Below are 555,136 nucleotides of genomic sequence, written 5' to 3'. Positions count from 1 at the left end.
GCCAGGAGGCAGGGTGGGAATGACCTACAGTTCAGCTCCGTTTTCACAGAAAACACATCTGAGCCAAGGCAGCCCCTACATTGGGTCTCCCAGGACACCTTGACCTCCTGAATAAATACATTCATTAGTAAATAAATAAATAATAAATAAATAATAAATAATCACAAGTGCAAACATAAATAGAGGGAGCTGGCCCCGTTGGGGTGCGGCTGGGCTCCGCATCTCAAGGAAGTCTGGAAACATTGGAAGAAAGGGAGGCCTGAAGTCCACTCATGTCAAGTTCTGGGTGAGATCTTCTCAAGGAGTGTTCTGAAGTGTTCCAGTCAGAACCCAAGTTCCCCTGGCCCCCACATTCTGGATGTCCCAGGTTGCATCCAGGAATCCAAACACGAGGACCCCAGTGAGTTCCAGAGCCCCAGTTCCAATTCTTGGTGGTGGTCAGTGCCCCATTGTCCAGGCCACACTTCCCTGCATACCTGATTTCTAAGTGTTGTTGTTGTTTAAAGTTCTAAGCATGGAGCCCAGCCCTGAGCCCCTAATTCTCTTTCTAAACCAGAAGGGGATGAGGGGGTCTGAAGGAGTAAATAATAAAGTAATTGAGGTGGGAGAGGATGGATGTCCTGCCCCCTCACAGGGCAATGATCCCAAAGTAGACCTGCCCAGACTCAGCAAAGTCCAGATAGTCGGGCAGGTTGATCTCAGCACTGAGTCGATCACCCTTCTCCAGCTGGAAGACCCCTCCCAGGTAGATGGGCTCATACCAGGGCTTGGCCTCAGCCCCCTCTGGCGTCTCCCTCTGGCAAGGGCTCTTGATGGCAGAGAGGAGGTTGACCTTGGTCTGGTAGGAGACAGCGATGCGGCTGATGGTGTGGGTGAGGAACAAGTGGGTGGAAGGGCAGCCTTGGCCCCTGAAGAGGACCTGGGAGTAGATGAGGTACAGCCCGTCTGTTGGCACCACCAGCTGGTTGTCTTCCAGCTTCACGCTGTTGGCCAGGAGGGTGTTGGCATATGTGTTCAGCCACCGGAGCTGCCCCTGAGCACTGAGGTTGGCTGGAGGGAGGGAGAAAAAGAGGGAGGGGTGAGTCACTGTGACCCTGTCAGTTCCACTCTCCACATCCTGGCCCTCAAGTTCTGCCCACCCCCCCCACATCCGGTTCCTGTCCCCTCTGTCTGTCTTCCCACATCCCATCTGGCCATGAGGTTCTGAGTATCCCCCTCAAGTTCTAAGTATCCTCTACCCTCCCCTTGAGCTCAGTGAGACCTTCTCACCCTGTCTCCAAGGTCTGTCTACCCTCAGCCTGGCTTCAGCTGCCAAATCCTACCCCTCTCCATCCCATCTGCTTCTTCATCCCCCAGACACATCCTCAGAACTCTTACCTACAACATGGGCTACGGGCTTGTTACTTGAGGTTTCAGAAGATGATCCTGAAGAGGAAAGAGAAAAGAAGAAGGTGAGAGACCCTTAAGCTTCCCAGAAAATATCCCACTACTTTGACCTCCTTTCCTCCTCCCCCCAAACCCAAACTCTAAATTTCCCCTACTGCTTCCATCCCAGGACTAACCCCTACCCCCACCCAAGCCCAGAATTAGGAGAGAGGCTTTGGAGACACTTACTGAGTGTCTGAGCCAGAGGGCTGATGATGGAGTAGCCAGTTGGGAACTGTTGGGAGAAGGAGGAGGATTAGTATCAAAGCAAGTCACCCCTGAAGGAGAAACAGCCGGCTGCTTCTCTAGCTTGTACTCTCTGCCCTGATGTGTCTCGTTTTCTCTCCCCATTCATCCATTTTTTTCATTCATCCATGCATTTAACAGTTCTTGCATTGAGTTCCTTCCGTGTGCCAGACACCCTTAGCTTCATCTTTCCTAGCTCTCTTTCATACCTGCTGTATCTCCTTCTGTCTCACCATCTTTATCCAGATGACTTGTTTTCTTCCCCATCTTTCTACCCATATCCCTTATCTGTCTACACATCTCTCTTTATATCTAAATCCCTGCTTACTCATTCATTCATTCGACAAATATTTAGAGAGCAACGCCCATGCGCCAGGCACCCTATTTCTCCATCCTTCCTTCTCTTCCCCCATCTCTCTCCACGTCTCCTTCTGCCTCCCCATCTTTCTCCACTATTTGCCTCCCCAAGCCTCCCCATCAGCACACCTCTTTCCCCCACCCCATATCTCGCCATTTTTCCTCTCCCATTTCTCTCTGGGTGAGAGAATGAGCCAAGGCTGGCCAGGGACTCACCTCTTCCCTCTGGGGGCCGATTACCCCGAAGTGCAGCAGGCAGAAGAGCGTGGTGGCTCCTGCGACCAGGAAGAAGGAGAAGAGGCTGAGACACAAGCACCTTCTGGAACCCTGGGAGCCCCCTGCCGTCTTGGAGAGCGCCTCCTCTGCCAGCTCCACATCCCGGATCATGCTTTCAGTGCTCATGGTGTCTTTTTCTGAAGGGCTCAAGTCCAGCTGGGAGACGGTAGAGCCCTGTGGCAGGCTGTGTTAGAGGGAGTGAGTCGTCTGGCTGCCTGTCGGGGTGGGGGTGTGTGGTCTGGGAGGTTATTTCCAGGGGGGTCTGGAGTTGCTTGTCTCTCTCCTGGCTGGTCCCCTGGTGTCCTCGCTCTGGGAGCTTCTGCTGGCTGGGTGTGCAAACAGCTGCATTTATACGCTCTGGGGTGAGAGGAGGGCGGGGAAAGGCTCTCATTCAACCAGCGGAAAACTTCCTTGGTGGAGAAACCCATGAGCTCATCTGGAGGAAGCGGTAGCGGGTCCTACACCTTCTGTCTCGGTTTCTTCTCCATCACGGGGGCGGGGGTTTGGAAAGTTGGGGACACCCAGGCATCAAGGATACTTCCTACCCTACCCACCCGGATTCTGAGGGGGGCTCCCTGGGCCAGTTACTGCTGTAGATGTAGGACCCTGGAGGCTGGACCCCATTTCCCCTCTGCCCCCCAGTTCCCACTGTTTCCATTTCTTTGGGGGATGAGTTCTGTGGCCAATTTCCTTCTGATTTCCAGACCGGACTCAGGTAACAGTAGAACTAGAAATGGGAGGGGCTTCAGAAAGCTGAGTCCTTAATGGAGAGAAAACTCGGGGGAAGCTGTGCTGGGTCCTGAGATGTGTGTTTGGGTCCCTGGGGGCAAGAGGAGCTGGAGGAAGGGAAGCTTGAGGCTCTGCAAGGGCTGGGGGAGGATGGCAGGGACAAGCCTGGGACAGCCCCAGAGGAGTGAAAGAGACGCTGGGAATTCACGAACCCCACCACGGCAGGCCTTCTCCTTTCACTCTGACCGGGGACTCACCAAAACTCTGGCGCTGGTTTCAGTCTTGGCTTCCAAGGGCATGTGATGCCCCAATTTTTGCATGAAGACCCCACCCTTCAGAGTCCCTGTGTGTGGCCATGTATCTGCAAAGAATTCCCTGCTCCCTCCAGTTTCCTGGAGACAGCCCTGGCCCTCAGAGCCCCTGCCCGTGACCATGTCTCCTGAAATGTCCCCTATGTTTTCCAGTCCCCCAGCCTTGGAGGCTCTCCCACTCCTCGGGGCCCTGGCATGGCCACGTCTTCCAGGGGGCCTCATGCTCCTCCTCCACAGTCCCAAACAAACACCCTTCAGTGTGGTCACTGCTCCTCAGAAGCCTCCTGTAACCCCCATTCCTCAGGGGTTCCCTGACCTCCCCTTCTCCAGACTTTGGACCTGCATCTTTCCTTTGTCTTCTCAGCTTATCCTCTGGTCTCCTCCCACCCCTGTGAGGCCACCATATTTCACCAGAGCCCCTTAGGCCTCTCTGTATGCCCACAGCTCCTGTCCCTCTGATTCCTGTCCTCCCTCCATTCCTTAGACACATCTGGGGAATTCGCCCCTCCCAGACAGACAGATACAGGCAGACAGCATTTCAGAGAAAAGAGGTTTATTGGGCTTCATCAAGGGTCAGATGTCTCCTCGTGGGGTGTCCAGTCAAGCAATGGCTGGCTCTTAAGAGCCTTTCACTTCCTTCCAGAGCCCCTTGGTCCCTCAGACCCACTCTTTTTCTCTCTTGCTAGGTCATCCTTGTGCCCACGCCCTCTCACTCTTCATCTCTTGGGTGTATTATCTCTTTCTTCTGCCGTCCCCCTTCTCTCCATCCTCCATAAATAAATAATTTAAAATTTTTTCCCTTCATAAATAACCCCCCTCCCTGCCCCCAGTCATCCACCCAAGCTCCCTCATGTGTCAGCTCCCCTTCCATGTCCAGGGCAAGGCCCCCTAGACGGGCAGGGCAGAGGAAGGGCTCTGGGCGGGCATTTCCAGGCAGGCTTGAAGTCCTCAGCCGAGCATCCGGGGTGGTTCAGGAAGGTGTGGCCCCCTGGGGTGCCTAGAATTCCTTCTTTGGAAGCTCCAGGTGCCGAGAACGGGGGAAGACTTGAGACTGATGGAACGGTCAAAGGAGAGGTGTGGTGACCCCTGAAGTGGTCAGAATGGAGGCAAAATGGGGAGAAGGCCTTGAAACCAAATTTTTTCTTTCTGGATTTTTCTATAGAGCAAAGGCTCCGAAGAAGACACTACTGGGGCTGAGGAGCAGGTGGGAGATGCCATCTGTGTGAGTGGATAGCTGGTCTCCCCGAGTGAGCAGGAACACAGCCCCCTGGTACACTGAGCGCACCCAAGGTCCCTGTGGCCCTGGGCACACGGACTTCTGAGCGCTGAGGAGAGGCACGTGGAATGGGTACTGGGAGGAGAAGAGCTGGACCTCGTGGGCCAGGTAGAGAGGGGTGGGGGTGGCCTTGGGGAAGCAGCCTTCCCCGGAGAAGACCACCTGGGAGTAGACAAAGTAGAGGCCACTGGTGGGGACCAGGAGGGAATTGTTGCTCAGAGAGAAGCCGTGGCGGAGGAAGGCACGATCCGTGTTTGCTCTCCAGCGCAGTGAGTCCTGGGTGCTGGGGTCTCCTAGGAAGAGCCAGAGGGGATGGCAGTCAAGGACCTGGGGGTCAGAGGTCTCAATCCCTGAGGAAGCAGGTGCTGGAATGAGTTCCTGGGGGATGGTTGGGAGGACAGAAGGGAGTGGGAGTGGGGGTGAGCTGGAGGGGATGCTTGGGTCCCTGAAGGGGGATGGGAGGAGGGCTGGGGGCTACATGTCTAAGAGGGCAGGTGAATGTTTACCAACAAGGTGAGCGGCAGGTTTGAAGGTGCCTCGGGTGAAGTGATTCGGGGGGTGCTGATGGGCAGGCTGTGCAGTTGAGGGTGGGAGGCCAACACCAGAGAGCCCCTAGGGGAGAACAGAGTCAGAGAGGTCCTCAGGCCCAAGGTCAGGCTGGGCTGCCCACACAGTCCCCATTGCCCTGCTGCCTCACCTGGGCCTCGTGCGGCAGGGCCAGCAGCAGTCCCAGAAGGAGGAGGAGTAGGGGGGTGCTGCACACCCTCAGGAGGTAGAGACGTCCAGGTGGTGTCATGGGGAGAACCTGCAGGGAGAGAGACAGTGAGCGGGGCGGGGCGCGATGCGGAAGACGGGCCTCCTGCCCGTGGAGACAGCCACCCTGAGAGACGGGGCGACAGACAGAGAAGGGGACAAGATGCAGTCAGGGAAACCCCAGGTGAGCAGGGGGAGAGAGAGAGAGAGGAACAGAGATGAGAAGGGAACAGAGAGGGATCAGAATGTGTGACACAGACAGAGAGAAAGAGATTGACAGATAAAGAGTCAGAGAGAGGGGAACAAACCAAAACCAAACCCACCAAGGCCACGGCCCAGGCCCAGGCCCAAGCAGGAGGTGCAGGAGGGGCCGAGGCTCAGGCGGAGGGACTGAACGCCCCGAGGGAAGGAGTCCACAGCCGGGGAAGCCCAAGGAGATGGGGTGGGAGAGTCTCACCTGCTGTGCGGGGCCCCTTGGCCGGGACGCCTGGGTCCCTTTATAGAGGAAGCGGCAGTGGCAGCGTGGCAGGCGGCGGGCGGGTTCTAGGCCGGGGCTGGGGCCCGGGGAAGCCCCCAGGGCTTAGAAGATGCTGCTGTTTCAGTCGAAGGCAGGAAAGGCTGAGGCCTAGGAGAGAACCGCAGGCTGGGGGCTCAGACGACTGAGTTCTGGGAAAGGGAGTGGGGTCAGGGGAACTGTGGGCTGGGAGGGCCAGGGAGCGGGGGTCAGGCTTAGGAGTTCCAGAGAAGGGACAGTAAATTCAGAGGAGGAGGAGAAGGGGAGCAGCTGGGGCGTGGGCTGGAGGCCTGGTTCCCTGAAGAGCAATTATGTATAACACCTCTGCACCCTTGGCTGATTACAGGCTTCTCTCTGTGCACATTTCCTCCTCTTGTACCCCTGTCCTTGTCCCAAAGACTCAAGTCACACTTGTCCCAGTATGTGCATTTTCCAGTTTGTCTGGCAGGTTTCATATCAAGAAGTTCCATTATATACCCTCCTGCCTGGTACATCCTGGTTTATGCCTGTTGTCCTGGTAGAAATATTCATGGACCCCCTTTTACTCTCAAAAGTGTTCTGGTTTGGAAGATCCCGCTCACGATGAGCCATGAACTCACGTATGATGAGGTCTTGTCTCACTGCTGAAGGATGCCCTCCACCTCATCCCAACCTCAGGTGGGCTCCACGGATCAGATTTATATAACCCCAAACAAACACATTCCAGGATCAAGGAATGTGGCAATTGCTAAAGTTCTCTACAGGGGATGCTTCAGAATTCCACACAGGTGGAACTTAAGGGTGGCGACCTGGGGCAGGGTGGGGACAGCAAAGGGACTTGTCTTGCAGCTGCACTTGTAAAGCCAATACACTGTTGTAAAATCATTAAGGATTTCCCCCTTCTATTGATGTAGAACTCAGGTACAGTGAGGTGCACGTCTCCTAAGTGGGCAGCCTGATGAACTTTCCCATCTGTTTATAGCCATGTAGCCACCATCCAGTTCAACATAGTTTTTTTTTTTTTTTAATTTATTTTTATTTATTTACTTATTTATTTATGTCAGTGTTGTGTCTTCGTTTCTGTGCGAGGGCTTTCTCTAGTTGTGGCAAGCGGGGGCCACTCTTCATCACGGTGCGCGGGCCTCTCACTATCGCGGCCTCTCTTGTTGCGGAGCACAGGCTCCAGATGCGCAGGCTCGGTAATTGTGGCTCACGGGCCCAACATAGTTTTAGGTCCCCAGAAGGTTCTCTCGTGCTCCCTCCCAGTTCATACCTTCCAAAGATAACCAACCACTTTCTGACCTCTACAACTATAGATTAATTCTTCCAGCTTTTGAGCCTCATATACATGAAATCACACAGACTTTACTCATCTGTATTTGGCTTCTTTCTCTCAACGTTATGTTTGTGAGATTCATGTATATTGTTGTGTGTATCAGTGATTTTTATTTCATTGTGATGTGATGTTGTGTGAATATACTCTAATTTACTTATCTATTTTTCTGTTAATGGGCATTTGGTTCGTTTCTAGTTTTTGGCTAGTATGAAAAACGTTGATATGAACGTTATTGAACATGAGCGAGTTTTCGCTTAGCTTGCAGGTTGCAGGTTAAAAAAAAAAAAGCAAGGTTTCTAAAGATGATTTTAGTCACATTTCATGAGATTGAGAAAATAACAATTGGCCCCCTCAAATATTATTATTACTCTTACTAACTTGTTATGCTTTCATTTGGAGGTTTTTGGAGGGGCTGGGGCTGAGGATGGTGGTGATGGAAACTAAAGCCCTCCCTCTGCTGCACTGGGCAGAAAGTTCCTGAGGTGTCTTGGTGTCCTGTGGCACATAAGTGATATTCAGGGTGTGCATCAGCTAGTTCTCCTGTTTTCCTCCCCGCTACTTGAGGCCCTGCAACTTTGCCTTTCATGCCTTCCTAGTCTAACCTATTACTTCTTTTCATTCCATCTTTTTGGGTTTTTTTGGCTGTGCCTCGTGGCTTGCAGGATCTTAGTTCCCTGACCAGGGATTGAACCCGGGCCACGGCAGTGAAAGTGCGGTGTCCTAACCCCTGGACCACCAGGGAATGCCTTCATTCCATCTCTTTAGCTTTCTCTCTATTTCACAAACATTTATTGAGCATCTGCACAAGGCATTGAGGAAACAGATGTGAAAGACAGTCCCCTGACCTCTGAGAGCTCAAAGACTAGTGTGGGTTCTGTGACAGTGGGCTTATGGCAGCCCACAGTAAAGCCATCACACTTGGCCTGGGGGAGAGGTGATTCAGGCATTAAGTATCAAGGCCAAGATGGTGAAGGGCATTCCTGATAGAGGGAATAGAAGGTGCAAAGACTGGAGGTAAAAGAGAGTATGAAGTGCACTAACCTGTGCAAGTGAGTACACATAAAAGGAGCAGAGATGAGGCTTGGGAGGTAAGCTGAGACCACATCCTGAGGGGTTTAAAACCAAGAAAAGAGGTTTGGATTTCATTGTAATTGTGATGGGGAGCTACCAAAATTTTTGCGTGAGAGAGGGACCCACCCAGATTGGTATATTTAAAACATGAGTCTGGATGCTACATGAAGAATGAATTGAGGAATGGGAGTTGGGGTCTGGAGGGGAAACCAGAAGCGTGGAGACCAGTTAGGGGGGTTTTGCAACAACTCAGCAAGGAGGTGACAAGAGCCTGCATTTAAATCGAGGCAGTAGCAGGAGAATGAAGAGGAGGAGAGAGTTTCTAGGCAAAATCTACAGGTCTTGGTGGCTGACCAGATGTGATGGCGGAAGAAGGGTAGCCACAGATGCCTCTTTTAAATATCTTGGTCTCTATCTTGGCTTCATCTTATTTCTTTTAACCTCACTGTGTCTTGTGTCACTGTTGGCCTCCCTCTTGGTCCCTGCTCCTTTCCTTTCCTCTGTGTCCCTCTTTCTCTGGAGTCCCTTTTTCTTCCTGCTGTCTCTTTCTGCCTCTCCAATGGTAGGAGCCGATGGACTAGGAGAACTCGGCTATATTAAAATGTAAAATGGTGTTGCAATTAACGGTGAGAAATAGAGAGAAATGGAGAAACTTCGGTCAGAGAGAAAGACTGGGGCACTGAAGAAAAAAAAGGGGAAGATGAGGACAAGTGATGGGGAGACATGAGAGACAGAGAGGAAGGAAGGGTGAGAACTGGGCCGAAGCTCCGTGTCACAGGCATTTGCAATGTGCTGAAGGATGCTCCTTGAGATGGGCCAATCTTGGTTTCAATCTCAGTTTTGGAGGTTGTGTGAAACTCAGTTTCTTTCTTGAGGAGGCCAGCAGTTGGTTTGGGACTTTCCCTGAGTGGGAGGGGTGATGACTGGAGTCTTGTGCTCCAAACCGAGGGATATACAGTTTCTACAGTGGTCTCTGTGGAGAAACTAGTGAAATCTCTGAGCCCTCCAAATAAGGCTGAAATGACAATAGCCTCAAACTTGAACCTAGCCTCAAAACCTAAAGTGGGATTACATATCAACTTTGATCCTAACCCATATTTAACCTCAACCCAAATCACAACTCAAACTCAACCCTAACCTCAAATCTAAACATCTCAATAAATGAACCCCCAAATAAACTTATCCTCTAAACTAACCCAGCCCTGTTTCTAGAGCTAATCTTGGAATTAACTCATCCCCATTCCTAATCCTATAGTTAAACCTGACTCTAAATTTAAGTTCAATTTGAACCACAAACCTAAAGTTGAGCTTTATCCTACTTTTCCCCATTATTCATCCATGCCTCCATTTAACAAGTCTTTATTGGGAGCTTACTATGTGCTCGGCACTGTTCCAGGCAGTAGGAATATAGTGGCAAACAAGTCAGACAAGGTACCTGTACTTGTGGAGCTTCCACTCTAGTGAGGCAAGGCAGAAAAGAAATACACTGAAGAAGAAGGCAGTAAGTAGGGCTATGAGGAAATAAGATAGGGCCATGTGATAAGAGTGGCAGGGAACTACTTTAGACACAGTGGTCAGGAAAGTCCTTTCTGAGTAAATGGCATTTTAAGCTGAGACCCAAATGACAAGAGTGGCCAAGTGAAGGCATGGGGGAGAAGCATTCCAGGTAAAGGGAACAGCTACTGCGAAGGCCAGAAGGTGGAAATGAGCTGGGGGTGTTGAGAAACAGAAAGGAGGCCAGCGTGGCTGCAGCAGAGAGAGTGGGAGAGAGGTGGGAGATGAGGTCAGAGAGCAGGGGCAGGGGCCCGATCATGCAGGGACCTGCAAGGACGGGTAAAGCACCTGAATTTTACTCAACCATGGGAAGCTCTGGAGGGTGTCAGGGTGTGCACATGTTGCGTGGGGGTGGGGGGAGGAGGGAGGGAGGTCTGAGGTAGAGGTGATTGGATTTACATTTTTAAAAGATCATTGTGGCTCCTGTGTTTAGACTGGACTGTAGTGGGTAACACTGCAAGCAGGGACACCAGTTAGGAGGCAACTGCAGTAATCCTGGGGAGAAGATGGTGGCCACCATGAAGATGGAGAGAAGTAGACAAATTTGGGATATATTGGGATATATTTCATGGGTAGACTTGACAGGACCAGATGATGGATTGGATGGATGGTGGTGGGGTGGAAGACGGGGAGACTGGGAGAGAAGCAGGATTCTGATGGGATGGGAGAACCAGAAGTTCAATTTTGGATTTAAGCTTAAACCTATTGGACAGACATCCAAGTCTTGGATAACATTCAAGCCTTGCCAAGAAATGTCACTTGGCAGTCACATATATGAGTCTAGATTTCAGAGGCAATGTGAGAACTAGAGAGTCAACAATGGGAACTGTTGGCACGAAGAAAGCCATGGAATTGGAAGAGATACCTTATTTTACGCATCCCCCTAAGATTCCTTCAAAGTGTTTTCCCTCAGGATAAATGCAGTGTATCTCCCATCCTAAATTCCAGAAGCAGCAGCCTCTTGCTTCCGGAAGCAAAATCCTCCAGACTTAGTTTCCTTCTGAACTCTCACTGGGATTTAGCCTCCCTGGATCCGATTCCCTACCCAACAAAGGATGTTTCTACCAATCCATTTCACAGTATTTTATGGAACTCCTCAAATCCTCTATTTCACTTTTGAAAGCAACTTCCTCTGGTACTTTGAAACCTGGCTTTTCCCTAATGATGTTCCTTCTGTCTTTGGTGAAGGCTGCTCTTTCTTCCACACCCATCACTAGGAGCAGGGGGGCAGAGGAGAGGCCACTGTTCTCTCTCCCCTCTGCATCACTGATAACCTCCTCCTCTCTTGAAGTCCATGCCTTTTGCATTTTCCACGTTCTTCTGGTCTTCACAGCACAATCTTCTCCACCAACATCTCTACCATGTACTTAACAATTTATATATCTCGATAAGTTTTTCTTCATCTCTCATTCCCTTCTTGATATTCTACCAAGAAAATCTTGAAAAACGTGATTTGGGTAAACTCAATGGTCTCATTCTTGGGTCTTTCTCCTAGGCTGCCAAGCATTGCAGGAGAGAGTCATGTCCTCATAAGAGGCCTACTACTAATCCTGACCATCTAACCTCAGAAAGCCCTCAGTGTTCCCTAATCTTTGTTTGTTGATTCCCTTGTTCTTCTCCTGCAGGTGATGTTCTAAATCTCCACGCCTCCCGACCTCTTTACTCTCAGTTGGTGATGCTATCATCCTTTTATTGAACTTAAGGCCATCCAAGATGGATCTCTTTACTGCTTTCTTTTCCCTTCACTTTGTTTCCTTTTTCCTTTCCTCTTGATTCAGAGAAGGACTCTTTCTCCTGTCCAAGGCTGATTCTTTGTACTCTGTTTCCCACTTCCCCATGTTTACCATACTCTTTCCCACCTTTCTTTTGTCTTCAGTATCTCTCTTTTCATGCGCCTTCATTTTACATACTCAACTTTATTTCTTGAAAATAAAAAGCCTTCCCTGGACTTTCTCCCTTAAATGTCCATCCATCTCTCACCCTCCTTTTCTGTGTGATGTCTCAAGAGACTAGCCCCCTAACTAACCACTTTTTCGGGAACTGGTAAAATTTTCCTCACTGTAAAATTCGTGGGTTGAGCTAGAGATGATACTGTTACCTTCAGTATTCACCATTCTATGCCTTTGTACTCACCACCTCCTTTTCCTCACCTCCCACTCATTCCTTAACCTACGTAAAGCAATTTCTGTGCTTCTGGTAAGTGGAAACTGTTTTCTCAAAATCTGTAATCGTCTAGTTCCTGAACCCAAAGGATCTTTTGAACTCTCACCTACTAGACTTCTTTGAAGCATCAGATATGGCCGCCCAGTCTCTGCTTGGCATACCTCTCCCTTGCCCTACTTCTCTGACTGCCCCCCCAACCTCTCTCCTTTATTGGTTCCTCTTCCTTTGATCATCCTCAAGGCTCTTCTGGTCACCCTCTCTTTTGGGGATCCTGTCCACTCAGAGGCTCCACCTCTACTGGAAAAGGAATGATGCCCAAACCTATGCCTCCAGCAGCCCCAACTTTTCTGTCGGGCTCCAGACGTGCTCACTGGAAATCTCCACCTGAGTGTCACGCTAACACCTCAAACTCAGCAGGACTTTCTTGAGTACTTTATTACTCTTAGCAGGTGCACCTCCTGTCATCACATGTAGTTGGTCCTTGTCTGTATGTTGTTTCGTTAGACTGCAAGCCCTCTGAGGGCAGTGACTTTATGTCATTTATATCCGTTGCCTAGCAGAGCATCCTGCTCCTTTCAGGTGCTTAATAAAAATTTGATTGTATCTCTGAAATTAACTCATTTTCCCCTTAGCCACACTCCTCCTTGGTTTAGGGTATCATCGTCTTTCCTATGCCCTTGGCTCAAAACTTGGAGTCATCTAAGACTCCTCTTCCCTCACTCCCACCATCCAATCAGTTGGCATGACCTAACGACTTATCCCTGTCAAAGTTTATAAAATCTGTTCCTTCCTTTAACGCCACTTGGAGTTATTGGGACCTAAGTAGAAAGTACACAAGTTTTGGAGTAAAATGAGTTTGATGCTAATTCCACTACTTTTGAGCTGTGTGACCTTAAGCAAGCTATGGTATGTTTATGAGCCTCAGTTTCCTCATCTGTATAATGGAGATCCACCACGTCCCTTTTGGACAGTTGCTGGCAGGATTCTGACATTAGGAAAAGGGCTTGACATGGTTAACACATAGTATGTGGCCCCCAAAATGGCAGTTATTTTTATTCCTTGTCTGTACACCTGCAGCACTCCCCTGTACTCCCTCTTCTTCACAGCTGTCACAGTGCCACTGCCCACAGATAAGGTCCAAATCCCTTACCTTGACATTCTGTGTTCTTTCTTCAGCACATGCTCCCTCACACCTGTGCTTCATCTACCTCAGGACACTTGTCTTTCCTGTTTTCTGACTCCTGGCCTCTGCTCAAGCTGTTTCACTCCTCTCTGGGGCCCTTCCATTCCCCCTCCCACAGAAATCCTACCCATTCATCAAATGCCCGCTCCTCCCTCAGAGACCCCCGGGTGCTTTCAGCCGGAATCCACCTCCCCTTCCCTTTTTTGCACATCCACTGTACCTTACTCGTTTTTACTCAGAATGCCTGGAATCAGTTGATTAGGTATGGGCCTGCCTCCCCTATTGGATGGCAAACTTGAAACAGAGTTTGCATTTATCATTGGGCTATTTGATGCTCAGCTGAACTGCACTGAATAGAGTCCCTCCCAGACCCTTCTCCTAACTTAATCCAAACCTGCCCCAACCCAATCGCCCAACTGACCCTCTTCAATCTCACTGGTCTCATTCCCAATCCCGTTTCTCTAATTGAACCCCAACGCATCCTCCTCTGAGAAGTGATTCCTCTTTCCAGGTCTAGAGAGCGAGATATGCACACTCCTACCTCCCCAGTGTTTCATGGTAGGCACTGAGTCACCCCTTGGGGATCCCTGGTTCCTCCTCCCCACCCCCACCATGGAGGACAGGATGCCTGCCGCCTGGCCCCAGGGGGTCAGAGGAAGCCAGGGCCTCTAGGGTTCAGTATTTTTATCAGCCTAGGAAATTAGAGACACAGAAGCGGAAACCGTGTGGTCAGAGAAAGTGAACAGCCCTCATCTCAGGGGAACCCCCAACAGGGCTGGGGGCCAGACACCAGGGAGAGACGTTGAAAAGAGCAAGGTCTTGGGGGCCAGGTATCAGGGCTTGTTTTGCTTTGGTTTTATGTGACTCTTGCAGAAGGGCAAATGATGTGCTTAAAAACCAGACAAAAGTCTGCTGGACGAAGGAACAAATATGGACACCAAAGTTTTCTGTTGCTTACCTCTCAACGCCCAGCTTAGGGGTCCTAACCCCAACCCCGCCTCCGCTCCCAACCTGAGCTCTTTGCATGCCACTTCCGAAATCTCCGGCCTGTGAGAGGAACCGGACGCCTGGGTTGCTCACAGCTCGCAGTCTCTTCTCTGAATCACAGCAGCTTCCTCTCACAGGATCTTTCTCACCAGCCCTTCCTCCTCCTGCCCCCTGAACATCTGCCTGGTCCCTCGGAGACCTGGGGCCTCTTGGCTCTCTGTCTTCTCCAAGGGTCTCACACCCGCCCCATGTTTCCATGCTTCCAGAGGCTTCCCCTCCCCGTCACCTCTTGCCCTCCACTTCCACTCCTGGGACGCTCCTGTGTAGACCGGCATTCCATTCCAAACCTGAAAAATAAGTTCTGATTCATGATTCTCTGATGCAGACAACATGCGGACTGTGCACGTGCCAGCACATGCCTGTGCTCTCCTTAGTCCTGCCCTTTCTCTTTGCTGAGTTCCTTCTGTGTCCTGCTGGTGGCGGTGGGGTCTGGTGCTGTCTGCAAACTTCCTACCCCAGTTCCCGGGAGCTGAAGTGGGGACTGAGTATGAACAGTGGAAGGGAGGGTGCCCTTCCCCACCCCCCGCCTTGGGAATCCTGGACCCTCTCCCTCTACCCTCCAGGCCCTTTCCTCAACCTCAGGAAAAGGGGATGTTTATCTGGAAGGCCAAGACTGGGCTGCCCAGAGATGAAGCCCAGGTTTGGGATGGCGGCAGAAGCTCGATGGAGGGAGCCGAGAATCGGGACCCTAGAGGAGGAGAGACGGGACTGAGAAGCTAGAGGAGAGGAATGGCCTTGGGTGTGGATCCCTGGTTGCCCAAGAACAGACAACCCAGGTTACATAATTTGGCTCTTTCCGCCTCCTTCCCCTGCTCCTAATTTTAGCAACCGAAATTCCACTCCCCCACAGGGCTCTTCCTCCATCCTTTCTGCTTCCATCCCCCATCCTCCCACAACCTCCTCATGGTCCCCCAGCTCCAGCTGCCCCCAGTTCAGATCATTCAGTGACTCAGCAGAGGGAAAGCCCTGTGTTGGGGGAAGGGGGTGTTAAGTGGGGAGGAGGATGTGGTTCTGGCTGGGGAGGGGAGGGAAACTGGTTTTGTTCCCCTTTTTGCCTCTGTTCACATCTACTTCTCCAACCACTGACTGAAGAGTGGAGAGGAGCCCAGTGTAGGGAGCGGAGAGACTGGAGGGCAAGCTGGGCCTTCTTAGGGCCACCCTCGTGGGTGGGTGGGCAGGCAAGCAGGGGGCTCCTAGTCTCCAGCTGAGGGCACGAGTTAGGGTGTGCGTGCATGGTGCAGGTGTGCAGGAGCTGTGGGTTTGGGCAGGTGGAGTGGGAAAGGAGATGTTATGGGTGATGAAAACCACAGTGATGGAAAAAGGCAGAGGAGACACCGGGAGTGAGATGTGGAACCAGGTCTTATTAGGAAATGGCAGAGTCAAGGAGCAGTGGTGGTGGCCCGCATCCCCCCACCCCTGCTCATTACAAGTTTTGCTCCCGCCCCACATCCTCTGCCGTTCAGCACTGGTCTCCTGACCTTACCCTTCTTACTGCCCTGCACTTCCTGCAGTTTCTTGCTCTTTCCCTGGGGTCACTTGAGGGCCTCCGCATGGCGATTCAGGGCCTGAGAAAGGGCTGTCACAGCTCCCATCACTCGGCCCAGCTCCCAGGTCTCAATCTGGCTTCGGAATCGTTGCAGGAAGCGGTCGGGGTGCCAGCGGACCTGCTGGACCCTCAAGTACCTCCTCAGAGCCCCCTGCTCCTCCAAGGGAGGGCCCCTGGCCACCAGGGCTGCAGCCATGGCCTCTGGGTCTCCTCCGCCAGGGCAGGGCCAGGGCACATCACCGAAGCGCCAGAGTCTGCCCCTCCCTGCTCCTCTGGGGTGCTCTGCCCTGGGCCCGGCCCTGGCTGGCTCCGGCACTCGATCCCCAGGAGCCTCCTGTGCCCTCCTGGCTCGGCTCTCACGCAGTTCTTCCTCCTTGGCCCGGGCTCGCTCCCGGAAGAGCCGCTGCTCCTCCTCCTGCTGCCGCCGGCTCTGACCGGAACCCTCAGCCCGTGGGGGTCGGCAGGCTCCCTCTGCCTCACGCTGTTGCGGGCGCTTCTGGGCATGTTCCCGGGCCATGCGATCTGACCAGGCTGAGAAGGACTCGGGTTCCTGGGTCTCATGGGAAGCATCATCTGTGTGGGAGGGTGGGAGGTGGTGGTCGCAGAGGGGCCATGAGAAGGTGACAGGCAAGAGAGGTGGGGCAGCACAGAAGAAGGGACCATAGGAAGCCGGTGGGAGCATTCGTGGAGTGGGTGTAGGAAAAGCAGCCAGTACGGAAGGAGGGCGGCTGTGGATGGAAACGGAGTCCTTACCTTCAAATCTCCCAATGACTTCCTGCCACTCGTCCTCCAGCTCTCCCTGCAGCTTCTGCCTCCATTCCCGTTCCTTAGAGGCCTCATCTTCTTCCTCCTCTTCGGCAGAATCCCAGGGGGGTCCCCAGCCCAGAATCTGCCCTGGGGTCTCCCCATCCTTATTCTTTATTCCCATGGCAGAGGGACAGCGACTCAGCAGTGGCAGGAAGAAATCCGTGTAGGCTGTTTGTGGGAGAGCAGTGAGCAAAAGTTAGCTGGAACTCTCACTCCTCGGTAGGGCCGCCATCTTGAATCCTACAGGTTACTTATTCTCTTGGTCTTAGAGCAATGAAAGGGTTGCCCACATGGATGCCTCCTGGGTGCTAGGAAATCACCAACACTGACAAATATTTATTGATACTTTACCACATGCGTGATAAGTGTGGTAGTTTAAAATATCCTGACCTGCGTCTTCACAAACTAATTTAGTGTCCTGGGAGCTCTACTATGTCAATGACATTTTCTGGTCTGCCTCCAGCCACCTAGGGTGATGTCAAAACCCTTTGACTATGTATTCCATTTTTGGCTTGAAAATATTGTCACTTTATACCTCTCATTGTGCTTCTCACCCAAAACTATGTTCTCCAGACTGGGAAAATACCTGAACACTCTGATTTGTACCATTCTAAGTATACAAATACTTAATACTTTTCTTTATATCGCTTTTCAATAAGCTGAGTAAGATAAATATTTTCAGGGGAATTTCTCTCAGCCAGGCTTAGCCAGGGGATGCTGGGAGGGGGACGGAGAAGTAGAGAGTCCAGCCCAGTAACGAATTTGAGCCATAGAAATGTTCCCAGCAGCAGAGCAAACTCTTTCCAAATGACTGCTGACCTAGGGCAGGGGAATGGGGCTGAGATAGAGGGTTCCGCTCAGGGCCTGGCTGACAGGAGGCTGGGGGAAAACAGGAGAGGGACTGACATTCCTGAGCTCCCCTCTTCCTGAGCCCTGACCTCAACGCATCAGCTGAGTGCCATGCTGCTCTCCTCACTGCCCACCCAGCACCCTACGCCTGGCCAGCCTGCCACCTGCCACGGTCGCCAACCCCCTCTGCACTCTCAGGACAGAGCAAGATGAGTGAGGCACCCTCCCTTCCTGTGGACCTAGTTTCTCTCCCTATGGCAGGAAGAAGTGGGCCGGCAGTCTTTAGATCTTTATTCAGTGGTGCTAGAACATACTGGCTACCTGGCAAAAGGATGAGAGAGAGGAAGGGTTGTCCTGTCACTGCCAGGAAGGCAGAAGATAGAAGGGTCCAGCCTTGGCTGGCCAAGGTCCACTGCCCCCACCCATCTCCTGGCACACCTGAGCATCACCCAACCCAAACCACATCAGAACGAGGGGTGGGGGCACTTCTCTTTAGTACTGACGTGACCTGTCACAAGCCCTCCCAACTTGTCCCTCCCAGCAAGTACCTGGTCTTGTCTTTCAACGGCTTATATCCCACCAGGGCTCACAGCAGGTGTGAGGGTGGGTGGAAGGTTTTTAAATTCATAGGTTTGAAGGGGTAAGGCCTCCAACTATAAAACATCGTGAGTAAAATCTGGTATAGATTATTAAATAGCCACTAAAAATTATGTTTGTGTGTGGAAAAAGCTGGCTGCAAAACTGTACATAGGATCCAATCACAACTCTGTGAAAAAGAGACCAAATCCCATGCTTGAAATAGATAGACTGGATGGGAATATGTAAACATTCTAGTCTCTGGGTGGTAGACTATGGGTGGCTTTCCTCCAACCTTAGCTGATATTTTAATGTGAAAGGGACATAATTAATATGAAATTTTCTTTTCTTTTTAAAGACTAAAGAATAAATTTAATCACTGTTAACAGTTTGCTGTGGTCCCTTCTAGTCTTGTCTTGGTTTATATAAACACATAATGCACAATTTCTTTTCAGTTATGCGACCATACTACTATATATTGTTTGGCAACTTGCTTTTTTCATTTTAACACCTCATTTATATTTTCCACAGGAGTATACACAGTCTACCTCATTCTTTTTTATGACTGTGTAGTGTTCCACTGTGTGCATGAAACAAATCTTCCCACCCCCAATAGAAAGACTTTGTTTCCAAAAATGATCAGTCTTATGTGTGTGTCTCTGTGGACTCCTTACAGTACTTCTGTGGGGCAGGTTCTCAGAAGTGGAATTTCTGAGTCAAACAACATGTGCAATTTTGCCAAACTGCTTTCAAAAAGTTTGTGCCATCAAGAATATATGAGCACCTGATGAGGTTATAGCTTTATCACTTTCAGGAATCTTTTTATATATGCGATAAAGAATATTATTCAATTACTCTTGAAATGAACTAGGTAATTATCAAAGTTAAAAAAAAAAAAGAATATATGAGTGCCTGTGTTATCCTTTACCAAAGCTGAATATCCCCAACCCTTTAAATTTTGCCCATCTGATAGATTAAAAAAATGACTTTATTAATGAAAAATTTCATATTCATATTCTTTGTCTACTTTCCCCTGGAAATTATACATGTACATATGAGAGCTCTTTATATAGTATAGACACCAACCCTTTGTGTCTGTGTCACGTATATTGGAAATATTTTTTCCCATCTGTCTTTTCAAAATTGTAATGTAGTTAAATCTGTATCAATATTTTCATTTTACAGCTTTTGACTTTATTTCATTCTTAGGAAGGTTTTTCTCCACTCCAAGATTATGCCCTTCTGTGTTTTCCTATTATATTTCTAGAAATATAAAAAAAGGAAAAAAGTACAAAGTATAGTATGATAAGCAACCCTATTCCTACCACAAGGTATGTTAATATATTTTCATTTTGCAACATCATTAAAAAAAAAAAAACCATCATAGATAAAGCTGAAGTTTTCTTTGATACGGTCTTCCAAGTTTTATTCCCCCCAGGGAAAACCCTCCCATGCATTTCCTGTCACATATAGGTGTTTAATCTGCTGTAATTTACTTTTAAGTCAGGTGTAAGGTAAGACTATTTTTCTCCAGAGAAGACAAATGGTCCAGTATCGTTTATTAAATAGTTCACCACCACCCCCTCCAGTGATCTGAAACACCAACTTTACCACCAATTTAGCAGTATAGATCAACTTTTCCCTTATGTTCTTTAATTAACATGTTGTACTTTTATATTGGGAAAAATAAATGTGAAAAAAAAGCTTTGTGGAGTAAAAATGTACTTCTTCTTAGTGATGGAAGCACTGTTCTTCTCCTCCCCATAATGAGACATGATTTCTACATTAATGAGATGTTCATACTAATTGGTACAAAACACTTTTTAAAAATGCCAGACCAGAAGTTTATATTGAGTGACAACTGAGACACAGGAAGAAAAGGTAACAGTGGGCAGGGTGGTTGGAGACGGCTTCCAGGAGGAGGTGGGGACTTACACTGGGCTGTGAAGGGAGAATAATCTAGCAAGGTGGAAAACTTAGTAGGGCGGACAGGAAGGCGACAGGCAAGAGGCAGATAAAAAAACAAGCATGTTTGTTGAAAACATGCTTGGGGTCACTGAAGACAGAGTCACGAAGCAGGAGTCTCGGGTTTGTGGGCTCGCCGTGGGAGGTAAGGTTGGAAAGCAAAGAGAACATAAACCGGACAGCTCAGTCATCTGCAAAGCAGGGCCACAGCCTACTTCTACTGAGCAGATCAAACTGGGTAATGGATGGGAAATGTCTAATACTGTGCTGGCACAGGTGCAGTGAATGTTACATTTTAAAAAAAAAGAAAACAAACACACGAGCTGGCTTTGGACTTATTCTTTTTGCAAAGACTGTGAGAAAACAACCCCGTTTCTCAATGTTCACTCATTCTTGCTGTATGTAGAGAATGGCTATTGTTGGACTAAGGTGTGTTTATATGGGGTCTCTGACAGCTAAGACCACCTCCCCATGAGGTGTTACCAAAAGCCTCAAAGGTAGTGGCCATTCACTGGCATCTCACTAGGTGTGACAACCCAGCCCAGCCAATTCAGCGTGAACTGGCACATCCCTTAACATGGGAACTGAAGGGAACCTACCCTCCCCCAGGAGATTCTGGGTCATTTCATCTGTTCAAAGGAAATATCTGCATTTTAAGGCAGAGTGGTCTCTAGAGACAGGCCTTTCTACCAAGGAGTTAGAAGGCCACCTGGTGGTAGGGCTGGCAGGGGACCAGGAGGAAGGAAGGCCTGAGAGGGCTAGGGAGTGACCTGAGTGTAGGTGAGATTTCAGCAAGGTCCTGAACCTTCTGGGCCCTGCTTTCCTCATCTGTAAATGCAACCATAATGTCATTCTCACATGATTCTTAGAATTCAGTACAATGAAGGAAGCACCTACCATACTGTAAGAGACATTTCTGTTAGTTGAAAAGCCTTAATTGAATAATACAAGAATAAAAATAACAATACTTATCATCTAGTGAGGACCAAAACTGCCAAGTGCTTGCCTCACTTACTCGCCACAACCTCCATTTTAGAGAAGCAAATTAGGTTCATAGAGGCTAAGCTGCATATCCCTGTCACACAGCCTGTAAGTGGCAGAGCTGGAGCTTGGATGGGGTCTGAGGTCGGCCTCAGGGCACTCTGCTCTGTTGCCATGTACAATGTCAACTGTCGAGTTAGGTGCCTGCGCTTTGTAAACCTCCTCTCTTTGTTCTCAGTTAAAAAAAAAAAATCTGAACAGGGCAGCCTATCTCACTTATGTTAGGGGAATTAAAGAAAAGGGGATTTTTGACTATATGGGGGAGGTTTCGGGGATGTGGGTGAGGTTCCTGTGTATTCTTGGGGAGCTGGGGGATGATAATAGCAATCAAACTGAGTTCAGGTTGTTCGTCCCAACCTAAAGGTTTTCATCTAATGTTCTTATTACAGAAGGAAAATCTCTAAAAGGGGAAAGGGGTTTCACCTGTTATTTTCCTAGGAGGGCTGTACCTCTGCAGAGCTGCCTCCGCTGCCACTAATGTATCAACAAGTCCCCATCTGAAACCCTCAATATCAAAGGCTTTCCAGAATGCAGATATTTTTGGGATTTGATAGAGTTGATCTGAAAGTATACATATGGTTGGCCCTCCATATCCTCAGGTTCCACATCCGCAGGATCAACCAAACATAGACCTAAAATATTCAGGAAAAAAGAGTTCCAGAAAGTTCCAAAAAGCAAAACTTAAATTTGCTGCTTCCCTGCAACTATTTACATAGCATTTACATTGTATTAGGTATTTTAAGTAATCTAGAGATGACTTAAAGTATACAGGAAGATGGTTTGTAGGCTATATGCAAATAGCATATCATTTTATAAAAGGGACTTGAGCATCTGTGGATTTTGGTATCTTGGGAGGGGGATCCTTGAACCAATCCCTCTCGGATACCAAGGGACAACTGTACACTGTATATTATGTAGCCCGGGAGAGACTGGGTAGCCCCAGTAACCAAACACGTGAATGTTTCTGCAGTGAAACATATGAATATTGACATCAGTAGGATAAAAACATCATCAATAGCCTAGCTTTAGTTTATGTTAGGTTTTGTTACCAAATGAGTTTGGTGGCAGACTGATGAAAAATGTTTGGTTCTCAGAGTGTTTCTGAGTTTCAGAACTGTGGGTGAAAGAGTATGGGTCTGTTGATAACCACAGGAACAATGGCCAGTATCTAGAGTGTTTATCATGTGCCAAGTGCTCTAATTATGTACTGTGTCAGCTGATTCTCAAAACATATGTCACAGCATGGGTGCTTTGAACACAGGCGTTATTACTGTATAATTCTATAAAGTATCTCACAGGTTAGAGCATAGGCAGTCTAGTTAGGCTGTCTGGGATAGAACCCTTGCTCTTAATAGCTGTGTGACTTTGGCAAAGTACTTAAACTTCTCTGTGCTGTTTCCTCATCTGAGAAATGGGGGATGATGTTAGTACTTATACCTTCATAGGGTAGTTGTAAGGATTAAATGAGTTGCTTTGTGAGAAGTGTCTGGCACACAGCAATGGTTGCTATTATTTAATTTTGCAGATGGGCAAATGAAGCATCAGGCAAGTTTAGAAACTTGCCAAGAATACACAGCTATTAAGTGTGGAGCTGGGATTTGAACCCAGGCAATGTAACTGCAGAGAGTACCCTCTATCCTGCTTTTCACACTACAGGCAAACAACCAGTCAAGAGACAAAGTAGCTACTAATCTAGAGAGATGTGTAATTTGAATACTAGTTGCTCTTTGGGGAATGTTGGGCTCTTCAGACAATGGTAGCTCAATAATGTAAAGGCACAAATGACAGCCACAAGCCAACTTGGTCAACTATTTCCCTAAGTCCCATGACCAAATAACTAGCTTATTTTTCAACCACTGGCCTTCATCTCAGACCCCACCAGTTGCTCATGACCTTGTTCCCCACGAAGCAGACTCACCATCAGGGCCCTGGCGGGCAGCAGCATGCAGCGCCGTGTCCCCGTGGCGGTCCTGGTGGGCAGGGTCAGCCCCAAGCCGAAGAAGCAGGCAAAGGGCAGGGGCATCGTGGCGGGCGCAGGCCCGGTGCAGTGGTGGAGGCTGCCCAGCATCTACATCAAGGCCTGGGTGTCGCTGGAGGAGGGCTTGGGCCCGGACCAGCCGTCCTGCAGACAAATAACGACGGAAGCGACGCTCTCGGCGTTGGCGACGGGAAGTGGAGGCCATGGAACTCTTAGGCTGAGGAAGAAGGATAAACAGGCAGCAGTCAGGACCCCAGCCTTGGATGGTCCCTCCCCCTCCATCTCTGACACTCCCTCTGTTTCTCCCTTCGGTTCCCCATTTCTTCTTACATTTTCAGCAAGAGATGAGGCCAGTCCTAACCCTCATCCCTTTACCAGGTGATAGGTTTGAAAACAATTTTGAGGGGAGCTGGGGTCACATTTTTTTTTTAATGTGAAATTTGAGAAAAGGATAAATGATTACTTAGAGGCTCATTAGTCCAGGTAAATTTTTAATAAAGGACTTTGTTATATAATAAAGACAAATAGAGACTGATGGGGGAAATTTTTATCAATAGAAACCTGAATTTTAAAAAGTCACAATTTCAAATAATGATCTAGAAATTGAATATAATGTACCCGGCAGACAGATGTAGAGGCTTCTCCCTCTGGGACTTGGGGGGAGGGGTTACTCATCAGACCTGCCCCCCGCCCCCTAAGTACCCCCGGAGCAGTAGGCCCGAAGCCTGTGTTTAAGACGCTCCGAGGAAGGGAGGCGGGAAGGGCGGAGACACTCTAGACTGACGGAAATGGCGCAAGCCGAGACGCAGGTAAAGGGCGGAAATGAACTGTGAGGCGCGTTACCGGATGTCATTCCTCCCCGAGGGGGCGGGAGGTGTTTCCTTGGCCTTAGCCTCCGGGGGGAAACTAGGGAACTTAAGATAAAGGGTCCGTCTGAAACCGGAAGACTGGACGACAGGCGAGGAAAAGGAAGAGCAAGGGCTTTTTCGAGGTTTAACCCCGCTTCCCCCTACTGGGAGGAGAGAGGAGATGGTTCAGTGATAGGCGAAAAGATGAGAAGAGAGAGAAAACAGGGGAGATAAAGACAGGATAAAAATCACAGTGAAAATGAAAAATCAAAACCACAGTGAGGCCAAGAAAGGGGCAGATCATAAAAGAGAAAAACACAGGAAGCAAAAGACAAGGAAAACAACCGCAGGACAAAGCAAGTGAGGTGAATGGAGAAATTTGGAATTGGGAAAGGTGTAGAAAAAGGAGATGGAAATGGGAGGGAGAAAAAGGAAGAGGAGTTGGAAGAATTCAGAGAAGCCCAGCATACTCTATTCCCAACCTAACACGCATGATAATTTCCTTACCTCCTCACCCCATTCTCAATCCCTCTTTGCCTCCTTCTCTCTCAAATACCCCTCTCCTCTCGGCCCCTGCCCCCATTCCTAGACCTTCCAACTGGGAAAGCCCTGCACCTGCTGTGAAGTTAGCAGGCAGCTTTGGACCTGGTCTCTGCTGCCCCCAGGCGGTCCTTCTGGGTACTGCCAGAGTGAGAGGTGGGAGAGGACGACCAGCCATCAATGGGAGGATCAGTTTGGGGGAGACACCCGGTGCAGGAGGCTGAGCGAAAAGGGGAGCACTAAGACCCAGGGGTAGTGGAAGGCTGCAGCAAACAGCTGGAGGAGGAGGAGGAGGAGTAGGCGGTGTGGGGGGAGGGGAAAAGTGGGAGCCATCTGGTACCTTGGTAGCTTCCGAAACGGCATCGGTCATAACGACAGAAATGGCCAGTCAATCCCAGGGTATCCAGCAGCTCCTGCAAGCCGAGAAGCGGGCGGCTGAGAAGGTGGCAGATGCCAGAAAGAGTGAGTCTCCTTATTTCTCCCTTAGGAATCTGGAAAGAAAATTGGGGGTGGAAGGACAGCAAACATTTGAGTCCTTAGGATAACCCAAGGCTGGTGGGGGCGGGGGGAGGGAGGCTGGGGGCGCTTATTAGGAGGAAAGAAATGGGTGGGTGTCAGAATCTAGTTCTTGGCTGGCTGAGAGAAGGCACTAACGTTTTGGGAGGGACTGACCCCTGCTCTCACATTTTGTGTGTGTGGGGCCTACCCCCACTTTCAGTCCTTTCTCCTGCCTCCAGGGAAGGCCCGGCGTCTGAAACAGGCAAAGGAGGAGGCACAGATGGAAGTGGAGCAATACCGCAGAGAGAGAGAGCAGGAATTCCAGAGCAAGCAGCAGGCAGTGAGTCGTAGGGGAGGCTGGGATGGGACCCCAGGGTGCAAGTTGGTGGGTATATCTGGTGAGGTGTGTACAGGGTGATTCCACAAGAAAATAAGGTAGTAAAGGGCTGAAGGGGACCTGATGAAGACCATGATATTGGTCAAGCTTTGTGATGTGTAAGAGAGTCTGGGAGTTTTGAAGGACTTGTACAGCTTGTGGAGGTGGGGGGGATTGCCACAGTCTCTGTAGAGTATGATGATATTTGGGGTGGAGGGCAGAGTTTTATGGGCATGGGTGGTGAGGTGGTGGGGATGGTACGGTCTGTTGTAGGATGATGCTGCATGTCAGGTCCTAGGGGAGAGGGCATTATGTTGGTCTCTTCAGTGTCTAGATGTTTCCATGGATGGGAGTGGTTTTGGAGAGGGCCTTTCTTCCTGGTCTTGCTCCAGGATCCTTCCCTCCACATGCGTGGATGCTTCTTTCTCTGTTTCTGCTTTCTCCTTTCTCTTTTCCACCCTTTCTCCCACCCACCAGGCCATGGGCTCCCAAGGGAATCTGTCAGCTGAGGTGGAGCAGGCTACAAGGCGCCAGGTGCAGGGCATGCAGAGCTCCCAGCAGAGAAGCCGCGAACGTGTCCTGGCCCAGCTTCTTGGCATGGTCTGTGACGTCAGGCCCCAGGTCCACCCCAACTACCGGATTGCTGCCTAGGACCCACCCTAGGGCCTGACTCCTCCTGCCAGTTCCCTCCTGCAAAGAAATCCCCAAGTGAAAATCAACTCCCACCATAATCCTTTCTCTCCCTTGCATTCCCTAAAAATTCTAGGAAGCAGGATCCAATAATTCTCCTGTGAAATTTATAAATATCCTGCTCAGACCTGAATCTCCTTATTGTTCTTTCACTGGGAGCTTGGAAACTGCCAAGTCACCCTCACCCAGCCCCTCTGTGAAATTTGTAGCATGGAGAAGTAGGGATGCGGAAAACACTCTGACTTCAGAGCCTGGCAGGCTCGGGTCCCTCTTCTAACCCTGCCACTTGCTGGCTGGGCAACAAGAACAAGCTACTTAAACTGTAACCCCAGTGTCCGTCACAAGGTTGGAATAATAATAATAATGCAATAATGCCTACCTTGCAGGGGTGTTGCATTGATTAGGAATCATTCTATAAAGAGCCTAGCATGGTTTCCAGCATGTAGTAGCTGTGATTCAATAAATGGCAAACCTGTGATATTATTACTACTCTCTGCCCACCTTCCAAAACCTAAACACAGCTGTTTTCTCACTTCTGTCTGTGGCTTTGTAATTCTACTCATTCATTCTGTGACCCTAAAAATTCTCTAAAAAATTGGTTCTTCCCACCTCTCTTTCCCCAAAGACCTTATTATCCCTGAAAAGATGAAATGATGGCCTCATTTAGCCTCTCTTCTGTGGTTCCAGGAAGATGTTTGCATTTCTTAGCCTCTCTTTTTGTCTCTGTTAAGTTGGTCTTTCTCTTTATTGGATTTCCCCCTTTTCCTGTTTCCCCAAAGACCCATCAGATGCTTATTACTGCTTCCTGAGATCTAAAGTGATGCTGTGTCCCGCATGTGCATGGCCTTCCTTTCTACATCCTCAACACCTTACTTTACCTTTGTAACAATGAAAAAGTGTCAATAAAATAATTATGGGCAAATCAATTGCTGGGTGGAATCAGCCTCCTTTTGCTCCATCATTTCTCATTTTCAGTCACTCTTGTTCCTTGTTTATGTATTCCCCAAACACCCAAAAGGTGTTGGAGCTTTGAGAAACAAAAGCAAATGGTACATTATTTTTTCTCTAAAGTGAGAAACACGTGGCTCCTCCTTTGTGAACCTGAGGACTATAGATGGTAACTGTAGAGAAGAGCTGGGGTGTAGGAACAAGCACTCTGCCCCTTACCTTGCTTTATTTTCCTTCATAGCACCTATCGATACTTGACATGTTCATGTGTTGTCTCCCCTGTTATGTGAACTCTGTGAGGACAGGGCTGTTCACTGCTGTGTCCCCAGATCTTAGGATAGCACTTGGCACAGGACAGGCAGTTGATAAATACTGTTGAAAAAGATTAATATTGTGGGTTTGAAAAACTGCGCTTCTGTAACATCATCCTTGGATCACTGTTATTTCTTTTGGCCACAGAAAACGAGCCTACTTCACCAAGCACTTGAACCAGTGAGGTAATCTGTAGTGTGTATTTATTAACCAGACTCTTTAAGCAGGGAGTCAGGATACAGGAGAGAATAAAGAGGTGTTTACATCCTGGCTCTGTCACCTTATTAGCTGTATTACTTTGGACATGTTGCTTTATTTCTCTGAATCTGTTTGCTTGATATAGCATGGGAATAAGGGTGCACCTTGGTGTTAAATGGTTAAGTGTGATAACAGGTAAAGGGCCAAACGTCTGTTGTCAGTTTTGTTAAGTCACATCTGACTTATGTAGCATACAAAAGCGGGGCGGGAGATATCAAATGTTTCATTCAGGAAAAAAATCCAGGCTGAACCAAGGGGCTATTGGGGGCAGGGCTAAGCACATTCTGGTAGAATTAACAACATCTGTAAAAAGTTATTTAACCCTCAAGCCCTACCGTTTATCGTTAACATTTGGGGCAGAATCTAGACCCTGTCCCCCACTCAGTGGATTCAGAACCCCTTCCTGATTCCAGCCCACGCCCACGAACCTCAGGGCCCTTAAGGCATCAGCTACATCGGCCAACATTACTTTAGGCAAATGCCGTCCACCGGCTCCATGGCTGGGGAAAGGGTAGGGGTAGGACTCGTGAGCACGACTCACTTCCCACACCTGGGGCCGGTTGTTCCCTAGCTCCAGCGCCAACGCCCCCAGGTCACCTTGACTACCGGGCCAAGGACCCCGTGGGAACTCGAAATCCCGCCACCTTGGGTCTTCCTGCGCCCATGGAGGGGTGCCCAGAGAGAAGGCCTGCGTGGCAAGAACGTAAATGAAGAGAGAGGCGTGGAAAAGAGCAGGACAAGAGAAAAAAGATAACAATGGGGAGGATGCTAGTTTCCTTTATGCCTTTTGTTACTGGCAGTAGCGGAGAAGTTAGAAGTGGCTTAAAAAAATTTTTTTTTCCACACAGGCATTTTCTAAAGGCAACCCAGGAGCGCGCGGAACTATAGAACCGTGGAAGGTCCTTCTTCCGGTCCCTTACGTCTGCGCGGTCGTAAGGCGGGAGGCCGGGGTAGAGGGAAGCCGGGAACCGGAAGTGAAGGCAGGTTCCCTCCTTCGTCGCTGTTGCCGCCGCCATACGCCTTCGCCTTGCTCAGGTAAGCTTTGGCCTTCGGCACCATCCGCCTCCATCTGCGTTTCTCTGCGGCTATCCTGTCGCACGGCCTCCTGATAACCCTTGTACAGGCTATGGTCTGGTCGCTGGAGTCTGATTGGGTCGTTACTTCCATCACTTGCATCCCTCGAGATCAGGAAACTTCGGGGGGAGGTAGGGAATCCAGGGGGGCCCAATCCAAGATGGTGGCCCCGGCGCCATTGTGCTTCCTTTGCTCCTCGCTCTTTCGGTGGGCCCCTCGGTTACCTGAGAACCCAGCGACAGTGAGAGGCGGCGCTAGGCGTCTTCTGGTCTTGGGCAGTTGCAGAGGGCGGGGCTCTTCCCACTTTCCCGCTTATCTCTCGGTCCGCGGTGGGAATGGAAGGAGTACCGATTTGTGGGCCTAGTTGGATTTTTCTCACCTCGGACTGCCCACCATTATCTGGAGTGTTTTCCAAATGTTTACGAGTGGTGTCGTTGTGTGTTTTCGGAAATGAGTTACACCGAGGAGTAACATAACGGTGATGGGAGGTCACTTGGTAAAGCTTCTGTTAGCCGGAACGAGGATACATCTTTCTTAACTACTGTGTTTTTTTTAATTCATCGTATGATGGAGGAGTGGGTTTTTTTCCCGGCGAGCCATTTCTCTAAGCCTCTCTCTCCGCCATTAATTACACAAGGATTTCTTAAACGCCAGAAGGAGGTTATTGAGGAGTGGGAGGCTGGAATGCTGCGAGAGGTGGATGGCAGCCACATGATGTTTTCATTTTGAAAAGTGAGCGCTTTGCGTAATGACGACCGTAATCTATCACCCTTGACTGATGGCTGCTGTCGACACCTTGAGATTATAGGGAAAGCACAAGGTCTTCCGTTGAGGACTTTTCGTTTTGTCACTTTCATCTCCATTCTCCATTTTAAGTCATTAATAGTATTCTGTTTTTCAAACATGTATTTTTTTTTCTTGTTATTGTCACAGACCAGGAATTTGTAAGTCGGTTTTGCCCTTCCAACTTTCCGGTTTCTGCTTCTCTGATCCTGTCTTTTTGGGAACTTACGTCCTAACCACTTCCCCTGGGCCCACTTTTCCCATTCCCTGTATTATGTTTGCCTTTCGCTTTTATGTCTTGTCCTTCTTTATTATTTTTTTTCCAGGAAAATGTTTCCTAGTTTAGGGAAAGTGGAAAGAATGTGGGGATGGAAAAAGATGGTGAAGGCTCTGCTCATGACTGATGAGTTTTCTCTCTGTTTTTTTTTTTCCCCAGCTCTTCTGTCAGAAACTAGTGTGTTTCTTTTCCTTTACTGTTCCTCAAGCCCCCACTTTCCTTCTCTGTCTTCCCTTATTCTGCGTGAACTCATCCAGAGACCCCTCCCCTTCTCCCCCTGCCGGCCCAGTTATGGCAGAGAACGATGTGGACAATGAGCTCTTGGATTATGAAGATGATGAGGTGGAGACAGCAGCTGGGGGAGATGGGGCTGAGGCCCCTGCCAAGAAGGATGTCAAGGGCTCCTACGTTTCCATTCATAGCTCTGGCTTTCGTGACTTTCTGCTCAAGCCAGAGTTGCTCCGGGCCATTGTTGACTGTGGCTTTGAGCATCCATCAGAAGGTAAATTTTCTGTTGGGCATGGAGTATTCATTAGGGTCTTTAAGGATACAGGAAACAGTATGGTCATGGTCCCTCAGGTGATACAGATTTATATTCAGGATAGATCAGGAAATAAGTACCAAAAACTATTTTAGCAATAGAAGAGGTTTATATAAGTTGGTCTTTCATTCATGATAGCATGTAAGTGCTGGTGATCTAAAAGCAACTTGGAGTGGCTTTTTTTCTTGCCTGTTTTTAATTTTGTCTCTCTGACTTTTAATTTAAAATTTCCAGAGAGGAGCTGGTTGGACCCTTGGGCCAGACCAACTCTGGTCTCTGGAAACCTTTATGGCTGGTCTAAGGATGGCTGGCTTTTGGGTCAGGTACCAAGTTCTTCATTTTGTTCAAGGTTGTTGCAGGCTTATGTGCCCCAAAGCATGACAATCTAAGTATGAGAAATGGCCTGTAGCAGGCACTCAAAATTCATGGATTGCTACAGATTAAGGAACATTCAGACAGAATCAGGAGCACCTAAGGCGTCCAATTGGTAGATGCAAGAGGGTTGTTAGCAGGACTTTGGGCCCTGGAGCTGGAAGAGGCTATGTTAGAAGGAACTGGGAAGGTCTGATTTGGGAATCACTTGACTGAGAGGGCAGAGAGGTAGAAAGGGTCTGGAAATTGACAAGAACAACTTAAGAATTGAGTGGTGAGAAATGGGTTTGGCCTGGTGAAAAAGGTGGTGGAGTTCTCTGGAGACTAATTTATCTTTTTTTTCCTTACTTCTAGTCCAGCATGAATGCATCCCTCAGGCCATCCTGGGAATGGATGTCCTATGCCAGGCCAAGTCAGGCATGGGAAAGACGGCGGTGTTTGTGCTGGCTACACTGCAACAACTGGAGCCAGTTACTGGGCAGGTACACTTGGGGAGAGACACTTGGGGAGAGTGCTGGGGAAGGCATTTTGGCTAGTAATATTCAGGAAGGGTATTTTTGTCTCAGCTACATGATGCATTCAGAGCCGGGAGTGCTTGTTGTTAAGATGACCTTTATCATCCTTGACCAATAACCATGAGAGTATTCTGTAGTAATCACGGGGTTAATGATTTAGATCCAGAATTGTAGTCACCTGTGATCTGCTGGGTGTGCTTTTGTGACATACCTGGTGAAGGGGTATACTGTATGTGTGTCTCCATCTACTTCCCCCCCCAGGTGTCTGTACTGGTGATGTGTCACACTCGGGAGTTGGCTTTTCAGATCAGCAAGGAATATGAACGCTTCTCTAAATACATGCCCAACGTCAAGGTAAGCCAGGGTAAAGAGACCTGGGGGAGTGAGGGTGTGGGGAGTTGGAGGCATTGGAGTCTTGTTAGATCAGCAGTCTTCACATCCCACAGGTGTTAAATAGCTATACAGAAATCTCAGTTACGTGTAGTACGTAGTAAGTTTCTGCAACTTAGGTGTATAAGAGATTTATATTCTAGGGTTCATTTGGGTATGCATTGTACTTTCAGAGATGTCTGCTGTATTTTGATTTTGGAGAAGCTTTATAGTTTGCCTTGGTTTTAAACACGTTGTATAAATATGTTTGTGCATTGTGTAACCTTGATATTCAGGGTGTGGTTCCCAGACCCGTGGTTTCAATGTCATTTGGGAGCCTGTTGGAAATGTAGATTGCATGAGTTCCACCCCAGTCCTACCGAGTATGAATATGTGTTCTGACAAGATCCTTGGGTAATTGGAGTTTGAGAAGCATAAACGTATGCTTGATGTATATAACTTTGTATCCTCCTTGGGTGGAGAAAAAACAGTATTTTTGTTCAGATTGTTGTAATTTTCCTCATAATTGATTATTAATTTACGTGTAGAACTAGGAATGTGTGAGTAATAGCCCTAAACTAAAAGTAATTTGTTTAAAACCAAAGTAGTAAAAGTAGTATCTGTGCCTGGTAAAAGTGCATAGGTAATCCAGAGGGCCTTATAATGAAAAGATTCTGTTCTCCCGTGTAATCGTACTTCACAGAATACCACTAGTTAACTTTTTTTTTAAGTTCTGATGTTCTGTGAAACCAAGTATTAGGAGCTATTTTCTCAGTTTGTCAACTTAAAGGCCTTTTAGACTTTTTCGTGAAAGATTATTTAGCTTGTTTACACTTTTTCTCCTAGAATTTGAAAACTGTATTTAAATTTTCTAAATATAGTCAAAGCTGGTGTGTGTGTTATGTATGTTTGTATTCTTATATGGTCAGTTTCATTGGGGTTTACTTTCTGTCGTTTTAGCAAGCAGTCTTGTTGGTAGGTTGATTCTATAAGTTGAAAACCAGGAAACAGTTTCCATAGTTAATGACTGTGGAAACATTTGTCATTGAGCTCAGTAGAGGACTAGGATTGCACTTCTTCCTGTATAGGTCTGACTCATCACCTTGTGGACTCAAAAGAGGATGGTCTTGGTGGCAAGATCAAATATAAATTTTCATGACATAGTCTTACTTTTCTTTCTTTTGCTCAAAATTATGCTTCAGTGATTTGTTTAAAAGGTTGGGCTAGTTCTACAGAATGTCTTACCTCTGGGTTTGTCCGGTTACTCCTCTGTGTTGTTTTAACTTGTTCTTCCCTCCCAGTGTTTCCTATAAACTGAGCTTCCTTGCTTTCTTTCTCTCTTTCTCTTTCTCTCTTTCTCTTTCTCTCTCCCTCCCTCTCTCCCTCTTTCCCTCTCTCCCTCCCTCTCTCTCCCTCTCTCTCCCTCTCTCCCTCTCTCTCCCTTCCTTCCTCCCTTCCTTCCTTCCTTTGCCGCGCCACGCGGCATGTGGGATCTGAGTTCCCTGATCAGGGATCGAACCCGCGCCCCCTGCGTAGGAAGCGTGGCGTGTTGACCACTGGACCGCCAGAGAAGTCCCTAAACTGAAATTTATATTTGAAAGCTTAACTGGTACAAGTTAAACATTTTTGGCTAGAACTCTTTATAGATGATGCTATGTATCTCCTGTTTTGTTGCAAACCTGCTTGTCCCACAGTTAATGGTTTTAGATTTACCCTAGAATTAGGGTCCTGACAGTCTGATCTTTCCCCCTTGAAACTAAAAAGGAGTTTTTGGTGCTATTTGAGAGAGTATAAAGGCCCAGATCCTCAACAACCATTCCCCTAATGGTTTTAACATGGAGTAGTATATTTAGCCTGAATCAGTAATTTCATAGGGTTTATGCAAAGGAGTTTAAAAATCTGGGGTCATTTAGGAAAACTTGATGTCCATGAGGTTTTTTTGGTACTTGACACTCTGGTGATTTCTTGCCGTCCTCGTTTTTACGGTGAAGCCTGGCCTTGGGGAAGGAAGATTGTTAGATTAAGTCAGAACTAAATGCTGGTCCTCACTGCCTCAATCAGCCATGTAATTTAGGGCAGGTCACTTTTGTTTCTTCGGTTTAATGTTTGGGGGATATAATAATTTTAGATTAGGTGATCTCTTAGGTTCCCTTTAGCTCCGAAGTGTTCGAAGACTTGGTTTAGAGTAAACTGAAAGGATGGGAACCTTGGGGAGGTTGAATTCTTTCCTTCCTTGTGAGATACTCTTTTCTCCTGGGTTGGCAGGTCGCAGTGTTTTTTGGTGGTCTGTCTATCAAGAAAGATGAAGAGGTGCTGAAGAAGAACTGCCCGCATATCGTCGTGGGGACCCCTGGCCGCATCCTAGCCCTGGCTCGAAATAAGAGCCTCAATCTCAAACACATTAAACACTTTATCTTGGATGAATGCGATAAGATGCTTGAACAACTCGGTGAGTAGCAGTGCTGGGACTGGGCTAGTGATCTGGGAGTTGCCTTTTGGAGCCAAATGATGTTTATTCGATACTGGAGCACTTTAGTGCCAGGACGACTCTTAATCTATCACCCATGACTGATGGCTCTGGCTTCCCTGGTCAGTCTTTGTTAGGCTTTTTAAGCATCCTTAGTGATCAAGGAGGAAGGTGTTATGTTCTTTCTTTTGGTGATGTTTATCTTTGAGAAAAGGGACTTTGCTGATCTTGGTTATTAGTCACACCACTATTCTCCTTTGTAAAACCCTATAGTGGGTGTCATAGGGGAGAAACTTGAGCTGGATGAGGAGACAGTCTACTCTTGGCATCCTCAGCTCAGCATATATTGTCAGAATTCATAGCTGAATATAAATTCTAGAATTAACGTGGAGGGTGTTTGTGGGAGTTTGTGTGGTGTGGTATTCTGGTGTGCTAAGTGGGGTTAAGGAAGATGTTTTGTAAGAACTCAAATTTGGTGAATGAGAGAGTAGGGATCGACATAGCCCCAGGGATAAGTCATTCCAAATGATCTTTGGCTATTCTAGATGGCGAGCTATAAGGTGGGCTCCAAGTAGAGATGTCATATTTGCCTGACTGGATAGGACAGTGTGATCCAGAGGAAGCATGGAATGGACTCTGACAGCTGGAATGTAATAGGTGCGCGATATTTGTAGACAGTTGGAGCTTGGGGAGAGAGGAGTAGGGAGAAGGGCCTTGTAAAGCATTTTTCAAAGGACTTATCTTTGTGAGCCTCTGCAGTGGGCTTTATCCCCATTTTTTAGTTGTGGGCTTTGGGGTTTCATCTAATTTCTTGTGTGGTTAAAATACACAGCTGGATCCTGGTCCCAAATCCATTGTTCTTTCCACTCTGTTATTCCTATGGATATGATTATATGGTGGTTGGAGAAAACAGAGTAGAGAGAGGCCTGAGGCAAATCTTCCCCTGAACCGAGACTCTTGCTTACCAACAGTCTTTACCTCATTGGTAAGCCTGTTTCTGGTCTTTGTTTACGATATATGCTTCTCTTCTACTATAGTTTCTTTTTCTTGTAGACATGCGTCGGGATGTCCAGGAAATTTTTCGCATGACCCCCCATGAGAAGCAGGTCATGATGTTCAGTGCTACCTTGAGCAAAGAGATTCGCCCAGTCTGCCGCAAGTTCATGCAAGACGTAAATACCCTTCTACCTTCTCTCCCTCCACTCCCCGCCCGCTGCCTCCTCCCCCTCCGCGCCCTCTTCCTCCAGACTCCCTTGTCCTTCAAGCGCCAAGAAGGGGGCACATGCCCATTTGGGAGTGATGACTCCTTGAAGAGACACACAGAGGCAGAGACAGTTAGTGTTAGGGTCTGCGCGGGCGCCAGGGAAACTCCGGAAGACTTGGTCGGGTTAACGTGAGAGCGGGAAGTGTTCGACTTTTTTTTTTTTTAATCACAGCATTTTTGAACCTCTTCTCCCATTTGGGGGAGGGCAGGATTTTCTGCCCTACCACCCACCCATCGTCTCCTACATACTCCCTACAGCCACGCACCCTCAAGGTGGCATCGAGCATACAACCGGAGCCTTCTGCTCCCCAAACTCATAACGTCCCGGTGGCAGGAGAGCAAGAGAGGGACAGACAGATGGCAGGGCATTGTCCAAAAGAAGAGCAAACAGCACAGATGAATCCGCTCCCTCCCCACCTCCAGGGGTGGGGGCCTTTGGCACCTCAGTCCCCGAGTCCATACTCCTTCCCACCCGTACCTCCTCCTCGCACCCATCCGGAACCTTGGTTGATGTGAGCCGGCAGCAGAGAAGCACCGTGGCGCGGCGGGGGAATGCGGACGGCACCCGGCGGTGGATGGCGGCAGCGGAGGCCGCGGGGAACCTGACCAGGAAGCCGAGGACCAAACCAGCCTCTTTTTCCGTTCCCGGTTTTTTTCCTGAACCCAAGGCGTGCCGTGTTCCCTATTTCCCTCCATTTGTGTTGGTGGGGAGGGGTGTTCTGAATGGGGTGGTAGATTTTTTTTCATTTTTTAAACACTTTTTTTTTTTTTAATACTTGGATATGGGAAAGGTAAAGTGAGGAGCTCCACTTGGATGTAACCAGGTGGGTGCTAGGGTCTGGGGCTAGGCGGGGCCGTTGTATAAGCAGTGGAGTGTGTTCTTTCCCTCCCTGCTCTGCTCCTTCCCATGGGACCAAAACTCTTCAGCTGTACTTGGGGCTCAGATTAGATCTGAAAGAAGCCATGGAACTTCTCTTTGGAAAGCCTGCCTTTGCTAGTCTGACTTCTGAGATTGGGCTTCTGGTTTTCTCCCATGACAGACACATCCTTTCCCGAAATCTTGGACCCTGGAGTTTTATGTTAACTATGTCTTCAAGTTAGTGAAGAGTGCTAGGAAAGTTGGGCTTTGGAGTTGAGTCTTGGGTCAATTTTCCCTTTTTTTTTTAAATGTTGCCTTCCTTCCCTTCAAGGGTTGTGTGTGTATATGTTTTGTTTTGTTTTTAAAGATGAGTGAATAACTGCTGCTCTGAATTTGCTTCTTAGCACCACTTAATGATACCTTCCACGTAACAGTATAGGTGGTTTGATTTTTAGTTGAGACCAGTCTTATCTAAAACTGTTTCCTTGTGGTCCGAGGGCAAGTTGTTGCTCATCTTGCGTAATTTTTGCTTCTCTTTTCATGGCATTTTGACTTATGTCCACTGAAGCATTCTGATCTTCCGCCTTTCTAATGGGGATATGGAAGACGTCCACCTTTCTAATAGGGATATGATTCTCGTAGTTGAGAGCATAAAATGGAGTAGTCCTTGTCCTCTCACCGATATTAAACCAGCTCTGATGGCGTTATTCTGACCTCGAGTCACTGTTTCCCATCATTTCCCAGGTGTTTGGATCATGTTCTTTCTCGGAGAATCACCTCCCATTGTTTTCTTTCCTCCACCACCACCATTTGAGGTAATGGCATCTTGCCATTGGGTGGTTGTACTGTGTCTTTTCCTCCCTGCAAAGTTTCTTTCCCGTGAAAATTTTCAGTTGGAAAATCTTAAAACTCAACTGATAGGAAGGAAATTAGATCTACTGTGGAAAAGACCACATTAAAATGTGGGTATTTTTGGGGGTGGGGTTGGGTTTCCAATCTCCTCTCTTCTCCCCATCCCGCCATGGGGTGTATTGGAGATCAACTTCCTCCACCCCCCCAGGTTTAACCCCCCCACTCTGCCCTCCTCCCGTTCCCCACCCCTTCCCTCCCCCCTCCCCCCCAGCCAATGGAGATCTTCGTGGATGATGAGACGAAGCTGACGCTGCATGGGTTGCAGCAGTACTACGTGAAACTGAAGGACAACGAGAAGAACCGGAAGCTCTTTGACCTTCTGGATGTCCTTGAATTCAACCAGGTCAGTTGTTCAAGGTCCAGTAGGGAGAATGAGCATGTCTCCAACTGTTGCAGAAATCTCTATAATATATCCTTTTATTGAGGAAACCATGTGTGTCGTGTGAAAGAGAATGGTGGAGAAAGTCTCTTAAATGAAAATTCTATTAAATGAGAGAAAAATGTCTTTTGGTGGCACTGAGCGTGAGCAAGGTGGGAACTGCTTTTCCATGGCTGGCGTAGATATTCGACAAAATAAAGCTCAAATTATAAAATCCTTGAAGAGTTTTAATAAGTTGGTGAAAGTGCAGAAATACATTAGGCCTGTTCTTAAATTTTATTTGTTTCTTGTACTACTTACTAAGGGAGAAGTGTTCCATCACTTTACCTGTTGTGTGATTTGCTTGCACTAAAAACTACTTTCTAGAATTAGGGTAGGTTCTTATATTTGATGTTTTGGTGAGTCGGAGTATCAGTCGTGGTCTTTCCAGACTTTAGTTCAAATTTTTACCACTCATGAGGTGGCTTCATCCTTGTCTCCTAATATGTCTGGTAATTTTAGTTCCTGTTTTCCATACCTTCTCTGCAGCATGTCTGTCTGCTCAGGAAAAATCAGAGCCAAGAGGGAAAGGCTAAGTAATATTTAGAGCAGAAGAGGAAATATGTGATGGGGACTAAGAGGAGTTCTTTTAGAAGAGTGTAATTACTGAAAACTCTTGCACGTAATCTCTCTCACACACACCCACATGGACGCACATCCCCCCCCAATCTTATACGTACACACACACACACACAGGTGGTGATATTTGTGAAGTCTGTGCAGCGTTGCATTGCCCTGGCCCAGCTCCTGGTGGAGCAGAACTTCCCAGCTATTGCCATCCACCGTGGGATGCCTCAGGAGGAGAGGTGAGTCAGAGATGGGGAAGATGCTTTGTGTCCTTGCGAGGAAAAGAGACCCTTGAGAGTGAGGAATCTCAACCTTTTTCTGCTTTCCTTTCTCACAAAGGCTTTCTCGGTATCAGCAGTTTAAAGATTTTCAACGACGAATTCTTGTGGCTACCAACCTGTTTGGCCGAGGCATGGACATTGAGCGGGTGAACATTGCCTTTAACTACGACATGCCTGAGGATTCTGACACCTACCTGCATCGGGTAAGCCCCACACCCGGAAGGTATCCCAGGGTCCTCTCCCACCCCCTTAGTTTCTTTATTCATACCGTACATCTTCATCCCTCCTCTTGGGTGTCTTCCTTCTTTGGGGTCTACCAGTTCTGTCATCTGTCTTCTTCCAGGTGGCCAGAGCAGGCCGGTTTGGCACCAAGGGCTTGGCCATCACGTTTGTGTCAGATGAGAATGATGCCAAGATTCTCAATGATGTGCAGGATCGCTTTGAAGTCAATATTAGTGAGCTGCCTGATGAGATAGACATCTCCTCCTACAGTGAGTAATGATCGCATGAAACTGGCTCCCCCAGTCCTTTAGGTTCTCCTTGTTCCTTAGTGGGTTTTTTCTTAAAGCCCCTGGTGCATAGTGGGCACTTGACAAACTTGTCATCTGTTTTCTCCCCCGCACCCCCATCTTGATGCCCTGTTGGGATGTTTAGTTGACCTCTTTATGGGGTCTCTTCTCATCAAATTACTTCTCATCGAAGTATTTCTTTCTTTACCCCCAAATGTATCCTCTGACCCACACACTGCACAAACATCTGCATGTGTTTCAGAGGGGCCTTTTCTACCAACCTAGCTTTTTCGTTTCCATACATTATTCTAACTGCCATGTTTTTCTTCAGTTGAACAGACGCGGTAGAGGACTCCCCACCCATTCTGGAGTGTGACAGTCTGCTCCTCTTCAGGAGATGATGCCAGGCGTGGGGGTGAAGGAGACACTGCTGCCGCCTACCCTTGACGACCCCGTGCCCCACCCCATGGCTTCCCTCTTTTGCATCGCCACCACTCCTAAACCCCCATTTCCCTGATTTGTCAGAATTTTTTTTAACAAAACTAAAAAACACATGCGTCTGTGGTGTCTGTAAGCGCTCCGTCCCTTTATTGGATTTGGGCTGAGGCTATTTTAGGGCATAATCCAGAGTAAATTCCTGTGGGGACTGTGTACACTGCTGTGGGGCGGAGGTCAGTAGGAGGTGTCAGACTGGGGGATGTTACTGAAAAGACTGCAGTGGCTTCTCACTACTTTCAAATTTCTGGCCCTTCGTGGTGGTTTCTTCCGTTTCCTTAGTGGCCTGGGAGAGGCTGGGATGTTTCTGATCAAAGGGCTGGGGAGGGTAGTGTGCAGTATTTCCAGTGTAGGAGGGTGAAGTGGCAACTGGTGGAAAGCTTAGGCGTCTTCTCCCAGGCTCTCTCTGTGTCTCCTCATCTGTTCCTTCAGCTTCTGGATCTTGAGCACCAGGGCCTGGGCTTCCCAGGCCCCCTCGTGCCCTTCGAGCAGGGCTTGGTACAGCTCCAACTGCTGCTCCAGCAGCTCCTCAGCTTGGGCCAGCTCAGCTGTGGGGCGGGGCCAGGGGTCCTGGGAGAGGAGGGTGTTAGGGAGAGAGCATCAGCCAGGGCAGGGGGCTGAGGCTCACTGCCTCCTTCCTGTTTTTCAGCCCCATTAGTTTAAGGTCATCTGTACTGCAATGCCAGCAGTACATCTGGACTGCTTCCTGTCTTAGGCATAGGCCTGGGGGGAGGGGGAAAGTTAGAGATCACAGCCCAGGGGCTGTAACTGGACTTCTGTGCGACGTATGGGAAGGGGAGGACTGGCTGTCCCAACCCCCCCTGAGAAATAATTAACTGTTGGATGAGGGGAAATGCCTGTTCAAGGACTTCGTGGACTGTGCAGGGAGGGAGGGGTGTAGGTAAAGGGTGCTCAGGTCTGGAGTGGGGTGGGGGTGCTGGGGAACTGAGGAACTAGGCAGCATGCTCTAGGGGTGGCGGTAGTGTCTGCATTCAGCTGGCCTGTGGTACAGGGTGAGATGGAGGGGGTTCCCTGCCCCCAGTACAAATTTGCCCTCACGCTCTCCACCCTCACTCTTGGCGCCACTTACCCTGGAAGGTGACGTCTGCCCAGTGCCTGTGGAGCTCGTCTTTTCTGTGCTTGCCTTGGGACCCTGGGAGCAGCACCTCCAGGAGCCCTGGAGTGCTGGGGGCCAGGATGGTAGGAGGAGGCGACGGCAGCAACTTCGGGAGAGCCAGGGCAAAGGGAGAACCATGGCTGGGGAGGCAAGGAGCTGTCTGAGCCACCCAACAGCCACCAGGAACTGGCTCGCTCCAGGCTGTGGCCTCGCTTCAGTGCCTGGCCCTGCCCCTGCCCTGCTCTGCTGCACCCACCCGCCTCCTAACCTGGCCCCAGACAGAGTCCAGGAACTCATGTTCCCTGGTGTGAGAATGTTCCTGCCAGGTTAGGCAGAACTTGCTTTAGAACTCTGGTCCCCAGCCTGCTGCATGTCTTGTGTCTGTTTTTCTTAGCACTGTGTGTTTTCTCATTCCTCTAAAATCTGCAAGGTAGAAATTGCATTACTGGTTGGCAGATGAGGAAATGCTCAGAGAATTTCATTCAGCACTTGCTCAATTCAGTAAGTATGGGCTGGGGCCAGCTCTGGGCCGGATGTGCTCAAGGCTCCACAGCTGGTTGGTGGAAAAGCCAGGAATATTCACCCCCAGGTCTACCTGACTTGAAAGCTCATACCCGTTGACCTGGCTCAAGTATTGCTTCTCCCTCTGTTTCCCTTTCCTCTTCTTACTGGCCCAGAGAGACCTTTTTCCTTGTCCCCGTTGTACCTTGCACATCGTCAGGGTTTACCTTCTCTGGTAAGTCTGGGCACTGTACACTGGTACCGGTTTCAAGGTTTGTTGAACTGGTGAGCCCTCCCATCAGATCTGCACTAGAACAAAAGCCTTGTGCACCCACTGTGTGAGCCTTAGGTATTCATATCGGACTTCCTGCAGTGTGTCCTGCGATGTCCTGTTGTGGATGGAGGGCACAGCCACACCTCTGTGGCTCAGAAGGGGGTGGATGGTTCCAGCTTCGACCTAGGAAAAGATAGGTCCTCGGACCTATCTTTTCCTAGGTCGAAGAAACTAACACATGCCTCAGAAAGCAAGGTTGCTGGAGAGTGGACAGCTGCTAACCAGCTTGCTATCTGGGACATCACACTGAATTTGCAGGGAAGATGGCCTCTGCCATGGTGTGGGGGTCCAGGAACCAGAGAGGAAGGCCTTCCTGCAGGTCAGTGGTTCTTGAACTTGAGAGGCTGAAGCACCTTTAGATGAGGTCAGAGACCTCACGTTCCCCATTAGCTGGCAGGTTCCCATTTTTCAGTGGAAAAAGAGAATCCCTGTAAAATTTTGGAAGAGAGAAGCTTTCCTTCTTGTCTCTCAGTGATAGGGTTATACATGGTTCATTTTTGAACTGCAATGTATGCACAGGCTAAAGTCTTACGTATTGGGACATAAGAGGCCCAAACTACTGTTGTTACAGTTAAGGGAAACTAGTATACGATTAAACAGCCCACAACATTCAACATTGAAGTGAAACTAACCACATTTATAAATTAAAAGCAAGATTAGCAGCTGTTAAGAAAATAAATGAAACTTGTGTAAGGCAATCTGAATGATGCGCAAATAACGAAGTATCCTTCCTGAAGATTAGACATTTCAACCATCTGAGTTTTTATTTATTTATTTGGCTACACTGTGTCTTAATTGAGGCATGTGGGATCTTAGTTGTGGCATGCAGGATCTAGTTCCCTGACCAGGGATTGAACCTGGGCCCCCTGCATTGGGAGCATGGAGTCTTAACCACTGGACCACCAGGGAGGTCCCAACCATCTGAGTTTCTGTTTCAGGTTATGAACTCCAAAATGGACTAACATCCAATAACTTGTAGTGTGCAGTCCTAAGCTGTGAATTGTAATAGAGTCTGTGGATTTGGCTTTGTTCGTCTGTGAGAACTAAAGAAAAGGCTGGTATTTGGATCAGTTCAAATCTATTGGATGAGCTGTGGATCTCATAGTCATGGAAATAAAGGGATGAAGATAGATAAATGTAAACCTAGATTTGTTACTGTGTATATTTATTTTTGTTATTCCTGTATCTAATAGTCTTTCTTTCTTTATATAATAAGTTTTATTTATGTTTAGTAGTCTTTTTTAAAATTATTTATTTTTATTTATTTATTTTTGGCTGCATTGAGTCTTCGTTGCTGTGCATGGGCTTTTTTCTAGTTGCAGCGAACAGGGGCTACTCTTTGTTGCGGTGGTGCGTGGGCTTCTCATTGCAGTGGCTTCTCTTTTTGCGGAGCATGGGCTCTAGGTGCGCGGGCTTCAGTAGTTGTGGCACATGGGCTCAGTAGTTGTGGCTCTTGGGCTCTAGAGCGCAGGCTCAGTAGTTGTAGTGCATGGGCTTAGTTGCTCTGTGGCATATGGGATCTTCCTGGACCAGGGCTTGAAACTGTGTCACCTGCATTGGCAGGCAGATTCTTAACCACTGTGCCACCAGGGAAAACTTGCATTTATTTTAAATGAAAAAATTTTTATTGAGGTATAGTTGATTTGCAATATTATGTTAGTTTCAGGTGTACAACATAGTGATCCAAAATTTTTATAGATTATATTCAATTTAAAGTTGTTACAAAGTAACGGCTATTTTTCCTTTGCTGTATAATACATCCTCGTAGCTTATTTATTTTATACATAGTAGTTTGTACCTCTTATTCCCTTACCCCTATCTTGCCCCTCCCCGTTTCCCTCTCTGCATTGGTAGCCACTAGTTTGTTTCTATACCTGCTGTTTCTGTTTTGCTATATTCATTCGTTTGTTTTATTTTTAAAATTCTACATATAAGTGATAACATACAGTATTTGTCTTTCTCTGACTTATTTCACTAAACATAATACCCTCCAGGGTCATCCACGTTGTTGTAAATGGCAAATTTTCATTATTTTTAATGGCTGAATAGTATTCCATTCATCTGTTGATGAACACTTAGGTTGCTTCCATATCTTGGCAATTGTAAGTAGTGATGCTCTGAACAGTGGGGCGCATGTATCTTTTTGAATTAGTGTTTTCATTTTCTTTTTTTTTAATTGGAGTATAGTTGCTTTACCATGTTGTGTTAGTTTCTGCTGTACAGCAAAGTGAATCAGCCACACGTATATATATATCTCCCCTATTCCTTGGATTTCCTTCCCTTTTAGGTTACCACAGAGCATTGAGTGTTTTCATCTTCTTTTTTAAAAATAATTAATTAATTAATTTGGTTGCGCTGGGTCTTAGTTGCGGCAGGCAGGCTCTTTAGTTGCAGCTCACGGGCTCCTTAGTTGTGGCACACGGGCTCCCCAGTTGTGGCATGCGAACTCTTAGTTGTGGCATGCATGTGGGATCTAGTTCCCTGACCAGGGATCGAACCCGGACCCCCTGCATTGGGAGCTCGGAGTCTTATCCACTGTGCCACCAGGGAAGTCCCCATATGGTAGTTCTATTTTTAGCTTTTTGAGGATACTCTTTTCCACAGTGGCTGTACCAATTTACATTCCCATCAACAGCATACAAGTGTTCCCTTCTCTTCACATCCTCACTAACATTAGTTATTTGTTGACTTTTTGATAATAGTTATTTTGACAGGTATGAGGTGATAGCTTATGGTGGCTTTGATCTGCATTTCTCTGATGATTAGCAGTGTTGAACATCTTTTCATGTGCCGGTTGGCCATCTGTATGTCTTCTTTGGAAAAATGTCTATTCAGGTCTTCTGACCATTTTTTAATTGGATTGTTTGTTTTTTGATGTTGAGTTGTATGAGCTGTTTATGTTTTATATATTAACCCCTTATCAGTCACATCAATATTTTCTCCCATTCGTTAGGTTGTTTTTTTATTTTGTTGATGGTTTCATTTCCTCTGCAAAAGCTTATGAGTTTTGGACTTCCCTGGTGGCGCAGTGGTTAAGAATCTGCCTGCCAATGCAGGGGACACGGGTTCGAGCCCTGGTCTGGGAAGATCCCGCATGCTGCGGAGCAACTAAGCCCATGTGCCACTACTACTGAGCCTGTGCTCTAGAGCCCGTGAACTACAACTACTGAGCCTGTGCGCCACAACTACTGAAGCCCGCACGCCTAGAGCCTGTGCTCCGCAACAAGAGAAGCCACCTCAACGGGAAGCCCGTGCACCACAACGAAGAGTAACCCCCACTCGCTGCAACTGAGAAAGCCTGCACATAGCAATGAAGACCCAATGCAGCCAAAAATAAATAAATAAATAAATATTTTTTTGAAAAAAAGCTTATGAGTTTTGGGACTTCCCTGGTGGTCCAGTGGCTAAGACTCTGTGTTCCCAATGCAGGGAGCCTGAGTTCGATCCCTGGTCGGGGAATTAGATCCCACATGCTGCAACTAAGAGTTCGCATGCTGCAACTAAAGATCCCGCATGCCACAATGAAGACTGAAGATCTGGCGTGCCGCAACTAAGACATGGCGCAGCTAAAAAGATAAATAAATATTAAAAAAAAAAAAAAAGCTTATGAGTTTTGGGAATTCCCTGGCAGTCCAGTGGTTAGGACTCGGTGCTTTCACTGCTGCCACTCGGCGTGACCAAAAAAAAAAAAAAAAAGAGCTTATGAGAGTTTAATTAGGTCCCACATGGTTATTTTTGCTTTTGTTTTGTTTCCTTTGCCTTAGGAGACAGATCTGAAAAAATATTGCTACTATTTATGTCGGAGGGTGTTCTGCCTGTCTTCTCTTCTAGAAGTTTTATTGTTTCAGGTCTTACATTTAGGTCTTAAATCCATTTTGAGTTTTTTTTTATATATGGTATGAGGAAATTTTCTAATCTCATTCTTTTACACGTAGCTGTCAGTTTTCCCATCACCACTTGTTGAAGAGACTGTCTTTTTTCCATTGTATATTCTTGCCTCCTTAGTTGTAGATGAACTGACTAGATGTGTGAGTTTATTATGTGTCTGTTTTTGTGCCAGTACTATGCTGTTTTGATTACTGTAGTTTTGCAGAATAATCTGAAATGAGGGAGCATGATACCTCCAGCTTTGATCTTTTTTCTCAAGATTGCTTTGGCAGTTTCGGGTCTTTTGTGGTCCATATAAATTTTAGGATTATTTGTTCTAGTTCTGTGTGTCCCATAGATTTTGGATCATTATGTTTTTGTTTCAATAGTCTCTAGGTATTTTTAAATTTTTCCTTTGATTTCTTCAGTGATCCATTAGCATGTTGTTTAGCTTCCATGTGTTTGTGTTTCTTGCAGATTTTTTCTTGTAGTTGATTTCTGGTCTCCTTTGTTGCCTCATTTTGGCTAACTTGCTGTTTTTGTTTCTATGTATCTGATAGATTGGTTACATTTCCTGATCTTGGAAAAGTGGCCTTTTGTAGGAGACATTATGCATCCCAGCTGTGCACTCCTCTCTGGTCACCAGAGCTACATGCTCTAGGGGTGCCCCCTATGTGGACTGTGTGAGTCCTTCTGTTGTGGTGGGCTGACTACTGTGGACCGTCTGGTAGGCGTGGCTGACCCCTGGTCTTGTTGATTGCCAGGCCTTGCCTTGTGCAGAAGCTGATGGCTGCTGTTTGGCAGGGCTGGGTCATGAGGTAGCTTGTGTGGGATCCCAGGGGCTCCTGGGGCTAAAGCTGGCTCACTGGTGGTCAGATCCAGGTTCGGGGGTGGGGGGTGGTTGTGGATTCGGGTTCCTGGATCTAGTGTTGGTCTGCTGATGAGTGGGGCTGAATCCTGGGGTGGCTGGCTGAGGAGTCTAAGGTATCCCAAAGCTGGTGTTGGCCTGCTGGTGGGTGGGGCCGGGGCATGGGGGATCCCAGGGCTTGTGCCCGCTCACTGGGAGGTGGAGCTGGGTCCTGGGGTCTCTGATTGCGGGACCCTAGGGGTCCCAAAGATGGTGTCAACTTGCTGGTGGATGGGGCTGGATCTCAGGGCAGCAGGCTGATGGGTCCAAGGTGTCCCAGAGCAGGAGTTAACCTGCTGGTGGGCAGGGCTGGGGCTTAGGAAGTCCCGGGACTGGTGCCAGCCTGCTGGTGTGTTGGCTGGGTCCTGACAATGCAGGCTGCGGGGCTGTGTTGGTCCCTGGGCCAGTGTCCACCTGTTGGTGGGTGGGGTTGGGGTCCGGATGATTCCAGGGCTGGTGCCCACTCACCAGTGGGTGAAACTGGGCCCTGGGGCTAGTGCTGGCTCACTGGCTGGCAAAGCCAGGACCTGGGTTCTCTGGCTGCTGGGCCCAGGTATCCCAGAACTGGTGTTGTATTGCTGGTGGATGGCACTGAGGCCCAGCAGGACCTGGGGCTGGCATCGCCCTGCTGGTTGGTGGGCTGGGTCCTGCCCTGTCAGACTCGGGGCTGTGGTGGTCCTGGGGGTGGTATCCATTCACTGGTGGGGGCAGTTGAGGTTTAGTGGGTTCTGGTGTTGGTGCCTGCTGATTGATATGTGAGGCTGGTCCCGAGGCTGGTATTGACTTGCTGGTGGATAGTGCTGGGGCCCAGAGTGTCCTGGGGCTGGTGCCTGCCCAGTGATGGGTGGAGCTGGGTCCAGGGGTTTCGGGCTGCAGGGCCTTGGGAATCTTAGGTCTAGTGCTTGCACACTTGTGTGTGGGGCTGGCTCCTGGGCCCTCTGGTGGACAGGGCCATGTCTAAGGGTGGCTGTGAGCTCAAGGAGTTTAAGGCAGCCTGCCTGGGAGCTCATATCCCTTCATTCTCACCGCCACCCCCCACCCAACACGTAATGATCCTTTTGAGGTCTGTGCAGCGTTGCATTGCCCTGGCCCGCCTCCTAGTGGAGCAAAACTTCCCAGCCATTGCCATCCACTGTGGGATGCCCCAGGAGAAGAGGTGAGTCAGAGATGGGGAAGATGCTCTGTGTCCTTGCGAGGAAAAGAGGCCATTAAAAGAAGGGACTTTCAACATTTTTCTGCTTTCATTTCTCACAAAGGCTTTCTCAGTATCAACAGTTTAAAGATTTTCAACTGTGAATTCTTGTGGCTACCAACCTGTTCAGCCGAGGCATGGACATTGAGCAGGTGAACATTGACTTTAGAATTCCGACACCTTCCCCTGAATGTTCAACTTGTCAGCATTAGAGACCAATACCGGGCCCTGATATAGCACTATCTCTTGAGTGACCAACTAGCTGCTAATTGACAAATTGACTTGCTTTCTGTCCTCTCCATCCTTGCAGGGCCAGAGGTTCATCTTCACTGGGACAGACACCTATTCCATGTACGGATCTTCTTTTCCAGTCCTCAGAACTTTAGCCAGCACCGCTACCTGGTGGCCATTGAAATTCCTGATGCACAGACTTGGAATTGCTCTTAGCAGAGTATCCGACCAGGGGCCAGCTTCACAGTGAAGGAGGTGCAGGCTGGGCCATGACCATGAGATCCACCTGTCATATCACAATCTGCACCACCCAGGGGCTGCTGGCCACACAGAATGCTGGACAGGCCTTCTGAAGATGCAACTAAAGCTCCAGCTTTGAGGAAACATCTTGAAGGGATGGAGTTACATCTTTCTGGATGCAGTGTATTATTAAATCAGAGACCTTTATATAGTGCCATGTTCTCAATAGGAAAATAAGGTGGGTCCAGGACCAAGGTTTGGAAACAGGTGTCACTCCATTTACCATTACTTCCAATCACCCACTGGGGGATTTTACACTTCCTGCCTTCACATCTCCACAGGGTTGGAGGTCCTGGTTCTCGAAAGGGGCACTCTTATAAGGTATACCACAAGGATACCATGGAACTACACCTCTACACATTACTGTTGCCACCAGGGAAGTCTGGACTCCATGTGCCCAGAGACCAGCAGGTGAGAAGAGGAGTTCCCTCTTCTCGAGGCAGGAGTAATTTACCCTAATCTGCAGAAAGGGGTGGAGCTACTATCACACAATGAGGGCAGGAGGAATCCATTCAGAAGTGGTGGTAGACTGGGCGCTTCCTGGTTCTCTCACGTTCCCTGTAATTTGAACAGACAAATGCAGCAACCCAGCCTGAGAAAGGCTGCTCAAGCTGTCATGACAGAATACCATCGGCTGGGAGACTTAAAAACAGAAATTAATTTGCTCACAGTTCTGGAGGCTGGAAGTCCAAGATCAAGATGCCAGCAGGGTTAGTGTCTGGTGGGGCCTCTCTTCCTGGCTTGCAGACAGTGACCTTCTCACAGCCTTTCCTCTGTGAGCACAGGGGAATTGAAAAAGAGAGAGACGGAATTCCCTGGTGGTCCAGTGGTTAGGACTCCATACTTTCACTGCCGAGGGCCCGGGTTTGATCCCTGGTCGGGGAACTAAGATCCCACAAGCCACTCGGTATGGCCACACCACCACCCCAACCAAAAAAAAAAGAAAACAAAAAGGCTATCTCTGGTGTCTCTTGCTCTTCTTATAAAGACACCAGTCCTATCATATTAGGGCTCCATCCTTATGATCTTGTTTAGCCTTAATTACCTCCTTAAAGGCTTTATCTTTAAATAGAGTCTCATTGGTCTTTAGGTCTTCAACATAAGAATTTGGTTGGGAGGGATGTAATTAAGTCCAATAACAGAAGTGTTTGATTTCCAGAGGCCCAGACCCATCAGGTGTGAAGGTTTGGGTCACACTCCCAGGTAAGGCACAGGGCCCATGCTCCTGTGCTCTGAAATCTATGGCAGCGTTTGTGCGGAGGCCCTGCTTCCCGTGGGCTGTTCCCAGACAGTAACTGGTCACAGCAGGGACACTATGGGAGGCTCATTCCTGGGAGACATGGGACTCCTCTGATGACCAACTGTGACTTGAGGACTCCCTCTGGCGTTGCTTAACTTCGCTTAGATTGTTTTTGGTGGTCTTGGATAGTCCAGGAAACCTCTCCTTCTGTCCATCACTTTCGATCAGAGTTGCATCTTGGTCTGCTGACTCTCATCTTTTCTGGTTCCCTCTCCATATTCTCTGACAGATGTTTAATAAAATTCTGCTGAATTTAATCCTATTTTGGCATTTGTTTCTTGGAGGACTGGGACTAACAAAATAATTTCCATCTGTATACCAACAACCTGTTTACTTATTCCATCTTGTAAAATCCTTCTCTTTATCCAACTTCTCCTACCAGCATCTGTTCCATTTTGCTTGTTTCGTATTATCTCTTTGAGGTGATAGATGTTTGGTTTTTTAAAAATTGAAGTGTAGTTAAGTTACAATGTTGTGTTAGTTTCAAGTGTACAGCAAAGTGATTCAGTAAATACATATATATTGATAAATATTCTTTTTCAGATTCTTTTCTATTATAGGTTATTACAAGATATTGAATATAATTCCTTGTGCTATTAGATCACTGTTTACCTATTTTATATATAGTAGTGTGTATATGTTAATCCCAAACTCCTAATTTATATCCCCCCCCACCCACTTTTGCCTTTGGTAACCGGAAGTTTGTTTTCTATGTCTGTGAGCCTATTTCTGTTTTGTAAATAAGCTCATTTGTATCATTTTTTTTAAGATTCCACATATAAGTGATACCATTTGATATTTGTCTTTCTCTGTCTGACTAACTATAGATGTTTGCTGTTTTAAGCTGCTAAGATTTAGAAGTAGTTTGATACACAGCAATAGATAACTAACAAAGCTCTCTTAAGTCTCTATTATTCTATAGGTATTGCCTAAATCTGTTTGATCTCCTTTCACCTTGAAAATGTTATTTATACTCATTTCCAAATCCTCTCTTCCTCTTCTTTCTTTTTTTTTTCCTTTTTTTCCCCTCTTCTTTCTTTTACTTTTATTTTCTTTTGTCTTTTCTCCTTCCCCCTTGCTTTCTTCCTTCTCGCCTCTCCTCCTTCCTTTATTCTTATTACTGGATGTTTCAAACACATAAAATAATACTATGTGGTTATACTGAAAGGAAGCATTATCTGTATATGCTAAAATTATAATGCCAAGGTATATGGAATAAAAGTAAAATAAAGGAAGAAAAGAAAATGCGTGGGTGATTCTGCAAACAAGGAAGTGACTTTCAACTCCTATTTCCTTTCCTTAAGCTGAGTTTGTTAGTTTCTTTTTAAAAAATATTTATTTATTTATTTGGCTGCATCGGGTCTTAGTTGCGGCATGCGGGCTCTTCGTTGCGGCACGCAGGCTTCTCACTAGTTGTGGCACGCGGGCTCCAGAGCTTGCGGGCTCAGTAGTTGCAGCGTGTGGGCTCTCCAGTTGTGGCGCAGGCTCAGTAGTTGCAGCACGCTTAGTTGCCCTGTGGCATGTGGGATCCTAGTTCCCAGCCAGGGGTTGAACCCATGTCCCCTGCATTGGAAGGTGGATTCTTAACCACTGGACCACCAAGGAAGTCCCAAGCTGAGTTTGTTTCATTTTCAGAGCAAACACATCAGCTCCATGAACTCTTACACATTTCTGGTAAAAGCTTAAGTTGGTACTAGCACTTTTTTTAAAATTTATGTTTTTACTGAAGTATAGTTGATTTACAATGTTGTGTTGGGTACGAGCACTTTGGAAATCAAAATAGCATTATCTAGTATGGTTAAAGTGTATATACCATATACTCCCGTATTTGATTTTTTAAATCCTGAAAAAATATTTAATTTTAATTTTGGTTTTAGCACATACATGAATGCTTTGATGCTCCTCCCTTCCAAAGGTGGAGCTTAATTTTCTCCTCCTGAGTGTGGGCTGCACTTAATGACTCACTTCTACCTGATAGAGTAATGCTGATGTAATGGTGTATGACACTGGGTCTAGGACATAAAACTCACTTCAGCTTCCATCTTTGTTGCTCTCTCGCTCAGATCACTTGCTCTGGGGGAAGCCAGCTGCCATGTCATAAGCAGCCCTATGGAAAGGTCCATGTGGCTGCAAATTGAGGCCCTCTTCCAAGAGCCGTACGAGTGAGCCGTGTTTCATGTGAATCCTGCAGCCCTAGTCAAGCCATCAGATGATGCAGCCCTGGTTGACAACTTGATTGTCTCCTTTAGAGAGGCCCAGAGCCAGAAACACTCTGGGAGATAATAAATGTTTGTTGTTTTGAGCAGCTAAGTTTTGAATAATTTATTTTGCAGCAGTAGGTAACTAATATAGTGTCTCAGAAGGAAAATAAATTATTGTACTTTAATTTTTGTTTGCTCTAAATTAATTATAAGATATTAAACATGTCATTTGGTTTTAAGATTTAAGAAGAATTTCCTTCTTAAATGGCTAATAGGATTTTTTTTTTTTTTTTTTTTTTAATTTTGGTTGCGCTGGGTCTTTGTTGTGGCACACGGGCTCTTCCTTGCGGTGCTCAGGCTTTCTCTAGTTGCTGTGCGCGGGCTTCTCTTGTTTCGGCCTCTCTAGCACGGGCTTAGTTGCCCCGTGGCATGTGGGATCCTAGTTTCCCAACCAGGGATTGAACCTGCATCCTCTGCATTGGAAGGCAGATTCTCAACCACTGGACCACCAGGGAAGTCCCAATAGGATGTATTTCATTACTATTCAAACACTCTATTAACTTGAACTTCAGTTTCTAGCTGTGACCCAATTAAACACAAAAGGAAGAACCAAGCCATGATAGGCAGATTCTATGAAGGACTTCTAATAACCACCCCCCTGGTTATTCACCTTGCTCACAGTTATTCAACCAAACACTAATGTAGGCTCTGCTGTGGGGATGGGGTGGAAGCCAGCCAGGAAAGGCAGCAGGAAGAGAGCACCACAAAGGGTAGCAGGGATCCTCAGCTCCCCAAGGATCCCACATGGCCAGAATTTTTTTCTTTTGTCCCAGGCTGTGTGGCCTGCGGGGTCTTAGTTCCCTGACCAGGGATTGAACCCAAGCTACGGCAGTGAAGGTGCCCAGTCCTAACCACTGGACCACCAGGGAACTCCCCGGATTTTTAATAAATATATATCTACAGGCTTAGCAGGATATTCTTTGCAGATAGCATTTACTACATTCTGTGGGGCTGCATAAAACCAGTTGCCTTGCAGTGTTAATCAGGGTAAAGAAAATAATACCAAGTGCCCCGACAAAATATGTACGTTCCTTAGGTGTTAATCATAAACATATGCAATGCATGAATGTTGGTGAAGGGCATTTTGACTGCATTGAATACTTGCACCTTTGGGGTGATTAAAATTTGCACAGTCTTCTAGTTGAAATACACAGTAACACATTGTGCTTCCATGTATTGAAGATATTATGTCCAGGATCTGTAGGGAAGGAAAACTTTTCCTTTCTTTCCTTCTAGGTTCTTTGGCTGGTCTAATAATTAAATTGACATAAGACAGATTAGCAGGAGAAAATAAACTTAATTTCATATGTATGGGAGTTCATAGACATATGAGACCCAAGTGACCAAAACAGGCAGCTTTTATACCTTTTAGACAAACAATAAAAATTTGAAGAACTGACAAGACAAAGAAATTGGGCCTTGGGGCAGTAAATTAGTGAAGTAAGAAGTTTCCTTTAAACAGCCTTCTTGGCCCTAAATTCCCTACCTCTGGTGTTAAGGTTGCCTTCTACCCTCCTGGTACAGGGAGGGTACCTTTGACATGCGAGATTTACTTCCTGCTTTCAAGGAGACAAAGGGCGGTCAGAATGTCCTTCTTGCATTGCTGTTTCCTAAGTAACTGTTAATGAAAATTCAATTAACTATCAAGTTAAGAAGAAAAAAGGGAATTTTATTTGAGCGAAACTGAGGATTATAACCTGGGAAGCAGATTTTCGGAAAGCTCTGAGAACTGTTCTGCCTGTTCGAAGTCAAAGGCACAGTCACATACATTTTCGAGACAAAGGATCATACATCAAAATGACATACTGATATTTTACACAAAGTTCACCAAGGGTACATAGTCCAGGTAAGTACGTACAAAGCGTACAAGTGAGCAGCAAGTCACCATGACCCCCTACAGAGCTGGGAAAGAATGCTATTCTTTTAAGAAGTTACACTGCTAGCGTCCGAAGAAAAAAAGAAAGTTGATCTTTATGGTTGAGCAGGCACTCCCATCTTTGAGGAAGTTTGGTTAATGTGTAATGGGAACACACACGGCACATTAGAGAGGGAGGGAGGAGGCCCAAGCAAGCACAGAGAGAGAATTTTATGTTTAATTTTTTCTTGTCTTGCCTTAAAATATAAATTTTATTTCATCATAACTTCAGTTCAAAATAATCAATATGCCAAAATGATATATTTTGGGGTGGTATTTTTCTGCTCCTCTTCAACTCACACAAACTCAGGGATATGGAATGAAGACAATTTTAAAACACAGCAACACAGGAGACACTGATACATGGTTTGGGAAAGTAAAATTTAGGAGCTTTGTGAGTATGATTGGAAGTGCTATTTAGACACATTTCTATATTGGTAAGGGCCAAAATCAGTTTTACAGATTAGATTCCTGATGTTTGTGGATCATCAAGATTGTGCTCCCCGCTATAGTTAACAAACACAAAGGAAACTGATCCATATGGGAATCTCTCTGGTGTTTTCAGGAACAACTTCTCCAGGTTTAAAGCACAAAACCCCTGTTCCTCCACCTCCATTCCGAGGGAGACCTCACTCTCTGGCATCAAGGTCCCTAGCGGGTGAGTTTTCTTCTAGAAGAGTCCAAGGGGTGAGAGATAAGGGGTGAGAGGCAGATGGTCCTGTTCAGCCACGATGGTTTCAGAAAGAACACTGGAGGAAAAACTGGCTGAGCCCAATCTGGGCATGGCTTCTTGGTTTCCTCAGACAGCCCCTGGGTCAGGACTCAGAGAGACAATGTGACGAAGAGCACTCGGTGCAGGAGGAGCGGGATCAGAGCAAAGTCCCAGAACTCGAGTGTGGCTCACAGGGTCTCTCTGAGGGCGGTGTCTGGGGCGGGGACTCTCCGTGTTGGGGATTCTTCATCTCCCCTGAGTTTCACTTTCTCTCTCACAGCCTGTGTCGAACCCTCCTGACTGGATACTCATGACGACGCCCCAGTCCTCACTCCCATTGCGTGTCCGGTTTCTAGAAGCCAATCGGCGTCCCCGCGGTTCCCGGTTACGAAGTTTCCACCGACCCGCCGGAACTCAGCGTCTCCTCAGACCCCGAGGATGCGGGTCATGGCGCCGCGAACCCTCCTCCTGCTGCTCTCGGGGGCCCTGGCCCTAACCGAGACCTGGGCGGGTGAGTGCGGGGTCGGGAGGGAACGGCCTCTGCGGGGAGGAGCGAGGGGACCGCCTGGCTGGGGGGCAAGACCCGGGGGGAGGGGAGGAGCAATTCCGCAACTCTCCGCCCACACCCTCACCTCGCCGCCCAGCTCTGGCCGCTCCCCTGTCCCTTCCAGTGCCCTACACCCTCCTCTCACCCATTCAGGTCTCACGCCGCCCCTTGCCCCCCACCCCCCAGACCCCACCACCTCGGACCCGGGGACCCGCGCCGGGAGGAGGATCGGACCGGGTGTCACCCCTCCCCCGCCCCCAGGCTCCCACTCCCTGAGGTATTTCCACACTGGGGTGTCCCGGCCCGGCCGCGGGGAGCCCCGCTTCATCGCCGTCGGCTACGTGGACGACACGCAGTTCGTGCGGTTCGACAGCGACGCCCCGAATCCGAGGAAGGAGCCGCGGGCGCCGTGGGTGGAGCAGGAGGGGCCGGAGTATTGGGAGGAGGAGACGCGGATCTCCAAGGACGACGCACAGACTTTCCGAGCGAACCTGAACATCCTGCGCGGCTACTACAACCAGAGCGAGGCCGGTGAGCGACGCGGGACCGGGTCCGGGTCACGACCCCCATCCCCAGGGACGGGCCGGCGTCGCCCTGAGTCTCCGGGTCCGAGGGTCACCCCAACATTGCGGGACCCCCCGGTCCCCGACCCGGGAACAGGCCGCGGGGACTTTACCCGGTTTCATTTTCAGTTTGGGTTTAATCACTGCGGCTGGTCGGGGCGGGGTCAGGGTCTCACACCCTCCAGGAGATGTACGGCTGCGACGTGGGGCCGGACGGTCGCCTCCTCCGCGGATACAGACAGTTCGCCTACGACGGCGCCGATTACATCGCCCTGAACGAGGACCTGCGCTCCTGGACCGCGGCCGACGAGCCGGCTCAGATCACCAAGCGCAAGTTTGAGACGGTTGGTGCTGCGGAGCGCAACAGAGCCTACCTGGACGGGGCATGCGTAGAGGCGCTCCTCAGATACCTGAAGACCGGGAAGAACACGCTGCAGCGCGCAGGTACGAGGAGCCGCGGGGCCTCCCTGGTCTCCCCTCGGGCTGGAGCTGGCTTCGCACAAGGAGAGGAAATGGGGTCCCTGTGGGAACACCGCCCCAACTTCTTGTCGGGAGAGGGAGGAATCCGCCCAGGTTTTCATATTCTGTACAAGACAGTGACTCGCCGGTGGCCTCACTTCTCTGAAAGACAGTTAAGGAATCCAGTCTCTTTGGGGAAGAAGCCGGAAACCATCCCTGAAATAACTGATCATCGGTGCCCTTTGACCCTGACCCCCATCTTGTGAACCATGACTTTCTCTCTCAAGGCCTGTTCTCAGCCTGAGGACATCTTAGGAGGCTTGACTCCAGCTTTTCTGAGTCATTCAGCCTCCACCAAAGACAGGACCATTACTCTGTATTCTCCCCTTTACATGGAGCCTCCTACCTTGGCTTTCATCCTTATTCTAGAACTTTCCAAGGACTGGGAGATTTTCCCAGACCCCGGAGTCCAGGCCTGTGTCTGGTGTTTGTGCTCGTTATTTTCAAACCCACTGTGCTGTCCATTCTCAGGATGGTCACATGATGCTGCTTTAGTGGCCCATGAAGGTAACACTAAGTGTGAATTTTCTGATTCTTCCTCCTCAGATCCTCCAAAGACACATGTGACCCATCGCCCCATCTCTGACCGTGAGGTCACCCTGAGGTGCTGGGCCCTGGGCTTCTACCCTGAGGAGATTTCACTGACCTGGCAACGTGATGGAGAGGATCAGATCCAGGACATGGAGCTTGTGGAGACCAGGCCTTCAGGGGATGGAACCTTCCAGAAGTGGGCGGCCCTGGTGGTGCCTTCTGGAGAGGAGCAGAGATACACGTGCCATGTGCAGCACGAGGGGCTTCAGGAGCCTCTCACCCTGAGATGGGGTAAGGAGGGAGATGGGAGATGGAGCTTCTCAGATAAAGCAGGAGCCCTTCTGGACACGTTCAACAAGGTCGGGATTCAAGCCTGAGGTCAGGGCCCCTTCCCTTTCCTCCACAGAACCTCCTCAGCCCACCGTCCCCATCATGGGCCTCATTGTTGGCCTGGTTCTCTTGGTGGTCACTGGAGCCGTGGTGGCTGGAGCTGTGATCTGGAGGAAGAAGCACTCAGGTAGGGAAGGGAGGGAGGGATCTGAGTTTTCTTGTCTCACTGGGGGGTTTCAAGCCCAGGTAGAAGTTTGCCTGCCTCATAACTGGAAAGTACCCTACACACACATGTGGAATATGGAGCTGAGTGCTAACACTTACCCTTTTGTAAAGTACATGTGAAAATGAAAGACAGATTTTTCACCTTCATAATTCCAGTTGGGGGCCTGTTTCTCAGCACTTGAAGGTCAGAGGGGGAAGGTCCCGCTAAGGACAGAGTCCCAGGAGGGCAGCTGGTCCAGTCCCCCCACATCTCCTTTCTTCATGTTCCTGCTCCTGTCCTGGATTTTGGTTACAGTTCTGGAAAGTTCTCTGTGGTCCAGGACTAGGGGGTTCCTCTAGGATCTCAACTCAGTCTTTTCCCTGGCCTCTCACGTGATGTTTTCTTCTTACAGGTGAAAAAGGAGGGAGCTACGCTCAGGCTGCAAGTGAGTATGGAGGGGGTGTGATTCCTGAGACCCTTGTGAGGGTGCAGAGAGGAGGCCATGGGGGGCTCACCCTCCTAAAGTTCCTTCTCTAGTTTCTCTCCTGTGGGTTCTGACCACGTCCTGGTTTTGTTCTCCCCCAGGCAGTGACAGTGCCCAGGGCTCTAATGTGTCTCTCACGGATCCTAAAGGTGAGACCCTGGAGGGCCTCAATTGGGAGAGGTGTTGGGGCCGAGGGGATTCCCCGGGTGGTGGGGATCTTTGAGTGGGACATTTGACCATGTGGGGGGCTGTTGGGAAGGTCAGTACTTACATGATTGACCTGAATTTGTTCATGATTATTTTCTTTCACAGTGTGAGACAGCAACCTCGTGGGGACTGAGTGATGCACGGTCCCACTTTGTGGCTTCAGATCCCGTGACTCTTCTTTCTGCAGCTGCATCTGAATGTGTCTGTGTTCCTCGTAGCATAATGTGAGGAGGTGGGGAGACTGGCCCACCCCTGCCCACCACGACCCCTCCCCACCCTGACCTGTGTTCTCTTCCCTGATCCACTTGCCTGTTCCAGCAGAGGCAGGGCTGGGCCACCTCAATCCCTGTCTTAACTTCGTGTTGCACTGAGTAATAATGTCTTATATCCTTATTGAAAATAAAATCCATATATATGAATTTGTTTTTTTTCTAATTCCTGCCATGAGGGGTTGATGGGATAATAAAGGAGAGGATTCCTAAAGTTTGAGAGAGGAAATAAATGGAAGCACTGAGAACCTTCCAGAATCCGTGTGCTTGCTGTGCTCTGTCTGTCGCAGGTGGGACAGGAGGAGGATGTGAGGAGCCGAGCGTGGACGCGGCCTGTGCCCACTCCGTGCTCACTGCATCGTGGGCTTTGATGTGGTCACTCCTGGTCACATCTTCTCAGCTCCTTTGTCCTTGTCCCTTCAGTAGAACTTTGTCCCACCAGGAGCTGTGATCTCAGAGGAAGTCACCAGGTCAGCCTCGGCTCAGGCCTGTGTCCAGTCCTCATCCCCCATCTTTTGGGTGTTATTTGTTGTTTCTTTGTTTCTTTAGAGGTTTTTGCCTGAGTTTGTGTCTTATTCTCCTCTGGGTGTCCCCCACCTCTGACAGCTGGAGGAGTCATTTTGCCAGTCGTGGTCCCCACAAGACCCAAGGCTGCCCCTGCACACTGGAGAGTCTGTGGTGTCCAGAGATGGATTTTCAGATTCATCCAGCTCTTGCCCTTTGTCTAGGGTTTGATTGTTCTTTCCATATTTCCCCCAGCCTTCTCAAAGGATCCAGATTCTGGAATTAGCAGAAAGGCGGGAAACCATAATGTCTCGTCTTAGGTAAGTTCCTGTCGGAATTCTGCTCTGCTCGCCACTCTCCCTGCCCTTAGCTCTAGCAATCCCAGTGCTGGCTCCAGTACAAACTCATGGATTTATAAAGCAGAGTCTAGGACTTCCCTGGTGGTCCATTGGTTAAGATGCTGCTCTTCCACTGCAGGGGGCTTGGGTTTGATCCCTGGTCAGGGAAGTTCCACACCCTGTGTGGCCAAAAAAAAGAAAAGAAAAAAAAAATGTAAAGCAGAGTCTAATTTAGGTTTATATTTGGTTGGAAAATAGGACCAATAAGTCAAAGATCATTGTTTTCTGAAAAGAAGAATATACTTGTGGGAGGCAGTGTGGAGGAAGGTTGGTTGGTGGGAAGGGGAGAGCAGCACTTGTGAGAAAAACACCGGCAGCACTGATGTCAATGTGAGTAGATGTTGTGCTGTAGCTGCCACAAAACAGCATTTGGCCTGAGGTCACATTAGTAAAGATGCTGTCTCTAGAATAGGGAGGTGCTTTACCTTGAACATTCATTCAACTGATACCGTTGTGTGCCAGATATATGACACAATATTTTGCATCTGGGAAACATCATTGAAGTAAAAACAGAAAGCTTGCTGGCCTTGTGGAGCATGTATTCTAGTGGGAAGAGACAGACTATGTGCTATCAGCATAGTAAATAAGGAAAGTGTTCTGTTACAAGGGGATACATACAATGGAAAAGATGCAGTGGAGGAGGTGATCCAGAGTGTGAGTATGGGGACAGGGAAAATGGCTATTTTACTAGGGCGGTCAGTGTGGGCCTCACTGGGAAGGTGACCTTTGAGGAAAGATTTGAAGGACATGAGGAATTATCCCTGAGGATGTCTGGAGGAGGTTCTTTCCAGGCAGAGGGAACCTCCAGGCAAATGCACCAGGGCAGAAGCATGTCTGTGTGTCCCAGTTAAAGTGAGGAGGCCAGTATGGCAGGAGCAGAGATTAATTGAGATGAGATCAGAGGTACAGCCAGACCATGTAGGCCTGGAGGATGTTGGAAGGGTTTTGACGTTTGCTCTGAGGGAGATGGGAGTTATAAGATAGTTTTGAGCAGAAGAGGGACATGGTATGACTTCTTGATTTTTTTTTAATATTTTAATTTTATTGGAGTATAGTTGATTTACAATGTTGTGTTAGTTTCAAGTGTACAGCAAAGTGATTCAGCTATACATATACATATATTCTTTCTTTTTTAGATTCTTTTCTCATATAGGTTATCACAGAATATTGAATAGAGTTCCTTGTGCTATACAGTAGGTCCTTGTTGGTTATCTATCTTATACATAGTAGTGTGTGTGTGTTCATCCCAAGCTCCTGATTTATCCCTCCCCCCCACGTTTCCCCTTTGGTAACTGTAAGTTTGTTTTGATATCTGTAAGTCTGTTTCTGTTTTGTAAATGAGTTCATTTGTATCTTTTTTTAAAATTAGATTCCACATATTAATGATATCACATGGTATTTGTCTTTCTCTGTCCTTACTTCACTTAGTATGATAATCTCTAGGGCCATCCATGCTGCTGAAAATGACATTACTTCATTCTCTTTTATGGCTGAGTATATTCCATTGGACTTCACCTTTAAAAGTATCACTTTGGCTGCTGTGCTGAGAACAGAACTGGGAGGCAAGGAGGGAGTGAGGACGTAGGGAAGCAGTGGGAAAATAGTGTGGTGTCCAGGCTGGAGATGGCCATTGCTTCAACTGGGGTGTGAGCAGTGGGTGTAATGGGAAGTAATTAGATGCTGGACACGTTCTGAAGGTGGACTTTACAGCATTTGCTAAAGGATTAAATCTGGAGTATGAGAAAGAGAGTCAAGGAGGACACCCTAAATTTTGGACTACGTAAGTAAAAAGATGGCATTACTCTCACCAGAGATGGGGAAGACGAAGGAGCAAATTTTGGGGGAGAGGGGGCATTATGGGCATTTGGTTTAAGAGATGTTGAGCTGAGATTTTATTAGAAATACAAGCCAGGTAGTTGGATTAGCAGTTGGACAAATGAGTCTGGAGTTTAACAGCAATGTCTGGGCTGGAGAAATAGATTTGGGAGGCGATGCCACATAATGATATTTAAAGCCTTGAGAACTGATGAAGTCTCCAAGGGAGGGAGTGATGGCTGTAGAAGAGGAAGAACAAGGACTGAACCCCGGACCCCCCAGCGCTATGTGATCGGATCAGATCACACAGCTGAGCAGACTGCGTGGTTCTGACACCCCGTCTAGAAGACACAGAGACCCGGGAGTCTGATCTTTGCTTTGTATAGGAAACCCCTGGACATCTTTTTAAGATTCAGGAAGTCTGGAGTAGGGCATGAGATTCTGGGTTTAGAACAAGGTTGATGCTGATGCTTCTGGTCTTCAGATCACACTTTTAGTAGCAAGAATTCAGACCAGAATTCCCACGTGGCTGTGCATCAGCCTCACACATAGGGCTTGTTAAATAAGCAATTCCTTGATCTTTTTTTTTTTTTTAATTTATTAAATTTATTTATTTTTGGCTGCATTGGGTCTTCATTGCTGCATGTGGGCTTTTCTCTAGTTGGTGGCTAGCGGGGGCTACTCTTCACTGCAGAGCACGGGCTACTCTTCACTGCAGAGCACGGGCTTCTCATTGCGGTGGCTTCTCTTGTTGCGGAGCACAGGCTCTAGGCGTGCAGGCTTCAGTAGTCATGGTGCGCGGGCTCAGTAGCTCTGCGGCATGTGGGATCTTCCTGGACCAGGGATCAAACCCGTGTCCCCTGCATTGGCAGGTGGATTCTTAACCACTGCGCCACCAGGGAAGCCCCAATTCCTTGATCTTGTGCCTAATACTCTGAGAAGGTGGTCCTGGGGAGAGGCCTGAGCATTTTGTAAGAAGCCCCACAAGCAATCCTGGTGCTCAGCCACTTTGGGAACTACCAAGGTCAGTGACAGAGAGTGGCCAGAGAAGGGTCTTAAATCCACATTTAACAGTGTTTTGTTTTGTTTTTTTCAGAAAGAAAAGGGAGTACCTATATTGTCAATTATGAGATATGATGTTGAGAAATACATGTAGTTCTCTCTACCATGGGTGGAAGTCAGGTGGAAGACTTAGGAAGTGGTTCAGCGTAATGAAATCCTTGCTCTCTGAAATTATTCTCCAGATTGAGTTCTCACTCACTCTTGGAGCAAACAATAGGATCCAAAATTTTTCTAATTTAGGCAGAAAGTACCATATATATATGATATGGGGGCTCATATCATTTTGGGAAGGCCACAGAAGCAGGCTTGAGGCTCCACGGGAACAGAATCCACAGTGTCCACCCTAGGCCAGGTCCCACATAGGAACATTGGCCCCTGTTGCTGGGCACAGATGTCACTGCTCACACAGTGAGCCCCGCATGCTGGACGTGGACCCTGCGGCGAGGACGGCTGTCACTGCGGCTCCTGACAACAGGAGGTTGTGTAACTCCCACTCACACCAGCCTTGCCAAATGCATTCTGCTCAGTCCCAGCCTCTCTGTGTCACCACGTCCTGAGTAGAGCCTGAAATGTGGTCTCCTGAGTGGTGGGTGGGGTCTGAGCTCCATGCTGTGTCCACCTGCAAGAATGTTTGGGAAAGTGGGTTTTCCTCTTTTATGGAGGAAGGTGTTCTCTGCCTCCTACCAAGACTCTTTTAGTGTGGAATTCTCCTAATCTAGGAATTTTCCTAATCAGGTACGGGGGTGGCGAGGGATGGAAAAAGAACATCAAATTTCAATTCTTAGAGCAAAGATCTGAGACTGGAACTGGATCTGGTACATTGTAGGCACTCGGGTTTGGTTGAAAGAACAAGTGACTAATAAATGTCATCCAAGTTAGAGATTTACTTGCTTATTACTCTTACTCTGAATTTCTTTGTGAGCTGGTGAGGGATTTTTTCCTTCACACAAACAATCCTCTGATTCTCAGATGCCAACTGGGTGTCCTACAATTCAACTCAATTCTGACACGAGCTACCTGGAATTAGCATCAGACCCCACAGGTTTAAGGGCTCGGTCCCGCAGACTTCCTTTACTTCACAAGCAAGTTGCAAGCATCAAGTCCCTGTGTTACCTGCACTTCTGTCTGACTTGAAAAGCTAGGGGTTCCCCCCAAGTCTGATAATTTGGTAGAACAAGTCATAGAACTCAGGAGAATGCTATACTTACAATTACAGTCTATAATAATTGATACAAGTGAGCAGCCAGATGAAGAGGTACCTAAGTCGAGGTCTGGAAAGGTCCCGAGTGTAGGAGCCTCAGTCACCATGGAGTTGAAGTGTGCCACTCTCCCAGCATGTGGATGTGTTCATCAATTTGCAAGGTCTGTGAATTCCATCATTTTAGGGTTTTTAATGAAAGTTTCATGATGTAGGCATGATTGATCAAATCATTGACCATTACTGGTTGACCTCATCCCCCAGCCCCCCTCTCCCCAGAGGTCAGGGAGTGAGGCTGAAAGTTCCAAACCTCTGATCATGGCTTGTTCTTTCTGGTGACCAGCCCCCATCCTGAAGCTTCTAGGACCTCTCAGAAAAGACTTATCTCCTTAGCACCCCGAAGACACTCGTATCACTCAAGAGATTCCAAGTGCAGGGACAAAGACCAAGTTTCTTTTTTTTTTTTCTTTTTTATTATACCACAGGCCACCCCCGTCTTTGACCACAGATCCTTTAGAGCAGAAGGACCATAACAGTTAAAAGAGGCTGGCACATGACTAGAGTCCCATTCAGTCATTAACAACTTGTCTAGTCCATCATCCTATTGAGGATATTTACATGACAAGTAAATCCATGAAAAATTGCTCAACATTTTTAGTCAGAGGGGAAATTCAAATTAACCATAATATGGCATCGCTGCACATTGCCCAGAGTGGTTAAAATGAAAAAGTCATGCAAAACCAGTTGTTGGCAAGAATTTGGGCTAATTATCTCTCTTACATATTGCTAGTTGGAGAGCAAATTGATTCAAATATTTTGAAAACGTCTTTGCTGGTAGCCAAACATTCACTCACCAGCATTTCCACTCTTAGTTATATACTCAATAAATATGCATGCATATGTGTGCCAAACATATGAAAATATTATTCATAGCGGCTCGATTTGTAAAATCTGGATATAACACAAATGCCCATGAACAGTAGAGGACGAGAAATGTGGTCTATTCATATAATGGAACACCATGAGAGTAAATAAATTACAACCACACACAGCAATAGGGGTGAGACCCGGTGACATAATGTTGAGTGAGAGAGCCAGACACAGAGGGGCATCCACTGTATAATTCTTTCCAATCAGAAACTGGCAGATCTTACCTATGGTGTTAAAAATCAAGATAATGATTACTCTGAGGGGTGGGGTGGGGAGGTTCCTTTAGGACTGAATAGGATTCAAGAGGGTTTCCTGGGATGCTGGACATGTTACTTGATGTGAGTGTTGTTTACCCCAATGTTCACTTGGTGAAAATCCACTGCACACTTATGAGCTGCCCACCTCTCTATGGGTGTTGTCCTTCATGAAACTATAATTTCGTGGATTTTTGAAATAATTTCCTCTAAGCTAACATAGAATTCTTCTTACTGAAAGCCCTCAGAAACGCTGAAATGAAAAAAAATCACTACAATTTTTAAAAATTCAAGGAAATGTGTGCCTGTGAATCAGATATAAAGGAGAGAAGCTAAAGTGAGAGCAGTGAGCCTGGAAGCCGACACAAGAATAGTCTGGGGAATGGCTGTCAAGCCAGGAAGTAGGAATCAAAACCCAAGGAGGCCCCTGGGAGGTGGACAGTGTGAATGATCCCCCCAAGTAGTGCATGAATGACTCATGGGCAGCAGCTAATGGACTGACTGGCCGGTCAGGACCTTGAGCAAAATAAAGTTGGAAAATTGAGAGGTGAAGGAGAGATGCGTTCATGGACCTCTGGCCATTAGCAGAGTGAGTGGAGATGCGGGTGTGCACGGGTAGATGCCCAGAAGAGGGAAGGTATGTGGTGCGGGCTGCTTGTAATCGGGTGGGGGGTGTGATTTGATGGATGGTCAAATCGTGTGGCTGTCCCCAGTTTTAAAAGTACTCTAAGGACTTTCGACTGATTTAGAGTGAAATCCAAGCTCCACCAGGCCTGGCCTCTCCCTGCGGCATCCTCCCTTGGGCTCCCTCCAGCCTCCGCACCTGCGCACCCTGTGCCCGCCCTCGTGCTCCTCCCAGGGGGCTGCACAGCCTGCTCCTCACCTCACTCCGGCCTCAGCACCACATCCCTCCTGAGAGAGGCCTTGCCTGCCCCCCATCTAATGCCACCCCTCCCCACACAGCCAGTTTCTACCACATCACTGTCATTTATTTTTTCTCTTCATATTCATAGCACTTATTATTGTTTGAAATGCTCATTTGTTCATGTAAGTACTTGCCCGTTGTCTGTCTCCCCAGCACCACAAGGTTTGCTATGGAGTCCCTCCCTGCACAAAGTGGCCATGACAACTAGGACAAAGACTGCATGGGCTCAACAATATGGCTTTCCACTTAGCAAGGCCGACCTGGCATCAGCCGCTGCTGATTGCTCAGCCTACAGATAGCAGCTTTTTTTTTTTCTTCTGTTTTTCTTTTGGCCACACCACACAGCATGCGGGATCTTAGCTCCTAGACCAGGGATCGAACCCACGCCCCCCGCAGTGGAAGCATGGAGTCTTAACCACTGGACCACCAGGGAAGTCCCTACAGATAGCAGCTTTGAAAAGAGAAATAAGGGACTTCCCTGGTGACACAGTGGTTAAGAATCCGCCTGCCCATTTTTCACAGAACTAGAACAAAAAATTTCACAATTTGTATGGAGACACAAAAGACCCCAAATAGCCAAAGCAATCTGGAGAACGAAAAATGGAGCTGGAGGAATCAGGCTCCCTGACTTCAGACTATATTACAAAGCTACAGTAATCAAGACAGTTTGGTACTGGCACAAAAACAGAAATATAGATCAATGGAACAGGATAGAAAGCCCAGAGATAAACCCACACACATATGATCACCTTATCTTTGATAAAGGAGGCAAGCATATACAGTGGAGAAAAGACAGCCTCTTCAATAAGTGGTGCTCGGAAAATTGGACAGGTACATGTAAAAGTATGAAATTAGAACACTCCCTGACACCATACACAAAAATAAACTCAAAATGGATTAAAGACCTAAGTGTAAGGCCAGACACTATCAAACCGTTAGAGGAAAACATAGGCAGAACACTCTTTGACATAAATCACAGCAAGATCCTTTTTGACCCAGCTCCTAGAGAAATGGAAATTAAAACACAAATAAACAAATGGGACCTAATGAAACTTCAAAGCTTTTGCACAGCAAAGGAAACCACAAACAAGACGAAAAGACAACCCTCAGAATGGGAGAAAATATTTGCAAATGAAGCAACTGACAAAGGATTAATCTCCAAGATTTACAAGCAGCTCATGCAGCTCAATAACAAAAAAACAAACAACCCAATCCAAAAATGGGCAGAAGACCTAAATAGACATTTCTCCAAAGAAGATATACAGATGGCCAACAGACACATGAAAGAATGCTCAACATCATTAATCATTAGAGAAATGCAAATCAAAACTACAATGAGGTATCATCTCACACCGGTCAGAATGGCCATCATCAAAAAATCTAGAAACAATAAATGCTGGAGAGGGTGTGGAGAAAAGGGAACACTCTTGCACTGTTGGTGGGAATGTAAATTGATACAGCCACTATGGAGAACAGTATGGAGGTTCCTTAAAATACTAAAAATAGAACTACCATACGACCCAGCAATCCCACTACTGGGCATATACCCTGAGAAAACCATAATTCAAAAAGAGTCATGTACCAAAATGTTCATTGCAACTCTATTTACAATAGCCAGGACATGGAAGCAACCTAAGTGTCCATCATCGGATGAATGGATAAAGAAGATGTGGCACATATATACAATGGAATATTACTCAGCCATAAAAAGAAATGAAATGGAGGTATTTGTAATGAGGTGGATGGAGTTAGAGTCTGTCATACAGAGTGAAGTAAGTCAGAAAGAGAAAAACAAATACAGTATGCTAACACATATATATGGAATCTAAGGAAAAAAAAAAAAAGGTCATGAAGAACCTAATGGCAAGATGGGAATAAAGACACAGACCTACTAAATAATGGACTTGAGGATATGGGGAGGGGGAGGGGTGAGATGTGACAGGGTGAGAGAGTGTCATGGACATATATACACTACCAAATGTAAAATAGATAGCTAGTGGGAAGCAGCCGCATAGCACAGGGAGATCAGCTCTGTGCTTTGTGACCACCTAGAGGGGTGGGATGGGGAGGGTGGGAGGGAGGGAGATGCAAGAGGGAAGAGATATGGGAACATATGTATATGTATAACTGATTCACTTTGTTATAAAGCAGAAACTAACACACCATTGTAAAGCAATTGTACTTCAATAAAGATGTTAAAAAAAAAAAAAAAGAATCCGCCTGCCAATGCAGGGGACACGGGTTTGATCCCTGGTCCGGGAAGATCCCACATGCCGCGGAGCAACTAAGCCTGTGCGCCACAACTACTGAGCCCACGCCCCTAGAGCCCATGCTCCGCAACAAGAGAAGCCACCACAATGAGAAGCCCGCACACCGCAAGGAAGAGTAGCCCCCGCTCTCAGCAACTAGAGAAAGCTCGCGTGCAACAATGAAGACCCAACGCAGCCAAAAATAAGTAAATAAATAAATAAAAAATATCAGCTGAGGATTTATAAGAAGAAAACCAAGTAAAATACTGAATTGAAATAGTTATTTTAAAAAGAGAAAATAGGCAAAATTCAGAACAAAACATATCTGAGATATGTCACTGCAGACAAAGCAGAGATTTAAACAATCTTAAAACTGAAGAAATTTATGTCAATGGAAAAGACTTACTACAAGTCAATAAGTTAAAGCAGTTATAAAAATTGTTTCCCTTCAGCGTTATCCAGAATGTTTTAGAGGTTAAGTCCTACCAAACCTTCAAGGAAACCTAACGATCTATACAAAATATTCAAGAGAATAAAGAAATATAGGTTGTATGTAAAGTATGCCCCAACCAAGTTGGTTTTAAAACTATTATTCTCTTTGGAATCTGTACTTTGGTTAGGTAAACAAAACAAACAAAACACCTTGTTCTTGTTGCTAAGCGCTACACCCTGCACATCTGGAGGTAAAGAGTCCTAAGGTTTGCAACTTACTCTCAGGTAGTCCAGCAATAACGATGATAGCCACCTTTTACGTATTCAGAGGGAGATCAAACAGTTATGGTAAAATTTTAATAAATGACAGAACTAAAGAATAGGGCTTCCCTGGTGGCGCAGTGGTTGAGAATCTGCCTGCCAATGCAGGGGACACGGGTTCGAGCCCTCGTCTGGGAAGATCCCACATGCCGCGGAGCAACTCCCCCACTTGCCACAACTAGAGAAAGCCCTCGCACAGAAACGAAGACCCAACACAGCCATAAATAAATAAATAAATAAATAATTTAACAACAACAACAACAAAAAGAATAAATATAAGTTAGAAATAATAAAAATATATTTTAAAATTTATTTCCCCTGTAGATTTTCCCACCCTTTTCCATCTTCTCTCTTCCTTTCTTCAACCCTTTCTCCCTTCCCGCCCTCCTTTTCCCGGTCTCTCCTTTACATCTTGTCCCCTGCACATTCGAGCACCACAGCGAACACAGGTGACTCTGTCCACCTCAGGCCAGATGCGGGCGGACAGGGGAGTGGGCGCTCGCCGGGGCAGTTTGTAAGCTGTGCCTGGACCCGCTGTTACTGTGTCCTTTAGTGAAGTCACTCCAGTCTTTGAAGGAAGTCACACCAGCTCTAAATTATGTTCCCCACGGAAGAAGCAACATTCTCGGTGGGTATTTCCTGGATCCTTAGTCATTGATTTTCATCCAGATCGGCGGAGCCGACTCAAATCGGACGTTGCGAGGCGGACCCTCTGCTTCCTGGGGCGGAAGCAAGGCTGAAGGAAGAGTTTTTGGTTCTTAGAATCTAAGGGCGGGGCCAGGGGTGGGAGGGGCTGGAAGAAGCATTTCCCTATTCACACGCCTCAGAATCAACCAAGACCTTGTTTAAAATAAGTCGGACTCCAGATCCCCTCCGGATCTACCAACTCGGAATTTCCGAGGACCACATAGGTCTTCATTTTCTCAAGCGGCAGTTTGAGACCCAGAAATCTAAATGCAGCTCTCTCCCCTCCCAGCCTGCACATAAGTTCCCTTATTCTGCTTTTAAATCCGTGGACGACTTTTATTTCCTTCAACCCAGGGTTTGGCAGACAGGTGATTTCCAGTCCTCACTGTAAACTCTGGCCCAGCAGAGAAAACTTCAGGGCCTTCCTGCGAGCCCCGCTTTGGGTTCTGTGAGCATCTGCGCTGGGTGGTTTAGGTTCCTTTTCCGGACCCAGCAGTGGCGCCAGAGGTCTGCAGCGAGAAAGATGCCGCTGTGCGGGTGACTCCAGGGGTACAAAGGTGAGAGTGGAGGGAGAAAATGTCTTTCATGGGGCAGAGCAGAGGGGGCTGGAAGCAGGGTGGGGTGGAGGGAACACACTTTGTACAAAAGACAACCTGGGAAGCTTGGGCGGGGGGCTGGTGTGTGTTGGGGGGTGAGGCAGCCAAATCTAGATCCAGGGAGCAACCCTGACCCTGAGCCCTATACCATCAGGGCCTCTTCCACCCCCAGAATGAGTAGGATTGGCTTTATCTCTAGTTACAATCGTCTCTAAATGCTGTGCAACAAACCTAGAATATTAGCGTTAAAGTATTAAAAGTCTTTTCTGGGAGGGTGGGGGTGAGCTGAATGAGATGGTTTGCTGGATTTGCACACCTAAGAAGTCCTCTAAGGAGTGTTGACATCATGGAGGAAAGGGCTTGGGCCCAGCTGTCAGGAGAGCTGGGTTCCATCTGCCTCTCTACATCTCACTATTCTTGCTATCTTTAGAAGTGAAAAGATTCTCTCTGAGAATGGGCAGGACCCAATCCCTGAATGGCTAAATAAATTATGATGCTCAAAGTAATTAATTAATAAAAATGGATGTGAAATCTAAGAAACAGTTAAAACTTTGTGATGCATGACATTTCCATCCACAGAAAAAGTGTAGGGTAGGGGTCTTAGTGGAATGGTTAGTAGTGACAGGCAGAGTTCAATGTGAAAAAGCATTTGCAGGGGAGACAAAGATGAAATGAACACAGTTCCTGCTCCTGGAGTGGCTCATTGTCTAATGGGAGGAGTATAAGATGGTAAGATAGGGTTCAAGGGAGGGCACACCTGGTACCATCAGGGAGGTTCAAACCATGGCCTAGACCAGTGGTTCTAAAACTTGCTAATACATTGGAATCACCAAGGGAACTTTAAAAGATATGAAGGTCTAAGTCTAACCCAAGGGATACTGATTCAATTGGTTTTGGCCACTGCCTGAACATACAGACAGTGAAAACTCTCCAGCTGGTTTTAATAAGCAGCCAAGTTTGAGAACCATGGTGTAGGTATTCCAGAGACTAAGAGATGAGTGCTGGGGATAAGTCACAGCTTTCAGTAGAAGGAGGCCTTCAGGATGGCATTATTATTACAGTATTATTGAAGTATAGTTCATATATCACATAATTCACCCTTTTAAAGTTACAGTTAAGTGGTGTTTAGTATAATCCAGAGGTTGTGCCACCAATCCCACTATGTAAAAGAGATCTTTTAGGATGTGCAGTTCTGATGGGCTGGAAGGCAGAGGAGAGTAATCCACAGGAGGGCAATGTGTAAGCAGTGGCATCCTGATGGGACAGGGCAAGGAAATGGGGGGAGCCCACTTTTACTGCAACCCAGGGGAGATGTCACCAGAGAAGTGGAAGATGATGCCAGACAGCTGGTTGTGGCAGCTGCAGGCTTTGATGCTGGAGTAGAGACCTTATGTGTTAATTCTGCAGATGGGGCAGCTGTGGATGGCTGGGGCCTTATGGTTATACCTGGCGACAGGCAGGTGTTTAGGAAGCCTTTGCAGTTCTCTAGGCTGAGGTAGATGAAAGCCTGGACTAAGGTAGCTGCAGTGGGACTGAAAAGGGGTTGGAGGAGCTGACTGTGAGCCCATGAGAGGCAGGGAAAAGGGGATCAGAAGGGACCAAGCTGGTGATGCTTAAAGAGAACTTGGGGAGGGAGAGAGGCTGGTGTGCGGGGAAAGGGGTAGAGTTTGCCTGTACATCTGTTGGGTTTGAGGGGCAGATGGGCCCAGAGGCGCAGATGTCCTGAGGCAGGTTGGAAAGGGAGTCTGGAGAGGTTGGTGTTGGGGTAGATCACGGGGAACCACCTCATTGGGCCTGAATCAAGAGGCTGCCTTGGGAGAGGGTGGATACCTATAGGCTGAGGCCACAGGAAAAGAGACGTGGCTCGCTCTTGGAGTCAGTGGGAGGAGAAGGAGATTATAATGGTGGAAACATCTAGAAGAGTTTGAACTCTTGAGTCCTTCATCTGGGGAAGTGGCTTCTGAGAGGCAGAGCTGCTGAAATCTGCAAATCTGGTCTCAGCGGACTGTTGCTAGTACCTCTGCTGTACAAGGTGGAGGGAGGGGTTATGGGAGAGAAGTTGTGCCTGAAGGAAGAAGCCCCGAAAGGCCGGAAACGTGGGGTGTCTCTGAAGCAGCCTTGTGAGACCTTCCCTGCCGTGGGCGGGAGTCTTCTTTGCAGGGGAGGGAGACGGTGATCTGGACGCTTCTGGCGGGGGCGGGGACGGGGGCGGGGGCGGGGGCGGGGGGGGGGTGGCGCCCTAACTCTCTGCTGCTCAGAGCCTGTCCCTTCAGCATTTGTCTGCACTCACCCTCCGTCTCACCTTCCTGGGGATCCTAAGGCTTTTCTAGCCTCCAGGCTTTTCTAGGCAGCGGAGGCGGCCGGATGGCGGTCCCCGCTCGGGAGAGGGAGGACAGGGACCGGGACGGGGCGGGGGCGGGGCCAAGTTTTTAAACCTCCGTGCGGGCCGTCTCCGCTGCCAGTGCGCCGCCGCCGCCCGGCTCAGTGCCGCCCGCTCGGCTGCTGTCCCGGAGCCTCTGGGAGGTTGACAAGGTCCGGGCCATGGCGCTGCTCCTTGTCCTGCCGTTTCTAGCCGGCGCTGCCCTTTCTGTGCTCCCGGCTACCGCCGCTGGTGAGTGGCGTTCATTGAGGTCCTCAGCCGGGAGCCTGGGGCGGTTTCAGGGTCCGGGTGGGATTCGGTGAGCGTCGCGGGGACCGTCTCACTGGCGGTGCAGCGGGGTGGGGAGTGGGGGGCGGGGTGAGGTCGGGGAGGGGCCGGGAGCTGCTCGGGGCCTGTGGCCACCACAGCACGTTCCCGCTTTTCAGTCTCTTTCCAACTCCCACCCTCTCTGCTCCCCCTGCTGCACCCGCCCTCCCTGCTTTCCTCTTCCTCACACATCCGCGTCCTCTGACTCCCCTGGGTGGGAAGGCTGCCCCCAAGCCCGGGTTGCTCCCGTCAGAGGCGATCAAGGGCTCTTGGAGGTCCGACGCTCAGGCGGCCACTTCCCACCGGTGTGGGCTCCCTCTTAGGCCCCTGAGCGCTGTCCTCTCCTCCTGTTCTCAGCTCTGCCCTCTTCCCGTTTCTGGCCTCGGGAGTCAGGGAGCTTCCAGGCAGGCAGCGCTCAAGGGCCTCAGTCCTTGGAGTTGGGGGTCTCTTTCTAGTGACCAGGAGCTCTAGGAAGGGCCCAAGGGGCCTGAACCACACTTCCTACTGCTGTGGGCACCGTGGCCGATCCTGACTTTCACTGAGAGGAGCGACAAAATATGTTTTCACATGTTCAGATACAGGGAAGTCATTCTGGCTTATACATGAACTAAGTTGAATTTTGTGCTAAGTAAATTGCCTCTTTGTGGCCTGTCAGACATACATTGTACATCTGCTTTAATTATTAAAGGAAAGGGCACATTGACCAGAAGTAAAGAATGTCCATGTTAAAAATAAAGACTAAATGCCCCTCTTCCTGGGACTCCAACGCTGGTTCACCTTTGATGATAAGACTCCCTTCCCAGGTGCCAAGGCTATACTGTATGTTCGGCATGTGTACGTGCTGGTCTGTTTTTGGTTGTTTGTTTTTAAACCTTGGAGAAATGTAGCCCTGACTTGCTTAATGTTCTTTGTTCTGACAAGATATACAACTGCGCTAGAGGGGAATTCCCTGGCGGTCCAGTGGTTAGGACTCGGCACTTTCACGGCCTTGGGCCCAGATTCCATCTCTGGTCCCGGAACTAAGATTTTGGAACTAAGATTTTGGCACGGCGACAACAAAAAAACCCCACAAGTGTGCTGAAAACCCTGCTTCTCCAGAGCAGTTTCTCAGAGTTATCTGGGAAGCTGGCTTCTGGACTAGTCCTTAATTTGGCTCAAATAAAACTCTCTATTCTTATTATAGATTGTTTATTGATTATTTTCACTGACAGAAGTTAGAGTGTGACAGCTTTGGAGCCAAGGGAGTCTTCCTGTGATTTCTGTGGTCTCCACTCCGCACCTCCCCCCTCCCCTGCCAATGTTTACTCTAATTTTCTGCTATGCCCATGTTCCCACCCCTGATTCTCTCCTTGCCTCCTCCCCTGCCGTCACTTGTGCCCCCTCAGGATTTGTCCTCCCCCTCCCTGCTGTCCCCTCCCCTCTGTGGTTCTCTGATCCCTTCCTATGGCATCCTCACCCTCATCGCCTTTCCCACCACCGGGCCCTCTCCTCCTCTCATGGCTTTTTAAAAACATTTATTTTATTTTATTTTTATTTTGGCCACGCCCCAACCCCGCGGCTTGCAGGATCTTAGTTCCCCGACCATGGATTGAACCTGAGCCTTCACAGTGAAAGCGCCGAATCCTAACCACTGGACCACCAGCAGACTCCCCCCTCATGGGTCTTTACCTGCAAGGATCAGACACCTGCATGGCTCCTACCTCCCCCCAGCTTTCACTAACCTTACATTTCTGCGGATGACTTTTGCCCAGGGGGACTTCCCTCCCTCATCACTACCCTATTTTATCACCAGGGGGAGCTGTGCTGCTAATGATAACTGGGCCTTGAGCACAGTGCACAGCCCCTGTGGGAGGACCTCTCCCCTGGTCTTGGCACCCATCCTCCTAGCTCCGCCCCAGTGCAGGCACCTGCTCTTGGCCCTCGTTCAGTGTGGGCGTTTCACCCAGCACTGCCCCTTCCCCACTCCTGCATCCTAAACCTCACCCTCTTGAGACCTCCACTCTCCAGGCCTCAGCTGCTGGACTCCACTTGCCCTGGTCCCTCTGCACCTACCCCCATGGCACCTTGCCCAGCTCCCACTCCTTGCCCGAGTGCCTTGGGCCCTCACCACGTTCTCATCAATCACAAGCTTCCTCCCAGGAATCACCACGCCATCCTCACCCTCCCTCAACCAGAGCCCCCCTCCTCTCCTGTCTTCACCCGAACCCAAGGTCCCCCAGAGTCACCCCTGAGGCATGCTCATCCCCTGCCCCACAATCCAGGCCCTCACCACTGTCTCCTCTGCAGCCCCTTGCCCTTCCTCCCTCCCCAATAGGAATACTACCCTTGGTCCAATTGCCCACCTCCTTGGCCTTCACCACCCTCTCTTAGGTTCACTGACCCCAGTGGGCTCTCACTACCTCAACCATGTATCCAAAATCCTTGTTGATGCCACTTGGTGAGTTGGCCTTTCCCTACAGGGGGTCTTCCCCCAGCCCCGCCCTCCTGTGCTGGCTGCCTGACCCACACCCTCTGTGGAGGTGTGACCTGCCCCCAACCACTCCCACTGTGCAGGTCCCTCCCAACGTGCACCTTGGCTTTCCAGTTCTATTTTCTCTTGCCACCGCTCCTTCTAATTCTCCATGACCCTTGGGCACATGGCACTGACTCAGGCCCCCAACACCCACCTCTCCCAGGGGACACTGGCAGGTCCAGCCACCTCCCCACCTGGGGCCTCACCATGCCTCTTGCACTCTGGGCCCAGACCCACTGCTTCACCTCCACCAGGGGTACTGGCCCACCTTCCACTCTCTTAGGGCCACAGCCCAGCCCCTCAGGCCCCTCTGCCTCGTGCCTCACCCTCCCTTGAGCCCACCTCGTCCATGATGAACCTGCCCCACGGGCAGCAGCCCTTGCTCTCCATCTCACCTGACCGGCCTCTGACCAGGGATGCCTCTGATCCTGGGCTGACACTGCCCCTCCCTCCCCTCTGACTCCACCTCCCCTCACCCTGGTCTTCCTGCCTCTCCCTTGCCCCCTGCAGGCCAGCCTCTCCCCTTGGCCTCCTGCCTGGACCCTTAGGGAGCTGGTGCCTCCCTGTCCTGGCACTAGCCCTGAATGTTTGCCCATCTCCACCCCTCCCTCCACTCCTCAATTCCCCTCTCCTTCACTCTTCTTTTTCTTTTTTCCCCTGTGTTGGAAAAATTCTCATTGTGGTCCCTTGTACACGTGCATGTTCTGCATCCTCAGTCCTGGAGCAGGTCAGGACAGCAGAACTTGTCTGGTAAACATTTGATGTGCACTTGTTTCTGGAAAGCTGTTTCATCTGCAGTTCCCCCTTCCCCAGGATCACACAGTCTTCATTACAACCTCACGGTGCTGTCCCGGGATGGATCTGTGCAGCCCAGCTTTTTCGCTGGGGGACACTTGGATGGCCAGGCCTTCCTGCACTATGACCGTGAGACAGGCAGGGTAGAGCCCCGGGGACTGTGGGCAGAAGAGCTGGGAGCTGAGACGTGGGACACAGAGTCCAAGGACTTGACAGAGACCTGGAAGGACCTCAGAAAGCTTCTAGCAGAAATCCTGGCCCTGCAGGAGGAGAAAGGAGGTGAGAGTGGGGAGGATCCGAGACTGCTGTGAGGCATTTCACTGGATTAGGGGGCAGGTCCAGAGGACAGAGGTCTGTGAGTTCAGCAGGGGGGTGGCCATGACTCAGCAGCACTGGGAAGACATGGAGGGGAGCAGGGAGGGAGCCCTCTGGCTGGAGTTTCTCACTTGGGTGGGAGGACAGAAGGACATGGGGACTGGAGGAGTCACTGCTGGGGTGGGGTGGGGTGCAGGTGTGAATTCCCTCCAGGAGATGGTGGGCTGTGAAATCCAAGAAGACAACCACGCCTGGGGCTTCAGGTTTCTCTACTATGATGGGGAGCTCCTCCTCTCCTGTCACCCAGAGACCCAGGGTTGTACAGTGCCCCAGTCCTTGGCTCGGAACTTGGCCATGGAAATGGAGAAGTCCTGGGACACAGATGGCTTTCAAAGCAAGTATTACCGGGCCCACGTGCAGGGAGAGCTTTGTGGAAGACTGCGGGGCTATCTGGAATCCTGGACAGGCTTCAGGGAGAGAACAGGTACTGCTCCTGGACCAGGGCCCTTCCTCTCCCCCAGACCCCTAGAGCCTCCACGCCCTGACTCTGCCCACAGAGACCCTCCCTGTCCTCTGGGTGCATATATGCTCTGTTGGCGTGGTGTCCTGCAATTTCCTGTTCTGTTAAATCCCCTGTAGAAAGATGGGCAGGTGGGGAGGGGAATGAACCGCCCCAGTGACAATCATCCAGGGGAGCAGTGGGCCTTCTGACAGAAACTGTACCAGGGAAGGTGGGTGTCAGTCAGGAGAGGAAGCCCCTGGGGTGGGCCCCCCTGGCTCCCAGCCTGCCTGTTCCAGAAAGTTCCCTGCTCGTCCCCAGGAGCCCACCCCGCACGGCCCGCTCCTCAGCATCAACACGTGGATCCAAGAGAGTGAGGCCCCGTCACAGCCCCTCCTCCTGCCCGGCTAAAGGAACTGGGCCCCAGGGTGCAGAACAGACTTGGAGCAGGTCTGGGGTGGGCGAGGGCTCAGCCAGAGGTGGAGAGTGGGCAGCAGCAGCCCTGTTCTCTCCGTCTTCCTTAGAGGGAGCAGGGCTTGGCCCCGGGCCTCACTGGCTCTGTGCTTTCTCCCCCAGGGCCCCCAGCTGTGAACGTGACCCGCAGCCAGGACTCGGAAGGCATAGTCAACCTCACATGCTGGGCTTTCGGCTTCTTTCCCCGGAATATCTCAGCGGCCTGGTTTTGGGATGAGGAACCCATGAGGCGGGACGCCTAGCAGTCAAGGGTGTCCTGCGTGATGGGAACGGCACCTACCGGTCCTGGGTGACCAAAAGTGTTCCCCAAGGAGAGGAGCAGTGGGTCCAGCGCCACGTGGAACACAGCGGGAATCACAGTGCACACCCTGTGCCCTCTGGTGAGCCTGGGGTGATCCTGGAGGGGGTTGTGACCCTGGGAGGGTCAGAGGCCAGGATCAGGGAGAGGAGAGCAGACCTGTGGCTCTGGGGTGCCTGGGTTATATAGAATAAGGCCCTTTCTCAGGAGAGACCCTGGTGCATCAGAGTCAGTGGCGGACCGTCCTGGGTGTTGCTGCCTTTGCTGTTGTTTTTATCATTAGGCTTTGTGTCCTTTGCTACTCAAAGAAGAAGAAGACAGCATCAGCTGTGGGGAGCCCAGGTGAGAAATCTGGGCAGGGGGTGGGGATGGGAGGGGCTCTGCCTGGGATGTAGGGTCCCCTTCGTGTCCCTCTGCACAGATGTAAGAGGATGAGAAACCTCTGTTTCAAGAGCTGGATTTTGGGTTATTTGTGAGGGGAATGGGAGCCACGTCTGCTGTAAACCCTTGGTCCTGCCCAAAGCCAGGGCTGGACTGGGGCCCTTTAGTATCCAGCGGGGCCTCTCTTTGCTCTGGGTGAGACTGGGTGGCAGTCAAGGTTGCGGCTCTCTGCTCTGTTCTCATCTCTTTTTGTCCACTCTCGGCTTGTCAGGCCTCATCTAGGGGTGATGTGTGGGATCATATACTGGTTGGGAGGGTCTAGGTCATCACGAATTGATTCAGAGGGAACCTGAAATAAAGTGTCTGTGACCTCGTGGCGTGGAGTTAAAAACTGAGGAGGAATTTAGATGGAAGGCAATGGCTCTTATCTCTTCCTGAATTTCTCTTCCCCAATTTTTTAGCCCTTGTTAAAAATCCAAGTAAAAGAACCACAAGGCTCAAACTAGGGGTCAGTGGATGGTGCTGGAGCCCTGGCCATGATGTCCCCTTGGGAGGTCCCACTTAGAAAGAGATGTTTTGCATCTCTGGGAACACACAATTAAGTGTCTATGACCTGGTGGGGAGGCGTTAAAAACTGGAGAGGAATTCAGATGAAAGTCCTGAAATCTGGAGAGCCTGAGGAGGGGGTATCCTTGAGAGAATACAAGTGTTTCCTACCCAATTAACTCATCTGGTTTTTTGTTTAATTTAATTTATTTATTTTTGGCTGCGTTGGGTTTTCGTTGCGGTGCGCAGTCTTCTCACTGCGGTGACTTCTCTTGTTGCAGGGCCCGGGCTCTAAGCCCACGGACTTCAGTAGTTGTGGCCCGCGGGGTCTAGAGCGCAGGCTCAGTAGTTGTGGTGCACGGGCTTAGTTGCCCCGCGGCCTGTGGGATCTTCCTGGATCAGGGATCGAACCCATGTCCCCTGCATTGGCAGGTGGATTCTCAACCACTGTGCCACCAGGGAAGCCCCTTATTGTTATTTTTTTGAATTTTATTTTTTATACAGCAGGTTCTTATTAGTTATCTATTTTATGCATGTTAGTGTATACATGTCAATCCCAATCTCCCAGTTCATCCCACCACCATCCCCCCGCCCCCCACCACTTTCCCCCCTTGGTGTCCATACCTTTTGTTCTCTACATCTCTGTCTCTATTTCTGCCCTGAAAACCGTTTCATCTGTACCATTTAGACATTCTTTTTTTAAATATCCTTTTCCATTATGGTTAATCACAGGATATTTTTTTAAAAATAAATTTATTTATTTATTTTTAATTTTGGCTGCATTGGGTCTTCATTGCTGTGTGCGGGCTTTCTCTAGTTGCGGCGAGCAGGGGCCAGTCTTTGATGTGTTGCACGGGCTTCTCATTGCAGTGGCTTCTCTTGCTGCGGACCACGGGCTCTAGAGCACAGGCTCAGTAGTTGTGGTGCACAGGCTTAGCTGCTCCGCGGCATGTGGGATCTTCCCGGACCAGGGCTCGAAACCGTGTCTCCTGCATTGGTAGGCGAACTCTTAACCACTGCGCCACCACGGAAGTCCTATCACAGGATATTGAATATAGTCCCCTGTGCTATACAGTAGGACCTTGTTGTTTATCCATCCTATATATAATAGTTTACATCTGCTAATCCCACACTCCCAGTCCTTCCCTCCTCCACCCTGCTCTTCCTTGACAACCACAAGTCTGTTCTCTGTCTGTAGCACTTTCACTCTTGATGCCTCCGTTTCTTCATCTGAGAAATGATGAGGACATTGCAGCACTAACTTCTAGGACAGGGTTTCTCACCATTAGCACCATTAACTTATTGGACCAGATAGTTCTTGGCTGTGGGGGGCTGTCCCATGCCTTGTGGGATGTTTAGCCGTAACCCTGGCGTCTATCCACTAAGGGCAGTATTTCCTCACTTTACAACACCTGCTTCTGCCAAGTTAGACAACAAAAAATGATCCAGACATTTCAAAATGTCTCCTGGGGTCCAAATCTCCCACGATTAGGACCCACGGAGGTGCGGCCAGGCCAGGAGCTCTGCTTGCCTGGGTCTCCTCTGGGTCCAGGGCAGGATTAGGTCAGGCATTTGCCCACCTGTATAGGTGAGCTCCTCTTTTGCTTTGGTCCAAATAAGGCCTTTGCCCCCCCTTTTTTTTTGTCCTGAAAACTTCTATCCATCTTTAAAACAAATCAGTTTCTCCCTTATATCTGCATTCAATGAATCCGTCTTCACACTTTCTTTTGGTGCCTTCTGGAATGTATCAATTCAATCCTAGTAATTGGCATATTTGACATATAGGATACATGATATTGCCCTAAGTAGAGTTCTGATTCCTTTAAGGCAGAGAATGTGTTCTCGATTCTGCTATCCAGAGGGCCTAATATAGTTTATTTTACTTTAGTTCACGAGGATGTTGCTTCTCCTCTTTAAAATATGAATAACACTTGAATTACTGGGCACTTCTTTTTGACCATACAGCTCGCGGGATCTTAGTTCCCCGACCAGGAATTGAACCTGGGCCCAGAGCAACGAAAGTACTGAGTCCTAACCACCAGACCGCCAGGGAAGTCCTGAATTATGGGCACTTTATTCCTTCATGCAATGTGTATTTATTGCGCACTGTATCAAATATGTGGCATTATATTGTCTCAAGGATCTCATCAGGTAAATAAACTATATTAAAGATGCTGTAAACTGTATACATGTACTTTATGTCCAAGGAGATTCATGTTCTGTGGTCTTTCTAAAGAGTATCTCTGTGTGGTTTCTCATTAATGTCTGTATGGTATTTCTTTTTTCCATCCTTTTACTTTCAACATTTCTGTAACCTGCTACTGAAATTGTGTCTTTTGTAAACAGCATATAGCTATTCATTTATTTTTACCCACCTGACCATCTTTGTCCTTAACTGTAGTGTTTGAGTTCATTTATGTTTAATGTCATTACAGACACACTTGGGTTTACTACCACCTGGCCACTTACTGTCTTCTAATTCATTTATTCTCTGCTTCATTGTTTTTCTTTGTTGCCTTCTTTTGGATTAACCAAAAACTTTTCATTATTGTAGTCTTCTTAATTAGCTTTCTAGTTACACATTCTTTTATTTTTCCATTAGTTACCCTAGAAATCACAGTATTAATTTGAGACTTATTATATGATCACTTTCACAACTTTTTGGCCTAACCATCAGACAAACCAAGGGAAGAATAGGCACTCTGACTCTGAGACATAATGGGATGGAAGTAGGAGAATCAGATGACAGAGCCGTAGATGCACGCCTGCCAAATGTCAGGCTGCGGGCACTGAGTCACCTACCATCCAGAGGGGATGGGTGGGATTGGAAGGACCCTGTGGCAGCTGTTTTCCTTGTTTCCCTCCCCAACCAGGGAAGGCAGGACCCACTCTACCCAGGGCCCTGTGCATATTCCCTTCTCTCTGAGGCATCGGGACTTTGTTTCTGGAGCACATGAGACAGAATCTTCCAGACACCAGTATGGATTTTAAACACCTGTGAGTCTGAAAGGACGACAGGTTTTTGTTTGTTTGTTTGTTTTTATTGACCATGGGTTTTTCTGCAGCTCTTTGCTAGCATTTGCCAGTCCCTGTGCCTGGACTGATTTGAATACTCTTTCTTCCTGTGCCACTTACCCTCCCACTTCCCCTTCCAGCCTTCCACCACCCTTGGATGAATGAATTTTTGTAATTCTAGCTGTTGTATTTTGTGGACCTGTTATTCTTTTTCTGTGAAGCACATATATTGGACGTGAGAGGTAAAGGAGAATCTGTTGCTCCTGGTCACTCCCTTTATACCCATCACTGCCTTGTTTCTTGTAACTCAGGTTAGATTTTGGTCTCTTGCTCCACTGCGAAACACAGTCCTGAAGAGATGGGACAGGAGGAGAGACCTCACAGCCCGATCTGGGTTTTGAGGAATGATTTTCTTTCTTCCCCTTGAACAGGAAAAAGCTTTTTTCACTGCTACATTTAAAGTTCCCCAACTATAGGGAAGTACCAATTTTAGACAAGTGCCACTCCAACACAGAATGCTCAGAGAACCTGAACTTTTAAACTCTGGAGGTCTGAACTTTACTGTTGGCCATTGCTGGGTCTGTCTGGTATTTCCGAGGAATATTGGGTGCTGCCAATAGGAACTGAAGGGGTAAACTTATTAAACCCACTAAACATGTTGGTGGGGGGAAGCTGTAGATGCAGAGGCATCTGAGACCTCTTCCTCTTGAACCCCAGCCCCAAAGACCCTCTCCGACTACAGCTGTCCCTGGCCTAGAGCTGAGATGCTCCAGACCCAGCCGAAGGTCACCTCCCTGGTCACACTGTGGTCATGCGCAGTGATGACATGCATTGCCCTGAGGATGATCTGGCCTCTGAGACTTGTCTTTAAAAAGGAATACAGGGACTTCCCTGGTGGCGAAGTGGTTAAGAATCCGCCTGCCAATTCAGGAGACATGGGTTCAAGCCCTGGTCTGGGAAGATCCCACATGCTGCGGGGCAACTAAGCCCATGCACCACAACTATTGAGCCTGCGCTCTAGAGTCTAGAGCCTGCAAACTGCAACTACTGAGCCTGCGTGCTGCAACTACTGAAGCCTGCACGCCTAGAGCCCGTGCTCTGCAATGAGAAGCCTGCGCACCGCAACGAAGAGTAACCCCCACTTGCCACAACTAGAGAAAGCCCGCGCGCAGCAACAAAGACCCAGCGCAGCCAAAAAAAAAAAAAAAAAAGAAGAAGAAGGAATCCAGTATTTTGCCTGTGCAGTGAATATTTATTACAATTTTTTGTCTATCAATCATGCCTATTCCTTGCTAGTGCACCCCAGTATGCTTTAGGGAACTGTGATATACCACCTGGATGTAGCCTGGAAGGCCTGTTGATCAATGTTGATTGCTTCTTTTAATGAAGGAGTGGACAGCAGGCCCAAGCTATACTGACTGGATATGCTGTCACGGGAATGTGAACCTTGAGCTAGTGCAAGAGTGTGAACATTGTGCGGTGTTATATTTTTTATCCCAATGGTCGTTCCTTAATGAGACTGAGGATCAGTAGTTGCTGCCCCTGTCCCAGTGCTGCCCTGGCCCCCACCTGCCCTGAGTCTTACTTCTTCGGCTGCACCTATGAGTCTATAATCTATATCCATTATTCCCAACACATTCCCTTTTTCCCGCAGAGTAAGACTGCTTTTGTTTTTTACAAATAACCCAACAGATTACTTCACAAAGTACACAATGCTGTGGGGATGTGAACTCAGATATACAGAGATGTTATTGGACAATTTTTATCTTTTTTTAATTAATATTTTTTTATTTTTGGCTGCTTTGGGTCTTCGTTGCTGTGCGCAGGCTTTCACTAGTTGCAGCGAGCAGGGTCTACTCTTCGTTTCAGTGCATGGGCTTCTCATTGCAGTGGCTTCTCTTATTGCGGAGCACGGGCTCTAGGCACGCGGACTTCAGTAGTTGTGGCACACGGGCTCAGTAGTGTGGCTCTTGGGCTCTAGAGCGCAGGCTCAGTAGTTGTGGCACATGAGCTTTGCTCCCCGGCATGTGGGATCTTCCCAGACCAGGGCTCGAACCCATGTCCCCTGCATTGGCAGGGGGATTCTTAACCACTGCGCCACCAGGGAAGTCCTGACAATTTCTATCTTAAAGATAGTAAAAGTGATGAGTGATTATAAAAAAAACATGTTTATTACCTATTCAGTATAATTCTTAGTGTCAGGTGGAACTTGTAGGATTGTGAAGAGGTTTTCCAAATGAAAATCTAACAGATGAGTATATGTGACCCTTGTAGAATTTAAAGCATATAAGTGAAGGCAAACACAAGATTTGTCCAGGAACATAAAATACATGTTAAACAAGTATTCAGGGAATTCCCTTGCCGTCCAGTGGTTAGGACTCTGCGCTCTCACTGTGGAGTGCAGGAACTAAGATCCCACAAGAAATGTGGCCACAAATACCCCAAAAACAAACAAACAAAAAACAAATATTCGATGGGGTAAGCAGGTTAGCTCAGGGCCACAACTTTTTCGGGGAGAACTCAAGGAGAGTTAACAGTCCCTTTTTCCAGCAGGTTAATACCCACAGGCCATGAGCTCTCATGTGCTAGTAGAATCTGAGGGACCCACTCTCATTTACCACCATGACCTTGGTCTCTAGGCTTACGCTCTGATACGCATCCCACGAAATGAACATAAGTCCCTTTTAAGTGGTTGTCCAGCCTGTGTTCGTCCATCCTGATTAATGGAGACCTCATCACCTTCTGGCTTTGGAGATTGTTCTTCTTCATGAATATCTGTAGCTATTTCCTCTCCTTTCCACCTAGACATAACCCATGAAGCCATATAGAATAAGCCTAATGTCTGTCATTTTTCCAACATTTATTCTTATAATTGAAGACACACATCTTGTCTTTAATTTCACAGAATCTGCATAATCTCAACATCCTAACTGTTCTTTGTCAACTCTCTAGGTTCTGAACCTCTTGTGGAGCATCACTTATATTTCCTGTTATTCTCATAAAACACGTCACCTGGGGTTTTTGCTCTCTGGCTTCTGGTTGGGTTTGCCATTAGCAGGCACTGCAGGGACCACTGTGTGGGAGGAGAGAATCCAAGGCGTTGATGGCCACTCTCTCCTCCAGGGCTGCACTACAGTAATGCCTGCATTCCTCTCCCTTCAGCAGTAACACTTGTTCGGTGACCCCTCTCAGAGGCTACAGCTCTGCTGGGTTCTAGAAACAAATTCCTTCTGCAGTCCCTTCAGTCTAGAGGTGGTAACACCTTCCGGCTTTTTCTAGTTCCAGGGTGCTCTACCTTCTATTGCTATTAGCTGCCTACAGCTCTGTAAATAGCGTGGTCATTACACTCTCTCCACTTATCTCTTTGATTCTGCCAACTGTTTCATTCCAGGACCCTACCAGATTTTGGTCACTCAGAGGGATAAAATATCAACAAGAATTTACTCATATTACAACATTGACCCATCATACTAATGCTAAATTTGGCTTACTGTAATATAGTGAATTAAGAAGTGCTCTGAGCCAAAACAAGCTTGAGGGAAAAAAATGGAGCTGGAGGAATCAGACTCCCTGACTTCAGACTATACTACAAAGCTACAGTAATCAAGACAATATGGTACTGGCACAAAAACAGAAATATAGATCAATGGAACAGGATAGAAAGCCCAGAGGTTAACCCACGCACCTATGGTCAACTAATCTATGACAAAGGAGGCAAGACTATACAATGGAGAAAAGACAGTCTCTTCAGTAAGTGGTGCTGGGAAAACTGGACAGCTACATGTAAAAGAATGAAATTAGAACATTCCCTAACACCATACACAAAAATAAACTCAAAATGGATTAAAGACCTAAATGTAAGGCCAGACACTATAAAACTCTTAGAGGAAAACATAGGAAGAATACTCTTTGACATAAATCACAGCAAGATCTTTTTTGACCCACCTCCTAGAGTAATGGCAATAAAAACAAAAATAAACAAATGGGACCTAATGAAACTTAAAAGCTTTTGCACAACAAAGGAAACTATAAACAAGATGAAAAGACAACCCTCAAACTGGCAGAAAATATTTGCAAATGAATCAACAGACAAAGGATTAATCTCCAAAATATATAAACAGCACATGCAGCTCAATATTAAAAAAACAAACAACCCAATCAAAAAATGGGCAGAAGACCTAAATAGATATCTCCCTAAAGAAGACATACAGATGGCCAAGAGGCACATGAAAAGCTGCTCAACGTCACTAATTATTAAAGAAATGCAAATCAAAACTACAATGAGGTATCAGCTCACACCAGTTAGAATGGGCATCATCAGAAAATCTACAAACAACAAATGCTGGAGAGGGTGTGGAGAAAAGGGAACACTCTTACACTGTTGGTGGGAATGTAAATTGATACAGTCACTATGGAGACCAGTATGGAGGTTCCTTAAAAAACTGAACATAGAATTACCATAAAACCCAGCAATCCCACTACTGGGCATATACCCAGAGAAAACCATAATTCAAAAAGACACATTCACCCCGATGTTCATTGCAGCACTATTTACAATAGCCAGGTCATGGAAGCAACCTAAATGCCCAACGACAGACGAATGGATAAAGAAGATGTGGTACATATATACAATGTAATATTAGCCATAAAAAGGAACGAAACTGGGTCATTTGTAGAGACGTGGATGGACCTAGAGACTGAAATACAGAGTGAAGTAAGTCAGAAAGAGAAAAACAAATATTATATATTAATGCATATATGTGGAATCTAGTAAAATGGTACAGGTGAACTGGTTTGCAAGGCAGAAATAGAGACACAGATGTAGAGAACAAACGTATGGACACTAAGGGGGGAAAGCGGGGCGGAGGAGGGTGGTGGTGGTGTGATGAATTGGGAGATTGGGATTGACATGTATACACTAATATGTATAAAATAGATAACTAATAAGAACCTGCTGTATAAATAACATAAAATTAAAAAAAAAAAAAAAAAAAAAAAAGAAGTGATCTGGTGACAGTGCCAGAAGGAAGCCAGGGTAAAAAGAGTCTGGTAATTAATGTGTGAAATTCAGAGACCCCATGAGATGCTGCTGTCCTGCTGCCTTTTCTCTCTCCCTCTGTTTCTCTCTCTGTTTCTTCAAAAGAAGAAAGAAAAACATGGAGCAGTGCCTCCAAATTTCAGCCAAACTATTCATCAAGCCAAAGAATAATACATGCAACATGTACTTCAAACAGATTCCGATAAAAAAACTACTAAAATATTAATTCCACCAAAATGAGAGAGGGTATTAAATAGAGAAAGTGTGCACATCCATGTTCACTGCAGCATTTCTCACGAAAGCCAAGAGGCAGAAGCAAACTAACTGCATTGGCAGATGTATGGATAAAGATCATGTGGTACATACATATAATTGTATATTATTCAGCTTTAAAAGGAAGGAAATCTCGTCATTTGCTACAGCATGGGTGAACCTTGAAGACCATATGCTGAGTGAAATAAGCCAGTCACAAAAAGACACATACTGCATGATTCTACTTACATGAGGGGTCTAAAGTAGTCAAACTCTTAGAGATGGAAAAGAGAATGATGGTTGCCAGGAACCAGCGGGGAGAGAGAATTGGAATTTTTGTTCAATGGGTATAAACTTTCAGTTTTGCAAGATGAAAAAGTTCTAGTGCTCTGTTGTAAAACAACAACGTGCATATATTTAACACCACTGCACTGGACACTAAAAAATTGTTAAGCTGGTAAATTTTATGTTATGTGTTTTTTTAACCACAATAAAATTAATTAAGCCTACTCATTGAGAAAGAAAACACATTACTTAATTAAAATGTATTAGTATAAGCTTACCATTAAAAAAGAGAGAGAAAGATGTAGGCTACAGAAAACCAGACATACAACACAGGAGAAAGACAACGAGAGATCCTTTCTGCCTCAACTGTCATCCATGAACCGACAGAATCAGCATCATATTTACCAGATAGAAAACCAAGCTCACAGGTCCCATCCTTGACATCCTTACTCAGTCTGCCTATTAACAGGATGCCCAGGTGACTCCACAGCACTTGGTTTATTCATTTTTAAAATTTTTATTGGAGTATAGTTGATTTATAATGTTATGTTAGTTTCAGGTGTACAGCAAAGTGATTTAGTTATACATATATGTATATCCACTCTTCTTTTCTTTTTTAGATTGTTTTCCCATATAGGCCATTACAGAGTATTGAGCAGAGTTCCCTGTGCTGTACAGTATCCACAGCACTTTAAAGCACTGCCCAGATGGTGGTGGAGGGACATCCTGGGAGGGTGGCTCTGCTCCAGATGTAGAAGATTCCAGTCCAGGTGGGAGCACATCAGAAGGGCCCAGGAGGTTATCTCCAAAAAGGAAAAATTGATAGAATGCCCAAAGTATCCTCACTTCTCTAAAAAATCATACAAATAGAAGAAACATCAAAGTTCAATTAGTGAGAGCTACATAGGAAAGAATCAGACAAAAACAAAGGCAATTATTAACTCAGGGAGAACAAGAGGTTGTGCAGAAAGTGAGAAGTAGTAGAGTTTACACATGAGTGTATTAGTCACGCAAAAGAAAAAGCTGAATGAACTAAAGACGATCACTACATAAATAAACTGGGAAAGTGAAGGAATGGGAAACGTGAAAGAAAGCAATGACTATTAACTATTGCATCAGCCACTGTGTGATGTGACAGACAGTGGCTGTGACAGAAAAATCAAGCAACAGTTCTAACAAGGCATTTTGTTTAGAGACTTGGAAGTAAAAGCCAAAAGAATCAGCTAAAAAAATATAGAAAGTGGTCGCCTCTGGGAAGACAGAACTTGAGGAGAATCAGAGAGGACTACAATAATAGTCTATTTCATATGAAATCTTGCACAGATATTTGACTCCTTAATTTATAGGCAATTGTGCCTTTGATTAAAATAACCACACAAAAAATGAATGAGTATGAAAGTTTATGCTTAATGACAACTGAGTACAACAAATGGCACTTGAGAGTTGACTAAAATGCAAGAATACTCGCATGGAAACATGCAGCCACAAGTGTGTGAATGACATCAACCCCGAAAAAAACATGAAAGAATACGTCAGTATACACCTATCTGGATAAATCGATGCATGAATGAATTCTCTATCCCTGTTGCCTTACTGGGCACCCTGTGAACCCGGCAGGGAGGGAACAGTACCTGACTAGAGCCCCTCATTACCCTCTTGCTTCCAGGCAGGTCCTGCTGCAGAAAGCGCTCCTGTCAGCTGCTTCGAGTCTGTGGGAGGTGCCCCCTAGTACACTCTGCCAGCAGTGCTTTACCCGGGTGGGGCTAAGGTTGTCCTGACCAAGAAGAGCATCACTCACCTGTGTGCCCCAAGACCAGAAGTCAGGAAGGACTGAGGATCAGATGGAGAAATCTCACCTCCCCATCTGCCCTGCAGAAATCAGTCTGAACTGATGGAGGGAGATGCTGATGCTTGATTGATTCCTCCGCCTTCTGGGTTCCTTTACTCTCTCACCTCAGCCCAAGGGTTCCCAGCAGTCACATCACCCTAGAAGCAGACTGACCCCCATTCCTCATAATCAGGAAACCCCAAAGCCCTGTCCCTGTCCCCCTCCCGTGATATCACCCTTCAGCTCTGCTTCATCACATGAGGGTTACAACTGTTCAGGGGAGATTCCCCGCCCAGCGTCAGCCCCTGAACACTGGCCCCAGGTGTATTTTCTCCCAGCCCTTTATGCTTTGCTGTGAATCTGTCAGTCACTGGGAGCTGGAGGGGAGAGAGAGGTGGAGAATTTTTAGCGCCGTGTCAAGGCAGTGAGATAGACCCCTCCTTCTCCCCAGAATCTTACTCGCTGTCCCTTCCCAGACACGTGAAATAAAACAGACCAGATGTGTACATTTAAAGAGCAATTAAAACTTTTAATATGAAATTATATAGATATTGCAGACATGAAGTAATGCATATACAAGTGTGACAGGGTGTGAAGGGAACCTCAAGTTTCCAGAAAGCTGCTATTAGTCATTTTGGGAGAAGCCACAGTGAGGAAACTTATTGATAAAGCTTATTCGTAATAATTGAATTATTATCCATGTATTCTATTATAACATAAAAAAACAAAAATAGAGTTAGTAATTAGTGTAGTGCAGCTGCACCCACCTCACATATATGAACGCTTTTAATCGTCCCCACCACAACCGGAAATAAACACTGTTTTTCTCATTTCATAGATGAAGAAACTGAGGCATCAAGAGGGAAAAGTGCTATATTGTAAATAAACTCCACCTCAAAAAAAAAATAATAAATTTTTTAAAATCAAAATAATTTTAAAATAATAAAATAAATAACAGAACACACACAAAAGGGAAAGTGCTAGTAAGACCAGTAGAGGGAGCTGAATTCAGGCCTCTGGCAGCAGATTCTAAGCTTCCACAGTGGAATTGATGGACGCAGGGTCTGACAACAAGGACTGAAATCCCGGCTGTGTGAGGCCATTATGGTCACTTGGCTTCATCTGGCATTGATCCAGGTCTTGTAGGCTAACGGCTTTGGGGAAAAGGAAAAACCAATAAATAAATGACCAATTGGCTGCAGAATATTGCTCTTTATTCCCTCAGAGATTCTCCTTCAGTTGCTCCAAAGTCAGGTTCTGTCCTTCTCTGAGGGAAGAAAACACCCCTCCTATTTTGCCCCCTTTTTGCCCAGCCCTTGCTGGACTCCTCCCCTGACTCCCCGACATCATCACCTGTCCCTGCTTCCACCACCCTCCACGACAGGGACAAAGGTCGGCAGGACGAAAGGACAAGATCCAGGAGTGGAAACCCAAAGCCCTCCCGCCTTAAGCCCGGACCCATCCCCGACACAGTGCGAGGCTCTGTCACAGACGGGTCCCGACTCCGCGTTCCTCCAGGCCTGGGAGTGGACACACACACAACTCCTTCCTCTCCTCCGTTCTCGGGCCTCCTCACCTGCACAAGCACCTGTTCCACTGCCCGGCTCCACCTCAGGCCCTGACCTCCACCTGCAGTGCAACCTCCTGCCCGCCCCCAGCCCTGAGCCAGCAGCTCCTAACTGGAAAGCCCATCGGGAAGCCCAGGTGACAGCAGCCCCGTCTAGAAAAACTGGGCTGCCACAGGCCCTGCCCCTGACCTGACCCTGGAGCACCCCTGGCTTGCAGACGCCTGGCTTTGCCCCGACCCTCACTCCCCGCCCAGGCTCTCAGGGTGCACTTGGTCTTCTCTCCTCCTTCCTGGTCCACTGCCTCCTGGAATCCCAACTCCACCCCAAGTGCTGCTGCTAGGCTGAGGCTGCACAGTCCCTCCTGCCCTGTTCCAGGCAGGGATTCAACCAGGCCGCCCTCCCTTCCTGTAGGGATCTGCTGCTCAATGTGGATGGGGGGGACACCCCCAGCCCGAGGCTGTACCTGGCCCCCTCTGCACCCTGGGACTGCCACTGCCACCCTCCACCTCCCACAGGCAGCGCCCCTTTTGAATTCCTCTTTCATTTAATATGCACCGCAAGGTCAGTATTGGAGGAAATCCTATTGAGCTTTGCCATCTGAAGTCATAAACATTTGTATTGGACATCAAAAATTTAAAAAGTAATTTTGAGAAATTAGCACATGATCTTCACACTGTTTTCCCAGCAAATGCCCCAGTGACATACAAGACAACTGTTTCTTTCTCAACGGAACCAGAACTCATGTTCCCTGGGGGTGGGGTGGGTGGGGAGGGGTCGGGGGTGCCCCAGGTGAAAGCAGGAGCAACTACAGAGCTGCCTGGTCCCCTGCTCTGGGTGCTGCATGGACAGAGCCTCTTGCTGTGGGGCAGGGTGACTAACCATCCCTGTATGCCCAGGCTGAAGGCCAAATGATAAGGGAATTGGGCTCGTGGATGAGAAACCACGTCCCCAAGCACGCCAGTGACACAAAGAGGTGGCATCAACAGAAGGAGCTGAGTCTCTGCACACGCCACCTTTTCACTGTTCCACGCTCTGCCTTTGCTCTTTGCCAAACACAAAGCTCTGCTGCTCTTTTCCTCTCCCCTCAAGCAACCTGATTATGGGGAAATCAATGTGACCATCCCCTTCTCCAAATCTACAGGGCAGTGACCACTGTGAGCAAGGGAACTGGCTCAGGGAGGGCAGGGTGAGGCCACAGAACACAGACCCAGTGCCCTCCTCTAAAGAGCCCTTGGACTGTGTCCCGAGGGGCTGGACAGGAAAGAACCTGGAGGTGAGATAAAATCAGTGACCCCAGTTGTCCAAGGATTGGCTGCTCTCCTCTCCCCAAATGGTCAAGGGGTATCTGCTCACTACTCCCCTATATTACGGGCAAGGAAATTCCAGCAAGCATGGGGGCACGTGATGGGAACTTGAGAAGGATGCAGGCTGGGGGTGACCCAGAGGAAACGAAACTCAGAAGACAGTTCACGGAGGAGGACTTGGAGAGGTTGCAAAACATCTCTAAGTGGGGCCTCACAAGGGCGCATCACAGGCAGGGCTCTGGCACCATCCACTGAACCCTAGTTTGAGCCTTATGATTCTTTTACTTGGATTCTTTTTTTTTTTTCTGTATAAAACTAAACTTATTTAAACTGAAGTTTTATATTTATCTTTTCTTTTTAAAAAATTTTACTGGAGTATGGCTGCTCTATAATGTTGTGTTAGTTTCTACTGTACAGCAAAGTGAATCAGCTATACATATACATATATCCCCCCTTTTTTGGATTTCCATCCCATTTAGGTCACCACAGAGCCTTAAGTAGAATTCCTTGAGCTATACAGTAGCTCCTTGAATTCATAATGATGGCTGAAAAACTGGGGAGAGAAATGCAGATAGGAAGTGATAAGCCCATGCCTGGCCTCTGAATTCCTCCTCAGTTTTTAACCCCTCCACACAAGCTCACAGACACTTTACTGCAGGTTCCCTCTGAATCAATCCATGATCACCTAGACCCTCCCAACCAGCACACGACCCAACATATCACCCCTAGATGAGGCCTGACGAGCTGAGAGTAGACAGAAAAAGATGAGAACAGAGCAGAGAGCTGAAACCCTCACTGTGCCCAGTCTCACCCAGAGCAAAGAGAGGCCCCTGCTGGACACTAAGGGCCCCAGCCTGGCCCTGGCCTTGGGCAGGACCAAGGGGTTAGAACAGATGTGGCTCCCATTCCCTTCACAAATACCCCAGTGTCCAGCTCCTGGAACAGAGGCTTGTCATCCTCTCATATCTGTGCAGAGGGACACGAGGGGGACCCTACATCCCAGGCAGAGCCCCTCCCATCCCCACCCCCTGCCCAGATTTCTCACCTGGGCTCCCCACAGCTGATGCTGTCTTCTTCTTCTTCTTCGTGCAGCAAAGGACACAAAGCCCGATGATAAAAACAAGAGCAAAGTCAGCAACACCCAGGATGGTCCGCCACTGACTCTGATACACCAGGGTCTCTCCTGAGAAAGGGCCTTATTACATATAACCCAGGCACCCCAGAGCCACAGGTCTGCTCTCCTCTCCCTGATCCTGGCCTCTGACCCTCCCAGGGTCACAACCCCCTCCAGGCTCACCCCAGGCTCACCAGAGGGCACAGGGTGTGCACTGCGATTCCCGCCGTGTTCCACGTGGCACTTGACATGCTGTTCCTCTCCTTGGGGAACCCTTATGGTCACCCAGGTCCGGTAGGTCCCGTTCCCATCAGGCAGGACACCCTTAACTGCTAGGTGTCCCGCCTCATGGGTTCCTCATCCCAAAACCAGGCCGCTGAGATATTCCGGGGAAAGAAGCTGAAAGCCCAGCATGTGAGGTTGACTGTGCCCTCCGAGTCCTGGCTGCGGGTCACGTTCACGGCTGGGGGCCCTGGGGGAGAAAGCACAGAGCCAGTGAGGCCCGGGGCCAAGCCCTGCTCCCTCTAAGGAAGACGGAGAGAACAGGGCTGCTGCTGCCCACTCTCCACCTCTGGCTGAGCCCTCGCCCACCCCAGACCTGCTCCAAGTCTGTTCTGCACCCTGGGGCCCAGTTCCTTTAGCCGGGCAGGAGGAGGGGCTGTGACGGGGCCTCACTCTCTTGGATCCACGTGTTGATGCTGAGGAGCGGGCCGTGCGGGGTGGGCTCCTGGGGACGAGCAGGGAACTTTCTGGAACAGGCAGGCTGGGAGCCAGGGGGGCCCACTCCAGTCTAGGGCCTTCCTCTCCTGACTGACACTCACCTTCCCTGGTACAGTTTCTGTCAGAAGGCCCACTGCTCCCCTGGATGATTGTCACCGGGGCGGTTCATTCCCCTCCCCACCTGCCCATCTTTCTACAGTGGATTTAACAGAACAGCAAATTGCAGGACACCACGCCAACAGAGCATATATGCACCCAGAGGACAGGGAGGGTCTCTGTGGACAGAGTCACGGCGGGGAGGCTCTAGGGGTCTGGGGGAGAGGAAGGGCCCTGGTCCAGGAGCAGTACCTGTTCTCTCCCTGAAGCCTGTCCAGGATTCCAGATAGCCCCGCAGTCTTCCACAAAGCTCTCCCTGCACGTGGGCCCGGTAATACTTGCTTTGAAAGCCATCTGTGTCCCAGGACTTCTCCATTTCCATGGCCAAGTTCCGAGCCAAGGACTGGGGCACTGTACAACCCTGGGTCTCTGGGTGACAGGAGAGGAGGAGCTCCCCATCATAGTAGAGAAACCTGAAGCCCCAGGCGTGGTTGTCTTCTTGGATTTCACAGCCCACCATCTCCTGGAGGGAATTCACACCTGCACCCCACCCCACCCCAGCAGTGACTCCTCCAGTCCCCATGTCCTTCTGTCCTCCCACCCAAGTGAGAAACTCCAGCCAGAGGGCTCCCTCCCTGCTCCCCTCCATGTCTTCCCAGTGCTGCTGAGTCATGGCCACCCCCCTGCTGAACTCACAGACCTCTGTCCTCTGGACCTGCCCCCTAATCCAGTGAAATGCCTCACAGCAGTCTCGGATCCTCCCCACTCTCACCTCCTTTCTCCTCCTGCAGGGCCAGGATTTCTGCTAGAAGCTTTCTGAGGTCCTTCCAGGTCTCTGTCAAGTCCTTGGACTCTGTGTCCCACGTCTCAGCTCCCAGCTCTTCTGCCCACAGTCCCCGGGGCTCTACCCTGCCTGTCTCACGGTCATAGTGCAGGAAGGCCTGGCCATCCAAGTGTCCCCCAGCGAAAAAGCTGGGCTGCACAGATCCATCCCGGGACAGCACCGTGAGGTTGTAATGAAGACTGTGTGATCCTGGGGAAGGGGGAACTGCAGATGAAACAGCTTTCCAGAAACAAGTGCACATCAAATGTTTACCAGACAAGTTCTGCTGTCCTGACCTGCTCCAGGACTGAGGATGCAGAACATGCACGTGTACAAGGGACCACAATGAGAATTCTTCCAACACAGGGGAAAAAAGAAAAAGAGGAGTGAAGGAGAGGGGAAATGAGGAGTGGAGGGAGAGGTGGAGATGGGCAAACATTCAGGACAAGTGCCAGGACAGGGAGGCACCAGCTCCCTAAGGGTCCAGGCAGGAGGCCAAGGGGAGAGGCTGGCCTGCAGGGGGCAAGGGAGAGGCAGGAAGACCAGGGTGAGGGGAGGTGGAGTCAGAGGGGAGGGAGGGGCAGTGTCAGTCCAGGATCAGAGGCATCCCTGGTCAGAGGCCGGTCAGGTGAGATAGAGAGCAAGGGCTGCTGCCCGTGGGGCAGGTTCATCATGGACGAGGTGGGCTCAAGGGAGGGTGAGGCACGAGGCAGAGGGGCCTGAGGGGCTGGGCTGTGGCCCTAAGAGAGTGGAAGGTGGGCCAGTACTCCTGGTGGAGGTGAAACAGTGGGTCTGGGCCCAGAGTGCAAGAGGCATGGTGAGGCCCCAGGTGGGGAGGTGGCTGGACCTGCCAGTGTCCCCTGGGAGTGGTGGGTGTTGGGGGCCTGAGTCAGTGCCATGTGCCCAAGGGTCATGGAGAATTAGAAGGAGCGGTGGCAAGAGAAAATAGAACTGGAAAGCCAAGGTGCACATTGGGAGGGACCTGCACAGTGGGAGTGGTTGGGGGCAGGTCACACCTCCACAGAGGGTGTGGGTCAGGCAGCCAGCACAGGAGGGCGGGGCTGGGGGAAGACCCCCTGTAGGGAAAGGCCAACTCACCAAGTGGCATCAACAAGGATTTTGGATACATGGTTGAGGTAGTGAGAGCCCACTGGGGTCAGTGAACCTAAGAGAGGGTGGTGAAGGCCAAGGAGGTGGGCAATTGGACCAAGGGTAGTATTCCTATTGGGGAGGGAGGAAGGGCAAGGGGCTGCAGAGGAGACAGTGGTGAGGGCCTGGATTGTGGGGCAGGGGATGAGCATGCCTCAGGGGTGACTCTGGGGGACCTTGGGTTCGGGTGAAGACAGGAGAGGAGGGGGGCTCTGGTTGAGGGAGGGTGAGGATGGCGTGGTGATTCCTGGGAGGAAGCTTGTGATTGATGAGAACGTGGTGAGGGCCCAAGGCACTCGGGCAAGGAGTGGGAGCTGGGCAAGGTGCCATGGGGGTAGGTGCAGAGGGACCAGGGCAAGTGGAGTCCAGCAGCTGAGGCCTGGAGAGTGGAGGTCTCAAGAGGGTGAGGTTTAGGATGCAGGAGTGGGGAAGGGGCAGTGCTGGGTGAAACGCCCACACTGAACGAGGGCCAAGAGCAGGTGCCTGCACTGGGGCGGAGCTAGGAGGATGGGTGCCAAGACCGGGGGAGAGGTCCTCCCACAGGGGCTGTGCACTGTGCTCAAGGCCCAGTTATCATTAGCAGCACAGCTCCCCCTGGTGATAAAACAGGGTAGTGATGAGGGAGGGAAGTCCCCCTGGGCAAAAGTCATCTGCAGAAATGTAAGGTTAGTGAAAGCTGGGGGAAGGTAGGAGCCATGCAGGTGTTTGATCCTTGCAGGTAAAGACCCATGAGGGGGGAGTCTGCTGGTGGTCCAGTGGTTAGGATTCGGCGCTTTCACTGTGAAGGCTCAGGTTCAATCCATGGTCGGGGAACTAAGATCCTGCAAGCCGCGTGGGGGGGGGGCGTGGCCAAAATAAAAAATAAAATAAAATAAATGTTTTAAAAAAGCCATGAGAGGAGGAGAGGGCCCGGTGGTGGGAAAGGGGATGAGGGTGAGGATGCCGTAGGAAGGGATCAGAGAACCACAGAGGGGAGGGGACAGCAGGGAGGGGGAGGACAAATCCTGAGGGGGCACAAGTGACGGCAGGGGAGGAGGCAAGGAGAGAATCAGGGGTGGGAACACAGGCATAGCAGAAAATTAGAGTAAACATTGGCAGGGGAGGGGGGAGGTGCGGAGTGGAGACCACAGAAATCACAGGAAGAATCCCTTGGCTCCAAAGCTGTCACACTCTAATTTCTTTTTTTTTTTTTTAATTTTTATTTATTTATTTATTTTTGGCTGTGTTGGGTGTTCGTTTCTATGCGAGGGCTTTCTCTAGTTGCGGCAAGCAGGGACCACTCTTCATCGCGGTGCGCGGGCCTTTCACTGTCGCGGCCTCTCTTGTTGCCGGGCACAGGCTCCAGATGCGCAGGCTCAGTAGTTGTGGCTCACGGGCTTAGTTGCTCCGTGGCATGTGGGATCCTCCCAGACCAGGGCTCGAACCCGTGTCCCCTGCATTGGCTGGCAGATTCTCAACCACTGCGCCACCAGGGAAGCCCCCACACTCTAATTTCTGTGAGTGAAAATAATCAATAAACAATCTATAATAAGAATAGAGAGTTTTATTTGAGCCAAATTAAGGACTAGGCCAGAAGCCAGCTTCCCAGATAACTGAGAAACTGCTCTGGAGAAGCAGGGTTTTCAGCACACTTGTGGGTTTTTTTTGTTGTCGTTGTGTTTTTGTTTTGTTTGTTTTTTGGCCTCGCCATGCCAAAATCTTAGTTCCGGGACCAGAGATGGAATCCGGGCCCAAGGCCATGAAAGTGTTGAGTCCTAACCACTGGACCGCCAGGGAATTCCCCTTTAGCGCAGCTGTGTATCTTGTCAGAACAAAGAACATTAAGCAAGTAGGGCTACATTTCTCCAAGGTTTAAAAACAAACAAACAAAAACAGACCAGCACGTACACGTACAGCACGTACACTATGGCCTTGGCACCTGGGAAGGGAGTCTTATCATCAAAGGTGAACCAGCGTTGGAGTCCCAGGAAGAGGGGCATTTAGTCTTTATTTTTAACATGGACATTCTTTACTTCTGGTCAATGTGCCCTTTCCTTTAATAATTAAAGCAGATGTACAATGTATGTCTGACAGGCCACAAAGAGGCAATTTACTTAGCGCAAAATTCAACTTAGTTCATGTATAAGCCAGAATGAATTCCCTGTATCTGAACATGTGAAAACATATTTTGTCGCTTCTCTCAGTGAAAGTCAGGATCGGCCACGGTGCCCACAGCAGTAGGAAGTGTGGTTCAGGGCCCTTGGGCCCTTCCTAGAGCTCCTGGTCACTAGAAAGAGACCCCCAACTCCAAGGACTGAGGCCCTTGAGCGCTGCCTGCCTGGAAGCTCCCCGATTCCCGAGGCCAGAAACGGGAAGAGGGCAGAGCTGAGAACAGGAGGAGAGGACAGCGCTCAGGGGCCTAAGAGGGAGCCCACACCGGTGGGAAGTGGCCGCCTGAGCGTCGGACCTCCAAGAGCCCTTGATCGCCTCTGACGGGAGCAACCCGGGCTTGGGGGCAGCCTTCCCACCCAGGGGAGTCAGAGGACGGGGATGTGTGAGGAAGAGGAAAGCAGGGAGGGCGGGTGCAGCAGTGGGAGCAGAGGGTGGGAGTTGGAAAGAGACTGAAAAGCGGGAACGTGCTGTGGTGGCCACAGGCCCCGAGCAGCTCCCGGCCCCTCCCCGACCTCACCCCGCCCCCCACTCCCCACCCCGCTGCACCGCCAGTGAGACGGTCCCCGCGACGCTCACCGAATCCCACCCGGACCCTGAAACCGCCCCAGGCTCCCGGCTGAGGACCTCAATGAACGCCACTCACCAGCGGCGGTAGCCGGGAGCACAGAAAGGGCAGCGCCGGCTAGAAACGGCAGGACAAGGAGCAGCGCCATGGCCCGGACCTTGTCAACCTCCCAGAGGCTCCGGGACAGCAGCCGAGCGGGCGGCACTGAGCCGGGCGGCGGCGGCGCACTGGCAGCGGAGACGGCCCGCACGGAGGTTTAAAAACTTGGCCCCGCCCCCGCCCCGTCCCGGTCCCTGTCCTCCCTCCCCCGAGCGGGGACCGCCATCCGGCCGCCTCCGCTGCCTAGAAAAGCCTGGAGGCTAGAAAAGCCTTAGGATCCCCAGGAAGGTGAGACGGAGGGTGAGTGCAGACAAATGCTGAAGGGACAGGCTCTGAGCAGCAGAGAGTTAGGGCGCCACCCCCCCCCCCGCCCCCGTCCCCGCCCCCGCCAGAAGCGTCCAGATCACCGCCTCCCTCCCCTGCAAAGAAGACTCCCCGCCCACGGCAGGGAAGGTCTCACAAGGCTGCTTCAGAGACACCCCACGTTTCCGGCCTTTCGGGGCGTCTTCCTTCAGGCACAACTTCTCTCCCATAACCCCTCCCTCCACCTTGCACAGCAGAGGTACTGGCAACAGTCCGCTGAGACCAGATTTGCAGATTTCAGCAGCTCTGCCTCTCAGAAGCCACTTCCCCAGATGAAGGACTCAAGAGTTCAAACTCTTCTAGATGTTTCCACCATTATAATCTCCTTCTCCTCCCACTGACTCCAAGACCGAGCCACGTCTCTTTTCCTGTGGCCTCAGCCTATAGGTATCCACACTCTTCCAAGGCAGCCTCTTGATTCAGGCCCAATGAGGTGGTTCCCCGTGATCTACCCCAACACCAACCTCTCCAGACTCCCTTTCCAACCTGCCTCAGGACATCTGCGCCTCTGGGCCCATCTGCTCCTCAAACCCAACAGATGTACAGGCAAACTCTACCCCTCTCCCCGCACACCAGCCTCTCTCCCTCCCCAAGTTCTCTTTAAGCATCACGACCAGCTTGGTCCCTTCTGATCCCCTTTCCCCTGCCTCTCATGGGCTCACAGTCAGCTCCTCCAACCCCTTTTCAGTCCCACTGCAACTATCTTAGTCCAGGCTTTCATCTACCTCAGCCTAGAGAACTGCAAAGGCTTCCTAAACTCCTGCCTGTCTCTAGTCATAACCATAAGGCCCCAGCCATCCACAGCTGCCCCATCTGCAGAATTAACACATAAGGTCTCTACTCCAGCATCAAAGCCTGCAGCTGCCACAACCAGCTGTCTGGCATCATCTTCCACTTCTCTGGTGACATCTCCCCTGGGTTGCAGTAAAAGTGGGCTCCCCCCATTTCCTTGCCCTGTCCCATCAGGATGCCACTGCTTACACATTGCCCTCCTGTGGATTACTCTCCTCTGCCTTCTAGCCCATCAGAACTGCACATCCTAAAAGATCCCAATTAGCTGGTGGTAAGGGTGGTACAACCTTGGGATTATACTAAAAACTATCTAACTGTATGCTTTAAAAGGGTGAATTATGTGATACATGAACTATATTTCAATAATACTATGATAATAATAATGCCATCCTGAAAAAAGCCTCCTTCTACTGAAAGCTGTGCCTTATCCCCAACACACATCTCTTGGTCTTTGGCATTCCTACGCCATGGTCCTCAAACCTGATTGCTTGTATAACCACCTGGGGAGTTTTTACTATCCATATGTCTAGGCCATGGCCAAAACCAACAGAATCAGTATCCCTTGGGTTGAACCTAGGCCTTCGTATCTTTTAAAGCCCCCTCAGTGATTCCAAATGTGTAGGCAAGTTTTAGAATCACTGGTCTAGCCCTGGTTGAAACCTCCCTGATGGAACCAAGTGTGCCCTGCCTTGAACCCCATCTGACCATTTTATACTCCCCACGTTAGACAATGGGCCAGTTTAGAATCAGGAACTGTGTTCATTTCATCTTTGTCTCCCTGCAAATGCTTTTTTTAAAGTTGTACTCTGCCTCTCATTAGTAACCATTCCACTAAGACCCTTATCCAATACTTTTCCTGTGGATGGAAATGTCGTGCCTCAGAACGTTTTAACAATTTCTTAGATTTCAAACTTTTATTAATTAATTACTTTGACCATCAATTTATTTAGCAGGTCAGGGATTGGGTCCTGTCCCATCTCGGAGAGTTTCTTTTCATTGCGAAAGGTCACAAGGGTAGTGAAAGTATAGAGAGGCAGATGGAACCCAGCTCTCCTGACAAGCCCTTTCCTCCATGACCATCCTCCTTCAAAGACTTGCTAGGTGTGGCAGTTCCAGCAAACTGTCTCATTCGAGTCACACCCCCTCTCCCCCAAAAAAGACTTTTAATACTAATACTAATATGTTAGGTTTGTCTCACAGCATTTAGAGATGACTGCAATGAGAGATAAAGCCATCTACTCTTCGTGAGAGGTATGACTCCAGATTTGGGTTGCTCTCCCGGATTTAGGCGCGGCTGCCCCTCCCCCATCAAGCGTCGCAGCTAGTCTTCTGTACAAAGTGTTTTCCCTCCACCCCACCCTGCCTCCAGCCTCCCCTGCTCTGCCCTATAAACTACTTTTTCTCCCTCCACTCTCCCTTTTATACCCCTGGACTCACCGGCATACTGGCGTCTTTCTCTGCGCAGACGTCTCGCACTGCCGCCGGGTCCCGAAAGGAAACTGAAAACAGACAGCGCGCATGCTTGCATAACCCAAGGCGCGGCCCCGCTGCACCCTCAGAAGATCACCCAACCCCTAACTCTGGTTTAAAGGAAATAAAAGTTGTTCGTGGATATAAAAGCAGAATAAAGGCTCTTACGGGCAGGTTGGGAGAGGAGTGAGCTGCATTCAGGCTTCTGGTCCTCACACTGCTCGGCAATTACAGCTGCAGGCTGCAAAAATGCAGACCTGCCCGGGTCCGCGGAAATTCCGAGTCGGTAGGTCTGACGAGAGATCTGGAATCCGACTTATTTTAAAACGCCTCTGGATTGATTCTGAGTTCGGAGCTGCTTCTTCCAGCCCCCTCCGCCGCGGGGCCCACCCTTAGATTCTAGGATCTAAGTACACTTCCTACAGCCTCGCGTCGCCCTCAGGAAGGAAAGCGCCCGCCGCGGAACTGGCCTTTGAATCCGGTCCTGCCTGCCCGAATGAAAAGCAGAGATCCAGAAAACAAAAACAAAAACAAAAAAAACCACCGAGGTTCTGCCACGTTCAGGGAGGAAACTACTTTAGACCCAGTGTGACTTCCTTCAAAGACTGGGGTGACTGCCCGAAATGATACGATAACAGCGGAGCCGGGCAACGCTTCATCGTTTACAAAACGCCTCGGTGAGAGTCGACTTGGGCGTCGGTACCAGACCGGTCCGAGGTGAGTCACGTGTGTTCGTGTGTTTGAATATGCAGGGGATAAGCCCTAAAGGAGAGAGTGGAAAAAGGAGGGAGGAAGGGAAGGGGGAAAGGGTTGAAAAAAGGAAAAGAGAAGAAAAAGGGAGGAAAAACCTACGGGGAAATAAATTTTTAATGATGTAATTTTATGATTTCTAACGTTTATTTTTATTCTTTATCTAGTTCTGTCATTTATTCAGCGTTTCCCATAGCTGTTTGGTCTCTCTCTGAATGCATAAATAGACGGCTATTACTGTTATTGCCGGACTGCTGGAGAGTAAATTGCACACAGCAGGACTCTTCACCTCCAGATGTGCAGGGTGTTGTAGCTCTTAGCAACAAGAACAAGGTGTTTTGTTTGTTTTGCTTACCTAACCAAAGTACAAATTCCAAAGAGGATAATATTTTAAAAATCAACTTTGAAGGGACATACTTTACATACAATATAATGCAGCTATTTGAAATGCACAGCTGGTTTGAGTTTTGGCAATTTACACGCCCATGTCACCATTACCACAGTGAAGATGTAGAACATTTCCACTGTCCCCAAAGAAAAGCCTTGTGACATAATTCCATGCAGCCAATATAAGGAGTAAGATAGATTTTAATGTATTGCTATGAAAAGATGTGCCCAACACACTTTTAAGCTTCTGTAAAAGCTAGAGAACGTACTGAATTATAATGCCACTAACACCACTTACAAAATATATATTTTATTTATTTTAAAATTTATTTTTATTTATTTGGTTGCACCAGGTCTTAGTTGCAGCATGCGAACTCTTAGTTGTGGCATGTGGAATCTGGTTCCCTGACCAGGGATGGAACCCGGGCGTCCTGCATTGGGAGTTCGGAGTCTTACCCACTGGACCACCAGGGAAGTCCCCAAAATATATATCTTAAATAGATGAAAACCTGGAAGATTGCTCACCAAAGTTCTGACAGTGGTATCTCCAGGGAGTAAGATAATTCGTGGCTTAAAATTTATCTGAAATGTTGGAATCTTCTTTTAGTGTAAATTTGGATTTGTATTGTGTAGGGGGTCAGGGAGTGAATATTTCCACTTAAAAATATCATGACACTAAGCCCCAAAGTCAATAAGTTACAGATTTTTAAACACCAAAATGTTAACTAAAATCCAACACCAGAAACTGTATTTTGAGATAATCCTTCCCATTTTCACAGCCCTGAATCTTTCAAAGTGCTTTGCAAAGGGGTGTTTTTAGTGGAGTAGACGGAATATAAACAAACATTTATAAGAGGCTCGGACTCTAATAAAAAGAAGCGCAAATCAGTGGGGACACAAGGGATCCCGTCACATTTATACTCAACCCACGTTCCAAACCCGTGGTGCCATAGCGTCCTCCAGCAGAGAAAAGGTCAGGGCAAACCTTATCCTTGAGCCTCGATTTGTCCTTGAGAAAAGATAAAGGCTTTCAGAGCGAGTCTGAGGAACAAGACACTGACTTTCTGATGTAAAGTTTCAAGAATGCTGGGCAATGGCAGTGTCTCAGTCAGAGCATCCAGCCCATATGGGCGATGCTCGCTCTGGCTCGCGGGTTGGCAGTGGCTCAAGGAGAGGACGCAGAGAAACTGAGAATTCCCTGGCGGTCCAGTGGTTAGGACTCTGAGCTCTCACTGCCGAGGGCCCGGGTTCAATCCCGGTGGGGGAACTAAGATCCTGCAAGAAGCGCGGTGCGGCCAAAATAAAAGAAAGAAGGAAGGAAGGAAGGGTTGGGATGGTGGCGGGGAGGCAAGAAAGCTCAGACAATAACTGGAGAGGAAGAAAGCATGGTAGGGAGGACCCAAAACCTCCACACCCATCCCCGCTCCCCTTCCTGTAGGTGTTGGAGGGGAAAACACGGTCCTGGGAGGCACGGCTGGTGCAGACCTGGGTCTCTCCTGGAGATTTCTGATGAGCTTAAACTGGGAGGAGACTGTAACTTTTTTCCTTTGACAAGCAGGCTCCTAAAATGGTACTCACAAAGCGGTTTGCAGGGCAGAAATAGAGACACAGATGTAGAGAACAAACGTATGGACGCCAAGGGGGGAAAGTGGCGGGGGGGCGTGGGGATGGTGGTGGGATGAATTGGGAGATTGGGATTGACATATATACACTAATATGTATAAAATAGATAACTAATAAGAACCTGCTGTATAAAAAATAAATGAAAAAAAAATTTTAAATTCAAAAAAAAAAAGTAGGCTCCTAATCTGCCACTCTGACTGGTTTACCAATTCATCCTGATAAAACACAAAAACAAAACAAAGTCAAATTCTGATTTTTCTGGCCAATAGAAGGTCTGCACTCTCCCCATTCCTCACTTGCTTTAGGACTCCACACAGTGACCTGCTGGGCTCCAGACCTGCTGCCCTCAGGCCAGGCCCCTCTCCTGCCGGATTCCACCTCTTGCCCAGCTCCACTCTGCTTTGTCTCTACTCCTCATCCTTTTCCCTCCCCAGAGCCATCTCTGAATATCTCTCACCCTTTTCAAAAGACTTCTTCTCCTGGAGTACAAACTCCTCTGAACCACAGGAAAAAAGAGAGGCAAAGACCACTGAGAGAAACCCTGAAGGACACCTGTAGCTCCGCCTCTAGACATCCCACCCCACCCCCTCCAGCTCTCTCTCTGTGTAAATCTGGGATACCCAAGTTGGGAACCACTGGTGTAAATGGAGAGTCAAAATTTAGGAAACCTTCCCACCTTGGCACTACATTCAAGACTTTGGTGTTATGGTCACATGTGCCTTTATTTCTGGATATGGGACAATGACACTCATCAGATCAGCAGACTGCAAACCCCCCCCCCCACAACCAAAAGGCTTAAAGGACTCTGCATTCGGGAGGAGGGTGAGATGGGGGGACCCTGTGACTCCAAGTCTACGGATCACTCCTACACAAAGGGACACTGAAAAGTGGTACAGGACAGTCCATTCCCTCCAGGGACTGGTCAGGGAAGTCAGAGCCACCAAGGGTGGATGTCAAATTCCCTCAAAGAAATATCATTGCAAGGAAACTTTTGTCACACTTTTAAGCCCACACAAATGCTCAAATAGAACCAACATCAGAAAACCAAAATCCTAGTTCAGATGACATCACTGAGGTTGGCTGTAAGGCTTTGTGGGACCTGTTAGGTAGAAAGAACAACTCTATTTAGGGCTATAGCTCAATAGCCCCTACATCTTGGGGCCCCCAGAAAGAACACTATCTCTTCAGCAGCACACAGTGAGGTCATTTCTGGGAAAAACTATAATCTCCTTGAATTCCTGAGGTTTTTACATTTACTCAATGACTTTGTAGATGCTGATTTAATCTTTGAACATCTTGGAATTAATTTGCTTTACTCTAAGTATAGAACCGGAAGCAGGAAGCAAGGGACTGACCCTGAGCTATGGTCCCACCCATGGCTCTTTTAGGCAATAATCATAAGAGATTTTGAGCCAATGAAATCCATGGCTAGGTAAACAGTAAACTCTCCATTTCAACGAATGTTTCAGATATTCCAGCTTGCCTAGTAATGTTCTAACTTGAACCCCAGTCTCAACATTTAAAATTTATATTTTTGTATTGATTTTTAAATAATTCATGTATATTACACTGAGTTTGTTGCAGTAAGCCACCTGGAATCAAGTGTGGAATTAAGATAAGTAAATAAATGTGTGGTTCTTCATTGACTTACTGCTCACGCCATCTTTAAAATGTATCAACATTAAATCCAGTCACTTCTCACAGCTCTACTGCTTCCATCCTAGAACCATCCTCCCCACAATAGTAAACAGGCTAGCCTTCCAGGTGGGCTCCCTGCTGGCTCTCATGCCCTGCTGTCCTTTACCCACGTAACAGATGACATGAAGTTTTAAACTGTGAGTTAGAGCACATCCTCACCACCACATCCCACGGAACACTGCAGTGTCTTCCTTTCTTAGGCAGAATGAAATCCCAGTCCCTCACCACTGCCTACAAGCCCCCCATGACAGGGCCCCTCTGGCCACCCTGGCCTCAGCCCACCACTGGCAGCCCGGCTCACTCATCTACTCACATGGGCCTCTGACACTGCCCAGTCCTGTCCCAGGGCTCCTGTCCTTGCTGTGACTCCCCAAGTGCACCTCGTCCCCAGAGACTCACATGGGTGATCCCCCCCTCCATTCAGGTCCAGTGTCCCAAGGTCAAGTCCTCAGAAACATCGTGTCCAACAAACTCTCTGAGATATTTGCCCTGCCATTGCCACCACCAATCTTCTAGCCCAGCCATATTTTTCTCCAGAGCAATTATCACTGATAGCAGAATAATTGCTTTTGTCATCTGTATCATTGAAATATATGTTCTTTAAAACAAGAACCTTGTCTACTTGTCACCACTTGTATCTCTAGCATGTAGAACAGTCCCAGTACATAGTAGGGGCTCAGTAAACATGGGTTGAATATAAGCTGGCATAGTGCTTTTGAAAAGCAATTTGAAAACATGTATGACAAGCCTTAAAAATGTTCATGCCGTTTGACCCAGTAATTTTTATTCAACAAATCTATGATTTTAAAATAAAATATAGAAGGATATTTAGATGTAAGAATTTTATTTTTTTTAATTTTTGGCCATGCCAGGTGGCTTGCAGGATCACGGTTCCCTGACCAGGCATTGAACCTGGGCCTCTGCAGTGAAAGCTCCAAATCCTAACCACCAGACCACTAGGGAACTCCCTAGGCATAAGAATATGAATCAGGGACTTCTGTGGTGGCGCAGTGGTTAAGAATCTGCCTGCCAATGCAGGGGACATGGGTTCTATCCCTGGTCTGGGAAGATCCCGCATGCCACGGAGCAACTAAGCCTGTGCACCACAACTACTGAGCCTGAGCTCTAGAGCCCACGAGCCACAACTACTGAAGCCCTCGCGCCAGAGCCCGTGCTCTGCAACAAGAGAAGTCACCACAGTGAGAAGCCTGCGCACTGCAACAAAGAGTAGCCCCTGCTCGCCGCAACTAGAGAAAGCCGCTCTCAGCAACAAAGACCCAACATAGCCATAAATAAATAAATAAATAAATAAATAAATAAAAAGACTAGATACTTTCACTGCTGTGGCCTGAGTTCGATCCCTGGTCAGGGAACTAAGACCTTACAAGCCTCACAGCGTGGCCAAAAATAAAATAAAATAAAAAGAATATTAATCAGATTTTAGTTGTAATGGTAAAAAGTGATACAGAAGAGCAGGTATATCCTTTTTTCTTTGGAAACAGTATACAGCTGGTAAAAGCAGTGTTTAAGGAGAGTTTGTAATATCATATAAAGTCGCTTATTGATAATAATAATGTTTTCAAAAACAAGATTCAAAATAATTCATAATGTATGACTACAGCTAACTACAGCTATGCAGTCATGTATAGACACACGAATACAGGGGAAGCAGCTGGTGGGAACTAAGGGCCAAAGGGCTCACCATGATCCTCCCAGTGGAGACACCAGATGGTTTCCCATCTTTCTGTTTCTATACATTTTTATATGTTGTCTGTGACTGAGCAAGCTTTACTTTTTTAATAGGATAAAGTACTTATTATGAAGTATTAAAACGTGCAAAATGAAATATTAATGAAAAAGTCCAAGTCTCCTTTCCCAACTCAGCTTGAAGCAACGTCTCTCCTTGGGACTCCACAGGGCAGAAATCCCTACTGATGGTCCTCCAGAGGGAAGAAATGAACTCTTCCTCCACAATCCTTGATCCATTCTTGGGTTTGGGAGTTGGCTGAACAATAAAGACAACACTAAGAATACCATCAATTATAGATTACTGATTGTTACGTAATTTTAATCTCACCACACCTGAGAAAGTAGCACGGAGTCTTTCATTTTCACAGCTTGAGAATCTAAGTCCCTGAGATACTGAATGTGTGGCCTGGATTCTCCAAAAAATGTTGACCTTGAAACTTAAATGATACTGGACCTCCTGGGAAGCCCATCTGGGCACCACCTGGGTGACAGATGAGTGGGTCACTCTGTCACTGAGTGTGGGTCCTAGCATTTCTGGAGCTGTCTGTAGTTTTTCTCCTGAAGACTCCTACACATACTAAAACGATATTTTCCCTCCCCTCTTCCCACATCAAGCAGGCTTCTCTTTACAAATGCAAAGATAACTTCCCTAATGTTAAGGCCAACAAGTGCTCCCCCCCACACCCCCTCAAGTGACTCATCCCAACTGGATAATCTAAATTTCACTGAACTTACCCTCAGGGTTGCAGTTGAGCATGTGGATCCAAGACACAAGTTATCTGGAGATTTGGGCTTGGCTGATCTGGAAGATGGCTGACCTCCCAGTCATTCTTGGCTTGTAGTTTCCTGTTTCAATTCCCTATCTCTATGAGAGACCATTCATTCATATGTCAAACGTGTATTAAATATCTGCTCTGTGCTGGGCGCTGCCTTTAGGAGGAGCTGGGGCTGGTGGAACCACACTCTCCTTACACTCAAGGTTGGCGCAGTCTTGCTCAGGCGCAGATTGGTAAGGAAATTTTAACGCAAATGGTAAGTGCAACCTGCACACATGCTTTTTGGACATATATGTAGTCTGTCAGGTCTGATCAAGGAGTCACAGAAGCCTTTAAAAAGAGACAACATATGAGCTGCAATTTGAGGTGTAAGTAGGAGCCCAGTGGACATCCAGGACAAATGAACATGACTCAGAATCCAGGACATTCATTTCTTTGCCTGGGCCAGGCCAGGACTCAGTCTAAGCTGACTGGGGAACCAGGTGCTTCCTGGCTAGAAAGTATGTCCCAACATCTGACTATTCAGGAATCACAGCTACTAAATATTGAGACTTGAGAGAGAGAGAAGCCTGATTTGAACAGCAAAATTCTGCTGGAAGGCTTGTTCAAATGAAGAGTGCTGGGCCCCCACCCCTGGAGTTTCTCATTCAGTAGGTTTGGGGTAGGTCCTGAAAATTGCATCCCAGGTGATGCCAGTGCAGCCTGTCCTGGGTCCACACTTTGAGAACCACACTAGAACCACTTTCATGGAGGAAGAGCAAGGATTTATGAGTCTGCTTTGGTTTCTAATATCGGAATGGAGCTTTGAGACAGCGGTATCAGACAAACCAGACCACACCTGACCGACCCTGGAACCCCACTCCCACCGCAGTGATCAGTGTTTGATTGCCTTGGGATCACAGGAATGGCAGACAGACAGGTAGGGACCAGACGTGGAGGTCAGAGAGGGTGATCCAGAGGCAGTGCTCTATGCTCAGCACCTGGGGCTGCTGCAGCTCCCCAGACTGGCTCCTACACCCTCAGGCCCCTCCTCACCCCTCAGCACGTTGACCTCCAGGCCTTCCTCCACCATACCTCAGCTGTTTGGGCCTATGATGTGACAGAGGGGCTCTGATCACACTTTCTGATCCAAATATAGGGTGACATAGTCTGATAGGCATGGGCAAACTTGAAGGATAACAGAATGGGCCAATAATGAGAGCCCTGAAGTGTTGGCAAATGGCTTCAATCAGGTGTCCTAGGTGAAACTCCAAAGTGATTGATCTTCTAATTATTGAGACCTTGAGCCCACATGGACACTAGAGGGCGTCCTGAGATTGCTGAAGCTACAAGTGTTGTGTCCAACCACCAAAAAAATGCCCTGTACGTTGGGCTTTCCTGCTTAAATCAAGATTTGGTCAGTAATAATAATAATAAAGATAATAAAATAAAATTTTAAAATGAGAATTCCCTGGCAGTCCAGTGGTTAAGACTTGGCGCTTTCACAGCTGTGGGCCCAGTTTCGATCCCTGGTCAGGGAACTAAGATCCCGCAAGCCACGCGACACGGCCAAAAAAACAATAATAAAATAAAACAGTCGGTTTCTTGACCAAACAACTTGCATTTGTTAACTAATCATGCCCTTATTTTACCTTTTAATGATTGAAAGATATGTAAAGAAAGTATATGCAGGGACTTCCCTGGTGGTGCAGTGGTTACAAATCCGCCTGCAACTGCAGGGGAGATGAGTTCGATCCCTGGTCCGGGAAGACCCCACATGCCCCGGAGCAACTAAGGCCGTGGGCCACAACTACTGAGCTTGCGCTCTGGAGGCCGCGAGCCACAACTACTGAGCCCTCACGCCACTACTACTGAAGCCCACGTGCCTAGAGCCCGTGCTCTGCAACAAGAGAAGCCACTGCAGCCAAGTATTAATTCATTAAAAAAAAAAAAAATCTTCCTATGTCCTTTTTTTTTTTTTTTTTTTTTTAACCTCACCATGAGGATGTGGGATCTTAGTTCCCTGACCAGGGATCAAATTCCTGCCCCCTACAGTGGGAGCTCAGAGTCTTAACCACTGGACCCCCAGGGAAGTCCCTTTTTTTAAAAAAAATTCTTATGGTACTTTATTGTATAGATATGCAATGCTTTTTTTTTGAATATTTGAATTTTATTTTATTTAGTTTTTTTTTTTTTTAAAGGAATGTAGTTTATTTATTTATGGCTGTGTTGGGTCTTCGCTTCCGTGCGAGGGCCCTCTCTAGTTGCGGCGAGCGGGGGCCACTCTTCATCGCGGTGCGCGGGCCTCTCACCATCGCGGCCCCTCCCGTTGCGGAGCACAGGCTCCAGACGCGCAGGCTCAGCAACTGTGGCCCACGGGCCCAGTCGCTCCGAGGCATGCGGGATCCTCCCAGACCAGGGCCCGAACCCGTGTCCCCTGAATTGGCAGGCAGACTCTCAACCACTGCGCCACCAGGGAAGCCCCTGTTTAGTTTTTTATACAGCATGTTCTTATTAGTTATCTATTTTATACATAATAGTGTATATATGTCCCCCGCGCAGCATCCAAGACCCAACGCAGCCAAATAAATAAATTAATCAAAAAATAATTAATTAAAAAAATAAAAATTTGCACAGAGATTGCCATATTGTCCTTCATAAAAACATTACCAATTTACAATCCGATCTGCAATATATTTGAGTACCAATTTTGACACGATTATTTTTTACACTATGAAAATATGTAGAGATACATATTTGGGAGCCATCTGTGTATAGATGATATTTAAAATCCTGTGACTGGGTGAAACTAGAGCGATTAGGAAAGCAGTAAGAACAGAATAAGCAGCCCAGTTAACGCTCTTAAACATGCCAAATTTACAGCAAAAGGAGGCGGCAAAGGAGATTGAGAAGGAGCAGCCAGGGTGGTAAGAAGAAAACTAGAACTGTATGTCACAAGGGCGCGTGGGGGGGTGGGCAGAGTATACATATACATTAATACAATCACTTCGGAGAACAATTTGGCATCTCGTAGTAAAGAAGTGCAATAATTCCACACTTACAAACATATCCTAGCGGGACACACAAGGGACCAAGGAGAGGTACCCAAAAATGTTCACTGCAGGCAGCCATGTCTGTGATAAAAACAAACTAAAAGTCAATGAAGAGGAAAAAGAGAGAGAAATTGTAGCATATTCGTACCATGGCTACTATCCAGCAATGAAAACAAATGAACTATTTGTATAAACGTGGATTCATCTCATGTACAATGTTAAATGAAAGAGTATGCTACAGAATGATACATTTAGCAAGAAACAATTTATACAGTCTTAAAACATACCTAACAAGAGGATTTTTTAAATCCTTAGTAAAAAAAGCATACACCAAATTCAAGACACACACACACATACACCAAGCCATCCTGGCCAGGAAAATGTTAACTGAAACACATGCATATCAAAACCATGCAAAATGAAGACTGTCTGCATATGTTTCTACTGTTTACTATGTATACCACATGTAGCAAATGATATTAAAATGTTACAAATCGACAAACCTGCATGGTGCCTCCATAAAGCTTTCTTATAATTCTCTATTCTTTTCTTCCAACTAGAACTACTTTGTAAAAAATTTGTGAAGTAAATCCAAAAGAACTGAGCAAAATAAATAAATAAAAAGAGTTGTCAAGTATGGGGAAAGCTGCTGAGAGGTAAAGAAAGATGAGGACATAGACATCTCCATTAGAATTAACAGTACTATTTTAGTGACCTTGACCAGAAGAGACTTCCTTGAGGAATGTGAGCAGAAGCCAGAATGAAGTGAATAGAACCAAGAAAGAAGGATGAAGGAAGGACCACAGGCACAAATAGGCCTTGGGTGTCAAACTCTTGGGGTGGGGTAGGTGGGGGGCGCGGACTGGGAGGCAGGGCTGGATTCTGAGCATTCTTTGGATCCAAAGCTTAGGGAAAGCGAATTAACATTTATGTAACTCTTTCCACAATCTTCAGAGGGATCTTCTGAAATAGCTTTTACAACCTGAAGAATGAATTATCCAATAGCTCCTGGGTCCCTCAGAGAAATTAAGTACTTTGGCCTACTTTCTGAATACAAAGACAATAATGTGAAGTTCCTGTAGGCTAGGACCTCACAATCTGGGCCATTATTCTCAATAATGTGTGAAAAATCAGTAGATTTTGCTTTCCAAAGAATTTTTTTTTTTTAAAAAGAAACTCCTTTGTTAGAATGTTTGCAATACATGTATCTGACAAAGGATTTGTATCCAGAGTATATAAACAACTGCTATGACTTGATAATAAAAAGACAAACAACAACAACAACAAAACTGAGTAAAAGACTTAAATAGGCACTTTACAAAGGGAAGGTACATGAATGGACAATACATGTATGAAAAAGTTCTCAGCATCAATCGGGAAAATACAAAGTCAAAACTTTGAAACCACAGTTAGAAACCACTACACCCATCAGAAAAGCTAACAGTAAAAAGATTAATAACTGTAAATGTTGGCAAAGATGTGGAACAACCCAAATTCCTATCCATTGCCTATAGGAATATAAAATGATTACTTTGGAAATTAGTTTGGGATCTTCAAATAAAGTAAAACAACAAGGAATCTATAGCCAGCATGTACATTCCTTGGTATTTACTCAAGAGAAATCAAGATATATGTCTATAGAAACCATGTACAAGAATGTTAGTAGTTGCTTTATTTGTATTAGCCAAAAACTCAGAATACCCTCAAATACCCAAAAACTGTGGCCCAATCTTCAATGGAATACTACTCAGCAATTAAAATGAAGAACTACTGTTACATACAACAACATGGATGGATCACATAGATATTATGCCAAAGGCAAAAAGCCAGACACAGAGAAGACCATACTCTGTGAGTGCATTTGTATCAAGTTTTAAAACAGGCAAAACTACTCTGTGGTCATAGTCACCAGATCAGTGGATGCTTGGTTGGGGAAGGGGGACTAAATGAAAGGGAGTAAAGGGAACGTTCTAGGGTGAAGGGAACATTCTATATTTTGATAGGGGTGTGGGTGACATAGCTGCATGTATTTGTTAAAATTCATCGTTTGAGTCACTAAAGTTCTGTTCATTTCACTATATGTACATCATATCTCAATTTAAAAATGTTTCTAACAAAAAAAATGTTAATGTTTTTGTTTTGTTTCCTTTTGGCCTTGCTGCATGGCATGTGGGATCTTACTTCCCTCACCAGGGATCAAACCCGGCCCCTGGCAGTGGACACGAGGAGTCCTAACCACTGGACCGCCAGGGAATTCCCCAAAATTGTTAATGTTAATAATAAAAATAAGATAATTGAAGGCAAGATGTATGAAGACATCTACCACAGCACTGTAAAGGCAAAAGCTGGAAACAACCAAAAATCCATCAGTAGGGGGCTGGTTAATGCGAAACAAATACAATGGAATTCTCCATTTTTGTGTCTTCTTTAGCTTCTTCAGAATGTGACTTGGTATTATTGTGTATCTTTTAAAACATTTGTCTGCCTTCCTTCAACTGTAGACTCTTTGAAGGTAGGGACCACTTCAAGTTTTAACAGTCTGAAAGTCAAATATTCTGCTCTGTTATCCGTATAAAGATATGAATTATTTAATCAAATGATTCTCTCCTGAGCTCATTAAGAGCTCCTGCTCTGGGCTTCCCTCGTGGCGCGCTGGTTGAGAATCTGCCTGCCACGGGTTCGAGCACTGATCTGGGAAGATCCCACATGCCGCGGAGCAACTGGGCCCGTGAGCCACAACTACTGAGCCTGCGCGTCTGGAGCCTGTGCTCCGCAACAAGAGGCCGTGATAGTGAGAGGCCCGCGCACCACGATGAAGAGCGGCCCCCGCTCGCCGCAACTAGAGAAAGCCCTCGCACAGAAACGAAGACCCAACACAGCCAAAAATAAATAAATAAATTAAAAACCAAACCAAAACAAAAACTCACTCACTTTAAAAAAAAAAAAAAGAGCTCCTGCTCTTCGGACCCCTCCCACACCCTGTTTCAATCTACCAAATACCATCTGCATGGGCTGAAGCCCCAGAGAGAGTGAGGAGGTGGCACAAACAGCTTTTTCAGGGCAGATTCATGACTGATGACATGAGACACCTGACAAGCACCCAAACTAGGCCAGAGAGAAGAGGAGCAGAAAGAGCTCAAAAGCCGTGCTATCTGGCACCTCCACACTTTGTTTAAGAGAAGAGAGTAAAACAAACATACCACAACCACAGGATAATGATATAAGATCCTACATATCTGCAAGCCAACATTTTATGACTCGTATGATTTCAGGAAAGAGACAGATCAATGTGGCCAGAGGAAGTATTAAGGGTTTGGGGGGGCAGAGGTTGGGATTGAGAGGGGAAGTAGCTTGCTTCTTTGTAGCATATGTACTCTTTGCCAGGAACTTTAGATAGAATCTCCTTTAATCTTCACAATGTTCTTGTGAAGAGGAACCTTCCATTTCAGACATCTATACCTGAGAGTCCAGAGCTTAACTCATCAGTCTACAGCATCACCCGGGAGCAAAGCTGGATGGATATCCAGGACTCCAGCCTCCAAGCCTGCCCTCTTTCCATTGTCCCATCTCAGGACCCCAAAGAAGGGGGAAGAATTTGAATGGGTGGTGAGACTGGGGATAATGCATCAGCTGGATCTGCACTAAAACAGTGGAGAAGCATCACTCCCTCCGCTCCCCCATGCCTTCCTCAAAGAATTGAAATCATCCCCTCTGATTTACCCAGCACCCCTTCCTCTCCCTCTCTCCACAATGGCTAGAGTTGGGGAGGAAGGAAGAAGAAATTGCTTTTGCCTTTCATGGACCCTTCTTCTCCTGAGGTCTCTGCCTTTCCACCTTTTACCTTTCCCCACACCAGCCCATTCACTTCACAACTGAGTGCCTATTGAGTGCCAAGAGCTGTCCTTGCCTCTGGGGATAAGAAAATGCGTAAGACAGCTCCTGCTCTCAAAGAGTTTACTGTCTGGGGGGAACGAAGGCCCTAGAGAAGATTGTAATAATCTTCTGTGTTAAAATTAGGTGTCATCCCCATCCTTGGAGGGAGGACAGGGGTAATTCAGGGAAGGTGACCTGGATGCAGCTGACACATAGGGTATGACAGGTTCCAGAACTCTCTTTACTGGAATTCATATCTGCACACAGGTAAATAATGTCTTTCTGACTGAATTCCCTTCAGTCTTCCTGAAAGATGAGCAAGCTCATTCCAGAACAAGGCAGACGGGTGGGGTGAAGAGACCACTCCCCAAGGACATAGGCCCAGGACCTTTGAGTTCTACTGGTCACCACTGCCCACTCACACTTCTCCTAGGTCCAGCCTTCTTCCAAACCTCTCACAGCCCTTGATTACATTCCGTGGTGTTCCGCATGGGTACCACGGCCATAGCCAGCCTCAGAACCTGACTATTGAGAAACCAAGCAGCACTGATCCTGGCTGAATTAATAGGGAAGCTGAAGTCTCTTTGAGACAGAGATAAACTTGGCAGTTCAGCCTCATTAAAATCTTTAATTACAATTCCAAATGGTCTGCAAACCCATGAAAGGTCACTCAACTGATTAGCCATAACATCTACAGCTGATAAAGATACAGGGACAGGGGCATTCTTGAGAATGGAAACTGTGGGGACTGGAAACTGCTTCCATTGTTTGTGAAATAATCTGACAATGTAAAGGAAAATACCTGCCACCCACTGACCCAGCAGTCCAAGGTGGGGAATATCTCCTATGGAGGTAGCAGGTTAAGAACATGTAAGGATGTTTATTGTAGCTTTATTTGTTGTGCTGAACTGGAAACAACTCAAATGTCCATCCAGTGAAAGACTAGATAAATTGTGATGCATCCATATCATGGACTATTATGCAGTTATTAAAAAGAAGGAGTTTAATCTATATGTACAGAGGGATGTGTGTGAGTTGCAGACTATTATGAACAGCATTATCCCATCCCTGTAAAAGCAAAAAATAAAACCCTCAAATATGTGGACATCTGCTTGTATGGTCATTAAAGAAACATCTGGAGGGGTTACATGGCAGACTGTTAATGTGGTTACCTCTTGGTGGTGGAAACAGAATACATTTGTTAACTTTTCGTTTATAAATTTTTGGAGCATTCACCTATAACAAGAAGCACATATTACTTTTTATACTTTAAATTTTATATTGAATACATACAAAAGTTTCTTTGCGACGGTTGCACAACAATGTGAATGTACTTAATGCCACTGAATGGTACACTTATAAATGGTTAAAATGGTATATTTTATGTTGTGTGTATTTTACCACAATTTGAAACGAAACCAGAAAAACACCCATGCATCTTCAAATGCTCCATTAACTGAGAATGGAAGTTGGGGCTAGTCAGAGGTTAGGAAATCAGACATGAAAGTAGATTTTTAAATTAAAAAAAAATTTTTTGTTTATTTTTGGCTGCATTGGGTCTCCGTTGCTGCCTGTGGACTCTCTCTAGTTGTGGCGAGCGGGGGCTACTCTTCATTGCGGTGCCAGGCTTCTCATTGTGGTGGCTTCTCTTGTTGTGGAGCACAGGATCTAGAGCACCCGGGCTTCAGTAGTTGTGGCGCGTGGGCTCAGTAGTCGTTGCTCCCGGGCTCTAGAGCGCAGGCTCAGTAGTTGTGGCGCAGGGGCTTAGTTGCTCCGAGGTAGGTGGGATCTTCCCAGACCAGGGATCGAACCTGTGTCCCCTGCATTGGCAGGCAGATTCTTAACCACTGCAGTACCAGGGAAGTCCCGAAAGTAGATTTTTAAAAGCATAATATTTAACTGGTGAAGAGGAGTCTGAGCATAAAAAGTCATAATCCCATGGTGACCGAGGAAGAACAATTTAGTTTTTAAAATTTTTTTCCAAAAATAGATTTATTTTATTTATTTATTGGCTGCGTTGCGTCTTCCATGGCTGTGCGCGGGCTTTCTCTAGTTGCCGAGGGCTTCTCATTGCGGAGCACAGGCTCCAGGCACGCAGGCTTCAGTAGTTGTGTCACACGGACTCAGTAGTAGTGGTGCACGGGCTTAGTTGCTCCGCGGCATATGGGATCTTCCCGGACCAGGGCTGGAACCCCTGTCCCCTGCATTGGCAGGCGGATGCTTAACCACTGCGCCACCAGGGAAGCCCTGGAAGAACAATTTAAATTCATTAATCCAGTCAGGATGAACCAAAGCACCTCTGTCCATCAGGGTAGGGCAGAAGCCTGGCTCTGACTAGATTGAATCCAAAGGGATTCAAGGAAAAGGAAAAGTCCCGTCTCTCAAGCAGCTATGGCCCTGTGGGAGCCTCCCTGGGATTCGCCACGGGGAGCCGGGTCGGGCAGTGGGGCTCGCCCTGCCTCGGGGCTAGATGAGCGAGCCGGGCCCTGGCCGGTTCCTGCTGGTGCTGCTGCTGTGCTGCAGCACATACCCCCTCCATGCCCCATCCCCAGCCCTGCAGCGAGAGGCTTGCCGCCCCCCTCCCCCGGAAAACCAAGGCCAGGTGCCCCGCCCGCACCGCCCCAAGGCCTGACCGTGCCTCACGGGGGCGCTGAGTTCTGGGGCCACTCAGTTGTGTCCACCCTCTCCGCTTCACCCCAAGCACACCCTCCCCCAAACCTCTGTCAAGCCCTTTGTGAGCGCCTCCTGCAGCCCAGCAACAGAGGTCTGGGGAGACAAGGTTGCCAAAGCTGAGAGAAGATAAGGCCATAAGTAACATTACCCCAAATCCTCTCCCACCACACTTCAGTCTGAAACTTAATCCCTACACTTAGTCCTACATGATGCTAGGAACTGAGCAGAGGGGGAAACGAGTTTTATATCGAATTGGTGTTGGCAACCCCCCACTACTGATGAACTATTTTGTGCTTGGTGCGAGGGATGAAAAGATGAATAAAATCTCATCTTAAAGGGTGTCAGTTTGGTTTAAGAAAAAAGAAAAGAAAAACGATTGAGTGAGCAGATTAGTGCAATAAAATATTAAAGATGCTATCACAGCAGAATGTGTAGGGTCAGGGACTTCCCAAAGGAGGATGTGAATTCTACATTCAGAGGTGCAGAAAGGCTTGAGAGGAAGTGGCTGAAATTCAATAATGTTGGAAGATAGGCAGGGTCTTGGGCAGACAAACCAGAGGGGGAAAAGGGCACTCCAGGCAACTGGGCAGCTAGAGTGGGCTTCTGGGAATCACAGGGAGATCTGAAAATCTGTCTGAGGGTAGGAAAGCATAGGCTGAATCAGAGCATGTCGGTTTTTAGAGCCCTCCTCTCTGCCCTTGCATTCTGGGTATTTACTAACATTAAACTCTTGACTCTCAGCCATATTCCTTAGTCTTGCTTTCCTGTGTTACTGATGAGAGAGAGAGAGACTTAGAAGTTACACAGCTTCCCTAAATTTACACTGCTGGTATGTTGTTGAGTGAGAAACGTCAATCCAGATTTTTCTGATTCCAAATACTGGTCAGGTTCGTTTCTCACAGGAGCCAGGTGGAGAAATGGACTATTTTTGAAGGCATTGGGGAAGGTCTCATTGAAGGAATCTCAGGCAGGGCAGTAAAATGATCAGACTTGTGTTGAAAAAGCAGCTGTGTGGAGGACGGACGATGGGAGCTAGGAGGGTAATGAGAGAAGTCCAGAGGTGAGTGGGTGTTTCCAGGCAACACCTGGAGAATGAGCAGAGGGTAGGGCTTGAGGAAGTGACTCAGAAAACCCAATAGTCACGGCTGGGGTACTGGAGCCAGTCTGGGAGGCAGGGGAGAGGAGTCAGCTCCCAAACAGGAGAGTGACAGGAGGAAGTGACATCCAGAGTCACAGGTGGCTGAGAGACCACATCAGATAAGGGCTGAAAAGTGTTGGTGGATTTTGCAATTAGGAAGTGGATAGTAGGCCGGTCAGTCTGAGCTCGCAGGCACTTCCAGTGCAGCCCGCATGAACTGACCTGTCGTCCAAGCCGACTGAGCACAGCCACTGAGACCAGCCCTCTTCTGAGCACCTGCTGCGGGCACGGAGCGCCTTGATAAAGCGTCACTGAACGCGCTGCAGCCACCCGGCTTCAGAAATGAGAGTTCATTAGCATTCACTCTGGAGATGCTCCTGTTCTTCACAGCTTTAAAGATCACTATACCTGCTGGGTTATATTTCACGATAAATATGTTTTTGAAGGTGCCTTTGGGATGTCCAATAGGGACAGCTATTTTTATGCTGTTATTGTTGCAGTGGTCGCCGCCCACGTGGTGCTGGCCCTCTTTGTTTATGGCGCCTGGAATGAAGGCTCATGACAGTGGCGTGAAGACAAACAGGATTAATGTGAATATCACCTTTTGATAGCATTAAATTGATTTTTTAAAATGGTAAATGACTCTGGGATATTCATGATTTCAGTAAAGTTGCAAGAACATGTTAAAATCAAAAAAAGAAAAAAGAAAAATAAAGAAACTGGCTGGGAAAAAAAAAGAAAATAAAGAAGTTACATAAGAGTAGACTCTAATTTTTTGTTTAAAAAAGCGGCTTCATGAAAAGTAACCTTTTAGAGCATTCACCAAGCTGATGACAGTGGTTATGTTGGGAGGAAAGGTGTTGGAGGGCCTTTCGCTTTCTTTGTGGTGTTATTCTGAGATAGCTGATGTTACTTTATTACCAGAAAAAAACAATCAAGTAAAATATTTTGTTAATTAAACGTGAGTGGGAACGAACTCTCAGAAAGAGAAAGCAAGAAAACAATCCCGTTTACAATTGCATCAAAAAGAATAAAATAATTAGGAATAAACTTAACCAAGGAGGTGAAAGACTTATACCCTGAAAACTCTAAGACATTAATGAACGAAATTGAAGACAATACAAGTAAATGGAAAGATATCCTGTGTTCATAGATTGGAAGAATTAATATTGTTAAAATGTCCAAACGACCCGAAGCAATCTACAGATTTAATGCAATCTCTATGACAATATCCATGATATTTTTCACAGAACTGGAACAAATAATCCTAAAATTTGTATGGAACTGCAAAAGACCCCAAATAGCCAAAACAATATTGAGAAAAAAGAACAAAGCCAGAGGTACCATGGTCCCTAACTTCAGACTATACTACAAAGCTACAGTTATCAAAACAGTATGGTACTGGCACAGAAACAGACATATAGATCAATGGAACAGAACAGAGAGTCCTGAAATAAACCCATGCATATACGGTTAATTAATCTATGACGAAGGAGGCAAAAATGTACAGTGGGGAAAAGACAGTCTCTCCAGTAAGTGACGTTGGGACAACTGGACAGTAAAGGAATGAAATTAGAACATTTTCTCACACTTTATACAAAAATAAACTTAAAATGGATTAAAGACCTAAATGTAGGACTGGAAACCATAAATCTTCTAGGAGAAAATATAGGCAGTACACACTTTGACATAAGTCTTAGCAATATTCTTTTGGATCTGTCTCCTTAGGCAAGGGAAACAAAAGCAGAACTAAACAAATGAGATGTAATCAAACTTAAAAGCTTTTGCACAGCGAAGAAAATTATCAACAAAACAAAAAGACAACGTCTTGGATGGGAGAAGATATTTGCAAATGATATGTCTCATAAGGAGTTGATATCCAAAAAATATGAACAGCTCATATAACTCAATATCCAAAAAAACCAAACATCCTGATTTTAAAAATGGACAGAAGACATGAATTGTCATTTTTCCAAAGAAGACATACAGATGTCTAACAGGCACATGAGAACATGCTCAATGTCATTAATCATCAGGGAAATGCAAACAAAACCACAATGAGGTATCACCTCACACTGTCAGAATGGCTATCATCAATAAGACAACAAACAATAAATTTTATTGGTGAGGATGTGGAGAAAAGGCAACCCTCATGCACCGTTGGTAGGAATGTAAATTGGTACAGCTACTGTGGAAAACAGTGTAGAGGTTCCTAAAGAAACTAAAAATAGAACAACCATATGATCCAGCAATTCCACTCCTGGGTATATATCTGAAGAAAACAAAAACACTAATTTGAAAAGATACATGTGCCCCAATGTTCATAGCAGCATTATTTATAATAACCAAGATATGGAGGTAATCTAAGTATCCATCAACAGATGAATGGATAAAGAAGATGTGATGTATATCTACAATGGAATATTATTCAGCCATAAAAAGAATGAAATTTTGCCATTTGCAACAACATGGATGGACCTGGAGGGTACTATGTTTAATGAAATAAACCAGACAAAGAAAGACAAATACTGTATGTTTTTACTTATATGTGGAATCTGAAAAATAAAACAAATGAATGACTATAACAACAGAAAACAGAAAGAGACTCATAGATACAGAGAACAAACTAGTGGTTACCAGTGGGGAGAGGAGTAGAGGGAGGGGCAAGATCGGGGCAGGGGATTAAGAGGCACAAACTACTAGGTATAAAATAAATAATATAGGGACTTCCCTGGTGGTCCAGTGGTTAAGACTCCATGCTCTCTATGCAGGGGGCAGAAGTTCGATCCCTGGTGGGGGAAATAAGATCCCAGGTACCATGCGGCGAGGGCTAAAAAAATGTAAGATATAAGGATGTACTGTACAGCACAGGGAATATAGCCAATATTTTATAACAACTTTAAATGGAATATAGTCTATAAAAATATTGAATAACTATGTTGTACACCTGAAACTAATATAATATTATAAGTCAACTATACTTCAATAAAAAAAAAATTAGAGGAAAAAAGTGAGGGGCTAAGGAGTAGAGAAGGACAATTTATTCTCAGAGCCTATTTTGGGAAGAGAAGGAGTGAGTCTAAAGGGAGAAATTTCTGGAAAAGGAGCCAATGATAACAGGAGTTATGTCTGACTAGCAATGTGTTTTAAAATACCTACCAGTTTTCTTTTCTTTTTTTTTTTAGGGGGAGAGGTATTACCTCTAGTCCTCTAAGACAGGCACTATTTCCTCATTTTATACATGAGAAAAGTAAAGCTCAGAGACTTAAAACCAAGGCATTATATCTCATAAGACTCACCAATGAGGTGCTTGTTAAAAATGGATTATTGGGTCCCACCCAAACCTCCTGAGTCAGGCTCTAGAGAGGAAAGGCCTGGGAAACAAAAAACCCAGGTGATTCTTAGGCTCTGTCAAGCTTGAGGAGCACTGTCCTCAAACCCCCTACCTCTCTATTCCCCTGCTAGATAGAAGGGAATAACCAGGGGGTCAAAGGGAGGCCAAGGAAGAAACTTGAGGAAGAAAAGGGATGGCCCCGTTAGGGCAGTACAGCCCACAGATGAGTGTGCAGGGTGTGTGTGCGCATTGTGGATTAGCCCACCATTCTCTGAGTAAGAGTCAGAGGTCATCTCTGAAATAAAGGGGTGCAGTAGAGTGGCAGACGGTTTGAGGCCAGGGTAAGGCTTTAATGCCACTGGTGTATGGAGCAGAAGGGGTGGCGAGTCTTCCCTTGAGAGTGAACAGTCTCAGGAAGACACTGGGACATGGAACAACAGCAGGAGTAGAGATGCTCAAACATTCCTGGTCCAAGAGCGTAGAGTGAAGGCAGGGAGTGGTGAGAGATGAGGGTGAAGTAAGCCTTTGAGGGGCCTTGTTTAGTCTGCTAAGGAGCTTGGAAGTCATCCTGAAAACGAAAGGGAATCCTTGAAGGAGCAGCAGAGAGCTATGCAGTCAGACACATATTTCCAGATTGATTACCCTGATTATATCAAGGAGGATGGATTTTAAATGGTTAAGATGGGAGGGAAGGAGTCCAATTGGAAAGACTCTGGCTATAAACCAAGCAAGCAATGCTATGGGTTGGTTTGATGAGGATAAAGAGGAATGTCCAGATTTGAGAAATGGGAAGTTAAAAATGGGCAGAGCTTGGTAATGGTTTGAAACTGGAAGGTGTTGAGGTAGGCAGCAATCCAGTATAAGCGCCCATGTAAAGCACACCTGCCTATTGTTTGGGAATAGCCAGTTCTGCTATAGAAGACAAGAAGACAAATGGGACAGATGGACTTTATAAAGGTAAGCACACTGGGAATCTGTGAGACACGTTAGATGTCGATGAGTATGTATCAATAGAACACGTATTTGTGTGAACTGAGGTAGAAAGAGAGGGAGGGGGACTTCCCTGGAGGTCTTGTGGTAAAGACTCTATGCTTCCAGTGCAGGGACCGTGGGTTCAGTCGCTGGGGAACTAAGATCCCACATGCCATGGGGCCAAAAAAAGAAAGAAAAAGAGGGTTTCCCTGGTGGCGCGGTGGTTAAGAATCCACCTGCCAATGCAGGGGACACAGGTTCGAGCCCTGGTCCGGGAAGATCCCACATGCCGCAGAGCAACTAAGCCCATGCACCACACTACTGAGCCTGCACTCTAGAGCCCGCGAGCCACAACTACTGAAGCCTGCGCACCTAGAGCCCGGGCTCTGCAACAAGAGAAGCCACCAAGATGAGAAGCCTGCACCCAGCAACGAAGAGTAGCCCCCGCTCCCGGCAACTGGAGAAAGCCTGCACCCAGCAACGAGGGCCCAACGCAGCCAAAAATAAATAAATTAAATAAATAAATTAAAAAAAAAAAAAAAAAGAAGAAGAAAAAAGAAAAAGAAAGGAAGGAGGAAGGGAGGGAGGGAGGGAGGGAAGGACCAAAGTAGGCACTAAATACTCATGAGCCCTAAAACATATGAGACATCTGAGGCTATCAGTATGCATAACCCAGAATTCAGGCTGCAAGAGCCTTCCACCCAATTTGAACCTGATCTTAAATGTGTTAACCTCCCCTCATCGCTTTCCCTTGCTCCTCACGGTGTGTTTTACCTTTATTTAATAAACCACGTGGTTCAAGCATCTTAGTTTGGTCTGTGAGCCTTTTTGTTCCACGACCTCTGGATAGCTTCATGGTACTGTACCAGGAGGCCACTGTGACTTAGGTTAATTTCCCACACTACAACCCAGTTCTGACTTAAGCAAGCAGATAGGTCGGATGGTGATGCCACCTACCAGGAATGCAGGATGAGGGCCAGATTGTTCCCTGGTGGGGGCTAAGAGGATATCCTTAGTTTAGATATGTTGAATTTAAGGTGATGTAGGACATTCTGTCAAGATGGCCAGTAGGTGGTTGGGTACACTGATGTGAAGTGCAAGGATTTGGACAGTGGAGTCATTACTATCTAAAACTAGGAGCCTGGATGAGATCCTGCAGGGCAGTAAGAGTTTCCCTTCCCATTGTTCACTCCCCATGCCCCTTACTCACTCTTTTGCTGTCCTAATGATAGTCCTACCTCCTCACCTTCTTACAGGATACTTGTGGAATCATCTCCCTAAAAAAGTGCCCACTAGAGATAACCCATTCCCACCATTTCTTTTCCCCTCAGCAACCTATTCTCTGCACTACAGCTTCATCACTCTTTCCCAGCCCAGCCCTGAGCAAGCCCTTTATGAATTCTCAAGCTCTTGGATGACCAGTCTTTCTAATGGTGCTGCAAGGAGGGCAGGTGGGCAGAGGTCCAGGCATCCTGGTCTGAAGCCAGGGACCTAGGGGTTTGGGAAAAGCTGATTCTCAAAATGAAGGCCAAAGCCCAGTACCTTGTCATCAACTAAGAAGCATCGTGGAGCAGAAGAATCAGAGCCAAGGTGATGGGGAGTGAAGGGAAGAGCTCAAAGCAGCCCTAAAGATATGGAGTTGTTCATTCATTATTGTTAAACTAATATTTATTAAACTCGAAGCCAGGCACCCTGCTGAGCACTCTGGATACAGCACCCTTCACTGATGCTGCCTCCTCCTCCTGGGGGCTTTCATCCCTGACTCCAGACCCTAGTGTGTACCTGATGGTGCCCAAAGGATTGGATATTGAGTATTGGGTATTGGAAAGGGTAGGACTTAAGTATAAGACTCCTACCTTTCTCCAGTCAGGGAACAGGGCTAGAGAGTTCTCCATGGTCTCAAGAACCCCAGGCCTTCCCTTCAGGTGAAAAAAAAAAAAATTGTATCCAACTTTTTCAAATCCAGGGTCTGGGAAATAAATGGCCTTTCTGACATAGCCATCTCCCCATCTCCACCAGTAGTTATAGGAACCCTGGAGACCTGGTCAGGGTCCCAAGAGAAGTATATTTCTAACCTACATCATTTTTTTTTTTTTTTTATCTAGCAAATATCTGAGGGTCTAGTAAATGCTGTTCATGGTGCTTTACCAATAATAAACATTACAATAGCAGCTACTGGGACTTCCCTGGTGGTCCAATGGCTAAGACTCGGAGCTCCCAATGCAGGGGGCTCAGGTTCGACCCCTCATCAGGGAACTAGATCCCACATGCCACAAGTAAAAGACCCTGCATGCCGCAACTAAAAAGATCTGCATGCCACAATGAAGATCAAATATCCTGCATGCCACAATGAAGACCGAATATCCTGCGTGCCACAACTAAGACCCAGCATGGCCGAATAAATAAATAAATATTAAAAAATAAACAGCAGCTACTAGTTCTTGAATTTCTTGAATTCTTATTGGCAGGTATGACATTAACACTGGCATGCATTATATTATTTGATCACTATTGTTATCTCCAATTCCCAGATGAGGAAATTGAGGCTTAGAGAGGTTCAGTTTTATTTGCTATGGACAATATATCTAGTAGTGGCATTTGGATCTGGGATTTAAACATGTTGCTGTGTAAGGCATACGGTTAATATGGTTAATAATATGGTAGTAACACTTTTAAAAAAATATTTATTTATTTACTTATTTAGGCTGTGCTGGGTCTTAGTTACGGCACGGGGGATCTTCATTGCGGCATGCGGGCTCATTCATAGCTGTGGCATGTGGACTTCTTAGTTGTGGCATGTGAACTCTTAGTTGTGTCATGCATGCAGGATCTAGTTCCCCGACCAGGGATCGAACCTGGGCCCCCTGCACTGGGAGCGCAGAGTCTTACCCACTGGACCACCAGGGAAGTCCCCAGTAGTAACACTTTTGGAGACAGATGGATACTACTTTTTGTGCTGATCATTTCATAATGTATGCAAATGTCAAATCACCATGTAGTACACTTGAAAGTAATATAATACTGTATGTGGACTATACTTCAATTAAAAAAGCTTGATGAGGCTTCCCTGGTGGTCCAGCGGTTAAGACTCTGTGCTTCCACTGCGCGGGTTCTATCCCTGGTCAGGGAAGTCCTGCAAGGGCAAGGTGCGGCCAAAAACAAACAAATAAACAAACAAAAACCCATGATGCTGGGCACAGGGCATGGGTCCCTGCCTTCAGGAGGGCTCAGTGTGGTCAGTACCATGACTGTGGCATGAGCAGGGCATGATGGGAGCAAAGGAGGGAGCCACTTGCTGCAGGGCATGAAGGGTGGGGTGCAGCATGACTTTGGTGGGGATGTGCATGACCGGGAAGATATGTCTTGGAGAATGAGTGAGGGTTTATCAGCAGAGGAAGGGAATTCCAGGCATTTTGGAAAGTGGTGGGAGTGGAGGTAGAGAAAACTAATGCTTTGTTCTCCTTTGGAGTTCTGGGACTTCGGCATTTCAGAGTCACACGACTTGCTTGGGAATCAGAGCACCTGGGGACACTGGCAATACAACTCTGATGGCCAGGACTCCCTTCTCAGTACACTTGAGTCTTTCAATTCCAGCAAAAGCAAGCCAGAAAAAAACAGAACTACAGATGGAGAGAAGTGAAAAGAGTAATCCTTCTTGACCAAGAGCTGCCTCTACCATTTCAGGAAATACCTGCAAGCTGGGGTGGGGCCCCAGCCTTAGGAATGATAGGTGGGGACTGAGCAGTGGGGAAGGTGAAGGGGCTGAGGGCATGGCGGGGAGGGATGAGGGAGCAGACCTCTATTGCATTAAATGTGTCCTTCGTGAGCACAGTTTTTTGTTTGTTTGGCCATGCCACGTGGCATGTGGGATCTTCCCGGACCAGGGATCGAACCTGTGTCCCCTGCATTTGAAGTGCGGAGTCTTAACCACTGGACCACCAGGGAAGTCCGTGCATTATCTTTGTCCTTCATGAGCACAGTTCTATTGCTGACCAGCCTAGCCACTGGGTTTGCCTTCTCTCACACATATTTGCTCAATCCATTCTCTACTTGGTGTTCAAGTTCTGGCCCAGGGCTTAGCACCCCAGGGTACTCAGGCGGTCACCATGGAATGTGGTGTGAATGGTGCCTGGGTGGCAGCCCAGGCCCTGTTGTGGAGGATGCATGGCAGTGTGGCAAGACCAGAGGTGGCAAGTCCCCCCTGGTCTAGGAGTCTCTAGGTCTCCTTTGCCACCACTCCTCCCTGTCCCACTGGCCCCCTCAGTGTGTGTGCCTCTCTACAAAGCCCCCTAGAAGAGAGCCCATCCCAACATGCAGGGCCCGTGGTTTCTGTCCTCTGGTGTCCAGCTGTCCCTGAACCCTGGGTCTTTGGGACCTCAAGCCATCTGATCAAAGTGGGATGGGACTGCTTAGAGCCAGCAGTCCACTGAGATGCCCTTTGACACAGCAGAGGTTTCCTGTCTGGTGGCATCCCAGTCTGATGCTGGGTCTCTGCAGGACCTCAGATGAGCAGCCAGGGTAGCCCAGGGAAAGGGTCGGGGAGCCAGGCTGGTCTGTCAGTGCCTCACATGCCCACATCTTTCAGAGCCTCTTGGTTCTAAGCAACACACACCCACCCCTGTCTGGATCTTCTTTGGGCTCCTGGCCTCTGGAGTGGTCACTGTGGGAGCTGTAGGCACCTTCCTCTGGAAGATGTGGCAGAAGGGCAGGGCAGCAGGTATGCTCAGAATTTTAGAGCTGTCTTTCTTTTTCTTTTTTTAGTTGTGGCATGCACGTGGGATCTAGTTCCCCGACCAGGGCTCGAACCCAGGCCCCCTGCATTGGGAGCGCAGAGTCTTACCCACTGGACGACCAGGGAAGTCCCGACAGGTTTTGCTTCCTTTTTCTTTTCTTTTCTTTTCTTTTTTTTTTTTTTTAAAGAATTTTAGAGCTGGAAGCGACCTTAAGGATCATCTGGTTTCCCTCTCTCTGGGAGGCTGAGGTCCAAGAGCAGCGATTTAGAGAAAAGCAACTGAGGAGGGAATATGAAAAATATGAAAAGAAGAAGGAGTAGGTTAGGATTTCCATTTCCTCTCTAGCCTTTGTCCACACACACACACAAAGTTTTACTTCCTGAAGTATGTTTCTTATAAGTTCCCAAACACCAAAACCAAATAAAAACTGGCCTCCCAAACTCATCAAACAAATCTTGATCAAACTCGAGGGGAAACTCTGCTAGATTTCCCAGGAAGGCTGCTGGGAGATGGGGGTGCAGGGCGGGAAAGCCTGTGTCAGCATCTCACTGAGTCCCTCCTCTCCCACCCCTCCAACCCCAGTTTTTCTTCACAGGCGTGCGGAGAGAGATTGCTAGTCCCATGACAACTAAGTGGTGAGGATAGAGAGGAGGGTGTACGGGAGAGGGGCAGCACTTTTATGTCTGAGCTGGAAGGAAATTTAGGGCTCATTTGGTCCAATTCCTCTTTATTAGATGAGGAAACCAAGGCACAGAAAGTGAGGCGCCATCCACTGGGGTGTCAGAGCCAGGGCCCAGGACCCTGGTCTGTAGACCCTTGGTTTATTCCTGACCTCTTCTCCTGGCTTCCCCTCCCTCTTGCTTTCACTTCTCTATCTCCCTACAGACTACAAGCAGAGAGCTGACCCCTAGATTTGAGGTAACAGTACCTGGATTTGGGAAAAGAAGATTTCAGTTTGCAGACCTCGCAGGAGAGATCATAAGGTCAGTTGTTGAGAAGAAGGGGGGTGGTTTACGGTGAGCAGTGGAAAATGTGTAAATTGAGATTAAGGGAGATATTCTCCCAAAGTGGGCAAAGCCTGAACCCTTCTCTCCTCAGCCTTCCATTCTTTCCCTTTCTTCTGCCTTCAGATTGACAGAAGCCAGAAGTCAAAATAAGGGGTTTGCCACCCTGGTCTAGAGCAAGTCTCCGTTGGTCCCCATGAGCCATTTCAGCTGGTTTTCCCAACAGAACAGCGAGGGGATGGCTGGGCCGATAGCAGCAAGGCCACCATTGCACCTCTTAGCAACCAAGCCAGGCCAGCCACACCTGGCAGGGAGTGGTGGCCCTCACCTGCCCTCCTTGGGTCATGCTCTACAACCAGATACTTGCGTTTGTCTTTGTGTAGGACCTTGACATTGCACTATAATAAAGGTGTATGCGGAGAGTTTGTGAGCCCAGTCCTAAATTGGTTTCGGGGAATTGAAGTTGTTTAGTGACTCCCTAAGACCCAGGAGAGTGGAGGAGCCAGGTCTGATGACTCAACCCCGCTTCCAGTCTCCTCTGGGCCTGCACAGAGCTGGCCTGGGCAGGGGCTGGCTAGGACTGCAGACAAACTTAACTTTCCATTAAGGTTCTGGGTCAGGCTCCAGGCAAGCACCTGACTGATCTGGCTCAGATCTCTGGCTACAAGCCAGTCAGGCAGCCAGGCACCCTCGCCTCCTCTGTCTCTCCCTCTGGAATGGGACTCTTGCTCAGGCCAGAAACATACCACCTAGAGCAACTATTGATTGTAATCTAAAAAACAGAGGGTGTTGTTGAGTGGGGGGAGAAGAGGAAGGTGTTTTAGGGGCCGCTGGGAAGACAGGGGTACAGGGGCTCTCTGGACCACATGGGGGAAGGGGTTTCTGGGAGCCTAGAGGGCGGCGAGCCAAGAAGCACTGCTGTAGGAGATTTCTCAGGTCCGCCCCTCCCCCTCCTCCGGGAGGCCGTCTTCTTGGCAGACAGCAGATAGATGCATGACAAAGGGGCTGTGATGGCTCTGTCCTGGGGGTTGGGGAGATGGCTGGGGAGGGGCCCCTCCTGGTCCAAAGCACACCTCTCCACCCCCACCAGGCCCCTTAATCTATCTGCCTTTTGGGCAGTTAGTGGTTTAGTGGTGAATACAGCTCCAGTTTCGCTGCCCTGTAGATCTTCCAGCAGACCTATGGGAAGTATTGAAATGCATGCATACAATTAGTTGCCCAAAAAGTACTTAGAGATGGGCTGGAGCAGGGGCTGTGTGATATAGATTCAGAGGAGAAAAAAAACAAAAACAAAAAAAACAGGCTCAGAGGACTCCCAGATACCACCAAGTTGAAGATGGCTGGCCACAGTCAAGAGGACGCCCAGCAGGACCCCCAAGCCCCTCAGAAGGTAGATGCTGAGCAAACAACCTCAGACGGGGCTGAGATGAAGAGATGTCTAAGTCGGCAGAGGTCCATGTCCCAGGCTCAGGATTCTGGCCTTCCAAGCTGTAGGGAGCTCTGGTCTACAGCCTTTCCGGAGGCCCCCCAATTCACCTCGGGGCCTTCATTTAGGGCAAGTTTGGGGAGCAGACAGACAAACCTCATCCCAAGCAGAGAGGCAGTCTGAAAGCTATTCTCTTGCAAACAGAATCAAGCACTATGCCTGCAGTGTGAGCCCTCAGGACAGGCCCAGAAAAATAGACCCTGTGGGAGAGCTTAGGGCAGGCTTCCTGCACACCCCCCCAAGTCGCTCTCCACCCCCTCCTCATCTTTTCACCAGCCCCCCTACACAAAGGCCTGGGGGGGCTGGGGGAGGGGTAGATGATGAGGCTGGACGCCTGAGTCCTCTAGAGGGGGACAGGAGACCTAGGTCCCAGTGGGGGTCCCTGTCTGAGGCTCAGTCTTTGAGGGGATGGGGGGGTTATTGCTGGAGCTCTTTTAGCTGCTCTGAGGGGGATTCCGTGTGAGGGGATCGGGGCTGGGGGGTTGGGGGGCAGGAAGCTGTCCCCAGGGGAGCCATCCAGGCCCATTCAAGGGTTGAGCACTTGTTTAGGGTTAGAGTTGCCCCCTCTGGGGACCAGGATTGTCCAGCCAAGGCCATTGTCCGGCCCCCTTCCCCCCGTCCCTCCCAAGCCTCTTTGAACCTGAAGTCAGATATTTTTTTCTTCCCCCCTCCCTCCTGGGCTTTCCCCACCCAGGGCCTAGGGCCGGAGGCCTGGGCTGGGAGGTGGGGGAGGGAGAACAGTCAACTACGGACTAGATAATGTGGGTCTCTGAAGAGGGGGGCAAGGAACTTGATGTGCGTGACCCGCAGTGGGGGACCCATGAGGGGGCGTCCGATTCTTCTGTCTGGACAAAGGTTGGGAGACTCAGGACCAGTCAGCCCAGAGCCTGGCCCCTAGAAGGGAAAGTAGGGGTTCCATCCCTGACTCTGGTAGGTGAGGGGGCTCTGAAGCCGGGAAAGCCGGGGATGGAATGGAAGCCTGTCTGGCAGTCTGCCCCTGGTGATGGGGTGGAACTTAGCAGGCTGGGCAGATGGCTGCTGGGCATCGCAGCTTTGGGGTAACTGAATCTGGCCAGTAGTCTAAATGGGAACAACTAGGTTCCTGGATTGGGGGTGCAGGAGGGCAACGGGGAGGGGGCTGTTAAGGAATTGAGGGGTAGCCCCATCAGGACTTGACACATAAACAATTAATGTTTGAGGAGCCGAGAGGGTGGCTGGGTTCGGGTGAGGGGACGGTGCCAGGGTGTCTGGAGAGGGGTCCAGCAGCCGGGCTCCTGAAGAACCGGCAGGAGGTGTGGAAGAGATTCCAGGCACCTCTGGTGTGTGCGGAGCGTCGGGAGGGCCGGGCGGCCTGTTGGGAGTTGGGAGTGAAGGCCCGCATGGGGGACCTGCACCTAGAGCCTCGGGATCTGGGGCCTGGAGAGGCGCCCGCTGGAGCTGCCTGGCTTTCGGCTCCCAGACACCACCGCCAGCAGCCGGCAAACACCCTCCGCCTCAGTTTCTCCCACCCCCACCGTCCCCTCCCCCACCCATCCAGGGGGCGGGGCCAGAGGTCAAGGCTAGTGGGTGGGATTGGGGAGGGAGAGAGGTGTCGAGCCGTCCCTAGGAGAGCCCTCGTTTTCCTAGGCCCCCGGCTTGGGGCGCCTTCCTTCCCCATGGCGGGACACCTGGCTTCCGACTTCGCCTTCTCGCCCCCGCCGGGCGGTGGAGGCGATGGGCCGGGAGGGCCAGAGCCGGGCTGGGTTGATCCTCGGACCTGGATGAGCTTCCAAGGGCCTCCCGGTGGGTCAGGGATCGGGCCGGGGATTGGGCCCGGCGCCGAGGTGTGGGGTCTTCCCGCGTGCCCCCCGCCCTATGACTTCTGCGGAGGGATGGCCTACTGTGCACCTCAGGTTGGAGTGGGGCTGGTGCCCCAAGGCGGCCTGGAGACCCCTCAGCCCGAGGGCGAGGCGGGAGCCAGGGTGGAGAGCAACTCCGAGGGGGCCTCCCCGGAGCCCTGCGCCGCCCCCGCTGACCCCGTGAAGCTGGACAAGGAGAAGCTGGAGCCGAACCCCGAGGAGGCGAGTGAGCTGCTGGGGGCGGGCGGCGGGGGGCGACCGCGCCGGCCGGGGGCGGCCACGCGAGGGGAGGTGATCGCCTGCAGCTGCCCGGGTCGCCGACCCAGGAGGGGAGCGGGCGAGGGCGGCGCCCCGGGACGCGTGTGTGGCGACTGCAGGCCGCCCTGAGCAGGGGCCCGGTGGGAACTAGGGACTGGAATTTAGAGAGAACCACAGGTGAGGGCAGGGCGGCCTGGGGCAGTCGGAAGTTGGCCTTGCTTCCCCCCTCGGCCCTTGTCAAGTAGGTCCTTCCACTTCCTAGGTCTGACCTGGGTCGGGTCACCCATTACCAGCCCAGCACCAGACCCAGCTTGGGGTTGGAGCCCCTTCTTCTACCCTGATCCCTTCTTGAAAATTTGAGCTTGATCAGATCCAGGATCTCCGCCTTAGGGTTAAGTGTGGCCTGAGGGTGAAAACCGTGCTTATCCCAGGGTTATTGTTCCTGAAGGTCTAGGGTGTGACTGGTTTCTGATAGAAGCTCCTGTTTGGGCTGCGTGGATGTGTGGAGTTTGGGTTTACCCTCCATCAAGTTTAGGGCTTGTCTTCCCTTGACCTCTGCCTTGGGCCCAGTGAGTCACAGTCAGGCAGAGTGCACACCCTGACACCCCCTTGTAGAGAGCTGGAAACACCAATTTCAGCCGTAATTCCATAAGTAGTGAACAGGGGGAGAAAAGGGGAAGAAGTCATCTCCAGGCCATTCCCCAAATGTAGGGTTTGCTGAGGGAATTGAAGACTTCCGCATCCAGCCCTGCTGGGGACTGTTAAGGATATATCTTCTAGTCCGAGGAAGAGACAAGTGCAAGCAATTAGAGATCAAGTACTAAACCTTTAGACCTCTTCGAAGGTGGTGTGATTGGTTGCAGCTGACCGAGTAGCCCTAGACTCTTTGCTCGAGGCGACGGCTGAGCCTTGAATGATAATGGCTGCCAATTGTGGTCCATTTCCTAAATGCCTGGCTGTGGGCTCAGTTTCTACATCATTATCTCATTAACTGGCACAAGATCTCCTAGGGAGGTATTATTAGCCTATTTCACGGGTCTTAACTGCTAAATGGTAAAACTAGGATTTGAACTGGGGTTTACCTTATTTCAAATCCCCAAAATATGATTTGGAAAAGCCGAGATGGGAACAGCTGACGTTTATAGGTTTGCGACATCGGTTGAGCAGAAGTTGGGAACGGAAGTTACCTTATTTGAGTTTGATGTGATTGATGACCCTCGAAATACTTCCCTTAGGTTTCCAGGACTGCACAGAGGCCTGGCTGCTCTTGTTCATCTTCTGGCCACTGGCCTTCATTGGAGAGCCTCAGGGCTCCATCCATCAACCTCTGCTCTGTCTACCTTTCATCCACCTCTCATCCACCCTCAAGGCTCAAATATCTTCTAGACATGACCACTGCATTTTCTGTCTCCTGCGGGGATGGCTCCCTGCACTGCCCCACCCTGTCCATCTCCCAGTAGTTTAAGGCCCAAACCAGTCATCCTCATTCCTTTCACATCCTTACATCCAATCCTTTGGACACGCTGCTATCTTTACCTTGGATATACATCCTGAATCAATCACTTAGAGCCATCCTGGTCCCAGCCACCATCATTAGGCTGGGATTGCTGCAGTTGCCTCTTTTTAGTCTATGGTCAGTACATCAACTGGAGTGAACATTTTAAAATGTGAGAGTCAGATCATTTCACTGCACAAAACCCTTCAGCGCCTTTCCACTTCTCTGAGTGAACCAAAGTTACGGCGGCAGCTCCAGGATCTGCTCTGCTCACCTCTCTGACCTCATCAGCTCCCCTTCTTCCCTTTCCTCAGTCCTCTCACCCTGCTCCGCCCATGCTAGCTTTGCTGCTGGCCTTGTTGCTGGCTTTGCTACTACCAGGGCCCACCCACCTCAGGGCCTTTCCACTTTGCTCCTTCCTTTTGCTCAAACATCACCTCTGACTGTCTTATTTAAAATTGTCACCTTCCCCATAATTCCCTACTCTGCTTTACTTTTTTCCATAGCACTTCTAACATACTGGATAATAATTTCATCACAGTGAAAGCCCCTTGGGGCTAGGTTTCTTTCTTTCTTTTTTAATTAAAAAAAAAATTTATCTATCTATTTGGCTGCGCCGCCAGGTCTTAGTTGTGGCACGTGGAGTCTTTTAGTTGCGGCATGCAGGCTTTTAGTTGTGGCATGTGGGATCTAGTTCCCTGACCAGGAATGGAACCCGGGCCCCCTTCACTGGGAGTGTGGAGTCTCAACAGCTGGACCACCAGGGAAGTCCCTGGGGCCAGGGTTTTTGGTCTACTTGGTGTAGCCACTGGTTTGCAGAAGGTGCTCAATAAATATGTTGTATTAGTCAATGAGGATGCTTTTATATTGCAGAAAGATACAGTTAAAAATAAGGGATAATCAGATTTTTAAAAATTGAGCACTAACTATATACAAAGCATGTTATTCATACCTCGTATGACGACTGTTTTGTAGTGTGTTTGTGAATGTGCATGCCTTGTCATAGTTTGTGGGACCCTCAAAGTAAGCTGGAGAGAGTATATTTGGAAAGAGAACCAGAGACATGGTGCTCTGTATCTCTACACTCAACACTTCCTCAAACTGAGGTAATACTAGAGTCAAAAAGCTTTTGTGAGTGTTAAAGAACTAAAGGGCAGGAGCCCCCTTCATAACCTGACAGGTGTTCTCATTGAGGCCTGGGCTTTTCTTTGCATTATCGAATGACGTTCTGCATCTGATGGATGTGTCACTTTCTGGGGTAAATGACATTTGTATATAGTTTATTTCTACTTATTAGGTGGGTAGCCTGGAAGCAGAGATGCTCCCATAGACTGTTTATTCCTTGGGGCCCAAATGGAAGGGGGGGGTGGGGTGGGTAACTGGTATGTTTATGTTCTTACATGTCCTCTGCCTTTTAAAATGCAGTCCCAGGACATCAAAGCTCTTCAGAAAGACCTTGAACAATTTGCCAAGCTCCTAAAGCAGAAGAGGATCACCCTGGGATATACCCAGGCCGATGTGGGGCTCACCCTGGGGGTTCTCTTTGGTGAGTCTCACCTAGCATGTTCTGACCCACAGAACACAGGGACCACATCTCCCCTGGAAGGAACATCCCTGAATTTGGGCCTTTCCTCCCCACCAAGGGAGTGAGAGAAGGGTGTTTCTACCCTCTTTAGGGGTGAGGGTAGAGGGGGAAGAGATACCGTACTTGTGTGGGATCTTGGGAGGGCAGGAAGAGGTGGCAAGCCCTGGGTCTTGGGGTCGAAAGGGCCCTGCCTGCTGCCTCACCTTGCTTCTTTCAACCCACCTCCCCAGGGAAGGTGTTCAGCCAAACGACCATCTGCCGTTTTGAGGCTTTGCAGCTCAGTTTCAAGAACATGTGTAAGCTGCGGCCCCTGCTGCAGAAGTGGGTGGAGGAAGCTGACAACAACGAGAATCTGCAGGAGGTGAGGGTGGGAGGGATGCATAGGGACCCGCCTGGTCTCAGCCCGATTTCCACTGCTTCCATCCATGGCTGGCAGCTCTCCCTCTTGGAGGCAGTGGTCCTCACTGGGATGGAGTGCAATTCCTCAGTTCTGCTGGGAGAAGGTCCAGGGCCACTGGTCTAAACCCACCCTTCCAGGATCTTTCTTGTGGCCCTGGTGCCAGTCAGTGCTCCTGAGCAGCTGGCTCTCGAGTCATTGACCTCATGATGCTGTTGCTCAGCAGGTTCGAGGCTTGCCCTCCCACTTCCTTCCTTGTCATCTCCCCACCTGCCCAGATATGCAAGGCAGAGACCCTCGTGCAGGCCCGGAAGAGAAAGCGGACGAGTATTGAGAACCGAGTGAGAGGCAACCTGGAGAGCATGTTCCTGCAGTGCCCAAAGCCCACCCTGCAGCAGATCAGCCACATCGCTCAGCAGCTCGGGCTTGAGAAGGATGTGAGTGCCCCTGTCCGCGTCCCTGTGTGCTCCATCTCCTCCTCCCCATTCACACCTCCCAGAGCTTATGATCGAATGTCCCTCTCCCGTCTTCCACTCCCAGGTGGTCCGAGTGTGGTTCTGCAACCGTCGCCAGAAGGGCAAACGATCAAGCAGTGACTATTCGCAACGAGAGGATTTTGAGGCTTCTGGGTCTCCTTTCTCAGGGGGACCAGTATCCTTTCCTCTGGCTCCAGGGCCCCATTTTGGTACCCCAGGCTATGGGGGTCCTCATTTCACTACGCTGTACTCCTCAGTCCCATTTCCTGAGGGTGAGGCCTTTCCCTCGGTGTCTGTCACCACTCTGGGCTCCCCCATGCATTCAAACTGAGGTGTTTGCCCTTCCCAGGAATGGGGGCAGAGGAAGGGGGACAGCTAGGGAGAGAACCCTGGGGTTCGTACCAGGGCTTTGGGATTAAGTTCTTCATTCACTAAGAAAGGAATTGGGAACACAAAGGGTGTGGGGGCAGGGAGTTTGGGGGAACTGGTTGGAGGGAAGGTGAAGTTCAATGATGCTCTTGATTTTAATCCCCACATCACTCATCACTTTGTTCTTAAATAAAGAAGCCTGGGACCTAGTAGGTGGATACTTTTGTCTTTGGTTTATTCTCCTCTAGTTATTGAAGCGTGGATGGGGATAGTTAATAGTGGGTATTAATAGCTCTTCCACCCAAATGACCCTGAGACCAAGGATGCCGTTTAAACTGCCCAGAGTCACAATGTCAGAGGGAGATCTGGGATTGGATCCCAAGTTTATATGTAGAGGGCTCTTATAGGTGTGAGCTAGTTCTTAGGAGCCTGTGACCTGGGGAAATTGGAGGTGAACACCTTATTTTTGCCCAAAGATGCAGTTATTACATAGTCCATTCCCTATTAGGAGCTGGCTTTTTGCTTTTCCCCACTCTACTCTGGAAGTCCTCAGTGGCTTTGTGCTAAGAAATCAAGTCTTTTAGGTACTCATTTCTTCTGCATATCACCCCAACCGGAAACTCTACTTTGTGCTTTCTTGATACCTGGGTCCATTTGGTTTCCACTTAAGGTTTTTGCCTACCCTGTCTGTGACTCACCAAAACCTCCCACATTTTAGTCCTGCCTCTGCCACTTCCTAATTAGAGCCCTTGCTCTGGAGCCTTTCCTCAATGTGTAAAAAACTTGGGTTGGTAAGTCTAAGTAGAGGAGGAAGGGGATGGATATGCAGGTTGCAATAGGATAGGTCAAGATAGGGCTTTCCTAATAAGAACTATAGAAATGCTACTTTGACAGTATCTTGGCTTGGTGTACGACTGTCAGAAGAGAATCAGTGTAGCATATGTGGGTTATGTTGATATACTGGACCAGGTCGGCATCTGTTGTAGCTGGTGTCTCAGGTTTTCTCTTCCTGGTAGTACTGGTCAACCTTGTAAAAGTTCTGCCACCCTCATGAACTTGACCAAATCCCAAGTACCTTATTTTAATGGCAGTGGATCTGTTGTTTGTTGTTGTTTTATAAATATTTATTTTGGCTGCATCGGGTCTTAGTTGCGGCACGTGGGATCTATTAGTTGTGGCGCATGTGGGCTCTTAGTTGCGGCATGTATGCGGGATCTAGTTCCCCAACCAGGGATCGAACCCCGGGCCCCCCCGCATTGGGAGCTCGGAGTCTTACCCACTGGACCACCAGGGAAATCCCGGATCTGTTTTCTTTGAAACTAGAAACTGTAATTACCTGGATTCCTTTTTTCCTGTCTTCCCACCTCCAGCTTACCTCATATATTTGCACCTTTTCAGAGAGCAGGTTTGTATTTCTCTGCCTTGTCTGCTCATCTCCTCCCCTAAGAATCTGAATTAGTTTTCCAGACTTTACCACTCCATTCTCTCAAAAATTGGAAAGCAAGGAGTATCAGACCCACAAAAAGAGTAAGTACCTTGGAGTATATGAAGCTGCTCATTCTTTATTTGGAAATGGAAGCAAAGCTCTGAAAAGTCAGGTCACAATCATGGTGGTCAGCGGCAGGACTGCTCACAATGTAAGGAAGTTTGGGGGCTGTGCCCTAGGTTTTCCCAGAGATGCCTTAGGCGATGCCATCAAGAACATTTAGAACTTGCTTGTTCAAGTCTGGGGCTTATAACTTCCCAGGCGTGACCTCTGCAATTGATGGGTTCTCTTGACCAGACATTCTAGTGTCCATGACAACAAGGACCTACAGCTTGTGACAAGTAGGAATTTCCAGCTCACTGGCAACTTCCTGGAGGCAGCAATATCTTTGGCAGGAAGCCATCTCTTCTGTTACCTTGGCCATGAGGGCCTGCTCCAGGCCTTGAATTGATAATCCATAGGAATGGACCCTTCCCCTGTAGTCATTCCCTCCTAGAGAGGCAAGGGAAGAAGAGGGCATCTCTTAGGACCCATTGGCACCCCAGTGTCCACCCATGTCCTGGAGGTGCCAGCTCTGTCCTCTGGTGCTTTGGTGGTGGGCCTTAGGTCTGGATGCCTACACGACAGCCTGGGCACTGGAAGTCGGCCTCCCTGGCAGCCTGGATGCTGCAACCAACACAGGCCACATGGAACCAGATGTCACAACCATCACACTGAACCCAGGCTACTGTCTCTTCTTGGGGTAGGCAGCAACAAGGGGCTGCACAGTGCTCCCCGCCCCCAACTGCAGGGGGAGCCCTGGGGTTGCTCACTGGGTGTTTCCGAGGACGCCCACGTCGATTTCTGAAGAAAGTGACACAAAAACCAGGGTCACTGGAAACCTGCAGAGGCCTAAAACTTTCCCCTGGATAACTGCAGAGTGAACCTATATAGATTCACTAGACTAAAGGTGAATCTGGTTAGAAGAACGAACCCAGGTCTTGTCATTCCAACTTCTGTTCCATCTCCCATCCCCATCCCCCAAGCAGAGAGCTACTTCCCAGCCTAGGGCTCTAAAAGAATCAAAAGGCAGTGAAATACGAGACAAAGTTCTCTCTACTTACCCACTGGGTGTCAGTGGGGTTTTCTCTACACGGAGTTTCTTCCTGGGCTCCAAAAGGACTGGTGGGGGGCTCTTGGGAGCCTCTCTCTCATCATCCAGTTCTGCCAACACGCGGTGAGCTGATTTCCTCCGGTTTCTTGGGGGTGGGACAGAAGGGGTGGTCCCCACTTCCCCAGCTGGAGTGGGAACAGGCAGGCTCTGTGGCCTACCCCCACTCCGTGAGAAGGTGAGGGGCTGGGAGTGGAGCTTGCTGAGGCTGCCAATGGAGTTGAGGATCAGCGTGGCTTTGGGGGCAGGGGAGAGGGTGCTGAGGGGGCGCTGTGGAGCCCCCTGGGAGGGCAGCATGGGCCGGAAACCAACCCCGGTTCCCTCTTCTCCCCTAGACCGTGGGGTAGTAATGGCAGCAAAATCTTGAGGTTTGACTCGGACTTGCTGAAACAAGTAGAACTCTGAGGGGCTGGTTTCTGGGGGCCCTTCAGGGCCAAAGGTCAGAAGGTCACCATCACTCAACTCCAGCCTGTGACCCCTTGGGAGTCGGACATTATTGACCAAAGTCCCTGTTGATTGTGGGGCACCAGACAAATACAGAGAACGACAAAAACAAATGACAGGTCAGAAGTGGAGAAATCTGGTCCTGTCTGGTTTTCTGGGGAACATGAGGAAGAACACGACACCTGTCATCAAATTCTCACATTCTAAATCTCTCAGCAGGTGACATCAGATATGAAACTCCTTGTGAGTTGGGAATGAGTTTATTTTTCTTATGCCCTCCCTCAGGGCACATGGAGGGAATGAACTCCTTCCCTCAATTCACTGAGGTCCAATTCTCAGAGATGCTCACTTTCACTCAGTTCCAACTCAGTACTAATCAGCACAGCTCAGATTGTCTGGGTTCAAATCCAAGCTCCACCACTTACCAGCCATGTGACCCTGGACAAGTTAGCTTCTTTATGCCTCATTTTCCTTGTCTGTGAAATGGGGTATTTGTGCTCACCTACATTTAATGCCCTTAAAATGTTCTTGTCTCATAATAGTAAGCACTAAATGAATGTTGGCCACTATATCCAATCCCCACAGCACTCCCCAAAACAGACCTTACAAAGATTTACATTCTACCTAAGAGGAAACTAAGATCTAAAAAGGTGAAGTGACAGGCCTGAGTGATACTGCCAGGTGCCAGTAGCAGAACTGCGAGGGAACCCAGGCCTTGTGAGGCTGACTTAACTGCCTCCAAGTCAGGGAGTAAGACACATGTCCAGATCATTAAAACATAATTCAACATATAACTGCCCTAAGCTAAGGACAAGGTTCCTACACAAATCTCGAAACTTAGTCAAATCTGAGCTTGTCCCCCAGTGGCCCCAGAACAACCCCACTGTGATACTCCAGGCCCTGGATCTACCTCCCAGCCCCTCTAAGAGCTAAACAGGGTCAGCCCCACAAAGATCTGACACTGCACATTTCTGGTGGGAAGACAGGTCTGGATGACAACCATCCATCCAACCTGATGGGGAGTTTGGGAGGCAGGCAGAGTCCCTGTGGAGACTCTTGGTCATTCCAGCCCAGAACTGCACTGCCCAGGCATAAGGCTGCTCTGCTCACTCCTCACCTTGGCTGCTATGGTTCTCCAGGCTGACCCTCCAGTCGTCACCCCGGCGTTCAGCGTGCAGCTCCGCATGGACTCCAGAGATGAAGCCGGGCTCCTGCTGGGGCCGCAGGGCCACATCACAGAGGTCGGCCCTGCAGCCCAAGCGGTAGGTGCAGCCAGCCCCACTTGGGGGGTGGAAGGTGTAGAGATCGCCACCCTTGCCGCCCCCTATGCGCAGCAGCTGGAAGCAAGGCAGCATGGGCGGTGCCCCCTCCACACCACCTCTTCCACTTTAGGAATCCATCACCTTTCCCACTCCCTGGGCCATGCACATCTGGCCTAAGTTCACTTTCCCTCTGATGCAAACTTGAGCTGTCCTTTGTGCAATTTCAACTTTGAGCACACTCCCTGAGTAGGGCAAATTCAGAGTGCAAGGAGCCTAGGACGCGATGCAAAATTGGCTGTCAACAGCTTTGCAACTGAAAAATTCGGTGAAGGTCCCAGTGTAGTGCAAAAATGAAGGCGTCTTGTGGCACGAAGCTGAATCGGATCCTCAGGCTGCTAAGTATTCCAGGAGCCTTCAATCTGTGCAAGGCAACAATACATTAGGCAGCTTCTAGGGAAATTCGAACTGTAGGTGTGGGAGTGAGGGTGGGGACTGCTTCTGTGTGATATTAACTTGTCACCTCAGTGTAATTTGGAGAAGAGAAGCTTCTTCCTGTAAAACCTGCTGATCCAAATAGAGTAACCCTCCTGCTAGCCCACGCCTCACTCTTCTGGCCAATCCCTCACTCATAACTAGTTGGCTTGAACCCCAGTGGGAAGTGTATCCACTGTCACCCCTCAAAAGGCAGTGCAAACGGGTCTCTAACGTTCTCCAGCAAAGTGGATCTAAACCCTTGCTTACCGACTTCTCCGGGTGGGATAAAAACAGAAGAAAGGGCTCCCGGGATGATGCAAGGCAAACCCAGCCTTTTCCCTCCCCGCCCCAGCCCAGGTTCGTATCTACCGCGCGGTGCAGTCTCGGAATGGTCCCCTCTCCAGGCAGTGCCAGCTCGGCCCGGGTTGGTGCTCCTGCGGCTGTTTGACAGCGAGGAAACCAGGGCCAGGAGGGGTGCGGCCTCCGCGCGCGGGCAGCGCCGACCCCGCCTTCGGAATTCCCGGGTCCGAAGCTCCCGCCGAGCGAGCCCGCCCCCCGCGCTGTTTCTGATTGGCCATCTTGTTTGCCCTCCTTCTCTCCATTGGGCGACGAGCTGGGAGGGTCCCCGATCTCCCGCCTTCCGCTTTTTCTGATTAGTTCACAAGTTTTCCCGGGTTCCCGGAGTTGGGCGGAGCTGCCAGGGCGCGGAGGTGCCCCCAACGCCTTAATTGGGCCGGGCTTTAGACACTACTGCGCCTGCGTTTACCTCTTCGCCTCCTTCCGGGTTGGTAGCCTTGTAGGCTTTAGAGCGTCCCGCCAACCTGCCCGCTTTGCGCAGGCGCGGTCAGGGGCCGAGGCCGCGCCCGGGAGCTAGGTGTAGGGGGTGTGGCCAAAGGGCTGAGGGGGTCTCTCGCGCCGGGTAAGGGGCGTTCGGGAAGAGTCGGTTGGGGGCGGGAAGGGGCTGAGAGGGGGTACGGGGGTGGGTTCAGGGATCCATAGGGTGGAGGGGTGCAAGGGCAGGGTAAAGGAACAAATGAGGTGGTCAGAACAGCCTTAGAGCTCAGCGACCAGCAGGGCGAAGACTCATATGTGGGGGAGAGGAGGGAGGGAGAGCAGGCTATTGGGAGATGAGAGAGTAAGGGGCCAGAATAATTTCTTCAGGATAAAAGCAAACTAGGATGTAGGGAGGGATAGGAATCCCAGATTGGGGGGAAAATAGATGAATTCGGGTGGGAGGGTGGGGAGATCTTGAAGACCCCTCTCTCTGCTCTAGGACTCTGGAGAGGTGGGTGGGCGACAGGAATGGAAGCTGAGGAGACAATAGAGAGAAACTGAGAGGAAGGTTGCTGGAAGGGTTTGGATGCGACGTCAGGAAGCTGGCTTTTCTGCCAAGGGGTCTAGGCTGCCTGGATTCCCCGGGGGTCCTGGGTAGGCGTCCTGCCCTACATGTGGCCACATTCATCAGGGACTAGGCATTGGGCCAGCGCTTTGATAGGGAAGGACCCAGGAGTCATGGCTTGGTGGTGTCTGGATGGGCTTCCCCAAGGCCTTGGTGAGCCATGGAGAGAACTCTGGAGATTGGGCTCACAGCCTCTGCACTGCATACCTCCTTTCTCACCTCCATCCAGGAAAGGTAGAGACTGTAGAAACTTAAGAAGGAGAGTAAAGGCACTGCCCAGAATTTTAAAAGTATGAGTAAAACCAGAGCCTCTCTCAGCCTGTCTCAGTAAATTCTCTCTATCTCATGGCTGTTGCCACAGTCCTATCAGGAACCAGCTGAGACAAGCAAATGATCTTCAGGTATTTCCTACTTCTTTTGGGAAGTAGGATAAGAGGAGCTAAGAGTCAGATGGACCTGGCTATTGTTTAAGGATTATGACTGTTATTGTAGGGGCTCTCTCTTTGGAAGGTGGCCTGAAAATTGAATTGGAGTGTCCTTGTTTCTCCTGTTGTCCAGGGGAGCATAGACGGCTGGACACAGACTCTAGAGACTTCAAATAATGTGGAAATGTTTCGACCTTCAGGTCAGTGGGACCTGGCAAGGGGGCTGGTGATTATGTCTCCCTGGGAAACTGACCATCTTTGTCCTTATGATTCTTCAGGTTCCACTGGGCTGATTCCCCCATCCCACTTCCAAGTTCGGCCCCTTCCAACTCTGCCAAGAATGGCTCCCACGTGGGTCTCAGACATTCCCCTGGTTCAGCCCCCAGCCCATCAAGATGTCTTAGAGAGGCGGCCAGATAACCAGAGACCTCAAGTGACCATGTGGGAACAGGAAGTTTCTGGCAAAGGGCAGGAGCCAGGGTGGAGAGGCAGGTACAGATCTAATGTTGCTGTTTTCTTGGGCTTGCTTGCCAGTGGCCCTTCTTCCCTGAAATAGATTCCTTACCCTATTTCAGCCCTTAGTTCCGTGATTATTCATTTTTATATAAGCAATTGTTGTTGCCTACAATGCATAAATAATAGCAGTGTGCTAGATGCTAGGGACAAGAATAACAAAAATGAATAAGAGAGATCCTGATATCAAGGAATTTTATTTTATTTTTGATAATTTTTTTTTAATGAATTTATCTATTTATTTTATTTTTGGCTGCGTTGGCCTTTGTTGCTGCGCACAGGCTTTCTCTAGTTGCAGTGAGCGGGGGCTACTCTTCGTTGCGGTGCGTGGGCTTCTCATTGCAGTGGCTTCTCTTGTTGCAGAGCACGGGCTGTAGGGGCGCGGGCTCTAGAGCACAGGCTCAGTAGTTGTGGCGCACGGGCTTAGTTGCTCCGCGGCATGTGGGATCTTCCTGGAGCAGGGCTCGAACCCGTGTCCCCTGCCTTAGCAGGCGGATTCTTAACCACTGCGCCACTAGGGAAGCTCCTATCAAAGAATTTTAAATCCTAAGGGAAGAGATAGGTTGACCCACAGCTGATTGTATTAAGCGTAGGATAAGGCAGGCTGAAGAAGTACGGGCTGGGAGTACAGACCGTGTGCGGCGGTAGTGTAGATTCATTCTGACGGAGCTGACCATGCCATCTGTCAATCTGTTGTCTGTGAAGATTCTTATTCTTGTTGTTTCATGTGTGTCTTTTCCCAAATGTACTGGAACATCATCCTGCCATTTTGTTCTTGAGTGGATTGCAGGTGAGTCTACCTTGGACCCCGTCAAAGGGAAAGGAGCATAATGATGAAAGGGGAGCGTTGGAGTGAGTGTCAGGAGACAGAGATTCTTTGTGACTAATTTGGCTACCAGCTAGGGGTCCTTTGGCCAGTCACCTAATTTCTCTAGGCTACAGATCTCTGCCACTTAAAAAAGGTGCTGGGGAATTCCCTGGTGGTCCAGTGGTTAGGACTCTGCTTTCACTGCCAAGGGCACAGGTTCAGTCCCTGGTCAGGGAGCTAAGATCTTGCAAGCTGCATGGTGTGGCCAAAATAAATTAAAATTAAAAAAAAAAAAAATGCTGTGGTTCTGGGCCTCAGTGAGGGAGCTGTGTCAAGAGCCATGTTATAAGCTGGTTTCAACTTTATGTGACGCCAGTAGACTCTGCTCTCCAGCGGTTGGGACTATGTAATTTATTGAGGTACTGCACTCTCAGACTTCTCATGTGGTGTACCTAACACTCAATAAATGATTTTAACTAGTGCCTGGCCTCACCATATTGATACTCGTTGCCATGACCTCTCTTTCCACCTCCATCAAACTTTTCCTTGCCCTTAAATCAGAATTCAGAAATCTCTGAGTGTCCTTCCCGCTTCTCCAGTTCAGAACGTGTGGCCTAATGATGTGCACATGTGATGTTTAACACATCTGCCTGTATATTGTCCTTGAGAGAGGTCATGTTCCATGAACTCAGCTAACCTTTAGGTCCTGTGGGCCCAGATATGCTTAGTAGGGCTGTTATCAATGATGATGGTGACGGAAATGCAGAGATCCCCATGGCCCAGCTTCATCCCCTGCCATCTCCCCATATGGGAGCAGAGGGATCCTCTCCTCCTTCTCCTGTCTCCATTTATGCCTTGGCCACCCTCCCAGCACCAGAGACAGGTCTCACGTGTGCTAACCTGTCTTTGAAGGTCCGTGGAGCTGGCCGGGTCGCAGGCCCTGAGCCAGCAGGCTGAGCTGATCTCTCGGCAGCTGCGAGAGCTGCGACGCCTTGAGGAGGAGGTCCAGGTGCTGCGGGAGACCTCGCTGCAGCAGAAGATGAGGCTGGAGGCCCAGGCCATGGAGCTGGAGGCACTGGCACGGGCAGAGAAGGCTGGCCGCGCTGAGGCCGAGGGCCTGCGTGCTGCCCTGGCCGGGGCCGAGGTTGTCCGGAAGAACCTGGAAGAAGGGAGCCAGCGGGAGCTGGAGGAGGTTCAGAGGCTGCACCAAGAGCAGGTGAATGTGGGCCTGGGAAGGGTTCAGCTGCACAGTGGTGAGCTGGGCAGGAGCTCCCCAGCAAAGAGCAGGCATTGCAGAAAAGGGTGATGAGATGTTTGGTGAAGGTGAAAGAAACAGGTGACCTGGAAAGAGGGAGAACTTGGATGTGTTGGTCTTATTCAGATTGCCCTTTTCTGCCAGGACTCAGGAGACCTCCCACCACTTGAAGCCCTCCTTCCTCTTCCAGTAGGAAGTAGTTTGTCTTTCTACTTTACTCCAGGTACCCAGTTCATCTGGGAACACTGTGGGAGGGAGAGCAAGGGAGGTGGGAGTGGGGTCCTAAGGTGGACTGGGAAGGGGCGATTATTCAGTCAGCAAGCATTTATCCATGTTTACTCTTTGCCATCCCTGAGACAAGAGCCGGGACACTGGGGTGAGCAAATCAGCCAACTCTCTGCCCTTGTGGGTGGAGCTGACAGCCTAGTGGGGGATACACACATTCAATGCTTAATTTAATTGTAGTTAATTAATTGCAATTGGGAAAAGAGCCATGAAGGAGAAGGACAAAGGAGCCCTGACTGGTCTGGGGGTTTGGGAAGGCCACCCTAACCAGTCGACATGTTAGGAAATGAAACCATAAAGATATTGGAAGAAAATATGGGTGAATTCCTTTATAACCTGGGAATGGGGAAACCTTTCTACCTGTGAATCAAAATCCAGAGCCATTAAGGAAAAGATTGATATATTGACTTTATAATACCAAACTTAGGAATGACAAAATAAAAGTAAAATTAAAGGGTAAGTGATAAACTATAGAAGAATATTTCCAGGTCATATCACAAGAAAAAGCTAATATCCCTACTATATAACATGTGCCTGGAAATCAAGAAGAGAAAGACAGCAGTCCAGGCAGAAAATGGACAGAGGAGATCATTCAAAGAAAAATATAAAGAGGCTTTAGATTCATGAAAGATGCTTAATGATAAGAAGTTGACATTTGTGTTAAATAGGAGTTGGCGGGCTTCCCTGGTGCCGCAGTGGTTGGGAGTCCGTCTGCCAGTGCAGGGGACAAGGGTTCAAGCCCTGGTCTGGGAGGATCCCACATGCCACGGAGCAGCTGGGCCCATGCGCCGCAGCTACTGAGCCTGCGCTCTGGAGCCCGCGTGCCATAACTGCTGAGGCCCACGCGCCTAGAGCCCATGCTCTGCAGCGGGTGGGGCCGCCGCAATGAGAGGCCCATGCGCGGTGGCGAGGAGTGGCCCCTGCTGGCCGCAGCTGGAGGGGGCCTGCGCACGGCAACGAAGACCCAATGCAGCTGTAAATAAATAAATTAATTAATTAAAATAAAAAAATAGGAGTTGGCTGGTGGGCAGGCATGTGGGGAGGTGATGGGGGCTGGTGTGACACTTGACTTCAAGTAGATGTAAATGGGAGGAGGCCAGAGGGGCCTGAGTGCAGGCGATGAGAGGGGCTCTGGGTGTTGGGGTGGAGTGTGAGGCCTTGGGCCTGTTCAACTTTATACTTTACCTTAAGAGCAATGGGTAACCGCTGAAAGGTTTTAACAGGGAAATGACATGATCAGGTTTATATTTTATGTGTAAAAGGACCAGTTTTGTGATTCGTGTCCCAAAAGCTCACAGTGACCATGGTATAGAGATAGGGCTAGAGGCGGGCAGACCGGAAGTGAGGGCAGCCACTTCCCCTCCTTCACCGGCCGAACCATGACTCCTTCAGCGTATCTGACACCCTTAACCACTGTTGGTGGTGCTGTGAGAAAAGGACAAGCTCCCTGCCTTCCTAGGGCTTCCTTCTGGATGGGGGGAAGCAGACAGTAAGCACGTGCAGAAGCAGGATCATTTCATAATGATAAGAAGTGCAGGAAGGGCACGAACAGGTGATAGGACAGCGCAGGTGCTGAGTAGGGAGTAGCGGTCCGGGGAGGCCTTCCCCACGAGGCGGCATCACTGAGATCTGAGGAGCTGGGGGAAGCCAAGCCTCCAGGTCGACTCTGAGGTGGGAAAGAGCAGACTTGTTGGGGGGACGGTGGGAGAGCACTGTGGCTGGAGCAGAGCGGGCAGTGGGAGAAACAGGACAGAGCTCGGAGAAGCAGGCAGAGGCCAAGGCACGACAGGTTTCACAGGCCCAGGGAAGAAGCCGGTCTGAACGCTGTGGTAAGCCACTGGAGGTTTCTAAGACCGGTCAGGAGATGGTTGCCATTGTCCAGGCCAGAGATGAGGGTGGGTTACCTCAGGTTGGTGGCACTGGATATGGAGAGAAGTGACAATGTTTTGGCGGGAGACCTGACAGGAACTGCTGGTGGATTGGAGGGTGATGGGGAGTGAGGCACCAAGCATGGTCTCTGTTTTGCTGTGCACAGTTGGGTGATTTCTTGGGTGCTTGTCCAAGGTCACAGAAGGTGGGAGTGAAGGGCAGGGCCAAAGCAGAGGGCGGATTTGGAAAGCCCAGGTGTGGGCGAGCTGGCCCCTGCTGAGCCCTCCCTTCTCTCCACAGCTCTCCTCCTTGACACAGGCTCACCGGGAGGCTCTTTCCAGTTTGACTAGCAAAGCTGGGGGCCTGGAGAAGTCTCTGAGTAGTCTGGAAACCAGGAGGTCAGGAGAAGCCGAGGAGCTGGCTGCGGCCCAGAGGGAGGCCGAGCTGCTGCGGAAGCAGCTGAGGTGAGTGGGCAAGTGGGCGACCGAAGGGCAGTTGGTCTGGCATTCGGTGGGTTGGTGGGTGGGGTGGGTCTCCAGGGTGCCCCCTGATGGCTACCCTGCTCCCACCCCAACCCTAGGAAGACCCAAGAGGATCTGGAGGCTCAGGTGACCTTGGTTGAGAACCTAAGGAGGTACGTGGGGGAGCAGGTCCCTCCCGAGGTCCACAGTCAGATGTGGGAATCAGAGCGACAGGAGCTTCTAGAAACCGTGCAGGTGAGAGAGCGCTGGGCATGGGGTGGGACGTGAGGGCTCAGGTCCTGGGCTAGGGGGCCCTGGAGAAGAGCACAGTCCCCAGGAGAGAAGGCAGTGCTGTCAAGGGGCACACAGCCTGGCCGCTGCTCGAGGGCCACTGGGAGACCCGACAAGAGGTAGCTGTCCTCTCTCTCTCCCCCAACCCTGCCCGAAGCACCTGCGGGAGGACCAGGCCGGCCTGCACACCACCGCGGAGCTGCTGCAGGTGCGCGTGCAGAGCCTCACGCACATCCTCTGCATGCAGGAGGAGGAGCTGGCCCGGAGGGTAGGCCCCTGGCCCAGGCCCCTCGCCCCCGGGTGCCCCCTGTGTGTGGGGGGTGTCGGTGTGCCGCTCCTAGAACCTGCCTGCGTCTTCCCCTGAACGCCTCTTCTTGCTGTGGCTCCTGATGCCTGGGCAGGACAGAAGAAATAAAACCCACCTCCTTCCTCTGCTCCCCCAGGGGCCCACACTCTCCCCACTTCCTCCACCCTCAGGTTCAGCCTTCAGACTGCCTGGAGCCCGAGTTCACCAAGAAGTGCCAGTCCCTACTGAAGCGCTGGCGGGAGAAGGTGTTTGCCCTTATGGTGCAGCTGAAGGCCCAGGAGCTGGAGCACAGAGAATGCGTGGAGCAGCTGAAGGGACAGGTCGCCTGGCACCCTCTCTCCCCATGCTCTCCCCCAGCTCTCTGCTCCTTACAGGAGGGGTGGCATTTATTCACCAAATACTTGGGTGGTTCCCACATGCTGGCAGCACAGCCCTGAGCAGAGGCTGACAAGGACCTTCTCTCATGAGGCTTACATTCTGTGAGGTGGGCCGGCCTCCCCCAGAAGGGGACAGTGTCCAAGGATGGGTGGGTGGCACGGGCAGAGGCTGGCCACGGGTCCTGGTGGGTCGGTCACAGGGTAGTTCCTTAAGGTGTGGGCATGGGGAACATGCTTCTGGAAGGAAACCTGGACCCAGACTCCATTCTTAGGAACCCGGGCTTACTGTCTCCATGTGTGGCCTTCTTTCAGAGACCCCTGCACCTGCCCCTTCCTTCCCAATGCCTCCCCTACAGCTTTGGCTCTAGTCCTGCCTCCTCTCCTCCCCCAGGTGGCAGAGCTCCAGGAAGGAGTCAAAACCCAGTGCCAGGAGCAGGCCATCCTGCAGCGCTCCCTGCAGGACAAAGCTGCAGAGGTGGAGGTAGAGCGGATGGGTGCCAAGGTCAGTGTCTGAGATGGGCAGAGGCTGAGGGAGGGCAGGGAAACCCCAGGGAGGGGGACACTTTTGGTTTGTTTTGGCTGTACCACGTGGCATGCGGGATCTTAGTTCCCCGAACCAGGGATCAAACCCGTGCCCCCTGCAGTGGAAGCGAGCAGTCTTAACCACTGGACTGCCAGGGAAGTCCTGAGGGGACCATGTTCTTTACCGTATCCTTCCTAGGCCCTGCAGACGGAGCTGAGCCGCACTCAGGAGGCCCGGCGCCGGGAGCAGCAGCAGACAGCCACAGCGGAAGAGCAGCTGAAGCTTGTGGCCAATGCTGTCAGCAGGTATCTGGGATGGAGGGTGGGTGGAGTAGCATTTCTGCTTCGACAGCTTCCTGGGCATCTTGGAGTTTAAGAGCCTCAGGCAAGAGGGGCTAGAAAGCTGGCTGTGTGGAGGATGCAGGGCTGCAGGGCTGGAGGTATGTAGCCCTGTAAAATCTTTGTGTTTGTTTTTTCCTGGGGCAACCCCCTTCCACATTCACAGCAGGGTCACTTGTTATGACTCCCACCCACTGCGTGTTTGGCTGGAGATGAGGTATTACTAACTTCCTCCTGCAGTTAGTAACAGCTTGAGCTAAATAGAGCACCTAGGAGGGTCTCCACCTTCAGAACTGTTTGAGGATGGGGAATGTGGACACTTGATCTTTCTTCCTTCCCTCCTTTCTCTCTTTCTTTTTCTTTCTTTCTCTCTTCCTTCCTTTCTTTCTTTCTTTTTCTTTCTTTCTCTCTTTCTTTCTTTCTTTTTCTCTCTTTCTCTCTCTCTCTCTCTCCCTCCTTCCCTCCCTCCCTCCCTCCTTCCTTCCCTCCCTCCCTCCCTCCCTCTCTCTCTCTCTCTTTCTTTCTTTCTTTCAAATTTTGCAGGCATGCCCTGTTGAGCTGGAAAAAATTTAATCTATTTTTTTTAAAGCTGAACACCCACAGGTATACCTCTTTTTATTGTACTTTGCTTTATTAACTTCACAGATGCTGCTACAAATCGAAGGTTTGTGGCAACTCTGTGTCGAGCAAGTCTATTGGTGCCATTTTTTTTTCCAACAGCATTGTTTTAAAATTAATGCTGTTTTTAAATGTTTAGTTGTTTTTTCAGACCTAATGCTATTGCACACTTAATGGACTACAGTATAGCATAAACATAACTTTTATATGCACTGGGAACCCAGAAAATTCGTGTGACTCGCTTTATTGCAGTTTCCTTTTTTCCCCCCCTTTATTTATTTATTTATTTGTTTACTTTTTTAACATCTTTTTTGGAGTATAATTGCTTTACAATGGTGTGTTAGTTTCTGCTATATAACACAGTGAATCAGCTATACATATACATATATCCCCATATCTCTTCCCTCTTGGATCTCCCTCCCACCCTCCCTATCCCACCCCTCTAGGTGGACACAAAGCACAGAGCTGATCTCCCTGTGCTATGCGGCTGCTTCCCACTAGCTATCTATTTTACATTTGGTAGTATATATAAGTCCATGCCACTCTCTCACTTCGTCCCAGCTTACCCTTCCCCCTCCCTGCCAGTTACCTTTTTAATCAATTGCAAGCCTGTCTCTCATACCAACTTCCTAGGTGTTTCCTTCACAGCTATTGTTAGATAACCTTTAGAACGACATCTAAGGAGAAGCACAGGTTTCTTTGCACAGGTAACAATCCCTCCTTGGCTTTGGACATGGGGACACTGAGGTGGTCTGAGGAGAGCTCTCAGCACAGTGCCTGGCTTATTGTCTGCATTCTGTAAATGTTCACTTTTACCATGAAGCTCTTCTAGATGGATCACATAACAGTTTTGGCTTAGAACAATTGTGATGCAGGGTGGGTCCTTGCCTACCATCCCCTTCTGTTGGATTTGTACCTTGAGGACTAATTTAACCAAAACAAAAATTTCATGAAAAATTTCAAGCGTGCATGGCATTAGAGAGACTAGTTATGATGAACTACTGCCCAGATTCAATCCATTGCATGTGCCTCCTACCTCCAGGAAGACAGAAAGATACACTGTGGACAGGGTTTTACTTTGACACCAGGACAGTACTGAAATGGTCCTTGCTAATGATTTATTGCCAGAAAGTCCACGTGGCCTAAAACAACCCAAGCTCAGATTGTTGCCAGGTTTTTTAGTCTCTTGGTGGCTTGGAGATCCTGTCAGGAAAGGGCTTTCGTAAGAGCCACAGTAGGTGTTGGAAGCACCCGCTCAAACAATTTTCAGATAAAAGTGATCTCTGCTGTGCTGCTAGGGATACAGCCTTCAGCCTTTGTCGTCCGCTTGTTTTTCCCCTGGGTGCTGCATAGGCCCTCCTCCCAGGGGACCCATTTAGACTTCTCAACTTCCATGAGCCACGTTGATCCTGCTTTGGGCACAGCCAGCTGATAAAGCATGTGGACCCGGCCTTTGTTGGTATCAGGGACTTGTTAGAGAGGATAACTTTGATCTCTGATACATAATAGTGATCAAAAGGCAGATCGTGAGAAATAAGCTTAGCACATTGCTTGAAAAGATGTACAGTCATTTAATGCCTTCTTGGGGCAAACTGATGGAAGCTATGGGCTTTGTTCCATAGAAGAATGCACATAAGTTCATACACCCCAAACGTGGCATATGGCGGCAGGAGACTCCCCAAGCCTGGAGACGCACCTGGAGGCCTGAGGTGCAAAAGTCTAAATCAGCTAGAGATAAGCCTGCTTTAGGGCACTTGTTTTAGCCCCCATAGAATCGATGTTACTGAACCCTTTACTTTGTGATGGCATCTGAGTCCAGATAAGGTGCGACCTCATGAACCTGATTATTGTTTTAACTGTAGGGTTGTTTTTAAAGACACTGATTGCAAGGACGCAAATGAGAAGCTTTTGTAGGTTTTGTGACCAGGAATAGCTGTGCCTTTTTTTTTTTTTTGTCTGGGCCACGCAGCATGCGGGATCTTAGTTCCCCGACCAGGGATCAAACCCACCCCCCCTGCAGTGGAAGTACAGAGACTTAACCACTGGACCACCAGGGAAGTCCCTAGCTGTGCTTTTCTTATGAGCAACTGCATCATTTTTATTTGACAATGACTAAGGGGCTTAAGCTCTCAGTTTTCTTTCATGACTGGCAGGGCACAGAGTTGGGGCCCCTACTCTTGGCTTCAGCTTCTCTTGCCCTTGCTCTGATTTCCCCTTCCCTGCTTTCCCCACGTACATAGCAATACAGGATAGAGGGGATCAAGTCCTTTTGGAAATAAGATGGGGTTGAAGGGTCATGACTTTGTGTCTTCTCCAGCTTTCAGACCTGGCTCCAGGGCGCCGTGGCAGAGGTGAAGCGGGCCGCAGCCCGGTTGCCCGGCCTCAGCAGCCGAGTCAGCTATGCCGTCCGCAAGGTCCACACCATTCAGGGTGGGTAGGGCAACTGCCAGATGCGTCCTGCCCCTGTCACTGCCCCACCAGCTCTCTCATCCTACACCCACCCTCCTGCCTCCTCCTTACCAGTCCGGGCATCTCCCGTTTTCCCTCTTCTCCTCCACAAGCTCACCTCTCTGTTGCTCTCTGCCTTTTCTTCCCCAGGCCTGATGGCTCGAAAACTGGCCCTTGCTCAGCTGCGCCAGGAGAGGTGAAATTTGGGCCACTTTGAGGTGGATCAGGGGCAGGAGTGGGGCTTTAAGGTGTTGGTTTCTGGGACCCAAAAAAGCGAGGATGGAGGAAGGATGGGGGCTTAGGGGTCAGGCAGCTGGGTGATTCCCCCCATCTCTGTTTCCCTTCCCTGTCTCAGCTGCCCCCGACCCCCACCGGCCACGGATATGAGCCTGGAGTTGGAGCAGCTGCGGGAGGAACGGAACCGTCTGGACACAGAACTGCAGCTGAGTGCCCACATCATCCAGCAGGAGGTGGGCCGGGCCCGGGAGCAAGGTACATCTGGTCCTCGAGTCACCGAGCTTGAGCCGGGGCCAGAGTCTGAGTCTGGGGGGTGAAGAGGAAGAGGGAAGAGCTGGGGTCTAGGGTATGGAGAAGCCTGAGTGGGCACCACATCTTCCCAGGGGAGGCGGAGCGGCAGAAGCTGAGCGAAGTGGCCCAGCAGCTGGAGCAGGAGCTGCAGCGCACCCAGGAGTCCCTGGCCACTTTGGGGCTGCAGCTGGAGGCGGCTCGCCAGGGCCAGCAGGAGAGCACGGCGGAGGCTGCCAGTCTCCGGCAGGAGCTGACCCAGCAGCAGGAGATCTACGGGCAAGGTGTGCAGGAGGGGCCGTGGGCAGACCCATGGTGGGGGCAGGGGTGGGAACCATGAACCCAGGCTCCCCTGACACCCCACGTGCACCTCCACCCCAGCGCTGCAGGAGAAGGTGGCCGAAGTGGAGACTCGACTGCGGGAGCAGCTCTCAGAATCAGAAAGGAGACTGAACGAGGCTCGCAGGGAACACACCAAGGCCGGTGAGATTGGCTGGGGTGGACGTGGGTTTTCAGGAAGAAGGAAGTGTTGAGGCATGAGGTTATTTTAAAAACTTTATTTTTAAAGCTTTTTTGAAGTGTGCGGGTCATGAAGTTATCAAGGAAGATGAATTCTCAGGTGGTAAACACCCATATATAGCCAGCAGCCATATCAAGCAACAGCACTTGACCAGCCCTGGATCCCCTGCAGCCCCTCCCAGTCACCCTCCTCCGCAAAGGCAGTCTGACATCTCATACCAACGATTACCCCCAACTTTTTATTGGGAAAAATTTCAAACACCTAGCCAAGTTAAAAGAATCATGTAATGGATACTCATATACCTTCTCTGGTTAGAGGCAGCAGTTAATAACCTTTGGTCACATTTCCTATCTGTATATATACACATATTGATATATAAACATTTTGGGGGGAATTATTGAAAGTAAGTTGCAAACATCCTGACTGTTCAGCTGCATCTCCCACAAATAGGATATTTTCCTATGTTACCTCAATAACATTGTCACACTTCAAGAAAATGAACATGAATTGCACAAAATCTGATATCCAGTCCCTATTCAGATTTCCCCTGCAGGACTCTGGGAAGCTTCAGTGATGGGGGAGGTACTTTGGGTTCGCAGATTCATAGGATCCTAGAGCATCAGACTCCCCTCCCTCTGTACGGCAGACTGAAAGCCATAAAGTGTCAGTGGCTCACCTGAGTCACAGAGCTGGGGACCCAGTGTTCCTGCCCATCCTTCCAGGCTTGTTTTCACGGTGCCTCATGGCCTCTAGGCTGCCCAACACCCGTCCCCTCTGTGGCCTGGCTTTCCCGTAGTGGTCTCCCTGCGCCAGATCCAGCGCAAAGCCACCCGGGAAAAGGAGCGGAACCAGGAGCTGCGGCGCCTGCAGGATGAGGCCCGAAAGGAGGAGGGACAGCGGCTGACCCAGCGCCTGAAGGAGCTGGAGAGAGACAAGAACCTCATGCTGGTAGGAGGAGGAGAAGGGGCTCTTCTCAGGGAGCAGAGCTGTGGAAAGGGGAGGGGACTCTGCCCGGGCTTGGTGGCGTTTAACCCTCTCCTTCCCAGGCCACCTTGCAGCAAGAGGGTCTCCTCTCCCGTTACAAGCAGCAGCGACTGTTGGCAGTTCTTCCTTCCCCATCGGATAAGGGGTTACCTGTGGAGTCCAGCCCCAGGCCCTCAGAGTCTTCAGCGCCTGCACCTCCGGCAGCGGCCCTATGCACCAAGGAGTCCATCAAAGGTAAGGGACAGATGGCGGGGGACTTCAGGCATCTCTCCTCCAGGCACTCTGCAATGCATGAGGCTTGTTCTCTGTGACCCCTGGAGGCCCACAGCCTCTCTTATTCACGCCCGCCTTGGACCAGGAGCCTTCTCCCTCATAACCCTCACATCCTGCGGCGTGACTGTGACAGCCTTCTCTTGTCCACCTCCTGTCCCTTGGGGTCTTCTTTCCCAGGATCCCTTTCTGTCCTGCTCGATGACTTGCAGGGCCTGAGTGAGGCCATTTCCAAAGAGGAAGCTATTTGTGAAGGAGACAGCCAGACCTCTTCTTCTGTCTGCCACTGAGCAGCTGCGAGGACCGGAAGGATGAGGATGGAGGAGGAGTGGGTTGGGGAGGGGGTCCAGCCCAGCTCCCTTCCCATCCAGCTGCCCTCGGGGACACCAGCCACCAAGATGTCGTGAATTCTCCCGTGGCTCAATAAAGATGACTACAGTAGGAGCCGTTGTTTGGACAATTCTCTCTGGGAATATAAGGAAGTTTTCTCCCTGCAGCCTCTCTTGTCCGGGAAATGTGAGAAGTGGTCCCCCACACAGCTCTTTCTCTAGATGATTCCTTTTTCGAAACCCCTTTCCCAGGCTGCCCAGGAAGTTTTTGGAGAAGCTCCAGGTTTCTTTTTATTCTCAACTTTTGTTTTAAAACTACCTCTGGAAGGTGGTCAGTGCCAGGAATGAAGCAGATAAAACATTCACATGTTCGACAGGAATCGCAGATCCAGGCAGCATCCTGCCCCGGGGGGCCACTGTGGTGGGCTTGACGGGCGGGTCCCTGCTCCCGTGGCACTTACAGTCCGGTGGGAGAGACAGACGACGGGCAAGTACTTACATGAAGAAATGAGCATTTCAAACAATAATAAGTGCTATGAATATGAAGAGAAAAAATAAATGACAGTGATGTGGTAGAAACTGGCTGTGTGGGGAGGGGCGGCATTAGATGGGGGGCAGGCAAGGCCTCTCTCAGGAGGGATGTGGTGCTGAGGCCGGAGTGAGGTGAGGAGCAGGCTGTGCAGCCCCCTGGGAGGAGCACGAGGGCGGGCACAGGGTGTGCAGGTTCGGAGGCTGGAGGGAGCCCGAGGGAGGATGCTGCAGGGAGAGGCCAGGCCTGGTGGAGCTTGGATTTCACTCTAAATCAGTCGAAAGTCCTTAGAGTACTTTTAAAGCTGGGGACAGCCACACGATTTGACTTAGCATTTTTAAGAGATCTGTTGGCTGGCTGTGGAGGATGGGTTTGGGGTGTGGCCGCGGGATGAGGAGAGAGAGGAATGAAGTCCTCAAAAGTGAGCCACGAGGGACAGTGGTGTCCCTTACTGCGGGGGAGCAGACCCGGTAGGGGACAACCCGGAGAGGAAGTGAGTTCTGTTTTGGACACGTTACTTCTGAGAGGCTCATGAGATGTCCAGGCAGAGGAGCCCTTGCTGCGGAAAAGTTCTAGGGGGATCTCTGAACGACTCAGACCAGACAGACTGACAACTGAAGGAGGAGGGGAGAGAAGGGGTGGGCACAGAGTTCACACCAAGGACAAGGGGAGGGGCTCAAGGGGCAGTGAGGAGGATTCCAGAGGGAGGAGAAAGAGGCTGAGATGCCAGGGGGAGCTGAGGCAACTTCTTCCCAAGCCTCTGGGTGTGACTGATGGAACCAGCCCTGGGGTGGGGAGAAGGAATCAGGATGTCCTCGTACTTTCTCCTTCACCTGCAGTCACCCCAGGTGGCTCCTGGATGAAATTCTCAGATGTCACTGCTTGGGAGGCCCCCGTCACGCCTGGAGAAGGCATATGCTGGGAAGTGGAAGTTCCAGGAAGGGCTGAGCCCCACGGAGAGGGTTCACACTGGGATGGGTGGGGGAGGCTCGGCATACTAGCTGAGACCGTTCTAGCTGTGTCCCAGCTGTTCAAGGGAACACCCCCTGTCCTCCCCCCAGTTGCCCACCCCCTGCCCGGCATCCTGCCTCCCAGCCCCTGTAATTACACTGCTTCCCCATGCGTGGTTTGCTCCCATTCCTTGGCTTCCAATGACCTTGAGGGATTAGAGGTAGAAGTCCCTGTTATTAGGGGTTGCTGCAGGGTGTGTATGAAGGAGGACATGAAAACAGTGGTGGGGTGACCAAGGTCTGGATCATTGATAAAGCCTGGGTGGCTGGGTCCTGAGCTGGGGGACTAAAATGAGGGACGCCACCATCAGAGGTTACACATTAGCCATGGCCTTCCAAATGGGTTTGACCAGTTAGGTTCGGATGTGATTCCTTGTGTGACTGGGCTGGTCCCTCCCCAGAGATTGGCCTCCTCTTTCCCCCCCCCTCCCCTATAAAGCCTCTTGGGGTTCCCAAGCACCCAGACTCAGCCGACCCCTGACTTTGGGGGCCAGGAGACAGGCAAGATGCTCAACTGGAAGCTCCTGGGGATCCTGGTCCTTTGCCTGTTTTGCCGGAGGTGAGCTGGGAATAGAGGCCTGGAGTGTGATTTGGGGTGATGGGGGACGGTAAAGATGAGGCAAAGGTGAGATGGATGCATAGGGATAGGGAGATCCTGGGAATTCATATGAGGGGAAGAGTTAAGGGGATAGAGGTGATGTGGGAAGGTGTATTTTAGTGCAGAATAAATGTTTTGCTGGTTTGGGTGTAGCTCCATGTGGCGATTTAGATCAGCATTCAGGTGTGGGGCGAGTATTCATCAGAGCTGAGGTCCGTGTTAAGGGGCTGGAGGTCATGGTAGAGATGGGGTCTGGGTGCCACGCGGGGCCAGGGTGTAGACAGCTTTGGGACTGCAGACACATATAGTGGCCCTGCCAGTGGGGTGTCCCAACCAGGGTTGGATGGAGCTTATGTGCGGGGAGCAGGGGATTCTGTCAGTTTAAAGTTGGTCCAGTCAATAGTTCAGGACAGCGTTTCGTGTCATTTTAAGATCACTTTGGTATTTTGTGAATGTGTGAGAGTTACTTTTGAGTTTTGTTTGTGGGATCAGCTCAGGCTGTGGTCCATCGCAGAGAGGTGATGCTCCCTGGGTCCGTAGCTATGGGGAGAGGGGGGATCCTCACAACCTCTTACCTTTCTCCTTCCTCCTCTGCAGGCATCTCAGGCAGCGGAGACCATCCATCTCCCTCATCCACAGAGCCCTCAGAGGAGGAGGGCCCCCCAACATTGCCTCAGGGCCCCCCAATCCCTGGTGACCCCTGGCCAGGGGTACCCCCTCTCTTTGAGGACCTTCCACCTCCAGGCCCCAGTCGTCCCTGGAGAGACCTGCCTGAATCTGGAGTCTGGCCTCCTGTACCCCCTAGAACTGATCCCTCTCAACCTCCCCGGCCTGATGACCCCTGGCCAGCAGGACCCCAGCCTCCAGAAAACCCCTGGCCACCTGCCTCTAAGGTGGGCCACGGATCTCAGGAGGAGCCAGATCTTGACCCACCCCAGGAGGAGTACAGATAATGGATCCCCCAGAGGCATCCTGGGCCTCTGCCCTCAAGCCCATCTCTACCCTTCTGATTTCCCTTGAATTCTCCCCAATTTAGCCTAACTCCTTAATTCCTTTCCTCATTCCTTCAGTTTTATTCTGAACCTGGAAGGTGTTGTTCTCAATATTTTCTGTCCCCTCTTGAGATAGGTATTTAGCCCCCGCCTCCCCCTTCTTTCTTCTCTGACAGCCAAAGTGAACACCCCTACCTCACCTCCAGTCCTCTCCCCTCCCACCGCCTCGTCCCCACCCCTGGGACTCTCCGGGCAGGGCTGGCAGCACTGTGTTCTCTGCTGCCACCTGGTGGCCGCCAGCTGGGAACTACCAGGAGACCATGGTGCTTCCATGAAATGGAAAAACAAAAAACCATGTTTTCTAATTTTGACTCTAGGCTGCGTCTTTGCCAATGAGCAGCACTTTGAACATTCAGATGCCCTCATAACAGCCATGGACCTACAGAGATCTGGAAGTCTTCTGAGTTCCTGTCTTGCCCATATGCATAGGGATGTGGAACTCAGCCAGTGGAGGGTTGGAAATGCAACTATCAGAGTTACAAGGACATTCAGACCCACATTTCTCCCATTCTGGGATCCCTATTTTGGAGAATGAGAAACCAAGTTAAGTCTCTCTTTAATAGCTTATGGTTTGCATACCTCTGGCTGAACATGAAAACTCTCCCAGGGAGATGTGGGCAGGACTAAGTTTTAAGGGGATCAATTTCCAGAAGCATATGTGTCCCTTCCTAAAATGAATCTGCCTGAGAACTGTTCTCCTTTTCCACATGCCTCCATTAACAAGTGACCCTTCTCTCACTAGACAGAGGAAGGCCGAGCTCTCTCGCCCACCCTGAACTGAACCTGGGTGCGCTTCCTGGAGCTACCAAATGAAGTCAATGGAAAATAAAAATCAACCCTTTCCATCTCATGAAGAGATGAATTTTTAGTAGAAGTTTACTTTTCTGTTTAATCATTGTCAATATTTGTAGTTTTGATCAATTGCATCTTTTAATAATTGTAATTATAAACCCAGGGCAGAATAATGGTTTTTAATATAGTCTTATGGTCACAGGAAATAAATTCCAATTTATTGATATGTACATATTTTTGTTACAGAGATATACAATAAAAGACTTTCCAAAAATACACTAAAATACAAAAAAGGTGATACAATGAAAACAATATTTCATTAGGACCAAACTCTACAGGGAAAATGAAATGGAAAAAGGAACTAAAAAGAAAAATAAATGAGGTAAATTTGCTGACTGGCTAATGGACTTTCACTTATTAAAAGGGTGTTAATGAACATGAAAGGGCTATGGTGTTATATTTCATCCACTGCATTTAAAAGAGTGATGTGACTTTCTAAATATATAAGTATTTACAATTTCCCAGAAAGTATACCCTTTGCAGTATTTAAACTGAAAATTAAAAATGTTAGTTGTTGACTTTAAAATGTGTAAGGGGTACATAGTTTCCCCAAATTCTTTAAGGGTGTATTTGAGCAGGAAAGTTGGAAGGGCAGGAGCCCAGAGATCCCAATGGCCTGATTTCAATCAAGTGGCTGGCCAGGGTGGAGTTGAAAAGGGCCTAAAAGAAATGACGGTTCCCTGACCTTAAAATCCACCGCTTTAGGACCCAGTTTGCTTACATGGTAACTGCTATCAAAACCTATATGTGATCGGTTTGAAAAAAACAAAACGAAATAAAACAAAACAAACAAAAATCCCCCTAAGTTTAGAGTTTGGAAGTAATCTTAGAACAGGTGCGAATTGTAGGTGTGAGCCTGTAATTTAATAGGCCTCAAAGTGGACTAGATTCACTCATTCATTCAATCATTATCTCATACCCTCAATATGTCCTGCAATGTCAGGTGCCACGGGGGAATATAACGAATAAAAATATACAGTTCCCATTCTCAGGAAGCTTAAAATTAGGCCAGGGGAGACAGGATTTACATGCAAAGTTAAATGACAATGTCACAGGCTGTAAGGATGCATTAACTAAATAATTACATGAGTAAACATCACAGTAATAGCCTTGGCAGTAAACGCCACGAATGCAGAAGAGAGTCACGCGCACGGGGAGCTGGAGTAGTCAGGAGAGGGTTCCTGGAGGCCCTGAGCGGGGCGCGGCAGGAAGGCAGGCTGCGTGACCGTGACCGTGGCCGGAGGACCGGCCAGGAAGGGGCGGGCCGGGGGCTGCAGGCGCAGGAGCAGGCGCGGAAACTGGGCTCCCGCAGCCCAAAGCCCTCTTGCTTCAGGACTGGCCCTGAGCCTGTGCCCCTGTGTGTGCTGTTACAGCTCCCTGGAATGGCCTTCCTCTCCCCAGCCAGTTGTATTTATCTTCCGCGACACCACTCCCACGCTGCCCCCCACCCTCACTTGTACCCCTGCCTCGTGGCACCTTGTTCAGCGGTGCAGCTGTGCCTGGGACAGAACTCAGATGGCAATGTTTATTCCCATCTCCCCTCCCCTACTAGGCTCCGAACCTCTTGGAGGCAGAGACTGTGTTCTGTGCATTTCTTCTCGGACCCCATCACCATTTGGTACCTACATTTTGGTACCCAGCAGCCCACCTGTGCCTCCGGGCTCCGGGACATTGCCCTGTGCAGGAAGTGCTGGAAGCACCTGGAAACGTTTCTCCCCCACATCCTCCTTCCCTCCCCCTCCCCACCCCAACCCGGAGCCCTTATTGGATGACGGAGTAATATGGGAGTCTTCTGAGCCCCAGTTGCCCTCTATGAGACTTTGCTTGGTTCCACACAGTTGCTTGGCCTCCTTCCCTTCCTGGTCCCACTTCCCCGCTCCCTTTCCCTCCTCCCCACCCTTATAACTTTTTAATAAATCCCTTTTACTTGAATTTTTGTCTCAGGATCTGCTTCTGGAACATCCAACCTAAGACACAATGAATGGTTTGCTATAAACCCTTGCAGCTGCTTTTTACTGCGCACGTGCAATAGGGATACGGTTGCCCAAGGCATACAGATTAAGCTCTCACTTAATTTGCACAATAACCCTATTGTTATCACCATTTCTCAGAGGAGAGAAACAAAGGCCTGGAGAGGTACAGTGACTCATGCAAGGTCATACGGAGAAAAATGGCAAAACTGGGATCTGAACTGAGGCCTGTCCTGATTTTAATTACATTATCCCATCTCTTTATTCATCTGTGTAAATCTGACACGGAATACAGTGCCTGGGCCTGCATGGACACTGAATATGTTGTATTAGGGTTCTCCACAGAAACAAAACCAATAGAATATACATGGAGATTTATTATACGAATTGGCTCTTCTGATTATGGAGGCTGAGAATGCCCACGATCTGCCGTCTGCAAACTGGAGAACCAGGAAAACCAATGGAGCAATTTAATCCCGGTCCGAAGGCCTGAGAACCATGGGAGCTGATGGTTTTAAGTCCCAGTACGAGTGCAAAGGCCCAAGAATCAGAGGACTGATGGGGTAAATCCCAGTCTGAGTCCAAAGACCAAGAACCAGGAGTGCCGATGTCCAAGGGCAGGAGAAGATGGGTATCCCAGCTCAAACAGAGAGCAGATTTGCCCTTCCTCTACCTTTTTGTTCTGTTCAGCCCTCACAGATTGGATGGTGCCCACCCACACTGGTGAGGGCGATCTTCTTAACACTGTCTACCGATTCAAATGCTAATCTCTTCCAGAAACACCCTCACAGACACACCTGAATGTAAGGTTCCACCAGGTCTCTGGGCATTCTTTAGCCCAGTCAAATTGACACATAAAATTAACCATCACATACATGTTTTATGAATGGCTGAATTCATTAATGAATGGTGAGTTTGGGCAACAGAGAGTAGATCAAAATGTTTAGAGTGAAGGGTATATATATATATATATATATATATATATATATATATATTTTTTTTTTTTTTTGCCTCATCATGAGGCTTGTGGGATCTCAGTTCCTCAACCAGGGATTGAACCCAGGCTGCAGCAGTGAAAACCTGGAATCCTAACCACTAGGCCATCAGGGAACTCCCAGAGTGAAGAGTTTATAGCCTGGAGAAGAAAGAAATGTTGTGGAGCAAGTAGGTTGGGGGGAATTAGAGAAGGTCTTGGTGCCCGGCTCAGGAGCTCATATCTGAAAGTCTTTCTCCTTGGATAGAACTGTGTTCTTTGTGGGGAGGCACACATAACCTGTTTGGTGTACTGTGGCAGGGAGGTATGGGAAAGAAGGGAAGAAGGAAGTCTGGATTCCTCAAACTGGCCCTCCCTCAGCAACTTCTCAAGCCAGTGCAATGGAGTTTGTTGGGAATGGAAAGAGAAAAACATTCTTAAAGGAGAGAGAAAGTGAGGGAAAGAACTGAGTCCCTGATGTAACCCAGGAAAGGATCTCAGGCTCTTTGCATCATTTCCACATTATGTTGGTTTCCATGTCTTTCTCCTCTTGGAAAGTATGAGCTTCTTGAGGGCAGGGATTGTGCCTTGTCTGTCTCTGTATGCCTTACTTCTCTCCTAGTACTTGGCCCACAAGGTGTTCAATAAAGCAAATTATTAACCCCTTTTTACAGATGAGGAAACTACTGTTGACAGAGATAACACCTTCCAAGACAACACAAGTGCCAAAGTCAAAACTGGATGTAAGTTCCAAACCAACTCTTCCCAGTTTGACACAACAGGTGGATGAGTGGGAGGGAAGGGAAAGCAAGAAGTAATCGGAGATTTTAATACCAATTAATAGGCAGCAGATATTGGTACCTAACAATGCTGTGTTTATTAGCTGGGAGGAGGCTGAGTGGGACTGGTTGTTATGGAATATTAACACAGGGGAACCCACTGTGCCAGCTTATCCATTTAGATTAGACAATGCTGATTCTTCCCCATCTGCCTTGGCTGACCTCACCTAAGAGTGACTGCGGTGGGGACACTATTTCATCTTATGTCAACATGGAGTAATAGAATTAAATAATAGAATAGGATCTCTAATAGATTTAGAGAACAATGGCTCCGTACCTTGCACATGGCCCGTAGTCAATAAATGCTTAGCCAATAAGAGAAAAGAACCTTGAACTGGTACCTTGGTATAATCTAATTATAGAAGCTGAGTTACCTTGAGAAAGCATTGGGCACAGCCCTCAGCCTTTGGGCAGGCGAATAATGTCTTTGGACTAGACAGAAGAGTTGGTTGTCTGCTCTCCTTTGAAGATCTCTAGGCAGGGAAACTCCAAACCACTCATTTGTTTATCTATTTGCCCATATAATGGTCATTTATTGAACATCTACTGTGTGGGGTGCTAGGTGATGGTGACAATCTCAGGGAGAAGTTTCAGTCCTCCCTGCCCTCGAGGAGCTCTGTGTCTAGAGAGGAAACAAAGATGTATTAATAAATCATGACAATAAAATGTGATAAAAGTTAAATTAGGGAGGGGCACACCCTAAGGTACAAGCCCAGGAGGGAAGTGCTAACTCCTCTGCCAATTTCATGTTTCAAACTCATCTGACCAAAGACTTGCTTTGGTATAAACTTAAGCTCTCTTACTGTACATTTTATCCCTCTAATCTTTAATTAACTGCCCACCAGGTGTCTAGCACTGGCTCAAATAACTCGTCGAATTAAACCAAACCCCTCTCCAAAGGTTTTCCCAGCTAATACCCTTCTCTTTTGCAGCATAATCTCAACGGTGATGGGGACAGACAGGATGGTGTAGTGGTGAAGGCATCGGATTGTGACCCAATTCGTTGTTCCTACTCTGCCATCTGATCTCTGCGTGGCCCTGGGATGTGAATTTAGGGGATTTCCTTAATAATCTCTAAATTCCCACGCAAGGCTGACAGCCTCAGTTCCTCGTCTGTGGTGTTCCACGACCTACCACCAGAGGGCAGCATAGAGACTCCTCCAAGGCGTGTCCCTCCAGAGTCCTCCTTGTTGTGCCTCTAACACCATCACTCGCCCGGCCTCCATCAGGTCCCACTAATGCCTTCTTAGTCGCCAAGGTGACTCCTCTAAGGTGAGTCAGTCACATGAGGTGAAATGAGGCAGGCGCTGGGGCCCTCAGGAAAATTCAGGCCAGGCTGCTTGCCCAAGTGGTCCATTCATTATCTATTCTTTCTCTCATTATTAACTGAGTTCCCTCCATGAGCCAGGCAGCGCTAAAGCTGTGGAAACAGCGGTGAGTCAGAAAGGAGGGCCCCACCCTCCCGAGGCTTACCTTCTAGTGAGGGAAGTGAACAACAAGCAGATGCATACAGGTTGTATGTAATAGGCTATCACGTCCTGATAAGAGCTATGAAGAAAAAGAAGGCAAGAGGAAGGACATAGCGAATGATATGGTCCATGAGTGTGGGGATGGAGGGCTACAATTTTAAATAGGAAAGTCAGAGAGGGCTTCTGAGAAGATGGCAAGTCACAAGGACTGAATGAAATGAGAGACTGAGCCAGGTCATGTAACGATCCAGGGAGAAGAGGAAAAGCTAGCTGTGTGTAGCCTACAGCATCAGGATTCCAGGTAAAGTCTCCAGCTACTGGTAGGGGGCATCATCTTAATGCCCTGAACTTGTGTCTGCAGCTCCGAAGGGTAAATGATAATTTCTGTCTCCTAGGAGCATTGAGAGAATCAAGATAAATCCTGCACGTGCAGATGTTTATGGCGAGCTGATTGTTGCACGCTGTCGAGGAGGAGTTTGTCCTTCTCTGCTTCTAGTCCTGGGGCCCCAGAGAACAGAGCTGGACATGGGACGCCCGCCTCTCCAATAGGATTCTGTGTTTACTGGTGTGTTACCTGTGTGTGCGGGTGATGCATCAGGCACCAGGGACACACTGAGGGGTGAGAGACGCTCCCTGCCCACGAGGAGCTCTCAGCCAGAGGGATTCGGACAGTCCGGCAGAAGGAGAGAGGATGGGCCCCTGCAGATCCCACCCCTGGAAACAGTGAGGGCCACAACCTGCCTAGAAGTCTCTCCTGGGACAAGTCCTTCCAGCCTCTCCTGAAAGCACATTCAGACTCTGCCCCAGTCCCCGTTTTCACCCTTTCCTGCTGGATCAGGAGGGAGCTGGGTCTCTAATTCTGGGTGACCAAAAACAATAAAATGCGTGAATAGCAACAGTGGAAAGAATGACTATTTAATAGCTGAGCGTAATGAGCAGACAAGGAGTGCTGCTTTCCCTAGCACTCGCTCCACAGAACAGAGAAGAGGAAAAATGTTATTGTTACTCTGAGAGCTAATCACAGCCCCTATATTCACCTCCTCACAAGACAGGAGGGCTGGTGGCCAAATCAGATGTGGCTTAAACAGAGCTATGAAGTCTTGGACTCTAGGAACATGACCGTCACTCAGCTGACTCCCTGCTGCTTGCAGGGGGGCAGGGGGAGGAAGGGAAAAGAACGGGGGTTGGGGGGACACATAGCCTGGCGGGCAGAACCCCTGCCTGCCAAGTTTTTCCTCTACGGGACTCACTGGCTGAGGGTGCTTCTCGCTCCAACCCCGGTCTTCGCTCCCACGTCCCTGCTGTGGTACCCGGGCCACTTGGAGGGTGCAAGCGGGGTTGCTAAGAGGGTGAGAACAGGGCCGGGAAGAGCAGAAGTAGATGCTCACCAGGCCAAGTTCCAGGAGGTCAGTCCTAGAGGAGAGAGTGACGGACCAGGGAGCTGAGGGGGAGAAGAAGGAAGAGTGTAGCTGAGTATGGAGCACACCATGGAATATATTTTGAGGGAGTAGATGTATTTTGATGGGGTGGAGACTGCCCCCCAGAGCAGCAATTCTCAGCCAGGGGTCACACGTTATGCTGGGGTGAGAGTCCCTGAAAGAGTCACTTAGGCGATTTTTTTACACAGCACTGCCTACCCTACCCCAGCATCAGATGAATGCCTTGTCCAGGGGGAAATCCCCATACTTCCTCTTCGTGGCCACGTGAACTCTGCCATTTGTTAATGGAAGTGTGCTGTATCCCTCAGAGGAAAGAGCTCATCCAGGGGAGAGAAGAGTGGCTCAAGGGAGACAGTCACTGACGAGGAATGAGGGCAGGACAGACAGGCCCACGAGAGAGCACAGGTGGGTGGCTCTGTGTCAGAGCCCAGTTCACGTGCCTGCTGCCACTGCCCGGCTAGACCAAGCACGCTTGGAGGCCAGGCCTTGGCCATCGGTATATCCCACCTAGCACCTCTAGTGGGCTTTGCAGGTAGTAGATGTGGTTGGGAGGGATAGAGGGCACGGAAACCAGAGGGGGGGTGGGTGGGAGATGTGTTCCAGAGAAAGGTAGAAGGGGGAGGGTGGCCTGGACACATTCATTCATTCTTTTGTTCCCCCAAATCACCAACTGCCTAAGTACTTGGAATTCAGTGGACAGACACGTGCCTTGCCCACTGCTGTGGAACCCACAGTCCAGAGCCAAAGGTTTCTGTCGCATTTTGAGGTCACATGGGGGCTGCATAGATGATGTACTACAGAATCTATCTGAGAGGAGGGTAAAGAAGTCAGGCCAGGTGGAACGTGGGTTCTGCCCTTGATCATCTACCACGGGGAAGGAACCACGAGGAGGGCAGAGAAGGGTAGACTAAAACTGAATATAGTTTAGCCAGTCACGTGGGCTCACCTGGGCTAAGGAGAGTCCACCCAGGACAGGGAGGGCAGGAACGTCCAAATACAAGTGCATTCTGTCCTTCTGTGTTCTTGGTCATGAGAGGGACCAGGTGGAGAGTGTGGATGACTCAGGGCCACCCACACCCACCACGGGTAAAGCAACACCAGTGGACCCAGAGTGTCAGCTTCCCGTGTGAGGGGGGATGAGTCCACCACAGGTGGAGGGAGTGTGATGGAGAAAGAGAGAGCAGGAGAGGGAAATGGCTTTGACTGAAGCAAAGGAGGGGAGAACCCACAGGTCCTGGAGCCCAGAGTGGCTCCGGTGGCCTCTCCACTACTCCCCACCACAGAATAACCTCCTCTTTCAGGCTTTTTCCCTTCTTCTTCTTCTTCTTTTTTTTTTTTTTTTCATTCCCTTTCCACCTCTCTCAAGCCTAAGCCTTAAGTCTACCAAGGACTCCCGCATGGAAAACTTGTTCCAGAACTTCTGTCCTTACTTTCAGGCCCATGGGTGAAATGCAGAGAAGAAAAGGTTGAGTGAGAGGGACTTTCTCACTTAGGATTTGCTTTCTGAGACTTTGATGACACAGGAATTCGCACACATTCTTATAAGATTTAAGGAACCTCTGAAGTCTGTCCACGGACCACTGCCATTAATTTATGGCATGGTGTCAGCTGAATGAAGAAATGGGGCTTATGTGGATTGGGTTTGAGTGCTTTCCAAACTCTTTTGCTGGTTATCAGCTGGTTCGGGCAAATAATTTAAACTCAGTTTTGTCATCTGTGAAATGGGGGAGAAAAAACATTTACCTGTAGTGCTGTTGTGAGGATTAAACACCAGAGCACGTGTTGAGTACGTAGGATCATATCTGGCCCACAGTCGGCGATCAGGAAACAGGGGTTCTCTGCCCCCAAGCCTCCTCTCCCCAAGCTGCTCCCCACTCAGACCCCTCAGTTCCCGCGCCCTCCTTTAGCCTGGTGTTATGATCACCGCCCTGCTGGTCCACGCGGCCCGTCCACTCCTCCAGCCCGCTGTTCCTCTGCGTGTACGCTTCCCATGCCAGCCCAAGCCAGCGCTCCTTCGAAGCACACCTTCAGCACCGCCAGGGCCCTGAGTCTGAGCCACCTGCTCCCTGCTCATCTCATCATTCCTCAAGGGCCAGGGAAAGTCCCGCCACTTCCTCGAAGCCAAGTGCCTGCCCCATTTCTCCAGGCCCGTCTTCTCTCTACACTGTGAGTTCCCAGCTGGACTGCAGCTCCTCAAAGGCAAGGACAGTTCATCTTCCTTCTTGTTGCGATTTAGGACCGTGCACCCTGAACCCGTGCCCCGTGCAGAACGCGGCATCACAGAGCAGCCCAGGGTGGCTTGGAGTGGATGCAGCCCGCCTTCTTCAGGTATGGGGCAGGGACAGGTATGGGAGGCACATGCTTTAAGCTTGGTCTTGTCTGGTGGGGTTTACTGGGCCTCCCACGTTCTCTCACTCAGTCCTCCCACTGGGCAGGGCACTTGCTGGCGGGGTGAGGGATAGCCCCGGGGCTGGAGAACACAGCAGACCCACCTGCGCCACCGTGGGCCTCGTCTAACTGTTGAGCACCCCAAGGCGCCCTGGCCTGGGCAGTCTCTCAGCCGATGCCCTTTCCTGCCCCCCGGGCCCCATCAGCTTCAGATTTTCATGGCCTGAGCTGAGAGAGGGTGAGACCCAGGGACACAACAGAGTAAGACACATCGGGGCAGATTTCAGGAAGAAACAGGGAGAGTGGAGGAGAGGGGTTCAGAGGGCCCCCGTGTGGGCAGGCAGTGGAGGAATGGGGCGGACATGAGTGGGGGACGGGGTGGAAGGGGTGGGCAGGAGGGCAGCGGTCAGGAGGAGGAATGTGACCGCACCATCGCGTGGTGTGTGTGGCTGGAGATTTGGCGAGAGGCCCAGAGAGACTGTGCCTCCTTCAGCCCCGGCCGTCCCAGCCCAGGTTGGGAGGAGTGGGAGGAGGAAACAGGACAAACGTTGCCACCTCTGTTTATGCTGGAAAAGAATACCCCACAGATCACAAGCCATTCCTCCTTTTCTGTCCACCCTCAAGGCTCCTCTTCTCTCGGCCACTCCCCTCCCTGCACCCAGGGCCCCCTCCCTCCTTCCCCGCTGGAGATGGAGCCAGCGAGGCCTGAGACTCTAGGGAGGAACTGACTTTCGGTAGGAGCGTCATCATTTTAAATTGCACCCTCGTGTGCATGCATGCCTGCTGCTCTGTAGGGGGCGGAGGGGAGTGGAGAGGAGACTCCTCCAGGTCAGCTGGGCTGGAGACTCGGGAGGGAGGGCCTGGGGCTGTGCGTGAGCCCATCTTAGTTGCCATCCCCCAGTGGAGGACACAGACGGGACATGCAGACGCCACCTGCCAAGAGCCTGTGCCAAGAGGGCCACACCCTTGTCCCATCTAATCTTTCTGATAATTTCCTATTCGATCCTCACAGAAATCCTGCAAGGTAGACATCATTTAAAATACTCCCATTTTACAGATGAGAATATTGAAGTTCAGAAAGGTTGGGTGAGTTGCCCAAAGCTGGGACTTGAACCCAGGTCATCCTGATTCTAAAAACCAGTGAGGGGACTTCCCTGGTGGTCCAGTATTTAAGACTCGGTGCTCCCAGTGCAGGGGGCCCGGGTTCCATCCCTGGTCAGGGAACTGGATCCCACATGCTGTAACTGAGAGCCCGCATGCCGCAACTAAAAGATCCCGCATGCAGCAACGAAGATCCCACGTGCGGCAACTAAGACCCGGCGTGGTCAAATAAAACAATAAATAAATATTTAAAAATAAAATAAAACCAGTGTTTTCTTTTTTTCCTCCCTACTGCATCAACCCTCTTCAGGGGCCGCTCTCTCACTGCCCCCATGGCCCCTCTCCCTTCCACTCCCATTTTGGGTGCTACGGGACAGTCAAGGGCTAGATTCGCTGGTAGCCACTAGCCGCATGTGGCTATTTACATTTAAATGAATTAAAATTAAGTAAAATTAAAAATTCAGTTCCTCCAGTTGGTCATACTAGCCCCATTTCAAATGTTCAGTGGCCACATGTGGCTCGTGGCTACCATATTGGGCAGCACAGAGAGAGAACATTTCCATCATGGCAGAAAGTTCTGTGGACAGTGCTGGGCTGGGTCAGAAGTAGGGCAGGAGACAGAGAAAGGGAGAAACGAAGCGAGGGCTCCGGAGGTAGGGCTGCCTCTGTGAGGAGACCAGGGCAGTGCGGGAATGAGAGTCCAGGCCAGGGGAGCAGGGAGAGGGCTGGGTGGGCTTGGGGAAGAGGCAGAGAACCTGACCTGACTCCCAGGTCCCTCCTTCCAACACTGATACCAGTGAGCAATTAATTGGCTGGGGTGGGGTCAGGTTCCAAGCAAAGGGAGGGGAATGCGATGGAGGAGGAACCACCCCCTCTTAGCAGGTCTCAGGGCTCTGGTCCCCCAGTCCTGCCCTTCATCCCTCAGGAACCCAGGATTCTGCTGACACTCCTTGGTCCTACCGTGGATCTTACCCAGACCAAGCTGGCTGCTTCCTGTTGCTCATCCAGTCTGGGCAGCCAATTAATGGGCGGCAGGGCCACCACCTTCCCAATTAGTCTTATTATCCTCTTGCTCACCCACTGGAGCCAGGGTCACCCCTGGGGGAGGGGCTGTGAGTGGCCTGTGAGTAACCAAGGCCCAGCTATGACAGGGGTCCTCAGCCCAGGCCTGTCCCCGGGCTGAGGCCCTGGCGTCCAGCACCTGCGTGCCGTCCCTGGAGCCCCCCGGAAGGGAGAGGTCAGGGAACCGGCTTTGGAGTGCAGACTCCAAAGGTCCGCTCACTGGTGGCACACATAATAGCTGTGTGGCAGGCATGGTACTTGGGCAGTGACAGCAGGGCGTGGAGTGTAGATCCTTATATCCGGAGGAAGAGAGTGGAAGCTGAGTGGTGGGTCTCAAGGAAAGGGGGGCACGGATCCAGAGGCTGTGGAGGGCTCCCAGGCGGGGTTAACCGTGCGGCGGGGGTGGGGGCCACAGCAGGTACCCGGTACAGAAGGGAAAGTTGAAATGCCCACATCTGTGCATGGAGGATGGGGAGTCAGAGAGGCCAACACTGGGGAAGGCAGGAGAGTGAGGGAGCCAGGGGACTGGGCCCCATGGTGAGAGTGGCCGCCCCGGAGTGGGCGGCTTTCGGGGCAGAGCACCTGGTTCCAGGTTAGGCAACGAGGAGCCGGGGCAGGCCAGCCAGGTGGCCCCAGGGGCACGGTAACCCACACTGCCGTCACGCCTGCTGCTGAGTAGGCAGATACCCAAACTGATTACTTCAGCTCCTCCCGGCCACACCAACATCCCCCCCACCCCGGCACCTACCCCTCCGCCTCTCCTCCCCTCCCCACAGTGACTCCTCCCCTCCCCACAGTGACTCCTGCCCAGAGAATGTGCAGCCCTGACATAAAGGCTCCGGGTGTTCACGAGCTGCTCTCACTCAGGAGGCCACACAGTCCAAGATGGGCTCTTCGCAAGCATCCTGGATAGGGCATGTGGGAGGGCAAGGGATGTTGGCATTCCTGCTGGCCGGTCTCCTCCTGCGAGGTAGGAGGCTGGGGGCCCTGGGCGCAGAGAGAGTGGGGAGAGGAGGGGGCAGGAATGCAGATGCCAGGTCAGGGAAGGCTGGGGGGAACCCTGCGTGGGGAGAGTCCAGGAGAGGACCCAGCGAGGGGGGAAGGGCAGGGGCTCTGGAATCTGATACTTGAGTCTGGGGGCCGCTCCTCACTGCCTTGGCACCTCAGGTAAACTGCTTAAATTTACTGAGCCTCCGTTTCTGAAACTCTAAAAATGAGGCTAAAGTTAACACCTAGCTCTAGTTTCTCTATGAGTCTCTAATTAAGTAATGTATGCCACAGTGCTGTCGAATTCCTAGAGAGTTATATAATGTTGGCTGTTGTTGTTATTATTGTTATTATTATTATTAGAGTGCTAGAAGATGGAGTCGATATTTAATAGTCGTAATAATTGTTACCATTCATAGGGCCCTTTTTATGTGCGAGACACTCCACTAGCACTTTAAATGCATTAGCCCGTTTGATCATTAGAAGGATGGTGTGAGACAAGTGTCCTCACTCTACACAGGAGGACACTGAGGCTTGAAGAGGTTAGGAAACTGGCTCAAGATCACAAATTAGAAAGCAGCTAAGCCGGGATCCAAACCCCAGGCTGGGTGACTCCGGGGCCTGTGCTGTTGATCACAGTGACCTTGCCCATAGCTCCGTGGGTGGGCGCAGGCTGTGTGGCATCGGGGGAGCAGAGGAGGAGCGCGGGGGGGCCCTGGCTGATTAGTGCAGCAGAGTGAAGGGGGCGGGGCTGCGGGCAGAGCTGGGGTTTGGCGTGGAGGTGGATGCATTGAATTTCCTTCTGAGGAGAGAATGGGGAACTCACAGATTGTGGAGACCTGGTTTTTGGTGGGGTGTTCGAAGGAGGAATGGCAGTAATAAATCATGTCTGATGCTTTCTGCTTTTGTAAAGCACGTTCTGCATACATGGTCACATCTAGTGCTCACCGTAACGCTGTGAGGAAGGCAGAGCAGATCTGGCCTCTCCAAACGTATGACCTGAAGTACGTGGCTCTGTCCACACCACTTGGGACCGGAGGTGGTTGAGGTGGGGAGCAGAGGAAGGGTGGGGGAAGGTGAGCCTGGGTGAGGAGCAAAGGGTCAGTTAAGGAAAGAAGTAAAGGCAGAAGCGGTCAGATGTGGGCCTGGGGGCAGACAGGCACGCGGTGCTGGCCAGCTGGGAGACAGCTGATAAAGGTCAGGGGCCTGGAGGAGGGCTGCATCCTCATGTCCCTGAGCTGGGCTCGGGGTGCAGGGTCCTGTCCTGCTGGTACAAGCGGGTTCTGAAGCGACAGTGCGTGCCCCCATGTCCTGGCCCCCACCCAGCTTTCCTGGCATGGGCGGTGCTGAGGCGGGAAGCAGAATTTCCATTCTGTACCCAAGCCTGGCCTCTCAAGGGGAAACTGGCGACCCAATCATAGTCCTCAAGTGTCCTGTCCTCTACTGCGGTCCCCCCGCCCCTCCCCCACTTTCTCTTTTCTCAGCGTCTGTTTGGCTATTTTCCCTCCCTTCTCAGTCCTCTGTGGTTCTGTCTTTCATCTCCTCCTTCCATCTGGTCCCACGGTCTCCCCCACCTCTCAGAGTCTCAGTCTCCCCCGCTCTCCATCTCTTTGGGGTCTCCCTGCCTTTTCCACCCCAAACTCTCCCCGGGCTCCTCTCGTGAGAGATCAGAGTAGCAGATGACTGAGGTGGGTCTGGGAGGGGAGAAAGAAAGTCCAGCCTCTTTGGACCTTGCTAACCACGACTTTCCTCCCCAGGGACCTTGGCCAAGAGCATTGGGACCTTCTCAGACCCCTGCAAGGACCACACGAGTATCACCTCCCCCAGTGACCCCTGTCTCCTGGGGAAGGGGGGCTCCAGCAGCTTCAGTAGCCAAAGTGGCTCCAGCAGTTCCAGCAGTTTTCTTTCGAGTTCCAGTGGCTCCCGTGGTGGCTCCAGTGGTGGCTCCAGTGGCTCCAGTGGTGGCTCCAGTGGCTCTAGTGGTGGCTCCAGCGGATCCATTGCTACCCATGGTCGTTCTTCAGGATTTTCGTTATTTAAGCCAGGAACGGGGTATTCCCAGATAAGCTACTCCTTGGGATCTAGCTCTAGTCTACAGGGTGCATCTAGCTCCTCCCAGTCAGGAAGCACCAGCTCCCAGTCTGGAGGAGGCTCGAGCTCTTCTGTTTCCCAAACCTCCTCGATGTCCAGCAGCAGTGGCCAGAAGGTCAACGCCAAGCTGCACCCCTGTAGTTCCAACATCCCTGACTCTCCCTGCAGTGGGGGACCCATCGTCTCGCACTCTGGCTCCTACATCTCCAGCTCCCATTCTGTGTCTGGTGGTAAAATGCCTGTAGTGGTGGTAGTGGAGCAGCATGGCTCTGGTGGCCCCAGAGTGGGTCAAAGCGTCCCCTGTAGCAATGGTGGCCTTCCAGGCAAGCCCTGCCCCCCCATCACCTCTGTAGACAAATATGGCAGCTATGAGGTGGTGGGTGGCTCCTCTGACAGTTATCTGGTCCCAGGCATGACCTACATCAGGGGCAAAATCTACCCGGTGGGCCACTTCATCAAAGAGCACCCCATCAAAGGCTCTCCAAGGGTTCCCTCCTTTGCAGCCGGGGCCCCCATCTCTGAGGGCAAATACTTCTCCAGCAACCCCATCATCCCTAGCCACAGCTCTTCTAGTTCCAACATCTACCAGTCGGGAGCTTCCTCGGCCATTGTGTTCCAGCCGGTGGGCTCTGGTGGAGTCCCGCCCTATGGCGTTGGCTCCAAGGGCTCTAAGGAGCCCTGCTCCCTCTCCAGCTCTGGAGTCCACAGCAGTTCTAGCCTTTCCAGCAGTTCTGGTTCATCTTTCCATCCCTGTGGTGGTGTTTCCCAACATGACCCCTCAGCTGGTGCCAAGCCCTGTGGCTTTGGCGGCTCTGGAACTATCCCCTGCCACTCCATCTGGGACATCCTAACCCAAGTGAAGCCCCTGGGGCCCCAGCTAGCTGACCCTGAAGTTTTCCTACCCCAGGGAGAGTTACCTAACAGTCCATAAAGCAGATTTTGCCTACACACATATGCAGGCATACACACACACACACACACACATCCCATCTCCCAGGTGGAAGAAGTCCAGGGGCCCAGCCATGGGGGTAGCTCAGTTTCCACCCTCCCAAGAGAGCTGCTCTACTTCCCCCATTGTCCCAATGTGGCAGACTCTCCCTTATCAGCTCTTCTTTCTTTACCTCCCCAAATTGTAGGCTCCAAATCCCTTTCCTCATTCTCTCCTACTGTTTAGATTCCCATTGTACTGCAGTGCCCTCCCTGCCTGATACCCTCTCCCTAGAATTTCCTCTGCCATTTCTTTGAGATGGTATAGTCCATTGGCTAACACTACTCATTCAGATTCTTGACTGGGAACCCCCTGAAATGTCCTACAGTAACTCTGATGCCTGGACAAGCCATCCCCTCCCCGCCCCTCTGTCCCCCCTTTGCCAAATAAAGCACAATCCGAACAGTTATTTGAAAACAATGACCATTTTTCACTGATCTCATTTCACCATCTGGTCAACCAGCATGATATGCTGTTGGGTTCTCACACTCCCAATTCCACTCCCACCCTCCATTATAGAGCTCACCACATCCTTTGTGAGTTCCCAACATTCCTCTTTGTCTCTCAAGGTCTCCATCTCAGTCCCCCTTCCTGGCTGCCACTTCCCTCAATGTTCAGAGGCTTCCCTGTGTGTGGGAGATACCAGGGTATCTGCAGAGACTGGAGCAGGCTCCCTGCTCCCTCTGGGTCCTGGACAGATGTCTCAATAAACTGTGTGAACTAGATTAGACTTTTTGCCTTCTTGGAGTCCTGGGTCTCCTCTTGGGACCTGAGTGATGCTCTCCTATGCCTCTAAAGGTCCTGTGTCCCCCACTTTCATTCATAAGTTGGCCTGGTATTTCTTACATCTTACAGCTCCTCCCACAAAGGAGGAAAATCATAAATATTTGTTGAACTGAAAGCAGGGGTTAGTTGGTCTCCCAGATCCTTCCTCTCACATCTCTTCTCTCTCGTTGCCCCTGGAAATCCATTCTTGTTCCACTGCCCATTCACTCTGCAGTCCTCCCCTCTCCTTACATAGAGCCCTAATGATTTTCTCCCCCTCCCCACATGGCTCCTTCTCCTCATCCATTAGATGGCCTCACCTTCTAGATGCCATCCTCTCTGGAAGTCCCGAGCATTGATTTCCTGGGTTTCTGGGACACCAGGAGCCTTGGGAAGGCTGGAACACAGCAGCCCGGACCAGATTCCTGGGGACTGAGTAGGAGCCAAGGGGGGCGTGGTTCTGGGAGCTGTGGGTGGAGGAAGTGAAAGACAGACAGGACAGGAGCATGACGGGTGTGCAGCCGAACACGGTGACTCACTGGCCTACGTCGAAACGCCCCAGCCCGTGGCAGAACAGTGTCCTCCCCAACAGTGTCCTCTCCACCTTCACACTCCTGCTGCCTCTGCTGTGGTTCTAGAGTGAGAGCTGGGAGAGGTGAGAGGGCCGAACACTGCAGTGGGGAAGGGGAGGTGGCCTCCACGGGAGAAGACTGAGAAAGTGGACAGGGCGCCGAGGGCCACGCGACTATGTCCTGGAGACAGCAGGGGAGACACTGAGGCCAAGGAAGCTCTCATGCCCCAAGGAGGGGAGGGTGGGCTGTGCTCACCCTTACAGGAAGAGCCTCACCCCAAAGCACAGGCCACCTCTGAGAGCCTCTGCTTGGCTGCAAAGGAATTCACCCCTACCCTAGGATCTAGCTCATTCCCTGCTACTGGGATGATGTCAGCTGGCCCCAAATTTAGGACTGTTGTTGAATTCTCGAATCAGCAGAAATATGTTATGTTGATCAGAAATGACCTGGGGCAGCTGAGCCAACCTGCAGGGTTGACTGAAGACAGAGGAGGGCTCCAGAACAGTCCTGTTTCTGTCATCACTGTGGGGTCACCCTTGGTTACCATCTGCCCCCTGGACTGCAGCCAATGACAGGAATCAAGGCCCTCAGAGTCTCTGTGGACCGCAATTGTGGGAGGGATGCAGCCTCTGACACGAGTATTCCTCTAGTCTCTGGTGTGATCCAGGTCAAAATGTTCTGCAAAACTGGTGGATGTCACCCCAAAAGTCTGCTGCCCTGTACCCACTGGACAGACCTGCACTCTTTTTTAAAAAATTTTTATTGGAGTATATGTTGTCCACTGGCCAGATCTGGAGAGGAGCTCTTTACCCTTCCAGTAGCCAGCTAGCAGGGGCTGGGGATGAGGATGGAATGGTAAAATCTAACAGCTAATATTTAAACTTCATGCAACAAGAGAAGCCTAGTCTGGGTGCGTCTTGGAAGCAATAGAGAAACAAAGGCGTTTAAACACTTTTTATTGGAAAAATTCAAACATATTTAAGAGTAGACAAAATACTTAATGACTCCCTATGCTCTCATCATTCAGCCTTAACAATGATCAACTCATGGTTATTTGACAACAGCATTTCAATGCCCTCCTTCTACTTAGTTGGAAACATCTGCTCTCTCTCTCTCTCTGTATCTCTTGTATTCTGTGGATGCATTTGACCATCTAAGGTAGGCAGACTTGTGCCCTCCCCATCACCAGAGATGTCCATGTGTCCATGTCCTGATGCCTGGAAACTGAATATGTGAGGTTCATAACAAAGGGAAACTGTTTGCAGATGGAATTACGGTTGTTAGTCAGATGACATTAAAGTAGAAAGATTATCTGGGATTATTTGGGTGAGTCCGATGTAATCATAAGGGTCTTTAAATATGGGAGAGGGAAGAAGAGGAGGTCAGACTGATGCAATGTGAGAAGATCCTGCTGTTTCTGGCTTTGAACATGGAGGAAGGGGACCATAAGCCAAGGAACTCAGGTGGCCTCTAGAAGCTGGAAGATGCAGGGAAATGGATTCTTCCCTTGGGCCTCCAGAAAGGCTCTACCAACACCTCAATTTTAACTCAGTGAGACCCATGTCGGACTTCTGCTCTTCAAAATTGTAAGATAGTAAATTTGTGTTGTTGTAAGCCATTAAGTTTGTGGTTACTTGTTATAGCAGCCATAGGAAACCAATACACCATCATCTCTTAAGGATGGGAACTAGGTCTATTTCCCTAAACACAGGGTCTCATCTAGGAGCAGCCCCTCAGAAGGGGGTCAATTCTGCACCCCAGAACCTCCTGCAGGTTGAGGTCAAGACGATGTAGCTATGGTCCATCTGGTCCACTGGCTGCCTCCTCTTCCCCTTCCCTCAGGCCTCTTTGCCCGGAGCATCGGTGTGGTGGAGGAGAAATTTCCCCGAGACTTGGGGATCAATCTGCCTCTGCTTGGACAAACTTCCTTGACCGGTCCCTCCAACTCGGAACATCCTCAGCCCAAACCAGACCCTGGCCCTAATGATTTAGCAAGGGCTCCTCTGAAGCCCAAGCTATGGGGATGCACGAGAAAGGGGTGCTGGAAGAGAATGATCTGGGTCCCAAAGAGAAACAGAATCAGGTGTTTCTATTGCTGAGAAGTCAGTGAAGAGATTGGGACCCCAAGGGTGAAGGTCCTCATGTGCCTGGTGTCGGCAGCCAGGAAGGGTAGGGCTGGCAACAAGTGATGAGCTGTGAGCCAGGACACCTGGGTTAGGAAGGGGTGGGGAGCTTGAGGAAAGGAGCAGGGTGGGAACACCCAGCTTCCCTGGGTCATACAAGTGGCACCTGTTGCCACAGAACGAATTAGGAACGAGGTGGAACGTAGAGATATATTGTTTCCACAACCACTGGCTCAGCCTGTTTCTGATGTCCCCCGCCCACTAACAGGATAAAGGGCTGGCTGGCTGTCTTGGGGCTGAGGGAGATGCAGAGCAAGATGCAGGGCCATGTGGCAGGGAGCCGGGCTCCTCTGGGCCTGCTCCTGGTCTGTCTTCATCTTCCAGGTATGGAGGCTGTGCCAACCTTTGGGCAGGAGCGGACTAGTGGTCCTCGGGGAACTGGGATTGAGGGAAGAGGTAAAGGTGGGAGCGTGTACAGTTGGGTCCCTGAGGGAGGAAAGAGTTGGCACAGGCAAAGTGGAGGGACTTGAAGCAAAGGGAATCAGGGAGTCAGGGAAGGGAGGGCACTGAGACTAAACATCTGGTCCACTGGTTGCCTCCTCTTCCCCTTCCCTCAGGCCTCTTTGCCCGGAGCATCGGTGTGGTGGAGGAGAAATTTCCCCGAGACTTGGGGATCAACCTGCCTCTGCTTGGGCAACCTTCCTTGACCGGCCCCTCCAACTCGGAACATCCTCAGCCTGGGCCTAATGATTCAGCAATTGATTCTCTGCAGCACAATGCTTCTCCATCACATGGCTCTCAACCTGCAGGAGGTGCTGCGGTACAGAGGTGGCCCCCAACTGGGGGGCTGCCCTCCATGGATTCCTGGCCCTCGGAGGACCCTTGGCCGACGATGGCTGCTGTGGTCAAGGACCATGTGGGAGAAGTGCTGCCCGAAGAACAGTCCTACCTTTCTGGTGCGGCTGCCCTCCCTCCGGGCAGCGGGCCTTTGCCTGCAGAGACCTCTGCACACCCCGCAGACACCTCACCCGAGACTTCACTCCTCCACGAGGACCCTGAATCTAGACGGCCACGCCACTCTAATGTGCTGGGCGCCCAGGGGAAAACCCTTGCCCTACGCCCTCCCTGGTCTCTCATCAGCAAAATTCGATGGCCAGTTCTGCCTGGTCACTACTTCGGGTCCCTGAATCCCAGTATGTGCTGGGGAGGTAAAGGTCCTGGCACTGGATGGAGACGAAACCGCTTGCCATACCCTATGGGAATCTGGGGTAACAGTAATCAATACACAAGTACTAGCTGGGGGAGTATTAATCCGTATCCATGTACCACATGGGGGATTATTAATCGGTATCCAGGTACTAGCTGGGGGAATAGTCATTTACACCCAGGTATTAATCGATTTCCTCCCAGAGTTCTCCGTGCTCCTGGCTCTTATTGGAGCACTGCAGCTGCCTTTCCCAATCCTCAAAACCCTGGGTCACAGTGGAGTTAGGAGAATGACAGAGGGGGACAACCCTAAGTTAGAAGTCAGAGAAGGGAGTCCTGCTCCCTCCCCTTGCAGTGTGAGCTAAATCAAGATCCTATCAGCTGTTTTCTAGCGTCCTCTCCACTTTCACTGCCTCCCTGCTCCCCATATGCTGATCTCCAATAAAACACAGCACTTACTGAATCCGCTTCTTCTCAGTGTCTTTGTTTCTGGGTGCAAAGTGGAGTTTTGTCCATCCCCATTTTCTAGTCATCCTCATGTCCCTCTAGGGTCCTCCTGACACTCTCTTGCTATCCCCATCCTTTGCAAAAGATCAAAGCCCAGGTGTTTGAGGGTGGGGCCTCGTGGTCTCATCTGGGCCAGGTGGGAGAGCTGGTTCCAGAACTGTCCTGGAATCTGAAAAGGGGAGGAGAGGCAGCAGGATTAACTGAGATGGCACCTGTGGCAGGAAGCAAGGATGAGGTCCAGGAAGTTGGTACCAGGGCCAAGTGGGGAATGAATACTCTTTTGATTCAGAGACACAGAGGGTCAGAGAAAGTCATTTTTGTCTATGCTTACCTTTTCTTCCCAGAAAGTTACGGTTCTTGGAAGTGGAAGAAGCATTGATCTCCCTTACATGCATCGCTTGGTACATTGTGCCCCAGAGAACCACAGACTCTGGGCATTTGCTGAACAAATAGCAGACCTCAATAGAGGAAGAAAGGAAAGGGAGAAGGGAAAGGAAGAGAGAAACTTGGAGCCAACAGTCCTGCCTATGGCAGCATTTGATGCTTTTATTCTCAAGTGATGACACAGTCTCTTCTTTTGGTCACACTACCCTGCCTTTGGTTTTCTCAGGAGCTCAGTATCCTTGTACAGGAGTTGGAGTGGGGTGAGGAAGGGTCATTCTAAGAAAGTGCAGAAGGAAGTTAACAGAAGCTGGTGGGGGTGATGGGGTTTCCAGGGGGCACACTCCTGGTGTCCACCCATGTCTTCCCATCACCAGCCACACCACCCTCTATCACCCCAACCTCCTTCCCCAATTCTTTCCCACCCTGGACTCTCACTTTCTCCTTGTCCTGGGGCAGGCGGTTCTGTTTTCAGCACCTGTCTCTTCCACAAGTCCAAGCTCATTCTCAGGCTTGGTCTCATTTCTATCTGTCCCTCTTTCTGGCTGCCTCCCTCTCTCTAGTCACTCCTATTTGCACTTTTAAATTCTGTATCAGCACTCCCCTCCTCTGTTCCCCACAAGCACCACAGGAAAGGGACTTTGTTTGTTCACTGCGGAACTCCCAGCCCCACGGACAGCGTCTGGACCTAGGTCAGCACTCAGCAAACACTGAGTCAACGCACTCGCACTCTCTCTCTGACTTCCCTGTTTTCTCTCTTCTTCCACTTTATTCCTGAGCCACAGGGCTGCACACAGACTCCCATCTGTACTGCTACCATGCCCTTCCCAGAGCCTCACTGACATCTCCCTAGAAACCCCACAAAGCCCTTCTCAGCTTGGGAATGCTCTGTACATTCCATTCTTTCACCTTCATTAACAACTGTGAGGAATAGGTTGTAAGATAAAGAAACTGAAGCTCAGAGAGATTAAGCAATTTACACAAGGTGACATAGCTAACACGTGACAGAGTCAGTGACTCAAACCAAGTTTTTCTATCTGTCCAGGGAGTGTTCAAGTATAATATGCAATTAACAAAAACCCATCTAATTTTTAATTGAGTACCTGCTATGTGCCAGACTCTGGATGAGTTGCTTTCACAACACCCTTCCAGCTAATTCCCACAACAATCCCATTGTGTAGGCACTGCTGGGCCCATTATACAGGTGGAGATACTGAGGCCCAGAGAGTGAGGTGAGCCAAGGCTGACAGAGGTAACACTGAGCTGAGGGAGTGCAGTTCATCCACTACTTGGTGCTGATGGATGGTCCCGGGTAGCCGTGGTCAGCTTTGTCAGACTGGTCTTTGCTTTAGGGTTAGTTGCTGCTATTAAAAAAAAAAAAAGTGAGATTGGTCAGTAATCTGTGATATAATAAATGTCCTAAGGTCTGCAGTGGGAGCTGATGCTCATATACAGATTTTTACATTTTTATTAGTGGTTAATTGGTGGAAGTAGCTGCTGGAGTAGCAGGAGTCATTTCTCGAAGGTCCCGCAGTAGAGAGGGCACTTGGCAGGAAGTTGGAAGACGAGATTCCCCTTCCATGTGCCCACACAGTTCTCTCTGCTGTGTCAATTTAGGCTGGTCATTTGCCTCTGCAGACCTTAGTTTTCTCATCTGTAAAATGGGATGAAAGCAGATGTCCAGTCTACCTCACAGGATTGTTATGAAATTTAATTAAGATAATGATAGGACTTCCCTGGTGGTGCAGTGGTTAAGACTCTGCACTCCCAATGCAGGAGGCCCAGGTTCGATCCCTGGTCAGGGAACTAGATCCCACATGCATGCCACAACTAAGACCCGGCCACAACCAAATAAAAAAAAAAAAATGATAATAAATAAATAAATATTTTTAAAATGATAATGATAAAGTACATTAGAGACTGAAAAATGGAGCAGGTGTAAGGGCCTGATTATAATGCAAAATGTTGTCTCAGTGAGGCAGTCCTGGTGGCATCACAGAGAAGGAGAGTTCTTAGCCCACAATGGGCTGGTTGGTGAAGTGGCTGTAGTTGACTTCACGGTTGACTGTTGAGTGTGGTGTGATGCTTCCCCCTGGGAATTACACTCAAGAGAATTATTCCAAGATCAAGAAGGGAGAGTCGGCTTCTCCTTGAACTATTTCATTCCTCAAACAAACTTGTGTTCTCTCAGACATTTTTCACTTACACACACACTCTCGGGTGATTGTAATAATGGCGTCCTTTATCACATATTTACCATGAACAAAATGTGTTACAGGGTTATCTCAACTCTCACAACAATTCTAGGATGTACTTACTCTGATTATTTCTATTTTACGGGTGAAGAGACTGAGGCTCAGCAAGGTTAGGTAACTTGCTGAAGGTCACACAGCCAGTAAGAGGTGGAGCTTGGGTATGGTACCATTTGGAAACCGCAAGCAAAGCTGGGCAAACTGCACAGAGCAGGTGAAAGCAAGATTCTCCAGCCCCTACAGTTTAATCACCACCTGGAGTCCTTCTTCCAACACGTTCACTTTCAGCCATTTTTATGTCATCTGAAGACCAGCAGCCAGGCTGTGGTTTTGTCTCTCCAGACCAAATGCCTGCCTCTTGTGTTCCTCTCATTCCACTGGAAGGATGTTCCCTATTGCCTTTTTATACCTCTTTCTTTTCTTTTTATTTTTTTCATTGTTTGGCAGCTCGCGGGATCTTAGTTCCTCAACCAGGGGTAGAACCCGTGCCTTCGGCAATGAAAGCATCGAATCCTAACCACAGGGCCACCAGGGGACTCCCTCTACCTCTTTCTAGGTCTGCTTTCTCCCTTTGCTGTCAGGAAACTGGTAAACACATCCAGAAGACACTTTTATGAACCCAGATTGTCACACGTGAGAGTGAGCACACCAGCCCTCGGCAAGATCGGTCACATGCCAGGGTTTCTAGTTCTGTCCACTCACAGAATATCCTGGTCAAGGAGGCCTGTACAGTCCAGGGGAGGGATAGTGGGAGGAGAATAGGTGTTTCAGGTCTTAGAGGCATGGTCATGGCCAGGGTAGGAAGGACCGTTTTCACATTCTCAGTAGCAATGACTGCTCGGGGCTGTTATTGTCCCCACATAGATCAGTGGGGTGGATATGGCTTATCCTGAGGTGGTAGTAAAGTTGGTGCTATACCTGCTGTTTGGTTTAAAGCAGTGGGCTAGGGGCTTCCCTGGTGGCGCAGTGCTTGAGAATCCGCCTGCCAATGCAGGGGACATTAGGTTCCATCCCTGGTCCGTGAAGATCCCACATGCCGCGGAGCAACTAAGCCCGTGCACCACAAGTACTGAGCGTGCGTTCTAGAGCCCATGAGCCACAACTACTGAGCCTGTGTGCCACGACTACTGAAGCTTGCGCGCCTAGAGTCCATACTCCGCAACAAGAGAAGACACCGCAGTGAGAAGCCCGCCCACCGCAAAGAAGAGTAGCCCCCGCTCACCGCAACTAGAGAAAGCCCGCGCGCAGCAAGGAAGACCCAACTCAGCCAAAAATAAATAAATAAAATAAATAAACTTATTAAAAAATAAATAAATAAAGCAGTGGGCTAGGCTGATGTGAAATAATTTCTGGTCTAATAGGGTCTCCAGTTAGGCAACCCCCACTGTGGAAAGGTGGTAGAAACAAGTTGTGATCTAGTTTTGAGACCATTTAGTCTTTCTTGGCCTCAGGAAGGCAGTTCTGACTGACTGAGCAGAAACTGTTTTCTTAAGCATCTTTCCCACTGTTCCTCTGTCTCCTCTCTATGTACCTTTTTTCTGTGCTTAACTGCTCCCTGGCTACCCAGGACAATCCATCAGGATTCCCCTCTGGCTGGTCTGACCACCCATCCCATGCACTGGACTTTCCCCCTTGCCTCACCCCCATCAAAACCCACCTCTCCTGTACCCCATTGCTTTGGGGCTCTCTGTTCACTGTGACATTGTAAGATGCTGAATTCAGAAGAACTAACTCTGTTAGTGATGAACAGGGGCGAAGATGATGAGCCTAGAAAGATAAAACCAATCTACTATGTTAGTGGACCCTTGATTATCTGACCCCAGCCTCCCCTCCTGGAACACACTGCCATTGTCTAAAGGACTTTAAGGCATTTCTGTGTAATATAAAGTTTGTTACCCTTATGAGTCTGTTAAACAATTAACATTTAAGCACTAAACAACCTTCCTCTGCATACTACTTACATAACTACTACCTCAAAACTTACAGATTTAATAAACCAAATTTTATCCAAACATTGATATTGTTTCACACTTAAACCAATTTAAGCATTTAGTTCAGATCTCAAGTCTGATGTGTAAGATTCTCTTAAATGTCTTAAATCCCCTAAGCAGCAAACAAACACAAAAGTTATTATACCATTTACAAGACCAATCACTTCACTTCCACTAAAAATCAGTTATGAAAGGCTAGTTCCATGGATTTAAATTTATTTCTTTTTTTTTATTCCTTAAATTCTCTTTATTTTTTAAAAAACCTTTATTTTTTTTCCCCGTTGCCATAATGCATTTTTTTTTAAATCTTTTTTTTTTTTTTAAAGACTTTTTTTTTTAAAGGAATTCCTTTATTTTTATTATTTATTTATTTATTTATTTATTTTTGGCTGTGTTGGGTCTTCGTTTCTGTGCTAGGGCTTTCTCTAGTTGCGGCAAGCGGGGGCCACTCTTCATCGCGGTGCGCAGGCCTCTCACTATCGCGGCCTCTCTTGTTGCGGAGCACAAGCTCCAGATGCGCAGGCTCAGTAGTTGTGGCTCACGGGCCCAGTTGCTCCTTGGCATGTGGGATCTTCCCAGACCAGGGCTCGAACCCGTGTCCCCTGCATTAGCAGGCAGATTCTCAACCACTGCGCCACCAGGGAAGCCCCATAATGCATTTTTATTTTTTAAACGTATTTCTTTATTCTCCTTCTCTTTCTTCTTCTCTTCTTGGGTTGGGTTGCCTTTCTAGGATGTCAGTATTTTCTCTTTTTATCCCATCCTGAGGTTTCAATAAACTTAGGAATGGCATTTTGACCACTTTAGTCTTGTCTGGACATGAGGCGTGGTTGCACAGTTTATGATTCAAATCTGGGCTGCTGATCAACAGCATGAACTGTTGCTCTTTCCTTCTCCTCCCCGCCCCTCTTCCTCTTTCTCCTTTCCTCCTCCTCCTTTTTCTCTTTCTCCTCTTCCTTCTTCTAATTAAAGAAGACTAGTTGAGTCAATAAAACTTAAAAAAAACTTTCTTGAGATATTAATTTACACACCATACAATTTGCCCATTGAAAGTCTACACTTCAGTTTTCAGTATACTCACAGAGTTGTGCAACCATCACCACAATCAGTTTTAGAACGTTTTCATTGTTCCCCAGAGAAACTCCGTGCCCATTAGCAGTCACTCCCCATTCCCCTTCCCCTAGCCCTAGGCAACCACCACTCTACTTTCTGTCTCTATGAACTTACCTATTCTGGACATTTCATATAAATAGAAAATACAATATGTAGTCTTCTGTGACTGGCTTCTTTCACTTAGCACAATGTTTTCAAGGTTCATCCATGTTGTAGCAGATATCAGTACTTCATTCCTTTTTATTGTTGAACTCTCTATTATTTCATTGTATAGGTACAACACATTGTATTTATCCATTCATCAGTTGATGGATATTCTGAGCTGTTTTCACTTTTTGGTCATTATGTATCATGGTGCTATAAACATTTGTGCGCAAGTATTTGTGTAGACATATATTTTCATTTCTCTGGAGTATGTACCTAGGAGTGACTTTCTGGGTCACATGGTAACCCCACGTTAAGCCTTTTGAGGAACTGCCAAACAGTGATTCTCCAAAGCTGCTTTACCATTTCACATTCCCACCAGCTGTTTATGAAGATTCCAATTTTTCCATATTCTTGTCAACACTTGTTATTATCTGTCTTTTTATTAGAGCCAGCCTAGTGGCTGTGAAACTGTATCTCACTGGAGAATAAAACTCTTTTTAAGTGCATAGATTTTAGAATTTTGCAACCTATTTCTTCTCCTTAATATAACATACTTAAAAAATCCCTCTTGATCAGTGGATTTTTCCACTCATTATGATACATTTTTCTCTCATTATGATATGCTGACTTGATCTATTAGCATTATTATATCTTAATTCTTATTTGTATCTTATTATAATTAGTAGGGCATTCTAGATATTTATTCTAGGAGATGAGGAATTGGGTTGACTTTATTAGCTCTCCTTTTTAGTGATTTTGTTGTTGTTGTTGTTAATTTATCGTTTTGGTACCTACTATTGAAATCGCCTTCTTGGGAATTCCCTGGTGGTCCAGTGGCTAGGACTCTGCACTTTCACTGCTGAGGGCACAGGTTTGATCCCTGGTCAGGGAACTAAGATCCTGCAAACTGTGTGTGTGTGTGTGTGTGGCCCAGAAAAAAAGGAAAAGAAACCACCTTCTTCCTTTCACTATTGCCTCAGACATCCTCCCTTGTCAGACATTCTTTTTTTTTTTTTTTTTTTTAAATTTTTATTTATTTATTTATTTATTTATTATTTATTTTTGGCTGTGTTGGGTCTTCGTTTCTGTGCGAGGGCTTTCTCCAGTTGTGGCAAGTGGGGGCCACTCTTCATCGCGGTGCGCAGGCCTCTCACTATCGCGGCCCCTCTTGTTGCGGAGCACAGGCTCCAGACGCGCAGGCTCAGTAGTTGTGGCTCACGGGCCTAGTTGCTCCGCGGCACGTGGGATCCTCCCAGACCAGGGCTCGAACTCGTGTCCCCCGCATTGGCAGGCAGACTCTCAACCACTGCGCCACCAGGGAAGCCCAGACATTCTTATTTCTGCTAAAGTTCATACTTAGAGTGGGGCTACTTGGCCTTCTCACAGTTGACTGTGTTTTTCTCTTTTCCGCTTATGTAGGTGAAAGAAAGCATCTCTCTCTGCTTTATAACCACACACATAATTGACAGAAGAGACAAAATGAACAATTCCCTTTTGATTAAAATCCATTTTTAACAACTGCATCCTTTCTCTTCTGTTACAGACATCTTTTGTGCACTTTGTATGAATCTTTATCTTTTGAGTATCACAATGATCTCATAGCCTCTACAGCCACAATTGACTTCAGTAAACCATAATTATTATTCCTCCTCCTCGTCTTCTTCCTTCTCATGCTCAGTTGTCTCAGGTTGAACAATGGAGATTCTTTAAGTTGGCTCCTTTGTCCTTTATAGCACTTTCCTTGACATTCTTGAAGGTATCCTGGCTTTCTGGCAACAACAGAACATTCAAGTCCTGTCCTAAGTCTTTTCTTCCCTGAGACATGGAATCAGCTAACATCCAAGTCTTGCATTATATGGGTTCTAGTTTCTTTTCTTTTCTTTTCTGGTGCACTGTTTCTGGAAGTACTGCAATACCAAGTCAATGCGCGGAGTGAATGGAGCAAGCTCCTATTCCATCTCCTAGCTCCAAAAATCCATTTAATATATTGTCCTTGGATAGAGGATGTATCAGATATTAAACTGATAAGAACAGATGCAGGGTTCTAGTTTCTTTAGGTGAAGAATAGTATTTGAAACCAAAGGCGAGGTATTGAGGGTCCACATGAGGGTTGGTGGTAACAGTGTTACTTCTTCTGTTGACAACTTTTAAGATAGACAATTTACATGGAGTTTGCTAATTTAACGTGGTCTGTGTATTGTATCCTACAGTCATGAGACTATGTGGGTCATCAATCACGAAGACTTTTCACGTCACCAAGAGACTGAAGGAGAGGAACACACCCCGGACCAGGTTGTGTGTGAGAACAAAGCAGAGGCACAGGTGGAGACCAATGTAGGTGTGGGCAAGGTTGGAGGGTTGAGGTGAGGTTAGGACCCACAGGTAAAGTGAGGTTAGGACCCAGAGTCAGTTCACTGTAGAGATTCTGAAGTCATTAGATTGGGACAGGATGAAGTGCTCAGTGATTTCTGCACCTGGCTAGGGTCTGTTTGAGCTATAGTCATTCAGGGTGGGACCATATTCAATCCTGTTATGGGTTGAATTGTGTCCCTCTATGTTGAAGTCCTGACTCTGGGTACCTATGAATGTCATCTTATTTGGAAATAGGGTCTTTACAGAGGTAATCACGTTAGCATGAGGTCATTAGGGTGGGGCTTAATCCAATAGGACTGGTGTCCATATAAAGAGGAGGAAATTTGGACACAGACACACACAGAGGGAAGACAATGTAAAGACGTAAGGATGATGTCACCTACAAGCCAAGGAATGCCTGAGGCTACTGGAAGCAAGGAGAGAGGCATGGAATAGATAGATTCTCAGGGCCTTCAGAAGGAATCAACTCTGCTGACACCCTGAGTTCAGATTTCTCGCTCCAGAAGAGCGAGACAACAGGTTTCTCTTGTTTAAGACACCCAGTTTGTGATGCTGTGTACGGCAGCCCTAGCAACTATGCAAACCCTTTAACATACACCTCCTTCACCTGCCACCTTTCCAGTCTTCTCTCCAGGATCACCCGAGTTGTTACCAGTCATCTGCAACTCAGTGCAATGGACTCTAAGATAACTTTCTTGAGAGCAGGTTACACTGTTCACTCATTTAGCCGTTAACATTGCACACTTACTATGTCCAGGCACTGGGGCTACAGTAGGGAACACGACTCACATGGTCCCTTCCTCCTGGACCTTACAGGTTAACAGGGGTGAAAAACACATCACATGTTTACACGAAGAATACTGAATTTAAAACAGTGATGTGCTATAGAGCAGGGCAGCCCTGTGTGTGTGTGTGTGTGTGGTGTGTGAGGGGTCTTGGAGGATGGTGGCAGGGCAGGCACCTTCCAGGCAGAAGGAGCAGCTGTGTAGGACTTCCCTGGTGGTCCAGTGGTTGGGACTCTGCGCTTCCAGTGCAGGGGGCGTGGGTTCGGTTCCCGGTTGGGGAACTAAGATCCCACATGCAGAGCGGCCAAAAAAAAAAAAAAAGAAGGAACAGCTCTGTGAGGAGGGGAGGTGCTGGAGCAGATCCTGCGGGGCCTTGTAGGCCCTCTTAGAGATTTGGGGTTTTGGGGTTTTATCCATATCTGAAGAACCATGAGAATTCAGAGGTTGAAGCAGGGGAGAAACATATTTACCTTTTAAAGTGATTTTTCAGAGTGGAGAAGGGATTGAAGGGGAGTGAGTGTAGACGAGCTAAGGGGGAGATTTTGATGATGGAGGAGCTTCAATAATGAGAGAAATGGGTGCAAAAAAGGGCTTCAGATTTGCTGGCTGCTGACTCCAGCTGGGCAAGTCACCTGGAGAGGAAATGACTCCTCAGATGCCTTCACGCGGCCTGGCACAGTGAGTGTTTCATGCACAGGGAGGTGCTTTTGTTTAATTATTAAGTTTGTTTCCTGTTTGTGCCCTTCTTTCTCACATGGGGATCCTCATGGCCTCTGGCCTTAGTGGTTACAGCCATCTCCTAATTGGCCTCTTACCCACAGGCCTTGTCTCCTGCAGCCCATCCTAAGGTCAGCTCCAGCTGGGGAGAGGGGAGAATGGGGAGGTATTGTTTAAAAGGTATAGACTTTCAGATTTACAAGATGTAAAGGGTTATGGTGATGGATGGTGGTGATGGCTGCACAACAGTGTGAATGTTTTTTGTTTTTTAAAAAATTTATTTATTTTATTTATTTATTTTTGGCTGCTTTGGGTCTTCGTCGCTGCCCGCGGGCTTTCTCTAGTTGCGGTGAGCGGGGGCTACTCCTCGTTGCGGTGCGCGGGCTTCTCACTGCAGTGGCCTCTCCCATTGCAGAGCACGGGCTCTAGACACGTGGGCTTCAGTAGTTGTGGCACGTGGGCTCTAGAGCTCAGGCTCAGTAGTTGTGGCCCACGGGCTTAGTTGCTCCATGGCATGTGGGATCCTCCCAGACCAGGGCTCAAACCCATGTCCCCGGGATTGGCAGGCGGATTCTTAACCACTGCGCCACAAGGGAAGCCCGTGAATGTTTTTAATTATTACTGAACTGTACACTTAAAAATGGTCAAGATGGTGAATTTTATGTTATGTGTATTTTAATACAATTTTTTAAAAAGTCAGCTCTAGTCAGGCCACTCCCCTGCTCAAGTATCAACTGGTTGCAGAGCCTGGAACTTGCACTGAAGGTCATTACCACGTGGCCAACTGCCCCGCTGGATTCTGGCTTCCTCTGTTCCTCACCCTCATCCCTGGGCCCTGCTCTAGGCCAGGGCAGACACTACTGGAGGAACTCAGAGAGTGGCTTTAGAACCAGTGAATGCATGTAAGCAAGCAAGTACCTGGCCCCTGCCCAGCACCTGGCCCAGCAGCCAGCCCTCAAGCCCTTGGCCACCCTGCACCCTTGCTCCTCTCACCCACCCCCCTCCTCAGTGAAAAGCAGGAAAGAAAAAAAAATGATACCCAGGAAAAAAAAAATAATAGAGACGTACAGCTTGATCTCTTTTTTAGACGGTATATTCATGGAGAAATTTCCTTCAGGATGTTATTCAGCAGTTACTCCCTGGTGGTGGAAGCTTCTCAGCTTTTTACTTTGTAACCATAGGCACTGTTTGAACTTTTTCAAGGAGCATATACATACAATACTAGGTTTACAATGAAAACAAAGAAACCAAACCAACAAACCAACCAACCCATCTGCAAATGACTCCTTGTTCAAGAAGTCTTTTCAGTGAGAACTCCTCTGCCCTGTGCCTTTCTCATGACATTGAATAATTATGGTTGTAACTACTGTAACTAATGCGCCAGGCACTAAACTCTCCAAACCTGTTTCCTAATCTGTAAAACAGGGATAGTCAGAGATCCCATGTGATAGAATTGCTGAGATGACTCAAGCAAATAATTGCATGTTAAATGCTGACCATAGTATCTGCCACAATAAGAACTTAATAAACTTTTGCTGCTGTTACTATTATTACAATTTTCTCTAATTCCAAACAACCATCCAAGGTAGGCATTATCAACAATATAAATGATGAAAATAGGGCTCAGAGAGGTTTAGTAACTTGCCTAAAGTCACACAGCTAGTAAAGGTCCTCCTGGGAAGTTAGATGGAAGTTCATCACACATGAGTGAAAGTTGTGGTGAATTTTCACAGTAAATGAGAGGCACCATCTGGGGAAAGAATTGCAGATGTGTTAAGGAAACTTGGGAATAATCAAGTGCAATCAAAGGAAGCATGCCTGGTTGGAGATTATAACTCAGAAAGAAAAAATCAAATTTATGGTACTGGGCTCCATCTGAAGAAAAAATGTGGCTGCAGAAAGGGGTGGCCTTCATGGGATCCAGGAAAGGGAGATACAGGGGACAAGAACTGTGAGCTGTTTAATTGCTCCCTGTAGGGAGACAGGCTTGTTCTGGCCATGAATATTCTTTCTGTTTTAACTTACTGTTTTTTTCTTTTTTTGGTTGCGCCAGGTCTTAGTTGCAGCATGTGAGCTCCTTAGTTGTGGCATGCAAACTCTTAGTTGCGGCATGCATGTGGGATCTAGTTCCCTGACCAGGGATCGAACCCCAGGCCCCCTGCACTGGGAGCACAGAGTCTTATCCACTGCGCCACCAGGGAAGTCCCTGTTGTAACCTACTGTTAATCAGCAGCACCAAATGGCTGTGATGTCAAGTGTATAATAACACTGAACTCACATTCATGTTTTATATATCAAAAGATGGCTGGAGAGGACTTCTTATGTCAATTTGATGAAGAATATGTGTGCCACCCATTTCATGATTACACTAGAATCTCTCCCTGGATTAAGCTGGACCAACAGCACAGGCACATGGATTACATTGCTCTGAGTGATTCTGCCTGAACATGGTACCACCAGCTGTCACAGGGACACTGGAAGAAACGAATAGACCCTATGAAACTTGTATTCATGATAAGGATGTGGTTGAGGTACTGTTCACTTTATCCCACCACTTCCACCGAGACCTCCTCATCTCAGGAAAATGAATAGCTGTGCATCTCCTGAGATTCTGGTCTCTTTTTACTTTACGGACATTGGGTGCCATGAAATGACTGTGTTTCCCTCTTTGAACTGGCTGCTAGAGAGCTCAGTTCCAAATCTGTGGTATTCCTGCTGGCATGATGTTTATATTAACCTTACTCTTGGTTTTATCTGATTTTTCTAACTCTTCATTTCCCCTGGTTGTAATTCTTTATTGTTTAAGCTATTTTAGATCATGTTTAAAACAAGGCTGGAATAAACAAATACCATGTTTATTCCAGGACTGGGATTTATTGTGACCTGGATGCAATGTTCCCAAAGTACCCACCTGTCGTGACTTTGATTTCTTGGTCACCAAGCAACATTCTGACTGGCAGTCAGCCTTCCCCTTCTAGGAATCTTACTACTAGGAGGTTGACACCCCGGATACTGGGCAAGAGTATTCCACCTCAGGAGCTAAATGGTTCCTAAACCAGAGATCCAGCAATATCTTGCGTGTGTTCCAGTTTCTTTTCTGGGACTGGGGATTGTTCTAGAGCTCAGAAGGGAGTTCCTGGGCAAACAGTGCAGCCAATTCTCTTGCTTCATTTTATGTGAAGTAAACCCCTCTGTAGTGCTTTCCAGGGGAAGACAAGAGGAAAGAACCAGCACTGAGGAAAGACAGAGAGTACTAGGCAGCTTACTGTAAGAATACATTCATTCTTTTTTTTTTTCTGATGCATAATTCATTTATTATGAAATCATGTAAAACTCAAATAATTGAAACAGGATTATTTATGTGATCATTAAGCCCAGGGCAATTTCTACAGATTTTTAGACAATTATTCATGCTACTTATATGTTGTAGTTTAATTACTAACAACTCTAACTTAATCATTTTTTAATGAACTTGCTTTTCAACAGGAATATTTCAACTATACTAGCCATGATATTTACATCATGCGAGAATCAAATGTTGCATACTAATTAAGCTTATGTTTTATGTGAAGCACACACATAAGACTTATGTTTAGTAGGACCACACTGAAAAGAAAAATGATCATCAGCACAATGGAAATGTAACTCATTAAACAACACAAAGTGGCCTCAAAGAGTTAAAAAGATTAACTTTTATATAAAATTGATGGCATACTATGTTAAACTTATATAGAGAGCCATGAAAAGCTTAAAACTTTTTTAAAGGGGCATAAGAACAAGCTAGTCCAGCATGACCTGCTAGTTTGATAACTGAGGATGGCACCTCTCTGCACTGTGGCATTAGTGTAGTAGTTTTCCACTGCTGCATAGCAAATTATCACAAACTGAGGGACTTAGAAAAGCACAAATTTAATATTTTACTGAGGGACTTAGAAAAACACAAACTGAATATTTTAACGTGTCCATGGATGGAGAGTCTGGCTGTGGGTTTTCTGAATCCTCCACTCAGGCTTAAATCAAAGTGCAGACTGGGGCTATGATCTCATCTGAAGCATTGGGTCTGCTTTTGCAAACACTGGTTGTTCACAGAATTCATTTCCTTGTGATTGTATGACTGAGGTCCCTATTTTCTTGTTAGCTGTTGGACAGGGACCTCTCTCAGTTCCTAGAAGTTGTTTTTTAGTTCTTTGCCCTCTCTACAACATGGCAGTTTTCTCCTTCGATGCCAGCAGGAAAACATCTCTTATGTTTCATATCTCTCTGACCTCTTTTCAAGGATTACTTGATTAGGTCAGGCTCACCCAGGATAGTCCCTTTTTGATGAACTCAAAGGCAACTGATTAGGAAACTTATTTACATCTGCAAAATCACTTCTGCCATATACAGTCCCATAATTATGGCACTAATACCATATCACTACCACAGTTACAAATCCTACTTAGATATCATAGTTACCACAGATCCACAGATACCATAGTTACAAATCTTACTTACACTCAAGGGAAAGGGAGTTTACAGGGCACGTACACCAGGGTGTGGAATCTTGTGGCCATCTTAGAATTCTGCCTACCACAGTATATTTCTACTCTAACTTCTGAATAGCATTTCAGACATCCTGTGGTTGTGGGATGCTGAAAGACAATTTTTATTCTATTATTTTTCTTCAAACTAAATTTGGGAGGACGCTCAGCAGAGAGCTATGAGGCGTTTGGCTGCTGAATGCACAGGAACCAACAGACAGATCTGAAGTCCTGGAGTGGAAGCTGTCCACCAGCCACTCAGTGCAGCAAGAGGTGAAAATGGCTAGAAAAAGCCACAGCTGCACTTTGGTTGTCCACTCTGGCACTAGACTGCACGTTGACCAGCTGGCTTCATCCACTGACATGTAGAAAGCAGAGAGAACAATCTAGGAAAGGGTGAAGAGTAGCATGTTTGGTGCCCTAATGCTATAGCTTCCATATTACCTTCATTATAGATTCTTTATAGACTAGATTTTTTTTCCTGCTTCTTATAGCAAGGAACTGTGGCCTAGCTCTGTTCTTACTGTGGTCATGGCCAATTTTACAGATATCTCTTTTACTGCCATCACAATAGATCACAGTGAAATTATTGCCTGGGTGCAAATCCTAATTTGACAGTTTATTGGCAACACAGCTTTGGGAAGATACCATCTCTTAACCTTAGTTACCTTGCCTATAAAATATACATAGTAATAACAAATCAGAGTTTCTGAGTCGAAATACTTAAAACAAGTGAAGCAACCCAGATAAGTACCAAGAAAAAAGAAAATAAATGGTACTGTTGTTATTGTGATACCTAGAATGAGGTGGGTGTTATAGTTACTTTGCTCCCAAGGTATACCCAGAATCTAGTGCCATGTCTGGCCTATGACATCCACTCAACGTGTGCCTGTTAAAACTCTGTTAAGCCTATCTTCCCCCTTCTGATGTACCCTCAGTCTACACTGTTGTTAGAGTGATAGGAACATGTCATTCTCCATCCTCAATTTTCAGTGGTATCTCACTGACTCCAGAATGAAATTCCCAAACCACAGCAAGGCATACAAGTTTCCTTCCAACCCTTCGAGGAGATCTCCAGCCTCATCTCCCAAAAATCTGTCTTCAAGTCATGCTGAACTACTGCTGTAGCCAAAATACCAGGTTTATTTCTCCAACTGCTTCCTTTTCCTTCTGAGAAATTATTATTCATAATTTAAGAATCAGCTTTTCACTTGGGTGGGGTCTTTCACAAGCTCCTAACCAGACAAGATTGACCCCATTTTCCTTTCTGCTTTGTACTTATCTCAACTATGATCCTTTCAAGATTTATGAACTGGTTGGCATAACAACCTCCTTTATGAAACTATGAGTCCTTTTTTTTTTTTTTTAATTTGAAAATGTGACTTTTTTTTTGTCATCAATTTTATACACATCACTATATACATGTCAATCCCAATCGCCCAATTCAGAACACCACCATCCCCACCCCACCTCAGTTTTCCCCCCTTGGTGTCCATATGTTTGTTCTCTACATCTGTGTCTCAGCTTCTGCCCTGCAACTCCGTTCATCTGTACCATTTTTCTAGGTTCCGCATACATGCGTTAATATACGATATTTGTTTTTCTCTTTCTGACTTACTTCACTCTGTATGACAGTCTCTAGATCCATCCACGTCTCAACAAATGATTCAATTTTGTTCCTTTTTATGGCTGAGTAATATTCCATTGTATATATGTACCACATCTTCTTTATCCATTCGTCTGTCGATGGGCATCTAGGTTGCTTCCATGACCTGGCTATTGTAAATAGTGCTGCAATGAACATTGGGGTGCATGTGTCTTTTTGAATTACGGTTTTCTCTGGGTATATGCCCAGTAGTGGGATTGCTGGGTTTTATGGTAATTCTATTTTTAGTTTTTTAAGGAACCTCCATATTGTTCTCCATAGTGGCTGTATCAATTTACATTCCCACCAACAGTGCAAGAGGGTTCCCTTTTCTCCACACCCTCTCTAGCATTTGTTGTTTGTAGATTTTCTGATGATGCCCATTCTAACTGGTGTGAGGTGATACCTCATTGTAGTTTTGATTTGCATTTCTCTAATAATTAGTGATGTTGAGCATCTTTTCATGTGCTTCGTGGCCGTCTGTATGTCTTCTTTGGAGAAATGTCTATTTAGGTCTTCTGCCCAATTTTGGATTGGGGTGTTTGTTTGTTTAATATTGAGCTGAATGAGCTGTTTATATATTTTGGAGATTAATCCTTTGTCCATTGATTCGTTTGCAAATATTTTCTCCCATTCTGAGGGTTGTCTTTTTGTCTTGTTTATGGATTCCTTTGCCGTGCAAAAGCTTTGAAGTTTCATTAGGTCCCATTTGTTTATTTTTGTTTTTATTTCCATTACTCTAGGAGGTGGATCAAAAAAGATCTTGCTGTGATTTATGTCAAAGAGTGTTCTTCCTATGTTTTCCTCTAAGAGTTTTATAGTGTCCGGTCTTACATTTAGGTCTCTAATCCATTTTGAGTTTATTTTTGTGTATGGTGTTAGGGAGTATTCTAATTTCATTCTTTTACATGTAGCTGTCCAGTTTTCCCAGCACCAGTTATTGAAGAGACTGTCTTTTCTCCATTGTATATCTTTGCCTCCTTTGTCATAGATTAGTTGACCATAGGTGTGTGGGTTTATCTCTGGGCTTTCTATCTTGTTCCATTGATCTATGTTTCTGTTTTTGTGCCAGTACCATATTGTCTTGATTATTGTAGCTTTGTAGTAAAGTCTGAAGTCAGGGAGTCTGATTCCTCCAGCTCCGTTTTTTTCCCTCAAGACTGCTTTGGATATTCGGGGTCTTTTGTGCCTCCATACAAATTTTAAGATGATTTGTTCTAGTTCCATAAAAAATGCCATTGGTAATTTGATAGGGATTGCATTGAATCTGTAGATTGCTTTTGGTAGTATAGTCATTTTCACAATATTGATTCTTCCAATCCAAGAACATGGTATATCTCTCCATCTGTTGGTATCATCTTTAATTTCTTTCAGCAGTGTCTTATAGTTTTCTGCATAAAGGTCTTTCGTCTCCCTAGGTAGGTTTATTCCTAGGTATTTTATTCTTTTTGTTGCAACGGTAAATGGGAGTGTTGCCATAATTTCTCTTTCAGATTTTTCATCATTAGTGTAAAGGAATGCAAGAGATTTCTATGCATTAACTTTGTATCCTGCAACTTTACCAAATTCATTAATTAGCTCTAGCAGGTTTCTGGTGGCAGTTTTAGAATTCTCTATGTATAGTATCATGTCATCTGCAAACAGTGACAGTTTTACTTCTTCTTTTCCAATTTGTATTCCTTTTATTTCTTTTTCTTCTCTGATTGCCGTGGCTAGGACTTCCCAAACTATGTTGAACAATAGTGGTGAGAGTGGACATCCTTGTCTCGTTCCTGATCTTAGAGGAAATGCTGTCAGTTTTTCACCATTGAGAATGATGTTTGCTGTGGCTTTGTCATATATGGCCTTTATTATGTTGAGGTAGGTTCCTTCTATGCCAACTTTCTGGAGAGTTTTTATCATAAATGCGTGTTGAATTTTGTCAGAAGCTTTTTCTGCATCTATTGAGATGATCATATGGTTTTTATTCTTCAATTTGTTAATATGGTGTATCACATTGATTGATTTGCGTATATTGAAGAATCCTTGCATCCCTGGGATAAATCCCACTTGATCGTGGTATATGATCCATTTAATGTGTTGTTGGATTCTGTTTGCTAGTATTTTGTTGAGGATTTTTGCATCTATATTCATCAGTGATATTGGTCTGTAATTTTCTTTTTTTGTAGTATCTTTGTGTGGTTTTGGTATCAGGGTGATGGTGGCCTCATAGAATGAGTTTGGGAGTGTTCCTTCCTCTGCAATTTTTTGGAAGAGTTTGAGAAGGATGGATGTTAGCTCTTCTCTAAATGTTTGATAGAATTCACCTGTGAAGCCATCTGGTCCTGGACTTTTGTTTGTTGGAAGATTTTTAATCACAGTTTCCATTTCCTTACTTGTGATTGGTCTGTTCATATTTTCTGTTTCTTCCTGGTTCAGTCTTGGAAGGTTATACCTTTCTAAGAATTTGTCCATTTCTTCCAGGTTGTCCATTTTATTGGCATAGAGTTGCTTGTAGTAGTCTCTTAGGATGCTTTGTATTTCTGCGGTGTCTGTTGTAACTTCTCCTTTTTCATTTCTGATTTTATTGATTTGAGTCCTCTCCCTCTTTTTCTTGATGAGTCTGGCTGATGGCTTATCAATTTTGTTTATCTTCTCAAAGAACCAGCTTTGAGTTTTATTGATCTTTGCTATTGTTTTCTTTGTTTCTATTTCATTTATTTCTGCTCTGATCTTTATGATTTCTTTCCTTCTGCTAACTTTGGGTTTTGTTTGTTCTTCTTTCTCTAGTTTCTTTAGGTGTAAGGTTAGATTGTTTACTTGAGATTTTTCTTGTTTCTTGAGGTAGGCTTGTATAGCTATAAACTTCCCTCTTAGAACTGCTTTTGCTGCATCCCATAGGTTCTGGATCGTCGTGTTTTCATTGTCATTTGTCTCTAGGTATTTTTTGATTTCCTCTTTGATTTCTTCAGTGATCTCTTGGTTATTTAATAATGTATTGTTTAGCCTCCATGTGTTTGTGTTTTTTACGGTTTTTTCCCTGTAATTCATTTCTAATCTCATAGCGTTGTGGTCAGCAAAGATGCTTGATATGATTTCAATTTTCTTAAATTTACTGAGGCTTGATTTGTGACCCAAGATGTGATCTATCCTGGAGAATGTTCCGTGCGCACTTGAGAAGAACATGTAATCTGCTGTTTTTGGATGGAATGTCCTATAAATATCAATCAAATCTATCTGGTCTATTGTGTCATTTAAAGCTTCTGTTTCCTTATTTATTTTCATTTTGGATGATCTGTCCATTGGTGTAAGTAAGGTGTTAAAGTCCCCCACTATTATTGTGTTACTGTCGATTTCCTCTTTTATAGCTGTTAGCAGTTGCCTTATGTATTGAGGTGCTCCTATGTTGGGTGCATATATATTTATAATTGTTATATCTTCTTCTTGGATTGATCCCTTGATCATTATGTAGTGTCCTTCCTTGTCTCTTGTAACATTCTTTATTTTAAAGTCTATTTTATCTGATACGAGTATAGCTACTCCAGCTTTCTTTTGATTTCCATTTGCATGGAATATCTTTTTCCATCCCCTCACTTTCAGTCTGTATGTGTCCCTAGGTCTAAAGTGGGTCTCTTGTAGACAGCATATATATGGGTCTTGTTTTTGTATCCATTCAGCAAGCCTGTGTCTTTTGGTTGGAGCATTTAATCCATTCACGTTTAAGGTAATTATCGATATGTATGTTCCTATGATCATTTTCTTAATTGTTTTGGGTTTGTTTTTGTAGGTCCTTTTCTTCTCTTGTGTTTCCCACTTAGAGAAGTTCCTTTAGCATTTGTTGTAGAGCTGGTTTGGTGGTGCTGAATTCTCTTAGGTTTTGCTTGTCTGTAAAGCTTTTGATTTCTCCATCAAATCTAAATGAGATTCTTGCCGGGTAGAGTAATCTTGGTTGTAGGTTCTTCCCTTTCATCACTTTAAGTATATCATGCCACTCCCTTCTGGCTTGTAGAGTTTCTACTGAGAAATCAGCTGTTAACCTTATGGGAGTTCCCTTGTATGTTCTTTGTCGTTTTGCCCTTGCTGCTTTCAATAATTTTTCTTTGTCTTTAATTTTTGCCAGTTTGATTACTATGTGTCTCGGCATGTTTCTCCTTGGGTTTATCCTGTATGGGACTCTCTGTGCTTCCTGGACTTGGGTGGCTATTTCCTTTCCAATGTTAGGGAAGTTTTCGACTATAATCTCTTCAAATATTTTCTCTGGTCCTTTCTATCTCTCTTCTCCTTCTGGGACCCCTATAATGCAAATGTTGTTGCATTTAATGTTGTCCCAGAGGTCTCTTAGGCTGTCTTCATTTCTTTTCATTCTTTTTTCTTTAGTCTGTTCCGCAGCAGTGAATTCCACCATTCTGTTTTCCAGGTCACTTATCCGTTCTTCTGCCTCAGTTATTCTGCTATTGATTCCTTCTAGTGTAGTTTTCATTTCAGTTATTGTATTGGTCATCTCTGTTTGTTTGTTCTTTAATTCTTCTAGGTTTTTGTTAATCATTTCTTGCATCTTCTCGATCTTTGCCTCCATTCTTATTCCGAGGTCCTGGATCATCTTCACTATCATTATTCTGAATTCTTTTTCTGGAAGGTTGCCTATCTCCACTTCATTTAGTTGTTTTTCTGGGGTTTTTTCTTGTTCCTTCATCTGGTATATAGCCCTCTGCCTTTTCATCTTTTCTATCTTTCTGTGAATGTGGTTTTTGTTCCACAGGCTGCAGGATTGTAGTTTTTCTTGCTTCTGCTGTCTGCCCTCTGGTGGTTGAGGCTATCTAAGAGGCTTGATGGGAGGCTCTGGTGGTGGGTAGAGCTGACTGTTGCTGTGGCGGTCAGAGCTCCGTAAAACTTTAATCCACTTGACTGTTGATGGGTGGGGCTGGGTTCCCTCCCTGTTGGTTGTTTTCGCTGAGGCAACCCAACACTGGAGCCTACCTGGGCTCTTTGGTGGGGCTAATGACAGACTCTGGTGGGGCTCACGCCAAGGAGTACTTCCCAGAACCTCCGTTGCCAGTGTCCTTGTCCCCACGGTGAAACAGAGCGACCCCCCGCCTCTGCAGGAGACCCTCCAACACTAGCAGGTAGGTCTGGTTCAGTCTCCCCCAGAGTCACTGCTCCTTCCCCTGGGTCCTGATGCGCACACTATTTTGTGTGCACCCTCCAAGGGTGGGGTCTCTGTTTCCCCCAGTCCTGTCGAAGTCCTGCAGTCAATTCCCAGTAGGCTTCAAAGTCTGATTCTCTAGTAATTCCTCCTCCCGTTGCCGGACCCCCAGGTTGGGAAGCCTGATGTGGGGCTCAGAACCTTCACTCCAGTGGGTGGACTTCTGTGGTATAAGTGTTCACCAGTCTGTGAGTCACCCACCCACCAGTTATGGGATTTGATTTTACTCTGATTGCGCCCCTCCTACAGTCTCATTGTGGCTTCTCCTTTGTCTTTGGATGTGGGGTATCTTTTTTGGTGAGTTCCAGTGTCTTCCTGTCGATGATTGTCCAGCAGCTAGTTGTGATTCTGGTGTTCTCGCAAGAGGGAGTCAAGAACACATTCATTCTGGCAGTCGTAGCTGCTGACCTGGGGCAGGTTAGAGCAGCTCTCGAAGTTTTTATAAAACGAAGATAATAATATCGCTCCCCAACTTGTATGGATTCAACGAGACGACTCATGTAAATCACTTAGCACAGCTGCTACAACTATTGCCATTTCTGTTGCTGCCAAAACTATAACCATTAATTATCCTCACTACAATTCTGCGAGGTGGGTAAGATCACTCACATTTTGAAGACGGGAAGTGGGGAAACCCGCGCTCCTGTCACTCCGCAGACTTCCACTAGAGGGCAGGCCGAGGCAGGGGATGCGTGTAGGAGCCAGGCCTTTGGGTAGCTTTGTAAGCGGGAACAAGCGGCAACAGTGGGGAATAAAAGCAAACGCTGATGCTTTTACTGAATAAGTGTGAGGCCCCAGAATTTTAAAAGTACTAGCCAGGGCTCCATCTCTTTCTCCCAATCCCTCTGGTCCTGAAGTCTGCCCTGCTCAAGGTCTCTTGTGGTCTTTGCTTCTTTCCCGATGACTCAGCTCACAGTGACACCTAAATCCGCCCCCTCTCATCCTTTCTTCTCTCCATACTCTCTGAAACTTAAGGACTGGGTCTCCCTCACCCTCAGATTTCTTTCACTCCAGTAAGTGAGAGACAGGATGCTGAATCCCACCCTGGGGCAACTCAGGTTTCTAGGCCGAGCAGCGGCAAAATAGGCCGAGCAGCGGCAAATAACATGCACCATTCCCTCCTGCAGAGCCTTAGATCCAGGGGCTCTTTTGATTCTCACCAAGATAATTCTGGTGATGACCCCTGCCTGGAGCCCCGCTCCTTCCCCTCTCTTTCCCCCTCTACACTCTCCAAGCCGTAAGGGCGGACCCTACCTCCTCGAAATGCAAGCAACGCAATCGCAATCGGGGCGGGCTGGGGCGGGCTTGGGGAAGGAGGGGTGCCCTTCCGGGGGCAGGACCGGCAACACCGAGATTTAGAAAGTTACCACTGCTGTATTCTAAACACAGTTTTAAATGCACCAATAGTTACTCTTTCAGTCTTGGATTCTATTTGTAAAAACTTCTGTGAGCGCACACTATTTCACTTCTAAATGTCTCAGGCAACAGAAGGCATCACAGATCCTTCAGATCCACTGAAGAAGCCCTGTGCTGTCCATTTAGCAAGAGGACATTTCAAGAGGGGACATCAGGCCCAAGTGGATTCTGGCCAGTTTGGTCCCCAGCCTCCTAACACTGGAGCCCAGTGAGAATCCAGCACAGGAAGTTTGGTTCTGTGAGCAGCGCAAGGAAAGGGCTTTTTTCTTTTTCCAGGAGGAACGGCTATTCCTGTGTTGGTTTGCAAAGATCACATCGACACAAATGCCACTGCTGCAGAAGAAGGAAGACACTTGGCCTCGTGAGGAGGGTAAACCCGTTTATTGTCTTGTCTACACCAGGCACAAACCTGGGGTGACTTGCTCTATTACTGGCTTATGTACTAGTACAGAGACATAACCTACTGTGCTCTAAATACAATTCTATGAATGCACGCTATTTCACTTTCTAAATGTCTCAGACAACAGAAGGCATGCTATTTCGCTGTGAACGCAAGCTATTTCACTTCTAAATGTGAAGTGAACATTTAGAAGTGAACGGATGCTATTTCTGTGAATGCATGCTATTTCACTTCTAAATGTCTCAGACAACAGAAGGCATCACAGCTTCTCTGCCTGCAGAATGTAGAATCCTGAGTGCTGCTCTGAGATTTCACACACCCTCCAGAATCCCTTTCAGATTTCTGAGTGTAAAGGAAACATGATTAGACACAAAGCTGTACAAACAAAATGCTCTCAATGAATAGGGCTTTTCCTTGAGGTGGGCTCTACTATTTGGGCAAATAAAAACACTATGTTCTTTCTAGAAGAGTGAAACCTTGATGTATTCATCAGTTATGTTTCTGCTGAAAGTGGCAGAAATCTGACTCAGGCTTGTCAAAGGGGAAGTCATTGTCTTACTGAACAAACTAAAGAAAAGCAGGAGAGCAAGTGAACCTCAAGTACAGCTAGAACCAGGGGCTTGAATGCAACTAGGACTCCCCACCCTTTGTTTCCTCTTGTCTCTGTATTGGCTCCTTTTTCAGGTCAATTACCTGTATAAGCTGTAACCTCAGCCATATCTAGGTTCATATCTCTTATCTCCACCTCTGCTCTTCCCTCGGTTCAGCCTCGTCTCTGTGTCCCAGTCTACCCACCTTTCCATGCACACTGTGTGGGATTCTCCGGAGTCCTGGTTTGTTGAGCAGAGTCACCTGTGGTGTGTCGTGGATGCTTACTGGTTGTGGATGGAAGCGGGGAGACAAAGGCAGCTTTTCACTCCTCCGTGTGGCTGATGTGTCTTCTCCAGGTCCCAGTTTTATGTCCAGAATCAGCTGATTCTCTTCAGCTGGAGGCCTGGCTCATCTGCAGCCTGTGGGGCCCTGGGGAGCCTCCCCTGACCCCTGACCCCGAAGTCCTGGGTCAACATCAGGGCCAGAAATTAGATCTGAGTCCAGGACCACAGGACGTTTAATTTCAGGTTTGGAAGTGGCTGGAGAGAGGCCTGAGGGATCCAGACAACTGGTCCCTGTCTATTAGGTCCACGAAGGGGAAGAAGAATCAGGACACTGGGGTGTCCTGGGCTCTCGGGACTGGGGAGGAGGGAGAGGATGCTTGAGGCTTCAAATGGTGGCGGATTTGATGCCTGGACAGGAGGGGCCATGCTTGGTGTCCTTGGGTACGGTGTTGGGACGCCTGGGTCCTGGAGGTCTGGGTAGGGGGGAGGTCGTTTTCGTGTCTCAGGGAAATGTTAGGGGGACCCCCGGGTCCAGACTCATGGCTGATCTCCTTGTCGCCACTGTGGTCTCCAGGCTCCAGTCCACGTCCTGTCCTCTGCTCTCCAGGAACCACCTCCATGGCCACCAGCTGGGCAGGTCTTCTTCCAAAGGTCTTTAGCCAGTCTTTTAGGCACAGTGGTCCCCGCTGTCTTAGCTCATAGGGAGACGATGTCCAAGAAGCCCCGGGCTGTGAACTGGGATGGACTCTCCCTTCCTTGAGTCTCCCTGCTGCCCCCCAGCATCATGTGTGTGTGGGGTGGAGTGAGGACTGGGGGTGAGGTTATTTCTCTGGAAGAGAGGAATTCCTTTAACCACCTCCCCTCTCTCCTTTTCTCTTTTCCCCTCTTCCATGTGTATTTGAGTTATACCATACCTGTAAGGACAGGAAAATACCTAAAACTTAAGCATAATTTACCAGCAAAATATAGAGCTGACACGTGTGTAATTGTCATCCAGGTGAAAAATAGAGCCTCTACCAGTGCCCAGGCCAGAAGCCCCTGTGCCACTCCCCACACAGACCCCACCCTCCCCACACACGTGTCCACTGAGTGACCCGCCCTGCCCCTCTCCTCTTTCATTCCTCCCCCTCCACTCCTGTGGGCCTCCATCCCCTAATGTCACTGTTTCCTCCCTCTCCTCACTTCTCACTTCTTCATAGGCTGTTACCTTGGGGATTCCCTCCTCCTCCGCCCCCTTTTCCACCCCATCTTAGGGATGGAGGTTCCAGAGTTGATTCCTTGGAGGAAGAGCCTATAACCCTGTCAGCAGCCGGAAGAAGTGACAGGGACTTGGGGTTCAAGGTCCCACCCCAGGAGGCTGAGGACACCCAGTATGTTTGTGAGGTCCACCCTGGACCTGGGAACCAGCTGTTACGGCCTTGAGATCTGATCCTCCCTGAGGCCAAATTCTTTAGTCATTTAATGGGGAGAAAAACGTCCCTGTCAGCGTGTATTTTGGGTAACAATTCAAACTTCAAACTTGACACTGGATGGGATGCCAACTTGTGTGCACAGCCCTGGCCTGCTGGGAGCCCAACGAGACCCTGGGCAGGTCCCTGGTAAGGAGGTCAAAGGGGAGCTCAGGTGTCCGGTCATTAGCACTGTGGCCACACGGGGGCGCCAGCACTCTGCCCTCTCCTATTCAGCACAGCGCCGGAGAGGATGGGCTGTGGTCTGTCAGAAAGAGATGGCTGCCCTGGAGGCTGGACAGCAATGGGGGGATGAAGATGCCTTCCGAGCAGCTCCTGGGGGTGAGGCAGAGATTGGAGGAGAGGAGAACCCTGGAGCCCTGCTGTGTCTGAGGTTTCCATCTTTTCTCTCCACAAATCCTCTCTCCACCTCATTCATGAAAACACCCTGGAAAACTCAAAGTCAATAATTGTTTCTTCCACTCCCTGTTTGTTTCTGGTGGATATTTGAAAAAATATATACTTTTTAATTTTAGTATAGTTCGAGATTTACAAAAAAGTAGCAAAGTTAGTAGAGAGTTACTGTATATCCCACACTCAGTTTCTCCGTGTTAACATCTTATATCACCATCATACATTTGTCATAGCTAATGAAGCAATATTGATACAATATTACTAAAAACACCCGAATTTATTTGGATTTCATTAGTTTTTCTTTTTCCTGATCCAGGATCCTATCAAAGACATATTATATTAAGTCCCAATCATGTCTCCTTCAGGCTCCTCTGGCTGTGACAGTCCCTCAGACTTCCCTTGTGTTTGATGACCTTGATGTTTTGAGTACTCCTCAGGGATATTGTAGAATGCCTCACTATTCGAGTTAGGTTTTGGGGAAGAAGACCACAGAGATGAAGTGACATTCTCCACATATAAAGGGTATATAGGGGCTTCCCTGGTGGCGCAGTGGTTGAGAATCTGCCTGCTAATGCAGGGCACACGGGTTCGAGCCCTGGTCTGGGAGGATCCCACATGCCGCGGAGCAACTGGGCCCGTGAGCCACAACTACTGAGCCTGCGCGTCTGGAGCCTGTGCTCCGCAACGGGAGAGGCCGCGACAGTGAGAGGCCCGCGCACCGCGATGAGAGTGGCCCCCGCTCGCCGCAACTAGAGAAAGCCCTCGCACAGAAACGAAGACCCAAAACAGCCAAAAAAAAAAAAAAAAAAAAAAAAACTTACATAATTATCTGAAAAGGTTATTAAAAATACTACTCCTACATATGTGTGGGCCTTTTCATTTTCATAGATTTCAATCAAAATAATGGATTCACTGCAGAAGTAAACATGAAAATCCAATGGTCTTCTATGAGACAGAAAAGAAAGAGACTTGCAAAAATATAAAAATGTAAAAAGCTCCACTGTTCGCAGTACCGTGTTTATTTTGGGAAATAATTATTTTTTCACATTAAATGCATGGGTTATTAATATTATTCTAAATAAAATAGTAAAAAATTTAAACTGTATTATTTCTACTATGAAAAATATCGATAGAAGTATCCACATAAACAAAATTATCTTTGGGGTCGTCACTAGTTTGTAAGACTGTATAAAATATTCTGACCACAATGTTGTGAAAATCGCTGACTATACAGTCCCCGGGCCAGGACTCAGGGAGACAGTGTGACAAAAAGCTCTCTGAGCAGAAGGAGCAGGGCCAGGCACAGTCCCAGGTCCCGGGAGGGCCAGGCTCTCAGGCTCTCAGGGTGTCAGGCGGTCTCTGGGGCGGGGACGCTCCGTGGTGGGGATTCCCCGTCTCCCCGAGTTTCACTTTCTCTCTCACAACCTGTGTCGGGCCCTCCTGCCTGGACACACTCATGACGCGACCCCGGTTCTCACTCCCATTGCGTGTCCGGTTTCTGGAGAAGCCAATCAACGTCCCCGCGGCTCCCGGTTATAGAATCTCCACCGACCCGCCGGGACTCAGTTTCTCCGCAGACCCCGGGGATGCGGGTCATGGCGCCGCGAACCCTCCTCCTGCTGCTCTCGGGCGCCCTGGCCCTGACCGAGACCTGGGCGGGTGAGTGCGGGGTCGGGAGGGAACGGCCTCTGCGGGGAGGAGCGAGGGGACCCCGGGGGTCGGGGGGGCAGGACTCCCAGGGAAGGAGCCGCGCCGCCGCGCCCGGCCCAGACCCGCCCCCTCACCCCGGTCCCCGCCTGTCCCTCCCTGGCTTCCCGCCCCCTCTTCTCTCCCCCTGAGGTGCCGGCCCTTCTCCGACCTCCACACCTTTTCCGTCTCACGAGCCCCTCGCCCCCTCCCCCCCCCGGCCCCGTCACCTCAGACCCGCGCCGGGAGGAGGGTCGGACCGGGTGTCACCCCTCCCCCGCCCCCAGGCTCCCACTCCCTGAGGTATTTCCACACCGGGGTGTCCCGGCCCGGCCGCGGGAAGCCCCGCTTCATCATCGTCGGCTACGTGGACGACACGCAGTTCGTGCGGTTCGACAGCGACGCCCCGAATCCGAGGATGGAGCCGCGGGCGCCGTGGATGGAGCAGGAGGGGCCGGAGTATTGGGAGGAGGAGACGCGGATCTCCAAGGACGACGCACAGGTGTACCGAGCGAACCTGAACACCGCGCTCGGCTACTACAACCAGAGCGAGGCCGGTGAGCGACGCGGGCCCGGGTCCGGGTCACGACCCCCATCCCCAGGGACGGGCCGGCGTCGCCCCGAGTCTCCGGGTCCGAGGGTCACCCCAACATTGCGGGACCCGCCCGGCCCCCCGACTCGGGACTTTACCCGGTTTCATTTTCAGTTTGGGTTTAATCGCTGCGGTTGGTCGGGGCGGGTTCAGGGTCTTACACCGTCCAGTGGATGTGCGGCTGCGACGTGGGGCCGGACGGTCGCCTCCTCCGCGGGTACTGTCAGGACGCCTACGACGGCGCCGATTACATCGCCCTGAACGAGGACCTGCGCTCCTGGACCGCGGCCGACGCGGCGGCTCAGCTCACCAAGCGCAAGTGGGAGGCGGCCGGTGCTGCGGAGCAACGCAGGAACTACCTGGAGGGCACCTGCGTGGAGTGGCTCCTCAGATACCTGGAGACCGGGAAGGACACGCTGCAGCGCGCAGGTACGAGGGGCCGCGGGGCCTCCCTGGTCTCCCCTCGGGCTGGAGCTGGCTTCCCACAAGGGGAGGAAATGGGGTCCCTGTGGGAACACCGCCCCAACTTCTTGTCGGGAGAGGGAGGAATCTGCCCAGGTTTTCATATTCTGTACAAGACAGTGATTCACCGGTGGCCTCACTTCTCTGAAAGACAGTTAAGGAGTCCAGTCTCTTTGGGGAAGAAGCCAGAAACCATCCCTGAAATAACTGACCAGCGGCACCCTTTGACCCTGACCCCCATCTTGTGAACCATGACTTTCTCTCTCAAGGCCTGTTCTCAGCTTGAGAACATGTTAGGAGGCCTGACTCCAGCTTTTCTGAGTCATTCAGCCTACACCAAAGTCAGGACCATTGCCTTATGTGGAGTCATTCCGCCTTACGTGGAGGCTTCCATCTTGGCTTTCACCCTGACTCCAGAACTTTCCAAGGACTGGGAGATTTTCCCAGACTCCGGAGTCCAGGCTGGTGTCTGGTGTTTTTGCTGCTTCTTTTCAAACCTGTTGTGCTGTCCATTCTCAGGATGGTCACATGATGCTGCTTCAGTGGCCCATGAAGGTAACCCAAAGTGTGAATTTTCTGATTCTTCCTCCTCAGACCCTCCAAAGACACACGTGACCCATCACCCCATCTCTGACCATGAGGTCACCCTTAGGTGCTGGGCACTGGACTTCTAGCCTGAGGAGATCTCACTGACCTGGCAGCGTGATGGGGAGGATCAGACCCAGGACATGGAGCTTGTGGAGACCAGGCTCTCAGGGGACAGGACCTTCCAGAAGCGGGCAGCTCTGGTGGTGCCTTTTGGAGAGGAGCAGAAATACACGTGCCATGTGCAGCATGAGGGGCTTCAGGAGCCCCTCACCCTGAGATGGGGTAAGGAGGGACATGGGGGGTGGAGCTTCTTCTCAGATAAAGCAGGAGCCCTTCTGGACACGTTCAGCAAGGTCGGGATTCAAGCCTGAGGTCAGGGCCCCTTCCCTTTCCTCCACAGAACCTCCTCAGCCCACCGTCCCCTGCATGGGCCTCATTGTTAGCCCATGGCTCATTGGTTCTCTTGGTGGTCACTGGAGCTATGGTGTCTGGAGCTGTGATCTGGAGGAAGAAGCAGTCAGGTAGGGACGGGAGGGAAGGGTCTGAGTTTTGTCTCACTGGGGGGTTTCAAGCCCAGGTAGAAGTTTGCCTCCCTTGTTACTAGAAAGTACCCTACACACACATGTGGAGTCTGGAGCTGAGTACTGACACTTACCCTTTTGTAAAGTACATGTGAAAATGAAAGAGAGATTTTTCACCTTCATAATTCCAGTTGGGGGCCTGTTTCTCAGCGCTTGCAGGTCAGAGGAGAAGGTGCCTGCTGAGGACGGACTCCCAGGAGGGCAGCTGGTCCAGTCCCCCCACATCTCCTTTCTTCGTGTTCCTGATCCTGTCCTGGATTTTTGGTTACAGTTCTGGAAAGTCCTCTGGGGTCCAGGACTAGGGGCTTCCTCTAGGGTCTCATGACTCTGTCTTCTCCCTGGCCTCTCACGTGATGTTTTCTTCTTACACGTGAAAAAGGAAGGAGCTACGCTCAGGCTGCAAGTAAGCGTGGAGGGGGTGTGATTCCTGAGACCCTTGTGAGGGTGCAGAGAGGAGGCCATGGGGGGCTCACCCTCCTAAAGTTCCTTCTCTAGTTTCTCTCCTGTGGGTTCTGACCACGTCCTGGATTTGTTCTCCCCAGGCAGTGACAGTGCCCAGGGCTCTGATGTGTCTCTCAGGCATCCTAAGGGTGAGGCTCTGGAGGGTCTAGATTGGGAGGAGGGTTGGGGCAGAGGGGATGCCCTGGGAGATGGGGATTCTTTGAGTGGGACATTTGAGCATGTGGGAAGGTCAGCACTTATGTGACTGCCCTGAGTTTGTTCATGATTATTTTCTTCTATAGTTTGAGACAGCTGCCTTGTAGGGACTGAGTGATGCAGGATTCCGCATCCCACCCCTGCATTGTGACTTCAGGATCTTCTGCCTTTCTGCAAAAGTCATCTGAATGTGTCTATGTTCCTGTTAGCATAAAATGAAAAGGTGGGGAGCCTGGCCCACCGCTGCCCACCACGACCCCTCCCCACACTGGCCTGTGTTCTCTTCCCTGATGGCCTTTCCTGACCGAACAGAGGTGGGGCTGGGCCATCTCCATCTTTGTCTTAACTTCATTTTGCGCTGAAAAGTAATGTGTTTCATATCCTATTGAAAATCAGGATGCAAACTACAGATCTCCCCCTACTATACAGATGGGTCCTCATCGGTCTTGTCCCCCAGTGTTTGTTTATTTTGGTCTTTTTCCTAAAACTGTACAAATGTTAGATATTTAATCTTTGGTAATATGATATTACAAAGAAATTGCTTTCTTCTGTTATTGTTCAGCTTAGTCATCTTCATATATGCTTAATCATTACTAGTTACTTCTGTTATTTCGTTTCCTTCTGTTTTCTTTTTTTTAATTAATTTCCCTTGGCATATCAATGTCTTTGTTACTGGCTTCTAAGAACTCATTTATGACTAAGGATGTTAACAATTTGTCATGCAATGTAAATGAAATACCATGTTTTACTGCCATCAATTTACTATGGTGTTTTGTATTTTGGTTGTGTATTAAAATATAATCATGTTGTGCCTTAAAAAAAAAATCAGGATATGAATTTGTTTTTTTGTTATTTATGCCATGAGGGGTTGATGGGATAATAAAGGTGAGGATTCCTAAGGTTTGAGAGAGGAAGTAAATGGAAGCACTGAGAACCCTCCAGAATCCGTGTGCTTGCTGTGCTCTGTCTGTCGCAGGTGGGACAGGAGGAGGCTGTGAGGAGCCGAGCGTGGACGCGGCCTGTGCCCACTCCGTGCTCACTGCATCGTGGGCTTTGATGTGGTCACTCCTGGTCACATCTTCTCAGCTCCTTTGTCCTTGTCCCTTCAGTAGAACTTTGTCCCACCAGGAGCTGTGATCTCAGAGGAAGTCACCAGGTCAGCCGCTGCTCAGGCCTGTGTCCAGTCCTCAGCCCCCATCTTTTGGGTGTTATTTGTTGTTTCTTTGTTTCTTTAGAGGTTTTTGCCTGAGTTTGTGTCTTATTCTCCTCTGGGTGTCCCCCACCTCTGACAGCTGGAGGAGTCATTTTGCCAGTGGTCCCCACAAGGCCCAAGGCTGCCCCTGCACACTGGAGAGTCTGTGGTGTCCAGAGATGGATTTTCAGATTCAACTAGCTCCTGCCTTCCTTCTAGGGTTTGATTGTTCTTTCCATATTTCCCCCAACCTTCTCAAAGGATGCATATTCTGGAATTAGCAGAAAGGCAGGAAACCATAATTTCTCATCTTAGATAAGTTCCTGTCAGAAATCTGCTCTGCTCGCCACTCTCCCTGCCCTTAGCTCTAGCAATCCCAGTGCTGGCTCCAGTACAAACTCATGGATTTATAAAGCAGAGTCTAATTTAGGTTTATATTTGGTTGGAAAATAGGACCCATAAGTCAAGGACCATTGTTTTCTGAAAAGAAAAATATACTTGTGTGAGGCAGTGCGGAGGAGGGTTGGTTGGTGGGAAGGGGAGAGCAGCACTTGTGAGAAAAACACCGGCAGCACTGATGTCAATGTGAGTAGATGTTGTGCTGTAGCTGCCACAAAACAGCATTTGGCCTGAGGTCACATTAGTAAAGGTGCTGTCTCTAGAATAGGGAGGTGCTTTACGTTGACTATTCACTCAGCTGATACCGGTTGTGTGCCAGATATATGACACAATGTTTTGCATCTAGGAAACTTCACTGAAGTTAAAACAAAAAAATTGCTGGCTTTGTGGAGCATGTATTCTAGTGGGAAGAAACAGACTATATACTATCAGCATAGTAAATAAGGAAAGTGTTCTGTTACAAGGGGATACAGACAATGGAAAAGATGCAGTGGAGGAGGTGATCCAGAGTGTGAGTATGAGGACAGGGAAAATGGCTATTTTACTAGGGAGGTCAGTGTGGGCCTCACTGGGAAGGTGACCTTTGAGGAAAGATTTGAAGGACATGAGGAATAATCCCCCACACTGGGGGAGGTTCTTTCCAGGCAGGGGGAACTTCCAGGCAAATGCACCAGGGCAGGAGCATGTCTGTGTGTTCCGGTTAAAGTGAGGAGGCCAGTATGGCAGGAGCAGAGATTAATTGAGATGTGATCAGAGGTACAGCCAGACCATGTAAGGCCTGGAGGATGCTGGAAGGGTTTTCACTTTTGCTCTGAGTGGGATGGGCGTTATAAGATTGTTTTGAGCAGAAGAGGGACATGGTATGACTTCTTTATTTTTTTTTTAATAGGTTTTATCTCTCTTATTTATTTATTTATTTAAGCTGAGTTGGGTCTTCGTTGCGGCGTGCTGGCTTTCTCTAGTTGTGGCGAGCGGGGACTACCCTTCATTGCAGTGCGTGGGCTCTAGGCGCGTGGGCTTCAGTAGTTGCGGAGTGTGGGCCCAGTAGTTGTGGCTCCTGGGCTCTAGAGTGCAGGCTCCGTAGTTGTGGCGCACAGGCTCAGTTGCTCCGCGGCATGTGGGATCTTCCCGGACCAGGGATCGAACTGTGTCCCCTGCACTGGCAGGCTGATTCTCAACCACTGTGCCAACAGGGAAGTCCTTATTTTTTTAAAAAATATTTTAATTTTATTGTATAGTTGATTTACAATGTTGTGTTAGTTTCAGGTGTATAGCAAAGTGATTCAGTTATACATATACATATATTTGTTCTTTTTTAGTTTTTTTTCTCATATAGGTTATCACAGAATATTGAGTAGAGTTCCCTGTGCTATACAGTAGGTCCTTGTTGGTTATCTGTCTTATACATAGTAGTGTGTGTGTGTTCATCCCAACCTCCTGATTTATCCCTCCCCACCACGTTTCTCCTTTGGTAACCATAAGTTTTTTTCAATATCTGTTAAGTTTCTGTTTTGTAAATAAGTTTATTTGTATCTTTTTTTAAAAATTAGATTCCACATATGAGTGATATCATATGATATTTGTCTTTCTCTGTCTCACTTACTTCACTTAGTATGATAATTTCTAGGGCCATCCATGCTGCTAAAAATGACATTACTTCATTCTTTTTTATGGCTGAGTATATTCCATTGGACTTCACCTTTAAAAGTATCACTTTGGCTGCTGAACTGGGAGGCAAGGATGGAGTGAGGCCCTAGGGAAGCAGTGGGAAACTAGTGCAGTGTCCAGGCTGGAGATGGCCATGGCTTTGACTGGGGTGTGAGCGGTGGGTGTAATGGGAAATAATTAGATTCTGGACACGTTCTGAAGGTGGATTTTACAGCATTTGCTAAAGGATTAAATCTGGGGTATGAGAAAGAGGAATTAGGGAGGACACCCTAAATTTTGGACTATGTAAGTAGAAAGAGGGAATTACTCTCACCAGAGATGGGGAAGACGAAGGAGCATATTTTTTGGGGGAGAGGGGGCATTATGGGCATTTGGTTTAAGAGATGTTGGAGCTGAGATTTTATTAGAAATACAAGCCAGGTAGTTGGATTAGCAGTTGGACAAGTGAGTCTGGAGTTTAAGAGCTATGTCTGGGCTGGATAAATAGATTTGGGAGGCGATGCCACATAATGATAGTTAAAGCCTTGAGAACTGATGAAGTCTCCAAGGGAGGGAGTGATGGCTGTAGAAGAGGAAGAACGAGGACTGAACCCCGGACCCCCCAGCGCTATGTGATCGGATCAGATCACACAGCTGAGCAGACTGCGTGGTTCTGGCACCGCGTCTAGAAGGCCCAGAGACCCGGGAGTCTGATCTTTGCTTTGTACAGGAAACCCCTGGACATCTTTTTAAGATTCAGGAAGTCAGAAAGCATGAAATTCTGGGTTTATAGCAAGGTTGGTGTTGATGCTGCTGGTCTTCAGATCACACTTCAAAACTTTTTATTTATTTATTTATTTATTTATTTATTTATTATTTTTGGCTGCATTGGGTCTTAGTTGTGGCATGTGGGATCTTCGCTGAGCATGCAGGATCTTTCGTTGGTGTTCGTGGGCTCTTTGTTGTGGTGTGCAGGTGTCTCTCTAGTTGTGGCATGCGGGCTTAGTTGCCCCGCAGCACGTGGGATCTTAGTTCCCCAACCAGGGATTGAACCTGAGTCCCCTGCATTGGAAGGCAGATTCTTTACCACTGGACCACCAGGGAAGTCCCCAGATCACACTTTTAGTAGCAAGAACGTTCGTAGACCAGGATTCCCACATGGTTGTGCATCAACCTTACACATAGGACTTGCTGAATAAGCTCTTCCTTGGTCTTGTGCCTAATACTCTGAGAAGGTGGTCCTGGGGAGAGGCCTGAGCATTTTGTAAGAAGCCCCACAAGCAATCCTGGTGCTCAGCCAATTTGGGAACCACCAAGGTCAGTGACAAGAGAGTGGCCAGAGAAGGGTCTTAAATCCACATTTAAAAGTGTTTGTTTTTTTCAGAATGAAAAGGGAGTACCTATATTGTCAATTATGAGATGTGATGTTGAGAAATACATGTAGTTCTCTCTACCATGGGGTAGAGTCAGGTGGAAGACTTAGGAAGTGGTTCACAGTTCAGCATAATGAAATCCTTGCTCTCTGAAGTTATTCTCCAGACTGAGTTCTCACTCACTCTTGGAGCAAACAATGAGATCCAAAATTTTTCTAATTTAGGCCTAAAGTACCATATATATATGATATGGGGGCTCATATCATTTTGGGAAGGCAACAGAAGCAGGCTTGAGGCTCCACGGGATCAGAATCCACCGTGTCCACCCTAGGCCAGGTCCCACATAGGAACATTGGCCCCTGTTGCTGGGCACAGATGTCACTGCTCACACAGTGAGCCCCGCATGCTGGACGTGGACCCTGTGGCGAGGACGGCTGTCACTGCGGCTCCTGACAACAGGAGGTTGTGTAACTCCCATTCACACCAGCCTTGCCAAATGCATTCTGCTCAGTCCCAGCCTCTCTGTGTCACCACGTCCTGAGTAGAGCCTGAAATGTGGTCTCCTGAGTGGTGGGGTCTGAGCTCCATGCTGTGTCCACCTGCAAGAATGTTTGAGAAAGTGGGTTTTCCTCTTTTATGGAGGAAGGTGGTCTCTGCCTCTTCTAGTGTGGAATTCTCCTAATCTAGGAATTCTCCTAATCAGGTACGGGGGTGGCGAGGGATGGTAAAAGAATGTCAAATTTCAATTCTGAGACTGGAACTGGATCTGGTACATTGTAGGCACTCGGGTTTGGTTGAAAGAACAAGTGACTGATAAATGACATCCAAGGTAGAGATTTACTTGCTTATTACTCTTACTCTGAATTTCTTTGTGAGCTGGTGAGGGAGATTTTCCTTCATACAACCAATTCTCTGATTCTCAGACGCCAACTGGGTGTCCTACAATTCAACTCAATTCTGACACGAGCTACCTGGAATTAGCATCAGACCCCACAGGTTTAAGGGCTCGGTGCCGCAGACTGCCTTTACTTCAGAAGCAAGTTGCAAGCCTCAAGTCCCTGTGTTACCTGCACTTCTGTCTGACTTGACTACAAAGCTAGGGGTTCCCCCCAAGTCTGATAATTTGGTAGAACAAGTCATAGAACTCAGGAAAATGCTATGCTTACCATTACAGTCTATAATAATTGATACAAGTGAGCAGCCAGATGAAGAGGTACCTAAGTCGAGGTCTGGAAAGGTCCCGAGTGGAGGAGCCTCAGTCACCGTGGAGTTGAAGTGTGCTACTTTCCCAGCATGTGGATGTGTTCACCAATTTGGAAGGTCTCCGAATTCTGTCCTTTTAGGGTTTGTAATGAAAGTTTCATGATGTAAGCATGATTGATTAAATCATTGACCATTATTGACTGACCTCCTCCTCCAGCCCCCCTCTCCCCAGAGGTCAGGGAGTGAGGCTGCAAGTTCCAACCCTCTGATCATGGCTTGTTTTTCTGGTGACCAGCCCCCATCCTGAAGCTTCTAGGACCTTTCAGCCAAGAGTCATCGCCCTAGCACCCCAAAGATGCTTTTATCACTCAGATATCCCGTCTTTGACCACAGATCCCTTAGAGCAGAAGGATCATTAACAGTTAAAACACGCTGACACATGACTAGAGTCCCATTCAGTCATTAACAAGTAGTCCAGTCCATCTTCCTATTGAGGATATTTACATGGCAAGTAAATTCATGAAAAATTGCTCAACATTTTTAGTCAGAAGGGGAATTCAAATTAACCATAATATGACATCGCTGCACACTGCCCAGAGTGGTTAAAATGAAAAAATCATGTAAAATCAGTTGCTGACAAGAATTTGGGCTAATTATCTCTCATATATTGCTAGTGGGAGAGTAAATTGATTCAAATACTTTGAAAACGTCTTTGGTGGTAGCCAAACATTCACTCGCCAGCATTTCCACTCTTAGTTATATACTCAATAAATATGCATGCATATGTGTGCCAAACATATGAAAATATTATTCATAGTGGCCCAGTTTGTAAAATCTGGATATAACACAAATGTCCATGAACAGCAGAGCGACGAGAAATGTGGTCTATTCATATAATGGAACACCATGAGAGTAAATAAACTACAACCACACACAGCAATAGAGGTGAGACCCAGTGACATAATGTTGGGTGAGAGAGCCAGACACAGAGGGGCATCCACTGTATAATTCTTTCCAATCAGAAACTGGCAGATCTTACCTATGGTGTTAAAAATCAAGATAATGATTACTCTGAGGGGTGGGGTGGGGAGGTTCCTTTATGACTGAATAGGATTCAAGAGGGTTTCCTGGGATGCTGGACATGTTACTTGATGTGAGTGTTGTTTACCCCAATGTTCACTTGGTGAAAATCCACTGCACACTTATGAGCTGCCCACCTCTCTATGGGTATAAAGTTTCAGTTTTGCAAGATGAAGAAGTTCTAATGCTCTATTGCACAACAACGTGCATATATTTAACACCACTGTACTGGACACTAGAAAATGGTTAAGCTGGTAAATTTTCTGTTATATGTTTTTTTACTACAATAAAATTAATTAAGCCTAACTCATTGAGAAACAAAACACATTACTTCCTTAATTAAAATGTATCAGGGCTTCCCTGGTGGCGCAGTGGTTAAGAATCCGCCTGCCAATGCAGGGGACACGGGTTCGAGCCCTGGTCTGGGAAGATCCCACATGCCGCGGAGCAACTAAGCCCTTGAGCCACAACTACTGAGCCTGCGCATCTGGAGCCTGTGCTCCGCAACGGGAGAGGCCGTGACAGTGAGAGGCCTGCGCACCGCGATGAAGAGTGGGCCCTGCTCGCCGAAACTGGAGAAAGCCCTCGCACAGAAACGAAGACCCAACACAGCCAAAAATAAATAAATTTATTAAAAAAAAAATGTATAAGACCTATATTAAAAAAAGAGAGAAAGGTGTAGGCTACAGAAAACTGGACACACAATGCAGGAGAAAGACAAAGAGAGATTCTTTCTGCCTCATCTATCATCCATGGACCAGCAGAATCAGCATCATACTTACTGGATAGAAAACCAAGCTCACAGGTCCCATCCTTGACATCCTTACTCAGTCTGCATTTTAGCAGGATGCTCAGGTGATTCCACAGCACTTTACTTATTTTTTAAAAATGTTTATTAGAGTATAGTTGATTTAAAATGTTGTGTTAGTTTCAGGAGTACAGCAATGTGATTCATTTATACATATACATATATCCACTCTTTTTTTCTTTTTTAGGTTCTTTTCCCAGATAGGCCATGACAGAGTATTGAGCAGAGTTCCCTGTGCTGTACAGTATCCACAGCACTTTAAAGCACTGCCCAGATGGTGGTGGAGGGACATCCTGGGACGGTGGCTCTGCTCCAGATGTAGAAGATTCCAGTCCAGGTGGGAGCACATCAGAAGGGCCCAGGAGGTTATCTCCAAAAAGGAAAAATTGATAGAATGCCCAAAGTATCCTCACTTCTTTAAAGAATCATACAAATAGAAGAAACATCAAAGTTCAATTAATGAGAGCTACATAGAAAATAATCAGACAAAAACAAAGGCAATTATTAACTCAGGGAGAACAAGAGGTTGTGCAGAAAGTGAGAAGTAGTAGAGTTTACATATGAGTGTATTAGTCACGCAAAAGAAAAAGCTGAATGAACTAAACATGATCACTATATAAATAAACTGGGAAAGTGAAGGAATGGGAAGCGTGAAAGAAAGCAATGACTATTAACTATTGCATCAGTCACTGTGTGATGTGACAGACAGTGGCTGTGACAGAAAAATCAAGCAACAGTTCTAACAAGGCATTTTGTTTAGAGACTTGGAAGTAAAAGCCAAAAGAATCAGCTAAAAAATATGGAAAGTGGTCACCTCTGGGAAGGCAGAAATTGAGAAGAATCAGAGAGGACTACAATAATAGTCTATTTCATGAGAAAACTAGCACAGATATTTGACCTCTTAATTTACAGATTAAATTAACCACACTGGGAATTCCCTGACGGTCCGGCAGTTAGGACTCAGCACAGGACTCAGTTCAGTGCTGTGGGCTCGGGTTCAATCCCTGGTTGGGGAACGAAGAGCCCACAAGCTGGGTGGCGCGGCAAAAAACCAAACAAACCACAAAAATGAACAAGTATGAAAGTTTATGCTTAATGACAACTGAGTACAACAAATGGCACTTGAGAGTTGACTAAAATGCAAGAATACTCGAATGGAAACATGCAGCCACAAGTGTGTGAATGACATCAACCCTGAAAAAAAACATGAAAGAATACGTCAGTATACACCTATCTGGATAAATAGATGCATGAATGAATTCTCTATCCCTGTTGCCTTACTGGGCACCCTGTGAACCCGGCAGGGAGGGAACAGTACCTGACTAGAGCCCCTCATTACCCTCTTGCTTCCAGGCAGGTCCTGCTGCAGAAAGCGCTCCTGTCAGCTGCTTCGAGTCTGTGGGAGGTGCCCCCTAGTACACTCTGCCAGCAGTGCTTTACCCGGGTGGGGCTAAGGTTGTCCTGACCAAGAAGAGCATCACTCACCTGTGTGCCCCAAGACCAGAAGTCAGGAAGGACTGAGGATCAGATGGAGAAATCTCACCTCCCCATCTGCCCTGCAGAAATCAGTCTGAACTGATGGAGGGAGATGCTGATGCTTGATTGATTCCTCCGCCTTCTGGGTTCCTTTACTCTCTCACCTCAGCCCAAGGGTTCCCAGCAGTCACATCACCCTAGAAGCAGACTGACCCCCATTCCTCATAATCAGGAAACCCCAAAGCCCTGTCCCTGTCCCCCTCCCGTGATATCACCCTTCAGCTCTGCTTCATCACATGAGGGTTACAACTGTTCAGGGGAGATTCCCCCACCCAGGGTCAGCCCCTGAACACTGGCCCCAGGTGCATTTTCTCCCAGCCCTTTATGCTTTGCTGTGAATCTGTCAGTCACTGGGAGCTGGAGGGGAGAGAGAGGTGGAGAATTTTTAGTGCCGCGTCAAGGCAGTGAGATAGACCCCTCCTTCTCCCCAGAATCTTACTCACTGTCCCTTCCCAGACACGTGAAATAAAACACAGACCAGACGTGTACATTTAAAGAGCAATTAAAACTTTTAATATGAAATTATACAGATATTGCAGACATGAAGTAATGCATATACAAGTGTGACAGGGTGTGAAGGGAACCTCAAGTTTCCAGAAATCTGCTATTAGTCATTTTGGGAGAAGCCACAGTGAGGAATACTGATAAAGCTTATTCGTAATAATTGAATTATTATCCATGTATTCTATTATAACATAAAAAAACAAAAATAGAGTTAGTAACTAGTATAGTGCAGTTGCAATCACCTCACATATATGAACGCTTTTAATCGTCCCCACCACAACTGGAAATAAACACTGTTTTTCTCATTTCATAGATGAAGAAACTGAGGCATCAAGAGGGAAAGTGCTCAGGGACATAGAGAACAGTCTAGTGGTTGCCAAGGGGGAGCAGGGTGGGAGAGGGTAGGAGTGGGAGTTTGGGATTAACAGATGTAAACGGGTATATATAGGATGGATAAAGAACAAGGTCCCATTGTATAGCACAGGGAACTATATTCAATATCCTGTGATAAATCATAATGGAAACGAATATGAAAAAGGATGCATATATATGTATAACTGAGTTACTCTGCTGTACAGCAGTAATTAACAAAACATTGTGTTCAATAATTCAACTATACTTCAATAAAAAATAAATTAAAAAAGGAGGGAAAGTGCTATATTATAAATCAACTACACCTTAAAAAAATAACAAATAAAATAAAACATAAAAACAATAAGATAAATAATAGAACACACACAAAAGGGAAAGTGCTAGTAAGACCAGAACAGGGAGCTGAATTCAGGCCTCTGGCAGCAGATTCTAAGCTTCCACAGTGGAATTGATGGACGCAGGGTCTGACAACGAGGACTGAAATCCCGGTTGTGTGAGGCCATTATGGTCACTTGGCTCCATCTGGCATTGATCCAGGTCTTGTAGGCTAACAGCTTTGCGGAAAAGGAAAAACCAATAAATAAATGACCAATTGGCTGCAGAATATTGCTCTTTATTCCCTCAGAGATTCTCCTTCAGTTGCTCCAAAGTCAGGTTCTGTCCTTCTCTGAGGGAAGAAAACACCCCTCCTATTTTGCCCCCTTTTTGCCCAGCCCTTGCTGGACTCCTCCCCTGACTCCCCAACATCATCACCTGTCCCTGCTTCCACCACCCTCCACGACAGGGACAAAGGTCGGCAGGACGAAAGGACAAGATCCAGGAGTGGAAACCCAAAGCCCTCCCGCCTTAAGCCCGGACCCATCCCCGACACAGTGCGAGGCTCTGTCACAGACGGGTCCCGACTCCGCGTTCCTCCAGGCCTGGGAGTGGACACACACACAACTCCTTCCTCTCCTCCATTCTCGGGCCTCCTCACCTGCACAAGCACCTGTTCCACTGCCCGGCTCCACCTCAGGCCCTGACCTCCACCTGCAGCGCAACCTCCTGCCCGCCCCCAGCCCTGAGCCAGCAGCTCCTAACTGGAAAGCCCATCGAGAAGCCCAGGTGACAGCAGCCCCGTCTAGAAAAACTGGGCTGCCACAGGCCCTGCCCCTGACCTGACCCTGGAGCACCCCTGGCTTGCAGACGCCTGGCTTTGCCCCGACCCTCACTCCCCGCCCAGGCTCTCAGGGTGCACTTGGCCTTCCCTGCTCCTTCCAGGTCCACCGGCTCCTGGAATCCCAGCTCTACCCCAAGTGCTGCTGCTAGGCTGAGGCTGCACAGTCCCTCCTGCCCTGTTCCAGGCAGGGATTCAACCAGGCCGCCCTCCCTTCCTGTAGGGATCTGCTGCTCAATGTGGATGGGGGGGGCACCCCCAGTCCGAGGCTGTACCTGGCCCCCTCTGCACCCTGGGACTGCCACTGCCACCCTCCACCTCCCACAGGCAGCGCCCCATTTGAATTCCTCTTTCATTTAATATGCACCACAAGGTCAGTATTGGAGGAAATTCTATTGAGCTTTGCCATCTGAAATCATAAACATTTGTATTGGACATCAAAAATTTAAAAAGTAATTTTGAGAAATTAGCACATGATCTTCACACTGTTTTCCCAGCAAATGCCCCAGTGACATACAAGACAACCGTTTCTGTCTCAACGGAACCAGAACTCATGTTCCCTGGGGGTGGGGTGGGTGGGGAGGGGTCGGGGGTGCCCCAGGTGAGAGCAGGAGCAACTACAGAGCTGCCTGGTCCCCTGCTCTGGGTGCTGCATGGACAGAGCCTCTTGCTGCGGGGCAGGGTGACTAACCATCCCTGTATGCCCAGGCTGAAGGCCAAATGATAAGGGAATTGGGCTTGTGGATGAGAAACCACGTCCCCAAGCACGCCAGTGACACAAAGAGGCGGCATCAACAGAAGGAGCTGAGTCTCTGCACACGCCACCCTTTCACTGTTCCACGCTCTGCCTTTGCTCTTTGCAAAACACAAAGCTCTGCTGCTCTTTTCCTCTCCCCTCAAGCAACCTGATTATGGGGAAATCAATGTGACCATCCCCTTCTCCAAATCTACAGGGCAGTGACCACCGTGAGCAAGGGAACTGGCTCAGGGAGGGCAGGGTGAGGCCACAGAACACAGACCCAGTGCCCTCCTCTAAAGAGCCCTTGGACTGTGTCCCGAGGGGCTGGACAGGAAAGAACCTGGAGGTGAGATAAAATCAGTGACCCCAGTTGTCCAAGGATTGGCTGTTCTCCTCTCCCCAAATGGTCAAGGGGTATCTGCTCACTACTCCCCTATATTACGGGCAAGGAAATTCCAGCAAGCATGGGGGCACGTGATGGGACCTTGAGAAGGATGCAGGCTGGGGGTGACCCAGAGGAAACGAAACTCAGAAGACAGTTCACGGAGGAGGACTTGGAGAGGTTGCAAAACATCTCTAAGTGGGGCCTCACAAGGGCGCATCACAGGCAGGGCTCTGGCACCATCCACTGAACCCTAGTTTGAGCCTTATGATTCTTTTACTTGGATTCTTTTTTTTTTTTCTGTATAAAACTAAATTTATTTAAACTGAAGTTTTATATTTATCTTTTCTTTTTAAAAAATTTTTACTGGAGTATGGCTGCTCTATAATGTTGTGTTAGTTTCTACTGTACAGCAAAGTGAATCAGCTATACATATACATATATCCCCCCTTTTTTGGATTTCCATCCCATTTAGGTCACCACAGAGCCTTAAGTAGAATTCCTTGAGCTATACAGTAGCTCCTTGGATTCTTAATGATGGCTGAAAAACTGGGGAGAGAAATGCAAATAGGAAGTGATAAGCCCATCGCCTGGCCTCTGAATTCCTCCTCAGTTTTTAACCCCTCCACACAAGCTCACAGACACTTTACTGCAGGTTCCCTCTGAATCAATCCATGATCACCTAGACCCTCCCAACCAGCACATGACCCAACATATCACCCCTAGATGAGGCCTGACAAGCTGAGAGCAGACAGAAAAAGATGAGAACAGAGCAGAGAGCTGAAACCCTCACTGTGCCCAGTCTCACCCAGAGCAAAGAGAGGCCCCTGCTGGACACTAAGGGCCCCAGCCTGGCCCTGGCCTTGGGCAGGACCAAGGGGTTAGAACAGACGTGGCTCCCATTCCCTTCACAAATACCCCAGTGTCCAGCTCCTGGAACAGAGGCTTGTCATCTTCTCGAATCTGTGCAGAGGGACACGTGGGGGATCCTACATCCCAGGCAGAGCCCTTCCCATCTCCACCCCCTGCCCAGATTTCTCACCTGGGCTCCCCACAGCTGATGCTGTCTTCTTCTTCTTCTTCGTGCAGCAAAGGACACAAAGCCCGATGATAATAACAACAACCACAGCAGCAATACCCAGGATGGTCCACCACCGACTCTGATGCACCAGGGTCTCTCCTGAGAAAGGGCCTTATTCTATATAACACAGGCACCCCAGAGCCACAGGCCTGCTCTCCTCTCCCTGACCCTGGCCTCTGACACTCCCAGGGTCACAACTCCCTTCAGGCACACCCCAGGCTCACCAGAGGGCGCAGGGTGTGCACTGTGATTCCCGCTGTGTTCCACGTGGCACTTGACACACTGTTCCTCTCCTTGGGGAACCCTTATGGTCACCCAGGTCCGGTAGGTCCCATTCCCATCAGGCAGGACACCCCCAGACTGCTGGGCTTCCCAGCTCATGGGTTCCTCATCTGCAAACCAGGCCGCTGAGATATTCTGGGAAAAGAAGCCAAAAGCCCAGCATGTGAGGTTGACTGTGCCCTCCAAGTCCTGGCTGCGGGTCACGTTCACGGCTGGGGGCCCTGGGGGAGAAAGCACAGAGCCAGTGAGGCCCGGGGCCAAGCCCTGCTCCCTCTAAGGAAGACGGAGAGAACAGGGCTGCTGCTTCCCACTCTCCACCTCTGGCTGAGCCCTCGCCCACCCCAGACCTGCTCCAAGTCTGTTCTGCACCCTGGGGCCCAGTTCCTTTAGCCGGGCAGGAGGAGGGGCTGTGACGGGGCCTCACTCTCTTGGATCCACGTGTTGATGCTGAGGAGCGGGCCGTGCGGGGTGGGCTCCTGGGGACCAGCAGGGAACTTTCTGGGACAGGCAGGCTGGGAGCCAGGGGGGCCCACCCCAGTCTAGGGCCTTCCTCTCCTGACTGACACTCACCTTCCCTGGTACAGTTTCTGTCAGAGGGCCCACTGCTCCCCTGGATGATTGTCACCGGGGCGGTTCATTCCCCTCCCCACCTGCCCATCTTTCTACAGTGGATTTAACAGAACAGCAAATTGCAGGACACCACGCCAACAGAGCATATATGCACCCAGAGGACAGGGAGGGTCTCTGTGGACAGAGTCACGGCGGGGAGGCTCTAGGGGTCTGGGGGAGAGGAAGGGCCCTCGTCCAGGAGCAGTACCTGTTCTCTCCCTGAAGCCTGTCCAGGATTCCAGATAGCCCCGCAGTCTTCCACAAAGCTCTCCCTGCACGTGGGCCCGGTAATGCTTGCTTTGAAAGCCATCTGTGTCCCCGGACTTCTCCATTTCCATGGCCAAGGTCGGACCCAACGACTAGGGTACTGTACATCGATGGGTCTCCAGGTGACAGGAGAGGAAGAGCTCCCCATCTTGGTAGAGAAGCCTGAAGCCCCAGGCGTGGTTGTCTTCTTGAATTTCACAGCCCATGATCTCCTGGAGGGTATTCACACCTGCACCCCACCCCACCCCAGCAGTGACTCCTCCAGTCCCCATGTCCTTCTGTCCTCCCACCCAAGTGAGAAACTCCAGCCAGAGGGCTCCCTCCCTGCTCCCCTCCATGTCTTCCCAGTGCTGCTGCGTCACAGCCACCTCCCTGCTGAACTCACAGACCCCCTTCCTTTGTCCCTTCCCCCTACATCCAGTGGAAAGAAACAGGTCCCTGCTCTGGGCCCCAGACTCTCCTGGGAAATGCCTCACAGCACTCTCGGCCTCTCCCCACTCTCACCTCCTTTCTCCTCCAGCAGGGCCAGGATTTCTGCTAGAAGCTTTCTGAGGTCCTTCCAGGTCTCTGTCAAGTCCTTGGACTCTGTGTCCCACGTCTCAGCTCCCAGCTCTTCTGCCCACAGTCCCCGGGGCTCTACCCTGCCTGTCTCACGGTCATAGTGCAGGAAGGCCTGGCCATCCAAGTGTCCCCCAGCGAAAAAGCTGGGCTGCACAGATCCATCCCGGGACAGCACCGTGAGGTTGTAATGAAGACTGTGTGATCCTGGGGAAGGGGGAACCGCAGATGAAACAGCTTTCCAGAAACAAGTGCACATCAAATGTTTACCAGACAAGTTCTCTCTCTCTGCTGTCCTGACCTGCTCCAGGACTGAGGATGCAGAACATGCACATGTACAAGGGACCACAATGAGAATTTTTCCAACACAGGGGAAAAAAGAAAAAGAGGAGTGAAGGAGAGGGGAATTGAGGAGTGGAGCGAGAGGTGGAGATGGGCAAACATTCAGGACAAGTGCCAGGACAGGGAGGCACCAGCTCCCTAAGGGTCCAGGCAGGAGGCCAAGGGGAGAGGCTGGCCTGCAGGGGGCAAGGGAGAGGCAGGAAGACCAGGGTGAGGGGAGGTGGAGTCAGAGGGGAGGGAGGGGCAGTGTCAGCCCAGGATCAGAGGCATCCCTGGTCAGAGGCCGGTCAGGTGAGACAGAGAGCAAGGGCTGCTGCCCGTGGGGCAGGTTCATCATGGACGAGGTGGGCTCAAGGGAGGGTGAGGCACGAGGCAGTGGGGCCTGAGGGGCTGGGCTGTGGCCCTAAGAGAGTGGAAGGTGGGCCAGTACCCCTGGTGGAGGTGAAGCAGTGGGTCTGGGCCCAGAGTGCAAGAGGCATGGTGAGGCCCCAGGTGGGGAGGTAGCTGGACCTGCCAGTGTCCCCTGGGAGAGGTGGGTGTTGGGGGCCTGAGTCAGTGCCATGTGCAAGGGCCTTGGAGAATTAGAAGGAGCAGTGGCAAGAGAAAATAGAACTGGAAAGCCAAGGTGCACATTGGGAGGGACCTGCACAGTGGGAGTGGTTGGGGGCAGGTCACACCTCCACAGAGGGTGTGGGTCAGGCAGCCAGCACAGGAGGGCGGGGCTGGGGGAAGACCCCCTGTAGGGAAAGGCCAACTCACCAAGTGGCATCAACAAGGATTTTGGATACATGGTTGAGGTAGTGAGAGCCCACTGGGGTCAGTGAACCTAAGAGAGGGTGATGAAGGCCAAGGAGGTGGGTAATTGGACCAAGGGTAGTATTCCTATTGGGGAGGGAGGAAGGGCAAGGGGCTGCAGAGGAGACAGTGGTGAGGGCCTGGATTGGGGGGCAGGGGATGAGCATGCCTCAGGGGTGACTCTGGGGGACCTTGGATTAGGGTGAAGACAGGAGAGGAGGGGTGCTCTGGGTGAGGGAGGGTGATGGTGAGGTGGTGATTTGGGGCATCACAAGAGGGGGCTTGTGATTGATAAGAAATTGGTGAGGGCCCACGGCAGGTGGACAAGGCGTGGGAGCTGGGCAAGGTGCCATGGGGGTAGGTGCAGAGGGACTAGGGCAAGTGGAGTCCAGCACCTGAGGCCTGGAGAGTGGAAGCCTCCAGAGAGTGACGTTTGGGATGCAGGAGTGGGGAAAGGGCAGTGCTGGGTGAAAGGCCCACAGTGAACGAGGGCCAAGAGCAGGTGCATGCACTGGGACGGAGCTAGGAGGATGGGTGCCAAGACCGGGGGAGAGGTGCTCCCACAGGGGCTGCTCACTGTGCTCAAGGTACAATTATCGTCAAGTCCCATCACCACAGCTCCCCCTGGTGATGAAAGTAGTGGGGATGTAGGGAATTCATACTGGGCAAAAGTGAGTGTGGGCAAAAGTCAACCCCAGAAATGTAAGGTTAGTGAAAGCTGGGGGAAGGTAGGAGCCATACAGGTGACTGATCCTTGCAGGTAAAGATCCATGAGGGACGAGAGGATGAGGGTGAGGATGCCGTAGGAAGGGATCAGAGAACCGCAGAGAGGAGGGAACAGCAGGGAGGGGGAGGGCAAATCCTGAGGGGGCGCAAAAGATGGCAGGGGAGGAGGCAAGGAGAGAATCAGGTGTGGGAACACGTGCACAGCAGAAAATTAGAGTAAACATTGGTGGTGGTGGGGGAGTGGAGACCACAGAAATCACAGGAAGAATCCCTTGGCTCCAAAACTGTCAGACCCTAACTTCTCTCAGTGAAAATAATGAATAAACAATCTATAATAAGAGTAGAGGGTGTGATGAATTGAGAGATTGGGATTGACATGTATACACTGATGTGTATAAAATGGGTGACTAATAAGAACCTGCTGTATAAAAAAATAAATAAAATAAAATTCAAAAATTCAAAAAATAAAATATAGTAAAAAAAAAAAAAAAAAAAGAATAGAGAGTTTTATTTGAGCCAAATTAAGGACTAGCCGGGAAGCCAGCTTCCCAGATAACTCTGAGAAACTGCTCTGGAGAAGCAGGGTTTTCAGCACAGTTGTGTTTTTTTATTGGTGTTTTTTTTGGGGGGGAGGTAGTTTTTTGGCTGCCTCGCACCAGAATCTTAGTTCCTGGACCAGAGATTGAACTCCGGCCAACGGCAGCGAAAGCGCTGAGTCCTAACCACTGGACAGCCAGGGAATTCCCCTTCAGCACAGTTTTATAACTTGTCTGAACAAAGAACATTAAACAAGTCAGAGCTACATTTCTCCAAGGTTTAAAAAAAAAAACAGACCAGCACGTACACGTACACGTACAGCACGTACAGTATGGCCTTGGCACCTGGGAAGGGAGTCTTATCATCAAAGGTGAACCAGCGTTGGAGTCCCAAGAAGAGGGGCATTTAGTCTTTATTTTTAACATGGACAGTCTTTACTTCTGGTCAATGTGCCCTTTCCTTTAATAATTAAAGCAGATGTACAACGTATGTCTGACAGGCCACAAAGAGGCAATTTACTTAGTGCAAAATTCAACTTAGTTCATGTATAAGCCAGAATGACTTCCCTGTATCTGAACATGTGAAAACATATTTTGTCGCTTCTCTCAGTGAAAGTCAGGATCGGCCACGGTGCCCACAGCAGTAGGAAGTGTGGTTCAGGCCCGTTGGGCCCTTCCTAGAGCTCCTGGTCACTAGAAAGAGACCCCCAACTCCAAGGACTGAGGCCCTTGAGCGCTGCCTGCCTGGAAGCTCCCTGATTCCCGAGGCCAGAAACGGGAAGAGGGCAGAGCTGAGAACAGGAGGAGAGGACAGCGCTCAGGGGCCTAAGAGGGAGCCCACACCGGTGGGAAGTGGCCGCCTGAGCGTCGGACCTCCAAGAGCCCTTGATCGCCTCTGACGGGAGCAACCCGGGCTTGGGGGCAGCCTTCCCACCCAGGGGAGTCAGAGGACGGGGATGTGTGAGGAAGAGGAAAGCAGGGAGGGCGGGTGCAGCAGGGGGAGCAGAGGGTGGGAGTTGGAAAGAGACTGAAAAGCGGGAACGTGCTGTGGTGGCCACAGGCCCCGAGCAGCTCCCGGCCCCTCCCCGACCTCACCCCGCCCCCCACTCCCCACTCCCCACCCCGCTGCACCGCCAGTGAGACGGTCCCCGCGACGCTCACCGAATCCCACCCGGACCCTGAAACCGCCCCAGGCTCCCGGCTGAGGACCTCAATGAACGCCACTCACCAGCGGCGGTAGCCGGGAGCACAGAAAGGGCAGCGCCGGCTAGAAACGGCAGGACAAGGAGCAGCCCTGGCAGCCGCGCGGAGCTGGACCGCTGGGTGGCGCAGTTTCTCCCCGGGAGATGCCGCCTCCTGGCCTGTGGTTAAGTGTTTCTCTGACCCGCTCTGCTCCGTTCCTTTGCAACTTGCTTCTCCTTCCTCGCCGCTGCGCCTTCTTCCTTCTCGCTTGCTCTCCTTATTCTCCTTTTCTTTCCTTCCACTCTCACCCTCAGCGGTTGAGGGGTTTTAGCTGTGCTGGCCCAGGACCTGGGGATTTTATCTTTTGTGTGGCAGCTTCTAGAGGGCCTGTCGCTGAGGCTGTGATGTGAGGCCGTGATGAGGATGACGGAGGAGGAAACGGGGCCTCCTCTCAGCTCGCTGCCTTGGGGGGTTCTCCGCAGGGGCCCCTTAGGCTAACGCCCCTCCTGGAGTCTTAACCACTGGACCACCAGGGAAGTCCCCGGGTTGAATTCCTGGGCTTCTGCACCCATCTTCTTAAAAGAGAGTACTGTATCTCTTCAGAAGGGACTTCATCCAGGAAAAGTAGGTGGATTACTCTCAGGGCCTGGAATATACTGATGTTTCTTCTGTTTTAATGATGTTTTCCACCACCTAAACTCATTCGGAAACCCATTGAGGTGAGAAATGTCTCTCATTAAAAACAATCCAGATAACTTCTCCAGTAACCACCTGCATCGGCCCTTTAGCTCTCCTCCCTGCTGAGGACTCATCCCTGGATTATCTTCTAACATCCATCAGTTCCGCTCTCTCTGGTGACAATCTGCAGGAACATTTCCATTTTTTTGATGCTCCGGCGATTCTCAGCTCTTCACAAGCAAACTAGACCAGAAAACTGCAGAGTCTTGTGCCTCAAGCATTGGCTTGGATTGGACTCAAAGCACTTCCTCTTCAAAGGGCAGCACTTGGAAAACTATAAACCTGTTTTGTTAGTCATGATGGAAAGAGATTTCTGGAGTTTCAAGTACCAAATCTACCTGAGGAAAAAAAGTGCATTGATTCTTCGTTTTGGCAATGTACTACAGTACGTGAGATGCTTTCATTGGGGTAAGATGGCTGAAGGTTGCGTGGGACATCTCTGAACTATTTTTGTAATTTTTTTTGGTGAGTCTAGAATTATTGCAAAATGAAAAGAAGGAGGAGGAGTGGGGGGAGGAGGCAGAGGGGAGGAGGGGAAGAAAAGGAAGAAAAGGAGGAGGAAGAGGAGGGACATTAAAAAATGTCCTTAATGAAAAATTGAGGACATTCCAGGAAAAGAGACTCTCTTTATTCCTGAGGTTTTGGCTCCAACTCTATTGTGGCTTCCGACCTTAGTAAACTGGATTAGTGAACATGTCTAATTGCAATGACTCTTTGCCTAGACAAGAGGCACGGTTGTGTAGAAGCCCGCCTCACCATGCCCTGTCACATGTCCCATGAGTCCTTCACTCTTGGGCCTTCAAAAGAGGGTCGAAGTGTCCCTCACCAGCAGGAGGGGGCTCTGAGTAATTCCCATGGACCAGCCTTAAAGAGTGATTTTGCCTGGAGTGTCTTTCACACTTATCTCCCTCAGGACCCCAGCAGGGCCATTGGAGCTCGTAGGTGACTGATGGAGGCTTTTGGGATTTAGGATCTTGATTATGTCATCTTTGAAGACTTGCCCAACATCTGGCATGGTCTGGAAGATGACATCAAGGAGGGTATATGCAGAACCCTGGGAACTGGAGAGTTGAGTCACTTGAGAGTCTGAAAGCTCAAGAGCAGCTGCCTTCTCTTGGGCACAAACCAAGATTGAGGGGATTGAAAATACATTGCATCTCCTTGGTCTCCACGGGCACAAGCTTATTTGTGACCACAGCTGCTTCATTGGCACGAGGCTAAGGAAGCCTTGGGTTTCTGCAGGGTGTGAGAAATCAGAGAGGAGAGCAGCAGATGGAAAGGCGGAGAATATAGGGTCCTGAAATTTATTTGATATCTGCTAGAAATGCGAGGTGCCGCATTTACAAAAAAGTGTAAGGATACCAATCTCAGGATACCAGGGGAAAGGGATAAATGAAACAATCTGTAATATGTTGGCAGGAAAAACTGAGAGGCATATACATTTAGGAGAGGTATACTTATTATATATTTGTAAATTTTCCAAGATGTGAGAATGTTTCAGACATGACTTTTAAAGAAACAACACAGTCTGCATGGATGGTGGAGCTTATTTTTTAAACCCAGTATATGTCTTACTGTATATTATTTCCCAAATGTGCTTTTGCTCATTTGACTATTTTAAATTTTTACCAAACTTATACATGTATATAATTTTAAAAGGCAGAAGGTCCTACAAGACTTATAACAAAAAGCTGTGGTCCTTATTACCACTTCCCCAATCTTTAGTTCTCTTTCGCTAGATGCAAACATTTCAATACTCAGTTGGCTTTTATCTTCCTATTTTTAATAACAAGCTGTATCAGTCAGGGTTGAGTGAAGGAACTAGAGATTATTCTAGGTTTATTAAACAGGAAGGGATTTTACAAAGACTGTTAGGAGCTTTTGAAATCTTTAGAAGGGCTGAAGGATCAAGTTCTCAGCTGAGCCTTATGGAATGACAGCCAGAACAATGTAGATATATTTGGTGTTCCTTTAATGGCTTGTATATAAATTTATCACTAATCTCTCACCAAATTCTCCTTCAACAGTGTAGTTTTCCTCTCCATTCAAATGCATGACAATTAATCAATTTTATCTTTTTCTTGGACATAGACTTCTGTAGCCAGGTGAAGGAATTCTCTTTATTCCTGAGGCCTTGGCCCCAAACTCCTGTTTCAGTCTGGACCTGTTGATCCCTTATTGTCCCACATAGGTGCCTCTTGGGATGTTCCTTTAGCATTTATATATATATATATATATATATATATATATATATATATATATATATATATATATATATATATAAAGCATTTATATATATAGCATTGTTATATATATATAGCATTTGTATATATATATACATAAAACATTTATATATATAGCATTTTTATGTATATATAGCATTTGTTTATATATACACATAAATATATATACATATATACAATATATATACAAATGTATATATACAAATTGTAATATATATACAAATATATATAATATATATACAAGTATATGCAAATATAATACATATCTATTATGTATACAAAATATATATTTATATATAAATATATATACATATATATATAAAATGATACTGTTTAACACCTGAAGGTGACAAATTATTCTGGATTAGACATTTATGTATATAAAACAATACTGCTTAACACTTGAAAATGACAAGAGAAACTCTGGAACTTTCTTGATCCAGGGACAGGAAAGAATGACAGGACCATTGGTTGCCATGGGCACTGTTTCCACAGCTGCATTGCTGTTTTGACTGTCATTACATGTAGTTTGAAGGACTGTGCTATGAGAAAAAATATAGCTTTTTCTTGATTTAACAGTGATCTAGGCAGGACAGACAATAATAGCCCCACTTAATTAATGGATAAACTAAGGCTGAGAGAGATTACACACTCTATAAAGGGGCAGAACTAGATCAGAACCCAGGTTTTCTGACTTTTTCTTTTCTGGTGTCTGTTTTCAGTCTGTAACTCATCTATGGTCAAAAAATGAGGAACTCATTTGTGGCAAAAATCATCAGACATCCTACAGTCACTAGAACAAAAACCCCACAAAGGTAGGATACCTGTTCACTACTGTAGCCTCAGTGCTGAAGTCAATGCTTGTCCCAGAGCTGGCATTTAGTAAATATGTGTAGAATGAATGAATGGGTAAATGAATGAATGGTGTAGCTGTTTATAAGTAAGGAAACACAGCTCCAGAAATGTTAAGCAACTCACCAAAAGTCACTTATCATATTTTATAAATTACAAGACATATGTTGACATATGCTGTGCTCAGTGCCCAGCAAGTGCAAGACAAGGAGGGAGCTGGTGTGTGACACTGTGAGATGGTAATGCAAGCCAACTTCCCCTGAGATCCTCTAGGCGATCAATTTCCAAGAGACGCTCATCTCTCAGAGGAACACTACCCAGCCATTGCCACTAGAGGGCTCATCAAGACATTTAATCAGGAAGATACAGGCAGTCTGGGAGCCCCTTTTTGTTCAGGCCATTTGTTTCCACGGTTTCTTTTCATTGCATTCCCCCCCACCCCCATTATCTCTTTTCCCATGCTAGCTCTATATTCAGATTAAAACTTCATTCATGTCAATTTAACAATTTTACCACATCCAAATTTTTCTAATGCCAGTTTTCATCAATCCTGACATTTATGTTATTTGTCTGACTTCACTAGTGAGTTCTGCTTTTTAAACACTTGCAGCTCTGTGATCCAGTATCCAACGATGCATTATACTTCAGCTCCATTCACAAATCGGGAATCAACTGCAAGCAGCTAAACACAAGCAGTGAATACTAATCAGAACAAGGAAGAATGGGTCTGTTGTGGTCTCAGTGTGAGAGAAAATGCCTCTGCTCAGGGGTGCATCTGTACCTCACTTTGCTTGCTGCCCCATATGGTTACATGACTGATGGTAAATGTCACTGCTGAAAGCTCCATGAATTTCTTTTAAGGTTCCCAAAGAGAGTGTAGAACATTAAGATATTTCATAACTTTCGCATCTACATGACAGCAATGTCCACGAGCTTCCGCCAGGCACGTTGAAGGCAGAAGCTGTTTATATGGCTCTGCACTGTGTCTTCGGAGCCACACATAGTAACTGGCATATGTGTCCTATGTAAAGATCTGGTGGATGGTTAAGTGAATCATCACACACCATCTCTCCCATGGGTAGCGCAGAGGAGCTGAAAAACTCTCCTGGGTGGAGAAAATCAAAAATACCTTGAAGCTGCCCTGATTCAGGGCTGCTGCCTTAAAAACTCTTGGGTGGGGTCCTAAGCCAAAAATGGAGCAACTCTACTTGTGTCCAGTCTTCAAATTCTTTCGAGGGTGAGGCCTGAGGTGCTGCAAATATTTTAAAAAGCAGAATGAACCTGTCAGGGCAAATTAATGCCGTAAATGTCAGAACTGACGACACATTTCCTACAGTTCATTGTACACACGGAGATGGTGTGTTTGTGTCTGCGTGTCCAAAATTCGTTTTCAGGCTGGGGGCTCCCCAAGAATGGGGAGGGTGTCTGGTTTCTCTTGCTTGGCTCAAAACTCAAAACAGATTAAAGGTTAGGTCCAAGGACCTGTCACTGAAAGCCTAGAAAAGAAAAAGCTGAAGGATAAAGGTTTTATGAGGAGGGTGCTGAGCAGTTATTCATCACTTGAGATTCAGCTCTAATGAGGTAAACAGCGAATGAAGACCTGAGTTTAACTCCACCTCTTCCACTTCCACTCCGCCACTCTGAGCGGGGGCTACTCTTCGTTGCGGTGTGCGGGCTTCTCATTGCGGTGGCTTCTCTTGTTGCAGAGCACGGGCTCTAGGCGCACGGACTTCAGTAGTTGTAGCTCGCCGGCTCTCAAGCGCAGGCTCAGTAGTTGTGGCGCACGGGCTTAGTTGCTCCGCAGCATGTGGGATCTTCCCAGACCAGGGCTCGAACCTGTGTCCCCTGCATTGGCAGGCAGATTCTTAACCACTGCGCCACCAGGGAAGCCCCATTGAATTGAAACTTTTAAGATGAGACTTTTTTTTTTTTTAATTGAGGTGTAGTTGATGTACAATATAAGTTTCAAGTGTACAACATAGTGATTCACAATTTTTAGGTTTATAGTTATTTTAAAATATTGGCTATATTCCCTGTGTTGTACAATATATCCTTGTAGCTTATTTATTTTATACATAGTAGTTTGCACTTCTTAATCCCTTACCCCTATCTTGCCTCTCCCCCCGCCCCTCTCCCCACTGGTAACTACTAAGTTTGTTCTCTATATCTGTGAGTCTGTTTCTTTATTGTAATATTTACTAGTTTGTTCTATTTTTTAGATTCCACATATGTTATAGCATACAGTATTTGTCTTTCTCTGATGACTTATTTCACTCAGCATCATACCCTCCAAGTCCATCCATGTTGTTGCAAAAGGCAAAATTTTCTTCTTTTTTTATGGTTGAGTAATATTTCATTGTATATGTATACTACATCTTCTTTATCCATTCATCTGTTGGATACTTAGGTTGCTTCCATATCTTGGCTGTTGTAAATAGTGCTGCTCTGAACATTGGGATGCATATATCTTTTCGAATTAGTGTTTTTGTTTTTTTCAGATATATACCCAGGAGTAGAATTGCTGGGTCATATGGTACTTCTATTTTCAATTTTTTGAGAAACCTCCATACTGTTTTCCACAAGAGGCTGCACCAATCTACATTCCCACCAACACTGTGCAAGGGTTCCCTTTTCTCCACATCCTGGCCAACATTTGTTATTTGTGTTCTTTTTTTGGGGGGGGTGGGGGCCTGATTCATAATTTAATAGGTGTGCAGGTCCGGGTCCCTTATTTCTGCTGCTCATGGGTCCACTGCTCTGGGGTCAGGGTTTTCTGCTCAAAGGCATGGATGTGCAGGAGCTCTTCTGCTAGGCAAGTGTTCACAAGCCAGTGTCTCTGAAGCAGCGGTTTCCCCTCCAACTTGGCCGACACCACCAGGACTCGGAAGCTGGACACGAAACGGCTGGGAGTCATGTCCTGCATTTCCACGTGCTCCGCCCCCAAGTCCCACTGCAGCTTCTCCCGGCGGTACTCAGCGGGCGCCGAGTTCCATTGTGGCAGCCCAACGGGGGCGGCAGCCCAGCGGGGACAGAACCCTTGCTCGGGCCCCTGCCGCACTTATTTGTGTTCTTTTTGATGACAACCATTTAGACTACATTTAAAACGCTAATGTAATGGGGGGAAATGAAGAAAAATCATTATTGAATGCCAACTCGTTTCATATATTGCACTCAAGACCCCTATTCTCAAGGAATTAACATTCTAGTGGAAGGAGATATACAGTGAACAAATAAATTAAAACAGAAGTTCAACTAGTGATTAACTCCATAAAGGAAATAAATATGGTGATATATAGACCTAGAGTTAGGGGTTTTAGATAAATCACAGAACAGATCATGACTAGATTAGAAAAATAACTGTTATTAAGGTATCAAACAATACCTTCTGTAGGGAGAATGTTGAATCACTATTGCTGGACAACTTCACCAAACATTCTCGTTTGTAAAGATGGGAGACTGGACGGGAATGTGCATTCGCAGACATTTTTGTGAGACGTGACAAATGGGCGTAAATCCTGTTCGGGAACAATTCTTTAAGGGGTGTGCTTGCTCAGTCTCCTCAATCTGGGCAGCACAGTAACAGCATGTGCCAGTTGGGGTCACCTGGATTTTTCTTTTTTTTTTGGGGGGGGTCACCTGGATTTTGTACTGCCCTTTAACAATAACTAAAGAAAGACATTCTCTAAACATTGGGCTTTATAAAGAAGAACGGAGGATTAGCTGAGTGTGGCTGGACTCACACGCTGGAGTGAGCTGTATACAGTCACTAAATAGATGACACACATAGATATATGTAGCAAATTACAAGTGTCACAATGAGTATGATGAGTAGTATGACTTGGAAGCCAACTACCAAATCTTGTAGTTCAGGGTCCCAAGATTAAGGGCAGGATTTCCCTTACTCTTTAAGGCTTCATTTTTTTTCCTTCGGGATGTTTCTGCAGCGTCTTCACCTTGTCGTTGTCTACCTTCAGTATTGTCCAGAGACCAGATGGCCATGCATCTCTCTGTGGGTCCTTAAAGGCAGGAACCATGCCCCCCTTCCTAGCAGCACCTTGCAGAGATGGCCACATTCTGGAGATGGAGGCTACATGGTAAGATGAGGGAGGTGGACTCAGCAAAGCCCCTGCACTTTTGGCAGAACTGCTGACCCAGAGGGACATGGGTGTCTTGGGGGTAATTAGTATGGGCCAGTTGACTTTAAGAGTTTCCCTTATCCTATGTACCCTTATGCCACTATCCTATGTACAACCCCGGGATCTGTGGAAGCAGCAAAAAGAACTAAGACTGAATTTCCCTCTAGTCCAACTGGTACTCAATTCATACTTGATGAGTGACCAGTGGGCTACCTCCTGTAGACATGGTCTTTTGGCCTGGGTGTTGGGAGGACTTGGATGTGGTGCTTTTGAGAGAACAGAAACCTGTATCCCTCAGCTAGACAGACTGAGATGAACAGAAAGGCATGGAGTGTTTGACCCCTGCTGGGCACTTAATAACTGTTTTGTTAAATGAATGGATTTAGATATGTGACCTAGACTGAAACAAATATTTGCTTTATTTCTTTGATAATACTTAATGAATATCTCTTATATTTGAGTTGTGCGTATCTCCCCCAAATAGTTTTTATGACTAAACCTGGTAGATAAGTAAAGGCAATTTTCCTGAGGGCATAACCATGGCCAGAATTAGGTAATACTCAGAGAAGACAGGCATTCTTCTGAGTGTCCCTAACATGCTTATTCCCAGGGCCAGCCACCTTCCTCATCTGGTGATTCCAGGGCTCCAGACTGGGGGAGGGGAGTGGAGGCCTGAGGACAACACACATCATACTTCATGGTCCTTTAGTGGCTGAGGAGTCTGGTTTGCTCTAGAACCAACTGTAGCCACTGCTGGGATCCTCTTTATGGTGCATGCCAATCCATGGCATGGGGATGATAAACAACTCTGGTGGATGGATTTAATGGATGCAGGAGACAATTTTCCTAGGGAGAAAGAAAGTGGTTTGTTTTTAAGACTTGGTTCCTCTCTTAACCCTGGTGGTTTGTGATTTATAAAGATCTATTCAACTCATCTCTATGGCTCCTTCCTATTTACCACTTTCTTCAGATCCTGATACTTACCACTAAAGATACACAATTTCCAAGAATGTTGAAGTCATGTAGGAAAAATAAAATTATTTTGATCAGTGGAATCGGGGGAGGGATGGAAATACAGATAATTCTTTTTTTAAAACTTTTTTTGGTCAAATATTTAAAAGTTAAAAATTTAGCAAGTTTGGTAATACAAACTTTCCTCTTACTTTCTGTACACTGAGTCTCTTGAATCATCTCTTGTTTTAGTCTCTCTAAGAGGTTAAGAAGGTGCCATTGCCAGGACTTAGAGTCCTGGTTTGGAGTGAGAAAAGACTCCACCAACCTGGAGCGAGAGTATCTGACTTTTCATCACGAGCCACATGATCAAAAAGCCACTTGTTTGTGATTAAAGTGAAGTTAAGAAGGGCCTCCCTCTACTGATGAATATTGAACGTGATTCATGCGTGTGTCAAGTACATGTGAAGGCTTTCATTCCCTTTTTCCTTTTCTTAGCCATCCTTCAGAGTGCCCTAGTTTCATGGTGTGCTTTTGGTGGAATTAAACTGAACACTTCAACTGAATAAAGCATTACTTTTGGCTTAATCACACTTACAAACTGATCCTGCACTGTGGGTTTGCCTCTTGGGGCAGAGATCAGTGCACAATGGCATCAGTGACCAACAGGAATGAATGAGGTTTTAATGACCTGCATGAGCTGGCCAATCATGTAAACCGCCCCTGCTGAGATTCCAGCATGCACTTCATCCTTCAGTCAGGATGGCCCCAAAGGGCCGGCCCTTCCATTTCCAGCAGAGGCCAGAAGTTGAAGGCTTGGATTTTAGACTGAAAGTCAGCAAGAGGAAGTCACAGGGTTGGCATGGAGTCCTTTTATCTCCCCTTTTAGAAACAAGGCCCCTCAGAGACAGAAAAACACCTAGAGCCCCCCTTTGAGAGCTGTCACCCATTGTCTCTCCAAGACAGAGTAGCCCTGCTCATAAAAACCTACCCAATCCTGGTTTAAAAAAATCTTCTGCAGAATTCCAGAGTGGGTAGTAGTTAATACAAAATAACATAATTTCTGACATGAGTGGATGTCCAAAAATGTTTCCAGTTTCTCCTCTTCTCTTATCCGACCAATTTCTCATCTTATAAAAATTTCCAAAGTTTTACATCTGTATTTACTTAATAGTTTAAGCCTCACTCCAGCTCTCACCATGTCTTACTATATTTGTGTTTTTATGGTCCTCTTTCTGTCTGCTTTATCTCTCTCCATACTGTCTTTCCCTTCCCTCCCCTCTCCTTTTCCCTCTGTCTCTCACACCTTCCTTTGTCCCTCAGTTCTGCCCTCAATTTTTATGCTTCTTGTCCTTTTTCTTTCTCTCCATCTCTGTGACTCTCTGCGTCTTTGCAGAGCTCTCTCTATATAGGTTTCCTCGCCTTTGACAATTTCTTATGCCTCAGCTCCCCTTGCCCACCTCATCCTCCTCAAGTGCCCTTATTCCCATAATATCCTTCACATTTCAGAGCCAGATACTGACCACTAGAAAGCCGAATCCAACAAAGAGTGCAACAGTGGCGGCAGCGGCAGCCAGGGAAATGAAGGTGATTCTGATGGGTGTCAGGAGCCCAGGGGGTTTCACTGCTGTTACTGAATCTGTTCCCTCCGGTTTAGTGTCTGGATGTTTAGTGGTATAATCTTCTGTGGTCCCCAGGTCTGGGATGGTGTAGTCCTCTGTGGTCCCTGGATCTGGAGTGGTGTAGTCCTCCGTGGTTCCTGGGTCTGGGGTGGTGTAGTCCTCTGTCGTGCCTGGGCCCTCAGTGACGTGATCCTTAGTGGTCCCTGGGTCAAAAAGTGATAGAGTTTTCTCTTGTCTTTGAGTTTTCAGGGCTGATCTCTGGGTCTTTAGTGGAAACATTTTGGCTTGTTCCTACTCAAAAAAAGTCTCTTTTAATGTGGATCATTGATGGCCCATCATCATCTGCTTTGCTTATTATTCTTCACAAGTGTCTTGCCTATTCAAATGACACTTCTCCCCATATAATGTGATTTTATTTATTTGAGTTAAGGATCATTTGATATTTTAGATTTAATTCTGATAAAACATTCTACAACATGCACTACAATATGGAGTATCCAGAGCTAAGTCATGTCCTTAGAAGATCTTCTCACCCAGCCTTTGATTCTGCCCTTTGTGGTTCTGGTCTCTTTCCACGGAAAAGTAAGCCTGACTCTTTCTAAACCTCCCTTCCCCCTGGGTTGGTATTTCAATAATCTGGGTATTCAGACTCCATGTTTCTTTGTGTCACCTCTCATCCAGTTATGCCTGGGTCTCTGGTAAACAAGTGAGGCAGGAGCCATGATTCTTATTAGAGATTGAATTCAGGTCGTGGCTTGGTATATGTTTTAGAATGAGGCAGCTCCTGGGTCAGATCTGGGGCCAAAGTGGCAAGATTGAGGGCAGGTAATACTCAAGGTGGTTTGAGGGTAGGAGAAGTCACAAGGGGCTGTGGATGTGGTCTGGTTGGGGTTGATAGAAGCACTGTATTGGGTATAAGTCGAAGGAAGAGATGGATCTTTCCACCTCCCACCACCTCCACCTGCAGGGCATCAGGACTGGGAGTTTTTATTCTTATGAATAAGTGCAGCCCACATGGCATAAATTTTGGAGTTTTCGGCTCCTCTGCTTAAAACAATTCCCCCCTACCTGCTGCCGATTCCTCAGATTCCTCAAATAGGGCTCAAATATTTCATTTCCCAAGGAGAGATGAAATACAGAAACTTAAGGTCTAAATAATGAAAAGCAGAAAATGTCCTTAAAAGAGGATGTGAGAAAGATAATGAACAGGACCATCGGAACCTACTCCCCTGTGACAGGGAACTGGGGGTAGGTACCAGGGTCTGGAGCTCCCCAAGGTTCTCTCACCTATTCCACACCTTCACTCAAGACTGGCCCTGCCTGAGTCCTAAGAGGTTCCTTCTCCAGGGATCCTGGCCCCTACCTCTCCAGACCTTGGGGAACCTTTGCACTCTTCTCTCCAAAAATAGTTCACTCACCCAGTTCCAAACACCGGAATAGAAGCAGCAGCAGGAGAAGGGATGAGGCAGCACATTTTCTTTTTTCATCTCAAGAGAATCCACATGGGCTGGAACCCAGGATGCTTTTTCCTCCCTCCTTCTCTCTACTTTTTCTATCTCTCCTTCTCCTTAAGCGCAGAGTGGCTGTGGGGTTCATATGTGCTGCTACCAAAGGAATCTAGGATGCCTGGGTCTTCCTTCCTTCTTTCAGGGAGGAACAGGCTGCTCCTTTACTCTCTGTCAATCAAGGGAAGAAGAATTTGATGCAGAGGAGGGCCAGGGCAGAAGAGAGATGTCATAAGTGCAAGAAGGGGATCTTGGCTCTGCCCAGAGCCCAGAGTTGAGCATAACAGGGGATCAAACTTGTCAGCGTGGGTGGCATCGCTTTCTGATGCAGAGCCCTAGATGAAAGCTGTCCCCCACACAATGTCTCAGTGCTCAGGGAGGGGCTTGGGCTTCCTTTTCCACAGGTGGGAGTGGTAAGGTTGGGGCGACCAAGGAGGGTTTATGGCAGGCCTGCCTGGGGGATAGTGCATGGTGAGAAGAGGGCTAGATGTCAGAGGGCACAGAGCACCTTGGTCCTTAACAGAAAGGAGGAGCGTTGATGAGGGGGGAGAAATACCCAATCTCTCTATCTTTTTAAAAATGTTTATTTATTAATTTGGCTGCGCCTCATCTTAGCTGCAGCATGCGGGATTTAGTTCCCTGACCAGGGATTGAACCCCGGCCCCCTGCATTGGGAGCGTGGAGCTTTAGCCACTGGACCACCAGGAAAGTCCCCCAATCTCTATCTTAGAACTGCCCTCTTCTCTCAGTCATCCACCCAAGTCCTTTTCAGTGGCTCATTTCCTACCCGCAGATTCATCTCCTTGCTGCTATTACTTGAATGCCCTCAACCCACCAAGATTTCCTCAGTGACCAGATGAAATTAGTTCACCTCCAAGAGTCCCATTGGGCTTGGAATGAGAATACCCATATTCCTTCCTTTGCTGATTCCCATCCCTGCGTCGTTCAATATTGTCCAGAAAATTATAGCTGCTTGTTTTCATTCAGAGTCAGGAAGTTTCCTGCCATTTGTGGGGCCTCCCTCTTTCTCAGAATCCTCTTAAGTGGAAGAGGAACTCGGAAATTACAGGACGGCTGGAACCATGTTCCCCTCTCAGATGGCAGCTGATTCCCTGAAAGTCAATTTAGTGAATGGCTGGTTTACCAAATTTAATTGATTACTTCAACTACTAATTTTATTTGAGTGGATTAAATATTATTTAGATGAATTAAGAAGGTATTTGTATATATTTAATATAACTAATGAATATATTTTAAAGGGCTATCATAAGGAATAGATATTATTTTTTAAGTCAAGAGGTACAATTTGCATATAATAAAATTCACCTTTTTTCATGTATAGCTCTATAAAGCTTTTTGTTTTGTTTTATTGTAACATTTTTTATTTTGAGATTATTTTAGACTTATAGGAGAGTTGCAAAGATAGTACAGAGAAATTATATAATTTATACAATTATAGAAACTAAGAAATTAACTTTGGTATAATACTATTCACTAAATTACAGAATTTATTCAGATTTCATGTGTTTTTCCATTGGTGTCCTTTTTCTGTTCCAGGATCCAATCCAGGGTTCCACATGGCATTTATTTATAGGTCTCCTCGGTCTCCTCCAATCTGTGACGGTTCCTCTGTCTTTGTCTTTCACGATGTTGACACTTTTGAAGAGTATCAATATTTTATAGAGTGTCCTGACACTTTGTTTCTTTTTAAAAAATTTTTATTAGAGTATAGTTGATTTACAGTGTTGCATTAGTTTCTGCTGTACAGCAAAGTGTATCAGTTATACATATACATATATCCACTCTTTTTTAGATTCTTTTCCCATATAGGTCATTACAGAGCATTGAGAAGAGTTCTCTGTGCTATACAGTAGGTCCTTATTAGTATCTATTTTATATATAGTAGTGTGTATATGTCAATCCCAGTCTCCCAATTTTCCCCCCGCCCCCACCGAGACTTTTCCCCCGGGTAACCATAAGTTTGTTTTCTACTTTTGTGACTCTGTTTCTGTTTTGTAAATAAGTTCATTTGTACCATTTTTTTAGATTCCACATGTAAATGATATCATATGATATTTGTTTTTCTCTGTCTGACTTACTTCACTCAGTATGACAATCTCTAGGTCCATCCATGTTGCTGCAAATGGCATTATTTCATTCTTTTTTTATGGCTGAGTAATATTGCACTGTATATATGTACCACATCTTCTTTATCCATTCTTCTGTCGATGGACATTTAGGTTGCTTCCATGTCCTGGCTACTGTAAACAGTGCTGCAATGAACATTGGGGTGCATGTATTATTTCCAGTTATGGTTTTCTCTGGATATATGCCCAGGAGTGGGATTGCTGGATCATATGGTAATTCTATTTTTAGTTTTTTAAGGAACCTCCATACTGTTCTCCATAGTGGCTGTACCAATTTACATTCCCCTGCAACTTTGGTTTGTTTGATTTCTTATCACTAATTTGTTTTTGTGGTTAAATCAGGGTCATGAATTATTGGGAAGGATACTGCTGAGATGATGTTCCCTTCTTAGTGCACCGCATCAGGGAGCTCGTGGTATCAACGTGCCTTATCACTGTGATGCTAACCTTGATCACTCGGTTAAGGTGGTGTCTGAAAGAATTCTCCACTGTAAAGTTACTATTTGTCCCTTTATAATTACTAAATACTTGGGGAGGGGTATTGAGACTATGCAAATATCCTATTTTTGCTTAAACTTTCACGCACTAATTTTGGCAAGTATTGGCGCATCTTGCCTGCAGCTATTATTATTGTGGGTTTGTCCCTCCTTCCTTCTGTATTTATTAATTGGAATTCTTCTGTAAGGAAAGTTGTGCCTTCTCCCCAATTTATTTATTCAGTTATTTACATCAGTGTGGACTCATAGGTATTTATTGTGTTCTGTGAGTTTTGATATAATACTATCACAATTTATTTTGTTGCTCAAATTTTGGCCATTGGGAGCTCTCTCAGGCTGGCTCCAGTGCCTTTTTAATATTCCCTATCCTTTTTTCAAAGTACTTTTCTCCGCTTTGGCATCACAAGATGCCCCATGCTCATTTTGGATTTTCTCTGCCCAGGCCCTGGAATCAACCATTTCTGTTAAATTTTTTTTTTCTTAAATAAGCTTACAGACAGTGAAATGCACAGGTCTTAAGTATTCAGTTAGGTGTGTTTGACAGATATCTATTTACATGTGTAACTAGCAGCCCAACTGAGATATAAGACATTTCTATCATCCAGAATGTTCCCCCTTCCTAAAAATTCTCACCCCTGTGGGAAATTAGTGATCTGCTGTCTGTCACTGTCGATTAGTTTTGTCTATTCTAGAATTTCAGACAAATGGAATCATACAGTAGGTTCTCTTTTGCGTTTGACTTCTATAGAGCTGTTTAAAGCTGTTTTGTTAATAGTATTGTAAAATGTACATCAATGGCCTTGGTCCTGTTAAGAAGGCTCTGGTAAAGGTCCAGACTATGAGAACCATGGCAAGGGCCAAGCTGATGAAACAAAGGTGAGTGATTCATTTGCACAAGGAAGGATCATCAAATGCGTGTGATAAGCAAGTGGCACCAGAACCCTTGACAAGGGCTTGACTTTCAGCAAGAGCCCAGTGCTGACACACAGGCTTTTTGTCCCTGTTCTGAGGCCTGGTTTTTCAGGGACTGCTGAGAGCCTGGCTCCTGGCAGCACAGGCTGGGTCTGCCCTTGCAGAAACTCAGAGCATGTTCTCCCTGCCCAGGACTGCCACTGGGGCTGCGAGCCCGCAGGAGAGAAAGGAGGTGACTTACACATGTCTTCCCAGTGAAGAGCAGACCTGTGTGGCCAGGAAACCAGGGAATGTGCCACGCCTGGGTACAGCCCCATTAACAAGGCCTTCTCTGCTTCAAAACCGGTGTGATCACTCCCTTGCCCCCTTGTGCTCTAATCTTGCACACACTGTTTTCTTGTTGTGCAACACAAACCTGTGAAGTCCAGCATCTGCCTTCCCCCATCTTTCCTGATTCCATTCTTCTGTCAGCCCGGAGGCCTCCAGGGAATGGGGACAGAATGGGGAAGAAAATGGGACAGATATAAAGTCTGGATTTCACTCTAGGGATTTGAGAGCTGGGAGAACACAGGGAAGAGTGGTCTTTAGGATATAAGGAACCTCCATTCACAGTGATATATAAACACACACCCACAGAGTCTGGTTCCGCATATATTAGATGCATTTATTTAATAATTCAGTCACAGGACTGTCAGAGGCTGAAGCAGAGCTGGGAGGAGCAGCCCTGAGGGCAGGAGGGGCAGACACTCAGAATCCCAATCCAGGTCAGCTCCCTCTCTGCCCCCGAGGACGGTGATGCTTCTGCCTTCAGGGGCGCTCAGGCCACTTGTGTCTCCCAGTCAGCTCCATAGCTGCAGCAGGAGACAGCTCTCCTCTGCAGTCAGCTACAGTGGCCCTTGACCCTTCTGGAACCTCATAACAGCTGTGAGTGCATGGCCATGGGGTGGTAAGAGGTCTACGTTGAAGAGGTTTCTTAGGCACAGAGAGTTTCTCTAGAAAACAAGAGGCTGAATAGTTTCAGAGTCTTGCCCCCCTCTTCAGTGCTCTCCGATCCCAAGCTTCTCCCCTCCTGCCAGCTTTGCCCCTCCTCATTACTTCTTCTGGTCTCCTTCTTCCCCTCATCAGTTTCCTCTGAATATGTCTTGGCTTTTTGACTCTCTGTCTTGCTGACTCTAACCTGCTGTTTCTGTGTCTCCTGATTTTCTCATCCCTGTTACTCCCACGGTGACTCTGCTCTCTCTAGCTTAGTTCCTTCCTCACTTGCCTGCTCTCTTTCCCTCAGTAAAAGGGTTTCCTATACATCAGGCACTCATGAAATGGAAGAGGAGTCCAGTGAGGAGAATCACAGCCACCGCAACCAAGGCCAGAGTAACTAGGAAGACTTCCCATGGCCTCAGGTGTCCGCTAAGGTTTTCCTCTTTCATTGGAGGAGCAGTGCTTGTGCTGGTGACACTGGAGATAGTAGCTGTTGTGTTAGTTCCACTGGACAGTGTGGTTGATCCAAGGGAGGTGGCTGTAGTGTTAACATTAGAAGTTACAGCTTATTAAGGAAGGATGGCTGATTAGTTCCACTGGAAATTTTGTTTCCAGGTGTTGTGCTAAGTGCCACATATGAATTAGTACTTCAAATACTCACAATACCTCCATGAGGTAGGAACTGCTACTACCCCCATTTTATAAATAGAGAGATTGAGGTTTAGAGAAGTTAAGCCTGGTCCCAGGTTAGAGAGCTAGCAGGTCATGTAACAGGGATTTAAACCAAGGCAGCCTGACATGAGAGCCAACCCTTAACCCATATACTATTCCACATTCTAAGTCACATGACCTGGGGAGTCACATGACCCAGGGTCACAGGTATTAATCCTTCTCTAACTATTCATGATACTCTTCAGGTAAAGAATATAAAAGAGACAGTTGAAGGGCCCATGTGTATATATTGAGCTACTCTCCAAACAGAATTGTACCCTTCTTCCAGAGGAGAAATAATCAAGGGGAAGTTTGGGAGGGGAAATAATGTGCATTTTCACTATCAGGTAATTCTTATGCACACAGAAGTTTTGGAGCCACCAGGTACAGGATCCCACAGGACCTTGGCACCTGGCCTGGCAGAGAACTAGCCAGGTAGTAGCTGGAGGAGATCAGGTCTCCCAGGATTCCAGGAAGGGACCCAACCTCCTTGCTTAGTGAGTCAGAGTTAAGGTGAGGCCCATGCTTTTTCCTTCTATCTCATGCCTCTTTCCTACCTGTTCTGATTTTCCATCCCAATAACAACCAAGCTCTTGGCCTCCCAGAAGCCTAAATACTCTCACCTCATCTATGGCTCTGTTCTTCTGCTGGGATATAGGTTTTCTTCCCCTTACCTATTCCTTTCTTAGTATTATCTGGACTAACATAAATATTGCAAATTTAGGCAGAAGACCTAAATAGACATTTCTCCAAAGAAGATATACAGATTGCCAACAAACACATGAAAGAATGCTCAACATCATTAATCATTAGAGAAATGCAAATCAAAACTACAATGAGATATCACCTCACACCAGTCAGAATGGCCATCATCAAAAAATCTACAAACAATAAATGCTGGAGAGAGTGTGGAGAAAAGGGAACCCTCTTGCATTGTTGGTGGGAATGTAAATTGATACAGCCACTATGGAGAACAGTATGGAGGTTCCTTAAAAAACTAAAAATAGAACTACCATACAACCCAGCAATCCCACTACTGGGCATATACCCTGAGAAAACCATAATTCAAAACGAGTCATGTACCACAATGTTCATTGCAGCTCTATTTACAATAGCCAGGACATGGAAGCAACCTAAGTGTCCATTGACAGATGAATGGATAAAGAAGATGTAGCACATATATACAATGGAATATTAGTCAGCCATAAAAAGAAATGAAATTGAGTTATTTGTAGTGAGGTGGATGGACCTAGAGTCTGTCATACACAGTGAAGTTAAGTCAGAAAGAGAAAAACAAATACTGTATGCTAACACATATATATGGAATCTAAAAAAAAAAGGCATGAAGAACCTAGGGGCAGGATGGGAATAAAGACGCAGACCTACTAGAGAATGGACTTGAGGACATGGGGAGGGGGAAGGGTAAGCTGGGACAAAGTGAGAGAGTGGCATGGACATATATACACTACCAAATGTAAAACCGATAGGTAGTGGGAAGCAGCCGCATAGCACAGGGAGATCAGCTCTGTGCTTTGTGACCACCTAGAGGGGTGGGATAGGGAGGGTGGGAGGGAGGGAGACGCAAGAGGGAAGAGATATGGGGATATGTGTATATGTATAACTGATTCACTTTGTTATAAAGCAGAAACTAACACACCATTGTAAAGCAATTATACTCCAATAAAGATGTTAAAAATATATATTACAAATTTAGATTTAGGAGAAGGGTCCAAAAACTTCTTGTTAATGCCTCTGATTAGGGTTATGGTCAGAGTCAAGAGAGAAACTAGGGGAATTTCCTGGCAGTTCAGTGGTTAGGACTCCATGCTTTCACTGCCAAGGACATGAGTTCAATCCGTGGTCTGGGAACTAAGATCCTACAAACCACGTGGTGCAGCCAAAAAAAAAAAAAAGAGAGAGAGAGAGAGAGAGAGAGAGAGAAACTTAGTGAGAAATTGAGATGGGAAGCTGGCCTATGGACAGGGAATAGATTTGTTTTGTTCAGGGGCATAAACAAATGAGTCAAAGTCAAGGAGGGGCAAATTCTAGAAAAAACTCCATCTGTGCAAGTGTGGAACAGCCCCCTGACAAGTTTAATTAGAGGGAAGGTAGCTGCTGTCAGAGATGTTGGAAATGGATTCCTGCCTACTGTGGGTTGTCAGGCATTAACTTTAAGATCACTTCCAACTCCAATGCGTCTGTATTTGGGATTGGTTGATTACAGAAGAAATAGTCCAGACTTCTGGGCAGAAGAGTTGTTACTGGGAACAGAATAGAGAACAAATGCTGGGTTGGATTGAAGAGAATAGGGCAAAATATTGGTCCTGACTTCTTTGATGAGAATGAGAGCTAACAGGCAGAGTGTGCATCCCAGGACCGGACAGCATTTCCCCCAAACACTACTCAAACTTCAAGGTTATCTTCTTTTAAACAAAATTACTCACTATTTCCTAAAAGTAGTAGAAGATGAAACAACAGCCAGCATTCAAGGGAAAATGTTTTTCTCTTCATCTTGAGATTCTCTGCCTGCCAAGCCTGGAAGGGAGCGTTCCTGAGTCCCAGATGTGATTAGGCCTAGAAGGGAAAGAAAAAGAACTGAGGGTCTTGAGAAAGAAGAGTCTCAAGTTGGAGATCTGAGGCTGGAGTTCTGGGGATTTTGGTCTCCAAAGAATGGGTCTACAATGGGAAGAAAAACACCAGTAGGCAGCACCTGGGGTTGCAGACTGGGGACGCTGGATGCCTGGTCCCTTAGGATCCCTCCACAGAATGTCACCTCTTTCTTTCTCTTTCAAAGAAGGTGTTTATAGTGTCATCTGGGTTGGGCCGGGGCTGGGTATATGGCCTGTTGTTCTTCCAGCTGTGGGCAGGTAACAGAATACCTGAACTCAGAGAGGAGTGGTATAGAGGCCAGGAGATCCATGAGAATGGAGAGTGACATGGTCGCATTAGGCAGGGCCTCGGGAGGAAAAGGACGTAGTACAGTTCAAGGGGATCATGTTGTCAAAGTGGAGGGGACTCACCCTCTGAGGCAGGGATGGGGCTAAAAACCTGTTCTAGCTCAAGACCTTGTTTCCTGGAGAGAAGTCCTGAGTAACTGGGATAACTGTGTGGGGGCAGGGTGTGAGAAGGTAGACTTGATGAGCAGACCTTAGTTGGAAGGACACATAAAGTGAGATTCACTGTGAATGGGGACGGCGGCCCAGACCTCTGGGTGCTGGTGAGCATACGGTAGGCACACATCTTGAATGAGGTGGGAAGAGAGACTCATGGATAGACTCTGGGATCTCTGAGGCATGGGAGGTGGGGGTGGGGAGAGCAGGGCTCGGGCTGTTGAGGAGATGGGACCAGTGGTGTACCAGTGTCAGTGTATACCTGTTTGCAAGGACCCCAAATTGTTAAAATTTCAGGATTTTTGCAGCACAGCCATCATTAAAAATTTGAGTTCTAATTTGATACTATGTGTAATCAAAACAAGCTGTCTCTACCCCCTCCAGCCATGGAGGCTTCCTGGATGAGGAACCATTTCAGACTTTTTTTTTTTTGGAGCGCCATGCAGCTTGTGGGATTTTAGTTCCCTGACCAGGGATCAAACTCAGGCCCTCGACAGTGAGAGCACATAGTCCTAACCACTGGACCACCAGGGAATTCCCCTGAATTTCAGATTCTTTAAATGTTTGGGTGAAAGAATATTCACTGTGTGTGAGGCCTGATGGAAGTGAGCTGACAAGCAGGAGATGAAGATTCATCCCACAGATATTTAGTGATTTCCTACTATGTGCCAGACGTTGTACTCCAGTAAACAAAACAAATAAATTTGTGTTATTTTGGAGCTTATATCTGAGATATGAGAGAACTGTGAATGACTGAGTTTTAAAAGCAGGAAGAGAATGGAATGTGGTAGAAAATGTGGTGTTGGATGGGGAGTGGTCAAGAATCTAGATTCTAGGATGCCCTAGGAAAGGGCTTGGTAGTTGACCTGCCCACTGTCTGCGATAGGAAGTCCCATATGGGTGACGGATGAGGAGTGTGGTCGGTAACAAGTCGGTATTGGGATCTTAGCACCCTGCTCTAAGGGTAAAAATCCCAATAACATTTCTAAGTAGAAAGATGTTTTCTCTACAACCAATTAGAGTTACAGGACTTGTTTTACAGTGCAGGTTTACTCATATATTAGCACTTTTCTCATCTTTTTAGTGGGGATTATAATCTGAACTTCATAGGGTTGTTGTGAAGATTAAATGGTGGTATATTAAAAAACTCACAGAAGTCACTCAGAAGCAAAGAACAATAGCAAAACAAACACAAAGTTTAAAAGATAAGCATTTCATCAGGATACAACATACATTAATAAACTCTTATTTTTTAGAGTATCTTCATTTCTTAGACTGTCTAGTAATTTTCTTCTTCATCACACAACATCTGGAGGCGACACAAGAAGGGAGGAAGACTCTTTTTAAGGACAAAGTCAAGCTCTGGAGGGCATTGAAATGACCTGGGTGGAGGGAAGATGAGGAAGCAGCTGCCATAAGAGTAGTCACTGTGCCCATCCCCACACCCTGTCAAGCAACCTCCTTGATCCTGGGATTCTGAGTTATGGGGAGAGCCAAGGGAATACATTTACTTGACATCATTTCTAAGCCTGATGAGGCTGTGGGTCTCTTCCAAAACAATATGCTGCCTGAGTAACCTCGTTGGTCAGACATGGAGAGGCTTTCCTTGGTCCTGTCCTTGACCCAGGCCATAACCTATGGCCATTCTCTGGGAACATTCTGGTCTCCCATCTTGACTCACTCCCCCATCATTGTTCTTTGTCTTCTCCTCCATGACCCTTTCCTCCGCCAAGGTTTCCTCCCTTAGAATGTCTCCCATTATTCAGTGTCCATAGCCATGCCCTCTTCAATGACCTCCTCTAAGATCTGCCCTGTGGTTGTCACTGGTGTGGCCTTTTCCATGGTCTCTTTCATGGCCTCAGGCCTGTGGTTTCCCTCATGGCCTCCACAGTAGACACCTTGATGACTCATTTCCACAATCACCTTCATGACTGTGGCTCAGTTCATGGCCCGCATTGTAGCTTTCTTCATGGCCAAGGCCACAGGCCCCTCCATGGCTCAGTTTATTGTCGAGGCTGCAGAACAATGGACCCAGGCCAAGGTCATGGGTGTAATAAGTGTCAATGTTTCTCAGAAGCAGAAGAGTATCCCTCTAAAAGAGAAAGATGTGGATATTTTAAGAGAGTACTCCTCTCACATTTCACAATACACCTGGTTGACTAAAATCACAGACTTTCACTTTTTTTCAGGTATTTATCTTTATTTTACTGAAACTGAAATTAAAATTAATAACAGTAAGCCAAGTAAAGCACAGCAAATGTATTGTAGAAGATATACATTAAAAGGTCAAAGGTATAAAAATGAATGGTTTATCCTTTTCCATATTGTTCCTGCTTTGAGGATTTTAAAAAATTGAAGTATAGTTCATTTACAATGTTGTGTTAGTTTCAAGTGTACAGAAAATTGATTCAGTTATACCTATATATATAATATATACTATATATATTCTTTATCAAATTCTTTTCCATTATAGGTTATTACAAGATATTGAATATAGTTCCCTGTGCTATACAGTAGGTCCTTGTTGTTCACCTGTTTTATATATAGTAGTATGTATATGTTAATCCAAACTTCTAATTTATCTCCCTCCCCCTGACTGTCCCCTTTGGTAACCATAAGTCGGTTAGTCTATTTCTGTTTTGTAAATAAGTTCATTTGTGTCATTTTTTTAGACTCCACATATAAGTGGTATCATATGATATTTGTCTTTCTCTGTCTGACTTACTTCACTTAATATGATAATCTCTAGGTCCATCCATGTTGCTGCAGAGGGTATTATTTCATTCTCTTTTATGGCTGAGTAATAGTCCACTCTGTGTGTGTGTGTGTGTGTGTGTGTGTATATATATATATATATATATATATATATATATATACACACACACCATCTTCTTTCTCCATTTATCTGTGATAGACATTTAGGTTGCTTCCATGCCTTGGCTACTGTAAATAGTGCTGCTATGAACATTAGGGTGCATGTATCTTTTTGAATCAGAGTTTTCTCCAGATATATGCCCAGGAGTGGGATTGCAGGATCATATGGTAACTGCCTTTTTCGTTTTTTAAGGAACCTCCATACTGTTTTCCATAGTGGCTGTACCAATTACATTCCCACCAACAGTGTAAGAGGGTTCCTTTTTCTCCACACCCTCTCCAGCATTTATTATTTGTAGACTTTTTAATGATGGCCATTCTGACTGGTGTGAGATGACACCTCATTGTAGTTATGATTTGCTTTTCTCTAATAATTAGCAATGTGAGCATCTTTTCCTGTACCTATTGGCCATCTGCATGTCTTCTTTGGAGAAATATCTATTTAAGTCTTCTGCCCATTTTTTGATTAGGTTGTTTGTTTTTTGATATTAAATTGGATGAGCTGTTTGTATATTTTGGAAATTAACCCCTTGTTGGTAGTATTGTTTGCAAATATTTTCTCCCAATATGTAGGTTATCTTTTTGTTTTGTTTATGGTTCCTTTTTCTGTGCAAAAGCTTTTAAGTTTAATAGAGACTAAAAAAAAAATAGAAAAGATCAATGAAACTAAAAGATGGTTCTTTGAAAAGATAAACAAAATTTTTTTTTTAACTTTATTTATTTATTTATTTATTTATTTTTGGCTGTGTTGGGTCTTCGTTTCTGTGCGAGGGCTTTCTCTAGTTGCGGCAAGCGGGGACCACTCTTCATCGCGGTGCGCGGGCCTCTCACTATCGTGGCCTCTCTTGTTGCAGAGCACAGGCTCCAGACGCGCAGGCTCAGTAGTTGTGGCTCACGGGCCTAGTTGCTCCGTGGCATGTGGGATCTTCCCAGACCAGGGCTCGAACCCGTGTCCCCTGAATTGGCAGGCAGATTCTCAACCACTGCGCCATCAGGGAAGCCCAGATAAACAAAATTGATAAGCCTTTAGGCAGACTCATCAAGAAAAAAAAAGGGAGAGGGCCCAAATCAATAAAATCAGAAATGAAACAGGAGAAGTTACAACTGACATCATAGAAATATGAAGGATCATAAGAGACTACTAAGAGCAACTGTATGCCAATAAAATGGACAACCTAGAAGAAATGGACAAATTCTTAGAAAGGTACAATCTCCCAAGACTGAACCAGGAAGATATAGAAAATATGAACAGACCATTTACTGGTACTGAAATTGAATCAGTAATTAAAAAACTCCCAACAAGCAAAAGTTCAGGACCAGATTGCTTCACAGGTGAATTCTACCAAACATTTAGAGAAGAGTTAACACCTATTCTTCTAAAACTTTTCCAAAAAATTGCAGAGGAAAGAACACTTCTGAACTCATTCTATGAGGCCACCATCACCCTGATACCAAAACCAGACAAAGATATCACACAAAAAAGAAAATTACAGGCCAGTGTCACTGATGAACATAGATGCAAATATCCTCAACAAAATACTAGCAAACTGACTCCAACAATATATTAAAAGGTTCATACACCATGATCAAGTGAGATTTATCCCAGGTGTGCAAAGATTTTTCAATATCAGCAAATCAATCAATGTGGTACACCACATTAACAAACTGAAGAATAAAAACCATATGATTATCTCAACAGATGCAGAAAAAGCTTTTGATAAAATTCAACATCCATTTATGATAAAAACTCTTCAGAAAGTGGGCATAGAGGGAATATATCTCAACATAATAAAGGCTATATGTGACAAACCCACAGCTAACATCATACTCAAAGGTGAAAAGCTGAAAGCATTTTCTCAAAGATCAGGAACAAGACAAGGATGCCCATTCTCGCCACTTTTATTCAACATAGTTTTGGAAGTACTAGCCACAGCAGTCAGAGGAGGGAAAGAAATAAAAGGAATCCAAATAGAAGAAGAAGTAAAACTGTCACTGTTTGCAGCTGACATGATGCTATACATAGAAAATCCTAAAGACACTACCAGAAAACTACTAGAGCTCATCGATGAATTTGATAAAGTTGCTGGATACAAAATTAATATACAGAAATCTGTTGCATTTCTATACACTAACAATGAAAGATCAGAAAGGGAAATTAAGGAAACAATCCCATTTACCATTGCATCAAAAAGAATAAAATACCTAGGAATAAACCTACCTAAGGAGGCAAAAGACCTGTACTTCAAAAACTATAAGACACAATGAAAGAAATTGAAGATGACACAAACAGATGGAAATATATACCGTGTTCTTGGATTGGAAGAATCAGTATTGTTAAAATGATCACACTACCCAAGGCAATCTACAGATTCAATGCAATCCCTATCAAATTACCACTGGCATTTTTCACAGAACTAGAACAAAAATTTTTTTAATTTGTATGGAAACACAAAAGACCCTGAATAGCCAAAACAATCTTTTTTATTTTATTTTTTATTTTTAGCTGCATTGGGTCTTCATTGCTGCACGTGGGCTTTCTCTAGTCGTGGCGAGCAGGGGCTACTCTTTGTTGCAGTGCGCGGGCTTCTCATTGTGGTGGCTTCTCTTGTTGCGGAACATGGGCTCTAGGTGCACAGGCTTCAGTAGTTGTGACACACGGGCTCAGTAGTTGTGGCTCGTGGGCTCTAGAGTGCAGGGTCAGTATTTGTGGTGCACGGGCTTAGTTGCTCCACAGCATGTGGGATATTCCCAGACCAGGGATCGAACCCCTGTCCCCTGCATTGGCAGGTGGATTCTTAACCACTGCTCCACCAGGGAAGACCACCAAAACAATCTTGAGAAAGAAGAATGGGGCTGGAGGAATCAGGCTCCCTGACTTCGGACTATACTACAAACCTACACTAATCAAAACAGTATGGTACTGGCACAAAAACAAACACATAGGTCAATGGAACAGGATAGAAAGCCTAGAAATAAACCCACATTTATATGGTCAATTAATCTATGACAAAGGAGGCAAGAATATACAATGGAGAAAAGACAGTCTCTTCATAAGTGGTGCTGGGAAAACTGGACAGCTACATGTAAAAGAGTGAAATTAGAACATTCTCTAACACTATATACAAAAATAAACTCAAAATGGATTAAAGATGTAAATGTAAGACCAGATACCATAAAACTCCTAGAGGAGAACATAGGCAGAACACTCTTTGGTGTAAATCACAGCATTATTTTTTTATGGATACATCACCTAGAGTAATGGAAATAAAAACAAAAATAAACAAATGTGACCTAATTAAACTTAAAAGCTTTTGCACAGCAAAGGAAACAGACTTTCACTTTTTAAGAGAACCCATTAAAATTTTTTTCTTCATAATCTTTTAACTTCTCTGTGTCTCTCTTCATATCCATGTGTTATCTTTTATTTCTCTCATTGTGAAAACATCAAAATAAGGAAAAATCAAATAAAATAATAACCTCCCTGTGTCTATATTCTAATTTACTATGCTGTACCAATATAATGCGGTGGAATTTGCAAAGCAAAAATAAATCAACATCCCGGTGTTCAGGGGATGGACCACCAAAGAACAGGAATCCATCATTGTATTACTAAGGAAATGCATGTTTGTGAGACCAGGTATAACGTTTCTGGATGAGCCACAGTTTTGAAATCCAACATATTGCCTTTCAGTTAAAAGCATGGATTCCTAAAATTAAAAGATCCTGGGTTGAGTTCTCTGCTGTGTGCCCTTCAGTAAGTTTGTTAACCTCTTTATATCTCCTCGCATATGAAATGTGAATAGTGTCCTTATGTATGAATAGTGTCCTTGTATATGAAATGAAGATAATAATAACACTTTCCCCATAGTGTTATTGGGGGGATAAAATGAAATAGCACATGTAAAATGCTCGCATAGTACCTGCCACAAAGTAAGTGCTTAATGAATATTAGCTACCATTATTATTGCTATTACCTCTTGGTTTTGAATAAGAGAGTGCCAGCATGTTTAGGAGAAAACCAGTGGAAGTGAGTCTGTATGTGGTGCCCTATAATTCGAGGACATTTTAGAGTTTAAAAGGAATAATCTATAGTTGGAGTGGTCTTCATCATTTATACCCTGCTATCTTCCACACATTGTTTAAGGTACCTCTCTATAACAAAAAATATAAAATAAAAAATTCAGAACAAAAAGAAAATACATTGGAATAGGGGAGCAAGTCCAGGTGAAAATCTGAATGCAGAATGCAGTCTGGAACTGGCGTGCGGGGACAGCTCTCTCAGCCTCCACAAGGAATGTTAGAAAGCCCGTGAGCCCTGGCTGAGCTCTGGAAACCTCTGCGCCTCATCAGGCCGTTTTTATGTCTCCCATCCTCTCTGGTTTCTACCCCTGTTTTTCTGCCTTGATATTACTTCCCTTACATTATTCTACTGTAATATTTTTTGCTTGTAAGATTTTTGTTAATCACCCTACCATGCTTCTCTGCACCAAAAGATATGTTTATAAACGTAAAAAAAATTTCCTGTGGCTTGTAAGTGTTAAATTTCTCAGTCCTCAATAACATTTTGGTGAAAAATAAATGAAAATGTTTTTCTTATGCAATGTTTTTATCTTTCCCCCTTCTCCAACTCCGCAATGTTTTTCCATATTTTCAAGAAAATGTGTAACATGAACCTTCCCAATATAAAAAATAATAACAAAATTTATAGAGTGCTACCAAATGTACTATTCTAAGGGCTTCACAGCAATCTCATGAATTGGGTACTGTTATCACCCTCAGTTTTACAGATAAGCAAACTGAGACCCAGGAAAGTGAAGGAATTTGTGGGAGGCCACGCTGAGTTTAGATTTAAAACCGGAAATTCTAGTTCTTCAATCTGTGCTCTTAGCAGGTATGCTGTACAGCCTCTGGATCTTCCTTTCGTCTTAAGATAAAATATTAGGGACTTCCCGGGTGGCGCAGTGGTTAAGATTCTGCCCTCCCAATGCAGGGGGCCCAGGTTCGTTGCCTGATCAGGGAACTAGATCCCACATGCATGCTACAACTAAGAGTTCGCATGCCACAACTAAGGAGCCGGCAAGCCACAATTAAGGAGCCCGCCTGCCGCAACTAAAGACCCAGCACAAACAAATAAATAAATAAATATATTTTTTAAAAGATATAAGATTAATCAGCTGGAAGTAAATGTACAACTTATAATGTCTTTCTCCTTGAAAATCATGCAAAATATCCAACTGTGAACTAAACCAAGAAACTCTTGAATGAGACACTGTTTCTCCTTATGGAGAACGGTGTATAAGCCAGGGAAGCGTGCTTCATAGTAAGTTGCTATTTCCCAGCAAAGTTTTACAAATCTTGAATATTCTAAAATAGGTAGACAGACAGATAAGGTGGGTTGATTTGCCATAGGGTTTTCGCCTAGGTTAAATAAGGCACTGCCACTCTTATTATTTCTTACTGATGCTGTGTTTGCTCTGCTTTCATGAGTTGCTCCCCCCAGAAGGATGTATTCTTTGACAGGAGATGGAAGAGAAGAGATTGTTAAGCAGAAATCTTTATCACCCCTGCTACCTCACTCTACAATATATCTGAATCAATAACATCTTAACATGTCCAAAAATTCCCAGTTTATTACACTTCTTTTAGCCCCTAATAAGAATTTATGTGAGGCAAGGGAAAACATGAAGCCCTCCTCTGGGTATACGATGACTAAATTAGAAGAGATTTTGAGTTATCCCCTTTATTTGCACCCTGGAATTTTTTGCACCTAGGGAAATCCACCATAATAATATAGGAGCTAGAATGTAAAAGGTGGGTGGGTGGCTATAGAAGGAAAGCTAGAAAAGTATAACTAGCAGATGCTTTGACCACAGGCACAAAATACATACGGAAGTTGAAGATCTGGAAGATGATTCCCATAAGATATCCCACACCTGCATAATACTCTTTAGAAAGTCTTCATATACCTCCAAGGGTATGGGCAGACTCCATTTAAAGATCATTGCACTAGGCCAACAGTGCAAAAGCGCTTAATCCTGTCAACATCCTAGACCTCTGCTTGAGGAAGACCTCAAACTTCCTTGGTGAGCTGGGGCTTTGTCGGGTTAAAACATGTTTCGTCCATGTAAGCGGATCCCATGGTGAAAGTTGAGTCATGATGCTTCCTAACTCTATGTACACACTCCAGTTTCTGGGAGTAGCGAGATATTCACAGTGTAACCATGTCAATTAACCACAAGCTGAATTATGTACTCACCGTGGTTTCATCTCTTCATCTCCCACTGTCTCAAAGTGCCCATTGTGGTTTATCTTTGGAAATCAAAATTTTTATTTACACAATATGCCTGCTGGGTAATAATATTTTTACAGCTTTATTGAGATATAATTTATATAGCATATTCACCTGTTTAAAATAGATGTTAATGGGGTTTAGTATATTTACAGAGTTGTTATTAATAAGCCCTTTCAATTTGCAGACTAAAATATTTCTTCCCTGTTGTTCTTTTAGTTCCTCTGGTCTACCTCTTCCTTTTTTCTCTGTTTTGAATCTTACTACTTGTGTGTTAGTCCTCCTGAATCAATCCTCCAAGTGTGTTCTATTTTCTGTGTCAGTGATTTTCATCTCTGGTTTGTTGTATCTAATTGAGCTACTTTCTCCACTTGCTCTTCTAGATAACTAACTTTATTCTCAACCAGCCTCTTTGCATTTGTCTATTAGAATTTTAAACTTGAAAATGCATGTTTTACATTTTTTAATTATCTAAATGGACTCCCTTGCCTTATTTTCACGTTTTTCACATTATGCTTTCCACAGTTCACACCAGTGGGAGGCAACTATCTAGGGGGTTCAACTCAGCTTCTCCTTCCGGTTGCTGGGTCCCTGTAGGTAAGATAATGATGATGCTGATGATGATGATGATGGGCCTGTACATGGCTCAGCATGGCCTCACTGACTAGGATCAACTGTCTGGTTTGCGGACACTTGAGAAACCCAATAAGTGGTGGAAGGCAGAGCAGTTTCCACTGCTGTGAGTTGGGGTGAACCCACCAACAACCTGCTAATTCTCTCCTGAGGCCTCTGTCCCCGGTGGAAGTCGTGTCACTGGCCTCATGGATTCAGAGCAACCCAGCCTTTCAAAGCAGCTCGCCTCTGTCCTCTGAGACCTGCAGGATCAGGGAGCCTTCTATCCTAGACCATGAAAGGGGTATGTGCAGCCTTTGTGGGAAGGGAATTCATGAGAACCTCAGGCTTTACCCCAAGTGTCTCTGCCATGACCCTCTTGAAAGGAAATCTTAGCAGGCCAGGAAGTCTTTCCCTTGATAAAAACAGGAAGCACTTTCTCTCTGCTTCCAAAGGCAGCACTGAGAGTGAAAGTATCAACCAACACCTTCATTCTGACAATTAACCCAGGTCTAGAGCAAATGTAAATGGCCTGGAAACTGTGACTTTGAGTGACCTCCCTCCCCGCCCCTCCCCCCACCCAACAGCATACCTCCTCTGGTCATGCTCTGGGTTCTGCATGTGCTACAACATAATCTCTACCTACCACAGCCCTAATCCATGAGCCTGTAGGATCCGGGCATTGCCCTCCCTTCTCATCTCTCCCAATTCAATTCCCCTCTCAGTCTGGGAGATTCTTGGGGGCACAGGGTTCCTGCTCGGGGCAAGAAGGATTAGAAAAAGGGGACAGATATGGATGATGTCTCTGGATTTTACTGTGGAGATTCTGAATGCCAAGTGGATTCCAGCATGGGGTTCTCTCATACAACCGGGAAATTCAACTCGGCGCAGCAGACACCCACTCATGTGCACACACAGATTCTCTCTGTGATATAGTTTGTATGTGTTTATTTCTTAGCTAAATGACCAGCAGAGTCTCCTCTTTCCAGTGTCTGGTAAAAGCAAGAGAGAGGGAGGAAGTGTCTTCCCCAAGGCTGGCAGAGACCCAAACAAAGCTGGGAGGGGACTCCTGGGGACGAATGAAAGGACACTCAGATCTCTGGTCCCCCAGGCTGGCTCCCTCTGGGAGGAATGTGGTTCTCTGGCTTCAGCAGCCGCTTAGAGCCCATCGTGGGTCTCTCTCATCTCCATGGCTACTGAGGATACTGGTCTCCTCCAGAATCTGTTAGGGCTCCACCCAGACCTGTGGTGGACTCCGTGATTCCCTCCAGGGCCTGGGCCGAGGTTGGGGCCATGGAGTCGGTAGACAGCTCTGTCAAAGACATTTCTCAGGGACAGGGAGTTTCTCTAGAAAAAGAAGGCAGAATCATTTCAGAATTGGATTCCCCCCCACCCCCGAGAAGCCTTCACCAGGGACTCCTTCTGGAATCTTCTCCCTCTTTAAAGCATTTCACTCATTCAGCAGTCCTTCCACCAGTCTTTATATCTTCTTTTGCTCCCCTTTCCGCACAAGTCAATAGCTTCCTCTGCACATTGATTGGCTCCTCTGGTTCTAACTTGCTATGTCTCTTTAGTAACTTTCTCCTGATTTTTCTTTCCTCCCTACTCATCCCTAACTTGTGGCCCTACTATTCATACCTCATTTCCCTATGTTCCTGCTATTCCTTCCCCCCAGGCACTTCCCACCAGTGCCTATATATTAGGCACTCACCACACAGAAGTAGAGTCCAACAACTAATCCCACGGCCACTACAACCGAGACCAGAGTGATGAGGAAGATTTCCCATGGCTTCAGGGACCCACTGGGCTTCACTGTATTCACTGGAGTTCCAGCACTTGTGCTAATTCTGTTGGAAGTTGTGTGTGTTCCAGTTGACAAAGGTGTACCAGAGCCTCCTGTGGTTGCACTGGATCCAGTGTTGGAGGCCATGCTGGTCCCACTGGAGGTTGTGCTGGATCCAGTACTGGAGGTTATGCTGGTCTCACTGGAGGTCATACTGGAACCAATACTGGCAGGTGTGCTGGTCTCACCAGAGGTCATGCTGGATCCAGTATTGAAGGCTGTACTGGTCCCCCCAGAGGTTGTGCTGGATCCAGTGTTGACAGGTGCGCTGGTCCCTCCAGAGGTCAGGCTGGATCCAGTATTGGAGGTTGCGCTGGTCCCTCCAGAGGTCAGGCTGGATCCAGTATTGGAGGTTGCGCTGGTCCCTCCAGAGGTCAGGCTGGATCCAGTATTGGAGGTTGCGCTGGTCCCTCCAGAGGTCACGCTGGATCCAGTATTGGAGGTTGCGCTGGTCCCTCCAGAGGTCACGCTGGATCCAGTATTGGAGGTTGTGCTGGTCCCTCCAGAGGTCATGCTGGTTTCAGTATTGGAGGTTGTGCTGGATCCACTGGAGGTCACTTGGGATCCAGAGTTGGTGGCTGTGGTGGTAGCACCATAGGTCGTGCTGGATGTAGTGTTGGAGGCTGTCCCAGTCCCACTGGAGGTTGCACTGGATCCAGTGTTGACAGGTGTGCTGGTCCCTCCAGAGGTCAGGCTGGATCCAGTATTGGAGGGTGCGCTGGTCCCTCCAGAGGTCAGGCTGGATCCAGTATTGGAGGTTGCGCTGGTCCCTCCAGAGGTCACGCTGGATCCAGTATTGGAGGTTGCGCTGGTCCCTCCAGAGGTCACGCTGGATCCAGTATTGGAGGTTGTGCTGGCCCCTCCGGAGGTCATGCTGGTTTCAGTATTGGAGGTTGTGCTGGATCCACTGGAGGTCACTTGGGATCCAGAGTTGGTGGCTGTGGTGGTAGCACCATAGGTCGTGCTGGATGTAGTGTTGGAGGCTGTCCCAGTCCCACTGGAGGTTGCACTGGATCCAGTGTTGACAGGTGTGCTGGTCCCTCCAGAGGTCAGGCTGGATCCAGTATTGGAGGGTGCGCTGGTCCCTCCAGAGGTCAGGCTGGATCCAGTATTGGAGGTTGCGCTGGTCCCTCCAGAGGTCACGCTGGATCCAGTATTGGAGGTTGCGCTGGTCCCTCCAGAGGTCACGCTGGATCCAGTATTGGAGGTTGTGCTGGCCCCTCCGGAGGTCATGCTGGTTTCAGTATTGGAGGTTGTGCTGGATCCACTGGAGGTCACTTGGGATCCAGAGTTGGTGGCTGTGCTGGTACCACCATAGGTCGTGCTGGACGTAGTATTGGAGGCTGTCCCAGTCCCACTGGAGGTTGCACTGGATCCAGTGTTGACAGGTGTGCTGGTCCCTCCAGAGGTCAGGCTGGATCCAGTATTGGAGGTTGCGCTGGTCCCTCCAGAGGTCAGGCTGGATCCAGTACTGGAGGTTGTGCTGGTCCCTCCAGAGGTCACGCTGGATCCAGTATTGGAGGTTGTGCTGGACCCTCCAGAGGTCATGCTGGTTTCAGTATTGGAGGTTGTGCTGGATCCACTGGAGGTCACTTGGGATCCAGAGTTGGTGGCTGTGCTGGTACCACCATAGGTCGTGCTGGATGTAGTGTTGGAGGCTGTCCCAGTCACACTGGAGGTTGCACTGGATCCAGTGTTGGCTGTGGTGGGTTCACTGGAAGTTGGGCTGGGTGTGCTACCACTAATGGAGGTTATGCCTAATGATAATCATAAATGATGATATATATTGAGCATATATACTTTCTGTTCAATGGTTGGTTAAACTTATTACGTGGATAATTCTATTTAATGCTCACTACTGCCCAATGAAATAGATATTATTATTCTCAACAGCTAAGATGAAAAAATTGAGGCTTAGAAATGTTGACACTTGCCCAAGTTTGTACAGCTAGTAAGTAGTAGAACAGGAATTTGAACCCAGGCCATTGAATCTGCACTTTTAGCTACCATGCTAAGTCACCCTCCACATCCACCCCCAACACCAGGGTTACATGACCTAATTTCACTGATAGTAAGCTTATTCCATCATCTGCTGTACAATATTCAACACAGATAAAAAGTATTATAAAGGAGTTGTAGAACCCAGGTGAAACTAGTATAAATTGATTAATTCATTATTAAAGTGGTATTGCTTCTTTCTTGGAAAATATTTCTGAGTGTTATTCAGAAAACACCTATATTAGAATTATCTGGGGAGCTTGTTGAAAATAAAGATTTCTAGGCAAACCACTCCAGACTAAATGAATCAGAGTCTGAGATAGGCCTAGGTATCTGGGTGATTACATATGCATTAAAGTTCCAGGGGCTCCTGATTACAAGGCAAAGGTTAGAAAAGAGCAAGTTATATGTAACTTAAATATATAAGATCTCCCAGGATTAAGGTCTGCAAATCAAGATCTACAAGTATAGGGAAGCATTTCCACCTTCTTGAAGGCTCAGCTAGAGTTAAGTTTGTGCCTGTTTTTTGCCTCTCACTACCTTGAAGGACAAAGATGCTCAGCCTCTCCAGATAAACAAAATTTATCTCATTTGTGGCTCATTTTACTATTAATTTGGACATGAGTGCCTAGCACCTCACCCCACACATGTGTAGCTTATTTGAACTAACATAGGATTAGAGTTTAGCTCTATTTGGGGAAGGACCCCTAAAATCTGCAATGGGGTACAAATTGGAGTTAAGGTTAGAATCATGAGTAAAACTAAATAAGAAACTGAGATGAACAAGAGTAGGGGTGACGTGAAAGAGGGAGTGGATTTGATTTGAGAAGTTTTGGAGAATAGAATAGTTGAGTCAAAATTGTATGAGGGCTAATTTTGATTCAAAATGATGAATTCTCGGGGCAGTACCCTGATGGTCTAGTGGTTAGGATTCGGCACTTTCACTGTCGTGGCCCGGGTTCAATCCCTGGTTGGGGAATTGAGATTGTGCAAGCCGTGTGGCACCGCCCAAAAAAAAAAAAAAAAAAAGAATTCTCTAAGAAGTCATGCTTCCTAGTTGCACAATAGGAGACGGCCCGAGGAGAGTTTAATAGAGTGTCAGAGGTGTGGAGCAGAGTGGGAGTTAGTTTTGACTTGAATCCTTTTCTACTTGGCCTGAGGCTGACTGAGGCTGATTGTGGAATAGGGGTTAAGGACACGAGAAAAATTAAGTTTTTATAATATAGAAGAGTGATATTTTAAAATAACAGTCGGGGCTTCCCTGGTGGCGCAGTGGTTGAGAATCTGCCTGCCAATGCTGGGGACATAGGTTCGAGCCCTGGTCTGGGAAGATCCCACATGCCACGGAGCAACTGGGCCCGTGAGCCACAACTACTGAGCCTGTGCATTTGGAGCTGGTGCTCCGCTACAGGAGAGGCCGTGACAGTGAGAGGCCCACGCACCGCGATGAAGAGTGGCCCCCGCTCGCAGCAACTAGAGAAAGCCCTCGCACAGAAACGAAGACCCAACACAGCCAAAAATAAATAAATAAATAAAATAATTTAAATAAATAAATAAATAAAATAACAGTCAACTCTTCTTGTTATTAATATTTAAACCCCAGCCATATCTCACAGGTTGTTACCATTTTATAGATGCAGAAACGGAGGCACAGAGAAGTTAACTCGCCCAAAGTGTACCGGTAACAGATGGAGCCGTGATTCAAACATAGGCAATTGGAGACCAGAGTCCACAGTTTTAACCACTGTGCTCTGACTGCCTCCCAGGTGATACCTTATTAGACTGAAGTGATTGGAGTGAAATGATGACCCTCACTCTATGGCGGAGAACTGGAGTTATTCCTAGTGCTGGTCATCATCTCCCACAATCCCTCAAAAGTTCACAGACCACCAACCTTTAAAGGAAAGCACTCACCGTATTCTGAAAGTAGGAGATGCAACAGTAACCAGTACATAGGGCAAATGTTTCTTTTCTGCATCTTGATCTGCCTCTTTGTGGCTGGTAAAAAAGATGCTTGGATCCCAAATGTGACGAAGACCTAGAAGGCAAAGAACAGTATTCTTGAGAAAGGAGAGTTCAAGGTGAAGAGATAAAGGCTGGAGCTTCCAGGAGCTTGGGTCTCCAACATATGTGTTCTTGGAAAGAATCTTGAGCTTAGCGGGGTGGGAGACTGGATACCTGGGCTGCTTGAGCTTCCTCCACACGATGTTGTTGCCTCTTTCTTTATCATGGAAGAGCTGCAGGAGCCTTTATAGTTTCATATAGGGGAGGGGTTGGGAAGTTGACTTCTTCTTCTGCCAACTATGAGCAGGTAACAAAACAATACTGAGCCTGGGAAGGAATAGACTGGGGTTCAAGAGGAAGGTGAGAAAGGAGAATGACATGATCATACTAGGCAGGGCACTGGGCTGGGTTTGAGCAGGAAGTAGAATGGGATAAAGGAATCAAGGTTGTCAGAGTGGAAGAGACCCACCCTTGAGGCAAAAATAGGGCCAGAAACCTGTTCCAGTTCAAGACTTTGTTTCCTGGTCAGAAAGTCCTGTGTGCATGCTTTAAACACGGAATAAGCCCTAATAGACTGAGCTGAAGGGCAGGACCCGACATCTTTGAATCAAAAAAAAAAAAAAAAAAATGAGACCTCAAAGAGAGCAGTAACTAGGGATCTGGGCTCCTGGGATATGGGCAGAAGACAGACGGTACATTGCTGAGCATGCAGTAGGCATCAACAATGCACAATGACTGAACAGGAAAAGAGAGATCCATGGGTAGTGTAGCCGTCTTTGGGGTCTCTGGCGCATGGGGGATGAGGGTGGGGGAGAGTGTTGAATATGCAGGAACAAGCCACCTGTCACACTCATATCAGGTAAAGGGGTGGTATAGGGCCCCCCTTTTTAAAAATTTTATTGAAGTATACTTGATTTACAATGTTGTGTTACTTTCTGCTGCACAGCAAAGTGATTCAGTTATATATATATATATATATATATATATATATATATATATATATATATATATATATATATATATATTCTTTTTCATATTCTTTTCCATTATGGTTTATCACAGGATATTGAATATAGTTCCCTGTGCTATACAGTAGGACCTTGTTGTTTATCCATTCTATATATAATAGTTTGCATCTGCTAATCCCAAAGTCCCAATCCTTCCCTCCCCCACTCCCACAAAGGCCGCCTTTTGATTCTCAACCATAGGGGTTCCTGTCTTGTTTGTTTTCGGAGTAATTCATAGAAACTTTTCTTCCCTGACATCCTTCAGATGTTCCTTCTCATCAGCCTTAATGAAGCATCTCTCAGCAAGGTATACCACGGGCACCACATAAGGAGACTTCAGGTCTGTTGGGGGAGGGAGATACTTAGTCCAAGTCCTCTAGGAACTTCGAGTTGGGTCTGGACGCAGATATAGCAGCAGAAAGGACACACAGTCAGCTAAATGAGCATGACTGAAGAGACCCAAATGAGTGGAGGGTTGGGGAGTTTATGGGGAAGGCTTCTTGTGGCCAGGGTAAGGGGAGTGGGATTGAAGGGAGTTCCAGTGCACAGTCGGTATGACCGAAGTCAGCTGTCTCCATTCCCTGTCAATGAGGAGAAGCTTCGTGGAAGAGGCGACATCTCAGGTAGTTTATTTATAGGTGAATGAGTATCCCCGACATGTAAAACCTGCTAGAAAGAAGCTGGCAAGCAGGAGGTGGCTGGAGGCATGAAGGAGCTTGGAATAAGTCAGTCTGAGAGTCAGGAGGGACAGAGTGTGCTAGGAAAGGCTTACATGCCTAGTGGCTGTGATGGGTGGTTCCTGAGGTTGAGGTGTGAGGGGCCAGTCAGTGACAGGTGGGGTCTTGAACTCCCAGAAATCCTAATCTGTGGCTGTAAAGCCAATAGCACTCTAAGAAAGAAAACTTTTCTTCCCTCTAGAATTAATTGGAGGCAGAGGTCTTGAATTCAAATCCAGATTTCACCTTTTAGAGATATCCTAAAAAAGTTTTACATGCATACTTATCAGTCTAAATGTAATTAATATCTTTACGATCCTTCAAAACAATACAAGGACCTTGGAACTCTTTCATTCTTATTACCTGTCTCCCAGCTCAAACCCTAACACTATCAAGTATGTTAATTCTATCTTGTTTTTTAACTTTATGAGAAATTATTGCTATCTGCTAACACACCATAAGAATATAGTCACACAGCTACATTAAGCTGCAAGAGAGCCTGGGAAATATAGTCCTTTGCTGGGTGGACATGTGCTCAAATAAAACTTGAGAATTCTATTTTCAAAGATGGTTAATGGATATTAGTAGACAACCATAAAGCTATGACAATATCTACAGTTTTTTGTGGATCTGATCCTGCTGTCTATTTGTTTTGTTTTGTTTCTTGCTGGCTTTCACTCATGGTGCCTCATTTGTGATTTGAGATTTATGACTATAAATTTATTTTTCTTGGGTTGTTATCTATATAAGTCCTTTGAAACCCAAGATGAGTTCTGATCTTCCACAGTGAATTTGCATGTTTTTGCCAAGCATAGGGAGGCAATACCACTTGAAGATTCCTTTAAATTAAATTATAGGCTTGAGCTCTTTTGAATTACCTAGGTTACATGATTTGGGGCTGCAAACCATGTAAAGTATTGTGGTTACAAGTTATTTCTCAAGAGGTACTTCCCCCATCTTCCCTTCCTCAAGAGGTACTTCTCCCATCCTCCCTTCCCCTGCACTGAGTTTAGAGATAGGCAATTTTGCTTGCATTTCCTTAGAGGAGGGGCGGGTTTGTTTTTGGTTTTGTTTTTTAATATTTATTTGGCTGCGCCGGGTCTTAGTTGCAGCACGCGAGATCTTCATTGCGGCATGCAGGATCTTTTAGTTGTGGCATGCAGAATCTTTAGTTGCGGCACTTGGGATCTAGTTCCCTGACCAGGGATCGAACCTGGGCCCCCTGTATTGGGAGCATGGAATCTTAGCCACTGTACCAGCAGGGAAGTCCCGGGATGGGTTTGGTTTTAGTTTACACTCTCCCTTTCAGATTTATGTGAAGGTCTACTACCAGAGTCCTCACCTGGGTTGGTCTGACTGAGGTTGTGCTACCTGAAGCTTAAATGCACTGGTTGGGCAAAAGTTGGCTTGAGTACTCTTACCTCCTTAGGTTCCTACCTTAACTTAGTCTTTACTTTTAGCATTCCTTACTGTCCTGCTGAATCAATGATACTTTTAAGAAGATTTTTTAGTACACCATTTTTAGTTTTTCAACATATTTTAAGACACCTAGCCCATTATAGAGCCAGAAATTTAAGTCCTCATTGGATTGTTCTGAGAAATAAATGATGGTGTATTTAAAGGCACAGCACAGTGTTTGGTGCATAATAAGCATGCAACAATAAAGGACAAAGGAAGAGCATAAATATATAGATGCCAAGTGTATTTTGAGATTTTAATAGTAGCACGTTGCAGTGATTTTCTCCTTACTTGTCATATAGCATTTGGAAGAGACAAAGAAGTGGGGAGGGAGAATCTTCCCAAAGATGAAGGAGACCTGGAGGACATGTGTAGGTCAAAGATGGCTTTCTGTCTACCTAGTTTGTATGATTTGAAGCTACAAACCCAAATGAAGAATGTTATGCAATTACAAATTCTCAAGGGAGGTTTTTACTCCCCTCCACTCAGTGTCAAGTTTAGAGACAGACATTTGTCTCAGTCGCCAATGTGCAAGGTGGGCAATACAATTTCATTCTAGTTTAACCACTGAAACTTTAACCCTTTTAGGTCTCAGCTTTCTTTAGAGTCTCCTATTAGACTCCACCCCTAATGCAGGTCCTAGACTTTGTCTCCTGTACCCTAAGTGCTAAGAAGCTGTGAGAAGGTAAGCTTAAATTCACCAGATACGGCAAATGCCCTCAGTGTGACAGCTGGTTCAGAGCTCTCCTTCAGCCTCCCTGAGTCTCTGCCTTCTCTTGGTTGTTGATCTAAATATTACCTACTATCTACCCAGCTGATTGATATAGTTACAAAGATTTTTTTCAATATTTTATCCAGTAATTTTTGTTGCTTTCATTAAGAGGGGTGGTTAATGCATCTTGTCCACTATTTTGCCAGAAAAGTAGAAGTTCTCAAAAGATTGTTTTGAGATTACAGATTTCAAAATTGTTAAATGATAGTGGCTTTAAAGTTACGTAGTACAATGCTTAGCACTTAGTAAGCACTCAGTAACAAAGGGAAAAAGGAGGGGAAAGAATGCTCAAACAGATAAACAGGAAGCAAGTCATCTTGCTACCACAAACAGTATGAGCTGTGTTTTTTAAGGCTGTAATAATATCATCCTTCTTCCTACTGGTCACACTGCGTCATGAGGAAATAAAAAAAGAATTCCAAAGCGAAAGGGCACAGGTTATTACTTGTGCATTAGGAGAGCAAAGAGAAATTGTTGTACAGTTGGTTACTGTGACTTCCTAAGAGGTTCTGAACTATGGTTAAGCTTAGGGAGAATCTTTACTTGAGCTCAGGTCCAAATCTGATGAGGCTGCAGGTCTCCAGAAACACTCTCTGTTTTTCTGGCTGCCCTGTTGGTCAAACCCTCTATGATCTCTATCTTTTCTCTGGCTCTTTTCTTGACCTTGCTCATGACCATCTCCATGGCCAATTCCCTGAAGACCTTTTGGAAGCCCATCTTGACCCACTTTATGGCCACTGCCTTCTCCTCCATGATCCCCTTCTTCTGCGTTATTTCCTTTTCCAGAGTGCCCTGCATTATCCAGTCTATGTCCATACTCCCCCTTCCTCTATGTCTTCCTTGGCAGCCTCTTCTGTGATCCACTTCATGGCTCTTGTCATGGCCTCCTCCATGTCCATAACTCCTGCCAGGATTTATGCCATAACCACCCCCTTGGCTGTGGCTTAATTCATGGCGCACTCCATGGCCTACCCTGTGTCCAGAGCCATACGCTCCTCCATGAACCAGTTCATTTTCTAGGCTATAGAACATTCCAGAGCCCAATCCTGAGTCCAGGTCCAGACCAAGGCCAATTCTGTGGTCATGGAGGTTATAAATGCCTTTGTTTATCAGGGGAAAAGAAAAGTCATTCTAAAAGAGAAAAAATATATATTATTAGAGTTAAATCCTTTTCTTTCAGATCATTAAAACTTGGATTGTCAAAAATCACAAAATTTCACTTTTCGTTCATTCTTTGTGTGTGTCTCTCTTCCTCTCATTTATTTATTTATTCACTTCTCTGAGAAAACAGCCTTCCTGATTATTGCACTTGCATATTCTCTATGTGAATGCTACGATCATTGCTGTGTACCTTGGCAAATCCGCATCCTGTACCTAGAGTACAGACTCCCAGAAATAGGGAGTCTTTCATTGAGTTAATCAGCCAAGAAAGTTGCGCGTCTATGAGGAAAGGTAAAAACAAGAAACTTATGAAAGTTCATAAAATAGAAGTCAGAATAGTAGTTACCCTTGGCTGGGCAGGTATTGACAGGGAGGGGACACCAGAAACTACTCAGATGATAGGAATGTTCAGTATTTTGAACGGGATGGTGGTTATTCGGGTGTGTACACATTTTTAAATTAATCAAGCTGTACACTTGAGATCTGTGTACTTCTTATAAGTTTTACTTCAAATTTTTTTTAAAAAATAAATTACTGTTTTTTAAATTTTATTTATTTATTTATTTATTTATAGCTGTGTTGGGTCTTCGTTTCTGTGCGAGGGCTTTCTCTAGTTGTGGCAAGTGGGGGCCACTCTTCATCACGGTGAGCGGGCCTCTCATTATCGCGGCCTCTCTTGTTGTGGAGCACAGGCTCCAGACGCGCAGGCTCAGTAATTGTGGCTCACGGGCCTAGTTGCTCCGCGGCATGTGGGATCTCCCCAGACCAGGGCTTGAACCTGTGTCCCCTGCATAGGCAGGCGGATTCTCAACCACTGCGCCACCAGGGAAGCCCCTCAAATTTTTTTTTTAAGATAAAGGAAGCCCCATTAAGAACTAAAGGTTGGAGAACCAGCTTTAAACACTGTGGCTAAGAGAACAGGCTCTCCTGTGGAGCAGACTTGGATTAGAGCCCCAGTTCTGTCACCACCTCGCCCTGTGATCTTCAGCAAGCTACTTCAGTCTCTGACTCCAGTGTCCTAGCCTGTAAAATGGGATAATAAGAGTACATGCCCCAAAGGTGGTTAAGCAGAGTTAAGGAGAAACAATGCTCTCTTGCACTTTTAGTTCTGGACCTCGCACCTAGTAAACAGTTAATAAAATGCTAGTTATTATTATTACATGTTTATCTTAAACAATTAGAGGATTGTTCATGGCTGGTGAGTCACATTTTGTTCATGCCATAGGGAAGGATCAGAGGATCTGAAATAAGAAACACAAGTAAGTTGATTATAAATTATGCCAGCCGTTTGTGGCTGGTGTGTGAATTTTTCATTGATTTATTGTGTATTTACTCGGGCTCATCCTACACATGCTGAAGACCACTTCAGGAATACATACTGCCAAAATGGGAAAGTATAAATATATGTTTTAAAAGTAGAACAAGAAAGATATATTAGAATAGGAGATTAAGACCAGGATGCAGAATAGAATGCAGAAATGAAGTCTGCTGCTGGCATGTGGCTGTCACCCCTCCCCTGTCCCCAGAGAACTGCGGGGGACTTTAGGCCTTGAAATAGGTGAGCTCTCACAGCATCAGAAGCCTCGCCTACACAAGGGCAGGAGTTTCTGGGGCTTCTGTCCTTGCTAAGGGTATTTTCTTGTTATCCTCCCTTAGTGTGTAGTCGAGTATTTTGAAATGGCCAGCCTATCTGAGCTGTGCTAAGAGGTACCTACAAAAGTGAATTTCTTTTCACTTGGGTAAAATCATAAAAAGAGGGGAAAAGAGCCCTGCACTCTCACCCCAGGAAGTAGCATGTGGTAATATCTATGACTGTGAAAAATCTGTTGGGGGCCTGAATGATCATCACTTTCTAGAGATCCTTTTTCTGGTGCTATGTAGTTCCAGCTATTTTATAAAAGATATGCTTTCCCTTATCCTTGCCTCTATCCACACCACATAGACCCATACACTTACCTCTCTCTTGGGCCCCCACTTCACATTTTTCTTTTTTTTCTACTTCTTGCTATATAATCTATCATTTATATTTTCTGTTTTGCTCCCTCTTGTGGTCTTTGTATTATGCCTATGTGAGAAAGTAAAAATCAGACTGAGAAAGTAACAATCTACCCTGCTGTTCACCAGGCTGGGATAACAATGTGGATCAAACCAGATGCAAAGATTACTGGAAAGAGTATTTTTCCCAAGGACACGCTGCAGCTGTAAAACATCAAAACAGCCCCCTTCTTTGAGTGACTTACTCACTTTCAATGATTTTGTCAGTGAAAAATTTAGTTCTCTAAAATAATAGAATATAGCAAATTTGCTGCCTGAAATTATATCAGTAAGAAGGAAATATCCCATTCTTGTCTGGAGAATCTAAGTTACTTTGGCACAGAGAAGCAGCCTGGATTTCCTACCCAGAAGCAGATGAGTTTCTGAATAACATTCCACATCTCTTGTAACTTTGTACTTTCCAAGGAAACCGGGTCCACTTCACAGTCTAGAGCTGCTGTGGATCCTTGTACACACAGCCCTGCTTTGTTTTGAGCTTATTAAAACTCTGCTTCATTTAACTTTCACCCAAACTCCACGCTTCCCTCAATACTGTAATGACTCTTTTCCTTAGTTGGTAAGAAGCTCCTTAGTCCCTCTAGTGTACAGTCTCCTTTGGTGCAACAAGCTGATAAATCTGACTTTGTGAGACTACAACTTTACTCCTGCAACTCTTATGTTGATTGGGTTAGCATACGTGTGACTCGCCACACACTGACTGCTTTCTCGTTCTGAATATCTTGCGGGTCCCATTCCCATTATTCTATTCCCACTCACGATCCATCTTCTAGGTGGGTTCCCCCCATCTCCATGTACAGTAACTCACCAGGCAAAACTCAGTCTACTAACAGTCCAACACCAACCATGACTGCAGCCCAAGAGATGAGGATGATGCCTCAGAGCCGCAAATATCCACTTGGTTTAATCATATGTGCTGGTGTGTGGCTCACGCTAACTGTGCTTGTGCCCATGGAGACTGGGCTTGTTTTATGGGAGATGGTGCTGGTTCCAGGAGTGGTGGTTGGCTCATGGGTAGATCCTGTCCTGGTGGTCCTAGTACCTGGCACTGATGTGTTGGATGATGTGCCAATAATGGATGTGCCCAGGTCAGAGGTGTTTGGGGCTCTCCCAGGGACAGTATTCCTGGTAGCAGGGGATGTGGAGTCCATTCCAGGAGCTGTGGAGACAGAGATGGGTGTAGTTGGTTTGGTTCCAGTGATCCTAGTGTCTAGGAAACAGGTCACACGATATGATGCATTGGTAGTGGAGATAATTAACAGGGAGGCAGGTGTCCTTAGAGCAGAGGGGTTGATATAACACATCTCTGGTGCTGGTGGTTTGAGGAGAGGTGTTGTGGGACAAGAGATGGTAGAAAGTGATTCGCCTGAGGCCATGGTCCCCAGAATAAAGGTGAGTGTCTTACAGAAGAGGAGGTAGAATATGTGCATAGATGGTGCTGCTGATGGTGGAAGCAGAAGATTAAGGAAATGTGGCCATGACCCATGTGGATGTGGGAGATCTATTCAATTACGGAAGTGGTCACCCACAGAGAAGAGGGTGGGTTGGGATGAAAGGAATAGGGTCTGATAGTCTTGTGATGTAGTCACTGGGTATAAGGATGGTGCTGGAAGAAGAGATGATAGAATAAGATTTTTCCATGGATGAGGCAGTGCTCATGGCTTGGAGCAGAGGTGACATAAGCGAACACAATCGTGGTGATCAACAAAGTCGAGCTGAGTGTGCTCGGAACAGATGACCCACGTGAAGAGGCTGGCGACCCCAGGGATGGAGGCAGGGTGGGGGCAGGGGACTCAGATAAGGTGGGAGGACAGGAGAGGCAGTAGAGGTGGTGGTGTTGGCAGCAATGGTTGTGTTTAGATGAGACGTGGCTACACTGATACAAGAACAGTGTCCGTCACTGGAATAGCAGAGGGTGGCTCAGAACAAAGTGGGTAGAATCAGTGCCAGTACGAGTGCTGATGGCAAGCGCAGAGGTGGTTTTATTCAGAGCAAGTGCCAGAGAGCAAGTGAAAAAAGAAAATAGTTTGGTCTTGGACTAGAGCAAGGATTGGCAAACTTTTCCTGTAAGGGGCCAGATGGTAAATTTTTAAGCTGTTTGGTCACAGTCTCTGTTACAGTTACGCAAAGTAGCTGGAAAGCAGCTATAGATGTAAACAAATAGGTGTGACTGTGTTCCAACAGCACTTTATTTGGAAAGACAGATAACAGGCCAGAGCTGTCTTGTGAAGTATCGTTTGCATCCCCTGGACCAGGGGTCAGTATGTTGAGGCCACAGTAGTTTCAGAGGCCTTGGCGGGCACAGACTCCACAGTGGTTCCTGAGGCTGTGGTAGAAGCTATGGTGAGTGGTCTCAAAGCCTGTGGTGGTTTCATTGGTGGAGACTGTGGTGGGCACAGATGTCATCATGGAGGCTGAGGTGCTATCAGAGGCTGTGGTGGTCTCAGCGGGCATTGTGGTAGCTGTGGAGGGCACAGAGCTGCAGCTGTCACAGAGATTTTAGTGGAGACTGTTGTGGTATCAGAGGCTGTGCTGGCAGCTGTCCTGGTCTCAGAGTTGGTGGTGGAGGCCATGGTGGTCTCAGAAGATGTTGTCGTGGTCCTAGAGCCAGTGGTGGACGCCGTGGTGGACACGGATGCTATTGCTGAGGACGGGTAGTCTCAGACGCTTTGGTGGAGGCCTCGGTGGATTCAGAGATCAAAGTAGAGGGTGTTGTGGGCACAGATGTTATCGTGGAGGTTGTGGCGCTCTCAGAGACTGTGGCTGAGGCCAGGACGGGGGACTCGCCCAAAACTCCGCCCCCCCATCAGAGTGGCTTCAGGGTGGGAGGAGGGCATCGGCCGGGGCCCAGGCGGGCCGCTCCTCGGGGGGAGGTGGGGACCTGGTGGGATCCTCAGATGAGCCTACTGTCGCCCTCTGCCAGACTCCGCTCTGTTAGGGAGTGAGATTCGGGAGCCACAGGTCAAGTGGAGCCTCCAGGGAAGGAGGGCCGTGGACTGGGGAACCCAGAGCCCGCGCTGCCCTGCCCCGGGCCGCCCTGCTCAGGCTCCCCCTCTGCTCTCGCACCTGGAGCCTGCTCTAGCCCTAGGGATCTTGGGTGCTCGCTGCCAAGGCATGCTCTCTCTTCCCCGGGAAGGGGGCCGGGGAGCATTCCCTGCCTTGCCACTCACTCATTAAGTAATTTTTCCTAATGAGAGCCCAGCTCCAGAGCTTGTTAAAGGATTTCCCCTTAGATATCAAAGTGATCATTAGCCTGGGAGAGAGAAGTGGGAAGGGAGACATTCAGGGCCGTGCCCAGGGGCCCATGGCACCCACTGTCCCTGTTTGCTTTGGGGAGATGTAGAACCTCCCCCACTCCCCCAAACACACGCTCTTTGACCCCCAATGCTCCATATTGGTGCCTTGGCAGGGAGGCATTGGTCGAGTTGGATGTTTTGCTTTATTTTGTTTTGGTTTTTTAATTAGGGTCCAGGCTGGGGAAATTCATGGTTAGAGGCTGGGGTTAGGGGGTATCTGCTTTCCTCCCAGAGCGAGTGACTCTCCTGTCATGGCAGCTGCCACATGCTGAGTCACCATCTACCCAGAGACTAAAAACCGGGCAGCTTCCTCCTTTTTCCTATGGCACTCCAGCCCTCTTCCAGAACCCAGGTGTCCCTCTCTGCCTCAAGGCTCTCTCCAGGGACCTAAGTCTGGGGTCCCTCTGGCACCTGGCTTGCCTCCTTTCTGGCACTCGCGCTACAATTCTGCCCTTAGCAGAGCAGATCTCCAGGTGAAGATTCAGAGAGCCCCTCAGGCCTCAGGGCCCTCCCAGCCCAGGGCTGGGTCCTGGCAGATAATCCACTGACATGAGTGTACAGATTAGGATTACTGTCCATGATGGGCTTCCAGCTTCCTGCAAATGGGGATGCCAAAAGTGGCAAAAAGCTGCTCGTGGCCCTGCTGTTTGATTCTGGATAGAGTCAAGGTTGGAAGGCCTGTGTGGCAAACTAGAGTGCCTTTCTGGTCAGCAGAGACGCTGATGCTATCCTCTTCCAGTAAGAGTGAGACCCAAGGCTACATGGATGATGGGCGGCGGTTTGGTTGGGACTGACATTTGGGCACGGAATGGTTTTGGAGCAGGGCTGCTCTCCTAACATGAGTATGGAACATGGCAGATGTGCATAAATATTGGGCTTAATTCATTAGAGTCTTGTTTTATTCTGTGTATTACTGCCTTGTGATAACTCTTACTGAATTATTTAATTTTAATTTTCCTGTGTCCCAGATGAGAACTATGTCTTATACTTCCTTGTAATCCTCAACAGAATGTATAATAGGTGCTTAGAAATACTTGCTTATTAATTAACCCATTTTCTCCTCATTTTGTCACCATGCAAATGAGCCAAGCATGAACTCAGGCTGGCTCTTCTGGAAATCCAGGAATGAGCCATTTTAGGAACTGTGGAAATTCAGCCTCCTCTTCCTCGACCCTCCGAAGAATTCCTGTCTTCCAGCCACTCCTGCTCAAGGTCATCTGTAAGGTCACAGCCAGAGCCAGGAACACCAGTCAGGGCTTTCTCCCAACTGATAGTCCAGTAATTATGATGCCTTACTTTATAAATATTTTACACTTTATTGTAAAAAGACCAATAGATAGAAAGAAGTTATCTGTCATCAGCTAACTCTCCCTTACTCCCTCTGCCCAATCAGTAATAGGTGAAAGGGCTTTAATAAATTGGAGAGAAAATCCAGAAAACATACACAGATGAAATGTCTGCAAGGAGAAAAATCAGAATCTGGGGTGAAGGTGTGGAGAGAATAGGGGCAGTAGAGAAGATGGATGACTCCTACAGAAAAAAGCCAAGACTTTGGGGCTTTGCGGGGAGAGAGGAAAATAAATGATGAGTGGGGAACACCGTCAAGGAAGGTCTGGGGTGGGGATCCATGGATGAGACTGCAGGCCAAACAAAATCCCTCCCTGTGTGCCCACACACAACCCAGCAAGCCAAACCAACAGGATGCCCACTGCAGACATTTAGGAAAACTAAGGGATTCAGGAGGGAGAGAGAAGAGCCATCTGGGTGACAGATATTTATGATCTTTTCTGGAATTGTTCTGAGAATGGAGAGGGTGGAGAAGGAAATCCTCTTTTCTTCTCAGATCCCATTTTTTCATTAAAAAAAAAAAAAAAGTCAAGGGCCCTGGGAACTCAGAGACAAGCCTGTTTACACACAAACTCTAAGTAATAGTAGATGGAAATAATATAGATTGGTCCTGAAACCCAGAAGCTCTGTCTTTCGACTCCCCCTGCCCATAACCCTAACTTACAGTCAGTCTGGAACATTGCCTTCTAAGGCTCCCAAACTTCCCTTCACTGTGCTGTCCCTCCCAAAACTCAGAGTCCTATATTGATCCCCACCCCGTACATCCATCAGACACCTTTTCATTTTCAGATCATCATCTTCTATCGAGAACACTTGCCTGTATTATTCGTTCTTTCTTTTCTATACCCCAAACTCATATCCTTTTTGCTTATCACTTCACCCCTTGACCAGTTTCAATAACACAGCAGTTGAAGGGTTGATGTGTTAACCGTCAGTACTTTGCCCTTCCTGGAGTCCAGGAAATAGGAATTGTGGGTCTCATTTTCCATCCAGGAAAGGGGTAGGGCATGGAAGAGCTGGCCGTGGGCGATTTCTGAAAGATCATCATGGGTTAGAGATCTGGGCCATGCCGAGAGTCTGTTGCTCCATCAGGTGGACTGGGTAGGAATTGGGGCCCCCATTATCCTCTGGGTCATTGTTCTCAGTGTTCTGGATCAGTGCACGGCGTGTTCGTGCCAAATAGGAGACCTGTGATTGGGAAGAGAAAGGAGGAATGAGTACCATCTGCCATGCCATTTACTTTCCTCGACACCCATATCTCAGGTCCTTTGATTCTATTCTCCCTGACCCTGGACGTTGGCTTGCTCCTTTCCCAAGATTCTGTTCAAACCCTAATCCTTATTCCAGCCCCAGATCCGGTACATTGAGTTCCAGACTTCATCTCCAGTTCCCTCCTCTGTCTTATTTTCCTTATTCTAATATCCCCCATTCTCACACCCCAGACTCTATCTCCAACTCCAAAATTTTCCCTACTTTACACCCTTTTTTTCTCAACCACTGCTTTCTTCCCAATTCCACTATTCATGTCGCATGCATCTATTTTCTTTCTCCATAGTTTCCACCACCACAATCCCTCTATTACCATCCTCCACACTATGCCTCTTTTCCTAGACTTATTAGTCCCTCCAGTTCTGATCCATAACATCTCTTCAACTCCTTATCCCATGGGTTCACTCCCCTGGGCATCACTCTCCCTTACCAAGAAGATCAGGCCAAGGAACACCAGGAGGAGAATCACAATCAACAGGACCACGATAACTATGGCCCATGCAGGGAAGGAATCATTCTCCCCCATCTCTCCAGCATGGAAATCTCCTTGTGAGCCATCTTTGTTCTGGTGTGGATGGCTCTTGTCAGGGGCTTCCGACATGATCGACCTGGTGGCTGTAAAAGAACCAACTGGCACATGACGGGAAACCTCAGTTTTATTTGGACAAGGAGAGGTAGTACTAATAGATGTGTGTCCTGTGACCTTCACTGGAGGTCTTATACTCTCTGCGGCTGCTGTGACTTTTGTTGAATTTTCTGTGTGTTTAATTGGGGATTTTATGGTCTCAGTGGCCAATGTGGTCTTTTCTTGATGTCTAGTAGATTCTGCTGGAGCTCCTGAGTTCTTGTAATGGGTCCACTTGGTCTTTCCTCCATGTTCTGTGGGCTTTGCAGGGGCTCCAGTGCTTCCCTCATGGATCGGTGTGGTCTTTCCTTCATGTCCCATGGGTTTTCCTGGGGCTCCACTGGTCCTCTCATGGCCTGATGTGGTGCTTCCTCCGTGTGCTGTGGGCCTTTCTGGGGCCCCCATGGTCCTCTCGTGGCCCGACACGGTGCTTCCTCCATGTCCCGTGGGCATTTCTGGGAGCCCCGTGGTCTTCTCGTGGCCCGATGTGGTCTTTCCTCCGTGTCCTGTGGGTGTTTCTGGGGGCCCCGCAGTCCACTCGTGGCCTGATGTGGTGTTTCCTCCATGTCCCATGGGCGTTTCTGGGGGCCCTGAGGTCCTCTCGTGGCCCAACATGGTGCTTCCCCTGTGTCCCGTGGGCATTTCTGGGGCCCCCGAGGTCCTCTCGTGGGCTGACACGGTGCTTCCCCCGTGTCCCATGGGTGTTTCTGGGGCCCCCGTGGTCCTCTCATGGCCTGATGTGGTCTTTCCTCCATGTCCTGTGGGTGTTTCTGGGGGCCCTGCAGTCCACTCGTGGCCCAACGTGGTGCTTCCTCCGTGTCCTGTGGCTGTTTCTAGGGGCCCCGTGGTCCTCTCATGGCCCAATGCGGTGCTTCCCCCATGTCCCGTGGGCATTTCTGGGGCCCCCACGGTCCTCTTGTGGCCTGACATGGTGCTTCCCCCGTGTCCCGTGGGTGTTTCTGGGGCCCCCGTGGTCCTCTCATGGCCCGATGTGGTCTTTCCCCCATGCCCTGTGGGTGTTTCTGGCGGCCCCACAGTCCACTCATGGCCCGACGTGGTGCTTCCTCCATGTCCCGTGGGTGTTTCTAGGGGCCCTGTGGTCCTCTCATGGCCCAATGCAGTGCTTCCCCCATGTCCCGTGGGCATTTCTGGGGCCCCTGCAGTCCTCTCGTGGCCTGACATGGTGCTTCCCCCGTGTCCCGTGGGTGTTTCTGGGGCCCCCGTGGTCCTCTCATGGCCTGATGTGGTCTTTCCCTCGTGCCCCATGGGTGTTTCTGGGGGCCCCGCAGTCCACTTGTGGCCCGACGTGGTGCTTCCTCCATGTCCCGTGGCTGTTTCTAGGGGCCCCGTGGTCCTCTCATGGCCTGATGTGGTCTTTCCTCCATGTCCTGTGGGTGTTTCTGGGGGCCCCGCAGTCCACTCGTGGCCCAACGTGGTGCTTCCTCCGTGTCCTGTGGCTGTTTCTAGGGGCCCCGTGGTCCTCTCATGGCCCAATGCGGTGCTTACCCCATGTCCCGTGGGCATTTCTGGGGCCCCCGCGGTCCTCTCGTGGCCTGACATGGTGCTTCCCCTGTGTCCCGTGGGTGTTTCTGGGGCCCCCGTGGTCCTCTCATGGCCCGATGTGGTCTTTCCCCCGTGCCCTGTGGGTGTTTCTGGCGGCCCCACAGTCCACTCATGGCCCAACGTGGTGCTTCCTCCATGTCCCGTGGGTGTTTCTAGGGGCCCTGTGGTCCTCTCATGGCCCAATGCAGTGCTTCCCCCATGTCCCGTGGGCATTTCTGGGGCCCCCGCGGTCCTCTCGTGGCCTGACATGGTGCTTCCCCTGTGTCCTGTGGGTGTTTCCAGAGCCCCCGTAGTCCTCTTGTGGCCCGATGTGGTCTTTCCTCCGTGCCCTGTGGGTGTTTCTGGGGGCCCCGCAGTCCACTCATGGCCCGACGTGGTGCTTCCTCCATGTCCCGTGGGTGTTTCTAAGGGCCCTGTGGTCCTCTCGTGGCCCAACGCAGTGCTTCCCCCATGTCCCGTGGGCATTTCTGGGGCCCCCGCAGTCCTCTTGTGGCCTGACATGGTGCTTGCCCTGTGTCTCGTGGGTGTTTCTGGGGCCCCCATGGTCCTCTCATGGCCTGATGTGGTCTTTCCTCCATGCCCTGTGGGTGTTTCTGGGTGCCCTGCAGTCCACTTGTGGCCCGATGTGGTACTTCCTCCGTGTCCCGTGGGTGTTTCCAGGGGCCCTGTGGTCCTCTCGTGGCCCAACGCAGTGCTTCCCCCATGTCCCGTGGGCATTTCTGGGGTCCCCGCGGTCCTCATGTGGCCCAATGTGGTCTTTCCTCCATGTTCCACAGGGTTTGCAGGGGCTCCTGTGAGTTTTTCATGGCCTGATGTGGTCTTTCCTCCATGTCTCGTGGGATTTTCTGGGGCTCCTGTGGTCCTCTCATGACTTGACCTGGTTGGTTGTTTTTGTTCATTAGGTTTTCCTGGCTTTTGTGTGGTCTTTTCAGTGGTCTTGTCTGAGGTGGTACTTGGTGTTACAGTTTTAGCTGGGTTACTTGTTACTGTTGATCTCTTTGTTGTGCACTTAAGACAAGTTGTCTTGCTCTTGGGTGCTGGGGTTGGATGTTTTTCGTGAACCAATCCTTTATCTGTGTTAGTGGAGTCATTAGTATAGATGTTGTGTTTGTTCTGGGTAATTGGGTCTTTTCCTTGATTGCTGGGGTTTTGTTCAGAAGTGGGAGGAGCATCTTGAGTTGCAGAGCTTTTGGAGTTATCTACAGCATGGTGAATCAGCTTGGAGTGGTGTGTGGTATTGCATTGGTGTTTTCGCTTATGGGTTTCTGTAGATTTTGAGTGGTCTGGGGAGCTGTGTTCTGAATGAAGAGCAGTGTGGTCAGAGCGGGTAATAGAAACAGGGCCTGGAGCCAGAGAGAACAAATGATCAGATGTTGGGTGTTCACGAGTTTTGTGGAGTTCTTGAAGTGTGGCAGCACCTGTGAAGGGAGAGAGGCAAATAAGAAACTTCCTCCATGCTCTTCCCTGCTTCCCTTCTCACCTCATCTCTAGGGGTCCCTTTGTTACCCAAGATGTATCTCCCCAGCCAGTCTCTTCAGAATACTCTGGTATCTAATCCCCATTCTCACCTCCAGTCTCTGGACCTTTGTTGAGGCTGTCCTTTCAGCAGCAATGCCACCTCTTTCCTCTCCACCTCTACTCTTCAGTTCTCAATTTCAGATCTTTCTAGCTGTATGGCATCTTTCCTGACCTTTCTAAGCAGATAAGATCCAGCTTCATCTCAGTGCTCAAAAAATTTTTTGTTAGTTACTCTTTCCTGCTACCTTCAACGTGACATTACAGTTGTTTGTGTGCCTGTCAACCTCTACTCCCTGTCTGGCTTATCACTTTGTAAGATTTTGAGAGGAGATATTGATTGGCCTTTTGCTCCACAAGTGCTGTTTTAGAGTTTATATACTTATGGAATGGAGCTGCCTTTCCACTGCAGAGCTGAGAGGAAAGGGAATAAATGTCAGAATCTCTATCTTTCCATAATAGTCCAGCTCCATCACAAATGTGACTGTGTGAGAGACTGAGGTGAGACCTCTGGCAAAACTTCCCACAGAGATTAGTAAGTAGACACAGGTGATGCGTGAGAAGATAAGAAGAGGGATGGACGGTAGGTAGAGGAGGGGGATGGGAACCTTTCATTTTGGTGATGAAGGCTGACCTGGATGCAGGGAAGCGGATGAGATGACTCAACCCTTATGGTTCCCCACTGGCTCCCCCTCTTCACACACCTGAAGCCATCTGAGATAGATGAAGGTGACCCTTTTGAAAGAAAAGTATATCGACTTGGGGGTCCTGGGAGGTGTGAACAAGGCAGCTGGATTCTGGCAGGGACGGACTATGTTTATGGACAGTGTGTGAGGGAAAACACCCCTATCAATGAACAGATGTGGGCCTTAATTCCATGGAAGAACAACCAGTGGGAACAGAGGAGATGTCTCTGATATCTAACCAGGACAGTAAGAGCCAGGAGAGCGGGAAAAGTGAGAGAGATAGCGTCGTTACATAACTGAGCTTTCCAGACTTTGTTAGTTCAAGGTGGCAACCAGAACCTGGACACACTCCCAGTCACAGGAAACCACAATCCACCCACCTCCCTGCTGACTGCTTAAGAGGGTTGAGGGTCGGGGAACTTAGTCCTTGAAAGAAATACGGGTGGACGAGAAGGGGGTGAGGGTAGGAGGTAAGCCCAAGTCCCTGATGGGATTCAAGGTTGGGGAGAGAGGAGGGCTGAACTGCCAGGCCCTCACTTCACTGGGCCGGGTCCATTCTCTGATTCCCTCGGCAGCAATACCGACTGTGACCCTTGTTTATTGGGCCCCTTCTTGGGGCCAGGAGCTCGGCTAATTGCCTCATAGTCATTCTCTTTCTGGGTTGTCTTCTAAGGTGATTGATCTCCCAGCTCCCCACAAGGCATCTTAGAATCTGTCAATGTCCCTATTTTACAGCCAAGAAACTTGAATTTCTTGGAGCAATGGTGACTTGCACACAATCCCACAGCCAGAGCAATGGCCCACCTTTCTGGAACACTTACTGGGAGACAGGCAGGTCCTACGAAGGAGGGTGTATTAACTCATTTACTTTTTACAACAGCCATTTGAGGTTGAGAACTATTTGTTATTCTCCCTTTTTATAGATGAGGAAACAAGGTTCAGAGAGGTTAAGTAATCTCCCCAAGGACACTCAGCAAGTAAGAGGTTGAGCCAGAACAGGAACATACATTCTGGGCTCCCAGGCCCAGGCTTTAACTGGTTAAGACCACACTATACGGCCTATAGGTCAGCCCAGTCTCTTGGAGAAGGAAGAACACTGACATTTGTGGAACCTCTGAAGAATGATGTTCATATGTTTGTTTAGGGACTTCCCTGGTGGCGCAGTGGATAAGACTCGGCACTCCCAATGCAGGGGGCCCGGGTTCGATCCTTAGTCAGGGAACTAGATCCCACATGCATGCCACAACTAAGAGTTCTCATGCCGCAACTAAGGAGCCTGTGAGCCGCAACTAAGACCCGGTGCAACCAAATAAATAAATAAATAAAGTGTACAACTCAGTGGGTTTAAAAAAAAAAAAAAGACCAAAAACATATATTTCTTTATTTAATCTTCACCACGAACTTGTGAGGCAAGTGTACAATCTTACTCTTTTGCAGGTGAGGAAAGGAAGTTCAAAGAGGGTGAGTAATTGGCAAAGAGGCTTTTCACTACACCCCAGATGCTTTTAAATGTGATAGGAGATGACTAAATATCCATGGAGTGAATAAATGTGCAGGCAGCAGCCCGGAGTGGCAAATTCCACTGGCCTTAAAGAATCAGAGGAGAGGATAGAGTCCAGGCACTATCCCTCACTAGGTTTGCATCCTTACTCAGGTCACTTAAATGCTCCGAAGCCCCATGTCCTCAACAGTAAATAACGATGATGTCAACCTACCAGTGTAGTGTGAATACTAAAGGAAGTATGGAGCATAGAAGACTCTGGAGCGTAGAAGACTCTTTAAAGTGTTTGCTGAATTCAAGTTGTAGTCTTTGAAACAATCTCATACTTTGCTCTGCTCTTCTCCTGGTAGTAAGGGGAGCCTGAGCCTGTGGCCTTGCCCTCCTGTCTTCTGCAGCTCCAGGTGTCTCTCCTGGCTTCCCCCACTACCCCCTGCCACCCCATACACTTCTGCGTCTACCTTGACCACACCTTCAACCCCCCCCACCTCCCCCCCCCCCCCCGCAACCCGCACACACACATTCCTGAGCCGCTTCCCCGTGCTGTGTTTTATCAACATTGCACTCACCAGTTTCTAATGTATTACAAGTGCGGTTTACTTCCCACAGTGGCAGGGACTTTTATGTGTTTTATTCATTGCCTAGGTCCTCCAGCCCAGAGCAATGTGTGGCCCATAGGAGGCACTTCATAAGTATTTGTTGAATGGATGAATGAGAGAATATTTTAAGACTGATGAAAACTCTTCAGAAGCCATGCCAACAACCTTTCATTATGCATATTAAGTAAGAAAACAAACATAATTGTGGCCTCCAAAGGTTGGGAGACCAAGGGTAACTTCTGCTATGTTAAGTAATTGAGCCCTGAGATGAAAAGATGTTGAAAGAAGGTCTCTCGCCAACCCGTTTTGGGATATTGGTCATTATTTAACCACAGGAGCCACATAGTCAATAACTAGACTCAGATAACTAGATTTTAGAATTCCAGATCTACATCACATAGTTGTGGAACCATTGATTATAAAATCGGGAGTTGAAGCTCAAGGGATTCCTTGGTCCTGAGTCTTGAGGCAAATCAGTGACCTAACCCCCAGGTTGAGATGACCATCTCTTCTCCCCAGTAGATCTATCATTGGTAGCAACTTTCTTTTCCTAGGAAGTTTCCACCATGAGATATTCATTTCACTGACTACAATAGTGGTCAGAAAAGAACTGTTTTGGTCACTGAGGTATAGGTAGAGAGCAAAACCTGGCTTTAGCACAAGACACTGGTGGTAGATACTCAGCCTGGATAAAAGAGTAAAAGCAAATCCCACAGCATCAAAACTGTGTACAGTTCCAAGGGTCTGTTCTATCTGCTTCATTCACTGGTTTGAAAAGAAGATGGACATCCTACTAAGTGACTCGTGCTATGGAGTCTCTGTCAGAGCAGCCTCACGCAAAAGAGTATTTCTGATGTTTCTTGGTGTCCCATCCCTCAAAAATGGCTTACTCCATTTGCAATAATGTGCGTAAATGTTTGTTAAAGTGTCTATACAGTTTAAGTTCAATATGTGACCTAAAACACAGACATAGTAAAAAAGATGAAAGAGAAAAACACTCAAATGTTTGCATGGACAACTACAGAGTATTAGAAAATATTTTCTTTTTCTTTCTAATTTTTTCCATTTTTCAGCTTCTAGATTGAGCATATATTATTTTTGTCATAGAAATTAAATCAAATAACATTTACTATAGGAAAATATCTTTTTTAGATTCTCCTCAGGCAGGACCTCAGCCCCATCTGTGCTTTCTTCAGTGATGATTTAATCTAGATGCTGCACCTGTGGTTCTGTGGCTGCATGATGCAGACTCTGGGGTTCTAGGATCTAGTTATCTGCGTCTGGGTATTGACTGGTCCTGTGGATAAGTGACAGGGCGTACCCCAGACCTGTGGGCTAAAGGTCTTCATCCACTCCTCTTGTCACTCTTCCCTCCGTACCCTGGCCGCACTGTCTGCTGGACACAGTTATGTGTCAGCCCTGACTTACACTCCACTTCCACCCTGACTCCATCCCAACCCGACCCCAGACTCAAGCCCTGCCCCGCCTATCTCCCCCTTGCTCTTCTCTGCAGAATATGAGCGCCCAGCGGCTCTTCCCTCCCCACCCGTGCCCTCCATCCCAGCCAGCCAAGCTCTAGCGTGGCTGTCTCCCAGACCACACACACAGAGCCCAGAGTGTCCTGCTCCAGAATTCGGATTTTGAGTGTGCCCTGTGCCTGTCCTGTGCCTCAGAGAAAATCTCCCTCAAAAGTGAATGTGAGGAGGGACTTCCCTGGTGGCACAGTGGTTGAGAATCCGCCTGCCAATGCAGGGGACACATGTTCGATCCCTGGTCTGGGAAGATCCCACATGCCTCGGAGCAACTAAGCCCCTGCACCACAACTACTGAGCCTGAACTCTAGAGCCCGGGAGCAACAACTACTGAGCCTGCGTGCCACAGCTACTGAAGCCCACGCACTCTAAGGCCTGTGCTCCGCAACAAGAGAAGCCACCACAATGAGAAGCCTGCACACTGCAGCGAAGAGCAGCCCCTGCTCGCTGCAACTAGAGAAAAGCTTGCATGCAGCAACGAAGACCCGACTCAGCCAAAAATAAATAAGATAAATAAATTTTAAAAAATAAAAATAAAATAAACTGTAAAAAATAAAGTGAATGTGAGGAAAAAAAGTGAATGTGTGTGGAGATGATTCAGGACTCATTCCCTTCTGCCCCCTACAGGTTCCTCTTCCTGGGCAGCAGCAGGACAGGAGGGGATGGAGAGCGGCAGGTGGGACAATCAGCCTGACAGGAAGGGGAAGAGAAGGTGCGTGGGACTGGGTGGTGGGCGGCTCAGGGCGGCTCTGATGCCTCTGTCCCCAGACCCTCGAGGTGGGGGGAAGGGCATCAAATCAAGGCACTGCTGAGACCCAGCAGAGACAACTTAGAGATGCCTCAGCCCCTGCCCCTGGCCCTGCCGTCCACCATCTGCCCAGTCACCAGCTTGCATCCCCTCCGGCCCCAACATGACCCTGAGCTCAGGGAAGGAGAAACTTCCTCTAACATCACCCTCGATCAAATACCATTGGAAGGAAAAGCTGCTGCTTCCCCTGCCCACAGTGCTGCCCAGAGCATCCAGACTCACGACCTTCCCGGGCCTGGTTTGGGATCATCAACGCTGTTACCGTGGATGACCCTATGCAGTACGTAGAGAGTCTCTCTGAATCTATTTTTGCCAAGTGTCTACCTTGTAAGACCCTCCTCTGAATCGCCCAGGCCCCTCCAAGCTGCCCCTGTGTTTGGGCATCTCTGCTCCTCAGGTTCAGTCACAAAACTCTCTTAACTAAGTGAACTAATTTTGCAATTTCACTTTATCTTGTAGGGTCTATTTTGCTTGTCAAACTTTTCTATCTTTTCTTTCTTTTTTTTTTTTTTTTAATGATTCAGCACCTCTTTTTTTTTTTTAATTTATTTTATTTTATTTATTTTTGGCTGCGTTGTGTCTTTGTTGCTGCACTCGGGACCTCTCCAGCTGCAGTGAGTGGGGGTCACCCTTCACTGCGGTGTGTGGGCCTCTCATTGCGGTGGCCTCTCTAGCTGCAGAGCACGAGCCCTAGGCCCGGGCACCCCAGCAGCCGTGGCTCACAGGCTCTAGAGCGCAGGCTCAGCAGCTGTGGTGTGTGGGCCCAGTTGCTCCGTGGCATGTGGGATCTTCCTGGACCAGGGCCCGAACCCGCGTCCCTTGCATCGGCAGGCGGACTCTTAACCACTGCGCCACCAGGGAAGCCCTCTTTTCTTTTTTTAAATTTTTATGGGAGTATAGTTGATTTACAATGTTGTGTTCGTTTCAGCTGTACAGCAAAGTGAATCAGTTATACATATATGTATATCCACTTTTTTAAAAAAGTTTTTCCCCATATAGGCCACCGTCAAACTTTTCTATATTCACTTTCTTACCAAAGCCCTGGGATGTTTCGGAACTGTAAAATGGGGATAAAACCATACACACCTTATCGAGTTGTCATGCGGATTAAATAAGTAAACACAGATGAAGTGCCTAGAACAATGCCAAGCACATAGTAACTGCTGATGTCAGCCAGGCAGCATCCTTCCCATTTTACAGAAGCCCAGACTAAGTACATGGGCCAGAGTCAGGGCTGGAACCCAGATCAGAACTGAGCAGGGCTCTTGGGAAAGAAATGCACCTTATGCCCCCTGAGGACAGCGGCGGGGGTGGCGTGGTGGAACCCCTGCTTGCCTCTGTGACTTTGGACAAGCCCTTTACCTCTCTGAGTCTCATTCTCCTCACTATAAAATGGGACATTACTAACCACCTCAGGGGATTTGAGGACATGAAATGAGATGAAGTACCTCGAGCGCCTGTGAATTCCCTGCACAGAGCAGGGGCTCAGGGAGTGTAAGGTCCCTGCCGCTGCCTACCCAGGACTGCCAACCCAGCCAGTGTCTTTACCCAGACTAAAAGAAGCCCCCCTCTGGTGGCTGCAGCCTTGCAGGCCATGTCTTGAGGAGCAGAGCATAGTCTGTAATTCATCTCCGACATGCCCCTTAGCTGGCAAACTTGAGCAGTGTACACCCTAGACAACTGTATGCAGTAGCTCCGAACCCACCCCCTTTCCCACCACATAGTCACTTGCTGTTCATTTCTGTGATTGGTCGTTCAACCACATGAATGCTAAGAAACAACCCCTCTCTATTTTCTATCCCCCCATGTGATGGTGACCCCTTCGCCTCTGAGGGCACCTTACCTGCCTCCTGGGAAGCTAGAAGGAAGAGGAAGCAGCACTGGAAGCCAAAGATGGAATGGATGCCGTGGGCCGGCTGGGCCATGTTGGAGCTGGATGGCTGCTTGAGGCCATGGGCTGGGGTCCCCTCAGCTTATATGGGCCCAGGTTTGACGTCATTGGGGCTGGGGCCCCTCAGGCCTAAATCTTAAACAAATGGAACTGCCCCACCCCACAGGGGTGCCCTGATAACGGGAGACCGCAGCTGCTTCGTCATGGAGCGAGGAACGTGGGTGCCTACTGAAAGGGTGGGATCTGGGGGCAGGGAAAGGCAACTGGGAGGGACAGACTCCTGCCCCAGCCCCAGTGGAAGGTGGGGGGTTGGGTGGGCAGCCTCCAGGGTTCTGGGCAGGTGGGGAGCAGATGATAGGTTCCAGAAGGACTGAGTTCTGCCTGGGGCTGGATGGGGAGGGGGCTGGTTGGATGCCTGGATTCTGGGAGGAGATTCAAATTCTGGTTCTTCTCCAGCTGCACGTTCACCCTCCCACTTCTCTCGCGTCAGCCCAGCTCTCCACACCCCTTACTCACACAAGGTCACTCTTTTTGCCCTGGGTGGAGCTGTCCATGAGTATCAGGTGAAAGAGCAGAGAAGGGGGAAAGCCCTCACATAGCCCACTGCTGCAGAGACAGGTGCTTCCAGGTGTCCAGAGATGACACAAGAAGTGGGGACAGTGGGGGCAGTGGCAGAGACAAGACAGCTATGGAACCCCAGGGACTGACATCCCTCACCAGGGATGCCAGCAGGTCCAGGCCACCCAGAGGCACTGAAGCCAAGATATTTGGCAGAGATGCTCAGCGGACAGGGGCTCTGCCTTCCCTCTCCGCCCCCCCCCCACCTCAGCCCAGCTGCAGTCTCTTTGCCTGCAAGCCCCCATCCACCCCTAAACAGAAAAGCAGACCTGTCATTTCTAGGAGCTCCCTGGAGTCTCTCTCTCCCCTTTGTCCTGATTCCTTGCCTGAAGCAAACATTAGCTCAGAGACTGTCAAAATTCATACACTGCGTTCCCAAGAGACAGTGGCTGAGGCTGGAGTAAGGGGAGGACAGGCTACCTGGGACTCTAAGGAGAGAGAAAGCCATGGGTCCAGATGTCTAAGTCACTGTCTCTATCACCCACTTAATTTGTTCACTGTGGGTCTCCGCTACTGGAAAGTCAGCACCCTGCAGGCGAGGTCTTTGCCATGATCGCTGCTGCATCCCCAGCACCTGGGACAGGGCCTGGCACACAGGAGACAATCAATAGTGTTGACTCGGCCGAATGGAGTGGAAGCCAGGGCTGGCGACTGCCTCTAGGGGAACGTGGAACAGGCAGAGGGGGTGGAGAGGGCTGGACCCAGAGGACAGGAGGCCAGGGCCCTGGGGCAGCGGGGCTCACGGGAGGACTAGAGGGCCAATATGTGAATCCTTCTCAGTACTTGTCACGACTGGTCCCTAAGCCCTAGGCAGGGCTGGAATGCGAGGGAAGAGGAGCGGCCAACTGCTCATTAATGCAATTAATGGGAGGTTAATTAAGCTCCATGGAGTCATGCCAAAGACCGACTGCTCAGAACTGGGCAGGCTTCCTCCCAGGCAATGCGTCCTGAAGGATGGGGAGACTGAAGCAGAGGCAGACCCCTCCCCTGCGGCTTCATCTAGACGCAGGGCTGACTGACAACTCCTGTTTCCACTAGTCTGCTACCCCACACTTTCCCCCAGGGACCCAGGCCTCAGTAGAATAAGGGACAGTAATACTGCTTATATCACAGGGCTGCTGTGAACTAAAATATGTACAGTATCTGGCACATAATGTGTTATTTAAGTGTTAGTTATTATTATATATATATATATATTTTTTTTAATGTAATGCTTGTAGGACTAGTCCATTTATTTCCCTAAACTCATTATTGGAATATGTTCACTTCCTCTGAATTTTTTTAAAATTAATTTATTTATTTATATTTATTTTTTTGGCTGTGTTGGGTCTTCGTTTCTGTGCGAGGGCTTTCTCTAGTTGCGGCAAGTGGGGGCCACTCTTCATCGCGGTGCGCCGGCCTTTCACTGTCATGGCCTCGCTTGTTGAGGGGCACAGGCTCCAGACGCGCAGGCTCAGTAGTTGCGGCTCACGGGCCTAGTTGCTCCGCGGCATGTGGGATCTTCCCAGACCAGGGCTTGAACTCGTGTCCCCTGCATTGGCAGGCAGATTCTCAACCACTGCGCCACCAGGGAAGCCCATATTATATATTATTAGTTATTATTATTAATGAGGAATATGGAGCACAGAAAGGTTAAGTAACTTGCACAAGGTCACACAGCTATAATGGCAAAGCCAGGATTCAAAACCCAGGTTATAAACTAACTTCACAGAGTTGATTCTTCACTGCCTAGAGCTGAATTTAGCACCTCCATGGGCTGGTCAGCCTGCAGCGCTCCCAAGCCTCTCTTTCAGTGGCCCCAAACCCCCATTCCTGCCCGGTCAGTGTTTCCTCTCAGCCACCCAGACTGCGGTTCCCTTTTCCCCTCATCCCTCCCTAAGTGTGGCAAGCTGTCATCTTTTACCCTGAAGCCCCTGTTCTTCTCAGAGTTCTGGGGCACCAGGTCCCAGTTCCACTGGCCTCAGGGACCCACACGTTTGGACCATAGCTTCACTCACCTTTTTTTTTTTTTAAGATTTTTTTGATGTGGACCATTTTTAAAGTCTTTATTGAATTGTTTACAATACTGCTTCTGTTTTATGTTTTGGTTTTTTGGCTGTGAGGCATGTGGCATCTTAGCTCCCCTACCAGGGATTGAACCTGCACCCCCTGCATTGGAAGGCGAAGTCTTAACCACTGGACTGCCAGGGAAGTCCCCACTCACCTTTTTGATACTATACAGTAGGCTGACAGTTGCTGCCACCAAAGTGAGAGTGATCAACACAATGGCCCAGTCAGGGACAGAGCCCTTCTCCTGTGGCTTTGGGCCTGAGGAACACAGGGAGACCTCAACCCCCTGACCCCCACTGCCCTCTGTGACTTTCCATCTTTCCTTCTGTGACTCTGACATCTATGTAACTCTAAGACCATGTTTCTCTGTGGAATTCTGTCTTGTCATCTCGGGAACAGAATCTCAGTGGAGGGGGTTTTAAAGGGCTTCACTCCAAGCCCCAGTCACCTCTTCCCGACACCTGTGGACGTGTCTGTCAGTCTCTAAAGTCCTCACTGACATCCACGTCTCTCCGTCTTTCTGAACCTTCCTCCATATCGCAGGCTCTATTGTCCGCGTCTCTCTCCATCTGTGATGTCTCTGCACTGTGAGGGTCCCTGGGTGGGTCTCTCTCCTTCTTCTGAGCCCCCCTGTCCTCCCACCGCCCCACCCTAACTCTGATCTCTAAGGGGAGCCAGAGTCAGTTGTGTGTTTTCCCTCCACTCATTTCCTGCCCTCAGACTGCCTGGTGGGGAGACTAGGATTGAAGGGGAGGGAAGGAGGGAGACAGAGGGAGGAGGGAGGACAGGATCTGTGGAGGGGATGCTTGTTGCCCTGGAAAGACAGATTGGGCCATGAGGAATAAAGTTGAAAACCTTTTGAGGAAGCAATCAGGTAACAAGACATCTGGCTGCTGGTCGGACCAGAGGCTTGAGGGGGAACCAAAACCCTTTTAAGTATTGGAGACATCCTCAGACATACTCAAAACACAGTTTAAAGCAGGTCCTAATGCCTGTCCCTACACTCCTCTCCAGGAGCTGAGCTGCCTGCAGGTCAATGACCCAATGCAAACAAGAGCACCTTACAGGTCGGGACGCTGAGCTCAGGGGATGTGGTGGCCGCCCCAGCTGTGGTGGCAGTGGAACTTCCTGAGACAGCCCCACTTGGTGTGGAAGTCCCAGGCACAGGTGAAGCAGTCCCAGGGGCTGTTGTGGCCGAGAAAGATCCCAGAAAGGCAGAGGGGAAAACAGCTAGAGGAGATCTGAGCGAGAACAGAAGCAGAAATTCCATCCAGTGCCCCCTCAATTGAAATCCTAGCCAGTTTTTGGTAGAAATTGATAAACGGATTCAATGAAAATGAAAGGACTGAGAATAGCTAAGACAGTCTTAAAGAAAAACAAAAGTGGAAGACTTACACTAGCAGACCTCAAGTCTTGCTGCAAAGCTGCAGACATAAAGGACTGTGGCACTGGAGTAAGAACAGACAGAACAGAAGAGAGTCCAGAAATAGACCCACACATACATGGTCACTTGACTTTTGATAAAGGGACTCACACATTTCAATGGTGGGGAGAAAGGGAGGGTCTTTGAAATGAATTGTTCTGGGGCAACTGGTTATCTGTAAGGGGAGAAAAGGAATCTTGACTCCTACCTCACTCCATACACAGAAATTAATCTGAGATGCATAATAGGCTTAAATTTGAAAGCAAAAATAATAAAGTTTCTGGAAGAACGTGTAGGAGAATATCTTCATGACCTCGAAGTAGGCAAAAAAATGTCTTAGGCAGGATACAAAATGCACTAAGAGAAAAAGTTGATAAGTTGAAAAGCAGAAGGGGAGCCTTTGTATAGCCACCAAGGCCAGGATACTGCTTCAGTGAGGTTCCAGGGAACTAACAACTTACTCAGGGCTGAACACAGGAAGCCCCCACCCAAAGCTATGGGCCAAGCCAAAGAGTTCTGCAGAGATGGACTGAGCAACAGAAGTATCACCTGGCAAAGTTGATACCACTCCTGACGTGCTCCCCAAAATGGTCAGATCTAAAGTCTGAGGACTGCTGGGCAAAGCCCCAGATATTGAAGAAACTTGAGAAACTCACAGAGATGGTGGGGAGACCTGCAGAGATATCCCCAGAGGCAGTTGGGAGACCAGCAGAGACATCCCCAGAGGTGATGGAGATGCCTCCAGAGTTAGAGGTCCCCAATGGGATCAGCTGAGCTGTTGGAAGAAGAAGAAAGATGATAAGATGGTGTTAGAAGAGTTGGCCATCTCCCTGGGTCCAGAGTCCACATCTTGACCCCAGTGCCTCACGTCAGAGCCCGGGTGCTCACTGTAGCCAGCCAAGGCCTGCAGGCCCAAGAGTAGCGCCAGTGCAGTGTCCATGATGCCCGCTGAGGTGCGTTTCCAGGACTGTCTCCCCGGCTCTTTAAAGGCTTTGAGGCCTTATTACAAGTCTCGGAAGAGCCAGGTGTGCCGGGGCCTCCATCAACACCAGGATCTCCATCCCCAGGGAGAGGCCACCAAGCTGTCCCCAGGGGACTAACCTGTCCCAGCCTGATCCCAGGAAGCCATGGGTGAGGGGGAGAGTGAGTAAGATCCTGAGGACTCCCCTGCCAGGCTCTCAGGCTCTTTCCGGATTAGGGATCTAACCCCCAGGCCCAAGTCAGTCCCCAGCCCAGGTCCTCTTCAAAGGGAAGAGACCCAGGTGTCCTATTCCCAAGGTCCTCTTGCTCCTAGAAGTATAACCATTGGGGGTGAGGATATACGGGTCCCTTGTGGAAGCAGGATTTGGGAGCTGGGTGTGGGTGGAGAACGTCACTATCTGGGGACAGCATCTGACCCTTAGGAGAGCCCAAGGCAGGGCAGGAGGGTGAACACCTGAGCCATCCATCGTTCCCAATGGCTGCAGCCCACAGAGCTTTCCATTCCTTTGGCTGAGAAGGGGTGACGGGAGAAGAGAGACACCTGGTAAGACAATCATCGTGTTCAGGGACAGTGCAATGAGCAAGTTCAGAACCCAGCTCTAAATCCACCGCACTGGAATCCACCACTTCTAAACTGTGCAGGCTTGGGCAAGTCACATGACCTATCGAAGTCTTCGTTTCTTTACCCCTAAAACTGGGGTAATGTAGTACCTACTTCAAAGGGCCATAATAAGCATTAAAGGAAATAATGTTTCTAAGGTGCCTAGCACACAGAAGCCTCGGCTATGATTACATGGAAAGAAGAGGGCCAGCTGAGAAAGACATGGGCATGCTCCCACTCTCCTCTTAAGAGGACTCAGATGCCCCAAGGCATCTCACTATGTTCTCACCTTCTCACCCCTGCTGTTACCTCCTATGTCTGATGATCTTTTTGTCTATTAATTCTTCCCACTCTGGGCTTCCTGCTCTCCAGTACAAGTGTGGGAGCCCTGGGATCGCACTTTGTTTACTTTTATGGGATAGACAGTGTCTCCCTCCATCTCTCCATTTCCCTGGTCCTGCTTTTTTTTTTTTTTTAACATTTTTATTGGAGTATAATTGCTTTACAATGGTGTGTTAGTTTCTGCTTTATAACAAAGTGAGTCAGTTATACATATACATATGTTCCCATATCTCTTCCCTCTTGCATCTCCCTCCCTCCCACCCTCCCTATCCCACCCCTCTAGGTGGTCACAAAGCACAGAGCTGATCTCCCTGTGCTATGCGGCTGCTTCCCACTACCCATCGGTTTTACATTTGGTAGTGTATATATGTCCATGCCACTCCCTCACCTTGTCCCAGCTTACCCTTCCCCCTCCCCGTATCCTCAAGTCCATTCTCTAGCAGGTCTGCGTCTTTATTCCTGTCTTGCCCCTAGGTTCTTCATGACCATTTTGTTTGTTTGTTTTTTAGATTCCATACATATGTGTTACCATATGGTATTTGTTTTTCTCTTTCTGACTTACCTCACTCTGTATGACAGACTCTATGTCCATCCACCTCACTACAAATAACTCAATTTCATTTCTTTTTATGGCTGAGAAATATTCCATTGTATATATGTGCCACATCTTCTTTATCCATTCATCTGTTGATGGACACTTAGCTTGCTTCCATGTCCTGGCTATTGTAAATAGAGCTGCAATGAACATTGTGGTACATGACTCTTTTTGAATTATGGTTTTCTCAGGGTATATGCCCAGTAGTGGGATTGCTGGGTCGTATGGTAGTTCTATTTTTAGTTTTTTAAGCAACCTCCATACTGTTCTCCATAGTGACTGTATCAATTTACATTCCCACCAACAGTGCAAGAGGGTTCCCTTTTCTCCACACCCTCTCCAGCATTTATTGTTTGTAGATATTTTGATGATGGCCATTCTGACTGGTGTGAGGTAATATCTCATTGTAGTTTTTATTTGCATTTCTCTAATGATTAACGATATTGAGCATTCTTTCATGTGTTTGTTGGCCATCTGTATATCTTCTTTGGAGAAATGTCTATTTAGGTCTTCTGCCCATTTTCGGATTGGGTTGTTTGTTTTTTTGATATTGAGCTGCATGAGCTGCTTGTAAATTTTGGAGATTAATCCTTTGTCAGTTGCTTCATTTGCAAATATTTTCTCCCATTCTGAGGGTTGTCTTTTCGTCTTGTTTGTGGTTTCCTTTGCTGTGCAAAAGCTTTTAAGTTTCATTAGGTCCCATTTGTTTATTTTTCTTTTTATTTCCATTTCTCTAGGAGGTGGGTCAAAAAGGATCTTGCTGTGATTTATGTCATAGAGTGTTCTGCCTATGTTTTCCTCTAAGAGTTTGATAGTGTCTGGCCTTACATTTAGGTCTTTAATCCATTTTGAGTTTATTTTTGTGTATGATGTTAAGGGGTGTTCTAATTTCATACTTTTACATGTACCTGTCCAGTTTTCCCAGCACCACTTATTGAAGAGGCTGTCTTTTCTCCACTGTATAGTCTTGCCTCCTTTATCAAAGATAAGGTGCCTGGTACTGCTTTTGGCTTTTCTCCCTGACTCTGCCCAGGGTCCTCTCTGCCTCCATGTACAGGGGCCCACTGGTTTTGGGGGGAAGAGGGAGAAGATGAAAAGGGAGGCAGCTAAGAAGACAAAGGGCATGTGCCTTCGTGCATTCTAGGCGGTTTACGTGACAAGTTTGTCAGTCTGTTGAGCTTACCCCTGTGTCTGGCAGAATGACGGATGGGTTCTAATCTCTCTGCTACTGACTGTGTGATCTTAATAAGTCATTTACCCTCTCTGAGCCTTTGTTTCGCAGTTTTTAAAGAAAGAAGGTAAACTAGATGGGCTCCAAATTCCCTCTACAAATCTGTCCTTGTGTTTGCCATTCTGAGTGCCTTGTGAAAGGGTGTTGGCTGGGAGGATGAGGGAATCCCTTTTGCCGTGAGTGCACAAGGCAGGGGGGTGGGGCGGATATTTGATGAAATTCGTGTCCCTGCCTGAGTAGCTAGGATATTTTAGAGCAACTAAAACAAAATATTCAAAGACGAAAGTTCCCCCTTACCCAGATTTCTCACCTAGAAAGCCACTGTGGCTGGGGGAGCAGAACACCTGGGTTTGGGAAGAACTTGTCCTAACCCACCCCTCCCTTTTGGGCCCACATTCCTGAGCCCTTCGGTGGCAGGGATGATAGAAATTAATTGCAGTTAATAATTAATCCCTAAAGAGCAATGAGAGGCCCAAGCTTGGGTGGGGCCCAGACACCTGCACAGAGGGATACCTCCTCAGCTTCCCTCTCTGTGAGACCAGGGACCCACCCCCTCAAGCCTCCAGACATGGGGGAGAAGTGGGGCGCAGGATCGAGGAAAGGGGACCGCTCTCTATTTCCCCAGCAGCCCAGTGAATGGCCCTCTCCTGGGTCCTCAGAGCCAAACTGAGAGAACCGGAAAGTCCTGTTCCCCAGCTTCCCCCTCCCATCTCCCCACACACACCTGTGCTAAGGATTGAGTGGCGAGTAGGAAGGCAGGCCAGTTAAGGAGAGGCCAGCAGGCCTTCAGACATCTCTTCTGTCCATCTGAGAAGCAAGAAGCGATAGAGCTGCGATGGGGGCTGGGCTGTCCCTCTTCATCCTCCTGACCCTCCTCGCCAGCTCACAGGGAGCAGGTAAGGTCTGGAAGGCTAGACACCTGGGTGCCCAAGACAAGGGTCCGAGAAAGGGAATGAGAGAGATGGAGGCACCCTAGTCCTGAGCTCCTGAGTGTTCAGGGCTGAACGCCTGCAACGAGAGGGTCTGGAAGGGCCTTGTCAGGGAAGAGGAACGCGGGTGGGTGTGGGGCAGGAGGGGGTGCCCGCATCTCCGAGGGAATCCGGCCCTGGTGGCTGGGTCCTAAGCTGTGCTTTTGGATCCCTAGGGTCAGAAATGACTTTGCAACTGAAGATGAAGGACTCTTTTCTGGCAAATTCCTCCTATGATTCCAGCTTCCTGGGACTGCTCGAGAAGGTAGTCCTTGGGGAGGGAAAAGGATGGGGCTGTGTGAACTTGGAGTGCATTTCTGAGTCAGCTTGGGTCTCTGGCTGTCTCCTGGGTGTGAGTGACAGCCATCTTACACCTCGCCCTCTAACCTTTTCTCTCCCTCAGCTCTGCTCCCTCCTCCACCTCCCATCAGGGACCAATGTCACCCTGCATCATGCAGGATCCCCACACCACGTCACCTGCAAAGTCTGAGAGCAGTCGAAGCCTGTGCCCTTCTTGGCTGGGGCATCCTGTCCCCGGGGTGCAGGTGCAATGCCTGACCCCGTCTTCCAGCAGGCCCTCACCCTGCTGAGTGGCAGTAAATATGCTGAGCTCAATGACTTGACTTTGTGGGTTCATGAGCAGAGGGGCTGGCAGGAAAATGGAATTGGACACTCAAGTCTCTGACTCTCCCTTGTTAAGCAGAGGGTTTCCAGGGTGGACGCTCTCTCTCCTAGCACCAGTGTCAAAGGCCAGAAGGAATGTGGGGAATTAACTGTTGGACACACACACACACACACACACACACGCCACGCACACATACACATGTGCATATACACACACACTTCAAGCTGAGTTCTTCAGAACACCTGGGAATAAAGAAAAGGAACATTTATTGAATTCCTGCTTTGTTCCAGGCGTGAGGCTTTCCCATTTCAATGCTTGCAACAATCTTGCATGTAGCATAATAGGTCTCATTATCCGATTTTACAGATGAGGAAATTGAGGCTTAGCGAGCATAAGTCACTCACTGAGGTCCATTAGCAGTGGAGAGATCTGACACCAGGCAAATGCCTTGGCTTAAGCAAGGTTTTAATTTCATCTCCCCCTGCTTAAGCTTTGGGGCTGGGGGCTCAGGAACCTCAGACAGGGATGTGAGCAGAACACCCCCAGGATATGGGCCCCCTGACCAAGGGATCCACACAGGTCAGTCTGGGTAGGACGTGGCGTGGGGGCCAGTTCAGGTGAGAGATGAGGGGTTCAGCTTGTGAGAGGATGGCCAGCCTGGCAGAGTGGTGGGGAGAAGAGGATGGGTGTTCTTGTGCTGGTAACTATGCGAACGTGTAGTCCCACAGGCCCACTCTTAAATCCTAGGTGAGTTTCTTATTCTCTTAGAGCCTCCATTTCTTTACCTGCCAGATGAGGATAATGATAGTACCTGCTTTCTAGGATTGGTCTGAGGATTACATGGATAAGTTACCTAGGGCACTTGCCATGGTACCTCTCAGATAGTGGGCCTGGGAGGTAAGGATCGTTATTAGGGTGGAAACCTGGTCCCAGCATATAAAATCCTAGCCCCCCAGGGGTCCTCCTTCTCCTGCCTTTTTTTTTTTTTTTTTTTGGCTGCGCGGCTTGCAGGATCCCAGTTCCCCGACCAGGGATTGAACCCATGCTCCCTGCAGTAGAAGCACAGACTCCCAACCACTGGGCCACCAGGGAATTCCCATCTCTTGCTTTTCTTGAGGCAGGTACACATCTGACTCCACACTCAAGATGATCTTGACTTCTTACCGGCTGTCTCAAAATGCAAGCATGCAGCCCAGACTTGACCATGTGGAGGGCATTGGTATGATTTCCACCTGTTCTCCACAATACCTGTCCTACCAACCCCGTCCCCCACTCCCCCGCACACCATCACCACCATATGAAACTAGAGACTGACTCCTTCGGAGGGAGGGGAAGACAATAGTTCCATATGGAGTATCCCTGAAAATGAGAAAGCATAGTAAAACAAAATTCCTTTAGTTTCCTTGACAATTGTCCTGAGACTATGGGCCTGGAGGAGAGGTAGCTGGGGGCTCCAAAGGGCCCCAGTATTTCATGACTGGCCCCTAGCCTGCACTGGCGGGCAGGTGACACCCATGGGTCAAGTGAATAGGCCCCAAACAAGTCAAGGGATTAAATGTCTGGATCTCCAAAAGGCTGGAGGAGCAGACAGCTAACTGCTTTTTTTTTTTTTTTAATTTTTATTTTATATTGGAGTATAGTTGATTAACAATGTTGTATTAATTTCAGGTGTAAAGCAAAGTGATTCAGCAATACATATACATGTATATATTCTTTTTCAAATTCTTTTCCCATTTAGGTTATCAGAGAATATTGAGCAGAGTTTCCTGTGCTATACAGTAGGTCCTTGTTGGTTATCTATTTTAAATATAGCAGTGTATACATGTCAGTCCCGAACTCCCAAGCTAACTGCTTCTTAACCTGGTTCTCGAATCTCAGGGCCTGGGATCATAGGGCTGTGATTTCCAGATTCTTTTCTCAAAGAATTCTCTTCCCAGACTCTAGGCAGAGCGGGGCAGTAAAAAGAATGCTTTGGGGTTCACTAGACCTAGGGGTGGCAGAGGCTGCTAACTTTCCTCTAATAGTCATTCCCCTCCTTTTGGATAGTGATGTAAATATTAGCTGAGCACGTGGCTATGTTACATTTCCCAGCCTCCCTTGCAGCTAGGAATGGCTTTGTGATCAGGTTCTGTCCAACGGGTTGCAAGTAGAAAGGAAGTATGTATACAACTTCCTGGTAATATCCTTGACAGGAAAGTCACTTCCTTTCCTTTCCCTGCTCCCAGAGGGAAGAAAACAAAGTCTTTACAAAGGCCTACAAGGTCCTAGACCAGCACTTTCCAATAGAACTTCTCATGATGATGGAAATGTTTTATTTCATAACCTGCACTGACCAATATGGTAGCCACTAGCCACACGTGGCTATCAAATACTTGAAACGTGGCTAGTGTGACTGAAAAACTGAATGTTTAGTTTTATTTAATTTAGATAATCAAGTGGCTACCGTTTTGTGGCTACCATTTTGGACAGCACAGGTCTAGATGATTGCCTTGAGCCTTCCCTGACCCCTACCACATCCCTTACCTTCCTGAGTTCACCTCTCACTCTCCCCCCCGCCCCCTACCACCTCCTTGCTACTCTTTGAGCTCTCCAGGTGTACTCCCATCTTAGTGTTTTGCTCTGGCTCTTCCCTCTACCTGGAACACTCTTCTCCCAGACATCCACTTGGCTAATTCCTGTACCTCCTACAAGTCTTTACTTAAATCTCACCTTTACAATGAGTTCTGCCCTGACCCATTTCATATTACAACCTGCCTCCCCCCAACACACATATGCACCCGAGCCCCCTACCTTATCCCACCCTTTTCCCCCCTGGCATTTATGACCTTCAGACACACTGGTTTATTTATTTACATGTGTTATTTCTGACTCTCCCTGCTAGAATGAAAGAACTACAATGGCAGAGAGATTTGTTTCATTCATTGATGAATCCAACGGTCCAGAATAGGGCCCAGCATATAATAGGTGCTCAAGAAATACTTGTTGAACTGGGGGAAGGGAAAAAGCAAGGTGCTCACTCCCTCCTTTTCCTTTCCCTCTGGGTGGGATGTGGATATAGTGGTGGGAGAAGATCTTAGACCCAGAGTTGGGAAGAGTGTATCAAAATGTCAGGAAAGTAAGATCAAAAGGGGTATGGGACCCTCTATCGCAGAGTCCTGCACTGCTTCTGCCAAGCAAAAGAAACACCCATCTCGTCTGAGCCATTATCTTTGTTGCTGTTTTTTTTTTAAATAACTTTTATTTTTTATTTTTGAGTTGAAGTATAGTTGATTTACAATATCAGTTTCAGGTGTACAACACAGTGATTCAGTATTTTTATAGGTTAGCCACCATTATCTTTGAAGCTTGGTTACAGCAGTTAGAAAACTTGCACCTAACTTACTGGGTTGAATCCCAGTTGACACTTTGGACTAGTTACTTTTATTCCCTGAGCATGTTTCTTCAACTCTAAAATGGAGCAAATATCCACCTCATGAGGTTCTTGGGAGGATTAAATGGCACCACAGAAGACTCAGCCCAGTATAGGCCCGCCACATACAGTAGCTTCTCAGAGCTGCTGGACAGAATGTCACTTGGGTGTGGAAGGGCCAGGCCCCTGAATTCCACCAATGAGACAAGGTGTTGGAGGTGGAGGTGGCTAGGTGGGCATCTGTGCATGTGTATATCCCTGCCTGGGGCTGGGCGGTGTGTCCCTGGCACTCTGGTTTCAGGTACACAGAAGCAGGGGGGAACTCAATCCCCAGCACAACCTACAGCTCCCCTTAGGCCTGCAGGAAGTCCCTGATCCTCTCAGCACCCTTGGCGATAAGGCCAAGAAGCAGGGAAGCTTCCTTCCGGTGAGAAGCAGAAGAGGGAGGGCCTGCAGAAGTCGGGCCATTGTCAGTAAGTGCAGGAAGTAGGTGGAAGCCAGGTCACTGCTCCCAGGCCCTACCGAGAGCTCCTCCTTCCTCCAATGAGGGCGGCCCCGCCCAGCACCCACACTCCCACTGTGGCCCAGAAACCAGCGCTAAGAGGCCACCCGCCTCTCTCCCAGATCAAAGTGTCAGGGAACAACCAAGAGGCGAAAGTCACCGCTGGGGGAAAGAGGGACAAAAGGACCACAAGCAGACATGTTTGGGTTCTTAAGTTTATCTGAATTTCCTCATTCCTAAACTTCCAGGTGGGACTGCATAGGAGGGAGGCTGCGGCAAAAACATGAGCGTCTCGAGGACACCCAGTCACTCTGACCAAACCAGTCTGTTTCCTCATTGACGAAGGAGGGAACTGGACCACACGGTCTCTGAGGCTCCACGGCACCATGACAGTTGCCGAACCTGTCCTCAAAGGCGGGTCTGGGAGGCAGGAAAGCTACCAGGGATGGTTAGAGCTCAAAGCTCCCCAGGGCTGGGAGACACATCCATCAAGTGCCGGAGGTGAGAGGCCGCCTTGTCCAGTTTTGACAATTCCAACTGGAGGGAAGAAAGCTGGGCAAGGAGAGAAGCAGGTGAGGATCGAGGTATAGCCTCCCCCCACCACCCCTGTCCCCAGCCCACATTCCCTTAGGGAGTCGGGCATCCTGGGTCGCCTGCCCCAGCCTCACCCTCTGCTGCCTCTGAGTCTCTGCCTCTCCCTCTGATGGGGTCCGGGCTATGAGGCCATCAAGCTGCTTCTGCAACTTGTGTCTTCGGGCAGCTAGCCGAGGTAGGTGGGTCTGGGGGTCCACCAGGCCCTGCGGAAGAACAGAAAGAAGGCTCAGACATCTGCAGTCCACCCAGCATGCCCTTCCCCCCATTCTAAGATCCCTCCTCACTTTTATAGAACCCGCCCCTTGCCCTCCTCCCAACATCCTTTTCAACCCCACCCCTCCCTCCTCCAGTCTCCTCTGGTCACCTGCAGCTCCATGTAGACCTGAACAGTGTCACTGAGAGGGGCCTGGGCCCAGCCCGAGGGAGCTGCTGCAGCTGGGGGTAGAAGGCCCACAGCCCCACAGTGGCCCAGGGTGCCCAGGGGCTCCAGGAAGGCCTCAAAGAGGCCCTGGTCTCCTGGCTCTGAGCTCTGCAGCAGCACTGGGGAGGAAAGGAAACTGTCAGGGTCAAGAGATCAGCTCCTCATCCTGCACCTCCTAACTCTGGGCTCTGTCCTCCAGGCTCCCCCTCTTCCCCACCAGCCCCTCCCGTCTGCAGAGACTCAGGAGTCCAGGGCCCGCCTCACCTCGGGGCCGGGCCTTGGTGAGCTGGTACGTGGCGCGGAGAGCCCTCAGCGCCTGCACAGCCTCCTGGACCCGGGAGAAGTGCCGCTCCAGCTCGGGCTGGTGCCAGTGCTCCTGGAGATGGGCACCCAGAGTCGATAAGCGGGCACCTGGGAGACTCGGTCTCAACTCTCCTGGCTCTAACCTCCACCCGCCCACCCCTATCTCCTTAGAGCAACGATCTGCTCTCTCCACCACACACATAATTCACCACCTCAAGGAATGGAACATGGCAAAAACCGGGGTGTCATCTAAGAAGGTCTTAGATGATCGCTGGTTAATGTCTGTTTAGTCGCTATGACTGGAGATGACAAACAACCAAAAATCAGAATTTAAAAGATATTATTCAAAACTCACAAAACCAAGTAAGTAAAAAAGAAATTGAGTTAAACTTTAGAATTATTTTTTGGGTGAGTTTGTAGCATTTTATCCTTCTCAAGTTATTAAAGCTTAAAACTGCACTAAGATTTTTGGGATATCCTATCACTAACAACTAATCTCATCACAACCATGACACGTACTATTACTAACCGATACACAGTCACACAGCTAGTGTCAGTCTGGTGACAACGTCCTACTCTAACCACTTGCTAATACTGCCCCCAACACCCAGCCCTACAGGAACAATCCATCCTCCCAAAGACTCCACGGCAAAATACAGACCACCACTGTCAACAACCCCACAGCAGCAAGCCCTTCTAGAAGACTGCTCCCCAAGCCTTTACCAGAAGTCCCACTCCAAGACTCCATGGACGTGACTCACCAAGCTGCGGGCACTGGGGTAGGGGGCAACACAGACGCTGGGGGCAGGGGCGCCACCAGGCCTGGGCGGCAGCCTCTGCCAGAGCTCTTCAGCCAGGAAGGGCATCAGCGGGGCGAGGAGGCGGAGACCGACGTCAGCGCAGGAGAACAGGACCTGAAGAGGCCCCGGGGGGTGGGGCAAGTGCAACAGCACCGGCTTCACAGCCTCCTAGGGAGGAGGCCAACGGGTCAGGGGACGTCCACGGCCATGTCCTTCCTCCACACGCTCGCCGCCCTACCAGTGGGGATGCTGTGGGTAAACACGGGCAGGAGCACCCAGCATCTCTGAGACCATCAACTGTCCCTGGACACAGTGCGGAGCGTGTGACAACGGGAAATCTAGGGCAGGGACTCTCAGGGATGGGTGGGGAATTAAATTGTTAGGGAGGTTTGTGTTGTTTAGGATGAAAAGCACTGAGTTTTTTTTAATCAAAAAGAGACAGAAATTTTTTAAAAAGTTGAGAAACAGAAATCTAGGGCAGTGGTCCTGGGCCATCAGTGTCAGCATCACCTGGGACAAGAAATGAACATTCTTGCCAGCCACCCCCCAACCTGCTGGCTGAGCTGCTCTGGGGGTGGGACTGACACTCCGTGGTTAACAAGCCCTCCCTCTGAGAGAAGCCCTTGGTCTAAAGACCCCTACTCTTCCTCCCTGTCCGCTCCCAGCTCCCAGCCTGCCCGGGGTCCAAACTGAGCAATCACAGGGACTAAAAAAAAATCTCCATCTGCCTCCCAATCCTGCTTTGTCAGACTGGGTTTTCTAGAAATCTCCCCTCCTCCTCCTCTCTCTTCTGGTGACAAGCAGGGAACAGCACCCAGGCCAGTCCCAGGGAAGAGGGGAATTAGGATTTCCCCATCTCATCTGTCTTCCTGTCCGGAGGGCAGAATTAGGAACCCAGTTCAGAGCTCTCCACTAGGGGAGAGGAAGCAGGTCTGCAGGGGGAATGCCCTCGCCTCACTCACCAAGTAGACATCACAGAGGTTGTGAAGCCAGAAGTGGTGCAGGGCGTGGGTGACGAGCGCGAGCTCGCAGGTGAGGAAGCCCCGCTCGCAGTCCCGGGCAGTGCGGGCCAGGCAGCTGAGGATCCAGGCGTCCATGGGGGAGGCGGGGGACAGCTGCGGGCAGAAGGGGCTTCAGGGTGGGACAGCTTGACTCCCACTCCGCTGCCTCCTCTCCTTCTAGATGCCTCCACCAAGCCTCAGATGTCGGACTACCCAGCTCCCAAGCACCCCTTCTTTCTCTCTTACCTCCTCTGCAGGCTGGGGTATGAATTTCTCCCCAAGAGCGTTCAGGATAAAGCGCAGGGCATTCCAGATCTTATTGCAGAAATGTCTGAAGCTCAGGACCTCAGAGACAGACAGGTGCAAGTCGCCCCCTGGGAGGGAGAGACAGGAGGGAGCGCGCACTGGTGGTGGCTGCACAGGGAGTCCTTGGCCCTGCCCCGCCCTGCCCCACCGCACAGGGGCCGCTGCCGGCTGCCCTCACCCGGGCTTACCCAGGGCCCCATGGGAGCACAGGGCGAATCTCAGGGCATCTGTCCCACACTCGGGGATCCCATGAGGGAAGTCCTTTCTCTGCAACCAGAAAGAGAAGAGGGGTGGCAGCTGCCTATGAGGCTGCAGGGCCAGAAGCTGGGTTGCAGAGGAACCTGGTGGCCACGAGCTAGAGGCTGGGATGGGTCAGACACTGGCGACTCACCTGTGCTGAGGCCGCGATCACCAGCTCTGCGGGATCCAAGTTCCCATCCCTCAGCTTCTCCTGCAGCACCTGGGGTGGGTGAGTAATTCACTGGCCTCAGTGGAAGACCCTACCGCTACAAGGGCCCCGCCTACTGACCCTCCCAGCTCCAGCCCTCCCTGCCGGCTCCTCCCCTGCCTTCCTCTCTGCTGAAAACCCCATCCCTCTTCAGGCCCTTCATCCTGACCTGCAGTTCCACCCCACTGATGATGTCCCGTGGGTCCAGCACATTCCCCAGCGACTTGCTCATCTTCCGGCCCTGCCTGTCCCGAACCATGGAGTGCAGCAACACCTGGGGGCATGACGGGGGTCAGCAGAGGGGGGCCTGGAGAACTTTACCCTGGAGGATCCCCTGGCTGTCCTCCGGGCTTTAGGGGTTAGGCTGGGAAGTGAATCAGGACAAAGGAACTGGGAACACAGAAAACCCCACATTAGGGGTTAGAATGGACAACAAGGCTTGGGGAAGACTGGGGAGTCACAGAGAGGGGCAGGGTACCAAAGGGCCATTACCTTGCTGAAGGGGAGCTGCCCTGTGAGCTGGGTCCCCAACATGACCATGCGGCCCACCCAGAACAGCAAGAGGTCACTGCCCGTTTCCAAAAGTGACAGGGGGTAGAAATGAGCCAGGTCTGGGGTCTAGGAGAAAAAGATAAGTAGTGAGAGGCCTAAGCCCAGGGCCTCCAGCTCTTCTCAAGACTCTCTGGGGGCCCTGGGGGCCACTTCCTCATCCCCACCTTCACTCTCTTCCTCTCAACCCACCTCACCTCTTGGGGCCAGCCCAGGGCAGAAAAGGGGAAAAGAGCTGAGGAGAACCAGGTATCCAGGACATCGGGGTCTGGAAAACAGAATGGGGAATGGGAACAATTGGAACCTCAGCTTCAGAACCTCAGCCCACTGCTACCCACCTTTCCAGCCCAAGCCCCACCCACAAACCTCAGCCCACTGCTACCCACCTTTCCAGCCCAAGCCCCACCCACAGAGACCAGGGGTCGAGCCCTCTGCCCCATTCCCAGCTTTCCCGACCCTACCTTCTCTACCTCACTACCTGCTCCCTCAAACACCCAGACGCCCTCCCCTGCCCTCCCCAGCTTCAGTACCCACCCCTCTCCAGGGTCAGCTCCGCCCCTGGTCTCCCTGTCAATTCTGCAGCTACTTCTCTGGCCTCAGCCTCTGTCCGCCCGACCACCCAACAGTCCTTCGTGTCGCCCTGCAGAAGTAAGGGGTAGGGAAGAGTGAGGAAGAACAGCACCTGACACGTGTGAAACACCACTGAGTTTTCATGTTCTCAGGTGGTCTGAGAATGGCCGGCACCCTCTGGTGGTGGGATGAAGAATCGCCAGCTCAGGAGCTCTGACCACACAACAGATGTTTACGAGACCAAGACCAGAAAGCACAGCAAAGGCAGGGAGCTGGGACCAGCACTGGAAGTCCTCGGACTCCTGTGCTAAGGCTCTTTCAGCCACACCCAGCCCTCCCTTCCGCTTCTTCCTACCAACCTGTGTGTGCTCCTCTACAACCAGGTAGGCTGGAATCTGATGACCCCACCACAGCTGCCGGGAGACACACCAGTCCCTGCCGGGAGGACACGAGTGATTTCCTAGCATAACCAGTGGGCCCCCTCCCCATCTCCTGAGAGCCCCCCCTTCTCCTTACCCAGTGTGGGAAAACCAGTGCTGCCAGTTCTTCTGGTGGAAGGAGGGACTGAGCTCCAGGGCCCCTGACTCCACAGCCTGGAGGGAAAGGACCTTTAGACGGTGCTTCCCTTCCTGCACCTCTCAACCCCCCATGAATGGGACAAGTGGTCTCTGAAGTGGTTCTAAAACTCAGGAAGAACCTCCCAAGCCTCCTGAGAAGATTCTGGGCTTGAGTGAGGATGCAAGCCAGCCCTTTCTGTGCACCAGGCCTCCATCCCCACAGCTCTCCTCTCAACGAGCACAGCTAGAGAGGTCTGGGGGGCAGAAGGGCCCCCAGCCTCCCTGTTTCTTCATTCCACTGCTCAGGGAGTCCCCCGGCTCAGGCCCCAGGCCCTCCTCACACTGCAGCCTCACCTTGGCAGCTCTGTCTCCCATTTCCCGGCAGCGGACAAACCACTGGCTCTTCGGTAGGTATTCTACCACATCCCCGGAACGGCTGAAAGGGACACAGGACCCGACTACGTGCCAGGCCCTCAAGCGCTGAGGATACAGCAGCAAACAACACTGACACAGAGCTCGTATTCTAGCATAAGGGGTGCACAGCCCATCCTGCGGTCACTCTTAAGCTTCATCCATTCCCATCTGGGGTGGTCCCTACGGAAAGGAGTGAAAATGGGGTTACCTGCAAATGGGCAGCACCATAGGGTGGTCCTGGAATCCCCGGAACAGGCCCCGTTCCCTCAGTGCCGACAGAATCTTTTCCCGGGCCACAAATCGGTGAAGACCCTGGGGAAAAGCAGCAACAGGAAAGCTTAAAGGCTGCTAGGAAAACAAGAAAGTGGGAGAGGGGAGATGGGGCAGAGGGTGCCCCCAAAGGACAGGGTATCACTGAGCTGGTACTACCTGCAGCCAGTCCCCACAGAGGGAGGTCATGGTCCCATCCTCCGCAATGACACTCAGGGGGCTCAAGCCGTGTCGGGCCCCCAGCTCAGCATCGGCAGGGCTGTGAGCTGGAGTCACCTTCACTGCCCCTAGGGGAGCAGAACTGATGTAAGCACTGAACCCTGACCTTGACTTTTTCAGATGTATCGTCATCGCCCACGCTACCCTATCTCTCCCTCTCGTCCCCCAGAAGCCCTGACTTCCTCTCTCTCCCCTGCCCCCACTCACCTGTGCCCAGGTGTGGCTGAACAGCACAGTCTGTGATAAGGGGGAGAAGCTGCCCCGTCAAGGGATGACGAAGTTGTCGCCCATGTAGATGCTGAAGGGAAGGGAGAGGGAACAAGGACAGGCATGTGTGTGGGATGGAAGGGTCTGGGGTGGGCATGAGAACCCTGGGAATATGAGGGTGAAAACCAGAAGGTAAAGAGCCAGAGCAGGGCTCGGTAAACTTTTTCTTAAGGGACCAGAGTATAAATATTTTAAGCTTTACAGGCCAAGAGGCAAATTCAGTCTCTGTACAAAAACTCCACTCCGCCACCATGGCCGAGTTAGATAACACATGATGTAGCTGCAGACGATACAGAGGGAACGAGGGTGGCTCGTACAAAAACAGGCAGCAGGTGGATCTGGCCCACGGGCCATAGTTTGTCAGCCCCTGAGCTGAAGTGTAACATCAGGAAGAGAAGGGAGTAGACTCAGAGCCACTGGAGAACTGAGATGAGGGAAATCTTAGGAAAAGGAAGAGAAAGCAGAGAGGAGGAGCTGCCATTCTAAAAGGAAGGGAAGAGGATGGGGATGGGAAGGCCCGGTGGCAGAGAGCACGCTGTGTATTACCATGTATCGGGAGTCATCGGGATGGACGGCCACAGCCACGTCTCCAGGCAACGTCTCTGGCCTCGTGGTTCCTACCACAACTTCTGCATCTGAAGACAAAATTCAAGCACTTAAAGTTGGTCCTCGCCCTCACCCCACACTCCTGACAAAGCTAAAGCCAGAAGAACTGGCAAAGGGAGGGGACAGGGATGGTCAAAGTTGAGCAGGCCCCCAGGAGTAACTAGAGAAAGCTAGGACCAGTGTCTACAGGAGCCTGAGGTTTCCCCCAAGCTAATGACCAGAGGCCTGAGGGGGTGTCTGGTGCTGCGGAATTCCTCAATAACTTGCTTGTGAGACAAGGACAGAATGTTAATAAATACAACTAGAATCCTTGCTTGGTGCACAGAGGACACTGGGGGTTCTCAGTGCCCTGATCATAAATGCTGTGCATTCCTTGGGGCAAGCAGCAGCCTCTCCTACAAGAAACCTCCTCTGACTATTCCAGCTCATCTATCTTCCCCTTCTCCAAACTCTTGGGAACACTTATTGTTCAAACCACACTGCAGAACTGATCCTTTGTCTCTTCCGGGGGTAGCAGCCTCCTGCAGAATTATGCTAAGCTCCCACAGGGCAGTGACCACGTGCACTTTTCTTACATGGCCCAGGATACCCAGGGTGAGTGCCCATGAGGACGCAACACTACCAAGGTTCCTTATGTCATGTGGGAGATAGGCTGGTGGGTTCCCTCCATCAGCCCAACATGGGCTTGAGAAAACAGGGGAAGCAGAGACAAGTGGGTGACCTTTCCGAGGACTACCCTCACCAGGTTCTCCATCCACGGGGAAGGCCACGGAAAAGAGGAGGCCAAAAGACACAGGGGTGGGGGAGTCAGACAACCGAAGCTCCGTGCAGCCAGGGAGGGGCCGGCTCTCCACCTGGAGGCGTGGAAAAAGCAGGGTCAGAGAGCAGCCTTTCTGCAAGGCTTGCACCCGGCTTCCCACCTCCATTCATCCACGGCCCCGCCTCCCTGCAACCCATCTAAAAGCCACTTGGAGGATTCAGGAGCCACCTCCCTTCCCTCACCTAATCCTTGTGCAGCCACAGTTACAGAAAATATTCACCAAGCACTTAAACCACGCACAGGTGTTGTGCCGAGCACCTTCCAGGAGTTCTCACTGAATTCTCACAACACCCCCATGACACAGGCATTTCCACCCCCCTAATTTACAGACTGAGGAAACTGAGGCTGACAGAAGCTAACAGCCTGCCAGGAGCCACACAGCTGGGAGGTGGCCAGACTCAGATGTGAATCCAGGCAGTCTGGCTCCCAAGTCCAAGCTCTCCCCCTGCCTCAGAGCTCTCACAGACCCGCCTCTCCTTCTCTGCCTCACCTCAATATCCGAGATGGCAGAGCGTAAAGCACACGACCAGTTGACAAGCTGCCGGCTCCGGTACAACAACCCAGCCTTGTAGAGCCGCACGAAAGCTTCTGTCACAGCCACTGAGGAGCCCTAGAATGATCTGAGTGTCCACATCCAACAGCCTCTTCTCAGCCCATCACCCCACTCAGGGACCCGGGCATCCCACCCTGCTACCGCAACACACACAGCAACCCGCCTCCCTGCACAGAGCTCTAAACACCTCCCCGACACCCACAGGGACCACGGCACGGAACACTCACGGCATCCATGGTAAAACACTCTCGGTCCCAGTCCAGGGAGGCCCCCAGCACTCGGAGCTGCTCACAGATCTCTCCACCTTTCCTGGAGTGAGTACGGCATTGGTTTAGCCTCTAGAAGCTAATGGACACAGACAAACCCAGTATGGGGCCTTCTTTGACACTGAAAGAAGCATAAAGTTCTACAGTAATGGGAAGGGGCAGCTGATTTGTGAGAAACCCAAAGAAGCTTTACAGAGAAGATGGTATGTGTTAACAGACCTGGAAGAAAGAGGGTAATTTCAAGTGGATGGAAAGTGGGAATGGCTGAGGAGAGATGATGAAATCTAAGCAAGGGAAAATGGGATAACTAGAGGGAAAAACATACATATATACATACATATATATATGTACATATACACAAATATCTACATTTTAACATATACAATACACACACACACACACAAAGCTTGGAGACCCCACCAAATGCTAAGGGGCTTCAGAGCTTAAGTCACCACAGGAAGTTAGGACTGAATGGAAAAAGCCTTGACTACATGTTAGGAGAGAGGGGCTGGGAAGCCAGGACCCAAACCTGCTGTCTCGGCCCCTCCAGTCCTGCCCACCATACTCACTCCTCCTTCCACTTCCACACCTCCCTAAGGAAGTCTTCCCGGCTCAGCTCGTGTCTCCTCACTCCTCGCTCCTTCCACAGCTGTTTCTCCACCACAGCCTACAGCAAGATGAGGGGGCAAACAGAGAATCAGGTCACTTTGGGGGAAGAACTCTCTCACCCAAGAAAAGGAAAAGTGGCGAAAGACATACTTGAGTAGCAATCCCTGCATGATCTGATCCAGGGACCCACAGCACCTGATCCCCACGCATCCGGTGCCTGCAAAAGAAATACCGTCATGGGACTTCCCTGGTGGCGCAGTGGTTAAGACTCTGCGCTCCCAATGCAGGGGTCCGGGGTTTGATCCCTGTTCAGGGAACTAGATCCCACATGCATGCCACAACTAAAAGTTCACATGCCGCAACCAAGGAGCTGGCGAGTGCAACTAAGGAGCCCGCGAGCCGCAACTAGGGAGCCCACCTGCCGCAACTAAGATCTGGAGCAACCAAATAAATAAAATATTTTTAAAAAGAAAAGAAAAGAAAAACCCTCACAGGAATCCCTGGTCTTACATGTTTGTTTATCCTCACTCCTTCCCACTTTCTCCTTCCCCTCCAAGAACTCAAGCAGCCCCATTCCCGTCTCACCAGCGCACGAGGGCGTCCTGTATGGCTACGGTCAGCGCATGCCCAATATGCAGGGAGCCCGTGACATTGGGGGGTGGGATACACATGGAAAAGGTCTCCCGTGTGGCCTGGGGCAGCCTGGCCTAGAGGAAGGGAAAGTCAAAGGGCAAGAGAGGGCTGCATGTTCCCTGGGGAAATAGCACACTCTGGTGTCTCCAAGGCAGAAAGAACTGCAGGAAAAACAGTCGGGCAAATAACAGGGAAGGGGAAAACCTGTGGACACCTTGGAGACACCAGAGGGAGAAGGCAAGCTCTCCTTGCTTTTGGCAGCCCCTGCAATGTGGCTGGTTGCGAGCTCCAGACTCATGCCCACCAACCTCATGGGCCATTCTGCCCTGAGGACCATTTAGCACCCCTCCCTACCAGGTACTAACCTGATATTCTGGTTTGAAGAAGCCCTCTCGTACCCACCAAGGGTACCAGGCAGCCTCAACATATTGGGGACTGTATGCAGGAGGCAGGGGCCGGGAGACATCTATGGAGGAAGAGGAGAGCTCCACTAACTCCTGAGTTTTGTTCCCAGGTTGCATTTCAGCAGACCAAATGGGCAACCAAAATGTGAGGGAAAAGGCCTTCAAGTGTCCTAGTTACCTTTCTTTTCACCGTGTTCCGTGGGGATTTCATACAACACTATCTCCTTAGGAGTCCAGGCCTTACTGGATTCTGCAGGTGACTGCGGAGAGGAGGAACCAGAAAGGGGGATGCAATTCGAATGTACCCCAGGTATCTGGAATCCAGCCAGTCTCCTCCTCCAGCTCCCTCCCACGATTTCTCAGAGAACCAAGGACAAGCTGTCTGACCCCTAACCTTGGTCTTCTGGGCGATTCCAGCCTCCAGCGCCGCCTGCTTCTGTCGCAGGCGCTTCTGTTTGGCTTCACGGTTCCTCTGCGAGATGGCTGATCCATTGGGCTCTGACTGGGTGGAAAGGGGATGGGACCTGGGGAGTCCCTTTGAGGGCCTCAACCCCCAGAGTGGTGGTCGAAAAGAGGCCAGAGGCAAATGAGGCATCGGGAGTACTTGGAAAGGGGCCAAGGTCTGTTCCAGAGAGAGCACATTAGGAAGTTAGGGTGGTGAGGGAGGGTCACACCTCCCCAAATCACATCCTCCTCCTATTCTCTGCCTCCCTCCAAGCACTGGTCTGTTACTTTAAGTATCTATCCCTTCCCTCACAACCCTTCCTCTGTGAGGACTAGATTGCACGGTGTCGACAGGGCTCTTCCAGGACAGGGTAGGACTCTCAGGCCCTCAACCTACTCATCTGCGACGTGGGGGTGACCGCGGACACAGAGGAGGGGAAAGGACTCAGGGATTCTGGCAGATGATGGACATTAGCGCTCCCGAGAGTCAGCAAGGAGTCCCGCCAGGGTTACTACTTGTCCGCCTGCCCCAGAGGCCGTCCGCACTGCCCCCAGCCAGCGCGTGCCAGGCCTTCCTGCCCGTCCCGCCGCGTGGGTCCTGACCCCGCAGCACCTCCCACTCCCCGAAGGCCTGCCCGCCGCGCGCTCACCCGGTGAGCCCGCCGCTATCCCAGGGCGCCCTGCGGCTGCGGGCGATTGGGGCGGCGGCGTCAGGCGCTCGAGCACCAGCTAACTGGACCCCGGAACTTGACTCGCGGTCACCGCGGCGCTGGGAGGCGGGTCCCCGCCCGGGCGCATGCGCGGTAACTGGCCTCGGCCCCACCTCCTTCCCCTCCAGGTCCAATGGCTGTCGACGCGGGGAGGAGGGCTTTCTCCGCCGAGCGGGGTGGCCTCTCGGGGAGGCGCCGGGGGCTGCATGGTTCACTTTCACAACTTTATTAAACAAGAACAGTCCCAACGTGTGAATAAGAAAACTCCTGATTTCCGACGCCGCACCCGCCTCCACGCGGCCCGCCCTCCCGGGTCCGGTCCCCCACTCTTAGGAGCTGTGCTTCTGCCGCTTCCAGAAGCGCTTGACGTCGCCGTGCCCGGCCGGGGTCACCACCATGAGCCGCTTGGCCGAGTTCTCGAACACCAGGACGCCCAGCTCTCGAGCGTGGGCCAGCAGCAGCTCAAAGTCCACTTGCGACAGGAACTGGTTATACAGGACGCCTGGGGTCCGCAGGTCAGGAGCGACGGGGAGAGAGAGGAGGTGAGAACCTGAGGCGCGGAGCCCCTGGGTGGCAGCCTCAGGGCAGCGGTCTGGGCTTGCCATCCACCACGTTTAAATACTAATCTTCTATGTTTGCCTCTTCCAGGGCTCATCCTAACACTAGTGTGATCCAGCCATATTCAGGAAAGCAGTATAATACAATAAGAAAACCCACTAATGCTTACCAAAACCAGAGAAATTACTATGAATTATCCCTCCCAATTTCCCTCTTCTAGCTAAATCCAAATTGCACTGATTTGAGACAATTTATTTACTGCCACCGACTCACCCCAAAATAAAAAGTGCATGCGTTTACCAGCCCATGCAGTAAACAAAAAATAAAATGCATGAATAGCTTTTTCAGTTCATCAAGACTGAATTGTCCTTCCTCTGGCCAATGACCAAGAATCAACCGCAAAAGCCACTCACCTTCGGTGAACCGGAGTCTGTCCCTTTCCAGCTCCCACAGCCGAATCTGGTCCGTGATGGTGGGGGGCAGCACAGGTGTCTGCAGGGGCAAGGGATGGCTGTAAGATTCAGGAATACTACTCCAGACAACCCTAGCCCTCCACTCATCCCCCAGATTTGGGTGCCCCTTTCTCTTTTCCATCACTTCATCGCCAGGTGCCAAGGGCTGTCAGCCTCCAGCAGCTGTCTGTACCTCCAGTCTCCTGTTTGTACCTGTTTAAGCATCACTGGGTGGGCCCTTGTCCTTAGGAAATGGATGATCTAGGAAAACAGACAAGAACTGGGATCAAGGGCTTAAGAAAGCAGGAAAGCTACCTAAGCTGTCACCTAATGTCACTGAACATCAACTGTTTAAAAACTCTTGGGCACATGCCTGTCAACAGTTCAACCCATCCCAGTTTAGCTGTTGTCCCAAGGTGCTGTTCCCACTGGTGATGTCTGCTACTCCTTCTTTGACACATCTGTCCTTTCCATAGTCTCGTTTTTTTATCTTTAAAATAACAGCAACTATTATTTTTGAGCACTTACTGCATGGCAGGCTCTGAGCTAAATGCTTTACCTTTATTTCACTGAATCCTTCCAATAGCCCTATGAGGTGAGAACTCTCATTATTTCCATTTTCCAGATGAGGAAACTGAGACTCAGAGAAGAGAAACAACTAGACCATCTCTGCAGCTAGGAAGTGGTGGTGTCCTTCTTCCATGTGTTTTCCCCTCGACGGTCTACCTATTCCCACACCTAGAGCCTTGATTTCTCGTCACCACCACCTACTATAACAGACCCCATGCTAGCCTTCCATGAGGTGACCACCCTGTACCCCACAGGCCAGGTGCAGCCTTTCTTCCCACCTGCACCTTCCCCAAGAGGCGATACCTGTTGGGCTGTGATGCCACTAGCAATGGCCTGCTGCACACTCTCCCGGGTCACCTGTGCCACCACCATGTTGGGGAAGCGATAGAGCATCTCAGAGAAAAGGGCAATGAGGGCGATCTGCAGCTCCGACTCTGACCCGAGGATAGGAAGACAGGATTAGGAGGCTCCTCCACACCCAGAGCTCAAGCCTCAGAGAGCTCTGTAAACCACCAAGTTTACATGACCAGAAACTGGCAGTCCCTCCTCCTTCTTTCCCCTTCCCCACTCCCCTCCCCAGCCTGCTCTCCCAGGGGCCCTCTGTCCAGCCTCACCCGTGTAGGCATACAGCCGGTAATTGGTTTCCACGACAATGAACCCTGGCTGATGCACAGTGCCCCCAGCCCCAGAAACACCTGACGAGAGATTGATGGCCAGTCGCGTGGGGTAGTAACGCCGAGATTTCCTCTGGAAAGGAGAAGGGAAAGGCAATAGGCCCTCTCTCCGGCGTTACTGCCCTTCATCTTCCTCCTCAGACATTATAGATTCCTTCCAGTGCACAGAACCTCAACTCCCAATTTTTCTCCCGAGGGACCCAAGCATTCAGTCCTGGCAACTGCTTCCTGCCTCCTGAGACCCCACTCCTTTTTAAGGCCAAGGCACCATACCACCCTGCCTCTTCCCTAGAAGCCATGTATCTGGGTGCTCATACCTTCCTCTGGAAAACAAGCCCAAACTCACGCAGATGTTGCAGGAAGTTCAACAGAGAATCACTCATACCTTCCACAGAGTAATCCTAGGGAAGAGAGATGGCCAGCTGGGGTCCAAAACACATCTCATCCTCCCTTTCCCAACCCCATACACTCGCTCCCTCTTTTCCCATCTTTGTTCATTCTTATCTTTCACTGTATTGCCCCATAACCTCATTTCCCTTTCCCATCTCTCTAATCTTTTCCCATCTTTGTTCATTCTTATCTTTCACTGTATTGCCCCATAACCTCATTTCCCTTTCCCATCTCTCTACTCTTTTCCCATCTTGCCCACCCAAGCCCCCAGCTTACCTTGCCCAGAGTAGAGAAGCTGAGCTGGAAGAGAAAGGAGAGAATCTCCACTAGGTCCATGCCCCGACTCTAGGGAGGAATGGGCAGAGACAAAGGGGGAGGGATGGAAGGGAGGAAATGAGGAGAAAAAATCAGGGAACAGAGTCTACGGGCAGCAGTCTCTCAGTGGGTCCTGGGAAGAGCAGAGCATGCCGGCAGGCAGCCCCTGACCTGCTCACCTGCGCTGTCTGCAGATACTGCAACATAAAGTACCAGAGCTGGGCCGGGGTGTCCAGCAACAGGAACTGGAAGCCGGCAGAGGTAATGCAGGGCGGCTCTCCAGGTTCAGCACTAGAGACAGAGAGGGCCTATGGCAGAGGTGTGCAGAGAAAGGCCACCATCCCACCTGTGTGATCACAGTTTTTTTGGTTTATCTCTGGCCGTACTCTGCTCAGCTCTTCTTTTACAGTCAACCCTCTGCAATCCTGACCCGATGTGGACACTCAATTTAGCAGGCACCCAAGGAGATGGCAAAACAGAGCCGCTGTACCTCTGGCTTCCTCACCTCTTCATGAGCCCAGCCTGGCTAAGGAGCTGAGCCAAGTCCTGGCTGACGGCTGCGCTGGGGGATCCCACCATGAAGTGCAGGACCACCTGAGGAACGGAAGAGAACACAGATTCGGATGCCTCTAAAGGCCGTGGGAAGTAGGAGCACAAGCAGAGACACACACAGAGTCCCAAGTCCTCACCTCCCATCGCTCCTCTGCATACTTGTCAAGTGAGGGGACATCCCGGGCGTGCTTGTCTGGTCCCAGCTGACTTGTGTCATCAGACCAGGCCTTGCCCCTATGCCAGGACGGCCGAGAGTAAGGAACCCTGCCTGTGTTCCCCACCCACCCTTCTGCCCTCTTTCCACCTTCGTCCCCAGGGGCCATGAGTGGCAGACATTTCCTACACCATGTAGCTATGTCTGGTCCAACTTATTCCTAAAGGAGCTTCCAAAGTGCAGCCCACAAGCTTCCAGAGAGGCCCCCTCAGGAGCTTCCCCTCCAGCAGTTTAATGAGCAGTTTAATCACTATTTCCCCTGCCTAGCTTAGGAAAAGGTGTAAGTGACATACCCACCCAGAAGGGCAATGCGGAGGTTTTGGCGGAATATGGGGTTGAGGATGAGGCCCTGGAGACCACCAGGGAGCAGCTGGGTGTGCCAGATACGGAGGCCGCTTAGCAGCCCCGTGCTTTCCTCCTGAGCTCTGGAACAGAAGCAGAGAGGTGAGGGGGATGTCTGGAGAACAGAAAGAAGGAGGCCCATAAAGGCTTCCATTTCTGCCTGTTCTGAACTGGTGATCCTTGGAACACTGTTTCACGTGAGAGTAAGATCAGTGTCTTCTTAAGGCAAATTTCTTTACTGTAACACCTACCAGAGCCTTCTTACAGACCTCACAACTCTCCAAGAGGCAAAATACAGTAAACGGAATCTCCCAAAACTTGCTTAATTACAAGTTTTGTGGTGTTCCCATCAATATTTCCTGGAAGTGTCCCAAGAACAGCAGTTTGGGAAACCTGGCTATTGAGAAATTTGTATCTGGCTGAGAATGCAGGAGACACTCACTTGCTGAATTCCTTCTTCACCCACAGGGCTACAGCAGCTTGCGGCAAAGGCTGCTCCAGAAAGAGCATCCGCATCACCCAGTTCTTAGCCAAAGATGGGAGCTCCCTGTAAGACAGGAGAGGGAAAATGTTAATATCAGAGCTGCCTGAGAACTGCATCCCTGCTCTCAATGGCCTCAAACACCTCACCTCACCCCCCACACTTTTACCAGTCTTGCTGCCCCCACTACCTCCATCTGGTTTGGCACACTTCAATCTCCAAGCCCACGAGGGCTAAGCTTCTACCCACGAGAACTTATTCCAGTCTGCAGGCCTCATTACATTTCCCCACCATGGTCCCTGCCATGAAGGGAGTCCTCACCTGAAGACAGCCAGACAGGTGGCAGGGTGCCCATACAATCGGTCCAATACCCCAGGGCTCAGGCTCCCTAGGAATTCCTGCAGGTTCCTGCATTGTAGGTGTACTCGATTCAGTCCACCCCTGGAAGGGGTGCTCTCCATCACCTGAGAGGTGCAAGTGTTAGTGTTCCCCCACAGTCCATGCCAGTGTTGCCCCTCACCTTTCTCACTCTGGCTCCAGAGCCACCGGCCCCCACAAAAATGCATCTTTTCTATGGTTTCCTTTTTCATGTCACTCATCTCTTGTTTCTCCCAAACCTGACCAACCACCCCTCTTTTCCTGCCTCCTTGCCCCACTGCTGGCCTCGGCTCCAGTCTTCTCTAAATTTCTAGATGGCAGAATTGTTAATTGTCCCATATTTGCAAACTTTGTATTTCAATGACTTGTCTCATGTTTACCTAAGCAGTGACAAAAAGACTTGTTGGAGCCCAACCCTCTCTCCCTCCTACCTCTCCTGGTCTGAGCAGCCTATAAGCTCCAAATCTGTCCGTTCTTCCCATCTATTTCTTGGCCCCATTTCTCGTGCTGGGCACGGCAATAACTACCTTACCCCTCCGTGTCTCCCAAATCCAATTCCACCTCTTTCCTCTTCCCGCCCCCAAGACTACTTCACCCCATTCAGCCTGACCCACACCGCTTGATCTCCTAACTTGCCCCCTACTTTCCTCCCAGTCCTCTCCTCTCATTCAACTCTCTTCCTCTCATACCTCCGCCACCGCTTCTCTCCCAGCCCCCTTACCACTTAGTGTCGATCCCCCCTCGTGCACTCCAAGTCTCGTCGCTTAAACGGAGCCAATGTCTCTCATTGGCTCCGGGGAATAGGGAAAAGGATGGCGGAAAATGAGAGAAAAAAATGGGAGAGGGTCGAAGGATTTCACCGACAGGAGACCAGCGTGGAGGATTCAGAAAAGAAGGGAAGGAGTGGAGAAGCAGGGAGGACAAGAATCGGCGCTGCGCTCGCCCGCCGCAGGGCATACTGGGAATTGGAGTCTTGTCTTTCCCCACCCGGGAGCAAGCTGAAGCGCGTCTGACTACAACTCCCAAAAGGCATCGCGGGGAAGCCTAGAGGGGAGAGGCTGGCTTTTACTTGAGAGAGTCGGGGCCACCAGAGGTTGGGCCGCTTTGTTCCGCGTCGCTCTCCACCCTCTCGGCCAACGGCAAATCTAACCGACCTGAGCTGGAGTGGGGACGCTGGGAGTAGAAATGCCCTGAGAGCTTCCTGGCGGAGGCGCAGAAAAGACATGGTGGTGAGGCGCTTGGGTTTGGAGACGCACGAAACTGGGTTCTTTGAGCTCAGTTGCTCCCCGTGAATTTGGAATATGCACTATCCAGAGCATTTTCTCGAATTAGGAGTTAATTCGATCCAGTGCGCCTTCCTCGGCACGTAAGTACTCAATAAATCTTAATTGTCACGTCCTCCATGCTTCCACCCACCTCCCCACCTCCCGTTTAATTAGAAGATCCTAATAAATGCAGTTTTAAAAAGAAACCAATTGTTTGGTCTGATTTGATTTATGAAACTACTGCCAGGTAAGGAAAGGGAACGTCTTCAGCCAAAGCCAGAGCTACACGTCTCCCCACATTCCTATAAGGCAAGTTTTGTTATTTCCACTTTGCAGACTAGAAGACGGAAGCTCAATGAGATTAAGAAGTTTGCCCACCGTCAGACAGCTAGAAAGTGCCCGAACTGGGAGTTGAAGTTCATTTGCGAGTGACCAGGAATCAAAATGGTAAGAACTAAGACTTTGTTATACCTTGTAGGCCACCCATGCTTGTTTTGTTGTTCCGTTTCTTTAGCAATGTTTAAAATCCTCAAAGAATGACACAAAACTGACAAAGCTTCCTTATGGCAAACGTTGAGTAAGGTTAAAAGACAAATTACAATCTGGGAAGAAATATTTGATAAAATAGACAAAATACAAAGAACTCTTGTAAAGCAATAAGAAAAAGAAACAACACAGTAGAAATATTAAGAAATAACAGGCAATAAACAGAAGAAATACAAGTGCCTTGTAACCAAATGAAGAAAATCTCAACTTCACTCTTAATTAAGGAAAAGTAAATTAAAGAAATAATAAAAAGTCCAATTAGAAAAAAAAAAAAGGATTGACAACCTCATTGTTGGCATGAGTATACATGAGCACTTAACCATACTCATTTTTTTTTTCATACTCATATATTTTTGTGGAGGGTTGACATAGGCACACCTTTCTAAGGGTAATTTGGCGGTATGTACCAGTGATTTTAATGTAATTACCCTTTGACCTAGCAACTCCCCCATTAGGAAAGTAGCATACTGGAATTCTGCCACGTAGGTACAAAGATATACATGCAAAGATGTTTACTGAAGTGTGTTTGTTGTTGTAGCATGAAAACAATGAAAACAGTCCAAATGTCCATCATTGGGAGCTGGTTAGATAAAATGTGGGTCATTGCAATGTAGAATACTGGGCAGCGCTTGCAGAGGAGGTCACTGTCTGCATACTGGCCTGAGCTACGTACCACCTATCATGATGGGGACAAGAGCAGATTACAAAATGGCATACCTAATCCAGTGCCATCTCTGTAAAAGAAGCTTTTATGTGTGTGTTAAACTCACATAGGCCATATGCTTCATTTTGACTAGAGCAAGCAAGGGGGACCTGGGCAGACTGGTCACAGTTCCCTACAGTGTAGGGAAAACTAGGGCTACACTGTCCAGAACAGGAGCTGCTAGTCACCTGTGGCTATTTAAATTTTTTTTTCTTCCATAAATTTATTTATTTATTTATTTTTGGCTGTGTTGGGTCTTCGTTTCTGTGCGAGGGCTTTCTCTAGTTGCGGCAAGAGGGGGCCACTCTTAATCGTGGTGCGCGGGCCTTTCACTGTCGCGCGGCCTCTCGTTGCGGGGCACAGGCTCCAGACGCGCAGGCTCAGTAGTTGTGGCTCACGGGCCTAGCTGCTCCGCGGCATGTGGGATCTTCCCAGACCAGGGCTCAAACCCGTGTCCCCTGCATTGGCAGGCGGATTCTCAACCACTGCGCCACCAGGGAAGCCCTATTTAAATTTAAATTAACTGAAATAAAATTTTCAATTCAGTTCCTTGGACACATTAGCCCCATTTCAAATACTCAACAGCTACATGTGGCTAGTGGCTACCTATTGGACAGTGCAGATATAGACCATTTCCATGATCACAGAGTTCTCTTGGAGAGCCCTGCCCTAAGGGATGCAAGGTGTCTGATGTCAGGCTGAGCACAGGCTGAGTTCCTGGAACTGGCCTTCAGAAAGAAAATCAGCCTGGGCTCCTAGGAGCTGAGATTGTGGAAAGAGCTCCCTGACATAGGGCTATCCACCCTGTGCTTGAAAACGTCCTATGTTGGGTAATGGAGAGCTCATGCCCTCCTCCCCTCGGGTAGCATCCTGGAGAGAAAGAACAGAGCCAGGAGATGACGGGCCTGTTTTCCACCAGCTTCTCCATTTCCCAGCTGTGCTGCCTTGGGCATGTTGCTAACCTAACGAGAGGTTTTCTTCTCTGTGAAATGGCAATAAGTTTAACTACTTCCTGTGTTGTATTAAATAAGATACAATATGTAATAAGTATGGTACCTGGCACAGAGAGGGTGCTCAGTAAATAGCATCATCATTACTAAAAAACCAGCCAAACAAAAAACATGTAAATTCGCATCTGTAGTAGGTCCTACAAAGAAGAAAGGCATGTGCTCCGAGAGCATCAAGGGCATTTGACCTGGTCGGGCAAGTCAGGGAAGGTTGCTGAAGGACCAGCAGGAGTTAACAAGGCAAAAACAGCAGGGAATTATGTTCCAGGTGGAGGAACAGCAAGCTATAAATGCCATGTGGCAAGAAGGACTGAGTCCATTGGAGGGACTGAAAGAAGGCCAGTGGTGCACAAAGCAGGAGGAGGGGCAAACTTGGCCAAGAAGATTTTGTTCTTTATTTTAAGGTCAATGGGAAGCCATTAAAGGGTGTAGAATAAAGGAGTGGGGTCAGATTTGTGTGTTTAAAGATCACACTGGCTGTAGGCCTGTAAACAAACCAGACAGGAACAGAAACAGATCCTGGGAGACTACTGCAGTGGTCCAAGCAAGATGCAGGTGGCGTGTGCTCCGATAGGGATGGAGACAGAAATGATGAATTTAAGGGAAATATGGAATCAAAGGCAACAGAGCTTCTTGATACACTGGACTTGGGAGGTGAGAGTAAGGGAGAAGGGGTGTCAATGATGATGCCCAGGTTTCTGGCTTGCACAGCTGAGCTGCCATTCACTGAGTCAGAGAACCACGGAGGAGCAGCAGGTTTGAACACGCTGAGACTGAAATTCAAATGACCCCTAGGTGGTTGTGCAGGTCTAGAGCTTAAGAGTTCTAAGCTCAGAAATTTGGGAGTTCTCGGCTCACTGCCATGGCTTCTTTTGCTCACCGTTCTGGGTTCTGGCCTCTAAACTATTGTCTTGTCAGTGCTTGTCTTAAATTGTGGATCACAGTGGTCTGACCTGTGTAGGTTCCAGCAGGACTCAGACCTGTGACCTGGAACCCCAAGGGCCTATCAATACAACCGAAGATTAAATTATCTTTATTGTCATCCTCATTATCCAGTTGGCTCATTTTGTAAATGTCATCAACTGAGACCCCAGGGTCTTTATTTCACATGAACTGCCATCAAGATGGGTCTGCCTTTTCCCATACTTGCAACTGATTTTTTTTTTTTTTTTTTTCATTCCAACCAAATCTGAACTCTGTTAAATGTTTCCTTGGCAGCTGTGGCTCATCCTTCCAAGCCTCTGAGATAATTTAGGGTCTTGGCTTGGCTCTCAAACAATTCAAACCTATTTGTAATTTGAACACTTGATCAGTCTAATACAGGGATTCTCCTCCTGGGACTTCCAGACCCTGGGGTGCAGGCAGTGGGAGAGGGTTTCCTAGAATTTGGGCAAGAAAAGAATTACATCTCTATTTTTATTAACCTCTAACTGAAATTTAGCGTTTCCTCCAAATATGACTATGAGCAAAACCCCCAGTATATTAGCAGTACCTGTGACTTGTCACTAATAGACACCACAGCTATTCTCATATCCCACTATAGCTGTAGAAATCTCAGAATATCATTTATGCTCATTACTTTTTGAAAATATCAATAATTATTACACCTGCTACTAGGCTTATTATTAAATATATTTAAAAGAAGCACATATGTTACTATATCATTTTTTTAACATTTTGGTAAATGCTTTGATTTCCTGTTATATATATGTAATCATAATTGTGTATTTTATATATATATGAAATACTTTTAAATGGGTTTTAAAACATAATTCTGAGGAGGAATCAGTAGACCTCTCCACACTGCCAAAGGGGTCCATGGGTCAGACAAGGTTAGGACCACTGGCCTAATCCACCTCCCTCCAGGCCTCCTGCAGAGCTCCATATTCATGTGGGACCTTAGGTCCCACAGGCGAGGGCCTGGCTTATGCAGAAACAGAACGCTATGCTGGGAAAAACACATGTTAGGAAATGGAGTGGGAAGAAGAGGGAAAAAGAGGGGAAGGAAGAAAGGAAATGGGTTTGGGGGGGCAGGAGGCAGATTTCACCAAAACCCCAAGAAACCCACTCGTAGCTGTGGAAAACTCAACCTTTATTATTACCTGCCTAGTGCAGGGGATTAAAATAGCATTGCGCTAGATCCATATATTAGTGTAAAAATCTGTGTCTCTCCCCCCCCAAAAATGTACAAACCCCAAGTGATTATAGAAAAACCAATGTGGCAGCTACCATAGAGATGTCCAACCCCAGGGCCACGGGCCATTTCTCTCTTTCCCCCCTAATCCCAATACTTATTCCACAGAAACATACAGGCTTAGAGAAGTTCTACCTACAACAGGGCAGGTGGGAAGTGGGGAGGCTGGGGGGTTAGGGATCACCCCCAAGTCCAGTGTTTCAGAGGATGGAGGAGGGAGAGGCCAAAGCTGAGGGCAATCCCAGGAGGAGGCACAAGGGAACCCCTTTCTCCCTTTCTTGTCCTCCTCACTCCCCAGATTCTCAGCCAGTGGGGTCCAGTGTGTGACGGAGAGAGAGAGAGGCTGGGGGCAACAGCCTTCTCTCCAGGTACCAGTGTTGCCCAGGGGGGCCCAGGTGCTCCAATGGGCCAGGTCCAGTGTCTGCCCTATATTTTCTCCCACCTCCCCCAGGAGATGGCTAGAGGAGGTCAAAGAGGATCCCATCCACAGGGCCAGCTGGGTGGGTGGCAGGGGCTTCTAAGAGAGGAGCAGGAAGGGGGCATGAGAGCATATCTGGGGAAGGGAGGGCGTCAGCTCCCCGGCAGGCCCAGCCCACCTTAAGCCACACTGCCTCTCTCAGAGGTGAAGGGCGGTCAGGAGGGGGAATGGAGTGGGTTGCGCTTAGCTCCTCTTGTTTAGTGCCGCTGGCCTCCCCGAAACCTCCCTGAGGGAGGGGCGGCTGGGTGTTGTGATTCACACTGTGTTGAGCGCATCTTCTGCCAGGAACCGATGCAGTTGGGAAAAGGGTGGTCGCTGCTCAGGCTCCCGGCTCCAACACCGAAGCATCAGCTCATACAGGCCCAGTGGGCAGGCCGGGGGCCGGGACAGGTACACCTGCATTGTGGCAGCGTGGATGAAAGGCAAGCAAATGTTCTTTAGTCCCCAAGATGACAGGCTCTGGCCCTCCCGGACCCCCAGACCCATCTTCCCTCCCCTCTGCTCTGACCTGCCGGCCCTGGTCCCGGAAGAACTCCCCCGCGTTCTCGATGACTTGCTCATCGGTGAGCTGCCCAAAGGGCTGGGCCCTGCAGAGCATCAGCACCTCCCACAGGGTCACCCCAAAGGCCCACACGTCACTGGCAGTCGTGAACTTCCCCTGGTGCATGGATAAGGCAACAGAGGCAGAGAAAGGCATCAGTCAACAGAGACCCTCCTCCTCTCCCCAGTGGGACCCTACATCCACTCAGCATCATCCTCACACCCACCTGACTCCCTCCCAACCCCCGGCGCTCCACCCTCCTTAGCTGGCCCTCTTTCCCACTAAGCCTGCTCCTCTCCTCTGGCTCTGCCTTCTTTCTTGTGCTCTAGTCCTCTCCTCACCTCTTCCCGTTTCTACCCATCCTTCCCCCCATTTTCTGGTCCTGACTCTCCCAACTCATCGCCTTCTATCTCTAGCCTCCTTATCTCTCTTCCTCTCTGCTACCCTGACTCCATCTCTCACACTCGCTCTTGGCTCCTGGACCCTTTCCAATCATACCATAACTCTCTGCTTTCTCCAGTCCCTTGAGCCAGAGGGAACCTTATAGAGCATTGGTCCAAACCCCCACTTCAGAGATGAGGAAAACTGCAGTCCAGGGAAGGCAAGTGACTGAAAACTCCAGTCCACAGCTTAAGTGGCAGCCAGTGCTCCCCTAACCGCCCCTCCCTTCCCGCCTCTCTCAGGGCCTCTCACCATGAGGATGCACTCCCAGGCCATCCACCGGATGGGCAGCACCGCCCGGCCCTGCACACGGTAATAGTCCCCGGCGTAGAGGTTCCGGCTCATGCCAAAGTCGGCGATTTTGATGGTGAAATTTTCCCCAACCAGGCAGTTCCTTGTGGCCAAGTCCCGATGCACAAAGTTGAGTGTGGCCAGATAGCGCATGCCTGAGGCAATCTGGGCCGCCACATGCAGCAGCATCGGGTAGCTGAGTATGGAAGCCGACAACAGCGGGTTATAGGGGCAGCCCTAGACTCGTCCCCACCTCACAGATTCCTGGGAGATGGAGGAGAGCCCTCTCCCCAGGACTGGGTTACCCCTCCTCCTGGTGCGGAGATGGAAAGCCCTGGTGGAGGCCAGCGGGTAGGTGCCCACTCAACCTTTCTTTAGCTCATCCGACCCCAGGGAGCTACCGCTTTTGTTATGCTCCACAATCTGGACTCAGGGACAGTGAGGGCGAGAGAGCACAGGGAAGTTCCTGACAGGGTCCAAGTCCCTTCACCACCCTCACTGTCGTAATCTCCAGCCTTTCTGCCCCTCAAGTTCTAGATGAACATGGCCACATGTGTCTCATGCCAGGCCCCCTCCCGGAACCTCTACCTGCCTGCCCATCCCATGTTCCCCCTTTCCCTCTAAGCTGGAGTGAGGGGAGCGGAGGAGACCCCCTTGTGTACCTGATGGTGGGCCCCTGGGCCGCCTCCCCATCTCTGTCCTCCTCCACTGCCTTGTCCTCTAGCTGGTGGGCACTGAGGAACTGGTTGAGGTCGCCATTCTCCATGTAATCAGTTATCATGCAGAGGGGGTCGTCCTGCACACACACGCCCAGGAGCCGGATGATGTTTGGGTCCTTTAGCCTCGACATGATCTTCACCTCCTTCAGGAAATCATTCCTGGAGAAGCAGGGAGAAGGTGGCGGGATGCCGAGGGGCTGACCTGCAGCTTCCCTCCAGCTCCCACAAACCAGTGCCCCACTCCCCAACCTCTACTCACTAGTCCCCAGACACTCCCCCACTGTTGGTCTCCACCATGTTTCTCTCTAGATCACTCCCCTCTCTTCATGGCCTCCCCCCTCCCTTCTTCCAGATGCCATCCCTGGTCCTCACCTGGCATTCTTGGTGGCATCTGGCCGCAGGATCTTGACAGCTACCAGTAAAGGGTGTTCCTTGCACACACTAAGGGGGAAATCAAGACTGACCAGATCTTGAGGGTTCTCTACCTCACACAGGTGCACCTGGAGAAAGAAGGTGATTTGCTACGGGGTCACAAGGTTCACCAAGGAGACATGGTCAATTGGGACAACACAGATGACGGTTTCCCAGCCAGGGGGGATGTTTGGGCATGGCATCAAGAGAGGCAGAGAGGCAGACACTGCCGATGGCTGGGCAGGAATCCTACTTACCTCCCCAAACTGGCCCTCGCCAAGCTTCTCCTTGAAGCGGAGCCTCGACCGAGGGAAATCCACTCTGGGGGGCCCATCCCCAGCTGCCCCTGGGGGCAGTGCAGGCACAGCATAGGTATTGCCTCCAGTGACACCCTGCAGGGTGACAATGTCAGCCTCGGCATAATGGGGGACGCTGTTCTGGGGAGGTGGGGGCAGAAGCGGGGCACCCGGCTTCTCAGGCTCCATATAGTCCCCACTGCAGGCTGGAGGGATGAGGGAAAAGAAGACAGGACGAGGCATCAGGAACAGCCCCCGAGAGCCACGGTTCTCCACACCCCCGTCTCCCAGAGGCGCCCTGTCTCCCAGGTGGGTGAGAGACTGGGTCTACCCTCCTCTTCTTGGTATTCCACCCGCCAGCCTCAAAACAGAGAAGGTGCTGGCATGGGATAAGAGTTAGCTGCTACAGAGCTTTCAAGGCAGTGGAAATGGTTGAGCAAAGAATGTCATAAAGTCTTGTTCTCTAGGGATCCCAGCACAGTACAAGACTATGAAAGAAGTCTTGGCTGCAAGTGGAATTCCTCTACCCACCATTGGAAGAAGGATGGTCCCAGCCGTCCGGTCACCCTCCAATTTCCAAACCCATGACCCACTCACCGCCAGCCACTGTCATTCACGTAGCCATTCTACCGGTTGCTTTCATCCTTTCATCCTCCCTGCCATGGCTACCCAAGCCCTCCCTGACCCAACACACCAAGCTCAAAGACAAGCAGAGACAGGGGCACACAGAGGGAAAGGAAAACAGTTCCTCACAGCCCGCACAACATGGAGTCTACAGACAGAGGAGAGAAAGCAGAGCTGTCCCCCCTTGGCCCTGGGGAAGGGGTGACGAGAAGAAGGTAACACAGAAGAGAAGAGCAGACAGGAAGGGTGGGGGCGTGAGCAGAGAGAGGACATGTTGGGGGAGAGGGCAAGCACTGGGGGAGAGGCCGTCCTTGCAGCTCTAGAGAGAGGGGAGCGTGAAGGAAGGTTTCACTTCAGGCTCAAGAGAGCCTGGAGCCACCATAGCAACCTCCTGTCTGGCTCTGGAGAGCTCAAGAGATGGGGTGGAACAGGAGGAGGGGAACAGCTGAGAACCAGGGAGATTTCTACTCCTCAGCTCAAGGGGGAGGCCTTAAAAAGGAGCAAGCAGCAGCAGAGGACAGCTAAGGGCACAGGAGCTTCCTCCTTGGGAGCTCAGGAGAGCAGAAGAGGCCACAGTGGGGAGAGGAGGGAGTGCAAGGTGTGAGGACTTTTCCCTGCCCCAGTAGAGGTATGGGGAGCCTGGCAGAGACTAGGGGCAGAGGGGCTTACCCTGGGTGTTGGTGGGTTTGGCCCAGGCGGGTGTGGGGGGGCCCGGGCCTCGAGGGGGGCGGGCGTAAGTGGCCAGAAGGAGACGGTAGGCTGGATTGGAGAGCAGCAACGCTGTCGGGAGAAGGAGGGGGGGAAACACGGGGAAGGGATGAGACTCAAGGCTAGACAGACAGGGAGACACAGAATAGGGCAAGACTAGGGCTGATGAGAACAAATGTACTAAGAGACAGAAATGGAATAAAACAAGCATCTGGAGAGTGCTGGATAACTGGATGGATAGGTGATGGATGGACGAACAGATGATGGATGGATGATGAATGGATGGATGGATAGTGAATGCATGGATAGATGATGGATGGATGCATGGTTGATGAATGGATGATGGACGGACGTATGAATATATATGGATGGATGAACAAACGGATGAATGATGAATGGATATATAAATATAGGTAGATGGATGGAATGAACATGGTGAGTCTAGGAGAGAGGAGAGGAGCCAGAAAGACACAATGAGAGGGCACAACAGAGACGAGAGAGGGATGTGTGTGGGACACAGAAACAGGATGAGAGCACTGGGGACTGTGAGTAATGCATGGAAACTTCCTGAGGGAGATGACATGGTAAAGGACGTGGAGTAACACAGAAGGCTGTGACCAGGGACACACAGAAATAAGAAAATGAGTTGAAACTGGGGAAGACAGTAAAAGAAAGGAATGGTAAAGGAGAGGAAAAAGGATACACTAAGAAGACAGGCAGAGGACGGAGGTGGGACTGGAACAAGGAAGGTCTTACCAGAGCCGTTGGGGACACTGGGAGCAGAGTGGGGCGGATTCCCACGAGGCCGGGGCTCCTGGTAAGGGGGTGGTTCTCGAGGGCCGGGGCGGTTGTTGATGAGGATGGTATCCCCAGGGACAGAGAGGTGAACCGTCAGCTCCTCTTCTAACACCCGACGCTCGGCCTTGTCATGGGGGAACGGGAAATATTAAGCGCAGCTACCGCTCAGCGCGCCCTTCCCAGCTCCTGGTTAAATCCTACACCCGTGTTCCCTCCTTCAGTGCTCACAAAGTCCTGTAGTTGTATGTATTACTAACTCATCTCACAGGTAAAGAAAGACTCAAGGGCATTTAAGTGGGTTCCCTGATGTCCCGCAATGGGATTCCAACCCAAATCCTACCAGTCCATAACTATTAACTTTAACGCATATCACCACCACTGGACTCTGGCCTGGAAGACGTGGGCTTAGGGTGTGCCGCACTTCTTCCAGTTGCTCCTCTAGCTCCACTCGCCACCTTCTCCCGCTGGGCTTCTGCCCCAAGAGGTCGATCAGTGTGGACTGCATCAACGGGCTGGGTCTGGGCTGGCCAGATAGGAGCCCCAGCAGGAGTTTGGAGGGCAGACAGGAAGTGAGGTCAGGGTGTTTATTCTCCCAGCCCCTCCCTAAGGGATGGACCCAGGTGAGCTGCATCCTGGAACCAAAGTCCATTGCCCCTCTCAGGCGCCCTCTCCACACGCTCCTCCCAGATTCCTCCCGCGTTCCAGTGACTGCCTCCTTCGCTCACCCCACAGACCCAGGGATGGTAGCAGCTCTGCGGTGACCAGGCCTGGGGAACTGCACTGCTTCTCGTGATTTACGTACACCCTGCCCACATCTTTCTACGTGGTCTCCTTACTAAGCCTCCCTCAAATTATTCTCATCCGACTGTGCTCTATGGTCCCTGCTGGATCCTAACTAACGCAGGAGTCCCGACACACGCTGGCCTCACTCTCCACACCCACATCCTGCCCATCCCTCCCCAGGCTGCCCCACCCCCAGTAGCCCAAGGGTCCCCACCCCACTCTGCCCACCTTGCTGAGGAGCTTGCGCCAGTGCAGCCGCCACAGCATGAGGGCGATGATGAGTAGCAGCAGCAGGATGATGGCCACCAGGCAGCCAATGAGGATGGCAGTCGGGCTCCCCTCGGCCTTGGCCACGGGCTGCTGGCCCCTGGGCTCCAGCTCTGGTGGAGGCAGAAGGGTCAGGACCAGGGGAGGCTTCCCACCCAGGCTGAGGGGGCCCAGGGAGGACTGGTGACAGGACCCACACGCCCTGGCGGGGGCCCCAGGGCAGCTCACCCAAGCTGCTGAAGTTGGTGGGAGGTGGGCCGGGTGGCCACCAGGGGGCTGGTGCGAAGGTGCCCCCCAAAGCCAGGGAGGAGTCATTCACGACATCTGGGGAGAAGGAAGAAAAAAGGGGAGGTCAGATAGGGAGGAGGCGACCAAAGGGAGGCACACATGCATGAGACCGAGGGAATTCTATTATTCGCTGAGGAGTAGGAGCAGGGCTGATACTCAATATATGTACCAACCGACCAGGATAGGTGGTGGAACAGGATCCTGGAGGGTCCTGGATGGTTGTGGTGGTGCTGGATGTTAATCTTTTAGTTGCTGGATTGTGGGGAGAAGTGGGACTCCTGAGGAGAGCCCAGGGCGGGGATCCTGGCTGTCAGGAGGCTTAGAGAAGAGGCTATTTCTCAACCAGCACAGAATATTTCAGTATTTTAACAACCACACTGTCATACTGCTCAACATCAGTCGTGAGTGAGGGGCTCATAAACGAAAGACTGAGACAGGCAGGGGGAAAGGGGGAGGAAAGTGTTCAAATTATTTAGGGCAGCCTTACTTGTAAAGTCTCATTGGTGCCGGGAGTGGTTATTCGAGGGCACTATGGGTTAGTAATACCAGAGGCTGGGAACTGGGCAGAGACCAGGGGCTTACCAGAGATGAAGGAGATTTCGCTGAAGAGTAACCACGGCCCAGCAAAGAGGAAGCGACACTGCAGAAAGCGGCCCACTCGGCCACCCAGGGGCACTGACACAGTCCGGGCTCTGGGGTCCCCCAGGCTGCCCCCCAAGGCATGGCGCACGGGCTCCCCCTCCCAGGCCATGGCAGGGCCCCTCTTGAAGCGACACTCCACCCCGCCAGGCAGGCGGGCTCCCAGCGTGTGCATGTTGTTACAGTGGACCTGGGGGAAGGAAGGAAGGACACAAGGTCAAGTCCAGGAGAGCCCGAGCGAGCACCCCAGGGCACTCACCCTGGTCTCAGAGCCCTCCCTGGGAGTTGGCCGCACTTACCTGCATGGCATGGAAGGTCCTCAGCCGGTCAAACTCAAACTCCATCTCCACATAGCCGCTGGGAAAGCTGTGATTGCTCCATCCCACATAGTCATAGCCTGGCCAGACCCGCAGCTCCTGGCTCTTCCTAAAGTCATCCAGCCCCACCACGCCATCTGCCAGCTGGCCCAGACCTCCGTACTGCAGCCTGGAGAGGAGGGGAGCCGAGGAAGAAGAGGTTGGAAGAGAAGAAAGTGTCACCTATCTGGGTGCTCTACAACCCCCATCCTCCAGTGGCCTGGCCAGCGTAGCCCAGCAACCCCCCACCCCTGCCCCAACCTCACACAGCTCTCTCTTACCCTCACCCAGGACTCTCTAGGGCACCTTGAAGTCACATGCTACACAAAGGCACCGCCTCTAAGGGACACCGCTCAACCTATGATGTGTGTATTTATTGTGACAATTTGCAACAGATTTAAGTGTCTTACCAGAGGCAGGCCTTTCTCTAATTCGCACAAAGTGTCACATTAGCTAGTGGTCACCTTGCTATCCCTAAATCCTGGTCCTGTCCCTTGAGCCCCACCTAAGCCATCCCTCTCTGCAGTTCTTCCCTCTCACTGCCCAGACAACCCCCTCCCCAACCCACTCCATCCACTCTCCCACCCCAGGCTCCATGTCCTGCGGGGCCCGCTTCTTTCACCCGCCAACGGTGTGTGTGGTGTGTCCATCGTAGGTGGAGTCGTTGAGGTGCACGGCCTCAGATAAGTACATCGTCTGCCCCACAGGGGCCATGTAAGACAGGAGTCCATCTGGGGCAGGGGGAGGAGGGGCGTTAGGGGCACGGAGCCTCCATCCCCCACCCCTGCATCAGGCCTGGGCAGGTTTCAGGTCCCTCTCTCGTATCCCTCCACAGGCCGCTGGCATGGAGGAGGCAATGCTGGCCAGTCCCCTCCTCACTCAGAGTGACAGATTCCCAACAGGAGAGAGGATCCTAGATGCCCCTCTCCCCCATTCCCACTCCCCAGTCCCCAGGACAGGAATGAATCCTCAGGGGTCTGAATGACTCACCCTTCCAGAGGCAGCCATAGAGCTCCACCCGTAGACAGACGCTCATGACTCGGTCCGCCCGGGGATAGAAGCGAACCAGTCGGGCCACCATGGGGGGCCCAAGGTCCTTCAGCACCACTCCCCCAGGATCCTCATTACCTAAGATCACCTGTGGGCCAGGACGCAGGGGTGGATGGGGGAGGAAGGCTCCAGATCGGATCTAATTTCCCAGCCACCAGCTGCTCCCTGGCCCAGCCCACAATGGCCACAAAGAGACCCATGAAGGGTGGCACTGAGCACCCAAGGCATGGAGTACAGCCAGGCATTTGTAAGACAAGGGGCTTCAGCAGAGCCCCCGACACCTCTCTGGGCCTGATGGTCTGTCCTGACCTCTAAGTCTCTCATCCTGTTGTGCCCAGATTCTACCCAGTCCCTCGCAGCTCTGCACCCCTGCTCTGGCTTCCCCTCTTCCTGCACCCATTCCCTCTGTTCACTCAGCAGATGCTGGCTAAGCACCCACTCTGCACCAGCCAGGCACATTCCTGGGGGTGAGAATCAGTCCCTCTCCTGTAGGACTGACAGTCCAGTAGGAGAAACAGCTGTGACAAACAAGAGGCAGCTGGAGGTGGGGAGTCAGATAAAGGCTCTATGAGGAGGTGATATCTTCGGGGAGAACTGAATGGAGGGAGGAGAGCCTGTGGACAGCTGGGGGAGGAGCTTTCCAGGCACAGAGAACAGCAAGTGAAGGTGTCCTGAAGCTGTGGGGTGAGCATTTACCAGGAACAGCAAGAAAACCAGCATGGCCTGGGTGGAGCGAGAATGGGGAGAGGGGTAAGGGATGTGGACAGGAGCCAGCACAGGCTAAGCTTCTGCACCCACGAAGGACCTCAGCTTTTGTTCTGGCAGCGAGGAAAGCCAGCAGAGGGCTGTGAGCCAGGTGTGAGGCATCTGCTTTGCATTTTCTCAAGTACCCTGGATGTAGCCTCCAGGTGGAGATTTGACTTCAGGAGAGAAAGAAGCAAGGAGAACAGTTTGGGGACTACTGCATTCATCTAAGCTGGGGATGGTGGGGGCCTGGCGTAGGGGTAGAGGTGGAGGTGGTAAGAAGTGGGCAGATTCAGGAAATATCATGGAGGTGGAACAGACAGGCCTTGCTGATGCTTTGGAAGTAGGAGGTGGGAGAAAAAGAGGTATCAGGGATATCATCTTAGCTTATGGTGGTACCAATTCCTGAGCTGGAGAATGCTGGGGGAGGAGCAGGTTTGGGATGGGAATGGGGCTCAACGTCAGCTTGAGAAGTTTATGGTAAGTTTGAGATGACCATAATACATCTAGGTGGAAAGTGGTCAGGTTTGCAACACTAGATGGAGCTCAGGGGAGATGTCCGGGCTAGAGAGGGCGTACACTGCAGAGTCATCAGTGGATAGGTGGTACAGCAGGGGGACAGAGGAGGGCCAGCCTTCCCTGGGCACTGTCCCTGCCAGCCTCACCTCCTGGCCCCAGCGGTCTCTCCAGTCCATCCAGCGGTGGCCATCCCGGGAGTAGCGCAGCCGGTAGCTGGGGGAGAACTCCTTGCCCAGGCCCCCTGCGTGCCGCCCCTGGGTGCCCACCAGCGCCACCAGGTGCAGCCGCCGCAGGTCCACCTGCAGGTACTCCTCCTCCTTGGGAAACACCGGCCCTGCAGGGCACCATGCCCCATCTCCATCGCTGCTTTCCAGCCTGGGAGGGGGCAGGAAGTCACAGGGAACATCTGGCCCTAGGTCTGCCTCTCTCTCCAGTATTTAACACACACCCCCCAGTACTGTGGGGGGCTTCATTGGCATCGACCCTCTCAGAAGCCTCTTGGCTTGGGCAGAGGGTTGGAAGGGCAAGTAGAGTCCCCAGGGGTTCCCTCCGGGGCAGCCCAGGTGTGCCAGCTACCTGCTGTGGCGAGCAGCAGTGGAGTCTGACCAGGAGCTGGAAGCAGAGATGTCACCATCCGGGATGGTCCGGTCCTGCATGCCCAGGGCATAGCGGCACTTGGCTGGGTGAACACAGGCATACAGAGGGTCAAGGCTCCCAACTCGGTCTCCCAAGCCCCATCCCTCAGGGACCCAAGAGCCAGTCTCCTCACCAGGGTCAAAATGTCCCTTCATGTCAGCATCTCCTGTTGCCACCAAGAGCAGCAGCAGTAGAAATGAGAGGGCCCCTGGCCCCATTGCTCTCGATCCCTTGGGCCTATGGGGGTGGGGGCAACATCTCTGCAGGGGACATAATGAGGGGGGAGGTTAGTTAAAGGGCAATCAAGAAGACTGGCTCACAGCCAATAATGAAGAGACAGAATGGGCTGCTTTGGGGATAATAGCAGTGAAATGACAACAACAGTCACTGTTTAACTGCATCAGCTATATTTTTAGAATGCTTCCCATGTGCCAGACACTGAGCTAAATTCTGGTCCCCTCCCCACCTAGGAGACCAGAATTCTAAGCGAAGCGGGGGACCCCAGCAACCTTCCAATCTCAGTGTCCTCTGTAGCCCTGCTGGCCCCTGACCCAGCAGCCTCAGCCACACCTGGGAGCTTGGGAGAAACGCAGAATCTCAGGTCCCAACCTAGACCTGCAGAATCAGAGTCTGCATTTTAACACAATCACCAGGTGACCTGTGCCTATTAAAGCTTGAGAATCCCTGCTTTTTTTTCCCCCTCACTGGGCCCCTGGCAGCTTGCCGCCTGAAAACCATTCCAACTACAACTTCTTATGAACCCAGGTATCTACCCTCCCCAGCCTCAACCCCAGCCCCAGCCCCAGGAAAATCGATCCTGATCTGTCTTCTTCCCAGCAGAGGTCTGCCCTGAGTTCTCCAGGCCCTGGAATCCTTTGGGACCCCTAGTGCCACCCCTCAAACCCTGATCCTCTGCCATCAGGTCCAAAGCATTCCATCCCCTCTCCCTGCTCTGCCTTCCCTTCCTAAGACCTCGACATCCTATCCCCCCAGTTCCCAGTTTCTGAAGGGGGCTGCCTCAGAAGGAAGAGCCCAGGGCTGAGGAAAAGGCTGAGTTGCCTTGGAGATGAGGGCGGATCTAAAGACAGGGAAGCCAGGTCACCCCAGGAGGTAGGAGGAGTGGGGGGATACTCCCCCATCCCTTTGTCCTCCTCCAGCTGCTCCCACAATGCTCTAGGGCAGGAATGTAAGAGGCAGCTGAGACCCCACAGCTCCAAAGCAGCAGCTGAGGGGGCTGACTGAGTTATGGGGGGACCCAGGTATCAAAGGAGAGCTGGAACCGGAAGCATCATGCCTGGTCCCTTGGGGGTCTGGGAGCTGGCACAGGGGAGCAAGCTGCCGGAGCCCCAGGCAGCTGGCCTGGAATTCCTGGGTGCTGCTCTCCACCCCCACCTCTCTCGGGAACAGCAGGGCCCTTGTTCCCCTGGGTAACCTTCATGCCTATCCCAGATGAGTCATCAGAGCCAGACGGAGCAAGCAAGAGGAGCCCGGGGCAGACATACAAAGACAGGCAGAAGATAGAAGGCAGGGGGAGACAGGGCGAGAAACACAAAGCAAGAGGTAAACAGAGCAGGCTTCGAAGCGCAGGGCACAGAGCCAAGCAGAGAAACACACAGAGAGACGTCTGGGGCAATCTGTTCTCTGACACCCTGTCACCCCATTTCTCTCCACTGGGTCACAAACACCAAGGACAGGCCCAGAAAACCTACCCCAACCCCACTACAATCAATCAGTCAATCAGGCCCCCCATGTGCCGCCCCTGGGTGCAGCATGAGGCTGGAAGCCAGGGGCTGGAACACTCTGCCACAAGCCCTTCACCCTCTTCTCCCAACCCCCAACCCTCACCCCAGACAACACCCACACAGCTCTGTACACACACGCACGCACACACACGCACACACAACTGTCTTACAGACTTTCAGAGACAGACACATGTGACATCCTCATAAATCCATTACACACATAGACACCCCAGCCAAAGCAAACACAGACGGACACTCACGCACACATCACCTCCATCCACACCTCGGCATTCTTTCAAGTTCAATCCTATCACTTAGTTAATAGTCATCTTCAGACACCTGTGAACATGAAATGACAAACATTCTCCTACAATCAGAGGACAGTGTGAGGCACACACTCAGGTCCTCAGGCACAGGATCCCAAGAGAACTGGGGCCCACCCCCTAATACTCAAGGTGACCAAGCCAGAGGGAAGTCAAGAGAGTGGGGAACAGAAGGAAACTTGGGTGGCTGGAGTGACCAAAAAAAAAAGTCATTTCTCTATTTTCCCATATGCTCAGCTTTCATCTCCACTGTACCACTCAATTCTGGACACACTATGTGCCCTCAGCAACAGTGAGTCTGAGCACCAGACTCTGGCTGGGGGTAGAGGTGCTGGAAAGGAATGTCCAGCCAGCAGGGGACCTGTAGGGTGAAGGCTGGAGAGGAGGGAGTGGGGGAGGGACACTGAGGATGGTGCTCACTGGGCAATGACAGTAACTCCTGGCAGAACCAACTGACCATCCAACCCTGGATGAGCGGCTGTCACTGGCAGGTTATGGTGTCAGGCCCTCTCTCTGCTGGGCTGAGGCCAGGCTGCCCAACTGGGAGCTGGCTGGATGGAGGCTTAACAGTTAGTAGATGCCCGCAGAGACTGGCCAAGTAGGAGGACAGGCCCACTTCTCCAGGAGGCATGGAGATGATTCAGTAGGACCACATATCAGCACCTGTCTTCCTGGGTTTCAGTTCCTCTATACTGGGTAAAGGCGGTCCTTCCTCAAGGCTGGAACACACTTTCTCGGAAGTCAGGGGGTCCCCCCCCCATTTTCAGACAGTAAGCCAGAGCACTTGGGAGGCGGGCAGGGACAGACTTAGCGGCGCTGGACAACGAAGTCCAGCCCGGGAACATCTTGCCTCCCGGCCAGGCCCTCATCCTTTGGCCACCGCGCGTCCCCGGAGCCCCAGGCCGCCGCCCCCGCCTCTCCGTCCCGCAGGGGTCCTCCCGCCGCTCTTCCTACCTCTCATCGCTCTTCACGGCAGACCCCGGCGTCCGACCCCGAAGCGGGGCCTCCTCGGCGGCGGCGGGGCGCGGGGAGGGGGAGGCGGAGGGAGCCAAGAGCCGGGAGCGGGAGGCGCCGGCGGGGCTCGGGTGTCGGGAGGCGGCTCCCGAGAGCAGCTGTCGGGGGCCTGTTCCGGGGAGAGGAGCCAGGGCTGGGGCGGCTCGGACCCAGGCGCCGCCTCCCCCTCCCTGCTCCCCCCTCCGCCCGCTCGCCGCGCGCTCGGGCCGCTGCCCTCCCTTCCCCCTCCCGGGCTGAAACAGCCCCGCCGCTCCCACGCCCAGCGCCGCCCTCCCGGCCCCGCGCTCCTCTCCGCCCCGCCACGCCCACCCCGCATTCCCCCGCGAGCCCCGGCCTCCCCCAGGTAACCGCGCCGCCGTCCCCGCCGCCGGCTCGGCGCTGCGTGCCCATCCCCCTCCACCCACCCACGGCCCACTCCCCCAGGATCCCCACAAAGAAGAACGGCCCAAGCAGGGGGCCAGCGGCTAACCGCTCAGGGCCTCTCCCACTCCCAGGCCCCACGAGGGGATGGCCCGCCTCCCTACTCCCCCTTTTCTGGGCTCAGTTCCTGCAGAGGGAGGTGAAGGGGAGCAGCCCCAGGGCACAGGGAAGGAGCACGTTCCCACAGGCCCGGCGCCCGGTCCAGCAGCAGGAGTTTGAATGGGGGAAGGGAGCAGGGCTCACCTGTCCAACCTGGCCTCCTAGACCTACTCTGTTCACACCGCCAACCTTGCTTCTGTCTGGCACCCTCTGAGCCTCTGGTCCTCTACACCCCAACCCAGCCGTAGGACCAGCCCCCTCTCTCCCAGCCCCTTCCTCTCTCTATTTCCACCTCCAGTTCCTCCCCATAACTCCACAAGGCCCTCCCCAGTCCTCTCAAGGACCCTGGGGTCCAGACTCCGAGGTCCTGGTTCCCCTGGGCTCCCTGCTCAAAGCTCGGGAGTGCTCTTCAGGGCAGCCAGCTCTGCCCTGGTGGGGTCGGAGGGTCTGACCGCTGGCAAGGATAGGCCCGGACAAGGTGAGTGGTGGGGATGAGGAGGAGGATAGGGGGGCAAAGAGAAAATCACGCACAGACAAAAAGTAACAGTACACGAGACCCAGAGAAGTTGGGTGCAGAGAGACTAGGTACAAACCCAATGTGAGAGAAAGAGCGGGAGAGCTGCTGGGTGAGGTGGGCAGGACAGAAGGGCTGTGGTGGTAACTGTGCCACCCCGCTCAGCGCTACCTGGGGCCCCACCACCTCTCTCCACACCCCACACCTACCAATCACCTGCAGGGTAAGGTCTCACGCCACTGCAGATCTCTGCCCCATTGCACCTCACAGTAGATAGATATAAACTCACCCTACGTGCAGTCCCAGACAACAGTCCCAAGAAAGAAACACGAAGTCCCAGACAAGTACACAAAAGCACTGCCAGGAAGAGGCTGGCCCTTGGGAGAGGCCAAGGCACATATGGGCACGTACTCCAACTCACGGGTCAACACACAAACCCTAGGGCGCCCCAACTGCTGAGGGACTCACTAACAGACAGCCCCATGGCCACCCTGAGAATTACCTCTTCCCATCGTCCCCTCCCACCAAACCCCCAGGGTTCCCCCGGCGCACCTACCCCTCCGGAGAGGGCCGCTGGGGAAGCTGGGCCCGGAGAGGCTGAGCCGGGGGTGGAGCCAGGCCGGGGGTGGGGCCAAGGTTTCCCAAGTAACCTCACCTGGGCGGACTCTCAGCCCCTCCTTCCAGGGGCTGTGCTCTCGGGAAGCCCCGGGCAGGCGGCCCGGCTGAGCTGCAGCCAGACCCCTCAGGGAAGGAGGAACATCCCCTCACACCCCAGTGGGACATTCCACAGCGCAGGCCCACGCTGACCCCGGCCAGATGGCATGGCGGTGCCAGACAGAGGGGTCGACTGCGGAGAGTATAAGAAACCATAGAATCCTGAAACCCTTGCTCCCTCTTCTCCCCCAGGAGAAATTCCTAGTCGGTGATGCCCACCTCAACCCAGCCCAGAGCTGGAGGAGTGGGAGGGATGCAGGGCTGGGGCCCAGTGGAGTCAAGTGACAGCGGAAAGGGGGCTGGAGCCGGCTGGAATGCCAGGCTCTGAGCCGAGACTCTTAGGGGCCAGAGAGGGAAATCCCAGCCATTCAGGGGCCCCCAGAGTAGTACCAAAGACCTAGTGTATCCACCCACCCATCCGTGGTCCCCAGAGCCCATCCCATATCTCCTGAATCACTCACAGCTCCAGAGGCCCCCATGTCCTCCTGAGCCCCCAAAGGACCCTCTACCCCTCCCCCATCCGTGTCCTCCAATTCAGGGCCTCCCTCCCCTTCAAGCCAATGGCCTCCTGCTGCCCAGGAAAGAGAGGAGGAGGAACAGATGAAAAAATGTGAGGAGAGGCATGTAGAAGAGAGCAGCTTCAGGCCTGCAGACTACTGGGCCACTACAGGGAAGCCCAGCAGGACCAGTGAGAGAGAGGATGGGCCAGATGGGCCCCACACAGAAGCTGCTGTCCCCTTCCTGGGAGGTGCAGCTGCCTCTGGGTCAGCAGCTGGGGAGAGTGAGAATCCACTGGGGGGTGGGGGGCAGAGTGAGGGGGTGGACAAGGCCCTGGGTGTGAGTTGGGCCTTGATACCACCAAGTCCACATGGGAAACTGAGGCCCAGGAGCAGGAGGAGGAAGAGATGATATAGCACAGGGAGAAAGATGAGACAGAGCTCAGCTGTGGGCAGCCTGGGGGATGGAAAGAGATGGGGCCATGGTGATGGAACTCAGAGAGGCAGGAGATAAACTGAGGCTGAGGCAGAGGGGAACTGGGGATCAGAGAGAGGAAAGGGATGAGAGGGCATACGGCAAAAGGTGGGAAGAGTGGAGTTTGGGGAAAAGGGCTGGGTGAGCAAGTGAACTGGAGTGGAGACGATGGGGAAAGGGTGGGGGGACACTCAGAGAGGAGGGCAGGAAAGAGAGGGGCCTCGAGAGGTGATACACCAAGGGGACGCCAAACAAGGACAAAGGGGAGAAGAAGCAGTTGGAATGAAACCCAGAGATGGGAGAAGAGGAAGATGGAGGCACGGGGATTGAAACGAAGGGACTGGGGAGAAGAGAAGAGTAAGGGGCTGAGAAGGGAAGGGACAACTGAGGGACAGACCAGGGGAGACAGAGGCCCCAACTCCAAAGATTGAAGCAAACCTGCTTCTGAAGGCAGGACACAGAGGCCCCAGACCTCTTGGTTGGTTACTTGGATACATCCTAGTCCTCAGCCCATCTGCCACACCACGGCCCCCAACTCTATTCCCCATCCTTTCCCTCCTCCCCACCCCTCTGGCTCAGGCACACTCCCCTCCTCCCACCACACCTCCAGCCTGGACCGCCCGGTCCCTCCCCAAGAGGGGAGGGCCCAACACCAGTCCCCACTCCTGCCCTCCCTGTTCGGCTCTCGCTTCCTCCCTCTCACCTCCAGCTCAGGGTTATCCTGGGTCCCAGTCCCCCCAGTCTCAGGCCTTTAGGGTTCCGGCTCTAGGGCTGCCAAGGCCGCCTGGCTTTGTCCGCCCATCCGGAGCCCCGGGAGCAGCTGCCCTGGCCAGCTGCGGCGGGCTTCGACGTGACCATGGCAACCCAGCCCGCTCCCCTCGCCGAGCCTCCCGGCCCCCGCAGAGAGGGAGGGAGCAGCCAGGCCAGGGAGAAAGGGAGGGGAGGCGGAGGACTGTGAACCGCAGGGAGACCGCAGACAAAGACCCCAGACAAAGGGAGATGAAGGGAAGCAGCGCGGGAGAAAGCAGCAGCGGCTGGCTGTGGCTGAGAGCTTAGGCAGCAGGCATTAGGTCCTGCTGAGGGAGAGAATCCAGGCAAGAGGGACAAACAGACAGGAGGTGGGAGAAGAGATTAACAGTGGTCCTTAGGAGGTCTCCTTCTGCGTCCCTAACAATTCATTTCTTCCGTCAGGGTTTTGCACTCTGGGGAGAACCAGAATACCAGTTTCCTAGTTGGTGAGTGCCCCCCCCAAAGTTGTACCAAAGCATAGGAAGTACCCAAGGCCTAAAGGCACCCTCAGTTTTCCAGAACAATCCCAATTCAAACATATTCTGACCTGTCACCTCTGAAGTACAAATGTCATTGTCAGACAATGTACTCCAATTCTTGATTTGGAAAATATGCTTCCCAAAGCCAAAGGGGACTGATTAGGCTTGGAGAAAGTAGGGCCAGGAGGGAGCAGTAACGAGGCCTCACATGCGAGGAAGCAAAGTACCAAAAGGGGAGGAGAGAAAGCAAGGCTTTGCCGCTGAGAAGCAAGGAACAAAACTGCCACTCACCATCTAGCTCCTCTTGCTGAGTCCTACAGCCTGCCAGTCCCCTCATCAGAAAGATGGAGCTAATAGACCCCTGGGGGTCTGTTGGGATGATAATGTGAGATGGCGTACAGGCCCCATTGATGGAAACAACCATCCAAACCCCACTAACATGATCTCCATCTGTGGCTTTCTCATGTGTCACTTGGGTCCCTGAGTTCCATGTCCCAATTCATTCCACAGTTATGGAGGGTTTGTGCAGGGCAGGGTTCTGACAGTAAGAGCTATGAAGGATACATAGAGGAACACAACCCACTCTGGGCATTTACAGTCTAGAGGGGGAGCCAGGCATGTATGTGTATATGTGTGTATAAATATGTATGTATATATGTATATATATAAATACGCATATGTGTATGTGTGTATGTTTGTATATGTATATAATCACAGAAGACAGCCTGACCCATGCTATAGTCAGAGCTGGAAGAGGCTGTGGGAACCCAGAGGAGGGGCAGGCCAGGTCCTCCTGAGTGGGGGCGAGGCAAGATCAAGGACAACCCCATGGAAGAGTTGGAGCTGGAACTGGGTTTTAAGTCAGACAAAGATTTGCAGAAAGGAAGCAAGGCCATTCCTGGCTAATAGCAGGGAGGCGTAAACATGGTTCTGTGAAAACGTAGCTGTGGCTGGAAGGCAGAGCCTGTATGCGTTAACCCCAGAGAGGCAGAGTGAGGTGGGGTAATCTCATTAGTAGTTTCATTTATTCTGAAGGTGAGGAGGAAGGGCCTTGGGCCTTTGAGCTGGGAAACGCATGATTAGATGGGTGTTATTTTAAAAGTGGTTTCTGGCAGCAGCACGTTGGATACACAGTGCAGAGGAATGGCTGAGGAGAAGGGAGGAGTTCATTCCCCCTTTATCTCATCCACATCCGCCCGGGGTTCGCCCCCGCCCCCGCCCCCGCCCCCCAACCAGCAAAGCCGTGAGGAAATGGTGAGATCCTACAGAAAAGCACATGCGCGGTTCTCTCCCGGTGTTTTCACCTATCATTTGGTTGTTTCCTTGGGGCCTCTGAGGTGGATGGGGCAGGGCTCTTCTTAAAAAGGGAATCAGGCCCGGAGAGGTTGTAACTTGCCTTAGATCTGTAGCAAGTTGCTGCTTTCCACCCAGGACTTCTAGATTCCTCCGCCTCTCTCTTCCAAAAGGGGGCGGGGGCTAGGAGGGAGATCCAGAACGGTTTCCTGAGTGGCTGGACTAGGCAAAGGCCTGAGCCTCTTGAGTCCTGCCGCCTTGGGAACCGCACCTTTCTTCAGTCTTTTGTAGGCCCCACGGTCCCTGTAATGAACAGAAAGACCACTGGGGGGCGCTCGCTGCACAGGTGACCAACACTACGGTAATTACTGGAGGAAGTGAAAACCTGGAGGGAAGGAGCTTCAAGCCTGGACGTGGAACCGGGGCGGACAGAGCTCTGGAGAGGCAGCCAGGGAGGGAGAAAAGAGAAAGGCTGAGCGGAAGCTTAGGGTAGCTGCGGGGCTCATTAGTGTGAAGTATGCTGACAGTCACATAGCAGAAATACTGTTATTTATGGACAGAAGCTTAGAATCTTCACTTTCTCTTTTCTATCATTCTTTGCCAAAGCCTGTGGCATTCTCGGCAACCCTTGGCCTCTTCCTGATAAAGGCTGCTGATTACTGAGCCTTGCTAGGTGCCAGGCTCTGCCCTCAGCACTTGCCCAAGTCATCACATTTGGTCCTCACTGCAGCTCTGTGAGGTGGCATTTTGAGATACTTCCTCTTTTACAGGGGCAGAAACTGAGGGTCAGAGAAATCAAGTAACTTGCCCACAGACACATACACAGCAATTGGCAGATCTGGAATTCAAACACAAGTCCTTTTGACTCCAAAGTCAAGGCTGGACTGGAGTGTCTGAGCTATCGTTATTTGTCCAACTCTAGGGATCTGTCATAAATCCTCACCCCTTCCTTTATCGTCCTTGAAGATCTTGGGACATTGTCCTTAACTCCTCTAACTTCCTTCATCTCCCAAGAATACTAGTGGTCCAAATTATTCTTGTTTGTGCACAATGTACAGAGATTGAACGATGGCTAACAGTTTGCCCAAGGTCACACCAGAAGTCAAGGTCAGTGCTAGGATAGTATTTCTCAAACTGAGGTTCCATGAATGCTCTGTGAAAATTATTAAATTCCATGTTTTTGTTTCATTGGTAATTTTTTGGAAAGTATTTTAAGCATGTTCTGGATCCTATGTAACTGATCTATAGCGCCCTGCATGTGAGTGCCTGCATTTGTGTTGTGTGTTTACCTACTTGTGGTCAAGTTAGCACTTCTTTAATTGTCTGGGTTGCGTTCGTACCAAGTGAAGTCCAGGGAACACGTACTAACAAAGATTTCTTCGTTATTTGAACAGACACAAGTAGGGGGAGAACTGAATCATGCTGGGCACACAGTGGAATATTGTGTCAACTTCAAAAGCGCCAGTTAGGTATTATGTGTTCACGTTGCCAGCACCAACTTCATTTCAGAAAAAGGACACTATTCATCACATCAAATTACTTTTAGGTTAAATTGTCTTTCCATTTTTGTTTGTATTTATTGCAACTTTGTTTTGGGTTTATGACTGCTTAAGTACTGAAGCAGGAAGAGTTCATAGTTAGCTGTGTTTGCACACACTTGTTATAAAAATAATTTAAGTCAAGTCCATGAGAATTGTATGTCTTCCAAAAGGGTCCATACGTTACTCAAGTTCTAGCCCTCAGTGCAGGGCTAAACTCGACCTGGGCCTTCAGGAGTCTCCAAAAGAAACCTGTAGTGTTGGAATCTCTGTTAAAGTCCAAACCCCCACCCTCCCCCAAAGATCCAGCGCAAGGAAGTTAGAGCTGGGGACCTCAGGGCTGCTGAGACTGAGGGAGGGAAGGAGGGGTCACAAAGTGAAGCGGTCATAGGGCAGCACCTGGGGAAAACTCCAAGAAGAATTTACATGACAGAACCAAAAACTGAGGTGAGAGTGTGTAGAATGTGAAGGTGTGAGAGAGACCACCACAGGCTTTAAGTAGAAGGAAAGGTGAATTGTAAAAGATGATGTTGGGCAGGTTTATCAGTGAGAATGCTTGTGGCTGCAAGTACCAGAAAAGGCTTAAACAAACAAATGAAAAAAAAAGAAGAAAAAAAAAATTCTGGATGAAGAAGTTTCCTGGGAAAGAAATGTTCTTGGTTAATTTGGTGGCTTTATTATGTCATCAAGGACCAGCTTCTTTCCAACTTTCTGCTCTCCCATCCTCAGTGTGTCAGGACTCAGCCTCATAGACTTTGGTTGGCCGTCTCAGCTGCAGACACCACATCCCACATCCTCAACAGCAATGTACAGAGGTGGAAAGCTTTTCCCAAAAGTACCCCCGCAGACTCCCCCCTAACTCTCCCCGCCATGTCTCACTGGGCCCAGAGCCCCACTCCTAAATCCATCATGGGAAAAGGAATGGAAATGGTGTGGCTGATTTAGAGCAATCATAGTAATATATCTCTTTTGGCCGTGAAGGGACCGTCTTCTCTGAATATATGGGAGGGCAGCACTGAAACAATAAACAAATAAAATTTGTAAAAGCTTTACCCAGCAAGGAAGTAGGGATGGCCGTTTTGTGAATGCCAAAAGTGTCCTCTACAAAATGCTTTCATGAGATTGGACAGGCTTTCGTGAAGGGACTTGCCCGCCATGCCGAGGGGTTTGGGTCTTATCCAGTAGGTTCTGGAAAGTGTTTTTAAAAATTGAATCTGGGCATGATTAGATTTGCATAATGCTATAAAGAATTATATGAAGGTGATCACAACTGGCTGCTGGACAATCATCGACAGGAAGACACTGGACTTCACCAAGGAGGATACTCCACGTCCAAGGACAGAGGAGAAGCCACAGTGAGACGGTAGGAGGGTCACAATCAGAGTAAAATCAAATCCCATAATTGCTGGGTGGGTGACTCACAGACTGGCGAACACTTATACCACAGAAGTCTACCCACTGGAGTGAAGGTTCTGAGCCCCACGTCAGGCTTCCCAACCTGGGGGTCCGGCAACGGGAGGAGGAATTCATAGAGAATCAGACTTTGAAGCCTAGTGGGAATTGGTTGCAGGACTTCGACAGGACTGGGGGAAACAGAGACCCCACTCTTGGAGGGCGCACACAAAATAGTGTGTGCATCGGGACCCCGGGGAAGGAGCAGTGACTCTGGGGGAGACTGAACCAGACCTACCTGCTAGTGTTGGAGGGTCTCCTGCAGAGGCGGGGGCTGGCTCTGTTTCACCTTGGGGACAAGGACACTGGCAGCGGAGGTTCTGTGAAGTACTCCTTGGCATAAGCCCTCCCAGAGTCTGCCATTAGCCCCATCAAAGAGCCCAGGTAGGCTGCAGTGTTGGGTTGCCTCAGGCAAAACAACCAACAGGGAGGGAACCCAGCCCCACCCATCAACAGGCAAGTGGATTAAAGTTTTACGGAGCTCTGACCGCCACAGCAACAGTCAGCTCTACCCACCACCAGAGCCTCCCATCAAGCCTCATAGATAGCCTCAACCACCAGAGGGCAGACAGCAGAAGCAAGAAAAACTACAATCCTGCAGCCTGTGGAACAAAAACCACATTCACAGAAAGACAGAAAAGATGAAAAGGCAGAGGGCTATATACCAGATGAAGGAACAAGAAAAAACCCCAGAAAAACAACTAAATGAAGTGGAGATAGGCAACCTCCCAGAAAAAGAATTCAGAATAATGATAGTGAAGATGATCCAGGACCTCGGAATAAGAATGGAGGCAAAGATTGAGAAGATGCAAGAAATGATTAACAAAGACCTAGAAGAATTAAAGAACAAACAAACAGAGATGACCAATACAATAACTGAAATGAAAACTACACTAGAAGGAATCAATAGCAGAATAACTGAGGCAGAAGAACGGATAAGTGACCTGGAAGACAGAATGGTGGAATTCACTGCTGCGGAACAGACTAAAGAAAAAAGAATGAAAAGAAATGAAGACAGCCTAAGAGACCTCTGGGACAACATTAAACGCAACAACATTCGCATTATAGGGGTCCCAGAAGGAGAAGAGAGAGAGAAAGGACCAGAGAAAATATCTGAAGAGATTATAGTCGAAAACTTCCCTAACATTGGAAAGGAAATAGCCACCCAAGTCCAGGAAGTGCAGAGACTCCCATACAGGATAAACCCAAGGAGAAGCACACTGAGACACATAGTAATCAAATTGGCAAAAATTAAAGACAAAGAAAAATTATTAAAAGCAACAAGGGAAAAATGACAAATAACATAGAAGGGAACCCCCATAAGGTTAACAGCTGATTTCTCAGCAGAAACTCTACAAGCCAGAAGGGAGTGGCATGATATACTTAAAGTGATGAAAGGGAAGAACCTACAACCAAGATTACTGTACCCGACAAGGATCTCATTTAGATTTGATGGAGAAATCAAAAGCTTTACAGACAAGCAAAACCTAAGAGAATTCAGCACCACCAAACCAGCTCTACAACAAATGCTAAAGGAACTTCTCTAAGTGGGAAACACAAGAGAAGAAAAGGACCTACAAAAACAAACCCAAAACAATTAAGAAAATGGTCATAGGAACATACATACCGATAATTACCTTAAAGGTGAATGGATTAAATGCTCCAACCAAAGGACACAGGCTTGCTGAATGGATACAAAAACGAGACCCATATATATGCTGTCTACAGGAGACCCACTTTAGACCTAGGGACACATACAGACTGAAAGTGAGGGGATGGAAAAAGATATTCCATGCAAATGGAAATCAAAAGAAAGCTGGAGTAGCTATACTCATATCAGATAAAATAGACTTTAAAATAAAGAATGTTACAAGAGACAAGGAAGGACACTACATAATGATCAAGGGATCAATCCAAGAAGAAGATATAACAATTATAAATATATATGCACCCAACATAGGAGCACCTCAATACACAAGGCAACTGCTAACAGCTATAAAAGAGGAAATCGACAGTAAAACAATAATAGTGGGGGACTTTAACACCTCACTTACACCAATGGACAGATCATCCAAAATGAAAATAAATGAGGAAACAGAAGCTTTAAATGACACAATAGACCAGATAGATTTAATTGATATTTATAGGACATTCCATCCAAAAACAGCAGATTACACGTTCTTCTCAAGTGCGCACGTAACATTCTCCAGGATAGATCACATCTTGGGTCACAAATCAAGCCTCAGTAAATTTAAGAAAATTGAAATCATATCAAGCATCTTTTCTGACCACAACACTATGAGATTAGAAATGAATTACAGGGAAAAAAACGTAAAAAACACAAACACATGGAGGCTAAACAATACATTATTAAATAACCAAGAGATCACTGAAGAAATCAAAGAGGAAATCAAAAAAGACCTAGAGACAAATGACAATGAAAACACGACGACCCAAAACCTATGGGATGCAGCAAAAGCAGTTCTAAGAGGGAAGTTTATAGCTATACAAGCCTACCTAAAGAAACAAGAAAAATCTCAAGTAAACAGTCTAACCTTACACCTAAAGAAACTAGAGAAAGAAGAACAAAACCCAAAGATAGCAGAAGGAAAGAAATCATAAAGATCAGAGCAGAAATAAATGAAATAGAAACAAAGAAAACAATAGCAAAGATCAATAAAACTCAAAGCTGGTTCTTTGGGAAGATAAACAAAATTGATAAGCCATTAGCCAGACTCATCAAGAAAAAGAGGGAGAGGACTCAAATCAATAAAATCAGAAATGAAAAAGGAGAAGTTACAACAGACACTGCAGAAATACAAAGCATCCTAAGAGACTACTACAAGCAACTCTATGCCAATAAAATGGACAACCTGGAAGAAATGGACAAATTCTTAGAAAGGTATAAACTTCCAAGACTGAACCAGGAAGAAACAGAAAATATGAACAGACCAATCACAAGTAATGAAATTGAAACTGTGATTAAAAATCTTCCAACAAACAAAAGTCAAGGACCAGATGGCTTCACAGGTGAATTCTAGCAAACATTTAGAGAAGAGCTAACACCTATCCTTCTCAAACTCTTCCAAAAAATTGCAGAGCAAGGAACACTCCCAAACTCATTCTATGAGGCCACCATCACCCTGATACCAAAACCAGACAAAGACACTACAAAAAAAGAAAATTACAGACCAATATCACTGATGAATATAGATGCAAAAATCCTCAACAAAATACTAACAAACAGAATCCAACAACACATTAAAAGGATCATACACCACGATCAAGTGGGATTTATCCCAGGGATGCAAGGATTCTTCAATATACGCAAATCAATCAATGTGATACACTATATTAACAAACTGAAGAATAAAAACCATGATCATCTGAATAGATGCAGAAAAAGCTTTTGACAAAATTCAACACCCATTTATGATAAAAACTCTCCAGAAAGTGGGCATAGAGGGAACCTGCCTCAACATAATAAAGGCCATATACGACAAAGCCACAGCAAACATCGTTCTCAATGGTGAAAAACTGAAAGCATTTCCTCTAAGATCAGGAATGAGACAATGATGTCCACTCTCACCACTAATATTCAACATAGTTTTGGAAGTCCTAGCCATGGCAATCATAGAAGAAAAAGAAATAAAAGGAATACACATTGGAAAAGAAGAAGTAAAACTGTCACTGTTTGCAGATGACATGATACTATACACAGAGAATCCTAAAACTGCCACCAGAAAACTGCTAGAGCTAATTAATGAATTTGGTAAAGTTGCAGGATACAAAATTAATGCACAGAAATCTCTTGCATTCCTATACACTAATGATGAAAAATCTGAAAGAGAAATTATGGAAACACTCACATTTACCATTACAACAAAAAGAATAAAATACCTAGGAATAAACCTACCTAGGGAGACAAAAGACCTGTATGCAGAAAACTATAAGACACTGATGAAAGAAATTAAAGATGATACCATCAAATGGAGAGATATACCATGTTCTTGGATTGGAAGAATCAACATTGTGAAAATGACTATACTACCCAAAGTAATCTACAGATTCAATGCAATCCCTATCAAATTACCAATGGCATTTTTTACGGAACTAGAACAAATCATCTTAAAATTTGTATGGAGACACAAGAGACCCCGAATAGCCAAAGCAGTCTTGAGGGGAAAAAACGGAGCTGGAGGAATCAGACTCCCTGACTTCAGACTATACTACAAAGCTACAGTAATCAAGACAATATGGTACTGGCACAAAAACAGAAACATAGATCAATGGAACAAGATAGAAAGCCCAGAGATAAACCCACGCACCTATGGTCAACTAATCTATGACAAAGGAGGCAAAGATATACAATGGAGAAAAGACAGTCTCTTCAATAACTGGTACTGGGAAAACTGGACAGCTACATGTAAAAGAATGAAATTAGAATACTCCCTAACACCATACACAAAAATAAACTCAAAATGGATTAGAGACCTAAATGTAAGACTGGACACTATAAAACTCTTAGAGGAAAACATAGGAAGAACACTCTTTGACATTAATCATAGCAAGATCTTTTTTGATCCACCTCCTAGAGTAATGGAAATAAAAACAAAAATAAACAAATGGGACCTAATGAAACTTCAAAGCTTTTGCACAGCAAAGGAAACCATAAACAAGACGAAAAGACAACCCTCAGAATGGGAGAAAATATTTGCAAACGAATCAATGGACAAAGGATTAATCTCCAAAATATATAAACAGCTCATTCAGCTCAATATTAAGGAAACAAACAACCCAATCCAAAAATGGGCATAAGACCTAAATAGACATTTCTCCAAAGAAGACATACAGACGGCCACGAAGCACATGAAAAGATGCTCAACATCACCAATTATTAGAGAAACGCAAATCAAAACTACAATGAGGTATCACCTCACACCAGTTAGAATGGGCATCATCAGAAAATCTACAAACAACAAATGCTGGAGAGGGTGTGGAGAAAAGGGAACCCTCTTGCACTGTTGGTGGGAATGTAAATTGATACAGCCACTATGGAGAACAATATGGAGGTTCCTTAAAAAACTAAAACTAGAATTACCATATGACCCAGCAATCCCACTACTGGGCATATACCCAGAGAAAACCGTAATTCAAAAAGACACATGCACCCGAATGTTCATTGCAGCACTATTTACAATAGCCAGGTCATGGAAGGAACCTAAATGCCCATCAACAGACGAATGGATAAAGAAGATGTGGTACATATATACAATGGAATATTACTCAGCCATAAAAAGGAACGAAATTGAGTCATTTGTTGAGACGTGGATGGATCTAGAGACTGTCATACAGAGTGAAGTAAGTCAGAAAGAGAAAAACAAATATCGTATATTAACGCATGTATGCGGAACCTAGAAAAATGGTACAGATGAACTGGGTTGCAGGGCAGAAGTTGCGGCACAGATACAGAGAACAAACGTATGGACACCAAGGGGGGAAAACTGCGGTGGGGTGGGGATGGTGGTGTGCTGAATTGGGCGATTGGGATTGACATGTATAAAGTGATGTGTATAAAACTGATGACTGATTTAAAAAAAAAGAATTATATGCAGGCAAAGTGGAATTAGAGGCAAAGGTCCCAGTAATAAGGCTATTTTTTATGTGCTTCTAATTCTAAATCATATACATACTAGGAAACCAGAACTGGCAGGTGGATGGATAACTTATCATGCCCGCTGGATCACAGGGGCAGCAAAGACCGCCCCTCTTGGAGATCTTCCACCGTGAACTTCACAGCTCTTCAGCCATGGGTGGAGCTAAGCTGAGTACAAACAGCAGACTCTTAGTGCCTGCCTAGGACCCAGAACCACCCTGTGTGTGTGGGGTTGGGGGGGGGCGATCAGAGGTCGGGGTGGGAGGGGGCTGATAATGTTTTAATCAAAGGAGGTTCACGCAAGTGCTAAATTCTGCCACTATGCTCCTGAAACAGACCACTGTGTCCCCTTCAGGGTGCCAAAAGTGATATTTTTGATAATTTAAGCATCATGCTATAAACTATACTCCCATCTATGACACATCCATGGGTGTGGGACATCTCATGTGTCTCTCACCTAGACTCCAGGGAACCCACTGGCAAGGGCTTCATAATGACCTGCCCCCTGACCCGAGGGCAATAGTGATACAGACAACGTGGCCCATGTCATCCTCTGCACTGCCTGAGTCCTTCCATTCATGAAATAAATAGTCTGCCACCACCACACAACCACGTGACCATCAGCTGAGGCTTGAAGTTCACATCATGTCTCTGGAAAATAGCCTTCAAACTTCACCTGTCCACTTGCCACTGCCCACAACCAGGGGCCAAATGCAGTGTATTAGCCACCTTCTGGAGGCTTTCCTCCAGCCTCAGCAGGGCTCCCACCTGGAGTGAGGCTTGTGCTTCATGAAAACCCTGGTCTGAGGAGTAGGGGTTGGAGGTGGGAGGTGGAGGAAGAAACTTTTCTGCAGAGATCTATCCTCCCCATCATGGAATCAGCCTTTTAATTTATTGAACTGACGTCATAACATGAGTTCCAAAACATTCTACATACAGAGTGAAATTTTTCAAATTGTGAAAGAATCTCTCACTTGATAAAAGAATCACATGAGGGACTTCCCTGGTGGCGCAGTGGTTAAGAACACGGGTTCGAGCCCTGGTCCAGGAAGATGCCACGTGCCACGGAGCAACTAAGCCCGTGCACCACAACTACTGAGCCTGGGCTCTAGAGCCCATGAGCCACAACTACTGAAGCCCATGTGCCTAGAGGCCATCCTCCGCAACAAAGAGAAGCCACCACAATGAGAACCCTGCGCACTGCAACGAAGAGTAGCCCCAGCTCGCCGCAACTAGAGAAAGCCCGTGCACAGCAACGAAGACCCTACACAGCCAAAGATAAATAAATTAATAAATTAATTTTAAAAAGAAAAGAATCACCTGATCCCACTAAGTAGCATCTTCTCTTAATGTTTCCATAGTGTGTGTGTTCACATCAATAGACACTTAACAGGGACTTCCCTGGTGGTGCAGTGGTTAAGACTCCACGCTCCCAATGCAGGGGGCCCGGGGTTCAGTCCCTGGTCAGGGAACTAGATTCCCACATGCATGTGGCAACTAAGAGTTCGCATGCCACAACTAAGGAGCCGGCGAGCTGCAACTAAGGCGCCTGCCTACCACAAGTGAGGAGCCAGTGAGCCACAACTGAGGAGCCCACCTGCTGCAACTAAGACCCAGCGTAACCAAATGGATAAATAAATAAATATTTTTAAAAAGTAGAGCCTTGGGCTTCCCTGGTGGCGCAGTGGTTAAGAATCCGCCTGCCAATACAGGGGACATGGGTTCGAGCCCTGCTCTGGGAAGATCCCACATGCCGCGGAGCAACTGAGCCCGTGTGCCGCATCTACTGAGCCTGAGCTCTAGAGCCTGCGAGCCACAACTACTGAGCCTGCGTGCCACAACTACTGAAGCCCGCATGCCTAGAGCCCATGCTCCGCAACAAGAGAAGCCACCGCAGTGAGAAGCCCGCGCACCGCAATGAAGAATAGCCCCCACTCACCGCAACTAGAGAAAGCCCATGTGCAGCAATGAAGACCCAACACAGCCAAAAATAAATAAAATAAATTTAAAAAAAGATTTGAGCATTTCACGATACATAAATTATATCTCCATTTAAAAAAAGAAGAAAAAAAATTAGAGACTTAACAGAGGGAGGGACTGAAAATTTCTGTCTTCCAAACAACGGAACAATTAGAAAGTAAGCAAATGAAAATGGAAATCTGAAATTCTAATAGTTTAAAATTTTTTTAAAAAGTTATGTAGCTGGTTTTCCTGGACAGGAAGCTAAAATTCTGGGCTGGTATTCAACTCTGGATGACCTTCAAACCAAGCAGGAGCCTCAGCTGGGTGTCTCTGGGCTGCACAGCTGGAAGGGGATGTGCAGTGGGGAAGGCCCAGGACAGGGTGAGAGGCAGGCAAGGGGCCGGGTCTTGCTGTTTGTTCACTGGGGTGTTCTTCACGAGATCCTTTCCTCACCTGGAGCAAGAACACATCTCCTTAAGGTGCCATTTGGGAGTTGAGGAGACTTTTTACCTTCACAGAAAACCCCAAGGAAGGTTGGTTCTGAAGGTTTTCAAGGCCGAATATAAACAGTACCAAGTCTTTGGGTGTGCACTAGTTACCCCCTGCCAGACACCTGCCGCCCAGGACTTGGGGCTATCTCTGTTCTAAGTGACAGATGATATTTTGATATGGTTTTCGCATCATCAAGATACAGGCAAATTCCTTTCTTTATTTTTTTTTAAATCCCTTTCTCAATCTTAAAATTCCTAAGATGGACCTCCTGACCCTATTTAGTTCTGGATCTTTCTTCCCTGTTTGTGTATAGAAAGCTCCCTGGGAGTAAGAATTGGAAGTGGGTTGTCTTTACCCACATCTAACATGTACTTACCTTTGCTCCAAACTCCTCGCTATTGAGCCATTGAATTTCTGAGTGGATGAAGAGATCGATGAGGAATTAGTGCTAATATTAACATTATTGGACTAAAATATGCATCCCATTGTGTGATGAGAATTGCTAAGTGTTCTGTGGGAGTCTGAGGACGAGTAGAGTTGATCCCTGAGTATTAGGCTGTCCCTTTTGGTTGCATCTGGATGTGATTTGGCACTTGTGGGGTATGGAGTCCGAGGTAAGGGGTGCCCAAGAGTCTGCTGTGGGTTTTTGAAGCTGAGAAGGTGGGAGGAGGAGACATGAGAGTGGTTATGACAAGAGGGAACTGAGAAAAGTAAGAACATTCAGTGCTTGTTTTGTGCTTCTAACATTTTTGACCCTGGGGAATTTTAAAGGACTTTTTCTAATATTTATCTTAGATGGAGGAGTCATAAATATCCCAGGCACTATGTAGGGGTTGGAAATAAATGGTAAATGAGACGAAGTTCCAGCCTTCAAGGAGCTTTCTAAGTTTGTTTTTTAGCCCCACAAGGACACGGCGGAAATCCCAAGAGAGGCACTTTGACTGAGGCCCCAGGGAACACCCAATGCCCAGATGTGTGGACAGAGACACAACTCCCAGCAAAAGCAGAAATCCTTTAGAACGCTGCTGATTGTGAGGAATAAGTCAAAATGGCAAACCTGCAGGATAACATCCTGGCTCATTTCTTTTTTTATTTTAGCCTCGCCACACTGCTTGGGGATCTCAGTTCCCCAACCAGGGATTGAACCTGGGCCATAGCAGTGAAAGCACTGAATCCTAACCACTAGACCACCAGGGAACTCCCATTGGCTCATTTCTTATACAAAGGAAAACACGGAGGGTTTGCTGAAGAAAGGAGGAGAAAGCAGCATAATGGGAACCATGTTGCAAAAATGTAAATTGCTCCCTGGTGATTGCTAAGATCTTGATGACCTGATAAAATTGTGTATAAGGCAGAGCAAACACACCCTTGTGATAAAGCCAGAAATTTCATCCACAGTGAAGGATGCTACCAGAGGCAGGGTCAGGGTGGGTTGGGGAGGATCAATATTGGTGTCTGGAAAATTAGTTGGGAGGCTGTTGAAACTGTTTCAGTGAGCAGTGTTGAACGTTTGAATGAAGACAGCCACCAAGGGGCAGGTAGGGACAGACGGGACACAGATTTCAAGGCAGGAAGGACTGATGTAAGGGGAAAGTGAGGAAGATGACTGTGATCTTTCCTCACATACCATGTTACCTTGCCATGGGATGAAGACCCCACTTCAGTCCAACGCTTTCACTTTATAGCAAAAGGAAGACATTAAAACCCAGGAAATGGAAACCCTCATCTATGGCTGAACTGAGAGTTGGGGGGAGGAGCCCAAGTAGAAGCCAAGTCTCCCTTCCCTGGTCCCACCCCTTCCACAGGTGCACATTAGAGCCAGCCAGGCCCTTTCCACACACCTAGGCCTGGGCCACACCCCCTCCAGTGAATCAGAATCCCATGGCTGTGACCATGAGCTATTCCAGGGCAGTGCACAAGCTTCTCTTCCTGCCATGACCATGATAGCACATCCTGTCTAGACCACACTTTTTCTCTGTTTCATAACTGCATTACATAATTGCAGTACATTACGTATTCCTACTGATAATTGGAAAGGCGCTGAGTGTTGGATGGAGAACTATGTGCAAACAAAATCCTTCTTCATAGGCCCATTAGCGGTAATAAACTAGAACTAATTCGCAAACATTTCATTGAAACTGCAGGAGAGGGATGCCTTTGGAGGCTGCTCTCCAGTAAAGAAGGGTTAATGGACAATCATTGTTCAGTCAGCAGTTACCAATCTAAGTTTTGTAAAATTGATCATCTCTTTATGAGTTTATTTTAGTAAAAATAAAGAATATTTTTTAACATAAAGCACAAATCTTAAAATTAAAAATAAATTGTGGTAAAATGCACATAATATGAAATTTACCATTTTTACCATTTTTTTTTTTTTTTTTAAAGATTAGTTTTGTTTTTTTTTAATACTTTATTTATTTATTTTATTTATTTATTTATGACTGTGTTGGGTCTCTTAGTTTTCGTGTGAGGGCTTTCTCTAGTTGCGGCAAGTGGGGGCCACTCTTCATCGCGGTGCGGGGGCCGCTCTTCATCGCGGTGCGCGGGCCGCTCTTCATCGCGGTGCGCGGGCCTTTCGCTATCGCGGCCCCTCCCGTTGCGGAGCACAGGCTCCAGACGCGCAGGCTCAGTAGTTGTGGCTCACGGGCCTAGTTGCTCCGCGGCATGTGGGATCTTCCCAGACCAGGGCTCGAACCCGTGTCCCCTGCATTAGCAGGCAGATTCTCAACCACTGCGCCACCAGGGAAGCCCCATTTTTACCATTTTTAAGGGTACAGTTCAGTAGTGTTAAGTACATTCACGTTGTTGTGCAACCATCACCACCATCCATCTCCAGAACTCTTTTCATCTTGCATGACAAGCTCTGTACCCATGAAACAACAACTCCCCATTCCCACTTCCACTAGCCCCTGGTAACCACCATCCTACTTTCTGTCTCTACAAATTTGACTATTTTTCTTTTCTAATTTTATTTTTTTATTTTTATTTATTTTTTTGGCTGTGCCATGCAACGTGTAAGATCTTAGTTCCCTGACCAGGGATCAAACCCGTGCCCCCTGCAGTGGAAGCACGGAGTCTTAAGCACTGGACTGCCAGGGAAGTCCCTTGACTTTCTTTCTTTCTTCCTTCCTTTCTTTTTGGCTCTGTTGGGTCTTCGTTGCTGTGCGTGGGCTTTCTCTAGTTGTGGCGAGCAGGGGCTACTCTTCGTTGCAGTGCACAGGCTTCCCATTGTGTTGGCTTCTCTTGTTGCGGAGCTCGGGCTCTAGGCACACGGGCTCAGTAGTTGTGGTTCGCGGGCTCTAGAGCACAGGCTCAGTAGTTGTGGCGCATGGGCCTAGCTGCTCTGCAGCATGTAAGATGTTCTCGGACCAGGGCTCAAACACGTGTCCCCTGCACTGGCAGGCGGATTCTTAACCACTGCACCACCTGGGAAGCCCTTGACTACTTCTTATAAGTGGAATCTTACCTTTTTGTGGCAGCTTATTTCACTGAACATAATATACTCAAGGTTCATCCATGTTGTAGCATGCATTAGAATTTCCTTTCCTTTTAAGTTGAATAATATTTCATTTTATGTACAGACCACATTCTGATTATTCATTCATTCACTGATGGACTCTTGGGTTGCTTTCATCTTTTCGCTATTGTGAATAATGCTGCTATGAACATGGGTGTATAAATATCTCTCTGAGACTCTGCTTTCAATTATTTTGGGTATATCCCCAAAAGTGGAATTGCTGGATCATATAGTAATTCTGTTTTTAATTTCTTAAGGAACCACTACACTGTTTTCCATAGCGGCTCCACTATTTTACATTCCCGCCAAAAGTGCACAAGTGTTCTAATTGCTTCATATCTTTGCCAACACGTGTTATTTTCTGTTTTGATAGTAGCTATCCTAATGGTGAGGTGGCATAAAACCTTTTTAGGACATAGGTTTACTAAAGGTTTTGATCTCTCCTACCCCTGACTTTGCATAAAGTCCTAAATTCCTTAATCACAATGTTTTCATCCAAGGAGATTTTTTGGAACATAACCCCCATGGTTAGAGAAGGAATACTCTATTGTCATCTTAAAGTCTTTACCAACTAGAAAGGTAAAATTTGAATTGTTTTAATTTTCTTTCATTAATAGTGAAGTTGAACTTTTCACTAAATTGTTATTTATGGTTTCTCTGTTGTGAATTGTTTGTGTCTGAATTTCTTACATGCTACAAAATAAAAAAGAAATAGCTATTGACTGCTTTCTATGTGTCAACTACTGTTCTAAGAGCTTTACGTGTAGTTACTCGGTTAATCCTGACCCACCATGAGGCAGGTGCAATTATTATTTTATAGAAGAAGCAGAAGCATGGAGAGGTCAATGAACTTGCCCAAGGTCCTACCCAAGGCGTCTGGATTCAGAGCCTGTGTCCTTATGTACAAAATGGCCAATATTTTCTTAATTTATTTGTTTGCTTTTAATTTTTTCCCATTAACTATAAAAATGAAAACAAAACTGTGGTTAAATTTATCAGTCTACTCCTTTCTTTTATTGGACCATTTTATTCTTTTAGCCAGCTTAGAACATCCTCTTCTTTTCAGATAATAGAAAATATTTGGATTTTTGTTACATTAGATGTTTCACATATATGTATTTTCCCAAATAATCATTTCTCCCAAACTATTGAATTATATTTTTCTTCCATTGTTTAGTGATGGCACCTTTCTGCTGGTTTTTATTTCCTAATTGCTGTTTTCTTTTAATGAACATTATATGTTCAGTCATCTCTTGGAGGATACTGAAGTCTCTTTCTGGTTGTTCTGTTCTTTTCACTTCATCCGGCATGAATCTGTCTCTGGAGTGTTGGTGTTGCTAGCTGCTTTCTTCAATGTTAATTTTTGTGTATTTTGGAATTTTAGTTTCCAGGTTCATTTCCAGGTTTTCTCTCTCTCATGTCTGGTTCCCTAGACCAGCAGAAGATGGGCTTCCAAGACTGCCCTCCGTTCCTCCAATACCTCCTTCTTCAACCCAACCCCTCCCTCTCCACAAATAGCCCTTCCCTTTACCTTCTCTCAAAGTTTTTCACCTCCCCATGTCTGGTCTGCGCTGGCCTGACCCCTCTTACCCCAGGATTGACAGATCCCTGGCCTCCTCTTATATTTTTGAAGTTATGACAGTGGCCTGTCCAGTCTCTTAACCAGTTTTGCTGCAGGGAATGGAAAGTTTGGAAACCATGGTGTTGGATGGGGGAGGAAGAAAGCTCTGGGGGAGGTACCATAAGTGTTTTCCTTTGGTTGTCACTGAGTGTAAAAAAAAAAAAACAAAAAAAAACAGACACTTGCAGCACAGTAAGGGTTAACCTCCAGCCCTGGGCCCCAGTGGATCCCTGTAGCAGCAGGGTGAGGAGGGGTGGTGCTGCCCTAGGTAAGGCCGGCTGTCCGGCTGTCAGCGTCTATTTGCCTGAAGGTTGACAGGCTTCATGCACAGAACTCACCCAGGCAGAAGCAGCAGCCAAGTACAATGAACTTGACCCAATAATAACAAAGTCTTGAACATTAAATTTTAAGTGCCTTTTTTTGCTCTGTGAGTGTGTGTGAGTGTGTGTGTGTGTGTGTTTGGTTTTTGGTCTTGCATCAGGCTGTAAACTCCTTGGTTGCAGAGACCACATTTATCTTGTTCACCATGTGACTAGCATGGAAGAGGAATTCAGGAAATATCTGTTGACTAAAAGAGTAAGTGGATGTTGTTTGCCACCATCCCCAGTCCAGTCCTGCCTCCATCCCAGTCAGGAAGAAGGCTGAATGTCAATCCGGAAGCTGTGGTGCTACAAGCTCTGCAAGACCCTGGGGCCTACAGGCATTGCTTGGATGCCCCACTAATGAAGTGGATCACAAAAGACAGGAAAGGCATCTGACCACTGGGCATAGACACCCCCCACACCCTGCAGATTTGGTGTCTCGAGGGTTCCAGTTCAGTGGGTGTGATGCTTAGAAGGAGATGGAGACAGCTGCAATATACCTGGATGGCTAGATTTATGAGCACATGTGAGACTTCCCTCAGATCCCCAGAAATACTTCGGCGGAGAAGGGGACTTTGTAGGGGTTGGGAAGAGACGCTAATATTTGGGTTATTACCTTAAGATGACCCCATTTGCATATCCTTGCAGGCTAGTGAGACCCAGAGAAACTCAGGTTACATTTTTGAACTCAACCTTGAAATACTACTTGCACCACAGACTAATTACTACCGCTGGGGTGAGAGCCCCTTGTTCTGTTGGGGATAGTGGCAGTGACAGTGTCTCTGGTGGAGTCACTGCAGGTGACCTTGGGTAAGGTAGACTGGAAGTTCAAACAGAAGGAGAATAGAATGCAGTTTCACTAGAGCTTCTGGGCATGTTAATTCCTCTGTGATGCCCTGGAAGATATGAGGTAAGTGGGTGAGGTTGGTATTTGGAAAGCAAACAGACAAGACAAATGAGTTCTTATTCAAGAGAAATGAGCTTCTAAAGAGTTTGAATCTCTTCCTCAATAAGAGGAGAATCATGAGGGAAGGGGCCAGAGCACCTTTACAGTGCCAAGCCTGGGAATGTCCCCATAAAGGTGGGACCATAGATGGGAGTAGGAATGGGGTAGCTCTTCAGCCTCTTGAGGAAATCTGAGACAGGCATTTCTTTCCCTTCAAGCCCAGGGAAAGGGGCTTCATAGTATCCTTCAGAGAGCTTAATGTGTGTTCCCTGCAATGTGGAGGACTGGGTGAGCTGGTGGCTGGCTCATTCTGAAAATCAAAAAAACAAATTGGCTAGCTGCCCTGATGGTGGAACAAGAGAGGCTGCTGGGCTGAGAGGCTGCCAGCCTTCCCAGATACCACCACTGGATTTATGATGTTTCCTGTGGACCAGATGTGGGGCCTGACGCAGGGTGATGTTAGATCCTGTCCAAAAGTGTCACCTGGAGGGATTGGTGAGCCTGATAGAGTCCTGCCAGACTTGTAGAGGCTGGAGAAAGAAATATAGTTGACTAGCCTAAGCAGGGCATTTGACTACATCCACCAATCAGGGAGTGAGAAATCTTAGCAAAGGGAAGGAGTTGTCTCCAAAAGTATCCACAAAAGTGCCTAATGAAAGGAAGGATCACCTATGCCTAAAAACCCAGGGATGACTTATGCCATCTCACAGGAGTTCTAGCCAAATAAATCCTCTCCTGGCACCTTTCGGCCTCTCCCTCTCACCACTCCAACCCTGTTGGGGTCCAAGGTCCAAGGTGAGTTAGCAAGATGATGGAGGAAAGACAGAAGCACGCATAAAGGATGACCTGTATAGTAAGTATACAGGAGCAGCTGCTGGGGGAAAAAAACTCTATGTTAAAAAGAGACAAAAGTTAAAGTATTTCTCATGGAATAGTTCCAGCATAAGGACTCCTGGGCTGGATATGGTAATTCCACCATGTTGGGGACCCTGGGTCCTTCTGTCTTGCTGTTTTGCCCTTCCCTGGAATGCTGCTCTCACCTGAAAGGTTGAAATGACCCATCACCACATCCTCTGGGTCCTTATTCCAGCCAGCAGGAAGAGGGAAAGGGGAAGTGGAGCACCATGCCGGCCATCCAGAGCATTATCAAAAAGTTCCTCACTCACTTCACTCAGACCCTTTTGCCCAGAAGTTAGTCACATGGTCACACATAGCTTCAAGGGATGCTGGGAAATGTAGTCTTTATTCAGGGTGGCTACAAGTCCACCAAAAATTTGGGAGTTTTATTAGTAAGGAAGAAGAGGTGAATGAATATTGGGGGACAATAGCAGTTTCTGCCACAAAGCAAGAAATGGGAAATGAGAGATCACTGCACACTTCAATTCCCAGTGAAGGCAGCTGGTCTGTATATGGCACAAAGAAAGGGAAGAAGCCTTGAGTTTAAATAAAGTTTGAAGTTTTACCATTACATGAAACCAGACCATTTAATTACTAAACTTTTGGGGAAATTAGACCAGGTGACCTTTGATTACATACAATGACCAGAAAGGTCATGGAACCTGTTTTAAATGTCCATCAAGGAGCAGAAGGAGAATGGGTCCCACAAAATGGGTTTAAAGGGACAAAGAGAAATGAAAATAAAATTGCTTCCTGATCTCACCTTCTATTAGTTAGAGTAGGCTAGGCTGTGGTAATTAAAACACACACACACACACACACACACACACAAAGTTTCAGGGCTTCACATAATACAAATTTATTTCTTATATAACAGTGCTGAGAAGGTTTGCATTCCAAGAGCAGCTCTCCTCCTCATGGTCTATCAGGAACTTGGATTGATAGTGGCTCTGCCAATTTCAGTTAATGGCTTCCAAGGTCACCTTTGGTGTCAAGCTGCCAATCAGCCAGAAGAAGTGGGAAGAGAAAGGAGGAGGAACGTGGGAGGTTTTTAATAGATCAGGCCTGGAGTTTGGTATGTACACTTCTGCTCACATTCCACTGGAGGTAACTTGGTCTCCGTTGGAGATACCTTGGTCATGTGACCAAACCTGTTTGGAAGGGTGTCTGGGAAATGTAGTATGTGTACCCCAAGAAGAGAGGCGTTTGGTGTGTAGCTGGTGGTCTCCACCATTATGCCCCATGATTTTTCTTACTCAGTGTATAGTTGTACCAATGTAATGGTTATAACGAGTCACCAAAAATCCAGAGCCTTTGGACCAAAGATGATTTCTCGTAGTCTTGTGCCAGGTCTAGAGAATTAACCATTTAATATGTTGGCTGGAACTTTCCTCTAATACACTGAAGGAGTAACAGAGTCATGAAAGGAGAAAGAGAAGGAGGCTGGTACAAAGCTTATAGGTCCTGCACCAGCAATATCCCTGGCATCCGTGCAGACTGGGCTCTGGGGCAGGATGCTTGGGGTGGCACCTACATAGGGTTTAGAATTGTGGAGAGCTCCAGAACCATGCCAGTAAGTTTCATAGCAAATGTTAGAATGCAAAGGAGAATATCCATGTGTAGGTGTTAGAGATCTCCCTCAGGGGGTCACATGAAAAGACGGCAGTTCTGGCTCACACCCTCAAGTCAGGAGCAGTGGACAGGAGGAGTCCACCCATCTCCCATGATTAGTGACACCAAGGAAGAGAGAACAAAAAGAGGAGGCCTAGAACATTTGCAAGAATGATCAGGAACTTGGGCCAGGGCTGTAGTGCTCAGTAAGGCTGAGGACCCTCAGAGCAGCATCCAGGCAGCGGCTTTAAAGTCTGCCACTTACTGCATAGCACAGGGAACTCTATTCAGTGCTCTGTGGTGACCTAAATGAGAAGGAAATCCAAAAAGAGGGGATATATGTATACGTATAGCTGATTCACTTTGCTGTACAGTAGAAACTAACACAATATTGTAAAGCAACTATATCCCAATAAAAAGAAAAATAAGTAAAAATCTATGTCATGGAAGAAAAAAAAGTCTGCCATGACTAATGGGGCATGAGCCCCACTAGGGGAGCACTGGACCCACTGTCTAATTACTGTTGTGGTCAGGCTTTTCCTGGCAAAGTGAAACAATGCCATGAACAACTCCCAGTGACAGAGAAAATAATGATCTGCTGAGAGATACGGAAATAGCAGGCGGCCATTAGTAGGAGCCACCAGGATCTTTTTAGGATCAAGCATCATGGCCATCACCAAATACTAGGGGCATGGGAAATTGTGACCCAATGATATGGGTTTTATGAAACAGCCCCCCACCCCAAGTGCCCAGAACTCTTCAGAATCTTCCCCTGGCGACTCTAAGGGAGCCACAGCCCAGCAGCAGGAGTGTGAGTGGGGTTCACCCTGCCTCTGTAGCTCCAAACCAGCTTTCCCCCCTCATGAATGATGCTCCGATGGCCTGTAGATATAGTGGCACAAGCCACAGACTGTTCAGAGCAACCATCTCCCATATTCCATTTTGTTCCCAACCTGCTCCTCTTCCTGGTTGGTCCTGACTGCGTTCCTTCTACTATCCTAGACTTGCCTGGGAACTCGGGCCCCCTGGCTTGGCACTCAGCTCTCTCCCAGGCCTTATCTGGGGCCCATCCTTCCAGCCTTTCCAACTTCCATTGTCTAGGGTAAGATACCCCTTCTAGTCAGCCCCTGAGGACTGGATCAAGTCTAGACTGGTACTTCAACCATCCTCCAAAGGTGGAGGATGCAGTACTAGTCTTCTGCATTTCTCAGGGCAGCTTCAAGCCCCTCAGGCATGAGGAAAAAGCTCAAGGCAGGTAGAATTGGGCAACCCATGCCAACCCTGGGCAACCCCAATGTTTCCCAGTGGGAGAAATGAAGGACTTGAGATGGGACTCCAAAGCGTGAAGGGGCAAGACTCTAGTAATGGAAACACCTGGCCTTGTCCATGGGGTGTGCTTCCTCTGAAGCAGCCTGTTAGGTAAGTAGGTAGAAACCAGCAAGAGCAACCTTCCCTCTACCCACGTGCATTGAGCCACCACTCGGACCAATTTGTCATACAAGAATTGGTCAATCCTTCCTGAAATTTCAGTTGTCCAGGTTGGAGTCCCGAGCTGACAGGCAAAATTCTAGATCATAGTGACTGGCTGGCATCTTCTCCTGCCTGATGGCTAAATTCCACTAGACACCCAACGCAATTCTTGGTGGCATTTGGGTACCAGATAATTCCCATGCCCATTTTGGGTTTTTTTTAGCTTCTATATTTAGATACCAAACCAGAAACAAACACACCGTGTTCTCACCTTCACCTGAGCATGACAAGGTCCAGGTACACAAAAAGTGTCCTGTTGCTTTAAGAAGCTGGAAGCTTTATCAGACTGCTTGAAGAACACCTGGGAAAGCCTTGGAGGCAAGGACTATATCTCCAGGGTAGTCTTTTGAGCCAGCAGGGCTCTCATCTCCATCCTTGACTCAACCAACTGGCTGCTTAGGACTCTATAACCAAAGAGCAGTTTATGAACCCAAAGAGTGCATAATTTCCTTAATTTGTGGGCTCATAGATGTCAGCTCTCAGACTCCTGTCTCTTCTTATTGTGAGTTACACTTGTGATCTGGACCTGGAGCATCTCTGAAACGGCATTTACTTTCCACTACTCTGCCCTTTGGCTATTCTTTTTTTTTTTAATATGTATATATTTTTTACTTATTTATTATTTATTTTTGGCTGCATCGGGTCTTCGTTGCTGCGTGGGCTTTCTCTAGTTGCGGCGAGCGGGGGCTACTCTTCGTTGCGGTGCACGGGCTTCTCTTGTTGTGGAGCACAGGCTCTAGGCACTCGGGCTCCAGTAGTTGTGGCTCGCGGGCTCTAGAGCACAGGCTCAGTAGTTGTGGTGCACGGGCTTAGTTGCTCCGCGGCATGTGGGATCTTCCCGGACCAGGGCTCAAACCCGTATCCCCTGCAGTGGCAGTCAGATTCTTAACCACTGGACTACCAGGGAAGTCCCTATTCTTTTCTTTTCTTTTTTTTTTTTTTTGGCTGCGCCGGGTCTTAGTTGCCGCATGCAGGATCTTCGTTGCGGCATGTGGGATCTAGTTCCCTGACCAGGGATAGAACCTGGGTCCCCAGCATTGGGAGCGTGGAGTCTTAACCACTGGACCACCAGGGAAATCCCTTGGCTATTCTTTTTTAAAAATATATTTATGAAGGTATAATTGACAAAAAATAAACTGCACAGATTTAAAGGGTGGACTTCAGTCAGTTTTGTCAAATGTATACACCCGTGAAACCATCATCACAATCCCACAAAGTTTTCTCTTGTTCTACGTAATTCCCTTTCTCCTCCCCCTCCCCACCCCCATTCCTAAACAACCACTGTTCTACTTACTGTCGCTATAGATTAATAAGCATTTTCTAGACTTTGATGTAAATGAAATCATAAGAAGGTACTTTGGGGGTAGATGGGATGTGACTTCTTTCACTCTGGCTGTCCACTTTTAAGAGACACCATTCTGATGAAAGACAGTTCATCTCAGAGAATCCTGCCAAGAGCTCAAGCCACTTGCCTGTGCAGTGACTAGGTGTTATGAATTCTGGTTAGGCTATATAATTTCTCTACAAGGATACCAATTCTACTTTCTGCTTAATGGATCTCTCTTAACCAACAAGAATAATTTGCACTCTTAAGTTTTTGCCAGAATACATAACCTTGAACATCACTCCCTCCCTCCCAATTCTTATCAGAAACTCAGTTAAGTGAAACAAAGTCCATGTAGGATTCCTCGAAGAGTATGTAGTTCCTCCAGTTCTGTAGATTGTGTAATTACATTCACTGCCCTGTGAATTTGGATTGCATTGCTTTAAACCTTTATAGAATCTCTTATAGGAACTTCCCTGGCGGCACAGGGGACACGGGTTTGATCCCTGGTCTGGGAAGATCCCACATGCCACGGAGCAACTAAGCCCCTGTGCCACAACTACTGAGCCTGCGCTCTAGAGCCCACAAGCCACAACTACTGAAGCCCACGAGCCTAGAGCCCGTGCTCGGTAACAAGAGAAGCCCCCACAATGAGAAGCCCCAGCACTACAACCAAGAGTAGCCCCCACTCGCCGCAACTAGAGAAAGCCCACATGCAGCCAAAAATAAATTTATTTATTTTTTTAAAAAAAGAATCTCTTATAATGAATTGCGCTTTAGCATTATGCTGTCAGCTTGCAGGGACTCAATATGAGTTGGGTATAATGTTGAAGAATTTATAAATGAGATGGTACAATGTTTGGAATTTGTTTTAAAAGATCCCCAGGGGGGAAAATGTGGTATGGGTAGATTAAATGAGTATGACCAAATTTTGTCAGTTGTTGAAGCTTTGCGACGGATACAAGAAGACTCACTATGCTCTTTTCATTACTTTTGTGTAGGTTTGAAAATTATCATTGTAAGCAGAGTTGTTTTTTTTTTTAACACAGCTCGTCTCAAGACTTAATGAAGCTCAGGTTCTTTATGTCTTGGCACAGAAGGAATTCAGCGAGAGGCAAAGTGATAGGTAAGTAGATTTATTAATATTTTTTGTAAAGCATCTGCAGGAAAATGGGGCTCGAGAGGATGGTCATGTCCCAGGTCTTGGGCAAGTTCCTGGGAAGGGCTGCCAAGTGAGGGTCCTTGGCTTCGGGCAGGAAAGAATTCAAGAACAGAGCCATAGTAAAGTGAAAGCAGAGGTACACATTCCATAGACGGAATGCGGTCTGACTCAGAAGGTGCGCATGGCCTGGAAATATGGGGTGCTTAGTTTTTATGGGCTGGGTAATTTCATTGGCTAATGAGTGGGAGGATTATTCCAACTATTTGGAGAAGGGGCGGGATTTCCAGGAATTGGGCCACTTTTTGGCCTTTTATGGCCGGCCTTGGAACTGTCATGGCACCTCTGGGTGTGTCATTTTGTTGCCAAAAGTGGGGTCCGGCTGGGCTGCTTGCCTCTCTAAAGCCAATACTAGAGGGGCAATGTTGGTGAAAAGGAAAGTTTGCTTTATTTCAGAGGCTGACAACGAGGGCGGGGGGTTGAGGGGGAGACTCCTGCCCAAAGGCCAACCCCCTCCCCCATCAGTGGGCAAGAGCTTTTTTTTTTTTTAAGCTTTACTTTTTTGGTAACTTTTCTCTTTTTTTCTTGTTGGTTAGGTAATGGTCTATCTTAAGAAACTTTTCAACAAACCAGCTTTTGGATTTTGTTAATATTCTCTATTATATAAGTTGTTGTTCTCTATTTCATCTTAGTGTTTCATTCTTTCTTGCTTCTTTGAGTTTGTTCTGTTGGTCTAAGTATTGTTTTAGCCATGTCCAATTTCAACCTGTTGTGTTTTCATTATCAGTCAGTTTTCAGTATCTTTTTTTTTTTCTTTTCATTTATTTATTTGGTCGTGCTGGGTCTTAGTTGCGGCATGTGAACTCTTAGTTGCAGCATGCATGTGGGATCTAGTTCCCTGACCAGGGATCGAACCCAGGCCCCCTGCATTGGGAGCTCAGAGTCTTAACTCCTGCACCGCCAGGGAAGTCCCGGCAAGAGCTTTTATAGGCGGAAGGAGGGGGCTACATGCAGAAACAGCACAGTCAGCTCTGACAGTCATCTTGAAATTGGTCATGCAGTGGTCTAATCAGCGTCATCTTGATTTGTTTTAAATACAGTTAGCCTTCAGTTCCAGGGTGGGTTTGTTCCCATTTCTTTGAGGCCAGTTCTCGGAATTGTGGCCACTTATGTCATGGCTACAGTCTGGTCATTATGTAGTTAAATTCTTCTACCTGGTGGGGTTTTCAGTATCTACAAGACAGCTCAAAGAATATGGCTCAGAATATTACCTATAGCCCTTGAGGAGGAACTAAAAGTCCTTGACTTTGCTTATTGACTAAATTATTATTATTTTGTCCTGTTTGACTACTTTCCTTTGCTTCTGCATTTTCCTCACTTCTCTGATTAAACTTATTCTTTGGCTAAAGTGTTTCTACAGAAAAAAGGCAGACTGAGGACATGGGGTAGGAGTGGGTGTGGGGGAAGGGCCATAGGGTTCTACTCCATTTAGCATCCTAGTGTATTACAGTGAGCCTATAATGAGGCTCAAGGTCTACTGGAAGTTGAATCTTGCTGCCATCTTGGGCCTAATAGGTTCTAACCAATTTTTGTCATATCTTCAATGGCTATGTCATTCTTTTAAAGGTTGTGCTCTGTCCCCTTCCCTCCTGTCTCAACTACAGTATACTTTCGATGAGAAACTAAGGGTAATTTTAAGGCTTAAATAAAATATTTATTTTAATCCAATGCCTAGCACCAAGTAATCACTTAGTAAACAACAGTCATTTATTTTATGATGATTTTATCAGAATTGATTTTTGTGTATTAGTAGCCTGACCTACTTGGAATTTGGAGGTTTCCTTTGATATTGGACAAAGAACAAAGGGGAAAAATGTCTTCTTTTTGAGAGGTTAGTTATAGGAGGTATTCTGGGAGCTGACTGGATATATAGAATTTCTGGAAGAAATTTTAAGGTTTCCAGAGTCTCAATCCAGAAGATGAAATTTTAGTATGAGATATTTTAACCAAGAGTGCAAAGATAGCTTAATATTTTAAAATATATACAAATTTGTCACACCTGTAAGCCAAAGGAGATAAACCACATGATCATCTAGATTATTAATAGTTAATAAAATTGAACAATTAATCCTATAAGTATATAAAAAAAGAATTCTTAGAACGTAAGAATAGAAAGATACTTCCTTATCATGCTAAAGAATCAACAAACAACATAAGACATACTGAAACATTCCTATGATTAGGCAAATTTCCCACTATGGCCAATATCATTAACTATTATTTACATTTCCTAGACAATCATACATTGGAAAGGAGGAAAAGATCAAAGTATTCTTACTTGCAGACTTGATTATCTTCCTAAAAAATCAAAGAGTATCAACTGTAAAACTATTAAGGGCAGATATGTGGACAACTGCAAAATAATATATAAAAGCAATAGATTTTCTATTTATCAGCAACAGCCTGTTGGAATATATAATTAGAAAATTCTCATTCCCAATATTGATATATAAAATACTTAAGAAACATACTCAAAAGAAACACATCCATTCACATCCCTGGAACGAAGATTACAAATGTTTTTGAAGGACCATAAACATTAATGCAAATACCCCTAGTTCTTGATTGTGAATCCTCATTATTGTAAATATACCAATTTCCCCAAGTTATCTTTGAATATAAGGTAATTACACTAATAATAGGATTTTTAATGTAATAAATTTTCAAGAGATTTTTTGGGGAAAAAAAAAAGAATGAAAGGGTATCAGACCTACTAGATGTTAAAATATAATGGAAAGACCCAATAATTAAAATCAAGTGTTGCTGGCACTAAAACAGCTTAATCAATGAAACAGAACGTAAAGCCCAGAAAGAGACCTAAGTTGTATATAAGAATTTGGTATATAAAAATCGATAAACGGAAACCTCAATTAAAATAGTCAGGAGGCCAGAAGGGGGAGCTCTCACACCCTATGACAATAGCAAAGCCCAACAGGAAAAAGAGAGACTTCCTCTTCTTCCTGGCAAGAGCTCAGCCAATGAGAGGCTGTCACAACTCAACCAATGACAAGCCACTATACTTTGAACTCTCAATTCCTCCAGTGGACTGTTTACTATAGCCCTCCCAACTTCCTTTTCCCCTTTTTAAAAGAGGTTTTTAAAAGAGGTTTTCCTCTCCTTCCTGAGCAGGGACTTGCTCTCCGCTTGCTGTGGTTACTGGCTCTGAATTGCAATTTTTTGCTGATCCAGAGTAAACTTACTTTTGCTGGAGAAGTACCTGGGAGTCTGTTTGTTTTAGGTCAACAGGTATACGGTAAAATATGCATTTCAAACTAGAGGGAAAGGAAAGCTTTATTACATTACATAAATGGTATATTGGTTCTAACCATATGAAATACATTAATGATTAGGATTGTCTCTCTCTACTCAAAATCAATTCCATATGAATATAAATGTGGAATATGTTTAATGTGGAATTGTACAGGGGAGGAAGCCAACTTTACTGTATGCTTCCTGGGTTAATCTTTAGTCTTGTTCCATTCCTAAGAGAAAGCAAAGGATAAGTAAATTGTGACAAATCTTTCGTTTTTGCATCTTGACATAGTCCTCAACTTCTCTCATCTTTTGTAATACTAATTCCTTTACAATGTCTGAGCCTTTATTACCTCCAGTTTCAATTCCTACAATAACTGGATGCTTGGATCCTATGCTTCCGTGATAAGACACTGCACTTGGCTGATTTCTTTTCATAATGCCCTTGCTAAATACTTAAGCTCTTGTGATAGACTTCTCAAGATATGTCAGGATTTCTCATCTCTATTTTATAATACAGTCATATCTCAGTAGCTGCAGGGGATTGGTTCCAGGACCCACAAGGAATACCAAAATTTGGTGATGCTCAAATCCCATAGTCAGCACTCTGTATTTGCCAGTTCCATATCCACAAATTCAACCAACCTCTGGCGGTAAACATAGCACACGATCCGCAGTTGGCTGAATCTGTGGATGCAGAACTCGAAGATATGGAGGGCCAACTATATTATATGTCTCTATTGTACAATAAAGAATTTGACTGCCCTTTGTCCCTGGGTCCTGGAAAAGACCCCAATTCCTTGGCATTTCTTGAGTAATAGGAGTATCTTTATTATTCATGAGTCCCTTGGATCACACCTGAGTTCATGCTAATGAGATGACTTCGGATCAGAAAAATCAACCATGTGATTAAAGGGTTGGGGCTTTGAGCCATGCCAACCTCCAGGGATGGAAGGGGACCTGGATATTGAATTCAATCATGTGGCCAATTATTCAATCAATCATGCCTACAGAAGAAAACCCTGGACACTGAAGTTTGGTGGAGCTTCCTGGTTGGTGAGCACAAGGATGTGTGGGGAAGGTGATGCCCCCTGATTCCACAGGGAGAGCACATGGCAGCTCTGTGTTTAGGAACCTCCCAGGCTTTGCCCTATGTGTCTTTTCATTTGGCTGGTCCTCCTGATTTGTATCCTTTACTGTAATTGCAAGTATGACATTTTCCTGAGTTCTGTGAGTTGTTCTAGCAAATTATCAAACCTGAGGGGGTGTCATTGGAACTCCCCAGATTTGTAGCCATTTGGATCAAGTGGCCTGGGGACCCCCAAACTTGTGACTGGCATCTGAAGTGAGGGTTGTCTTGTTGGGGACTGTGCCCTTAACCTGGGAGTCTAATGCTAACTCCAGGTGACTAGTGTCAGAATTGTGCTGCAGTATTCCAGTCATTTGTGTTATTTCCTTGTCAGGGCCTTGCTGGGATGCCCCCATCTGTGTGATCTCATAAAGACAAAGGGAAGGCAGATTTACCCAAAGAAACAAACTCCAATGCTTTTTGTTACACATTCCTACATTTTTACAATTTCTTGCTTATCAATTCTCTGATTTTTGTTTCTCTGATTTTACTAGATTATCTAGATTTTGGCAAATGCTAACAGTATAATTGCATAAGTTTAACCTATATGCCTTCAGGATACATTTCCTACTGCCTCCATTTTTTTCCGGAACTTCCTCCATTGTGTGTGTATGAGTGTGTGTGTGATATTCATTAACCTGAGTTTTCATCAGAAGTTTGCCATCTTGATGTTTCCTTTACCATGAACAAAACAATGAATGGATTCTGCGTAACAAATAAGCAAGTGACTATTGTACAATACAGATCCTTGCTACAAGCTCAAATATACATTGCTTAAATGCTCTGAATTGGAGAGAACATTCTACTTTCCCATTTTTATTTTGTGCTGGGAAAAACTGCTCCTCCCCTAGGCTGTATTGAACTGAGCTACAAATGCCTAGTGCTACCCACCTACAAACAGATTTTTGTTGCTCTGGGGATTCTTGTTATCACTGGGACATCCTGTCTCTTTCACGCACTGCAGTACTTCTCAGCAATCGTCACAGCCTGAGATAGTTCCCTTCTCAGTAGGGCTTCCTTTCTCGCCTCATAGATGTCCTTCAGTTGATTCTCACCGTGGCTTTAGTTGACTGCTGGCTTCTTGCCACCCACCAGCCAGGGCAGTGCAATGATGCAATTATCAGCCACATTTCCAGTTTTATTTTAGCTTGTTCAGGAGCAAAGCGATCATAACCTCCAGCTCTTAGTGGGGGGTTTTAACTTCCTTATTTAATTTTATGGAAATGTTCATGAAAAGGAGCCAGATCTGATCTATGTCCTACTGATCAGAATTGAAGGCCACCCACCCTTTGCTACTGTATAATTATCTGAATTACATGAAAAAGGAAAGAATCTGTTTATATCCTGGAATCTTACTTCGAGGGGGTTCCTCTGATGGAAACTTGCTGAGTAATTCTGCTCCCCCAGGATGGCAGAGGATGGTGCTGACACCAGGTACCCTTGTCATTGGCATATGGCTTCATAGCAACTCCATCCCTCCTGCATTTCTTCTATTTGCCTGGTGTACAGTGTGGCCTCAGACATCGTGTTCCCTCCCAGACCCTCCAACTCATCCTATAGATATTGAATATCAGACCAAAATGAAAACGTTGTCTTTAATCTGTTTTCAAAATAGTCATTAATTCCGAGATAGAAAAAGTTTATCTAAGTGGACTCTAGGTCTGATGCATCAGCAAGAGAGGCTGACCCAGGCATTCTCACCTGAGTCCTCTGATGGGGTTTTTACACCCTGGCTATTACCCTTTGTGTTAATTTTGTATGTCAACTTGACTGGGATAAGAGATGCCCAGATAGCTGCTACATTTCTGGGTGTGTCTGGGAGGGCGTTTCTAGGAGATATTAGCATTTGAATCAGTAGACTCAGTAAAGCAAATTGCCCTCCCCAATATGGGTAGGCATTATCCAATCTACTGAGGGCCTGAATAGAATGAAAAGAAGGAGGAGGGGCAAATTCATTCTCTGTTTGAGCTGGGACGTCCATCTTCTCCTGCCCTTAGACATCTGCACTCCTGGTTCTTGGGCCTCCAGACTCAGACCAAATTACATCACCAGCTTTCCTGGTTCTCCAGCTGCAGACAGCAAATCATCGGACTTCTCAGCTTCCATAATTGTGCCATATATATATACCAATACAGACTATAGAGAGAGAATATATATATTTCTGTTTCTCTGGAACAGAGAATCCTGACTACTACACTCCTGAATCAGGTCATGTTATCTTAATGCCCACCACACACCCACACCGCTGCGCAATCATCAGAAACTCCTGTCACTCTGGAGGAAAAGATGGAAATTCAGACTTATTAATCTGCTATAAAAGGCTCCTTGAATATATATATGGCATCTCATCTCCAAAGTGAAAACCGCTCCTCCATTCCAGACAGGTGAGCCTTCTGCTGCTCACCACCTCCCGGCCTCCAGATCCTCCTGCTCCAGCCGCTTCGGGCTCACCCCCACCCCCAGCCACGCATAAACTGCTGTGGGCAATCAGTTCGGCCTTGTATTTTAACGCTAATTGATTAGAGTTCTTTATATAGTATATAAGACAACTTTTTTTTTTTTTTTTTAACTTTTGGGTTTATTTATTTATTTATGGTTGTGTTGAGTCTTCGTTTCTGTGCGTGGGCTTTCTCTAGTTGCGGCAAGTGGGGGCCATTCTTCATCGCGGTGCGCGGGCCTCTCACTATCGCGGCCTCTCTTGTTGCGGAGCACAGGCTCCAGACGCGCAGGCTCAGTAACTGTGGCTCACGGGCCTAGTTGCTCCGCGGCATGTGGGATCCTCCCAGACCAGGGCTCGAACCCGTGTGCCTTGCATTGGCAGGCAGATTCTCAACCACTGCGCCACCAGGGAAGCCCCAACTTTTTTTTTTTTTTTTTTTTTTTTTTTTTTACAATAAGGAATTCATTTAAATGAACAAATCTTATGACCAGTCGGAGGAGTAGGCAAAACAAGAGAGGAAGCAGCCTCTCTACTGCCAATGCCTTGGCTGAAAGGTACCCCAGCATAATAGGGGGTCATTTGTATCCTAAACAATACAACAGAGAAACTACTGGAGGGGGGTGGAGTTTACCAAAGACATGGCTGTGGTGGAGGCCTTTCTTTTCCTTTTAATATTTCAACTTCTATTCAAGAAGGCTTGGACTTTCTGTGGACAAAACATTTTAATTTTATTAAATATTAAATAAATGAAAATATTTATACAAATATCTCATAAAAGATATTTAAGCTTAGAAAGTAATGATACAAAGAGTGATAAAATAACATTTTTTTTTTTTAACCTGAGGTCAATTCCATCTAAAACAATTCAAGCCACCTGTAGCTATTGATTTTATTGCAATAACCAACAGAGACCATGGTTACTCAACCTACCACCCCTGGCAGAAATCTTTCATAACTGTGATGATAGTGAAGGAAACATAAAAACGGCCAACCTCTTGAAAAGATGGAGCTAATTAAGGTGTCTGATGTGCAAGAAAAGTCTGAGGATGTTCTTAGAGAAATTCAGGAAGGAGAATTAGTCCAAGTGCATCCACGTTAAGCTTACATGAATCTTTCATCGGTTGGGAAAAATTCAAAAGTTTGACATCCCACTGTGTGAGTGAGACCAGGAAGAAACAGACGGCTCCATATATTGCTGGCAACAGTGCAAACAGCACAATCCTGTGTGGCAGAACCTACAGTATGTACCAGAATTAGAAATGCATTTACCCTTCGACCCAGAAGACCCCTTCTGGGAATCCATCCCATAGATTTGCCCACACAAACATAAACTTGCTTAGGTATAAGATTATTCATTGTGGCATTATCTGTAATAATAACTAACCAAAAACAACCCAAGTGTTCAGCAATGGGGGACTGATTAAACAGCCAACTCTGGTATATCTACCAATGGAATACTGTCAAAAAAAACAGAGGAAGAGATTTATGTGCTCTGGCATGGAAGGATTTCCAGAGTAAGTAGTTAAAATTTTAAGAGGAAGGAGCAAAATATGTGTAATATGCTTTTTTGAGTGAGAGAGGAAAAAATAAAGGTACATTTGCATAAAGAAACGTCAGAAGGATAAATACGTCACTATTATAATAAAAGTGGTTACTTACAGGGGCAAAGTGAGAGAAAACAGAGGGTGGGAACGGAGTGAGAGTGATATTTCTGATGTACCTTTTAATGTAATTTTCATTTTAAACTATATAAATGTAATAACTACTAAAAAGATTAGAAATTTTAAAAATCCATACATGATTTGTTAAAATCAAAGAATACAGAGAGCAGATATTCAGTAAGTGAGAAATAAAGAACATGCGTCAACAATATTTGGGTTTTATTTTTCTGAGCAAGGCCCTCCTCTGTTTCCATGCCCTTCTTTTTATTTAAAAAGAAAAAAAAAAATCCAAACCTTGGAGATATTTCACGAAAATCCTGCCAAGGAAAATACCAACAGTTCAATGGGCACGGGAGCCCACAATGCAATAAAGAGAAAGCCATTAAATGTTCTGGATGGCTTGAGAAGCATGTTACATTTATTATTTTTGGTTATAAAATGTGCATGAAATATCACATTCCTTATTTTTTTCTCAATTAAATGGAATCTTCTCTGTGTCCCAAACTGCCAGACTGGAAGGCAATTGAACCCTGGTCATTAGTGGGGTTCCCTCCTCCCTTCATGAGACTATAAACTCTCAGGGGTTTATGCAGGGCCAGAAAAGCTGAGAGCAAGACCAGGTCCTTACTAACTAGTGGTAGCTGTCAGCTCAGGCTGCTGTAACAGAATACCACAGACTAGGTGGCTTCAACAACAAACATCTCTTTATCACAGTTCTGGAGACTGGGAAGTCCAAGATCAGGTGCTGGTAGATTCAGTGTCTGGTAAGAGTTCTCTTCATGGTTTGCAGATGGCCCCCTTCTCACTGTGTCCTCACAAGATGGTGGGGGGGGGGGGGACACACCTCTGGTCTCTTCCTCTTCTTATAAGGGCTCCACCCTCTTGACCTCATCTAAACTTAATTACCTCCCATCCATTACAATACCATTGCATTGGGGTTTCGGGTTTCAATATATGACTTTGAGGGTGACACAAACATTCAGTCCATAGCAGCAGCCATTGTTTCTGTTGCTGCCTCTGAAATCAGAGGCTGCTGTCAACCCTGGAGTCCTCTGGGTCAGGCCCAGCACTGCCCCTTACAGACGTCCATATCACTGACTGCAGAGTCTCCCCTGGGGACCCTGGCCTATATGGCCCAGCCTGGGAGAAACCATGCCTATCCTCTCTGGGCATTTGCCAGCAGTCATTCAGCCTGGGTGTGCTCTGGGCAAAAATTAGGGGCCTGGGTCTCTACTACTCACTGGGGGGAGGGCACCAAATTTCCAGATCCCAGAGATTCTCAGTCTCTGCTCAGCACATGCTCACAGCCCACTTCTGTCTCTCTTAGCCTAGGTGTTTGCACATAATCCAAATGCCAGCACTCACCCACTCTCTCCATACCCAAAACAGAAGCTCAGAATTGAGAACAAGAGCTTCATAACTTTCTCAGTGAGGGAAATATACATAGAGCAACAAGAACAGAACAAAAAAATAATTCCACAATAAATTATCTTGCCACAAGCCTGGCAACTAAAAGAATTCTAATGGAATGAAGAGTTGGCAAATGCTATAGCCACACTGGCAAAGTGAGTTAAGGAGATGGATTCTTACAGAGCCAAGGACACGAAGGCTGTGGTCCAGGCAGAAATTCAAATGTTCCAGTTACCTATTGCTTCATAATTGCTCCAAATCTAGTGGCTTAAAACAGCAACCATTGCCTCATAGCTCATCATTTTATCTGTCATTTCAGCAGTTCTACTCCTATCAATGTCTACCGGGGTCACTCTCAGTTGGCAGATGGGCTGGTCCAAAGTGTCCAAGACAGCTTTCCTCACATTTCTGTCTCCTTGGTGGGGACAACTGGGCTCTGCTTATGGTGACCACAGTGCTGGGCATGGCTGCTCCAGCATGCAGCCTCAAGGGAATTTGGACTTCCTGCATGGCGGCTCAGGGCTCCCAGAGAGTGTTCCAAGAGACAGGGAGTGGAAGTTGCCTAGGTCTGGAAACTGACTCAGCATCACCTCCACCAATTTCTGTTGATCAGAAAGCCACAGAACCCACCCAGATTCAAGGAGACCCCACTTCTCAATGGGAGAAGTGACCAAAAGGGTTTGTGGCCATCTTTAATCTCTAGCAGTGGATAGAATTAGTCCCCTTCCTCCAGGTGAGTCCAGGTGAGTTGAGACCTGTTGCAGCAATGGCACCAGTGAAACTGGGGGCTCTGGAGATGATACCAAGAAGACCTCAAACTTGATCAGCAGTGTCTGCCAGGTTGATGTGAGCAGCCCACAGGTCTTGCTGCTGGATTTACAGATGCTGATGCTCATATACAAGAGTCCAGCTAGTATTTTATGAAGGAGGCAGCAAACTGGGGGCTCACAATAACACAAACCCCATCTAATCCCTTTTAGTTTTTGCAGGAGCTGAAAAATGCATGAGATAAATTTAGGATGCCATTAAACAGTTGATCAAAAAGAATATTGATTCACAGAAGATGTCAGGAATGAAAGAGCTGAAAGTCCTTCATGATTTAAATTCTGCCCCGCCTCCCCTCCTCTTGATAAGACAAGAGCAAAGATCCTATGAAGGAGGCATGGAGCACAGTGGGCACTGAAATAATAGTAGACCATTCCCATCTCCTCACTCCATTCTGTAGTCTCATTTTTTGCACTTAAATCTCAAAAACTGTTTTACACAAATATAACATCCATACAGAAAGGCACACAAATCCCAATGAACTTTCACACAGAACACATCTGTGCAAACAGCACCTAGATTAAGGAATAGAACATTCTCAGGATGCCAGGGGCCTCCCTCATGTCCCCTTTTAGTCGCTACCCTCCCCTAAGGGTAACCACTCTCCTGACCTCTACAGTTTTGCCTGGAGTTGCGCTTTTTATAGATGTAATTGTACACTATGTGCCCTTGTGGATCTGGCTTCTTCCACTCAACATTTTGTCTGCAGATTCACTGCATTGTCACATGGGGCTGTAGGATGATTTGTTTTCTTCACTGAGAAGTGTCCCACTGCATGAATCTGCTACAACTTTCCCTCCTGCTCTCCTGTGGAAGGGTATTGGGGTGGTTTCCAGTGTAGGCTGCAGCATGCTCCCTGGGGGACATGGTGCATCTGTGTGGGGTGCAATCTAGACTCCCCCCATCTCCTGCCTCTGGCTGAGGCACAGGACTCCGCTGTGAGGTGACTGAGGCCCCGCCCTGCTGACAGCTCCACATGGTGCTTCCTCCTCAGGGGCTGCAGGCTCAAAGAAGCACGACAGAGGTCTCCCTCCGACGCCACAAACCTTTCTGCCATTTCTGCCCCTTCCCCAGGGCTCAGCCCAAGGACCCCCATCCTCTAGGACCCACAGATGTCCACAGCCTCAGCGAGTCCCCTCTGCCCTCCAGTCCAAGGGAATCCCTTCGCATCGGGGGTGAGGAGGTGGCTCTTAGTCTCTAGATGCCGGGCTTATGTCATGAATCCATTCATTTCCCTCAGGGGACTAGGGTTTGAAACTTAGGAGCCAGAGAGGATCAGCAGGCCCTACCTCTCACCCTCTCTGTCCACTTCGATCCCTCCTTTCTCCCATCTCTTACCTACAACGTGGGCAGCACTATGTTGAACATGGTTCTTTTTCTAGAAGGGCCTGGCATTTTCTCAGCCTGCACCAGAGAATAATAAGGCCCCCAAGACCCTGAAATTCCTTCCAACTTACTTGATGGCCTCTAATGGCAACACCCTCCAGGGTTGTGACCCAGGCAGGGAGCGTGAGGTGCTTTACAGGGAGCTTTACAGTGGTGTTTGTGGCATTCAAGCTGGAAAGGCCCCCTTGGCCTCACCTTTCCCCCTCAGCCTCTCTGCCTCACCCCGCTCCCCAGTCTCCCTCCTGTGCACCTGAAGCTTGGTCAGCACCGCCCTCCGCAGATGCGGCCACACTCTCTCCTCACCCGGCAGTGTCTTCCCTGAGCCTCCTTGAACCACTTGCAGCCCCACCTGCCATGTCCAGAACACCCAAAGGAAACAGGAAGGATTTGCTGGCAGCCAGGCCTCTCCATCTTAGTGCAGGTACCTGCTGGAGGACGGTGCAGCCAATCTAGACACCCCCCACACAGACACCACCTCTGTGCCCCTCTCCGCCCGCTGCCTGGGCCTCTAAGGCTTCAGCACAATCTCAGGACCTTGGCTGCCAGGTGAGGTAGACGGAGTGGCATCTGGGGAGTGAAGACACACATTACACCTCCTGTTTCTCCCCGACCCCACACTGTGCTTGTGACTACAGTGTTACATAACTACATCTGAAGGAAGACAGGACCTGAACCGTGGCAGGAGATGAGGTTGACTACATAAATTGCGAAAATGGAGGCATGATTCAATCCGTAAACTAAGTCATGTGTGTAGACACCAACATTGTGGAGGCTGAACGCAGACCCAGACACCCAAGATGTAGAAAGGGCTCCCCCTGGTGGCACTCCCAGAGGTTCCCTACGGAGCTGCAAGTCCCAGCTCTGGCCCAAAGGCCAAGCACAACCTTGCTGTCTCAGGCTGGATTGGCAGACTTCAGGTGCTGCAGGGCCAAGTTATGACTCCTGGCATTCTCTGTCCTGAGGTGACACCCAGTCCCAGGAAAAACGGGTTTCTGGGGCAAACTCGCACGGGCACCTCAGGAGACGGTCTGGCCAAGCGGGGATCCCAGTGTGTCTGGTGCTAGGGAAGCCTGCCCGTGTCTGCTCCTCAGCCCCACTGGGCCTGATCACAGGCTGAGCCTTTGGAAAGGGAGCCAGGACCTCTGGGTGGGGCAGAGGCTGCTTCTCCCTGCCCCTGAATTCATAGCCAAGAGGGCACTCAAGCCGGAGATCTGGTTCTGTTTATATTGCAAAAGAGGCACCACTTTGTATGCAGCTCTGTGTTTAGATCACTGTGCCCGTGGCACTGAGAAATATCCTGGTGAAGCAGGAGAGGGGGCAGGAGCTGGGGCCATGTATTTGCCCTGCCTGCAGGCAAGGGTGCGTGTGGAATGTTGGACAAATTACTCATGGAGTCCTAAGGACACGGTGCATAATGCCCCAGATGCATCCTGGCTGCCATATACACCATTATGTTCTGCAGGGATCCTACCACAGCTGAAACTTCTGGTTGTCCATCTAGGGACCATGTCAAGCCACCAATGTTTGCTCTCATATACTCCCTGGTACTGAATCTACCTTGGCTTGAGACCCCTGATGACATGTTGGCATGGAGCTCTCAAAGAGAAACCTTCCTCCTGTCCCAGAGCAGCTACCCCAGGGCTCCTCTGATGCGTCCTCACATTGGGTGGGGGACAGTAGCACTTTGTCCACTCTCATCTCAGGTAACTGCTGTAGTGCCTCCTACCTGATCCAGCCTCGAGAAATCTATCAGGACATGATTGGAGGAACTTGTGAGAATGGCTTCCTAACTCATAGCAGAGAGCTACAATGAATGCTTGTACATAAAGACACAGGCGCACGAGTGAAACAGAATAGACAGCCCAAGGCTTCCCGCACAAAGCAATGGTGGATAAACTATTAGAGAAAATACAAAATCCATATTCAACAAGTGGAGAATATCCCCATGGGTATTCCCAGAAATTGAATATAAATGCAAAAGATGAACAGGGCTGATGCTGTGGCCTTTTGGAGTCTGGATACAGTCAAAGGCAGCTGCTAATTCAAGTCCTGTTGAATGATGAGAAAGAATTGAATTGCCCGCTTGAGGTGGGGGAACAGAGTCATCAATTCAGGCAAAAAATCCAGGAGCTGTGACTGGCCTCTCCCCACCTTCTTCAAGAAAATAGATTGAAATAAGTTGCTACTGACTTTGCCTGGGACTGCGGCCTATGGAGCAAATGGCGCAACACATGACCTTAACCCAGCCTCTTCTGTCATGGGGCTGGACCTGAGTCATCCTCAGGGTCAGGCCAGGGCAGGGGCCCTGGCTGCCATATAAGACCTCACTCTGGACAGAGCTCCGAGGAGGGCAACTGCTCAGTTACTGGACAGGGAGGAGTGAGGAACCGGAGAAGAGAGATAGAAAACCTGGAAATGACCTGGAAACTAAAATTCCAAAATACACAAAAACTAACACTGAGGAAGGGAGTCAGCAACATCAACTCTCCAGAGACAGATTCATGCCAGGTGAAGTGAAAAGAATGTGAAAACCAGAAAGAGACTTCAGCATCCTCAAAGAGATGATTGAACATATAATGTTCATTAAAAAAACAAGCAATTAGGAAATAAAGACCAGCAGAAAGATACCATCACAAAACAATGGAACAAAAAATATAATTCAATAAATAGTTTGGGATAAATGATTATTTGGAAAATACATACATATGTAAAACATCTAATATTAAAAAAATTTGTTTTTCTATTATCTGAAAAGGACAGGATGTTCTAGACTGGCTGAAAGAAAAAAAAAAAAAGTGCCAGGGGCTTCCCTGGTGGCGCAGTGGTTGAGAATCTGCCTGCCAATGCAGGGGACACGGGTTCAAGCCCTGGTCTGGGAAGATCCCACATGCCGCAGAGCAACTAGGCCCGTGAGCCACAATTACTGAGCCTGCGCGTCTGGAGCCTATGCTCTGCAACAAGAGAGGCCGCGATAATGAGAGGCCCACGCTTGCCGCAACTAGAGAAAGCCCTCGCACAGAAACAAAGACCCAACACAGCCATAAATAAAATAAATAAATATATTAAAAAAAAAGTGCCGGGAATTCCCTGGCGCTCCAGTGGTTAGGACACTGCACTTTCATTGCAAAGGGTGCAGTTTCAATTCCTGGTCGGGGAATCCCACAAGCCATGCGGCATGGCCAAAAAAAAAAAAAGTGCCAACAAAAGAAAGGAGTAGACTGATAAATTAAAAAAAAATTTTATAGTTAATAGAAAAAAAAATCAAACAAATAGGTTAGGAAAATATTGGCCATTTTGTATTTAAGGGCACAGGCTCTGAATCCAGACTTCCTGGGTAGGACCTTGGATAAGTTCACTGACCTCTCCGTGTTTCTGTTTCCTCCACAAAATGAGACTAATCATTGCACCCGCCTCATGGTGGTGGGTCAGGATTAACTGAGTTACTACATGTAAAACTCTTAGAACACTAGCTGGCACATAGAAAGCACTCAATAGTTATTTCTATTTTTATATTGTAACATGTAAGAAATTCAGACACAATTCACAGCAGAGAAACTATAACTAATTAACAATTATAGTGAAAAGTTCAACTTCACTAATAATGAAAGAAAATTAAAATAAATTAAAATTTTTACCTTTCTAGTTGGTAAAGACTGATAAAATGACTCTACAGTATTCCTTCTCTAGCCATGGGGGGTCATTTCCTAAAAATATTCATGAATGAAAATATTGTGATTAAGGAACTTAGGACTTCATGAAAAGTTAAGGGTTTGGGAGATCAAAATCATTAGCAAACCTGTGTTTTAGAAAGGTTTTATGTCACCTCACCATTAGGATGGCTACTATCAAAACAGAAAATAAGTGTTGGTGAGGATATGAAGCAATTAGAATGCTTGTGCACTGTTGGTGGGAATGTAAAGTAGTGGAGCAAAAGAGTGTGGTGGTTCCTTAAGAAATTAAAAACAGAATTACCATATGATCCAGCAATTCCACTTTTAGGGATATACCCAAAATAACTGAAAGCAGAATTTCAAAGAGATATTTATACACCCATGTTCATAGCAGCACAATTCACAATAGCTAAAAGGTGAAAGCAACCCAAGTGTCCATCAATGAATGAATGAGTAAACAAAACATGGTCTACATATACAATGAAATATTATTCAGCCTTAAAAGAAAAGAAAATTCTAATACATGCTACAACATGGATGAACCTTGAGGATACTATGTTCCGTGAAATAAGCTGCCACAAAAAGACAAATACTGTAAGATTCCACTTATAAGAAGTAGGCAAATTTGCAGAGACAGAAAGTAGGATGGTGATTGCCAGGGGCTAGGGGAAGTGGGAATGGGGAGTTGTTTCATGGGTACAGAGCTTCAGTCATGCAAGATGAAAAGAGTTCTGGAGATGGATGGTGGTGATGGTCACACAGCAATGTGAACGTCCTTAACACTACTGAACTGTACACTTAAAAATAGTAAAGATGGTAAATTTCATGTTACGTTATTTCATTTTACCACAATTTTTTTTTTTAACATCTTTATTGAAGTATAATTGCCTTACAATGGTGTGTTAGCTTCTGCTTTATAACAAAGTGAATCAGTTATACATATACAATATGTTCCCATTTCTCTTCCCTCTTGCATCTCCCTCCCTCCCACCCTCCCCATCCCATCCCTCTAGGTACCACAATTTTTTTTAATTTTAAGATTTTGTTTTTTATGTTAAAAATATTCTTGGGACTTCCCTGGTGGCGCAGTGGTTGGGAATCCGCCTGCTAATGCAGGGAACACGGGTTCGAGCCCTGGTCCGGGAGGATCCCAAGTGCCGCGGAACAACTGGGCCCATGCGCCACAACTGCTGAGCCTGCGCTCTGGAGCCCGTGAACCACAGCTACTGAAGCCCGTGTGCCTAGAGCCTGTGCTCCGCAACAAGAGAAAGCCCGTGCACAACAATGAAGACCCAATGCAGCCAAAACTAAATAACTAACTAAATAAATAAATAAATTTATAAAAATATTCTTTATTTTTACTAAAATAAACTCATAAAGAGATGATCAATTTTACAAAACTTAGACTGGTAACTGCTGACTGAACAATGATTGATTGTCCATTAACCCTTTTTTACTGGAGAGCAGCCTCCAAAGTCTTCCCTCTCCTGCAGTTGCAATGAGATGTTTACAAATTAGTTCTAGTTTATTACCACTAATGGGCCTATGAAGAAGGATTTTGTTTGCATATAGTTCTCTATCCAAGCACTCAGCACCTCTCCAATTATCGGTAGTAATACGTAATGTATTGCAATTATGTAATGCAGTTATGAATCAGAGAAAAAGTGTGGTCCAGGCAGAACATGCTATCATGGTCACGGCAGGAAGAGAAACTTGTGCACTGCCCTGGAATAGCTCATGGTCCCAGCCCTGGGATTCTGATTCACTGGAGGGTGTGTGGCCTAGGCCCAGGTGTGTGGAAAGGGCCTGGCTGGCTCTAATGTGCACCTGTGGAAGGGGTAGGATCAGGAAAGGGAGACTTGGCTTCTACTTGGGCTCTTCCCCCAACTCTCAGTTCAGCCATAGATGAGGGTTTCCATTTCCTGGGTTTTAAAAAAATTAATTAATTAATTAATTCTTTTATTTTTGGCTGCGTTGGGTCTTCGTTGCTGTGCGTGGGTTTTCTCTAGTTGCCGCGAGCAGGCTTCTCGTCGAGGTGGCTTCTCTTTGCTGCAGAGCACGGGCTCTAGGCACTCGGGCTTCAGTAGTTGTGGCACGCGGGCTCAGTAGTTGTGGCTCATGGGCTCTAGAGCGCAGACTCAGTAGTTGTGGCACACGGGCTTAGTTGCTCCGCGGCATGTGGGATCTTCCCGGACCAGGGATCGAACCTGTGTCCCCTGCATTGGCAGGTGGATTCTTAACAACTGCGCCACCAGGGAAGTCCCCATTTCCTGGCTTTTAATGTCCTCCTTTTGTTATAAAGTGGAAGAGTTGGACTGAGGTGGGGTCCCCATTCCATGGGAAGGCAACATGGTATGTGAGGAAAGAACACAGGCCTTAGGTATTCTCTCCAGAGTCATCTTCCACTCCCTCACCCTTACATCAGTCCTTCCTGCCTGGAAATCTGTCTCCTATCTGTCCCCACCTGCCCTTGGCAGCTGTCTTCATTCAAACGTTCATCACCACTCACTGAGACAGTTTCAATAGCCTCCCAGCTATTTTTCCAGACACCAATCTTGTGAAAGAACCTTTGTATTCTCTTACAAGTTAATCACTAAAGGGATGTTGCCTATGAGCTTAAATTATACACAATGGCCCATCTCTGGGAACTCTGCCTCCCAGGTAAGCTAAAATACCTTAAAATACCTTTGTTTAGCTCATAGGAAATCCTGATCTGATCCACCTGTGAATGGCTGCAGGAGGGAAGAAGTTAACACATCCCCACCCTCCCTACCCCCCACTCCACCCCCCAAGTCTGGCTGGAGCCAGGACTTAACTCCCTCCCCTTTTAGTATGAAAGAAGCCTGAATTCTAATTCTGGTAAGGTAGTTCTTTGGGACACCAGTCCGCCATCTTCTCCGTCTGCTGGCTTTCTTCATAAAGTCGCTATTCCTTGCCCCAGCAACTCATCTCTCGATTTATTAGCCTGTTGTGCAGCAAGCAGTAGGAGCTTGGACTAGGTAACAATCTTTTGTTGTTGTTGTTGTTGAAGTATAGTTGATTTACAATGTTGTGCCAGACTCTGCTGTACAGTAAAGTGACTCAGTTATACACATGGAGACATTCTTTTTTTATTCTTTTCCATTATGGTTTATCACAGGATATTGAATATAGTTCCCTGTGTTATACAGTAGGACCTTGTTGTTTATACACGGTAACAATCTTGATCCTCCCCAACCCACACTGGCACTGCCTCTGGTAGCATCTTTCACTGTGGATGAAATTTCTGGCTTCATCACAAGGGTGTGTTTGCTCTGCCTTATACACCATTTTATCAGGTCATCAAGATCTTAGCAATCGCCAGGGAGCAATTTACATTTTTGCGACATTGTTCCCGATATGCTGCTTTCTCCTTTCTTCAGCAAACCCTCAGTGTTTTCCTTTGTATAAGAAATGAGCCAATGGGGGCTTCCCTGGTGGCGCAGTGGTTGAGAATCTGCCTGCTAATGCAGGGGACACGGGTTCGAGCCCTGGTCTGGGAAGATCCCACATGCCGCGGAGCAGTTAGGCCCGTGAGCCACAACTACTGAGCTCTGCGCGTCTGGAGCCTGTGCTCCGTAACAAGAGAGGCTGCGATAGTGAGAGGCCCGCGCACCGCGATGAAGAGTGGCCCCCGCTTGCCACAACTAGAGAAAGCCCTCCCGCAGAAATGAAGCCCCAACACAGCCAAAAATAAATAAATAAATTTAGAAATGAGCCAAAGGGAGTTCCCTGGTGGTCTAGCAGTTAGGATCTGGTGCTTTCACTGCTATGGCCCAGGTTCAATCCCTGGTCGGGGATCTGAGATCCCACAAGCCGTGTGGCGTGGCTAAAATTTAAAAAGAAAAAGAAAGAAATGAGCCAGGATGTTATCCTGCAGGTTTGCCATTTTGACTTATTCCTCACAATCAGCAGAGTTCTAAAGGAATTCTGCTTTTGCTGGATGTTGTGTCTCTGTCCACACATCTGGGCATTGGGTGTTCTGGGGCCTCAGTCAAAACACCTTCCTGGGTTTTCCACCTTGTCCTTGTGGGGCTAAAAAACAAACTTAGAAAGCTCCTTGAAGGGGAATTCCCTGCGGTCTAGTGATTAGGACTCGGCGCCTTCACTGCTGGGGCCCAGGTTCGGTCCCTGGTCGGGGAACTAAGATCCCAAATGCTGCGCAGTGCGGCCAAATAAAAAAAAAAATTAAAAACAGAAACAAACAAAAAAACTCCCTGAAGGCTGGAACTCTGTAGCATTTACTGTTTATTCCCAACCCCTACATAGTGCCTGGGATACTTATCAAATGACTCCATCCATCTAAGATAAATATTAGAAAAAGTCCTTTAAAATTCTCCAGGGTCAAAAGTGTACAGAAGCACAGAACAAGCACTGAATGTTCTTACTTTTTTCAGTTCCCTCTTGTCATAACCGCTCCCACGTCTCCTCCTCCCACCTCCTCAGCTTCAAAAACCCACAGCAGACTCTTGGGCACCCCTTACCTCAGACTCCATACCCCACAAGCGCCAAAGTATATACAGATGCAACTAAAGGGACAGCCTAATAATCAGGGATCAACTCTAGTTGTCATCAGACTCCCACAAGACAGACGCCCAGACCAGATTGAGGTTCCATTGCTGGGGGAGAGGGGGATAATGGAGTTTGAAGCGGCAATCAGCTCTGCCTCGCAGAGTATGTCAAGATCCACGGCCAAATGATGAGATGGAGGAGGCTGCTGAGAAAGGACGTTCCGAGTAGACTTAGACAAGGAGGAGGTATTTCTGAGTAATTCTCCATTTGAGCTTCAGGCACCTGCATGACTTGTTCTGTTCCCGTGGGTCACATGAGGCTGACGTGAGAGACTGGGCTGTTTCACTTACCCTAGGCCACAAAGCAAGAACTCATGCCATTTCCTAACTCCAAGCCTGGGTTCTTTCCACTACCTATACATTTGCAAATCATGCTCAACAGATCCTTGGAGAGCCACAGAGGCACCTGAGGGGCTCTGATGAGGATCTGGGCGGGTGCACTGTGGGGAGGGCTCATCTCCTTCACCCAGAGAAGCTCCGCCTTCACGTTTTTGTTATACAGCGAGCTTCTCTATGAGACTTAATTTGATACACAGGTTAACCTGTCATTTTTTAAAAAACCAGTCTGCTCTATAACTATTCTGTACTTTCCTTATTTATTGAGCATTTTACGATCAGATTATTTCATACAGTCACAGGTTCTCCAAGTTGGAAGTTGTGGCCGGTACACAGGGGCTCCAGAAACATCTCATCCCAGTCTGGTGCTAGCATCAGAAGATGCCACTCTCTAAAACAGAACTAAGATGAGGGAGGCTGAGGTCAGACACCTGCAGAGGCGATTTGGAAATGAGTGTGAACTAGGCTGGGATATTCCTCACCACTCAATGGAGCACAGCATAGGCTGTACCCCATGTGAGCTCAGCTGGATCTCACTCACGGCAGCACACAGGGAGATGGTTTTTTAACAGAAGGTGTTGGTCTGAAGAGAAGAATAGAATGTGTCTGTCTTCAGATTACTTTCATTCAGTAGTCCGACATTGACTGGATGGAGGAAAGAAGGAAGGGGGGGACGGCAGTGGTCACAGATCTCTGGCTTTCAGAATAAGCAGGGGCGAAATCTACTGACCTCCATACAGGAGAGGATGCTGAAGCCAGCCCACAGGGAGCCTTTGGGTGCATTTTAAAGACTCCTCCTCTGAGTGAATTAAATAGGAAAAGGCACTTCCTCTGGGCACAAGCAGATGATAAGCATACACACTTGGCAACGAAGAGCACATTTTTCATAAACTAGAAAAAAAAGGCCCCTTCCTCTGGGCAAACAGCCCTGACACTATGCCGTGGTGAGAGGCCAGGGGAGCTGAGCACAAACTGGAATTCAGCCCTCCTCATCACCTTTGTGAGCTCATAGGCAGGGCCCTAGGTGCCAACTCTCCCTGCTCCTCCAGTTACCTGTTGGGGTGCATAAGCCTGCATTCTACACATGAAAGCATTTTCAGTTCCAGACATCAGCAGCCTTGGAAGGGAGGAGGAAGGGGTGTGGAGAGGCTGCCACCCTCTTCTTTTTTGTGATGTGTGGACACAGGTTCACGTACACACACATGCACACATGCACACTTGTGCACACGTATGCAGCCAGGGACCTGTAGGGTAGAGCTTAAGCCACTGAATGTTTCAGTAAGAATAATGGTGCCTAAAAAATAGAAGAGTTGACAGATTTGGGGGAGGGGGTTCTTACTACTCACAGTTCCTGGAATTATGTGTAATTACGTCTTAGAAACCCAACAAATAATCAGTAAGTATAGAATTAAGGAATCACAGTGTGGTGAAGTTCAAGGAAGCTGATGTTACTCATAAGAGTAAATAAAGTAGAAAGTCCAGGGCCTAGGGTCACGGTGAAGAGCCCCGTGGATGATCTCTGGAGCTCCAGGCATTCAGAGAGGGCAGCTTGCAGAGACCTGATGTGCATTCTCCCATTCCTCCTTCTAACAGAGCCCCAGTTTTATTTCACTTATCCATATTCCTCTGCTTTAAACAAATTTTTTTTCTCAACATCCCGTCCAGGTAGGAGTGACAGCATGACACAGTTCTGGCTAAGGGGGTGTCAGCCTAAGTCACTAAATGGACTTGCAAAAGAGTTCTTTTCTGGAGCCAACTCTCTGGGCTTGGGTCCCCTTTTGCCCTTCACTATCCCATTTCTTCCTGCCAGAAACATAAACGTGGTAGTCTGAGTTCTAGCAGTCACCCTGAGAGCACTGATTCATTTACTCAACAAATACATGCTATTTTCCATGCTCGGGATTCAAGGTGAAGAAAACAGACAATGATCCCTAGCTCAAGGAGCTTACAGATCATAAACAAATAGATACGTAGTATGTCAGAATGTGGTAAGTGTCAAGGAGGAAAATAAATTAAGAAATGAGGTACTAGGTGCAGGACAGAGTCAGCCCTATAGATGATGGCTCAGGAGGCTAGAGGGAGCCAGGTTCCCATTAGGAGCCCTGTTCTCACCTTGAGAGTTATTTTAAATGCAGAAAAATTGAACCCTTAATTTGTTTATGTCACTGTTTTTCAGGTTTCTAATACTACCCTCTGAATGCCATCCTCCAGCTGATGATAATGACCCTAAAAGAAAGCTGTGTTTGGCCAGGCTCCATGAGTTTCTCAGATTTCATCCATATGAATAGGTTGTTAGCTGATGACACAAACAGCAAGACAAGTGATAGATTCTTTTTTTTTTTTTAATTGAAGTATACTTGATTTACAATGTTGTGCCAGATAGATTCTTGATAAAGTAACTTCTCTCATCTTCTACATACACACACGAAATACTATTGCAAAAATGTGACTTTCCACAGACCGTTTCTGAAGACTACAGTTTCAGTAGTGGTCCTGAAGTTATTTAACCTTACAGCAGTGCATTAAATACTAATCTTCATATGAATAAAAGGTGGGAGGAGGGAGAAAGAAGGGGTGAGAGGGAGAGAAAGCGGGAGGGAGACCTGAGCCTTTGTCTCTAGCAAAGGTTGTAAACTCAGCCCGTACAGGGTCAGAGCAGGAAATGTGAATGACGTCATAGCACGCTGCGGGTGAGAAAAACACGGCTCTTGCTGTTTCTTTGTGTTCCAACTTTGGAGTAAACATGTGGGTAGGGACTAAAATTTTTCTGCTAGAGGAAAAACAGCTGCTCAAGCTAAATGATAAATGCCAATTGACATTTTCCCTCAGTGTTAGGGAAGCCAGGAGACACGGACGGAGTAGACTCTAGTGACCTGAGAGGGGCAGCTACCATCCAGCTCCACTGTTACCAGCAATGACTGTGGGCCCCTTGAAACCAGATAGTCTGAATTTTTAAAATCTAGAAATCTGGATTTTTATGTGTAATCTCCCATTTTAAAATGTTTGGAGTGCATTCAATAGTTTTTTTTTTTAAAGTTTGTTAACATTCTGATTTTTTTTAGAAATTCACGTTCTTTTATTTATTTATTTATTTATTTATGACTGTGTTGGGTCTTCGTTTCTGTGCGAGGGCTTTCTCTAGTTGCGGCAAGCGGGGGCCACTCTTCATCGCAGTGCGCGGGCCTCTCACCATCGTGGCCTCTCTTGTTGTGGAGCACAGGCTCCAGATGCGCAGGCTCAGTAGTTGTGGCTCACGGGCCCAGTTGCTCCGCGGCATGCGGGATCTTCCCAGACCAGGGCTCGAACCCGTGTGCCCTGCATTGGCAGGCAGACTCCCAACCACTGCGCCACCAGGGAAGCCCCATTCAATAGTTTTTATAAACATTCCGTTAGCAAATTACACGTTTCTGCAGATATTCAGGCAGCAGTCCATCAGTTTGCACCCTCTCGTATGCTGAATGGTTGGGATACGAAGCTGTTGCAAAGAAAAGTAGGGGGAAAGCAAGGAGCTGTCTGAAAGTAGGTAAGGAAGCGGGGGAGATGGAAAAGAAAAGACCAAAGATGGTGGAAACAAGAAACATGGATCATCAACAAAAACTGAGCTACCGCGTGCTTCACACCTGCGAGCACCCCTCCACCCAGCCCCCACTCCGTGAAGCCATTTTCTGCCCCCCCCCAAGCAGAGGAGGCCCTCCTGGGTGTCTGCACAGCCTGCGCCAGCTTGAATCACTCTCTGGACAGGTCTTTAGTCCACTCTTCCTGAAGCCCGAAAGGTCATAACTTCCTGGAATTGCTGGAAAAACACTGTGCAGAAATCACAGAGTCCAGGAAAGAAAAACAGACAGCAAAATGAAAACAAATGCAGGGAGTTGAAAAGACGTTTATTTTGATCCATGTCCAGTTTTGGAAAACCTCGAAAAGAATAAAATGTCCAGGAAAAGACAAGCTGAAGGGAGGCTGGGGGAAGGAGCTAATAATATCAGATTTGAAACTCTATATGAAAAAAAAAAATTGTGTTCATTTATCATACAAAAGGATAAATTCCATATAGAATTTTTTTTAAGTGAAACCATATAAGTATGGGGTGTGGGGTGGAATGAGTGAATTTTCTATTACTTGGGAGTGGAGAATACTTTCATAACTATGACTAAAAATCCAGCTGCCATTGAGGGAAAAGATTGATACGTTTGACCACATAAAAATTTAAAAGCAAAAACTTTTACAAGAAAAAACATTATCATAAGCAAAGTAAAATGCAAACATATCACATACGGATGGCTAACATCCTTAATATATAAAGAGCTTCTAAAAGTAGAGGGAAAAGAACCAACAACTTGAAGGGGAGCAAAATAGGCCACCCCAAAATGTGCCACTTTGGCATATGGACCATTGAGCTGAAGGCAATCAAGATCCAGCAGGCTCAGGAACAGGTTTTTACCTCTCCCTTAACTGCCTAAATAATTTAGGTAGGGGGTCAGGCCCAGAGAGAGAGCTATAACCAGAGATAGCTGTTTCATCTGAAAGACTTACCTGCTTGGCAGGCAAACATCTAATCACCAAACATCTGCTCTTCTCATCCTCCTGTGAATTACACACCTCCCCTTCAAGCCCCAGGCCCCTATCTCATTCCTTAGCTCCCGATGGCATATAAACCTCAATTGCATGACTGCCTTTGAGTTTCTTATTTTTATGGGGCTCTTATATGTCCAAAAATTTTTTCCCCTTGTTACTCTGTCTTATGTCAATTTAACTATTAGACCAGCCAAAGAGCCTAGAAGGGAAATTTTTTTCCACTCCCACAAACTCAACTTAAAAACTGCAAGAGACATGAACAAACAGTTCCAGAAAGAAATGTAAAGGACTCCATAATGTATAAAAAGATGTTCAACCTTGCATCTAGTAAGAAAAATATAAATCAGGGCTTCCCTGGTGGCGCAGTGGTTGAGAATCCGCCTGCCAATGCAGGGGACGCGGGTTCGAGCCCTGGTCCAGGAAGATCCCACATGCCGCGGAGCAACTAAGCCCATGTGCCACAACTACTGAGCCTGCACTCTAGAGCCCGCGAGCCACAACTACTGAAGCCCGTGCGCCTAGAGCCCGTGCTCCGCAACAAGAGAAGCCACCGCAGTGAGAAGCCCGTGCACCGCAATGAAGAGTAGGCCCTGCTCACCACAGACAGAGAGAAGCCCGCACACAGCAACAAAGACCCAACGCAGCCAAAAATAAATAATAATTAAAAAAAGAAAAATATAAATCAAAACTGTACTAAGGTAGTAATTTTTTACCTCTCAGATTGGCAAAAATCCAAAAGCTTGTCAACACACTTTGTTGGCAAAGCTGTGAGGAAACAGGCATTCAAGTACACTGTTAGTGGGAATGCAAAACGAGAACCACTATGAAAGGGAATTTGGTTGGCAATAGCTAGCAAAGTTACATATACATTTCCTTTTTGATCCAGCAACGTCACTTCTTGGAAGCTATCCCAAAAAATCACTGACAAAAATATGGAAAAGTGTTTGCATAAGGTTATTTATTGCAGCCCTGTTTGTAATGGCAAAAGACTAGAAACAACCCAAATGTCCAACAATAAGAGGCTGGTTAAATTAAATATGAAGTACTATGGAGCATAAAAAAAAAAAAAAAAAAGAATGAAAAAATATCGCTATATACTGCCATGGAGTGATGACCAGCATACATTTTTTTTTTTTTAATAAATTTATTTATTTATTTTTGGCTGTGTTGGGTCTTCGTTTCTGTGTGAGGGCTTTCTCCAGTTCTGGCAAGCGGGGGCCACTCTTCATCGCGGTGCGCGGGCCTCTCACCATCGCGGCCCCTCCCGTTGCGGAGCACAGGCTCCAGACGCGCAGGCTCAGTAGTTGTGGCTCACGGGCCCAGCCGCTCTGCGGCATGTGGGATCTTCCCAGACCAGGGCTCGAACCCATGTGCCCGGCATTGGCAGGCAGATTCTCAACCACTGCGCCACTAGGGAAGCCCCACCAGCATACCTTTTGAAGTAGAAAAAGCAAAGTGAAACTGTATGTAAATATCTCAACTTAAAAAATACGTTTAAAAATGAAAAGTGGGAGGAACCACATAGTATGCTACTATGTATCCAAGAACAAATAAATACATATATATTTTTTAACAATGGAAGGATAAGCCAAAAAATTTTTTAAATAGCTACCCATGGGAAAAGGAGGAAATAGGGTGGAGGAGATAGGGATAGAAACTAGGTTTCTCTGATACACCTTGTTTTGTAGATATGAATTTAGAACTATGTAAATATTTTACAGAAGTACAAACAAAATTAACTTGGAAAAGCATTTCCTAAAAATTAAAAGCAAGATAAAACAAAAGAATCTGTCTGCACAGTGATTTAGTGGTATAATCACAGAGAGAACTATTTCAAACAACTTTAAACCACAGTAACTTGACTGTATATCCATAGTGAGATATACATAATCAATTAATGGTGACAATACTGAGACATAAAACAAATGTTGGTGTGTTTGGGGACTGAGATATTTGGTTGGGAGAAAGAACAGATGTAAGATATATGAAGTTACATAAAACACTGAGAGTCTCTATTTGGAATTGAAGGTATGAGTATAAACAAAGGATGAGATCTTTAAATATATGTGTATATATTCCTTTCCATTAGAAGGCTGTAGAAACAAGAACTAACCCAGTAACAATGAACATCTCTAGCACCCTGACTATAGTCTCTAATTGGCATTCCGATCAATAGAAACCTTGAAGAAATGTTTGGTTCTCAGTCTGGAAAAGGAATGTACAAGGTATGCTTGGATATCTCCTCATATCAGAAATTCAGAGACTATCAAAAGCTCTTAAGACTACATCAAAAGGAGGTGATGTTGCCAAAGATGGGACAATTTAAGCATTCATAAGAATAATAACTACAATGGACTACAGTGAACTAAAGTACATCAAATATGTTTAAAACCGTGACTTTATAATGATTTTTTTTAATTGGTCACTTTTGGAGGGTTCTAGGTAGCAAACTCAATAATTTGAAAACTGCTAATAAAGAGAAATCAACATTTATCCTGCCTTTCCTGTAGGAACCATACCTGACCATGTGGTTGATGAGGGAATTTCTCTTACAGAAGTAATCCAGTAGTAAATGAGCAGAATGATAGAATTTCAATATCACCATTTTGCAACCCCTAATGAAATCATGGATTAGTCAATAATGACTAAGGACTGATAACATCACCAAAAGAGAGACAAGCAGACATTGTGCACGTTCTGTTGGAAGTTCACAGCACTCTCTGAGAAGGAGTCCTGCAAATATAAACACTGAACCAGGAAATTACCAATGAAATTACCAATTTACAGGGAATTCATTGGACAGAGGAGCGTGTTGCATAGCACCTCAAGCATATAATCAAACAAAGCCAGACTGTGGGAGACTCTACAGGAAACCACGCCCTACACACATGCGCACACACAGTTTCCTCGACAAATACATTTCAAGGGGAAAAGAAAAGTGGAATGGGAAAGAGAAGCTACACGTTAAAAGAAACATAAGAAAAAAATATCGACAAATATAATGTATGGACTTTATTTTAATCCTGATTCAGAAAAAGTAAACTCATAAAAAGGATATGAGACACGAGGGAATCTGAAAAAAAAATCTGAGGCTCCTAGATTCCAGGCTATTTTCCCACTGGCCTGAGCCTGGGCATTGCTGCTATTATAAGTAAAAACCACTTCAGAGCCCAGAACCACGGGGTTGGGACAACTCCTCCAGTTGGCTCTTTATGTGTCAGAAGAGTCTAACGGACAAGGCCACCTCTCCCATTCTCTCCCAGCCCCGCAGACTTCCCTGCTCCCAGGCCAACCCACCGCAGAGGGTAGAACATTCAACTACTCAGAATGAGGCTCCAGGCAGGCGATTTTGTTGAGGTGCTTCTCATTCAGGCTCTTGCCCATCTGGAGCACAGCTTTTGACATCATTCAGGATGTGCCAAACGAACGAGTTCTGCTTGTGTGCAGTGAGTTGATGTCCCTGATCCCGACTGGGCCTGCGATTTGGGAAGGGAGGTGGTTGTGATGCTCCATCAAATACCACCACCAGCCACACCACGGACGGGAGTAACTGGAAACTATGCAATATGGGATTCCATTTCGAAAAAGGTAAACCCTGTCCCCAGGGCCTGAATGTTCTTAAGTCAAGAGACCTGGGAATTAGCCACTATCCCTATCTATTACTACACCTACACTTGAGGTCCTTCAGCTCCGAGCTCTTTAACCCTAGATGTGATGTGGAGAGGACACTCATTATTTCAGGGGAGAGAAGAACTTTTAAGGTAAACAAAAGGACACCAAGAAGGGCGAGAAATGAACAAGTCAGGAAGTGTTGCTGACACATGAAGCCAACAGTGCTACAACTGCTAAGTAGATAATAATAATTTAATATTTATTGAGTTCTTACTACCTGCCATGTGCTGGACTAGGTCCTTTTCTCTTTTTTAAAAAATTTTATTGAAGTATAGTTGATTTATAATGTTGTGTTAATTTCTTCTGTACAGCAACGTGATTCAGTGATATATATACAACTGAATATATATATATATTCTATTTCATATTCTTTTCCATTATGGTTTATCACAGGATATTGAATATAGTTCCTTGTGCTATACAGTAGGACCTTGTTGTTTATCCATCCTATATATAATAGTTTGCTTCTGCTAATCCCAAACTCCCAGTCCTTCCCTCTCCCTTCCCCCAACCCCTGGCAACCACAAGTCTGTTCTCTATATCTGTGAGTCTGTTTCTGTCTCGTAGATATGTTCATTTGTGTCATATTTTAGATTCCAAATATAAGTGATATCATATGGTATTTGTCTTTCTCTTTCTGACTTACTTTGCTTAGTATGATAATCTCTAGGTTCATCCATGTTGCTGCAAATGGCATTATTTCATTCTTTCTTACGGCTGAGTAATATTCCATTGTGTACATATACCACATCGTCTTTATCCATTCCTCTGTCGATGGACATGTAGGTTGTTTCCATGTCTTGGCTATTGTAAATAGTGCCACTATGAACACTAGGGTGCATGTATCTTTTCAAATTATAGTTTTGTCTGGATATATGGCCAGCAGTGGGATTGCTGGATCATATGGCAACTCTGGGCTAGGTCCTTTTCATGCATCATCCCTTTTCATATGCTCAAAAACCTAATAGGTAATGCTCTCAACCTCCTGCTCTCAAGGGCAACCTCACTCCCTCTTCTCAGGAACACATACATCTCTTGCCTATTTCCTATTTCAACAACTGGCAGTTATATGGAATAGCTGCAGTTTCATACGTGTAGCAAAGATGCTGGAGGGGCAGTCTCAGTTCAACTTGGGGGGTCTGAGGTCACTGGAGGGCGAAAGACCTCCATGACACAATCAACAAAGCTTCTTCCATGCAATGTCTAAACAGAGGCCTATCTAAAGAAATTTGTCATCTTTGCAAAAACTGTCCAAAAAATGCCAAGCTCTTCCAGTCAGGGCTTTGTCTTTGACGTGAGCAATGGAAAGCCATTGCTCCCTTCACAGCGAGTCATCTGGCCATCCACTATTTTGGATCCTTTTCCAGGAAATCCAGCTGAACAAAGGCTGTTGGACTTCTTACAGTTTTATCATAAGTAAATGAGACTGAAAGTTGGGCAAGAAGTCACAATGTAATTGGTGATTATAGAGCCATTGCATTTTTTTCCATCATCTCCTAACAAGGGTCATGCCCTGAAGATTCAATAATGACATAATGATAATGACAGAAAAGGGAGAGGAATTTACACAAGAGGCAAAGATGCACAGTATGTTACATGGGTTCTGTCTCTCCTCAGTGAAGGAGCAACATTTGAATTGTGTTCCTATTAATTTGTCCCCCCAAAACCACCAAAACATAATTAACAATAGGGCTTAACTCTATAGCTATAATACAACTAATCCTATCTAGAATTATTTCAGTGAATCAATGAAGCAATAATGGAGCACTTGGCTTTATTACTTGTTTGTGTTTCCTCGATATGGATATTCAGCCCAGTAAACACGTGGCATCTGCAAATTTGACATTCCGGCTGCTTCAGTTGTCGGTGAAGACCCCTGATGTGTGGGAACACACAGTTTTGCTGAGGCACGGGCAAGAATGGTGCTGCCCAGCTGGGGGTGGGAGATGAGAGCTGACCACCCAGCTTCCCAAAGCAGCTTTGTGTTTCTCAGCAAGCGGTCGAGTAGGCAGAAACCTACCAGAAAAAAAACTGTTCTAAAAACTCGGTTTCTGGGAATTCCCTGGCAGTCCAGTGGTTAGGACTTGGCGCTCTCACTGCCAGGGACCTGGGTTCAATCCCTGGTTGGGGAACTAAGATCCCACATGCTGCGAGGTGCGGCCAAAAACCAAACAAACAAAATAGAAAAACAAAAACAAAACAAAAAACTTTGTTTCTTTGCATAAATTGCCTCCACCTCCCCGCAAGAAAAATCCAGTCATTAACACTGGTGATGGACGTAATGAAAATGTGAAGAGTTGTGAAAAAGTAATGGTTTTTAGGAATTGTAATTTGTGGTAAATTAAAGATGGGTGTTTTGATCTTGATGGCAGTTCAGCTTTCTTAATCCACAATAAATGTGGCTCTTTGAAAAGAGACTTGAGAAACCATTTCAGGAAATGTTTTCAGGAAGCTCAAAAATTTCTCACAGAGTTAAGATACAAAGTGAAAGTAAGAACAGTGGTTAACTTGTGGTAAGAGAATATAGCAGGAAGCAGCAGCCTCTCCACGTAAATATGATTAAGAAAGTCCCAGAAAATCTGGATAAATACTTATGGATCATCTAATTTGGAGATACACAAAGATCTCTGTAAAGTCCAAAAGGGTCTGCTCTCCTTTCTGTAAGCATGGCCAATGGATGAATACACATCAATCTCCCTTTCATTTCAGTATCCCTCACCCAAAACTTGCTACAAATGTGCCTTGGAGGTTGAAAAATTATGAACTCCCTGAAACAAGATTGTCTTGTGGGGAGGGAGGTTGGTGAAGCAGCCAGCATGCCTAGCGTAGCAGCCCCTCCCCAGTAGGAAAGGCTTCTGATTTATCTTCCAAGGGCTCATCCTCTTTCTACACAGATATTATCTAGCACTGCATACCCATCCTCCCTTCCCTTCCTACTTGATTTATTATTTTACTCTTGTTTAACGATATCCAGATTTATCATGTTTATGTCTCATAACTATCAAAGTCCTTTTGGATATGAGCTTGGTGTATATAAATAATAACAGTGACTACCAAGTATTATAGTTATTAATTATATTAATAGTTGTCATTATACCATACTATATATAAAATATATACTATACTATAATATATATACTATATATGATCTATAGTATAATATCTATAATAGTTATACTATAGTAACAGTTATATAGTATTAATGTTATAATATACTATAACATTCCAATTCATATACATCGTCTTTTATCCTCACAATGTTGGAAGATAGAATTTACATAAAACAAGGCACCAGAGTGGCAGGCAACCAGCTCATGTTGTCATAGCTAGTAAGTGGTAGATTCAGGGTTCAAACTCAAGTGGCAAGGAATCTGTCAGGGCTTGTTCTATTATTAAGTTGCCTCTAATGGTGCATCTCATTAGTATCCCTCTCTGACCTATCATTAATCAGACAGAGCATCAGCAGTTTTATAAAAGCTGTTTACTAAGCTGAGCTAAAGCAGGGTTAACTACACATACACACACACACACACACACACACACACACACACACACACACACACACTCCCTTTATTCAGTTAGATTCCTTCATCCTCTCAACCAAAGGTATCCATGCCTATTCCATGCCAGACACAGGCACTAGTACACAAGTCAGGCATGGTCCCTGCCCTCTGGAGCTTCCATTTTCAGTCCTACTAATTCCTCAGGTATATCTTAAATGATATCCTCTTCAGTAGGCATCCCTTGTCACACCAGACTTAATTAGGTACCTCATGGTACTTTTCCTGGACTTTTCCTTCATAACACCTGTCTCCCTTTAATTACTTGTTCACTGTCTTTCATCCCTCTGTCCTGTGACCTCCATGGGGGCGAAATGGCTGTCCTGTTCCTGCTCTATCCAGTAGCACTGGGCACCTAAGAGAAACTTAGTAAATATTTGTTGAATGAATGGATGTGAACAAGCAGTGGGAGCAGGCTCTCTCAGAGGTTAGGGAAGGTGGTGCACCAGCCAGTAGTTAGCTGACTATCAGTTTCCATGGGTGCCAACCTCTCCTTAACAGAAACTAGTAGTCTCCCTCCCAACGCACACCCTTTCCGGTGTCCACCTTGCCAGTGAGGTCTGCCCAGACCCGCCTTGCCTGGGAGCTGTACCAGCAGGTGGAAGCCTGTCCTGCAGAAAGGACTAATTAATCCTAACTGTCACATTGGTCTCACAGCTCTTGCCCTGTGCACACCCATCCAATCTGGGTGTCCCTTTGATCACAATCTCTAGTCCTGGGTTGAACCTCAAGAGAGTCAACAACACCTGGAATGAATGACTACACCCTCACTCCACCCCTGGCTATGTGGGGATTACCTGGAGACCGTGGCTTTCTTTTTTTTTTTTTTTTTTTTGGATTTTTTTTTTTTATATTAATCAGTCATCAATTTTATACACATCACTGTATACATGTCAATCCCAATCGCCCAATTCAGCACACCACCATCCCCACCCCACTGCAGTTTTCCCCCCTTGGCGTCCATACGTTTGTTCTCTACATCTGTGTCTCAACTTCTGCCCTGCAACCTGGTTCATCTGTACCATTTTTCTAGGTTCCACATACATGCGTTAATATACGATATTTGTTTTTCTCTTTCTGACTTACTTCACTCTGTATGACAGTCTCTAGATCCATCCACGTCTCAACAAATGACTCAATTTCGTTCCTTTTTATGGCTGAGTAATATTCCATTGTATACATGTACCACAACTTCTTTATCCATTCGTCTGTCGATGGGCATCTAGGTTGCTTCCATGACCTGGCTATTGTAAATAGTGCTGCAATGAACATTGGGGTGCATGTGTCTTTTTGAATTACGGTTTTCTCTGGGTATATGCCCAGTAGTGGGATTGCTGGGTCATATGGTAATTCTAGTTTTCGTTTTTTAAGGAACCTCCATATTGTTCTCCATAGTGGCTGTATCAATTTACATTCCCACCAACAGTGCAAGAGGGTTCCCTTTTCTCCACACCCTCTCCAGCATTTGTTGTTTGTAGATTTTCTGATGATGCCCGTTCTAACTGGTGTGAGGTGATACCTCATTGTAGTTTTGATTTGCATTTCTCTAATAATTAGTGATGTTGAGCATCTTTTCATGTGCTTCATTACCGTCTGTATGTCTTCTTTGGAGAAATGTCTATTTAGGTCTTCTGCCCAATTTTGGATTGGGGTGTTTGTTTCTTTACTATTGAGCTGCATGAGCTGTTTATATATTTTGGAGATTAATCCTTTGTCCGTTGATTCGTTTGCAAATATTTTCTCCCATTCTGAGGGTTGTCTTTTCGTCTTGCTTACAGTTTCCTTTGCTGTGCAAAAGCTTTGAAGTTTCATTAGGTCCCATTTGTTTATTTGTGTTTTTATTTTCATTACTCTAGGAGGTGGATCAAAAAAGATCTTGCTGTGATTTATGTCAAAGAGTGTTCTTCCTATGTTTTCCTCTAAGAGTTTTATAGTGTCCGGTCTTACATTTAGGTCTCTAATCCATTTTGAGTTTATTTTTGTGCATGGTGTTAGGGAGTATTCTAATTTCATTCTTTTACATGTAGCTGTCCAGTTTTCCCAGTACCAGTTATTGAAGAGACTGTCTTTTCTCCATTGTATATCTTTGCCTCCTTTGTCATAGATTAGTTGACCATAGGTGCGTGGGTTTATCTCTGGGCTTTCTATCTTGTTCCATTGATCTATGTTTCTGTTTTTGTGCCAGTACCATATTGTCTTGATTACTGTAGCTTTGTAGTATAGTCTGAAGTCAGGGAGTCTGATTCCTCCAGCTCCATTTTTTCCCCTCAAGACTGCTTTGGCTATTCGGGGTCTCTTGTGTCTCCATACAAATTTTAAGATGATTTGTTCTAGTTCCGTAAAAAATGCCATTGGTAATTTGATAGGGATTGCACTGAATCTGTAGATTGCTTTGGGTAGTATAGTCATTTTCACAATATTGATTCTTCCAATCCAAGAACATGGTATATCTCTCCATCTGTTGGTATCATCTTTAATTTCTTTCATCAGTGTCTTATAGTTTTCTGCATACAGGTCTTTTGTCTCCCTAGGTAGGTTTATCCCTAGATATTTTATTCTTTTTGTTGTAATGGTAAATGGGAGTGTTTCCATAATTTCTCTTTCAGATTTTTCATCATTAGTGTATAGGAATGCAAGAGATTTCTGTGCATTAATTTTGTATCCTGCAACTTTACCATATTCATTAATTAGCTCTAGTAGTTTTCTGATGGCAGTTTTAGGATTCTCTATGTATAGTATCACGTCATCTGCAAACAGTGACAGTTTTACTTCTTCTTTTCCAATTTGTATTCCTTTTATTTCTTTTTCTTCTCTGACTGCCGTGGCTAGGACTTCCAAAACTATGTTGAACAATAGTGGTGAGAGTGGACATCCTTGTCTCATTCCTGATCTTAGAGGAAATGCTTTCAGTTTTTCACCATTGAGAATGATGTTTGCTGTGGGTTTGTCGTATATGGCCTTTATTATGTTGAGGTAGGTTCCCTCTATGCCCACTTTCTGGAGAGTTTTTATCATAAATGGGTGTTGAATTTTGTCAAAAGCTTTTTCTGCATCTATTGAGATGATCATACGGTTTTTATTCTTCAGTTTGTTAATATGGTGTATCACATTGATTGATTTGCGTATATTGAAGAATCCTTGCATCCCTGGGATAAATCCCACTTGATCGTGGTGTATGATCCTTTTAATGTATTGTTGGATTCTGTTTGCTAGTATTTTGTCGAGGATTTTTGCATCTATATTCATCAGTGATATTGGTCTGTAATTTTCTTTTTTTGTAGTATCTTTGTGTGGTTTTGGTATCAGGGTGATGGTGGCCTCATAGAATGAGTTTGGGAGTGTTCCTTGCTCTGCAATTTTTTTGGAAGAGTTTGAGAAGGATAGGTGTTAGCTCTTCTCTAAATGTTTGATAGAATTCACCTGTGAAGCCATCTGGTCCTGGACTTTTGTTTGTTGGAAGATTTTTAATCACAGTTTCAATTTCATTACTTGTGATTGGTCTGTTCATATTTTCTGTTTCTTCCTGGTTCAGTCTTGGAAGGTTATACCTTTCTAAGAATTTGTCCATTTCTTCCAGGTTGTCCATTTTATTGGCATAGAGTTATTTGTAGTGGTCTCTTAGGATGCTTTGTATTTCTGCGGTGTCTGTTGTAACTTCTCCTTTTTCATTTCTGATTTTATTGATTTGAGTCCTCTCCCTCTTTTTCTTGATGAGTCTGGCTAATGGCTTATCAATTTTGTTTATCTTCTCAAAGAACCAGCTTTGAGTTTTATTGATCTTTGCTATTGTTTTCTTTGTTTCTATTTCATTTATTTCTGCTCTGATCTTTATGATTTCTTTCCTTCTGCTAACTTTGGGTTTTGTTTGTTCTTCTTTCTCTAGTTTCTTTAGGTGTAAGGTTAGACTGTTTACTTGAGATTTTTCTTGTTTCTTTAGGTAGGCTTGTATAGCTATAAACTTCCCTCTTAGAACTGCTTTTGCTGCATCCCATAGGTTTTGGGTCGTCGTGTTTTCATTGTCATTTGTCTCTAGGTCTTTTTTGATTTCCTCTTTGATTTCTTCAGTGATCTCTTGGTTATTTAGTAACGTATTGTTTAGCCTCCATGTGTTTGTCTTTTTTAGTTTTTTTCCCTGTAATTCATTTCTAATCTCATAGCGTTGTGGTCAGAAAAGATGTTTGATATGATTTCAATTTTCTTAAATTTACTGAGGCTTGATTTGTGACCCAAGATGTGATCTATCCTGGAGAATGTTCCATACGCACTTGAGAAGAAAGTGTAATCTGCTCTTTTTGCATGAAATGTCCTATAAATATCAATTAAATCTATCTGGTCTATTGTGTCATTTAAAGCTTCTGTTTCCTTATTTATTTTCATTTTGGATGATCTGTCCATTGGTGTAAGTGAGGTGTTAAAGTCCCCCACTATTATTGTTTTACTGTCGATTTCCTCTTTTATAGCTGTTAGCAGTTGCCTTGTGTATTGAGGTGCTCCTATGTTGGGTGCATATATATTTATAATTGTCATATCTTCTTCTTGGATTGATCCCTTGATCATTATGTAGTGTCCTTCCTTGTCTCTTGTAACATTCTTTATTTTAAAGTCGATTTTATCTGATATGAGTATAGCTACTCCAGCTTTCTTTTGATTTCCATTTGCATGGAATATCTTTTTCCATCCTCTCACTTTCAGTCTGTATGTGTCCCTAGGTCTAAAGTGGGTCTCTTGTAGACAGCATATATATGGGTCTTGTTTTTGTATCCATTCACCAAGCCTGTGTCTTTTGGTTGGAGCATTTAATCCATTCACGTTTAAGGTAATTATCGATATGTATGTTCCTATGACCATTTTCTTAATTGTTTTGGGTTTGTTTTTGTAGGTCTTTTTCTTCTCTTGTGTTTCCCACTTAGAGAAGTTCCTTTAGCATTTGTTGTAGAGCTGGTTTGGTGGTGCTGAATTCTCTTAGGTTTTGCTTGTCTGTAAAGCTTTTGATTTCTCCATCAAATCTAAATGAGATCCTTGCCGGGTAGAGTAATCTTGGTTGTACGTTCTTCCCTTTCATCACTTTCAGTATATCATGCCACTCCCTTCTGGCTTGTAGAGTTTCTACTGAGAAATCAGCTGTTAACCTTATGGGAGTTCCCTTGTATGTTATTTGTCGTTTTTTCCCTTGCTGCTTTCAATAATTTTTCTGTCTTTAATTTTTGCCACTTTGATTACTATGTGTCTCGGCGTGTTTCTCCTTGGGTTTATCCTGTATGGGACTCTCTGTGCTTCCTGGATTTGGGTGGCTATTTCCTTTCCCATGTTAGGGAAGTTTTCGACTATAATCTCTTCAAATATTTTCTCTGGTCCTTTCTCTCTTCTCCTTCTGGGACCCCTATAATGCGAATGTTGTTGCGTTTAATGTTGTCCCAGAGGTCTCTTAGGCTGTCTTCATTTCTTTTCATTCTTTTTTCTTTAGTCTGTCCCGCAGCAGTGAATTCCACCATTCTGTCTTCCAGGTCACTTATCCGTTCTTCTGCCTCAGTTATTCTGCTATTGATTCCTTCTAGTGTAGTTTTCATTTCAGTTATTGTATTGGTCATCTCTGTTTGTTTGTTCTTTAATTCTTCTAGGTCTTTGTTAATCATTTCTTGCATCTTCTCAATCTTTGCCTCCATTCTTATTCCGAGGTCCTGGATCATCTTCACTATCATTATTCTGAATTATTTTTCTGGAAGGTTGCCTATCTCCACTTCATTTAGTTGTTTTTCTGGGGTTTTTTCTTGTTCCTTCATCTGGTATATAGCCCTCTGCCTTTTCATCTTGTCTATCTTTCTGTGAATGTGGTTTTTGTTCCACGGGCTGCAGGATTGTAGTTTTTCTTTGAGACCGTGGCTTTCTGTGCCCTGTAGGATTAGGTCACTCACCTGGCAGTAACGTGGTCTCTAAAAGAGATAGACATTCTGGCATCCGGCAGGCATAGGTGAGGGGGGCCTCAGAGTGGGACTTGGAACTCAGAAAGGGAGACTTGAGCAGGCAGGGGTGGGAACTTCCATGTTTCTCTCAAGACTCAGGGAATTTCTTTGAGTGGGAGGCAGCACGTCAGGAGCCAGCAAGGAGCAATCACTGCCATCGGCTGTGGGCTGAAGATAAATCAGCTGCATCTGTCTTGTCAACCAGATTATCGGGTTACCTTCTGCTCAATTCTTTGCTTTCCCTTCTTTTACTTAACTCTAAGCCTTTAGGGGAGTCCTATTTAATTGTTCCAGGACTCTGCAGTGCGGATTACTTCAGCTGTGGTTGTTCATAAGCATATAAAGGGACAGGGACAGGGGGACCTCTGGGATGTGGCAGGGCTGGGAAGTCCCTTCCTCTCCCCATGGAGATGCTCCCTTCCACTGCCTCCCCTCAGAGGATGTACCTCATCTTATTACGGGAGGTGGCTGTTTCTTTGCAGCATCTGAACCAGCTGAGGAAGTCCCCTGACTCGAGCCCTCACATGGAGAGAGTCCTCAAATAGTAGCCCAAAGCACCCAGAGCGGGCACTGGAGATACAGTTCCCTGGTGCTTAGTGATATTCTGCTCATCACAGATCTCTGTAGCCCTGGGTAATCTGGGGGGCCTGCCAGAGGAAGGTCACTGCTGGGCAGGCAAAATGATCCCACTGTAGTCTCATGGTCAGGAATATAGTTCATCAATTGCCTCCTACCCAAGGCCTCATCTCAAGGCTCAAAGTCATCTTTCCTTCCACAGAAGAGATCTCCCCTCCTCTGTGTTGTGTAGAGCCCCCCCCCCCACTCTCAATCCAGGGCCCTTTTCTAGTTTCTGGATGAAATGGATCTCCTCTTCCACTGCTCTGAAAGAAAATGACTCTTAATGACAAGCTACAACCCCTCCCCCCAAATCCATGTGACTATAAACAGTGGTACTTTGTGGTGATCATTTTGTAATGTATAAAAATATTGAATCCCTATGTTGGTTCACCTGAAATTAATATAATGTTGTAAGTCAATTATACTTCATTTTTTTAAAGTATAATGAATAAAAAATAAATAAATAAAAGTAAAGTTACAGCTTCAGTTAAAAAAAAAAAGTGGTACTTTGCCCACATGTGAATAACCAATATTCTACAATATTCTACCAATATTCTATAAATACAGATATTTCTCTCTCCCATGTGCCCACACTTCCTCATTTTCCAACCCATCGTCAATCCTTCCTCAGTCTGCCCCTGAAATTTGTGACCACTGAGGGCAGACCCTGTTGTCCTCAGCCCTCAGTCTGGGCCTCAAAGTTAATGCTCTGTTAGGGAGAGGAGAGTTCGGTTACATCGGTGTGCTGGTAAATCCGTATGGCGGGCTTGGGGTGGGGGGGAAATCCCTGATTTGTAGGGGTTACCAGTTTCCACAGTGTAAACGCTCCCTCCTACCATGACTGATTTCCAACTACCAACAGTTTCACAACCAGCTTGGAAAATTCCTAAATATTTAACAATTACTCTCACTAGCCAGTCTGAGCTGGCTCCAGCATACCACCAATTCAGGAGGATTCCCAGAGCGTCTCTGGGCCCCTAAGATGTCTTGACAAAGTGAAGTGAAGGGAGAGAGGGGCCCTCGTGTGCCATCTCTACCCACTGGCTCCCTTGGCTCAGAACCCTGGAAAGAAAATGACTTTAGGGAGTCAGGAGACGTCTGGGTTTGAATCCTTGTGTGACTTTGGGCACGTTTCAGCTTCCAACTCTGCAAATTAGGATTGATAAAACCTACCTGTAGGATTGCTTTGAGGGTGAAATGAAATGCCTAAATAAAATGCTTAGTATATAGCAAGTCTCGATAAATGTTCTTTCTTTTGCCCCCCCATCTTTGTCTTAATTTTTCCTGTACTAGTTCAAATAATTATTTTTCAAAGGGTCCAACAGGGGGAGCTCAAACTCAACACTGTCAGGGTGGGCGCTGGTAATTCAACCCAACTCTCATCCCAGTTTAGAGCTAAACTTCGGAAACTTTGAAGGGCACAGCTCTTTCTCTCTCTTTAGGGCTCTCCCTTGTCCCCATCCCAAAAGATGTGAGTCCATCTAAATGTTCCATAACTGGTGCTTATGCCGACTGGCTTCATTCTCCTCTAAGACGGCAAGGTACACCCAGAATCAGAAACCACATTCCACAAAGGGGGCGCCATGTCAGGACCAGAACAAGGACACTGGGCTTCCCTAAGGCTGTGCTTCACACAGTCCAGAGCACTCAAAGCTTTCCGCGCACCCAACGTGCCTCCCACGTCAAAGCAGGTCCCATAATATACAATTAACCAATCACTCATGAGGATTTATGTTAACACTGTGCAGCAGGAGGCTGTAGTTAGATATCTAGAAAAACGACTGTAGAAGGAAGTGGAGTCTTTGGCTCTGTGGCTGGGGGAAGGGAGGCAGAGGCAGAAGGGACATGAGGCTTGCTAGATTTGAGAAGTTTGGCTGCTCACAAACAGTGGAATTATTGGAATGCTACAGGGAGAGGCAGCAAAGGAAACTTTGAGAAAATCTGGTTTCTTGTGATAAAGAGCTTTTGGTAACCTGAGAAAGTTTCAGAAACTTAGACAAACGAAATCGCTTCATTTGAAATGAATGAAAAGCCTTGGGTTTGAACAGTGTGTGGCCACTTTCCAGCTGACCGACCTATACAAGTTATTTAACCTCTCTGAGATTCAATCACTCATATATTTATTCACTCAGACTATTATTTATTGAGCATCTTGTATGTATCAGGTATGGGGTTAAGTGAATCCTGAGGAGACAATGGTGGCCAAAACCAGGCACTGTCCTTTTTCTCATGGAGCTTGCAATTTATTCATCTGTAAAAAGGCATACTGGGAATTCCCTGGCTGTCCAGTGGTTAGGACTCTGTGCTCTCACTGCCGAGGACCCAGATTCAATCCCTGGTCAGGGAATTAAGATCCCACAAGCCACGCAGCTTGGCCAAACAAAACAAAACAAAACACAAAAGGCATACTAATGCTGGGACAACTGGATATCCACATGCAAAAGAATGAAGTTGGATCCCTATCTCACACCATATAAGAAAATTAACTCAGAATGGATGAAAGACCTAAATGTGAAACCAAATCTATTAAGTTCCTGGAAGAAAACAGGCTCAAATCTTTGTGACTGTGGATTAGGTAATGGTTTCTTGGCTATGAAACCAAATGCACAAGTAACAAAAGAAAAAATAGATAAATTGGACTTCATCAAAATTTAAAACTTTTGTGCTTCGAAGGACACCATCAAGAAAGTGAAAAGAGGGACCTCCCTGGTGGTCCAGTGGTTGAGACTCCATGGTCCCATTGCAGGGGGCCCAGGTTCAATCCCTGGTCAGGGAACTAGATCCTGCATGCCGCAACTAAAGATCCCACATGCCGCAACTAAAGATCCCGCATGCCACAGTGAAGATCCCACACACGGCAGCGAAGATCCCGCATGCTGCAACACAACCAAATAAATAAATAAATAAACAAATAAATATTTAAAAAAAGAAAGAAAGTGAAAAGATGCCAAGATATGGAAGCAACCTAAGTGTCCATCAACAGATGAATGGATAAAGAAGATATGGTATATATATGCAATGGAATATTACTCAGCCATAAAAAGAGTGAAATTTTGCCATTTACAGCAACATGGATGGACTTGGAGGGCATTATGCTAAGTGAAATAAGTCAGACAGAGAAAGACAAATACTGTACGATATCACATGTGAAATCTAAAAAATACAACAAACTAGTGACTATAACAAAAAAAGAAGCAGACTCACAGATATAGAGAACAAACTGGTGGTTACCCATTGGGAGAGGAAGTGGGGAGAGGCAATATAGGGGTAGCGGATTAAGAGGTACACACTATTATGTATAAAATAAGCTACAAAGATATATTGTACAGCACAGGGCACATAGCCAATATTTTATAATAACTATAAATGGAGTATAACCTTTAAAAAAAAGTGAAAAGATGACCCTCAGAATGGGATGAAATACTGGTAAGTCATTAACCTGTTAAGGGGCTTGTATCTAGTAGAATATACAAAGAATTCTTACAACTCAGTAATAAAAAGACAAACCAATTTAAAAATAGGCAAAGGATCTGTATAAACATTTCTCCAAAGATATACAAATGGCCAATAAGCACATAAAAAGATTCTCAACATCATTAGCCATCAGAGAAATGCATATATAAACCACAATGAAATACCACTTCATACCCACTAAAATGGTTAGAATCAAAAAACAGATCAGAGAAATTGGAACCCTCATACACTGCTGGTGGGAATGTCAATGGTGTAGTCACTTTAAAAAACAGCCTTGGCAGTTCCTCAAAAGTTTAAACAGAGTTTCCATATGATGAGAAATTCCAGTCCTAGATACATATCCAAGAGAAATGAAAACATGTATCCACACACATCCTTGTTCAGAAATATTCCTACCAGCGTTATTCATAATAGCCAAAACAGAAACAACGCGAATGTCCATCAACTGATGAATGAATAAATAAATTGTTCTACATATATCCACACAATGGAATAACATTAGGCAATAAAGAAAAACAGACTGCTGATACTTGCTACAATGTGGCTGAACCTCGAAAACATTATGCTAAGTGAAAGAAGCCAGATACCAAAGGCCACATATTGTATGATTTCACTTACATGAAGTGTCCAGATTAGACCAATCTCTAGAGATAAAAAGTTGATTAGTGGTTGTCTAGGACTGAAGAGGTGAGGAATTGAGGGGAAATTGGGAGTGACTATTAGTGGCTTTGGGATTTCTTTTGGCGGTGATGAAAATGTTCTAAAATCTATTGTAGTGTTGGTTACACAACTCCATGAACATGCTAAAAACCATTCAGTTGTTTACTTTAAAATGGTGAATTGTATGATATATGAATTATATCTCAATACAGCTATTATTAAAAATAAAGGCATAACTTGAACAGATATGTATACATACACATTCATAGCAACATTATTCACAATAGGCAAAAGGTAAAAGCAACCCAAGTGTCCATCGATGGATGAATGGATAAACAAAGTGTGGTATATACATACAATGGAACATTATTCAGCCTTAAAAAGGAAGAAAATTCTGACACCTGCTACAACATGAATGAACCTCAAAGACATTATGCTAAGTGAAATAAAAGCCAGTCACAAAATGATAAATACTAAATGATTCTACTTATATGAGGTACCTAGAGTAGTTAAATTCATAGAAACGAAGCAGAATGGTGGTTGCCAGGGGGTGGTGGGAGGGGTGAATGGGAAGATACTGCTTACTGCATACAGAGTTTCAGTTGGGGAAGATGTAAAAGCTCTGGAGATGGATGGTGGTGGTGGCTGTACAACAGTGTGAATGTACTTGATACCACTGAACTGGATACTTAAAATGGTTAAAATGGTAAAATTTCCCCTTATCTAGTTATTTTCATGAGACCAGGTGTATGTATGTTCTGTAACTTATTTCCTTGCAAGTGCGAATGGTAAGGGATCTTCCTCTCTCTTTCTCTACATGGGCTGCTCCCAGGTTCTGGTCACAATATGCCACCACAGTGGGGGCAAGTCACCGTCCTTTCAGGCAGGGAGCAAAGCTTCAGTCAAAGGACCACCAAGCAGGTGTCCCCCTGTAGCCACTTAACCTCTCACTCCCAGCTTTCCCTCTGCAGTTTCTTCCAACTGCTCTCTCTCAGCAAAGAAATTAGGATACATCGCCTTCTCAAAAGGATGCCAGTCATCTAAGCACTATGCAGGAACCTTGTAACACTCATACCTCTCCTAAGAGGTGTCCCCACTAGAGTCAGGGAAGATCAACAGCCGTGGACACTGATTGTGGCAGAATTCTTCCTCTATCTCCTTCAGCAGCTGGGTGACCTTTACCAAATCCTTTTATTCTTATGTTCTTCAAATGGGGCTTTTATCAAACAAGTACAGGACCAGTGTTTGTCCCTGTGATGCACCCTAACTCAGGGTAGCACAGCACCTGCTTATAAAGCTGCAACACTCCTGCTGGTGGGTCAGGTGGGCCAGAGCTCCATGGTGGCCCACTCACCTCTGGCGGCCACCAGGGCTCCCTAAAATGGTAAATCCTATGTTATGTATATTTTACCACAATTAAAAAAAATAAAAGCATAATAGCTCTTACCTCATAGGGTCATTGTGAAGGTTAAATGAGATGAATTTTGGCTAATGGAATAGCTAAAGTAAACAACATCATTTATGAACCAGGCCTGGAGAGTGGGGTTCAGGATGGGGGAGGGACACAAACTTTCTACTTTAATTTATTTATCTATTGTTTAGATTTTTAAACTGGTATATCTTTATAATTCAAAAAGTAAAGCAGTAAAGAGCTACTTATTCCTGTGTTACTGATTTATTGAGACTTAGTGTCCACAGAAAAGTGCATGAGGATTGAGAACCACATTCTCTTCTTGGCTTATGTTTGACCTGTGTTTGTGTTTTTATGTGTAACTTTTTCCAGATTTCCTCAGCTTTGCTTACCTTTCTCCCCCACTGCCCCTCAATTTACTTAAGTCTATTAGTCACAAAATTTTAAACCTCCCAGTTGTAGCCCTGGATCCTCCCCATCTTGCCCCAAGAAAGACCCCAGACCCCACGCAGAGGGGCTCCTGCTCATTCCTAGCCAGTGTCCTCTGAACTCCTCTTCCCCACTTTTACCTCCTTCCCTATAGCAAAACCCTCCCTGAGATCTAATTTAAAGTCTCTCACCTTGCGAACTGAAAGGTCTGCCTTTCAAGGAGGCCAGAGACTGCTGGGAGCCTGGCCGGAAGTCAGTTTCCTGGGTGGGAGAACACTGGCGGAAATCCAGACGGCTGACGTCACCTGGTGCAGATGGCGGAAGCCATTGCCCAATCAGAGGAAATTGATGCCAGCAACGCACTTCTCTATGACTCTCTTACTCAGTTCAGAAAAGCATTTTCCTCGACAGGAGGCAGTTGGGTAGGAGTGGAAAATGCCCTGGCCTTTGAACCACATGGCATGTTGACCGGGAGGCTGACCATGAGTCTGGTCGTGGCATCAACTGACAAATGAACGTGAGACCCGACACTAGACTCGGGGTCAGAAGACACAAGTCTGGGTCTCTGCCACCTAAATCCTAACCTTTAACATCACTTTGGTTGGTTTCCTTAGCTATGAGTAATAATACCTACCCACAGAAGCTACTGTTGCATGCTGGAATGAGGTCATTCATGTGAAAGATTTCATAAACTTGAAGCAGGATGACAATACAATATTCTGCCTCTGTGAGAGCCTTCCAGAGGGCAGTGGACCTGGAGGAGGCAAGATGGAGGGTGATTACAGGCTGATCCTGGAGCCAGGCAGCCTGCACTGGAATGTGCAGCTGGGACACATAGCTTAACCTCTCTGTGCCCAGTCACCTCGTGGTCATAGTGGGGGATGATAAGAATACCATCCTCTGGGCTTCCCTGGTGGCGCAGTGGTTGGGAATCTGCCTGCCAATGCAGGGGACACGGGTTCGAGCCCTGGTCTGGGAAGATCTCACATGCCACGGAGCGACTAAGCCCATGAGCCACAACCACTGAGCCTGCGCGTCTGGAGCCTGTGCTCCGCAACGAGAGGCCGCGACAGTGAGAGGCCCGCGCACCGCGATGAAGAGTGGCCCCTGCTCGCCGCAACTAGAGAAAGCCCTCGCACAGAAACGAAGACCCAACACAGCCAAAAAATAAATATAAATAAATAAATAAATTTATATAAAAAAATTAAAAAAAAAAAGAATACCATCCTCATCACAGGGTTCTCGGGAGGGTGAAGTAGTTACTCTACTTGGAGCACATAGAACACTGCCCGGCTCGTGGCAGCACTTACTAAGACTTGGCTGGGATGATTATTCCCAAGGCCATCTTGTACACCTGCAGGCCCTGGGCTGAGCATTCAGCCCAATCCCAAGAGATCTCGTGAAAAGAGATTCTGGGAATTCCCTGGCGGTCCAGTGGTTAGGACTCCATGTTTTCATTGCCAAGGGCCCAGTTCGGGGAACTAAGATCCTGCAAGCCACGCGGCACAACCCAAAAAAAAAAAAAAAAAAAAAAGACAGATTCTGCCCCCACCCACAGTCCACACAGCAGGCAGAGCTATTTAGCTAAAATCTGACCATGTCACTTCTCTGCCTAACCACCCAAATCTGCCCCAGTCCCACTCCCACCCCCAGGTAAAGACATCAAACCCCTGTGATAGGCCCTTGAGTCCCTCTCCAGCCTCTCCTGATGCCCACTGCCTCTCATCAAGGCTCCAGCAACACCAAACTGCCTGTCGCTTCTCACCTGCACCAGCTGGCTCCTGCTGCCCCTCTGCCCAGCATGCCCTCACCAACCCTGCCTTCACTAACTCCTAATACCCTTCAGGACCCTTAGACTCATGTCTCCCAGAAAGCGCTTTCTGACTCCCCTGAGCAGAACCTGGTTCCCCCTCTCCTATATCCCTTGTGGGCACCTCCATCATTGCACAGGCCAAATTGTATCCTAACTGTTCAGGTGACTGCTTCACACCAGACTGGGGGATCCTTGAAGGGAAAGGCCAGCACTGGGTCTTGTGCATCTCGGTAAACTCAGCACGAGCACAGTGCCAGGCACACAGTAGGTGATCAGTAATGGTTGAGTGGAAAGACTGATGAGTGGATGACCAGGAACTAATAGAGCCCTAGCTTGTTTTGGCCACGCCGCGTGGCTTGTGGGATCTTAGTTCCCTGACGAGGGATTAAACCCGGGCCCTTGGCAGTGGGAGCGTGGAGTCCTAACCACTGGACCTCCAGGGAATTCCCTTGTTCAGCTACTTTAACAGATGATGTTGTTTGCCTGGGATTGGGATGAACATCTCAAAACAGATACAGTTTCCATTTGCCTCAGCCATTGTTTTCCTCAGAATCACCTCTGTCTGTGTCTCAGGCATCCTCTGTACCTCTCTCTTTTCCCTGCTCTTATGCTTTTTTCTCTCCTTCCTTAACACTTTGTTTCCCTTCCTTGCTCTGTGTCATATTTCTATACCCTTCGTTGCTTTGTATCCTTTTCCTTTCATCCTTCTTTTGTGCTTGAGTGGTGGTTGTCTGTTCTCTTGCCTCCTCTTATCAAGGGTTTTAGGTGGTTAGAGTACCCCTGGGTTCATGACTCCTCAGAAAAAAAGAAAGAGATTTTGAAAGGCAGGAAATCAATCCTTATTATGTGTCCAGAAGTTCCATACATTTTATTTCATATAATCTTAGTAATAAACTTATAGTATGGTATATCATCCAAGCAAGCTGGGTTATGCTTCTGTAACAAACAACCTCAAAATCTCAGGGGCTTTATGCAGCAAAGATTTATTTATTACTCCTGCCACTTCTCAATGGTGGGTTGACTGAGGCTCTGCTCTGAGCCATCATTGTCCTAACCTCAGGACCTAGGTTGACAGAGCAGTCACTACCTAGAACATCGCCATTTGCCATAGTAGAAGAAAGAGAGAATGTGAAAAAGCACAGCACACACTGGCTTTTAACACTTCCATGTAGAAGAGACACGTTTTAATTGGTCAAAATAAGTCACATAGCCATTCCTGGGTTAATTGGTAGGATTTAAATGAGGTGGCAAAGTACAATCTTCCTAGGTATCTGGAAGGAAAGAGAGACTCAAATATTGGTGAACAGGTCTGATAACCATGGTAGATATTACTGTTCCCATTTTACAGATGAGGTGGCTGAGGCACAAGAAGGTTATGTAGTTTGTTCAAGGACATGCAGTAAATGTCAGGGGTAGGGGGAGCTGAACCCATGCCTTTTGATTCCTGGGACAGTGCCATTGCCACTTCACTGGAGTTTTAGGATGCCTAAGCCTTGTCTACCCTTTTCTACCAGGTTTTTGGACTCTGCTGTGAAGACTGGTTTGCTGGTATGCCAGAGGCAAGATTGTAAGAAGCCCAGCTTTGCTCACCAACTTCTGCATCACATCTGGTGAGGGGCGTTGGAGTCTCTCCCCAAGGTGGGGTTTGGGAGACTTCTAGTTTCCAAGACAAAACCAGGTAGGTCACAAAACTTGGAGCACAATCATTAGAAACCTTCTAGACAAAATTATCTGTGGTGATAGAAGTCAGAATAGCGATTATTTCAGAGGTAGGCAAGAAAGGGCTTTTGCATATTGACTAGATAGATGTTTAAAGGAACCTTCTGGGGTGATACTATCTCGATCTGGATGGTGGTTAAATGGGTGAATACAAATGCAAAAATTTATCAAGCTGTACACTTAAGATTTGTACACTTTGCTATATGTCATTTATATCTCAGTAAAAATGAGTAATAAAAAGAAATATTCTTCATCAAAATAAAAATATTTACTGTGCCAAAGATCCTATTAAGAGGATGAAAAGACAAGGTACCGAGTGCGAGAAAATACTTGCAAGTTATGTATTCAACAATGGATATGTATCCAGAACGTATAAAGGACTCTCAAAACTCAACAGCAAGTAAACAGACAACCCAATTTAAAAAGTAGGCAAAAGACTTGAAGGGACACTTCACCAAAGAGGATAAAAGGAAAGCAAATAAGCATATAAAAAGTTGTTCAATGTTATTGGCCATTAGGGAAATGCAAATTAAAACCAGGATAAGGGGGCTTCCCTGGTGGCCAGTGGTTGGGAGTCTGCCTGCCAATGCAGGGGACACGGGTTCGAGCCCTGGTCTGGGAGGATCCCACATGCCGCGGAGCAACTGGGCCCGTGAGCCACGATTACTGAGCCTGCGCGTCTGGAGCCTGTGCTCCGCAACAAGAGAGGCCGCGATAGTGAGAGGCCCGCGCACCGCAATGAAGAGTGGCCCCCGCTTGCCACAACTAGAGAAAGCCCTCGCACAGAAACGAAGACCCAACACAGCCATAAATAAATAAATAAAATTAAAAAAAAAAAAAAAAAAAAACCAGAATAAGGGACTTCCTTGGTGGTGCAATGGTTAAGAATCCGCCTGCCAACGCAGGGCACACGGGTTCGAGCCCTGGTCACGGGAGATGCCACGGAGCAACTAAGCCAATGCGCCACAACTACTGAGACTGCACTCTGGAGCCCGCGAGTCACAACTACTGAAACTCGAGTGCCTAGAGACCGTGCTCCATAGCAAAGAGAAGCCACCACAATGAGAAGCCCGCGCACCGCAACAAAGAGTAGCCCCCGCTTGCCGCAACTAGGGAAAGCCCGGCGAGCAGCAACGAAGACCCAACGCAGCCATAAGTAAATAAATAAATGAATTTATTTTAAAAAAAAACAGGACGAATTACCACTACAAATCTGTTAGAGTAGCAAAAAAATTTTTTAAATGTTGACAGTGCTACCAAGTGTTGGCAAAAAGGCAGCAACAGGCACTCTCGTTCATTACTGGTGGAATGCAAAATCATCCTCTGGAACATAGTTTGGCAATTTCTTATAAAGTTAATACATTTACATACAAGTCAGTAATCCCCTAGGTATTTACCTGAGAGAAATAAAAACATGTTCACACAAAAACCTATACACTGTATGCTCATAGAAGCCTGCATTTGTAATTACCAAAAACTAGTTAAAATGGGTAAACGCATTACTTGGCTTATCCATGCCATGGCACACAATCCACACAAACAAAAAGAAACAAATTATTCATGCGACAGCTTGGATGAATCTCAAAGGCATTATGCTGAGTGAAAAAATCTGGTCTCAAAAAGGTTACATGCTATATGATTCCATTTATGTGACATTTTAAAAAGACAAGGCTAAAGTGACAGAGAATAGATCAAAATAGCAAGAGGTTTGGTGGGGGGGGGGCGGGAGGGAAGATGTGAATACAGAGGAATAGCATAGGGGAGTCTTGGGGGCAGTAGACCTGTTCTATATCTTGATTGTAGTTGTGATTAGACTCCAAATCCGGGGGCCAAGGAGCCCCATCTGCTTTGTTCACTCCTACACTCTCAGTGCCTGGATCTTAGGTACGAGGTGCGTGCTCATGGACACAGTGAAGGAGTGTTCTAGCTCCAGCCCTGATTCATCTTGGCACACTTTGCAGGCTAGTCTATATTTAGCTACCTCTCCGGCTGCCTATGGACACGCCACAGCTGGAAGGCATCACTAGTCCCCCTTCACAACCCAGGCCTGGGTCACAAGATCTCCCTCCTGGAAAGCAGAGTCTCCAGCTGTCCTGTAGTTTGAAATTTGTAGATATTAGCAATCTGATGAGTCATTTTAATTTTTGAAGTACATTTTTATTGTAAAAATAACATTTGTTCACTGTTTAAAAAAAAACTGTCTCAAAAAAAAAAAGTAGACCCCACCTTATTTCCCAGAAGCCATAATTGTAACTAGTTCCTTCTCTGTCTATCTAGAAACATTTATGTGTAAATAAGCATGTATATCCCTATACATGTAATAGATATGAATAAATTGATCCACAGCTCTTGGGGCACATGTAATGTCCTGTTTCTCTACAGACTCACTCGTATCAAATCTGGCTTCCACCCTGCCCATCACTGATGGTATTCTATTGTCTGACAGTTTTCAGACTCCCTCCCTTGGATCAAACAAGGAAGTCGAGGCTTCTGCAGTCCTGAAGAAACAGATGAGAGTCTGCTCCTCTGACCACCTGGTCAGCATTGCCTTGCTCCTCATCCAGGCCTTGGGGGTCCAACAGAAACAGACCACTAGGCTGGCGTGGGCAATTCCTAATCGCCCAAGCATAGCATCAGCAAAGCTAGGAGAGAGGAAAAAAAAACATCAACTTTGGAAATTTGATGTTCAAGAAGAAGAAGAAAGAGGAGGAGGAGATGGAGAGAGCAGGAGGGCATCAAAGCAGTCAGACATCTAGGAAAAATCACAAATCTATAGTACATCCTTAAAGCTGTTTTTGGTTTTATGTAGTTCTTTTATTTTTAATTACACTGGGGAGGCAACATAACATTTTCTGTTTTTCTCTATAGTCTTGATCTGGCCTTACCTGGGGGCAGTTGTTGAAGTTCTGAAAATACCCAGTACAGAGCACCTGGACGCAGTTCTCACGGATGCTGGCAGCCAATCCCATCCGAGAGGCTGCTCTTGAAAAGGCCCACCTCTCCACACGTCCTGGAGAAACTGGATCCCCTCTTTTTTCTCTGAGTCCCCGGAGGTCCAAGCGCCATCCAAGAGGTAGGTTACTGCCTTCCTCTTCATCCTTCCCTTTCAGACCAGACATCCAGCACCTTCCAAAACCAAGGCCTACGTTGGTGTGGGCTTCCTATAAACCCCCACCCAGTCTGATTCTTACCTTTCTTTCTAAAACACACAAAAAAGCCAAACTGCTCAAGGGTCAGGAAACCCACAACTTCAAGGACACAAAGTCCTGACTACGCAGAAGAGGAAGAGAAGAATTCCTTTATTCCTTGTTAATTCTCAATAGATTATTGTTACAATAAATTCATAATAAATGGTCCTGCTATATAACATATTGTTTAAATTTTCTTATTTCTTCAAATACGATGCCTGTTGGGAAAGTTATTGTAGGGAGATCAATTAATAATCATTGATGAAATGTTTCTTGGATGAAGAAACCCATAATGGTCATAGTGTGGGAGATTTAAAGAAAGGAAAAGAAGATTCTTCTGAGAAATTTTAGTCCACTTTAGAAAACAAAATGCATACACTATCTGAGAAACTCTTTGAGGACAATGCAGGCCAATGGATACTTATGGAGCATCTACTAATAAAAGGTAATATTTGCTGATAGCCTACTAGGTGCCAGGCACCGTACTAGCCCTCGGGATACCACAACCAACCAGATGGAGATGCTTCCTGCCCTACAGAGCTCATAAGGACAGACATGAAACATATAGAAACGAGGTGGTAACTCTTAAAAAAGGGAGAGTACAGGCTGCCATAGGAATGCAGAGCCAGAGAACTAAACACAGGATGGGGTATCAGGGAAGACCTCCCTTGGAGACAGACCTTTAAACTGAGACTTGCAAGTGACAAACCAAAATAGAAAGACATCAGGGCTGGGGGAGGGGAAGCTGAGTTTATTGCTTAACAGGCAAGGGAGAGCCTCAAGAAATGAGTCCAGTGGGTCTCCCTAAGAAGAAACTGAAAGGTCAAAATATAGATCCAAAAGGAGGAAGCTCACCAATAAAGCAGGAATTGAGTTCTGGTCTCTGGCTCACAAAGGGGGTTGTACACTCTACCATCTTCAGTTCTCAGTTCTCATTTCTCAAAAGAGTAGGTGATTCTCAAAGAGGTCCAAGACAGGTACTGTGATGCCTCAATGGACTCGGGTCAAAAGGGGGCAAAACCATGTCTGCTTCTTCTAAAGCTAGATAGATTTTTTCTTACAAAGACCCAATAGCAGTGGGGCAGGCAGAGGACAAAAGGAAGGTGATGGAGGGGTTAGATTTGCAAGAGATCTGGACAAGTTTGAGGAACCAAGAGAAATTCAAGTTACAGAAGCATGGGGGCAGAGAGAAGAGTGGGGCTTAGAGGATGCTGGTGAGATGGGCTAATCAAGAAAGACCTGGTAGGCCATATGCTATGGACTGAATTGTGCTCCTCAAAATTCATATGTTGAAGCCCTAAACCCCAATGTGACTATATTTGAAGATAGGGTCTCTAGGAGGTAATTAAGGTTAAATGAGGTCCTAAGGGTGGGGCCCTAATCTGATGGAATGGGTGTCCTTATAAAAGACATAAGAGAGCTCTCTCTGCCCATGTGTGCACAGAGAAGAAAGAGGCCATATGAGCACACAGGGAGATGGTGGCCACCCACAAGTCAAGAGAATATGCCTCAGAATTAGACCTACCTTGCTGGCACCTTGATCTTGGGCTTCCAGCCTCCAGGACTATGAGAAATAAATTTTTGTTGTTTAAGCCACCTAGTCTGTGGTATGTTGTTATGTTGCCTGAGCAGATTAATATACCATATTAAGAATTTTGAACTCAACATCAAAAAAAAAATTTTTTTTTTTTAATGGGCAGAGAATCCAATAGACATTTTTCCAAAGAAGATATACAGATGGCCAAGAGGCACGTGAAAGGATGTTCAACATTGCTGATCAGGGAAATGCATATCAAAACCACAGTCACGGGCTTCCCTGGTGGCGCAGTGGTTGAGAATCTGCCTGCTAATGCAGGGGACACGGGTTCAAGCCCTGGTCTGGGAAGATCCCACATGCCGCGGAGTGACTAAGCCCGTGTGCCACAACTACTGAGCCTGCGCGTCTGGAGCCTGTGCTCCGCAACAGGAGAGGCCGCGACAGTGAGAGGCCCGCGCACCGCGATGAAGAGTGGCCCCCGCTTGCCGCAACCAGAGGAAGCCCTCGCACAGAAACGAAGACCCAACACAGCCAAGAAATAAATAAATAAATAAATAAATAATAATTAAAAAAAAAAAAAAACCACAGTCACCTCATACCTGTCAGAATAACTATTATCAAAAAGACCACAAATAACAAGTGTTGGCCAAGATGTAAAGAAAAGGGAACCCTAGTGCTCTGTTGATGGGAATATAAATTGGTGCAGCCACTATGGAGAACAGTGTGGATTCCTCAGAAAGTTAAAAGTAGAACCATCATATGATCCAGCAATCCTACTTCTGGGAATTTATCCAAAGAAAACAAAAACATTAATTTGAAAAGATATATGTACCCATATGTTCATTGCAGAAATTATTGACAATAGCCAAGATATGGAAGTAACCTAAGTGCCCATCAATAGATGAATGGATAAAGAAGATGTGTTTTATATATATATATATATATATATATATATATATATATACATACACACACAATGGAATATTACTCAGCTATAAAAAAGAATGAAATCTTGCCATTTGCAACAACATGGATGGACCTAGAGTATGTTATGCTAAGCGAAATAAGTCAGAGAAAAACGAATACTGTATGATTTTACTTATATGTGGAATCTAAAAAACAAAACAAATGAACAAACAGAACTGAACAGAAACAGAGTCATAGATGCAGAGAACAAGCAGGTGCCAGAGGAGAGGTGGGTGGGAGAATAAGAGGAATAGGTGACAGAGACTAAGAGGTATGAAAAGTACAAACTTTCAGTTACAAAATAAATGAGTCACAGGTATAAATGTGCAGCGTGAAGATTATAGTTAATAATTACGTAATATCTTTGTATGGTGACAGATGACAACTAGACTTATCATGGTGATCATTTTGAAATGTATAGAAATATCAAATCACTATGCTTTGCATCAGGAATTAACATAGTGTTATAGGTCAGTTATAGGTCAAAACCAAACAAACTCACTCATAGAAAAAAGAGATCGGATTTGCAGTTACCAGAGGCAGGGAGTGGGAGGGAGGGGGAATCAGATGAAGGCAGTCAAAAGGTATAAACTTCCAGTTATAAGTTCTAGGGATGTAATGTACAGCATGATAAATACAGTTAACACTATGGTACATTATATATGAAAGTTGTTAGAGAGTAAAAGTCCTAAGAGTTCTCATCACAAGGAAAAATTTTTTTTCTCCATTTCTTTAATGTATCTATATGAGATGATGGATATTCACTAAACCTACTGTAATCATTTCATGTCATACGTAAGTCAAATCATTATGTTGTACACCTTAAACTTATACAGTGCTGTGTGTCAATTATATTTCAATAAAATGGAAGGGAAAAAGAGAAGACTTTTGAACATATTCCTAAAAGCTTGGTGGCAAGCCTCTGGGGCTTTAAGCCAGGGATAGACATGCTCACACTCAGATCTGGGAAGGCTCACTCTGGCTGCAACTCGGAGAAGGGATCTGAGCAGGGCAAGACTGGAGGCAGTGAGGTAAGGTAGGAGGTGGGGTAGGCACGCATACTGGAGGTGATGGAGACTTGGAGCGTGGTGACAGGGAGGTGAGGGAAAATGGACAGACTGGAGAGATCTTTACAAGGGAAAATTAATGGGACTTGGGGGCTGATGAAGGAAGGGGGTGCTCCAGAGGCCCCCAAGGCACAGTGGAAAAGAGCACTGGGCTGGGAATCTCAAGATCGAGGTCTAATTCCAGATCAACCACCAATCAACTACCCAATGGCTTTGGCCAAGTCACTTTACTGCCCTTCACTGCTTTCGTTTCATCATCTTGTAGGACGAGATAAAGCCTGTTTGATCTTATGGTACCACTCAATTCTACTATCCTCTGATTCTACAAAGTAAATGCATCACCAAGGACAAAATGAAACAATGGTGTCACCTCCCCCCAAGGTTTAGGGACCCTTCTTCTATGTGTTACTCAATACCATTGATCATCATATACTTAAAGATGTACTCAAATGTTGCATTTACTGGTCTGTCTCCTTCAGAAGGCTAAGTGCTCCTTGAGGGCAAGAACTGGGTATCCTGTACCTGGAACCAGGTCAGGCATATGGTAATTGATTCACTGTATTTCTGAAATTGACTATTTTAAAGTGCTGAGAGGACAGACACACAGTTATTCAAGAAGGCATCTTGGTGCCATGTATTGTGTTTTTTCTGTATCCAGGGCACTGTGGTGGATGCTAGGGTCATCTGAATAAACAAGAAAGCCAGTCATGGACCTTACGTCAAGTCAAGTGGCCAAGACAGACGTTAAACACACGAGGACAAAAATTATGGTTTATTTCTAGTTGTGGCAAGTGCTACAAGAAAAAGTAGTGGGTATTGTGAATGTGTAATAGGGAGACCTAACTGAGAGAGTGACCTTTATTATAATAAGGATGAGTTGATTGACTCACAGAACTAGGAAGGGAAGAGAGAAAGAGAGGGGGACAGAGGGAGAGACTTTTAGGAATAATAAGGAATAATAAAAAGGAATAATAAGCATGCATGAAGGCCTGAAGCAGGACGGAGTTCTGATGAGAATACTGGAAGGAAATCCGCTGGAATGGTAACGTTAGCTACATTGGGATTGTGGAATTTTGGGTACTTTTTATTTTCTTTTGTTTGTATACATTTTGCATTTCACAGATTTTCCACAACAAACACACATTATTTTAATCATTGTTGGGGGGGGAACTTTGTTAAACAAAATAATAAAGGATGTGGGGAGAATGGGTGTCATGGAGGAGGGGGCACATTCCAGAGGGACTGGTGACTTAAGCGGTGAGTAATCCCTACGTGGGGGAGAGCAACAAGCATGTTGATGGGGCTAGAACAAAGGAGCAGGGGTGACTCATGAATGATACAGTTGAAGCGGGGCCGCCAAGGTCCATGAAGGTGAGGCTGAAGAGTTGGAGGTGATATGAAAAGTCATAGTGAGCTACTTTCAAAGGGCCTGAGCAGGGAGAGTAAGCATTTTAGCAAAGGGGAGCAGGATGGGGAGAAACCAGAGAGAGAAGGACTCTAAGAGGTCCCTTCAGGGCTGGTGGGGGAGAGCGGGGACCTGTTAAGGCCAGTAGTCCTACAACACGGAGTAGTTGGTCCTTTGTTACTTCCCGGGCATCAAGGGGTTAGGCTGCCCTATGCTTTCTGCCCCACAGTGGAAGTGGAAATTGTGGTTTCTGAAGGTCCTTCCTGAGAAATAAACTGCTAGCCTGGGGACATTTCTAAAGAGATAAAGTCAAAAATTGGTTTGCGGGGGCAGAGGTGGCAGGGCACAGGCAGGATTTGGAAAATTGCGGCCTGATATAAGTTCTAAGATCTCCTCCCACCCACTCCTGATCTAGATAAGCACCCCTGCCACCCACACTGGATACTTGGCCAGGATTTCCTCCTGAGGCTGTGAAGCATTTTTAGGGCTGTGATGTGAGTTGGGGAGGGGGCGGAAATTGGCTCCCCTCTCCCCGCTGAGCTGAACCTATAGGAACTACCTCAGCCACTTCCCTTCTAGGCTTTTCCCCCCTCTTCCCATGTGGTTCCCTCAGATCACCATCTGATTGCCCCAAGAGAACTCTTCTTGGCATCTCCTCTCACCCCACACTCCTGACATGGGTGCTGCCCACTCAGAGAGATGAGGACCAACTTCGTCCTGGCCTTCTACCCAGCCCGGAAGCGGAGTGCAGCATGAGAGTCTGTGCCCTAGCCCTCTCCTGCTCTCTTGAGAAAACAGAGGCAAAATCATATTAAATGATGATATTAAATCACCATGTTAAATCAGTGTATCAAGTGCAGGATTGGTCAGTTAGCAGCTGAGGGATCACTGTCCATTGCCCCGGAATTGGCCCTGGGCTACTGTGAGGATGGAGGAGACAGGGGCACTGAAGGAACAGTCCCGCTGTTTGGAGGCATCAAGTTCTTAATAAAAGTAACTTCAACCCAGAAGACCTGGGTTCATGTCACAGCTGAGCTCTTGCTAGCTAAGTCATCTGAAGGGTAGCCCACTTACCCCTCTAAGCCCCTTAGTTTCTCCAACTGTGAAATGGTCATGATAGCTAGTTTAGGATCAAACGATGCAGTGTCTGAGAAAAATAGACTTGAAAGGAGTTCTTCCTTCCACAGGAATCTATTGTGAGCCTATCACTGCTCAAAATGTTCAGGATATAAAGATAAGACAATCGTAACAGGCCAGAACCCTGCCCTCAGGAAGTTCCTCCAGTTGCTGTTATTACTGATGACTGTTGAATAAATGGGGCCACTCATAAGAAGCAAATGGAGAGTTCTGACAGAGGATGAAAGGCTATATTTTCCAAAGATGGGTATCCTCCTCCGATACTCTTCTTATCCCGTGACTGACACACCAGGGTGGGATCGTGTTCCTTCCCCTTGAATCTGGGTGGGGCTGTGACTGCCGTGACCAATGGAGTAGGGGGAAAGCAATGTAGATCATAAAAAAGTGAGGTCACAAAAAGTATATAGTTCATGCCTGGTTCTCTTTCTCAGTAACCCAGACACCATGCAAGAGAGGCCCAATCTAGATCAAAGGAGAGGAACCGAGGCCCCCAGCCAATAGCCAGCATCCACTGCCAGACGTATGAATGAAGGATCCTGCAGACGGATGGTTCCAGTCTCCAGCTTTCGAGTCTTCCAGCTTCAACCCCAGACATCATGGAGCAGAGGCAAGCCATCTCCATCCCCACTGCACTCCATCCAAACTCCTGATCCACAGAACCCATAAAGGTAACAAAGAGTGCCATGCCCACTAAGTCTTGGGGTAATCTTTTAGGCAACATTAGATAACCAGAACGTAGAGTGACCTTAGGAGGAGCAAGAATGAGCAGCATAGAAACTGAAGGAGAAAGTGCCCTAGACGAGTTGAGTTAGTCAGATGGAATGACATTAAATGTGGAAAGCGTTACTAGCCTCGACCATGTGCTTTCTAACCTTGTCCTGCTGTGAAATTGTTCCCTCAAAGACCACCAACAACCTCCCAACTGACTAAAGTCAAAAACACCTCACCCTTTTCTCCATACTCATTCTCCGTCAACTTCTTTCCTTGACTTCCAGTCATAATATAAGGTCAACTACCACAAGGACATGCTTCTCTACTGGTCTCTGCTTTGCTTTACTCATTGGTTCCTCTTCTCCCTCCCACCTTCCCACTAGACTGTAACCAACTTACTTTCCAAAGTCTTGCTCCCCTCTCTCTATCCATGGCCCTCAAAGAGCTCACTTCTTCTTCTTCTTTTTTAAATATTTATTTATTTGGCTGCACCTGGTCTTAGTTGCGGCACACAGGATCTTTGTTGCTGCCGTGCGGGATCTTCCTTGTGGCATGAAGGCTCTTTAGTTGTGGCATGCGGTCTCTAGCTCCCTGACCAGGGATTGAACCCAGGGCCCCTGCATTGGGAGCACGGAGTCTTAACCACTGGACCACCAGGGAAGTCCTGGGCTCACTCCTTCTTGATGAAACTATCACCTGTGTACAGAGTCTCCCACTTCAATACCTCCATAACCAGTCCTGTTCATCGACATGAACTCCTATCTTGTATTTCCAATTTCCCTCTAGTCGTGTGCCAATACCTTATTTCTTTGCCACCTCAAGTCCAACACATCCAAAATGGACCCACTGTAATGGATGCTATCTGGGCCTCACCCAGATCCTCTTTACCAGCTGGTCTACTCATCCCCCAGGTACCAGGCATGTTGTCTGATAACCACACACAGCTGTCCCCTTTTCTGGAGGATTGGCCTGGACCGAATGGGAGACAAGCCATCCCCACAACACACACTTTGGACAGATCTCAGCCATTGACTGCCTGACGCGCAGCTGTAAAACACCAGCCCCCTTCCCTCAAGGTGGAGCCGACTCTGGTGTGATTCGCGCTGAGAATCTCCCTGTGGACTCGGATTACAGCTTAGCCCACATCCTTGCTTAGCTTCTTGGCTTTGCCATCTTGTTCCCCTTGCTCTTCTTCTCCTCCCCACATCAATCCCTTGGACAAAAGTTCTGTGCCAGGCTCTGCCTCTAGGTGACCCAACCTAAAACACCTATGAAGGCGGGTTCACTTGTTTACTTGTTTCTTGGCCGCTCCAACCTGAAACTCCCTATCAGGCCAGCCATCAATCCTAACATATTTTCTAGCAAATGCCTCTCAGATTTATTTCTTCCTCCTTGTTCCCATTGCCCCCACATAATCACCTCACACCTGGATTGTGAAATCGGTCTCCTCTCCAACCTCACTGCCCTTTCCTGTTTTTCCTTCCCCCCACCCAACATGACTCGCACGTAAACGCCGATTAAAATCTCTTTAATGCCTTTGATCATACAGCTCCCCTACCCAAAAGTTTAATGCCTCCTGTTTCTAATGGCACTAGATAAAGATTCTTTTGTCTGCTTTCCTGGACCCTCACTGAGATCTGGCTTTCACCTTGTTTACTTAACCTCATTTTCCAGTATTTCTAATTTTCTATTCCAGACAGCTCCTTCAAAATTCCACAAAGCACACTTATTCCCATCACACCAGCCCCACTTTCCCCTCTCTCCTCCACTTTCCTAAAACCTGCCCATCAGTGGGAGGGCCACCCAGCTGTCTCCCAGTATCCACCCTTCCCTTCTTCTCAGTTTCCAGCTGGGCACAGGGGTGCCTGGAGTAAATAACACATATCCCAGCCTCCCTTGCAGCTGGATATGGTTAAATGACTTCACTTCAGCCTATTTCATGTAAGCAGAAATGCTGTGCATTACTTCTGTCAATGGATTAAGAGGAAAGGATGTGTTTCTTTGCCCTTCTCTGTCCTACTGGCTGGAATGTGCAGCTTGGACAGTCATCTTAGATCATGAAGTAAACACCACATACTGAGGATGTGAGGCAACAAAGTGAGCTTCTAGCCAAGCCTGAACTGCCAGCCTTGATCTAGACTTTCTATCAGAGAGAATAAATTTATATCTAGTAAACCACTATTCTAGTTTTTTGTCTCTCACAGCTGAATCTAATCCTGACACACATACTCAGCTTTTCTGTTTGTTAGCCATAATGAGCTTCTGTGGCTCAAAACCAAAGGAAACCAAATGCTAAGGAAGGAAGGTAAAAGCTTTAGAAAAATTAAAGGAAGCTGAGGCAAAGTGCACAGGACTTTAGAAAGACATTTCTAAATTATTACTGGCAGGGAAGTGACTACAATTATGTAAGGAGAAACTAGGCAAGCCCAGGCAAAATGCAGGGCTGGATTTTCATGCATTGTATACTGCAGAAATTATGGGCAGAGCAGATCTAATATAACTCTTGAGTGTTAATAAGGTGGTTGAGTTGTACTTTGGTTCTGCTCACATCTTGTGAAGGAAAGAAAGAAGTGGATGCAGTGCTGAGCTGAGAAATATTTAACAACTCCCTGGAGGTTGGGGGGAGTCTAATTAGCTGCATTTCAAGTTTCCGTGGTGTAAATATTCCCTACAAGGTCAACTTCAAGCTATCGATGTTATGTCAGTTGGCTCACAAAATTCCTGAAGGTATCACAATCTGCTCTCATGAGCTGGTTTGAGCTGGTATGAGCTGGCTCCAGCACAAAAGGGGGCGGTGAGGAGGGCTGAAATAGCAATGCATGTAATGAACCTCACTAGGTGCCAGGCACTGTGAGAGGCATTTTGCATATATTATCTTCCTTAATCCTTTCACGCAACACTGCGGGGTAAGGCCAAACTTCCCCAACCATTAATCTTTTGGGGGGGGGGGGGCTTCCCTGGTGGCGCAGTGGTTGAGAATCTGCCTGCCAATGCGGGAGACACGGGTTCGAGCCCTGGTCTGGGAGGGTCCCACGTGCCGCGGAGCAGTTAAGCCCGTGAGCCACAACTGCTGAGCCTGCGCGTCTGGAGCCTGTGCTCTGCAGCAAGAGAGGCCGCGACGGTGAGGGGCCCGCGCACCGCGATGAAGAGTGGCCCCCGCTCACCACAGCTAGAGACAGCCCTTGCGCAGAAGCGAAGACCCAACACAGCCAAAAATAAAAATAAATAAATGAATTAATCTTTTGGGGGAAAATCCCAATACATGTGGATTTATATTTATATATCTTCTCCACAACCCTGGAAGATGTGTTGGTCATTCCTATTATGGATAATTAGAAAAAGTAGGAAATGGAGGTTAGGAAGGAAAAATAGGGTATAGTGGATATTATCTGGGTTTTGACAATGCAGCAATGACTCTCTCCTCCTCCTCTGACAATAGTCATTGGATTCTTTGGGGAATTACCTGTATGCAGTCCTATCAAGCTTTCAGTTAAGATGTCCTTTCTTCCCCAGGACCCTACCTAAACCAGACTAATTAGACTCTCTCTGCTGGAGCTTTGAATGATGAACATGAATGTGAGGGATGGAAAAAAACTAGCTATCATTCATTCATTTCAGCAGGTAGTGAGGGCAAGACTTGATTCCTGCCATGGAGTCCCCAGAGCTGCCCTGGTTCCTGTGTTCCCTGAGCCTAGCTCTCTAGCCTTCCTTTGAGGCTGTGAGCGCTCCAATATCCTCCCAATGCTCAGCTTTTCTAAGTTAGCCATAATGAGTTTCTGTGGCTTGAAACCAAAGAAATCCAAATGCTAAGAAAGGAAGGTAAAAGTTTTAGAAAAATTAAAGGAAGCTGAGGCAAATGCAGAGGGCTTTAGAAAGGCATTTCTAAATCACTACTGGCAGAGAAATGGCTACAATAATGTAAGAAGAACCTAGGAAAGAAAGCCCATTCAAAATTCAGGGCTGGATTTTCATGCATTTCACTGCAGAAATTATGGGCAGAGCTGACCTTATATAACTCCAGGTGTTAATAAGGTGTTTGAGCTGTACCATCAGATGCTCATCACAGGGTTATTATTTTTTTTAAGCTTTTTTTTTTTTGTAAATTTATTTATTTATTTATTTAGGCTGTGCTGGGTCTTCGTTCCTGCACTTGGGCTCTTTGTTTTGACACACGGGCTTCTCTAGTTGCAGCTCGTGGGCTCAGTAGTTGCAGCATGAGGGCTTAGTTCCCCATCCAGGGATTGAACCGGGCCCCCTGCATTGGGAGTGCAGAGTCTTAACCACTGGACCACCAGGGAAGTGCCCTGGGTTAATAATCACAGGGTTATTAAGTAAAGGCAACTCAAACCATTTCACATCTAAAGTACCCAGGTTACCCTGTGTTTTTAGAATCACTATGAAACAGATGGGAGTATTTTTTTTATTGTATTTTATATTGATCATTTGGATGGAGGACCAGAGAGAAAACACAGACCACTAAGCACTCTTAGTTAGCATTTTATCTTCTAGAAAGTAAGATGCATTTACAATTATCTCCTTTAAAACTATTAGCAGTAGAGAGCCTGGCAGGTTTCTAGTAGGGAAGCCAGGAGTTGTATTCGGGTTTGTGTGACTGCCCAGCATTTCTGCTAGTTCTATGCCTCAACCAAAATTTTCCCCATCACCCCTTCCTGCAGTGATCTCACCCTGCTCTGAATTCCTAAAATGCTCGCTTTCTGTCTCAACATTCCATTCATTTGACATTCAATACGGTGATTTGCTGGGTCTTCATATGAGGAAAAGTACTTGCTAAGCTCTAACATACCAAACAAATGTTAGTTATTATGTTATTGTGTATGTGCATATATTAGTGTGTACATGTATAAAATATATACATATAACTGTACATATATGTGTATATGTATGTACAGTTACAGTTATATAGTTATTATATGTCTCTTATTTTCCCTTAACTAGGTTATAAACTTCTTGAGGCCCATTTATCCATCTTTCTACCTTCCACCGATCATAGTTGGAACACATTTGACAGTCAATCTACTGATGATTTGAGTGCAGGGACTAGCCTCCATCATTTCTATGACTTTCAGCCACTTATCTCCACTGCCCTCCTGTGTCCTACAGGGCTGCTAGGAGGACTGAATGAGATAATGGGTGCAGAGCACCCTGGATTGGTTGGTTCCGTGTGGCCTATGACAGAAAAAACTCTCTTAGTTCCCCCTTCAACCTCTTGTCTTCCTTTTCACAGAAGTTTGGGTCATGGATATGATCAGAAACACGTTTCCCTTTTTCAGTAATAGATTTCTGAAGAAGTTGTTTCTAGACCTCTGAATGGGCGGTAGGAGACCTCATCCAACTAGAGCAGACTGATCTTGACTGCTTTAAAAGTGTTGAAAGCAAATGAAAGCCATCAGCTCACAGTGAATGTTTTCACAATGCAGCAGTTTTCCTTCTCTCACCCCACTCATCATCTAGCCCGGTGCTGTCCAATAGAACTTTCTGTGATGACGGAAATGCACTATACCTGCGCTTTCCAATATAGTAACCACTGGCTACATGAGGTTTTTGTACACTTAAAATGTGGCTGATGCGAATGAGGAACTGAATTTTTTTTAATTATTATTTCTTTTTTTTAAAAATAAATTTATTCATTTGTTTATTTTTGGCTGCATTGGGTCTTTGGTGCTGTGCGCGGGCTTTCTCTAGTTGTGGCACGCAGGCTTAGTTGCTCCACGGCATGTGGGATCTTCCGGGACCAGGGCTCAAACCCCGTGTCCCCTGCATTGGCAGGCGGATTCTTAACCACTGCGCCACCAGGGAAGTCCTGAGGAACTGAATTTTAAATTGTATTTAATTTTAATCAATTAAAATTTAAATAGCCACATGCTACCATATGCGACAGCACAGAGCTAACTTTAGAGAATCTGGGTCTTTTTGTTCATTCATTCATTTATCATTCAATCAAAACCTACTGAGTACCTAATATAAGTTAGGCACAGTACTCAGCCCTGACAGGGGGTTCAATGGTTAGTCTCTCATCTGAAAGAGCTCAAAATTTCTTTAAGGAAGGGACTTCCCTGGTGGTCCAGTGGTTAAGTCTCTGTGCTCCCAGTGCAGGGGGCATGGGTTTGATCCCTGGTCAGGGAACTAAGATCCCACAGGTGGCGTGGCAAAAAAAAAAAAAAAATTGTTTGAGGAAACAAATGATATTTTGAGATGACCTCAAGACCTTCATTTGTCTTCTGACTATATCATGTCCTCTTGAAAAAAGTAGCTGGAGATTTCTTAGGCATGGGTCACCCTGCAGATGTCCTTACCTCCCTGACTTCCCCTGCTGGATTAGGATCCTTGCCTGAGCTAGAGGCAGCTCCCAAGGGCTGGCAAGAGTCCAGCGATATGACCAGAGGAGAGAATGCCCAACAGGGCTGCCCAACAAGGTTAGTCTACCCTGGGGCATGTGTGCATAACCCATTCAGAGTTTGAAAGTGAGACACAAGCAAGGACGCAAATATCAGAGCAGCGCAAAACCCCAAAGGCAACGAGCTAGGGCAGTGAGCCAAATGATAATGTTAATAATGAGGATTGTTAAGAGGCAGCGAAGCATAGAGGTTGGTTGCTTTGTCTCTGGAGCCAAACTTCCCGGAATTCAATCCCAGCTCTAGCCCTTGCTGCCATGCACAGTTTCTGTGCTGTATCCTCACCCGTGAAAGGGATGTTGTAAAGGCCTTCTTCTCAGAGACTTACCACGAAAATTAGATGAATAGAACATGGAATTGAACCAGAGTGAGCTGGTTCCAGCGTCCACTCTCTGACCGATGTGGTACACTGCTGGATTTGGGATGAGGTAGACTAGGGTTCGAATCTAACTCCCGCTATGTAATCTTGAGAAAGTGAGCTGCCTCATGGAACTTCTCATTTTCCTCTTTGGTAAAATGAAGATACAGACAATGATGACAGTGGAGGTTTGTGAAGGTTTAATGGATTGATTCCTGGGTAGTGCTCAGGATAGTGCCTACAGGGCACTGTGTGTGCCCAAGCAGCGTGGGCCTGTGTTACTTCACACTATGCACCGGGGCCCATGCAGGGCCACGCGGCAGACACTGAGGCTGGGGAGAGCAGCAGATGGAGAGATACTGAGCCACAGGGTGGGCTGGGTGGGCCGGGAGGTGAGGTGTGCTCCTGGAGCTGCTTGAACAGCAGGGTGGCTTGAGACCGCTATGGCCTCCTGAAGACATGACATGCCAGTTCTGCAGGGTACAGATTGCTGGATTCCAGCCTATCCCTGTCCCCTGAGGTAACCTGCATGTCAACCTGTTCTCTGACAAGGAAAACATTTTGACTTGACAGATTTGATGCAGGAACTTACAACAGGGACATTTTGATGCAGCCTCCTTAGAACAGTCCTGTCAGAGTGTAAAATGGTAAACCACGGCCATTTCTTATAAAGTTAAATATATTCTGAGTTATACTACTCCTAGATATTTACTCAAGGGAAAAACACACGTCCACAAAAAAAGTTGTATATGACTCTTCACAGCAGTTTTACTCATAATAGCCAAAATCAAGAAAAAAACACAAATGTCCTTCAATGGTGAATGAATAAGCCAACTGTATCATATTTATACAATGAAATACTATTCAGAAATCAAAAGGAAAGAACTACTGATTCATGCAAGAATATGGATGAATCACAGAAATATTATACTGAGCAAAAGAATCCAGACACAAAAGAGTATCTACTGTAGTTTTATTTATATGACATTCTAGAATAGGCAAAACTACAGGAACAGAAATCAGGCCAGTGGTCACTAGGGGCTAGGAGTGAAGAGAGGGTATTGATTCCAAAGGGGCATAAGGAACTTTCTGGAGCAACGGAAATATTCTATATCATGATTACAGTGGCATTTATACAACTATATGAATTTGTCAAAACTCATCAAACTGTACTCCTAAAAAGGATGGATTTTACTGTATATAAGCTATACTTCAATATACCTGGCTTTTTTTGGCTGTGCCGCAAGGCTTGTGGGATCTTAGTTCCCCGACCAGGGATCGAACCTGGGCCCTCGGCAGTGAAAGCGCAGAGTCCTAACCACTGGACTGCCAGGGAATTCCCCAATATACCTGGCTTAAAAAAAAAAAATGTAATATCACCAAGCACTACCAAATTCTACGTGAAAGCGTGGGAGTCAGAGAGAGACAGGATGAGCACAACCCACAGGGATGGGCTGAGAGTATCTGGTTTGTACATTTCTCTTCCTTTGTTTTTGTTTTTTTGGCTCCTCCGTGCGGCATGCGGGATCTTCATTTCCCAACCAGGGATCAAACCCGTGCCCACAAAGTCCATTAACCACTGGACTGGCAGAGAAGTCCCTAAATGCTGACAATTCAATAACTTTAGGGGGCCTTGTCAAAAGGTCCCTGGCATCAAAATGGCTGCATCACAATGCCATGTGCACTTCTAAGCAATCAGAAAGAGCAACAGACAAATATCTATAAAATACTGTGTTTGGTGCCTCAAGAGATTTACGTACAAAGTAGATGGACTAATTCTACATGGAGGAGCCATGGGCACGGTTTCCCCAGGAGGCTGGAGAGAAAACAGCATGTGAAGAGTCTAACAGGTAAGAGTTTGGCATGAATCAGAAAAAGTACAAAATCGTATATGGTACCCTAGCTCAGGGAGCAGGGAAAGCAGTCAGGTAGTTGAGAGAGAAGCCTGTAAAGTTGCCTGATTCGGGTTGGGAGGCCAGTGTCAGCCCCACTAGAGAGTTTAGAGGCACTGAAGTTACCAACCCAGACACTGACTTGGTCAAGTCCATCTTTTAACAAGAAAGCTCTGGGGAGGGAATTCCCTGGTGGTCCAGTGGTTAGGACTCCGCGCTTCCACTGCAGGGGGCATGGGTTCAGGGGAACAAGATCCTGCATGCCACGCAGCGCGGCCAAAAAAAAGAAAAAAGAAAAAAAAGAAAGCTCTGGGGAAGGCATAGAAGATAGAAGATGGAATGGAGGGAGAAGAGTTAGGAAGGTTCTCTGTGTCCCATCCTTGTCATTGTTTCCATTGAAATCAAATGTGCCTTTCTGGTGGTGTATTGTTCTGAATACCAAAAGTATTAGGTAAGTAGGTCTCAACTAGGATACATCAGCCCCGAAGGTGGCTTAGCTGCCCAGTACTTTGGGACCCTCTGTCTCTTTCCTGAACTGGGGAACCCTAGCTCTCAAGCAACCTCTTCATTCGGGCTCCCAGGGTTACCACCAGTTGGTCTGTGTGGGAGATGCAGCAGTCACAGGAGCAAGCCCATATGGTCATGGTTGGCAGTGGAGAAGATCATCAGAGCCAAGGGACACATGATATTTCCAGCCTCCCCTTGTGAGCAATCCCCTTCAGTGTCGGGTGGTATTTCCAACCTGGGGAAACAACTGACCAATGGTCTGGGAAGAGAGAGTGTCATAAAAGGGCCAGGGCCGCCCGAGCCAGGATGACGGTAGCATGGGGCCCAGACACTCTAGGGAATCCATGAGTGATGGAGAGAGAACTTGAGGGAAAGCAGGGCTACTGGCCAGCCCAGCCCAGCTTCCTCTTTCATGAGCTCATGGTCAAAGCCAGGCCAGACCGGGAGGGTGCCAGCGATTGACTGAGCTTGTTTTTTCCCTAACTTGGTTCTGAGTCACACAGGGCATCTACCCTTCCCAGAAGACCGCCTTAGGTTTCACCCCGGGGCAGCCGATCAAGCTCCAGTCCTAACACGCGATCCCCATTCTCGCTGGAGGCGGGCCAGCCGGGAGCACCCGCCCCGCCCCCAGGCCTCTCTGGGCGGAGGCTGGGCCCCTCCCAACCTTCAAAGAAAAGGGCCTATGCAGGCAGCTGCTTTGGAGGTAGGAGGGAGGCACTGGCTAACTTTTGAACACACAGGGGAGACGCTGCTGAATCAAGGAGCTGCCGGGGAGGGAGGCCCATTCGAGAGCCTTTAATCTAAGCCCTTGACTTTACAGATCAACTCATTCAGTAAGAACAGGGTGTCTGAAAAGGCAGGACAAAAGGGGAAATGCTTTATTTGTTGCCCTTCCTGCCCAGCCCCCACATTACGCTTTGAATTAAATCTCAGTCATATTCTCCAATGCTGACATTGGAGCAATCTACAGAGAGACTCCCACATGAACACCTCTAATATTAATGAGTTAAAGAGCCCTATGTTTCTAGCCTTTTCAGGCAGTCTGTATGCTCTAGACACTGAAAATAGAACGATGAACAAGATGGATAAAGTCCTGCTTTCAAGGAGTTATAATCTGGTGAGAAGGAAACTGAGGCCAGAGGGAGGAGCCACAACCCTGGGGTCCTAGGAAGCCAGTGTTGGACCAGAACAGGGATGCTGGGTTCTTTTCTCAGCTCCCCACTCTCAGCAGCCTCTGGGGAAGTTTGGCTGAGTTGGACTGGGCTGGGCCGGGCCAGGCTGGGCTGAATCCAGGGCAGGGGATATGATGTTCTTTTGTGACCTTGCCTTGGGCCTCCAGGCACCCTTGCCATCCTTTTGCGTCAGGGAAAACTGCCAGGGCCTGATCTTGACCCTCCTAAGGCCCAGATGAAAGTCTTTGGGGGTCATTTATTAACTTGCTGCCTAGAACTCACCACCGCCACCCCCCCCCCCATGCCTCTGGCAAGAATTGTTCTGGCTAGAATGTGTGTGTATATGGGGGCCAGGGGAAAGTTGTTTACAGCCATTCTCATTGGCTGAACAAGAACTAGGAATGCAGAAGTCTCTGCTTCTCTGGAGAAAAGAAAAAGCCACAAAACCTACCTGAAATGGAGAGGGAGAGAAGGGAGGACGAAAAGAGAGAAACTGTATCCCCTGATGATCTTAGCACTTGGAGGCTATTTTATCATCCTGGTCTCCTACTCCTGGGTTAGTTCACTACTGTCCACATCTGCTCCAAAGCAGCCCCTCTTCCCATAATTATAATAATGGCCACTATGGGAAAAACACCCACATTGTGCCTATTCATATTCTTAATCCTTACAACAACCTTAAGGCCAGTTGGCCCATATTTCAATTAAGGAAACATTTTCAGAGAAGTTAAGTAGCTGGCCCAATACCTCGTGGTTGATAAGTACCAGAGCTGGAATTTAAACCCACTTTCCTCTAATGCCACTAGATGATAATATACTCTTTTTGCTACCCCATGTTTCCCTCCTATCTCAAACCCACCTCAAGTCAATAAATAGTTATTGAGCATCTACTAAATGCCAGGTGCAGCTGAGAGTTTTCAGTTTTCATTCCCTGACCCCAAGGCCCTGGCTCCATCCCTCTATCCCTGCTTCCCTTTCTCAGAAGCGCCCACTTCCAAATATCTGTCTCCCTCTCCTCTGCCGATTCTGCCTCCTTCCCATTACCTCTGTCCCCCATTCTAGCCTGTGGTTAGCAATGCAGCAGTATTCCAGGTGGGGCAGTAGGCATGACTCACTCTTATGTTACTTATAAAGGGTAAGAGCCAGGGCTTTGCCATCCATCAACTGCACAGTTATTCCTGACTCAATGGCAGGTCACCCTGAGCCACAGTTGAGTATCCCCTTTGAAGAGGAAACGTAAAGGCCTCTGAGGAGACACAGCTGTATAAACAGACACCTCTGGGGGTGAGGGGTAGCTCCTCAGAGGAGATGAATTTAAGAATATTTATTAAGGGAATTCTTGTACACTGTTGGTGGGAATGTTAATTGGTGCAGCCACTATGGAAAACAGTATGCAGGTTCCTCAAAAAACTGAAACTAGAACTACCATATAATCCAGCAATTCCACCTCTGGGTACATATCTGAAGAAAACAAAAACACTAATTTGAAAAGATACATGCACCTACATGTTCAGAGCAGCATTATTTACAATAGTCAAGACGTGGAAGCAACCTAAATGTCCATCAATAGATGAAAGGATAAAGATGTGGTATATATATATATATAAAATATATACACACACACACACACACACACACACACACACACACACACACACTGGAATGTTACTCGGCCATAAAAAAGAATGAAATTTTGCCATTTGCAGCAACGTGGATGGACCTAGACAGTATCATGCTTAGTGAAATAAGTCAGACGGAGAAAGGCAAATACTCTGTTATCATTTATATGTGGAATCTAAAAAATAAAACTAATGTATATAACAAAACAGAAACCAAATCATAGATGTTGAGAACAAACTAGTGGTTACCAATAGGGAGAGGGAAAGGGGGAGGGGCAAGATAGGGGTATAGGATTAAGAGATACAAACTACTAGGTATAAAAAAGATAAGCGGGCTTCCCTGGTGGCGCAGTGGTTGAGAATCTGCCTGCTAATGCAGGGGACACGGGTTCGAGCCCTGGTCTGGGAAGATCCCACATGCCATGGAGCAGCTGGGCCCGTGAGCCACAACTACTGAGCCTGCGCGTCTGGAGCCTGTGCCCCGCAACGGGAGGGGCCGCGATAGTGAAAGGCCCGCGCACCGCGATGAAGAGCGGTCCCCGCACCGCGATGAAGAGTGGCCCCCACTTGCCGTAACTAGAGAAAGCCCTCGCACGAACCGAAGACCCAACACAGCCAAAAATAAATAAATAAATAAATAAAATTTAAAAAAAAAAAAAAAAAAAGTAAATCTCTTTATAAAAAAAAAAAAAAAAAAAAAAAAAAAAAAAGATAAGCGGGCTTCCCTGGTGGCGCAGTGGTTGGGAATCCGCCTGCCAATGCAGGGGACACGGGTTCGAGCCCTGGTCTGGGAGGATCCCACATGCCGCTGAGCAACTAGGCCCGTGAGTCACAATTGCTGAGCCTGCGCGTCTGGAGCCTGTGCTCCGCAACAAGAGAGGCCGCGACAGTGAGAGGCCCACGCACCGCGATGAAGAGTGGCCCCCGCTTGCCGCAGCTAGAGAAAGCCCTCACACAGAAATGAAGACCCAACACAGCCAAAAATAAATAATAAATAAATAAATAAAATTAAAAAAAAAAAAAAAGATAAGCGACAAGGATGTATTGTACAGCACAGGGAAATACAGCCATTCTTTTGTAATAACTTTAAATGGAGTACAATCTATAAAATATTGAATCACTATGTTGTACACCTGAAACTAATATAATATTGTAAAAAAACTATACTTCAATTAAAAATATATATTTATTAAGCCCCTACTGGGTGAAAGGCCAAGTACTAGAGAAACCACAGAGATACCATGAGGAAAAAGGGAGGATGTGGTCCTGTATGCTCGAGGAGATGATATTCCAGTGGGGGAGAGACACAACAACAAAAAGTAAACAAATACGTAAAATGATTCCCTACCGTGGTGAGCATTAACAAGAAAACAAACAAGGGGATAAGAAAGAGGTTAGTGGGAGGTCAAGAACACAGGTCAAAGAAGGGGAATGAAGGAACTTGGTGATCTTGGGCAGATAGGGATGATATGAGGAGAGCTGGAAATGGAAAGGGGCAAAGGCCTTTCCCCAGTATTAGGGCAGTGAGAACCCGTGCAGCTGCTGGTCTCAGCCCCTGGCCCTTTCTGGCCTTAACTCATCCCCCAGCTGTCACCCCTGCACCCTGTCATTGACTTAATGATTCACTCTCAACCTTCCCCAGCTTCCTGTGCGGCAGGGAGGGGGTGGGGCAGAGCCCTGGCTCTCTGAGAGTCCCAGAATCGGGATGGGATTGGTTGAGAAGGAATGGTGAGCCGTCTGGGTTCTCTGGTTCTTCTCTTGGTCCCATTCTGACTTTGCCACAAAGAAAGGTCTCTCTGTGCCAGGAGGACAGTGAGGATAACTAGGTCCAGCTGGGGCCCGGATTCCAGATATAGGAGGTAGTGTGAAACAGGATCCTGACGTCCCCTTCATTTCCCCTCCCCGCCTAATGCCCTGGAGAAATTTTCCATCATAAACAAGTTATGCATTCCTAACCTTGGGTGACTCTCCCCTTCTCCCACCAAGCAGTTTTCTTCCATCATCACTATCTCTCCCATCCCCAGTTTATGTCTGTGTGAGCATGTGAGCCTGTCCACACATGTAAATTGTCATGTATTTATGTTGATCGTTGTGTAGTGTGCAGGTTGCCTTGGAATGAGGGTGTAGGTGGGTGGGTAGGCTCACTGTGCTTGGGTGTAAATGTAACGATGATGGCAGATGTGAAAGGCAGGTGTGGGAAAAGGATGTGCCTTTGTTTGTAGAGGAGGTGTGTTTTATGCCTCATCAGGAAGAAGTGTGTAATGCTGAAAGTTTCTAGTGTGCTTAAACAGGAGTGGTGGGTGTAAAATAAAGCAACATATAAGCCCAGGAAGCAATAGTATACACAGCAATAATGTCTCTATTTATAGCCCAATTGTGGGCTGTCCCCTTATTTGCAACCCCGCACATCCTTGGCTGAGAAATGCCCTTAGGTGTTCTTTGTTTGGTGTCTGTGTAAGACTTGTCCCAACTTTTCTTAAGAGGTTATAAATTCATATGTGGGATTTGAAGGAGTGTATGCCTGTCTCAAAATCTTGGGGTGATCCAGCCAGTGTATGTATACTATATGTGCATTTTTTAGTTCTGCATTTTCATCTTTCATTTATCAAGATTATTGAACAACTAGTACATGCAAGGCACCCTGCTAGGCTCTGTGGAAGACACAAAGACATGTGTGACACAGCCTTTAATGAAAGAGCTCATACATGTTCTCATCCTCTGCACCAGGCATAATATGATCTGGTACAAATCTCTGTGGCAGATGCATTTCAAATCCATGGAGACAGCTTTGGTCCCTTCATGCTCCCTGACTCTAATGCTACCTGTCTTATCACTAAATTCCGGTAATCTTACGCTAAGAATGTCTCTTAAAGCCACCCCTCCTTGTGTTCCCTATGTCATAGCCCATTTCAGGCCCTTTCCTCCTACCCAAGCCTCTCCAATAGTATCCTGTCTCTGCCTCAGTGTTTCCCCATCCAGAGCATACTCCTTGTCCCACTCAGTTCCCAGCTTTGAACTTGCCCTCCTTTGATGTCATTCCATGACCCACAAGCTCAAACCCAGTCCCCTGCCTGACAGCTAAGCTCTCCTCACTGCCTAATTCCTTTCCAGCCATCATCACTTCCCACTGTTGTCAAACCCAGATTTGTGTGCCTGATGCACAGTGAGGCCAAACAAACTGAAACATTGGGTTTGGGACAGAGAAAGGTTTATTGCAAGCGCCAAGCAAAAAGAACAGGTGGCTCTTGCTCAAAAACCCCAAACTCCCTGATGGTTTTCAGGGAAGAGTTTTTAAAGGCAAAATTTGGATCCTCAAGGGCTATGTCATTCTTTTAAAGGTTGTGCCCTGCCCCCTTCCCTCCTGTTTATGATGAGGATGAGAAGTTGCCAAAAACTGCAAGTGCCAGGGCAGAGCAATTTAAGCAGAGGACCTAAGGTGAGAAAGAGCTTGGCAAGTCCTGGGAACTGAAAGGAGGAGGCCCTGGGTGGCTGGAGCACAGCACAAGAGGAGAAGAGGGGTAAAAATGAGTTTGGAGAGGAAGAAATGAGATTTTGAAGATACTGTTATGGAACAAGTTCATGTGCCCAATGCACAGTGAGGCCAAATAAACTGAAACGTCGGAGAAAGGTTTATTGCAGGGCCAAGCAAGGAGAATGGGTGGCTTGTGCTCAAAAAACCCCAAACTCCCTGACAGTTTTTTGGGGAAAAGATTCTATAGGTAAAATTTGGGGTGTGGGCTGCAGGGTGTGTGACTTTCTTCTGATTGGTTGGTGGTGAGGTAACAGGGTGGTGCTCCAGGAATCTTGTACTCAGCCTGAAGTTACCATCCTCCAATTGAGTGAGGGCCTTAGTTCCTGGAGAAGAACTCAAAGATATATTGTTATGTATATCCCTTGAGGAGGAACCAGGCCCCTGCTTTATCTGCAACATTCCTTTTTTTAAAAAGTTTTGGCCCGGACTAGGGATCAAACCCACGCCCCATGCAGTAGAAGCTCAGTCTTAACCACTGGACCACCAAGGAAGTCCTGCACTATTGTTTCTTGACTACTCCTCCTGTTTCTGCATTCCCTTCCTTCCCTAATCAGCAACTGTTTGAATCTGTCCTTTGGAACCCAGGGAAGGTCTAGGGGGGACATGGAAAGGCTTTGGTACCCAGGAGGGCCCCACAGGGTCCTACTGGGTTTCAACACTACTGCATTACGGGAAACTTGTCCTGAGATTTGTTTTTCTTGTGATTCCCCAAACACATCCTGTACTTTTCCAGCTCAAGGCCTTTGCTGATTCCATTCTCTTTCTCAGTCATCTTCAACATCTGACTCTGTGGTATCCCACCCACCATTTAAGGTCATCTCAAATGCCATTCTTCCCTGATGCCTCATGTGATTGATTAGACAGACAGGAACAGCAGCTCTATTGGGTTCCCCTTATACTTAGTCTTCCATTTTCTTGGAACCTGATGTGCTTGCTTTAGATAAAGCACTTGGCTCGCTTAGAAGCATACATGCTGAAACCTACCTCAGTACTCAACAGTACCTTTTAACAGGGTGTCTGGCCCTGTTGAGTGCTCAAAAGATGTTAAATTCTGTGTCCATGAGCAGCTTTCTCTAAGGCAGTTATGAAAATGTGTCAATTCTCTCTTGTGTAATTATCATTACCACAACATTTGCATAATGTCTCACAGTTTAAATGTTCTTCACATAAACTTAAATCCAGATGGCTGCTAACTTCTCACCTTTGTATTTTGTGGTCCTCTGCTCCAGCCATGTATGAACATTTCTGCACATTGCTGGGTTGCCCCTGTGCAGTCTCTGCACCTTTGTTCTGTGTGTGTGTGATGTGCATATTGAAGGGGAGCAGAATATGCCACCCCAAAATGTGCCACTTTGGCATGTGGATTATTTGGAGCTGAAGGAAATCAAGACCCCCGCAGACAACTGCCTAAATAATTTAGGCATGGGGCCTGGCCCAGAGATAGCTTTCATCTGAAAGACTTACCTGCTTAGCAGGGCAAACATCTAATTAGCAAACATCAGCTTTTATCATCTTCCTGTGAATTACCCACCTCCCCTTCAAGCCCCAGGCCTCTTTCCCATTCCTTAGCTCAAGATGGCATGTAAGCCTCAATTGCCTGACTGCCTTTGAGTCTCAAGTCTTCATGGGCTCCTGTAAGTACGCAATTAAATTTGTTTTCTCCTGTTAATCTGTCTTATGTCTAATTATTAGACCAGCCAAAGAAACTAGAAGGAAAGGAGAAATTTTTCCGCCTCTACAATGTGGTGTGTGTGTGTGTGTGTGTGTGTGTGTGTGTGTGTGTGCTAAAGCAGGCAGGGTTGTGTCCGTCTGTGTGTGCTAGTGTGTTCACTTCTCTTAGGCATCTTGGCTATTTCTGTAGTGACTTCCCTCCTAGGCTGTGTGTTTTCTGTGTTCCTACAAACTTGTGAATGTGCACCTGTAACTGTGGTTCCTTGACTTTGCTGGGTCAGTATTGTAGTAGGATGGGCAGACTTCCTTATGTAACCCTTCCTGCCTCTCCAGAGATGGGGCTTGTGGCTGAACCTTCTCAAACTGTCTGTGAGCCCCTCTCCAGCTGCCACATGTCCCGACATGTGCCCGCAGTCCGGAATTTTACCCGCCTCCACTCACAACTCACACACTCACGACACACACTTGGGTGCCTACGGTTGCACTGGCCAAGTCTCCACCCCCTTCCTTTGCTTAAACTTCGGAATTTCCAGCCGACCGGCCAACCGCTCCCAGCAGCGGGTGGAGTTGAGAAGGGCCCGCCCAGTTCTCGGGGTACAAAACTAGCTCTGCAGGACTGCGCGGCCACTTGTCCTTCAGCTCAGAGCACAATGTGTCACTCTCGAAGCTCCCTTCCCACCATGACCGTCCTGAGGGCTCCGACACCGGTCCCCTCCACCAGCCCGGGACCCCAACGGGGCTCCGGTCCCGAGATCTTCACCTTCGACCCTCTCCCGGAGACTGCGGTGGCCCCCGCTGCGCGCCCCAGCGCCTCCCGCGGGCACCGAAAGCGCAGCCGTAGGGTCCTCTACCCACGAGTGGTGAGTGTCGCCGAAGTGGACAGCCCGGGGGAAGAGCAGGGTGAACCGCCGGACGCCGGGGCCCCGACCTGACCTGTTGCCTTTGTTATCTCCCCACAGGTCCGGCGTCAGCTGCCAGTCGAGGATCCGAACCCTGCCAAAAGGCTGCTCTTTCTCCTGCTCACCATCATCTTCTGCCAGATCCTGATGGCTGAAGAGGGTGTGTCGACACCCCTGGTCCCGGAGGACACCCCCAGCGCGCAGTCCCCCGCGCCCACCGTTGCGCCCCCGGTCCTCGAGCCCCTTAATCTGACCTCGGAGCCCTCGGACTACGCTTTGGACTTAAGCACTTTTCTCCAGCAACACCCGGCCGCCTTCTAACCGGACTCCCTACACCCCCAGAAGAATCTGAAAAACCAAGAAACACTGGGTGTACCTGGTGCGAGAGAGAGCGTATCCCAAACTGGGACTCCCAAGGCAATTCGCACTCAGAACACTACAGCGGAGATGCCAGCCCGAGCCTGGGAGAGACAGGCACCGACATGCCGGGGCTAGGCCGGGTGGGGAAGGAGAGCGTCGTTATTTCTCATTGCTTCTAATAATATTTATATGTATTTATGTATGTCCCCCTAGGTGATGGAGGGGTGTATGTAATATTTATTTTAACTTATGCAGGAGTGCGAGACGTGCTCCTTGCTGCAAATGCAGATCTCTGGGTATTTATTGGGCTCTGGGGGATTGGTGGAGGCCGGCGCCCAGAACTGAGCGAGGCTGGGAAGAGGGATGGAGGAAACCCGGGTCCGAGAAGGCGCCCCGGTTGGGAGTCAAGGACGGTGGTGGGTCGTAGTAGGTTTAGCGGGTGACATACTCAGCCCTCCAGCATCTCAACTCGCGGGTCTACTGTGTGAGGCTTCGGCGGACCGTTGAGAATAAGGTCCTTGGCCTTCGATCTCCTCGAAGTTGCCCCCAAGGGGTGGCTGCGGGGTCGGTGGCTGTCAGGGGGCGGCTATGCGGTCGCCAGGTATGTTCTGTGAACACAAATAAACTTGATTTACCGTCAGCAGTCATGTGAGTGTCTCTTTGCAAGGCATGGTCCCCCATTCCTCATGGCCTTCAAGCGCCTGGGCCCGGCCGGAAGAGCCGCGGCCAAGTCACCAGCGGGCGCTCCTCCCCGGGCCCCTGAGCTCCTTTTTCCCGAGTCACGGAACCCAGCATCCGGTAATCGGATGCTGTCGTACGTTGCCCAGTCTGCGATTTTCCCAGTTTGTTCTGGAGGGGCAAATCCGAGGTGAGTCAATCTCCCTTGCCCCGGGGTGCCAGACCCGCTGAGGTCACGTCCCGTAGGGCGGGGCGTGGAGCGGTCTGGGCGGGGCTCCGGACCCCGGAAGGGCGGCGAATTGGGGGCCGCTCCACCCGACCCCGGGCTGGCTCGGCAGCCCGGGTGAGCCGGGGCTCGGGCGGGCTGCGGACCGGAGCGCGGCCTGCTGGGAAAGGGGCGGGCCGAGGGGGGGGCGGTTGGTCCGCCGCGGGGGCGGGGTCGCGTCTGCCGCAGCGACAGGGTGCGGCCTGGTGGGGGGCAAGGGCGCCAGCGTGGGCCCAGCTCCCAGGCAGGCTGTGCGCGAGCGGCCCCTGCTCGGCTCAGAGGTCCCCTGCGCGTCCCAACCCTGCCCCGGACCCCGGCCAGGCCGCTGCCCGCGTCCGGGAAGGTAGGTGGGGGTGGGGTGGGGAGATGGAGTTGGGCTGTGGAGGAGCAGGGACGGTGGCGCAAGGGTCTGGGGGTCTCCAAGGGCCGGGAGAGCTTTATCAGATAAGGGGGAAACCGTCGTCACTGAAGGTGGGGCGCGGCAAGGGGCTGGGAGTCGCTGGGTGACTGCGAAATTTCATAGGGTAAAGCCTTAGCGGATCCGTGGGCGCGGAAGGGACTGGGCCGCGTTGTCTGCAGGCGGGGCGGGACTGACAGGAAAGCGAAAGGGTTCACTCCTGTGGACTCCACAGTGCCCCTTGCTATCAGCAAAGGCTTTCTCTCCTCCTCCTCCAGCTCCAGCCTGAGCCATGTTTTTCACCTGTGGCCCAAACGAGGCCATGGTGGTCTCCGGTAAGTATTGTTCTCTGCTCAGCCAGTGACCCCCAAGTCCCCGCAGAGGTCTCTTCCCCCTCTCCCCACCAGCTCCCCAGCACCAGACCTTCTGCCCACCCCACCCCACCCCCATGGCTGCAAGCCACCCACTTGTGGTGATTCCCTGCCGCTATGCTTCCAAGGCCTACACTGCCCGCCGCTCCTGCCAGCGCCCAGATTTCTTCGTGGGGATTGCTCCCCACTCCCTTCCCCAGTTGTCTTCCACATTCCAGCTCCACCGTGGCCACCGGCCACCACAGCTCATTGCCTCCTCACCGTGCAGGTTTCTGCCGGAGCCCCCCAGTCATGGTGGCTGGAGGACGTGTCTTTGTCCTGCCCTGCATCCAGCAAATCCAAAGGTAGGTAACAAGAGAACTAGGGAAAGGGAACCCCCCATTTCTCTCTTTTCTCCTTTTCACACTGTCCACCCCTTCTTTTTCCCCTAGGATCTCTCTCAACACACTGACCCTCAATGTCAAGAGTGAAAAGGTTTACACTCGCCATGGGGTCCCCATCTCAGTCACTGGCATTGCCCAGGTGAGGCTTTCAGAGCCTTTCCCCCAAAGTCCACTCCCCCATCACCTTCTCTGTCCCCAGACATTAAGAATCTTCTGACCATGGCCTTCCCTACCTCTGCCTATGGAGAAGTTTCTCTGCTAGTCTCAGCTTCTCCAGGGATCCCCAAGGCACTTGACTCTCCCTGCTTCCTCCCTGTCTTCATGAAACCTTCACCACACCCTCCCTAATCCTATTCTGGCTACAGGTGAAAATTCAGGGCCAGAACAAGGAAATGTTGGCAGCTGCCTGCCAGATGTTCCTGGGCAAGACGGAGGCTGAGATTGCCCACATCGCACTGGAGACGCTGGAGGGCCACCAGAGGGCTATCATGGCCCACATGACTGTGGAGGTGGGCCTGAGGGCAGGGAAAGATCTGGAAGGGATGCCAGAGTGAGAGGGGCCTAAGGACCGAGCTAGTCTGTAGGAGACAGTGGTCAGAGGATCTGAGAGCTTACGTTCCTTCTTCCCTCCATCGTGTTATCCTAGGAAATCTATAAGGACAGGCAGAAATTCTCAGAGCAGGTTTTCAAAGTGGCCTCCTCAGACCTGGTCAACATGGGCATCAGCGTGGTCAGCTACACCCTGAAGGACATTCACGACGATCAGGTAAACCTAGGCAGTTGCTTCTCCCCGCTTTCCTGCTCCCATCTGTTAAACCTTCCCGAGGACTGTGATATCTGCAACTCTCCCACAGGACTATTTGCACTCCTTGGGGAAGGCTCGAACAGCTCAAGTCCAAAAAGATGCTCGGATTGGGGAAGCGGAGGCCAAGAGAGACGCTGGGATCCGGGTGAGAGATCTGGGGGTTGCTTGGTCACCGTGGGCTTATTGTGCACCTGGTGGAAGAGGGGATGGCATGGGGGCTGGTGGAGCAGGGTTGGCAGAAGATATAAATGAGGCCGGGCCTGGGGTGAAGACAGAGGAGCTTGGTGGAGAGCAGGCTCTCTCCCTGGGGCCTTCCCCTCCCTACTCTGACTCCCTGCCTGCATGGACAGGAGGCCAAAGCCAAGCAGGAAAAGGTGTCTGCTCAGTACCTGAGTGAGATCGAGATGGCCAAGGCTCAGAGGGACTACGAGCTCAAGAAGGCTGCATATGACATTGAGGTCAACACCCGCCGAGCACAGGCTGACCTGGCCTATCAGCTTCAGGTCAGAGCTCCCATGCTGGCCCGGTGGCCAGGCTGGACTTCACTCCCTCCCCGTTCTTCTCAGGCCACCACTCTCTCTCATATTCTAACTCTGATCCCCTTATTCTGGCCCTCCATTTCTGACCCCACTCCTCCTTATGAGGAAGATTTAAAAGACCTAAACGTTTCAGCTGAAAAGCAAAGAAAAGGCCTAGAAAGGATGCGCTCGATAGGGCTGATCACGGGCTTGGGTCAGGTTGTGCCCTGTGCCAGGGCACCTGGATGAGGGGGTGAACCAGAGCTAAGGTCCAACCATGCTCCACATCGGGCCTGGGTGAATGGGTCTGCATCCACCCAGAGGAAGGGGTGCCTTTTTCTAATTTGCACAGGGGTACTCCGTGGGCCCACAGCAGCCCTGGTGATCACAGAAGTGCGTGAGGAAGGAAAACGTGGACTTGGGCTTTGAATCCCACAAAATGAGACATGGGGGCCCTTGAAAATGCAGGGAGGTGTAGTCGATCCTCATCGTTTGTGGATCCCATATTTGAGAATTTGCCCCATCACTAAAATTTATTGGTTATCTCAGAACCAGTATTTTTTGTACTGATGACCATTTGCAAACATGCGCAGAGTGGAGAAAACTTTGAGTTGCCTGATATGTGCCTCCCAGTTGAGGTTGAACAAGAAGATGTTCTGCCTTCTTGTTTCGGCTCATACTGTAAACAGTGTCATTTTCATAGTATATTCACTGCCACATTTTTTGCGCTTTTGTGCTTTTTTTTGGTGATTTCACAGTTTAAAATGTCCCCAAATGTAGTGCTGAAGTGCCGTCTAGTGTTCCTAAGTGCAAGAAGGCTGTGATGTGCCTGATGGAGATGATATGTGTGTTAGATAAGCTTCTTTTAGGTATGAGTTACAGTGCTGCTGGCCATGAGTTCGTTGTTAATGAATCAACAGATATGTTACATATGGTGTCTTTAAGCAGAAACACATAAAACAAGGATATATAGGATTTCCCGGGCGGTCCAGTGGTTAAGACTCCGTGCTTCCAGTGCAGGTGGTGCGGGTTCGATCCCTGGTCGGGGAACTAAGATCCCACATGCTGCACATCTCGGCCAAAAAAAAGGATATATATTGATCTGTTTACTGTTATGACCAGAGGCTCACAGGAACCTAAACCTGTATTTCCCTTAGGAACAAAATAAGTGTTTTGTTAATTCAGTGTTTATGGCTACTTTATAAAACAGAACTACCATAAATAACGAGAATCAACTGTACCCTGAGACCTTTACCCAAAGGGTAGCAATATTATGAAATTCATTTTTGCCAAGAGTTGGTACAGGGTGAAATTATGAAATGCAACACATCTTTAGTTATGATGTTAAATCCCTGGATGGCTTGACAGGTACCTGAGTGTGGCATAGTACTTTGCTACTCAAAGTGTGGCCTGCCTCCCAGCAACATCAGTATCCCTGGGGAGCTTGTTAGAAATACAAAATCTGAGGCTCCAGCCCAGCTGACCAAGTCAGAATCTGTATTTTAACAAAATCCCTAGGTGATTCATGTATTGATACACATGGGAGTTTGAGAAGCATTAACATAGTGGAAACCACCAGCTTGGGTGGGACTTAACCCACCCAAGGATAAGGTCCTTAATCTTCTTCTCAACATGGCTCTCCTTGTCTGCACATCAAAGGGCTGGGCTGGTTTGGGTTCTGTTCAGCTTTTATTAGTTCCTCATTTTGTGCCAGCCAGGCTTTGTGCTAGGTGCTGGGGAAATAAGGATTTACTCAACAGGTATCTGTTAAATGCCTGTTATGTGCCAGGCATTGTTTTGGAGGTGAGTATATAAGTATGAATGAGACAGAATAAGATTCCTGCTCTCATGGAGCTTTACATTATAATACACGAAACCACTAATAAGCAAATAACCTTCACTGGCTCTAATTACATGAAGTGTTATGAAGGAAATACATGGGTGGTACTTTACTGGGGGGATACTCTATTAGGTCGGGGGTGATCAGAGAAAGCTTCGGTGAGGAAGTGATACATGAGATAAACCCTGAAGATGAGAAAGAGCCAATGATGTAAAGAGTTGTGGGCCAAGAACATTCTAGTCCAGTGCTGTTCAAGTAGAACTTTCTGAAATGATGGAAATGCTCTATATCTGTGCTGTGATGTTGAGCACTTGTAATGTGGCTCGTGTGACTGAGGAACTGAATTTTTAAATTTTTTATTTTGATTTAAATAGCTATATGTGGCAAGTGACTAGGCAGGGGACTGGCACATGCAAAGACCCTGATGTAGCAAAGAGCTCGGCGTGTCCCAGGAACAGAAAGGAGGTTTCTGATCCAGTATGGCTGGTGTGCTGTGAGTAGGGAGAGGCAGGCGGGACCAGGTCTCCTAGGGTTCGGGTGGCCGTGATGGAGACTTAGAAGATTCAAAGCACAATGGGAAGCTATTGGAGAACTTTAAGCAGGGAGGTGCTCTGGTCTAATTTACATTTTTACAAGGATCAGTACAGCTGTTACGTGGAGAATTGATTGTCAAAAGAGAAGAGAAGGGGGCTTCCCTGGTGGCGCAGTGGTTAAGAATCCGCCTGCCAACACAGGGCACACGGGTTGGAGCTCTGGTCTGGGAAGATCCCACATGTCGTGGAGCAACTAAGTCCGTGCACCACTACTACTGAGCTTGCGCTGTAGAGCCCGTGAACCACAACTACTAAAGACCGTGCGCCTAGAGCCCGTGCTCCGCAACAAGAGAAGCCACCGCAATGAGAAGCCCGCGCACTGCAATGAAGAATAGCCCCCGCTCGCTGCAACTAGAACAGCAACGAAGACCCAACGCAGCCAAAAATAAATAAATTAAATAAATAAATTAAAAAAAAAAAAAAAGAGGAAGCAGGGAGATGAGTTAGAAGGTTTTTCAAAGATGATGGATTGCATAAATGCAGCTAATTGCACTCCTTCTTAAAACCTCACTAAATCCACATAAGGTGATTAAAAAAAAATAGATGGAAAGAATAGGAACAGAAGCAACAGAAACCATAGCATCATTTTGGATGCTGGAAAGCTGTGGTAATTGACCAAGGAGGTCTGAGACAGCTGAGCCCAAAGCTGCAGGGGAGAAAACAATGAAATGATCTGAGGCTCAGGAGCTGGCAGCACCAGGGGCCTCTGGAGCTGTGATGAAGACTGTTGAAATAAGGAGAAACAGGTGAAAAGTGACTTCTCAGAGCGCTCTGGCTCCCTGCCTCTGGGTAATGCTCCCTTCTCTGCCCCAGTAGACTTCTGGAGGTTTATTATCTGATGAGAGTAGACCAGAGGACATGACCTGGGGCCAGCCAGGCACAGGTGAGGGCCTAAGTACTTAACCAGTAACAGGCATGAAGAGACTGTCTGCCTATTGAATGCTGAATACTGACCACTTCCCCTAACCACTCACCCCACATGGCTCTCAGAACCCCCATCTTCCAAAGAAGAGATCAGAAGACTGCTCTGGGGAACATGACCAATCCAAGATGAATGACTTGAAGATCCTGAATCTGAGGTTCCTCAGCAGATGAACTGCCTAGGTAAGCCTAGATTGAAGCTCAAAGCCAATGAGCCTCACCCACATACCCAGAGTTTCCCTTCAGTGTTTCAGACCTTCCTCCCTGTGAGCAGACAAGCAAGGAATCCCTGACATATGAGGGATTCTGCAACGTGGAAGACAGGCCAAAACCACAAGCAGAGCAAAGCAATTTGAAGGATACATACTACGCAGGGAGAAGAAAGCTTAAAAAAAAAAATTAATATCCTCAGTGATAAGAGAGTAATTCACATCTAGGAAATCAGGACATAGAAAACAAAAAGCTTTTAGAAATTAATAAGATGGAAGAACTGAAAAAAAAAAATCACAGTGGAAGAGAAATTCTAATAAATTTCCCAGAAAATAGAACAAGACAGAAGGAAACATCAGAAGGAAATCATCAGTGAAAAGATTCAAACATGTTTATCTGACTTTCTGGATTGAAATGGTCCACCAAGTGCCCAAAACAGTGAATGAAAAACATCTACCTTGAAGAACATCACTGTGAAATTTCAGAACACTGAGAATAAAGAAAAGAACTAAAAGCTTCCAGAGAGAATGAACAGATCTCAAGCAAAGGGTCAGGCATCAGAATGACTTCAGATTTCTCAAGAAGCTAGAAGACCCTGGAAGAATGCCTTAAAAATTCTGGTGGAAGATTAATAACAACCTAGTAACCTGTACTCAACCTAATCGTCATTCAAATAGAAGAGTGGAGTGGGGCTTCCCTGGTGGCGCAGTGGTTAGGAATCCGCCTGCCAATGCAGGGGACACAGGTTCGTGCCCTGGTCTGGGAAGATCCCACATGCCGCGGAGCGGCTAGGCCCGTGAGCCACAACTACTGAGCCTGCGCGTCTGGAGCCTGTGCTCCGCAACGGGAGAGGCCACGACAGTGAGAGGCCCATGCACCGCGATGAAGAGTGGCCCCCGCTCGCCGCAACTGGAGAAAGCCCTTGCACAGAAACGAAGACCCAACACAGCCAAAAATAAATAAATAAATAAATAAATAAATTTATTTTAAAAAAGAAATTGAGAATATAGTTTAAAAAAAAAAAAAGAGTGGAGTGAAAATCTCAGAGAAGCAAGATCTGAAAAAACTTATTGCCCACAAACTCTTTCTTTTTTTTTTTTAATTAATTAACTAATTAATTTTTGGCTGCATTGGGTCTTCGTTGCTGCACGCGGGCTTTCTCTAGTTGCGGTGAGCAGGGACCACTCTTCGTTGCGGTGCACGGGCTTCTCATTGTGGTGGCTTCTCTTGTTGTGGAGCACGAGCCCTAGGTGCGCAGGCTTCAGTAGTTGTGGCTCACAGGCTCTAGAGCACAGGCTCAGTAGTTGTGGCGCACGGGCTTAGTTGCTCCGCAGCATGTGGGATCTTCCCAGACCAGGGATCGAACCTGTGTCCCCTGCATTGGGAGGCGGATTCTTAACCACTGCGCCACCAGGGAAGTCCTCCACATACTCTTTCTGAGGGAGCTGCCGGAGGTTGAGTCTGAAGAAGAGAGAGAAGGAGGGGTGGGTAGGCTCCAACACAGGAACACCGTGATGCTTCACATGGGGGCCAAGAGCAACTAGTCCAGTTTGGAACAGGTTTGAACTTTTAGGGTCAAAGACAGTACAGGGTGCCACATCCAGAAGCACCCTTCCTCTGGAGTGAACAGATGGGTGTTCACTGTAAAGGCAGGGGCACCATCTCTTGTGTTGATGAGCCCCACAGGGAAGATGGTGCACATCTGAGCCAGAGCAATGAAGCAAGAAGTGTGTTCCTCCCCCGAACCTCTCCTCACTGACATCTTGGCAAGAGCCTTCTGATCCCTCTACTCTGCAAGGGATAAGAAAATGAAATCTGCCTAAGTAAGAGGAGGTCTATGTATACATGTTCCTGTAGTTGCTTACAGTATACCGGGAAGGATACACGACAAGCTGGTCATGGTGGTTGTTTCAGGGGAAGTGAACCAACCAGGTGGCTTGAGAAATAGGTGGGAGGAAGCCTTGCTTATCACTGTTTACTTTTTTTAAAAATTTGAACCACATACAAAAGATAAAAATGACACACAGCCCCCAAAAAGATAGTTGGTGAGAGAAAAAAAAAAAAAAAGGTGGTGAGAGAACTTTTCAGGAGTTAGTTGACAGTGGCTTGCACTAAGGTAACCGCCACACAGATGGAGAGAAGTGCATGGATTTGAGCGTGACTGGAGGTGGAGGATGGCCACCATGCACTCAGTGCCCACCACGTGTTCATACTCTAGAGGGAGACTTGGTGGAGAAACAAGGTGATAGGAGTTCAGTGGAGGGATACTTCACCTGGCCTGAGGGAGAACAGCGGCTGGGTTCCAGCCCTGTCCAGCCCTGAAGCTGAGACTACGTGGGGAACAGCCCTAACCGTTGCTATTGGCTCTGATAGGGAAGATCAGGCCACCCCCCCTCGCCCCCCAGGCCATGCCTTGGATCTGTACGGGAAATGGACTCCCTTGGGCAGGCTGAACCCACTGGGACCACCTTCATGTGCCCGCTCTATTTTTTTTTTTAATTTTTTTGAATTGACACAATATCAAGTCTTTTTTTTTTAAGTAAGTAATTTATTTATTTTTGGCTGCACTGGGTCTTCGTTGCTGCGTGCAGGCTTTCTTTAGTTGCGGCCAGTGGGGGCTACTCTTCGTTGCGGTGCACGGGCTTCTCATTGCGGTGGCTTCTCGTTGCGGAGCACGGGCTCTAGGTGCGTGGGCTACAGTAGTTGTGGCCAAGGCACGTAGGATCTTCCCAGACCAGGGCTCAAACCCGTGTCCCCTGCATTGGCAGGCGGATTCTTAACCACTGCGCCACCAGGGAAGTCCCCCTGCTCCATTTTTATATCCCGCCCTGGAGCCCCGGCCCTAGCTTCCCTGCCTGCTTCCTGGCCGCTTGCTCTTCAGCTCTGACTCTGAGCATCCCTCCTTCCCAGGTGGCCAAGACGAAGCAGCAGATCGAGGAGCAGCGGGTCCAGGTGCAGGTGGTGGAGCGGGCCCAGCAGGTGGCAGTGCAGGAGCAGGAGATCGCCCGCCGGGAGAAGGAGCTGGAGGCCCGCGTGCGGAAGCCGGCGGAAGCCGAGCGCTACAAGCTGGAGCGCCTAGCAGCGGCAGAGAAGTAAACACCCCTTCCTGGCCCCCTGCGGCTCCTTCACCACCTGGGCGCCCCCAGGCGAATTGCTGAGGCCTTCTTTACCTGTACTCCTCCTGTGGAGTCTTTCTCCCAGAGCGAGGGCTCTTCCTCAGCTCCTCCCTCCACTCCCTTCTCTGCCCAGGTCCCAGCTGATCATGCAGGCAGAGGCAGAAGCCGAGTCTGTGCGGGTGAGTCAGCAGGTGGCTCTTGCCGGCTTGTGGAGGGAGTGGGATTGTGCTGGGATTGTGCTGGGATTTCTTGTCCTTAACTACCGCCATCAGTACCCCAGGCGTCCTGTACCCTCCTCAGATGCGTGGGGAAGCCGAGGCCTTTGCCGTAGGGGCCCGAGCCCGGGCTGAGGCTGAGCAGATGGCCAAGAAGGCAGAGGCATTCCAGCTGTACCAGGAGGCTGCTCAGTTGGACATGCTGCTGGAGAAGCTGCCCCAGGTCTGGGGGTCATGTGGACAAAAGCAGCGGAGGGACAGGAAGAGGGAATGAGGGGTGGGGGAAATGAGGGGCTGGGAGAGAGCCAGGCTAGGGGCCATAAATTCGGGGTGAGAATTACAAGCCAGTGACCAGAGTGAGGGAGGGTGATCCTCACAAAAGTGAAGGACAGGGATCTTAAAACCCAGAGTAAGGAGTCTTAGGATGGGTGTGGTCAGACTGCAGGTGCTGAGTGGGCATCTTACCTACCAGGTAGCAGAGGAGATCAGTGGTCCCTTGACCTCGGCCAATAAGATCACACTGGTGTCCAGTGGAAGTGGGGCCATGGGGGCAGCCAAAGTGACCGGGGAAGTGCTGGACATCCTGAGCCGCCTGCCGGAGAGCGTGGAGAGACTCACAGGCATCAGCATCTCCCAGGTGAGGGTTTCTAGGGCGGGGGCTGTGGAGCCGAATCGCCAGGTTCTTATGGCATGTGATGCAGCGGGCCTAGCATGGGGCCAGCACCCAGGAGGCCTGGGGGCCGCTGACGTTTATTAATTGCTTTCTGTGTGCCAGACACAGTGCTAAGCTTCTACACAAATGGTTTAAAATTTTTTAAAAATCAAACTTCCTTTGGGGTATGTAGGGTTTTACAAAGTAAAGAAACTGAACTTCCAGTTTAGCCCATGTCATACAGCTGGTGAAGCTGGGCTTCAAACCCAGGCCAGCTATCTCTGGAGCCTGTGCTCTTGGTCACCCCACTAGTAGAAGGAACTAGCTGCAGCCTGTTGACAATTAATTCCAAGGCATATCACTGCTTTTCTTGGTGCCTGTTTATTCACCTGTAGATTATGGTAGAGATCAGAGAGTAGGACCTAGAGCCAGACTGTTTTGGTGTGAATCGTGGCCCCAATGCATGCTGTGACCTTGGAAAAGTTAATCTTCTCTGCACCTGTTTCTTCACCTTAAAACTGGGTTAATAAAAGTAACTACCCTGTTGAATTGTTAAGGGGATTAAATGAGTAGATATTTGCAGTGTTTAGAACAGTGCCTAGCATGTAGTAAGTACTATATAAGCGTGTTAAAGGACTTCGCTGGCAGTCCGGTAGTTAATACTCCACGTTCCCAATGCAGGGGGTGTGGGTTCGATCCCTGGTCGGGGAACTAAGATCCCGCATTCTGCACAGCCAAAACAACAACAAAAACAAAACAAAGAATGTGTTAAATAAAAAGTGCATATATAAATAAAAGCACCAGACTGAATCAGTTACCTTCGAGCTGGGTTCCTTGGAGTCTCCTTGAGGTCTGTAGTGGATAATTGGGAGCTAAGGAGGGCCTGTGCAAGCAGGGATCTGGCTCCCTTCACCCCTTTGCAGTAAGTAATTATTATACAAGAATCCAAATGACCGCTTGGCAAAGGGGGTGAGGTCGGGTACCAGAAAAAACTAGAATACTCACAGAAGTATGCGTCCTCCCTGCAGCCTGTTCATCCAGATGGGAGCCTGGGAGAGCAGGGCACCTGGTTCCCATAGTCATCACTGTTGTCTTTTGCCAGGTGAACCACAAGCCTCTGAGAACAGCCTGAGCCCTCGACCTTCGCGATGCCCAGCCTCAAAACTCAAGTTGCCTGAATGGTCCCAATATTGCATGCACTTCAGCTGGCTCCCCAAGCACATCGTTTGACAGCGGAGTTCCACCGCTTGTCTCTCCTTGCCAAATAGCCTGTCCCTTGCCTTGGAAGGGAAGGGTTGCTCCCTTTTCCAGCCCCGTACTGCAGACTGCCAGTCCCGCAGGGGTCCCATGCCAGCCTTCTGATGATCCCACCCCCAACTTATTTAACTTAATCTACTGTCTGAGCCTGTTGTCCAGAATTCTTCCTTGACCAAGCCTTGAGGGGTGGTCTGCAGGTTCTCAACTTTATCAAATAAATTGCTATTAATAAGTACTGATACTTATGAACAGTTAATACAGCAGAACTAATTCAAAATGAATGCTAGAATGTAGCTTTCGCCTTTGCATTCAATAGGCTTTTTACAATGGGAGAGAGGCAGTAGTTACTTGTATGTTGTTATAGAATTAATCCCCCTCCCAACCCTGAAGTTCCTTATAGTCAGCAAAGCATGCTGAAGTGGAAGCAATATCAATAATTGCATTAGTCCCTAGAATTACTGAAAATACGGCCAAGGGAAATTGTTACATTTGTTAAATTTCCAGGGCAGCTTTGAGACTATTACATTGTGCTCCTTGAAGCATGAGGTATTAGATGGAACATAGTTTAGAATGGGACCATGGTGTGACATCCCTAACTAGTGATTTTTTGCCTTAGGCTGAGAAAACCCACAGGATTACAGACATCAGCGTTACCCATAACAGAAAGGAACCCTGGATGCAGTCTGCATTCGGGGTTCTGGAGCACTTAAAAACAGACTGCTGGGGTCCAACCCATTCTGGTTCAGTACATCTGGGCAGGATTGTTCAAGGGGATGCTGATCTTGCAACCATGTGACGTTCATCTCAGTTCCCTTTTCTGTCCCTAGATCTTGCATCTGGGCCTATACCTACCCCAGTTACTAAGACAGGTACAGGTGGTGGGTACCAGGGGTTAAGGTGTAAGGATATTCTTCTCATCAGTTTATGGGAAGTAGAATATATTATATAACTGAACTTGAGCCCCATGCCTCCACCAGCGATCTTTCCCTGAATGAGCACACATCTCGCAACTTTTTTTTTTCAATTCCCGTTTATTTTTGGCTCTTGGGGCAATGTCTTTTCAATATGAAAAAAAGCAGCAAGTTCAACACAATAGAAATCTGAAGTGTAGAATAGGACAAAACCAAGGGTAGGGGGGAAGGCAGTAGCAAAAGTAAGAGATGAGGTGTTGCCAAAAGATGGAGGGTGTCCTGTCCCCTCTCTGGGGAATGACATTTAGGTGGTAGCACATAGCTTTCCATATAGGTACAGAAGGGCTGATAGTCATTTTTTTCTGTAAGAAAGGCAGGGCTGGGGAGGGGCTTTCTGGAGGCTTAGAGACTAGTCTCTCTTGCTCCTCTTGATCCCCTTTTCTGACCAGGGGAAAGGAAGGAATCCAACATTATGAAGGAGGTAAAGTGGAAGAGGGAAGGAGCCCAGGACAGAGCTTGGAGGGAGACTGAAAATGGAGATAATACTGTTAACACCTCCCCAGAAGCTGAGAGAGGAGCAGAGAGATACCTGGAAACTAGGACTTCAATAGCCTGGATGCCCCTCTCCAAAACCCCACCCCTTCCCGGTAGGGACTTCTACCTGCTGCTTGGTTTCCTTTCCCCTGGGCTACCACATGGGCCTAGGATGGTGGTCATCTATCCGGGTTATCAGCACATGGTTCTGAATGGGATTTGATGAGACCCAGCTTCTTGAGAGTTTATCTTGAAAACAGAGAGGGAAATGTTAACTGGACAGATGGGAGGAGTGGGCACCAGAAGGAAATACAGGGTTACCCAGAATGGCAGAAATCTAGGTTCCCCAGAGTGGAAAGAGAGAGGAGACATTCAACAAACAACAGATATTTATTGAGCGCCTATTATGTGCCAGGCACTGTTCTAGAACCCCCCCCCCAAAAGAAGAAAAAAAAAGACAGAGGCAGAAAACGCAAATTCTGAGGGAGAGGAAAAGGGCGGTTGAGGAAGAAGGCGGAGGGGACTGAGAAGCCTGAGGTGATGGGGACTCGGCCTTAGGCCTCCTCTTCGGCCTCCTCACCGAAATCCTCCTCCTCTTCTGCGGTGGCATCCTGGTACTGCTGGTACTCGGAGACGAGGTCATTCATGTTGCTCTCAGCCTCGGTGAACTCCATCTCGTCCATGCCCTCACCTGTGTACCAGTGGAGAAAGGCCTTCCGGCGGAACATGGCAGTGAACTGCTCTGAGATGCGCTTGAACAGCTCCTGGATGGCTGTGCTGTTTCCAATGAAGGTGACCGCCATCTTGAGGCCACGGGGTGGGATGTCGCAGACAGCCGTCTTGACATTGTTGGGGATCCATTCCACGAAGTAGCTGCTGTTCTTGTTCTGCACGTTGAGCATCTGCTCATCCACCTCCTTCATGGACATCCGCCCACGGAAGACAGCAGCCACGGTGAGGTACCGGCCATGGCGGGGGTCACAGGCAGCCATCATGTTCTTGGCATCGAAGACCTGCTGGGTGAGCTCCGGCACAGTGAGGGCCCGATACTGCTGGCTTCCACGGCTGGTTAGAGGGGCAAAGCCAGGCATGAAAAAGTGGAGACGTGGGAAGGGCACCATGTTGACTGCCAGCTTGCGGAGGTCAGCATTGAGCTGGCCAGGGAAGCGGAGGCAGGTGGTGACACCACTCATGGTGGCCGAGACGAGGTGGTTCAGGTCCCCGTAGGTTGGCGTGGTCAGCTTGAGGGTGCGGAAGCAGATGTCGTAAAGGGCCTCGTTGTCAATGCAGTAGGTCTCATCAGTGTTCTCCACCAGCTGATGGACGGAGAGGGTGGCATTGTAGGGCTCAACCACAGTGTCGGACACTTTGGGTGAGGGCACCACACTGAAGGTGTTCATGATGCGGTCAGGATACTCTTCACGGATCTTGCTGATGAGCAAGGTGCCCATTCCAGAGCCGGTGCCCCCGCCCAGTGAGTGGGTCAGCTGGAAGCCCTGCAGGCAGTCACAGCTCTCAGCCTCCTTCCGAACCACATCCAGGACCGAGTCAACCAGCTCGGCCCCCTCTGTATAGTGGCCCTTGGCCCAGTTGTTGCCTGCCCCAGACTGACCTGCAATGGGATCAGAAGGCAAGCTTGGTTAGTAAAGTGTGGAAGATACATGGCCACATTTCTACCTTTCAACTTTTGGAGTAATGCCAGTGGATGTATCTTCTCTCCCTCTCCTGTGATACACGTGTCGCCCCCCCCACAATTTACTATTTAAAGCAGTCACTACCTCCATCCTCCGTTAGATTTCAAAACACAGCCCTGTATAAGTTCTTCAGTACAATCATTTCCTAACTCTTGCTGCACCCAAATAACTTGAATAAGTATCTACTATTGTGTGTGTAACTCACCAAAAACAAAGTTGTCTGGTCTGAAGATCTGACCAAAAGGCCCTGAGCGAACAGAGTCCATGGTCCCAGGCTCTAGATCCACCAAGATAGCACGAGGAACATATTTGCCACCTACAGAGAATAAAGTAGCATTGTAAAAACTGACAGACATAAGGGTAAATATTTGGGGGCTGGGAGGCAGCCGGGGACCCAAACTAGTGATTCCAGGCACTGCCACCAGGTGGCAGCAGAGCCACTTTTGAGCCCCGATGGGGGAAATGAAAGGCCTCCAAAGGGAGAGAATGGATTCATTCAAAGGGGATAAAGGGTTTCCCAGGGAGGCAGAGACCCCAGAAAAGTGGGAGTGATGGGACCCGTGATTCACGGCCTCCTGCCCTCACCTGTGGCTTCATTGTAGTACACGGAGATGCGGTCCAGCTGCAGGTCGCTATCCCCATGATAGGTGCCGGTGGGGTCGATGCCATGTTCATCACTGATCACCTCCCAGAACTGCCGGGGGAGAGCAATGGGTCCTCAACAGCTCAGGTTCCAGCCAATTATACGCCCTCTACCGCCATTTTAATTCCAGATACGCCTGTGGCGGGCCCTCCCCTAGGGCCTGGCATTCCTTCTGCCTACCACACCCTTCGCCTAAACACCTGCACACGCGGGAAAACTGCAGCTTTCACTGCTTGGGATGTGAGATGCTATGGAAGGTCCCGGCGATCGCAGGCACCGAGGTTGGTACATGGAGGCGGCCGACTTGCTCGGAGAAGCGCACCACCCCGCCCCCCCTTCGCAGGGCACAAAGAGCTGGGGGCCGGAGAAAGGAGCCACTGCCGCAGGCGCCCACCCCGCCCGGCACGTGACCGCGGCGCAGGCGCGCGCCGAGCCGCCGACAAAGGGAGGCGCCGCGCGTGGGCGGGGCCGAAGCGCGAATTCCGCGCGGTAAGGGCGGGACTTGGCTCGGGCTCGCGCGCCCCCAGCCGGCTGGCCCGGCCGCATTGTCCCAGCGCGCCAGGGTCCCGCCCTTCTGCTCTAACGTAGCAGCCGCGCTTCCTCCCCGCCCCTCCCCCGCTACACTGTAACCGCGCGCAAAGGAAAAAAAAAAAACCCTCCCCCTTGGCCTCGGAATTTTATTTCTTCTTTAGCTTTTAATTTTAACCCCCTTGCTTTAAATGAGGTTTTTCTTCCTTTGTCCTACTCTTTGGCCCTGAGGAGCCCTTTTAAAGAAAGCACTCCCCCTTTCCCCTCGCTCTTTCTCCATATCTGTTCACGCCCTAAAAGGGTCTCGGTTAAGGGCAAATGAAAGAAACTGAAATTAGTCCAGCACATATTAGCCTTCCATGCACGAAAAACTGGGGGACAGCCCCTTGGGGATCGCGGGTGCCCGGAGACACCTGATCTTTTGTAAAGGATATCGCGTAGTGCAGCCCACCCTGGCGCATCGTGTCCCCCACATTTGGATCTGACCTCTCTGCAGCTGCCCGCCAGCCTCGCCCCTTCCCCCTCCGGCTTAGCCCTCCGAAGCCCCGCCAAGGGGGATGCACATGGGGAAAACCTCATCTCGCTTTGTCTCGGGCCGTTTCCGCATCTCCCTCGCTCCCGGGTCCTCGGACCGTTAGCAGATGCCCTTTTTAAGTAAAATTTTACAGAAACTCGGTTTTCCCGCCCCCTAAACCTGAAGGGTGCTTTTAACAGCTTCCCCAAAATGAGCCTGCCAAGAAAAATTCCCCATTTTTCAAAAGCAAATCCCAGCTTTGCATAATACAAACGTGTATTATATATACATACAACTTTTAAGGGGCAAAGCCTGACTAAGAATGGAGGATGCGAATGTCCCAGAGCCATTCGTCATAATTTACCTGGATTTTTTTCTTCTCAAAAATAAATATAGTCAAAAGAGGTTAAAAATCCTTACCTTGGCACCGATCTGATTGCCACACTGACCGGCCTGGATGTGCACGATTTCCCTCATTTTTAAAATTTATTGTAATCTTTTTGCTCGCCTCACAAGTGTGTACGGGGCAAGAAAATGATATGTAATTAGTTTTTCTCTGCTGCTGGTCGCAGGCTGGAAGGATGGGACGGGGCCCGGAGGCTGGAGCAGCGAGGTCCGAACTCGGCGGCAGGAAGGTTCTGAGAGGGAGAAAGGAGAGGGGAGGGCGCGGGAGGAAAGGCGGGCAGGGCGGGGCGCGCGTGCGCTAGGGCCGGGAGGCGGGAGAACGAGCCCCGCGAGGTGGTGGGGAGACAAAGCCTCACCGAGGCTGGCCCTGATTAGTCCGTGCTGGTCATGTATCAGACGTCCATTGGTCCCTGCTCTGCAGGACGAGCGCAGTCCTCCCTGGGAGTTGTAGTCCTCTATTGTTGTCCACGCTGCAAGATGAAAGAACAAATGGGTGGGTGCTGGGTATGGGGGTTTTGGTTTGGGAGTTTTTAATGAAAAATGACCTTGCGCAAGGGTTCCTTCCTCTATGCCGGACTTTTCTGGTATAAAAAGAGAGTAGTTTACGGATACAGAAATTGGGAACCCGGGGGTGCCAGGCGTTGGAAGGTGGAGTGGGGGCACGCCCTGAAAGCTCCCCGCTGCGGTAGCTCTTGAGAAGACAGGACTGCTTAGCTCAGCGAAAACTGGGGAGAAATGCGGCACCCTGATCTGCTATCTAACAGCTGGTCCTTTGGTGACCCAAGGCATGGACTTCAGTAAGCTGCTGCTCCCCCAGATACCTCAGGAAGAAGGAGGGGATTGCCCTCCTGCTATTTCCTTGGGAGTTTTCTAATGATAATGTTTAGAAACAAAATTGCAGCAAGGGCTTTTCAAGATAGAGAAGTAATTGTGTGAAGGGTATGTTCAAGAATAAGTTGAATGGTTTAGAGAAGTTGATATGCCAGAAGTGTCTGTCCATGTGGGGGGTCTGGGCCTTAGAGCAGCGTTTAACACACTGTATTGTCCAGCGGAGAACTATGGGGTGAGATACCTGATAGAATTTCAGTGTCTTCCAGCCTGCCTCTCTAGACACTTTGATGAAGTCAGTGTTTTTTCAGTTCACTGATTTCACTGACTAGGTGGCTGACCAAGGCAACCTTCCAGGAGCCTCAGGATTGAAATAAAAGGGGTAGGAAGGTGATGGGGAAAAAACTGGATGAGCTGAAGTCTGAGTGGCATGTTTCATCTCAGGGATTAATTCAACTTGAGAGATACTAAGTGTCCACCAAACCAGGAGCTAGGGATACAAAAATGATTAAGAAGTAGCTCACTGTTCTCCAGGATCTTGCAATTTCGTGAGAAGTGTATAAACAATAATTGAGTGTGGTAAGCACTGTGATAAAGGACATGTGATATCAAGGTCGTCATTGTTAATTCACATTGGATTCAACACACATTTCTCAGTCATTTTATAAATAAGAGAACATCAAGTTGTGTAAGACCCGTCTACCCACTTAAAATAGAATGTTCATGTTTTAGGGCATGATCACAATGAAAGTAATTACGTATTTTGTGGTAGTGAAGAGAGTTCAGGGTTTACAATTAGGGAACTGGTTTCAATTTGTCTCTACCTTACATTAGTTGTAGGCAAGTTATCGGCAGAGCTCCGATTCTTTCTATAAAACCTATTTCTGCCTATTGTAGTCAGAATGAAGTGAGATAAGAATGCAAAAGGTCTTCCTAAATTATTCATGTCAAATTATTATTCTTGTCTTAGTATGACATTTAATGAAATAAATGATATTTATCATCCTTGAACCCTTCAAAGACCTCGGTCAGCCTTCAAGATGGTTAACGAAACAGTTCTGTTTGCCTAGGGATCTTTACTCTTGGAGAATGACCTCAAAATGTTCATCAGGAATGTATTCTCAGAGAGGAAATGACATGACTTCAAGACGAGCTAACTCATAAGAAAATGAACTTCCATTGCAATGAGTCCTCAAGCGCCACGCCTACGGGATATTTTCCAAACTGCAGCCTTCAGCCACGACTACAACCCGCAACCCATTTTCATTTCTCATGAGTCAGCGGACACCATGTCTGGGAGGACCCGGGAAGGACGCTCCGGCCGCACTAGATGCTTGGGGCGACGACTATGATAAGCCCCTCTATCCGTCGCTGGCGGCCAGACTCTGTGGTCGCGATTTGGAAATCTGCGCGGGAAGTGGGCGGTGCGGTGAAGCGGCGGTGGGTTGTCCTTTGGAGCTGCCCAATCGAGGTGCACTATTCTGTGCGCCTTCGGCGGCCTCTGATTACAGCCTCAGCCAACTGATCTCAGCCTCCCCGGAGAAGCCGCCCCTTTGAGCTGTAAGGGGGCGGGGATGGGGCGGGGCTCTGGCTGTGCCTCAGAGTTGGCGGCTTGCTCTGTCGGCGTGCAGCCGGGCTGTGAAAGACAGCGGCAGGAGCCAATCAGCGAATCGGCCCTCGCCCCGCTCAGGCACTCGCGCCATCCCGGTCGCGGCCGTTACTGGTGGCGCGCGCGGGGACTCAAAGTAGGTGAGTTCTGAGGGGGCCTCGCCCACGGTTCCCCGGGTGCCATTTTGGTTTTCCCCGGTGGGCGAGAGGGGCGTGCCTTTGGTACGACTGGGCGGAGGATACTTGGAAATTTGCTTCTCGAATTATAATACTCATCCTTACTTGACGCCCCTTCCTGACCTTAGGTATGAAGACACAGGGAGACGTTGGGCTAGGAGGGAACCCATGGGATGGAGGGAGATCAAAGGTGGTGGCCCATGGATTGGAGCCGAGGGTCATGGGCACCAGCTGAGTTCGCCAGTCATAAGAACGGAGTTAACACTGTCTCCATGGAGGTGTCCTACTTTCCCAACCTGTCAACAGTTTCCCTTTAGAGTAGCCTCTTTCATACCGTTTTGAGTTTTCATCTTATTTGTTCTTTAATTAGGAGGGCAGAGTTAGTTTTACTTTTGGTTCAGGAATGTATCCCGAATACTTACAGCGGTACCAGGTGCGCAATAACTGTTGAATGAATATGATGGACCCTTGGGGAAAAGACACAGTTCTTCTGCCTGGTCCAGTTCTCGAGGTGGGGTGTGAGGCAGAAATGGAATGTTATAGTTACACTATGGTGAGAACTATCAGGATAAGTACAAGTCCACCAACCACCGTGAAACACTTAGGAACATGGGGAACACCAGAAAGCAGAGAAGACTCCAGGCAAGGCTTTGCTGAGGAAGTGACATTTGAACTGAATTGTAAAGGATGGGTAGGATTTGGACCAAAAAACTATGAACAAAGGGCTAAGGAGCTGGCTAAGGCCTGCAGATGAGAGGGACAGCAGGAGCAGTGTGTTCAGAGACTGGGGAGAAGGTCCATGTGGCTGAATCATAGGCTTGGGTGAGGTGCGGGTGGGACATACATTTGAGGATATGATGTTCTGATTGTGGAGGGTCTTGCTAAGGAGTTTAGATTTTATTTTATTCTATGGGCATGGAAATCCATCAAAGAATATTAAACAGAGGAGAGACATTATCTGGGTGGTCCTGGACAAATTCCTTAATCCATCTGTATTGCAGTTTCTTTATCTGAGAAATAGAAAGTAATAATAAGGAATTCCCTGGCGGTCGAGTGGTTAGGACTCCGTGCTTCCACTGCAGGGGCCAGGGGTTCGATCCCTGGTCAGGGAACTAAGATCCCACATGCCATGCTGCGTGTCCAAAAGGAAAACAACCAAAAACAAAAAGTAATAATAATAGTTTACAGGATTCTTGTGATAATTAAATAAGTCAGTGAATATAAAGTAATTAGAGCAGTGCTTGACACCTACCAAGCCTCTCTTTTGGCTGTTACGATTTTTTGCAGTTTAGTCTGATCACACTGAGATAATCTGATAAAGTGTAAAAAGCATGGGTTTTGCAGCCAGAAGCACAATTATTTCTACCCTTTTCATTTACCTACTGTGTTATCCTGATTGAATATTTTTAGCCTTAGTGTTCTAAACGCCTGCCTCATGGCTACTATGCCTGATACATAGTTGATGTTTGGCGAAAGTTATCCCAATAGTGGATAGTGAAATCAATTTAGTGGATTGCAAGTCGGCGTTTAAAAAATTGAGAAGAGAAAAAAAACAGAATGACAACTATCAGTGTGTTGTATAAAGGCTTAACATTGTTTCTCAAAACATTTATCTATAAATAAGCATGTGGAGTTTTTTTGTTTTTTGTTTTTTTAAAGATTTATTTATTTATTATTACTTATTTAATTTTGGCTGTGTCGGGTCTTAGTTGCAGCACGTGGGATCTTCGTTGAGGCATGCGGGATCTTTCATTGCGGTGCGGGGGCTTCTCTCTAGTTGTAGTGTGCGGGTTTTCTCTTCTCTAGTTGTGGCGCACAGGCTCCAGGGCACATGGGCTCTGTAGTTTGTGGCACGCAGGCTCTCTAGTTGAGGCGCCCGAGCTTAGTAGTTGTGGCACACGGGTTTAGTTGCCCTGCGACATGTGGGATCTTAGTTCCCTGATCAGGGATCGAACCTGAGTCCCCTGCATTGGGAGGCAGATTCTTTACCACTGGACCACCAGGGAAGTCCCAAACATGTGTTTTTATATATATTTCTGTACTGGGGACTCTATAATATTTATTTCTTATTCCGTATCATGGTCAAAGATATTTCTTAAGTGCTTCAGAAGAATAACAACAGAATGATCGGCAGAAAGGGAAACATCAGCCTCCATAGCTATCCAGGTTTACAGCAGTTAGCAGTCTCCTCTCTGAGGCTGTGTGTGTGACCCACTGAAAGAGGTGATAATAATGTGTTTTTTTCTCAGATCATGGAAGACACCCAGGTTATTAACTGGGAAGTTGAAGAAGAGGAGGAGGTTGAAGAGAGACCCAGTGAATCTTTGGGGTGTAGCTCGGAGCCCCTTGGGCGACTGCGTATCTTCAGTAGTTCCTATGGACCAGAAAAAGGTCAGGGGTTATTGGGTGCTGAAGTACTGGTATAGGCCTCTTATTTCTGTGGGGAGGTAGTTGGAGGGTTGTAAGCTTAGATACGCATCTGGGAGATCTGAAAAAAGGTTTTACTGGGAATGGAGAAGAGGGGGCTGATTGATCTGATTGCTCCAGGCAAGTGCCCTGGACTCAATGGGGGTGATTTTACTTTGGTAGGAGAAGATGAAGGGATTCAGATAAAAATCCAGTGAGGTCTGGAAATGGGTGGTGGTGATGTTTTGCACAACAATGTGAATGTACTTAACGTCACTGAACTGTACACTGAAAAGTTGCCTGAATGGTAAATTTTATGTATATTTTACCACAATAGAAAATAATCCAGTGTGGATGGATGGGGTATTGATTATGAATAATGCATTGCATATATTCTTTATTAGCTAGTTATCCTGGGGCCTTTTATTTTTCTAATGCATGGGGGGACCTTGAGTGAGTAGTGAGGTACTTAACAGGAACGTTTTCCTAATAGCAGGTCAGGACTCTGGCCTTGGAAACCATCTACCTCTCTAATTCTTAGATTTCCCATTATACCTCGGGAAGAATGTGGTAGGCCGAATGCCTGATTGCTCTGTGGCCCTGCCCTATTCATCTATCTCCAAACAACACGCGGTGATTGAAATCTTGGCCTGGGACAAGGCACCTGTCCTCTGGGATTGTGGGAGCCTCAATGGTACTCAAATCCTGAGGCCTCCTAAGGTCCTGGGCCCTGGGGTGAGTCATCGTTTGAGGGACCGGGAGTTGATTCTCTTTGCTGACTTGCCCTGCCAGTACCATCGCTTGGATGTCCCCCTGCCCTTTGTCTCCCGGGGCCCTCTAACTGTAGAGGAGACACCCAGGGTACAGGGAGGAACTCAACCCCACAGGCTTCTGTTGGCTGAGGACTCAGAGGAAGAAGTAGGTAAGTTTGTGTATTGGGAGGGCGGGTGAGGAGATGGGGATTGTGAGTTTAAAACTGTCAACTTACTCCTTTCTACAACTGACAGATTCTCTTTCTGAAAAGTGTGTGGTGAAAGGACCAAGGACCTCCTTTTTGGCAACAGTAGTTCCAGAGAGGTGAGTGCCAAAGGGCCAGACACCTGAGTCTTCAAAAGAAGGAGGAATCAGGGGCTGGAGGATCCACCTCTATGAGAACTTATTACCATGAAAGTCCGGGCTGGGGAACTACACATACTTGTTCAATCAACTGAATTTTTATTGAGCACCTCTGATGTGCCAAGTAGAAAACTAATTGCTGGAGATAGAAAAGAAAATACTACCTCATGTCTGCCCTCAAGGAGCTCCTAGTTGAGTGGGGTATCCCTTCTGGGGAAATAGATTCTATAGACTCTCTCTTCTCTTCCCTTCACAGCGATGAGGAGGGACCTTCGTCTGCCCTGGATGGCCCTGGGCCACCTTTTGCCTTCAACTTGAACAGTGACACAGATGAGGAAGAAAGTCAGCAACCAGGAGCAGGGGAGGCCTCCTCAGCTGCCAGAAGAGTCACCGCTGCAGAGACAGAACAGCCTAAACCTGTCACAACTGAAATCCAGCTTGAAAAGGATCAGTGTTCAGTGAAGGAGAAGAACAATGACACGAAAGTTGAGAGGAATGCGAGGAGTGGGGTGGTTCCAGTTGGAGTGATTCTGGAGAGGAGCCAGCCTGCTGGGGAGGACAGTGACACAGACGTGGATGATGAGAGCGGGCCTCTGAGAAGGCTCACTGGGGTCCATCTGGAAAGGGCCCAGCCTTGTGGCTTCATAGACAGTGATACTGATGTGGAAGAAGAGGGGATCCCTGCGACCCCAGCAGTAGTTCCTGTGAGGAAGAGGCACATCTTCCATGAAGTTGGTACAGAGAGTCCTCGGGCACCTGGCGTGGCACATCGGCAGGAGAGCCCGGCTGGTAGTGATACAGATATAGAGGAGAGGGAGGCCCCCCTGACCGTCCCTCTGGACAGAAGCCGAGCCTCTGTCGTGATCGATAGCAATACAGATGACAAGGAAGAAGTCTCAGCAGCGCTCACACTGGCACATCTAAGAGAGAGCAGGGCCGTCGCGTGGAACAGAGATGCAGATGCAGAAGAGGATAGGGCCCAACCGGTGGCCCTTCTGGAGCAAAGCCAAGCCTCTGCTGGGAGAGACAGTGACACAGACGTGAAGGAAAAGGGGCTCCCAGTGGAGAAGACAGGAACTGTTCCCAGGGGTCACACGGGCAAGGCATATTCGGAAAAGAGTCAACCTCCTCTCAGGGACAGTGATACAGAGGTGATGGAAGAGAAGAGCTCACTGGGGTTCCACCTGCAGAGAAGCCAAGCCTCTGCCACAGTGCATGTCAACACACAAGTGGTGGAGGAAGTCCCACCAGGGCCAGCTGTTATACTTCTGGAGAAGCATCAAGTACCTGTAGCATGGACACATCAAACAGATGTGGAAGCTGAAGGAGGCCCAGCAAAGCTGCCTGTGGTGAATCTAGAAGAAGCCCAGCCTCCTCTAGCTGGGGACTGTGGCCCAGATGCGGAGGAGAGCACATCCTTAGCAGCCTCAGCAGTGGCAGATGTAAGAAAGAGCCAGCTTCATGCAGAAGAAGATAGTGGGACAGAGTGGGCTGCAGCCGTTCTTGAACAGGGCAGAGCTTTTATGGCTGGGGCCCAGGGTGGGTCACCCGTGGCTCAAGTGGAGCAGGACCTTCTCCCTGTCTCAAGGAATAACATAGCACATCTGGTGGTGGACACAGGCACTCCAGGGGAACCCACCCAGCCACAGAGAGAGGGGGCCCAGACCCCCACAGAAAGGGAGAGAGAACCACATGTGGATAGGACCATGAACTCTGGAGACAACCACGATGGTTAGTGCTGGCCTTCCTTCTTCCCTTAACCCCTGCAATAAAAAATGCTTCTAGGGTATCTTAGTTCATTTGAGCTGCTATAACAAAATACCATAGACTGGGTAGCTTATAAACAACAGAAGTTTATTTTTCACAGTTCTAAAGCCTGGGAGGTCCAAGATACCAGCAGATTCAGTGTCTGGTGAGGCCCCGCTTCCTTCTTCATAGGCAGCCATCTTCTCACTATGTCCTCACATGGCAAAAGGGCCCAAGGAAGCTCTCTGGAGTCTCTTTTGTAAGGGCACTGATCCCATTCACACTGGCTCCAACCTCATGACCTAATCACCTCCCAGAAGCCCCACCTCCTAATACCCTCACATTGGAAATTAGGTTTCAATGTAAGAATTTTGGGGGAGACACAGAGATTCAGTCTATTGCATGGGGTTGGGGCTGAGGAGAGAATAGTAGAGAAAAAGGAAGGAGTTAAGGGTCAGCTGTGATTTTTTTTTTTTTTTTTAATTTGATTTATTTATTTATTTTTGGCTGTGTTGGGTCTTCATTTCTGTGCGAGGGCTTTCTCTAGTTGCAGCAAGTGGGGGCCACTCTTCATCGCGGTGCGCAGGCCTCTCACTATCGTGGCCTCTCCCGTTGCGGAGCACAGGCTCCAGACGCGCAGGCTCAGCAATTGTGGCTCACGGGCTTAGTCGCTCCGCGGCATGTGGGATCTTCCCAGACCAGGGCTCGAACCCGTGTCCCCTGCATTGGCAGGCAGACTCTCAACCACTGCGCCACCAGGGAAGCCCAGCTGTGATTTTTTAATTATCCTATATTCCTCCCCCACCAGATTCTGAAGATCTGGACCTACAAGCTACCCAGTGCTTTGTGGAGAGAGAGAATCAGAGCCTGGAAGGTGAGGACATCTGTGTCATGTGGATACTGGTACAAACAGGAGCTTGGAGATCAGACTGGTAGTCCTTGAAGGGTGTGAAAGCTGGGACGGGCAGGGTGGGAAACTAAGAATGGGACCCCGGAGTTCTGTGGAGCAGTGCTCAGGCCATGCTTTCTTGTGCAACAGTCCCCAGCATGGAGGATGAACCCACCCAGGCCTTCCTGTTTACTCTGCCCCAAGAGCCTGGCCCTTCCCGTTGCAGCTTCCAGGCCACAGGTATAAGAAACTCTCCCCTCCTCTGTGTCCCTAACTTGGCATCCTTATTTTCCCCCTCTACACGTTTCTTTTATATTCCTTGACATTTTGCTGATGTTCCTCCATCTCATCAGAAAAAAATGCCATATTAAGTCAGACCCATAGAGCAACTAGTCTAGCATAAGTTTTTAAGAGGCTACTGAGAGAGCTTTTATATGAAGGTTTGGGCTTACTTTTTGAGACAAATGTTAAATGTTATGACTATCTTTCTTATTTCCAGCTTTCCTTTAATAACCCATTTAAATTTATTATGCATGAATTTGTCTTCATCTTTTCTCAAGCTATTACCTTTTCAACCTACATTCCTCTCTCTCTCTCTCTCTCTCTCTCTCTCTCTCTCTCTCACTCACTCTGCTTTCAGGTTCCCTGGATGAGCCATGGGAGGTCTTGGCTACACAGCCATTCTGTCCGAGAGAGTCTGAAGCCTCTGAGACCCAGCCCATTGCCACCCACATTGAAGCCCATGGACCTTGCCCCTCTCCACCTACGGCAGCACCACAAGAGCAACATCCAGAAAGTCCAGTTCATGCAGAGTCACTGGGGATTCAAGACAGAGGGATGCAGACTGTGGAGGAAGACATGGGTACACCAAGAGAAACAGCAGAGAGGGTGACCCCTGAGAGAGGGCCATTGGAGAGGGAAACTGAGAAACTGCCCTCGGAAGGAGAGAGGGAAGATGTGATGGGAGAGGAAGAATCAACCAGGGGGATACAGGACAGAGAACAAAAACAGGTGTTAGCTAGGGATACTCAGAAACAAGAGTCTGACAAAAGAGTAAAAAGTGCAAGTACTGAAAGGGATATGGAGAGTTTGAAGGTAGAAATTGAGACACCTAAGGAAATACAAGAGAAAGAGAGAGAAAAGCAGACTCTTACAAGAGAAATATTTGACAGAGAAGCAGAGAAACCAGTAGCAGAGAGAGAGTGTGAGGCAGGTGGGTTAGAAGGGAAGGTACCCAAAGTGATGCTGGACAGAGGCCCACAGACAGGGGAGACAGAGGCGGGGGGCCAGGACCAGAAAGGCCAGGCCTCAGGTTCGACACCAGAGCCTGGAGCGGGGGCGGGAGACCTTCAGGGACTTGCTTCAGACCCCATAGCTTCTGGGAGCCAGTCAGGTGGAGGAAGGGGTGCCCCAGTGAGACCCAGGAGGCAGCAGAGAGGTAAGTGAAGGTAGAGGGGAGCCTAAGGTGGTACACAGCCCTCATGATAATCAACCCCTAAGTGACTGACTGCTTAGACCTCAGCTACTTGTCTTTCCCTTCTGTCTAGGCTACTTGAATTGTAAGATGCCACCTGCTGAGAAGGCTTCCAGGGTGAGAGCTGCTTTCTGTACCCACCTCCCCACTCCACAGGTCATCTCTGCATCTCCTCCACTGCCCCTTCCCCTGACCTTGCTTTCATCTACTCCTTTCCCCATGTTTTTAACTTTTCTTCCATTTTCACTGCTCCTTAGTTGGCTTCTTAGTTGGCTCCTTAGTTGGCTTCTATCCGTTTACTTTGACACCTGTTGTTTTCCGTATCTGTTCCCCAAGTTCTGTCTCCCTCTCCCTGACTCAGAAAGCTCCTTTTTTCAAGTCCCTTCCCTCTTTCTCGTAACCGCCCTCTTTATTAGCATCATCCATATATGGAGAATACTATACTGGCATTTTGGGGAGAGGTCTTTGGGAAAGAGGAAATTCCCAGTCTAATGGAACAGACAGAAAGAGAAATGCCACGAGTACACTCTATAAACAAGGATCAAGAACAGTATCCAAGTCCTGTCTCTCTTCTTTCTGTCTCCTCCTCCCTCACTGGCTTCCATTTCTCCCCAGGGTGATCAGGAATCCCCAGCTGCTTGTCGGCCTCCGGCAGTGCAGGAAGCTTCCGCGCCACTCCAGAACCCCCTCATCTCTCAGAGCCCCAAACGTCCTGCCCCTCAGTCCCTCCTTTTGCCCTCTCCACCTCCTTCAGAACCGCCCATTCCCAGGACCAGACAAAATAAGAGTCAGGAAGCTCTGGAGACTCCCTTTTCCTCAGAGCTGGACGCTCTCCACCCAAAACCCAAAGTCAAGCCCCAAGGGTCCTCTCCAGTTTCTTCTGTACCCCTTGAGTCCCACCCTACCACCTCCACAGACCAGCCTGTCACCCCCAAGCCCACATCTCGGGCCACTCGGGGCAGGACACTTAGGTCCTCTGTCAAAACCCCTGAACGAAATGTCTCCACGGCCCCTGAGCTCCAGCCTTCTGCCCACACAGACCAGCCTGTCACCCCCAAACCCACATCTCGGGCCACTCGGGGCAGGACACAGAGGGCTTCTGTCAAGACTCCCGAACCAGTTATCGCCACAGCCCCTGAGCCCCAGCCTTGCACTTCCACAGACCAGCCTGTCACCCCCAAACCCACATCTCGGGCCACTTGGGGCAGGGCACTCAGGTCCTCAGTCAAAACCCCTGAACGAAATGTCCCCACAGCCCCTGAGCTCCAGAATTCTGCCCACACAGACCAGCCTGTCACCCCCAAACCCACATCTCGGGCCACTCGGGGCAGGGCACTCAGGTCCTCAGTCAAAACCCCTGAACGAAATGTCTCCACAGCCCCTGAGCTCCAGAATTCTGCCCACACAGACCAGCCTGTCACCCCCAAACCCACATCTCGGGCCACTCGGGGCAGGGCACTTAGGTCCTCTGTCAAAACCCCTGAACAAAATGTCCCCACGGCCCCTGAGCTCCAGCCTTCGGCCCACACAGACCAGCCTGTCACCCCCAAACCCACATCTCGGGGCAGGACACAGAGGGCTTCTGTCAAGACTCCCGAACCAGTTATCTCCACAGCCCCTGAGCCCCAGCCTTGCACTTCCACAGACCAGCCTGTCACCCCCAAGCCCACATCTCGGGCCACTCGGGGCAGGACACTTAGGGCCTCTGTCAAAACCCCTGAACGAAATGTCTCCACAGCTCCTGAGCTCCAGCCTTCTGCCCACACAGACCAGCCTGTCACCCCCAAACCCACATCTCAGGCCCCTCGGGGCAGGACACTTAGGTCTTCTGCTAAGACCCCTGAACCAGTTGTCCCCATAACTCCTGAGCCCCAGCCTTCCACCTCTAAAGACCAGTCTCTCACCCCTGAGCCCACATCTCAGGCCACTCGGGGCAGGACACATAGGTCCTCTGTCAAGACATCCCAGCCAACTGAACCCACAGCTCCTGACCTTGAACCTTCGTCCCCCACAGACCAGCCTGTCACCCCCAAAGTCATAGCTCAGGGTGGTCAGAGCAGGACACTAAGGTCTTCTACAGTAAGTGCTGTGCCAGTTCCTACCACCCCTGAATTCCACTCTCCAGTCCCCACAGAACAGCCTATTCCCCCTGAGCCCATCCCTGAAGCCAATTGCAGCAGGAGGCCAAGGGCCACTAGGAAACCTGGGTCTCTCACAGCTCACGTTCATGAACCCTACTCTGCGCCCTCTGAACCTAACTCCCGGTCCTCAAGGAACCAGAGACGAGGGGCGGTGAGAGCAGCCGAGTCCCTTAGCACCATTCCTGAGCCTGCCTTTGCCCAGCTTCCCGAGGCACCCACTCATGCTCCCCAGATCCCAAAGGGGGAGGCAGCAGATAGATCTGGCTTCACCCCAGAGCCCCAGCCTGAGGCCTCTCAAAATCACAAGAGGCCTTTAGCTACTGTGGACTCACCTCCACTTCAAAAACGGCTCCAAAGAGGAGAAGTTCCCCAGAAGACAGCATTCCTTAAGGAAGAAGAAAATCCTGCAGCGAAGCTGAGGAAGATAGAGGTGAGGAGGGGGCTGGAGTCACCTAGTTTGGAAAGAGCTTGGGGGCTTGGAAACTCCCACCAAGTTCTCTCTCAATCCCAGGATGTAGTGATTCCAGAACCAGGCAAGAGAAAGAGAGAGCAGACAGAGGAGGAGCCCCGGGAAATACCGAGCCGCAGCCTGCGACGGACCAAACCTATCCAAGAGTCCACGGCCCCCAAAGTAGGAGAGAAGGGCCCTGGGGCTTTGTGGGAGGTGGAGATGTGGTAGGACGGGAGGAGACCCAGGGGATTTGGGAGACGATGGCGCTGGTTGCCGTGACCAGCTCAGGCTAACCCCCTTCACAGGTGCTCTTCACAGGCGTGGTAGATGCTCATGGAGAGCGGGCAGTGCTGGCCCTGGGGGGCAGTATGGCCAGCTCAGTGGCTGAGGCTTCCCACCTGGTGACGGATCGGATCCGCCGGACAGTCAAGTTCCTGTGTGCCCTGGGGCGGGGCATCCCCATCCTCTCCCTGGACTGGCTGCACCAGGTGGGAGGCCAGGAGATGATGACAGACCCGTAGAGATAGTGACGGGAGAGGGCTGCTCACATGGGGCTCTAGAAAGCGGTGGGAGGAATGTGGGTACAGGAAGACGAGGTTAGTGAAGCAGAAGGCTTAATTCTGAAAACACCTCGTGAGCTCCCTGTAAACGCTAGACAGAAGAGCTGGGTGAAGGGCTGGGCTGAGCTTTGATACTGTTACCGTCCTTAGTCCCGCAAGGCAGGTTGCTTCTTGCCCCCGGCTGAATATGTGGTGACTGATCCTGAGCAGGAGAAGAACTTTGGCTTCAGCCTTCGGGAGGCCCTGAGCCGGGCTCGGGAGCGAAGGCTGCTGGAGGTGAGAGGCCATCTTCTGCCCCACACTTCAGCTGTTTCCCAGCGGTCCACGGCCTCTCAGTGCATCATCTACTGTCTCCGCCATTCTCTTCCTCCTAGGGCTATGAGATTCACGTGACCCCAGGAGTCCAGCCACCACCACCTCAGATGGGAGAGATCATCAGCTGCTGTGGAGGCACCGTCCTACCCAGCATGCCCCGGTCCTATAAGGTAGGGGTGGTGTGTTCAGGATCTGGTGAGGTGGCAGTTAGAGAGGTGGCTGGAATGGGAACAGGTTAGAGGAAAAATGGAGGTACAGATGGGAACACGGAGTAGTGAGAGGCTGGGGGAAGACCTCTGGTATAGAGAGGGATAGGGAAGGAAGAGGTCTGCTGATACCAAATGGACTTATTTTTATTTTTGTATTTACAATTTTTTGAAATATACACAAAGGGAGAGGGAATAATGCAGCGAACCACCATATACCAATCACTCAGATTCAACAGGTTAATTTAGATTTTGCTGCATTTGCTCTATCCCTTTTTTTTTTCCTTTTTCTTTCATTTTCTTTGCTGAAATTTTTAAGGGAAACTGCAAAGGTCATTATTATTTTTTCCTACATACTTAAAATATACATCGCTAAGAAATATGTACATTTCTTACATAATCACATGCCATTATTGGTCAATAACAAAATTAACAATTGTTTCCTGGTAACTTTGTCTTACTCCATTAATCAAATTTCTCGAGTCATCTGAAAATGTCTTTTTACAGTTCAAATCAGGACTCAAACAAGGTCCATGTATCCCCACAATGGCGCTGTATCTCTTAATTTGCTTTTACTCTAGGGCATACCCCCCAACCCACCTAGCCTTTTTCCTGCCATTGACTTCCTGCAGAAACTAGGTCACTTGTCCTTTAGAATGTTCCACAGTCTGGATTTTTCTGTTTGCTCCCTTGTTGTGTCATTTATCTTATTTTTCTATCTTTTATATTTCCTGTAAATCGTAGTTAACTTTAAAAGGTTGAACAAATTCAGGTTCAACTTTTGTGGCAAGAGTTCTTCATACACAGTGTGTGTCATATGGCTTCCCATCAGGAAGTACTGTTTTTGTGCTGCTAAGACTGATTAGTGGGTCCCGAACCTATTTCTAGGATTCTTTTTCACCCCTGATTTTCTGTTTTCTCTTTCTTCCAGCCTCAGAGAGTTGTGATCACATGTTCCCAGGACTTCCCTCGATGTGCCATTCCATTTCGGGTTGGGCTGCCCATCCTCTCACCTGAGTTCTTGCTCACAGGAGTACTAAAGCAGGAAGCCAAGCCAGAGGCCTTTGTCCTCTCCACTTTGGAAATGTCATCCACCTGAAAACCCCACCCCAGTATGCTTTTCCTCCCAGACCAATATATAAAGTGTTAGAAATATTTGGAAGAAAGAACTTAGGGCTTTAGAAAGGATTGGGGTGTACTGATCTGATTTGTCTTGGAACATGGGTGGGGCCGAAAAGGCTTGTTGGTAAACAAAGACAGGGAGATTGGGAGCCACAGATTTTCTTAAATGGCCGTTTAAAGTTGGCCAATCCCATGCTCAGATATCTTAAGTTGCTGCTCATATTTAGCTGGACTGATGTGCTTATTGCTCTATGGCACGCACAGTGTCCTGCCTCCTGTTTGGAAACCATTTGTTTCTCTTCTTCTTTTCTTACTGGGATTCTTACTCATCCTGCAAAAGATAGTGGAAACAATTTTAGTGTCCTGAACTTGAAAGAATGCTTGGAGTGAGTAAATTTGAAGGTGGAGTTATGGAATGCTACTAAAATATTTTCCTCTCTCCTTGCCCTATCTCGTTAGAAGCATCCTTTAGCTTTGACGTTGAGCAAATCTCTGCCCTTTTTTTTTTTTCTGGCCTGCTTTTCCAGTATTTATAAAGTTAGCTTAGGCTTAACCTCTGTGATAAATAAATATTCACTATGTGCCTTATGGTGTAGTACAGTTTTATTTTGTAAATTTTAGAAGTTGGTTGATTACAAGGATGTAGAGAAATTGGAACCCATCTACATTGCTCATGGGAATGTAAAATGATTCATCCACTGTGATAAGCAGTTTGACAGTTTCTCAAAAAGTTAATTATAGAATTACCATATGACCCAGCAATTCTACTCATAAGTATATACCCAAAAGAATTAAAACAGATGTTCAAACAAATACTTGTATACAAATGTTCATATCAACACTTTCACAAGAGTTGAAAGATGAAAACACCACAAATGTTCATCAGCAGATGAATGGATAAACAAATTGTGGCATATCCATACAATGGAATATATTCAGCCATAAAAGGGGATGAGGTACTAATTGTGCTACAGTGTTTTGAGGATGAATCTCAAAAGCATTGTGCTAAGTAAAAGAAGCCAGACACAAAAGGTCACATTGTATGACTCCACCTGTAGGAAATAAACGCAGGATAGGTAAATCCATAGAGACAGTAGATGGTGGTTGCCAGGGCTGGCAGGGAGAGAAAATGGGGAATGACCGCTTAATGGGTACAGGGTTTTATTTTGGGGTGAAGAGAAAATGCTTTGGAACTAGAGAGAGGTGGTGGTTTCACACATTATGAATGTACTAAATGCCACTGGACTGTTCTCTTTAAAGTGGCTAATTTCATGTTATGTGAATTTCACTTCAATTTAAAAAAATACTGATTAGTTTTGGGCAGTTTTCTGCAGGTAAGTTATACTTAAGTTTGGAAAACTTTGGTGTAGTAGAAACAGGATGAGCTTTGCCAAACACTGTGCTGGCTTTTAAACATACCTAATCTCACAATATGTATTAAGCATAGCCGTAGTGGGTGTGGCACACAGTAGGACCCAGATAAATATTAGTCCCCTTGCACTGCTCAAAGCCTTGTACTGTGTGAAGCTGCCTGTGTCCTTGAGGTCCACTGGATTCCTTACAGCACCTGCTGTCTCTATAGCCCCACTTAGCACTCATGTGCACACCAACTCCATGACTGGTACAATTTAAGTGCCCCAATTTAAATTTCTAGAGAAGAGCTCTTTTCTTACACTTCCAATGAATCCTACAGCTCATAGCACATTGTGTAATAAATGTCTCTGTCAGTCAGGATCCTAAGAGGAAACTAAGGCACAGTCAAATTAGGATAATTTGGAGAGAGTTCAATGAAGTGAAAATTAGAAGTAGGCAGAGTGTAGAGAAATCACAAAGAATATTGCCAGTACCCACAGCTCTGTTGTGGCCATCTGTAAACCCAAAAGGTTGAGAGGAGGGAACAGTTACATAGAAAGGCTTCCCTCAAATGCTGTGATTTTCTTTGATGTAGTCCATTCGGGACAACTTCCTGAGGCAGAAAGCAGGATGGAGAGTGAATCAGGAGGGAAAACATAATGATGTCTGGTACAGTATAAAATAGCATTGATTCAGAGGAGAATGGGAATACCAAGCCTCCAGGAGGGAGAAGGAATGTAGAGCCTGTAGGATGCTGTTTGGCAATTTTGTCATCCCTCAGCCCACAGGACTGGCAGCTCCTTAATTCTTATCTTGGGAAATTTTCTTTATCTCTTTAGGCCTATGTGTCTTCTATCTATTAGCTGAGGGAATTAGCTTCATGATCTCTAAGTTCCTTACTATGGTCATAGCTACTGTGACCAGGTCCTTAGCTACATGATCTTTAACTCTAATGGAGAAAAACCTTACTTTACTTTGATTTTTAGATGTGAATGTTAGTCTGTAGGTATTACAAACAGGTCTGTAGGAAAAATTTTGGACAAAAGATCTTAGTGCTTTCTGACTAGTAAGTGGAGTCAAACTAATGAGGTTGTATAGGTAGTTAATTATCACAAGCTTGGATAAAATGAACATACTACAAAGTTTACAACTGTAATAAAGTTTTCTATCACAAATATTTTAACATATTGTTACTCTCATGGTTACAAAGTAACAGCCTTTGGAATTAACAGAACAAATCTTTCAGTGTTACAGACAAGTTCTCTCCCCTTAGCAAGTGGAGAGGCAACAACTCAACTTTATAATAAATTACAGACTAAGCGTTAATTTGTGGTAAAATAGTCACTCTTTTTCATCTAACAAGCTGTAATGGGTGATTCAGAGCTTTGGGTTCTCAGCCTGGGTCAACAGTCTTCCATTCTCTCACCGTTCATTATTAAAGTGTTAACTGAGGCTTTGTAACCTCTGACTCTGGCTGTTTTCTAGTCAAAGCTGTTAAAGGAAAGTGGGATCATAATGCTGTTTCTGCAAGAACCCTGCAAGAGAGGAACTGTCTTCATTTTAGATGCGAAAACTAGCCCAGCTGCGATTCAAACCACGTGACTGACTGAACAGCCGCTGCCCTTCTCACCTCTCACTTGGGATTCTAACATTCCCTTCTGTGACGCGGAGATCGCAGACCGGGGAAAGGCACTCAGGGATCGGCCCTGCAGCCCTGCAGCTCGGTGTGAAAGAGCCGCGCGCGCCAGCCGGAAGCTTGGGCGTCGGCGCGCGGGAGCCCCGCCCTCCTGGGCAGGGTCCCAGGCGGGAGGCGGGGTCGGGGCGGAGCCTACGGCCGCGGGAATCCCAAACCCGCCCCTTTCCCCACCCCTCCATTTCTCGCCATGGCCCCTGCACTGCTACTCGTCCCTGCTGCCCTCGCCTCTTTCATCCTGGCCTTTGGCACTGGAGTGGAGTTCGTGCGCTTTACCTCCCTTCGGCCACTTCTTGGAGGAATCTCGGAGTCTGGTGGTCCGGGTGAGCGGGAGGGAGCGAGGATGAGCTCTGGGGTAGGGAGGTGGAGCCGGAGCAGAGGGAGCGGGGGCGGGGCTTGGAGACAAATGACAGGGGAAGTCCAGGAGAGGGAACTAGAACCGTGAAAGCCGCCGAGACGCTGCAGGCGAGACCAGAGGGCTAAATTAGGTACTCAGGGATTAGCGGTTTGGAGAGGCGGGAGAGTGAGGACTGAGGGGGAGAGAAAGGGCGATGAGCAGAGTATTCTAAGGAAAGGCTTCGTAAAGAAGACTATGGAGAGTGTTATAAAGAGGGAGCATTTGGAGAACCGAAACAAGAAGGGCACTCCAGCCATGCCTTTCGTGACTGACCAGCATGAATCCTCTTCCCCAGCTCTGAAGGAGGCCTGGGGAAGAGGGAAGAAACAGGGAATAGAAAAGTGAGGTGGGCAAAGCCTAGAGAGGAAGCATTAAGGCTCTTGAAAACATTAAGGGACATGGCCTGGGGTCCCAAGAGGAGATAAGGGTAGGGAGTTTTTCCCACAGTCTTCTTGATCTTTTGTCCCTTTCTCCAACTCCCGCTAGATGCCCGCCAGGGATGGCTGGCTGCCCTGCAGGACCAAAGCATTCTTGTCCCCCTGGCTTGGGATCTGGGGCTCCTGCTACTATTTGTGGGGCAGCACAGCCTCATGGCAACTGAGACAGTGAAGTCATGGATGTCCCGGTACTTTGGGGTCCTTCAGAGGTCACTGTACGTGGCATGCACTGCCCTGGCCTTGCAGGTATGAAGCCCTGGCAGCTGAGTCCTCAAGGGAAACAGTCTGTGGGAAGGATTCCATCGATTGGAGAGGCAAGGACCTTAGGCTTCTGATAAAACATGGGTTTAGGAGGAGAACTAAGGGTGTTCAGGACTGTAATCTCAGCTCCCATTCCTCCACAGCACATATCCTACTTTTTATCAAGAATGGTGTACTGCTTGTCATTCCCCGAGCATGATATATGCATTCTCACCGTTGCAACTTTGTTCATGTTGTCCTGCTTGAGATTCCCTTGTTAACTCCTCTTCAGTCCTATCCTTTCTTCAAAAGCGCTTCCCTAGGGCGCAAGAGAAAGCTTCCCAGTTAGTACTCATCTGTTTCTCAGTGGGTGCTTGGCCTAGGCTACTTTGTGTACCTATCTGGTGACTCTCATCCATTCTTTTAAGTCCTCAGAGTAGAGACAAGTCATTCTTACATACTTGGGACCCCATCCAGTACCCTCCACATGTTGAACATGCTCATGGTAGAGGCGGGGAGAGCAGCAGGCCAGCCTGGGGTGGGGGCAGCCTCTGGGTCTAGGTCTTTCAAGGGTGGGCTGCTGGGATACCCAGTCCCTCATCCTCCTTCAGCTGGTGATGCGGTACTGGGAGCCCGTGCCCAGGGGCCCCGTGTTGTGGGAGGCTCGGGCCGAGCCATGGGCCACTTGGGTGCCCCTCCTCTGCTTTGTGCTCCACGTCATTTCCTGGCTCCTTATCTTCAGCATCCTTCTCGTCTTTGACTACGCAGAGCTCATGGGCCTCAAACAGGTGAGGCTCCCAGATCCCTACCCAAGACCTCTGATCCTTTCTAGAATACCTCTTTCCCCTCCAAGGATGTCCCTCCTCCTCCCCTACTCTTCCACCTGCCTCTTGCTTTTGACTCCCTCACCTCCCTTTCTTGTAAGATAGTCTCCCCTCAGCCCTCCCTCAAAGGCCAGAAACCATGGGCTTCCTGGGCCTGGGGAAGTTTCATGGACCAGAGATGAGGGTCAGGGACCCCAGTCTCAGAAGGGTGGTTCCTGGGCCTGCGTTATAGAAGGAGGGTGCCTGGAAGGGGAGGAAAGAGGCAGCTAAGTTGCGACAAGGGCTTGACTCCATTTCTAAGCCATTCTCCCTCTCCTAGGTGTACTACCATGTGCTGGGGCTGGGTGAGCCTCTGGCCCTGAAGTCTCCCCGGGCTCTGAGACTCTTCTCCCACCTGCGCCACCCAGTGTGTGTGGAGCTGCTGACTGTGCTATGGGTGGTGCCCACCCTGGGCACTGACCGCCTCCTCCTTGCTCTCCTCCTTACCCTCTACCTGGGCCTGGCTCACGGACTTGACCAGCAAGATCTCCGCTACCTCCGGGCCCAGCTGCAAAGAAAACTCCACCTGCTCTCCCGGCCCCAGGACGGGGAGGCCGAGTGAGGGGCTAGCCCTGGTTCCAAGCCCTGTACTTCCTTTTCCCCTCCAATTCCAAATCCCCTTAACATCCAGGCCTTGGCTGCCTCAGACCAGAGGCCCAAATCCATGGACTGAAGGAGCTGTCCCTTCCCTTGCTTGAGCCTCCACTCCTTGGGTCCAGCTCCATATCTTAAATTCTGAGTTTCAGCCATTGGACTCCAAGGGCCGCTTCTCACCAGCCAGGAAGAGGGAGTGGGGAACTTATCTGTCTCCTCAGAGTTTAGGGCTTGACCCTCCATTAACAACCTCCTCACAAGGAGAAGGGTCTGGCCTGACCACTCCCCTGGTCCTATTTCTGGCCTCTGCGCCTCAAGGATCCTCTTCTCCACGTCTAGCTCCCCTCCTAGGAGCTGGACCAAGGTCTGCCAAGTTTGATGATAGTGGCCGCCCCATCAGGCTCCACACCTTGAAGCTGCAGCCCAGCCCCACTGTCTGGCCTTTCCAGCTCCCTAGGCCCTGGCCCTGGGCTCCAGATTCATGAACCTAGTTGAGCGGATTCTCCTGCTCTTAATTCGGGGGACTAAGGGCTCCCTGCTCTCCCGAGTAACTCGCGCTACAGGAAAATAAAATTCAGCCTGGTTTTTCTACGTGTAGCATGCAGTCTGTCAGTGTCTCTCAAGCTGCAGGGCTGACTCTGGGAAGGACAGGCGAGCCAGACTCGAGTCTGGGCATCGGCCGCGCCCTCTGGTGACCGCTGGGTGGCGGCCACTCCCCGCGGACCGACCCCCCCTTCCCGGAGCACCCGGTCCCCCTTCCTCCAAATCCCCCAGTTTCCTCACTGCAGACCTGGGGACCCACGGCAGACAGGTTGAAGCGGAAGAGTGGGGCAGCGGCTCCGGTAAGGGAGCTAGCTTCCAAAACCGTTGGCTTCCGAGCGCCGCTCCTGCTGACGCCCCCTCCCTACGGGTCCCCCGCAGCCCGGCGGCCGTCCCGGCCCCCACGGTAACAAAGGCTGGCCCGGGAAGGCAAACGCGTGGGGAGGAGTGGCAGGAGATGGGAAGGGCGGGCCCGGCTCGGAGCAGCTGCCGCTTCCTCCCCAAGTCCCTCGAGGGGCCTGAGTCACGGGCCGCCGCCCTGGGTTGGCGAGCTGGGGGCGGAGGTCTGGACACCTGGGTTATCCGGGAGCCGGGTGAGAGGCCCTGGGGACAGACGGCGGAGCGCCAGGGCTGGCGGCGGGAAGAGAGGAGACCCGGAGCCGAGTCCCACGCGGGGTCGGAGGGAGCGAGGCTCCGCCCCCTCGCCCGGCTCCGCCCCGCGCCCCCTTCCCTCTCCCCATTGTCCTCAGACAAAGCGGCCGTCTCCCCCCGCCCGGCCCCCTGGTCTCTGTCTCCGTCCCTCCTCCTTGGCTCCCTCTTTCCCTCCTCCTCTCCCTCCCTCCTCCCCTCCCTCCTGTCTCCGGATCTCCCTCGATCCCTCTCTCCTCCTCTTCCTCTCTCCTCCTCTCTCCGGACGTCAGGCTCTTTCGCACCCCCTCCCCTAGGAGCCCCGCGGCGTGTGAGTTGACTGAGGGGCTTCAGACTTGGGGAGGGGGTGTCTCCTCTCCCGTCCCCGCTCCCGTCCCCGGCCCGGACCTTGGGCTGTCTCCTCTTTGTGCCGAGATTGCCTGTCTGTGCGGTCAGAGCCGGGTGGGAATGGCCGGCTATGTCGGGGTTCCGTGAGAGCCAAGACCCAGGCACGGGACTGGCAGGCTACGAAAAAAAGAGGTGTAGGGCCGGTGCTCCGCACGTCTGGGTCTCGGGGCACCGCCGGTGGGGGAGGCAGGCGGTGGTGCCGGGACCGCGTTAGGGTGGGGGTGGACGCCAGGGTTCTGGGAACGTGCTGGCAGCTCCGACACCCGGGTTCCGAAAGTCCCCGGGGGAGGGTATTTCCCCTGACCCGCCTCGGGGCGGAGTGCGGGGCGGAGGGGTGGGGGCTGGGGGGCCGGAGAGGCGTGGCCCGAGTAGAGCTGGAAGGGGAGCCCGGACCTCCGGGGCCCACGCTGAGACGCGCCGGGCTGCAGCCGCGGAACCCCCTCGCCCCTCTGCCCCCTGACTTCCCCTTCTCCCTTAGACCTCTCCACTCTCCGCCCTCCCACCTCCCCGACACCCCCTCAGGTCCCACTGCCCCCTCTCCGGCGGGATTCCCTGACCTCTCTTCCCACTCTCACGGCTCCTGGGGTAGCGGTGAGGCAACCTCGCCTGGACCCTGTCCCTCTCACGCCCAGCCTCTCTTTTCTCTCTTCGCCCTCGCGCCAACTTCTCTCGTTTTTCTCTCTTCTCACATCCTGGGGACTGTCTCTGATACCCAATAACCTGTACTGACAAATCTGACTCCTGCCTCTTTGCCCTGAATCTCCACTCTTCCTCTCAACCCATCCCCCGACCGCCATCAACTTGGCTCTTAGTTTCCTCTTCACTTTCTCAGTTTTTCCCCTTTCTCTGCTCCCCCCTCTTTCCCTCTGTCCTCACCCTCAGCTCCTCTGCCCTCCTCTGTGTCCCACCTCTCCGCTCCACTTCCTCCCCTCCCACCCCCATTCTCACCCCCTGGGCCTCTCTGGAGCCTCTCCTTCCTGTTCTCTGCCCCCAGCGTTCCCCACCCTCCCCAAGGGGACCATGGCCACCATCCCGGACTGGAAGCTACAGCTGCTAGCCCGGCGCCGGCAGGAGGAGGCAGCCGTTCGCGGCCGGGAGAAGGCAGAGCAGGAGCGGCTGTCCCAGATGCCAGCCTGGAAGCGGGGGCTTCTGGAGCGCCGCCGGGCCAAGCTTGGTCTGTCTCCCGGGGAGCCTAGCCCTGCGCCTGGGACTACGGAGGCTGGACCTCCAGACCCAGACGAGTCTGCTGTCCTCCTGGAGGCCATTGGGCCAGTGCACCAGAACCGATTTATTCGGCAAGAGCGCCAGCAGCAGCAACAGCAGCGGAGTGAAGAGCTACTTGCAGAGAGACGGCCTGGGTCTTTAGAGGCCTGGGAGCGGAGACCCAGCCCTGGGGAGATGCGGGATCAGAGCCCCAAGGGAAGAGAGTCAAGGGAAGAGCGGCTCAGTCCCAGGGAAGCCAGAGAGAGGAGGCTGGGGATAGGGGGAGCTCGAGAGTCGAGCCCCAGGCCTTTGGAGGCTCGAGACTGGAGGCAGAGCCCAGGAGAGGCTGGAGACAGGAGCTCTAGACTGTCAGAGGTGAGGAAATGGAGGCTGAGCCCTGGAGAAACTCCAGATCGGAGTCTGAGACTGGCAGAGCCTCAAGAACAAAGCCCCAGGAGAAAAGAGGTGGTGGAAAATAGACTGAGCCCAGTGGAGTCTGACAACCAGAAGTTGGGCCTGACAGAGGCCCATAAATGGAGGCCTGATTCCAGAGAGTCTCAGGAACAGATTTGGGTACAACCGGAGGCATCAGAGTGGAGGCTGAGCTCAGGAGAAGAAAGAAAAGACTGCTCAGAGGAATGTGGGAGACAAGAAGAGAGGCCAAGTCCAAGGATGGTCCCAGAAGAGATTACAGCGTCCTCAGAGACCCTGACAAGGGAGGCTCCAGACAGCAGTTCTGGAGGAGTGGAGGCAGCAGAACAGAGGCCCACCCCTGCGGAGGATGGCGAGAGGGGCTTGAGGCTGACAGAAGGGTGGAAATGGACCCTGAACTCTGGGAAGGTTCGAGATTGGACACCCAGGGACACAGAGACTCAAACTCAGAAACCAGACCCTCCAGAGTCTGCCGAGAAGCACCTGAGTCCTCTCGCTGCAGAGGCTGGAGAAGGGGAAGCTGAGAAGGAGGAGGCAGGGGCTCAGGGCAGGCCTCTGAGCGCCCTGCAGAACCGCTGCTCTGTGCCCTCCCCCCTCCCACCAGAGGACGCTGGGACTGGAGGCTCTAGACAGCAGGAAGAGGAAGCAGGGGAACTCCGGCCCCCACCAGCAGCCCCACTGTCTCCCCCACCCCCAGCCCCACCTGCCCCCCAGTCCCCTGGGGATCCCCTCATGAGCCGTCTGTTCTATGGGGTGAAGGCAGGGCCAGGGGTGGGGGCCCCCCGCCGCAGCGGACACACCTTCACAGTCAACCCCCGGCGGTCCGTGCCCCCTGCAGCCCCTGCCACTCCGGCCAACCCAGCCACAGCTGACGCTGCAGTCCCTGGGGCTGGGAAGAAGCGGTACCCAACTGCCGAGGAGATCTTGGTTCTGGGGGGCTACCTCCGCCTCGGCCGCAGCTGCCTTGTCAAGGGGTCCCCTGAAAGGCACCACAAACAGGTAGGGAGCAGCCAAGTCAGACTCCTTAGAAGCCCACTTGTCAGCTCTCTGTGGGCTCCTGTCTCTGTCTCATATGCCTGTATTCTTGTCTTGGTCTATGCATTCTTGTTAATTCCTGCCGCCACTCTTCCTCCCCTGCACACACACCCTTCCTTCTCGTAGCCCTTCTTATCCATTCACTTCCCAGCCCAAGGAGCCTGCCCCGCAACCAAGCGCTGTCCTGGGTGTGTCCCTCTCAGGGGTGCCCAGGCTGCTCACCCTCCTTTCCCTCAGGCTCTGAGCCCCCAGCCCCCCAGTTCTTTCCATTGCTGAGTCTGTGACCCAACCCAGGCCGTCTGGTGGGAGACTTGAGCTGAGGCCACAGCCTGGAGCTTATGAGGGCAGGGTCCGCAGGGCAAAAGCACTTCCAGCCTTCCAGCGGGGAGAATGTCGGGGTGGGAAGCCTGGGGAGGTGGAGGGGGTAGCTTTGGGCTTGTAGGGAGAAGTGAGTGGAGGAGGGTCTCACAGACCCGAGGAAGAGGGGTGCAGAGCGGAGTAGGGACACGTTAGGATAGCAGGGGGAGGGGAGTGGAACAGGGCTGGCCGAGGAGCAGAGAGAAGGCTTTTGAACCCCGAGTCTGCCCCATGGGAGAGACGCACACAGAGGCCATTTGAAGTGGGTGACCTCGAGGTTGCACACCCCCAGCTGGGCCGCTGCTTCAGACAGTACTCCCTTCTCTCTTGGGACAAGAAAAGCCTTCTCCTCTTCCAAAATACCCCCTCGCCACTCCCTCCCTGTCCTTCCTCCCTGGGCTTCCCCTCCCTCCCCAGAACTGGCTCAGCAGTTGGTTTTCCCCTCTCTTCCTGCCATCCCGGCCTCTCCCTCCTCTTGGGGTAGAAAGAAAGAGAAGTGAATTTGGAGGCACTGAGCTGAGAGCAGGGAGTACAATGGGAGTTAAGGACGGGGTGGGGTGGGGGCCGAGGCCAGCAGAAGAAGGCAGCGCAGGGAAGCTGGGAACAGCCAAGCTGACTTCTTCCCCTGGCCCTGGCCCAACTCCTTCCCCATACACCAGTTTCCAGCTTGAAAAACTCTAAGGAAAGAGAGGGCTCTGCATCTAACTCATCTCTCCAGAGGCTGGGAAGACCTTCCTAGTCTCCAGTCCTCATCTCATGTGTGACATCCTCAGACTTGTTTTTTGTGTCCTCAGTATCGGTGGGAAAGCACAGGGACCAAAGCTCGGGGTCACTTGAGACCCCAGTTCATCTTCACATGAAGCTTAAGCTCCCATCCCCGAGCCAGGTCCCTGAGTCTGTCCTGAGCTCTCTGACTGCTACCAGCCCCTTCCCCTTCAGGCTGGGCAGATGCAAGGAAGTAGGTGAGGAACGACCAGGGCGAGGTGTTCAGAGAAGTCACTTCCTACTGTAGAGGTTGGCTTGTGCCTCTGGGGAGAAGCAAAGAGGAGAAAGCATGAATTTGGGGGCCCAAAGCCCGGGGACTGTCTGAGCGCAGGGCAGGACCTGTGAGGGTGACCATACCTAGGTCAGGGAGCAGGGGAGCCGGAAGCAGATCGCCCAAACAGGAAGCCTGTGGGGGGGACCGGAAGGCTGGTGGGGCTGAGTGGCAAACGCAGGGCCATGGGCCTGCCAGAACTGTGCTCAGGATGTGGTGAGAGAATAAGGAAGCAGCCGCTCGGGGTGGGGGTGGGGAAGAAGCAACACAGAGTTCTCTAGGCCCAGACACCTTCCCCTCAGCCCTCCCTCAGGCCTTCTCCACTCGCCCAGCACCCTGCTCATCAGGGACAGGCATGTCCTGTCCCCAGCTTCCAGATCAGGAATATAAGAACCCTGCCACCCAACACTCCCCCCCCTTCCCTAAATAACTCCTGTTTTGCAGGCTAATTCCATCAAATGTATCCCTGCCACTGGGAGAGAAATCCCAGCCCTGCCACTGGAGCCCAGGGGTTGGGCTGTGGCTGGTGCCCTTCCCCAGAGGCCCCTCTGGCAGGGAGACCAGCCCCTCCCCTCTCCAGCCCCCTTGTGACCTTATATAGTTGATGAGAGGAGTGAGTCACCCCCTCTGTACCCCCCACCCCACACGCCCCATGCAGGCTGTGCATTCCTGAGAAGCCCAGTCAGAAGCTGGGGCTGGTGGTGAGGAGGGAAGCAGAGTGGGGGGAGAGAGACAAACGTGGAGGGAGAGCAAATAAAATGGATCCTTTTCCAGAGCAGATAATAAACTAGCAGCTTGCTATCTCAAAAGGTGATATGAAAAGAAAACCGAAATGGGTTCCCAGAAGTTTGGGTAAATCTGTCAGCAATAGAAGTAGTTCCTTTTGAGAAACTGGGATATAAGGGGTCTGGTTCCTGTCACTTGATTCTACTAGCCAGCTGTTTCACAGACACAGACTGGGGGTTGACTGTGTACAGACTGGACTGCCCCCGCCCCCAGTATTCCCCCAGTGTTGGTCCTCTGTTGGGACCACATCTGAGGTCTGGATGAAGCCTTCCTTGCCCATTGTGGCAACTTCCACGTTTCTATTGACAGCAGACACAAATAAGTAAATAAGTAAATTCTCTGGTAGGTTAGGTTAGAAGGTGGTAAGTGATTATGGGAAAACATTAGAACAGGGACAAGTGGAACCTAGAGGGCCAGGAGGTAGGAGGAGCAAATATGACAACTTTATAATAGCATGATGCAGAGAGAGGGAGCCACAGCGATATTTGGGGGAAGAGTGTTCCAGGCGGAGGGAACAGCCAGTGCAAAGGCCCTGAGGTAAGAGTGCCCCTGGTGGGGCTGGAGGAAATCACAGCCAATGTGGCTGGAGTGGAGGAGGATGCTGGAGAGGAGTGGGGAGAGGCACACTGGGAGCCCCTTGTAGGCCTTGGCCAGTCTCTGGCTTTTGCTCCCAGTGAGGTGGGGGCCAATGCCAGGTTTGGACCCAGGGAGTGACACACACAGTCTCTGAGTTCTAGCTTCCCTCAGGGACCCAGGTGTTAGCAACCACCTGTCCAGCCACCGTCCTGGTTTCTCTCCTCATACCCCAGTCCCTGCAGAGACTCAGGGGTGCAGGGCTCCAGCCCCGAGTTTCCCAAACAGACGCCAGAGGAGGCCTGGGGAGATCATCTGGACCTTTCTGAGCAGTTCACATGGAATCCTCCTGTATGTCTCCTTAATCGCTTTGGCTCCCAGAGTTAATCCCACCCTGCCCCTTCCCCCTGAGCTTCTTAGGAGGGCAAAGGGGAAGGGTAAAAAGGTAGTGAGAGCAGCTGGGGCTCGCCTGCTCTTGAGACAGTATGTTTAGGAAGGATTTTCTGCCCCGTCCAGATCCCTTCTGGTCATTTGCCTCTGTCTCTGCACGTCCCTTCTGGTGCATTCTCCACCCCCATCCCATGTTTGCCCGGACTTTCCTCTCTGCCCCTGTCACCTCCCCCAGCTGCACCTTTCAGGCACTCGGGCTCATCTTCTCCCTGTGTTTTGGGGAGAGTCTCATTTCCTCTGGGCTTTTCTGTTGGTCTCCGCTCCCCTCTCAGACCCAAGACCCTTTCCTATGGGTCCTCTTCAGCTGGAGGAGGGGAGTGAGGGGGGTGGGAGGGGCTGGTGACCAGGGTCCTGGGTTTCCCCCGAACAGCAAGGGGCCGAGGCTATGGAAACCATTGTGCCTGTCTTTGCTTTTGGTGGGGATCCCTCCCAGCCAGCTCTTTCCAGCTCTTTTCAAATCTCACCTCCTCTGGGTAGCCGTCCTGATTGCTCCCAGGGTGCCCAAAGACTCAGTTCTGATCACAGGACTTACCTCCATGTTTTTAATTTGTTTTTACCCTTCTGCCTCCCACACTCTAAAAGCAGAACCTTGGTCCTGTGTTACTCACTTCTGCCACCTAGTCCCCTGCCAAAGCTCAGGTCAAAGTCAATGTTTTTGAAATGATATGATTGAAGAGGGAAAATCTGGGATTGGAGAGAGAGTACTGAAAGGAAAACTGGCTTCCAGAGTGGCTGGGGAGGACAAAATCAGCGAGTGCCCAAATCCAGTCCCCACTCTCCATCCTGCACCTGTTACCCTGCAGTCTTCCCCCTGCTGACCTCGCCTCCTCCCCCCTTTCTCTCCCATCCTCAGCTCAAGATCTCCTTCAGCGAGACAGCCCTGGAGACCACGTACCAATACCCCTCCGAGAGTTCGGTGCTGGAGGAACTGGGCCCGGAGCCTGAGGCCCCCAGTGCCTCCAGTCCGCCAGCGGCCCAACCCGACGACGAAGAGGATGAGGAGGAACTGCTACTGCTGCAGCCAGAGCTCCAGGGCGGGCTGCGCACCAAGGCCCTGATAGTGGGTGAGTGCGGCCTCCGCCGGCCCGACGGCGCCCCCTGGTGTTCGGAATGGACACTGCGGTCCAGGAGGGAGGGGGTGGATTTAATGTTGGCAATTGGAAGGGTCTTGGCAGGGCCTCTAGCCCAACTGCTCCTTTAACAGATGGGAAAACGGAGGTCCTGGGAAGCGAAGTGCACGTGAGGTCTCCATATTTCAAAACCAGGCCTCTTTCTGAGCGCTCTAGTGTGGTTAAAAACACAGGGTTTGGATCAGACAGGCCTGAGTTTGAATTCCATCTTGTCTCTTAATTGTGGTGTGACCTCAGGGAAATCACCTGACCTCTGGCCTCAGTTTATTATTGTGAAATGGGGTTAATAATAACTACCTCTTGGAATTGTTGAGAGGGTTAAGTAATTTTTGTAGAACACCTAGGAACTATGGCTGGACATCAAATTACTTAACCTCTCCTGGGGTTATTGTGAGATTAAGCAAGTTATGAGAATGGCTGGCACAGAATCCAGGCTAAATGAGTGATGGCTGCTGTTACTAGTAGTAACAGGCACTCAGGATGTGGAAGATATTATAAGATTTCCTACATGCCAACTGGCCTTCAGTGTGGGCAGTGGGTAGGGAAGGCGGGAAGCAGAGACCGTCACTCATTCTCTATCCTTATTGCCTCCTCTCCCACAGATGAGTCTTGTCGGAGGTGACCCTCTTCCAACACTGGGATATACCTCCCTCCTTCCCAGAACTGAAGATCCTGGAGCCCAGAAGATTCAGAGCAGACAGACCCTGAATATAAGCCTGGCAGGGAAGGGCAACCAACATCTTCCAACTTGCTTTCCTCATCCTGTTTCTAGGGGCGGAGGCAACCGCACAGTTTCCACCCTTATCAGACATGCTGGTGCATCCTAGGTGACCCAAGATCCCCATCAAGTCCTGAGGAGGAGCACAGAGCTCACGGGGCGCGGTGTGGGGGTACGGATGGAGCACCCTCTCCATTTCCGTGGGCAGGGTAACTCTCCCCACAGCCTTCCTTGACTCCCCACCACCCCCTGGGGCTCTCGGGATTTAAGTACCCATGTCCCTGGGAGACCTGGCCCACACTGCATTTACAGGCACCTCTCCCTCCTGTTCCTTAGGTCACTGCCCCTTTGTTTACAGTGCCTGCCTCCTCTCTTGACCACAGCCTGGTTTACAAAACCCCCCAGTTCCCAGCCCCACCTGCCAAAGTCCCGGGTTTACAAGCCACATCTACTTGTGTGTCCACATAGAATCCTCTCCCCTGTCCCCTGAAGTCACCTCATTGGGGTGACCTGGGGGTATGGCTTCCTCCACCTTTGCTCAGTATTACTGTCTCAGTTTTCCCCAAGAGGGAAGGCTGGGAACCTTAACTCTGTATCCCCCTCTAGTTATTTAATTCTGTTCCTCCTAGTGGTTCACAATTGAACTGAATTGCGAGGGTGTGGGGTGAGTAATGAGGCGCCTCAACTTTCTTCCCCCAATTCTCCTTCCCTCTCAATTGTCTGGTTTTTTGGTTTTGTTTGTCTTTTTTAACTTTCCATAATAAAGTGGAGCTCTCTCCGACTCTCCTGCTGCTTCTTCTTTAGAAAAAGTGCATGTTGGGGGTGGGGTGGGCTCTGGGCTCCTCCTTCCAGGCCTCTCCCTCCCATCTTCTTCTTAGCCGTGAAGAGGAAGCAGCCACGGCTGTGGGAGGGGAGAATGACGAAGAACCAGGAACTCAGCAATGACATGTAGAAAGGGCTCTGGGAGAGGCTGGCACTGGTTTCTCAAAGGACTAGCAAGTGAAGGACTGGATTTTTGTTGTTGTTGTTTGTTTGTTTGTTTGTTTTTGGCTGCGCCTCACGGTTTGCAGCATCTCAGTTCCTCGACCAGGGATTGAACCTGGGCCTCCGCGGTGAAATCGCCAAATCCAAACCACTGGACCACCAGGGAACTCCCTGTTTTTTTTTAATTCTTTTTTTTTTTAATTAACTTAAATTTTTTTTTTAGTCTAGGGCTGGTTTGAGAAAGGGCAGTTGAAGCATCCAGTAGACTGGAAGTACCATGAGGATGAACTGTGTTGGTTGGGTTTACTGCAGCATCCCCACGCCTGGCACCTAGTAGATACAAAAATTTATTTTTAGAATGAATGACTGAACAAATGAATGAAAAGATGAAAAGAGCTAAAAATTTGGAAGCAAAGGACACTCTGAATTGAAGGATTCTGGTATTCAGAAGCCTAGTGCAATGCAAGCAGCCAGGTAGTATGTGATCAATAGTGGCTAATCCAGGGGATTTTACTCCAAGACTCAGGACCATAAATAATAAGTCTCCTGAAATTGCTGCAAGTATAGTGTATATACAGAAGTGCAGATTCCTCAAAAGAGTCTCCTCTGATAGACAATGGGATAATTCATGGCTTTGTGGCCCAAGTGTAGTTGGTTCTGGGAGGTTTCCCCATTTCAATGAATTTTTATTTTCTACAAATGTAGACTATCTGTATTTTACTTATCAGGTTTTTTTTTTTTTTTAAGTTCTCCAGGCTAATAAAGACATGGTTAAGTAGTTGTAGTCCTCCTATCACTAGAGGATGCTCCTCTCAGACTAGTCAGAGGAGATTCCTCCTTTATTAAAAACAAAGTGTATTAGACAAATTGATCTTAAACATATGCCAAAGGTCTTCAATTTACCAGCAAGGGAACAAGCAAGGTGTCAAAAGAATGAGCCACTTCAGAGAGGATGTGGGTAGGAGGGAAACAGGATACTTACATTAGTAGCTAATTAGGTAAAGATCCTAATCAGTTGTGACCCAGGAAAGCAGAAGCAAGAGGCTCTGAGGTGCCAGGGGTGTCCACAGTACATTTCAGAAATAGAAAGCAGTGCATTCAAGAAGTCAATGAGGGCTTCCTTGGTGGTTCAGTGGTTAAGAATTCACCTGCCAATGCACGGGACACGGGTTCGAGGCCTGGACCAGGAAGATCCCACATGTGCCGAGCAACTAAGAGCATGCACCACACTACTGAGCCTGCGGTCTAGAGCCCACGTGCCACAACTACTGAGTCTGCACGCCTAGAGCCGGTGCTCCGCAAAAAGAGAAGCCACTGCAATGACAAGCCTGCGCCCCTGCTCGCCGCAACCAGAGAAAGCCCGCGCGCAGCAACGAAGGCCCAACGCAGCCAAAGATAAAAATAAATAAACAAATAAATTTTTTAAAAAGAAAGAAAGAAGTCAATGATGTGGAGCTACCTGTGGCTGTTAACTGGAATAACAAATGTTTCTTTTCCCAGCGTAGTGTCTGATAAACCCAATTAATTGTAAAAGTATGAAGCAGGATCAAACACAGGACGGCACAGTCAAGCAACAAACTCTGCTTATTTAAAATTAAGCAGCCACCAGTAAGTTTCTCAAGCAGTTAGCAAAAAAAAAAAAAAAAAAAAATGCTGAATACAGTTTGCACATTCCTTAGTTTGGAGATCTTTTAAAATAACTTTCAGAGACAGCGCCAAGAAAAGAGGGCACCTTTATTTTTTCTCCACATCCCAAGTTTGCTCCTGCCTGGAGTCCTCTTTTAAGCCTAACCTGTATTCACTTCTGCGGAAAGTACCAGTCCTAGCACAGATCACTTCTAATCAGCACGGCCGAATCTGTAATAAGCATGGACTTGATCCTCTAATTTGAAAGACTGCCCCACCAGCCGCGCGCGCGCGCACACACACACATACACACCTTGCATTATTTTTGGCTCCATAGAACTTACATGTTTTATTTTTTATGTATCTTGTCTCCGCCCCCCTCAAGCCACTGTAAATTCTGTGAGGGATTTGTTTCTGATTTGTTCTTTGGTATATCCCCGGGGACTAAAACTGTGCCTAGCACACATTAGGCTCTCAGCATTTGTTGAATGAAATGAGTGAGTGTAACACCCAGGAATGACCAACAGAGGGCGACAGAGAGATTCGGTGGGGGAGGAAATGAAAATGTTTTTTCCCAAGCTTTGAGTACAATTCCGCAAGATTTGACTTCGCTCGGCCACCGTAGTGCTTAGGCCGGAAAAGTGCAGCCACTTCCGGCCTCCGAGGTCCGGGAAGATTGCTTTGGGCTGTCGGAAACCGAACCCCTAGGTCCTAAGGCAGCTTCTTTGTGGGACAGAGGCTCCGGCCCGGGGCTTCAGGCCTCCGGGTGACCCGCCCGGCCGCCAGCGAGGTTGCTCGAGACACTTTCAGGGCTGGGAATAGGGAGCGTGAGTCGCCATGGCGACGCCGGCGGGGCTGGAGCGCTGGGTGCAAGACGAGCTGCACTCGGTGCTGGGACTGAGCGAGCGGCATGTGGCCCAGTTCCTCATCGGTACCGCGCAGCGCTGCGCCTCGGCAGAGGAGTTCGTGCAGCGCTTGCGAGACACCGATACCCTGGACCTCAGTGGGCCGGCCCGGGACTTCGCCTTGAGACTCTGGAACAAGGTGCGGGACGTGGGGGGCCGGGCGTGGGAGTGGCAGGAGAGGGGGTGGAGCAGGGGCGGCGCCCCCAGGTTATTTGTCCTGGTGAGGTCGGGCTAACTGTCCAACCGAAAATTAAGTAAGCTCAGTTCACCAGCATTTATTCTTTGTCCGTGATCGCCTACGGGCTAGACGTCTACTTCCGTGGAGAAGATTGAGGACGGTTTAAGTGTTTTGGATTAAGCGCTATAGAGCCATGTTTCTCAAACTTTAACAGGTACAGGATTCATCCAGGGCTTTTGTTAAAATGCGGGTTCCGATTTGGTAGGTCTGGGATGGATTCTTCGTTTGTTCATTTCTAACAAATCTAACAAGTTTACAGGTGATGCTGGTGGTCCACAGACCACCCTTTGAATAGTGAGGCTATAGAATAGATGTGTAGGCCCGTGCTGTGGGAGGGCAGAAGGGGTGGGAGTTGGGATCGGGAAAAGCAGGCCCAAAGATTCTCTGGAATTTGTCAGGTAGAGAAGGGAGAAGAGTAAAGGTGTAAAGGTTAGCTCCTGGAAGACAAGACTGTATTTCTTTTTTTAATGAAATATTTTTTTAAATAAATTTATTTATTTTATTTTTGGCTGTGTTGGGTTTTCGTTGCTGCACGCGGGCTTTCTCTAGTTGCGGAGAGCAGGGGTTACTCTGCGTTGCGGTGTGCGGGATTCTCATTGCAGTGGCTTCTCGTTGCAGAGCATGGGCTCTAGGCGCGCAGGCTTCAGTAGTTGTGGCACGTGGGCTCAGTAGTTGTGGCTTGTGGGCTCTAGAGCGCCGGCTCAGTAGTCGTGGTGCAGGGGCTTAGTTGCTCCGCGGCATGTGGGATCTTCCCAGACCAGGGCTCAAACCCATGTCCCCTGCATTGGCAGGCGGATTCTTAACCACAGCACCACCAGGGAAGCCTGACAAGACTGTATTTCTTGTCTTTGTATTCCTACCACCTAACTGCACCTTGCAGAATAAGAGCTTAGAAAGTATCCAGTAATACTAAAAGTGTTGAGCTTGTTCAGAGAATGGTGGATAACCTGGTGTGGATATCCCATAAGATGCTTGGTGAGAAATGAGGTTAGAACGTAAGGGATGGGAGGGTAGGAACTTTATGTTAATCTGTTCACCAGTGTATCCCTGGAGCCTGGTACAGTGCCAGGCCTGTGACAGGCCTCTGCACAACAATCCTGGCCAGTCCTTGGGTAGGAATGACTTAGTCATTGGGAAGAAGAGAGGTTGAGCAGTTGAGAATTGGATATGAGAATGTAAACTCCATGAGGGCAGGTTTTTGTCTCTTTATTTATCCCTGTATCCCTAGTATCTACCAGTGGGTGCACGGGACAGGCTTCGATAAATGTTTGTTAAATGAACGACTGAAAAGAAGTTTAGAAGCTGAGAGGCCCCATTCAGGCTGACGGACATGGTGTGAAGCCTTGGGGAAGAGAGAGAATGAAGGCCGGTTTAAGATCAAGTTACTCCTTAAATTAGGAACAGGGCAGAGTAGGTGGGCAGGGATCAGGAGTTGCTCACATCCCCTTATCCTCTCCTCTTCTGACAGGTCCCACGGAAGGCAGTAGTGGAAAAGCCAGCTCGGGCAGCTGAGCGAGAGGCCAGAGCCCTGCTGGAAAAGAACCGATCATACAGGTTGCTGGAGGACAGCGAAGAGAGCAGCGAGGAGACTGTAGGCAGGGCCGGGAGCAGTCTCCGGAAGAAGCGGAAAAAACGGAAACACCTCAGGAAGAAATGTCAGGAGGAAGAGGAAGAAGAAGAGGAGGAAGAGTTTTCGGAGAAAGGAAAGAGGAAGACACAGTAAGTCAGAAGTAGGGTGAGAGAGGATGGGGCAGGTGGATGATGGGACAGTAAGCCTCTGGATGCCCTTAGTTAATGCTCTGGGCTGGGCTGCAGGGGGGGTAAACAGCAGACTGAGAAGCCAGAGTCAGAGGATGAGTGGGAGCGGACAGAGCGAGAGCGCCTTCAGGACCTGGAGGAGCGTGATGCGTTCGCCAAGCGGGTTCGGCAGCGGGACAAGGACCGGACTCGCAACGTCCTGGAGCGGTCAGACAAGAAGGTGCGTAGGAGCAGTACGTTCCGTCAGTCCCCAGAAGATCCCTGGGTCCAGTCTGAGGTTGGGTGTGATTGCGGATAGTGATCTCTAGGAAGACAAGGGGCTGCCTCCAGTGATCTGGTAATGTCTTTGGGTCTTCGGGCTAAGGTGGCTCTCTGCTGAACCTGCAGCCCCAGAGATTCCTCAGTGAAGGGGGAACATTTCTTTGTGCTGGGGAACATTTTTTTTGCTAGGGAACATCAGAATGATACCTGTGATTCTAGAAGGGCAATGGCTGTGGGCGTGGGGACTTTTGGCCACTCTTGCCTTCTTCTCCTAGGCTTATGAAGAGGCTCAGAAGCGCCTCAAGATGGCTGAGGAAGACCGGAAAGCCATGGTGAGTCCCAGTGCCCAGGAAGACAAAAAGAAAGACTTACTGAAGGAGTGTGGTTAAGGATAGGGAGAAAGAGTGCACAGGAAGTGCAGTGGGGCTGCTGGTGGAGTGTTGGGTCTCTGGAGGAGGGGGCTTGGTTGACAGGAGCCTGCTGAGAGTGGACTTAAGTTGTAAAGGGAAGAAAACGGCCCAGAAACCCTCTTTGACTCCTTAGGATCGGATCACACTGTGTGTTAGTGAGGGGAGTGTGAGCTTTCCCTGTTCCTGAGACTTAAAGAGATGTACTCCAAAGGCAGCTGGGTGGTCAAGGGGGTGGCTGGAGGACAGGAGCAGAGCGGAGTCCTACTGCCCACGGATGTGCTGACCACTGAGCTTGGGTACAGCATCTCCACATACCTTCTTACCACCTGATCCCTCCATGCCCCACGGGGCCTTGTGATCTCCCACTGGTTTCCTGATTTGGTCTTCTCACTGCACAGGGACAGAGCCCTTGTAATTCATGAACTGGACTTGTTACGGGGTTAGCCTAGGTAGGGTTGCAGTTTTCCCAAGGCCTGGTCTTCCCATGTAAGTCACACTTAGATTTCCCCAAAGAATTCTGAGACTCTTGGTGTCCTGAAAATGGCCTAGTGGCCATCAGGTCTCTCCTGACATATCCATCTCAGCTCGCACCCCACAAAGTGACTGTGGCCAGAGACTTCTGAGACATCTCTCGATGCTGGTGTAGTGTTTTTACTTTCCTGAATTTTTCTTTTCTTTTTCAATTATGAAAATTTTCAAACAAATAGGAAAATTGAAAGAATAGTATAAGGCAATTTTCTAAAAAAATTTATTTATTTATTTATTTATTTTTGGCTGAGTTGGGTCTTTGTTGCTGCGCGTGGGCTTTCTCTAGTTGCAGCGATGGGGGGCTATTCTTCGTTGCGGTGCGCGGCCTTCTCATTGTGGTGGCTTCTCTTGTTGCGGAGCACGGGCTCTAGGTGCACGGGCTTAGTTGCCCCGCGGCATGTGGGATCTTCCCAGACCAGGGCTCGAACCCATGTCCCCTGCATTGGCAGGCGGATTCTTAACCACTGAGCCACCAGAGAAGCCCTAAAGAATAGTATAATGAACGTTCATCCAGACTATTTGGATTAAAAAATCGCTAATACTGTGTGCAATATTTGCAGTGTCTATGTATTTTTATTTATTTATTTATTTAAAGTTTTATTTATTTATTTTTGGCTGTGTTGGGTCTTTGTTGCTGTGCGCGGGCTTTCTCTAGTTGCAGCGAGCGGGAGCTACTCTTCGTTGTGGCGCGCGGGCTTTTCATTGTGGTGGCTTCTCTTGTTGTGGAGCATGGGCTCTAGGCACACGGGCTTCAGTAGTTATGGCGTGTGGGCTCTAGAGTGCAGGCTCAGTAGTTGTGGCACACGGGCTTAGTTGCTCTGTGGTATGTGGGATCTTCCCGGACCAGGGCTCGAACCTGTGTCCCCTGCATTGGCCGGCAGATTCTTACCTCTGCGCCACCAGGGAAGTCCCTGCAATGCCTATGTAAATGGCGGCTTTTTTCTTTTCCTCTCTTTTTGAACCATTTAAAAGTTTTAGACATCATGGCATTTTGTCCCATCAGCATGTACCTGGTAAGACATTTCTCTAAAACCACAGTGCCATTGTCACACCCAGGCAGATGATTCTCATATATCAACTAAGAACCTGCCTATAATAAAATTTCCCCAGTTACCCCAAAATGTCTTTAATAACTGCTTTTTCCAAACTGGAATCCAGTCAAGGTTCACGCATTGCATTTGGTTGTTAGGTTTCTTCAGTTTGTTTTATTTCCCCCTTCTCTCTCTTTCTTTCTGTCTCATGTTGTACCATGTCCTACATTCTGGATTTATCTGATCCTTATCTTGTGGTATTAAGTTCTGTCCCAGTGCTTACTTTAAAGTGGAAATTGGGTCCACAGCTTGCTTAGACTCAGATTAAACAACTGTGGCAGCAACACCTCTTGGGAGGTGATGTGCACGTCATATCAGGGGGACACACTGTCCAGCTGTGTGCGTGTTAGTGCTGGTATCCTTCCTACCAACAGCCTGTCAGCTAATGGTTTAGCACCCACTGCTAATCCTTTCCTGAATCACTTATGTCATGGGGGATTGCAAAGTGGTGATTTTTGGATTCTGACATTCCTTCTACATTTATCGGCTAACTTTTTTATATAAAGAAGAACTTTTCCTCAATAACAAAGAATGGGCTACAGTGCCTTCCTCAAAGTGAGGGCAAATGCTTAACTGTTCCCTTTTAATTACCAATTTTCGGAGTAACGAGTCTGCTGTAATAGTCACCTCACCGGTGACAGAAGTTTTTTTCCCGTTGTTTGTACGCGTGTCACGTTGGACTCGTGAATTTTTATTTCTCAATGTTTTATAATTGCATATCATTTTTCTTTTTGATGCTCAAATTGCCCTGATTTCTTGCCCATATTTTAAAAAGACATCCATCTGCCCCACCCATCAGGCCAAAGGAGTATTTGATTGTGGTACTCAGATCAGGTCATGAGCATAAACTCCATTTTAAGACGTGATAGAACAAACAAGAAAAACCAAGCAATTAAATCGAATCAGGGCCCCCAAGGGGAGGGCAGCAGTGGGGTTTTGTCACTGCAGTAGAGGAGCTTGTTGGGAACACAGGGAAGATCGTGTTGCCACAGTGGGAGGGCTTAGGGTTAGGGTCCAGAAAGGCCTTCAGCATGTGGCCAGTCTTCTGTCATCCACAATGTGTCCTGAAAAGCCTGTATCGAAAGGAAACATGTAGAAGCCAAATGACCCATTGTCTGAGGGGGAGAAGTTAGTCCCCGAGCTAAACATCCCTCATTACATTTTGCCTCACAGAACCACTCTCTGATGCTTCCAGCCTTTTTGTGTGTAATTTATTTTTCCCTTTTCCTCAAACTGCAGTCATTTGGTTCAAGACCAGGGAGCATATCACTGGGGAGGAAGAATACCTATTTTTGGCTCACCCAGTGGTTTCCAATTGTCTCACTTGTTTTCAGTTTGAGACCTGTGCTTCCAAATGCTGGTACCAGCTGTTATGTTTTTCCCCTTTCCACTAAGTCAAATAAAATAGCAAGAGTACAGTATAAAATATGCACATAATCACCTTAGCTCTAGTGAATTTATATTGGCGAAGATGGTCAGGCTGCCTGGAAGGACGTCCAGCTGGGTCTTCCTGCTGGAAGGCAGCGTGTGGGCCCAGCGTTGGGCATGTCGTCAGTCGCGTTGTCCAGTGCAGAGGGAAGGAAGGTAGAGGACACATCTTTAGGTTCTCTTGCCGGCCTGTCGGAGGTTGTCACTCTTAGGGGTAGGTGAGGAAAAGGGTCACTCTTCCAGCGAGAGGAGGCTCTGACTGCCCTGGGCTGACCCAGGTCCCTGAGCTGCGGAAGAAATCCCGCCGAGAATACCTGGCCAAGCGGGAGCGCGAGAAGCTTGAGGACCTGGAGGCCGAGCTGGTGGACGAGGAGTTCCTCTTTGGGGATGTGGAGCTGAGCCAACACGAGCGGCATGAGCTCAGATACAAGCGGCGAGTGCGGGATCTGGCCCGGGAGTACCGGGCGGCTGGGGAGCAGGAGAAGCTGGAGGCCACCAATCGCTACCACATGCCCGAGGAGACGCGAGGACAGGTGAGGCGAGGGGGTCACTGCTTCAGCCCCGGTCCCCAAGCGGAGGGGAGGGAAGGCTTCCGGGGTTTGGGCGGTGGCTTGGCTGGCCCCTTCCTTGTCTTGCCTTTCTCCATGGGCGGGGGTAGCGGCTGGGGAGGGGGTGCTGGGCAGAGAGGGCAGCTCTGTCTCCACGTACCCCTCTCTCTTTAGCCAGCACGAGCGGTGGATCTAGTGGAGGAGGAGTCCGGTGCCCCTGGGGAGGAGCAGCGGCGCTGGGAGGAGGCCCGGCTCGGGGCAGCGTCCCTGAAGTTTGGGGCCCGAGATGCTGCCTCCCAGGAGCCCAAGTATCAGCTGGTGTTGGAGGAAGAGGAGACCATCGAGTTCGTCCGGGCCACTCAGCTCCAGGGTGACGAGGTGAGAGGGAGGCGCGGGATGTCCCGAGGAGCGTGGGGAGCCGGCCCTGAAACTCACAGCCCTTCTCCTCCTTCTCAGGAGCCGTCAGCCCCACCCGATCCAACCCAGGCCAAGCAGAAGGAGTCCATCCAGGTTGTCCGCCGCAGCCTCCCGGTGTTCCCGTTCCGCGAGGAGCTCCTGGCCGCCATTGCTAATCATCAGGTGCTCATCATCGAAGGCGAGACAGGCTCGGGCAAGACCACCCAAATCCCACAGTACCTCTTTGAGGAGGTATGGCAGTCTCAGCCTCAGCTGGCACTGACCAGCACAGTCCTGTCAGCTCCTTTACGTGCGATTTTGAGTAGTCACTTTCCTTCTCTACTTCAGTCCTTTAGTCTTTTCTGCTAAGTGGTGAGGTTCTTGAGAATAAAGGCCACGCCCTTTTCATGCTTCTGTTTTCACTTCCTGCCACGGTGTCCATGCCTGATAGGTGTTCTGTAGGTTAGCGTTGGAAGGAGGTATAGACAGTTAGATGGTGGCGTACGGGTGTGAAATGGACCCCGCTCCACCAGCCCAGCCTCTGCTTCTCTGCAGGGCCAAGGGATGAGGAGTGAAAAGACTTTTCCTACTTTTTTACCTTCCCTTGTTCCCCTTGCTTTTGGGTCTGCCCAGCCGGTCAGTCCTTTTCCAGCTTGAATCTCGCAGAGCCCCGAACTTGATGACCCAAAGGGCTGGGACTGCCTAGGGCTGGGTGAGGACCCTTTGTGGGCCCTGGGTCTGCCATCCTATCCGTTTGCCCTTCTTGTCTGGTTTTCTGCTTCTGTCTGTTTCTCTGTTCCCCCTGCCCTGCATTTCCAACTTCTCTGAATTGCTGGGCCCCAGCTGCATATTTGTCAAAGGGAAAACCTCCTCTTTCTTCTTGTCATGCAGGGTTACACAAAGAAAGGCGTGAAGATTGCCTGCACGCAGCCCCGGAGAGTGGCAGCCATGAGCGTGGCTGCCCGTGTGGCCCGGGAGATGGGTGTGAAGCTTGGGAATGAGGTGAGATCTGTGGGGACTGAGGGACGAGGAGAGCCCCTAGGGTCTGGGACTCAGCCCCCGCTGCCTGCAGGTCCCCTCAACCCCCATCAGTCCAGGTGCTCACCCTTGTCCCTTTGCCCTCCCTTCTGGGGGCACCAGCCCAACTGTCGATCACTAATGGCCCACATGACAGGTCGGCTACAGCATCCGCTTTGAGGACTGCACATCAGAGCGAACTGTCCTGCGCTACATGACGGACGGGATGCTTCTCCGGGAGTTCCTCTCTGAGCCTGACCTTGCGAGTTACAGGTACGCACAGGCCCCCCAGCTCCCACGAGAGGGGGCGCTGCCCGCCTTCGCCTCCCTCCGATCTGCTGCCCTCCTGTTCTTCAGTACCTTCCTTTATCTCCTTTAATCTCTGGCTTTTCCCTCCTTTCTTCCCACCTGGCCAATTTGGCCATTGTCTTCTCTTTTGATTTATCCACCAGTTCTTTTTTCTTAAATTATTTATTTATCTATTTTTGGCTGTGTTGGATCTTCGTTGCTGCACGCAGGTTTTCTCTAGCTGTGGCGAGCAGGGGCTACTCTTCGTTGCGGTGCGCGGGCTTCTCATTGCGGTGGCTTCTCTTGTTGTGGAGCATGGGCTCTAGGTGCATGGGCTTTAGTAGTTGTAGCACATGGGCTCAGTAGTTGTGGCGCACAGGCTTAGTTGCTCCGCGGCATGTGGGATCTCCCCGGACCAGGGCCTGAACCCGTGTCCCCTGCCTTGGCAGGCGGATTCTTAACCACTGCGCCACCAGGGAAGTCCTGTCTACCAGTTTTTGAATCTTTATGGTTGGAACAGTCTTAGAACTGAGATGGGCCCGGAGGGTAGAAGAGGCTACAGAGAAAGCCTTTCTGTCTCTCCCCAATTGTTCCCAGAGTTCAGAAAACAATCAGGATGGTAGAATGGTGCTGTGGGGACTTGAGGAGCCACGTGAAGACCACTTGCAAAAACTTAGAATGTTCAGCTTAGAGGGGAAAACTCAGACATCCTGGTTCCCTCTAAATATGTGAAGGGCTATTATTACATGAGAAAGGGACCAGACTTGTTTTATGTGACCCCAGAGAGCACAGCTAGGAGCCATGGGGGAGGTTACAGGGAGGCGGATTTCAGATCAATACCGAGAAGCCATAGAGTGGCAGAGATTGCAGGGGCTGTCAGAGTGCTTGCGCCCTGACTCTTAAGCCTCTGGCCCACGTCTTGGAGTGGCTTGATCTGTGAATAATGAGTTCTCAGTGCCGGCATTGGCCAAGCAGGGGTTGGATGCGCATGTCTTGTGGGGGAGAAGTGATTCATGGATGGGATGAGGGTGGAGCCAGGCCAGTTGAGCAGTACTTGCCTTTTCAGCTCCTAGGAGACTGGATTTCCGGTCCTAGAAGATTACAGTGGAGCAATGGGACAGATATGATTTGGTCCTTCACATCCCTTGGAAAAACCTCTGAGAACCCATGGAAGGCCAGCTAATGCAAGAGTGTTCAGGGTGTGGGGTTTTCCCATCATGCCAGCCTGCTTTGTGAAATGGCTGAGGACTTCACCATCATGGTCACAGTGAGGCACAAAGGGTTGAAGTGGAGGATGAGCTCCTGCGGGCTTGGCAGGAAATCCAATGACTAGAGCAAGGAGAAAGAAGGTGGCACACATATAGCTAAGCTACGAGGAGACCAAGAAGCCTGCAGAGTCCTCTCAGGTTGGGGTGGGAGGGCTCACCTGGCCCCTCTCTCCAGAAAGAGGCATCAGGGCCAATCAGGGATGCGCGGCAGCTGCCCCAGAGGACCCCGGGAGCTTCGGGGCTGTTCACATCATGGTGGTTCAGGTCTGTCTGTTCCTTCCTAGCCAGGCTGTGGGCCTATCCTCTCATCTGATGACCCCAGTGTCCCCTCCTGCATTACCCACCTCCCCTCGCTCACTGGTGCCCCCGTTCCTTCCTCAGCGTGGTGATGGTGGATGAGGCCCACGAACGGACCCTGCACACAGACATTCTCTTTGGGTTGATCAAGGATGTTGCTCGATTCCGACCTGAGCTCAAGGTCCTGGTGGCTTCAGCCACACTGGACACTGCCCGCTTTTCCACCTTCTTTGATGACGCCCCCGTCTTCCGGATCCCAGGACGCAGGTTTCCAGTTGACATCTTCTATACCAAGGTGCCCCCTCAGGGAGGATGGGCTTAAGTGTAAAGGCAGTGGAGCCTTTGAAGGAAATTGTCCCAAGGAGGGAAGGACGGGATGGAGAGTCCAAAGGGAAACTGGGATAAAGTGTACGTCAAGCTGGGAGGAGAGGAAGAGATTTGCCTGAGCAGGTGGCCTTCCTGTGACCCTGCCTCCTCCCCCGCCAGGCTCCAGAGGCGGACTACCTGGAGGCCTGTGTCGTGTCTGTGCTGCAGATTCATGTGACCCAGCCCCCAGGGGATATCCTGGTGTTCCTGACAGGACAGGTGCGTGACATGGGGGAGGGGGTGTGATATGTGTATCCCAGGGGAAGACAGGGCTGGCAGGTCAGCCTCGCGTGACTCTGGGTCCCACGCAGCTCTCCCCACCCAAATCCAGGATGAGATTGAGGCTGCCTGTGAGATGCTCCAGGATCGCTGCCGCCGCCTGGGCTCCAAAATCCGGGAACTCCTGGTGCTGCCCATTTATGCCAACCTGCCTTCCGACATGCAGGCGCGGATCTTCCAGCCCACGCCCCCTGGGGCACGGAAGGTCAGTTGGAGAAACCCACATTCTTCGCCCCTGTGGTTCACGCAACTAGTAGTGAAAAGGAAAGTGTGTGCCTGCCCTGTGCAAGGTGTGTCCTGGGCACTGCTGCAGCTGCGAGGCTGGGTGGCAGTTCCTCGCCTCTGGAGCTGGAGAGAGAGGGTGACGACAGCGGGAATGGTGAGATAGCCAAATGCGTGATCCAGAAAGTGAGCATGGTAGAGGTGCAGAGGAGAAGGGAGGCCCTTGGTGTGCCAGGAGGTGGGATTTGGTCTGGACCTTTAGGGAAGATGATGGGGGAATATCAGAGGAAGGCTTAAGGGGTGTCTGAGGTCAGAGTACTCCAGCAGGCTTAGTGGAAGGCTCACATGGTGAAGTAGTGGGAGACAGGTTAAAAACAACCTTGAATGGAGATTAGAGAGGGCCTTTGATGGCAGGTGGAAGAGTGTGGACTTTAGACCAGTGAGTGGCCATCAAAGGATTTTGAGCAAAGAGGTAACTTTTCATTCAACAAATATTTAAAGAGTTCCTCCCACGTTCCAGGTACTGTTCTAGGGGATGAGGACACAGCAATGAACAAAACAAGTCAAACAAGTCGCTAGCCTCATGGAGTTTAGTCTAATATAAGTTAGGAGACAATGAACACATAAATACCTAACATCAATTTGTGGCAAATGCTCTGAAGAGGTACAGTGCGGCATAGGAGGACGGAGGCTGACTCCGGGGATGTCGGGAGAGGAATGGCAGGAAGGGATTTTCCTTAGGGTGTAGGGAAGGCCTCTCCCTCTCTGATAAGGTGAGAGTGAAGCTGGGGCCTCAACCAGGCGAGGGAAGGAGCCAGGCTGACATCTGGGAGAAGAGCGCGCCAAGTAGAGGGAATAGCGTACGCGGAGGGCGGGTGTGAGGATGGGCGTGAGGCGTGCTCAGCAGTGGGCAGGGGTGGAGCGAGGAGCCCTGGTGCTAGGAGATGAGATCAGAAAAGTAGCCAGGGCCTGGAGGACTCGGGGCCTGAAGGGGCTTGGATGTGATTCTCAGGTAAGGTGGGAAGCCACTGATGGATGCGGGGAGTGATGTGACAGGCTCACATTTTAAAAGGACCATTCTGGATGCCGTGTAACCAGGGCTAGGAGTAGAGCAGGGAGACTCATCGGGGCTATTTTAGGAAGTAACGTGTAAAGGTGAATATGAAAGTGACAGTGGGGCTTCCCTCGAGGTCCAGTGGTTAGGACTCCACGCTTCCACTGCAGGGGGCGCGGGTTTGATCCCTGGTTGGGGGAACTAAGATCCCACATGCTGTGCGGTGCGGCCAAAAACTAAAAAACAAATTAAAAAAAAAAAAAAATTGACAGTGGGGAAGATGGGGCCAGAACCTGACACCCCCAGCTCCCACCTCTGAAAAAAACCCTGAACCCCCTTCATTTCCTTTCCTTTTCCTTTCCGCCTTATGCCCTGCTAATCCCCACATCTCCCCCACCCTTCTACTGGCCTGTCCCCCTCTCCCGACCTTGGCCGCAAATCCCCTCAGCTCCTGCTCCTTTGCACCTGTTTGTCTACTCCACGTCTTCCAGAATTACTTCCTCTGGGTAACTAGGTGGGTGGGATTTACGGGCGATCCCACATCCCCTCATTCAGGTAGTTGTGGCAACGAACATCGCCGAGACCTCGCTCACCATCGAGGGCATCATTTACGTGCTGGACCCGGGGTTCTGTAAGCAGAAGAGCTACAACCCGCGCACGGGCATGGAATCGCTCACCATCACACCCTGCAGCAAGGTTGGCCTGGGCTTGAGCAGGGTCTCCATGGGGCGAGGGGGAGAACAGGCCAGCTCAGAAGCGATGGAGGCTGCTTAGAGCAAGGGGGATTAGCGGTCCACACCCTCCCAGATTTCTTGCAGAAATACTGCCCTTTCTCTTTTCCATCACCAGATTGTCCGTGGGCCTGACAAATTGTCCTTTCTTTCCAGGCCTCAGCCAGTCAGCGAGCTGGTCGGGCGGGTCGGGTGGCTGCAGGGAAGTGCTTCCGCCTGTATACCGCCTGGGCCTATCAGCACGAGCTGGAAGAAACCACAGTGCCCGAGATTCAGAGGACCAGCCTGGGCAACGTCGTGTTGCTGCTCAAGAGTTTAGGTGACTGGGGTCCCCCAGTCCTCCTGAGACAGAAGGGGTGGGGCTAGCTGGTCCTTGTGAAGGGACTCTGTTCTACCCCCTCACATCTTTCTCCAGGGATCCACGACCTAATGCACTTTGATTTCCTGGACCCTCCGCCATATGAGACCCTGCTGCTGGCTTTGGAGCAGCTGTATGCGCTGGGGGCCCTCAACCACCTTGGGGAGCTCACCACGGTGAGGTGGGAGGGCGGCAGGCTGGGGCAGGAGGAAGGCTGGGGTGACCCCTCGAGAGTTGGAGGGACACCTGAGGGAGGAGTGGCCTCAACTCTCTCTTTCCTCTCCTTAGTCTGGTCGAAAGATGGCAGAGCTGCCGGTGGACCCCATGCTGTCTAAAATGATCCTGGCCTCTGAGAAGTAAGCCCCTGACTCGGCCGGGCCCCCAGCACACACACTGGCCCTGCCTCTTTCTATCTCTGGGGCCATCTTTGTGATCTTGTTTTTTCTCTCCACCACATTATTCTTTAACAAATAACAAGTTATTAGATACCTTTTATTGCCCCTTTTGAGGCCCAGAGGGATCAGTAAGACACTGTCCTGTCTTTGGTTATGATTATCAAATGGGTGAGATTGACAAGCATGTAGAAAATTTGGGGGCATGAATGAAAGTGGAAGATTTTCCATCGTGAAGAGTGCTGAGTGAGGGCTGGTTTGGGGACTTACTCATTCCTAAGGTTTCAGACTAGAGCATTTAGATACAGCTGTGGAGGGACCACCTTTAAATGCCATTCCTCTGCTATGGTTGAGGTTAAAGGTCATTACGTGAACTTAAAGGGATTGCTATAATGTGCACCTTCTTACTGCAGAACCCTCAGAGGGCCCCGGTGCCTTCCTGCCCCTGCCTCCCCGGTTATCTCTCCTGTTACCGTTTTATCTATAACCCGACCCTCACCTCCTTGACCCCCATACCGCTGCCTCTGCCACCAAAATCAATCTACTCTCTGATTTGTAGCCGTTAGCCCAACTTGCTGTCCCCACGTGAGGACATCCACCGCACAGCGATCCCTTCCCTCCTCACTGCGCCTGTTCCTGTTGCTGTGTCTCGCTTTGAACTCCCATGCCTTTCCCTTCCTGCCCCAGGTACAGCTGTTCAGAGGAGATCCTGACAGTGGCTGCCATGCTCTCTGTCAACAACTCCATCTTCTACCGACCCAAGGACAAGGTCGTCCATGCCGACAATGCTCGTGTTAACTTCTTCCTCCCTGGTGGGGACCACCTAGTTCTGCTGAACGTTTATACGCAGGTCACTGGGCTTGGGTGAGTGGGAGTGAGGGGGACGTGGGGGACTCTGGTCCCGCTGTATACTTAACACCCCCTCTTCCCCCCTCTTTTTCAACCCTTTTCACAGTGGGCTGAGAGTGGTTACTCTTCCCAGTGGTGCTATGAGAACTTTGTACAGTTCAGATCGATGCGCCGAGCCCGGGATGTGCGGGAACAGCTGGAGGGGCTCCTGGAACGCGTGGAAGTCAGTCTCAGTTCCTGCCAGGGGGACTATATCCGTGTCCGAAAGGTCAGCGTTTCTTTAGTCTGCTGCTGTCCACCCAGTATCTCCCGAGGAGCAAGCTTCTCCCTGGGGCCAGCAGCCTGAGAACATGCCCCTTCCCCTGTGGAAGGTGTGCTCTCCCTGTGCTTTCTTCCCGGACCCCTGAAAGGCCCTTACCTTTCTAGTTCTCCCAAAGCCTGAACTAAAAAGGCAGTGAGTGCTGAGGGTCCCTGGACGCCTGCCTTTCCCACTGACTTCCTTTCCCGCCTGCTCCGTAGGCCATCACTGCTGGTTACTTTTACCACACAGCACGGTTGACCCGCAGTGGCTACCGCACAGTGAAACAGCAGCAGACGGTGTTCATTCATCCCAACTCTTCCCTCTTTGAGGAACAGCCACGCTGGCTGCTCTACCACGAACTTGTCTTGACCACCAAAGAGTTCATGAGACAGGTGAGGGGACCTTACCCTGCCCAGGCAGGTGGATTGTGTGGGAGATGGTATCCTGGCAAGCTAAAAACCCAGGTTCAAGTTGCTGGGACTGGCAGAGAAACAGGAAAGCACCTTGGTTTAAGGTAGGATAAGATAGAAATGCATCCTTTCTAACAGCTGTCTCAGCATCTACTAAGATCTGAGAACTGTTTATTCATTCACTAAGTATTTGAATGCCCATTGTCTCAGTGTTTCAGGTGCTGGGGTGATAATGAACAAAGCAGATACAAGCTCCATCCTGAGTGTATTTCAGTCTTTACGTTCAGGCTTTTGTTTAGGGTTAGCTTACTTGTGCTCTTGAATAGCATGCAGAGATGTGTGTCTGCCCCTGGGATCCAGAGTATTAGAGCCAGGTACCCTTTCCCCTAGCCCTGCAGTCAAAGGGGAAAGAAGAGAACCTTCTTTTAAATCACACACACACATCAGAAACTAGGTTGGACGGAAGGGAACCCTGCTGATTTTGTTCTCTTCCCTTCCAGGTATTGGAGATTGAGAGCAGTTGGCTTCTGGAGGTGGCTCCGCACTATTACAAGGCCAAGGAGCTAGAAGATCCCCATGCTAAGAAAATGCCCAAAAAAGTAGGCAAGACACGAGAAGAGCTAGGGTAGAGAGCAGAGAACATAACAGAACAAACAGAACGTTAACACCAGCTCCTTTTCCTTCTGTACATTATTTAATATCTATTAATAAAAATATTTTTAGAGTAAAGCTATGGGGAACTTTAGAGATTCAGAGAAAGTGACATGGAAATTCCATCTCATATATTCACTTAGATTTTATTATTTACAAGTTAAATTACACAGCAGCTTTACACAGCATGAGATGGAAAGTAAAGAAGGAGAGAGAAGAGGGGAGGAAGCTGGCTCCTGAGGTCTTTGGCCACCTCCACCTCCTCCTCTTGTGCGTAGCAAGTCTTCCGTGCTGCCTCTGCCCCAGTTCCTGATCAGCCCTTGGAACACAGGTGTAAGTTGGGTTCTGGCTCCGACAGCCCCAGAGCCACCAGGGCTCCCACTAGCAGCTTCTTCACGGGCGTTGGGGGTGAGTGTGAAGGCATCAGCTGCAGGGAGAAAGGTTAATGCCAGCTGGTGGGATGTTCTACCCCATCACCCCACCCCTACCCAGCCCTAGGACTCACTTTGTCTAGGCGATGGCGACAAATGAGGCCTTCGGAATTCAGGTAGAAGGTGGAATAGGCATCATAGGTCCTGGTGAAGGGAGAAAGGCTCACTGAGGGAGAAGGGGACTGGTCCCAAAGTTTAATTCAAGCATTTGTTTAGTAGTTCCTAAACTTTACTACATATTATATCACCTGGGGATCTTTTAAAAATCCTGAGGTTGTTCCCTGGCCCAATTAAATCAGAATGTCTGGCACCGATATTTTAAAAAGATTCCTGGATGATTCCACTGTGCAGCAAAGTTTGGGAACCACTGGTTTGGGCTGAGCCTAAGAATTTCTTGGGATTCTACTCTGTGCCAGAAATTTACCAGGTACTTTACCTAAGGTTGTGAGGCACCACTTATGAGACAGGAATTTTCACCTGTTCAATAAGTATTTGAGTACCTACTATGTGCCAGGTAATGTACGTGAAGAAACTGAGTTCAGAAGCTTCCTAATATATTCAGAGTCCCTATTTTTTGTTAGATTAAAGTAGACAAAAAAAAAAGATCCTGCCCTCAAGGAGCCTGCGGTCAAGTCAGGGTAGATCCAGGATTGTCTAGAAGACTAGACCATAGATTCCCAAAAGGGTAAGATTAGGAAATTGTAGTGTGTTTCTTTTCTCACTTCTCTTACCGGTAAAGCTCTTCCTTGTCACGCTTATAGAAACGCAGAAAGAGTAGGTGGATGGGCAGCCCCACAAGCCGCCAGCGGGCTTGCAGGGTCCAATTCTCAGGGTGGCGGGTCAGCTGTAGAACCTCCAGCCGAAGCTGTGCAAAATAGTTCCAGGCCAGGAAGCGGCAGAGGGTCAGTGACAGGATGTACCATGTCCGGCCTCTGGGAGGAAGGAATGGGAAAGAAATCTCATGATGGCAGAATCAATAAACCAAACTGGTATCTGACAATGGGATGGGGAGCAGCAGTGAGAAGCAGCCTAGGACATTCTCTAATAAGTGAAAATAGCATTGGGTCCTTTTCCTCCCCAAGGCCCTACCCATTCGTAGATTCTCACTTGGTACGCATGTTCAGGATCTCATTGATGAATTCCACATCCGATGAGTAGAGAGTGTAGTCGTGGGAGTGAAGGAAGAGACTGGGAAGCTAGGTGGAAGAAGGCATCAGACCAGGAGGAAAGAAAAGATGATCCTATTTCTCAGTTTTCTATATTTAGTGTCTCCTTATTCACGAGTGAAAGGTCATCTCATCCCATGTTTAACTTCTCTAATCCAAACTGAGGGGCATCTTTTCCTTGGGAAATGTTTATAACATATTTCTATGCCCGTCTCATGGTTCCCAGAAAGAATCCAGTTGACTGACTCCCTATTTTTAAGAATTACCTACATCACTTCCCATTTCGGACAAAGGCCACTTCTGAACTGACTTACCTCTTGTCTCAGTCTCTCATACATGACAGCCAGGTGCTCCTCCATACTCGGATCTCCTGATGGAGTGGCAGGGGAAGAGTGGGCAGTCCCAGAGGCTTGGAAAGGTATCAAAGCCCCAGGACAGGGGCAGGGAGGTCCCTCAAATAGGCTCCTAAGCCCATCCAGGCAGCCGCTGTGTAACTCAGGTCCTGGTCCCTCCTCCCCCTTTCCTGGGGGGAGAACCACCCATGGTGAGGTGAGGGCTTGGACCTGAGGGAGAGGTAGTGGGGGAGCTCGGGGAAGCAGCCGGGTGGGAGGGCTTGGGGGTGGGGGAGACCAGAAAAGAGGCAGAGGTGGAGAAGTGGTTGTCATGGAGTGAGGCCAAAGAGGTGGGAATGGTAGGGCCCGTGGAGAAAGCTGGTCCTAAGGAGAAAGAACAAAAGGGAAAAAGATAAGAATCCAGCTGCCTAATGCCCTGCCATCCAAACTGCCCATTAACACGCTTCCAGTCCCACCTGGTCCTTCTGACAGGAGAGATGGAACTACTAGAGGGAAAATTCATCTCCATCTCTACTTAAAACAGAAGGAAACACTTTCCTGTGACAAAAGTACAAATACCTCCCCCAAACATTAGCAAATACTTTTAGATTTGTTTAAGATTCCAAACCTGTTTGGGGGCAGGTCTGCCTCTCTTACAGCAAGAATCATAAGAGTGCATATTTGAAGAATGAACAAATGAATGAATAAGTTACAGGTCTTGTACTGTGGCCTCTAACACAACTCCACGAGTGTGTGAAGCAGAGGTTATATAGAGAAAAGAACATCCAACTGGAACTAGGAGACTTTTGAGTTCCAATTCTATCATGTAACCTTAGGCACTCTCATTCCCTCAGCCTGAGTTTCCCATAAATGTCCTCCTATAAACGAGGACGATGAAACCACACTGAGTTGTTATGAGAACTATATGAGATAATAATTGTAAATAAAACTTTGCGACCTGTTAAGCAGTAAGCTCATCACTCGGGCTCCTCTAATGACACGAAAAGGCCCAGGAGACTGTTAAAGGCTGGACCTCATGCCCCTGGTTTACTGATGTCGAAACTGCGATGAGGGAGAGGTCACCCAAAGCCAGGCCTGACCCGAGTCCCTCCGTTTCCAACGAACCCCCCCGAGGGGACTCATTATCGGGAGAGCGGGCGGGCCGCGCGGGTACCTCTGTCCCCAACGGTGTCCCGGAGGCGCTGTCTCCGCCGGGGGCGTGGCCATCTTGCCCGCCCGGGCACAGGGGCCCGAACAGGGTCCACCCGGGCCGGCCTTCCCGCCGGGACCGCTATCCGGGTGCAAGATGCGCGGGCTGCAGAGCGCGGCCCGCAGGTCTGTCTGGTCGGCTCCCGGGAGGCGCCGCGAACTTCTCCGCCCCCTGCCCTTCAAATCACCTCCAGGCACAGGTAACCGCGGAAACGCGGGCGAAATGCGGACGCGCCCCACCGCCCCAGCTTCCAGCCCCCCTGCCCCCGCAGGCCTGGGAGACCGACGTCCCGTGCTCTACAGGGCAGGCGGCGCCGCCCTCCGATCCCCACGACCCCTAACCCCTAAACGCGCCGCCCCGCACAGGTGGGAAGGAGCGGTGGGACGTCACTGCGCCTGCGCGAAACGGGGCGCGCGCTCCGCCCCACACGCCGACTCTGGGGAGGGTCTCTCCCCGCCCCCTCTCCTTCCTTCCCGCTTCCCCTCTGCTCTCACCTGGGGACGAGCCTGGTAGGCACGGAGGCAGGGGCCGAGGCGCCGGGCCGCCCCCCGGCTGGGCTGGTACATGATCTTCCGGGAATGGAGACAGCGCCTCCCGTGTCCGGCCTCCTCACAGGGGTGAGCGTGCCCCGGAGCCGGCTTCTTGAAGGGGAAAGGAAGGGGGGGGGTGAAGGGCTGAGGGGAGGGAAACGGAGATGTTGCGCGCTTGCGCACTGCGGCGGGTTCCAGGGAGGCGGTGAGGCGCTGGGTCTGCAGTAAGTGCGCCTGCGCTCGCCGGTTCGGAGGCTGCCTTAGAGCGCTTGCGCAGTAAATTAGCGGCCTCGAGCACTGCTCTCACCTGTGGCGCTTGCGCAAAAGTGGGCGATGATGGGGCTGAACGGGGCGCGCGAAGAGTGACGGGTGGGATTGAAATAATGACAATCGCGGTTTTCAGTAACTCTCGTGATAAAAATAAATACTTTATTGCTGTGGTTAAAAATAAGATACAAATGACTTGGCACTGATAAGAAAGCCTGTCGAATGAATGAATGAATGAATACATCCATTGTGAGGGCGGGCTTTGGCTAGGTCCTGTGTGAGAGAGAAATAATACTGACTTTGAAAGTGTGACAGGGGGCTGCGGTCACCAAGGCCTGGTGCTGCGACGTTCCTGCAAGTTTCGAATGAACCTGGCGTTGAACATGTCCCCGCCCATTGTCCAGGACTGGGCTGGTGGAGCCTGGGCCTGTGGAGGAACTGTGTGCATGGGTTCCTCCCCAGACCCATGCTGTGACAAGACCTGCTCCTCACTGGCAGACCTAGTAGGTGGGAGGGAGATGGAGAGTGGGTTACAGGGGTACTAAAGGGAGAATTAAGATCACAGCTTCTTAAAGGGCTGACTGGCTCTTGTGTAGAGGACGTATGATGGGGTATGAGGCTGGAACAATCAGTGCTATGTCCAAACCTGAAACCCCTCAGAGACTGCCAAAGGGAAGCACTCGAGTCGAACCTATGGGGAAAGAGGCTTGTAGGGTGTTAGGTGGAAGGCTTTGCGGGAGGAGCTGGTGTCCAGTTCAGAGAGTGGGATTTAGGAGGAGGAAGTAGTTGAGAGTGATGTTAGGAAAGGAGTCAGAGGTGGTGCGAGGCTGGTAGGGGAGGGGTCAGACCTCACCTATTCTCTGTTTCCTGCTCCCCCTGCTTCAGTTCTTGGTTGCCTGTGGAAATACCAGGCATGTGCATGGGAAGGCTGGAGTAGGTAGTGAATATGGCCTACTTGATTTGAGGATAAGGAGATGAATAACTTACCTGTATTGGGGGATGAGGAATTCAACCGCCCATGGCGGCTATAGCTGCAGCTTTGGGCTACCAGCCCTGGGGGAGTCCTGCTGTAGAAGAAATGTGAGATGATGGGGAAAAGGCTACAGGATGAAAGATGAGTGGGTATGGAGGAATCAGAGGAGAATAATAAAAGGAACAGCACAGGAACAGAGAGAGGGGTAGTTATCATTCCTGTGGGATTTTAATCTAAGTTGTGCCCCAGAAAAGGGAAGGGAGCTCATTTTATACCCCAAGATTTTCTGAAGCAGTCCTGACTTGCTGCTTTATTACTCCTAGTTGAGGTAATGTGTTAAAAGTAAGGCCAAATGTGCTCCAGATCATGTCATAAAAACAAATTCAGGGGAATTCCCTGGCGGTCCAGTGGTTAGGACTCCATGCTTCCACTGCAGGGGGCACAGGTTCGATCCCTGGTTGGGGCCTGGTCGGGGAACTAAGATCCCACAAGCATGTGGTTCGGCCAAAAACAAACACACACACACACAACCAGATTCACATATATGCAAAAAAAATTTTTTTTGTCGGACCAGGTGCCCTGATGTTTGGTTTGGAAAACATGATTACCTTAATTTTAGGATACCTCAGCCAGAGGGATATAGGGAGTGGTAAGGCTGAATTTAGGAAAAGGACTGTCTTGAGAAAGAGATCCAAGGGTTTAGTGAGGGAGAGGCCAGGAAATCATCGGGAAGAGGAATTCAGGAAACAATTAGGGGACTGTTATCAGGAGGCAATTAGTGGATCCCAGAGATGTTAGTAAATCTTAACATCTCAGCAAGGGCTGGCCTGGGATAAAGGGTAGAAGTGACTAGGGAGAGCTAGAGGTTTCTGGAGAGAATGGAGGAGTAGATGTAGAAGGCTACACAGAGGGATCCAGCGACTACATGAGACAATCCGCAGAAGATCCCACAATGAAGATGGGGACAGGCAGACACCAGATCCTGCAAGGGGAGCTCTAAGACTCCTTGCTGGAAGATCTGCAGATCTCAGAGGTGAGGGAGAGAGAGGGACAGAGGTCCTGAGATCCCAGGAAAATAAGGGGTGATGCACAAACGAGGCTGAGACCTTAAGGTTTGTTTGGTGTTTTTTTTTTCTTTTGTAGTTTTTATCATTGAAAATGTCCATTTAAAAAACACAAAAGAATTCACACTTTATTCAGACAACATTGAGAGGGAGAAGAAAAAGGAGTGAGTCAGAAGAGAGGGAGATCCTGCTCCCAAGGGTTTGGGGGAATACAGTAGGGGTATCTGAACTAGCACACATCCAGAGGGTAGGGAGGGGGAAGGATGTTCTATACCCTGGGTATGGAGCAGGGAAGAAGGTTCTTGCTATGGAGGAAAGAAGAAAGGAAGGCCAGAGGAGGAGTTCCCCCATCATCTCAAGACAATCTCACAAGACAGGAATCTATCAGTATCTAGCGACCGGGGAGGGATGGCTGTGAGAGGGTATTCCAGGAGCTAATAGAGCCTTGAGACTCAGGCTTAGCTTCTGAAACTTGGCTAAGGGTGATCCTAGGGTGGTTGCTGGGATCTACTGCCAAGAAACAAACTCCCTCACAGAACCTGGACCCAGGGGAAGTGGTGGTGTCTGTAGAATGGGGCGAGTCTAGAGCCTCAAAGCAGACATCAGCTTGGGGGTCCCCTGACAGATACACATACACACAGCATGTGGAAATTAAGAGTTTGGCAATGTTGAGTGGATCCCCTGGGGAGCTGGTAAGTCCCTGTCCTACCTGACTGGACTGCTCTGAAGCAGAGCTCACTCACTGGCTGGCGTCAGCAGGCTGATAGGGTAGCTGTGGTCAGTAGCACGAAGCAGTATTAGAGCTACCAGGAGACAGTGTAGTGGGACTATAGGATTCATTCCATGGACAAGACTCTTTAAAAGGTTTCCCTGGTAGAGGAGGCCCTTGGACCTTCCATGGTGTTCTAGAATCTGACTGCAAGCAAGACTATGCTTCTCTGGATAATTAGTAGGAGCCGCCCAACCAAGAAGTCTGGCAGCAAATGGGCTGTCTGTGGGAGAGTGTTCAGAGCCCGATTAGGAGAGAGGGGGTGCTTTCTATGGTAAGAAAAGCTACAAAGCATTAGGCCATCTGGGACCCTGACAACCCAGTTGTCCAAGAAAGGGGAAGAGGGAATCCTATGGGCTCTGTCAGGTTCCCCTGGATGTTGGGGGATACAATGGAAGATCCGGTCTGGGGTTCTCAGGGAGGGGGGTCTCTGCCCTCGCCAGGTCTCCCAGGGAGGGGAAGGGCTTAGCTGTCTGTCAGTATCGACTCTCATCAGAGCGGGGAAGGGAGCTGTGGAAGGATGTTATGGACAGGAGGAGGGGAGAGGGGAAATGGGGGGGGGAGAGAAAAACAGAAAGAGAAGTCAGAGGTGAAGAGAAAGCTGGGGAGAGAAAAAAAGGAGAGGCCCATTCTCTGCCTGCTGGGATGGGCTCCTGCCACACAAGGCACTGACCCAGGGCTGGTGGCTCCCCAAACTGTGTCAGAGATCCTGCCCCTTCCCAGCAAATGCTGAACCTTGATTTCCCCAATCTTAGAGGCTCAGTCACCCACCCAACGGATCTGTGTTCTTCCTACGCTTCCTCCCAGCTCTCACTTAAACCAGAGTCCCTAGACTCTACATAAAGTCCTATTCTGCTCCTTCACTGTAATTTATTTCCAGACCACTCCCATAAATATTTTCCAATATATTCTTCTTGAAAGGTTTCAGGACTCTCCAGTCCTCCTGTCCTATTGCTTCATGTCTCTGATGGATTTACACTGCCCTCTGCCATTTCTAACACCCTGTCTGACAGTTGTGACATTCCCTAACCCTCCAGCTCCTATTACCTGGTGCGGCGACGCTGGGCTGGGCTGCCCCCTGGGTCAGTAGCAAGCAGAAGGCGGGCGGTGGGGTGCGGGGGGCAGAGGCGCAGGGAACGCAGCAGCTCCTGCTCTGGCACGAAGGGGCGGAGGGGACCCCGTTCTGGTGAGTTTCCCAGGCTGCTGGAGCGCGGGGGTGGGTGGGCTGGAGGTGTAGCACGGCGAGGGGCCCTGTTCAAGGGCCAGGGAGGCTCCACAGCTACCTTCAGAACTGGGGAGAGGGAGAAAAAAGAGCAAGACAGAGAAGAAAAAGGAAAGGGAAGAGAGTCATGACAGCAAAGATTAGAGTAGAAAAAAGAGAAATCAGAGCCTTTAGAGAAAACAAATCTTTCCCCTGGGTTAAGGCCCCCCCCCAGGCCCAGACCCCCTACCCCAGTCTTACATTCTCGGTCACTAGAGGAGTATGGCTTTATGTCTCCCTCTGCTCTCTTGGGTGGCAGCTTCCTTGCTGGAGCTGGCAGTGGAGAGGACACAGGCAAGGTAAGCATTAGGAGGCATACTGTGCACCCCTTCACTACCCCCACAACCCCAAACCTCTGATCCCTGACACCACAGTTCCTCCGGGGAAAGGAGACTTCAGCTCCACTGCAGAAGCAGCTCTGTGGCACTGCCATCACACCAAAAGGGAATTCGGGGGGAAGGCTGGAGCATTTTGAGGAGAGCCAGAAGGAGTAGGCTGAATGCAGAGTTGGGGGGAAAGATCTGGGGGAGACTGTGGGGCCTGGGAGACGCAAGAGAAGGGCAGCCAAGGGAGGCAAGCTCTTACTGTCAGTGGGCGCTGTCAGGCCCCCCTGGGGTTCTGGGGCAGTGGAATGGTCCCAGCTGGGCCATCGAGGACCCCAGGTCCCTCTAGACAAGATGGACAAAGCCCTTGGTTAATCAGGAATTGCTTTGGAGAGGTCAGGGGAGGCTGGGGTGGGGCAGAACCTCCACTTCCGGAGCAAAGATAGAAAAGAGATTTACGTTTTATAAGGGGAAAAAAAGGATGAGGAAAAAACACAGACACCTGGAAAGGAGTTACCAGACAGAGTAAATGGGAGGCTCACGGACTGTCCCAGCCCTGCCTCCCGCCTCCTCACTTCTCCACTTGCCCCTCCCTTTCCCTCTCAAGAGGTTCTTTCTCCATCACGCGTGGCAAATGAGAGACTGCCCAGCGGATCCACTTAAACTTTAGGGTCCCCTCCCGTGTGGACCTGGTCCTCACCGTCCTTGTTGGCTCTCTCTCCCTCTCACAGCTTTGGTCAGCAGGAGCTAGATGGGGGAAGCCTTGGAAATCAGAGCCGGTCACGGATATGAACTGCCTCTCTGTGCCTGACACTGGTAGATGCTAATCACTGGTGACAGATTGCTGTCTGGGTGGTGGTTACTCTGTTTCCTGGCCACGGAGGAGGTGAGAGAGCTAGCCAGAGAGCCAGCTCCTTCAGGAAAGGGCCCTCCTGTGCAAGTGCACACAGCTCAGCCAGCAGAAGGCTGTGCCCCTCGGCCTTGAGAAGGAGAAAGGGGTGGGGCTCAGCCCAGCAGGGAGCATGTGCGTGGATGAGGATGGAATGCGGAACCTGGGCAGCATTTCAGTACCTCCTAGGTATGGTTTCTCCAGATCAATTTCATTATTTGGTTGGAAATGTTATAAATTCTGAGTGTTATCTTCTAAAACTAGTATTTAAGCTTTGGACCATTCATGTCACTATTCTATGACTGGAAATGGAAGGGCTGACTGCACTTGCCTGTCCCTCACTGGCTGACAGAAGCCTGAGGAGTTTATGAAGGAACATGACTCTGGCCTATTTTGATGGGCCTGAAGCAGCAAGAGGCTCCATCAATGTCAACTGTCAAACAGGCTCCCAATGAGCTTGCTTAGTTGAAAGTCTTGCCAAGTATAAATACACTGAGCTCCCATGAGGGCAGAGGACATGGGTAATGTCTGCTGGGGACTTGGGTTGCTTTAGAATTCTCCCAAACTGCCCACAGATTGCACTGAGTTCCCAGTGGCCTCCAGAGTGACTAGTCATCACAGCACTACAGATCCACCCATTCAATGCAGCTTTACCAGCAGGCATAGGATCAACCGCAGCAGCACAAGAGTGTCGAGTTGCCCTCAGAGAGGTAGCAGGGGGCCCTGTGAGGAAGGAAGCGGTGGTGCCCCTCAGTGAGGGGTCCAATGGGACCAAGAATCCACCTCCTTCCTTCCCCTCACCCCAACTGCTTGGCCAACACACACAAGGTGAGAAAACTTACGATGCTGATGGGCAAAGAATCCTTCGAAGATCACGAAGTTGTTCACCTGTAAGATGAAACAAGTGAAATATATATGTCCATTCAGCCACTCAGCACATACTTGCGTACAGAACCCTGTGCTAGAAAAACCACAGTGGGAGGAACAAAAGCCAGCCTTCCTGTCCTTGTTGACAGACTCAGTCAAAATCTCAGACCCTGACAAGCTGATCCTAAAGTTGAATTGCAGAGGACCTCGAATAGCCAAAATAATCTTCAAGATTAACAAAGGAATAACAAATTTGGGGAGGATTCACACTTCCTGATTTCAAAACTTATTGCAAAGCTACAGTAATCAAAATAGTGTGGTAGAGGCACAGGATAGACATATAGACCAATGGAATGAATAGAGTTCAGAAATAAACCCATGTCTGTGGTCAGTTGATTTTCAATAAGGGTGCTAAGGCCATTCAATAGGGAAAGTATAACTTCTTCAACAACTGGTGTTTGGATAACTGAGTATCTACACGCAAGATAATTAATTTGGACCAAAAAATAGCTAAAAATGGATCAAAACTAAATGTAAGAGCTAACACTATGAAACTCTTGGAAGGAAACATTGAGGAAAATCTTGATGACTTTGGACATGGTTTCTTAAATATGACACCAAAAGCATAAGCAACAAAAGGAAAAAATAAATTACACTTCATCAAAAGTAAAAACTTTTGTGCGTCAAAAGACACTATCAAGAAAATGAGGGGCTTCCCTGGTGGTGCAGTGGTTGAGAATCTGCCTGCCAATGCAGGGGACACGGGTTCGAGCCCTGGTCTGGGAAGATCCCATGTGCTGCGGAGCAACTGGGCCTGTGAGCCACAACTACTGAGCCTGCGCGTCTGGAGCCTGTGCTTCGCAACAAGAGAGGCCGCGACAGCGAGAGGCCAGCACACCGTGATGAAGAGTGGCCCCCACTCGCCACAACTAGAGAAAGCCCTCGCACAGAAACGAAGACCCAACACAGCCAAAAATAAAAATAAATAAATTAAAAAAAAAAAAAAGAAAATGAAAAGAAAACCCAAGAATAGGAGGAAATATTTGCAAATCGTATATCTAATAAGGGTATTGTATCCAGAACATAAAGAACTCTTCCAGAACAAACAGACAAAAAACATAATTTTAAAAATGGGCATAGGGCTTCCCTGGTGGCACAGTGGTTAAGAATCCACCTGCCAATGCATCAGACATGGGTTCGAGTCCTGGTCCAGGAAGATCCCACATGCCACGGAGCAACTAAGCCTGTGCGCCACAACTACTGGGCCTGTGCTCCAGAGCCCGCAAGCCACAACTACTGAGCCCGTGTGCCACAACTACTGAAGCTCGTGCGCCTAGAGCCTGTGCTCCACAACAAGAGGAGCCACCGCAATGAGAAGCCTGCGCACCGCAACGAAGAGTAGCCCCCGCTCACCGCAACTAGAGAAAGCCACATGCAGCAACAAAGACCCAGTGTAGCCAAAAATAAAATAATAATTAATTTTTTAAAAAAGGCAAAGACTTGAATAAACATTTCTCCAAAGAAGATATACAAATGGCCAATAAGCACTTGAAAAGATGCTCAACGTCATTAGTCATTAGGGAAATGCAAATCAAAACACAAAGAGATACAACTTCACAACGATTATTATGGCTATTATAAAAAGAAAAAAGAAAAATAAATTTTGGTGAGGATGTCAAGATACCAGAGCTACCACACATTGCTGATGGAGATGTAAAATGTTGCAGTCATTGTGGAAAAACCGTTTCTTAGTTCCTCAAAAAGTTAAACACAGGATTACCATATGACCCAGCAATTCTACTCTTAGGTATATACCCAGGAAAACTGGAAATATATGTGCTTGGAGACATGGCTTGCCCAAAGTCTAGTAGCTACAAGTGGCAGAACTGGGTCTCAAATCCCAGACTCCTGATTCTAGTTGAGGCATTTCAGCCAGGAATACAGTGTAGTCATTAAAGGGGGCTATAGGTTCAAATTCAAGCTCTACCATTTATTAGCTGTGCAAACTTGGTCAAGTCACTAATCTGTATAAACCCAAAATGGGGTCAATAATGGCAACTACCTCAAAGACATGTACAAGGATCAACAGAGAGAATGCATGTAGATACCACACAAAGCTCATGAAACATCAGTTGTTATTGGGTTGGCCAAAAAGTTCGTTCAGGTTTCCCAGACAGATGTTACAGAAAAACTGGAACGAACTTTTTGGCCAACCCAATATTATTTACACTCTATACTGCCCTGCTCTTACATGTTACCTGGGTAATGCATTTGATGCTGGATACTGTGTTCCTTCCGTTGCTCTCTGCTGCCTCTTAATGGAAAAATGATGTCCTACTCTGGGAGCACATTCTAAGGAGACCCTGTCTATCTCCTGCCTTCACCCTGCTGTAGTGTCTACCAACCCACCCACCCTCATCCTCCCCCAACAAGCATATGCCCAGCACTCCAGCCAAACAAAGCTGCTTGCAGTGCCCTGAAAGGTAGATTAATATCTCTCTGACTTTGCTCGTGCTGGTTCCTACATGAAAAGCACCTTAGCCTGCCCACTTCTGTCCACCTGACGAACACCTTTCAAGATTAAGATAAGCCTAACTCACTTTATGCCCCCTCTGTAAGCACACCAATTAATCATGTTACAAGGGATTAACTGTCCGTGCTCCTACCCAAGGCTCGCTTGTCAACCCAATCCCAAGCCCACTCAACGACATTGCTTCAGCAATTCTTCCCACTTTCTCTGACATCATCAGATTTTCTCTCTACTGAGTCATTCTTATGCTGTTCATTTTTATGCAACTGAAAAGAATCAACCCTCTCTTGATCCATAACCCCCTCTAGCTCTTGCTCTATTTCTGTTCACATTAAAGCAGCATTTAAAAGAGTGGCCTATTCTTGCTGCCTCCAGTTCTGAGCTTCTCAATCTCCTAAAGCCACTCCATCCAGGCTTCCACCCACCAGTGTGCTGAAACCGCTTGTCAGGAACACCAGTGGCTTCAGGAGGCTAAATCCAATGGTCACTTCTCAGACCTCTTCTTACCTCAGTGATCAGTAGCACTTGACTCAGTAAGCCATTCCTTCCTTTTGCAAACACTTTCTTCACTGGCCTTGCAGGTCACTTTACTTCTAAGTTTGCATCTACTTCACTAGTCACTCCTCAGCTGCATTTGCTTCTCCTTCCTGACTTTCCAAGAGTGCCCAAGGGCTCAAGTCCTTGGACCACTTCTTTATAGATACTCACTCCATGGCGGTTTCATTCTGTCTCACTGCTTTCAGTACCCTACGTGTGGTGAAAACTCTCCACCCCAAACCTCTTCTCTGAACTCCAGGGAAGTAACCAACCTGGACTCATCACGGACATCTCCAATTAACATATTCAAGATGGACTCCTACTATGTTCCCCCAAAGCTGCTCCACCTTCCATCAGTTAATGCAATGCCATCCTTCCAAGTGCTCAGGCCAACAACTTTGGGATCACCCTTAACTCCCTCTTTTTTCTTCACAAACAATCTATCAAGAAAAATTATTTGCTTTAACTTCAAAATGCCTGCAATCTGACCACTCCTTACCATCTCTACTGCTACCATTTTAGACTGAGCCACCACCATTTTTCAGCAGGATTGTTGCTTCCTAACTTGCGTGTACCCTCACCCCTCTACTACCTGTTCTTAACAGGCAAAGTGCTCTGGTTTAAAGTAAGTCACATCATATTCTCCCCCTGCTCAAACCCCTCTGATGGCTCTCCTTTTCTCACTTAGAGTAAAGGCCAAAGTCTTTGCAATAGCCTATAGAATCCTAAATGTCTTTCCTCCCCCATTACTGCTCTGATGTCATCTACCAGACTCCCCCCTCACTCATGCTGCTCTAGGCACACCAGCCAATTTTCCAGGCGCACTCCCACCTATGGCCTTTGCACTAGCCGTTCCCTTTGCCTGGGATGCTCCCCCTCCAGATATTACTTAGCTCATAGTCTCACCTCTTTAAGTTATTGCTCAAGTGACACTTTCTCAGTGAGGCCTTTCCTGCTTATCCCATTTAAACCTGCAATCCCACACACTCCCATCCTCACCATGGCACTCCCAAGCCTTCTTACTTGCTCTCATTTTCCTAGAGCACTTATCATCAATCATAGTATATAGTTGTTTATTATGTTTGTCTGTCTCCCCAAGTAGAATATAAGCTCCGTGAGAACAGAGACTTTTATCTGTTTCATTGAATAAAGTCTTTCTAGAGCCCAGAACAGTGCCAGCTACTCTAATAAATATATGTTGAATGAATGGACAGCATTAGCACCATTATATTGCGTCTACTTATAAACAAACCACCTTGCCCAAAATAGACCAAATCTCCCTGAGGACAGGGAATGTATATTATTCTGAGCCCTTACTAAATCTTGATAGACTAGGTAATGGTCTATGTGAAAACAAGGAGATGGAAATGAGCTGACTATGTTTGGGGCATAAACAGACTTTTGGGTGTACACAACAGCCCATGATGAAGAATAAAAATAGATGAGAGTGAAACAGCTGCAGGATGAGAGATGGTACCCTGCCCCCCAGAACTTAGCTGTATAAAATAAGTCCTATATAATGGGGAATAAGGAGTGCTTGGAAGGTGCCATTTGTTTGCCTGCAAAAAATAAATAAATTCAGTGGGAATGCTCAGTGGGGTCTACTCTCTGAAACCTCTAACCTGTGGGACTGTGGTCTCCAGGTTGTAGTGTTTATTCAGGAACTTCAGCAGCTTCTGTGAGGGTCGGTCAATAGCCAGTTGGTGTGGTTCAACTCGCTCCTTCTGCAGGGAACAGGAGACTCAGGGTAGGAGCAGGCATGGGCAAAGCAGGCCAACAGGAACCCAGTCACCTGGGAAGGATATGGGAACATGGGGGGTGGGAGGGTGGGGAGGCAGGGCCTCTGGAAGGACTCAGGACAAGGGGCCTTTGATCTCCATTTTGGATGAACTGGTGAAGAGATAAATAATACCTGCAACATATACTGGAAGAGTTCTCGTCCATGGCCATGGCGTTGAAGTGACTCATGGATGTAAAAGTCCAAGATGCAAAGTGGTTCTACCTCATTGTGAGCCTCACGGTCATCCTAAGAGGTAAAAGAACAACAAAGACCTTCTAGGACCCAGACATCATTGCCACCTTCCAATCTCCAGCACTTCTGTTCTCAGGAGCCAAGGCATATGAACTTTCAGTTTCCAATGACACTCACCAGTACAAAGAGTTTCTTATATCCAACTTTAAGGAAGCCAACAATGGCTCCTTTTCCAGCCCTGTAGAATGGGGAAAATAACAATAATGAGCAGCTATCTGGAAGAGGTAGAGTCAAAATAGGGAGAGGGGCTGGGAGAGGGAGGAATTAAGTATAGGGTAGAACGGTATTTGGCACTCACAGTCGAGCTGAAGTATCTTTGAGTATATACATAACGTGGCGGTTACTCTGCATCCTTGATGCACTGGTGATGGGAGCAGGAAGATGCTGGGCCTGCCAGGAATTTGAAGACAGACTTTCTACAAGTCCCTTCCACAGGACCCAGGCCTCCCTTACCAACTGTCCCCAGAGAGGCCTCCCTTTATTCCATGCAGACTCCCCATTACCTTAGCAGAAGCCTTGCCCAGTTCATCTACAATGGTCATAATTTGCTGCTGCAGATCAACACTACAGAAAGAGAGGAGATCAAGAGTCAGATACTCACTGAATTAGAGGGTCCTGGGCACTCACTCCCTGGGAATCTGGGCGATAACCGCAACCCCAGTTCAGTACTTCAGGCCCTCTGCCTTTACCTTGGAATCTTCCAACCTGATTTCCCGCCCCACTCTTCTGGAACCCAAACTTTTGCCACACTTCCTTTCAGTGTGGTACACTCCCTCCTCCCTTGAAGTTATTGTGGGGAAGCAGGAAGGGCAGGTCAACCACATCCTTTGGTTGGGACCACCATGGGGCCAAGGGATGAAAGGTGACAGATTCAAGCCCCAATCAACCCCACTAGTTCTAGGATCAAAGGTCACCAAAAAGGCGAGCCAGGACATCAAAAGGAGCAGACACTAGTCAGTGAGAAGGGGGCGTGGTGCCTGGACCAGGTTTCGAGAGGAACCGGGAGAGAAGGGCCGTGGGGGCAGGTTTGAGATGTCACCGGGCCGGCGTTGTGGTTCCGGGTCGGCGGGCCGGTGGCCGTAGGTGCTGGTCTAGCACCGTGATCCGCTCCGGGAGCAGCGCGTCCACATCGAACGGGAACTCCATGGCCCATTGTGCGCGGCCAGACCCGCCCCACGCGACGTCACTTCCGCCCCTCCCACCGCAATCTTTACTTCCCCTGCCGCGCCCCCGGGTCCCTAGGGGAGTCGCCCCACCACCCCCCCCTTCCACCACCACCGCCCCCCACCCACCACCTGCCAGCATCCCGGCAGCCGGCCCGGAGACCCCGTTCTTTTTGCCAGACCAGCTGTCACTGAGCAACGCCACTCATCCCATCCGCGCCTCCCACGGCAGCGGATGCCATAGCAACGCATTTTTCTTAGGCCTAGTGTCTCATTCTCCAACCCTTTAGCCCCTCAGTGAACAGCTGGGTATGGTGGGAACACTGTGCATCGGGCACAGGGGGGCACAAGCGATCATCACATAATGGCACAACTGCTCATCCCAGGTGGCTTCTGGTCCCGAGTGCACTGGTCGGACTGGCTCAAGCCTGACCACTCCTCTCCCCACAGCAGCACCCACTGCCCCCCAATCCTCCATAGCATTCATCTGAAATGCAGCCCAGAGACAGGATACAGCTTTATTGTGGAAAAACCCAGTTGGCACAGGTCTGAAACAGTAGCAGAATGTATAGCCCATCTATTGACAACATATAGGGGCTGGGGCTTCTGATACACATCTGTACTGCCCTCCCTCAGCCTCGGATGTATTTATCCCTTTCACCAACAATCATTTCCTTTCTCTGGCCCTGGGCCTGCCACTGGCCACAATGTAGACAGCTCTTCAGGGTGAAATACTGTGTAACGGACCCTCCGGCTCCCTTCCTAGTCTACAGCTCCTACAGAGCAGTTTGGGGGCCCGCCTGCTCAGTGGAGGAGGCTTCAACTGGGGCTGTGAGGGGCGCCTTGGGCATTGACTCAGGCGGAGGGCCACTTTCTTCTCGGAGATGGCCCTGGTACAGCCGACGAAGGCGGGACAGCTCTCTCTCTGGTGGCTGTTTCCAGCTGTACCATGGGTACCAGGGGTCACCTGAAACCAGAGTGGGAGCTGGCGGAGTGGCACTCACAGCTCCATGAGAGGTACTGAAGTCAGGGTCCCGGGGTTCAACCTGGGGAATGTGGTAACTGAGGAGACCTGGGGGATTAAAAAAAAGAGAATGCCAGGGAAGGGAGGAAAGGTACTTCAGATTAAGACAGATAATAAGAAAAACGACCTATAAAGGGAGGGAGGGACCAGTCAGAGCCACTGGGTACATTTATGCATGTGGTATGCTGCACAGAAGCAACTGGCCAAAGGGGCAAGTGTGGGCTGACATGCTGCCCAGGCTCTTGCCTGGCAAGCTGTGCAGGCCTGTGCCAGGGCTCTGAAGCTGCATCTGCCCTTAACAGAGGGGTACCTTTTCCTAATTTGTGCAAAAGTGTCATGGAGCCCAGAGTCAGAAATTTATACAAAGCTCCTCCTATGATTTAGACATGGCATTGGGACAACATTTATAAAATAAGAAGGCAGAGAAAGAGGAAGAAAAAGGGGACAGGGCAATGACAAGATAAGAGACTCAGGAGAGGAAACAAGGGACAGTGGAGTGATGAAAGAAGAGATTCTTTGGAAGAACATGGGTGCTACCTTCTCAGATAAGTGGAAGCATTTATATCCACCCTCCAGCCCTAAGTCACCTTCCTTATGCCTGACAAAACTGCCCTGTGCCCCTTCTCATGCTTACCATGATCCCTGGCTTTCTGGATGGCCTGGGTCAACTTCTTGTGTTGCTTCATACAGACCCCTGTTAAAAAAGGTAACTCAGAGATCATTTTATAAGTCACAGTAAATAAAGAACACAACTGCTTCTACATGGTGATAGAGGCTTAGATTTGGAAGACCTAGCTCTACCTAATGACCCCATTCCCCTGACCCCTCCGCAAGGCTCGGTTTCCCCTTCTGCCCAGTGGGACGAACCTTCTCTCTCTCTCTGAGAACCAGGATGAAGACTTAGGAGGGTCTAGCCACTATAGAGAAGCCACTTAACGGTAAAGGTTTCAAGACAGGGAGCAGAACACAATTCAAAGGGCAAGTGTGGTTAGTTAAAGGGCTGAGTTGGACAATCCACAGAGAAAGAGTCAATAAAGGAAGAATGGATTTCAGGTCTGGGCAAGACGATCTGAGAAAGTAGCAAAATAGTCCCTTCAGCCTTTTACAGCTTGACTATAGAATTGTTCTTAAAACTCCTTGGGAATTCCCTGGCGGTCCAGTGGTTAGGGGCTCTGTGCTCTCACTGCCGCAAGCCCGGGGTTCAATCCCTGGTTGGGAAACTAAAATCCCACAAGCCGTGCGGTGTGGCCAAAAAAACCCACAAAAAACCAAACTAAGCCAAAACAAAAACAAACTCCTTGACAAACCAAACTCCACGGATCATGCTACCACGCCACAAAAGGGTGGACTCCGATTATTCTTTGCAAATTTATCTTGCTTTGGAGCAGGGGTTGGCAAAATGTTCTCTGTACAGGGCCATATACTGGAGGCAATGTGGCATATGTTTTAGGCATATGTTATAGTCTGTCTCAGCTCCTCAACTCTGCCATTGTAGCCTGGAAGGAGTTGTAGACAATATGAAAATAAATGAACATGACAGTGAGCCAGATTTGGCCTGTGACTGTAGTTAGGGAACAGATGTAATCTTGAATTAGTGAGCTTACACCAAATTTGGGGAATCTAACTGAATTGTCAATGGAATAAAAGTAAGGTCAATTTATAAGAAAGCCTTCCGTAAAAGTGAACAGACCCTATAGAAAGGAAACAATCAGCACCATTTACCTTTTAACAGTTCCATTTAGATAGTTTGCTTATACTGGTACTCGCCTGTATCTTTTGTCCACATGTAACTGTTTTAGCGTGTGAGTATCCCCATTAGGCCAAGATTTCCAAAAGGTTCCATCACATTTTTTAGGCCATTAGTAGGAACCACCAAATAAATACCTGTTGTCTGTCTTCATAAATATAAGAAGTGCTGTAAGGAAAAGCTATTCCAGTGGTGACAGGGATGATGGGCTGACCTGTATATGGAGCATGGAAGATGATACCCGTGTGGGCGCAGACAAACTGTTCCAAGAGCTTCACGTTCTGTAGGAAAAAGTGGTGGAGAAACAAGAGAGAGGGAAGGGAAGGTAGCAAGACGATTAGAGACTAAAAGTGCACAATCCCTGCACACCCACACAAATGACCTTGACCCGTCTACATCTCTCCAGGTGCTACTTTCCTTCAGGTCCTGGTTTTAGCCCCATCCCTTTACTGAACACATTCTTGCAAACTTTTTCCCTTTCCTGGCCTTCCAACCATTTCACATACACATCCTGCGTTTTGTCACTGAGACTCACATAGAATTCTCTTCTGCAGGGGTTAGGTTCTAAAGTCAGCCCTTCATGCAACAAATTAGGGACAGTCTGTTGGAAAATCCCTGAAATCACCCAGAAAATGTAGTACGTGTTATAATGTACACTTACAAATGATTAACTTATATAAAAGCATGGTATATGTAATGTATATGTTTACTAAAATCAATTTTAGAGATTTAATTATTAGAATGACTCCCAGCCAGTAATTAATCACAGGTGGTAAGACTCCCAAAGAAAAAGCAGGTATATCTGTGGAGTGGAATGGCAGGCAGAATCATCTTCACTCTTCAATCTGTAATCTTTCTCTCTCCCTTAGTCATGTAATTTGTTATAAACTGTATACAAATGATTATAGCCTTTTTTTGGTAACCAATTATACACAGCTGAAATTGAGAAGTATCTTCTGGACTCCTCTACAACCTGTATCAGAAGGAGCCTGAGAGCAGTCAGACACCCCCATCTGCTGATTGATTGACACATGAATGCCCTCTGACTTCCCTGATGACCAGCCATTCAGCTTCTGCCCTAACACCTTGTAATACTGCAAGCTCGGAAGGGCACTTTTCCATTATCATCTTTATAAGGTTTTTGAATCCTTTAAGGAACAAGTTCTGTCCTTCTCACAATGAAGGTTTTTTGAAAAAATAACTAGATTATACCTTGCTTCATGTATCTGCCCTCCAGCCCCAAGTCTCAGCATGCCACCAAACATCAACATGACAACGAAATAAAGAAAATCTCAGGAAAAAACTAGTCCAATCTACTTGCTAACAACTGTGATTGATATAAATGAACCTTTGGGCATTGCCCTCACATTAGAAACAAGCATTTCTCTTGCCAATTTAGACTGTAAATTTCATAGACAAGAGATGAAACTTTTTGGTAAAACCCATAGTAGAGCGCAAAAGGCTAGAAGGAAGAATGTTTTTATATTACCAGACAGTCAATACAAAATGGACTTTAGGGGCACCAGGATATGAAGAGCGGGGCACCTAAGGTAATCTCTTTAGCATTGCAAAAAAGTCTCCAAGTCTTTATCCTGGAGAAAAGATTCTCCTTACCCTAAAGTCAACGTGCAACTTCTGATCCCGGCAGATGGGGCAGGGATTCCCAGCAATTTTATTTCCACGCTGTAGAGAGAAGAAACTGGCAGGTGAAGCTGTTCAAAGCCCTGTCAGAAAGAGTGCTGCTGGGGACTTCCCTGGTGGCACAGTGCTTAAGAATCCGCCTGCCAATGCAGGGGGACACGGGTTCGAGCCCTGGTCTGGGAAGATCCCACATGATGCCAAGGAACTAAGCTCGTGCACCACAACTACTGAGCCTGCGCTCTAGAGCCCGTGCTCCACAACAAGAGAAGCCACTGCAATGAGAAGTCCATGCACTGCAACAAAGAGTAGCCCCTGCTCCGTGCAACTAGGGAAAGCCCGCATGCAGCAACGAAGACCCAACGCAGCCAAAAATAAAAATAAATAAAACAAATAATAAATTAAAAAAAAAAAGAGTGCTGCTGCCGCTATCACTATGGCCTCCAGCCCCACTCCACATCCACGTGCCACACTCAGAAACTCACAATACATGTCTTTCGAGTCCGCTGTGGGGGTATTCCACCTTTGTGGTTGCGACGGTAGTCAGCCCAGACAGGGCGAGAACCATAGCGGTTCTGGTATTCTGAAATGAAAGACCATACAAGTTATTCCTGGGTGGTGGTGATGGGCGGGTCTCTGTCCAGTTATTTCAGACCTCACTTGACCCTCCCCTTCCCCATTTAGAAGTACCTTCTGAGTCCAGATATTTCCAGGGTTCATCCTTATAAGGGGAAACGGGAACTGGGGGCAAAGAATCGTCCTCAGGGGGGGCTTTGGTGCAAAGAGTCTGGAGGGGAACCTATAAAAGGAGGAGCAGAAGCGAAATGAGACAATGAGTTCAAGGACAAGACCTGATTGGTTTGCTGCCCACACTTCAGGGAGAAAGGGGAAGGCACGCCCACTGTGTAAATGAAATACAGCAGGAATATGCTGTATATGGGAGGTAGTATTTTGTGGGAGATTAAGTTTACATCAACAACGACTATCCCTACCTCCAACTGGATCTTGAAAGAAAAGGTAACATTAGAAGATAAACTAGCACAGGTGACTGGGAAGCAAATTTATTTGAAAAGACAACTCAAAAACCTGGCATGTATAAGGCATTCATGTTTTCTGGGATGAACTCAGTCTACTGGAGGAAAAGGGAGAATGTCCATCTTCTTGGAATTAAGATGTGTGGCAGGAAGGGGATGCAAAGGACATGCGAGTCTCCAACTCGATCCAATCCAATCACTCAGTTGCCCAGCCTTCTAAGAAGTTGAAGGTCAACATTCCATATGGCAGAACAAACTTGAGTCCTAACACTACCTCTAAAGCTACCAGACCTGTAGTTAACTCTGTGGTGACCCCTGTCACCACTTTTCAGTCCCACTTTAGGGACTGGCAGTTGGGCAAGCCTTCCCATCTCACCCTGCCCCACCAAGAATCTGCCCTGCCCATAACCTCCAGGGTGGTGAGTATGTGAGGCTGGAGGGAAAACTCAATCCAAAGTTAAGCTCTCATGTATGCTTTGATAGGAAACTGATTTAGTGAGATAAAGAGCCAAGTAACTGGTCCCAGGTCATGAGAATGTATCCTGGCTTTACTGGAAGATAGTAGGGCTGGTAGAAGTTAGTGTCCCTCAACCCAAGAACACTCCCTGGCATCGAAGATTTAGACACCACCTGTACAGTTGACAGTTGGTTTGTGTATGGCCAAGAAATCCATTCCACCGCCTAATTATTCAGCCGAGATGGAAACTTGGGAGGAGGAGGACATCCAACCCTTGCTCTTTACCCTCGACTCGAGATTAGAAAATGTGCGCTGTATTGAGGAATGAGAAGGGAAGGAGGAGGGTGGTAGAAGCAAAGCGTTGCCTTGACAGCCAAGGCAGAAGCACTTGGGAAGGCCTCCGCTCCTGGATTCCCAGCAGTGGAGCGACGACCTTGAAAAAGTACAACCAAATTTGGGGTTGTACAAAATGTGCCCCAAGGAGTTACCTGAACTCCGTAGGCACCTCTGAAGGGCGAAATGCTAGGAAGGCGCCTCAGCAACACGTTCAATATGGAGGCAGCCATCTTGACATACGCACAAAGCAGGAAAAGCGACTGCGCATGCTCCAGGAAATAGATTAGGGTAGGGCCAAGGACGACCCCGCAGTGCGGAAGGCGGCAGCGCATCTGCGTCAGGACGGAAGCGTGAAAGGGGAGCCGTAGGGAGAGGCCAATTTCAACTGCGTCACTGTCGAATTCGGCCTCAAAATTGCGTTTTTGCTGAACCAGCCACTACGACTCTTAGATCCCATTCTTACAGTTTGTATTTTAAGCAATTTTTAAGTCGATTTTGACCGAGATCCTCTCACTGCGCATGCGCCGGTCCGATTCTACCAACCTTTGGTGAGAAACGATCTCGAGGGCGGAAGTGGTGGAAGCAGAGGAAAGGGAGGTGCTAGGCCGCTAGGTCAAGCGCACGCGTTCGGGGGCCAGGAAGGAGGCGGAAGAGGGTACCCGGGGGAAGGGGCTGAGCGAAGGTTAAGGCAGGATAGCCAATCAGCTGGCGAGTTGTCTTACTGGTTGACCAATGAATTCACGCCCCGCGCACAGTCTCTCGCCGCAAGGGCGTTTCACTAGCACGTTTGGGCGCGTTGGGCGGTGTCCGGATATAAAAGACTCAGCCCGAGAGGGCAGCCGCCATTCTGGGGTTCGTTTAGAGGTAAGTCTCGGCATTTTGTCGGTTGGAGGGTAAAATTTTGCTGGGACAGTTGGCCTAGGAAATGGGTTAGGCGAGGACTCGGTTGAGAGCCGTGACTCTCTTTAAGCGGCTGTGTTCGGGATGGGACATGGAGGAGTTTGGGGACAACAGAGGTTGTACTTTTGGGTGTTCAAGAGCAACCCATACTGATTATATCTTTCTCCCTTGTGTTCCTTTTATCCCAGGTTTGAATTTTCTCGGAGAAAGACGGGCCGGCCACGAGGAGAAAAGAAACAAGCCGCAGCAACATCTAAGCCCTTGAAAGGATCCTGAGAGAGGGGGGAAAGGGAAAACAGCAGCCACCAGCCCAACCACTTGTGTCTTCTGCCCCTTCCCACCTATCTTGCCCACCCCACCAGCCCACGCTGCCTGGGACTTGAAATCTGTGGCCGAAGGACCGTCACCACATAACTTCAAAAATAATCAACCACCCTCCCTTCCCAAACCCACCCAAATTCACTCATCCAGCGTTTACTTTTTTTAATCCACTCAGAACTTTTTTTCTACGACCCCCCTCCCTACATGGAGTTGGGTGGGGGGGAAATGAATACTGAGTTGGCCTTTATTTTTTTTAAGGAGACTTTTTGATCCAATGAGGCCCCGCAAATAATTGAGTTTTGGGTCCTGGTTGGTGGTTTTATTTTTTTTCTCCAAAATTTTAACCCCCTCCCCCCCTGAGCCCGAGGTGCTGACGTCGCAAAAAAATTGGATAGTAAGTGTCGAATTTTCAAAAACCAGCCTTGCAACAAGAAATCAACGTTTCCCTTTGTGAAACCAAAAATAATGAGAGGAAGAAATGAGACCGTAGAACAAATAGAGAACTGGAGAAGGACCGATCCGGTCACTTAATCTCCATTAAACAGGGCCTTTGGGTCTAAACAGTGTTCTCTCTCCCCTACCACCTGCCTCTTCCCTGCTCTGCTGCAGGCTAGGAGAGGGTGGAGGGAGGGCCCGCAAGTTAAGATTTTGATGGTTAACCCTTGGTAATCCAGCCAATTTCCAGACTGCCAAAGCCATAAGTGTTTGCTTTTTATAAGGAGGTATGGTTACCTTCCTCTCGTTAGCAGCAGTCTTCAAAAGGGTTAATGAGCTCACATACAAAAGATGGTGGATTTTGTGGCCCAGAAGTCCCACTTCTTTGTGTGTGAGACAAGCAGGGCGCCTTTCAATTTGCCAGATTAATAAGCAATCTGTACATAAAGATTGCAGGGTAAGGAGATGGGCAGAGAGAAATAGGTGGCTATGACTTTTTAAATGATTGTTAACTCTCAATTTTAATGTAATATGTTTGGGGTATATTTGTGTGGTTAATATAGGTGGCAATCTAGGAATAAAGATTGCAAGACACTTAATTCAGGGCAAAATATAATCTTAGTGCCAATACATACAAGATACTGGGGAGGTAAAGGATGTCTTGTAATTGTTGCAGATTGCGTAGGTTATTTAAAAGCAAAAAAAAGTGATTAACATTTTAATTTGATACTTTTTGGTGGGAATACAGTTAAGTAGAGGGTGGAAAGGTTGGGGAAATGTGGAATTCAGGAGTATAATTTTAAAAGCCATTTAGTGCAATTGAATGCTAGCTTTCTAAAAGATTTGTGTCGTTAAAAGGAATTTTTTTCTTCCCTGCTTCAATATGGCGACTTTCTTTGTCCTTTTGTCTTCCAAGCGGCGTTGCAGGTTGTGTCTTGACCCATTTTTCTCCTGTCCTCCCACCTCAACCCTATTTGTTGAGAGGGGTCCAAGTCCTCCCCCCTTTCCCTTTATAGGGAGGATGGGGGGTGGTCGACAGTAGCAAGTTGAACCTCAATTGGAAATTCAGTTCTTCCCCGCAGAAAATTGTTCTTTTTAATATTTTAATTGCTTTTATTTTCACACTGCTCTTATTCAAAGTAGGTCAAAGACTATTCAGGATGGGGGCTGCTTTTTGTCTTTTGGTTTTTTTTACTAAAAGGTTTTTTAATGTAAAAAGCTACCGGCAGAGCCGGGATAGCTTTTTAAGTTTGAGTCCTCTTCTCCGTAACAAGATGGCGTCCCTGCTTTGTTGTTTTTCTCCCCCTTTTGCCATCCAGAGCTTAGGGCCGCCCTAGAAACTTGGTCAAGGGGGAGGAGCAGCATTGAAAGGTGATGTAATCAGCTTTCTTCCTCCTTTCTCCACCCTCTTTAAACTCCACCCCGAGCAGATGCCTTCTGGACTCTTGTGCACGCTGCTGCTAGACAGGAAAAGCCATTTTCCTTATTTTCTTTATAACCTTTTATAGCCATTATCTTAAAAGGAAAAAAGCTTATAGGAATTAGGTCTTGAAGCTGTCCGTCTCCTTGGGCAGCTTTAGTTTTTGTATTTAACGATCCCGAGTCTGTTGCTTTTATTTTCACCCTCTTTCATCACTACTGCTTGGAATTTTTCCCCGCTTCAGTTGCCAGGGGTGGAAACCAGTCAAAACAGCTATACTAGGACTGGAAGCTTTTGAGGGGAGTGTGTGTGAGCGTGTGTGTGTCTTATCTGTGTGTTGGGGGATACTGGAGGAAGACACAAGGGCTTGTGAATGAGTAACTGGAATAGACAACTGGGGCCTAATGACACTGAAATGTGCCGTTTCTGCTCAGGAATCAGTCCTTGGGCCTCTTGCATTTGGTGGCTTTGTATGATGAGAATCTGGGGGAGAGTGGGTACTTTAGGACTTTCTTCTAAATCGCCCTTATTCCCGCCTCTGGGTTTGGGGGTAAGCTCTTTGTGTTCAGTGCTGTATCACGTTCTCCAGTTGCTTAGCTCCTGTACATTGGTACTAGGATGAGAAGTGAATCTTTAGGAAAGGAGGCGGCAGTTGTAAACTCAAGGCAGGGGGATTCAAGCTACGGTTTCTGGTAAGCAAAACCTTTCTGGTATTACATTTCACAACCTTCATTTCTTTTTTCCAAAGAGCCACCCTTTTTGAATTTTTTTTCCTTCCCTTCTGAAAGAAATTCCTTAAAAACAATGGGGAAATAATGTCCTCTGCGTTTTTCAGCTTGTGTAGCGGTGTAGCAGTTGGTGCATGTTCGAAAGCCGTGCCCTACCTGAGGGTGGTATTGGGTGTCCTGTCCCTTTCTTACCTTTCTTCTTCCAACTTTTTCAAAGTCAAATCTTTATCAGACTCTCCATATACTTGTCATTTTTTAAAGTCCTGCCCTGAAGCGTGAAGGTTCTAGGCAGAATTGGAAAGCCATTTTGTACAACTGTTCTGTGGTGACTTGGTGAGACTTTAGGGCTAATTTTCTACTGGGTATGGATTCTCAAACTATTACTTCTGGATTGGATGGGAGGGACTCTTCCACATGTCCTACTGACCACAAGTTTTTTATCTTTTAAGCAGTTTGCCATGTGCCTCTGCAGCATACCTTCCTTGGGAGCTGAACATTCTACCCACTGGGGTTCCTGAGCTCTAGTGAGCAGGGGATTATAATAAAGAAGATCTGCATTAACATGGGAGATGGGAAAAAAAGTCTTCTAGGGAAACCACATCCATCCAGAGAACTTCGGAGAACCTGATCCTTGTAGTTTGTGGCCACAGTTCTATCTGGGATCCTGTCCTGTGAGGGCAGGGGTGGGGGGTGACTTTACACCCTTATTGAAAGGCAAATAAGGGTTTGGGAAGGGCATGTGCTACCAGGTTTTGGAATGATTTTGAGGGGGAGGGGCTTACTACTTGAAGAGAGGTGCGACCTTGTGAATCACCTGAGAGACATAATTCAGTCCACTCGAGTCAGACTAGGAAATTCCTCAATTACCGTGGAAAGGAAGGGAGGAATGTAAGCTACAAAGCACTTCATTTCCAGAAGTGCTAAGACCTCTAAGTAAAGGTAAACTTGGACACTTTCCTCCTTTGTTAGAAGATTGTTGTGATTGTTTTTAAACTCGCCTAGAATTTTTGTCCTGAACCAGTTCAGTTCTGTTTCATTGGTGATGGGTATGGAGTAACTTTAGCCAAGCTAGATATTTTTCATCTTATTTATTTTGGAGGCAGGAGTTGGTGTCACTTCTGGACTTAATTTTATCTCTGGTAAGAAAGAAAATTCCCCAGTGCCTTGTGTCTGCCGGCAACATCCTCCATAAGGAGAGCCCAGCTTTAGGACAAGGTGGAGATGATGCCAGGGGTTGCTTCCCCACCGGCCACCCCGTATGTTCTGCCTTCAAGGAAATTAAAACATATCATGCCCTGGATTATTTTTGGTTTCAGAAAGCTTCCTTAAGCTTTCGTTCCAGGCTCCAGATATGTTAATGACAATTGGTCACTGCCCCTCTTTCCCTGGTAAAGTCGTTTGCCTTTTCTCCTGTAGGGCTGTGCCGAGAATTTAGGCTCTTCATTCCTTTCCACTTGAGTGCCTTGGAACTTCTTTCTAAACGTAATGACTTCAAAATAAGGAAATAGGTTGTAAAACACTTGGGGTCCTTAATTTTAAATGAGTGAAAACTAATCTGCCTGGAGGAAGCCGTCATGAGAAAACCCCCTTACATTTTAAAACCACGTGATTGGTGCTTGTGAGACAAAATTTATAGTTTTGTTAATTATATTTCCAGAATGTAAATAATAGGAAAACTGCAGTGGAAAATGAATATTTAACATTTCTTCTGCTTTGTCTTCTAGTTTTCCTTGACTGTTAATGTCTTTTATTCTTGCTTGTTGTGAATGGGAATTAAAAAGTTGTCCCTGGGTCCCATTCCCAGCAGAAGGCACTGGACAGAGTTTAGCTGTGTACTCACTGGTTTCTTTTCTCTCTAAAGATGGTTATTCTCTCTTGTCTGCTACCCTCTTAAGCAAAGGAACATTTGAGCTCAGGTGACAGTTTTTGTTTCTGAAGGAAGTAGGGGGAGCAGGCCTGTTGACTTAACTGGTGGGTGGGTGTGCAAAAGGGACTTTTCCAAGGTGCTGTGTATTCAACTGGGTTTGAATCTGAGGGACCAGGTGTATTTAGGGGGCATTGGTTGGAAGTGAAGTTAGTTTAATTGAAAGCTTTTTGTCAAATTGCATATATTTTTTTTTTACTGATGATATATTTTATTACTTTGGATTCGCTCATTGCTTTTCCAGTCTCCAGCAAATGGGGAATCTATTTTATGTATCCCTTTATTGTATTTCTGTCCTTATAGTGTCTATATTTCACTTTATAGTGTCTTACTACATGGGGAAAATTCCTTTATCCCCATGTCTGTCTCTGTGTATAAGAATCACCACACTTAAGTGGATTTGGCCTGTGGGCTTCTAATTTATCTGGTATTGGACTTGAATGTTTTTTCCTCTGACCTTAGGTTCTACGTGTCCTCGTGGAGATTCCAGGGCAGCAGCAAAGCACAGTTAACCCAGACTTGCTCACCTCTCAGTATTTCTTACCTTACCTCCTCTCCCTGTATTCAGCCCACAGGTTATGATCTCAGGAACCAAGTTCCCCCCGTGCCTCTGCCTCTTCTTGGCCTAGGTTGTTAGGACCTGTAAATGTAGAAATTTATTGACTTTTTTATTGTGAGAATTAAAAGGTTGAAAGTGTTATGCTTGTTTTTCTCTTTTGGCTTGAGAACAAATAGAACTAATTAACATGATCTTATAAGGAACCTGTTTTCTGCAGAAAATATAATCTTTGTAAAACACTGATTTTTCCCACCCTTCTGCCTGGCTCATGTGTTTCATCTCTGTACTAGATGTGGGATTCAGGAGGCTTTCTTCTTGCCTCCTTCCTACCCAGTGTTCGTCTTATTTCCCAAATGTCGATATTACTAAGGTGGCTTTCTTTTCTGCTTCTCAGAAGCCAATGTTTAGAGGCATTGTGGATAAAAATCCTAATCAGAACCATATTGATTCTAAATTACCTCTCTCGAACTTCAGTTCTGGCCTAGAAATTGTTTCACATGTCTCTGTCCCGTAACAGCTGTGTTCAGCTTTTAATTAACTCATTTTCTAACCTAGTCTAAAGCAGCTACTTAAAATTTAATGGCATTTTGCCAGCTTCTTGTTTTATTTGTTCCATTCTTTTTGGCTCCATGGTTTCTAATTTCAGGCCCTCCTTGGGGATCTTGGGTGGTGTTATGATTTAGGTGGGGAGTAGGAGTCAGATTCGCATCTTTGCTTTTGAAACCACAAACCAATCTTGCCCTTAACTTTGAAACAATAAAAACTCATGCAGTGTTTGGTTAATGAGTGACATTTTTTCAAGGCTTAGGAGGACCTGCTTGATTTTCTTTGCTCCATTTGTCTCTATTTCTGGGAGCCACCGCTAACTCCCGTAGGGGAGAGGTTCTGTTTTCAAGTTTTGTTTCCTTCTCTTTCACCTACAACTTTAGACGATTGTCTGCTGGTGCAAGCAGAACATATCCTGCTACCTGTGGCGGTTGACTCTTTTTTTTTTTTTTTATACAGCAGGTTCTTATTAGTTATCCATTTTATACATATTGGTGTATATATGTCAATCCCAATCTCCCAAGCGGTTGACTCTTCATGGGCTAAGATAGAAAGGAGTTGACTCTTGGAAGACAGCCCAACATCCATGATTGGCCCAGTTCTTATCAAGCTATGGGTTTGGTGTTTTTTTTTAAGCTAGATTCATTAGCAACTAAGGAGAAATGGGACCTAATAAGCAAAAATGACTTGGAGAGTTGAGTGTTTGTTTTGGGAATGTGAATCTTAGCTCTGATACAATCTGGTGAAGTTCAGCTGTCCTAGGAAGGATGTAACTGGGAGCGAGAGGAGAGATGCTGCCTTAGTCCTCCAGTCTGATTGTCGTCCCCTTCAGTCATGTATTAACACAGTGCTTCACTTGCCAGGGCTGTTTTCTCAGTAGGGACAATGGTCTGTGTTGATTTTTCTTATCTAGATAATGGTGAGTGCAGTTGAATGTAGATTAAATAATCACTAATAATTTGTCAAACACAGAGATGGAATTTATTAGAGGGCAACTGGGGCTGTCCTTGCCACCCATTTATTCTGTGGGTTTGTTTTATCCTCTTATCTTAGAAAACCTCAACCATGGGTTCGGGTCCCATAGACCCCAAAGAGCTTCTCAAGGGCCTGGATAGCTTCCTTAACCGAGATGGGGAAGTCAAGAGTGTGGATGGGATTTCGAAGATCTTCAGGTGAGTCTGTACCCTTTGAATTCGTTGTGAGTGGAGAATATTTTGTGTTGTAATATGACTATAATTAAGGCAGATAGCAAAAAATGTTCCCTAAGAGGAATGGGAGTCAGTGGAATAGGATTCAAATCCAATTATGTTAGAACTAGTGATAGGAAAAGATGACCCCTTGATCCCTGGTCATTATGGCATCTGGATATTTGGAGACGCACAGTCCCAAGGGAAGGAAGGAAGCAAGCAGGGGAGTCAGGTGACAGGATTCTTAGTTCTGTTTTGGGTTGCATTCTGCATGCCCCAAATGTCATTTTCCTTCAGGGATCCTCAAGTTTTCCAGGAGAAAGCGAGTGACTAAGCCAGTCCGAAGAGATGGTAGTTGAAGGCTAGGGCTCTTCACCTGGAAGCAGAATCAAATGTGTCCTGTGGGTTAGAGAAGCAGTGACACTTACCTCCTCAGATCGGAGACTTCAGTGCATCTCCTCCGTTGTGTTCCATCCCTCTGGGTGTTTCCACATCAATCCTGATCCACCCCATCCTCCTAGGGGCCTGTGTGATCCCCCCACCCAGTAGCGAAGTCCCAAGTCATCAGGGATCTCAAGGTACTCCCGCAGATTAGAGACTTCTGCTCAAAGAAGAGGTGCTTTCGGGCTGCTACATTTCTAACCTTGACTCATCTCTTAACAGTCTGATGAAGGAAGCACGAAAGATGGTGAGTCGGTGCACTTACTTGAACATTCTCCTGCAGACCCGTTCACCAGAGATATTGGTCAAGTAAGTGGGGACCTGGGTGGCTGGGTACTTCGAAGGCGGAGGGAGGTGAGGCACGGGGTTCCTGGGTTGTTGATGGGGGACTAGGAGGGTGGGGTATACTCCCAAGACCCAGGAAGGGCATCACAGAGCCTCCTCCCTGCCTACAGGTTTATTGACGTTGGTGGTTACAAGCTTCTTAACAATTGGCTGACATATTCAAAGACAACCAACAACATTCCCCTCTTGCAGCAAATTCTACTGACCCTGCAGCACCTACCACTCACTGTTGACCATCTCAAGCAGGTACCTTCAGTCTTTATAATCCTGGTTCTTCCTTTTTGGTTTAGGCTAACAGATGAAAAACTCATATCGACTCTGATGTGGCTACAGTCTTGGGCCTGTGAGGTAGAATGGTAGAAAAAAATAGGAGTTTGGAATCAAGATTTGGTTCAAATTTATGTCCTTTAATAGGTGTGTGACGTGGGGCACTTTATATATCTGAGCCTCAGTTTCTTCATTTGTAAAATGGGAATGATTGAACCTACCTAACTGGGTTGTTTTAAGGACTAAGAATGTCTCCAAGGGCTTTGTAAGAGAGAAGGTCTGTCTCAGTGTTAGTGGCTGTTAAGAGATTGTGCGTTTGTGGGAGTGGTTAGCTCTGAGTGGGCTGCTTTTCCTTCTGGCACTTACCATCCTGCTGCTCCCTTCCTCTCGTAGAACAACACAGCCAAACTGGTGAAGCAGCTGAGCAAGTCAAGTGAGGATGAAGGTAGGGGCCAGTCCCTTCTTCTGTGTCCTGGGCCTTCTTCCGTTACTTCCACTCAGTTACCTTCATTTCTTAAGCTCTCTTGGTGTAAAAGGCATACACTTAAAATTCTTTGGGGGAAATAGTGTCATCCTAGAATGTCTCGTCATCATTTACTTCTGTTTCTCTAAATATCAATAAATAGAGCATATTCTGGGACCCTCAATGTATATTTTCCTAACAACAGGTATGCTTGTTCTACCAATAAACACCCTGCTGTAGGGCATGGGCAGAATCCTGACTGCTGGAGTATATCATAGCTTTGATAGCAACAGATTCTTTCCTTTGCTAAGACAAAGGGTTTTGGAGCTCCTGGCAAGGGCCATACAGTTCTGGCTTGAAGACAAAGCCTGGCTCCAGAAAGTCACAGGCTTTTCTTTAGAGAAGAAAAGGGTTTATATCCAAGAGTTAACCCAAAAATTTTATACCCAAGGCATAAACCAGGGAGCACAAGACACTGGTTTCCCGCAAGTGAGCAGTATTGTAGCAGAGCTGATCCCCGCTCTTTGTCTATGGGGAATGGTATGCTAGGTCCCTTTGGAAAGTTTAGCTAGAGGAGAAAACACTGGGAACATTTTCCAGGATAGAGGATCACGATTTTGTTTTAACTCACAGTATTGTTTAAGTGAAAAACATTCCCTAGCTTTCTGTTCTTTTAGTCGTATTAATTCTGTTTTTAGGTCCTTTTATATAATGAGCACTTCACTATTTTTCTGACATCTCAGAGTAGCTTTGTAGGATAAACTGTAACACAGAAGATCCCATTAAGTCATTGCCTATCTTTTGTTTCTTCACTGAGGTATATTGGTCCTTGTTCCAGCTGGCTTAATTGTGTTGCTCTCTTTGAGTATAGGTTTAATTATTATTCTGTGCTTCCTTTAGATACTGAAATTTGTACATTCCTTATTGACTGTAGTTAAGTGTTACTGGACCGTAGTATCGATTGCGCCAAAGAGGTTTCAGGATATTCCCCCACTGGGCATTGGGGTTCATATTGCATTAGGTATAGGAGTTGGCAGTTGTGTGACTGTTTTAAAAAGTTAAGTTTTAATATTCTACAACAATTTCATTATTAAATCAGCCCATAATGGAAATGTTGGCAAGAAGAGAGGTCCCATAGATAGGAGATATTATTTGCCAAGTACAGAAGGAAAGAGCTACAAATGCATTTTTCCATATATTTAGAAATAAATTCTGTTTTTTATCTTTAAATTCTCTGACCATCTTTTTTCTCTAGATAAACTCTGCTTCCTTCATCCTGAATCGGTTTGTTTTTAAGTTCTTTTTTCACTCTTGCAACACTTATTTGATTTTTTTTAAGAGCTGTCATCACTAGTGACATTCTAGGAAAAAAGTTTCCCTAGAAGATCTTTTTTTACGAGGCTCTAAATCTGCCTCCTTGAAATTTTTAAAATTGGTAGCCCTTTGGATACTTGAACCCCTCTGCCTTTCTCCTTATTTTATTGTAATAAGTGGTTAGGGGAAGAGCATAGGCACTAGGTTCATTCTGCCATCTTCTAGTTTTGTGACTTTAATCTCCATGCTTCTGTGTCTATAAAGGGAGATTAAAAATTTTCAGGTTGTAATAACAATTACATGAGATGTATGCAAAGCAACTAGTGTAGTTTTTACAACATACTTTAATAAATGTTCCTTCTTTTTGCCACCCCCGCCCCCAGTGTTACAATGGCATCAGGGTTGAAAGTTATCTGAATAGAGGAAAATTCCATGATTCAGTGTCTCTTACATTATTTAGGCATTTCCCCTTTCTCTCACCTGCAGAGCTCCGGAAATTGGCCTCAGTCCTTGTCAGCGACTGGATGGCTGTCATCCGCTCCCAGAGCAGTACCCAGCCTGCTGGTAAGTTCCTTGGCCCTTTATCCCTTGTATTTCTTTCTTTCCCACTGGGATGTGGCCTTCCGTGCCTCTATCCTGCTTTCTACCTCTGACTGACAGTCTTTTTCTTTATCTAAATAAAATCCTTTTCTGCTCTGTTTTTCCACAACAGAGAAAGATAAGAAGAAACGGAAAGAAGAGGGAAAGAATCGAACCACCCCTCCTGAGCGACCGTTGACTGAGGTGAAGGCTGAGACTCGGGCTGAGGAGGCCCCAGAGAAGAAGAGGGAGAAGCCCAAGTCCCTCCGAACCACGGCGCCCAGTCATGCCAAGTTCCGCTCTACCGGTAAGGCTGCCGTCTGGCCTCTGGAGGGTCTGTGGGTAGGTGCACAGCCCGGGCCTTATGGTGGAAGAGTTGGACTTAATGGTACGGTAAATCTGGAGAGAGGGAAGACTAGTGGATGGAGCGTTGTGGGAGTTTATAGGGCTTGATGAACGTTAAGGGAGGAAGAGTCAGGAGAGTGTGGAGTGAGTCCAGCCCCAACACCATGTCTTCTGCCCCAGGACTAGAGCTGGAGACCCCATCTTTGGTGCCTGTGAAGAAGAATGCCAGTGCAGTGGTGGTTTCTGACAAGTACAACCTTAAACCCATCCCCCTCAAGCGTCAGAGGTATGGACCACGTTCTTGGTTTTTGAATGGGCTGGGTCTGTGGACGTGAGGGGAAAAGAGTGGGCGAGTCAGGTGTTGTTGACCGGTCCCTTTCTAACAGTTCCGCAGCTGCCCCAGGAGATGCTGCGCCCCCTGCAGAGAAGAAATACAAGCCACTCAACACAACACCCAATGCCACCAAAGAGATCAAAGTGAAGATCATCCCTCCACAGCGTGAGTCTAAACTGGGGGGATGTGCTTTGCATTGAGAGCAAACTCTTTTCATGGAAATGAAGTGTTTTCCTCCATTTTCATCTGGTTTCTTGGTGTCCTTTAATGTTTACGCCCCTGGAACTCCCTTCATAGGAGTCCTTCGTAGGATTGCTTAGGAGTGATTTTAGAGATGAAGTAGGGAGGTGTGCTGTTCAGTGACTGGTGGGTACGCTCCCAGCCGTCATGTTCATGGGGGCTGGCTTTGTCAATTACCTGAGCTCTGATTCCTATCCAAAGCCATGCTTGCCTGCCTTTGAAAGAAAGATAGAATAATGACAAGAATTTCTTGTGTGAATCCTCCTACATATGCTTCCTGGTCACCTTGAGCTTATTGTGTCCAGAGTTGAGGCAGGGTCTCTACTGGCCAATTTTCTGCCCAGATTTTGTCTATAGGAATAGGATTATTAAGGAGGTCTGATGATTCCATTTTATGCTCTTTTCTTTTGTAGCTATGGAGGGCCTGGGCTTTCTGGATGCGCTCAATTCAGCCCCTGTTCCAGGCATCAAAATTAAGAAGAAGAAGAAGGTGCTGTCACCCACAGCTGCCAAGGTATGGGTGCTGTGCAGTAGGTGCCAGTGACCAGGTAGAAAAGGTACAGGTGAAGGAAGGGCCCAGCAGCTAGGATGCTTGGGGAGGACAAGAGGAGCTGTGTCTCAGACGTAGACTGGTGGCGGCAGAGCACTGTTAGAGACAGAGTCTTCCTTTATAGGAACTGTTAGGAGATCCTGCCAAGGACCCTGGACTAATTGCCTTGCCTTGACCTTGCCTTTCCTGTCAGCTCATTAACTTCTTTTTCGTTCACAATAGCCAAGCCCATTTGAAGGGAAAACGAGCACAGAACCGAGCACAGGCAAACCTTCTTCCCCAGAGCCAGCACCTCCTTCTGAGGCTATGGACACAGAACGCCCAGGGACCCCAGTTCCCCCTGTTGAAGTCCCAGAGCTCATGGATACTGGTAAGTCTAGAAACTGGTTCAGGTTTCAGGGTTTTCTGAAAGGAAGGATCTGGTCTGAAACTACTTCTGTTTACAGCCCCTTTGGAGCCAGGAGCTCTGGATGCAAAGCCAGTGGAGAGTCCCGGAGATCCTAGCCAGCTGACCCGGAAAGGCAGGAAGAGGAAAACTGTGACCTGGCCTGAGGAGGGCAAACTGAGAGAGTATTTCTATTTTGAACTGGATGAAACTGAACGAGGTTAGAGATCCAGTTTCCTCTATAGTAGGTGGGGTATAGAGAGTTTAAAAAGGACTTGGTTGGGCTTACTTTCCCTCTTGCTTTTTTTCTCCTTGGCAATAGTGAATGTGAATAAGATCAAGGACTTCGGCGAGGCAGCTAAGCGAGAGATACTGTCAGACAGACACGCGTTTGAGACGGCCCGGCGTCTGAGCCACGACAACATGGAGGAGAAGGTGCCCTGGGTGTGCCCCCGGCCCCTTGTGCTGCCCTCGCCTCTCGTCACCCCTGGAAGCAACAGCCAGGAGCGGTACATCCAGGCTGAGCGGGAGAAGGGGATCCTTCAGGAGCTCTTCCTCAACAAGGAAAGGTGAGCAGAATGGGGTTCACTTCCTGAGGTATTGAGCCCTTGAGGGGAACGTGCCCTGGGGTAATTAGAAGTGGGGTGGGGGTTAGGAAGAAAATCAAGGGCTTGAATAAATAATTTGACTGTCACTCTTTTTTTTTCTATCGCCTTCTGCATTCCTGACAGTCCTCACGAGCCTGATCCTGAGCCCTATGAGCCTATCCCCCCGAAACTCATCCCCCTAGATGAGGTGAGTTATGTGGTGATGGAGGTTGTGATTGACATTAATGCATCTTTCATGTGAGACTGTCTCTTTACTCTTTGTTGGTCCTGATTGTTCTCTCCTGTCCTTTCAGGAATGTTCCATGGATGAGACCCCGTATGTTGAGACCCTGGAGCCTGGGGGGACCGGTGGCTCACCCGATGGGGCAGGCGGTTCCAAGTTACCTCCTGTTCTGGCCAATCTTATGGGAAGCATGGGTGCTGGGAAGAGCCCCCAGGGTCCTGGAGGAGGAGGCATCAATGTGCAGGAGATCCTCACCTCCATCATGGTACGAGCCTCCCTTTTCTTCCCCACTGTCTCCATTTCTCCTTACTCCCGTTCTGCTCACCTTCCCGCTTGCTTTCTCCTCGGGCTCTCCCTTCTCTGCCGGGTGTCACCCTTATTCTCTGTTGACCTTGTCCCTTAATGACCTTGCCTCACAGGGTAGCCCTAACAGTCATCCCTCAGAGGAACTGCTGAAGCAACCAGACTATTCAGACAAGATCAAGCAGATGCTGGGTAATCCTCAGGGCCGGCCCCGGGGCCTGGGCGAGGAGGCCTGCAGTGGAATTGGGGGAGCAGGGGTATTGCCACTAGACGGCAAGACATGGGAGGGGAAGACTGGACAGAGAGAGCAGTGCTCTGCCACGTTGGTCTGAGGGGGTCAGCTGGGCACACCTAAGCGGGAAGACGTCATGCCACTCTTCTAGAATCATCTTGCTGACTGCTTCACTCCTTTTTCATTAACAGTGCCTCATGGACTCTTAGGCCCTGGTCCCATAGCCAATGGTTTCCCACCGGGAGGCCCCGGGGGCCCCAAGGGCATGCAGCACTTCCCCCCTGGACCTGGCGGACCTATGCCAGGTAGGTGGTGAGTGAGAGGTCGGAATGGGCTTGTCTGCTTGATTTCGGCCTGGTAACAGTACAGGATTGACCAAAGCCGGGGGTTGGTTTGGGTTGGGAGATGGCGGTCCCTGGGTGCAACAGGTAGCTGATACTCTCTCCCTTTTTTTTCCCCCAACAGGTCCCCATGGAGGCCCTGGGGGCCCTGGTGGGCCAGTGGGTCCACGTCTCCTGGGTCCCCCACCCCCTCCCCGGGGGGGAGATCCCTTCTGGGATGGCCCAGGTGACCCCATGCGGGGTGGCCCGATGCGTGGGGGCCCAGGACCGGGTCCTGGGCCATACCATAGAGGCCGTGGTGGCCGAGGAGGAAATGAACCACCTCCTCCTCCTCCTCCATTCCGAGGGGCCAGAGGAGGGCGCTCTGGAGGAGGACCTCCAAATGGACGAGGGGGCCCTGGTGGGGGCATGGTTGGAGGTGGTGGGCATCGTCCCCATGAAGGCCCTGGTGGGGGCATGAGCAGTGGCAGCGGACATCGTCCCCATGAAGGCCCTGGCAGTGGCATGGGCGGTGGGCATCGCCCCCATGAAGGCCCTGGTGGTAGCATGGGTGGGGGACATCGCCCCCATGAAGGCCCTGGCGGCGGCATGGGTGGTGGCAGTGGCCATCGTCCTCATGAAGGCCCTGGTGGAGGAATGGGTGCTGGTGGTGGACATCGGCCCCATGAAGGCCCTGGACATGGGGGGCCCCATGGCCACCGGCCTCATGATGGCCCTGGTCACCGAGGCCACGACCATCGAGGGCCACCCCCTCATGAGCACCGTGGCCATGATGGCCCTGGCCATGGCGGAGGGGGCCACCGAGGGCACGATGGAGGCCACAGCCATGGAGGAGGTGAGGATGCTCCCTGTCCCCCACATGGCTCTTGGTGTCCCACACAACTTTCTGGGGAACGTCACTACCCCGGGTCTGCCAGGCAGAACATGAGGTCACCTCGTTCCCAGTTCCCAGCATGCATGGCAGTTCCTTCCTTTAGCCCTTCCCCCAGGTCCCCAAGACTAGGTCTCTCTCAAAGACAGTTCTCAGGATGCCTTGGACGGGTGGGATGAGGGTGGCATTGACCTCTTGGCCATTTCCTATCTAACTATTCCACCATCATTCCCACAGACATGTCAAATCGCCCTGTTTGTCGACATTTCATGATGAAGGGTAACTGCCGTTATGAGAACAACTGTGCCTTCTACCACCCGGGTGTCAATGGGCCCCCCCTGCCCTAGGGACCACCTGCCCGCCCCCGCCCACACCCCTGTGGACTGCAGCCTTGCTCCTTCCGCCCTTTTATGGCTTCTGTGAGGCCCATTTTCCCCTTTCCCCAGCTGATGAGGAGCCGGCCCCCTCAGTGCCCACCTGCCTGGGTTCCTGGGGGTTTTCTGATCACTGGTGCGCATTGATGTACATATTTTCCTCCAGTCTGGGGAGGAGAGAGACTGGACACATTCTGTACCCTGGACTGCCGAAGAGGAGACCCTGTTGGCTTCACTTTTTGAGGAGATTTGCCCTTTATGCCAAGCACCTCTCCGGTATTACCCTTTATGCCTGAGAACCTAAAGCTGGTTATCCTGGAGAACACCTCTACTCTCCTCTTGTGGGTCCTCCACATGCACACAGAACTCTGACATGGGATCAACTGCACTTATGAAATCATCCCAGCCAAGTTCATGCTTCCTCATGGGGTGGAGAGATGGTAAAAGGGGTATTGTGTATCCCACTGCACTGAGAGGACTCAATCAGGCTGGATTTGAGTTCTGGAACACATCATCCCCACTCCTCCCCTGACACAGGCTTTACATTGAGTCCTTTCTCAAGTAAGACGTTGCAATCTTCCGTGAACACCCAAGTTTGCATCATGGGTCTGCTAGGTTCAATGATGGCAAATTCACATCGGCATCCGGTGAAAAGTTTTAGCTGGCATAGGTGAGGCCATTGGTGGTGGTCCACCCTTGCCTGCAGCTCATTCTGGAAATTAAAACACTTCAGTGAGACCAGCTTTTCATCAACTGAAGCCCGGCGTGCTGGGCATGCCAGTCACACTACATGCACTGCCTCTGGGAGTTAGCACGCTCCTGGCCCCCACCTGGAACCTTGTGGGTGTGAAGCCTCCAGCTCCCTTGCCCTGTCAGCCACCTCTGAATCCCCACCAGGTGCCTTCCTGGGTGGATTCAATAAGATGACCTGCCCTCTCCCAGCCCTCTCCTTCACCTGTCTCAGCATCAGTTGTTTTCTATGAAAACTGGATTGGTTGGGTTTTGTGCAGGGTCTTGGGTTAGAGCCACAATGGATTTGAGGATAAGTATTTTCTTTTTTCTTTTGGTTTTGTATATTTTGTACATTAATAATAAACAGTGGAAAGAGAAGTATTTAACCCCTGGTGTGCTTGGACTGTTTAAAAAGAAAAAAGAAAATAGCCATTATCAGCTGTTGTTGAAAGTTCATTAATACAAACCTTTGTGGAACGTGGTTTTCAATCCTTTGTTGGCGTTAAGTGAAATACTGGTGAAGGAGTACTTTGAACATAAAATGCCATAGCTGGGGAAGGCAGAGCTCACAGATCACCTGAGCTGCAGAAGGTGCAGGCACATCCATTCTAGCTGATCCTACCAGCCCCGTGGAGTAGCTTAGGGAAGGGATTTACGTGAGGTGAGGGTGGGCAGAAGGGAGGAGTAGGGAAGAGTGGCTGAAAAAGGAAAAATCTAAGAGCAGTTTCTGGGGAAGGAAGGAAAAACAGGTGGATCCTGCTTGTCCCCCAAAAAAGGGGCTCTGCAGGGTACAGAGAAATAGGCCTGCTGCTAGAAGATGTAGGATCAAGATATATTTTAAAAAAAGAAAGATTCCTGGAGAGACAGGAGGTTTTGGAGTCCAGAATATGGAGGGAGAGGATTAACTTTAAATAGGAAGCTCTGCTATTCTTGTAATTAGAAATTAGGAGATTACATTTTGGGGGGAGAGGGAAAGGGAGGGTAGGGATATTGGGGTATAGGTTGAGAATAGTGGTTTCCAAACTTGCAGCATTCATCAGAATCATCTGAAGGGCTTTTAAAAGAGATTGGGCGTGGGGTTCAGCAAACTTTCTGATTCATCAGGTCTGGGATGAATTCCGAGATTTTGCATATCTAACAAGTTCCCAGGTGTTGCTGACTGCTGATCTGGAAAACACTGAAAAGACACGGCCCTAGAACACATTTCTTGGCTGTTGTTTCCAGGATTGGCCACAAGAGGGGAGCAACTTCCTAAACCTCACAGGCCCCACCTACACTTAGGCCAGTGGTGCTAATTTTATCTTCCCTTTTGCCCCTTCTCTGGAAAGAGGGTGTTCAGTCAGCCTACTGTTGCTCTTCACACTCGGAGAGGTCCTGAAAAGATGTAATCTAAGGGCCAAGCTAAGAGGTGAAATACCAATGAAGTAGACAACTCAAGTGAAAAGAAGTTTAAAATTCTTTAACTTGGTCTTCCTGGTGGCGCAGTGGTTAAGAATCCGCCTGCCAATGCAGGGGACACGGGTTCGAGCCCTGGTCTGGGAAGATCCCACATGCCGCGGAGCAACTAAGCCTGTGAGCCAGAACTACTGAGCCTGCGCGCCTAGAGCCCGGGCTCAGCAGTGAGAAGCCACCACGATGAGAAGCCCGCGCACTGCAACGAAGAGTAGCCCCCGCTCGCCGCAACTAGAGAAAGCCCGTGCGCAACAACGAAGACCCAACGCAGCCAAAAATAATTAAAAAAAAAAAATTCTTTAACTTGTGTTTCTTTCTTTCTGGTTCCATCTACTGCCTGCTTCTCATCTTCTTCCCTCCACCTCCTGCAACAGGCCACAAGAATCTTTACAGAGAGCTTTTTTCTATTTTAATTTAAAAATGAGTTCAGCCATTTTCTTTCAAATTCTCCATGAAAATCCAAATTACCTGTTACTTAGATTTTCCTTTTTTTTTTTTTTTTTAGGCAGGGAGACAGTTGGAGCATCTCATCCATTTCACTGTACCCACTGACCCATTTCTGTTTCTTCACCAAGCCTTGCAGGCACACCTCTCCCAACTGCTTCAGTTGGTCTGTTCTTTTTTTTTTTTTAATTTATTTTTGGCTGTGTTGGGTCTTCGTTTCTGTGCGAGGGCTTTCTCTAGTTGTGGCAAGCGGGGGCCACTCTTCCTCTCGGTGCGTGGGCCTCTCACTATCGCAGCCTCTCTTGTTGCGGAGCACAGGCTCCAGAAGTGCAGGCTCAGTAGTTGTGGCTCACAGGCCTAGTTGCTCCGCGGCATGTGGGATCTTTCCAGACCAGGGCTCGAACCCGTGTCCCCTGCATCAGCAGGCAGATTCTCAACCACTGCGCCACCAGGGGAAGCCCTGTTCTTCCTCTCTTATTCCATTTCCACCCCCACCCCTAAATAACCTATTAACTTACTTACTATTTATTTATTTATTTATTTATGGCTGTGTTGGGTCTTCGTTTCTGTGCGAGGGCTTTCTCTAGTTGCGGCAAGCGGGGGCCACTCTTCATCGCAGTGCACTGGCCTCTCACTATCATGGCCTCTCTTGTTGCGGAGCACAGGCTCCAGACGTGCAGGCTCAGTAGTTGTGGCTCACGGGCCTAGTTGCTCCACGGCATGTGGGATCCTCCCAGACCAGGGCTCGAACCCGTGTCCCCTGCATTAGCAGGCAGATTCTCAACCACTGCGCCACCAGGGAAGCCCCTATTAACTTCTGACTTCTCTGTCAACCCTTCCCCAAGCACACCAGTGCAATCTCCAATTCTGAATCACCATTATTCTATTTCTCCCATTCCTGCTCCCAGGCAGTAAACATAATGTTGAAAAACCACGAAATCCTACCATCTTTGCCCAGTACAAATTACTAGCACTGACTCAACATTCACTGCTGCCTGGCAACTCCTAACTCCTCTCCCTTCTCTGGCACCAAATCTCCTGAGAAAGTGAGACCCATCCTATGTGAGCACCATTTCCCCTTCTCTTCACCTGAAAATATCTGGGTCTACATTATCTCCTTTCCTTTCTTAGAGGAAGGAGGATATCTCCTCCTGCTCGCCTCTCCTGGCATCTCCTCTCCTTGTCTCCCTCCCACCCACCACTCTTCACTCAGCAGCCAGAGCAATTCTGTGAAAATGAAAACCAGGTCAATTCACACTCCTGCGTACACACTGCCTTCTATTACTCCTAGAACCATATCCTAACTCCCTATCAACGTTTATAAGACCCCACGTGTTCTGGCCTCTGCTCAAGCTCTAAGCTCAAGCCATGTTCCTGACCAAGTCAAGCTCCTTTCAGCTTCTGAGCCTCTGCACATTCTGGTGCCTTCCTGAAGGCTCTTTCTCACCCATCTAGTTGGTTCCTTCTCCACCTAGGCTTTGGTTTTAATTAATGTCACTTCCTCTGAGAAGTCTTCCCTAATCACTCAAGCTAAAGGTGACCCCTACCCTTTCTTTCCTAACACCATGTTTCCTGTGACATGCTCCAAAGGCACCACTGAGTCCTACCTTTGCACTTCTAACAAACTCCAGGTGATGCTGCCGCTGGTCTAGGACACGCTGAGAACCACTGCCCTAGAGCAGCCACCCGTTCAAGCGTTTCAGCTGCTGCACCAGCACTGGCAGCACAAGGGCAACTTCTCACATTCCCAGGCCTCCTCTGAGTTGTGTACGGCCACAGGGCTCCTTCCCGACTTTCATCTTTCCCACTGTAGTGCTGACAGTCTTCCCTAAAACGTCTCTCACATGTTCCTAAAACACAGTCCTGCCTTGGCTCTCATGCCCCTCAAGGACTCATCCTTTGGTCATCCTGTCCACATTCTACAGATGAGTGAGAACGCCCAGGGCACTGGCATCAGAAAACTAGGGCCCCCAGCCCAGGAACTCTCCTTTCCAGGCTGGGTGACCATGGGCACGTCAGCGTCTCTGAGTCTGTTTCCTCATTAGGAAGGTGTGGAGAAGAGTAACTAATTTTTTTAAACACTTCTACGGTGCTCATTATGAACCACATTTAGTGCATGATTTGTAGGTGACAAAGACTGTCGTGAATAAAAATATTTAATTGTTAACTAAATTCCATTTTTCAGGCTTTGGGTTACCCACATACTGTACTACTGTGTAAATGTGTAATTTTTTCCTTTCGAGTTCCATTTCTATGCTGCTCTTTTTGAAGAAGTGGCATTCTTTTGCCCATATTTAAAGTGCATTATTATAGTATATATATTGAGGAAAGAAATAAAACTTGTGTCCATGGATGGAAGTTATTTTGGAGCATCTGAAGTATTTGTAGTGAAATCAGCGGTCAAACACTTAAAATGCAAAATGTTGGTGTTCATTTTATAAACAACATTCCCAGCTATTTTGTGTAACATCTCATCTAGACTAGGGAACTGAAAAATTTAAGTGCAAAGTGTAGAGTGTACATGAAATACATGTAACAAAAGTAAAAAAAAAAAAAAAAAAAAAAAAAATTAAAGCACTTCACAAATACTTATCTAATCCCTTAATAACCTTGTGAGGTAGGTGCTTTTTATCACCTTCATGTTACAAATGAGGAAACAGGTACCACCAAGAGGCTAAGTCCAAGGTCACCCCGTTAGTAGTGGACTTGAAGCCTGCTCCCACTGTTCTACGACAGACCAACTTCGTGGAATTGTGGAGAATACTTTCACATGTAACATCTTACTTGGCACAAGACCCTGATGCTTTTCCCTCAAATTCCATGAGGGGTGTTCCTTTATATCTAACTTGGAGATGTACCCAACGGCACCTCTGCAATCGTCTTCACACCAAACCTTCACTTTTAGCGTAAGACTCATAATTGAGGTCCAGTATTATTTGGCCAGAAAATAACTTCCCAAAATTAGACATCCCAAGTTAGTAAATCTTAAATGGTTCTTCATATTTCCCCCGGAACTGCACACATCTGACCATCCTCTCTCCAACTCCCACACCTGGCTCTTTCCATCTGTCCTTGCCTTCTATCCCTCTCTCTCGTATCCTAATTCAGGATTTATTACCTCATCCCCATAACGAAAGTTCTGGGGCCCGTCCCATAAGTCTCTAAAGTCCACCTCGCCCATCACTACCTGAAATCACTACCAACCAACCACTTGCCACTTGGGTTTTACTTTCCAAACCCATCTCTCCAATCTAACTCTAATAAGAAAAGTGGCCACACCAGCCATGTTCTCTCATTAACTCTCAAATAGTTTTTTCTTCTTTAGATCTGCCTTAGACCTGCTCTTTTCCTACATTCCAAAAATGGCTCCCTGTTCCTCATTACTAAAATCCTGGGACTTCCCTAGTGGTGCAGTTGTTAAGAATCTACCTGCCAATGCAGGGCACACCGGTTCAAGCCCTGGTCCGGGAAGATCCCACGTGCTGCGGAGCACCTAAGCCCGTGCACTACAACTACTGAGCCTGTGCTCTACAGCCCAT

The 555,136-nt window shown here is 48.2% G+C and overlaps 32 protein-coding genes, 5 long non-coding RNA genes and 3 pseudogenes across 100 annotated transcripts in view; 21 read left to right on the top strand and 19 right to left on the bottom strand.

The window, feature by feature from the left end:
- TNF (tumor necrosis factor) overlaps positions 1-3,106 on the bottom strand; it is a 3,151-nt gene extending 45 nt beyond the window's left edge. The window contains exons 1-4 of the mRNA XM_082415516.1: positions 2,245-3,106; positions 1,615-1,660; positions 1,378-1,425; positions 1-1,050 (exon numbers count right to left, since the gene is read on the bottom strand). The exon at positions 1-1,050 is cut by the window's left edge and continues 45 nt beyond it. Coding sequence (XP_082271642.1) covers positions 629-1,050; positions 1,378-1,425; positions 1,615-1,660; positions 2,245-2,430 — 702 coding nt within the window. The 5' untranslated portion in view covers positions 2,431-3,106 and the 3' untranslated portion in view covers positions 1-628. The remainder of the gene's footprint in view (positions 1,051-1,377; positions 1,426-1,614; positions 1,661-2,244) is intronic.
- A 98-nt stretch (positions 3,107-3,204) lies between these two features.
- LTA (lymphotoxin alpha) lies at positions 3,205-15,454 on the bottom strand. The gene is made up of 4 exons (XM_082415521.1): positions 5,831-15,454; positions 5,318-5,425; positions 5,127-5,232; positions 3,205-4,913 (listed from the first exon to the last, which is right to left on the bottom strand). Exons 2-4 carry the CDS (start codon positions 5,414-5,416, stop codon positions 4,501-4,503), a joined length of 618 nt encoding a protein of 205 aa, XP_082271647.1. The 5' UTR covers positions 5,417-5,425; positions 5,831-15,454; the 3' UTR covers positions 3,205-4,500.
- A 107-nt stretch (positions 15,455-15,561) lies between these two features.
- Positions 15,562-24,833, bottom strand: NFKBIL1 (NFKB inhibitor like 1). 4 transcript variants are annotated; one of them, XM_082415468.1, is made up of 4 exons: positions 24,711-24,833; positions 22,923-23,199; positions 16,520-16,741; positions 15,562-16,339 (listed from the first exon to the last, which is right to left on the bottom strand). In XM_082415468.1, exons 1-4 carry the CDS (start codon positions 24,738-24,740, stop codon positions 15,753-15,755), a joined length of 1,116 nt encoding a protein of 371 aa, XP_082271594.1. In that variant the 5' UTR covers positions 24,741-24,833; the 3' UTR covers positions 15,562-15,752. The 4 variants fall into 4 exon arrangements, with proteins under 4 accessions (XP_082271594.1, XP_082271595.1, XP_082271593.1 ...); XM_082415469.1 differs by lacking the exon at positions 24,711-24,833 and adding an exon at positions 24,338-24,662; XM_082415467.1 differs by lacking the exon at positions 24,711-24,833 and adding an exon at positions 23,601-23,769.
- ATP6V1G2 (ATPase H+ transporting V1 subunit G2) lies at positions 24,699-26,860 on the top strand. Of its 2 annotated transcripts, none has more exons than XM_082415547.1 (3): positions 24,699-24,832; positions 25,108-25,208; positions 25,722-26,860. In XM_082415547.1, exons 1-3 carry the CDS (start codon positions 24,751-24,753, stop codon positions 25,893-25,895), a joined length of 357 nt encoding a protein of 118 aa, XP_082271673.1. In that variant the 5' UTR covers positions 24,699-24,750; the 3' UTR covers positions 25,896-26,860. The 2 variants fall into 2 exon arrangements, with proteins under 2 accessions (XP_082271673.1, XP_082271674.1); XM_082415548.1 differs by having other exon boundaries at positions 24,717-24,832; positions 25,089-25,208.
- Positions 26,861-28,400: 1,540 nt separating this feature from the next.
- DDX39B (DExD-box helicase 39B) lies at positions 28,401-39,214 on the top strand. Of its 4 annotated transcripts, none has more exons than XM_082415438.1 (11): positions 28,401-28,487; positions 29,746-30,088; positions 30,854-30,981; positions 31,276-31,368; positions 33,649-33,832; positions 34,904-35,022; positions 37,097-37,228; positions 38,000-38,109; positions 38,210-38,354; positions 38,495-38,642; positions 38,992-39,214. In XM_082415438.1, the coding sequence occupies exons 2-11, from the start codon at positions 29,878-29,880 to the stop codon at positions 39,006-39,008; spliced, it is 1,287 nt and encodes a 428-aa protein (XP_082271564.1). In that variant the 5' UTR covers positions 28,401-28,487; positions 29,746-29,877; the 3' UTR covers positions 39,009-39,214. The 4 variants fall into 4 exon arrangements, with proteins under 4 accessions (XP_082271564.1, XP_082271563.1, XP_082271562.1 ...); XM_082415437.1 differs by lacking the exon at positions 28,401-28,487 and adding an exon at positions 28,522-28,657; XM_082415436.1 differs by lacking the exon at positions 28,401-28,487 and adding an exon at positions 29,101-29,258.
- Positions 39,215-39,222: 8 nt separating this feature from the next.
- MCCD1 (mitochondrial coiled-coil domain 1) lies at positions 39,223-43,948 on the bottom strand. The gene is made up of 2 exons (XM_082415523.1): positions 40,246-43,948; positions 39,223-39,725 (listed from the first exon to the last, which is right to left on the bottom strand). The coding sequence occupies exons 1-2, from the start codon at positions 40,567-40,569 to the stop codon at positions 39,537-39,539; spliced, it is 513 nt and encodes a 170-aa protein (XP_082271649.1). The 5' UTR covers positions 40,570-43,948; the 3' UTR covers positions 39,223-39,536.
- A 9,969-nt stretch (positions 43,949-53,917) lies between these two features.
- Positions 53,918-57,597, top strand: LOC309638921 (BOLA class I histocompatibility antigen, alpha chain BL3-7-like). Of its 2 annotated transcripts, XM_082415457.1 has the most exons (8): positions 54,055-54,303; positions 54,601-54,870; positions 55,071-55,346; positions 55,968-56,243; positions 56,359-56,469; positions 56,900-56,932; positions 57,073-57,120; positions 57,284-57,597. In XM_082415457.1, the coding sequence occupies exons 1-8, from the start codon at positions 54,231-54,233 to the stop codon at positions 57,286-57,288; spliced, it is 1,092 nt and encodes a 363-aa protein (XP_082271583.1). In that variant the 5' UTR covers positions 54,055-54,230; the 3' UTR covers positions 57,289-57,597. The 2 variants fall into 2 exon arrangements, with proteins under 2 accessions (XP_082271582.1, XP_082271583.1); XM_082415456.1 differs by having other exon boundaries at positions 53,918-54,303; positions 57,073-57,372.
- A 13,615-nt stretch (positions 57,598-71,212) lies between these two features.
- LOC309638946 (MHC class I polypeptide-related sequence B-like) lies at positions 71,213-89,879 on the top strand. Of its 5 annotated transcripts, none has more exons than XR_014251388.1 (4): positions 71,214-71,429; positions 74,830-75,090; positions 76,202-76,479; positions 89,127-89,879. XR_014251388.1 is itself a non-coding variant. In XM_082415518.1 (3 exons), the coding sequence occupies exons 1-3, from the start codon at positions 71,360-71,362 to the stop codon at positions 75,763-75,765; spliced, it is 663 nt and encodes a 220-aa protein (XP_082271644.1). In that variant the 5' UTR covers positions 71,213-71,359; the 3' UTR covers positions 75,766-75,840. The 5 variants fall into 5 exon arrangements, 2 of the variants coding, with proteins under 2 accessions (XP_082271644.1, XP_082271645.1); XR_014251389.1 differs by lacking the exon at positions 89,127-89,879 and adding an exon at positions 83,731-83,833; XR_014251390.1 differs by lacking the exon at positions 89,127-89,879 and adding an exon at positions 76,681-78,095.
- Positions 88,723-100,118, bottom strand: LOC309638132 (MHC class I polypeptide-related sequence B-like; the record flags this gene model as incomplete). Its single annotated transcript, XM_082413752.1, is given in 8 exon segments — positions 88,723-88,812; positions 88,814-88,896; positions 91,660-91,797; positions 91,923-92,063; positions 92,066-92,200; positions 92,797-93,084; positions 93,317-93,577; positions 99,924-100,118. Coding segments are annotated over 8 exon segments (1,227 nt in total). The 5' UTR covers positions 100,015-100,118.
- A 45-nt stretch (positions 100,119-100,163) lies between these two features.
- POU5F1 (POU class 5 homeobox 1) lies at positions 100,164-137,043 on the top strand. Of its 2 annotated transcripts, none has more exons than XM_082415508.1 (5): positions 100,164-100,967; positions 134,201-134,321; positions 134,591-134,721; positions 135,036-135,194; positions 135,298-137,043. In XM_082415508.1, the coding sequence occupies exons 1-5, from the start codon at positions 100,839-100,841 to the stop codon at positions 135,562-135,564; spliced, it is 807 nt and encodes a 268-aa protein (XP_082271634.1). In that variant the 5' UTR covers positions 100,164-100,838; the 3' UTR covers positions 135,565-137,043. The 2 variants fall into 2 exon arrangements, with proteins under 2 accessions (XP_082271634.1, XP_082271635.1); XM_082415509.1 differs by lacking the exon at positions 100,164-100,967 and adding an exon at positions 130,744-131,244.
- Positions 116,315-126,053, top strand: LOC309638131 (vacuolar ATPase assembly integral membrane protein VMA21 pseudogene; annotated as a pseudogene). The gene is made up of 2 exons: positions 116,315-116,441; positions 117,929-126,053. The product of its transcript is annotated as a vacuolar ATPase assembly integral membrane protein VMA21 pseudogene (transcript).
- Positions 137,044-137,143: 100 nt separating the features above from the next.
- On the bottom strand, positions 137,144-140,953 carry TCF19 (transcription factor 19). Of its 5 annotated transcripts, XM_082415478.1 has the most exons (5): positions 140,788-140,950; positions 139,800-140,363; positions 138,192-138,747; positions 137,901-137,931; positions 137,144-137,580 (listed from the first exon to the last, which is right to left on the bottom strand). In XM_082415478.1, exons 2-5 carry the CDS (start codon positions 140,035-140,037, stop codon positions 137,500-137,502), a joined length of 906 nt encoding a protein of 301 aa, XP_082271604.1. In that variant the 5' UTR covers positions 140,038-140,363; positions 140,788-140,950; the 3' UTR covers positions 137,144-137,499. The 5 variants fall into 5 exon arrangements, with proteins under 5 accessions (XP_082271604.1, XP_082271603.1, XP_082271602.1 ...); XM_082415477.1 differs by having other exon boundaries at positions 137,144-137,931; positions 140,686-140,953; XM_082415476.1 differs by having other exon boundaries at positions 137,144-137,931.
- A 237-nt stretch (positions 140,954-141,190) lies between these two features.
- On the top strand, positions 141,191-155,078 carry CCHCR1 (coiled-coil alpha-helical rod protein 1). Of its 6 annotated transcripts, none has more exons than XM_082415339.1 (18): positions 141,191-141,337; positions 142,376-142,442; positions 142,521-142,734; positions 144,476-144,779; positions 147,273-147,436; positions 147,553-147,688; positions 147,882-147,932; positions 148,202-148,351; positions 148,800-148,910; positions 149,130-149,236; positions 152,205-152,317; positions 152,486-152,531; positions 152,691-152,827; positions 152,956-153,144; positions 153,242-153,343; positions 154,177-154,328; positions 154,427-154,598; positions 154,815-155,078. In XM_082415339.1, the coding sequence occupies exons 2-18, from the start codon at positions 142,427-142,429 to the stop codon at positions 154,922-154,924; spliced, it is 2,274 nt and encodes a 757-aa protein (XP_082271465.1). In that variant the 5' UTR covers positions 141,191-141,337; positions 142,376-142,426; the 3' UTR covers positions 154,925-155,078. The 6 variants fall into 6 exon arrangements, with proteins under 6 accessions (XP_082271465.1, XP_082271464.1, XP_082271463.1 ...); XM_082415338.1 differs by having other exon boundaries at positions 147,882-147,992; positions 154,469-154,598; XM_082415337.1 differs by having other exon boundaries at positions 141,192-141,337; positions 147,882-147,992.
- Positions 155,079-155,216: 138 nt separating this feature from the next.
- On the top strand, positions 155,217-158,411 carry PSORS1C2 (psoriasis susceptibility 1 candidate 2). The gene is given in 3 exon segments (XM_082415537.1): positions 155,217-157,050; positions 157,052-157,061; positions 157,698-158,411. Coding segments are annotated over 3 exon segments (408 nt in total). The 5' UTR covers positions 155,217-157,008; the 3' UTR covers positions 158,054-158,411.
- A 4,156-nt stretch (positions 158,412-162,567) lies between these two features.
- LOC309638986 lies at positions 162,568-175,540 on the bottom strand. Of its 2 annotated transcripts, XR_014251392.1 has the most exons (4): positions 175,397-175,540; positions 172,181-172,314; positions 164,260-164,334; positions 162,568-163,408 (listed from the first exon to the last, which is right to left on the bottom strand). It is a non-coding gene; the product is annotated as an uncharacterized lncRNA (long non-coding RNA). The 2 variants fall into 2 exon arrangements; XR_014251393.1 differs by lacking the exon at positions 172,181-172,314 and having other exon boundaries at positions 162,792-163,408; positions 175,397-175,538.
- On the top strand, positions 171,043-175,036 carry CDSN (corneodesmosin). The gene is made up of 2 exons (XM_082415410.1): positions 171,043-171,215; positions 172,990-175,036. Exons 1-2 carry the CDS (start codon positions 171,131-171,133, stop codon positions 174,252-174,254), a joined length of 1,350 nt encoding a protein of 449 aa, XP_082271536.1. The 5' UTR covers positions 171,043-171,130; the 3' UTR covers positions 174,255-175,036.
- Positions 175,541-178,003: 2,463 nt separating the features above from the next.
- LOC309638929 (uncharacterized protein C6orf15 homolog) lies at positions 178,004-179,440 on the top strand. Its single transcript, XM_082415488.1, has 2 exons — positions 178,004-178,155; positions 178,389-179,440. Exons 1-2 carry the CDS (start codon positions 178,077-178,079, stop codon positions 179,261-179,263), a joined length of 954 nt encoding a protein of 317 aa, XP_082271614.1. The 5' UTR covers positions 178,004-178,076; the 3' UTR covers positions 179,264-179,440.
- Positions 179,441-206,584: 27,144 nt separating this feature from the next.
- LOC309638918 (BOLA class I histocompatibility antigen, alpha chain BL3-7-like) lies at positions 206,585-209,960 on the top strand (annotated as a pseudogene). The gene is made up of 8 exons (XR_014268550.1): positions 206,585-206,802; positions 207,117-207,386; positions 207,575-207,850; positions 208,478-208,753; positions 208,872-208,994; positions 209,425-209,455; positions 209,595-209,642; positions 209,796-209,960. The product of XR_014268550.1 is annotated as a BOLA class I histocompatibility antigen, alpha chain BL3-7-like (transcript).
- A 9,299-nt stretch (positions 209,961-219,259) lies between these two features.
- On the bottom strand, positions 219,260-230,072 carry LOC309638168 (MHC class I polypeptide-related sequence A-like; the record flags this gene model as incomplete). The annotated part of the gene is made up of 6 exons (XM_082413769.1): positions 219,260-220,377; positions 223,143-223,280; positions 223,406-223,684; positions 224,844-225,104; positions 228,525-228,657; positions 230,043-230,072. The coding sequence occupies 6 exons, from the start codon at positions 230,070-230,072 to the stop codon at positions 220,253-220,255; spliced, it is 966 nt and encodes a 321-aa protein (XP_082269895.1). The 3' UTR covers positions 219,260-220,252.
- Positions 230,073-259,583: 29,511 nt separating this feature from the next.
- On the bottom strand, positions 259,584-265,116 carry MUC21 (mucin 21, cell surface associated). The gene is made up of 4 exons (XM_082415349.1): positions 264,672-265,116; positions 264,408-264,531; positions 260,364-262,252; positions 259,584-259,999 (listed from the first exon to the last, which is right to left on the bottom strand). The coding sequence occupies exons 2-4, from the start codon at positions 264,469-264,471 to the stop codon at positions 259,811-259,813; spliced, it is 2,142 nt and encodes a 713-aa protein (XP_082271475.1). The 5' UTR covers positions 264,472-264,531; positions 264,672-265,116; the 3' UTR covers positions 259,584-259,810.
- Positions 265,117-296,653: 31,537 nt separating this feature from the next.
- Positions 296,654-297,715, top strand: SFTA2 (surfactant associated 2). The gene is made up of 3 exons (XM_082415555.1): positions 296,654-297,028; positions 297,277-297,365; positions 297,504-297,715. The coding sequence occupies exons 1-3, from the start codon at positions 296,968-296,970 to the stop codon at positions 297,588-297,590; spliced, it is 237 nt and encodes a 78-aa protein (XP_082271681.1). The 5' UTR covers positions 296,654-296,967; the 3' UTR covers positions 297,591-297,715.
- A 4,122-nt stretch (positions 297,716-301,837) lies between these two features.
- On the bottom strand, positions 301,838-313,485 carry VARS2 (valyl-tRNA synthetase 2, mitochondrial). 3 transcript variants are annotated; one of them, XM_082415306.1, is made up of 30 exons: positions 313,341-313,485; positions 312,641-312,868; positions 312,425-312,506; positions 312,208-312,308; positions 311,795-311,916; positions 311,360-311,426; positions 311,170-311,267; positions 310,562-310,643; positions 310,272-310,391; positions 309,704-309,815; positions 308,902-308,990; positions 308,296-308,386; positions 308,029-308,156; positions 307,808-307,911; positions 307,540-307,621; positions 307,145-307,221; positions 306,988-307,063; positions 306,741-306,805; positions 306,251-306,326; positions 306,002-306,127; positions 305,679-305,783; positions 305,453-305,521; positions 305,250-305,328; positions 305,002-305,129; positions 304,717-304,869; positions 303,716-303,922; positions 302,916-303,027; positions 302,595-302,770; positions 302,305-302,433; positions 301,838-302,188 (listed from the first exon to the last, which is right to left on the bottom strand). In XM_082415306.1, the coding sequence occupies exons 2-30, from the start codon at positions 312,839-312,841 to the stop codon at positions 302,093-302,095; spliced, it is 3,153 nt and encodes a 1,050-aa protein (XP_082271432.1). In that variant the 5' UTR covers positions 312,842-312,868; positions 313,341-313,485; the 3' UTR covers positions 301,838-302,092. The 3 variants fall into 3 exon arrangements, with proteins under 3 accessions (XP_082271432.1, XP_082271431.1, XP_082271433.1); XM_082415305.1 differs by lacking the exon at positions 306,741-306,805 and adding an exon at positions 306,593-306,698 and having other exon boundaries at positions 306,256-306,326; positions 313,341-313,484; XM_082415307.1 differs by lacking the exons at positions 306,741-306,805; positions 311,795-311,916; positions 313,341-313,485 and adding an exon at positions 306,593-306,698 and having other exon boundaries at positions 306,256-306,326; positions 312,641-312,781.
- A 125-nt stretch (positions 313,486-313,610) lies between these two features.
- GTF2H4 (general transcription factor IIH subunit 4) lies at positions 313,611-319,224 on the bottom strand. 3 transcript variants are annotated; one of them, XM_082415408.1, is made up of 14 exons: positions 319,048-319,224; positions 318,270-318,412; positions 317,910-318,014; positions 317,419-317,550; positions 317,049-317,145; positions 316,865-316,953; positions 316,539-316,650; positions 316,321-316,344; positions 315,972-316,055; positions 315,595-315,727; positions 315,284-315,414; positions 314,624-314,671; positions 314,372-314,450; positions 313,611-313,902 (listed from the first exon to the last, which is right to left on the bottom strand). In XM_082415408.1, exons 2-14 carry the CDS (start codon positions 318,407-318,409, stop codon positions 313,730-313,732), a joined length of 1,347 nt encoding a protein of 448 aa, XP_082271534.1. In that variant the 5' UTR covers positions 318,410-318,412; positions 319,048-319,224; the 3' UTR covers positions 313,611-313,729. The 3 variants fall into 3 exon arrangements, with proteins under 3 accessions (XP_082271534.1, XP_082271533.1, XP_082271535.1); XM_082415407.1 differs by having other exon boundaries at positions 316,321-316,389; positions 319,048-319,223; XM_082415409.1 differs by lacking the exons at positions 317,049-317,145; positions 317,910-318,014; positions 318,270-318,412; positions 319,048-319,224 and having other exon boundaries at positions 316,321-316,389; positions 317,423-317,518.
- On the top strand, positions 313,804-314,310 carry LOC309638985. Its single transcript, XR_014251391.1, has 2 exons — positions 313,804-313,942; positions 314,049-314,310. It is a non-coding gene; the product is annotated as an uncharacterized lncRNA (long non-coding RNA).
- Positions 319,225-319,441: 217 nt separating the features above from the next.
- Positions 319,442-428,652, top strand: LOC309638987. Of its 3 annotated transcripts, none has more exons than XR_014251394.1 (6): positions 319,552-319,692; positions 319,928-320,038; positions 366,947-367,023; positions 415,499-415,662; positions 418,572-418,776; positions 425,435-428,652. It is a non-coding gene; the product is annotated as an uncharacterized lncRNA (long non-coding RNA). The 3 variants fall into 3 exon arrangements; XR_014251396.1 differs by lacking the exon at positions 425,435-428,652 and adding an exon at positions 418,150-418,240 and having other exon boundaries at positions 418,572-420,963; XR_014251395.1 differs by lacking the exon at positions 425,435-428,652 and having other exon boundaries at positions 319,442-319,692; positions 418,572-420,963.
- Positions 323,923-341,263, bottom strand: DDR1 (discoidin domain receptor tyrosine kinase 1). Of its 9 annotated transcripts, none has more exons than XM_082415320.1 (19): positions 341,132-341,263; positions 337,650-337,818; positions 334,764-334,890; positions 334,571-334,673; positions 334,141-334,369; positions 332,672-332,819; positions 332,304-332,412; positions 331,625-331,811; positions 331,269-331,515; positions 330,627-330,722; positions 330,360-330,511; positions 329,307-329,472; positions 328,512-328,622; positions 327,180-327,424; positions 326,884-327,011; positions 326,455-326,670; positions 325,754-325,988; positions 325,028-325,177; positions 323,923-324,915 (listed from the first exon to the last, which is right to left on the bottom strand). In XM_082415320.1, the coding sequence occupies exons 3-19, from the start codon at positions 334,846-334,848 to the stop codon at positions 324,775-324,777; spliced, it is 2,748 nt and encodes a 915-aa protein (XP_082271446.1). In that variant the 5' UTR covers positions 334,849-334,890; positions 337,650-337,818; positions 341,132-341,263; the 3' UTR covers positions 323,923-324,774. The 9 variants fall into 9 exon arrangements, with proteins under 9 accessions (XP_082271446.1, XP_082271445.1, XP_082271447.1 ...); XM_082415319.1 differs by lacking the exon at positions 341,132-341,263 and adding an exon at positions 339,299-339,387; XM_082415321.1 differs by lacking the exon at positions 341,132-341,263 and adding an exon at positions 339,032-339,215.
- On the bottom strand, positions 400,431-413,359 carry LOC309638992. The gene is made up of 2 exons (XR_014251402.1): positions 412,810-413,359; positions 400,431-405,549 (listed from the first exon to the last, which is right to left on the bottom strand). It is a non-coding gene; the product is annotated as an uncharacterized lncRNA (long non-coding RNA).
- LOC309638130 (NADH dehydrogenase [ubiquinone] 1 beta subcomplex subunit 9 pseudogene) lies at positions 405,561-412,629 on the bottom strand (annotated as a pseudogene). Its single transcript has 3 exons — positions 412,554-412,629; positions 412,363-412,476; positions 405,561-411,547 (listed from the first exon to the last, which is right to left on the bottom strand). The product of its transcript is annotated as an NADH dehydrogenase [ubiquinone] 1 beta subcomplex subunit 9 pseudogene (transcript).
- Positions 428,653-443,479: 14,827 nt separating the features above from the next.
- On the top strand, positions 443,480-444,777 carry IER3 (immediate early response 3). The gene is made up of 2 exons (XM_082415500.1): positions 443,480-443,738; positions 443,838-444,777. The coding sequence occupies exons 1-2, from the start codon at positions 443,529-443,531 to the stop codon at positions 444,096-444,098; spliced, it is 471 nt and encodes a 156-aa protein (XP_082271626.1). The 5' UTR covers positions 443,480-443,528; the 3' UTR covers positions 444,099-444,777.
- A 461-nt stretch (positions 444,778-445,238) lies between these two features.
- Positions 445,239-456,593, top strand: FLOT1 (flotillin 1). Of its 4 annotated transcripts, XM_082415440.1 has the most exons (13): positions 445,285-445,423; positions 445,756-445,812; positions 446,117-446,192; positions 446,280-446,370; positions 446,597-446,740; positions 446,878-446,997; positions 447,086-447,181; positions 447,387-447,539; positions 454,029-454,210; positions 454,368-454,413; positions 454,535-454,672; positions 454,922-455,086; positions 456,204-456,593. In XM_082415440.1, the coding sequence occupies exons 2-13, from the start codon at positions 445,770-445,772 to the stop codon at positions 456,231-456,233; spliced, it is 1,284 nt and encodes a 427-aa protein (XP_082271566.1). In that variant the 5' UTR covers positions 445,285-445,423; positions 445,756-445,769; the 3' UTR covers positions 456,234-456,593. The 4 variants fall into 4 exon arrangements, 3 of the variants coding, with proteins under 3 accessions (XP_082271568.1, XP_082271567.1, XP_082271566.1); XM_082415442.1 differs by lacking the exon at positions 446,280-446,370 and having other exon boundaries at positions 445,239-445,423; XM_082415441.1 differs by lacking the exon at positions 446,280-446,370 and having other exon boundaries at positions 445,240-445,423; positions 445,604-445,812.
- Positions 456,594-458,174: 1,581 nt separating this feature from the next.
- TUBB (tubulin beta class I) lies at positions 458,175-461,836 on the bottom strand. The gene is made up of 4 exons (XM_082415412.1): positions 461,603-461,836; positions 460,083-460,191; positions 459,703-459,813; positions 458,175-459,415 (listed from the first exon to the last, which is right to left on the bottom strand). Exons 1-4 carry the CDS (start codon positions 461,657-461,659, stop codon positions 458,358-458,360), a joined length of 1,335 nt encoding a protein of 444 aa, XP_082271538.1. The 5' UTR covers positions 461,660-461,836; the 3' UTR covers positions 458,175-458,357.
- Positions 461,837-461,978: 142 nt separating this feature from the next.
- Positions 461,979-477,214, top strand: MDC1 (mediator of DNA damage checkpoint 1). Of its 4 annotated transcripts, none has more exons than XM_082415301.1 (16): positions 461,979-462,080; positions 463,486-464,164; positions 466,450-466,591; positions 467,148-467,528; positions 467,614-467,683; positions 467,979-469,453; positions 470,277-470,342; positions 470,508-470,597; positions 470,998-471,219; positions 471,905-471,948; positions 472,447-474,402; positions 474,484-474,603; positions 474,729-474,911; positions 475,134-475,259; positions 475,358-475,468; positions 476,436-477,214. In XM_082415301.1, the coding sequence occupies exons 3-16, from the start codon at positions 466,453-466,455 to the stop codon at positions 476,601-476,603; spliced, it is 5,151 nt and encodes a 1,716-aa protein (XP_082271427.1). In that variant the 5' UTR covers positions 461,979-462,080; positions 463,486-464,164; positions 466,450-466,452; the 3' UTR covers positions 476,604-477,214. The 4 variants fall into 4 exon arrangements, with proteins under 4 accessions (XP_082271427.1, XP_082271425.1, XP_082271424.1 ...); XM_082415299.1 differs by having other exon boundaries at positions 470,998-471,795; positions 475,194-475,259; XM_082415298.1 differs by having other exon boundaries at positions 470,998-471,795.
- Positions 476,821-483,146, bottom strand: LOC309638990. Its single transcript, XR_014251399.1, has 3 exons — positions 482,994-483,146; positions 480,982-481,065; positions 476,821-476,957 (listed from the first exon to the last, which is right to left on the bottom strand). It is a non-coding gene; the product is annotated as an uncharacterized lncRNA (long non-coding RNA).
- On the top strand, positions 479,636-482,800 carry NRM (nurim). 2 transcript variants are annotated; one of them, XM_082415510.1, is made up of 4 exons: positions 479,636-479,995; positions 480,556-480,752; positions 481,358-481,534; positions 481,890-482,800. In XM_082415510.1, exons 1-4 carry the CDS (start codon positions 479,863-479,865, stop codon positions 482,169-482,171), a joined length of 789 nt encoding a protein of 262 aa, XP_082271636.1. In that variant the 5' UTR covers positions 479,636-479,862; the 3' UTR covers positions 482,172-482,800. The 2 variants fall into 2 exon arrangements, with proteins under 2 accessions (XP_082271636.1, XP_082271637.1); XM_082415511.1 differs by lacking the exon at positions 481,358-481,534.
- A 57-nt stretch (positions 483,147-483,203) lies between the features above and the next one.
- Positions 483,204-492,279, top strand: PPP1R18 (protein phosphatase 1 regulatory subunit 18). 2 transcript variants are annotated; one of them, XM_082415360.1, is made up of 4 exons: positions 483,214-483,701; positions 484,773-486,412; positions 490,504-490,714; positions 491,383-492,279. In XM_082415360.1, exons 2-4 carry the CDS (start codon positions 484,799-484,801, stop codon positions 491,400-491,402), a joined length of 1,845 nt encoding a protein of 614 aa, XP_082271486.1. In that variant the 5' UTR covers positions 483,214-483,701; positions 484,773-484,798; the 3' UTR covers positions 491,403-492,279. The 2 variants fall into 2 exon arrangements, with proteins under 2 accessions (XP_082271485.1, XP_082271486.1); XM_082415359.1 differs by lacking the exon at positions 491,383-492,279 and having other exon boundaries at positions 483,204-483,701; positions 490,504-491,305.
- Positions 492,280-494,736: 2,457 nt separating this feature from the next.
- DHX16 (DEAH-box helicase 16) lies at positions 494,737-510,232 on the top strand. The gene is made up of 20 exons (XM_082415308.1): positions 494,737-495,152; positions 496,720-496,970; positions 497,067-497,229; positions 497,546-497,602; positions 501,006-501,260; positions 501,450-501,653; positions 501,732-501,923; positions 502,563-502,673; positions 502,846-502,961; positions 504,626-504,836; positions 505,028-505,126; positions 505,239-505,391; positions 507,018-507,158; positions 507,350-507,512; positions 507,609-507,727; positions 507,840-507,907; positions 508,631-508,793; positions 508,899-509,060; positions 509,312-509,485; positions 510,004-510,232. Exons 1-20 carry the CDS (start codon positions 494,946-494,948, stop codon positions 510,130-510,132), a joined length of 3,138 nt encoding a protein of 1,045 aa, XP_082271434.1. The 5' UTR covers positions 494,737-494,945; the 3' UTR covers positions 510,133-510,232.
- Positions 510,233-510,281: 49 nt separating this feature from the next.
- LOC309638930 (uncharacterized protein C6orf136 homolog) lies at positions 510,282-514,021 on the bottom strand. Of its 2 annotated transcripts, none has more exons than XM_082415489.1 (6): positions 513,788-514,021; positions 512,066-512,467; positions 511,693-511,781; positions 511,317-511,517; positions 510,660-510,729; positions 510,282-510,581 (listed from the first exon to the last, which is right to left on the bottom strand). In XM_082415489.1, exons 1-6 carry the CDS (start codon positions 513,857-513,859, stop codon positions 510,468-510,470), a joined length of 948 nt encoding a protein of 315 aa, XP_082271615.1. In that variant the 5' UTR covers positions 513,860-514,021; the 3' UTR covers positions 510,282-510,467. The 2 variants fall into 2 exon arrangements, with proteins under 2 accessions (XP_082271615.1, XP_082271616.1); XM_082415490.1 differs by lacking the exon at positions 513,788-514,021 and adding an exon at positions 513,258-513,615.
- A 211-nt stretch (positions 514,022-514,232) lies between these two features.
- On the bottom strand, positions 514,233-526,527 carry ATAT1 (alpha tubulin acetyltransferase 1; the record flags this gene model as incomplete). Of its 12 annotated transcripts, none has more annotated exons than XM_082415424.1 (13): positions 526,375-526,527; positions 525,839-525,899; positions 525,634-525,725; positions 525,453-525,513; positions 525,216-525,329; positions 524,926-525,027; positions 520,212-520,257; positions 520,024-520,092; positions 518,359-518,430; positions 517,944-518,187; positions 515,078-515,190; positions 514,944-514,986; positions 514,233-514,590 (listed from the first exon to the last, which is right to left on the bottom strand). In XM_082415424.1, exons 1-13 carry the CDS (start codon positions 526,479-526,481, stop codon positions 514,416-514,418), a joined length of 1,299 nt encoding a protein of 432 aa, XP_082271550.1. In that variant the 5' UTR covers positions 526,482-526,527. The 12 variants fall into 12 exon arrangements, with proteins under 12 accessions (XP_082271550.1, XP_082271554.1, XP_082271555.1 ...); XM_082415428.1 differs by having other exon boundaries at positions 515,078-515,157; XM_082415429.1 differs by having other exon boundaries at positions 515,078-515,154.
- A 475-nt stretch (positions 526,528-527,002) lies between these two features.
- On the bottom strand, positions 527,003-533,034 carry MRPS18B (mitochondrial ribosomal protein S18B). Of its 2 annotated transcripts, XM_082415501.1 has the most exons (7): positions 532,887-533,034; positions 531,598-531,706; positions 531,393-531,490; positions 530,884-530,952; positions 529,484-529,550; positions 528,157-528,216; positions 527,003-527,570 (listed from the first exon to the last, which is right to left on the bottom strand). In XM_082415501.1, exons 1-7 carry the CDS (start codon positions 532,962-532,964, stop codon positions 527,275-527,277), a joined length of 777 nt encoding a protein of 258 aa, XP_082271627.1. In that variant the 5' UTR covers positions 532,965-533,034; the 3' UTR covers positions 527,003-527,274. The 2 variants fall into 2 exon arrangements, with proteins under 2 accessions (XP_082271627.1, XP_082271628.1); XM_082415502.1 differs by lacking the exon at positions 530,884-530,952.
- Positions 533,035-533,457: 423 nt separating this feature from the next.
- On the top strand, positions 533,458-550,087 carry PPP1R10 (protein phosphatase 1 regulatory subunit 10). Of its 3 annotated transcripts, XM_082415326.1 has the most exons (20): positions 533,458-533,598; positions 533,823-534,349; positions 540,621-540,739; positions 541,418-541,504; positions 541,651-541,786; positions 542,201-542,252; positions 544,071-544,148; positions 544,297-544,470; positions 544,689-544,794; positions 544,895-545,007; positions 545,496-545,596; positions 545,855-546,002; positions 546,079-546,237; positions 546,340-546,586; positions 546,749-546,812; positions 546,919-547,113; positions 547,268-547,343; positions 547,575-547,688; positions 547,849-548,559; positions 548,833-550,087. In XM_082415326.1, exons 3-20 carry the CDS (start codon positions 540,633-540,635, stop codon positions 548,940-548,942), a joined length of 2,778 nt encoding a protein of 925 aa, XP_082271452.1. In that variant the 5' UTR covers positions 533,458-533,598; positions 533,823-534,349; positions 540,621-540,632; the 3' UTR covers positions 548,943-550,087. The 3 variants fall into 3 exon arrangements, with proteins under 3 accessions (XP_082271452.1, XP_082271453.1, XP_082271454.1); XM_082415327.1 differs by lacking the exons at positions 533,458-533,598; positions 533,823-534,349 and adding an exon at positions 534,360-536,502; XM_082415328.1 differs by lacking the exons at positions 533,458-533,598; positions 533,823-534,349; positions 540,621-540,739; positions 541,418-541,504; positions 542,201-542,252 and having other exon boundaries at positions 541,653-541,786.
- Positions 550,088-555,136: the final 5,049 nt, after the last annotated feature.

Source organism: Balaenoptera physalus (genome assembly GCF_965194825.1).
Source record: "Balaenoptera physalus genome assembly, chromosome: 11".
Classification (NCBI taxonomy): domain Eukaryota; kingdom Metazoa; phylum Chordata; class Mammalia; order Artiodactyla; family Balaenopteridae; genus Balaenoptera; species Balaenoptera physalus.
Note: the sequence above shows the minus strand (reverse complement) of the source record. Positions and strands in the feature narration are given on the sequence as shown.

Bases quoted from the DNA above. Each gene is read 5' to 3' on its own strand.
- DDX39B (XM_082415438.1), top strand. From the start codon at position 29,878: ATGGCAGAGAACGATGTGGACAATGAGCTCTTGGATTATGAAGATGAT. The intron at 31,369-33,648 runs GTAAGCCAGGGT...CTGGGTTGGCAG, and splicing joins AATACATGCCCAACGTCAAG to GTCGCAGTGTTTTTTGGTGG. The intron at 33,833-34,903 runs GTGAGTAGCAGT...TTTTTCTTGTAG, and splicing joins TAAGATGCTTGAACAACTCG to ACATGCGTCGGGATGTCCAG.
- LOC309638930 (XM_082415489.1), bottom strand. From the start codon at position 513,859: ATGTACCAGCCCAGCCGGGGGGCGGCCCGGCGCCTCGGCCCCTGCCTC. The intron at 511,518-511,692 runs GTGAGAATCTAC...CCTTCCTCCCAG, and splicing joins ATCCTGAACATGCGTACCAA to AGGCCGGACATGGTACATCC. The intron at 510,730-511,316 runs GTAAGAGAAGTG...TCCCTTCACCAG, and splicing joins GACAAGGAAGAGCTTTACCG to GACCTATGATGCCTATTCCA.
- TUBB (XM_082415412.1), bottom strand. From the start codon at position 461,659: ATGAGGGAAATCGTGCACATCCAGGCCGGTCAGTGTGGCAATCAGATC. The intron at 459,814-460,082 runs GTGAGGGCAGGA...TATTCTCTGTAG, and splicing joins GTACTACAATGAAGCCACAG to GTGGCAAATATGTTCCTCGT. The intron at 459,416-459,702 runs GTGAGTTACACA...ATCCCATTGCAG, and splicing joins ACCAGACAACTTTGTTTTTG to GTCAGTCTGGGGCAGGCAAC.
- MUC21 (XM_082415349.1), bottom strand. From the start codon at position 264,471: ATGCAGAAAAGAAACATTTGCCCTATGTACTGGTTACTGTTGCATCTC. The intron at 262,253-264,407 runs GTGAGTGCTTTC...GATTATCATTAG, and splicing joins TCTCCTACTTTCAGAATACG to GCATAACCTCCATTAGTGGT. The intron at 260,000-260,363 runs GTGAGTGCCTAA...TTCTTTTTCTAG, and splicing joins TTGGACTCTACTTCTGTGTG to AGAAACTCCCTGTCCCTGAG.
- SFTA2 (XM_082415555.1), top strand. From the start codon at position 296,968: ATGGGGGCTGGGCTGTCCCTCTTCATCCTCCTGACCCTCCTCGCCAGC. The intron at 297,029-297,276 runs GTAAGGTCTGGA...TTGGATCCCTAG, and splicing joins CGCCAGCTCACAGGGAGCAG to GGTCAGAAATGACTTTGCAA. The intron at 297,366-297,503 runs GTAGTCCTTGGG...TCTCTCCCTCAG, and splicing joins TCCTGGGACTGCTCGAGAAG to CTCTGCTCCCTCCTCCACCT.
- VARS2 (XM_082415305.1), bottom strand. From the start codon at position 312,841: ATGCCTCATTTGCCTCTGGCCTCTTTTCGACCACCACTCTGGGGGTTG. The intron at 307,222-307,539 runs GTGAGGCTGCAG...CTTTCCCTCCAG, and splicing joins TGGGAGACAGAGCTGCCAAG to GCTGTGGAGTCAGGGGCCCT. The intron at 307,064-307,144 runs GTAAGGAGAAGG...TCCTCCCGGCAG, and splicing joins CACTGGTTTTCCCACACTGG to GGACTGGTGTGTCTCCCGGC.
- LOC309638921 (XM_082415456.1), top strand. From the start codon at position 54,231: ATGCGGGTCATGGCGCCGCGAACCCTCCTCCTGCTGCTCTCGGGGGCC. The intron at 56,244-56,358 runs GTAAGGAGGGAG...TTTCCTCCACAG, and splicing joins GCCTCTCACCCTGAGATGGG to AACCTCCTCAGCCCACCGTC. The intron at 56,933-57,072 runs GTGAGTATGGAG...GTTCTCCCCCAG, and splicing joins GAGCTACGCTCAGGCTGCAA to GCAGTGACAGTGCCCAGGGC.
- TCF19 (XM_082415477.1), bottom strand. From the start codon at position 140,037: ATGCTGCCTTGCTTCCAGCTGCTGCGCATAGGGGGCGGCAAGGGTGGC. The intron at 138,748-139,799 runs GTGAGGAGTGAG...CACAATCAACAG, and splicing joins GGAGAACCATAGCAGCCAAG to GGACTTTGGTCAATAATGTC. The intron at 137,932-138,191 runs GTAAGTAGAGAG...CACTTTCTTCAG, and splicing joins ACCCCACTGACACCCAGTGG to AAATCGACGTGGGCGTCCTC.
- NRM (XM_082415510.1), top strand. From the start codon at position 479,863: ATGGCCCCTGCACTGCTACTCGTCCCTGCTGCCCTCGCCTCTTTCATC. The intron at 480,753-481,357 runs GTATGAAGCCCT...ATCCTCCTTCAG, and splicing joins GCACTGCCCTGGCCTTGCAG to CTGGTGATGCGGTACTGGGA. The intron at 481,535-481,889 runs GTGAGGCTCCCA...TCCCTCTCCTAG, and splicing joins AGCTCATGGGCCTCAAACAG to GTGTACTACCATGTGCTGGG.
- ATP6V1G2 (XM_082415547.1), top strand. From the start codon at position 24,751: ATGGCCAGTCAATCCCAGGGTATCCAGCAGCTCCTGCAAGCCGAGAAG. The intron at 24,833-25,107 runs GTGAGTCTCCTT...TCCTGCCTCCAG, and splicing joins GGTGGCAGATGCCAGAAAGA to GGAAGGCCCGGCGTCTGAAA. The intron at 25,209-25,721 runs GTGAGTCGTAGG...CCCACCCACCAG, and splicing joins TCCAGAGCAAGCAGCAGGCA to GCCATGGGCTCCCAAGGGAA.
- LOC309638929 (XM_082415488.1), top strand. From the start codon at position 178,077: ATGCAGAGCAAGATGCAGGGCCATGTGGCAGGGAGCCGGGCTCCTCTG. The intron at 178,156-178,388 runs GTATGGAGGCTG...CCCTTCCCTCAG, and splicing joins GGTCTGTCTTCATCTTCCAG to GCCTCTTTGCCCGGAGCATC.
- IER3 (XM_082415500.1), top strand. From the start codon at position 443,529: ATGTGTCACTCTCGAAGCTCCCTTCCCACCATGACCGTCCTGAGGGCT. The intron at 443,739-443,837 runs GTGAGTGTCGCC...ATCTCCCCACAG, and splicing joins GGGTCCTCTACCCACGAGTG to GTCCGGCGTCAGCTGCCAGT.
- GTF2H4 (XM_082415407.1), bottom strand. From the start codon at position 318,409: ATGGAGAGCACCCCTTCCAGGGGTGGACTGAATCGAGTACACCTACAA. The intron at 317,551-317,909 runs GTGAGTGTCTCC...CTTCTGTTCCAG, and splicing joins GTGAAGAAGGAATTCAGCAA to AGCTCAGGAGGAAAGCACGG. The intron at 317,146-317,418 runs GTATGTCACTTA...GTCCTGGCATAG, and splicing joins CGCATTGCCCTTCTGGGTGG to GGGCAAGGCCTGGTCTGATG.
- POU5F1 (XM_082415509.1), top strand. From the start codon at position 130,840: ATGGCGGGACACCTGGCTTCCGACTTCGCCTTCTCGCCCCCGCCGGGC. The intron at 134,322-134,590 runs GTGAGTCTCACC...CCACCTCCCCAG, and splicing joins CACCCTGGGGGTTCTCTTTG to GGAAGGTGTTCAGCCAAACG. The intron at 134,722-135,035 runs GTGAGGGTGGGA...CCACCTGCCCAG, and splicing joins ACAACGAGAATCTGCAGGAG to ATATGCAAGGCAGAGACCCT.
- MCCD1 (XM_082415523.1), bottom strand. From the start codon at position 40,569: ATGAGTTCCTGGACTCTGTCTGGGGCCAGGTTAGGAGGCGGGTGGGTG. The intron at 39,726-40,245 runs GTAAGTGGCGCC...CTCCTCTCCCAG, and splicing joins GGCAGACGTCACCTTCCAGG to GACCCCTGGCCCCGCCCCAC.
- MDC1 (XM_082415298.1), top strand. From the start codon at position 466,453: ATGGAAGACACCCAGGTTATTAACTGGGAAGTTGAAGAAGAGGAGGAG. The intron at 467,684-467,978 runs GTGAGTGCCAAA...TTCCCTTCACAG, and splicing joins GCAACAGTAGTTCCAGAGAG to CGATGAGGAGGGACCTTCGT. The intron at 474,604-474,728 runs GTAGGAGAGAAG...CCCCCTTCACAG, and splicing joins AAGAGTCCACGGCCCCCAAA to GTGCTCTTCACAGGCGTGGT.
- PPP1R10 (XM_082415326.1), top strand. From the start codon at position 540,633: ATGGGTTCGGGTCCCATAGACCCCAAAGAGCTTCTCAAGGGCCTGGAT. The intron at 541,505-541,650 runs GTAAGTGGGGAC...CCCTGCCTACAG, and splicing joins TCACCAGAGATATTGGTCAA to GTTTATTGACGTTGGTGGTT. The intron at 546,238-546,339 runs GTTAGAGATCCA...CCTTGGCAATAG, and splicing joins ACTGGATGAAACTGAACGAG to TGAATGTGAATAAGATCAAG.
- FLOT1 (XM_082415440.1), top strand. From the start codon at position 445,770: ATGTTTTTCACCTGTGGCCCAAACGAGGCCATGGTGGTCTCCG. The intron at 446,741-446,877 runs GTGGGCCTGAGG...GTGTTATCCTAG, and splicing joins TGGCCCACATGACTGTGGAG to GAAATCTATAAGGACAGGCA. The intron at 454,673-454,921 runs GTCTGGGGGTCA...CTTACCTACCAG, and splicing joins TGCTGGAGAAGCTGCCCCAG to GTAGCAGAGGAGATCAGTGG.
- CDSN (XM_082415410.1), top strand. From the start codon at position 171,131: ATGGGCTCTTCGCAAGCATCCTGGATAGGGCATGTGGGAGGGCAAGGG. The intron at 171,216-172,989 runs GTAGGAGGCTGG...TTTCCTCCCCAG, and splicing joins GGCCGGTCTCCTCCTGCGAG to GGACCTTGGCCAAGAGCATT.
- CCHCR1 (XM_082415342.1), top strand. From the start codon at position 141,865: ATGTGGCCACATTCATCAGGGACTAGGCATTGGGCCAGCGCTTTGATA. The intron at 149,237-152,204 runs GTATCTGGGATG...TGTCTTCTCCAG, and splicing joins GTGGCCAATGCTGTCAGCAG to CTTTCAGACCTGGCTCCAGG. The intron at 154,329-154,426 runs GTAGGAGGAGGA...TCTCCTTCCCAG, and splicing joins GAGACAAGAACCTCATGCTG to GCCACCTTGCAGCAAGAGGG.
- LOC309638946 (XM_082415518.1), top strand. From the start codon at position 71,360: ATGGCGCTGCTCCTTGTCCTGCCGTTTCTAGCCGGCGCTGCCCTTTCT. The intron at 71,430-74,829 runs GTGAGTGGCGTT...CCCCTTCCCCAG, and splicing joins GCTCCCGGCTACCGCCGCTG to GATCACACAGTCTTCATTAC. The intron at 75,091-75,433 runs GTGAGAGTGGGG...CCTGTCACCCAG, and splicing joins CCTGCAGGAGGAGAAAGGAG to AGACCCAGGGTTGTACAGTG.
- LTA (XM_082415521.1), bottom strand. From the start codon at position 5,416: ATGACACCACCTGGACGTCTCTACCTCCTGAGGGTGTGCAGCACCCCC. The intron at 5,233-5,317 runs GTGAGGCAGCAG...GTTCTCCCCTAG, and splicing joins CCCTGCCGCACGAGGCCCAG to GGGCTCTCTGGTGTTGGCCT. The intron at 4,914-5,126 runs GTAAACATTCAC...GGCTCTTCCTAG, and splicing joins ACCTGCCGCTCACCTTGTTG to GAGACCCCAGCACCCAGGAC.
- DHX16 (XM_082415308.1), top strand. From the start codon at position 494,946: ATGGCGACGCCGGCGGGGCTGGAGCGCTGGGTGCAAGACGAGCTGCAC. The intron at 496,971-497,066 runs GTAAGTCAGAAG...GCTGGGCTGCAG, and splicing joins AAAGGAAAGAGGAAGACACA to GGGGGGTAAACAGCAGACTG. The intron at 501,924-502,562 runs GTATGGCAGTCT...CTTGTCATGCAG, and splicing joins CACAGTACCTCTTTGAGGAG to GGTTACACAAAGAAAGGCGT.
- DDR1 (XM_082415320.1), bottom strand. From the start codon at position 334,848: ATGGGGCCAGGGGCCCTCTCATTTCTACTGCTGCTGCTCTTGGTGGCA. The intron at 334,674-334,763 runs GTGAGGAGACTG...GTGTTCACCCAG, and splicing joins GAAGGGACATTTTGACCCTG to CCAAGTGCCGCTATGCCCTG. The intron at 326,671-326,883 runs GTGAGGACCAGG...CTGCTTCTCCAG, and splicing joins GATGCCACCAAGAATGCCAG to GAATGATTTCCTGAAGGAGG.
- PPP1R18 (XM_082415359.1), top strand. From the start codon at position 484,799: ATGGCCACCATCCCGGACTGGAAGCTACAGCTGCTAGCCCGGCGCCGG. The intron at 486,413-490,503 runs GTAGGGAGCAGC...TCCCATCCTCAG, and splicing joins CTGAAAGGCACCACAAACAG to CTCAAGATCTCCTTCAGCGA.
- NFKBIL1 (XM_082415467.1), bottom strand. From the start codon at position 23,657: ATGAGTAACCCCTCCCCCCAAGTCCCAGAGGGAGAAGCCTCTACATCT. The intron at 23,200-23,600 runs GTACATTATATT...CTTCTTCCTCAG, and splicing joins CCTCTACATCTGTCTGCCGG to CCTAAGAGTTCCATGGCCTC. The intron at 16,742-22,922 runs GTGAGTCTGCTT...TCCCACAAACAG, and splicing joins TGCCCGCCAGGGCCCTGATG to CCTACACGGATTTCTTCCTG.
- MRPS18B (XM_082415501.1), bottom strand. From the start codon at position 532,964: ATGGCTGCCTCCATATTGAACGTGTTGCTGAGGCGCCTTCCTAGCATT. The intron at 531,707-532,886 runs GTAACTCCTTGG...CTCCTTTTATAG, and splicing joins GAGGTGCCTACGGAGTTCAG to GTTCCCCTCCAGACTCTTTG. The intron at 527,571-528,156 runs GTAAGCATGAGA...TTAATCCCCCAG, and splicing joins CCAGAAAGCCAGGGATCATG to GTCTCCTCAGTTACCACATT.